The sequence below is a fragment of the Phyllobates terribilis genome, unplaced genomic scaffold, assembly GCF_046119375.1.
Source record: "Phyllobates terribilis strain yellow unplaced genomic scaffold, ASM4611937v1 Scaffold_3__8_contigs__length_932513732, whole genome shotgun sequence".
NCBI lineage: Eukaryota > Metazoa > Chordata > Amphibia > Anura > Dendrobatidae > Phyllobates > Phyllobates terribilis.
In genome coordinates, this window is record NW_027362763.1 from 90,456,004 (window position 1) to 91,032,719 (window position 576,716).

Below are 576,716 nucleotides of genomic sequence, written 5' to 3' on the forward strand. Positions count from 1 at the left end.
GTGTGTCTGCCGCAGCCTTGAGCCTTTTAGTGGTTGTGGTCACACAACCATACTAGGTGAGTACCATTGCCTTTAGTCTCCCCATTGTCAGTCGGATAAAACCCTATTGCCCTTCTTGCTATTCCAGTTTTTTTCAACCTCATACCCTAAAGAGAAGAGATCGTTGTGTGCTGAAAAGTTTGCAATTTGATTCCTTTACGGATGGAATTTTTGGTGATGCATTTGTTCCGATGGCCAAAATAATTTTTAGCTTCACCTTTCCACATTCATAGCCATACTTCTTTATTTTTACATAACGTTCCTTATTGGAGATCTCGTTCTCTTGCCAGTTTAGCTGTAGTTCTTTCATGTGACATTTGGCCATACACTTATGAAAATCTTACATTTACAGCATATTAACTCTTATATTTACAGTAAGTGTTATTACGGGTTAAATGTAGACGCAAGACAATTGTGCCTTTTTTATCTACATCATTTACCAATGGGCAAAAAATGTGCACGGGTTGTTATGATTATAGAGATACCAAAGATGTCCGTGTTATTTACGGGTTTGTGCCATATTTTGCTGACCTGTGAAAAAGAACAAAAATCAAGGCTTTTACTTGGGTTTTGAATACGTCTGAAGCTACGAAACTGAGATCTCTTACCTAGGACTGATTTTTATTGACGTTCATGGAAGTAAGTTCAGTTCTTCCAAATTTTTTCCTTATATGATTACTTGTTTTCCCTTGTTTATATAATGCCAACACATTCTGCAGTGCTGTACAGAGTTTGTCACCACTTGTCTCCAATGGGATTCACAATCTACTTTTGTGATTTGTTTTGGAGTGTGGAAGGAGACCAATGAATTTGAAGGAAACTCAAGCAAACACTGGAGAACACGCTCTCTAATGTCGTCCTTGGTCAGAATGTAATTAACCAATCTATACTAAAAGCATTGATACCTTTTTGGGTTACATAGATGTGTCTTCAGTCAACCGTATTAAATATCAAGTCCAACCAAGGGATGGGGAATGATAAAGGGAAAGGGGGTACATCCATAATGCATGAACCAATCAATCTACTATAAAAGAGTTTTTCCCTCCTGATCCCGAATGTTGATCAATGGATTAACATTCAGAACAAAAATTTTACACATGTACATAAGTATTGATGTCATTTTCTTACAAAAAAAAAGCATCTATGTCTCTTTCGGATTTTTAGAATTAAACCCTGTGAACGTAAGATGTCTGAGATGATTGGTCAAAGATCATGCCAAGTGACCCAAACATTGGTCAATTCTGGAAGGAAACTTCTTAGATGAACCACAAAGTCCGTAGTTGTTCTTATCACATATGACAAAGATAATACTTTATACTATGATATCTTGTGCACATTATAGGTCACCTACGGATAGGCAGTCAATGTAAAAGTAGTGGACAACCTCTTTAACAAACCTTTTAAAATGGACACAACTAAAAGATAAGAGAGTCAAACAGTATCTGATGTTAATAGCATGAGACTGCTTGTCCCTATGTCCCAATATTATACCTTCGATAATTGTAAATACATTGGTTTATCTTCCCCACAGGATTTAGTATTTATTGCAACCTTATTAGGTACATCATCTTTTCTCCAAACTTTTTTCTTCCTTCTTGGTGAACTGCATTTTTATATATAAACTTGATGCTCGGTTATTATTTATCTTCATCTTTTATTGATATCCTACTGTGATTTATTCTATCCAAGGAGCAGAACACATTTCTACATATGAATATATCTGGCACTTATTATATCCCCACTGGACACATTTTCTTCCTTTAATGCCTCTTCTCTCCTAGTAAATTAGTATTTCATATACGTAACTGATGCAGTGTTCTTAACTGGTCCCGTATTTTTTACCCGTTATATTACGGTTTCATTTAATCCTAGGAAAAGTTCACGTTCTTACATATAAATGTCTTTACACATCTTTTGTGCCGGTGATACAGTACAGACCAAAAATTTGGACACATCTCATTTAAAGATTTTTCTGTATTTTCATGACTATGAAAATTGTACATTCACACTGAAGGCATCAAAACTATGAATTAACACATGTGGAATTATATACTTAACAAAAAAGTGTGAAACAACTGAAAATATGTCTTATATTCTAGGTTCTTCAAAGTAGCCACCTTTTGCTTTGATGACTGCTTTGCACACTCTTGGCATTCTCTTGATGAGCTTCAAGAGGTAGTCACCGGAAATGGTCTTCCAACAGTCTTGAAGGAGTTCCCAGAGATGCTTAGCACTTGTTGGCCCTTTTGCCTTCACTCTGCGGTCCAGCTCAACCCAAACCATCTCGATTGGGTTCAGGTCTGGTGACTGTGGAGGCCAGGTCATCTGGCGTAGCACCCCATCACTCTCCTTCTTGGTCAAATAGCCCTTACACAGCTTGGAGGTGTGTTTGGGGTCATTGTCCTGTTGAAAAATAAATGATGGTCCAACTAAACGCAAACCGGAATAGCATGCCACTGCAAGATGCTGTGGTAGCCATGCTGGTTCAGTATGCCTCAATTTTGAATAAATCCCCAACAGTGTCACCAGCAAAGCACCCCCACACCATCACACCTCCTCCTCCATGCTTCACGGTGGGAACCAGGCATGTAGAGTCCATCCGTTCACCTTTTCTGCATCGCACAAAGACACGGTGGTTGGAACCAAAGATCTCAAATTTGGACTCATCAGACCAAAGCAGATTTCCACTGGTCTAATGTCCATTCCTTGTGTTCTTTAGCCCAAACAAGTTTCTCCTGCTTGTTGCCTGTCCTTAGCAGTGGTTTCCTAGCAGCTATTTTACCATGAAGGCCTGCTGCACAAAGTCTCCTCTTAACAGTTGTTGAAGAGATGTGTCTGCTGCTAGAACTCTGTGTGGCATTGACCTGGTCTCTAATCTCAGCTGCTGTTAACCTGTGATTTCTGAGGCTGGTGACTCGGATAAACTTATCCTCAGAAGCAGAGGTGACTCTTGGTCTTCCTTTCCTGGGGCGGTCCTCATGTGAGCCAGTTTCTTTGTAGCGCTTGATGGTTTTTGCACCTGCACTTGGGGACACTTTCAAAGTTTGTCCAATTTTCCGGACTGACTGACCTTCATTTCTTAAAGTAATGATGGCCACTCGTTTTTCTTTACTTAGAATTTGTATTATGGCAAGAAAAAAGCAGCTAACAGTCTATTCAGTAGGACTATGAGCTGTGTATCCACCAGACTTCTGCACAACACAACTGATGGTCCCAACCCCATTTATAAGGCAAGAAATCCCGCTTATTAAACCTGACAGGGCACACCTGTGAAGTGAAAACCATTTCCGGTGACTACCTCTTGAAGCTCATCAAGAGAATGCCAAGAGTGTGCAAAGCAGTCATCAAAGCAAAAGGTGGCTACTTTGAAGAACCTAGAATATAAGACATATTTTCAGTTGTTTCACACTTTTTTGTTAAGTATATAATTCCACACGTGTTAATTCATAGTTTTGATGCCTTCAGTGTGAATGTACAATTTTTAAAGTCATGAAAATAAAGAAAAATCTTTAAATGAGGTGTGTCCAAACTTTTGGTCTGTACTGTATATCTTTGATAAATGAAATATTTTTGATGAAATGCAATATACAGTTAAGTCTTCAAATATTTAGACAATGGCCAAATTTTTGGGATTTCAGCTCAGCAGGCCACTATTTTTTATTTATGATGAAACAATTGAGATGCAATTGAAGTGTAGACTTTCAGGTTGTATTAAACGGTTATATCCTGTGAGGAGTTACAACCATTTTCTACAAAGCTGCCTTATTTCAGGGGCTCAAAAGTAATTGGACAAATTAACTTTATCATGAATAAAATGTTCAATTTTAATACTTTATAGAAAATCCTTTGCAGGCAATGACTACCTGAAGTCTGGAAGCCATGGACATCATCAAACGCTGGGTTTCCTCCATATGATGCTTTGCCGGCCTTTACTGCAGCTGACTTCAGTTGTTGCTCGTTTGTGGGTCCGTCTGCCTTAAGTTTTGTTTGTTAGCCTTGTATAGTAACTCACTCAGGAAAATAGTTAAAGCTAAAAACTGCAACTGACCCTGCCGGTTCCTGTACAGACAAGAGATCCTGACTCCGCAGTCCGTAGTGGTTCTTGGGTGAGCTGAGATAGCCCTAACCGCAGGCTAGACGATGGCAACACGGATCTATGATGCCCGAATGGCCATCGAGCGCTTTATGTTCCTCCTAAAGAACCGGAGGGCAAAGCAGAGTGTAAATTACCTACAAAAGGGAAAGTGTGCTGAAAAAGGAAAAAGATCCCCCAGCGAGTAAAATAAACCACGAAATACAAAATAAAAGTATACAGTACGTACAGTTAGTTAATATGCCACCTACTTTCCAAAAAGAAACAGAAGATAGGTGCAGAGTAAAGAACAAAAGTAGAGGAGAGAAACTGTAGCTGGAATTTCACTGACTGGCTTTAACTACAGCAGAATGGCTTGACATCCAAAGGAGACAATCACCAGCAGGAAATACCAGCAAGGGGAAAGTATATAAAGCCGCATTTGAAAGGTGATAGGGCAGACCAATAAGTGAATGACAACACCTGTTACCCTAAACAGACTGCAGCCAGGATAACAGAACCTAAACACCCTGGCCACATTCCAACTAAATGGGCACAATGCAAGTGTATTGAGCGACGCCGGAAACAGTCTAGTTGGAATGTGGCCTGCAGAATGCATATTGAATACTTGTGGCCACATAACCGTTGTCCTGGTGCTGGCACCAGAGAATCTTGGCAGCCTGCAATGTGATGATCCACAAGTAGCGTGAATCCTGTCAGAGTGACTGCAGACTTGTAGCTAAAAACCAAACAACCCCTTTAACAAGTAAGAATTAAAGGGGCTGAGGCAGACGCGTGAAAAACAACCACATATTGTTATCCACCCCCCCCCCCCCCAAACTGTACAGCTGGCACAATGCAGTCAGGCGGGTAACATTCTCCTTCTATTCACCAATCCCAGACTCTTCCATCAGATGAGATAGAAGTGTGATCAGTCACTGCACAGAACATGCTTCCTCCAGAGTTCAGTGGTGGCGGCTTTACACCACTCCATCCGATGCTCGGCATTGTGCATGCAGATGCTCGACCATGGACACCCATGCCATAAAGCTCTGGAAACACAGTTTTCTTGTTAGCACCAAAGGAGGTCTGGATTCTACAGCTATGGAGTTAGCAGAGCGGTGGTGACTTTTCTGCCCCCCGCTCTGTAACTTTATGGGGTCTCCACTTCACGACTGAGTTGCTGCGGTTCCTTCCCCTTCTCGACAATATCACTCACAGGTGGCTTCTATTACAGGACTGCGCTGGTATCCGTGAGCGCTGCACCACCGGCCGTTAGGAAAGTCAGAAAGGAGCCGGAGGCTATACACTGGGAGCGAGATGTCACACAGTAAAGGTAATGTTAAAGGACTGAAAACATGAATTTTATATTTCAGATGTGTGTCTCAATACAATCTATAGTACACGGACACATCGGGCATTATGGCTAATTTTAGATGAGGTGTAATAATAGTTCTGGATTGCATGGTTTGGCAGTGCATTACTTTTCTATTGTCATTATAACATTGTGAGCCATTACATTTGACTTCACATAAATACACACTTCGTCCAAGAGCTGAAGTTGTATTTTAGCAACAAGTTTCCTTAGCAAATAATATTGACTCTTTCCCTTTATCTCCATTTGTGCAATATTCATAGTGACCCAACATGGAATAAATGACATAAGATTGTGGATTTATTAAGAGGCAGGCACTAATGTGTGACAACAGAGAATAATTCAATTAGAATGAAGCACATTCTGCAAATTATCACCCAAACAATAGAAATGATGAATGTAAGCAGCATGAGCAGAGGATGAAGAGCGCTGACTTTACTGCTCACTCTCTAATGATTTCCACATTGTCTAGATTTTCAGAATGTCTCACGCTCAAAAACAAAATCTGTAGACCTATAACTAGACGATTAGTAAGATCCATCAAAGAGTTGGATTTTTTAAATGGAATTGGGCAAATATTTATAAGTAGTGTCCAGGACAAAGGGGTTTTGTAATCACTTTATATCATAAAATTATGTATTTCTGTGCAATAGATCCAGACAAAAAAAAAAACCCCGGGAAGAAGCCAGGTTTTTGGCGAAACGCGTATTGGGACGTTTGTCCAGACCAGTAGTTTAGGGAGAGAATTTGTAGACTAGTAACTAGACAATTACTAAGTTACACCATAGTGTACCCATCTCTAAGTACCCTAAAGGAGAAAAGTATTTTAGGCAAAAGGCCCATCAAGGGGTTGGAATTTTTTAATGGGATGGGGCAAAGGAGTGTCCAGGACAAAGGGGTTTTGTAATCACTTTATAGAATTTTTTTTTTATTTTTGTAGTATGGGTCCAGGTTTTCAGGCGAAACGCATATTGGGACGTTTGTACTGACCAGTAGTTCAGGGAGAGAATCTTGAGAGATTAACAGCATGCCGAATAACTGCTGAAAGCCGGCATATCAACATTTATAAAAAGGCGTATATACAGCCTGACAGGCACGTGGTGTGGCCGCTAGTGGTCCACGTGGCCAGGAGTGTCCACTATGATTGAGTCAGCACGATCTCTGTGCATTTACACTGCCTGATAATCATGAATAAGTGTTCCTAGGAGCGCTTGTTTCCCGATTATCGTGCAGTCTAAACAAAGTGCCGATAACCAGACGAACGAGCAAAATGCTCGTTTGTTGGGAAAATTTGCCCAATAGATCTTTGTTCTTGGCAGCGCATCCTACTGTGTAAACAAAAAATGGGCTGCCGAGAACAATGGCAGCCCATCTGTACTGAATGATCTATACTGATCGGCGTGCATTGGAAGTGGGGTCAGCCTGTATAAGCATGCCATTAACAACCGCAGACCGGCAAACAAATTACCGGTCGTTTAACACTGCAAACCCCACAGTTTGAGTGCACCCTTACTTATGTAGATGGCACCTGCAGCGTTGCCATTAATTACCCAAAATCTGCCCCCTTTGATGAATTATTTTATGCATCCGATGCGGATGGAGATGATTCAGGATTCGGATGATGCCACACGGTAGCGAGGCTCCAGTGACGGTGGGAAAAAAAGGATCTGGATATTTCTGCATGGTAAAGCTCAACCAAAACTATCTCTGATCTCTATTTTTTAACATTTCTCACGCTTGCCTGCACTAGATACTCAGCAAATAGATCTAAATTTGGTCCAGATGGGTTGTTAAAATGAATCTGTCAGCATGTTTTTGCCATGTAATTTGAGAACACCATGATGTAGGAGCAGAGAGCCTGATTCCAGCGATGTGTCACTTACTAGGCTGTGTGTTGCGGTTTTAATAAATTCAGTGTTTTATCAGCAGTAGATTATCACTACAGGACTTGGTATCTGGGGCCTCCTAGTCACCAACTATATAACTCTGCCTCCACCACTGATAGGCTGCTTTCTGTGTACACTGTGCATAGGCAGAAAGCTGCCAATCAGTGGTGTGGGCGGGGTTATACACAGATCAGCATTCGGAGCTCTGCTAGATCTGCAGCAGAGACAATTGTGATTCTATCAAAGAGACATGTAGACAAGCAAGTGACACATCGCTGGAATCAGGGTCTATGTCCCTACATTATCTTGCTCTCAATTACATTACATTTGTTTTAATGGAGCAGATAAAAATGGATCAATGAATTGTGGCAAAATGGATGTGCGACAGCTTTCACCCTTTGCATAGCATATAAAATTCGGACAGCTCAATTTCTGAGCGAATTCGTTATTTTTTTTTCCTGCTGTTTGTAGATGAGATTTAGAAAATCTCATGCATTTTGCTGCGTCTGTAATACACTCCGCCCTGTGTGAACATAACCTTAAAGAAGAAATATAAATATTTGCTTCACCAAACAAGTATTTGTCCCCAGGAGTAATTCAGAGTTTTTTTTTTTTTTTTTTTAACTTACCGGCAAAAATTCTTTCCTTTCTGGAGAAAAGTTAAACTGGTAAATGGAAGATGAAAAAAAAGTTAGGAAAGTGAAAATTCATATAAAAGTAAAATCACTAAATCCGGATATAAAGTAACTGTGGTCACGTTATGTAGCGAATGACGTTTTATAGACATGATTTGCAGATTTATTGTTATGTCTCAATCATACATTAGAATAAAAATTAAGGCCTTGATTAGAATAATCATTGGACTGATTGCATAGAACAATTATAGTTTCTTGGAAAACTTCGGAACTGGAATATTTAGAGGAGTTGTCCAATTTGGAAAACTTCATAAAAAATTATTAGAGAAGCCACTGATTTCAGCGTGTCCATTGTTTTCAAGGGATTTGATGGCAGCAATAGAAAAAAAGTGACTCTTAAGAGGTGAAAAGGTCTTAAAGGGGGTGTCTGATGCTGAAAAATAATATTTTTCCTAGGCATTGATCTTCTCTAAATAGCAGGACACTCCCCTTTAGTCACCCTTGTGACCGCCAAAGAGCCAGTGATTGGCTGTAGGTGTCAGGTGACCAGAAGAGAAACATCCAATGAGGCGTTCTTCTCATCACCTGACTATTGAGGCCAATCACAGACTTCAGGAGTCCGGTAGACACCACTTCCTGAGCGGTTTTATGCTGGATCAACAGGGGCTAATGGAAGAGGAGTATACCTCCATTTGCTATTTTTTTTAAAAAAAATACCTAAAGAGAGAACTTTTTTCCCCGAACTTCGGACACCAACTTTAAAGACAGTGCCACTGCAGTATGCAATACACAACGAGCACTGAAATTAATAAACTGCCCATTTACTGCAAGCCCATCCTGAGACCTCCAGAATAAGAGACACTCCTTGGAGCCACTTTCTGCTCCAGCTAGTGGACCAAGGTCCCTGATTAAAGTGGTTGTCTGTGTTAACAATCCTTTTTCTTAGAAGGACCCCCAACGATAAGCTGATCATAGGGTGTTGAATTTATTAGCTGGAGAAAAAACGGGCAGCAAGTGATCAATCTCCCCACAGCAACCCCACTGGTTAATTGTGGTATTACAATGTAACCACAGATATCAAATTAGTTGCCCATGTACTGTTGGACCCTTCTGAGTGAGAACCACTTAGTAGCTGCTCTTTACTCGATGGATGCGCATCTGCAATATGGGACCACCATATTCTCTCATAGGGTATTTGAAAATGGGTTCATCACTTCCAGCAAGGGCTTCTGACAAGCGATCGTATGGTACTAGGTTAACTAATTCATGATGTACTATTGATCTAGAGCTTATTGAAGTTCTCCCTACCTTCCTAAATCACTGGAAGGACACTTCAAAAAGGAAAGCAATATCAGCAGCAGTCCCTCAAAACAGACTGAGTGAGTCACCGTCTGGGGCCTCGTTCGCTTTAATGTACTGGAGGATGTCTGACTCGTCCATGGCCTGTACGTTGGGCTTTGAGGGCTTTATGTACGTGTGCGACGGGCTGTTGGAATTCTTGGACTCCTTCAGAAATGTGGGCTTGGCAGGTATTTGTGGCTTTGGTTTATTCTTTGTCTTCATTCCAAGACTTAAAAGTTTCTCAAAATCTTCTTCAACCCTGCAGGCAAAAGTAAAGAAATACAGAACGTCATTTGTAAATTCAGGAATTAAGAATGATAGTAATGGTATGTAACCCATAGATGCATCAAATACAGAACGTTGCATCGCAGCATTGTCTTGACTGGGTGAAGTTTGCCGAGTCCTCTGTCCTCCGAGCTTACTTGAGATGACATAATGATGGATGCATGGGTCAGTGCTCCTTCCATCCTATTCTGTGCTCTGGCACCACTCTATGCTTCCGCAGAGGCAACCCTTGGAACTCCATGCTCCACCATGCCTGATTTTCAGATCCAGATGTTCTTGTCCTTCGGCTGCATTCACAAATCTATGTGTCGTGTTCCGTAATGCATGGATCGGCTGCGGGTACCCTGACTTTAACAGCCTCATAGGCGAAGATGAAGTTGTCGAGTTTGGGTCAGGAGAACCACAGCAAGTCCGTGCCTCACTGTCTGTACTCAGGCTGTGATAAATAGAAGTAATGAATAGCAAATTAGCCGGATTCCCACTACATCCTGACCCTGGGTATGGACTTGCTACTAGTAATGAGCGAGTATGTTCTGTTAACCCTTTCGGCGAACGCTCGCCGAGTATCTTCAGCGAGCTAGGGTGTTATGTTTTAGTCACTCTGTGCTCATGATTTGCAACTGTTTGACAGCTTTAATACATGTGAGGAATGTCTAAGAAACAGGCATTCCTCACATGTATTAAAGCTGTCAAACAGTCGCAAATCATGAGCACAGGGTGACTAAAACATAACACCCGAGCACGCTGAAGATACTGGGAAAACACCTGAGCATGCTCGCAAATCTCGAATAACGAGCATGCGCGCTCATCACTACTTGATACGTCCTGACTACACACTATGGTCTTTGCTTTTTTAATCTTGCCTCAGTGATGCAGTTTTCAATTTTTTTGTAGCTTCCCCAGCTTTTCTGACAACATCTTGATCACTCATGGCACCCGGTATCGGTATGTACCCTTTGACATATGTACACCATGGTGACTACTGTGGAAGCTGCAATCTAGAGATTCAATTAAGAAAGATCATACCTCCATGGAGGAGTTAAGCGTGAAGAAGGGGTAAATTCTCAAGACTCCACACCATGGGATTGTCTTTGCTGGCATAGAGCCGGGCTCCCCAAACAGTGGCTCACGGCTGTCTGCTAGCTTGGTGCATGAGTGAGTTTAGCAGAAAAATAAAAAAAAAATTCTGACAAGGTGGAAGAACAGCCATACAAAGGCAGTAGTGGTGCTGTAGCAGCCTCCTCCTCCTAGCTGGAGACAACATCCTCTGCGCCATGGTTGCCATCTTCTCCTCCTAGCTGGAAATATCCTCCGCGTTGTGGCTGCCACCTCTTCTACCTAGCTGGGAACATCATCCTATGTCCTGCAGTTCCCTCCTCCTCCTAGCTACTTTCCGTGCTGTGTCTCCCCAATGATGGCCGCACCCTGTAAAGCATGACAGCTCACAACCACTGAAGTGGCAAAAATTAATCAAGCATGTGGGTATCTACAGTACTTTACTGCTTATCCCAACATCACTCTCTTGGCTCCAGCTATATACAGTAATGGGCAAAAGTGTTGGCACCCTTGAAGTTGTTCCAGAGAATGAATTTTTTTTTTTTCCCCAAAAAAATCATTGCAATTACACGTTTTGTTATACAGGTTTACTTCTTTTTTGTGTATTGGAACAACACAAAAAAAAAGAAAAAAAAAAAAAGGCAAAATCAGACATAATTTCACACAAAACCCCAAATACGGGCCAGACAAAATTGTTGGCATCATAAACTTAATATTTGGTTGCACACCCTTTGGAATAAATAACTGCAATCAATCGCTTCCCATAACCATCAAAAAGCTTCTTACACCTCTCAGCTGGGATCTTGTACTCTTCTTTTGCAAACTGCTCCAGGTCTCTCATATGAAGGCGTCTTCTCCCAACAGCAATTTTAAGATCTCTACAGGTGTTCAATGGGATTTAGATCCAGACACGTTGATGTCCACTTCAGAACTCTCCAGCACTTTGTTTCCGTCAATTTCTGGGGGCTTCTTGAATTATGTTTGGGGACACTGTGTTGCTGGAAGACCCATGATCTAAGACGCAAACCCAGCTTTCTGACACTGGGCACTACAGTGCGACCCAAAATCCTTTGGCAATCTTTAGATTTCATGATGCCTTGCACACAATCCAGACACAGCAAAACAACCCCAAAACACCTTTGAAACTCCACCATATTTCACTGTAGTTACAGAGATCTTTTCTTTGTTTTGGTAAACCACAGAATGATGTGCTTTACCAAAAAGCTCTATCTTGGTCTCATCTGTCCACAAGGCGCTTTCCCAGAAGGATTTTGGCTTACCTCACATACATTTTGGAAAACTTCAGTCTAGCCTTTTTTAGGTCTCTGTCAGCATTAGGGTCCTCCTGGGTTTCCTGCCATAGCGTTTCATTTTATTTAAATATCGACAGATAGTTCACACGGACTCCGATGTACCCTGAACCTGCAGGAAAGCTTGAATTTCTTTGGAACTTGATTGGGGCTGCTTATCCACCATCCGGACTATCCTGCTTTGCAACCTTTCATCAATTTTTCTCTGCCGTCCACGTTCAGGAAGATTAGCTACAGTGCCATGAGTTGTAAACATCTTGATTATGTTGCGCACTGTGGACAAAAGAACATCAAGATCTCTGGAGATGGACTTGTAACCTTGAGATTTTTGATATTTGTCAACAATTTTAGTTCTCAAGTCCTCAGACAGTTCTCTTCTCCGCTTTCTGTTCTCCATGCTTAGTGTGGCACACACAGACACAGTGCAAAAATTCAGTCAACTTCTCCCCTTTTTTTACCTGGCTTCAGGTGTGATTTTCATATTGCCCACACCTGTTACTTGCCACAGGTGAGTTTGAAAGAGCATCACATGCTTGAAACAGTTATTTATCCACAATTTTGGAAAGGTGTCAACAATTCTGTCAGTCCCATTTTGGGGGTTTTGTGTGAAATTATGTTCAATTTGCCTTTTTTTTCTTCTCTTTTTTGTGTGTTGTTCCAATACAGATAAAGGAAATAAACATATTTACAAAACATGTGTAATTGCAATCATTTTCTGGGAGAAATACCAACATTTTCGGCCATGACTGTATGTGTATCAGGACTGTATCTTGCTGACTTCAATGAACACTTACCTAAATGGTGTCTGCAGACATCAATCAGTATTCAAGATTCAGTTTATTATGTCTCGCTGGAATAGTGACAAATATGTACTTAGGGAAACAATTCTGGAACGTTGCTGGAAAACTGGAGCAGAGTTCATGAGTGATTTTTTTTTAAAACCTTTGGTTAATGATTCACCATGGTGGCCCCGATCATAGTTTACACTGTTTATTTGTAGGGTCTTGTATTTAAAAGGGAAAGCTGAACCTCAAGTATGTATCTAGACTCATCCTGTTAAACAGATTTTTTACGTGTCCTACAAAATAATTGTTGGCAGCAGCACATTTGCTTGTGTAAAAAGAGTTCTTCTCCCAACAATATGCAAACTCTAAGTACAAAGTGATCATTTTAATTATCATTAGTCCCCCCTACAGGGTGCATCAGCCCATGTAAATTGGCCTTAAAAGAGCAAAGATCAACTAGTTAAGCTGCAAACAAAATTATTCACCCCTATTGTAAATTATGTTTATTACCAAGTTGACAAAGTTTCTGATGTTTGCTACAAAACAATCAAACAAGAACAATGCAACTATATCAATGCAACTAATATAACAAGTGGTTTCTCCAAATTCAGCACAAAATGCTACTGCAGTTTTAGAATTAATCATCACCTTCATGGCAAGCATCTTTAGTACCTAGTAGAGCTCATTTGGCTGTTATTACTTGCTAAAAATGTGGCCAGACACCGGCTTCTGGCAGGGTTCCTGAGGAACCTTAGCCCAATCCTCATAAACAATGGCCTCCAGTTCACTAATATTCTTAGGTTGTCAAGAAAGTGGTTCAAAAACTAAAAGAAAAATGATCATTACCCAGCACAAACAAGGAAAAGAATACACAGATTCAACACCTTTTGTAAGTTCCTAGAGATACAGCTGGAAACAGAGTTCTCAAGTTCAAAGTTATAGGAACCCTCGCTACACTACCTGAACATGACAGAAAGAGGACGCCGTCACCGGCAGCCACCAGATTCCTGAGGAGACAGGTGGTCCAAAAACCTTTAATTGACTGCAATAGACCTGCAGCGGGATTTGGTGGTAGCAGGCACTGAGGTTTTAGCTTTCACAGTAAGGCACATACTAAACGCTGAAGGGATCCATGCCCGGACTTCAAGAGATTACATATGGACCTAAAAGTAGAAGAATAGTTGGCTACAATATACCCAAAATCATATAAATATTGAAAAATGAAACAAAACTGAAACTTTTGGGCCTACGGATCAACAGTATGTCTGGAGGAGGAAGAATGAAAATGAAAAATACACTGAAAAGCACACACTGCCTACAGTGAAACATAGCGGTGGCTCGGTGATGTCTGCAGTGAAGCATGGAGGATTTTGTGGTAGCAGGCACTAAGGTTTTAGTTTGCACAGTAAGGCACATACTAAACACTGAAGGCCTTCAATGCCAGGACTCCAAAACATCACATCTACAGACCCAAAAGTAGAAGGTTGGCTACAATATACCCAAAATCACAAATAAGCCACAGACTTTTTAGCTTTCTGCTCTGTTAAAAAATTAAACAAAACAAACTTTTTGGGCCTACAGATTGGTATTGTCTGGAGGAGGAAGAATGAAAAATACACTGAAAAGGACACAATGAAATATGGCGGTGGCTTCATGATGTCTCCAGTGATGCATGGTGGAGGTTCGGTGACGCTGATCGTAAGGCATGGCGGTGGCTCGGTGATGTCTACAGTGAAGCGTGGTGGTGGTTCAGTGAAGCATGGTGGTGGCATGGTGAGGTCTACAGTGAAGCATGGTGGTGGCTCAGTGAATCATGGTGGTGGCATGGTGAGGTCTACAGTGAAGCATGGTGGTGGCTAGGTGATGTCTACAGTGAAGCATGGTGGTGGTTCAGTGAAGCATGGTGGTGGTTCAGTGAAGCATGGCCGTGGCTCGGTGATGCCTACAGTGAAGTATGGTCGTGGCTCTATAATGATCTGGAGCTGCTTTGCTTCCTCTAGCAGTAAATATTTGCAGAGTGTGGAGGGGAAGATGGATTCAATCAAGTATCAAGAAACATCATGCTTTTTGTTAATCTGAAGCTTGGGCACCATTAAACATTTTAAGAGGACAATGATCCCAAACATACCTCAAAGTCCGCCAAGGCTTGGTGTCAGAAGATGTACTGGAATATTCTGAAGTTGCCCGACTTGAACACCTCAGAAAATCTTGGCTGGCATTTGAAGTAGGTGGTTGCAGCACTTACACTGAAGAATATTAGTGACCTGGACACCATTGCCCATGAGGAATGGGCTAAAATTCTTGCTAAAAATACATTTATACTAATAATTTGCGATCTTCAAAGGTTTCACTGTTTAATTGAGTTTTCTAAACCCAGAAACCACCCAGGACTAAAGCATTTTCCTGACTACCTGCGCACAAAGCCAGGGCTGTATCACATCCGTAGAAATTTCATAGACCATCCATTCCCTACAGTTTACAAGATAAACCTATGTTATTGCATGATAATTACAATACTACGTGACATCCCTACGATATAGGAAACTTCTGACTGTCTCCTCTGATTGTCTATTTTCTGCCAGTTCCCACAATTGCACTTTTCTAAAAAGGAAAAAACAAAATGACTTTCATTATGCTAAAACAGCATCACAAGAAGGTTGGACAAGTTACAACTGTCCGTACCTGAATAATGCATCGGTGTCCTCTGCAGCTGATGGTTTGAAGGAAGGATCATTACTGCATGCAGACGGCAGCAGCAGTGAATCTCCTACTTTTACGATCCCTCCTAGGTCTTGCTCCTCAAATAATTTGATATCTAGGAGAAAACAATAGATTTTAAAGAACTGCTCATTGTGCAACCATCTTGGCTCTTAGGTAAACCTTAGACATCCCCCCAGGCAGATGAACCTGCTGCTCTGTAATTGCGGATGTTATAGCAGTGTAGTAACTCACTCAGGAAAGTAAGGGGACACACTAAAAACTGCAACAGACCCTGCCGGTTCCTGTACAGACTAGAGATCCCGAACCCGCAGTTCCTAGTGGTTCCTGCATGAGCCGATATAGCCCTAACCAGAGACTAGATGATGGCAACTCGGACCTATGCTGCCTGAAAGGCAGTCAAGCGCTTCACGTTCCTTCTAAGTAACCGGAGGGCAGAGCAGAGTGCAAATTACCTACAGAAGGGAAAGTGTGCTGAAATAGAAAAAGATCCCAGAGTGAGTAAAACAAACAAAGTATTAAATACGTACTGTTAGAAAATAAACCACCTACTTCAAGAAACATAAGATAGGTGCAAGATAAAGAATGAAAACAGCAAAGCGAAACACTAGCTGGGATTTCACTAACTGATTTAAATTACAGCAGTAGGGCTGGACATCCAAATGAGACTATCACCAGCAGGAAAATCCAGCAAGGGAAGGTATATTATGCCACACAAGAAAGGTGATAGGGCAGATGAATAAATGAAAACACCGGTTGCCCTAAATAGACTGCAGCAAGGATAACAGATACCAAACACCCGGAGAAAAGGTGTATCTGCTGTGTCTCAGCGGACAGAGAAGACGACCACAAAGCAAGGGCTCAAGAGAACCCAGACGCATGACAACTGATCACAAAGAAATCCGCTGGGCAGCCTAATTTTGCTTTACACCCTTGAGTCTTGCTTCATGTCTCATAAGCACGGCAGAGGCATCTATGGTCAGACCACTATGGTTTTCAGCAAATGCAAAAAATGTAAGTGCACAGAGAATAAACAATTCAATATACCTAAACAGTGTGAAAAAAAAAAAAGCTTTTTTTTTTTTTTTTTTTTTTTTTTTTAAAGAGTCCGGTGTGCCGATAGTCTGTTCATTGGTCTCAGGATAGAGGTTTCCATTTAAATCTCAATGGATTAGTGTCAGCTATTTCACAATACACAGTATCCAATGGAATTATCCTCTGGCGCTACTTCTATAGGACAAACAGACATCCAACCAAAAGGTAAAGCAGTGAGGATTCATTTATTAGGTCCAATGTATTTTAGTCATATAGATAGATAAAACAGCACTTTGTAATAATTTAAAAGTCCTTAAAACAACACAGCTCATGTTTCTTGCCCGCCCCATGGTTTCACCCTTCTGGCTTTGTCCAGAGCATTCTGCTGTGTACTAGAGCAGGGTTCCCCAACTCCAGTCCTCAAGGCCCACCAACAGGTCATGTTTTCAGGATTTCCTTAGTATTGCACAGGTGATGTAACTATTGCCTGTGCTGATGATGGAATTATCACCTGTGCAATACTAAGGAAATCCTGAAAACGTGACCTGTTGGTGGGCCTTGAGGACTGGAGTTGGGGAACCCTGTACTAGAGTATGCGTCCATGTGCCCTGGACAAAGCTGAAAGGGTGAAACCCTAGGTTGGGAAAAATATACGAGGGGTGCTATTTTTATGTTTTTTTTAAATTATATAAAATTTCTGTTTTATGTACTGCTGAAGTACACATCTATATGTCCTGAAAAAACGATAGGGTGAAACCTTTGGTGGCATACGATACCTGAGGAATATTGTTTTAGGAGAGCGGTTTGATCTGAGTCAGTAAAATACATTCGACCTAATAAATCACCCCTTACCGATTTACACAATTGTTGGACATCTCTTTTGCCTTATCGAAGTATCACTGGCGGATTATTTCCCTTGATGCTATGTATTGTGGAGGAGCGGATGCCGAGCCGTGGTGGTCTAAATGGAGACCTCTATCTCATGAGACCCCTAAACAGACTATTACAAAACCTGAATGTGGTCAGGAGTGTTTACTGAATCTGTACTACTGTGTGTTTCGAATGGTCCAAAATAATAGTTATTATAAACAGAGCACATCAGAACACACGGAGGGCTCTATTTTTATAAGACAACCCATGTTAAAATTTTCTCAAGGAAATCCTACTTTTCACAGCCATATCCGAGACCGTAAAGCTGAGGCAAAAGCTTTGGGACAAGAGAAGGTGAAAGAGCAGCTTCACCTGGACTGAGCTCTGAACTTGCAGTTCCACAAGCAGACACATGAGCGAACAGAGACCAGTGAGAGACCAGGACATCAGTAGCATGGAAGGTGAAGAATGGTGAGGTATTACTCCTTGTGTTATACAACACAATAATCGTCTGTAAACAACTCTATGGGTTTGGAGAACTCCTTTAAATTCTCCTTGAAAAGTCCCATTTTCTCAAGACGTACTAACCCTGGCCAATATATAGACAGCGTAAACTTAGACTTGGCAGTCTGAAAATGAGCCAAATTTATCGCAGTGGCTCATGATGATAATAACTTTGGCACATCTGTACACAGACTATACACCACATCTTGTTTTTAGCTTAATTTTTTGTGCCAAAATGTCACGCAATGGCGAATCTGAAGCCATATCTCATTTACAGCTAAGCCATGCCCTCAACATAAAGCTCTACCCACCTTCCCAGTGAGCCACAAAATAATTAGGTCTAAAACCAGATGAGCTACAGTACATTAAAATTTGGAGAAACCCACCCTGCCCCTACTCCAAATAAAAATAGGTAAAGTCAGAATAATAGATCTGTCCCTACATCTTTTTCTTTTGTATTTTCATAATACTTAGCCCAGAATTTGGCCGGAGCGCAGATGCTTACATAAGGCGGCAATAATACTTTGGAGGGAGGTGGAGGTCTGACAGGTCTCTGACAGTGAACACTCTTCAAATAAAGGACGGTTTAAAGAGTTCACTAGAAACAGAAAAGTATTTACACATCTCGCCTCGTTCCAATAATTATTTATTTCCTTGGTTGCCAGAAAACATCAGAAACACTTTATAACATTGGGGTTTCCAATTACAGGCTGTGATGACTACACTTTTATAAGAACAGTGCATCCCCATAAATGGAGCAGCGCGGTTTGATCTTTCTATCCGTGTTTCTGCTTATAGCATAAAATATTTAATTTCAATTTTATCCCTTTTTTAAATACTTTAATGCTGAAACCCTTGCTTAAAATTTCCTCTGCTGTAAGATCATAAATGTCTGAATATAGTTAGATTCAGGAGCATCAGGAGCCTGGAGAAGGCTGTGCCCCTTGAAAAAGGCTGCGCCGAAACGCGCGTTGGGGTGGACGCATGGCCCCCCTGTGAGCTCCAGCATCCTGTGGTCCGGTGTCTTAGTATGGTAACATTGACTTATTTAAGTATGTGCAATCCAATTTATTGTTATCTAGGGATTATCAGCATTGACTGGGCATTATAATCAGCTGCCATATCTCTGATATATATTATGTGAGATCTATACTAGTGAGACCACAGGGAATACTTGTTGATTACATTGTGGTAGAAACATATGGACAAATAATCTTATGTGGACCTCACAGCGGGGATTTACGTGTCCCGTATTTTTATGTATTGTATATTTTTGCACCACATGTGTTTCATGTGTCGGTATTCCAATCTTTTAATATATCAATTAAATAAAATTATATTTATAAACATATGTATAAACATTTGGGCGTTTGATCGTTGCTTTTTGATCCATGGATATTCATCCGGCGCATGTGCAGTGCAAAGGTCAACAGAGGTCAGTAGACCTCGCTTCTCCAAACACGTGCTGGATCATAATGACATATCCTTGTCTGTGGGACATCGAACAAGCCAGGAGGGACATATTTAAGAACTGGGACAGCGTGACTCCCCACCTCCTTGACTATCCTGTGTGACAAAGTCACTGGCAGAATACTGGAGTGGAGATACTTGTCTGAGACTTTTTGCTTCAGTGATGTAAAACATGGAGGTTTCTCCTGAACATTAGGTGCAGAGAGGGTTAATAGCCAGAGTTACAAGGGCATGCTTTACAGGTGGATAGCTAAGAGCTGGGAGGGAAGCTATTCACCCCATCTCCACTCCACGGCATGGTATACGGGCTATAAAAAGCCAGCCTTTTGACTCAGGAGGTGGTCAGTATCTGGAGGCCAGCTCCAGAGAGAGGAGCGTGTGTTTGTTCCTGCTAACCCTGAATCGTGTGGTTTTTGCTAACCCGGAGTGGCCGGACCACGGCCAGTGCAAGGACTTTGCTGGACTCTTTTCTTAATTTTGTTTGCAGTGAGGCTGGATGGGCTGTGCTTATTTTTATGAACTTTACATTGGTTTATGCTGCTCAAATAAAACCAACTGAAAATTTAAAGAGACAGTGTTCCGTTTATACCTCAATGCATAGCCGAGTGAGCCGATCTACCACACCTGGTAATTTGCATTCAATGCATGCACAGTTGATCTTTTTATGATCAAGCAGCCACTAATAATAGATATCGGGACATTATTAGAAAACTAGTTGATACTAAACAATAAATTTGGGAAACCCAAGAAGCAACACCAACAAGTCAATAAAACACACACACACACACACACACACACACACTCACACACACACACTCACACACACACAGTGAAATAAGTATTGAGTACATCAATTTTCTAAGTAAATCTATTTCTAAAGGTGCTATTGACATGAAATTCTCACTAGATGTGGGTCACAACACATCCAGTCCACCAGGGCTGTGGAGTCGGAGTCGGAGCCCATTTTGGTGGAGTCAGTATAAAATGGACCAACTCCGACTCCTAAAATAATTAATAAATTGGGTACAGTAGTTCAATGCAGTTTGTGGGGAATATTTTTTCATAAGAATTTGGGAAAGTTATGAAATGTCCTATAAATGTCTGTCCTATTCCTGATCTAAGGGTCTAGACTTTTAGCTGAGAGGAATCTGTGCTACAGTAAATTTATCACTTACATGTATGAGTGAGTCGGAGTTGCAGTCGGTGTCATGGAAACTGAGGAGTCGGAGGTTTGGCTTACCGACTCCACAGCCCTGCAATCCACACAGGCAAAGAAATCAAACCATAGCTTGTCCATAAATTATGTGTAATGAGAAATCACACAGGGAAACCGTATTGAAAACGCATATTGACATTTAATTAATACCTTGTACATAAGCCTTTGTTGGTGATGACAGATTCAAGACATGGAGAAACTAGTCGCATGTATTGCTCAGCTGTGATTTTGTCCCATTCTTCCATCCAAACACTCCTCACATCTTGAAGCTCCCGTGGGCTCCTTGTATGAACTCTGAGCTTTAGTTCCTTCTATACATTTTCTATTGAATTCAGGTCCGGTGATAAGCTGGGCCATTGTAGCAGCTTTGTTTTCCTGTTCTGAAACCAATTGAGAGTTTCCTTGACTGTGTGTTTGGGATCATTCTCTTGCTGAAATGTCCACCCTTGTGCATCTTCATCATCCTGGTTGATGGCAGCAGATTTTTTTTTTTATCAAGAATGTCTCGGTACATTTGTCCATTCATCCTCCCTGTAATTACATGAAGTTTGTCGTTGCCGTTTGATGAAAAAAAGCTCCACACCATGATGTTCCCACCTCCAAACTTCACCGTTAGTATGGTGTTATTGGGGTGATGTGCAGTGCCTTTTGGCCCCCAAACATGATGTGTATTATGGCATCCAAAGAGTTCAATTTTGGTCTCATCTGACCAGACTATATTCTCCCAGTATTTCACAGGCTTGTCTAAATGTTGTTGATCAAACTGTAAACGCACTTGAACATGCTTTTTGTTCAGCAATGGAGCCTTGCGTGGTCAGCGTGCATACAGGCCATGGAGGCTGAGTGGATTACTTCTAGTTTTCTTTGAAACAATTGTACCTGCTGATTCCAGGTCTTTCTGTAGCTCTCCACATGTGGTCTTTGGCTCTTGGACAACTGATCTGTCTGAAATCTTGGAGGGAGCACCTGGCCGTGGCTGGTTTATGGTCAAATGATGTTCTTTCCACTTCCGGATCATGGCCCCAACAGTGCTCACTGGAACCTTCAGTAGCTTAAAAATGCTTCTTTAACTAATGCCAGCAATATGTTTTACAACAATAAGGCTGTGAAGGTCGTGAGACAGCTCACTGGTTTTACAAATTATAAGATATTTTTGTGCATCACCTTGGTAATGAGATCATCAGATGAACCCGATGATATTTTTTTTCACTAAGTGGCAGGGTTGCTTTATAATTACTGATACATTTCAGCTGGTGTCATGGCTTTCCATGACTTTTTGCACGTCTTTCTTTATGTGTTAAATACCTTTTCCCACTGTCATTTTTACAATAACTTAATTTATGGTCATCCATGGTTTAATTTCTTTGCCTGTGTGGATTGGATGGGTTGTTACCGACATCTGGTGAGAATTTCATGTGAATAGCACCTTTAGAAATATATTTACGTAGAAAATTGGTTACGAGTTAAATTCTTATTTCACTTGCTGTATATACATATAAACACTGCTCAAGTTTAGGACTTTTCTTAAATGCTCTGACTTGCTGGGAAACATGCGTTGTTCAGAATCAGACACCGGCTTTTTATAAATTAAGTTGGTATCTAGCGTTCCCAAATCCAGTGGGGTATTGCTTCTTAGAGCTAATAATATAGCAAATGCCGGAAAAATCCTGAAATAGTGTGAAATACCGCATTGACTTAGCTTTAAGACACACTTATATTATACTCACCGAGAACAGATAGAAAAAAAAGGGTAAAAAACGCGCTTGGATCTCATGGTGGACTTGGGTTTCGCCCAATTGTCTTCATTAGGGGAATGTCTGTTAAAAGTTAGAAAACTAGAACCTGGCAGTATAAATTCTTGATCTAAGTGTTTGAGGCTGATAAATATGCTCACCTCCCGTGCCGGTGCCATTCCAGCGGTGTCAGCACTTGCGGTCCTGGGGATCCCGTGCTGTTGTTGGGACATGTGACCCAGGTGCCCAATCAACGCTGGAGTCACTGTCTCCACCTTCGGACAAATCGAACATGAAGAGGAAGTCCAGGCTGCGGCTGATCTCTGACTTCCTCTTCATTTTCAATTCGACAGGAGGAGGGAACAGTTACGCCAGTGATGATTGGCCGCCAGGCTCATGTGTTATAACCGCACGGGAGCACCAGGCAGAGCGAGTGCAGACAACGTGGGTAACGGCGCCAGCACGAGAGGAGAGTATAAGCTTTTTTATTTTATGGGGGCCAAGCGAGGGGTATGAGAAGGGGTTGTCAAAGTAATGGACAACTTCTTTAAACAAACAGCAGCTCCCTCTCTGACTCCTGTATTTCATGGAAGGTCATGCATCCGAATTGTTAGTCCGTAGCGACTTCTACAGTGAAAATGAGGGTATAGCTGCCTTATGCCTTAGCAATATCCAGGGCTACAATCAGGGGCCAGAAGAAATAAAATGTAAAAAGGGCCCAGCTGGCATTAGATTAGGGGTGGCGCACAGTGGCACAAGGCTTCGTCAGCAAATGGGTAGAGATTAGATGAGCTGTGGATGAGCAGCCCAAGAAGTGATGAGCTTTGTGGGATATTTGCAACAGAATCAGGTATTAAAAAATTTGAGATAATTGGGGGATCTGAAATAAATTTTGCATATCTGGTTCTGCCTCCTTCCATTACTTTCTGTTGCCACCATCCACAGTTATGGCGGAGGAGGGTGGCAGGAGCCTAGATGCCTTGGCTGTATAGGGTTCCAAAATTCCTGATGGTTGCCCTTCAATACAGGAAGAAGCTAACTTCTTCACCTAGAAATCAATATGTTATGTTCAGTGTGCTGTACATGGGTGCATCACCATGTGTGGATCGATGTTAGAAAACGTGCAAGTGCAGAAAATTTGCAGCTTGCACCATTCTGATCCAGCTTCTAGTTGGCAGCTCCTGCACCGGTTCTCAATGCAAGGAGCACACGTAGCTGTGGAGGTGACTGGTCAGAGAATGTAGACATTTAGCGTTAAAGGAACAGTAGGAGATGAATGCATGTAATGTCCACCTTGATGTCTCTCGAAATACATATTAATCAACTAATCAGACTCTCATCCAGTAGAGAGGTCAACGTTACTTGTCGATTAGTTAACATGTTTTCAGTGTGGCACTATACTCAATGGTATTACGCAGTATTCACTGTTATTAAACAGACTTTCCGGTAAATTATTTCTGTTTTGATTTCGCTTTGGTTGACCGTAAAGAAAATTGAGAGATCATACAGAGAACAACCTACGAGGAAACACACCCAACCCTAAATTATTTATATAAAAAATACCAATGTGCAGAGGAGATATAATTCTCCTGGTGTTTTCCCATCTGCATGGTACGCCCATACTGGCAGACGGCAAACCCATTGACAGGCTCGGTATATCATCTGTGTTATGACATGCGGGATTACATGTTCTACTCTACTGAACCATGAGTTACGAAACGGCTAACCCCCACCCATCGTCTGGAGGAGGGTAGGAAGTTGTAAACGCAGATAGGAAATGATTTCTCAGTTTTCCACCGCACATGGAAAGGTCAGAGGTAAGAAAAATGAAAGTGCATTATTAGAAGAATTCTACCCATTATAAGGGCAGAAAAATAAGAATACGTTCCCTAGTGGTTTGGATGCCTTTACTTTTACCGATCTTCTAGTTTGTTAAGGAGATCAGAGAAAGGAAAAAGAACGGGACAAGTCAAAAGTTTACATTGGTAGTGGTCTGTGGGCCAAGAATCCAAGAGGGTCCAGGTACTTTGAGTATTTTCACAAAACTGTTGACAGGGCCAGTGGCAGCACCCGGGCAAGTGACGGGGCCCTGGACAAATGGGGGGGCCCCACTCACGGCCAGGACACCAGGGGGCCTGGGAAGCTCCCCCAGCAGCCGTTCAGGGCCACCTGTTTCTTCGGCGCTAGCTAGTTTACTAGCAGACACAGCACTGCACGCGGCCATGTTTGTGTGTATGACTGTGTATATTTATCTATTTTTGTGAATTTGTCTTCAAATATGAATATGTACGTATCTGCGTACGCGCATGTCTGCGTATCGTATGTGTGTGCGCCCGCGCATATGTCTGCATATCGTATGTGCGCGCGCATGTCTGCATATCGTATGTGCGCCCGCGCATATGTCTGCATATCGTATGTGCGCGCGCGCATATGTCTGCATATCGTATGTGCGCGCGCGCATATGTCTGCATATCGTATGTGCGCGCGCGCATATGTCTGCATATCGTATGTGCGCGCGCGCGCATATGTCTGCATATCGTATGTGCGCGCGCGCGCATATGTCTGCATATCGTATGTGCGCGCGCGCGCATGTCTGCATATCGTATGTGCGCGCGCGCATGTCTGCATATCGTATGTGCGCGCGCGCATGTCTGCATATCGTATGTGCGCGCGCGCATGTCTGCATATCGTATGTGCGCGCGCGCATGTCTGCATATCGTATGTGCGCGCGCGCATGTCTGCATATCGTATGTGCGCGCGCGCATGTCTGCATATCGTATGTGCGCGCGCGCATGTCTGCATATTGTATGTGCGCGCGCGCATGACTGCATATTGTATGTGTGCGCGCGCATGTCTGCATATTGTATGTGTGCGCGCGCATGTCTGCATATTGTATGTGTGCGCGCGCATGACTGCATATTGTATGTGTGCGCGCGCATGACTGCATATTGTATGTGTGCGCGCGCATGACTGCATATTGTATGTGTGCGCGCGCATGACTGCATATTGTATGTGTGCGCGCGCATGACTGCATATTGTATGTGTGCGCGCGCATGACTGCATATTGTATGTGTGCGCGCGCATGACTGCATATTGTATGTGTGCGCGCGCATGACTGCATATTGTATGTGTGCGCGCGCATGACTGCATATTGTATGTGTGCGCACGCATGACTGCATATTGTATGTGTGCGCGCGCATGACTGCATATTGTATGTGTGCGCGCGCGCATGACTGCATATTGTATGTGTGCGCGCGCGCATGTCTGCATATTGTATGTGTGCGCGCGCGCATGTCTGCATATTGTATGTGTGCGCGCGCGCATGTCTGCATATTGTATGTGTGCGCGCGCGCATGTCTGCATATTGTATGTGTGCGCGCGCGCATGTCTGCATATTGTATGTGTGCGCGCGCGCATGTCTGCATATTGTATGTGTGCGCGCGCGCATGTCTGCATATTGTATGTGTGCGCGCGCGCATGTCTGCATATTGTATGTGTGCGCGCGCGCGCATGTCTGCATATTGTATGTGTGCGCGCGCATGTCTGCATATTGTATGTGTGCGCGCGCGCATGTCTGCATATTGTATGTGTGCGCGCGCATGTCTGCATATTGTATGTGTGCGCGAGCATGTCTGCATATTGTATGTGTGCGCGGGCGCATATGTCCGCATATTGTATGTGTGCGCGGGCGCATATGTCTGCATATTGTATGTGTGCGCGCACATGTCAGCATATTGTATGTGTGCGCGCGCATGTCTGCGTGCATGTTTGCATATGTGAACGATAAGGGGGCAGGCTGGGACCTGTGTTGTATACCTATATTTCTCTGCTGTATCTGTGCATCATGAATCATGGTATGTGTTAAAGGGGCCCCCTAAGACTTTTGTCCAGGGCCCACGAAAACCTGGAGCCAGCCCTGACTGTTGACAATTCTGAGAGGGCCTTCAATAAGACTGAAATGAGAATACAAGGTCTCCAAAATAAAATACCATAATTTCAGAAAAAAATATTGACCATCTAATTTCTATGGTTTCAGCCCTAAGGACTTAAAAGACCAGGATGAATTTGGGAAGGAAGGGTGAGGAATGGAAGGAAGGGTGAGGAATGGAAGGTGTAGCATCGGTGTCTCTGCCCCCTGCCAGGCAGAGACGCTGTCCCACTCACCTCCTCGCTCCCCGCTCTGCGTTCACCAGCGCCCCTCTTCCTGCTGCCGGCGCGCACAGCTCCCCGGGCACTGTGCTTAGGGCGCGCGCTCCCTCCCTCTTAAAAGGGGCTTCGCGCGCCGTCCTAAGGAGTCCCCGGCCAATAGCAGAGGGTCCTCCCATATATAAGGCACCTCCTCCAAAATGGAGGTGCCCGAGCAAAAGTTGTTGCACCGTGTTTCTGACCTCTGCTTCAGCCCTCAGGTCCTGCTGCTAGCCTGACTACCAGTCTTGCCCGCCAGCCTGTTACCTGCCTGTTACCTGCCGTGCCTGCCAGCCTGCTCACCTGGGAGCACTTGCCTGTTGCCTGCCTGTTACCTGCCGTGCCTACCCGGAGGCTCCTGCCGTCACTTGCAGTGACCACCTGCCAGCCCACCTAGAGACTCCTGCCGTCACTTGCTGTGACCACCTGCCAGCCCACCTAGAGACTCCTGCCGTCACTTGCCGTGTCTACCTGATAGCCTACCTGGAGGCTTCTGCTCGCCAGCCTGCCTGCTGTGTCTACCTGCTATTCCGGTCAGTCCCTGCCATCTGTACAGTGGGAGTCACCTGCTCCCTTACAAGGTCGTCCCCAGAGTAGCACCTGGTCCCTCGGCTTGGTCCCTCCCTGGTCATGGAGTCGTTAGCCGCCGTACGACCAGGGTCGGTCCGAGTTGATAGTTACGCCCCTCTGGGTCTGTCCTTGCACCGTAGCACAGTGGTTCCACCTCCCGGACCCGTAACAGAAGGAAGGGTGAGGAATGGAAGGAAGGGTGAGGAATGGAAGGAAGGGTGAGGAATGGAAGGAAGGGTGAGGAATGGAAGGAAGGGTGAGGAATGGAAGGAAGGGTGAGGAATGGAAGGAAGGGTGAGGAATGGAAGGAAGGGTGAGGAAAGGGTGAGGGAAGGAAAGAATGGGAAGAAAGGAGTTTTTGCAGGAAAAAGCCCAGAGCTCTGCACTTAAAAGCTCCACAAGCAGAGACATCAGAGAAAAATGTCTTGAAGTAAAAGAAGAAAATATCATAATCCATTATGTATCAGGTTTCAACTCTCCTTACGTTGCTTGATAGGCTATACCTTTTTGCAATCACAACTTGTACCCCCCCAATAACAATGTGTTCAACTTTATAAAAGTTGGTGAATTTGTTAATTTCAGAAGGAAATGTTACCTAAATCTCCAATTTCTTTGGTTCACGTTTCAAAGACTAGAAAAATCGGGTTCAATTTGGAAAAAAAGGGTAGGAAACTTTAGAAATAAAGAAAAATCTTCATAGAAAAAGCCCCCGAGCTCTGAACCTAAAGCTCCACAAGCTGATAAGTCAGAGAAACAGGTCTTGAAAGAAGCAATGAGATCAGCCAACACGACAATGCAGCATGAAACTTACCAGATATACAGATGCGTAAAATGTTTATGTAGATATTTTGCTGAAGGTTTCTACTTTACTCACCATCTGACACCTTATAGGTTTTTTTGCTTTTGGCCGAATTATTTGCACTTGCTTTAAACAAATCTTCATCTGGATCGACTCCATCATCAAAAATAGCTAATGTAGCCTTGGGCGGTAATTTGGGATCTTCAGTTTTCTTAGCAATGAATTTCTTCTTCATTCGTTTTTCCCTGACACATGACAGAAAATGTTGATGTGAAATGTCTTTATTCATCTCAGAACACAATACTCAGCACTACATAAGTAGATAGTATATAATAAAATTGACATTATACATCCCAACATATAAAGTATAATTTTCTATTCATTTGCATGTAAATTGCTGTTCAAATTCAATTAACAAAATTGTCTGGTTGGGGAATCAGGACTACCAGGCTTTCTCTACAAGAAGGACTCACAAGCTGGGAATCAAGACCCTCAGGTTCTTTCTATAAGTGGGAGGGAGAAGGACTCACAAGCTATCTCCATGAGGGAAAGGGAGAAACAGGACTCTCAGGCTTTCTCTAGGGGTGGAGGGTGGGTGGAATCAGGACTCTCAGGCTTTCTCTAGGGGTGGGTGGAATCAGGACTCTCGGGCTCTCTCTAGGGGTGGAGAGTGGGTGGAATCAGGACTCTCAGGCTTTCCCTATAAGTGGGAGGAGGAAGAAGGACTCAAAATTTCTCTATGAGTGGTAGGGGAATCAGGACCCTCAGGCTCTTTTTATAAGTGGGAGGGAGAAGGACTCAAGCTTTTTCTATGAGGAGAAGGGAGAAACAGGACTCTTAGGCTTTCTTTAAGAGTTGGTTTGGGAAGCAGGACTCAAGCTCGCTCTATAATTCGGAGGAGGGAGGGTTCACAAGCATTCTCTAAGTGGGAAGGAAAAGCAGGACTCTCGGATCTTTCTATAAGTGGTAGAAGGGAGAAGAAATCACAAGTTTTCTCTATAAGTGATAGGGTGAAGCCAGACCCTCAGACTTTCTATATAAGTGGGAGGGGGAACAGGACCCTCAAACTTTCTCAATAAGTGGGATGGAGAAGAACACACTGAATGGGAGGGAAAAGCAGGACTCTCAGGCTCGCTCTATAACCGAGAGGAGGGAGGGAAAAGCAGGACTCTCAGGCTCGCTCTATAACTGAGAGGAGGGAGGGAAAAGCAGGACTCTCAGGCTCGCTCTATAACCGAGAGGAGGGAGGGAAAAGCAGGACTCTCAGGCTCGCTCTATAACCGAGAGGAGGGAGGGAAAAGCAGGACTCTCAGGCTCACTCTATAACCGAGAGGAGGGAGGGAAAAGCAGGACTCTCAGGCTCGCTCTATAACCGAGAGGAGGGAGGGAAAAGCAGGACTCTCAGGCTTTCTTTTCGAATGGGAGGGGGAGAAGGACTAACAGACTTTCCCTGAGAGGGTGGGTCAATCAGGACTCACAAGCTTTCTCTGAGTGAAAAGGAAGGCAAGACTCGCAGGCTTTCTTTTTATGAGACCAGACAACAATTCAACAGCTTTTCACATAAAAATACTGAAGCAAGGTTAAATCCTTCTAAAGATATATTATGAAATGAATCAGCATGGACTTTCAAGTCTATTTAGTACGCACAGGGAGCACAGATTTTAGAAGAGAGGAATTATGTAAGCTCTCATACTGTGGCCTTAGACCAGATTAATATACACATTATTATAATACAGAGTTGTCCAAACTATAATCTAATTTTAATTTAGTTTGTACTAACTTTAAGGGTAATGCTAGCCTCCTGCTAATTAAGAAGATTTCAAGAAAAGCGGTTAGAGGAAGCAATATTGCATTGTAGTCATAAGCTTTAAGACAAAGTAAAAAACACATTCTTTTATTAAATATATTTGTCAATACTCAGCTGCCTATCGTTCCCTCGCCATTACAGTTCAGCCGTCTTCCGTTTCAAAGTCTCGAATTCATGTAGCAACAGACACAGACTTGTGACCGCTGGGGACAGTCATTAGCTTTAGCAGTCATATGTCCGTGACCGGGACTATATCACTCAAGCAAGAAGTAGACCCCAGCAAGGGACCTGGGGAGTGTTAGAAATGGACAGTCGGTAAATTAAGAGGGCAAGTATGAATTCTTTAGCTGTTTTGGAGTTGATTTTACCATAATTTTGACTGGTTAAAGCATAGATATCCATTAGTTTCTTGTTGGTAAAAGAGTGTGCACTGTCAGATATGTCATAAAAAGTGTGATCGGTGTGGTGTTTAAGGCACCCATAGACTTTAAATGGCCAAACCAAATTATTTCGACAGGACCGGCCTTCCTTTCGCCTGGGTGAGGGCAGGATCAGGTTCTCATGTGTCATCCCAACTTTAATTCTGGGATCTCTACGAATTCCAAAGCTTAGATAAATGCTAGCTGAAAAATAGTTTTTGCTAAAAAAATGTCGTCCTTTTTTTCTTCACAGATGGGAGGGGTAGAGAGGACTACTTCAATATCCCCACTACTCATTGATAAGCCACTATGTTCATGCTATGCATCTTACTTTAAGGTTCAGCTTGGATTTTCCATATGAAATAATTAAAAAATGTATGCTGGCAGCTTTATTATCATTGTTAGCTATGCTATTTGACCCTGAAAATATCAAATACTTTTTAGATATGCACCCTACACTCTGGTACCGTCAATGTGCATGTGGTTTTAGAGGGTTCAGGAGATGAGGCCCCAGGATTCCCTACATGAAATGTCCTAATAATGGTAACTAGTCAATATCTTTTTAATCTCCGACTGTGTATTTCCACAAGCTTCCTTAAAGGGAACCCATTTGCAGAATTTTAGACACCAAAAGATTTTCAGACCCATTTTTAGAACATTTTGTACACAAACAAATAGGCTGCTTTTATGTCATCGATCCACCATGGGAGGCCAATTGCGAATTACTCCACGAGTAGAACAGTAGACAGAAGAACAGTCCTTGTTCCTATAAATGGCCTGGTTAAACGCTTTCAAGTGCTAGAACTCAGTAGTAAATTTAGTTAAGAGCTTTTCCTGGTAAGGAACGAAATGTCCTAATGAAGTGTTTCCATATCTCAGCAACTGGGAGAAGCGCTGTCAGATGGCGAGACTGGAATCATAACACATTCCGAGAGAGCAGTCTGTTTAGACGTGTGCCTGCCCTCACCGCCTCCAAGTCAGGCGCACACACATGGGGCAGATTGGATTGTCTGCAATTTAAAAAAGGTAGAGGCTTCTCTAGCACAACCATTGTAAAAAAAAAAATGTATCTTTTGTTTGCAATGGATGTTGAGCGTTGCCACTAAATCTAAGGTGACGTAAATGATAAGGTAAACCTACACCGTTAAATTAAGAATAACTTTTTATAAACAGTTGGAAAATCTAAAAATAAACACAATCGAGACATAATGTCATGGGTGTGTTAGGTGTAATAGACAGTCGCTCTAGAACTGGCTGTAGAAGGTCACTGCGCTTGGCATTGCAGACACCACCTTAATCCTTCTTCCTTTAAGACCCAGCAGTGACATCCCTCCTGCTGCTGACTGACACACCCTTGCATGGGAGTTAAAAACCCTCAGTTTGCTCCAGGCAATCACTGGTGATACTACTATGTACAGGCTTGGAGCACTATCAGTCGGCTAGAGTCTTCTCTGGTGCCTTTGGAGGACTGTTGGCATTACTCCTCTGGTGCCTGCTCAAGCTAAGTTAATACCCTTTGTTTGTTTTCCTTGTGGTCTTTCAATTGTAGTGGGGCCTGACCAGTGCTCACCCCTCCCCCTCCCTATCTAGGGCCAAGCTATAGGGTCATCCAGAGTTTAGGGTCCTGCTTGGCGATAGGTGTGGAACCTATATTGGGATGGTAGGGTAGGCAAGGTGATATTAGATCTGCCTAGGGGTCTCTACTCCCCTTTCCCTAGTGTTTGGGCTTTCTCCCCCTTAGTCTTTCCCACACCTTGCGTTACACATCCTTTCATGAGTTTTTAAAATGTTCCAAATAGCTGAAAGAGAAATGAATTGCTGCGAAGCAGTCTGGCACTGGAGTCTGGACCGCCCCTTCCTACCTACTGTAACTAACATCTGTGAGAGGGGGCGGTCCAGACTACACAGCCCGGTAATAATATATATTTTTTTTATTTCCGTTATTTAAATGTTCCAGGAGAAAATCAAAGCTAAAAGTGAATCTATAATTCAATCTGGGCTACCGCCAGGGGCCCGGGGCTCCAGGGGGCCCATGGCCAGATTGCCCTCATTATAATATGTGGGCGCAAATCCGGCACATACCGGCAGGCAGAGGTGGGGGGCCCCGGACCGCTCCTCTCACAGCTGCACATGGCCACTGCTTCTTCTTCGGCAGGGCCAGCACTGCACCTGTTAACTTCCCTGTGTGTGGCCCGGCCGCGTCACAGCTAGGAGACACGGCCCTGTGCACGGCCGTGTCTGCTAACATGACCGCATGCAGTGTGTGCCCTGCACTGCTGCACCGGAGAGGAGCTGGACGACTGGAGCAGAGACGGGGGATGGTGAGTGTGTGATAGTGTGTGAGTGAGTGTGTGAGTGCAGGCAGATATCATTATGTGATATCTGTTTATATGTATTTTTGTGTTTCAAATGTGTTTATGCGTGTATGTATATGTCTGTATATGTTTGTGTGTGCGCGCGACTGCGTGCGGCATCCCATTGTCTCCGGGGGAGGGCTGTGCGGCCTCCCACTGTATCTGGGGGACGCCGGGCGGCCTCCCGCTGGGTATAGATGGCGCCGTGCGGCCTCCCGCTGGGTATAGATGGCCACGTGCGGCCACCCGCTGGGTATAGATGGCCACGTGCGGCCACCCGCTGGGTATAGATGGCCACGTGCGGCCTCCCGCTGTGTATAGATGGCCACGTGCGGCCTCCTGCTTTGTATAGATGGCCACATACGGAGTCCTGCTATGTATAGATGGCTATGTGTGGCCTCCTGCTGTGTATAGGAGGATTGTGGCAGCTCATATTGTGTGTAGGATTTCATACTGTATATAGGGGATGTCAGCATACTTAATTGTGCTCAATATTAAGTCATACAATTAATGTAAAAAAAATATTAGAATATATTAATAATAATTAATATATTAATATCTTGTTTAACTAGTTTCACGTGAACTCTCACATGATCTAATCACAGGGGATCATGTGACACATGTCATGTGATACATCAGGTGTGTGTGTGTGTGTGTGTGTGTGTGTGTGTGTGTGTGTGTGTGTGTGTGTGTGTGTGTGTGTGTGTGTGTGTGTGTATGTGGAGGGGGGGGGGCCTGCGCCTTCTAAACTGCCCGGGGCCCTTGGAACTCTTAATCCACCCCTGGTTGTGATCACCATGTACAGCAGCCTGAAGAGCTCCTACGATGGAAGAAAAAAGCCAGAAATGCAGCACAAGCTTGAGGAGGCCAATGATTAACTGCAGTGGTCATGTATTGATGCTTGTAAACAAAAACTGTTGGGCTACCGAATCAGAGCCACTGTATCAGCAGGTAAAGGATAGGTAACTTAGTGCTTTTTTTTTTTTTTTAATATAAAAACCTCTTATACAGTCACATCACATCTCTTGCTTTGCACTTGAAGAGGGGCAAACACCCCAAAACACGTATCTGCAGATAAGAGTATCTAGTTGGCCTTTTATCAAAAGTCAAGTGACAAGGCTTGTTAAGGGGTCGGTCTTGACTTTTAGGATTGCTACTTCCAGAAGGTGGCACCAAAAGTTCTAAAGTTCTAGTCCGCTTTATTTCTGAAGAGAACAACATGCAAATTTAATTTCCCCAAAAAAGCATTGCATGCCTTACACTGGCAAGCCAGGTATGTCAATCTTCAAGGAGAAACATTCCCCCTTAGATCCCATTGTAAAATTTATACATGCCAGGTCCAAAGTGAAAGCTACTTTTTGCAATTGCTCTCCACTGAGGCTAAGATGGGATGGTATTGAATGAGAGACCCCCCTCTATTACAAGGGTGGCGTCAGCTGGAATTCGGTCATATGCATGTTGTAAATGGGGATATTGGGTCAGATGACTGTTACAACAGCTCCCTTAGTAAAGGGGTTGTCTGTGATACGACAGCTCTTTCAACTCTAAATTTTGTAATAGCCTACTTCAAAATAGGTTTTCTAAACAAAGTATTAAAGGGATTGTTGAGTGAGCGAGAGGGAGAGGAGAGGGAGAGGAGGGAGAGGAGAGGGAGACGGAGAGGGAGACGGAGAGAGAGAAAAGTAGTTTATTGATCTGCATAGATCCATCTATGTGGGCAATAAAGCACAGAAAACACAGACAATCCATATTCCTACAGTCCATAATCATTCGCTGGATCTTGCTCTATTTCCACAGTGTAGCCATCTTTGTAAATTTCTAACCTATGTGCGTCGCCAGAAAACGTGCGACATGAAAAAACAATAGGGGACGAGCACAGTGCAAATAAAATCTTTTGGATATTGTATCCATCCAAACCATTCCAACAACACCGCAAAACATATGAAAACTGTTAGAGGTAGTGTAACCAAATCTTCGAGAGGTTCTGGTGCCATTTTTTTTTTTTTTTTTTTAACATAGTTATTTATCGGTACATTTCCGATATTTCGACACCTAGTTTTACAAAGACTTTAAGACAGTTAAGTGTGGAGTGAAACTTTTCATCGAAATGTAAAATCCGCCCGAGAACTTGGCAGTGACTTATAAACATCCCATGGATTGTGAAATGGAAATGTTTGCTATTTATAAAAGTGTTAGATTTCTTCCATAAATGTTTTCGGGCGTCCAAAATTAGAAACATTAAAACTGGCAAAAAAGACAAAATAGGGAGAGAATGGTCATCTGGTGATCTACTTTGAGGTCCCCGATGCCTCAGTTTGCACCCCATTCACGTGAATGGGGGATTACGCAGGCAATTTTACAAGCATTGGAAATATTCTCCTTTTGGTTTCCACATAGGGAAAAAAATCAGTTGTAGAAATAAAGTAGCTATTAATTTCCCACGGATCCCAAATGTAAAATCTGTGGATTAGCCCCAATCAATGACAATGGGTATAAATCTAAATCAGATCCTACTTAGTGTTGAGCGAGCACTAAAATGCTCGGGTGCTCGAAGCTCGGGCCGAGCTCGCCGTGATACTCAGGTGCTCGACCCGAGCAACGAGCCCAATGTTAGTCTATGGGAGACCCGAGCATTTTTGCGGCGGCACCCCCGGCAGTCTTTTAAAAGCCTAACAAGTGCCCAAAACGATAGGGACAGTGCTCAAATGACATGGGGACAGCATGGGGATCGCCCCAGGAAGCATTTCTGACCCCCAGGTCACTGCTGTCAACAACGTGGTCAGAGGTATTAAGCCACTTTTACGGGCTCACAATAAAACGTTCAAAAACGAAACGGAAAAAACGAAACTGAAACTGCTTTCCTGTGAAATATGTTAAGGAAGTTCCTTTCCAGGGTAAAGACTTGTGTATAAGGTAAAATAAATGACCAAAAAAAAAAATAAATAAAAAAAAAAAAAATACTCCTCCACACCTTGGGCTATGTTCACAAGTAGCATTTTTTATGCGTTTTTTGCACTTTTGTATTGCTTTCAACCGTGACAAATGCATTCACTGGGAAATGTCATTTTAACATTTTACAACCTTATCTGGCCATGTGCTGTGTCACACATGCATACAGTGCTGAAAAGACATGGGAACAGCATGGGGAAGACCCCTGAAAGCATCTCGGACACGCAGGTCACTGCCTAAAAGTGTGCCCATCAGAAGTGATCCTTGCCGCATCAGAAGATGCAGACTTGCAACTATCCCCGTGCAAGTCCTTGTCCCAGGGCAGTGTTCAATTGTACCTCCCCCATTCCTTGCAATGCAAGTGCAAATATGCAGCCAACCACCCACCCGCAGGCTGCAATACTATACTGCTAGCTTGCACTTGAAATGGGGCCTTTTAGTTTGGAGGAGGCCGAAGCTGGCCACTACCTCATGGCTGCTTCGGCAGCGAGGTATCTATACTCAGTCCCCAGCTGCCCGGCAGCCGGGTGTCCACGCTCGGTCCCCAGCCGCCGGGGGGCGGCCAGGTGTCCATACTCGGTCCCCAGCTGCCCGGCAGCCGGGTGTTCACGCTCGGTCCCCAGCCGCCGTGGGGTGGCCGGGTGTCCATACTCGGTCCCCAGCCGCCCCACGGCCGGGTGTCCACACACGGTCCCCAGCCACCTGGGGGCGGCCGGGTGTCCATAAACGGTCCCCAGCCGCCCCTATTTCTCCTGTCACCTTCCCCCACACTTTTCTTAGCCTGGCCTGCTTTAGGGCAGCATTGGACGAGCCCACCAGAGAACCAGACTCCTCCGGTGGGCCCTGGCTTCTCCATCAGGGGAGTTGAGAGTGCCAAGGTGAGGAGCATGATGATGATAGAAGTTAGCATCTGCTTTGTTTTCTTGGAATGCAAGCGCATGTATGTAGTAGCGGCTAGGCCTGAGGTGGTCAGCGTTTTGGTGCATATCCTACCTCCTCCGAGGATTGCTGGATGTTTTCCTGCTACTATCCCAGTTCTATGACTCCCGTTAAAACAAAGCTTCAGGTGATGAATGATGGATGAGGTGGTGGCAAAGGAGAAAGAGCAGGAGGAACAGGGACCATTCACATCAATATCAGGCCAGTCAACCACATATGTCTTGTAGGATATGTTTCTGTACCAAAAGGAGCGGTTCAGCTACACAGTTATAGGGCATGCAGTGAGTGCAATGCCTACCAAAAATTTCGAGGCACTCCAATGCCCCTTGGAAGTGACATGGAGGTCAGAGAGCCTTAACTAAACCGTTTTTTCCATTTATAGCAACTGGGTCTCCTGTGCACTGTTGGCCTAAGCAGTGAATGGAAGGCTTTCCAAAAATTATGAGGAACTGCAAAGCCCCTTGAAACAGACGTGGTTTACAGCGTACTAAAAACCTTCTACCTATTATTGGGGTGTGGGTTTCCCTTAGTTTTTCGCCTTTGCATTGAAAAGCAAAAGCTGACTAAAATTAGGAGGAAATGCAATGCCCGTTGGAAGAGTCGTGGAGGTTAGAGGTAATTACAGCTCTTCCAAGGGGCATTGAAATGTTGTTTTTAGAGTTCAGAGTGGTTTAAGAAGACGGTTTTAATGCCCCTTACAAGAGCCATACAGTACAGCATCTTAAAAATATTATTCCCATTATTGGGGAGTGGGTCTCCCATAGTCTTTGCTTATGCTTTCCAAGCAAAAGCTGCCAAAAATTAGGAGGAAATGCAATGCCCGTTCGAAGAGTCGTGGAGGTTAGAGTTAATAAAAACAACATTTCAATGCCCCTTGGAAGAGCTGTGGACTTCACAGTGGTTTAACAAGACGGTTTTAATGCCCCATGGAAAAGTGGTGGAGGTCGCAGTAGCTTCACAAGACGGTTTTAATGCCCCTCGGAAGAGAAGTGGAGGTCCCAGTAGCTTAACAAGACGGTTTTAATGCCCCTCGGAAAAGTGGTGGAGGTCGCAGTAGCTTAACAAGACGGTTTTAATGCCCCTTGGAAAAGTGGTGGAGGTCACAGTAGCTTAACAAGACGCTTTTAATGCCCCTTGGAAAAGTGGTGGAGGTCACAGTAGCTTAACAAGCCGTTTTTAATGCTCCTCGGAAGAGACGTGGAGGTCACAGTAGCTTAACAAGACGGTTTTAATGCCCCTCGGAAGAGACGTGGAGGTCGCAGTAGCTTAACAAGACGGTTTTAATGCCCCTCGGAAGAGACGTGGAGGTCGCAGTAGCTTAACAAGACAGTTTTAATGCCCCTTACAAGAGCCATACAGTACAGCATCTTAAAAATATTATTCCCATTATTGGGGAGTGGGTCTCCCACAGTCTTTGCTTATGCCTTCCAAGCAAAAGCTGACAAAAATAAGGACGGAGGAACTTTCAATAATGACAAGACGGACCACGGTCTCCCTGGTGGTATAGTGGTGGTGGAGGCTGAGGATAAGGAGAAGAACATAAAACAGCCGAAATGAGGAAGAGTATACCCATGTGTGGGTGTGAAGCGGTGCATGTGAATACACCTCTCAAAATAACACAGTGGATTTGAATTTGTGTTACTCTGCTTTCATTTGGTGGTGAAGAGAAGTCTGGCCCAATCCAGCCCTTGTTCATTTTGATAACGGTCAGCTTGTCAGCATTGTCAGTTGACAGGCGAGTGCGCTTATCAGTTATAATTCCCACAGCGCCACTAAAAACACGCTCCGATAACACGCTAGCAGCAGGGCAGGCCAGGACCTCCAAGGCGTACAGAGCGAGTTCATTCCAAGTGTCCAGCTTGGATACCCAATAATTAAAAGGCACAGAGGAATCACGGAAGACGCTGGTACGGTCAGCAAGGTACTCCCTCACCATCTTTTGAAACTTTCCACTCCTTGTGAGTACCCCGCGCATCAGGGTCTGTCCGAAGGGAGGGTCTGAGAAAACTGTCCCAGAACGTTGACAGTGTTTCCCTGCCTCTGCTGGATTGGAGTTGCGTCTCTCTCATATGTACGCCTTGGTGGCTGCTAGCGTGTTCAGATGGGAATTTTTTTTAACAGTTCTGCAGCAAGGGCCTTCTGGTACTGCCCCATTTTTGAAGACCTCTCCACCTCAGGAATAAGAGTGAAAGTTCTCCTTCTAGCGGGGGTCTAAAAGTGTCACCAACCAGTAATGACTGTCACCCAACATTTTGACAACGCGAGGGTCACGGTTAAGGCAGCATAACAAAGTCAGCCATGATTGCCAGAATGGTAACGGGCAAGACTTCCGTGTCCTCACCAAGATGACGACTGACCATGCTCTCCTCCTCCTCCCCCCTGTCCTCAGGCCACCCACGCTGAACCGACGGTATGACAGTTGTACAGGTACTACCGTCTACAGCGCATGATACCAGCTCCTGTTCTTCCTCCTCCTCCTCTCCCTCATTGTCCCCCAATGCACATTGGGATGAGATGAGGCTGGGCTGTGTGTAATCGACCGATACGGCTTCTTGATCCATCTCATCATACTCTGGCTGCAACGCCTCCTCTTTAATTCTCTGCAGAAAGCGTTGCAAAAGACAGACAAGTGGAATGCTGACGCTAATGATGGCGTCATCACCACTCACCATCTTGGTGGCCTCCTCAAAGTTTGTCAGGATGGCACATATGTCAGACATCCAGGTCCACTCCTGAGGTCTTATGTGTGGAGTCTGACCTGAATATCGACGGCCTTGTTGCAGCTGGTACTCCACAACTGCTCTCTTCTGCTCACAAATCCTTTGAAACATGTGGAGGGTAGAGTTCCAACGTGTGGGGACATCACACACACCAGTCGGTGTGACGGAAGCTGCAAACGCTGCTGCAACACAGCAAGGGCGGCGGAAGCTGTAGCCGACTTGCGAAAATGAGCTGACAGGCGGCGTACTTTGACGAGCAGATCTGGCAACTCGGGGTATGATTTAAGAAACCGCTGAACCACGAGGTTAAGCACATGAGCCAGGCATGGTACGTGTGTGATCTCGCCTCGCCTCAGAGAAGCCACCAGGTTACGGCCATTGTCACACACGACCATGCCTGGATATAGATTCAGCGGTGTCAGCCACAGATCTGCCTGCTCTTTCACAGCTGTCCACAACTCACAAGCAGTGTGAGGTTTCTCACCTAAGCTTATGAGTTTCAGCACAGCCTGTTGCCGCTTGGTGGAGGCAGTACTGCAGTGCTTCCAGCTTGTAACTGATGTGGTGATATCCGAGATGGAGGCTGAACATGAGGAGGAGGAGGATGATGCGAAGGAGCTGTACACTGTGGGGGCAACTCTGACTGACATAGGGCCTGCAATTCTCGGTGTGGGGAGGATGTGTTCCGTCCCAAGGTCTGACTGGGTCCCGGCTTCCACTAGGATTACCCAGTGTGCCGTCAGGGAGATGTACCGTCCCTGGCCACAAGCACTTGTCCACGTGTCCGTTGTCAGGTGGACTCTCCAAGTAACTGCGTTGTTGAGGGCACGGCAGATGTTTTGGGACACATGCTTGTGTAGTGCGGGGATGGCACAACGGGCAAAATAGTGTCGGCTGGGGACCGAGTACCGAGGGACGGCCACCGCCATAAGGTTGCGGAAGGATTGCGCCTCCACCAGCCTAAAAGGCAGCATTTCCAACGCAAGCAGTCGTGAAATGTGCGAATTTAGGACTGTGGCCTGTGGGGCGTTGGCAGCGAATTTCCACTTTCGTTCAAACGTCTGGGATATGGACAATTGAACGCTGCAGTGGGACGTGGACGTTGATGCTGTTTCTTGAGAAACTGCTATAACAAGTGAAGACTGAGAGGAGGGGGCATCTTTGCATGCAGTATGGACAGGGGATTGCCTTGCACACACAACAGGGGGTTCTATTGCATGCACAACAGCGGAAGAAGCAGTGGTGACACCCGCTGACACTGGTCGTGGACCCTGGGGTTCGCCCCACAAAGTCGGGTGCTTTGCTGCCATGTGCCGGATCATGCTGGTGGTGGTCAGGCTGGTAGTTTTGTCACCCCTGCTGATGCTGGCATGGCAGGTGGTACAAATGGCCTTTTTGGGGTTATCAGCAGAGTCTTTAAAAAAATTCCAGACTCTGGAAGACCTACCGCTTGTACTGGCAACGTCCCTCGTGTTGGTGTTACGGGGAACTGTTGCCTGCCTTCTGTGTGCGGCCACCACACTGCTTCTTCCTGCCTGTTGGGGTACTCTGTCTCCCTCACCCTGTGTGCTGCTGGCCTCGCTCTGCATGTCCTCCTGCCACGTTGGGTCAGTTACTAGATCATCCACCACCTCCTCCTCTTCCACTTGCGCACCACGATCCTCCTCCTCACTTCCTGGCAATTGTGTCTCGTCATCGTCCACCTCTTGTGACAAGTTGCCAGCGTCGACTTCCTGTGGCCGTGGCTGTTCAAATATTTGGCCATCGCTACATGGGATCTCCTCTTCCACCACTTCAAGCGGAGCAGGCGAGGGGCACAAATTTGGAAATGGACCAGTGAACAGCTCTTCAGAGTGTCCAAGTGTGGGATCAGTTGCTGTCTGACGACACTCGGCATGGTGGGAGGAAGGAGCATCAGGGTGAGGAGGAGTATGCGGTCGAGACTCACGGCTACTAAGATTTGACCGCGTGGAAGACAGACCGGAGGTGGTGGTGCCCAGGTAACTGGAAGTATTATCTGCTATCCAATTAATAACCTGTTCACACTGATCAGTTCGCAATACTGGTGTTGTTCTGTGCTTCCCTAGTAATTCAGTCAAGAAGTGGGAGCGAGAAGATGTGGCTGTTGGTTGTGGCACATTTTCACCTTGGCCACGGCCCCGTCCTCTGCACGCACCATCACCAGAACGTCCAGTTCCACGTCCCTTGCCACGCGCCTTGCCCATTGTAAAGGAAGTAAAATAGCTTACACTCGCACCATCAATGGAAAAAGGGTAATAAAAAGTACATTAGAACCGTGGAAGAGGAAAACCACAGTTCTATTTCTCTGGCCTACACCAGACTCTTTTAAACAATCTGAACAATCAGGGAGAAACTATTACGTTTTTTCTTTACGGCAAAAAATGTCAAAAGCAGGATAATAGAGATTTTTTACCGTGGAACAGCAAAACCACAGTTTTAATTTACTGGTGTATACCAGACTTTTTTAAATATATATATTTGCGGCTGAACAGTGAGCGACACACTCAAACTGTTTTTTTTTTAAGATACAAATGGCCCAAAAGTGGATAATACAGAGGTTTGAACCGTGGAACTGCAAAACCACAGTTCTGTTTCTCTGGCCTATACCAGACTCTTTTCAACAGATATATTTGTGTCTGAACTGTCACAGACACACTTTTTCTTTGGGGGGGAGGGGGGAAACACAAAAGGTTAATAAGACGAGTATTTGTACAGTGTGAAGGAGGAAAAAAAAAAAAAGGGGATTTAGATGAAAAAAAAAAGGATTTTTCCTGGCCCCCAAGACCTGGAGCTAAGTCCAGCAATTTCAGCAACAGGAGCACACAGGACTGTAATGCAGCGTTTGCTGGTATAACCACTGCGTCTCCTATACAGCCTGCCTACCAGCCTGCCTGATATCTGGGATGGATATTAGTCCAGAGAAGGACTGTTTGTTTGATCTGGCAGCCTTTACAGACCCTACACTAACCATTTTGCAGTATATATCTCTCCCTAAATCAGCAGCGCTGTCCCTACACTGTCTGATCCCAGCCGTCTGTGTCTAAGATGGCGGTGCCCGGTTTTAAATACTCGAGGTGACGCTGTGGGCCAGCCAATCAATGTAATGCCCACAACCAACATGGCTGCGGCATTACAGTGACTGGCTGGCAATCCCTGCATGTTCATTGGCTCTGTAAAGAGCGCCAAACATGCAGGGCGGAGACCAGAGCTCCCGCCCAAGTAACCTGGAAATGCTCGGTGCTCGCCGAACATCCCGAGTAGCGTGATGCGCGGGTGAGTACCGAGCAGTGTCGAGCATGTTCGCTCAACACTAATCCTACTGTATAACCTGCAAATCTAGTCAAGAAATTCAAAGGTCGGCCTAGGAGTATGTGCACATGGAGTCTTCTTGACGAGTTTTCAGAGCAGTAACTCAAACTTTTGAGGAGTTTTGAGATTTGGAGACTTTCCGCTATGTTACTGCTCCGTTTCTAATCGAAAAACTATGTGCACACAGCCAAAGAGTATGTGCACACTGAGATTTTTTTTTTTTTTTTTTTAAACGCTCCTTCTTTGGGGTTGTTTTTGGAGGAGTTTTAAGTTTCCCAAGAGTTTTTCAAATCATTTTTGAAGTTTTTTTATGTACTTTTTTGCAGTCTTATGATTTGACAACTTCCACCAGGAAAAATAAAATAAAAAAGATATGCACTTTCCTTTCTCCCACCAGATATTTTTCAAAACCTGAAGTGGAAGAAAAACACCAAAAACATGGATAATCTGAACAGCAGAGTGGTTTTACAATAGAAACGAATCATACGAGTATTTCAAGCATTTTTTAGCGATTTTTTAGGTCTTTTGGAGAAAAGTTCTTACATAAAAAATTTCAAATGGACTGAGGATGGTTCCCAAATATCTTCCATTTGGTAAGATAGGTTGGATGTTTTTATAAGGTAGGGTTTCCCTTACAGAAAAGAAGAGACGAGCCGCTTACCCCTGAAGCTGAGCAGAATCTACATATTTATGGAGGAGTCTTGTAGGATAACGGCCAAACAAGAGATTGCACAACAGCCATATTTATGGGAGAGATTCCAGTAAAATACAATTGTTTTATTTGTTCAGGTCATGGACATTTGACAAAGAGCTTGATAGTGTAGAGATCAACGAACTCGAGCTTTAAAGCAGGTGTCCGGTGCTGAACTCCGAACCCCGACTTCTGGAAGTCTGTCTTAGTGTTTGGTCTTCCAGGCGATGGAGAGAGAGAGAGAGCGAGAGAGGGAGTGGGACATACTTACTACGACCACTTTACAACACCAAAGTTCGGGTCCCGGTTGACTTTTATGGGTTTCTGGTTAAAGTTTGGGTAGCGTTCTGGGACTTGAATCGAACATTGGACTAAAGTTCAGTCGGACCAGACGAACCCAAACTTCCACGGGTCCGCTCATCCCTACTCGATAGGCTACTAACGCCATGTCTTTCATTAGTTTTGCCTGGAATATGCCTGTATGTATTAAGACATGTTAAAAAAGTAAAACTTGAAAATGGCATGTCTTCTTAGAATTAAAGTTGTGACTCAGCTTTCTTGGGTGACGTTTATATTATGTAATATTACTCACATCCTCTAGTGATGGTCCCATTGTGAGGGAACAGCTGGAAAGATGCTTTAGGGGGACGACTTCCTGAGTTACACCTATCTTGTTACAGATCAGAATCTTCAAGGGGGTTTTCATGACCATCTTTATATGAAACAATGACTTTAACCTGTAAAATCAAAAACTTTTCTAACTTTTATTTACTCCCACAATGTTCCGTTGTTTTCTCAGTCTTCGATATTTTACTACTTTTCAAATACTCTAATCGTCCTATTCTTACAGCCATGGCAATGTACGGGGTGTCATGCACATAAGAGGCGGATGCCCCACAGAAGAAGCTGCACTTTCCCTGTACACGCGCCTGACAACATGCTCACTCATTGATGTGCATATGCCTCACCAGGATTCCTCAAAGCATGTGCTGGAAATTGTATCTTGAGTTTCCGGAACCGGTCCCGGCCAGAAGTGCTTCTTGTAAGCAGAAGAGCGCGCGGGAGGAGCATTATAATTACAGGTGTAGAACGTAGAAAATGGAAACTTTTTTTTTTTTTTTTAAATCAATATTGGTTCTGGAATATCCCATTACAGAGAATATCTAGGCTGTTCTTAGTCTAAAATTCTGTGGCAGTCTGATACAGAGCGCCAAATCCCTACTGTTTTATTAGAGAGTTCAATGTGTAGACAGCATGCAGGGAGCCCCTATGCTCCCTCTGGTGGTGGCAGCGAACAGTCAGATTTTAAATATTTAAAAGGGAACCTGTCATGTTGAAAATAGTATCTGATCTGCAGGCAAAATTTTATATAGCAAGAGGAATGGATCAGATTGATGTTGGAAAAGATTCAGCATAACTCTTGTATTTTATTCAATGAAATCTGTGGTGTTTCTGTGGATCAGTCCAGTGGGCTGTCCTTCTCAGTGATTGACAGTCTTACCTGTATGATGGGTAATTGACCCCTATCTCTGTATACACAATAGGACCATGCACTGGACTCCTACGCACGCACACACACACACACACACACACACACACACACACACACAAGTAATCACAATGAATAAAATTCAAGCTATGTTGTATCTTTTCCAACAAGTCAATATATCATTCTGCTCAGCTTCTCCTGTCCTGTACCATGCTGTCCACAGATTAGATTGCATGTACAACACGGCTGGTTCCCTTTAAATCTAAGTATGTTTGGAACTTGTAGTATTGCATCAAAAAAACTACAATTCCGACTTCTGTAACGATCTGTTAAACACTTTTTTAATTATTAATATTAAAAAGAGCAAAATAGTATTTGAGGGAAGAAATTCACTTTAAACAAGATAATAATATACATCACTTATACTCCTACCAAAAAGGCAACGGCCTCTATTTCATGGGTGATGCCAAGAAAAAAAAAAAAAAAAAAAAAAGAGAGGGGTCTTATGAATACTGGACAAAACATGTTTAACATAACTGCTCAATTTTGGAATAAAACAACCAAATAATTATTTTCAAATTAACTCCGTGGTGAAAAACAAACAAAGTTTTGCCAAAGTTCAGCAACCCTCAAGTGAAAAATAAAAATCTGACTGTGCCTGGACCATGTACAGTGAAGTCAAATGTTCAGTTTGGACCCGAAAGTAATTTTAATTTTTATTGTGTAGGTTTAAACAGTGGAACATCGAACAGCCTAATCCACAACGTTCCTGTCAAGGGGATACCGCGACAGAGCAGGTCGAGACGATCGCGTTGTGTCTGGTTTCACAAACTCCTGCACTGGTTAGAAGTACTTCACCATCATACTAAACAGTGCAGGCTTTTCCTTGCTGGCAGTGCAAGGGTTAATCTGTTCAGCTGAATCTCCTGGAGCTTTCCTACCTGGACTGTCTCAGCTGTTCAGTGTTGACCACTCCCCACTATTATATATGCTCGCCTCTGGCACTTCGGAATTGCCAGTGTTAGTTCTTACTGCCTGGTTTGGAGGTGTAGCTCATGGTTGGAGTTGGCGTTTGGTGATTTATTCAGGAGGCTGTTGCTTGGAGTTTTGTGTGCACATCCTCATCCTCTCTTATTTGGTTTCTCCTTCCTTAGCTCCCCTGTGTTCCACTCTGTTTGGTGTGTGTATTTTGTATGATTGTTATTTTCATTTATCCCTGTCCGTTTTCTCTTGTTTGTCTGGTTAGTGTTATCCTATACACTACGGCTTCCCATCTCCCTGGGTGGGGGAGGGGACAGATAATGGTTGATTTAGGAGGACAGCAAAGCACGAGAACCCGGCATCTTCAACTTCAGGAGTAATCCGAAGGACAGGGATAGACTAGGGTGCTCCTAGTTCTAGGGACTTGGTCAGCGCCCTAGGTCCCAAGGCACTGTGTGACAGTTCCATTAAGAAAAAGGGGAAAGCTGTTAAATGGGTGTTACTAGATTACAGTTTTCTTTTATCCACTAAAATCAGTGAGAACTTACTGATCACTGTGGGTCCAACTGCTGGAATCTCCAGTGATTCCAAGAACAGGGCTCTGAATCCTAAGATCTTTTCAGAGCCCTGTATTGGATGGAGCAGAGTTGTGTATGCTCCTCCACCGAGCCATTCATTGCTATCAGATTGCTGGACACTGCTGAGTACTGTATGCATTTGGCTTTTTTCGCCAGTCCTATAAACAATGAATGGAGCGGAAGTCGAGCATGAGCACTTCAGGTTAGAAAATTTTAGCGGTCAGGCCCCCCCCAGTGATCGGTGAGTTGTCCCCTATTATGGTAATACTGTTCTAACAAGCAGTAGACTCGGCCATGTGTTAAATACATGAACTAAATCCATCTCTGATATTTCACTTTCTTAAACCATATAGTCTGAGAGGGAGCACAGCGAAACATTCTGCTCTTGTTCCATTATAGACTATACAGTGTTAAGGGCCATTTACAATTATTGTGAACTATTGTTTCCAGATGATGGAGCAGTCTAAATGGGCTGCCGATCATCTGACAAATGAGCAAAACCCTCATTTGTCAGGCGAAATATTCTTTTGTGATCACTGTTCTCGGCAGCGCTTCATCTTGTATAAACAGGACTTGCGCTGCTGAGAACAATGGCATCCTGTGAGCACGGGACGATCTTTTACAGATCGTGGAGTGACCATCTGAAGACGGGTTAGACTGTGAAAACAGGCAATTAAGTGACCACTGATTGGCAAACAAGCAACTGATCGGTGGTTATTTAGTGCCCCAGGTCAGAAAGTGTAAACAGACCCCTATAAACAGGCAAATAAGCCGAGTCTTTGACAGGCTGAGAAAAGCAGGTACACAGAATGGCAAAAAGTGATGACAAGGTTAGTAGAAGCATCCAAGATCTTAATGTCACTCGCTGTTTCACCCTACGGTCGTTAAAGATGGACGCTGGATCCTGACAAGACTATGACCGAAATAGGAAAAGTTTGTGGTCCCCAATAGTTCAATGCTTTTTATTTGAAATACTACTAAAAAGAAAAAGGAAAAGGAAAAAAAAAAAAAAAGTGGACACTATATAAATGGGCAAAAAAAAAGCATCCGATTGTTCCAAAAGTTTCCAGTAATGAAGACTGAGAGGACACTGGCATAAACAATGGTGGACGACAATTTCAGCCATCCTTTAACTTTCAGCCACTTATTTTTAGATGGACAGAACAATGACAAAATGGAAAACACAGGATACAGTGAAGAAGGGAGCAGACAGGAGTCAGGCGCCAATAATACCGAGCTGCCATCGGGCCGATATAGACAGGAAGCAGAGGTCACGGCAGAGTCAACCTTTTATTGCTCATTTTAGCGGGTGAGTGACAGATATGTTTCACCATACACACTTTTCAGTATTGTTCTGAGGACTTCACACTTTTTGAAATATTTCATTTGATTGATAGGCCCAGGCCTGAAAATACACAGCTCACTCGAGGGCTGATCCTTTGCCACTCACAAAAAGAACGCCTTGTGATTCAACATTTCCTGCGATTCACTAAGGTCAGCAGGTCACAGGGAAGTGCCGTACCCAACCTCAACAATACCGAATTAGTCAGCTGAGTCAAAAGATAAAAGGTAGCAACAAAGAAAAATATATTACATCAGTAAAAAAGAACACACACTGTCAGACTTAAAAAAAAAAAAAAAAAAAAAAAACAGAAGAAAAATCTAATACCTCTAGACCAGGGATATCAAACTCAAAACACAGAGGGCCAAAATGAAAATCTTGGACAAAGTCACGGGCCCACCAGTATACAGAATAATGGGCCCCACAGAGCCCACCAGTATACAGAATAATGGGCCCCACAGAGCCCACCAGTATACAGAATAATGGGCCCCACATGGGCCAACCAGTATACAGAATAATGGGCCCCACAGAGCCCACCAGTATTACAGAATAATGGGCCCCACAGAGCCCACCAGTATTACATTTTGCATGCACATCAATTTACGCTTCAGTTCAGACTCCCAGGTTTCTTTGTAGTTTAGTGTGCTTCAGTGCATATAAGGGTGTGGCCGCCCTTTGTCTGAGCTGAAAGATTCATTCTGCCTCTCAGGTCTATGCTTCTACTAGGGGTTCAGTCTCTCTGCCCTTATCCATATGTATGTCACTTGACAAATGGTAAGGTTTTAATATTAGAGTTAGGACTGTCCCATAAGGGTTGCCGTGACGTGGCGGGATGGCTTTTACATTGTTTTGATCAAAATGGTGTTAACTAAATACTCTATTATTTATCATACTTTTTTTGCACTGTGCGATTTATCCATTTACTTCCAGTTATTTGGGTATTTTGCTTGTCTTTGGTTTTTCAGAGCCCACCAGTATACAGAATAATGGGCCCCACATAGCCAACCTCCATACAGAATAATGAGCCCCAGATAGCCAACCTCCATACAGAATAATGGGCTCCACATAGCCAACCTCCATACAGAATAATGGGCCCCACATAGCCAACCTCCATACAGAATAATGGGCTCCACATAGCCAACCTCCATACAGAATAATGGGCCCCACATACAGTGGGTACAGAAAGTATTCAGACCCCTTTAAATTTTTCACTCTTTGTTTAATTGCAGCCATTTGGTAAATTCTAAAGTTCATTTTTTACTCATTAAAGTATACTCTGCACCCCATCTTGACTGAAAAAAAAGAACAGAATTTAGACCTACCGGTAATTCCATTTCTAAGAACCTTCCACGACAGCATAGGAGGATGGCTCCACATCCTAATGGGGGACAGGAAGCACAAAGAGGTTAAAAACCCCTCCCACCTCCCCATTGCCAGTGTCTTATAATGAATCACTTTAGTATAGAGACATTTAAATCTAGGAAGAACCCCAAAAAATTAGAACCAGGGAGGAAAATGGTGTTGTCGTGGAAGGTTCTTCGAAATGGAATTACCGGTAGGTCTAATTCTGTTTTCTCCAATCACCTTCCACGATAGCATAGGAGGAATACCAATCTATTTCCTTAGGGAGAGACTATGGCCTGAAGCACTTTCCTGCCAAAGGCCAAGTCTTGAACTGATAAGAGGTCAAGCCGATAAAGTTTGAACGTGTTAATGGAGGACCATGTGGCGGCTCTACAAATCTGCTTGATCAAAGCGTCTGCACGTTCGGCCCAGGATACTGATATGGATCTTGCGGAATGAGCGATAAGTTTTTTCGGAGGGGGGTAGGACCTGACCGATATAGGTCATATGAATAGTTTGTTTAATCCAACTGGAAACTGTTTTTCGACACCTTTCTACCCTTACTTCTACCCATGGGCTGGATCAACAGATTTTGGTCCAACCTAAAGGATTTGATGAGTGTAAGATAGTGAATTACTGCTCTACGTACATCTAGTGAGTGAAACTCTTGTTCCTTACTATTAGATCTCAGGAGATCATCTTATCGTCCTTTTGCCAAAACCCGTCTATGGAAGGGGGAGACAACTTTTGGCAGGAAGGCAGGATCAAGTCTAAGAATAATTCTATCCTCCAAGATTCTTAAATAGGGTTCCTTTATAGAAAGGGCTTGAAGTTCTCCCACCAGTCTAGCCAAGGCAATGGCAATAAGAAAGCAGTTTTGTAGGAGAGATTTTGGATGCTACAAGCTGTTAAAGGCTCAAATGGGGGTTGAGAAAGACCCTTGAGGACTATATTAAGATCCCAGGATGGAACTAAAGACCGAAGGGTAGGAGGGAGTCTAGAAGCAGAAGTCATAAAACGTCGAACCCATCTGTGTCCTGCTAAGTTACAATCAAAAATGGAACTTAAGGCAGAGACCTGGACTTTCAGTGCACTAGGTCTAGGACCCATTTCTAGACCCCTCTGAAGGAAATCCAGAATCTGAGCGATATTAGGATGAAAGGGGTCCGGAGCGATAGGAGCGCACCAGGAGGAAAATGTTTTTCACACTTTACTATATATAGCGTTGGTTACTGGTTTACGAGATTTCTACAAGGTTGAGATCACGTGTTCTGAGAGCCCTTTGGCTCTCAACACATTGGCTTCAGTAACCATGCCGCTAATTTGAGGTGTTGAGGGTCTGGGTGAAACAAAAGACCCTGAGAGAGGAGATTGTGGTTTTGAGGTAGAGGGATTGGACCGTCCAGCTTGAGACTCAATATTAGATAATACCAGCTTCTCTTGGGCCACATGGGTGCTATCAAAATTGTCCTGACCCGATGTTCTCTGATTTTTTGGAGAGTTCTGGCTAGCAACAGAATCGGGGGGGAAAGCATAAGCTAGCTGGAAGGACCATGGATGGGAAAAGGCATCTATCCCTAAGGAGCCCTTTTTTTGGCCCTAGGGAGAAGAAGGTGTCAACCTTCGCCTTCCTGTGAGTTGTGATGGGATCGACTTCTGGTAAACCCCATCTTGTAACTAGAGAGAAAAACATCCTGGTTCAGGCACCACTCTCCTTGGTGAACGTCTTGTCTTGACAAGAAGTCTGCCTGAGTATTGGATGATCCTTTCATATGTACGGCTGTGAGAGACAGCAGGTGTCTTTCGGCCCAAGAGAATATTCTTTTGGATATTGATTTTAGATTGTTTTACCTCGTACTTCCCTGATGACAAAGGTGTGCTACTGCAGTCATGTTGTCTGAGAAGATTCGGATGTGGGTTCCCGATACCTGGTCTCCTGCCGTTAAGAGAGCTTCCTCTATCCTTTCAGTTCTCTGAAGTTGGAAGATTAGGTCTTTATGAGAGGACTCCAGAGACCCTGATAGGGAGTTCGGCATACCACTGCACCCCAACCTCTCCTGCTGGCGTCGGTTGTCACTGTAAGTAGAGGGGACTGGACCCAGACCACCTCTCTGCGAAGATTTCTGGGGTTCAGCCACCAGGCTAGGGAGGCCTTCACACGACCGGGAGTCTGAATTTTTTTTGTTCAGAGAGTCCGAACGTCTGTTCCAGGAAGTAAAAATGTGATTCTGTAGTTCTCTGGAGTGGGCCTGAGCCCATAAGACAGATGGCATACAAGAGGTCATGATTCCCAGGACCGACATGGGTGCTCTCATGGTAGGCGACTGTTGATCCCGGAATGACGATATTTTCTTAATAAGGTTTTTCTGATGATCCTCTGGTAGAGAGGACATCTGTTTCACCGAATCTAGAGTGACACCCAGAAACTGTCGACTTGTTGATGGAATCAGCTCGGATTTTTTAAAATTCGGGATCCAACCTAGACTCCGAAGGATTCGAAGGGTCTCGGAGATATGACATCTGAAGACCGAGGTAGTTGATGCAGTTAGAAGGAGATCGTCTAGATAGGGAACGATACATATCCCTTGTTGACGAGTATATGTCACTACTTCGGCCATCAGTTTGGAGAAAACCCGAGGGGCCGATGAGATGGCAAAGGGAAGTACATTGAATTAGTACCGTTGAACTTGATGGTTCTGAAAAACAGCGAACCTCAGGAACTGTCTGTGGGCCTGGTGAATTGGGACATGAAAGTATGCGTCCTGTAAATCTATTGCGGTCATAATATATCCCTGGCCGACTAAGGGTATTGCAGACTTTATAGATTCCATCTTGAATCTTCTGTATACCACGTGTTCATTCAATTCTTTCAGATTTAGAATTATCCGGGAGGCCCCAGATGGTTTCAGCACAATGAAGAGGCGAGAATAATGTCCTCCTGATTGTTAAGCTAAAATGGGGATTTTGAATTTCTGTAACGAGAAGGTCCTGTTCAAAAGACGATCCCCAACCGGGACGGAGTGATTGTTTATCCTGTGATTGTTGGGCCCTGACATCCATTTTCCCTTATAATGAGTAGATTGTGACTGGGAGGAGTGAAAAAAACGCTTCCTAGGAGGTTTCTGCTCCGGGAGCGATTTCTTTTTGTCAGAGGCTTTATCTAAGTGTCGTCTAGGGAAGGACCGAAGACGTATTCACCATGGAAGGGGAAGGAGCTAAGCTTGGATTTTGAAGCTGCGTCCCCGCTCCAGAGTTTGAGCCAAAGAGCCCTCCTTGCGGAGTTAGATAAAACAGCTGATCTGGCAGCGATATAGACTCCTTCAGTGGAGGCGTCGGCCAGGAACCCAGTGGCTTTTTGGAGTAGGGGCAAGGAGTCTAGGAGCTCTTCTCTGGAGGTACCCTGAGCTAAGTGGTCATTAAATTGTGTCAGCCACTTGAATAGGGATCTGGCCACACAGGTGGAAGCGATATTGGAGCGTAGAGAGGCCGAGGAAGACTCCCAGGATTTTTTAAGGAGGCTTTCAGTCTTTCTATCCATAGGATCTTTCAATTGTGAAGAGTCCTCAAACTGAAGGGCCGTCTTTTTAGCTACCCTAGCCACCTGTACATCGACATTGGGGACTTCCCATTTACTAGTAAACAATTTTTAAACTCTGGAGTCTGTAAATGTTTTTCTGGTTACTCCCATTTCTGCGAAATTAAGGATTGTATGTTTTTGTGTATAGGAAACCCAATGGGTTTGAGAACCCTAAACATTTCGTCCTGGACGGATGGGGCTACCTGTTCCTCTTCTACCCCCATAGTGCAGCGAACCCCGGATAACAGGTCTTCCATATCATGCATGGAAAAATAGAATTTTTTTATTTCCCATTATGTGATAGGTAGAACCCTCTTTCTCCCCATCAGAAGTAGAGCCCATGTGATCGGAGTCCCCGGAGTCCTGACTTGACAAGTCTACCTGAAACTTCTCTTTTTTGAGGGGGGAAAATCAGGGCCGTGGACTGGAATGGGAGTAGGGGCAGGACGGAAAGAGGACTGAATCTCCTGTTTCACCATATTACGGAGCTCGTCAATTAGGGAAGGCTGTTCCTCCCTGACAATTGCATCTGTACAGGGCTGACATAACAAAAGGTTATGAGAGGCGGGCAGTTTCTTAAAACAGACCGCACATTTTGGTGATTTGTCCTTTTTGGGACCAGTTTTTTCACCAGTTTATAGGAAGAAAAGGACCAGGGGTTACCAACCATGCTGAACTGGGACCCAGTTTACTGACCCGACCCCTGAACATTCACAGTGACTGGAGTAAAGCTGGGATCAGTAGAAACAGGAGCAGACATCATAACTGGAGGAGCAGTTCTCACCACTGATGTCTTCAGATTGGGTCTTTATAGTAAAAAGACCAGATTACCCAGCGAGGAACAGGTGTTCCCCCCTACTTCCGGGTCAGGACAGGTCCCGATAGCGGAAACTAGTCCAGCACGCTCCCCAGACTGACACGTGCGCTCCAGGTGGAAAGCACAACCCGGAAGTGATCACGTTCTCCGGGTTGCGCTGACAGGGGAGCGCGCGCGAAGCAGGAGAGGACCGGAGAGCTTAGGGAGGCCTCCGGTCCCAGTACTCTGGTCCATTTTACCCCAACAGGGAGCGCAGGAAGGCCAGAAATTGTCCCGAGTCCAGAGGAGACGGGAGCAGCACGGAGGAGGAAGGTAAGCAGATGACCACCGTTGCCCGGAAAGTATATCTATCCCTGCTACATAAGCCAGCCATGCAGCAAGGAATAACGTCTCCATGTCCTATGGGGGACAGGAAAGACACTGGCAATGGGAAGGTGGGAGGGGTTTTTAACCTCTTTGTGCTTCCTGTCCCCCATTAGGGCGTGGAGACATCCTCCTATGCTGTCGTGGAAGGTGATTGGAGAAAACAGAAATGTAGAAATTTTTGCAAATTTATTAAAAAAGAAAAACGGAAATATCACATGGTCATAAGTATTCAGACCCTTTGCTCAGACACTCATATTTAAGTCACATGCTGTCCATTTCCTTGTGATCCTCCTTGAGATGGTTCTACTCCTTCATTGGAGTCCAGCTGTGGCTAATTAAACTGATTTGGAAAGGCACACAACTGTCTATACAAGACCTCACAGTTCACAGTGCATGTCAGACCAAATGAGAATCATGAGCTCAAAAAGGAACTTCCCAAGGAGCTCAGAGACAGAATAGTGGCAAGGCACAGATCTGGCCAAGGTTACAAAAGAATATCTGCATTACTCAAGTTTCCCAAGAGCATAGTGGCCTCCATAATCCTTAAATGGAAGAAGTTTGGGACCACCAGAAGTCTTCCTAGACCTGTCCAGCCAAACTGAGCAATCATGGGAGAAGAGCCTTGGTGAGAGAGGTAAAGAAGAACCCCAAGATCACAGTGGCTGAGCTCCAGAGATGTAGTAGGGAGATGGGAAAAAGTCACTATCACTGCAGCCCTCGACCAGTCGGGCCTTTATGGCAGAGTGGCCTGATGGAAGCCTCTCCTCAGTGCAAGACATATGAAAGCCCGCATAGAGTTTGCTCAAGAACACGTGAAGGACTCCCAGGCTATGAGAAATAAGATTCTCTGGTCTGATGAGACGAAGATAGAACTTTTTGGTAATAATTCTAAGCGGTATGTGTGGAGAAAACCAGGCACTGCTCATCACCTGCCCAATACAATCCCAACAGTGAAACATGGTGGTGGCAGCATCATGCTATGGGGGTGTTTTTCAGCTGCAGGGACAGGACGACTGGTTGCAATTGGAGGAAACATGAATGCGGCCAAGTACAGAGATATCCTGGATGAAAACTTCTTCCAGAGTGCTCTGGTTCTCAGACTTGGTCAAAGGTTCACCTTTCAAAAAGACAATGACCCTAAGAACACAGCTAAAATAACAAAGGAGTGGCTTCAGAACAACTCTGTGACCATTCTTGACTGGCCCAGCCAGAGCCCTGACGTAAATTCAATTGAACATATCTGGAGAGACCTGAAAATGGCTGTCCACCAACGTTCACCATCCAACCTAACGGAACTGGAGAGGATCTGCAAGGAAGAATGGCAGAGGATCCCAAAATCCAGGTGTGAAAAACTGTTGCATCATTCCCAAGAAGACTCATGGCTGTACTAGCTCAAAAGGGTGCTTCTACTCAATACTGAGCAAAGGGTCTGAATACTTATGACCATGTGATATTTCAGTTTTTCTTTAATACATTTGCAAAAATTTCTACATTTCTGTTTTTTTTTCAGTCAAGGTGGGGTGCAGAGTGTACTTTAATGAGAAAAAAAAAATGAACTTTAGAATTTACCAAATGGCTGCAATGAAACAAGGAGTGAAAAATTTAAAGGGGTCTGAATACTTTCCGTTTCCACTGTAGCCCTCCATACAGAATAATGGTCCCTACATAGCCCTCCATACAGAATAATAGGCCCAACATAGCCCGCCATACAGAATAATGGGCCCCACATCAGGGCTGTGGAGTCAAGAGTCAGTGTCCATTTTGGTGGAGTCGGAATTGGAGTCGGTATAAAATGGACCAACTCCGACTCCTAAAATATATAGTAAATTCGGTACAGTAGTTCAATGCAGTTTGTGGGGAATATATTTTTTTCATAAGAATTTGGGAAAGTTATGAAATGTCCTATAAATGTCTGTCCTATTCCTGATCTAAGGGTCTAGACTTTTAGCGGAGATGAATCTGTGCTACAGTAAATTTATCACTTAATCATGAGCCATGTTTGAAGGAGTCGGAGTTGTAGTCGGTGTCATGGAAATTCAGGAGTCGGAGTTGGAGGTATGGCTTACCGACTCCACAGCCCTGCCCCACATACAGAATAATGGGCCCCACATAGCCCTCCATACAGTGTAATGGGCAGCAGAATAATGACCCAACATAAGGGTGGTGGTTCTGGTGTCTCGGGCCACATTTGGCCCACGGCAAAGAGTTTGACATGTATGCTGTAGATCAACACTCAGAATCAAAATGTAAAAGGGGCAGAGTGGTTCATATAACCAACACTATAAGTTGAGCTTTTGAAAGGCCAATCTCGGGATAGCGACCACCCCCCCCCATCTAAGGCTATGTGCCCACGATGCAGAAATGCTGCATATTTTTTCCGCTTCTCTCTGGCAGGAAAAACACATGCGGATTGTACATGCGGATTGTACATGCGTTTTTCCTGCCAGGTAGAAGCGTTTATCAAGCGTTTTTACATGCGGGTTATCAAGCGCTTTTCCAAGCGATTTTAGCATCAGTTGGAAAAGTGCTTGACAACTTGGTCACACTATATAAATCCATGCAACTGGAATGGATTTGTATAGTGTGACCAAGTAATAGTTTAAAAAAAAAAAGAATAAGAATGGTAAAAAATGAAGATTATTCTTACCTTCTGATGGCTTCCGGTGTCCTTATCCGATGCGTCCGGTCTCCCCGGTGTATAAAAGGACCTGCCATGACATCATTTAGTCATGTGACAGGTCACGCGACCGCCGACGTCAGCGGTTGCGTGACCTGTCACATGACTAAATGACGTCATGGAAGGTGGAAGGTCTTTTCACACCACTGCAAGCCGCCCAACACACCGGACGCATCGCTGAGGAGGCCGGGGGCAATCGGAAGTTAAGTATAATCTTTATTTTTTATTTTAAATAGTTTTTTTTTTTTTTTTTTTTTTTTTTTTTTAGGTACCATGGTACCCGGATCTGGATGAGAGTCTCCTCTTCTCCAGACCCGGGTACCATCCGCACATTGAATCGCTTCATATCCGCATGTGCACATGTAGTGATGCGGATATTAAGCGTTTCAATGCAAGTCAATGGCGGCAATTACGCTGCGTGTCCGCAAAATTAATGGACATGCGTATTTTACCGCGATGATAAAACGCAGTGGAAATTTCCGCAGCATGTGCACAGCACATGCGGATTATCATTGGGGACCATGGGGCACGTATTACCAAGCATTTTCGCTGCGGAAATTCAGTGGCAAAAAAGCATGAAAAACGCATAGTGGGGACGTAGCCTAATGGCTGCAGTTAAGATGTGAGTGAGCCACAGCGTTTGACTACTTTAAAAACAATTGCCACTATGTAATACTTTATAATTTCTACAAATCCGCTAATCTCAACACCATGGCATGTTATTCTAAAACTGGAGCTGGGCTTTAAGGGGAACCTGTCAGGTCCCAAAATGCTATTAAACTGCAGATATGGGGTTATTCTGTAGGTTAATAGAGTCCTAAATCTGGGGGACCATAGCTTTATTCCTCCCGACAGGCTCCGGCTTTCAGTCATAGAGGCACGGTTCCAGTCACCGCGCAGTATACAGGGAGCAACGGATGTGACCACACCCTGAAACTGACAGTCAGCGCTACCGTGCATCAGTACTGAACCAGCTGTCAATCAGTGCCGGGGTGCGGTTACAGCCGCCGTTCGCTATGTTCTAAGCGGTGACTGAAGCCGTACTGGCTGCGCCTCAATGACTGAAAGGTTTAGGCTGCCGGGAGGAAGAAAGTCCATTTTCTCCCGGTAGTCAAGCTTTCAGTGCTCCGGCTGCATGGCTTCAGAATGCTATTAACCTGCAGATTAACCCCATATCTTCAGGTTAATAGCATTTAAGGTCAGGACAGGTTCCCTTTGATACATAAACAATACAGGTACCATTTATCTGGACACTGACAGTATCAAGGCTGTGAATGCAATATTGTATTATCTGGGAAATGTGGAAAAACCAATCCATAATAGTATGAAGTAGAGGGGGGGGAGGGGGGGGGAGAAGTGGAGAGGGGGAAAAGTGAACTACGATAGTAAACGAAAAAAGTGATTAGGCTAAAATAAAACTGAAGAGAGAAATACAACTACTATAATACTGCCCCCTATATACAAGAATATAACTACTATAATACTGCCCCCTATATACAAGAATATAACTACTATAATACTGCCCCTATGTACAAGAATATAACTACTATAATACTGCCTCCTATGTACAAGAATATAACTACAATAATACTGCCGCTATGTACAAGAATATAACTACTATAATACTGCCTCCTATGTACAAGAATATAACTACTATAATACTGCCTCCTATGTACAAGAATATAACTACAATAATACTGCCGTTATGTACAAGAATATAACTACTATAATACTGCCCACTATGTACAAGAATATAACTACTATAATACTGCCCACTATGTACAAGAATATAACTACTATAATACTGCTCCTATGTACAAGAATATAATTACTATAATACTGCCCCTATGTACAAGAATATTACTATAATACTGCCTCCTATGTACAAGAATATAACTACTATAATACTGCCCCTATGTACAAGAATATAACTACTACAATACTGCTCCTATGTACAAGAATATAACTACTATAATACTGCCCCTATGTACAAGAATATAATTACTATAATACTGCCCCTATGTACAAGAATATAATTACTATAATACTGCCCCTATGTACAAGAATATAACTACTATAATACTGTCCCTATGTACAAGAATATAACTACAATAATACTGCCTCCTATGTACAAGAATATAACTACAATAATACTGCCTCCTATGTACAAGAATATAACTACAATAATACTGCCGCTATGTACAAGAATATAACTACTATAATACTGCCTCCTATGTACAAGAATATAACTACTATAATACTGCCTCCTATGTACAAGAATATAACTACTATAATACTGCCTCCTATGTACAAGAATATAACTACAATAATACTGCCGTTATGTACAAGAATATAACTACTATAATACTGCCCACTATGTACAAGAATATAACTACTATAATACTGCCCCTATGTACAAGAATATAACTACTATAATACTGCCTCCTATGTACAAGAATATAACTACAATAATACTGCCGCTATGTACAAGAATATAACTACTATAATACTGCCTCCTATGTACAAGAATATAACTACAATAATACTGCCGCTATGTACAAGAATATAACTACAATAATACTGCCGCTATGTACAAGAATATAACTACTATAATACTGCCGTTATGTACAAGAATATAACTACTATAATACTGCTCCTATGTAACTAGCGGTGGTGTGTGGATGCTTCTTGAGCCTGTGGTAGGCAACTGTATTATAAATTCTGCTCTAATTGAAAAACATTATTATTTTCGTAGAATAACGATCTAATCAATATACACTGCTCAAAAAAATAAAGGGAACACTCAAACAACACATCCTAGATCTGAATGAATGAAATATTCTCATTGAATACTTTGTTCTGTACAAAGTTGAATGTGCTGACAACAAAATCACACAAAAATCATCAATGGAAATCAAAAATTTATTAACTAATGGAGGCCTGGATTTGGAGTCACCTCCAAAATTAAAGTGGAAAAACACTACAGGCTGATCCAACTTTGATGTAATGTCTTTAAAACAAGTCAAAATGAGGCTCAGTATTGTGTGTGGCCTCCACGTGCCTGTATGACCTCCCTACAACGCCTGGGCATGCTCCTGATGAGGTTGCGGATGGTCTCCTCTGGGATCTCCTCCCAGACCTGGACTAAAGCATCCGCCAACTCCTGGACAGTCTGTGGTGCAATGTGACGTTGGTGGATGGAGCGAGACCTGATGTCCCAGATGTGCTCAATCGGATTCAGGTCTGGGGAACGGGCGGGCCAGTCCATAGCTTCAATGCCTTCATCTTGCAGGAACTGCTGACACACTCCAGCCACGTGAGGTCTGGCATTGTCCTGCATTAGAAGGAACCCAGGGCCAACCGCACCAGCATATGGTCTCACAAGGGGTCTGAGGATCTCATCTCGGTACCTAATGGCAGTCAGGCTACCTCTGGCGAGCACATGGAGGGCTGTGCGGCTCTCCAAAGAAATGCCACCCCACACCAGTACTGACCCACTGCTAAACCAGTCATGCTGAAGGATGTTGCAGGCAGCAGATTGCTCTCCATGGCGTCTCCAGACTCTGTCACGTCTATCACATGTGCTCAGTGTGAACCTGCTTTCATCTGTGAAGAGCACAGGGCACCAGTAGCGACTTTGCCAATCCTGGTGTTCTGTGGCAATTGCCAAGCGTCCTGCACGGTGTTGTGCAGTGAGCACAACCCCCATCTGTGGACGTCGGGCCCTCATACCACCCTCATGGAGTCAGTTTCTAACAGTTTGTGCAGACACATGCACATTTGTGGCCTGCTGGAGGTCATTTTGCAGGGCTCTGGCAGTGCTCCTCCTGTTCCTCCTTGCACAAAGGCGGAGGTAGCGGTCCTGCTGCTGGGTTGTTGCCCTCCTACGGCCCCCTCCACGTCTCCTGGTGTACTGGCCTGTCTCCTGGTAGCGCCTCCAGCCTCTGGACACTACACTGACAGACACAGCAAACCTTCTTGTCACAGCTCGCATTGATGTGCCATCCTGGATGAGCTGCACTACCTGAGCAACTTCTGTGGGTTGTAGAGTCCGTCTCATGCTACCACGAGTGTGAAAGCGCAACCAACATTCAAAAGTGACCAAAGCATCAGCCAGAAAGCATTGGTACTGAGATGTGGTCTGTGGTCCCCACCTGCAGAACCACTCCTTTATTGAGGGTGTCTTGATAATTGCCAATAATTTCCATCTATTGTCTATTCCATTTGCACAACAGCATGTGAAATTGATTGTCAATCAGTGTTGCTTCCTAAGTGGACAGTTTGATTTCACAGAAGTTTGATTTACTTGGAGTTATATTCTGTTGTTTAAGTGTTCACTTTATTTTTGTGACCAGTGTATGTCAAGCACATGAGCACACTACTTTAATATGTCATAACCACAGTAAATCACATACAATATTGTTACATAACATCCTGATAAATTACCATTAACACTTTGTGCCTTCTTCACCTTCCCGTGTTATTACAAGACCTTTCCCTTCCCACAGTGATGTGATTCACCCAGAGCCTTGCTTTGCTTTACATACTGTAAATGAGGACAGTGTACACTGTGTGCAGAATTATTAGGCAACTTGTATTTTAGAGGATTATTTTTATTATTGATCAACAACTATGTTCTCAATCAACCCAAAAGACTCATAAATATCCAAGCTTAATATTTTTGGAAGTTGGAGTGTTTTATTTTTAGATTTGGCTATCTTAGGAGGATATCTGTTTGTGCAGGTAACTATTACTGTGCAGAATTATTAGGCAACTTAATAAAAACCAAATATAATCCCATCTCACTTGCTTATTTTCACCAGGTAAACCAATATCAGTGCGCAAAATTTAGAAATAAACATTTCTGACATGCAAAAACAAAAACCAAAAAAAATTAGTGATGAATATAGCCACCTTTCTTTATGATGACACTCAACAGCCTTCCATCCATAGATTCTGTCAGTTGCTTGATCGGTTTTCGATCAACATTGCATGCAGCAACCACCACAGCCTCCCAGACACTGTTCCGAGAGGTGTACTGTTTTCCCTCCCTGTAGATCTCACATTTTATGATGGACCACAGGTTCTCTATGGGGTTCAGATCAGGTGAACAAGGCAGCCATGCCATTATTTTTTCTTCTTTTAGACCTTTACTGGCCAGCCATGCTATGGAGTAGTTGGATGCATGTGATGGAGCATTGTCCTGCATGAAAATCATGTTTTTCTTGAACGATACCGACTTCATCCTGTACCACTGCTTGAAGAAGTTGTCTTCCAGAAACTGGCAGTAGGTCTGGGAGTTGAGCTTCACTCCATCCTCAACCCGATAGGGTCCCACAAGTTCATCTTTGATGATACCAGCCCATACCAGTACCCCACCTCCATCTTACTGGCATCTGAGTCGGAGTGGAGCTCTCTGCCCTTTACTGATCCAGCCTCTGGCCCATCCATCTGGCCCATCAAGAGTCACTCTCATTTCATCAGTCCATAAAACCTTTGAAAAATCAGTCTTAAGATATTTCTTGGCCCATTCTTGACGTTTTATCTTATGCTTCTTGTTCAAAGGTGGTCGTTTTTCATCCTTCCTTACCTTGGCCATGTCCCTGAGTATCGCACACCTTGTGCTTTTTGATACTCCAGTAATGTTGCACACTCTGAAATATGGCAAAACTGGTGGCGAATGGCATCTTGGCAGCTTCACGCTTGATTTTCCTCAATTCATGGGCAGTTATTTTGCGCCTTTTTTGGCCAACACACTTCTTGCGACCCTGTTGGCTATTTGCCATGAAACGCTTGATTGTTCGGTGATCACGCTTCAAAAGTTTGGAAATTTCAAGACTGCTTCATCCCTCTGCAAGACATCTCACAATTTTGGACTTTTCAGAGCCCGTCAAATCTCTCTTCTGACCCATTTTGCAAAGGAAAGGAAGTTGCCTAATAATTAAGCACACCTTATATAGGGTGTTGATGTCATTAGTCAACACCCCTCCTCATTACAGAGATGCACATCACCAGATTTACTTAATTGGTAGTTGGCTCTCAAGCCTCTGCAGCTTGGAGTAGGACAACATGTATAAAAAGTATCATGCGATCAAAATAAGCATTTGCTTAATAATTCTGCACACAGTGTAGTCTAATAATCCATCCTGTTCTTCCCACTTATTAGATACAAATCAAGTGTTTATTCTGTAGGAAGCTTTGCTTATATAACATGCAGGACAGAACACGGCCATCGTGCTGACAATATTAATTGCAAAATAAGTCTAATTTAGAGTAAAGTAATGCGCCTTGTACAAACGGGCCACTGCGAGGGTTTGATCACTGATAATTCTCTCGAAGGGTCCCTGAGAACAAGCTGATCACATGCTGTTCCATTTCTGGGATCCCCAACATTCCGCAGTATTCGGTCACGGAATCTGGCATAGAAGGGGTTGTCCGGGACTAGTTATTTTTTTTACTATGAGGCTAAAATCTAAAACAGGCAGGTAGTTGCTAACTATCTGCCTGTTCTGCCCACTGATGATCTCTGCCAGCTCAGAACAGTCTCAGACCGCTCCTCCCGCGATCCTGAAGATTCCGCTGACGTCACGTCGACAGAGCAGCGGCTCAACTACCTGCCTGTTAGTTCTTAGGCCCACAGTAAAAAAATAAATCAGTCCTGGATAACCCCTTTAAGTACTGAATTTGCCTACAGAGCTGCCGTAGGAAAAATGAAGAATTGGAAAATGTTTGGTAAAAATCACAGAACAGTCAATGCAGTGCACAGATTTTCTACACTGTGCGGATAATATCTGGTAAAATCTCATGCACTTTGCCGATACTACTCAAAAATATCTCCCGGATCCGCACATTCACGTCCTCATCATCTCCCGCCTCGACTATTGCAACCTCCTGCTCTGTGGCCTCCCCTCCAATCTATCCTAAACTCTTCTGCCCGACTAATCCACCTGTCCCCCCGCTATTCCCCGGCCTCTCCTCTCTGTCAATCTCTTCACTGGCTCCCCATTGCCCAGAGACTCCAGTTCAAAACCCTAACCCTGGTATACAAAGCCATCCACAACCTGTCTCCTCCTTATATCTCTGACCTAGTCTCCTGGTATTTACCTGCAAGCAACCTCTGATCCTCACAAAATCTCCTTCTCTACTCCCCTCTTATCTCCTCTTCCCATAATCGCATAGCAGATTTCTCCCGTGCATCCCCCCTTACTCTGGAATTCTCTTCCTCGACATATCAGACTCTTGCCTACCATGGAAACCTTCAAAAGGAACCTGAAGACCCACCTCTTCTGACAAGCCTACAACCTGCAGTAACCCTCGCTCCACCATACCGCTGTATGACCAGCTCTACCCTCACCTACTGGATCCTCACCCATCCCTTGTAGACTGAGAGCCCTCGCGGGCAGGGTCCTCGCTCCTCCTGTACCAGTCGCTGACTCGTTTTGTTAAAGATCTTTGTAATTGTTCTTGTATTATACCCCTTTTCACATGTAAAGCGCCATGGAATAAATGGCGCTATAATAAAGAAGTATTACACTGACAAAATATCTGCAACTTATCTGGCTGGATACGGACCTTCTGTCTGGGGTTTCATATAAGTTTCTGTCACTTTTGATGGCAATAATGATGACAGCATGCAGCCAGAAACTTTTAAAGAACAATGGTGGGAGTCAATGTAGGTTGATAGGGTCTAAAGGGGACTACTTCTCACAAAATTATGGCAGTATAAATGGAAGCCATAGCTCATAGGTCAATAGACCCCAGGCACATAGTGGGCTTTTATTAGACAGTCCTTGTTTGGTATCAATACATGTAGGTCCTGAAGAATATTTCTCGAACTATTCCTTTAAGTACCTAGAGAAAATATCAGCACTGGTGGTCTCATCTATGAGCTTGTGTGGTGGTCACCAGTACTTATAGTGAACCCACTAAGTAGAAGTTAATCCAAAAGAAATGTACAGTATCTGTACATCACGGTCGGAAGAATGGAACAAACTAGGTGAAGAGGAAGACCAGCAACGCGATAGCAGAGAAGACCTTGGTGGACCCATCTAGACTTGCACAAGATCGATCTACCCACAGATCATTCATCCATCAAGTCACCATGGCTCGAGATCAAGCCAAAGAAAACGAAGTAATAATTAAAAAAATATTAGTGGCATTAGTGGGTTCAAACAACAATATGGTACATGCCTGAATCTGCTGCCCAACATCCAAAGACTTTGTTCACATGAGAGTTTTCATCTCTGCAATAATCAAGACAAGGATGGCACTTACTGTACAAGCTGAGTCAGACACCTTTCCTTTCCAGGAATGTAATGTACTATGTCTACCACATTTATACATTTATTTAAGTCTAATGGCTTTTTAATTTTGTACGGAATAAATCTACTAAAATAAGGAACTCATGTTGGAACACGAAGTGTAAATTGCAAGGTGCCGAGTTCTCGATGTTACTGTATGTCATGTTCTTCGGCGTCTTCAAAACATATAATTATTGTAATATATTATGTAATAGAGCAGTAATGAAAAATAGCGGAGCTAAAATAGCACATTTAATGGGTTACTTTTCAGCTCTATTACGGTGTCAGTAGAGCACCTTAGTACAGAGAAGTAACATTTTGGAAACCATCGAAACAGCGACCCCCAAGAGGAACCTGTTTTCCACACTTCCTTCACCCCCCTTGCTGTGGGGGTGTTGCCTTTCCATGCCTAACCTACAAACAAAATAAATCCCCACTTTTCCTTTTCCCACACAGGTTTCCTTATCTCTCTCCTCCTCCCTACCTCGCCTAGGTCTTTGAGACATTAGAAATGACCCAGATTAAGCCAATTGTTTGTATCCTTGGGTAGATTGATATGATTAAATCATCTCATGCTATTTTGTTGATTTATGTTATTTGTTCTATTCTGTTTTTCATATGTATTTTATGATTTCTTGTCAGACTGATGAAGGTCTTGTATTGACCGAACCGTCTTATATGATTTTCTGGATTTTCCACATTTACAGTGTAACTAAAGTGGAACACAACCCACTTTATTTCTTTTTAGGAATAAAAAAAATAAAAAAAAAATAAAAATTAAAAAATGTTCCAACCTCACCCCAAAGAACTTTATTTATTTAGATTTGGTTTTAATTTCAGAAGGAAGCAGCTGTGAAATTGGCAATTTACTGTCTCTGGTTTACAGGTAGAAGAGAAAACAATTTGTTCTATTGACTTCTTTTGGGAACAAGCCGTGCAGCATTACACAATCTCCTTATTAAGTAACGAGGGTGAGAAACCGCCCTGTGGGCGCCACCTTAGTAACTCACTTTCTCAGTAGCGTTTTCATAATGTAGCACAAAAGCCAATAATAATTTCGGAAGATCTAATTATGGAACAGGATAATGGTAATTGCTTTCTGTTACTATGTGGCTGGTTAGAGTCACTCTACGGGTACTTCATCGAGGAGTGACGGGAGAGAACGCGGCGTTTGGAACCTGCCGAGAACATTCTAAAGCCATGCAGGCAGCTGCTCGTTCTGGACGATAAACTCTCAGCTCTATGGACGTTCCTGTAAGTTGTATCATTAAAGAACACACAAATCCCCAAGGAAAAACAAATATATATGGGCACATTGCCCCCCCTCAATATTAAACCTAAAGGAGCTTTTCTGACTTCCCCATTCTACAGCCATAGGCATTCATCTGGAGTTGGTCCCTTTGCAGCTATAATGGCTCCTACTCTTCTGTGAAGACTTTCTACAAGATTTTAGAAGTGTTTGTGGGAATTTCTTTTTTTCAATGCATCTAGAAGATCAGATACCGATGTTGGAGGAGCGTCCGGGCTCACAATCTCTGTTCTAGTTCAGCCCAAAAGGTGTTGGACGGAGTAACGTTCTTCAACACCAAACCCTCTCCATGTCTTTATGGACCTTGTACACTGGGTACAGTCATGGGGAACAGAAAAAAGGACTGATCCCACAAAGCTGGAAGCGATAAATTGTCCACAATGTCATGTGAGGAAGAATTTTACGATCAATGGAACTAAGGTGCCGAGATGACAAACTGAAAAAAAAGCCCATAGTGTTATCCTCCTCCACCAAACTGTCCACCCAACACAATGCAGTCAGGCAGGTAACATTCTCCTGGCATTCACCAAGCCCAGACTCCTCGATCAGACGGTAGATAGAGAAGAGTGATCATCACTGCACAGAACATGTCTTCTCCAGAGTCCAGTGGTGCCAGGTTGACACCACTTCTTCTGACTCTCTGCATTGTGCTTGGTGATGTATGGCGGCATGCAGCTGCTTGGCCATGAAGCTCCCGGCGGGGGCCAGTGTTTATCCTGATGTTAATACCAGAGCACAAACACAGAGCACATTGGTGACTTTTTTGCCCTATGCTCTCGAATAACCCGCTCTGTAAAGTGAAGGGGTCTCCAGTTCGTGGCCGAGTTGCTGCGGTTCCTTCCACTACTCAATAATATCACTCACAGGTGATGGGGGAAGAAATGTCATGAACATACTTGTTCCCCCAGGGGCTCCTATTACAGGACCGCGCTGGTATCAGTGAGCTCTGCACCACCGGCCGCTCTGTCACGTTAGTAAAAGCAGACGGCATGGCGGATCTTATATGCCCGGGACGAGGGGCCGTAGGTTATAGATCGGGGCGAGGGGCCTGGATGAAAAATCTTAATTAAATAATTGAGATGCGTGTCCAAAACCTTTTGTCCATATAATATGGATGATTCTACAATAAAATCACTAACAGCGTCTCACCTACCATGTGCAATTTATAAAACTGGCGTTTCCTTATGTTGCAGACTGGCTTTTGCACCGCTCTCAGGCAGCAGGACCTTAGAGAGCCATCCTCTTCTACACCCTTAATAACCAAGAACCTGAATATGAGAACTGGAATAGGGTGGTGGATTTTTTTTTGTGGTTGGCAGTTGTACTTGATTTTTATACAGTTAAAAAAAGAAATAAATCATTGCATTACTGTCAAGTGGGTGCCAAAGAGTTTCATGTGGCTCATGTATTGGGAGGATCTATTTGGAGTACATAGTGAACATACACACCACACAGTGTGAACATAGCCTGATACTAAAACAATAGCGACCCCCATCTCCGTATACATGAGTACTGTATAACCCCGCCCCCATCATTGATTGACAGCTTTCTGCCTATGCACAGCAGCCAATCAGTGGGGTGGGCGGGGTTATACAGAGCTCAGCATTCAGAAAACTGATAGATCTGCAGAAAATAAAAACAAGGATTTTATCAAAACTGCAGCAAACAGCCCAGTAAGTGATACATTGCTGGAATCAGGATTTCTGCCCCTACATCATGCTGCTCTCAGATGGGGCAAAAACCAGCTGACAGACTCCCTTTAAAATACTATGCTGTACAGTGACTATAGGTTGTAGCGGTTCTGCTACAAAACTGTAAATTTGTTTGTCCTTTATTCGCTAATTGCTTAAATACAGAAATATAAATGACCTGAATTACTAATTGATGGCCATTGTGCCACTCTTATATTTAATACGGTCCTCTCTGTTTTCCACCGTTCGATATTTTAGTTCAATAAATGTCACAGTAAATTCCAGGACTTGGATGAAGAAGTGGATTTTATGAGATCATTCCCGGAGAATCAGTACCTGACATTTTATTACCCTGTGTGTATAATTAACCTCATAGTCAGGGACCCTGCAATGTTATTACAGTGTATGGGTTTTTAAGAGATTCTCTGCCTGCTGGTTGCCGTATTTAAAAAGAGTCTATCAAGGTTAAATTAGGGTTTGAAGTAAGTACAGTATGTTGGGCAGCTTGCACCTAGAAGAAGTTTATTGGTAATTCCAAAAGTTGTGGACTACTTTTCAAGAAAACAATGTAAATGATATACTCAGATGGGTGGTCCGGAGCACCTTTTGTCAGTCTATCTGGCTGACCCCTCCACACACTGCTTTATTTAAACACCAAGCTGGCTTCAATAGGCCCAAAAAAACAAAAAACTATTTTCTAGGTATCACATCACAATTGAAGTCACTTTAGGGGGCATACATGACAGCATTTTAAAAACTGCACCCCTCAAAGTGATCAAAATCAAATTCAAGAAATGTATTAACCCTTCAGGTGATTCACAGGAATTAAAGCAATGTGGAATAAAAAAAAAAAAAAAAGTCACCGAAATGTGACTTTAGCCTCAATTTTTGCAATTTTACAAGGGTAACAGGAGAAAATGCACCATACAATTTGTTGTGCAATTTCTCCAGAGTACACCGATATCCCATATGTGGGGGAAAACTACTGTTTGGGCGCACAGCAGAGCTCAGAAGGAAGTAGCGCCATTTGACTTTTGGAAAGCAAAATTAGCTGTTTGTAGAGTCCCTGATATGCCTTAACAGTGGAAACCCCACACAAGTGACCCCATTTTGAAAACTACACCCCTCAAGGAACTTATCTATAGGTGTTGTGAGTACCTGGAACCCACAGGTGCTTCACACAATTTTATAACGTTGAGCTGTGAAAATGAAAAAATATATATTTTTCCAGCAAAAATGTTGCTTCAGCCCTAAATTTTTCACTTTCACAAGGGTAACAGGAGAAAATGCACCAAATAATTTGTTGTGCAATTTTTCGTGAGTGCACTGATACCCCATATGTGGTGGAAAACCACTGTTTGGGCGCATGGCAGGGCTTTGGAGGAGCACCAACTGAATTTTGGAGAGCAATTTTATTTGGAATCGATAGCGGATGTCATGTTGCGTTTGCAGAGCCCCTGAGATGCCAAAAACAGCAGAAACTCCCACAAGTGATCCAATTTTGGAGACTACATGTCTTAAAGAATTCATCTAGGGGTGCAGTGAGCATTTTTAACCCTCAGGCAATTCACAGAATTGTATAACATTGGGCGAGTCAATGGAAAATTATCATTTTTTTCCCACTAAAATGTTGCTTTGGTCTTAAGTTTTTATTTTCAAAAGGGATAATAGGAGAAAATTAATGAGACTTGGCTACCACATAAGCAGAGCTCTCAGTGGTGATTGCGCTGGCACAGCTCCTGTGCCTCGCACGATCGCCATAACATACCTATACGTCAACGGTCGGGAACCTACCTCTATAAAACAGATTATGGGAGACATTAAAAAAGTGGAAAAAAGTCTGAAATAATTCTTCGCATGATTTTTTAATGACTAAAACCTGGCATTTTACAGGGGTATGTAGACTTTTTATATCCACTGTACACGCAAGCAGTTGTGGGACTATCATCCTATATTGGGTGTGTAGAGAACCAACATACTGTATGGAGGGCTGTGGGGGGTAGGGGGGTGGTCTCACCACACTATATGGACAGAACATCATGCTGTGGGGGACCATCATACTATTTTGGGGCTGTGGGGGACCACCATACTATATGGAGGGCTGTAGGGGAACAACATACTATATGGAGGGCTGTGACCATAATACTGTGTGGGTGCCTGTGGGGGAATCATCAGATTGTATGAGGGATCATCCTACTGTGTGTGTGGGGGGGGAATCTGTGGTGACCATCATGAATTGGGGAGGGTGGGGGACCCTCATACTGCGTAGGGTTCAGGAGTACGTGTCGCCGTGTACTGGGGCAGGGGGCGACCATCCCGCCATGTGCGGGAGCCAGGGGGTGACCATTACACTGTGCATTAATGATGAGAACTTCACTGGTGAGAACCTGTACAGTACACACATATATGGTCTGCGGAGCACTGGCGTACACCTGATATCACCACCATACAGTGACCCTATAATGGTAACATCAGTCTTAGTACAGTGGTTTTGAATAACGTTAATTATGATGCTATTATCACTACTGTATATGCCGGTAATATTTGGTTAAGGTCTGGCGGCATTTGTCTGTTATATTGCAGTATTATTGGAAATATAAATCTTGATTTGCTCCAGGCAGAGTCATATAATAGAAACCCCAAACTGGGGAATGGGGCAGGGACAGCTTTCAAATGCCAGGGCTGAATTTTAAAGCCCAGTCCATCCCTGTCAGCAGGAGACTTACCCTGCGTCCTTTGCAGGATTTCTACAAGACTGACTTTCAGGAGCATACAGTGAAGGAACTATACTCCGTCTTTAATTGAATCATGCATGTCTAGATTTCGTGTTCCTTTAAATATATTCAATTTGTTAAATTAATTTAGGACAAGCAACTGTACACTGAACCTACGTAAAAGGAGGAAAACAGCCTCCAGTAATGCTATAGGCGATGAGGTCAGCAGCGCTCGGCTTGTCTGGCCGCGTAGCAGCTAACACATTGCTGAATTACACCGGGGACTCCGTCAGTGAACTCCGCAGCACTGAGACCCCATTCACCAAGTTACAAGGGCAGCTTTATGAGCCTAACGGCAAAACAAGCCTGCACGGAGCTATTTTTCAGATTTCGCTGAGCTTCTATATAAACATGTGCACTTCCACATGGCCTTCTCGCCTGCTCGAATCTTGAAAGCAAAGCTAAGAGAGTTCCTTTAATTTGTTTGCGAAGGAGCAAAGCTGTAAAAAGTCAACGATGGGGAGATTTCATGCAAGGCTTGTAAAAACAAGTTCTGTCCTGTCCCCTTCCATTGTGCACATGAGGACCACTCTGCTATTACAAGTACCCATTGTTGTCTTGTTCCGAAGACTCTCGATAAAGTCTGGGGGGTATAAAACAAATTAAAAAGGAACTTTAACATCATGTTCCCTCTCCTGTGCAATGGTTTTGTGCTTCAGTAAAAATGTCATATTGCACTGCTCGTTAATAATTCACCTCTAGCAGGCTGCCGGGTGTCGTCTCTCCGCGAGGTGAAATGCGTCATGTTTCGAAAAGGCTTCAGGGATCTATTTTAGTTACAGTGATGGAACATTTAGTTATTTGCTGCCCCCCTGTACAAGGAGAGTGAGCGGGCTTGGACTAGCAATTAGTGATAACACGTATTGAACTCCTTTTGAAAGCTCTATACACATTAGATGAAAGTCAACTGAATGCACCAATTTCGGCAAGACCGGTAGACCGTCTGATGCGTCATTCTCTCCCAACATCATCCGAGAAAGGTTGGAATGTCAACATCCGATCCCTTTGCTTTCAGGGGAAATAAATCCTCGCTAAAGACAGCATCTTTTTCCTCTCTCCCTGTTGAAAACATATGAATGCTCATCCAGCGCTCAGGTCTATAAAGGTGGGAGATATAGTAGAAGAACGTGGCACTCAAATGGTTGTAGTTAATGAGAAGTTTAATTGGCGCCATCTTCATAGCGAAGAGTGTCGCGGTTCTACAACGCTGCTACCATTCATATTTCAAGTGGCAATCTGTTCTGATGAAGGTCCATATGTAGGACCGAAATGTTAACACCATAAGGATTGCCAATTAAACTGGTTATCATTCACTGCAACCTTTTGAGTGCCAAGTTCTTCTACTATATCATCTATGGGTTGGAACCCAACTATGAACCTAACCTCATCGCCATGAATGCTGGATACCTATCTTTCACATTACGAATGTGAGACAGAAGTCTGTCCAAACGAACGTTGGGCCGGCGCTGGGTGCCATCTCCGATGTTTTGCCAAACTTAAAATACCAAACAGTATTTTGGTTCTGTATTGTACCCAAGGTAATCAATGGGTGTATTCTATATATCTGTCTGTGTGTCCTGGAAGTCATACAGAGGCATAAAAAGGCCTCACAGATACATACGCCAATACTGGCGTATTATGGATGAATTCAAGGCTTTTTAAGCAAGAGCCACCATATGGGAATGCTGCCTCTGTAATACCAAACCATGGGGACTCACCATGTCGCCGTACTAGGAAAGTGCTCATAGCATTACTGTGTGCACGAGGCTTAAATGATCATTGTCACATCTGATTGCCAATGCAACGCCTAAATTATAAATTACTTTATTCACCCAAAATTACGTTTTCTGTCCCCCCCCCCCCCAAAAAAAAAAATAAACGAAAGAAAAAGAGATCTCTACTTTGACACTTACTGTCCAGTGCCTGTTGTCAAGTGTAATTAGTCTATAGCTGCAGAGATGCCAAGATGGATTACAGGAGGTGGGGGGGGGGGGTTCTCTCTACAGGAAGTGTGGGTGGAGCTATGTCACTCTACAGGAAATGGGGGGGGCTGTTTCTATATGTTCTTGCTTGCTTGTCTGTCAAACTGCATACAAATATAACAGAGGTAGGTGTTCAGGGCAGGAATGACACTGGACAGTGACCGACAATGCATGCTAGTGCAAAAATGAATTTCAAGCACCTACAGTGCTGGCAGAATGCTTATAAAGAAAAAAAAAGGAAACACCTTTAAAAAAAAAAATAATAAAATAAAAAAAATAGAGGGCAAGTTAAAGAGCATGAGAATTGGGAATATAGTTTTGAGTGAAATAAATATATTAGCTATTAGGCAGAGGTGCAGAAAAACAAATATTAACCCCTCTACCCCCGAGGGTGGTTTGCAGGTTAATAACAGGGCCAATTTTTACAAATCTGACCACTGTCACTTTATGAGATAATACCTCTGGAACGCTTCAACGGATAAACGCAAGTGATATCAAATAAATTTTACCACTATCATGAAGTACAATATGTCAAGAAAAAAAGAATTGATAATTTGGCGAAAATGTCACAATTTTAAAAATTTTAATTTTTATGCCCTTAAATCAGAGCAATATATCACACAAAATAGTTAATAAATAAAATTTCCCACATGTCTACTTTACATCAGCACAATTTTGGAAGCTATAAGGGTTAAAAGTTGACCAGCGATTTCTCATTTTTACAACAAAATTTGCAAAACCATTTTTTTATGGACCACATCACATTTGAAGTGACTTTGAGGGGCCTTTATGACAGAAAATACCCAAAAGTGACACCATTCTAAAAACTGCACCCCTCAATGTGCTCAAAACCACATTCAAGAAGTTTATTAACCCTTCAGGTGCTTTACAGGAATTTTTGGAATGGGGAAGAAAAAAAAAATGAACATTTAACTTTTCACAAAAATGTTACTTTAGACCCCAATTTTTTTATTTTTGCAGGGGTAACAGGAAAAAATGGACCCCAAAATTGGTTGTGCAATTTCTCCTGAGCACGTAGATACCCCATATGTGGGCGGAAAAAAAACACGCACAGCAGGGCTCAGAAGGGAAGGTGCGCCATTTGACTTTTTGAATGTAAAATTTGCTTGAATAATTAGCGGACGCCATGTTGCGTTTGGAGAGCCCCTGCTGTGCCTAAATAGTGGAAACCCCCCATAAGGGATACCATTTTGGAAACTAGACCCCTTAGGGAACTTATTTAGATGTGTGGTGAGCACCTTGCACCCCCAGGTGCTTCACAGAAGTTTATAACATGGAGCCGTGAAAATAAAATTTTCACATTTTTCCCACAAAAATGTTTTTCAGTCCCCAGTTTTGCATTTTCATAAGGGTAACAGGAGAAATTGCACCATGCAACTTGTTGTGCAATTTCTCCTGAGTAAGCAGATACCCCATATGTGGGGGAAAACCACTGCTTGGGCGCACGGCAGCGAAGGAGCGACATTTGACTTTTGAATGTAAAATTTGCTTGAATAATTACCGGACGCCATGTTGTGTTTGGCGAGCCCCTGATGCGCCTAAACAGTGGAAATTGACTCCATTTTGGAAACTAGACCCCTAAAGGATTTTATCAAGGGGTATAGTGTACATTTTGAACCCAGAGGTATGACAGAATTTGGTAACATTAAGTCATCATATTGAATAAGTTGTCTTGAGCGCAAGTGCTCGCTACTTGAGTTTGCATCGGGTACTCGGATATGCACCATGTATCACGGGTGCTCGAGTAACATGCTCGAGTCCCTGCCCGGCATGTTTCACGGTTGTTAAACATCCAAAAAAACATGCGGGGATCGCTCGTGCATGCCAGGCGATCCCAGCAACGTTTTTTTTTGGCCGCGAAGCATGTGGTGCAGAGACTTGAGCATGTAACTCGAACACCCACGATACTCCGTGCATACACGAGCACCAAAGCAAACTCAACTAGAGAGCACTTGCGCTCAACACTGGTCGCCATATTGTCGTCATTTTTTTTTCTTTACTTTTGAAAAAAATCCCAACCCTAACCCCAACCCTAGCCCAACCCCAACCCTAGTCCAACCCCAACCCTGGCCCAACCCCAACCATGGCCCAACCCCAACCCTGGCCCAACCTTAATACAACCCCAACCCCCAACCCTAATACATCTCCAACTCTAACCCTAGCCCAACTCTAATACAACCCCAACTCTAGCCCAACCCTAACCCCAACCCCCAACCCTAATACATCTCCAACTCTAACCCTAGCCCAACTCTAATACAACCCCAACCCTAATATAACTCCAACCCCAGCCCAACCCTAACCCCAGCCCAACCCTAACCCCAGCCCAACCCTAACCCCAGCCCAACCCTAACCAAAGCACAACCCTAACGTTTATTTTTTACGCCTTTCCTCGTGCGGTATAAGTGATTAGACAACTTTTTTCTTCAGGTCGGTGCAATTACAGCTATACCAGATTCATATCGGGTTTTTATGATTGAAAGCTGTCACACACTAAAAGACGCTTTTTTTTGCAAAGACTAGTTTTTGCATCGCCATATTTCAAGAGCTATAATTTTTCCATATTTTGGCCGACAGTCATGTGACGGCTTATTTTTTTGCGGGACAAGTTTACGTTTTTATTGGTACCATTTTTTTGGGCATGTGATATTTTTTGATCGCTTTCTATTCCGATATTTGGGAGGCAGAACAAAAAACAACAATTCAGGAATCGTTTTTATGGGGTTTTTTTTATGCCGCTCCGCGTGTGGTAAAATTGATAAGGCAGCGTTATTCTTCAGGTCAGTACGTTTACAGCGGTACCAAATTTATATATTTTTTATGTTTTGGCGTTTTACACATTAAAACTATTTTCTAGAAAAAATAGTTTTATTGCATCGCTTTATTCTGAGAGCTATAACTTTTATTTTTCGGATGGTGGCTTGTTTTTTGCGGGACAAAATGACGTTTTCAGCGGTAACATTTTTATTTACATTTGTCTTTTTGATCGCGTGTTATTCCATTTTTTGTTTAGCGGTATGATAAAAGAATTGTTTTTTGCTTTTTTTACTGTGTTCACTAAAGGGGTTAACTAGTGGACAGTTTTATAGGTCAGGTCGTTCCGGATGAGTCGATACCAAATATGTGTACTTTTATGGGGTTTTTTTTTGGTTTTTTTTTCATAATAAATACATATTATGGGTTCAATATATTTTTATTTTTTGAGGGTTATTTTTTTTTTTTATATTATTTTTACAATTTATTTATTTATTTTTTTCACTTTCCTACACTTTTTTTTTTCTTTTACACATTGTCCCACTATGGGACTTTCACTTTTTGCAGCCTGAGCGGCTGTATAGCATAGAGAGCAGCAGCAATGCTGCGATCTACTTCATTGCTGGGGTTAATGTGCAGGGAGCGGTGAGGGACCACTCCCTGCACATAGCACTGGGTGTCAGCTGTGACAATCAGCTGACACCTGGCGGCAATCGCCCCGCACCGCTTGTGTACGGGCGCGATCGCCGCACACGTAATAGTACGTAGCTGGTCCATAAGTCCCAGGGTGCAGATACGTACTATTACTGACCTGGCCGGAAAGGGGTTTTCCCAAGAACGAAAGTTAATTTTAACCAATAGACCTTGGAATAATAATAACTTCCAAAATTGGATGTATTTAAATAAAGTGTTCCTGTGCTGAGATAATCTCATAAATGTGCCCCTGCTGTGTACTGTGTAATGGCCGTGTCTGACAGTGTATGGAACATGCAGGGCTGTGGAGTCGGTAAGCCAAACCTCCGACATTTCCATGACACCGACTCCACAACTCCGACTCCCTCATACATGGCTCATGTTTAAGTGATAAATTTACTGTAGCACAGATTCATCTCAGCTAAAAGTCTAGACCCTTAGATCAGGAATAGGACAGACATTTATAGGATATTTCATAACTTTCCCAAATTCTTATGAAAAAAATATATTCCCCACAAACTGCATTGAACTACTGTACCCAATTTACTATATATTTTAGGAGTCGGTCCATTTTATACCGACTCCACCAAAATGGGCTCCAACTCCGACTCCACAGCCCTGCCACCAACTATAGAATGTTATTTGGTGGCAAGACCCATTTAATAATTAGCAATAATACTTGTTATAGAGTCAATGAATAGTCTTTGGTAATAAACCTTCCCAATGTTATTACTTCCTATGAACTATTGTATTTTTAGAATGATGCTTTATTTAGGCAGGAAATCTTATAGAACATATTGTTCTGCAACCAATTTGTGACCACTTTTGTGGCTTTGTGCTTTTATTAGCAGAAGCAGAAGTTGCAACAAAAACAGACACTACATGACGAGGGATGAGCTGTTTTAACAGATAGGGAACTAAATAGCAAGAAAATTTTAGCCATTTGCCCTTTTGGTATATGTACCTGATACATGCGTTTTTGCAGCGTTTTTGTCACTGCCCATTACTTTCAATGGGTGAAAAACGCTGCAAAACCGCTGAAAGAAGTGACATGCTCTGTTGTGCAAAAAAAACAAATGTATGTGCATGAGATTTCTGAAACTTTTCTGGTACAGTAAAACGCAGCAGAAAATTTGCATAAAAAAAATGCTTAGTGTGAACACTCTAAAAGCAGATTTACGCAGGCAAATTTTACAATGACACCCATTCAAGGCCGTTTTACGCAAGCCGATGCAAACAGTACGAGGACGAACCATTGCTTGGTCTCCATACATTTTGTATATTTACATTGGGAGATGTGCTACCAACATCACTAATCTTATAGTTCGCATAACAGATACGATCCGCGATCATCTGTCAGCTCATCGCTGCCATGGTCCTACACCGGTTTGTTCGTCTAGATTATTGACCCTTGTAAAAGGGCCTTAGATTTGGTCGAAGTGGAGAGTTTAATCAATATCAATACCATGGATGGCAAGAACAAACAAATCAATTTTGAAACAAATCAAAGCAGACACATCACTCGAAGCAAGGATCACCAAGCTGTGACTTGCCTACTTTGGACGCATCATATGAAGAGAGCAATCAGTGGAGAAGGACATCATGGTCGAAGAAAAGAAGGAACAAGGCATCAGCAAAAGTGATGGCTTGATACTATCAAGATAACTGCGGAGAAGACCCTGGTGGACCTGTCTAGGCTTCCACAAGGTCTAGCTTCCTACAGAGCGCTCATCCATCAAGTCGCCACGGCTTGAGATCGAGTCGAAGGACGTTAATAGTAATGAAAGGGCCTTAGTTTCGGTGGAAGTTGAGCGTTTAATATCTACTTCCCTGTATTTAAAGGGTTACTTACCCCCTTTCTTGGTCCAGTAATCTCATACAAAGCTCAAACAGACAGAGTCCACCAATGGTCGAGGAGTCAGACGCCCAACCGGATCTAACCACTGAAAGGTCAGCTGGCACCTAGAATAGTACAGCTGGCGCCCAGGACCTGCCGGTTATAGAGTGGGCTCATCTCCAGAGACGATCTCATCTCCGACATCTCATGTTCATTTATGGCAGATGTCGAAAAGTGTATAAGGGAGTCCCCCCCCCCCCCATTTCAGATATTTATGGCATATCCACAGGATGGGGCATTACACAACTGCACATTAATGTGCTGGACCGGGAAAGCTACGCTTTGTAGACACCAACAAAGGAGGGGTCTAGGAGACCAGCATCCCTTAACTCTGAAAAATGGGTTTTTGAAATGTTTTAAAAGTTTGCCATGAAAAAAAAGGAAAACATAAAACGAAAAACCTCGATCACCTTCATGTTCAGGTGTCTATTTGCGCTGCATCCTTCCTGGGAATTTTATGCTCCCGGATGAGAGAGCCGGCCACGTCCCTCACACTTCCTCTAATTCTCAACATAACAGCTGCAGAAATCTCTGGAGGGATCTACATGGTGGAGATGATCAAATTCACGACCATAGAAATCTCCTCCAATGTCCAAAATAGCAAAAGCTGCTAATAAAAGAGCCCAAACAAGAAATGACCTCACATTGAGGGGCTTCCCTCCGTATGATAGAGATGGCATCCTGAGCCCTCCGGAAATAATGCAGTGTATAGTCCATTGCTTTCCATGCTATAATGGGAGGAGTGAACATTGCACAAAGAACTAGAAAATTGAAGAAAAATGCAAAAAAGGCCCCACCTCAAATTGGTCACAGACGCAGAAATGCTTAAATCAAGGTTAAGACCCGGTCTTAAAAAAAAAAAAAAAAAGCTTCTAGAGTAAATTGCATCAATTTTATTAGGACATTCACTTCTTAATGCATTTGGTGTATTTTTGACTGTTGTACAGTCAGAAAATTAAATATATTCTTGCAATGAGTAGGTGTAGATGTTGTTCTAAAATTTGCACCATATTCTTGCATTAATAAAGCTGCCTAAAAAGTGGCGACACGCCCTCCTTGCAAAAAGTTAAAAAAGTGGGCATGGTGTTACAAGGAGAGCATAAAAAGAAAAAGAAAATTTAACTTTTACAGCAAATTTTTGTAACAATTTTTTCCTACAACCTGTGGCTTTGACCCCTTTACGATCTATAGGTACGTCATAGGTCATGTCCCGGAATTTGATGCGTGCTCCGGCACTGAGCCCGCATCCTTTCGGGCACATGACAGCCGATTAGTGATGAGCGAGTATGCTCGGGCGAGTACAGAGTATCTTCAGCTGCTCGGTGTTATGTTTGAATCACTCCCATGTTCATGATTTGCGACTGTCTGACAGCTTTAGTACATGTGAGGAATGCTTGTTTCCTTCGCATTCCTCACATGTATTAAAGCTGTCAGTCGCAAATCATGTACATGGGAGTGATTCAAACATATCACCGAGTACGCTGAAGATACTCGGTACTCGCCCGAGTATACTCGCCGAAAGGGTTAACCGAACATACTCGCTCATCACTACAGCTGATCTGATCAACTGTCATGAGCCCCTAACAGCTGCGGGTGGAATCGCGATCCATCCGCGGCTGTTAACATGTTAAATGACGCTATCAGCAGGGTTGTGGAGTCGGTAAGCCAAGTCACCGACTCAGACTCCTCACTTTCTTTGACACTGACTACAACTCCAACATACATGGCTCATGTTTAAGTGATAAATTTACTGTGGAACAGATTCATCTCAGCTAAAAGTCTAGACCCTTAGATCAGGCATAGGACAAATTTTAATAGGACATTTCATAATTCATGATCTTTCCACCATCTCATTCAAACCCCCCCCCCCCCCATTTTGACCTATCCATCAAAGTCAATGTCTGCTCACTTTCCCCAGTCCCACAAGCTCGCTGCCTCGGGGTAACCCTTACTCTGATCTCTCCTTCAAACCACATATCCAAGCCCTTTCCACTTCCTGCCGACTCCAACTCAAAAATATCTCCCGGATCCGCACATTCCTCAACCACGAATCTACAAAAACACTAGTGCACGCCCTCATCATCTCCCGCCTCGACTACTGCAACCTCCTGCTCTATGGCCTCCCCTCCAACACTCTCGCATCCCTCAATCTATCCTAAACTCTGCTGCCCGACTAATCCACCTGTCCCCCTGCTATTCCCCGGCCTCTCCTCTCTGTCAATCTCTTCACTGGCTATCCATTGCCCAGAGAATCCAGTTCAAAACCAGAACCATGGCATACAAAGCCATTCACAACCTGTCTCCCCCGTATATCTGTGACCTAGTCTCCTGGTACATACCTGCACACAACCTCCGATCCTCACAAGATCTCCTTCTCTACTCCCCTCTTATCTCCTCTTCCCACAATCACATACAAGATTTCTCCCATGCAACCCCTCCTACTCTGGAACTCTCTACCCCAACATATCAGACTCTTGCCTACCATGGAAACCTTCAAAAGGAAACTGAAGACCCACCTCTTCCGACAAGCCTACAACCTGCAGTAACCACCGCTCCACCACATTACTGCACGACCAGCTCTGCCCTCCCCTACTGTATCCTCACCCATCCCCTGTAGACAGTGAGCCCTCGCGGGCAGGGTCCTCGCTCCTCCTGTACCAGTCGCTGACTTGTATTATTCAAGATTATCGTACTTGTTGTTTTGTATGTATACCCCTTTTCACATGTAAAGCGCCATGGAATTAATGGCGCTATAATAATTTTTGTGTATGTGCACACGTGGTCAAAATTGTTGATACTCCTCGTTTAATGAAAGAAAAACCCACAATGGTCACAGAAATAACTTGAATCTGACAAAAGTACTAAATTAAAAATCTATGAAAATGAACAAATGAAAGTCAGTCATTGCTTTTCAACCCTGCTTCCACAGAATTTTTAAGAAAATTAGACTCATGAAATAGACCTGGACCCAAAACATCGAAAAATGGAGACATTACGGGTCTCGGAAAATTAAACTTTGGATTTTTTTTTTATTATTATTTATTTATTTTTTTTCATTTAAGAACTCATACTGACCTGGAGAATCATGATGGCAGGTCAGTTTTAATATTTAGTGAACATGGTAAAAAAAAAAAAAAAAAAGTATACACACACCACACACTCTTGTGGAATTGCACTTTTTTTTGCAATTTCGCCGCACTTGGAATTTTGTTTCCCAGTTTTCCCGTTCACGACATTGTAAAATCAAGGTGTCGTTCAAAAGTACAACTCATCCCGCAAAAAATAAGCCCTTACACTGCAATATTGACGGAAAAGTTATGGCTCTGGGAAGAAGGGAAGCAAAAAACGAAAACGATTGTAAGCGCTCCACTCTGTCCAGTAGAGCAGCCACCTCCTGAGGTTGCAGAGTTGTCCAGTAACCTGCGCCATGAGCAGCGAACTGCAGATTGAAAAATCCCCCTGTTCTTGAGAACTTAGAGGAGTTTGAACAAGTAAATTGCCTTCTTTTTATAGCCACTTTGCAATTTTACCCATTCAAGAAAATGACACCGCACCTTTAACATTTTTTTTTTTTGAACACATTTGCAACTTTTTGGAGCTCGGTTTACAACAAACATTGCCATAAATTGATTAAATGTTGCAAATATTGGCAATTTTGTCTCACATTAAGATTCAACAAGTAATTGCTAACAATGGCATCGTTCATCCTGATCCCCCTGCTTCACGAACAGAATATGAGCGCTGCAGTAAAGACCGACGCTGAAACTCACAGAGAGGGAGAAAAGTGAAGATGTAGGCTGTCAGGGTCTGTGGAACCTGTATGTGTCCTGGAAGATCAATAAAGGTGGTCGCCGAGCGTACGAGGACTTAGAAGCGGCTACAAAAGTGACATTAGTGCGATAGAAGAAAGTAACCAAGAGAAAGGCAATTTGCATATTTTTTCCCCATGGAGCATTGTTAATAAGACTTAAACCCTTAAAAGGGTTGTTCTCATCTTCAAAGATGGATGTTGTTGGATAGAGTTTGTAATAACGAGCACTTTTGCAATTTACAGCTTATTAAAATTTGCAGCCGTTCTTGAGATATTAACACTTTTTTGTTGTTGTTTATTCGTTGCCTAGGAGATCGACCACCGCTGCTAGCTTCTAAACTCTGCTCTGAAGCTGGGCTGGGATTAGGAGGTAACAGCGCCCTCCAGTGTTTTTGGTCAGCTTCAGAACAGCGCTTACCAGCACTTCAATAAAAAAGATCTAGTAAGCAATTGGCACGTTCTGCTGTCTAGCAGCGGTGGTCGGTCTCCAAGGCAACAAAACAGAATTAAAAGGGAAAAAAAAAAAAAGGAAGAAGTGTTAATATCTCAAGAATGGCTGAAAATTTTTAGAAGTGGTAAATTACAAAACTGCTTGTTTTTACGAGTGCTATCCAATAATACCCATTAATAAAGATGGAATAGTTCCCCTTGAAGGCAATAGGTCAAGTTTCTGAATAATAGAGGCTGAATTGAATGTCCATATGTATGGGGGGGGAAAGGGCCAGGAGGAACAGCTGTCCTCAGACCGCTATCAGAGGTATATGGGCACCCTGAGAGATCGTGAAAGAATTAGAAAAGTAGGCCGTGATCCTGCACTGATAATGGGGATACAGTCACTTTCCATAGGAATAAATAGAACTCAGGAAAGTCAACGTGAATGAGAAGAGCTGAGATCTATATAAAATATTAGAAGATCCCTCTTGTTGATACCATTACTTAATGACTGCGGCCGGTACATATGCAAGAAGGTAACCAGATCTGCCCGCTTACTGCATTCTGCATCTCCGAATCATTGCCGCTACTTCCAGTGATATACAGAGTAACAGCGCCCTCATGTGGCAATAAATCATGTTTACATGATCACCAAGACAGGAGTTTCTTACTCCAGTGTTAACGAAATAAAGATGTGCCACCACTTAATAACTTTGGTGCACCTCATCAGTGGTGTGCGCTTCCGTGCACTCGTCAGAAATGTTACTCTAGTTTGGGACTGTAGTAACATTTCTGGCTTAAGGTACAACGCAACTTTAAATGAATGTGTAGGACAGAAGATGTCACGCCACGTCCCGGGTTCTTCCTCAGCCTTGCCCGTTTTATGGAGCTGCCTGAAACTGGCAAAATGTTTGCGACATTTGAAGGCGTTTTACACCAGGATTCTTACGTGGTTACCTCCTGAAGAAGCATGATATGCTTCGAAACGTGTCGAATAAAAAAACGCATTATAATATCTCTTGGTACCGGAGTGTCTTCAATCTTGAGCAGCGCGGAAAAACTCCACAATTCCTTCCTTCTCAAATCCTCACCAGAATTTTGGCTTGGACACCTTGATGGATCGAGGACAAAGCTTCAATCCAAGCCTCGGAGCTGCCGGACCCTCTACCTATTATCTAAACTCATTTTTTGGTACTCGTCAGTCTGGATAAACTGAGCTTTATTCTGCTCATCCCAATGCCCTACCCCCCCCCCCCCCAATGTAAACTTTGTACACAGAATTTACAAAAGGTTGAATTATTATTAACCCCTTCCTGACAGGGTGATTTTCCATTTTTTCTTTTTGCACTTTAATTTTTTTCCTCCCCTTCTTCCAAGATCCTTCCTTTTTTTATTTCTCAGTCAATATGGCCATATGAAGGCTTATTTTTTCCGGGACAATTTTTACTTTTGAGTGACACCATTCATTTTACTATATTTTACTATATAGTGTACTGGAAAACAAATTCCAAGTCTGGGTAAATTGCCATTCCACAATTGTTTTTTGTTTTTTTTTTTATTTCCCATGTTCACTATATGGTAAAACTGACCCGCTAGTATGATTCTGCAGGTCAGCACGAGTACGCAGATACCAAACATGTATAGTTTTGTGTTTTGTTTTTTTTCATGGCAACACATAGGCGCCACGCGATCACTTCAGCGCTCTATAAATGCAGGCAGGGGGCGGGTTAACAGCTGTGGGTGGAGTTCCGCTCCACCCGCGGCTGTTAAAGGCTGATGATGGCTGAATATCACAGCCATCAACTGCCAGGAAAGATGCGGGCTTAATGCCTCCACCAATAGAAAAACATTGCACATGAGAAAGCAGTTTGACTATTGGTGGAGGTTGATGGACCGGTCTCATCATATGTTCCTCCACCAGCGGTCCGTGAGGAAGGATAGACTAACAAGTGTAAGAAGAGAAACTTTGGACAGCACAATGCTGTGTAAAGGGAAGCAGGGGAAGGGCCATTTGACCTATGAATAGGCCATAAAGGTCATAGATGGGACACCTCCTTTAATGAAGGTGTTGTTAAAAGGGTCCTTATATCCCCTAAAAAAATTCATTACGTAAAGGAAAGACTGATAGGAATTAGGAAAATCCCAACTAGTGGTTAATAGGGCTGGCCGCTTAAGAGAGACTGAAGTAAGGCTCTCTGCTGACCAAATATCTCAACAGCTGTGTGAGACTTCCTGCTTTGGAGTTGGAAGACACCATTGTGTGGGGGATGTGTTCTGCTGTCTCTTACAACATGCTGAATCTTATTATTATAAACAGGCAAATTAAGATGGATTCCTGTGCATTATGGGGCAGCAGACAGAAGAGGTTAGAGACAGCAAATAAGGTAAATCCTGTCACAGCCTACTGAAGCTGTTGTGTGTAAAGTATACAGTGAGAGAAATTTACCATTTATAGGTAGCAGATACCTTCTTTTGCAGATTAACCCTTTACTAACAGCTATGTCTCCTTGCATATGAACCTTTTAGAAGCAGCTGTATCCTCCTCCCTTACTGGGCTGTATAATACACAGGGTATGCAGCACGGAAACGTCATTTCGGCGAATAGGTTCCGGTAAGAAGGAGCTGGAATGACGTTTCCCGGGTGCACGCACAGTTATGTTTTGTGCTCTGCCCTCCGTATTGCAGAGGAAAGGGCACCTGTGGGAGCAGACGATGCTATTGCGCAGGTGCGAGACTTCTTTTGGCTATGTGGATGATGTTTGACGTGTCATTCACATCAAAGCTGGATGACAGCTTTTGGGGGCAAGGAGGCGGCAGAGGCAGTGGCGTACCGCCAATGGCGGCAGACCACGCCACTGCTATGGGGCCCGTGAGGGCCCCAAGCAGCGTGGGAACGAGGAGGATAGATGAGTAAGAGGTTGGGGCGGCAGAGGAGCGGGTTGCGGCAGTGCAGGAGCAGGGCACACGCTGTAGCCGCTGCTGCAGCTATCACGTGTCCCCGCTGCTAAAGGGACATGAATATTCCCTCTTCTCCACTCCCATGGGCGTGGAGAAGACGGAATATTCATTCTCTTTAGTAGCGGGCACAGAGGAGCGCTGAGCCCCGACTCCTGCTGTCAGTGCAGAGGAGTGAATGTGCCGGCAGCGCTCACCTCGGCTTCTGCAAGCGCGCTGCTCAGATGCCGACATGAGCTGCTGCAGACAGGACGCAGCGCTGGAGGAGAGGTGAGGAAGGAAGGCGAGTATAAGTGTTTATTGTTTTATGTGTGCAGTGATTGGGGGGGGGGGGGGATGAGGAGGCCACACATAGCAGGAATGGGGGATTGAGGAGGCCACACATAGCAGGAATGGGGGATTGAGGAGGCCACACATAGCAGGAATGGGGGATTGAGGAGGCCACACATAGCAGGGATGGGGGATTGAGGAGGCCACACATAGCAGGAATGGGGGATTGAGGAGGCCACACATAGCAGGAATGGGGGATTGAGGAGGCCACACATACCAGGAATGGGGGATTGAGGAGGCCACACATAGCAGGATTTGGAGATTGAGGAGGCCACACATAGCAGGGATTGTGGGGGCCACACATAGCAGGGATTGTGGGGGCCACACATACCAGGGATTGTGGGGGCCACACATACCAGGGATTGTGGGGGCCACACATACCAGGGATTGAGGGGGCCACACATACCAGGGATTGTGGGATTGAGGGGGCCACACATACCAGGGATTGTGGGATTGAGGGGGCCACACATACCAGGGATTGTGGGATTGAGGGGGCCACACATACCAGGGATTGTGGGATTGAGGGGGCCACACATACCAGGGATTGTGGGATTGAGGGGGCCACACATACCAGGGATTGTGGGATTGTGGGGGCCACACATACCAGGGATTGTGGGGGCCACACATACCAGGGATTGTGGGGGCCACACATACCAGGGATTGTGGGGGCCACACATACCAGGGATTGTGGGGGCCACACATACCAGGGATTGTGGGGGCCACACATACCAGGGATTGTGGGGGCCACACATACCAGGGATTGTGGGGGCCACACATACCAGGGATTGTGGGGGCCACACATACCAGGGATTGTGGGGGCCACACATACCAGGGATTGTGGGGGCCACACATACCAGGGATTGTGGGATTGAGGGGGCCACACATACCAGGGATTGTGGGATTGAGGGGGCCACACATACCAGGGATTGTGGGGATTGAGGGGGCCACACATACAAGGATGGGGAAATTTACCAGTAGCTGCTGCATTTCCCACCCTAGGCTTATACTCAAGTCAATAGGTTTTCCCATTTTTATGTGGTAAAATTAGGGGCCTCGGCTTACATTCAGGTCGTCTTATTTTAAATATATGGTATTTTAAAATCAGTGAGTACGTGGTGCCCATAATACTGCAGGACTGTGGGGTGCATTATACTATATGGGGGCTGCATTTTACCCTATGGGGTGTGTAATATACTGTATGGAGGACTATGGGGAGTGCATTATATTCTATGGAGGACCATGGGAAGTTCATTATACTATATGGAGGATTATGGGGGGCGCATTATACTATATGGAGGTTTATGGGGGGAGCATTATACTATATGGAGGATTATGGGGGCGCATTATACTATATGGAAGATTATTGGTGGTGCATTATACTATATGGAAGGCTATGTGGGGCCATTATAATATTTCGAGGGCTATGTGGGGGGCCATTATACTGTATGAAAGCAATTATACAGTGTGAAGGTTTGTGTGGGGTCATTATACTGTTTGGAGGGCTGTGTGGGGGCCATTATACTGTTTGGAGGGCTGTGCGGGGGCCATGAGAGTGTATGGAGGGCTCTGTGGGGTTCACAGTTGGGGGGATTATACTGTGTTAGGGTCACCATACTTTGCCGTGGGAGTTGAAGTGGGGTACAGTAGGGTCATTATACTGTGCATGTGGAGGAATGCGCCATAGGGGTATCACACTGTTTGGGGGGCACTTTTGTTGGCATCATACTTTATGGAGGCAATGAAGGAGGAATCTACGACTTCAGAAGGAGGTAAATTACTATGTAAAGGCTGGAAAGTTATGAGATCTGCTCTTCTGTGACACTGACAAATATTTATTTTTTGTAGCGGGAGGGCCAATTAGAGCTTCTGCTATGGGGCCCCATGACTTCTATGTACGCCCCTGCGCAGAGGAAATGACGCCCATTGGAACGGACCAAAAGCATTTACAGACAGCGCGGGGGAAGAAAAAAAAAATAATAAATTTTGGGTGGTATACAGGTGGAGTTAGGGGGATGATGGACACATTTGTGTAATGCAGTACAGGCGCTCAGAAAGGTGGTGGCTGGTTCCCTTTAAGTTCAGGCATTTAGTTGGAGATTAGGTAGATTACCACTTGATTGGCATTTTGCCGATTTACTACCCACTGGCTTACAGTTATGAATTCACAATAATTGTGATTAATTTTTGCCGAATTTAAAAAAAAAAAAAAAAAAAAAAAAGTGACTCAATTCTCTCATTATACTCTATGGACCAGGGAGTCAGCAAAACAGATCCGTTTCCCCTGTACAGTTGGTATCTCCCAGTCAAAAGAATCTCACCAGATTTTGTGATCACACTGGTAAAATGAAAGTAAAACCCACGTCCCTGTAAAACTGTAGGAAATCATCAGATTTGCTAACTATATGTATTTGAAAAAAGTTTTATAATGTCATCTACTTTCAGTTTTGATCATTTACCCATAACGGATAGATCCACTTTAAATTTTTCCCAGCCACCTTTTAGTTTTATAAGACGGAGTTTGGCGCCCAGGTATGAAGATTCACTGATTATCTGGTTATAATCAAACTCACTTCATGATGCCCAATGGGTCTAAATAGACCTCCTCCTCCTCTTCCTCCTCCTCTGGCTCTTCCTGTTCTTCGGTTTTCGGCTTTTGCAGTTTGCTTGCCATCTGTAGAAGACGGTCCTCTGCTGGTGCCTCATCTTTGAAGAAATCTCCATCCTCAGAATAATTTACATACGGCCTCACACTCTTTATTGAATCAAAGTCCCCAAAGGTTGATCCTAAGAAGAGATATATAATGGAAAACTTATTAATTTGGTCTTCTTGGTTTACATGTGGCAGAGTGCCGGCTGTAATCCAGATGGCACCCACTGCAGCCGATGCGGGCGCAGCTCCTGAGCCATCACATTGTTACTGTTTTGCTCATCAGTGTACAGCAAGGTTTCGAACTTTTGACTTTCAGGTTCCATATGTCACCATACACTACTTCTTTGAACGTGAAAAACCTACAAAAGACAAAAAAATATCTCATACCTTACCATCGTTATATATAAATGTAAAGCAAAGTTGCATATGAAATATAGATATTTTTTGTCTTTTGTAGGTTTTGCAACTTTTTGCTAGTGTGAACATGCTCCTATTTCTTGCATGTGTACCATCTTAGACCTCAGTTCACATTGCTTGGTTTTTTGTCTTGTTTGCATTCTGTGCAAATTAGGGGTGTGGCATCCCCCTTGTTGAGCTGGCTAGTATATATGTAGCTTACCACGGGCCTAGGTGGTCTGGAGTTGGGACCCGGTCCTATTTGTCTACCCTTTTATATGCATTACTTCAACTTTGATATACAGTAAGGTTTTTAATATAGACAGTGTAGGACCGTCCCAATTTAGGGTCACCTTGTCACTGGTGGGACGGCTTGTATACTTTTTTTGATCAAAAATAGATCACTAAGTACCCTATATTTCATATGCAACTTTGCTTTACATTTATATATAATGATGGTAGGGTATGAGATATTTTTTGTCTTTTGTAGGTTTTGCATCATTTTGCTAGTGTGAACATGCTCCTATTTCTAGCATGTGTACCATCTTAGACCTCAGTTCACATTGCTTGGTTTTTTTTTCTTTGAACGTGAGACTACCATCATTTTATAGACAATCTTGGCTATCTCATGCATAAATTTGACTTGCGACTATTTAGCATATAATTAGTTATGCAGATTCTTGTCATGTCACTGCATTGTTACTGTTTTGTTCCTGGTGGTGGAAAAATCTTTTTCTTCCTGTATATTATAAATTAGGGAATGTGAGAACAGGTTCTATTAGCTCGGTGTGTTATTAGGTTGATTCCCAAGGGAAAGGTCACTGGTTCAAAATCGAGGAGCAACCATGAAGAAGATTTCCCAAGAAAAGAGAAACCGCATCATCCCGGTCATTGATAGCGGTCTCTCGGACAAAAATTGACAAACTGTGAGCGCCATGACAGCTGGAAGGATACAAAATGAAGTCTGTCCATCCATTCAAAAGCCAAGAGGTGGACGTCCAGGCAAAATATCAGAGTCAACAAGTCGGCTCATCACAAGGTCTATCAGTTCTGGCGCGACAAACACGGCAGTGGAGGAGGCTCGTATGCTTCGTAATAGTGAGATCACAGACGTCCATGCAAGCATCGGGCGACGCACGTTACACAAGTCTGGAATGGTGGCCAGAAAAAAGGTGAAGAAGCCTCGACTTCAATATTATCATAAGAAGGGTTGGCTCGAGTTTGCAAAAAAAGTACAAAAAGTGGAAGATTGGAAACGGGAGATTTGGAGCAATGAGAAAAGTCAATAGATTAGGCTCTGATGGTTGAAAAGGGGTCTGGAAGAAACAATGGAAAAAGGGGCTAAGGAATCGAGACATTGAAGGAACTGTCAGGTTCGGTGGAGGAAGCCTGATGTTATGGGGTTGTTTCACAGCCAAAGGCGTTGGATACTTGACCAGGATCGATGGAGGTCTCAATGCTGAGCTATATGTGAGTATCCTACAAGACAAGTTACTTCGTACACTCGAGTACTATGGGTATGAAAAGGACGACATGGTGTTCCAGCAGGACAAAGACCAGAAGCACACATCGAGATTGGAGAAGAATTATTTCAATGACAATGAAGTAGAGGTGCTGGATTGGCCCCCACAGTCCCCAGACCTCAACCCAATCCAACACTTGTGGGGAGAGTTGAAGATAAAGCTGCATACATACCCGAGTGAGGCGACCAGAAAGCACCAACTGTGGGAACACGTGGAAGAGACCTGGGATCAGATGTCAGCTGATACATGCTTGAAAGTGATCGAGAGCAAGAAGGATTCAGGCAGTGTTCAAAGCCAAAAAGGGGGATTTATAAATCAACAACATAATAAAAATTAAAATTTTGATTTTTAGGAGCAAAACAGTAACAATGCAGTGACATAACAAGAATCTGCATAAGTAATCATATGCTAAATAGTTGTAAGTCAAATTTATGCATGAGATAGCCAAGATGATTGTCTATAAAATGATGGTGGTCTCACGTTGGAAGCAGTAATGGATGGTGAGATATGGAGCCTGAAAGACAAAAGTTCAAAACATGGTTACCCTTTTGCTCATCACTGTATATATAAATGGCAGATGTTGCAAAGTGGTTAATGAGCACTGCCCTGTGAGACTGAAGATGGGGGTCACATACTTTTTACTGGCACCAACATTTAAAACCAGCTTGCCATGGCAGACGTTGGCCTGCTGAAGGTCCCCATCGATGCCATGACAGTACTCCTATGAAACACAACCTTAGGCCTAACAGGAGACCGTGATTAGGACTTTATCCTGCAACACTTAAGTATCAAACAACTTCACGTTCAAGTCCTCAAAAAAAGAAAAAAAAATCATTATAATATAATAAAAAAATAAAGGATCATACAAAATCTAGATTCACCTCTCATTTCCAAATATATATATATATATATATGTTATATTTATATTCTTAAAAGTCAGATCTATCAAAAAGATAACAGTGTTTAATCTGTATGAGAAATTTCATAAAGACGACGAAAACACAAAAAACAGCTGAACTCACGGAAAAGTAAAAAAAAGTAATAAGGTCTTGGAAAAACAGTTTTTTTTTTTTTGTTGTGCATTTCATAAATGTATCTCAGCCACTGCAATAATCAAAAGAACGATACGTTTGGTATTGAAGTAAATGCAATGACCTAGATAAGATTGCTGGGTCATTTTTACTACCCAAATAATGCTGTATAAACCAAATCCAACTTTGCGCCATTTCACTCCACTTGGAAGTTTTTTCTCCCATTTTTTGTATGTTAAAACTAATACTTGTCCTACAAAAAAACCCTTATGGAAATAAATAATAATAATAATAATAATATGGCTTGAAGAAAAAAAAAAAAAAAGTTCAGGAATTTTCATTTACGCTTTCAACGTTTGACGACCAGCAGGTTGTTTTTTTGTTTAGTTTTTTAATCGTTTTTCTATTTTTATTGTGTTTTGTTTTTTTTACAGTTTAGCGCTTTTTCAGGTGTTTTTTGGAGCGGAATCTACCTGAAAAAGCCGTCGTGTGCACATACACTTAGGGATCCAGAAATTTTGTGAATGAAGGGTCAGTGCTCGATAAAGGAACTTTCTACAGAAAACCTTTCCACACCAGAGAAATGTCTGACCTAGGAAATCCCGCAGTTCTGATGATGCAGCCAGCTCCTTCTCGTTGGCGATGGCCTTCACAATGTCGTTGAAGGCGGCCCTCCTTTCTCTTATGTCAGTCTCCCCCACAAATAACACCTTCCGTGGAAAAGACGGCAGAGAATACTTGGGGTACAGGGAGGAAAGCTTGTGGTAGAATTCTTCAATCTCGCTGTACTTTCTAGATATCTGCGGGAGAGAAAATAAAGTGAATGAGGGAGAAGTCTGCGGCCGGGATAAGCAAGGAAAAGTGTAATTATCCATACATCGCCATCAAGACAAAGTTATATAGGTCACTGACACAACTAATGATAGTGGCTAAAGCAGCAAAATATAGTCGTAATATAAAGTCACAATATAAAATTAGAATAAAGCCGCAATATAAAGCCACAGTATAAAGCCCCATTACTAACCTCTGGGCTTGATGTCAGCGGACATCAACCCCAAATATTACCCAGCTTGCCAACGCACCAGGGCAAGCGGGAAGAGTTGGGCAAAGCGACAGAACTGGTGCATCTAATGGATGGAAACGCCTTTTCTGGGGCAGCTGCTGGCTGCTATTTTTAGGCTGGGGAGAACCAATATCCATGGACCTTCCCAGCCTGAGAATAACAGCCCTCAGCCGTCTGCTTTACCTGTGCTGGATATCAAAAATAGAGGGAACCCCACGTTTTGTTTTTTTTTCTAACATGGTGAGCCGGCCAATCACAGCCATGACAATAGTTGGCATGGCTGTGATGGTGCCAGAAGAGCCCACATTGGAAAAGCTTGTAGATTGACTGCTCTGCAGCCTTTCAACAACCTTTATTAGTATGCCGAACCCAAACAGTAAACCGGACGTACAGTAAGAAGTGTTCGGGATTCGGTACCGGACACTAGGTACGGACTCCGAACTTTACAGTTCAGGTTCGCTCACCCCTAGTCGCAATATGAAGCCGCAATATGGATTCCCTTTACTCACCCTCCCCGGGTCCAGCACTAAGTCTCTGCCGCTGCTCCTTATGTCTGTTATTGCCTGCAGCACTGACATCACGTCAGCAGCCAATCAGTAGCTCTGAGAAGCTCGGGCAAAACTTCTGAGCTCACTGATTGGCTGCAGCATCGGACCTGGGGAGAGGGAGTAAAGCAGGGATATATATATATATTTTTTTAAGCAAACTGCAGCTGGGGACAGGGGTTTTCTGAGCTGGAATATCCCTTTAGGGGTCCCAAGTTTCTAATTACTATTGTTTGTAGGGGGAGGTCTGGGACAGACACCTATCAGTGTACAGTCTCATGGGTATTATTTTTGTGCCGTTTTGAATAAAGCTTTATTTCTTTTGCATTTAGTGTAACTATACTTATTATTTTTGGTGTGGTGTCTTTTATTTTTTTAAACCTGTGCCCTTAGCTCACACTTTTTTCCCTCTTGGTTCTCTATTGGCATTTGAGCGATTAGTGTTGTAATCTGATTATTACTTTTGCACGAAAATCATAAAATCTTTGAATAATAAAATTATAAAATCACAAAACCACAAGGAATTAATAATTGGAATCCCCAACACCATCATATTATATAGAAGTGTTAGGCTGCCCTCTGGTGGACAAATATCAGATGACAAGCAGTTAGTTGTCAATTTTTGTAGCTTTATAAAAGGGGTAATCTGATGTAAAAAAACACTTTCTATAAGGAAATTCTGGCTGTTCACCTCTAGGGACAATTTTTGCTCTACTTAAATGCAGTTATTTGGGGCTAAAAATATTTTTTGCAATTGGGTTTCATTAACAACTCTGGCTTTTACAGGCTCCTTAATTTCCTGCACATTCAACTTTGATGTGATGTGTGGTCATAAATCAGCCTTTTTAAAAAAAAAACAATAAAAAAAAAAAAACCCACACAGATAAAAGTCCCATTAAACAAGCTCACTGACAAATTCTCAGTTAACTCAGCAATAGATAAGCTATAGAAGGCAAATTATTAATGAAACCCAATTGCAAAATTTATTTTTAGCCATAAATCCATGCATTTACCGAAGTAAAAGAAGAAAAATGGTCCCCTTAAAAGGTGGACAACCCCTTTCAACAGAGACCCTCTACACCGCCAAGAAGACGATCACTCACTCAGATATGGTGCACTTGTCCTCCTAAAGTGAGTGGCACCAGACAAACCCTTTAGAGAACACGGACACCTTCCTTATTTTATTTAAATACATGCATTTAGGGCTAAAAATAATTTTTCATAAAAATTTTGCACCATTTACGGCTGCAGAATGAGGTAACTGAGAATCTGTCAGCGAGCTCCCTTTGATAACTCTTGTCCGTCTTCTTCCGAGCTTCTCTCAGCTGGTTTATGATCACGTGGAAGTTCAGGTCTCCTTTGATGTGGTGATAAATCAGCTGAGATGAGCTCAGTAAAATACAGATAAAAAAAAGTTACACAATCTCTTTGAGAACGAGTTCGCTGACGGATTCTTGGTTAATCCTATTCTGCAGCCAGCAATGTGCGGGAAAGCAAAAGAGCCCGTAAAAGCCAGACAGTGAAAAATTTTAATGACATCCAATTGCAAAAATAATTTTTAGACCCCCCCAAAAAAAACAGTAAAAAAAAAAAAAAAAAAAATTAAATAAAAAAAAAAAAAAAAAAATTGTAAATAAAATAAAAAAATTTCCCCCCAAAACGGTCCTTTGAAGTTTCACTCTGGCTTTTCCAGGAGTACTGTTAGGTTGCAGGGGTTAGGAACTGAAAGGACTTCTTCAGGAGGAACATCTCATAAGGGCACCGCCTGAGGCAAAGGTGAAACGTCATAGCTCCTTGAAGTATGGACCGCCCGACTATCTTTTCTTTTTTCAAACAAATAGTACTTTAACTGCCCCCTCCCCAGGTCCAGCGCTGCTGCTCCCTGTGTCTTTGATTGTCTGCAGTGTTGATGTCACGTCGAAAAGGCTGCAGCTAATAACGGAGTTCAGCGGCTCTGCCCGAGCAGGCAGCAAAAACTGGACTAAGCACTCTGGGGATGACATCAGCGCTGCAGACAAAAATTAAAAAGGACCCGGGGAGGGTGAAGAAAGCGCAGTTTGTTCATTTTTAAAATAAACTATGCCCAGGAGATGGGACTTTTCCTTTAAAAATACAGATTTCGACTCTGATCACTGGAGTTTGAGCTTCACTTACAGATGTGTTTGCCTTTTACCTTTCTGCTTATTTTACTTGGAACTCTTCATTTCTCACGGAACACATGGAATAAATTATCGAGACCTGCTGCAGTTCACGTTACAACCACTGGGTGTCCACACAGATACAGTACTAACATCATAAACCTCTCCCAGCAGAGTGACGCAAAATCATGCTTGCCATATTTTTTTTTATTTTTTTTTTGCAAAGTTGGTCATATCAGAATAGGTAGAGCTAATAAGGAACCCTAGGTCTGTAGTCTCCATACACTTTGGCGAAGAAATCCAAAATAGAGGAACCCCCTCAATTCACTCAGAATTACTAAATAGGGCAAGTGAAAATGGGTTTTCTAAACAGACATTGCCTTTAAAGAGACAATATGTCTTAGTCAAGGCGTAACATGGCATCGATCGTTTGGGTCGAAATTTGGGACTCTGCGGCATGTAGGAGAGCCCTGCACGTAGTCAGCCTAGAGCAAGGCAGCACGCCTTCAAGGAGCGCCATGTGCAGAAATCCCTGGACTTACAACCTAGGTCATTAATGGTCGACTGAAGAAGGTTCTGCTACGCTGAATGCACTTGGGCAAATCATCAAAATCTACTGCTGGCAGCTCCTTGTGTAAATGACACCCAATGACGTCCCAGATGTGGTCGATGGGAGATAAGTCTGGAGATGCTGCAGTCATGGGCGCACGTTTAGGCCACACAGGAGCAAACAGTACACGAGTAAGATGCGGTTTGGTGTGGTCATCTTGAAAACGGCTCCTGGGACACTTTGGAGAAATGGCCGCACCACTGGTTCCACCACCAAATCAATGTAACATTGAGCAGTTAGTGCACCTGGAATGAAGACTGGAGGGGTCAGCGATCACGATGGTACATTATGCCACCCCACACCATAATCCCGGGAATAGGACCGGTGGGACGTTCCTTTATAAATACCTCTTCGGGGTGTTACCCACATGGTTTCATCAGAAAAATGGCGGGTAGAGATCCATTCTGTACCGCAAGTGAGATTAGACGTCACACACCAAGTCTAAAGCCCCCGTCACACTAAACGAGATCGCTAGCGAGATCGCTGCTGAGTCACAAGTTTTGTGACGCAACAGCGACCTCAGCAGTGATCTCGCTACGCTTGACACTTAGCAGCGACCAGGCCCCTGCTGTGAGATCGCTGGTCGTGTCGACATGGTCTGGACATTTCTTTGATCGCTGAGGTCCCGCTGGGCAGCATGCATCGGTGTGTTTGACACCTTACCAACGACCTCGCTGGCGACTCAGTACTGAGAAGTCGTCCCTCATCGAGGTCTGAATCGTCAGAGTAGCTGCTATGTGACAGGGTCCCAACGACCGCCGACATCGTTATACAGGTCGCTACATCGTTGCTACGTCGTTGGGAAGATCCGACTGCTTGACATCTCACCAGCGATCACATAGCGACGCAGCAAAGATCCCTGACAGGTCGTATCGTTGACGGGATCGCTGTAGCGAAGCTAAATGTGACTGGTACCTTTAGGCGTCACAGTGTCTACACAGACCATCAGAAGGCATTTCCACGACATTGGGCAACAAGCCAGAAGTCCAGCTACAGGTGTCCACTGGCCTCAAAGGCTATCAAGGTGCAGAGCAAGATGGCAACAGAGGCTGGACTGAAGGTCCTCTTCAGTGATGAGTCTCGTAGACACAATGATAGCCAGAGATTGGAATAATCACCATGTAGGCAACAATGCTCCTGCGTGGAATAAATGTGATACCATGGCCTGCAGTGTCTCCAGACTTTTCTCCCATCGAGCACATCTGGGACGTCATTGGTCGGTGATTACACAGGAGCTGCCAGCAGCAGATCTTGATGATTTACCCAAGTGCATTCAGTGTGGAAGAACATTCCTCAGACAACCATTAATGACCTAACTAATAATAACCAAGGCAGCAAGTGCCGGGGATTTCTGCACGTGGCGCTCATACGCCAACTGTATATATTTTCATTCTCTAATCTACTGTATATAGAGGTGTTCGTTCACCTCCTCCTGCACAATGACTGATAAAACCTATATATACAGTAGATAACACTGGATCCACCGTTCACAATAGGTGATGTCACAGCTCACCTCCTCCTCCTGTACAATGACTGATAAAGGCAATGCTGCATCCTGTGTTAAAAAAATAAATAAACTTGCAGCACGCTCACTTGCCAGCTCACACCAGCGCCCCCTGATGGCGACATTTCAAAGGCATTTTACTAAAAGAGCTGCAAGTGCACATTTTTTTTGGAGTAATCGCCCTGGCAGGCTTAGTAACTGCTCATTATTTTTTGGCAACCCTAATCTTAGAATTAAAAAATGTATCAGCAGATACTATTAATCTGATTTTGTGTGTTCCAGTATCAGGCATGGCTTCACAGCTCTGATGGCGAGGGAAGGTCTGGAATCAATCTGAAGTCATTTGATTCTCCATCAAAATAACGAATCAAATGCCAATAATGGTAATATTATCCTAATTCAAAGAGCGTGTCGGGCCTCCACTATTTTTTATTTAATTTTTTTTTTTTCCCTCAGAGTTGAAAAGTTCAACACGCTGTCATTCAAGACAATAAAAATCAGCGTATAAAAGTGTTCTAGGTTATTATTATTCTCCCTGCTGTAAAACCTACTTTCCCAAAAGTATAAAGGAGACCTCATGCCTTCAGTATGTGCCCCCCCGAGTGTTTCCATACATAACTAACCTGCCAGTATTATGTCAGCCGCCATCTGGACCGTCCCCGACGCAAAGTGGCTGGCATGTGTCCGATGACTTCACCGCGACACGACAGTAAAGCGTTACGCCATGTCAATATTCCCGAAATCCATATCCTCATATAGGCCGACTCAGACTATGCCAGATCCCCTAAGGGTCTTGCATGCCCCCCCCCCCCCCAAAATAGTCCCACTTTTTTTCCTGGAGTTCGTATAAAAGGAAAAAAAGTTTAAATGTAATTAAAGGAACAATAAATCCATAAATGAAAGATAAAACTGAGCAGGAGATAATAAAGGGAAAAGGGGAGAGGCTCCTGCTGCAGATCATTATCTTACAGCCACACACAGAAGGAGGAAGAGGAAGGTGGGGTGGGAATGTGGCTGATCTCCTGAGATACAGAGGAAGATTTTTTTTTATGTATCTCTCAGTTTTAATTGTAATATCAAAAAAATTGAGGCAAAGAAAAGGAGGTAATTAAGGGAGGAATTGGTGAGATTTTCTATGTTTCGAAAAAAAATAATATACTTAATGTTAGAATTTTCGTATGTTACCAGAAAACCTTTAGCTTCGTATTATAATAATTAAGCCGTGGTGAGTGTTTTGGGCTCCCTAAGCTGTAGTTCAGGGTAAGCAGCATGGACCGAAGGCGGTGATGCAGTGGAAAAAACCCACAAGTGGATCAGGACAGCAGTAGGACAAGAGAAGCATCAGATACTGCTGGAGAGCAGTCACATAGGAAAAGTAGAAAATGACATGCAGTACAGAGCTTGCAGCAGGGGTATGGTTAATAGCAGATACACATGCAACTAGGAATTCGCAACCGGGGTATGATTTTTATAGTAGAGATGTAGGAAATCAGGAACTTGTAGCACGGATATGGCTTTTATAGTAGAGGCGTATGCAATCAGGAGCTTGCTTGCAAAAAGGCGGTGCACAACTGAATTGGAAAACTGGTAACTTGCTTGCAGAGAAGCGTTACCTTGATAGCAGAGCACAAGGAACAGTTGTGAGAAGCTGGTAATCTGGAATTTTGATTGTAGAATGGTAGGTGTGGACTGCACTTAGATAAGGTGGACTGAATTAGGAAATAAAACGCTGGTAGAATAGAAGTCAGAAATAACCAATTAAATAAAACTACACATGGCTAAAGCTGAGCCAAGTGTAAGGAGATGAGGTAGCTGAGAACAATCCTTTCTAAATACTCACACACTGGATGATTACATCAGAGATGCTTGCCAGGTCACCAGAGTAACCTGGTATGGACTAGGACAGATTGAGCCGACTATAGGAGAAGGGAGCAAGTCCTGGTACTGGAGCCGGGAAAGGCGATTAAAAGTGAGGTTGTCCATACGCACACAAAAACAGAGTAAAATGACACAGTTGCTGGCCTTATTTTATACAATGATGGAAAATCCTTTGAGCGTCGGCCCACGGCCTAGCGTAGACGCCGCCACCAGCCCACGGCCTAGCGTAGACGCCATCATGTTTTCCTTAAATCCTTAAGGTGGTGACAGTGTCTATTGCCACATTTACAATGCATAAAGAATAATTGGCGTGCAAATTTCACCATAAAACCACAGCTAATTTGCAGCAGAATCTGCAGGCATCACTGGCGTATTGGCCACAGATTTCACCCTTTTTGTAGCAAAGTTGAAATCCGCAATGAGATTTACACAAAAGTCTTTTAAAATCGGCACCACGTGTCCATTTCCATGTTAATCGTTTCCTCATCTACTCTGCTGGTACTGTATCCTGCATGCAAATCAGTGCTGAAAATCTGCAGAGTGTGCAAGAGGCCTAAATAGTATGTAAAGTAGATCGAATAGTGAATTACCTGACGCCACTAAACTACTCCAAGGCTGATAACCAATGCACGGCGCACTAGTCCCCAGATGGGGGTATAATGGTGATGACTACTATGTGAATAAGCATAGATTTACTGTGTGTTACGAGCCCCATCACCCCGTGTACGTACCACAAACTGCACCACATCCTCAGAGCTGTGTCTGGCTGATTTGAAAGCAGGTAGGGAGGTGACCACCACAATCTGATATTCCACGTGTCCGGTCATCATCTTCCCGCGGATCTCCTGGTATTCCGGGACCCACATGTCCAGAGCCGTGTGCACATTCTGAACCTGTCTGGATAAACGAGACCACCATGTATCAGGGGCTTACCAATACTGAGAACACACGGACAACGGCAGCCTGAAGGGCCGAGGACATTGGTAAGTGGGTTGGTCGGTGACGGTGTAATGTTCCATCATGGGGGATATTTTATATCATCTACAGCATCATCCCAAGTGTCCTAATGATGCTGTTTTTCAATAATACGATGTTCCTGTCCTGAGAAACTAAGCTTTGAAACCATATGTAAATCAGCCTGGACGTGCTTTGAGGGCAGGGTGAAGTGCTGTCAACATGACGACAGACACCATGAGCAAAAACTCAAAAACAAACTGCAATTTGGGGACAGGGGTTTTCTGAAAACCCTTTAAAAAAAAAAATAAATTAAAGGGTGTTGTAGCTTCCTCGCCCAGGTTCTCTAAGTTCGGCTAAGTTTTCTCTTCGGTCCTGATCTTCCAGTGTTGACGTGAACACATGTGACGATGCGTGTCAAAGACTCAAAGGGATATTCTCATCTCCAAGATCTTATCCCAACACGTAATAGGTGTAATAATAAAAGCAAATATCTCCAATTAGAAATGTGGTATAGTTTTTCAGATTTTCTATGTCTCTTTCGTCATGTGCAGGCTTTGCAGGACCTTGGGTATCCATGGGTACGACCACTGCTATACTGACAGGTAGTTGCTAGTGGTTGTAACCATGGATACCTAAAGGTCCTTTGAGATGGGAATACCCCTTTAAGTTGCATCCTGCTTGACCACGTGAACCCATAGACCAAAGAAAAGACCAATCCGGAGCAAGCAGAGGACCAAAAGGGAAACTGCGGTGGCAGAACAGGTCAGGGAGGACAGAGAAGCATAATTTTTGGGGGGGGCTTTTTGTAACACTTTTCCCGTTCTTAAAAGAATCCAAAACTAGAAAACATGGATTCTGGAGAGTCCAAATTTATTGGGGGGTAAAACCGGTTACTAAGACCAGTACCTTTATTTTCAGTAGTAAAGTCATCCTAATAGGTTCTCATTAAATGCAACATATTGCAAATCACCCTCCTATAAAGAAGCCTATAGTGTCCATCTCTCTAGTTATAGTTAAACTGGAAAGGACTAAAACAAATTCTCTATCAGAACAACTGGACATTTGGACGAGAACGTGAAATTTAACCAAACGCTTGGAATCCGTGCACCAGAATGGGAGAAGATTACATTCAGGTCAGTAATTAGATTTTTAGCATTAAACATCATTTTGTAGGATTTGGCCACGTTTCCTCTCACACTGGCAATCTCCTGTGACGCCGATCGTCAGCGCTGCAGACCTCCAGGCATTATAAGGCGATGACAGAAGACGCCGTGTAACGGCGCAACCACTGGAACGGCACCAAGGAAAGGTTGGCACAGAACATAGGATGACTGCAAGGTAATACAGACCATGCAGAAAACACTGGAGATCCACGCTAAGGATTTCTCCCCTGCTGAGACCATTATTTTGGATTAGGCCCCTGTACAAATGTATTTCATACGAACAAAGTAGCGTCCGGATTTTTCACCCTATGACGTACTGTAAACTGGTCACGCCACTAAATCAAGAAGTCATCAGCGGTGAATTATCTAGTAGCCTTTGCCTTCTGGATGTTTCAATAAGTACCATAATCAGATTTGAATAAGACATGGCCTCAAGTCACTGCTCATGGTGATGTCGCACAGATGGATTATGGCGTGGGACACTATGGAATCTTTTTACTTTGGACAGGTGAGGGAGATATATATATATAATTTTTTTTTTTATTATTATTAATTTTACAATTGTTGTAGACAGCAGGAGCTGAATACAACTCTCAACATTGTCCCCTGCTGGCGCTTATCTCACAGCCAGCAAGGGACAATGATGAGAGATGCCTTCAGCACCCGGGAACAGCGCAAACTGTACCGCTGTTTCCCAAGCGCCAGAACGTGTGATACAGATGTGGCACACTGGTAACACACATGGACGCTGATTTCAACGGTACTGTTTTAACCAGTACCGAAAATATCAGGACGTGTGAAAGATGCCTAAAACAGAAGGGCGGCAGGTAGTTTAGGAAACGAGCTGCGCACTATAAAATTACAAATCCCTCCATCCCTTCTTGAGAATAGAGAGGATTTTTAATAAGGGGTCATTTACATGGTTTCGTTTAAAAAAAAAACAAACTGCCTTTTACTCACCCTCCCCCGGTCCAGCAGAGTCTCCGCCACTGCTCCCGATGTCTGTTACTGTCTGCAACGTTGACAGTTCAGCTGCTGATTAGTGACCTCAGCGGTTCTGCCCAAGTTGACAACACGAGGCAATGAGCTCACTGATTGCCTGCTGTGCTGGAGACAATGACAGACACTCAGAGCAGTGGTGAAGACTCAGCACTGGACCCAAGAAGGGGGAAGTAAAGCATTGCTTTAAAAAAAAAAAAACACACCTTCAGCCTAGGGTTGGGGAGGGGGTTTCAGAAACAAGAAAACCCCTCCAGTCATTGATTTTGGTGCAGAACATTACTAAATTTGTGCCAGGTGTCAGAAACCAAGTAAATGTGGCACCATATCTATATAGACCATGCTTTGTGCTCAAGGGGACACAAGAATGGAGTAATGGGCCCTGATTAAAGTGTTGCAAAATGTTTGCATGCTGTAGGTAATAATAAATGCATGATCACTAAAATCCCAAGAATAGAGGGGGGGGGGGGGTGTCTTAAAATCCCCCCCTTCGTAAATTGAGTAATGGTGTGCGTGCATGACCTCGGCTCCATTCACTTCCATGGAATTGACAGGAAGGCTATCTTGGCATAGCAGTGAGAGCGGCAGTCATGCATATGTATGGAGCGTGCGCGCACTTTATAATCTACCCAAGAGTGGTTCAGACAGGCACATATCCCAGTCCGTATACAGACCGCAATGCCCACTCTGACCGCAGGTCTCCAAACCCAAACTTACAGCCTCATAAGTGTCCGTGAGGGTGTAAATTTCAGGTTGGGAGACCCGCGGTCATTCCGCTCTGTATATGGAGCACCGTTTAAGGCCAATTTCACCCGCTAACGATCCTACACCGCAAATCATTACGGCGCCGCACATGCAGATGAGGTTATGAAAGAAAGACTTTACAGCTCCAAAGTTCGCGTCCTCATTGTTTCAGATTCAGGTGCAGTTGTGGTACCCGAACCGTATTTTGGACTAAAGTTTGATCGGGTACCAGAACCCAAAATTCGATGGGTCTGCTCACCCCTAATCCTCAGCACAATCTGCATCCGAATGCAGGACGGCTTTGTGGCGAGAGAGAGACGTTGGAAATGTACCGTGACGTCTGGACCCTGCATCAGACGTCCATGACGCAAGCGCATTGTAAAATGTATGTTTTTTTTTTTAATGCACGTTAATTTTTTTTTAACATATTTGCATGAGATTATTAGATATAATTTTTTTTTTTGGGGGGGGGGGGGGGAGGTACAGTTTAATCGCAGTCAATTGCACAGTCAGTGCAATATAAAAGCGGTGTAGTTGCCCCTAGCAACCAATAAAGTTGCTACTTTTATTTATCTCTGATAAATAAAACTGTTGAAACTAATAGGTTGCTAAGGACAACAGTGACACTTTAGTGATGCAACTGATTCTTTTAAAACCACCATTAACATCTTAATAAAGTTGGTAACTGTAATATATACACAATGGAATGGTTGCCTATAGCAACCACAGTCTAGTTCTCAGGCTGGAAATGAAAGCAGCTACCTGATTGGCCACTATGGAGACCGATCCCTTCAGCAGCCAATCAGAATTCAGATTACATTTACCTTGACTGTGTTAGAAAATGAAAAACGCAATTTGAATGGTCGCTATGAACCAATCAGTATTTAGCTTCCATTTGCTCCGGACACGTTTACCGATGAAAGGCGTGATTTGATTAGTTGCTCTAGGCAACTCGTTTCTAGACTAGGCCTTTTAGCCGTGACCTCCTTTGCAGGAGGCTCGGTCGCCCCCCGTATAGGCAGCGCTGAATAGACGTGCTTCCTGGCTGAGCTACGAGTCCACTGACCTGGATGTGAGCACCGGAGCGGCCATGGCGGGAAGAGGCGGCGGCTCTGTGGTGTCCCAATCACGGGACAGGATACTACACAGGGCAGCGCACGTCCCACGTTAATCTCTCACAGCTGTGGGAGCAGTAGTATCCCTATGGAGCGATAATCAGCTTCTGTGTCAGTGGGAGGCGCCGTGCGGGGATTATATAGGAATTGTGGGTTATTTTAGCGATATAAAAAAAAAATAATAACTGAATAAAAATATTTAAAAAAAAAAAAAATGTCCGTAGTCGGCAGGATTCGAACCTGCGCGGGGAGACCCCAATGGATTTCTAGTCCATCGCCTTAACCACTCGGCCACGACTACAGGCGTGATGTAAGTGCTGCCGGGCTGCGCCCATACAGCTCACCAGGGGGTGGCAGTGCAGTGCACAGCTCTGATACACCAGGCTATGGCTGATCAAGGAGGAATTAAAGGGGTTCTCCAGTTTATTTTAAAGGGGGAAAAGATGATAAATTCCTGGGATACTACTGAGAATCGGGAGGTCAATCAAGAGCAGAGGATCACTCCATTCACACAGGGATCGGTGATGGACTGCAGCGGTCAGACCCCAGTGATCAGTAACTTATCCCCTATCCAAGGTGGGTGATAATTGTTTTCACCAGACAACCCCTCTAAATCCTCTTCCCAGCATGGGGCTCTTTCTTTTTTTTTGTTTTCTTTTTGTTTTTTCCCTTTCAAGAGCCATACCTTTTTCATTCTTTCGTATGAGGGCTTGCCTTTTTTTTTTTTTTGCTGCGGTATTGAATGACGTTGTCCCTTTTTTTTACGGATACGATTATGGCAGTGGAAATTGATAAAAGAAAAAAAACATTTTTTTGCTCATGTCGCCATGTAACGTTTTCTTACGGATTATTTTTTTGCCCCCGGAGCTGACATTTTTAATGCAGTTTTATTCACTTCTTTATTTCTTCACTGTGGTGGCGGCTAAAAAAACAACCTGTAATTCTGCCGTTTCCATCTTTTTATTTTTTTTTGTTATGGCGTTTACCGATTGGGTTAATTAATGTTATATTTTGATAGATCGGACTTTTGTAGAGATACCTGATATGTTTATTTATTTTCAAAGGGTGTGATTATAATTTTTATGTTTTTAACTCCTTCATGACCCGGGCTATTTTCCGTTTTTTACGTTTTGTTTTTTGCTCCCCTTCTTCCCAGAGCCATAACATTTTTTATTTTTAGGTCAATATTGCCATGTGACGGCTTGTTTTTTGTGGGACGAGTTGTACTTTTAAACGCCATCACTGGTTTTACGATATCATGTACTAGAAACCGGGAAAAAAATTCCAAGTGCAGTGAAATTGCAAAAAAAATCCAATACCACAGTTGACGTTTGCTTTTTTTTTATTACCATGTTCACTAAGGCTATGTGCCCACGATGCAGAAATGGTCCACATTTTTCCTGAGTGTTTCTGCATCTCCCCGGCAGGAAAAACACATGCGGATTGTACATATGGATTGTACATGCGGATTGTACATGCGGATTGTACATATGGATTGTACATATGGATTGTACATATGGATTGTACATGCGGATTGTACATATGGATTGTACATGCGGATTGTACACGCGGATTGTACATATGGATTGTACATATGGATTGTACATATGGATTGTACATATGGATTGTCCATGCGGATTGTACATGGGGATTGTACATATGGATTGTACATATGGATTGTCCATGCGGATTGTACATGGGGATTGTACATGCGGATACAATATATTGGTATACAATATATTAAATATATATATATTTTTTTATACTGATAGAGCAGCATAGCTGACTGCGATGGAGAACGGACGCTGGTGAATTGTACATGCGGATTGTACATGCAGATTGTACATGCGTTTTTCCTGCCAGGGACATGCGGATGTGAAGCGTTCTTCACTTGCATTTCTGCATGCGGGTTGTCAAGCGATTTTAGCAACACTTGGAAAGTGCTTGTCAACTTGGTCACACTATATAAATCCATGCAACCGGTATGGATTTATATAGTGTGACCGTAAAAGAATGGCAAAAAATAAAAAATAAATATTATACTTACCTTCTGATGGCCCCCGGTGTCTTGTCCTGGCTTGCCGGCAGATCGCGGTAGACTAAAGGACCTGCAATGAAGTCAGTGGTCGCGTGACCCGTCACATGACTAAATGACGTCATCGCAGGTCCTTCAGTCCACCGCAAGCTGCCGGCAAGCCAGGACAAGACACCGGGGGCCATCAGAAGGTAAGTATAATATTTATTTTTTATTTTATTCTTTATTTAACAGGTTCTATGGTACCCGGGTCCGGAGGAGAGTCTCCTCTTCTCCAAACCTGGGTACCATCCGCACATTGAACCTCATGTTATCCGCATGTACAGATGCAGTGATGCGGAATCCATGTGTTTCAATGCAAGTCAATGGCGGCGAAAGCGCAGAGCTTCCACAAAATAATTGGTAGAGCTGCGTTTTTTTCCACAATGATAATCCGCAGCGGAAATTTCCGCAGCATGTGCACAGCACATGCGGATTATCATTGGGGAACATGGCAGGCCTTCTACCAAGCGTTTTTTAAGCGTTTCTGCAGCGGAATTGCCGCTGTGGAAACGCTTAAAAAACGCATAGTGGGCACACAGCCTAAGAAATCCAAAGTTTTGTTAAAAAAAAAAAGAAGCATTTTCCGAGACCCTTAGCGTCTCCACTTTTCGGGATCTGGGGCCGGGTGGGGGCTTATTTTTTGCGCATCAAGCTGACGTTTTTATTGATACCATTTTGGGGTAGATCCGATGTTTTGATCGCCCGTTATTGCATTTTATTGCAATGTTGTGGAGACCAAAAAAATGTAATTCTGGCATTTTGATTTCTTTTCTCGTTATGCCGTTTACCGATCGGATTAATTCTTTACATATATATTGATAGATCGGGCGATTCTGTACACGGTGATACCAAATATGTGTATATTTCATTTTTTTTATTGTTTTATTTTGAATGGGGTGAAAGGGGGGTGATTTTTTAAAAAATATTTTTAAAAACATTTTTTTACATGCTTCAATCGCCTATTGGCGACCCGCGATCATGTGATTGGGTTGCCGATGGACGGAGCCAGTGACGCGCTTCCTGTAAGAGATTGACAGCGGCATTTAACTAGTTAACAGCCGCAGGTGGCTCACGATTCCACCCGCGGCTGATCAGATGAGCTGTCATGTCGCCGTAAAGGTGCAGGCTCAGCACCAGAGCCCGCATCAAAGGGAGAGACACAACATTTGTCGTAATAGTATGGTACAGCACTTGTCGGAAAGGGGTTAAAAAATTATTTTTTTTCCCCCTTACTTTTTGGGACTTGAATCATCTGATCACTTGTACTCAGGGCCGGGACAAGGTAATTTGGTGCCCTAAGCAGATGAAGATAGTGCCCCCTCCACACACCTAACCAATGAATCCTCAGCCTCCAAGCAAAGGAATGCATCAGAGACTAAGGTAACAGATCCGCTAAGGCTATGTGCCCACGATGCAGAAATGCTGCATATTTTTTCCGCTTCTCCCTGGCAGGAAAAACACATGCGGATTTTACATGTGTTTTTCCTGCCAGGTAGAAGCGTTTGTCAAGCGTTTTTGCACAGCACATGCGGATTATCATTGGGGACCATGGGGCACGTATTACCAAGCATTTTTTAAGTGTTTTCGCTGCGGAAATTCCGCGGAAAAAAACGCTTGAAAAACGCATAGTGGGCACGCAGCCTTACGCATTCTCCATCCAATGGGTCAGGTAACAAGCTCTGATGATGACTTCCACTAGGACTGTTACTTTTTTCACCAAAAAAATGCCAGCTAAAGTAAAAAAGTGATGTACCGGTACTTTAGGGGTAAATACAGTATGATGTCCCCCACAGCAAGCCCCCTGTATAATGTCCCCTACAGCCAGCCCCCCATAGAATGATACCCACAGCGAGCCCACTGTATAATGCCCCCCAGAGCCAGCCCCCCATAGAATGATACCCACAGCGAGCCCACTGTATAATGCCCCCTAGAGCCAGCCCCCCATATAATATCCCCCACAGCGAGCCCCTTGTATAATGTCCCCTACAGCCAGCCCCCCATAGAATGATACCCACAGCGAACCCCCTGTATAATGTCCCCCACAGCCAGCCCCCATATAATATCCCCCACTGCGAGCCCCCTGTATAATGTCCCCCACAGCCAGCCCCCATATAATATCCCCCACAGCCAGCCCCCATATAATATCCCCCACTGCGAGCCCCCTGTATAATGTCCCCCACAGCCAGCCCCCATATAATATCCCCCACTGCGAGCCCCCTGTATAATGTCCCCCACAGCCAGCCCCCATATAATATCCCCCACTGCGAGCCCCCATATAATGTCCCCCACAGCGAGCCCCCCGTATAATGTCCCCCAGAGCCCAAAGTATTATGTCCCCTACAGCCAGCCCCTCTTTTGATGGGACGCAGGGAGAGAGCGGGGTGAGCGGTGTCAGTGGCTGACACTGCTCCCCTGAGTGCCTGCGCCATGGCCGTTATTGTGCTGAATGCCTGCGGCCGGAGGAAGGTGCCGGGCTGCCGCTGCTATTCACCAATGTCAGATGTCTTTTTTTAAAGTGCGCCCCCCTAGGGGAGGCAGGAGGTGGGTGCTTGGAAAAACGTGCCCCTATCCCCATCCACATGCCACATGCTGCAAATTCCACTTTTAAGCTACACTGTGACTTTTTATAGCGCTACTAATTGATTTTTAAATTTAGCTACAGCTGCCACTCATAGTAATGCATTGAGGTGTCTGCCAGTGGGTGTTTTTAGCTTATTGGACAATTTTAGTTCTGTTTTCTTTTTTTTGGGGGGGGGGGGGATGGGCATTGGAAAAATAACATCAATTCCATAAGTGTTTGCATTTCCTCGGGTTTTGTACTTTTGTGGCGCAAATAATATTCTGCAGGTCAGCACAATGGATGCGATAACAACAAGTTTTTTATGTTCTACGCAATAAATCTCTTTGCTGTGCCTTCTCCCTTCTGCACACTGAATAACATCAGCTTGAGGTGTTATCAGTCATTGTACAGGAGGAGGAGGAGGTGAGCTGTGATATCATGTATTGTGAATGGTGGATCCTGTTTTATCTACTGTATACAGAGGTGTTATCAGTCATTGTACAGGAGGGGGAGGAGGTGAGCTGTGACATCACCTATTGTGAATGGTGGATCCTGTGTTATCTACTGTATATAGAGGTGTTATCAGTCATTGTACAGAAGGAGGAGGTGAGCTGTGATATCACCTATTGTGAATAGAGGATCCTGTGTTATATACTATATATGTGCTTGGAAGCCGACACTGATTTCGATATAAAATGTAAAAAAAAAAAAAAAAGACACTACAAAACGCCTAAAATGACGACAAAAAGACACTTCAGGAAAAACAGCTTTGGCGTTTCCTGAAATATCTTCCTATAGCACAAACTCTGCAGGAACGCCAGCGACTATAAGACGCAGTGCGCACATACCCTCAGACACACCCCATGTTTGCCTCCTGTACCTGTTGCAACTGACCCTATTCCTGACTCTGACTTTGGCTAAGTTCCCGGACTACACGGCTGTCTCACTCTGGAAATACCTGTCCTCCCTTCCCAGTATGACCTCCTCGTGTCTTGAGCTGTTTAATCCTTAGCTGCATCCTGACCGTGCCTGTCTACGTTCCCTATTTCCTTACTGTGGATTCGGTGCCAGTCGGAGACTATTCTGGGGAGCGACACCTGTAAGTCCTACAGGGAAAGTCCATACCTGTTTTCAGGGGTTAAGGATAATGAATGAAGAGATAACGGGCATCAAAATCGAGCAAACCTTCTGGATCTTCATGCCTTTTATGACAAGTTGCGCACACCGAAGTGCAAATAATACAATGATTTTGACTTTATCGAGCAGTAAACTCCAAAGTCCATTTCCCATATATCATCGCCACAGCTCTGTAGTCCTTCTGGACCTGTGCGCTCCGTCCCCTACAAGATCCACCTAAACCTTCCTTCATACAGTTCTTCTCATGAGCGCTCTCTAGAGAGATGGAGCGTTCCCGCCAGCTCATGGATGTTTTGCCGTTGGTGATGGCACCTACGTTGGAGGTGGATTCAGGCGGGGGAAATCTCATCGGAAGTACGGAAAAAATTCGAGAAGGACTCATAACTAGACGCAGAATTGCCAAACCCTTAGGATTGCCTAAAGTGACTATTAAAAGGGAAAAAAAAAACAGTTCATGACAAGCCATGGGTTACGGAAAAGGTGACCAAGTGGCAATAAATGAGCCCACTGCCAAGGGCAGCTGCCCCTATATCGGAGGAGACAGGTGACATGTCAGTAGTTGGGAGACCCCTGTAATATTGGGTGATTTCTCTTGGGCATTTACCTAAGCTTGCTCTGTAGTCTTAATCCATATTTATAGTGCTAGATGGAGCGGCTGGCATCAAGTCTAAACTCCAGCAGAAATGTTATTCCCTTGGCATAAGAAAAGATGGAGCCGCGAGATCAGAGCCGGAGCAACTACCGTGCAGACATTGTGTTTAGCTTGGCTACCGTGCTCAACCTTCATGGTCTGGCAGTGCCCAGCTACACCTGCAGCCTCCCTGGCATCCTCGCATGTGTGAGAGACTGAAAAAAGTGTCCGCCTGACTCAGACAAACCCCATGTAAACATTCCATTTATTTTAATAAAACCCCCGACGCCTCCATGTTTATTCTGGTAAGCCTTGACTGAACAGATGCTCAGGACCAAAAACCTCCGCACCTGTGCCCACAGGATGGGAACAGTGATCGTCCACAGGGAGGCGAAAAACACCCCAAAGACAAGGGCTGCCGCCCAAAATAGGCTGCGATATTTACCCTCCTGCCTGAGTCACAGCGAGAAGACAGAGCAGCAGGTACACTGCGGGTTAAAAAATAGACTGGGCAGACGCCCACCAGTAATGTAGACATAAGGCTTATGTTTAACCATTCACATCCAGAAAAGTCCTTACATTTGAAGGGGCGCTTTGTACTGGAAATATCAATGCTGGGAATAAACAGCTACGTCTGTCATAACACCACGTAGGTACCAGAAAGACAAAACCTAAGAGGCCCCATTCCTTTTCCCTTTGGGTTGTATAGAGGGTAATGTCGCCTATTCTTCCTGGGCACTTGCACAGAGCTCCTATTCCAAAGACTAAAACTGGCCAAACACATTAGATGGCTGTTGGCCGAGCGGTCCCTTGTTCGGCAGACAGCCATCTCACCCGACTGTGCCATACACAGTAGCACTTGTTCTGCCGAGCATGACTGCCTGCGGCTTATCTCTGGGAGAACAATGTGAATGGCTGTCCAAAATCAGACATTCGCGTTCGACATCACTCACGACCATCAGTTGGCCGATGCCACCATACACTTTAAACCGTCGTGAGAAACCATTGATATTGGCGGGATCAGCCAACATTAGTCTAATGTGTATGGCGGCCTTAAAGCAACCTGAGAGTGGAGCACGTAAACCTTCACTATCCTGAGACATCAGGAGTTTACAATGAATTCCTTGACTATTAAGGCATTGTATGGCAGTATTATTTGGACACTATTGGTACTATTGTTTGGACATATATGGTAGCATACTACATGTAGTATTATTTGGTTGCTACATGAAGACAATGTATAAATGTTGCACTGAACGGCAGCATTGTGCGGTTAATATATGGAAGCATTATTTGGCAGTATGCAAGTAGATACAAATATGACATTAACAGCAAATCCTTTAAAGAGGTTTTCCCACAAAATACCGTGCATTCATAAACGCCTTTGGGGTCTGTATGTTGGGCTGCCATGCATCAGATTTCTCATCACCTTTACTTCCATTCCTGGGCAATTTTCCAGAGGTTGAAAGAGGCTCTGCCATTAGGGAATACAGCTGCCATGAAGGTGCCACTTGGTCTATATAATGTTAGGTAGGTGGTACATGTCACATCCACATGATGCTAGGACCCAAGGTTTCCCTGCAGAACGTTGCCCAATCACACTGCCTCCGCCGGCTTGTCTTCTTCCCACAGTGCGTCCTGGTGACATCTCTTTCCCAGGTGAGTGATGTACAGATACACAGCCGTCCACAGGATGGCTGAGCAGGCCATGCTGTTACTGCCATACATTGCTCCATCGTCCAGTTCTGATACTATACATGCCCACAGTGCTTTTGGAGCGCTGCACGGCACTCTAACCATCTGCTGCTCTGCTATGTAGCCCCTTATATCAGAAGCTGCAATGCTCTGTGCATTTTGTCACCTTTCTATAATAGTTAGCAGTAACTTTTTAAGTAATTTACTCTATAGCAGTTGTGGTATTGGATCAGACAGGCTAGCCTTAACTCCCTACTTGCATCAATGAGCTTTGGGTTCCCACGACTCTATAGGTGCTTCTCTGGTTGTTCTTCCTTGGCCAACTTTTGGTAGATACTAAATCCCTGCATACTGGGAACACCCCACAGATGCTTTGACCCCATCATTTAGCCTTTACAATTTGGCTCTTGCTGCTGAGAGCCTTACACTTGTCCATTTTCCCTGCTTCCCTCCGCCTCCACCCGAGCTCCGCCTCCACCCCTCAAACTTTCCACAGTCCCACTGCCTACTCTTGGAAAAACTATTTTCTGCACCACGTCTTCACCAATCACACATTAACAGTTCCCATTGAACACCAGATCACATATATAGCCAGCAGCTTTTGTTTTGGCCAAAAGATTTTTTAAACCGTCACCATGACAAGGAGACTCTTCTGGCCGGTCCCTACTCTACTCTAACCTATTAAACATTTCTTATAATACCCAATACTCTTTTTAGGTATATTTTTATTTATGGGAATGTGTCACATACATTTTTTAAAATGACCAATAATACCACATACAAGGGATAAATAGCACCACACTATGACCATATCACATATTACCACCACATAGTGACCGAATAATACCACATGCAAGGGACAAATACCGCCACACCATGACCAGACCACATATTACCACCACATAGTGACCGAATAGTATCACATACAAGGGACAAGTACTGCCACACCATGAGCAGATTACATATTACCACCACATAGTGACCGAATAATACCACATACAAAGGACAAATACCGCCACACTGTGACCAGATCACACATTACCACCACATAGTGAACGAATACTACAATACTGATCATTAATAAAAAAACAGAATACTAATATTACCATAAGTACCATTATACACAGGCTCTCTGTACATAGTATACAGTGTCAGTGTACAGATAACACACTGACTCACCGGTGACGTCTCTAGTTGAAGTCTCTGATCTTCGCTTTTCCTCTTCATCCAGCACAGACCGCCATCACTCCTTCCAGACAGAACTCATCTCTGCATAAAATAACACAGTTATCTAGAGCACCGCTTACAGAGCACCACACCAGATGATGAACAAAAGCGACATAGTGTCGCCCTGCACATTAACAGGACCCCCCCACTGAAAACAGTACCCTTAAAAATAACATACATCACAGCAGTAATAATATTCTTTAATTAACCCTTACAGTAATAATGTCCTACATCCTGCCCCCATGTCTCTCCATCCTGCCCCCAATGTCTCCCATTCTGCCCCCATGTCTCTCAATCCTGCCCGCAATGTCTTCCATTCTGCCCCCATGTTTCCATTCTGCCCCAATGTCTCCCATTCTGCCCCCATGTTTCCATTCTGCCCCCATGTCTCCCATTCTGCCCCCATGTCTCCCATTCTGCCCCCATGTTTCCATTCTGCCCCCATGTTTCCATTCTGCCCCCATGTCTCACATTCTACCCCCAATGTCCCCCCTGTTTTCATCCTGCCCCTATGTTTTTTGCGGCTGTCCCCAATGTTCCTCATCCTGTCCTGGTGCAGCTTTAAAAAAAAAAAAAAGTCTCTTCTTACCTTGCGGCGCTCCCGCGGTGTCCTGCTCAGCATTCACCGGAAGCACCATCGCTGGTGCATGGCGGTGACGCAGGTTCACTGAACCGGCAGAATGCTGCCGCTTGGGCCTGGTGAGCAGAAGAACGGTCCCCGACCGGGCCCTCTCTGCTCACTGTGCCCCATAAACCAGTAAGGGCAGTAATGCCCTTTTGGCGGCCCTGCTGATGAAAAACGATCAGATTTTTGCATACGAGAAAAATTACTGACGTCTGAATGATGACTTACAGCACAACTGAAGCAACTCTCAACGTCACATACAGTATTCAAAAGATTGCAGTCAGTCTTCAGGACCATAGACGCAGTAGTTGGCCAAGGAGACTTAGTGCAGCAGATGAAAGACACATGCAATTGTAAGATGTCCAGCGGTGCCATCAACCCAGAACTGGCAGCAACCAGTGAGACCCAGCTACATGGAAACAAGGCAAAGCTACTTACCCGTTCATGAAAAAAAAGCACTTGGGTGCAGAAAAATGTCAGCAGTTGCTCTGGACTGATGTATTAAAATGTGAAATATTTAGCTATAACAGAAGGCAGTTTGTTAACCAAAGGACTGGAGAGTGGTACAATAATGAGAGTCTGCAGGAACAGTGAAGCATGGTGGAGGGTCAGCAAATGTTGTATGGGACTTGGTTAGGATTAATGGTGTCCTCAATGCTGAGAAATAGGCCACGGCCCCACTATCAGTATTTGGTCAGTATTCAGTCAGTATTTTTTCTCAGGAGTGGGAGCCAAAACCAGATGTGGAACAATCAGAGAAAAGGTATAAAAGGAAACAAGTCACAAATTCTGCATTTATCACCCAGTCATGAGAAAAAATACTGACCAAATACTGATAGTGGGGCCGTGACCATACAGGCAGATACTTATCCATCATGCAATACCATCAGTGAGTAGTTCAGTTCAGCAGTCAGTATCACACATGATAAGATTAAATACACAGCTCAGCAGACAGTATCATATATAATAGTATTAGATACATGGCTCTACATACTGTACTCACCTGATAGGATTATATACACAGTTCCGTGGACAAATACTGTGATCTGAGTGGAGTCATCATGTCATTGTAACTGCAGTTCTCGGTTCACAGTAATTACTGGTTAGTGCTCACCAAGTCCAGACACCAGAGCTGCAACGGTGATCTCATTCAGTGACGTGTACTTTCCATTTCATTTTATACACCTGTTAATAAACTTTTTAGCATAAATTTCAAATATTTTAAGAAAAATTTTGACAAACTGCCTTTAAGAACTATCTTTCGCATAAAGTAGAATGAGGAGTCGTGGCAGTGATGATATGGCCCCCACAAAGCCCTGATCTCAGCATCATCCAGTCTCTCTGCGATTACATGAAGAGGCATAAGATTTGTGGTCAGTTCTCCAAGATGTTTGGAGCAAACTCCCTGCTGAGTTCCTTCAAAAACTGTGTGCAAGTACAAGTAACTAGAGGAACTGATGCTGTTTTCCTCATTTTTTCCACACCTCCTTAAAACTTTTGCACAGTACTTATAAAAATAACCTTTCTTTTACAATATAATATGTCATAACTAGAAGAAATAGAAAGAAGTATTGGAAGGCCATATATATAGCATCAGTTCTCGACCCTTGGCAGTGGGTACCCAGTTGCACCACGTAGACTTGTGGTAACAAATTGACTAGGGTACTGCATTCCACACATCCTTCACACCATTACAACCAAGTCCAACCCATTTGGCCTGCGCAACCTCCCAAACACTCATCACCTTTTCAATGCCCTCTTGCCGTCCTAAGCTCCAGAGGTCAAGCCCCATCTTATTTAAATGGACCCCATCAATCTGCATCAAAGCCTGGCCGGGCACCTTCGTGAACTATGATACCCCCATGCCAAACCACAAATCTAGAGACTAACCAATTCCATCGATCCTCCTACCCGATTCAGTACACATAAGAGGGTCCAAGGATCCACACTAGACACACACCAACTATAAAGGAAAAACATAAAAAAGCAGGGGGAGGAGTCCTTATGAGAAAAGACCCAAGAGAGTCAACTACACATGACAACATCACCCAGTGTCGGACTGGGGTGCTAAGGGCCCACCAGTAACCAACTTCAGGGCCCCATTTTTCAGCTACATGCAAATGTGACATTTATCCTCAATCACAAATGTATATAACAATTAACTGGGTAGATTGTTAAATGAATAAGATGCTGCCATTGTCTGTACATAGTGATTCAAGTATATTGTGAAAAGCATTGCTTATATCAGAGGGTGGTGACCCACCGGAGGATTCTCCTGTGGGCTAGTCCAAGCCTGACATTGCCCCACATCTGCAAACAACCTAAAAGGTATGTACACCCCACACACACCATGATAACAGCTGCGGGCACATGTACAAATGGAAGAGATTAGACTCTCACTCGCCAATTCTTTTAACCAGGGAATCAGTCAATCTCCACTTAGAAGCCTCCATCGCAGCCTCGATCCAAAAGGAATGGGAACTGACCTCAGCTGCATTCAGACCACACAACCCATCCCATGTATCAAGAAGGAGCCCAGTAGAGACTGTACCAAGACCCAGGAAATCACACACACAGTTAACAAGGCAAACCTTGAATCCATGAACCGAATACAAAAACATTTGCACCCCGTTCCCTACCGGATCTATCCTCCCTGATCTATCTTTCAGCTACGAATAAAACATAACACCCTTTATCCAACACAGTTGACATCTGAAACAAGACGACCATCCTGCGAAAAAAAACATCCTACTGACTAATTCACTAATGTGAAAGGCAGCAAATGCGGCCATCGAGAAGGCTACTCTAAAAAGCACTGTTTCCTACTCATCCAAACAAAACACCATGTCGCTATGCGCAAGTGATCGGCGATACTCTTCAATGCTTGGTGTACTCTCTGTACTGCGAAGCTCTTAGTTCAATCCTGGATCCCATGCATTTTAAACAAAAGGACACCTTTGCTATGTTCCTATTGCTTGCCAAACTACACTTTGTTCCAAATTATTATGCAAATAATATTTTCTCAGATTTTCCCAAATTACCTATATGAATTGCAGTCATTGTAATTTTCCAGTCAAATAACTATTTGAGTACAATTGAAAGGTTTTTGTACAAACTGCCTATGATAACAGTATATTTTTTAAAAATAAAACACTCAAACTGCACTCAAAATGCATGTTCCAAATTATTATGCACAGCAGAGTTTTCAACCTTTTCATTTTAATAAAGAACTAAAAAATGGTCATTTTTGAAATTATAAGCATTAGCAGGTTATTGAATTTGTCAGGTTTTGGATGGTTTATGCTTTAATTATTTTGCATGAGGACAGAATACCCTCCCAGAGCTGTTGCTTAGATGTGAGCTGCCTCCCTCCATCATAGACACTCCTTTTGATGATGCTCCAGAGGTTCTCAATGGGGTTGAGGTCAGGGGAGCATGGGTGCCACACCATAAGTTTGTCCCCTTTTATGCCCATAGCAGCTAGAGATGCAGATGTGTTATGTGCAGCATGAGACGGGGCTGCACAATGTCACAATGACTTTGTCACAATGGCTATCGAGTGAATCTCAATCCCCAGTAAACAGACACCGTGGAAGGGTCTTCTGCTTTCTTGGGAGCCAAAAGGATGCCAAAAAGCTCAGACACTTGCTCCACCGCATGAAACAGGGCTGAACAAACATTCGATTCTGCTGGCCAGGAGTATAGGAAATCATCCAAGTAGTGCAGTACTGACTGCACCCCAGATTCGTTCTTCAGGACCCATTCAAGAAAAGTGGTAAAGCACTCAAAATATGTGCATGAGATGGAATATCCCATTGGCCAACAACAGTCCTCATAAAATTGCCCTTTCCATGAATAGCTCAACAAATGGAAGCTATCAAGATGTACCGGTAAGAGCTGAAAGGCTTGCTCATTGTCTGTTTTGGCCATGAGGGTCTCCACTCATACCGCCACAAATGTCAAATGACACAAAAGTAACAGAACAAAGTTTGTGCCTTGTGCCATCATTGACCAAGAGACCCACAAGGTAGGAGAAGTGATGAATATATCTAAATTTGTTGAGCTCCTTTTTGAGGGTGATAACTAAAGGTAGGACCTGCAGATGTGATCACTGAGGTTCCGGGTAAGGAGACTGCATATACCACATGGCCGCCGCCTTTGCTAATTTTTTGTATGCCCCTTCCGTATCTATGTAAGCGTCAGGTGCGTAAGGAATTCAAAAGCTCTGAGTAATCCTTTCCTCCAAAGGTCTAACCGCATCTCTATCCGGAAATCCGCTATGTTGTGGAAGCATCATGTCTACTTTCACCGAAGTTGTCCCTTTTCTTTCCAACCTCCCCTATTTTTATTAAGGAATGCTTTAAACAAAGTAACAGGCTGTGATTCCCTCCACAATTGAAACATCCATGTTTAAAACAGCAGGCACTACCGAAATGGCATTGACCCTGGTCAAGGATCTGGCACAAGTGACCCAAGCCCTGGCCCCGTCACCCATCAAAGTGGCTATGGAGAGATGCTTGATGCAACCATCCACAATGAAAGCCTAGCTGACCTCCGCTGCCGGAACTGCTGGTCATAACGCCACCATAAACGGAATGTTGCATCTCATCGGTATATAGGACATTCCGTTCATGGCTGTATATATCTACAATTTAATATCAGTACCATATTAGGGTTAACTAAGCCAAAAAATATTCCAATGTACTTCTTGAAAGTACCGGCACAGACAATCAAGTTGCATTTGCCATTTAGGACAGTAGATGGTGATATATTACAAGAAATGGCATCAAAATTGCGAACTCTCAAGTTTTTTAAGGCCAAACTGCACCATAATAAATAATCAGCTAAAGCTTAATGTTTTCAATTACCATAAGGGCCGCACTAATGATGAATAGTGAACATGGTGTAGCTACAAAGTGGACCGATGGCTCTACATGGATATGTGATATCCTTTATAGAGAATATTCCTGCCCATTATAACTCTGATGGAGGTAATAAAAAACAAATGTGCGCAGCCCGGAATATGACGATGGGACCTGAAGCTATTTGGTTGGGGGGGGGCTTACATGTCTTGTATGGTAATTAATACTAAGACTGAAGCCAATAAATAGTTTGGGATTCTTCGGTGACTATTCATCAGTGTTGTGAAAGGGAAAAAGAAGAAAAAATTCTTGCGCTGAGTCTTATTCCGCCAGCGTGCAACATTTTGTAATACTTAAAGGAGCCGTCTGGTTTAGGTAATGTGCACGCGAAGTCTAATTCAAACGGGCGAATCTGTCGAGTTTTTCAAGAGGAAGACACCAGGAAAAGTAACCTTCTTTTTTTCTGAAATGTTTTTTTTAGCAGTTTTTTTGGCCATCAGTAATTTTTTTAAGTATTTTTGTGCTTTGTTTTGTTTTTTACTTGTGTTTTCCAGTCATTCTTATATGCAAATATTTGCTCTTTTTATTCCCAGAGGAGCATGCATGGCCTAGAATTCTCCTCACTCTGACATGCCAGGCCTGGCTTGTCACTCTCCACAAGGAGAAATGTTACTCCTTAAATCCCAGTCATTCTTTTAACTTCATTCAACAATGCTAGTGGTTTTTCAAGCAATAAAGATTGCAGAACGCTGAAAAAGACAACCAGCGTCTTCCGGGCCTTCTCATTGACTTCTATTAAGAGTCGTCTGAAGAAGGTTATTTCTTTTTAACCACTTGGAGTCTTTGGAAACCTGAAGTGATTAAAGCCGCTCAAAATCCTGACCATATGAACAGCGAGTTGTTTTTCCATAGAATTGCTTATGTTCTTTCGAGCGTTTAGATAATTCAGTTTTCAGAGTACCGGCCTGGAAAAGCCGTCATGTGCCCAAGCCCATTTTAAAATATCAGGGCAGACAATATTAGGTAAGTCAATGGAGGAGCTTTGTTTGTGGTCTCATTCTCTGGAGAACCAGGGACGGATAGATAAACTGTTCATTTCAGCAGCCACCATGTAATGTTTCAGTTTTCCTGTGGGGGCACTGCAGGGAAATTAAAGACTTGCTGCTAGGTTCCTCTTTACATTTCAAATGATCGCTGAGATGCCCAAAAGCAAAGAAAAAAAAAACAAAGTTCTAGTTTTTGTAATTTTGAAGTGCCTGAAAAGAAAAAAAATACAAAAAAAAGCAGTGGATGTGGCAAAGCACACGTGGAGAAAAATATATAGACACACGTCTTAATCATTAAATTTAGGATCCTCATTCAGTGCCGTTGTCCCGATGTATAACCTCCGGACCCTCGCCCCGGTGTATAAGGGCCCCTCTGGCCCCCTGCCATGCTGCCTGCCTCTATTAACGTGATAGAATGGCCGGTGGTGCAGAGCTCATGGATACCAGCACGGTCCTGTAATAGCAGCCTCTGTGGGAACAAGTCCGTTCATGACATTTCTTCCTCCAATATGTTCCCCCATCACCCGTAATAGAGATGAGACCAAAAATGCTGCCGTTATTTTACACAAAGCTGAAGGATGTAGAAGTCAGAGATGGCTCAAATAACCTTGTGTGTGGCCACCTGGGCTTCCCCAATGCCTTGCAATCATTACATCTCATAGCACAACCAATCAGAAAGGACTATCATAGGCCTGTGTAAAAGCAGAAGCAGGGAATGTAGCAGCCATTTAGTGTTGAACCTGGATAGTGAGAGGACGTCACAGCTCACAGCTTAGGGAGGAAAAGCCATGAAACACTGAATAAACATGACAGTGTGTGTGACAGGACAGCAGTGAAGAACAATTACCATTCGTTTACCCATGGTTGAGGTTTGACATGACTAAGGCTGTATTTGCGATAAAGGAGACGTCAGAGTGTTACATGTGACTTTTCAGGGCAATTGGAAGCTTTGCAGTACTTGCGATTTGCTGCAAATCAAATTTTTGGTAAAAATTCTATGAAGCTGCCACATTTAGGTTTCTAAAAGATTCTCCCATCACTACTTGTAAGTGGTATTATTGGATTGTGGAAACGATTAGGAACTACAGCACCAGTTTGGGGAAGGTCATTTTCTGTTCCTCATGACTGTGCCCAGTGTACAGGGTCCATAAAGACGTGGTTGAGGGAGTTTGGTGGACGAACATGACTGGCAACACGGAGCCCGGACCTCATCCCCATTCAACACTTTCGGGATGAACTTGAAGAGAGATTGTGAGCCTGACCTCTCCTCCAACATCAATGTCTGACCTCACAAATGCTCTACTGGATGAAGGGGCAAAAATTCCCACAGACACCTCCAAAATCTTGTAGAAAGTCTTCACAGAAGAGCAGAAGCCGTTATAGCTGAAAAGGGGGGACAACTATAGTTAGGTCCATATATATTTGGACAGAGACAGCATTTTTCTAATTTTGGTTCTAGACATTACCACAATGAATTTTAAACAAAACAATTCAGATGCTGTTGAAGTTCAGACTTTCAGCTTTCATTTGAGGGTATCCACATTAAAATTGGATGAAGGGTTTAGGAATTTCAGCTCCTTCACTTGTGCCACCCTATTTTTAAAGGGACCAAAAGTAATTGGACAGATTAAATAATTGTAAATAAAATGTTCATTTTTAGTACTTGGTTGAAAGCCCTTTGTTGGCAATGACTGCCTGAAGTCTTGAACTCATGGACATCACCAGACGCTGTGTTTCCACCTTTTTGATGCTCTGCCAGGCCTTCACTGCGGTGGTTTTCAGTTGCTGTTTGTTTGTGGGCCTTTCTGTCTGAAGTTTAGTCTTTAACAAGTGAAATGCATGCTCAATTGGGTTGAGATCAGGTGACTGACTTGGCCATTCAAGAATATTCCACTTCTTTGCTTTAATAAACTCCTGGGTTGCTTTGGCATTATGTTTTGGGTCATTGTCCATCTGTAGTATGAAACAATAACCAATCAGTTTGGCTGCATTTGGCTGGATCTGAGCACACAGTATGGCTCTGAATACATCAGAATTCATTCGGCTGCTTCTGTCCTGTGTCACATCATCAATAAACACTAGTGACCCAGTGCCACTGGCAGCCATGCATGCCCAAGTCATCACACTGCCTCCGCCGTGTTTTACAGATGATGTGGTATGCTTTGGATCATGAGCTGTACCACGCCTTCGCCATACTTTTCTCTTTCCATCATTCTGGTAGAGGTTGATCTTGGTTTCATCTGTCCAAAGAATGTTCTTCCAGAACTGTGCTGGCTTTTTTAGATGTTTTTTAGCAAAGTCCAGTCTAGCCTTTTTATTCTTGATGCTTATGAGTGGCTTGCACCATGCAGTGAACCCTCTGTATTTACTTTCATGCAGTCTTCTCTTTATGGTAGATTTGGATATTGATACGCCTACCTCCTGGAGAGTGTTGTTCACTTGGTTGGCTGTTGTGAAGGGGTTTCTCTTCACCATGGAGATTATTCTGCGATCATCCACCACTGTTGTCTTCCGTGGGCGCCCAGGTCTTTTTGCATTGATGAGTTCACCAGTGCTTTCTTTCTCAGGATGTACCAAACTGTAGATTTTGCCACTCCTAATATTGTAGCAATTTCTCGGATGGGTTTTATCTGTTTTTTGCAGCTTAAGGATGGCTTGTTTCACCTGCATGGAGAGCTCCTTTGACCGAATGTTTACTTCACAGAAAAACCTTCCAAATGCAAGCACCACACCTCAAATCAACTCCAGGCCTTTTATCAGCTTAATTGAGAATGACATAACGAAGGGATTGCCCACACCTGTCCATGAAATAGCCTTGGAGTCAATTGTCCAATTACTTTTGGTCCCTTTAAAAACAGGGTGGCACATGTTAAGGAGCTGAAACTCCTAAACCATTCATCCAATTTTAATGTGGATACCCTCAAATGAAAGCTGAAAGTCTGAACTTCAACTGCATCTGAATTGTTTTGTTTAAAATTCATTGTGGTAATGTCTAGAACCAAAATTAGAAAAATGTTGTCTCTGTCCAAATATATATGGACCTAACTGTATGTATATAGGATGGGATGCCATAAAAGCTCATGTAGGTGCAATGTGGAGGGGGCACATACTTTTGTCTATATATTGAACTTTTAGAATTTGAGATTTAGTTGTGAAAAAGAGAAGAGTAGTAAGATAACTCTTCCAAAATGGATTGGGTATAGGTTAGGTGAGCCATAGCTGTATCTTTACAGAGATCCATGGGGTCTTATCACACAAACCCCCACTATTAGGACATATGTACAGGGGGTCCAAGAGGAGACATATATATATATATATATATATATATATATATATAAAAGACCCATTCATTGTACAGTACAGACCAAAAGTTTGGACACACCTTCTCATTTAAAGATTTTTCTGTATTTTCATGACTTTGAGAATTGTACATTCACACTGAAGGCATCAAAACTATGAATTAACACATGTGGAATTATATACTTAACAAAAAAGTGTGAAACAACTGAAAATATGTCTTATATTCTAGGTTCTTCAAAGTAGCCACCTTTTGCTTTGATGACTGCTTTGCACACTCTTGGCATTCTCTTGATGAGCTTCAAGAGGTAGTCACCGGAAATGGTTTTCACTTCACAGGTGTGCCCTGTCAGGTTTAATAAGGGGGATTTCTTGGCTTATAAATGGGGTTGGGACCATCAGTTGTGTTGTGCAGAAGTCAGATGAATACACAGCTGATAGTCCTACTGAATAGACTGTTAGAATTTGTATTATGGCAAGAAAAAAGCAGCTAAGGAAAGAAAAACGAGTGGCCATCATTACTTTAACCCTAGAATGCATACCTGGGGCCTCGCAGGCCCGCCCTGTTAATTGTTTTCTATTTTCTGCAAGATTTCTTTAGTTAGAATTTTGAAACTCTAGGTATTCCTCAGGTATATAGTTGTTTGTCATTTCCAGTTGGTCATTTATTTATTATTTGCACACGGGCCTAAAAGGCCCCAGGTATGTGAAAGTGTAGATTTTTATGGTCATGCGTTCTAGAGTTAAGAAATGAAGGTCAGTCAGTCCGAAAAATTGGGCAAACTTTGAATGCGTCCCCAAGTGCAGTTGCAAAAACCATCAAGCGCTACAAAGAAACTGGCTCACATGAGGACCGCCCCAGGAAAGGAAGACCAAGAGTCACCTCTGCTTCTGAGGATGAGTTTATCCGAGTCACCAGCCTCAGAAATCGCAGGTTAACAGCAGCTCAGATTAGAGACCAGGTCAATGCCACACAGAGTTCTAGCAGCAGACACATCTCTACAACAACTGTTAAGAGGAGACTTTGTGCAGCTGGCCTTCATGGTAAAATAGCTGCTAGGAAACCACTGCTAAGGACAGGCAACAAGCTGAAGAGACTTGTTTGGGCTAAAGAACACAAGGAATGGACATTAGACCAGTGGAAATCTGTGCTTTGGTCTGATGAGTCCAAATTTGAGATCTTTGGTTCCAACCACCGTGTCTTTGTGCGACGCAGAAAAGGTGAACGGATGGACTCTACATGCCTGGTTCCCACCGTGAAGCATGGAGGAGGAGGTGTGATGGTGTGGGGGTGCTTTGCTGGTGACACTGTTGGGGATTTATTCAAAATTGAAGGCATACTGAACCAGCATGGCTACCACAGCATCTTGCAGCGGCATGCTATGCCATCCGGTTTGCGTTTAGTTGGACCATCATTTATTTTTCAACAGGACAATGACCCCAAACACACCTCCAGGCTGTGTAAGGGCTATTTGACCAAGAAGGAGAGTGATGGGGTGCTACGCCAGATGACCTGGCCTCACCAGACCTGAACCCAATCGAGATGGTTTGGGGTGAGCTGGACCGCAGAGTGAAGGCAAAAGGGCCAACAAGTGCTAAGCATCTCTGGGAACTCCTTCAAGGTTGTTGGAAGACCATTTCCGGTGACTACCTCTTGAAGCTCATCAAGAGAATGCCAAGAGTGTGCAAAGCAGTCATCAAAGCAAAAGGTGGCTACTTTGAAGAACCTAGAATATAAGACATATTTTCAGTTGTTTCACACTTTTTTGTTAAGTATATAATTCCACATGTGTTAATTCATAGTTTTGATGCCTTCAGTGTGAATGTACAAGTTTCATAGTCATGAAAATACAGAAAAATCTTTAAATGAGAAGGTGTGTCCAAACTTTTGCTCTGTACTGTACATGTATCAGTTCTGTCCCATTATTACTATATCTGCTTGCCATCAGTGAATACAAACTTTATTCTTTACAATCATATGATTAAACATCCTAAACATGTCTTCGGGTTTTTAAAGTAATATTTTTGTGGATTTTATTTTCTCCCTTTTTTTTTTCCGTTTTCATATTTTTTAAACCTCCTACAGAAATAGTAAAGTTTCCCGCTGCTGGTTCGTTGTCATTGTATCCCGCTCAGACAATGCTCTGTGAGCGCGTCTATCTCTCCTCCCCTAATAGTTTGTTACAATGTTTCAATTCCGGGAAAATACAGTATATCAGACCGCAGTCCGTACTGTTTAGCTCACAGAGCATTGTCTTGCTGTCCTAATGGAATGGATCTTAGAGGATCTTCCCCTTTAACACCGCCGCGGGTGGCATTTTGGGCAAGATTGTCTAGATAACCGATCCCTCACAACTGATTCAGTCCGCAGTGATGTAATAGATGACTGGGACACTGTAACGACGAGCAGCGTACGCCGCCGCAGTCTGGTTATGTTTAGCATAATTGTTTCAGGCAGTGTGGTAGCCGCGTGAGTCAGAATTATGGAGAATTCCTACCCTACGTCTTTAAGATGCTGTTTCATCTCCGACATTGAGCAGTAACTCTTGACTTTACGGCACGTCGGGCCGATCATTATACTTCATGTCTTACAGTAAGGTCTTTACAGGTGAATCCTAAATCACCAGAAAGCCCAGCTCCGCTCATAAACTCAGTTTTCCACTGTTTGACCTTCTTGTAACCACGAGAAGCTGAGATGTTTGTTTGTTTGCTGAAGTTTTGGCGCTTGTAGAGCTGCTTCATCTTTTTACCGGTCAGTGACATCAGGGAATATTGTGGTCAATGTTGGTTTTCTGCATGGTCAAAAATATCGCTGCCTGCTTGGATGCGGTTTCCATCAGTCAGAAAAGGAATAAAAACAGTGAGGACAGAGACAAGCACAGGTACAGTGTTTGTACGGATGTGGACTGTCTTACCCGATTTCTACCCCTGAAGACAACAGATGCGTCATGTGAATACCGTTGTGCGGTTTTATATGTAAAAGTAATGTGTGTCTATTTTAATGTATTAAGGTGATGTACAGTATGTAAAGTGTTAATGCATAAGTGTGAGTATAGATAGGATAGAACTAGCCCAGTGGGTGGGCACTATTGCTGATAATAGGGGGGCACTTCCTGGTTAGAGGGAGTTCAGTGTCAGTGAAGTGCATAGTGAAGGCAAAGTTCAGGTGCAGTGGGCTGCTAGCGGCAGCATGGGCCAGTTGTTCGAGGCAGTGGGAGGCCACTGATATCTCTGATGGACATTCCTGCAACATCTGGAGCCTAGGGCTCGGGCCAGGTACCACGGAGCAAGCCTGGTCTTCTGACATCACGAGGTCGGTCGACGTGGAATTACGTGAGGGGCAGGTGGCCAGTCCTGGGTGCACTGCCGGAGTGGACAACAAATCACTGGGGCTGATGGAGTCAGTGGGCTTGGGATAGTCCAGGACATAAGAGAAGTTGTACTAAGGAGGAAGGAAGTGTGAATTGCTGTGCCCTATCCCACCTGAACCCACCTGATGAACTTGGACTTAGTAAAAGTTTGACTGCTACAAAGAGCTTGGTGTTTCATGCATTGTGTGTGGCGGCTCCTGGGGACGGAGGCATGGAGGCAGCGGAGGCCTGCGGCCAAAAAGTGAGTGTGGTGCACCCCACACCTTACAGCACTCTGGGACTGGGACAGTCCTTGTCTGTAAAGTGCCAGAGCACAACCGGACAGCAGCTCAGTCATGACTACCGCTCTGCAGCACTTTACATGTACCGCTCTGCAGCACTTTACATGTGCACAGCCCAACAAACAGCACACTATATCTTAGCTTCCTGACTGTGGGTAGAAGAATATTGGCGTTATCAGCATTTTTTCAGGGAGTTAAAGGGGCCACTGGGAGAAAACAATAGGATAAGTTACTGTTAGCTGGGTGTCCGACTTCTGGGACTGCAGAACAGGGAAAGTTTATCCCTGTTAAAAAATGGAGCAACAGTGCGGATGGCAGACTATGGGTTCGCAGAGCTAAGCAGCCCCATAGAGAATGAGTGTTAAAGTAGTTAATACAGATGAGGATAGGGCACAGCTACAGGAGGATTTAGATAAATTGGGGAGTTGGGCCAAAAAATGGCAAATGGGGTTGAATGCCGATAAATGTAAGGTCATGCACATGGGAAAGAAAAACAGCAGTCACCCATACATATTAAATGGGAAACCGTTGGGGAAATCTGACATGGAGAAGGACCTGGGCGTCTTGGTTAATAGCAAATTAAATTGGAGTGCCCAGTGTCAGGCAGCAGCTGCGAAGGCAAATAGAGTCATGGCATGCATCAGAAGAGGAATAGGGGCATATGATGAGAACATTGTTCTTCCTCTGTATAAAGCGCTGGTAAGGCCACACTTAGAATATTGTGCACAGTTCTGGGCTCCGGTGCTCAGGAAAGACATATTGGAGCTAGAGAGGGTACAAAGGAGGGCGACTAAGGTAATAAAGGGAATGGAGGGACTAGAATACCCAGAGAGGTTGTCAAAATTAGGCCTATTTACGTTGGAAAAGAGAAGGCTTAGGGGAGACCTCATAAACTTGTATAAATACATCAGGGGGCAGTACAGAGATCTCTCCCATGACACACTATGCGTCTGGAGGAAAGGAGGTTCCTGCACCAGCATAGAAGGGGATTCTTTACGGTCAGAGCCGTGAGACTCTGGAACTCTCTGGGAGAGGAAGTGGTGATGTCCAACTCACTTAATGAGTTCAAGAGAGGCCTGGACGCCTTTCTTGAGAACAATAAAATTACATCTTATGCTTAGTTAATTAATCCAGGGATTTAATCTGACTGCCAGATTGGTGTCGGGAAGTGAATTTTTCCTCAATGATGTAAATTGGCCTATACCGCATGTTTTTTTTTTTTTTTGCCTTCCCCTGGATCAACGCTGCGGAATAGCTGCAGTGCACAAGAAATAGGCTGAACTGGATGGACGCTTGTCTTTTTTCGGCCTTATAAACTATGTAACTATGTAACTATGTAACTATGAGTGGAGCGGTGGTCGAGTATGTTAACTGCCGCTCCATTCTAACTGGAATAAAAGTTGTCCGATCTGCCGATCGGTGAGGGTCCCAGCAGTCAGATCCCCACTAATCAGCAAGTTATTGCCTATCCTATGCATAGGCTACAACTTGTTTTCGCCAGACAACCCCTTTAAGCTCTAACTCCTTAAAGGGGTTTTCCAGGTTGTAGACCAATTTCTGCAGCAGATTGCCAACTCATGATATTGTGCAAAGTGCACACTGTCTCCATTCCTCTGTAATCCTGATGGGAGTGAGCGGCCACGTGGCCACAAGTGTGCGATTTCCATACATGTCAAATAGATTCTCATCCGCTTTCTCAAAAGAACATTTGTGACTGCAAAATTTTGTCTGCAATCTGGAAAACCAGGCCATTTTTTGTTTTTTACTTTTTTCATATTTTCCTCCCCTTTTTCCGAGAGACATAGCTTTTCTATGTGTCCGTCCACATAGCCGTATAGGGCTTGTGCTTTGTGCGACCACTTGTAGTTTTGAATGACACCATTCATGTTATCATAAAACATACTGAAAAACGAGGAAAAAAATCCAAGATTTTTTGGGTCTCATTTTTAAGGAGTTCATTGCGCAGGAAAAAGAACCCGGCAACATGATTCTTCAGGTCAGGACAATTACCACGATACCAAATTCTGAACTTTGTAAAATATACTGGCGACACAAAGTTTATATAAGACCCCCAATTTTTCTGTCCCTGGGTCTTTGTAAGCCGCAGTTATATTGATACAATTTTAGGATTTTAGGGCACATAAGAAGTTTTGATCATTTTTATTATCAGTGTATCATCAGTGTTCGGTCCATGTTTCCATTTTTACCATCTGTGTGTGATCAGAGTACTGTCCGTGTATCTGTTTTTACCATCAGTGTGTCATCAGTGTAAGATTGTATCTGTTTTTACCATCAGTGTGTCATCAGTGTAAGGTCCGTGTATCTGTTTTTACCATCAGTGTGTCATCAGTGTTTTTCATGTATGGATAAATGACAAAGCTTCTCCTATCATTTGCAATGTTAAATACATACAGCACACAGACTCTACACTGATGCCATCCATGATATATATGCATTTTTCACAGACCCATAGACTTGTATTGGCTCTTTTCATCCGTGATATCAGAAAAAAATGGATGTCTCTGCATGTTTTGTATGGACATGTGAATATCACCATAGACTATAATGGGTACGTGTTTTATCCGTGAAAAACAATGATTGAGCATGTATTGGAAGCATGGATGAAGCCTAAGTTAAATAATTTTGTATTTTTATTGTACGGATTTTTGCGGATGCCGTGACGCCAAATATTTATTTTCTTAATTTATCTTTTTAATTTTTGTATTGGAATAATTTACATTTTTTTAGCTTTTTTCATTAACTTTAACTTAATCTTTTTGTTTTCCTAAGTGCCTTGAATCTGTAAAGTCGGTATTCCAGTATATATACTGCTCAAAAAAATAAAGGGAACACTGAAATAACACATCCTAGATCTGAATGAATAAAATATTCTCATTGAATACTTTGCTCTATACAAAGTTGAATGTGCTGACAACAAAATCACACAAAAATCATCAATGGAAATCAAATTTATTAACCAATGGAGGTTTGGATTTGGAGTCACCCCCAAAATTAAAGTGGAAAAACACACTACAGGTTGATCCAACTTTGATGTAATGTCCTTAAAACAAGTCAAAATGAGGCTCAGTATTGTGTGTGGCCTCCACGTGCCTGTATGACCTCCCTACAACGCCTGAGCATGCTCCTGATGAGGTTGCGGATGGTCTCCTGTGGGATCTCCTCCCAGACCTGGACTAAAGCATCCGCCAACTCCTGGACAGTCTGTGGTGCAACGTGACGTTGGTGGATGGAGAGAGACATGATGTCCCAGATGTGCTCCATTGGATTCAGGTCTGGGGAACGGGCTGGCCAGTCCATAGCTTCAATGCCTTCATCTTGCAGGAACTGCTGACACACTCCAGCCACATGAGGTCTGGCATTGTCCTGCATTAGGAGGAACCCAGGGCCAACCACACCAGCATATGGTCTCACAAGGGGTCTGAGGATCTCATCTCGGTACCTAATGGCAGTCAGGCTACCTCTGGTGAGCACATGGAGGGCTGTGCGGCCCTCCAAAGAAATGCCACCCCACACCATTACTGACCCACTGCCAAACCGGTCATGCTGAAGGATGTTGCAGGCAGCAGATCGCTCTCCACGGCGTTTCCAGACTCTGTCACATGTGCTCAGTGTGAACCTGCTTTCATCTGTGAAGAGCACAGGGCGCCAGTGGCGACTTTGCCAATCCTGGTGTTCTGTGGCAAATGCCAAGCGTCCTGCATGGTGTTGGGCTGTGAGCACAACCCCCATCTGTGGACGTCAGGCCCTCATACCACCCTAATGGAGTTGGTTTCTAACCATTTGTGCCGACACATGCAGATTTGTGGCCTGCTGTAGGTCATATTGCAGGGATCTGGCAGTGCTCCTCTGGCACATCAGCTGTGTATCCACCTGACTTCTGCACAACACAACTGATGGTCCCAACCCCATTTATAAGCCAAGAAATCCCACTTATTAAACCTGACAGGGCACACCTGTGAAGTGAAAACCATTTCCGGTGACTACCTCTTGAAGCTCATCAAGAGTGTGCCAAGCAGTGATCAAAGCAAAAGGTGGCTACTGTGAAGAACCTAGAATATAAGACATATTTTCAGTTGTTTCACACTTTTTTGTTAAGTATATAATTCCACATGTGTTAATTCATAGTTTTGATGCCTTCAATGTGAATGTACAATTTTCAAAGTCATGAAAATACAGAGAAATCTTTAAATGAGAAGGTGTGTCCAAACTTTTGGTCTGTACTGTATATCTATATATATATATTCGCGCTGGTCGGGTAGACCAAAAAGGAGAGATGTAGGTATATAAAATCCCTGAGGAAGGAAACCGGAGTTTCCGAAACGTCTTGGAATTGGTCCTATTCAGTGTCCGTACTGCACCAGTCATGTCATACAGGTTCTTGCCGTATCTTCCCTACGCACGCAACACTAGGAGACCGGGAGCAGTGGATGTCACCGGCAGGGACTCCATGCTCTCCCTCCCTCTTAGAAGCGAGGTTGAAAAGCACCTTCTCCTGGATGTGACAACTCATCTCGGCCTGCAGCTATAAGCAACCCCCGACGGCACAACCTCCTTGTGCTCCGCAAGAACTCCACCGCCGCTGGCGCACTCTGAATCACAGGTCAGTGACGACACTGCGTTCTTGCTGGTTGCTGCAGAGCCACCAACTGCAGCATCCACAGAAGTCATACCAGCACTGTATACCCCTCGCTTCGCAGACAGCCCGCTGCATACACTGATCACAGGTCAATGACAACACTGTGCTTCATATATACGTCGCTGCTGACAGCTACCTCTTTACCCAAGTAAAGCATTTACCCACCTCTAGGGTACTATACATACTATATGTAAGCACCGCTTACCATCTACAAGACCACCTTTCTATTGTGAAGGGTCTCTTCCATCCACGAGGTCTATATCCCTCCAGGGCTCCAACTGCCCTCTCCTCTCATGATGAGGACCTAGGGTCTAACCCTTAGAGACCCGCACTATACTCCCTCAGTCTCGGAGGCCCTGCACAGCCCCCACTGGACAATACCAGAGCTCCCTAAAGATCTCATAGAGGGACCAGGCGCCAGCTATCATCAATGCAGCAGGTACTGATCTAGTCCCTTTATTTTTAATAATATCAACTCTCCTATACATTTTTAAATTTCCAACCCCCCCCCCCTCTTTTTTTACTACAGGACAGTAGCGCTACTACTCCAACCAATTATACCATCATCCATATCCACTCTACAGGTACATTTGCCTCACAGCACATATCATCCTCTACCTACTCCAGCTAATCACCAATCCCCTTACCTTATTCTACTTACAGCTCTACACAAGCGAACCCAAGGACCCACCAGGACCTTCCCAAGAAAAAAAACTTCTACCTCTTAGGTGAATACCTTCCTCCCATATACGGTACTTCTTTTATCAAATTTTGAATTCCTTTATTAACACCCCAGTTTTCATCCTTTTACCTACATAAATTTTATCTAAACTAATTATATTTATAATATCTTCTCTCTCCAATAGGACTACCACTCCCTTCTCCATCACCTTTGTCTATACTCCAGGATTGTCTCTCCTTCCATTATTGCTACTACTTTTAATCTAAATATATTAATAAAAATTATTTAATAAAAATTTATTTTATAGACCTACATCTCTCCTTTTTGGTCTAGTCGACCAGCGCGAAATATATATTATATATATCAAAACTTCTTTTTGTTAGGAAGTTATAAGGGTTAAAAGTTGACCAGTGATTTCTCATTTTTCCAACAAAATTTACAAAATATTTTTTTTTAAGGGACCACATCACATTTGAAGTGACTTTGAGGGATCTATATGACAGGAAATACACAAAATTGACACCAGTCTAAAAACTGCACCCCTCAAGGTGCTCAAAATCACATTCAAGAAGTTTATTAACCCTTCAGGTGCTTCACGAGAATTCTTGGAATGTGGGAAAAATAAATAAACATTTAACTTTTTTACAAAAACATTTAACAAAAATTTTAATTTAGACCCAAATGCTTTTATTTTCACAAGGGTAACAGGAAAAAATGTACCCCAAAATTTGTTGTGCAATTTCTCCTGAGTAAGCCGATACCCCATATGTGGGGGAAAACCACTGTTTAGGTGCACGGCAGGGCTCGGAAGAGAAGGAGCACCATTTGACTTTTTGAATATAAAATTTGCTTGAATAATTAGTGACCGCCATGTCGCGTTTGGAGAGCCCCTGATGTGCCTAAACAGTGAAAACCGTCCATAAGTGACACCATTTTGGAAACTAGACCCCTCAAGGAATTTATTTAACATATGGTGAGCACCTTGAACCCCCAGGTGCGTCAGAATTTTACAACTTTGATCTGTGAAAATGAAAAAAATATATTTTTTCCACAAAAATTTTGTTTTTGCCTCACATTATTTCATCTTCATAAGAATAGCAGGAGAAAACTGACCCCAAAATTTGTTGTGCAATTTCTCCTGAGTACCCCATATGTGGTCGATAACTACTTTTGAGGCACACTGCAAAGCTCAGAAGGGAAGAAGCGCCATATTGGAGTTCAGATTTTGCTGAAATAGTTTGAGGGGGCCATGTCACATTGGTAGAGCCCCTGAGTTGACAGGACAACAGAAACCCCCCCATATGTAACCTCATTTTTCAAACTACAGCCCCCAATGAATTCATCTAGGGGTGCAGTGATCATATTGAAAAAAAGAATAAAGCAGTGTAGAAAGAATAAATTACATTTTTACCACTAAAATTTTGTTTAGCCCCAAGTTTTTAATTTTTCTAAGGGCTAATAGGAGAAATTTTTACAACAAACGGAGGTCCACTTTTTCCTGAGTGCGCCAATACCCTATATGCAATCGGGAAATACTTTTCAGGCACAGTGCACAGCTCAGAAGGGAAGGAGCGCCATATTATAGTGCCGATTACTGTTATTGTTTGCGGGTGCCATGACCCACTGGGAGAGCCCGTGAGGTGCCAGAACAGAGATCCCCATAAGTGACCCCATTTTACAAACTACCCCTCTCAACGAATTCATCTAGGGTTGCAGTGATCATATTGACACCAAGGTTTGTTACAGAATTTTATACCATTGGGCAGTGAAGAAAAAATAATTAAATTTTTACCACCAAAAATTTGTTTTAGCCCCAGATTTTACATTTTCACTTGGGGAAGTGGGTAAAAATGACACCAAAATTTGTCCCACAATTTCTGCTGAATGTGGCAAATCGTCAATACCCCAATTTTGACTGTACAGTACTGCTTAGCCACTAGGCAAGATTCTGGAGGGACAGAGCGCTATTTGCCTCCTGGAGAGCAGATTTTCCTAGAATAGTTTGTGGACTCCATATACAAAGCCCCTAAGTGCTAGAAGAGCAGAATTCCCCCTCAAGTGACCCCATTTTGGAAATTACACCCCTCTGGGAATTTATCTGCAGGTGTAGTGACGATTTTGACTCTATGGGTGTTTTCAAGAAACAAGCAGCAGCGGATGTTGCTGAGTGAAAATTGCAAACTGCCATTGTAGTGCCCAGTACGTTGTAGTGACCCGTACGTTGTAGTGACCCGTACGTTGTAGTGACCAGTACGTTGTAGTGCACACGACACGCACCCTTAAATTAGGCGGGCTCTCATCACTACAGAAATGCCAAACGTGGACGCTAACTGCGGTTTAGGCACATGGGGGCTAAGTAGGGAGGGGGGCATTTGGATTTGGGAGTGCAGAATTTGTTGGATTTCTTTTTGGCGGCGAGAAGCCATAGTGCTTTTCCAGAGTCTTTGTACTACCAGTAACGTGGAAGCCCCTATATTTCCGTTAACAGATAACGGACCTGAGTGAGGGCCTTTTTTTTGGATTGAGTTGAAGCTTTTGTTCGGAACATTCTATATAACATTTTAGAACACATTTATCCTGTTCTCTACGCTGAGCACTTACATCGGGGTTGCCATCTAAACTTCCAAATGACATGATTCAGATGAAATCGCCGAGGGATCCATTCACTATATTGAGGCAGAAGAGTTACTCTGGACTCCGTCTGGCCTCTGTTCATCATTGTCCTCTTTTTTTCAGAAGTGCACAAAACTGTGGCTGACGGCACTTTTATGAACACCTAAAATGATGGACACCGCCGGATCACAGGTCAGACGGCGTTCACAGTGTCTCCATCTGCCTCATTATAGGGAATCTTCACCGGGGGTTCTGTTTGAATCACGTAGTTCAGAGACTTACATGGAAACTTTGGTGTAAGCGCTCAGCGCAGAGAGCAGGATAAATGTGAGCTGAGCCTTACTGCGATCTTTGGGAGACAGAATGAATAAATCAACAGTTGATCAAGAATTTTGTTTTTTTAACACCGTTCCTTGTGCGGTATATGTGATTAGACGACTTTATTCTTCCGGTTGGTGCAATTACAGATATACCAGATTTATATAGTTTTTTATTATGTTTGGCTCACCTGCTCCCCCTCCCTTCACAATAACCTTTGCACACGCTCATTAGACGCTTCAATACAAAAGTTAGGGTCCAGGTCTGTTCATTGCTGCTAATGTACATATGCAATCCTGAAACTACAGGAAGTTTGAGTTTAAAAAAAAGGCCCTGTGACCGGTGTGAAAATTGCAAGATTTCTATTTTAAATTTTTAATATAGAATATGATTTTAAAAAAAAATTCCGCCCCTCCCCCCACAAAAAAATTGAACATAAAAACCTGATTTAAATAAAAGGTCATCTTCTGCTTCCCTTTAAATAGAGCTGAGCTGTAATGCCATACAAAAAGAAAACACAGCAGCACCCTGTATGGGCTTAGATATACGCAAACACTGGAAACATGAACAACCTGCCCATTTTAAATTGTAGGCTTATAGCCCAAGAGTGGCATGAGGATAGGGACCCATCAGAAGGCGGTCACCTTGCCGTGGTTGATGGACATACATGAATTGGCCAATTTATGCTTTAAGAACCTTCATTTTTGTAAGTACATTTTGTTTAGCAACAATGTAGTTTAGATTTAGATGGTAGTTTAGATGTTTCCAGTATTTGCATATATCTTGGCCCATACAGGGTGCTGCTGTTTTCTCTTTTTGTATGTTATGCATTCATTGCAGCGTTCACCTGTTCACACTATATGGAGGTGCAGGTCAGGTTTTTTGAGCTGTAATACCAGACACAACCTATGGGCAGAGGTGGCACTGTTTTTGAACCAATGCAGCTATGTTGTCATGTTTTTCCAACCCTCTACAATTCTTTCCTAGTGAAAACAACCAACATTGTGTCCACCATGGTCTAAGTGGTGTGAGGCAGTGATGGGAATTATATGCTAGGGACGATATGTATCCCCCAGAATGCGCACAGAAGTATATTGAACCTGCTGGAGTGCATTGCAGTCACAGACATAGCTGTGATTGCAGTGCAGAATAAAAGTAAGTTTGGACTTGGTCAGACTATTTGACCAAGACAGATTTGGTAAAACCCGGTGACGAGCCCCATGGGGCCGTGGGGTACTCGTTAGCCGGGCCGGTCGGTTCTTTTGGGGTAATCACGGTGGCGTGACCCGGTCCATGGCCCAGGGTGGTCAATAATTAAAGAAAAAGAGGGGAATAAAGCTTTGGGGATAAGGTTTTGAGACGTCACCTGTGGTATGCGGCTATAGGTGGCCGCCGCTGCGGTGTAGATCCACTGGAGCTGTTGGTGACGCAGCAGAGATGGTTCAGCTCTCCACAGGTAGAGCTAGGCCCCAGGGCAGTTAAGGAGATGATTTTAGATGTTGGTGATGTAGTGCAAGGCAGCTGACGCAGCAATTAAGTCAAGGACACAGCGGGGTGCAGTCTTCAAGTTTTTACTCACAGTTTTTACGGTGCTCCAGGTTACAACTGCCAGCAGGATATAACAGCCCGCCAAGTCCTGTGTCCTCCAGGGAAGTGATCCAGCCAACTCTCAGATAACTTGGGTGCACTTGAACGGGACCCCCTTCTTGTGTACCTTCCCGGGTCGTCTCTCTGTGATGGCTCTCGCCCTCCTGCCCTGCGCCTCACACACAGTGTCTCGAGCCAGTGGCCGCGGGCCTTGTCAGGCGACGTCCTCCTTGTCCCCTTGATCCTATATAGCTACCTTTTAAGCAAATGTGTGTGGTTTTTGGCTACAGCACTTAAAGATACCGCAACCTCCAGTTTGCTAGCTGAGTCTTGCAGTCCTCCACTAGTCTGGAGCCGGTCCCCTACTGCGATCTGATCCCTTCACGGTCAGCGTGAACTCGGGCACACAGGTGGACTCCACACTTCCCGTGCCCCTAGGATCCTTTCTCTCTCTCCTCCTGGGCCCCTCTGACTGGGCCCTCACTTTTTCTGGACCCTACTCCTCAACGGTCCTCACTCACTCCTTCTAGATGTTTCTACTCTTCCTTTTATACTCTGTCATGTGACCCACGTCACCAACCGTCACTCTACGTGGTCCCCTCTACTTTCAGTCCTTCCTTCAGTGCTCCCCTAAACTACTTCCTCCACCCACCTCCTCTACCTAGTTCCATCCTCCAGACAGGGACCGGGTCTGTGCTCTCCCTCAGGAGCAATCTCTTCCCTAATGGAGTGGTGCAGTGTTGGATGTGAGTGTGTGGGTCCCGGGTAGTTCTCCCTCCTTACCTGAGAGTGGGGTACCACACCTCAGATACTGAGGTGTGGTACCTCTGTGGGAACTGGACCCGCAGGGGCGCCACACCGGCATGGGCTTTTATTCTTGGAGTGGACTACAGGATGGCAGTGGGGCGGTCCACTATCTCTTGCATGTGGCTCATGTTTACAGTTTCCATTTAAAAACCTGTAGCAAAGGTTTGGATGTGTCCCAGTTTTGTGTTTGCAATCTGCAGAGCTGGAGGCTCTCTGTTATAGAGGCCTGTGTGAAGCCAACACCGAGCCAAAGCAAATCTCCTGGCGCACCTCAGCGTGACATGGTGGAGCAGTCGCCCACGGCAACGAGTTTTGGAGACGGATGGTTTGACATCCCGGCTGCGATCCGGAGAATACCATTTGCCTATTTCTTTGTGTGTTTTTGGAGAATAAAAGTCATTTGAGTTGAACTTTGCTGGGTCACTGCCTCATTAAAGCACAGTGTGAACACCGCCGCACTACAGTGTTTATGGGGGGGTCGACAATATGACGATGTTATCCAGGCTAATGAATCCATTGTTATTTCTGCTCATTGGCATTGCTTTTCATCATCCAATTAGCAGAATGATCTAATTACAAATAGTATTAACCAATCAGAGCTCTGAATCTCGTTATCCCATCAGTGAGTGGATTAATCGGTTACAGATGGATTCTATCAGCAAGTGCGACAACGGCGATTGTAGTATGGGGACAACTATAGTGGATCGTATGGAAATAATCTTGGAGGACTCATTCACCCTGATGGTCACTAACAGTCAGATGCTACTGTATGTGCTCCTAGACAGTAAAAGGGTCCTATTACACAGGTGATTTATGGCCATTGATAATCTAAAGAGTAACCGTGATTTTAATTTTTATTTTATAAATCAATAGTACACTTGAAAATAAGTAACTTTGTAAAGTCTTTTTTTAAAGAAATCTGCTTCTGTCTCCTCCTGGATTGATCTTTCAATCTCAATTCATGGGTAAAATCTATTCAGTGAAGACCAACTGTCCCATTACTGAGATAGGAGATGACAGTTGGTGCTTATAAGATTCTATGGAGAGGGGAGGAGCTAGAGGCAAACACAGACAAGTTCTCCTAAAACAACAGTTACAGTTCTCCATAGAACTTTATGAGCACTAACTGTCATCGCCTATCTCAGTAATGAGAAAATCTGTACTTACTGAAGACAGATTTTACATGTGATTTGAGAATTTAAGGCACCTTAACTGTTTAGATCTCCAAAATCAGCAAAAAATGGTCTTAAAGCTTACCATGCACTTTAGATGTCTCTCAATGGTCCAAAAGGGGATGTCCTCCAGCGCCAAAGAAAGGTAGTTAAAACTTAGCCTTTAATCATATACAGTGACATGTAAAAGTTTGGGCACCCCTGGTCAGAATTACTGTTATTGGGAACAGTTAAGCAAGTTGAAGATGCAATGATCTCTAAAAGGCCTAAAGTTAAAGATTACACATTTCCTTTGTATTTTAGGCAAGAAAAAATATATTGTCATTTTTTTACATTTTAACAATGACAAAAAGGAAAATGGGCCAATGCAAAAGTTTGGGCACCCTGCATGGTTAGTACCTAGTATCACCCCCTTTTTGAAAATATCACAGCTTGTAAATGCTTTTTGTAGCCAGACAAGAGTCTTTCAATTCTTGTTTAAGGGATTTTCGTCCATTCTTCCTTTGGAGAATTCTTCCAGTTCTGTGAGATTCCTTGGTCGTCTTGCATGCACTGCTGTTTTGAGGTCTAGCCACAGATTTTCAATGATGTTCAGATCAAGTGACTGTGAGGGCCATTGTAAAACCTTCAGCTTGTGCCTTTTGAGGTCATCTATTGTGAATTTTGACGTGTGTTCAGGATCATTATCCATTTGTAAAAGCCATCCTCTTTTCAACTTCAGCTTTTTTACAGATGATGTTATGTTTGCATCAAGAATTTGTTGAAATTTCATTGAATCCATTCTTCCCTTTTCCCATGAAATGTTCCCTGTGCCATTGGCTGCAACGCAACCCCAAAGCATGATTGATCCACCCCCATGCTTAATGGTTGGCGAGATGTTATTTTCCTGAAATTCTGTGCCCTTTTTTTCTTCACCCATACTTCTGATCATTGTGACCAAAGAGTTCTATTTTAACTTCGGTCCACATGACTTGTTTCCAAACTGCATCAAGCTTGTTTAGATATTCTTTTGCATACTTCTGGCGCAGAATTTTATGGTGAGGATGCAGGAGAGGTTTCTTTTGATGACTCTTTGATGAAAGCCATATTTGTGCAGGTGTCTCTGAACAGAAGAACAATGTACCACAACTCCAGAGTCTGCTAAATCCTTCTGAAGGTCTTTTGCAGTCGAACAGGGGTTCTGATTTGCCTCTCTAGCAGTCCTACAAGCAGCTATCACTGAAATTTAGCTTGGTCTTTCAGACCTTATCTTGAACTTCATTGTTCCTGGTAACGGCCATTTCTTAATTACATTCCAAACTGAGGAAAGGGCAACTTAAAAACTCTTTGCTATCTTCTTATAGCTTTCTCCTGCTTTGTGGGCCTCCACCATTTTCAAAGTACTAGGCAGCTGCTTAGAAGAACCCATGGCTTCTGTTTTTTGGCACAAGGTTAGAGGAGGCTGGGTTTTAATAAAGCTGGGAAATTTACATCACTTGGCCTTTCTGTTATGATCTGCTACAAGCACTAAGGAAAGACAGGAGATCTGTCCCTACAATAGAACTAAGCTGAATCCCTACGATGTAACGGGGAACCTGATCCTGCGATCAGACCCGCTAAAGTCCTCGGCTAGTCTGAACGAAGACCTATAGATGGGAGGAAGGGATCCCTACAAGAACTAGGGACTGGGAGAAAGATGGACACCTCCTAGCAGAAATTGTAGCAGAAATAAGACAAACAAACAACATAGAAAATAGAGGTCCGAAGACCTAGCAAAACTGACTGAGAAAGGTAACAGAGCACCAAGCTAGCTCAAGAGTAGAAATTACAATGAAGTCCAGCAAGGCCAAGAGGACGGAGCCGGATTAAATAGGCAAAAAAGGTCATGTGACCAGCAAACTAGAAAAAACCTAAAAGGAGAGTTCTAACACTTTCCTAACGATGATAGTGAACAAGCCATAACCCTAACAGGCGAATTAAGGTCTGAAACCTTGGTCCAAGTTATCTGAGCACACAAATCTCCGAAGGTGTCCAAACTTTTGTATCGGCCCATTTTCCTATTTGTAATTTTTAAAATGTAAATAATGACAATATATACTGTATATATTTTTTTGCCTAAAATACAAAGGAAATGTGTTACCCTTAACTTTAGGCCTTTTAGAGATCATTTTATCTTCAACTTGCTTAACTGTTCACAATAACAGTAGATTTGACTAGGGGTGCCCAAACTTTTACATGCCACTGTTGGATAAAAAAAAAATGGAAGAATGTCATTGTATTAATAAAAAAAAGTCTATAATGCTTACGCATTTTGGGTAGAAAAGCTCTTAATTATAACTGACGGTTTGGCTTGGGGTACTTCCTTAAATAATAGTTGTGGGTGGGATTGACAAGACAAATGGATCCACCAAGCTCTTTCCCCTCATCCCTCCAGCCATGCATGGGCAGAAGCTTATCCATTCTGAGTTCAACAAGATTGGGCATGTTGAAATCCAGCAATCTAATCTCTCATGCACATTATATGGTCACAAGATCCAGCCAATATAAATCCAGCGTGTATGAACACTTTAACGGTTTAGAGTTCATAACCAATAAATAAAAATATTACTTTTGTAATCATCCTTCGTCTTCAGATGATCTAAAAGATTTCAGAAAAATCTAGTAGTTGCAAGTTAAAAATACAAAAGATAATGCTGGTGCTTTAGGAGAACAGAAGTCAAACTCAACGGATGGTGGGTAATGGAAAACAGCCTGAAGGTGGCACCTTATGAGCGGGGGCATAAATTATTGGGGTTGTGAAAGTAGCTTCCAGTCACAAATAGGTGGTTCTACAAGGCCCACAGAAACTATGATCCATCCTCAGAATGGGCTTATCCTGCTTCCGAATTGGTGAAAAGGTTCTTGATGTTTAACAAAATGCCACAATACTAGCAAACAAGATGGGGAACCAACCAAAAGTTTCTGCCAACTCTCTCTCAAACAAGAAGGGGAAATGTCAGAGAACATGCTCCTGGTCTTCTTCTCTCTGGATCTGAGAAGTCATGGCTCCACTACTGACGTGCCCTCACACATCAATTATGGTCATGCCATGACTGCTCCGATGCAGGAAGTGGAAGAACATGATAGGCAGATCTTCCAATTTTTTTTATCTATCTTTTGATTTATGCATTTTGACCTTCACTGTGTTATTCTGTCCACAACTCTAGAAGATAAGAACAAATTCCTGTTCCTCCTTTCCATGGATCAGAGCAGTCATGGTTGGACCACCATTGACGTATTGTGGCACCCCAGGGGTCTGGTTTCCACAGTAATAGCAATATTACGTCTGATAGCAGGTGGGAGGTCTTCTGGTCAGGAATCCTATGCATGCCACACCTCCTGCCCAGTCCTGGGAGGGGAAGAACTTCCCCTATATAAAACTAGGGCTGAGGCAGGGTTAGGGAGAAAGAGAAGAAGAGGAGTCCCAGACAGAGACACAGTCTGGTCTGGAGTGTCGCAAAAGCAAGGAAAGAAAGATCAGGAGCTCAGTGGGAGCAGTGCTAAAAGGAGTCAGGGGCTGGAAGCTGTAGAGCTCGCCCTGATTGAAGAGTTCTCACCGGACCCGGAGTCCGAGGCTGTGGGGACTAATCCTTACCCAGCAGCAGAAACCGACCGGCAGGGGATTTCAGGTCCTCTGGCCAAGAAACCCGAAGGCACGGTCACACGCAAGGGACCAGCACCGCCGTCGTGGAGCGGAAGCTACCAGAAGGCCCCGAGTCACCGGCCATACGGGTGAGCACCACACGGTACACTCAGGGACGTGGGCTACTTTTACCCGCCTCTAGCAAGGTAGCCAGAAGAGTACAATTAGTTGGGGAGGCCTACAACTCCGCCTGGCCAGGGGAGATCCCATCTGCTCACGGACTGACCAGGCCCCGATCGCTAGCCAGTACTCCGGGAGGGTCTACCTTTGTCATCATTAAAGACCCTGAACTACACCGCACCGTCTCTGAGTGGTTCCTGCTACCTGCATGCTATTCTGCTACCCCCTTCAAACACGTCGGCTGCCCTGAGGCCATACCCCTCCCGTTGGGGGTTATACCATCTACGCTGCACAATCGTACCACCGGCCTCAGCGGTCTGCCCTGCAGCGGCGGCCTCATAGCCGCATTCAACGGGTGGCGTAGTCGAACATTCTAACATCTACTGCTAAATACTGACACTCAGCTTGACTCCCTGGGCACGGACCGGGTCACCGCCACGAGACTACTACCCCTATCAGATCCGGCTCCGGGTAGGCTCCCGCGTGCACAACGCTGCGCGACTTAGGCCCAGGGGCGCGTCAGTATCCTTTCACATCAATGATAGTCATGCTGCCATGAATGCTCTGTTGAAGAAAGAGGAGGACCATGATTCTAATGGGTGGCCAGATCTTCCTATTTTATTGACCTTTTTTATTACTTTTCATTTTGACGTTTATAGTATTATCCCATTCCCAGAGAAGGAGGACAATGGTCGTCCTCTCCCTGGATAAGAGCAGCGATGGCTGGACCACCATTGATTTACGCTATCACATCAATGATAGTCATGCTGCCATGAATGTTCCGATGAAGTAAGAGGAAGACCATGGTTTTAATGGGTGGGCAGATCTTCCAATTTTTTTTTACCCTTTTTGTTATTTTGGAATTTTAACCTTTTAAAGCGTTACCCCATTCCCAGAGAAAGAGAACAAGCTGCTGGTCCTCCTCTCCCTGGATCTGAGCAGTGATGGTTGGGCCACCATCGATGTTCCCTCACATATCAATGACAGTCATTGCCATGTCTGCTCTTTTGCAGGAAGCAATCTTCCATTTTATTAACCTTTTTTCATAATTTTTGACCTTTACAGTGTTATCCCATTCCCAAAGAAGGAGAACAAGCTGCTGGTCCTCCTCTCCCTGGATGAGAGCAGTCATGGCTTGACCACCATTGACGTTCCCTCACACATCAATGACAGTCATTGCCATGTCTACTCTTTTGCAGGAAGCAATCTTCCATTTTATTAACCTTTTTTTATAATTTTTTAATTTTGACCTCTACGGTCTTACCCCATTCCCAGAGAAGGAGAATAAGCTGCTTGTCCTCCTCCCCCTGGATCAGAGCAGTCATGACTTGACCACCATTGACCAAGAGAGACATGTTTAGGAGGATAGATACCCAGCATGCGGAGGCTACCTTGTTGTGGTTGATGGGCATACATGAATTGGCCAATTTATGCTCTAAAAGCCTTTATTTTTTGTAAGTACATTTTATTTAGCAATGATGCGGTTTAGCTCTTATGTTCTCAGTGTTTGCATATGTCTTGGCCCTTACAGTGTGCTGCTGTGCTTTCTTATTGACCACCATTGACTTGACCATTGATATGACTTGACCACCATAACATATCAAGGACAATCATGCCACAACTGCTCTGATGCGTGAAGAGATTTTCCATTGTTTTGACTTTTTTTTCATGATTTTTGGATTTTGACCTTCACTGAGTTGATCCAGCTCCATCCCTGCAGTCCTCCTCCCACCAATAGAGTAAATCGTAAATGTACTTGGCTGTAGTATTATTTGATCTTATGAGTGTACAGCACTTGTGATACGGGACCCAGGACAAAATTCCAGTCCGAATTAGCATGAAAAGTACTAATAAATGATTGTTTGAGAGGAATGTTTACTTTGGGTAAAAGCTGCACATTCCATGAAATAATATAAATTACTCTGGGCTTGTTTTTGCATTACTAAAGGAATCTTAACAGACAGACCTGGAGAGGGCTGAGGAACACGGAACGATATCCTTGCAAACACTGCACTTTGTTATTTTTATCGGAGCCCAAGGAAACATCTGATTTTCACCGAGGGCAGAAAGAATGGAAGATAAACATGAACATGACTGCCCTGATTTAGTCTCTCTTTGTTTTATGAGCTGTAACAAACAAAAGTCTCGGGACAGAAGGGATCTCGGACTATTGTCTTATTAAGTGTTTCCAACGTGAGATAAAACGCACAATGCACAAGCTGTTAACACTGCGCTGATTTACCAAGGCTTCTTAAAGACCTCTTATTCATTAAGCAAGACGCCCTGCCCTCGATGGGAACACCTAAGAGCGGACAAATCTAATCCCCTAAAATTGTAAAGTGCTGCGGAATATGTTGGCGCTATAAAAATAAAAATTATTATTATTATTAATATGCTGTTATTAAATAGACGACCTTTAATGAATATAGGGGGATTCATCATTGAGTTTGTGCAGATTGAATTTATCCCCTTTTTGCTTTTTATTTGCCCAATTCATTATTTTTTTGCGCCTTTTTGAACTTTTTTTCGCACTTTTTTTTATTATGTTCACCAACATGTGGGTGATTAGCCAATTCCAGATGTCTTCGGCTAATTTATCATTTGTTGCAAAGCTTTGTGCAGTTGTACTCCAGTACCATAATAGTGCACAAAAAACTGTATAATTTCCTTTTTTTGTGTGCAGTTATAGACTATCATGCAATATTTTAATGCCTACTGAAAAGACTGCGCAACCTTTTACATTTTTAAAAAAGCGGAAAAAAATGAGCATCCTTGATTTTATGCCAATTCATCAGGCAATGTGAGCCCATTTTTATAAATTCCCCCCACCCCAAAAAAAAAGACAGAAAACTTGCTTAAAAAAGATGCAATTTATGAAAAATTTATGAGACGGTAAAATGCCCCGTCTCATGCTGCACATAACACATCTGCATCTCTGGCTGATATGGACATAAAAGGGGACAAACTTATGGTGTGGCCCCCATGCTCCCCTGACCTCAACCCCATTGAGAACCTCTGGAGCATCATTAAAAGGAGTGTCTATGATGGCGGGAGGCAGTTCACATCTAAGCAACAGCTCTGGGAGGGTATTCTGTCCTCATGCAAAACAATTGAAGCAGAAACCATCCAAAACCTGACAAATTCAATGGACGAGAGAGTTCAGAAGCTCCTTTCGAACAAGCGGTCCTATGTGCAAATGTAATATCACCTAGAATAAAGTTTTGAGTTGAAAACGGTTTGATTTCAGTTTGTAATAACCTGCTAATGCTTATAATTTCAAAAATGACCATTTTTTTGTTCTTTATTAAAATGAAAAGGTTGAAAACTCTGCTGTGCATAATAATTTGGAACATGCATTTTGAGTGCAGTTTGAGTTTTTTTATTTTTTTTTTTAAATATACTGTTATCATAGGCAGTTTGTACAAAAACCTTTCAATTGTACTCTAATAGTTATATGACTGCAATTCATATAGGTAATTTGGGAAAATCTGAGAAAATATTATTTGCATAATAATTTGGAACACAGTGTATACAAGTCTATCTTTGTGCAATTCTAATACTAAGCAGTCACCCCCTCCATGAAATGGTAGGTTGTGAGTGATTGTCTCATCAGTATTTTGCACCTGTGTATCCGCCATCTTTATGTGGGTCTGCTGTATCCTGGTAGTGCATTTGGTTTTGAAGATCTGGGCAGGTAAACACTGCTGCCCTTTTTTGCTGTTTTTTCTTGAATTTTTGGGGGAATTTTAATTCTTCTTAGTGTGGTTTTTGCTGTGCATGTCCTTCATTATCCAAATGGCCCATTGGTTTAAATGAGAGCAATGTAATTCCAAATTTTCCCTGTGGTGGCACTGTAGGGAAAGTGAACACTTGCTGCCAGATTTATGCATAGACAAAAATGATCGGTGCAGATCCAAATGATTGTCATCACCAAGGAGCCCTTTTAACAAAAAGTAGACAAGGCAGAAAATAGGAAATTCTTATAATATGCATTCCTATATACTACCTGGAGCCTATGGTTACAGTGATTTAGGAGGGATAGCTAACACTAGAGAAGACAGAGAAAGGATTCAGAAGGATGTAGATAAGGTTGAACAATGGGCAGCGACTAATAGAATGGTGTTTAACAGAAAATATCACAGTAAAAGATAATACCTTACCAACACCAGGTCAGATTACCAATGCACTGCAGGATGCAGCAAGTCCCCATGATAAAGGCGGGGGCAGCACATGTGCAAAATACTGATGCAGACAGCCACTCACTAATCTACCAATTCATGGAGGGGGTGGCTGTGTAGTATTATACGCGCACACCGATGGAGTCTGCATAGGGCGCCAGTCACACAGATACGTGTGATGCACAGTGTCTGGCTTGCAGCCTATTGATGACGCCCATACTATTAGATCAGGCGGGTTGGCCAGCACTATATAAGTGCACCCCCACAGGACAGACGCCCCAATTCACCAAGCCAAAACTAAAAAGAGGCCTGACCGTATCCTGCATAAAGATGTACAAAAAAGATGAAAAATAGTGTATAAGATTATAGTGTATAAGATAAATACACATGAGGAATTGGTCGATATTTTGACCAAAATGCACAAGTTCGCAAACCAAACGTCAATGGTCTTCATACTTGCGAGTTCTAACACTAAACATTAAAAATGGTGAACATTGGACATAATTTCAAAAAATATCACAGTAAAAGATAAAGCCTTACCAGGCAGGATGCAGCAAGCCTCCATGATAAAGGCGGGGGCAGCACATGTGCAAAATACTGATGCAGACAGCCACTCACTAATCTACCAAGTATGAGGACTCTTGACATTTGGGTTGCGAGCTTGGGTAATGGGGCTGGATGTGATACACTGGGGGGTAATGGGGCTGGATGTGATACACTGGAGGGGGGGTAATGGGGCTGGATGTGATACGCTGGGGGGGGTAATGGGGCTGGATGTGATACACTGGGGGGTAATGGGGCTGGATGTGATACACTGGGGGGTTAATGGGGCTGGATGTGATACACTGGGGGGTTAATGGGGCTGGATGTGATACACTGGGGGGGTAATGGGGCTGGATGTGATACACTGGGGGGGTAATGGGGCTGAATGTTATACACTGGGGGGGTAATGGGGCTGGATTTTATACACTGGGGGGTAATGGGGCTGGATTTTATACACTGGGGGGTAATGGGGCCGGATCTGATATCCTCGGGGGTAATGAGGCTGGATGTTATACACTGGTGGGTAATGGGGCTGGATGTTATACACCAGGGGGCAATGGGGCTGGATGTTATACACTGAGGGGTAATGGGGCTGGATGTTATACACTGGTGGGTAATGGGGCTGGATGTTATACACCAGGGGGCAATGGGGCTGGATGTTATACACTGAGGGGTAATGGGGCTGGATGTTATACACCGGGGGTAATGGGGTTGGATGTTATACACTGGGGGTAATGGGGCTGGATGTTATACACTGGGGGTAATGGGGCTGGATGTTATACACTGGGGGTAATGGGGCTGGATGTTATACACTGGGGGTAATGGGGCTGGATGTTATACCCTGGGGGGTAATGGGGCCAGATCTGATACCCTGGGGGGTAATGGGGCTGGATGTTATACACTGGGGGTAATGTGGCTGGATGTTATACACTGTGGGGCAATGAGGGTGGATGTTATACATTGGGGGCAATGGGGGTGGATGTTATACATTGGGGTAATGGGGCTGGATGTTATACACTGGGGGGTAATGGGGCTGGATGTTATACACCGGGGGTAATGGGGCTGGATGTTATACACCGGGGGTAATGGGGCTGGATGTTATACACTGGGGGTAATGGGGCTGGATGTGATACACTGGGGGGGTAATGGGGCTGGATGTGATACACTGGGGGGGGTAATGGGGCTGGATGTGATACACTGGGGGGTAATGGGGCTGGATGTGATACACTGGGGGGTAATAGGGCTGGATGTGATACACTGGGGGGTAATGGGGCTGGATGTGATACACTGGAGGGGGGGTAATGGGGCTGGATGTGATACGCTGGGGGGGGTAATGGGGCTGGATGTGATACACTGGGGGGTAATGGGGCTGGATGTGATACACTGGGGGGTTAATGGGGCTGGATGTGATACACTGGGGGGTTAATGGGGCTGGATGTGATACACTGGGGGGGTAATGGGGCTGGATGTGATACACTGGGGGGGTAATGGGGCTGAATGTTATACACTGGGGGGGTAATGGGGCTGGATTTTATACACTGGGGGGTAATGGGGCTGGATTTTATACACTGGGGGGTAATGGGGCCGGATCTGATATCCTCGGGGGTAATGAGGCTGGATGTTATACACTGGTGGGTAATGGGGCTGGATGTTATACACCAGGGGGCAATGGGGCTGGATGTTATACACTGAGGGGTAATGGGGCTGGATGTTATACACTGGTGGGTAATGGGGCTGGATGTTATACACCAGGGGGCAATGGGGCTGGATGTTATACACTGAGGGGTAATGGGGCTGGATGTTATACACCGGGGGTAATGGGGTTGGATGTTATACACTGGGGGTAATGGGGCTGGATGTTATACACTGGGGGTAATGGGGCTGGATGTTATACACTGGGGGTAATGGGGCTGGATGTTATACACTGGGGGTAATGGGGCTGGATGTTATACCCTGGGGGGTAATGGGGCCAGATCTGATACCCTGGGGGGTAATGGGGCTGGATGTTATACACTGGGGGTAATGTGGCTGGATGTTATACACTGGGGGGCAATGAGGGTGGATGTTATACATTGGGGGCAATGGGGGTGGATGTTATACATTGGGGTAATGGGGCTGGATGTTATACACTGGGGGGTAATGGGGCTGGATGTTATACACCGGGGGTAATGGGGCTGGATGTTATACACTGGGGGTAATGGGGCTGGATGTGATACACTGGGGGTAATGGGGCTGGATATTATACACTGGGGGTAATGGGGCTGGATGTTATACACTGGGGGTAATGGGGCTGGATGTTATACACTGGGGGTAATGGGGCTGGATGTTATACACTGGGGGTAATGGGGCTGGATGTGATACACTGGGGGTAATGGGGCTGGATATTATACATCGGGGGTAATGGGGCTGGATGTTATACACTGGGGTAATGGGGCTGGATGTGATACACTGGGGGTAATGGGGCTGGATGTTATACATCGGGGGTAATGGGGCTGGATGTTATACACTGGGGGTAATGTGGCTGGATGTTATACACTGGGGGGTAATGGGGCTGGATGTTATACACTGGGGGTAATGGGGCTGGATGTTATACACTGGGGGTAATGGGGCTGGATGTTATACACTGGGGGTAATGGGGCTGAATGTTATACATCGGGGGTAATGGGGCTGGATGTTATACACCGGGGGTAATGGGGCTGGATGTTATACACTGGGGGTAATGGGGCTGGATGTGATACACTGGGGGTAATGGGGCTGGATATTATACACTGGGGGTAATGGGGCTGGATGTTATACATCGGGGGTAATGGGGCTGGATGTGATACACTGGGGGTAATGGGGCTGGATGTGATACACTGGGGGTAATGGGGCTGGATGTTATACATCGGGGTAATGGGGCTGGATGCTATAGACTGGGGGTAATGGGGCTGGATGTTATACATTGGGGGTAACGTGGCTGGATGTTATACACTGGGGTAATGGGGCTGGATGTGATACACTGGGGGTAACGTGGCTGGATGTTATACACTGGGGGGTTAATGGGGCTGGATGTGATACTCGGGGGGGGTAATGGGGCTGGATGTGATACACTGGGGGGTAATGGGGCTGGATGTGATACACTGGGGGGGGGTAATGGGGCTGGATGTGATACACTGGGGGGTAATGGGGCTGGATGTGATACACTGGGGGGTAATAGGGCTGGATGTGATACACTGGGGGGTTAATGGGGCTGGATGTGATACACTGGGGGGGTAATGGGGCTGGATGTGATACACTGAGGGGTAATGGGGCTGGATGTTATACACTGGTGGGTAATGGGGCTGGATGTTATACACCATGGGGCAATGGGGCTGGATGTTATACACTGAGGGGTAATGGGGCTGGATGTTATACACCGGGGGTAATGGGGTTGGATGTTATACACTGGGGGTAATGGGGCTGGATGTTATACACTGGGGGTAATGGGGCTGGATGTTATACACTGGGGGTAATGGGGCTGGATGTTATACACTGGGGGTAATGGGGCTGGATGTTATACCCTGGGGGGTAATGGGGCCAGATCTGATACCCTGGGGGGTAATGGGGCTGGATGTTATACACTGGGGGTAATGTGGCTGGATGTTATACACTGGGGGGCAATGAGGGTGGATGTTATACATTGGGGGCAATGGGGGTGGATGTTATACATTGGGGTAATGGGGCTGGATGTTATACACTGGGGGGTAATGGGGCTGGATGTTATACACCAGGGGTAATGGGGCTGGATGTTATACACCGGGGGTAATGGGGCTGGATGTTATACACTGGGGGTAATGGGGCTGGATGTGATACACTGGGGGTAATGGGGCTGGATATTATACACTGGGGGTAATGGGGCTGGATGTTATACATCAGGGGTAATGGGGCTGGATGTTATACACTGGGGGTAATGGGGCTGGATGTTATACACTGGGGGTAATGGGGCTGGATGTGATACACTGGGGGTAATGGGGCTGGATATTATACATCGGGGGTAATGGGGCTGGATGTTATACACTGGGGTAATGGGGCTGGATGTGATACACTGGGGGTAATGGGGCTGGATGTTATACATCGGGGGTAATGGGGCTGGATGTTATACACTGGGGGTAATGTGGCTGGATGTTATACACTGGGGGGTAATGGGGCTGGATGTTATACACTGGGGGTAATGGGGCTGGATGTGATACACTGGGGGTAATGGGGCTGGATGTTATACACTGGGGGTAATGGGGCTGAATGTTATACATCGGGGGTAATGGGGCTGGATGTTATACACCGGGGGTAATGGGGCTGGATGTTATACACTGGGGGTAATGGGGCTGGATGTGATACACTGGGGGTAATGGGGCTGGATATTATACACTGGGGGTAATGGGGCTGGATGTTATACATCGGGGGTAATGGGGCTGGATGTGATACACTGGGGGTAATGGGGCTGGATGTGATACACTGGGGGTAATGGGGCTGGATGTTATACATCGGGGTAATGGGGCTGGATGCTATAGACTGGGGGTAATGGGGCTGGATGTTATACATTGGGGGTAACGTGGCTGGATGTTATACACTGGGGTAATGGGGCTGGATGTGATACACTGGGGGTAACGTGGCTGGATGTTATACACTGGGGGGTTAATGGGGCTGGATGTGATACTCGGGGGGGGTAATGGGGCTGGATGTGATACACTGGGGGGTAATGGGGCTGGATGTGATACACTGGGGGGGGGTAATGGGGCTGGATGTGATACACTGGGGGGTAATGGGGCTGGATGTGATACACTGGGGGGTAATAGGGCTGGATGTGATACACTGGGGGGTTAATGGGGCTGGATGTGATACACTGGGGGGGTAATGGGGCTGGATGTGATACACTGGGGGGGGGTAATGGGGCTGAATGTTATACACTGGGGGGGTAATGGGACTGGATTTTATACACTGGGGGGTAATGGGGCTGGATTTTATACACTGGGGGGTAATGGGGCCGGATCTGATATCCTCGGGGGTAATGAGGCTGGATGTTATACACTGGTGGGTAATGGGGCTGGATGTTATACACCAGGGGGCAATGGGGCTGGATGTTATACACTGAGGGGTAATGGGGCTGGATGTTATACACTGGTGGGTAATGGGGCTGGATGTTATACACCAGGGGGCAATGGGGCTGGATGTTATACACTGAGGGGTAATGGGGCTGGATGTTATACACCGGGGGTAATGGGGTTGGATGTTATACACTGGGGGTAATGGGGCTGGATGTTATACACTGGGGGTAATGGGGCTGGATGTTATACACTGGGGGTAATGGGGCTGGATGTTATACCCTGGGGGGTAATGGGGCCAGATCTGATACCCTGGGGGGTAATGGGGCTGGATGTTATACACTGGGGGTAATGTGGCTGGATGTTATACACTGGGGGGCAATGGGGGTGGATGTTATACATTGGGGTAATGGGGCTGGATGTTATACACTGGGGGGTAATGGGGCTGGATTTTATACATCGGGGGTAATGGGGCTGGATGTTATACACCGGGGGTAATGGGGCTGGATGTTATACACTGGGGGTAATGGGGCTGGATGTGATACACTGGGGGGGTAATGGGGCTGGATGTGATACACTGGGGGGGGTAATGGGGCTGGATGTGATACACTGGGGGGTAATGGGGCTGGATGTGATACACTGGGGGGTAATAGGGCTGGATGTGATACACTGGGGGGTTAATGGGGCTGGATGTGATACACTGGGGGGGTAATGGGGCTGGATGTGATACACTGGGGGGGATAATGGGGCTGAATGTTATACACTGGGGGGGGTAATGGGGCTGAATGTTATACACTGGGGGGGTAATGGGGCTGGATTTTATACACTGGGGGGTAATGGGGCTGGATTTTATACACTGGGGGGTAATGGGGCCGGATCTGATATCCTCGGGGGTAATGAGGCTGGATGTTATACACTGGTGGGTAATGGGGCTGGATGTTATACACCAGGGGGCAATGGGGCTGGATGTTATACACTGGGGGGTAATGGGGCTGGATGTTATACACTGGTGGGTAATGGGGCTGGATGTTATACACCAGGGGGCAATGGGGCTGGATGTTATACACTGAGGGGTAATGGGGCTGGATGTTATACACCGGGGGTAATGGGGTTGGATGTTATACACTGGGGGTAATGGGGCTGGATGTTATACACTGGGGGTAATGGGGCTGGATGTTATACACTGGGGGTAATGGGGCTGGATGTTATACCCTGGGGGGTAATGGGGCCAGATCTGATACCCTGGGGGGTAATGGGGCTGGATGTTATACACTGGGGGTAATGTGGCTGGATGTTATACACTGGGGGCAATGAGGGTGGATGTTATACATTGGGGGCAATGGGGGTGGATGTTATACATTGGGGTAATGGGGCTGGATGTTATACACTGGGGGGTAATGGGGCTGGATTTTATACATCGGGGGTAATGGGGCTGGATGTTATACACCGGGGGTAATGGGGCTGGATGTTATACACTGGGGGTAATGGGGCTGGATGTGATACACTGGGGGTAATGGGGCTGGATATTATACACTGGGGGTAATGGGGCTGGATGTTATACATCGGGGGTAATGGGGCTGGATGTGATACACTGGGGGTAATGGGGCTGGATGTTATACATCGGGGTAATGGGGCTGGATGCTATAGACTGGGGGTAATGGGGCTGGATGTTATACATTGGGGGTAACGTGGCTGGATGTTATACACTGGGGTAATGGGGCTGGATGTGATACACTGGGGGTAACGTGGCTGGATGTTATACACTGGGGGGTTAATGGGGCTGGATGTGATACTCTGGGGGGGGGTAATGGGGCTGGATGTGATACACTGGGGGGTAATGGGGCTGGATGTGATACACTGGGGGGTGGTAATGGGGCTGGATGTGATACACTGGGGGGTAATGGGGCTGGATGTGATACACTGGGGGGTAATAGGGCTGGATGTGATACACTGGGGGGTTAATGGGGCTGGATGTGATACACTGGGGGGTTAATGGGGCTGGATGTGATACACTGGGGGGGTAATGGGGCTGGATGTGATACACTGGGGGGGGGTAATGGGGCTGAATGTTATACACTGGGGGGGTAATGGGACTGGATTTTATACACTGGGGGGTAATGGGGCTGGATTTTATACACTGGGGGGTAATGGGGCCGGATCTGATATCCTCGGGGGTAATGAGGCTGGATGTTATACACTGGTGGGTAATGGGGCTGGATGTTATACACCAGGGGGCAATGGGGCTGGATGTTATACACTGAGGGGTAATGAGGCTGGATGTTATACACTGGTGGGTAATGGGGCTGGATGTTATACACCAGGGGGCAATGGGGCTGGATGTTATACACTGAGGGGTAATGGGGCTGGATGTTATACACTGGTGGGCAATGGGGCTGGATGTTATACACTGAGGGGTAATGGGGCTGGATGTTATACACCAGGGGTAATGGGGTTGGATGTTATACACTGGGGGTAATGGGGCTGGATGTTATACACTGGGGGTAATGGGGCTGGATGTTATACACTGGGGGTAATGGGGCTGGATGTTATACACTGGGGGTAATGGGGCTGGATGTTATACCCTGGGGGGTAATGGGGCCGGATCTGATACCCTGGGGGGTAATGGGGCTGGATGTTATACACTGGGGGTAATGTGGCTGGATGTTATACACTGGGGGGCAATGAGGGTGGATGTTATACATTGGGGGCAATGGGGGTGGATGTTATACATTGGGGTAATGGGGCTGGATGTTATACACTGGGGGGTAATGGGGCTGGATTTTATACATCGGGGGTAATGGGGCTGGATGTTATACACCGGGGGTAATGGGGCTGGATGTTATACACTGGGGGTAATGGGGCTGGATGTGATACACTGGGGGGTAATGGGGCTGGATGTGATACACTGGGGGGGTAATGGGGCTGGATGTGATACACTGGGGGGTAATGGGGCTGGATGTGATACACTGGGGGGTAATAGGGCTGGATGTGATACACTGGGGGGTTAATGGGGCTGGATGTGATACACTGGGGGGGTAATGGGGCTGGATGTGATACACTGGGGGGGTAATGGGGCTGGATGTGATACACTGGGGGGGGTAATGGGGCTGAATGTTATACACTGGGGGGGTAATGGGGCTGGATTTTATACACTGGGGGGTAATGGGGCTGGATTTTATACACTGGGGGGTAATGGGGCTGGATTTTATACACTGGGGGGTAATGGGGCCGGATCTGATATCCTCGGGGGTAATGAGGCTGGATGTGATACACTGGGGGGGTAATGGGGCTGGATGTGATACACTGGGGGGGGTAATGGGGCTGAATGTTATACACTGGTGGGTAATGGGGCTGGATGTTATACACCAGGGGGCAATGGGGCTGGATGTTATACACTGGGGGGTAATGGGGCTGGATGTTATACACTGGTGGGTAATGGGGCTGGATGTTATACACCAGGGGGCAATGGGGCTGGATGTTATACACTGAGGGGTAATGGGGCTGGATGTTATACACTGAGGGGTAATGGGGCTGGATGTTATACACCGGGGGTAATGGGGTTGGATGTTATACACTGGGGGTAATGGGGCTGGATGTTATACACTGGGGGTAATGGGGCTGGATGTTATACACTGGGGGTAATGGGGCTGGATGTTATACCCTGGGGGGTAATGGGGCCAGATCTGATACCCTGGGGGGTAATGGGGCTGGATGTTATACACTGGGGGTAATGTGGCTGGATGTTATACACTGGGGGTAATGGGGCTGGATGTGATACACTGGGGGTAATGGGGCTGGATATTATACACTGGGGGTAATGGGGCTGGATGTTATACATCGGGGGTAATGGGGCTGGATGTGATACACTGGGGGTAATGGGGCTGGATGTGATACACTGGGGGTAATGGGGCTGGATGTTATACATCGGGGTAATGGGGCTGGATGCTATAGACTGGGGGTAATGGGGCTGGATGTTATACATTGGGGGTAACGTGGCTGGATGTTATACACTGGGGTAATGGGGCTGGATGTTATACATCAGGGGTAATGGGGATGGATGTTATACACTGGGGGGTTAATGGGGCTGGATGTGATACTCTGGGGGGTAATGGGGCTGGATGTGATACACTGGGGGGGTAATGGGGCTGGATGTGATACACTGGGGGGGTAATGGGGCTGGATGTGATACACTGGGGGGTAATGGGGCTGGATGTGATACACTGGGGGGTAATAGGGCTGGATGTGATACACTGGGGGGTTAATGGGGCTGGATGTGATACACTGGGGGGGTAATGGGGCTGGATGTGATACACTGGGGGGGGTAATGGGGCTGAATGTTATACACTGGGGGGGTAATGGGGCTGGATGCTATAGACTGGGGGTAATGAGGCTGGATGTTATAGACTGGGGGTAATGGGGCTGGATGTTATACACTGGGGGTAATGGGGCTGGATGTTATACACTGGGGGTAATGGGGCTGGATGTTATACACTGGGGGTAATGGGGCTGGATGTGATACACTGGGGTAATGGGGCTGGATGTTATACACTGGGGAGTAATGGGGCTGGATGTTATACACTGGGGGGTAATGGGGCTGGATGTTATACACTGGGGGTAATGGGGCTGGATGTGATACACTGGGGGTAATGGGGCTGGATGTGATACACTGGGGGTAATGGGGCTGGATGTGATACACTGGGGGTAATGGGGCTGGATGTTATACATCGGGGGTAATGGGGCTGGATGTTATACACTGGGGTAATGGGGCTGGATGTTATACACTGGGGGTAATGGGGCTGGATGTTATTCACTGGGTCTAATGGGGCTGAATGGGGATTCTGAATGTAATCAGTAAGACTTGTGTCCCAATACTTCTCTCCATATAAAGTACATTAGATATTGGTGTAATTCAGAATAAATTCACAAATGTTATCCTACACATTTATCAGGCACTAGGTGTAAAGATTTACATCTGATAAGCGTTCTGATATTTTATTTCATTATCAGAATAGCCACTGTAATGTATAATACACAGGTCACTAATGCCCTGGTCATTAAAGGGTTACAGTAAGAAGCCAGGGTCCTTGTGGAGATGGTCTAGCTCCATCTGATCACTCACCATCTTCTGCAGGTAGTAATGAGAGCAGATTACTTCTCTTGTCCACCAGAGGGCGCCCTGCTCTGTCTGATTTGACTCCTCACAGGTTATTAGCACAATCTTAGAAAAGCAACAGGGGAGTTCCCAAAGTCATCATACCCCCTCCAAGTCTCTCATTCCCTAGCAGAGTGCACTGATAAAATGGATCTAAGGAAGGCTGCTGCTCTGTGTCTGGGGCTGTGGAGTGCCTGGCTCTGGGCTGGGCAGAGCCCCCAGGCTGCAGCTGTGATCCCCTATTCTTCACACAGACAAGCTGCAAGGAAGGCACTGCCAGCTAGCCATGCACTTGGCACTTTACACAGAGAAAGCCTGAACCACTTCACCTCCAGAAAGGAATCCGGTGCAAAGAGTGCAGTGGTGCCCCATGAATACATGCTGGCCCTGTACAAGAGGATGGCCAGCACTGGGCACAGAGGACTACCAGGCAATGTGACCAGGGACAGGGCAGGAGCCAACACTGTCACCAGCTTTGTGGACCAGGAGCAAGGTGAGCCCCCAATACAGGGGTGATGCTGGGACAAGAGACTAGTGCAGACCCCCAGTGTCCCACACTCACATGAGAAGACAAAGTGGCCTGTTATTACTTTTGTCATTATGTTACTGATGTGATATAAGTAATGCTAGATATGATCCTGTTATGTAGCAGGTCCCATTGCTTAGATTAGTGTGCTGGATGGCATGCTGGGACTTGTAGTCTATGAAAGAAAAGCAAACTTCTGCATTGTGAATAGATGGGTTATCCTGAGTCTGCTGAAGAGCATAGAACAATATATGTGCATGTGGTATTATAGGTGGGGGGCAGCAAATGGGGCTAGTGATCGACATCGGGGGCTGGATACATGATAGATAGATGAATAGATAGATATGCGATAGATAGATGATGGATAGATAGATGGATAATAGATTGATAGATATGATAGTTAGATATGATAGATAATAGATAGATAGATAGATTTGGGCAGATTTCACAACTGTCCTAGGCTGTTGGCACTGATGGTATTACAGCTGCAGGAGAACAGAACTCTAACACCTGCACATTCCTGCATTCATATCTATATAACTATATGCCTCCTATATATCCATCTATCCCATTTCTGTCTATGTATCTATATATCCATCTATCTATCCATATATATATATATATATATATATATATATATATATATATATATATATATATATCCATATATCTATCTTTCTATCTATCTCTCAAATATCTATTTCCTATCATCTATCTAGAATTAAATATCCAAGGCATCACCAGCTTAAGTATTTGGTTGCCAAGCCTCCCAGGTAATTGACAATCCTGCCTAATAGTACAAATAATTGGAGGCAACACACCAACAGAATAAAGTGCAATATTGTCCCATATGGCGACATTTTTGTACCGAAATGTCACCACATGGTCTAATGAAGTCCACTAATTTTGTACTTTATTCTGTATTTATTTGTGCTATTTATCCATGTATCTGTCTATTATGTATCTATCTATTATCCATCTATCTAAGAAAAATTTGCACCAGGGTTCCTACCTATTCTCTTTCTATCCAAAATGGATAAAGCAGCACCAATCAGATAGACTGCGGGTGCAAACCACAATGTCCTGACCACAGGATTACCCTGTATATAAAATAAAAAATAAAAGTCTTATTGTCAAAGCCAAAACGTTTTGTCCATTGCCTTGGGATAAATACTAATTTTTCACCGTTTTGAAATAAGTGCTATATCTTTATTTCCGTCTTTCTTTCCTTCCTTCTTTCTTTCATTCCTTCTTTTTTTCCTTCATTCTTTCCTTCTATCCTTCTTTCTTTCTTATGACTCCATGTATCTATCTTAGGGTCATTGCAGACGTATATTCCATCACATACGTTCACACAGATGTAGCAGAGCTGAATTTGTCATTGAGCTGCGTATTTCGTGTTTTATGACCATCGAGTTTACCTGCAGTCCTATGTAAAACCACAGAGAACTCTTGTGGTACATCTGTACCCGGTGTACGGATTATTTTTTTTATTCTAACCTGCTGCCTTTTTTCATGTGAGGTGACAGGTACTTATCTTCTTGCAGTTAGAAGTACAACCTGTAAGACGGATTTCTTGTGTATATGGCTGCAATATGTGTTAATGGAAACAATGGACTGTAAAACGCGTGGCGGTGGGAATATTTTACCTTGGGCTACAAATGCATCTTGGCCATCCCCAGATGTCCCTTCTTCTTCCTGTGTGGTGGGATTGGGCTGACCTGATGCGCCTCCTGTTGGTTTTAAATTGCAATAGTAGAGATTTTGGGAAGATGCCTGGAAAGTCTTGTAGAGTAACCATGGAGAAATGGAGGGTTCTCCTCATTCCCACCAGCATGCAGATAACCTGAGGGGCATAGTGCCCTTCTACCGTCCCCAGAGTGACCTCCTCCATCCTTAAGGCATGCACCTCATGTCATTCCACCTAGCCCTTGGCTATAATAAAGCAATAATCCATTTACCACTTACATGATCTTATTAGTTGTCATTCATTTAGCATCTCCATGTACCGTCTGCTGGAGTCATTAAATATGTCCCCTCACCTGCAAAAGTCCTATTCCACCCACCCTCATATCATCCAACCCAATATATTGATTTTTTTCAATATTTTTATAAATGTATTAACTTTTTTTAATTGTATTTCTTACAATAAAATAATAATATTCTGGAACGAAAGAATAAAAATAATAGAAAGCGTATAATACAGACATAATAGAAAATAAAATGTAGAATAAATAAAAAAAATAGCTGCATTAAATACAATTTTTTTTCCCTTTAAATATTAAATACTATTTTTTTCATTTACAGTACATATTAATTTTTTTCATTTAAATATTTTTTTTTTTCATTTAAATATTAAATACTAGTTTTGTTTTCATTTAAATATTAATTTTTTTTTTTTTCATTTAAATATTTATTTTTCATTTAAATATTAAATATTATTTTTTACCATTTTTTTTATTGAATTTAGATTTCACTTTAGAAAAAAATATTGTTGCTTTGCTTATATATGGCTATTTTAATTATGATTATTTTTTTTATTTAAATTATATTTTTTAAGCCGTTAAGTGTATCAGCTATACCGCACATAATAATTGATCAATCCGCTGAACGATTAATTGGTTTATTAGATATATTTTTAAGCACGATGACAAATACATACGTGATTGACAGGTTAGTGTAGTAAATGTTTTACATTATTACTTATTTTATGTTATTATATTATTTTACTATACTGCTTAGTAATATTTCATTATCATTTTATTGATCAATTTCATTATCATAGTTACTGTTATAAGCCATTGTTCAAATCCATGGAATTATTCCTAGACTTTGAATATCAAAAATTTAATATGATAAATTGTTCTACTTAGTCGAAAAAAACTTTTTTTTTACACTAATTTAGAAATAGACGAATCAACGTTTTAGCTAGAATTACATTTTATGAAAATAAATTGGTGGAAAATATTCTGCTTAAAAAAAAGAACAAAAACTTATTTTAAATATTTAAAACAGTATTTCAACTATATATATATATATATATATATATATATATATGTGTATATATTTTATTTTTTTTATTTCTAATACTCATTTGTTCCTTTTTTCAATTTGATATTGATAGTAATAGTTTTTTTAGGGAAGAGTTAGATGTTTAGACGATAAGGAGAGAACAGATGAAATAGGGTCATGTAATGTGTGTAAGGTTGTGTTTGTAGGGTTATGTATGTAGACATATGTATAAAATATAGGGATGGATATAGGGAGGATATATATGTAGGGCTAAGTAAATATGTACTGTATGTAGAAATATGAACCTTAGGAGGTGTATGAGGGACGTATAGGGATATGAATATACGGGTCAGTTTCCTTTATCTTCTCCAGTTTATTGGGATGTGGATATATATGGGTATATGTATATAGGGGATATATATATATATGTAAGGATACCCGCATGGCCACGTAGGTATCCTATGTAAGGATTCCTTACATATATATATCCCCATATACATATACCCGTATAACAGGGAGATGTATATAAGGATAGATATGGATATGTACATAAAGATCTATAGAAAAAGATAAATACAGTAAGTAAGGACACATATATGGCTTTTTATATATGGATCTATATGTAGGGATACATATTTGGGTTTGTATATATGACTATAATATAGGGAATATAGGGATTTATATGTAATGATACCTATATGGATATATTATATATTATATATATATATATATATATATATATATATATATATATATATATATATATATATATATATATATATATATATATATATATAGGGTTAGGTATGTGAGGATCTTTATATTGCTATAGGGGTATATATGTAAGATTATGTATAAGGATCTCTATATAGGGTTTTGTGTGTTGGAATATGTATATAGGGATATATGTTAAAGTCTATAAATAGGTATATGGATATAGGAGTATGTAGGGATAGTTAGATTGGAATATATGTAAGGATACGTATGTAATGTATGTAAGAACATATATGGATCTATATAGGGATTGGTATATACACTTATATATAGATATATAAGCATATATATATCTCTAAATAAATATATATATTAGGATACGTATATGGATCTGTAGATAGGAGTTTGTATGTAGGTATATGTATATAAAGTATATAGGTACGCATATGATCTGTAGATAGGAATATGTATATAGAAATGTATCTTGCTATAGGGATGTATGTATATACCTATATGGATGTGTATGTAGGATCTTGATATACATGTTTGTATATTAGGATGTGCTCGTTAGTATCTCTATATAGTGATATGTATTTGGATAGGTATGTGTGGATCTGTATATCTTCCCAATATTATTGTATTTTGTCCCCATTTTGCTTACATACGTGTGTATTGTAAAGTAAGGTCTTCTCTATCAGGGTGTATCTGGTGGGTTTGGGCAGGGGCAGCAGTTGGGGCACGTGCCCGAGGTGCTGGGTGCCAGGGGGCTCCACTCTGCCTTGGCCAAGGTATATAGATAGAGAGATGGGGCAGAGAGCTGAACCCCGGGGGCAGGAAACTCTACCTTGGATGGGATGTTAGTAGATTGATCCTTCCCAGTGCCCGGCCTCAGTAATGACACTTCCCTGCTTCGCTCCTGCACTTTCTCCAAGCATTTACAAGCTGATACTGATATTACACGATTTATTGGCAGAAATGAGGCAATAAATAAAGTGAATTAAAAGACTCATCAGGCTAAGAGCAAATATTTGTGGGCTGGTAATAAAATGATATTATAGAGGACCCCATGCTGCTCCCTTTAACCCATTCCTGTCTCCATGGGTCTTCTGCCCATGGTTAGGCACCTCGTTAATCCAATTATCTGGGATAGTGAGGGTTAATTCTGTGATGCTTGACCAATTGCTTAATGTAAAATGAATCCAGATGACCCCTTCAAAGAATTCCCTTATCTTCTCCAACATGCAGGAATTTCCAACCTAGAGATGACTGAAATGTACATCAGGACGGCTCAGCGTTTCTTTAGTTTTAAGATGTTAGCTCAAGAAGAGCTAAGATTATCTTCATTCTCGGGGGATTATCCCAGATATACAGTACAGCCATATCTACGTGTCAGGAACTGCTCGACCGGAATGGATTGAATAATATTAGCAATATGGATATATAGAAATATTTTATTATATTTTGTACAGCTATTAATGTTTCAAATATTTCGAAACATCTCGGCTGCTATTACTGAGGTGATTAATGGTCGTCTGAGGAATGTTCTGCTGCACTGAACGCACTTGGGTAAATCATCAAGATACTCTGCTGGCAGCTCCTGTGCAATTGCCGATCAATGATGTCCCAGATGTGCTCGATGGGAGACAAGTCCGGGCACACTGCAGACCATGGTAGCACGTCCATGCAGGCTACCCCCAGTAGCACAAGTTGGCATTGTCATGTTGAAATACTGCTCCTGGGACACTTTCACATTCCCTAGTGAAGGCCTCTTCATGGAGTTGCCCACATGGTCTCATGACCAATCTCCAGTTATAATTGCATCTAAGACAAAAGCTGAAGAGGATAGACTTCCATTCCAGCCTCCATTGCCATGTTGCTCTGCACCATGATAGCCTTTGAAACTGTTGGCGGTAGGTCAATGAACTCTCATAGCTTGGCGTCTGGCTCATAGCCTAATGTCATGTTAACATCTTCTGATGGTTTGTGTAGACACTGTTTGATGTCTTATGCTTGGTATGTGATGTGCATATTCACTTGCAGTACAGAATGGATTACTAGGCACCATAGTTTTAATCTGATGGACAACGCCATGAAGAGGCCTTCACTGAGGAACATCACACAGATCCTACTCCGGGGATTATCATGTGGGGTGGCATAATGTACAGTAGTTGGATCCCTCCAGTCTCCATTCCAGGTACACTAACAGTTCGGAATTATATTAATTTAGTTGTGGAACCAGTGATGTGGCCATTTATCCAAAGTGTCCCAGGAGTCGTTTTTCAACAGGACAATGCCAGGCCTCATGTTGCTTGTCCTGCTGTGAGTTGCATGTGTTGCTTAAATGTGTTACCATGGCCTCCGGACTTGTCTCCCATCGAGCACATCTGTGACGTCATTGGTCGGCAATTGCAAAGGAGCTGCCAGCAGCGGATCTTGAGGATTTGCCCAAGTGCATTCAGTGTGGCAGAACATTCCTCAGACAACCATTAATGACCTAACTAATAATAACCAAGGCAGCAAGTGCCGGGGATTTCTGCACGTGGCGCTCGTTTTCCACACTGAATAAATCGGGATATTTTGAAAAATTTAGTTTCCATTTTTCATCGTTTCCATATCAGTAACATGTCTATCCGTCCTGTGATTTCCATAATTCCACAACTTTTCCTTCTTGGTGTTGTAATTTCATTGTTGATGAGTATCTATCTACCTTTCTACAAAAAAAAAACTGACCAGCAGCATCTAACAATCGAACAGGTGCAAGCTGTTGTGACTGCAGTATATACATACCAATGAATACAGCAGCACTCTGCATACTATAAGATGAATGCAAACATTGACTATATGATATTTGGCTGCATTACTGACATTTAGACTATGCTTAGCTCACAAATTGGCCAATTGATGTGTGTCCACCAACCAGCCATCTTAGGGCATACAGTGGCTGCTGTACTCTTTGATTTGTATATTCAGTCACAGCAGTTTGCACCTATTCACACTTGCTTTATTCTGTTAGGAGATGCAGGTCACTTTTTGTTTTTTTGTTAAACATTGTTGGAGGTGATGACTACCTCCATATCTGACTGCGCATTCCTCCCATCAGCCTAAAAGTTTGAGCACACAGCGATGTTTTTCCTGAAGAGTCTTCTTGGACGTCTTTTGCGTTTTTTTCTTCATATCTTAAGTATCATTTATGAGCGTCTTCCAAGCAGAAAGCCGCACAAGAATGTACTGTTGACTGCTTTCGAGACCGTTCGCGGTTAAAAGAAGCTCAGAAAGCCGGGACATATGCCCAGCAAGTCATTTTTACATTACTGTGCATATGTTCAATCTTTTTGCATTTTTAAAGTGCTTTTTCAGGGAGGTTTCCATGCGGAATTCACCTGAAAAAGACGCTATCTACACTTACCCTAAGGATGCTTTTAATTAGTGATCAAACCTGTCTTTTAAATTTGTAGGCTTTTTCCCAGCAGAGGTATGTTTGATAAATATTAGGTCAGGGTCCCATCAGAGAAAGGTTACCTTGTCGTGGCTGTTGGACTCCCACGGTTTGGCCAACTTTTGTGCTAAGTACTTTCCTTGTGTACATCTCAGTGCCTCTAAGGGTTCTGTTGTGCTCTTTGATTTGATCTACATATTTATCTATCCATCTATTTATTTCTATGTATCTCATATCTATAGATCATCTATCTGTCTGACATATTATACAATCGTGGCCAAAAGTTTTGAGACTGACACACATTTTGGATTTCTCATACTTTGCTGCTTCAGTGTACTTAGATCTTTTCGTTGGATGTTTCTCTGGTTATTGAAGTACAATTCAACATTTTGTAAGCTTTTACACTTTTATTCACAAATAATGAACCTTATTTCTCCAAACTTCTGCCCTTTGCTGAATATCGGCTTCTGGGCCAAATCCTGATTGATGAGATGCCATTGTTACCTAATCAGGGCTTGGAGTTTATCATAATTTCAGTATTTTTATTTGTCCCCCGCTTTGTGAGGATTGTCCCCAGGTTCTCAATGGGATTGGGATCTGGGGAGTTTCCTGGCCGTGGACCTAAAATGTCAATGTTTTGTTCACTGAGCCACTCTAAATTTTCACTTTTGCCTTTCAACATGGTCTCCATCATGCTTTAAAAAACCCTAACAGTATTGATCCATAGAACAATATTAACACGTCATTTCTACCATAACGTGAACTTTGTAAAGTCAACCTGAAAAAAAACATAACTGAACTTTTTTCTCATTATTGTTCCGTACGTAAACTCCAACTCTTGTCACAAAAAAACCCAAAGCCTTTATATGGCAAAATAAAAAAAAGTCATGGCTCTTAGAAGATAAGGAGTTTACGAAAACAAAAAGCCGAGCAGTGGGACTGTGATGTCCAAGGCTCTGCGATAACCCGGGGCCTCGGTACTTATTAATATGTGCTGCCAGGGCTTCTGCTCGGGCCCCATTGAGGCATCTTGTCGTGTCATCTGTAGGTGGTGGGTCATGTTGCTAGGCAACTCTAAAGGTTCGGCCTAGCAGGCTACAAGCCTGCAGAAATTAGTAATTGGAAAGTCTGAAGGAAGTTGCTATGAATGATTGTAAGAAGCAGTTATTGTTTTCTTCAGGATATTCCTTTGCGTTATGGCTCCATGGCCTCGAGTTGCAGCTTTATTAGGTCCCCAAATGTATTATGGTTATCACACAGAACCTCATGGGGAAATGGTAGTCACAGCTCCCTAGGTTAGAGGATAGGAGTAGATTAATATTATGGACGGTGTAACTCTACTGGTTCCCAATTGATTGCCTAATTGTTAACAATGAATGTCACAAGTAGCACTTAAGCATACTTTTACTAAGGCCTTTATGCCGTACTATAGGGCTAGATCCAGGTTTATGCCTGCCCTTGGGCGACAGAGCACCAGCAGGCCCTGTCTTTACTTTCATTATTTCCTTCTCGCTTAACTAGAGCTATACATTTTGTTATTTTCCAGTCGACAGACTTATATAAGGGCTGTTTTTTGTGGCAGGAGCATTAGTTTCTATTGATACAACTTTGGGGCCCATACGACTTTCTTCTTTCTTTTTACTATTTTTTTGGGGGAGGCAATGTGATTAAAAGTAATCAAAATGGCTGTTTTTTTTATTTTATTTTGGCATTCATTGAATGGGATATACAGTACATTACAATATATTATCAGTTTAGACACTTACACACCTGGTGATACCAAATAAGGTACTTTTTTTATTTTTTACAATGGGAAAATATTTTTTTAAAAAAATATATATATATTTTTTTTACATTTTGTATTCACTAAGGAACGTGAACCTGCAATCTCTTGCACAATACACGTGCACAATTATATTGCAGCGCATTATAAAATGACCATGCTCCTATGAAGCTCAGCCATAGGCTTGGCTTCATAGGTGGACAAGCATGGTAGACACGGGCCTTAATTGGCCCTTAATTGCTATGACTATGGAATTGGCACCCCATTTCCAATCTATTAAATACTTCTGTCACAATTGTCAGCAGCATCTAATGATTAAAACTGCTGCAACCTGAGCCAGATCCAATGGCAGCAGTTAATGAGGTTTAACTGCTGCCAACTTTAACATTGTTGGCCTATCCTTATTCTTCAATGTCTGATCGGTCGGGGTCCGGACGATCAGCTGTTCTCGGTGTAGGCGGCGGTCAGAACTACTTGGTTACGGAGGAAGTGGCTGCGGCCGGTTACTGTACCCATCCCCACCGATTAGACATTGATGACCTATCCTAAAGATAAGCCATCAATGTTAAAGTCCCTTTGAACTCTGATGCTGGCTGTGTAGCTAAGCCTGCAAGTGCACCCACACTGTATGGTGCACACTCAACTCCCAAACCTGCTCCATACATGCAGTGCGTACATGGTGGAGGCTCCGTTAGCAGTGGGCCTTGATACTGTCATTGTATGACTAGTGCAACTCCTCAGGGGTGGTGCAATGATACAAGGAACATGCAAAATAGGCTTCATTTGTTTGGAACTTTTCTCCTCTGGCCATGGTCTAGGCCTAACACAGTGAATGAGTATCCTCCAGAGTGTCCCTTTAACAAAAATCAAATAAATTCTGCTCTTCAATAGGATCTGGACTTCGCCAATATAGGCAACGTACACTTGCCGGATGTGATCTGCAGGTAATGTGCTACAGATCTGGCACAAGTATCCATAGTGCCCCATAATAAAACTTATATCCACAGTAACCTCTACCTATTCTTCATCTAAAGGTGCATTCACACATCCATGCCTGTGTGCAGCCCGATTTTTTTATCAGACAGCACACAGACCCATCGAGCATGTCCTATTCTGATCATCAACATCGGATGAGTATAGGATATGCTCTGAGTTATTTCTCGGATCCGTGATTTTCACGGATGTGTGAATGGACAAGTGACACTGGGTGGGTCCGACAAAAAAATCGGACAACACTCTGACATTAAACATGGATGTGTGAATGCACCCTTAGAGATGGGCCCCATTTATACCTGCTACCCACTACCAAATTCATTCATTTATTGATTCATTCTTTTTGTCTTTAATGGCTGATCTGTTAAAAGATCATGAAGGGGCACATTTTTGCAATAAACAATGGTCGCTGGTATCATTTCCCCCAAATAATAGGAGGAAATGGTTTCCTTAGACCATTGTGGATTTCCAATATGACTAACGCGTTACCAGCAATACTATGGAAAAAATAATCACAAATCTCCTTTTCTGTGACTATGTGGGACATTATTGTGTCTGCTGGGCACAGTGATGTGCAGGATTGGGTCATGGACATGAGAATCCTAAGCACATGGGGTTAACCCCTTACCGACGCCGGCACTATTAGTTTTTTCCTCCCCTTCTTCCTAGAGTCGTAACTTTTTAATTTTTTCATCCCCATAGACATGTGAGGGCTTGTTTTTTTGCGAGACGAGTTGTACTTCTGAATAACACCATTAATTTTACCATGTCATGTTCTCAAAAGTATACTAGGTGCGGTTAAATTGTGAAGATAAATGCAATTCCGACAAAGGAAGGGTAATTCAGTTTTTATTTTTACATTTTTAAATTATTATTTTTATTACTTTATTTGTTAGTTACCTTAGGTAACTAGAACCTGCGATCATCTGATCGACTGTTATTTACAGCAATGCTTCATGATTTGTGCTATTCATAGCAATATTGGTCTCCTTTGAAGCTTGGCCACAGGCTGGGTTTCAGCGGGGCACCGTGATGGCAGGCACATACAGTAGATATTTAGCAGACCCCCAGCTATTATGACAACCTATCGGCGACCCAAGATCGCGTTGCGGGGTCATCGACGGTTGCTTAGATTGGCGCTCCCTAGGACGCACGCTACAGAGATGCCAGTAATAACAATGTGTCACTTACTGCAGTTTTGATAAAATCACTGTTTTATCTACCGCATATCTACTACCACTTCTCTGAATGCCCACACCGCTGATTGACAGCTTTTTGTGTACACTGTGCATAGGCAGAAAGCTGCCAATCAGTGGTTGTGGCAGGTCATACAATGCTTATGAATATAGAGGACTATATGGCAGCAGGGTTACTAGTGCTCTAGTGATAATCTCCTGCTGATAAAACTGTGATATTAGTGAACTACAGCAAGCAGCCCAGGAAGTGACACATTGCTGGTGACATGGTGATGCATCTTAGGTAGCAAAAACCTGGTGACAGATTCCTTTTAACTGTTATAATGCCATTATAAATAAATTCCTAAATACATTTAATTAGCAAACCACAGTTGTTTTCCCTAGTCAAGTAATCACTAGAAACTTGTCCTAGAATGTTATTAGGACAGGTGCTGGCAAAGATGTGAAGTAGATAACCTATACCATGTATTGTTATTCAGACAGACATGGTAGACAGCAGTGTGACAAACATGCCAAATAATAAGAAATCAGGAAGGGGGCAAACACTTTTTCACACCACTGTATCCTTAGGATAGGTCATCAATGTCTGATCAGTCGGGGTCCAACAACCGGCACCCCCGCCGAACAGCTGTTATTGGCAGCCGCTGGCCGGAAGTACTCACTTGCGGAGCTGCTCTGTTTTCTGATAGTGGCCGCCGCAGGGTACTACACATCCGCCTCCTATTGATTTGAATAGGAGGCGGATGTGCAGTACCCTGCCTCGGCCAGCTCCACAAGTGAGTATCCCCAGGTGGCGGCGGCAGCTGCCAATGCCGGCTGATCGGTGGGGGTGGCGGGTGTCGGACCCTGACCAATCAGACATTGATGACCTATCCTAAGAATAGGTCATCCATGCTAAAGTAATGGACAACCTCTTTAAGTGCCTATTCTACCTATGCTCTTCATAGAAAGCTGCAGGCAGACAACCAATCACTTTCTTTTTCCAATATAAATGTCGCCTATCTGGCATAATAAAGGGACTCACAGAGCCACGGTCATAGTGTCACGGTTGGACAAGGGGATGTCCGGCGGATGGCACAACTCACGGATGCAATGGGTTGATATAGGGGAAAGTAAGACCCTAACGGTAGGGGACGAGGGAAGGGACACCTCCTGACACCAACCTGTGTCTGTCCCTAAGCTCCCTTATCGTCCCTAGATGGGTCCTTCCCCCCGTGTGCAATCACGTGCCTAAGCACTCGCTAGCACTGGACTTAACCTGGCTAGTTAGCAGGCCAAGGAGACACTAGTCTCACCACTACAATAAGACAACACTAGGAAGGTAAGACAATCAATGGGAAGACAAAAACAGAGAATACACTTAGCTCTCCAACAGTAAACTTTACTGCTGCAACAGCAACGAACACCACAGCTTCTCCAGAGACTGGCTCCTTCAAAGAGGTCAGCATAGAATAAACTCTATAACCAGCGGTCAGCTGATGGATCATATGGCTATTTAAAGGGAGGTGGGAGTGGCACCAACCAACATCAGCTGACCGTCCTCAGAAGGCTGCCAACAAGAAAGTATTATTAACCCTTGCTGCAAAGGGAAAAAAATACATTTAAATTACAGCATAGCCAGAGCTGCCATGAATCTCCAAATTATTTGTGACACATAGACAAGGAACATGGTCAGGTTAAAGAACTAAGCATTTAGCCAAAGTTTTCAAGTAGAGTTGGTGCTAATCAATTCGGAGGATCTAGTCCATCGAGTCAGTAATCTGCGCCCGCTGGATGGAAGCCCTGGGAACCGCCTGGCGGCACACGCAGCTCCTTTTTATTAGCTGGCTTAGTGCATCCTCACACCGCAATAAAGACATTGTGCCAGGCCAGCTAATCAAAAGAAGATTTGCAGATGATGGGAGGTAGGAGGCGATTCTCAGGGCTTCCATTCAGTGGACACAGGTTACTGAGGTGGCCTCTGGACCTGGGTCCTGCAATTCAATTCGCACCAACTCTGAGTGGACAGGCATACTTAAAAACAGTTCACAGAATAGAGGACAGAAGAAGAGTCACAAATTACTTTATTAGTGTTGATACTGACTAAAAGTATGTTTTCTTCTGCCTCTTTTATGTATTAAAGGGAGTCCGTCACCCCCAAAATACATATAGGGGACTTAGCCTGAGTAAATATCCTTTAATTTATATGCAAATGAGGAGGTTTGGGTGCACCCTTGGCATGGCAAATAATTTGGTGCACTTTTATGTCTACTCATTTGCATATTGGGGCCCTTCCCCGTTTTTGATTGACGGTGCTCACTTCCCAGAGGTGGTACTGTCTGAATGCAGCCGGCGTGTATGTGGCCATGCTACCACTCCTCCCTGCCTCCTTTCTTTTGACGCCACTCGCTGCACTTCTGGGTGTGTTTAGTGTTTGATGGCATCTACTATATACTGCAATACATTAGTTTATTAGTCTATTCCACACACCCTACATAGGACGTACTATTACATCCAATGTCGGGAAGAGGTTAAACATGTCAATCAGACAAATAATAAAGAACAGACAAACCAAAGATGCACCAAAGTTATTGAGAAATTTAGCATGCCTTTCTCCAGCAGGCTTTTGGTTCTAGTATGTGAAAACGCAAGTCTTGATAAATTCTCCCCGTAGACTTTTTTGGGCAGGCATTAAGGGTGTTCAACCTTAGTCATCCAACAGAGGTCATTAGCTGCCAGGCTTTCCACCGATGTTCTGGCACCAAAAGTGACCACTACAAATATTAATTTGATAGCAGTATTATTTTGATTTTTTTATTCAGTCACTACAACTTGTATAAACAGTGTGTATAATGGTGGCACTGTATATCATTGTTATTAAGACACAATCTGTATACATTATTAAATCTATCTCAGCTTGACTGACAGCTGCAGCTTGTACTGAGCAGTGTGAGATCATAGCAGCAGCAGGGAGGATGGACAATGAGGAACTGTCAATTAGACTAGGTGGGCAGGGATGGAGTTAAACTTTCATAAAAGATTATTGTGACAATGGTGTTGGGACTATGGTCCCTTGAACTAGGGGCGCCCTAGTTATCCCTGTCCCCCAGATTACCCCTGAAGGTGGAGCTGCCGGTTTCACGTGCCTGGCTATGCTCTTATATCAAGCCTGATCTGTCTCCTCCGCTGCCCAGGGTAGTGGGAAGCAGCAGTGAATAGAAATGCAGTAACCAGACAAACAAGGGAAGACGGACATGGATAAATGAAAATACCAACCATGCAAAATACACTCACCAAACAACAGAGTGGGACACAGGGGAGTTAAAGGAAGGGGAAACCAAGTAGGAGAGGATGAGGATGTGCACACAGACAAAAAACCAAGCAGCAGTCTGCTGAATAAATCTCCAAATGCCAGCACCAACTACAACTACACCTCCAACTCCAGAACCAGGCAGAAAGAACTAACACTGGCAAATATAGCAGAGGGGAATGGCCAACACTGAACAGCTGAGGCAAGACAGGTAGGAAAGCTCCAGGAGCTTCAACTGAACACTGATTAATAAGATGGTGAAGTACTTCTAACCAGTGCAAAAGTTTGTGAAACTAGACATTGCGGTCTTCTGGCCCCTCTCTGTCGCGGTATCCCTGTGAAAATTACACAGTCATTCAGACATGAATTCACATTCATCATTACAAGTCTAAAAGAGATATTTAATAATTTATGCAGTTTGTATTGTGAAATCTGGCGACAGATCTGCTTTAAGGCAGGAAATTTTATTTGAACAACAAATGAGCCTAGTACTGTTAGTTAATGTTTAGTCACACAGTTAGGTATGGTTATTTCTATACTGTATAAAGATGTGCAGCTACAACAGAAAGTGTCACCCAGGGATCTATCCACTGTGATACTGTACTCAGACCATTCCCCTCTGGTGAAATGAATGAGACTGACTGTCTTGTTGAGACTTTTCAGAATCGTCTCGTGGCTCTGATGTGTCCCCTAACTTGGTGCATGTGTTTATTTCACAGCTGTGTCTTGAAGTCTGACCTTTCCTTTTCCATTTCTGCTAATTGAGTGAGACGCACCCACTTTGTCATCATCACAGATACACTGTGGAAATGATGCAGCCACGACAAGGTGTTCCCCACTTACGGGATAAATGAATGTACTTTAAGGCCTCATTCACAATTCCATTTTTCACAGACAGAACACATACCCATTGTAGTCTATGGTGCTGATCCCATTGCCCTTGTTTGTTTGAAGACCACATATCTGTAAATAAAATCAGAGACATGTCCATTTTTAATCCGAGCCATAGATCTAAATCACCAATACAAGCCTATGGGTCAGAGAAAATCATGGACAGCACACTGATGGCATTACCTCTATAACATCCTGTCTGGAGATCAGATACCATCTTTAACATGACAGGTTATCTTTAACTCGCCACTTAAGAGCCAATAGGTAGTTCAGGTATCATCTACTCATTGAATGTTTAGATTATTACTATAGCTTGTTAATTAATAAAGTATTAGGCTGATGGATATTTTATATTATAGTAGCATACCGTCAGGATATGCCAACACCGACCTCTAGGACCCCCTCTAGCTATAAAGGGTCCACAGCACTTTGTCTCCTGAGTTTTCCTTCACAGTGGCAAACAAGGTGTAGGGATCTATAGTTATGGGGACACAACGTTAAACCTTGGCCATGTGGCTAATTCGTCTACAGGACTTTAAGGGCTCTTAACAGTCCAATCACACTAACTCATGGCCTTATTCGGGGTCCCCTCTACTATAAGACCTTCTTGTTTTGTTTCTTTTGCTTCTGTATTTATTTTTTTAATTATGTATCATTTACTGTGATACTTTACTTGATATTGCCAATGTAATCACTTTTTCATACCTATTTAAAAAATATATATATATATATTTTATTATCACATACACTTTTTAGGGATTTTCCTGCCTCATTGTGTTTGGTATTGTTGGACATCTTACCATCCCATACTTTATTTATTTCAGACGATGCTTCACCATTGTCCCTGGATCAGAAGTACACATTCGACATCAGCACTTTATCCTCCTTGGATGAAATTATAGGGGCTGAGTTAAGGATTCTACGCAAAGTCCCAGAAAACATTAGTGGGATTCTTCCAAAGTCTGGAAGTCTGGTTCATCTCTACCTTTACACCTGTGCCACCACTTGGCAAGAAGCCACACTTCTAGACTCTCGTTCTGGAGACTTAATGGACACTTTCTCAAAGTGGGAGGTATTTAATGTCTTGAAGGCTATAGGTAAAAATAGAAAGGGTCCCATTGACTCTTTGTGTTTTATGTTGAAGATGGTCTCTGATCTCACGTTATCCTACTTGCCACTGATCCAACTTGGGCTTCATCGTCTCGGCCTGTCGGATCCTGAAAAGGCGCTACTGGTGGTCTCCTCTTACTCTAGGAGGAGAGAGAACCTTTTTAAAGAGATCAGGGACAAGATCAAATCCATGGAAACCCCAAAAATGATAGACCCACCAGATTACAGCCAAAGAGCCATCATCAAAAGAAGAAGGAAACGGCAAACTCTACCAAATAGGACAACTCATAACAATAAAGGGCAAGGCAAGAGATCTAAGACGAGATGTAGTAAGAAGCCCCTTCATGTCAATTTTAAGGAACTGGGCTGGGATGACTGGATCATAGCCCCATTGGATTATGAAGCTTATCACTGCGAAGGGGTATGTGATTTTCCATTGAGGTCGCATCTGGAACCTACTAACCATGCCATTATTCAAACTTTAATGAACTCTATGGACCCCGAGTCCACCCCACCAAGCTGCTGCGTACCTTCTAAACTCAGCCCAATCAGTATTTTATATATAGACTCTGGTAATAATGTAGTCTACAAGCAGTATGAGGACATGGTGGTAGAAAACTGTGGTTGTAGGTAGCACTTGTTGCCTTCCATAAATATATATGTATATGCCTTCTGTTCTTGTTAACTCAAAACAAAATCACAAGCAAAAAAAAAGGCAAGCCAAGGTCATCTTAAAGTGTTTTGGTTCTCCTGTGTGTCACTCCATATTCTTCAGAATGTCTTTGGATATAATGCATACGACAGGGCTGGACAAATCCCATAAGCCAGGTGGTGAAAGCACCAAGAAATGCCATTATGGCTTCTGTTATTTTGGGTTGTCTCCAAAACTTTTTCATATCTGCTTCACTTAAAACTTTTGTTGACTCCTGGTTCCCTTCTTTTCTCAAAAAGTTAAAAACCGTCTTCTGTTAAGTTCTCACATGCCAGAGAGAGATGACAACTACCGTGAGCACGGTTTTTGCCCAAAACTGCAGTTGTCAACTTTCATGGCTGGCATTAAAATGTTGTATACTGTATACTGGTCAGCTCTAGTACAAATAGAAGTTACTGCAGGTCATGATTTTTATTTTTTTTTGAAGGACTTAAGAACGTTGGACATGAGGGGTCTTGAATGTTGCCCTTGACTCTTCAGAAGAGCCACCAGATCTATATTCCCTACTGATATCCCCCTCCATATTGCCTTTCATAATCAAAAAGGTAAAAAAATGAATGCTCCAGCACTAATGATCAACCAAATTTGGTGGTAGTTTCCAAGGATATGTGACACCGGCCTTGTTTTGTAGTCAGTAAAACTGGTGGACCTCCACAAAAGCACGGAAGACTCATTTGCGCCACTGCACAAGCATGGCATGGTGACCCTATATTTTCTGATACAACTCATTCTTATTTCTTATGTAAGGTTTATCGATATGTAGAGCAAAGGTTTGGTTCTGGCACTTTTGACAAAAGGGCGTTTAGAGTAGAAATGACATATATATTAACAAAGGGAAGGAATCCATACGACTTTTCCACGTCCTGACCTGAATTCTGCTTCGTCAGGTGACCTCATCGTTCTGGGCAACCAGGTCAGAATATCTTGCCAGTGAATTGTGTCAGCACAGGATATAATGTTATGCTCAATACCTCGTAAGGGAAGACAGTTCCTTTTCAGGAAAACTTACATTTGCAGTAGATTCTGAAAAGAATTAGTGTGATGAGATTCAGAAAAAAAACTTGCAAACAACGCAATATCGGCCTTTGTCTTTTTTTTTTTTTTTTTACGCCATTCATTGCGCCATTAAAATGACCTGACAATATGATTCTTCAGGTCATTACAATTTCTTTAAGGTTTTTTTTCTACATATATTTGTGATTAATAAAATTCTGCATGAACTTTTATCTGAGGCCCGTAACTTTTTTTATTTTATTTTTCCGTTGTTGAACCTGTATCAGGGCTTTTTATGTGGTGAGACATGCAATGTAAGGGCACATATGACATTTTGATTGCATTTTATTGCATTTTTTAAAGGTAAGTGAGGTGACCAAAAATGGCAATTTTGGAGTTTAAATTTTCTTTTTATTTTATTTTCAGTGTCTAATGTATGATTTAAATAATTTCATATTTTGATAGAAAAATACAAAATATATTTATTCTTTTATTTTTTTTTTTTATTGGAAAAAGAACATTTCATATTTCATCGCCTATAATATCCCATTATTGTCAGTCTATGTTCACCTCTGGGCAGTGTAAAACGAAAATAACACATAAAGGAGACAAAAATATGTAAACCACGAATTATAATTCTCCCGTATACTAAATTATCTGATTTTGTGTTTCTTTGGAACATTGTAAATAAAGTTAGTTGAACATATCATGATATGTACTTCTAGTATCCAATCAATTTGCTGCTTTCATTGTAGTGGTTTTAACAGGAAAATGAAACCTTAAAGGGGTATTCTATCTCCAAGATCCTATCCAAATATGTAGTAGGTGTAATAATAATAATATTAGCAAATACATCAAATTAGAAATGTAGTATAGTTTTTCTGATAACTAGGACTCTTTCCTCATGTGAAGGGCATTGCAGGACCTTATGTATCCATGGTTACGACCACTGATATAGTGACAGTTAGCTAGTTGTTAGTGGTCGTAACCATGGATACACAAGGTCCTGCAATGCCTGCACATGAGGAAAGAGACATAGCGAAGCAGAAAAACTATACTACATTTCTAATTGGAGATATTTGCTTATATTATTACTACTACATATTGGGTCTTGGAGATAGGGATACCCCTATAAATCTGATTGGTTGCTATGGTAAACAAGCCAGATTTCTTAGCTGCCACCCTAAAAGAAGCCTTTTATGTTTTGTACTTTTAGAGTTTTATATCTTGGGGACCAAACGGTACAATATTACGTACTACTCAGTGTGTGAACTGTGTCCTAAGCAAAAAACCCAAAAAGCTTCATTTATACAGATGTGAGGACAGGACCTATAAAGAAATATATATGTGTATATATATATATATATATATATATATATATATATATATATATATATATATATATATATATATATATATATATAGATAGTGTGTGTGTGTGTATATATATATATAATATTATATATAAAAAAAAATCTAAAGTGACGGGACTGATATAATGTAATAAAGCTAATGTTTATGATTTTACGGCTCCATTATGTCCGTGACCCCGTCCAACCAGGAGTTTCTGTACACAATGAACATGTCTCAGCTAATAATTCTATAAAATGTGCATAAGGATTATATGAAGAAAAGTGATCCTGATGCCCAAGCCTCTCCGCGGCCCGTGCGGCCTTCTCCCACCGCCGGGCCTATACAGGTGTTGACCTTTGACACTCGCCTGGTATTAGTGACATCTAATTAGATCAGAACACACAAAAGCTGTTCATACAGCAATCTGCTGCTGTTTACCCCTCCGCACTGCTTTGTTCATTAGCGATCTCAATAAAGAAGGGTCTTCTCCAGGGTTTATTACCAAAAAGTGACCCCAAGCTATAGGTGAACTGTGACTTTTGCGTCTTGAGCTGAAGGAGATGAGAGGAAATAGCTGCAAGAGACGTGTAACGCTGTATTCAATATCAAGGGCATCTGTCACTAAATTAGGGACCCTACAGCCCCTAAGGTAGCGGGTGTAATCAAACCCACTATACACCCTCATCCTGTTCTGGAATTTAGCTTAGCTACATATAATTAGCACTCACCATCTCTTATTTCCCAGTGCATGTACAAAGTAGAAAGTGAAAGGCCCTATTTATTGGTACATGGGGCCCATTACCAGGCACTATAAACCACAGTATTTACATGCTAGATTTGCCCCTTTTTGGGCATTGTATGGGCCATTTTTAGGGTGAAATGTTTCAATCAGTTTAACTCTATAAAGAAACATGGTAAAATCTGTAAACCCCATCAATGCTGAGAATAGGGATGATTCGTCCCTATTCTCAGGGACTAATTTTGGTATTAGATTAGATTCTTGAGAGAAAAGTGCTCCACCACTCCTCACTATAGTCATGGTGAGATATGGATGCTACTTTTTATCTCCTATTTACTATAATGGGATCAAGCACTTAAATTCTTGGTATAGGTAGTGGTCCTAGTGGTCAGACCCCAATCAATCATACATGAATGAATTGCATCTCCTCATCTTACCCGTAAAACTCTATTTGGTTATGGTTGAAGGGTGAGGAATATAAACAGTTATGCTTTAACAGTGATGTTTAGAACAAAACATCTAAAGAGACTGATATATAAATGTTATCTTCTGCTTCTTACATACAGAATAGCTTGCCCTGGTATCTACAACCTCTGGTGTCAGATCGATGTCAGAAGCAGCAGGACAGCCAGTTATGTACAGGAGATACACAGACTCTACAGCAGCAATATGTTAGAACATTTTTAAAGATTATTTAGAAAGTTGTCAAAAGGGGTTGTCCCATCTGGGAAATTTTTTGGCATATCAATAGAGACCTGCATCTATCTGAAGAATGGGACCTTGACGTGTAGGCATGCATGCACAGATCTCTTTATTAATTTTTAGAGGGAGCCCTGAAAATTGTCAATCTAGTTAGCTTATCAGTTTCTGGTGTGCCCACAGAAATGGAGATAAATATACATGCTGGATTTTACTGTTTTTTTTTCCGAGGCGTATACTGGGGAGAGGTGTAGACTTCAAACTCGCAAACAGAGCCTTCTCTCTGTGGAGTTTTAAACTATCGACCATGTTGTGCCAAAAAGACTGTGTTTTTCTTCCCCGACTGCTATCTTTCATAGGAGAAAAGTGCTCTGTGACCCTTTCTCATCCTTTGCTTGGTAATGTCCATGTTTTTGATACTTGTTTTTTTTACCTTGAGAAAGGCTCTGGTGCCAAAATGCGTTGGGACATCAAAGAAGCATTTTGGAGCACAAAAGGCTTCTCCTTTACCGCAGCACAGCCAGTTCAACGTGATATCGTCCTCCTCTACTACTATTGTCCATGATTAGGTTTACACCGCCTACGAGCAAGGAAGGTGGACCCCTAGGAACCCTTTAGCAACCAAAAAGGCTGCCTCTATGCTATGTACACAAATAGATCACCACAAGAGTCCTACTGCTCCCCAATTGTTTCATACCCGCTTCCCTTTTACTCACTCATAGGGTCATTCCACTTGTAGTGCCTTACGTTGTATTGTAAATGTTTTTTATTCTTCCATTTTCAAGTGACTCACAGGAGAAATATCTGAAACTTCCAGAAATCCTATTTATCAGACATGTCTAATTTATTTATCAACAAGGTATGCCATTGTGATCCGGAGTTGCGGGGAGTTACAGTCTTACAGAAGAATAGATTTCTGTAGGTTTCCTCTCTGTCCTGTGTTAATATAGGTGGATACATGTTTGGTTAATATATTCATGTTAAACTAGAGACCTGGGATTTGAAATGTATACATTTAGATAGTGAACCAGCGGGGAAACCAGGATGTAAATGCATTGTATGTATTCTAAAAGTGTACATATTGAAATGTAAGATATCATTCTATATTTTCTCTATATACTATATAGTGGGATATATTTTGTCAATTGAATATTCTGAAATACTCTTCTTTTATAACCCATTTTAAATATTTTGTACAGATACTTTTATTAAATATTTTATGGTTAAATTCTGTATTATGTGTCTTATTTACACTTTTTTGATCTGTAGATATGAGTCTTACAGACTTGAGCGAAATGATTTGGGGGACCCTGGTCCATCGGCTGCTTTGTTAGAACGTTGTAGACGGACCAACTTCCTTCTACCTGCCAGAATGCTGGGCGCCTCTCATGATCCCGCAATGTCATGAGGCTGCAGCACAATACTTGTCATGATGTCACCATGACGTTTCGGGGGTCTACTAATCAAAAGAGTTAACCAGAATGCAGGCAGGAAGTTCACAGTGCCCAAGTCTGGACGACACGGAGCTCCAAAGTGGCCGCTAGACCAAGGTCCTGCAAATCGTTTCACTCAAGTATCTTATTGTGTTTCTTCAATTTTACAATCCCCCAATTGGGTTGAAATGGGATGGACTAAATGAAAAATAAATGGCTACTTCCAGGGACTGTGCCACAGATAAATAGCCATGCTTTTTGATTCCTAACATATAGAATGAGTTATGCTCAGATTCATAGTCACGTCTCGACTTCTCGACCCTTAGCCAATTGCAAACTTATACAAAGTGCATTACTGGGCAGAGGGCAACGATGAGCACTGGAGTAAGACCATCTTAGGTTAAAAAGATTATGAAATTCCTTCTTCTATTATGGGAGTAATAATCAGAAGGAAAATAAGTGCTAAGTAATATTTAAAAAAAAATAAAAATGTTTAGCTTGTACATTAGAGAGATGTAGGGGACCAGTGATGTTAAAGAAGTTGTAATTGGATTTGGTCTTTAAAATGAGAGATTGCTCAAGACTTTTATTCCTGCAGACACTGGCTCTATTCCACATAATGCTTATGTTCTCTTTTCTCTCACCTATAGTGCAGCTGGCCAGCAGAGGTCCCCGCTTAGCAGAGTACAATACCTGCATTTTGCAAAATGTTAAGATACTAACTCGAGCCTCAGTGTGGTCACTGCATAGAAAAATCATCCATGACTTCCTATAAATCTGTCCCATTCCTATTGCCCTTTGGTTACCTGTGTAGGTCTTTTAAAGGGATATTTTAATCTCAGACATTTATAGCATATAGAAAAAATGCATCTTTCCATTCACTTCTATGGGAGTTCAAAGAATGATTGTTGATTGTCCGTAGAAAAAAAATAGATTAATTATTAACAACTTCGAGAGATGAGTGGATCTTTTGAAATTTGGTTCGCCAGCTTTTCCCATAAAATTCGACTTGTGTTAAATAAACTCGCAATACTGAAAAGCCACTAATTGGATGGAAAAAGAGGAGCAGCACAGAGTGGGCGAGGGGGAGAGAGTGAAAATGAGGGGAGAGTTTATAGTTTATAGTGGGGACGTTCCTGACGTCAATAATCCACTCTCTGACTCTTCAGCAATGTGTGAAATGGTGTTGGGCTTTTTTTCTTTTTGGCTGATCCTCGTGAATCAAATTTGAATTCACAGGTACAAGCGAATTTCAGGAAATTCAACTCGAAGTTGATCCTCTGCGGATTGATCCGATCATCTTTTCGCTCAACTGTTAAAAAAATCCCTCAATGTTCATGTACATGGGAAGATTTCTGGCTGTAACAAGCGTGGATCTTTTAAATTAGTTGATTCAAAAAGTATGTGGAAAGAACAATGTTCAATACGATAATTCTGCCTCTATACAGCGTTCAAATAGTCAGCAGATCTTCTGTACTACGAACAATGATGGTTTAAAGACCAACGTAAACAATTCAATCAACCTTCGAGCAAGTATTTTTCAATATGATGAAATATATGATGATCAAGATAATATGATGACCAAGAATGGACATTTTTATGAATGCTCGTCCAACGATTATTGGTCCGTGTAAAGGGGTCTTAGAAGGCTCCCAATGCTCCTTCCCATTCCTGGTATAAATGTATAGTAATTATTATTTATTTTCGAAGCACTATTAATTCCATGGTGCTGCACATGTTAAAAGGGATACATACATACAGTGTATAAAAGATATCTAAAATAAAGTAAACACACTGACAGACTGGTACAGAGGAGGAGCGAGCCCTACCCTCCCGTGCTTACAATCTAAAAGATAATGGGGAAGAAGACAGTAGGTTTTAGCAGCTCCGATGGTGGTGAAGTGGCAGCGGGGTTATTGCAGGCTGTAGGCTTTTCTGAAGAGATGAGTTTTCAGGTTGCGTTTCAAGGTTTAAATTTTGGGAGACAATCAGAATTGCTGAGGCAATGAATTCCAGAGGATGGTGGACGCTCAGGAAAAATCTTCGAGGCGATTGAGAAACGTTCGAGAGCAGAGTAGAGAAGGTCTTTTGAGGACCGGAGATGACGCGTGGAAAGATATGTATAGAGCAGACTGATTATGGAGGTAATATAGATGAGCTGAAATCTGTGGAGAGAATTGTTAACAAGTGTTTGGCTTTCTAACAGACATTAGAAATTATAGTTCTAGAAATGAGAAAATAAATTTGAAAGACCCTGGTCCAGCGGCCGAGTCCGTATTCTATGGCCACTGAACAGGATCTTTGTGGTAGTGCCCTTACAACAGTTGTGAAATTATCTAGTTCTTAGTAGTTGCAACATTCCTGAGAAGATACCGTTGATAGAGGTTGGATTTCCTACTGATGCTGGAAAGAAACTACAGTAGACTTGTAAATAAAGTTTTAAATAAACTTGATATCAAATTTATATAAATGTAACATTTTCCAATTTAGAAACTCCCTACATGTCAGGCTGAGTTTAAACCAATATATATATATATATATATATATATATATATATATATATATATATATATACAGTACAGACCTAAAGTTTGGACTCACCCTCTCATTTAAAGATTTTTCTGTATTTTCATGTCTATGAAAATTGTACATTCACACTGAAGGCATCAAAACTATGAATTAACATAACTTAAAATACAGAAAAATCTTTAAATGAGAGAGTGTGTCCAAACTTTTGGTCTGTACTGTATACATATACGAGGGTCAGTCAATAAGCAATGCCTCCTATTTTTTTTCTCCTTTTAATTGGCAAGAAATTCAAATGCAATTACATAGGTTGAAAACCACAACATTAACGATTAATTTGTCACTTTTCAATATAATCTCCATCCATTTCCACAGTCTTGGTCCACCGTTTAACAAGGGCCTGTATTCCAGCATGATAAAAAGCCTTCTTGGGACCCACCGTGGGCAAACTTTTCTGTATCCCAGTTGTCCAATAATTTTCATCACACTGCCTTTACTGAGGCAGATAATGCTACACAATTCATCTGCAGTCACCCGGCGGTCACCACGAATGATGTCATCAACTCGCTGAATGTTGCTTGGAGTCACTGCGGTTACTGGCCTGCCACTCCACATTTTGTCAGCCAACGGTGATGGCCCTTCAGCTGTGTTACAGCAACGAACCCATCGTCTAACAGTACTGACATCCACTGTTGCATCACCGTACACATTTTTCAGTCTCTCAAGAAGAAAAAAAATAGGAGTCATTACTTATTGACTGACCCTCGTGTATATATATATACAGTGCTGGCCAAAAGTATTGGCACCCCGGCAATTCTGTCAGATAATACTCAGTTTCTTCCTGAAAATGATTGCAATCACAAATTCTTTGGTATTATTCTCTACATTTAATTTGCTTGCAAGGAAAAAACACAAAAGAGAATGAAGCAAAAATCAAATCATTGATCATTTCACACAAAACTCCAAAAAAGGGCCGGACAAAAGTATTGGCACCCTCAGCCTAATACTTGGTTGCACAACCTTTAGCCAAAATAACTGGGAACAACCTCTTCCGGTAACCATCAATGAGTTTCTTACAATGCTCTGCTGGAATTGTAGACCATTCTTCTTTGGCAAACTGCTCCAGGTCCCTGATATTCGAAGGGTGCCTTCTCCAAACTGCCATTTTGAGATCTCTCCACAGGTGTTCTATGGGATTCAGGTCTGGACTCATTGCTGGCCACCTTAGAAGTCTCCAGTGCTTTCTCTAAAACCATTTTATAGTGCTTTTGGAAGTGTGTTTTGGGTCATTGTCCTGCTGGAAGACCCATGACCTCTGAGGGAGACCCAGCTTTCTCACACTGGGCCCTACATTATCCTGCAAAATTTGTTGGTAGTCTTCAGACTTCATAATGCCATGCACACGGTCAAGCAGTCCAGTGCCAGAGGCAGCAAAGCAACCCCAAAACATCAGGGAACCTCCGCTATGTTTGACTGTAGGGACCGTGTTCTTTTCTTTGAATGCCTCTTTTTTTTTCCTGTACACTCTATGTTGATGCTTTTTCCCAAAAAGCTCTACTTTTGTCTCATCTGACCAGAGAACATTCTTCCAAAACGTTTTAGGCTTTCTCAGGTAAGTTTTGGCAAACTCCAGCCTGGCTTTTTTATGTCTCGGGGTAAGAAGTGGGGTCTTCCTGGGTAACCTACCATACAGTCCCTTTTCATTCAGACGTCGACGGATAGTACGGGTTGACACTGTTGTACCCTCGGACGGCAGGGCAGCTTGAACTTGTTGGATGTTAGTCGAGGTTCTTTATCCACCATCCGCACAATCTTGCGATGAAATCTCTGGTAAATTTTTCTTTTCCGTCCACATCTAGGAAGGTTAGCCACAGTGCCATGGGCTTTACACTTCTTGATGACGCTGCGCACGGAAGACACAGGAACATTCAGGTCTTTGGAGATGGACTTGTAGCCTTGAGATTGCTCATGCTTCCTCACAATTTGGTTTCTCAAGTCCTCAGACAGTTCTTTGGTCTTCTTTCTTTTCTCCATGCTCAATGTGGTACACACAAGGACACAGGACAGAGGTTGAGTCAACTTTAATCCATGTTAACTGGCTGCAAGTGTGATTTAGTTATTGCCAACACCTGTTAGGTGCCACAGGTAAGTTACAGGTGCTGTTAATTACATGAATTAGAGAAGCATCACAGGATTTTTCAAACAGTGCCAATACTTTTGTCCACCCCCTTTTTTAGGTTTGGTGTGGAATTATATCCAATTTGGCTTTAGGACAATTCTTTTTGTGTTTTTTTCATTGAAGACAAATTAAATGAAGATAATAATACCAAAGAATTTGTGACTGCAATCATTTTCAGGAAGAAACTGAGTATTATCTGACAGAATTGCAGGGGTGCCAATACTTTTGGCCAGCACTGTATATATATATATATATATATATATATATATATATATATATATATATATATATATATAAATCTTTTGCCAGAAAAAATGCATGATTTTTCATCCATATATTCCTCATGTCCATTTGTCATCCATGTCTATTTTTGACATCTACAGTTAAAAAAATAATTATAGACTAAAGAGTTTCCTATGTAATGTTTGCCATGAATCTGTTAAAAATGGATGCAATATGGTTGTCTCAAAATAGCATACTTGTTTTAACACATCCCGAATTCTACGAGGGTCAACATAAAAATAGTAGAGTGCACGATGCATTTTTTTATCACATGGGCACACGGTTTGTGCGGAAAAAATGTCATTTGAACTGGCCCACGTAGCTTGTTCAAATAAGTTTTGCACATGGACCAAAAATACACTCCTTGGAACCAGGCCTCAGAAGAGTTCTTTGACATTAAAGGGGTTGTCCATTAATAGGACAGCCCCTTCTTGATCTAAATATTTGTTACCGTTAAAATAAAAAAGCCAACGCCATTCCAGCGGTGTGGGCACTCGCGTTCTCGGGGCTCTTGTGCGGTTGTTATGACACATGAGCCCGGCGCCCAATCACCGCTTGCATCACAGTCTCCACCTTCGTACAAATCGAATATCAAGAGGAAGTGAGAGAGCTACCGCAGCCCGGACTGCCTCTTGATGTTTGAAGGCGGGGCCAGTGGGCGCCAGGCTCACGTGTCATAACAACCTCACGAGAACTCCGGGAATTATTATTTTTATTCTTAATTTATATAGCGCCATTGATTCCATGGCGCTGTAGATAAGGAGGGGTTACATAACAAATACAGATATCACTTACAGTAAACAAACTAACAATGATACACTGGTACAGGGGGAAGAGGACCCTGCCCTTGCGGGCTCACATTCTACAGGAATGGGGCGGAGACAGTAGGTTGAGGGGTTGCAGTAGCTCCGGTGTTGTTGGTTGAGGTGGCAGCAAGAAAGGTTATGGCAGGCTGTAAGCTTGTTTGAAGAGATGGGTTTTCAGGTTCCGTCTGAAGGATCCAGGTGTGGTGGATAATCGGACGTGTTGAGGCACAGAATTCCATAGGATGGGGGATATTCGGGAGAAATCTTGGAGGCGATTGCGTGAGGAATGAATAAGTGTGGAGAAGAGAAGGAGGTCTTGGGAGGACCGGAGGTTACGTGAGGGAATGTATCGGGAGATTAGTTAGAGATGTACGGAGGAGAGAGGTTATGGATGGCTTTGTAGGTCAGTGTGAGTAGTTTGAACTGGATACGCTGGGGGAATGGGAGCCAATGAAGGGATTTGCAAAGGGGCTTAGCAGAGGAGTAGCGAGGCGAGAGATGAACAAGTCGTGCAGCAGAGTTGAGGATGGACTGGAGGGGTGCGAGAGTGTTAGCAGGTAGGCCACAGAGGAGGATGTTGCAATAGTCGAGGCCGGAGATGATGAGGGCATGCACAAGCAGTTTAGTAGATTGAGGGTTGAGGAAAGGACGGATTCTGGAAATATTTTTGAGCTGGAGGCGACAGGAGGTGGCGAGAGCTTGGATGTGGGGTTTGAAGGACAGGGCAGAGTCAAGGGTTACTCCGAGGCAGCAGATTGTCGGTACAGGGGAAAGAGTAATGTCATTTATTGTAATAGAAAGATCAGGTGGGCAAGATATGCGAGATGGGGGAAAGATAATGAGTTCAGTTTTGTCCACATTGAGCTTGAGGTAGCGGGAGGAGAAGAAGGAGCATATGGTTTATAGACATGCTGGGATTCTGGACAGCAGAGAGGTGACATCTGGGCCAGAGAGGTAGATCTGGGTGTCATCAGAGTACAGATGTTACTGGAAGCCATAGGATCTTATGAGCTGTCCCAGGCCAAGGGTATAGATTGAGAAGAGTAGGGGTCCTAGGACAGAGCCTTGAGGGACTCCATCCAGGGAATGTGAGATCCCACACCACTGAATCGGCACCAGCACAGGAGGTGACTATAAGCGTCTTTATTTTATCGGGGTATTGGAAGGGGTTGTTCAAGAAGTGAACAACTTCTTTAACTGAACATAAAACGTCTCACTACTGGAAACTCAACGGATCAGCTGGAATCTGTGGAGAGAATTGATAATAAGTGTTTGATTTCCCACCAGCACCAACATCAGAAACATTAGAAAATTAAAACGCTAGAGATGAGCGGCCATGACAGTATCCTGTGGCAATTGAACAGGAGCTCTGCAAACCGCGTCCTACCTGCTGCCATCACCAGCGCCTGTTCTGATGAGCCGGCATGGCTAGGGAGCTTGGGATGCCACCAGGTAGAAGGTGCTTTGCAGGTCTCAGACTCTGCTGCACCAGAATACTGACCTAGCCACTGGACCAGGGTCCTGAGAACTGACGTCTACAATGATTGTCCATGTCATTGTGTTGTCTGTGTAATGCAGGACAGGTATGGTCCTCCAGAGCGAGACATATTTTATAAAACCTGCTCTTCATTCTGGCCAAGAAATGAGGATACTAAACTGGGGTATAAAAAATCGGTTCTGTAGGACATAATTAACAATAGTGTCTAATTTTTAGACAGTGCAAAATTAGACTACACAGTCTTAAAATGCACCAGATTTATTACAGGAGTTCATACTGTTCGATAATGTCTATTCAAAGTTTACATTAGTTGGATTACTTTTTGTATAGCTAAAAAGTGTCAAAAAGCGCACAATTGGGCATCATCTGGACAATAAACATTGTAGATAGCATGGTGTTGCTCACCTAGTTTGCGTGTTTTTACTGAAGGAGTTTGTTCAACTCCAAAACGCGTTGATTAATAAAACTGCTCTTTGTTCAACATCATCATCTCCATTGGATATTTTCTTGACCAGCAGAATCACCCGTATATGCTTTTCTACTGCTGGATTATTTTTGGGCACACGCTTCCAGAGACACCGCCAATGACTGTGGAGCATCCTATGCTGGATCCGCGGTGGTGACAGCAGTTAGGTATAGATAAAAATTATTTAACCCCTTTAAAAAACTTACAGGATACAACCAATAAATGGAAAAGCAGCTGATAATCGTTTATTCCTGATTAGTAGGCTGTGTAAACATGGCAACCATTAGCCAGAAAAAGAGAAAATGTTCGCTAGTCGGCGCATTGCATTTTTTATACGACCTAAAAAAAATAATCATTGCATTAGCACATCCCTTCTTGTAGACGACAATATGTATGGGGACTGAGAGATCCTATGACAAATCAGTCATCCCAATATAGTTTGCATTGGTGTAAATGCCCCTTAAATGGGCGCAGATCATCACTCAATATGGGCCGAAATCTGCCCATGTTAACAAGTTAATGAAGTTTTACCCCCCCCCTTCAAAAAAAATAAAGTTTATAAATCCGCTTCAAATCTGTTGCTTTATCTGCATTTACTGAAACAGGGCTGCGAGTCTTCCTACTATGGAACAGCTAAGAACGCTCCCAAGATGAGAAGTCGTAGCTTGAAGCAACAATAGCAGAAATGCACAGTAATTACCATGAACATAGCAGAACGATCTCTGGAGAAGAGAAGCAACACAAATAGCGACAACCGAAGTCTGTATGACGAACAAATGTAGGACTGTAGTAATAAAAAAAAAAGCCTTAACTGCAAAATGCATAAAATCTAAAGAAAAAAAATACAATAAACGGTCAAAAAGACATAAAACCAACAGACAATAGACTGGAAGATGTTTACTGCCGAAACGTACATGAACTAATTCAATTAAAAACAATTAATGACAACTTGACAATGTATTCTCTTGGTCAAGAATCAGTTTAATTGTTTCGGAGACATTGCTCGAGGTCCCGGTTAAATGCCCGGCACAGAGAGTTCCTAAGAGGAAGTAATAACTTGCTCCATAAAATTGTGATTAGCCTTAAAGTTAAAACATCTGATAATCATAAGAAGGTATTCAGCAGAAAGCGCAGGGATTTACTACTCAGAAACCAGAAATAAGTAGTAATGCAATGGGCTATGAAGCAGAACGCAAAAATAACACATATTACTACTGTGGGCAAGTACAGTGTGAGAGATAAGGGAAGGTACGAGGGAAAGAGAAGTTTCACAAGTCTAAATTGGAATACTTAAAGGGGTTGTCCACTAGTAGGAAAACCCCTTCTTGATCTATATGTTTGGCCTCGATAAAATAAAAAAACCTATACTCACCTCCCGTGCTGACGCCATTCCAGCAGTCGCGGGGCTGTGGAATGACACGTGGTGCCCGGTGCCCTATCAGAACTGGCGTCACTGTCCCATCCTTCGTACCTTTTGAACATTGCGAGAAAGTCGGGGCTGCTGACTCTGACTTCCTCATCATGTTCAATTTCATACGAAGGTGGGAACAGTGATGCCAGCGCTGATTGGGCGCAAGGCACCAAGTATCATTCCACCGCACCACAGCTTCAGGACCACGAGAGTCAACACTGCTGGAACGGTGCCAGCACGGGAGGTAAGTATAGTTTGTTTTTATTTTATCAAGGCCCAAAATTTAGTTCAAGAAGGGTTGTCCTAGTAGTGGACAATCCCTTTAATGGAGTCATTAAGGAAATCACATTATATACTAAACTGAAGTACAGCTGGTCACTTGTCCAACTTTAGAATCTGTGGATGCACGCCGGCTAATCAATGAATGAATGAAGGATGGGTTGGCGCTACTAGATCATGAGTTGTTCTTCACGAGTGTGTCTCCACTGTGGCAAATATAGAGAACCCCTCATCATACATATAAATATAGAATATGGCAATATATGGAGACAGACTCTTTAATTGGAATCACTTTTTATTATTATTTACATAGCACCATTGATTCCATGGTGCTGTACATGAGAAGGGGTTACATACCAAATACGGATATCATTTAAATTAACCCCTTTACAACCCATGGTGGTTTGCACGTTAATGGTTAGACCAATTTTTAAAATTCTGACCACTGTCACTTTATGAGGTAATTACTCTGGAACGCTTCAACGGATCCCCCTGATTCTGAGAATGTTTTTTCGTGACATATTGTACTTCATGATTGTGGTAAAATTTCTTCAATATCACTTGCGTTTATTTGTGAAAAAAATGGAAATTTGGTGAAAATTTAGCAATTTTCAAAATTTTAATTTTTATGCCCTTAAATCAGAGAGATATGTCACACAAAATAGTTAATAAATAACATTTGCCATATGTCTACTTTACATCAGCATAATTTAGTAACCAGAATTTTTTTTTATTAGGGAGCTATAAGGGTTAAAAGTTGACCAGCGATTTCTCATTTTTCCAACAAAATTTACAAAACCATTTTTTTAGGGACCACATCACATTTGAAGTCACTTTGAGGGGTCTTTATAACAGAAAATACCCAAAAGTGACAGCATTCCAAAAACTGCACCCCTCGAGGTGCTCAAAACCACATTCAAGAACTTCATTAACCCTTCAGGGTGCTTCACGGGAATTTTTGGAATGAGGAAGAAAAAAATTTACATTTAACTTTTTTCACAAAAATGTTACCTTAGACCCAATTTTTTTATTTTCGCAGGGGTAACAGGAAAAAATAGACCCCAAAATTTGTTGTGCAATTTCCCCTGGGCACGCAGATACCACATATGTGGGGAAAAAACACTGTTTGGGCGCACGGCAGGGTTCGGAAGGGAAGGAGCGCCATTTGACTTTTTGAATGTAAAATTTGTTTGAATAATTAGCGGACGCCATGTTGCATTTGGGGAGCCCCTGATGTGCCTAAACAGTGGAAACCCCCCACAAGTGACACCAGTTTGGAAACTTGACCCCTCAGGGAACTTATCTAGATGTGTGGTGAGCACCTTGAAGCCCCAGGTGCTTCACAGAAGTTTATAACATTGAGCCATAAAAATAAAATTTTCACATTTTTCCCACAAAAATGTTTTCAGCCCCCACTTTTGCATTTTCATAAGGGTAACAGGAGAAATTGCACCATGCAATTTGTTGTGCAATTTCTCCTGAGTAAGCCGATACCCCATATGTGGGGGAAAACCACTGTTTGGGTGCGAGGCAGGGTTCGGAAGGGAAGGAGCGCCATTTGACTTTTTGAATGTAAAATTTGCTTGAATAATTAGCGAATGTGCCTAAACAGTGGAAACCCCCCACAAGTGACACCATTTTGGAAACTAGACCCCTCAGGGAACTTATCTAGATGTGTGGTGAGCACCCTGAACCCCCAAGTCCTTTACAGAAGTTTATAACATGGAGCCGTGAAAATAAAAAAATCAAACTTTTTCCACAAAAATGTTTTAGCCCCAATTTTTTTATTTTCTCAAGGGTAAGAGGAGAAAATGGACCCCAAAAACTGTTTCAATTTCTCCTGAGTACGCCAATACCCCATATGTGGGGAAAATACAGCGTTTGGGAGCACGGCAGAGTTCAGAAGGGAAGGAGAATTTTGTGACTTTTTGAACGCAAAATTGGCTGGAATTGAGAGCGGACACCATGTCGCATTTGGAGAGCCCCTGATGTGCCTAAATAGTGGAAACCCCCACAAGTGACATCATTTTCGAAACTACTCCCCTCAAGGATTTTATCAAGGGGTATAGTGAACATTTTGAACCCAGAGGTACGACACAGAATTTGATAACATTAGGTCATCATATTGAATAAGTTGTCATTAGTTTTGAGCACAAGTGCTCGCTACTTGAGTTTGTATCGGGTACTCAGGTATTCACCATGTATCACGGGTGCTCGAGTGACATGCTTGAGTCCCCGCCCGCATGTTTCACGGTTATTAGACACCCCAAAAAAACATGCGGCGATCGCTCGTGCATGGCATGCAATCGTTGCAAGGTTTTTTTGGCCGCGAAGCATATGGAGTGGAGACTCAAGCACCCTAGATACTCAATGTATACCCGAGCACCCGATGCAAACTCAAGTAGCGAGCACTTGCGCTCAACACTAGTTGCCATATCGTCATCTTTTTTTTTTTACTTTTGAAAAAAATCCCAACCCTAACCCCCAGCCCAACTAAAACCCTAGCCCAACCCTAACCCTAGCCCAACCCTAACCCTAACCCTAGCACAACCCTAACCCTAACCCAAGAGTTTATTTTTTACGCCGTTCCTTGTGCGGTATAAGTGATTAGACGACTTTATTCTTCGGGTCGGTGCGATTACAGTGATACCAGAATCATATCGGGTTTTTATGACTGACAGCTGTTACACACTAAAAGACGCATTTTTTTGTAACATCTAGTTTTTGCATCGCCATATTTTGAGAGCTATAATTTTTCCATATTTTGGCCGACAGAGTCATGTGATGGCTTGTTTTTTGCGGGATGAGTTGACGTTTTTATTGGTGCCATTTTCAGGCACATGACATTTTTTGATCGCTTTCTATTCCAATTTTTGGGAGGCAGAATAAACAAAAACCAACAATTCAGGAATTGTTTTTTTTTTACATTTTTTTATTCTGTTCCGCGTGTGGTAAAATTGATAAGGTAGCTTTATTCTTCGGGTCAGTACGTTTACAGCGGTACCACATTTATATAGTTTTTCTATGTTTTGGCGCTTTTACACAATAAAAGCTATTTTATAGAAAAAATTATTTTTTTGCATCGCTTTATTCTGAGAGCTATAACTTTTTGATTTTTCGGATGATGGAGCTGTATGGCGGTTTGTTTTTTGCGGGACAAGATGACGTTTTCAGCGGTACCATTTTTATTTATATTCATCAATTTGATCGCGTGTTATTCCATTTTTTGTTTGGCGGTATGATGATAAAGCATTGTTTTTTTCTTCGTTTATTATTTTTTTTTACCATGTTCACTGAAGTGGTTAACTAGTGGGACAGTTTTATAGGTCAGGTCGTTCCGGACGCGGCAATACCAAATATGTGCACTTTTATTGTTTTTTTTTCATAATAATATTTATTGATGGGTACATTATATTTTTATTTTTGCTGGATTATTTATTTATTTAATATATTTACAATTTTTTTTTCACTTTCTGACATTTTTTTAACTTTTTTATTTTGTCCCACTATGAGACTTTCACTTTTTTTATTCTGATCTCCTGTATAGCACAGGAATGCAGCACCATCCCTGTTCTATACAGGCTGTCACCACTGCACAGGGAGAAGATAGTTTGGTCATGCACTGCGCATGACCAAACTATCTTACTGCTGTCTGGTGACCCGGATGTTGTCATGACGACATTGGGTCATCATGGCAACATCCGGGAAGCCGCAACAGACAGCGCTGGAGGCCGGAAGAGGAGGTGAGTATTGCGATCACCTCCTCTTGCCACCGCAATGCCGCGATCGACGTCGATCGCAGCATTGCGGGGGTTAATGTGCCGGGAGCGGTGCGGGACCGCTCCCTGCACATAGCACCGGGTGTCAGCTGTGACAATCAGCTGACACCTGGCGTCGATCGTGCCCGCACAGCGTGTGTGAGGGCGCGATCGCAATGACGTATTAATACGTATCAAGCTATTAAAGCCCAGGGCGCAGATATGTACTAATACGTCTTGGGCTTTAAAGGGGTTAAGTGAACTAACAATGATAGTCTGGTACGGAGGGAAGGGGACCCTGCCATTGCGGGTTTAAATTCTATAGGATGATGGAGAAGGAGACAGTAGGTTGGGGGGGTTGCTGCAGCTATGGTGGGGGTGAGGCGGCAGCATGGTCATTGCAGGTTGTAAGTTTTCTTGAAGAGATGGGTTTTCAGGTTCCGTCTGAAGGATCCAAATGTGGCGGATAATTGGACGTGTTGAGGCACAGAATTCCAGAGGATGGGGTCTTGGAGGCGATTGGGTGAGGAACGAATAAGTGTGGAGGAGAGGAGGTGGTCTTGGGAGGACCGGACATTATGTGAGGGAATAAATCGGGAGATTAGTTCAGAGATGTACGGAGGAGAAAGGTTATGGATGGCTTTGTAGGTCAGTGTTAGTAGTTTGAACTGGATACGCTGGGCATTTGGGAGCCAGTGAATGGATTTGCAAAGGGGGGGTAACAGAGGAGTAGCGAGGAGAGAGATGAACTAGTTGGGCAGCAGAGTTAAGGACAGACTGGAGAGGTCCAAGAGTGTTAGCAGGTAGGCCACAGAGGAGGATATTGCAGTAGTAGAGGCGGGAGATGATGAGGGCATGCACAAGCAGTATAGTAGATTGAGGGTTGAGGAAAGGATGGATTCTGGAAATATTTTTGAGCTAGAGGCAGGAGGTGGCTAGAGCTTGGATGTGTGGTTTGAAGGACAGAGCAGAGTCAAGGGTAACATCGAGGCAGCGGATTTCCGGTACAGGGGAAAGTGTGGTGTTATTTATTGTGATAGATACATCAGATGGGGAAGTTACGCGAGATAGAGGAAAGATGATGAGTTCAGATTTGTCCACATTGAGTTTGAGGAAGCGAGAGGAGAAGCAGGATATGGCTGATAGACACGCTGGGATTTTGGACAGCAGAGAGGTGACGTCTGGGCTAGAGAGGTAGATCTGAGTGTCATCAGCATACAGGTGGTACTAGAAGCCATGGGACTTTATGAGCTGTCCCAGGCCAAGGGTATAGATGGAGAAGAGTAGGGGTCCTAGGATGGAGTCTTGAGGGACTCCAACAGAGAGAGGGCGGCATGAGGAGGTAAGTGTGGGAGTGCGAGACACTAAATGTGCGGTTGGAAAGGTATGAGGAGATCCAGGATAGGGCAAGGTCTTTGACACCAAAGGAAGAGAGAGAATCTTTAGTAGGAGGCAGTTGTCAACTGTGTCGAAGGCAGAGGACAGGTCTAGAAAGAGTATGGAGAATTGTCTGTTATCTTTGGCTGTAAGTCATTAGTAATTTTGGTCAGGGCAGTTTCAGTGGAATGGAAGGGACGGAAGCCAGATTGTTGGTTGTCGAAGAGAAAGGTAGATGAGAGGTGAGAGGAAAGTTCAGCGTGAACATGTTGTTCAAGGAGTTTGGAGGCAAATGATAGCAGCGATATGGGGCAATAGCTGGACAAAGCAGTTGGGTCGAGGGATGGCTTTTTGAGGATGGGCGTGATTGTGGCATGTTTGAAAGCAGAGGGGAAGGTATCAGAAGTTGCTAGGTTGAAGAAATGGGTTAGGGATGGGATGAGTGTGGGGGTGAGGTTGGGGAGGAGGTGGGATGCGGTCGAGTGCACAAGTGGTGAGGTGTGATTTGGAGAGGAGGCGAGTAAGCTCTCCTTCAGTGATGTTGGAGAGGGAAGTTATGGGGGAAGGGCAATGGTCTGGAAAAAAAAGGGGTTGTGGTGGTCGGACAATAGAGGCTTGCCTTGTTTGGTCAATCTTGTTTTTGAATTGTGTGGCAAAGTCCTCAGCAGTGATGAGGGAGGTCGGAGGGGGCAGTGGAGGGCAGGAGGGAGATAAAAGTGTTGAATAATTGTTTGGGGTTGTAGGATAGCGAAGATATGAGGGTTGTGAAGTAGGCCTGTTTAACAGAGGTGAGGGCTGATTTGAATGCGAGTGTTGCTTGTTTGAATGCTGTGAAGTCATCTTGCGAATGTGGTTTCTTCCAACGCCGCTCTGCAACCCTGGACGCTTGCCAAAGCTTTTTAGTGAGGCTATTGTGCCAGGGTTGGCTATTGATTCGTCGCACTCTGCCATGCACAAGAGGGGCGCCCGGGTCAATGGCTGATGCGAGAGTGGCATTGTAGAAAGCAGTGGCGCTGTTTGAGTGAAGATATGGATGTCAGTGGTAGAATAGAATCAGAAAGTGTGTGTCTAGATGTGCAAGGTTCCTGCATGGGTGTGCTAGTTGTTGGACATGGGTGACAGGTGAGGAGGAGAGGGATGAGAAAGTGAGTAGATGGTGGTCAGATAGGGAGAGGGGGCAGGTTGAGAGGTTAGATAAGGAGCAGAGTCGGGTGAAGATAAGGTCCAATGTATGTCCGTCTGTGTGGGTGGCTGAGGAGGACCACTGAGAAAGTCCAAAAGATGAAGTAAGCAACAGGAATTTGGATGTTGCTGACTGGCGGGTGTCAGTGGGGATGTTAAAATGGCCCATGATGAAGGTGGGAATGTCAGCAGAGAGAAAGTGAAGAAGCAAGGTGGGGAATTGGTCAATAAAGGGAGTGACAGGGCCCAGATGTCAGTATATGACGGCCACTTGGAGGTTGGAAGGATGCGGACAGAGTGGACTTCAAAAGAAGGGAGGATGAGGGAAGGTAGAGGTGGGATTGGGTTAAAAGTGCAGTTGGCAGAAAGGAGAAGAACCACTCCTCCACCATGTCTGTTACCATTGGAGGCCACCGTAAGACAGTGCAGCAGGGGAGGCAGTGTCGGAGGGTGTCAGCCATGTTTTGGTAATGCCCAGGAAGGAGAGATTACAAGAGGTAAAGAGGTCATGAATAACATGGAGCTTATTGCAGTCAGAGCAGAAGTTCCATAGTGCTCCAGAGAGAGGCAGCAGGGGGGTGGGCATCAAGAGCACAGGTTTAAAGTAGGAGAGATTGCGGTAGTTTATATATGGTTGGGAGCGATAGGAGGAGGAATTAGTGGAAAGTGTAAGCTGTGGAGGTCCAGGATTGGGAGATATGTTGCCAGCAGTGAGAAGAAGCAGAGAGAGGGAGAGCAGGTGGGAGGAGAGTGGCTGGCTTGTTTTATGTTTGAGTAGGATAGATCTCAAGTTGAGGAGCAGGTCTGCAGATGAGGTCAGGTAGGAGGGAAGGAGAGATGATTATTTGGTTAGAGGGTGCTGGGGTTTGGGAATAGCAAAGAACAGTGAGGATTAGAGGAGCAAAAACTGTAAGGGCATATGTATGCATAATGAAAGATTAAGTGTGGGAAGAATAGAGAAGCTAAGTACATTTAATAAGTAGTTACTCGTACCTTCAATCCTGGCCCATTTCTGCTACATATTTAAGAGACATACTTATGAGACAGACCACGGTCCAGACGGATCACTTGTAGAAAGTTCTGTAGGCATTGTGGTTAGCAGGACCTCTTAATGACCAGCTGCATCAACACAAGGCTTGATGGACACTTAATGGTAGACTTGGCGCTACTGAAACCATCTTCTTCATCTATTCATGTAAAGATTTTTGGTCTTTTCTTCTTTGTATAATCCATATAATGGTTATAAACATATTAGTTTTAGGTTTGGTAATGTGTATAGCTTCCACTTTGTGTTCTGTTGGGGCCACTGCAACTTTGCATTATGTCCAAGTAGAGGTTGCATTACCCAATGGCAAAAAAATCATAGTAACAACAATCTTAACATATGAAAATCCAAAGAAATGAACTAGAATATAAATTGGTATGCATGCAACGTATAGGTGCATGTTCACACTGGCCACTAAACAGACAAAACCTAAGATAAAAACAAAGTGAGCAAATACCCTGCAGTAAATAAATAAATAGTTGACCTTATTCGGGATGGTCCTAACCTCTAGTATTAAAACCTTAACATATGTCAAATGACGTAAAAGTGAATAAGGTTTTTGTTTCAAGTTTTTGCACTCTGTGCAAATAAAGGGGTGGCCTTCCTTTTCTTTCAGCCGGACATTACGTTTCTATAGCTTCCCATGGCTGGGTGTCTATTAGTGAGGGTCTCGGTCCTGCTCGGCCCTTATTCACATTTACCACATGTTATAGCTGCAGATATTGGCCTTCAAGATGAAAATTCTTTGGTGTAAGCCATTCAAAAAAAAGCCAAAGTATATAACTTACCTAACGGAATTATTCTTATGTACTGATATTATTATATGTCTCCTGTGTGATGACTAGTGGTTGTGCTCATAGATGCATAACATCACACGACCGTGTCGTCCAGTGGCTCATTGGTTAGCACCATAGCTTTGCAGCGTTGGAATATTGGGTTCAAATCAAGGACAACATCTGCAAGGAGTTTGCGTGGGTTTCCTCCCGGTTCTCCAGTTTTCTCCCACACTGCAAAGACATACTGAAAGGGAATTTATATTCTGAGCCCCAATGGGGACAGTGAGATGATGTCTTTACAACGCTGGGGAATGTGGTGGCGCTGTATAAGCATGCATAATAAATATTATTACAAATCAACCAAGTTGTTTTGGATTGACATCATTTGAGATAATTGGAAGTGAACATGTGGCTTTATTTTAAGACCTACCTCCAAATACTACTTGACTCTTTGCTTGACAATATGGGAAATTCAAAAGAAACCAGCAAAGATACCAGAAAAAGAATTGTGGACATTCACAAATTTGAAACATCCATGGGAGTAATTTCGAAATGTCTAATAGCACCACGTTCATCTGTTCAAATGATAATATTTCATTTTAAACACCATAGGACCATGTATCTATCATAATGTTCAGGAAGGAGATCCAGTCTTTCTCATTGAGATGTATGTACTAATTACCACGACAGCACGCTGCCATCATACCATTCAAGAAGGAAACATTCTACCTGCTCGCGATGAATGCACTTTGGTGAAAAAAATAAAAATCAATCCAAGAACAAAAGCAAACAACCTTGAAAAGATGATGGAAATTTGTACAAAAGTATTTATATCATCGCTTAAACGAGACCTATATCGAAAAATATCCTATAAGGCAGTTCAGAAAGAATTGGAGACATTGCTCCAAAACCACCATAAGAAAAGTCTTCTGGTCTGATGAAATAAAAATAGAACTGTTCGGCAGATATGAGCGAATCGCTTTGTGCAACCTTAGTCCACGGTCCAGGTCGGTGCTCTTTGGCCGTGGACAGGAACTACACAAATTTCCCGAGCTTCTGGGTTCCTGGGTGTTTTTTTTTTTCTCGGTGTGTCATCCGTGTCATATTACCAGTCCGACAAATTATAAGCCAAGCTGGAGATCCCAGAGGGCAAGGAAATTCGGGCAGCTCCTTTCCCTGGCCAGAGAACATTAACCTGGACCATTGACCAGGGTTGCGCAAAGTGATCTGCTCATCTCTAGTGTTCATTCATAAGGAACATTGTTATGTATGGAGGAAAAAAATAGAGGCTTGCAAGCCAAAGAACGCCATCGCAATGATAGGTGGCAGCATCAAAAAAGGGTGTCAGTATCAAGTTGTGAAGTGCGTTGAAGCAGAATGGATGGAATTATGAGGAAGGAAAGTAGAAAAACCAGAAGACATTGTTTATTTGCATTGCCACACAAATAATTTTTTACCAATGCAACGTTCAATTTTTGAAGCATAACCATAATTGTTTTTGACCAGTCGAGCAGATTTCTACAATTTAGAGTACCCTAGACAAAACAATAACTTTTATTTATGCACAACTTTATACATTATTTAAAGTGCCAAAAATGTGTAATATTTGCTTCATTTCTATACTATTTAACCATGCACAGTTGTATAATTTGGGAAAATGAATTTTTGAACTAAAACAGCAACACCTAACAGGAAAGTAAAGCTTGCTTTGGCTGGTGGCACTGTCAAAGGTGTTCTCCGACATGCGTTATCTGAAGAAACAAATCTGTAAAACTGACTTCTCCTGTCGAGCTGAAAGTCAGATTTTTTTTTATATTACATTTCTTGTACTAAGAAATGTACTGATGTTTGGAGTACATTTGTGACCCACCGTGGGAGTCAACAGCTGGAACTGTTGGCAGAAGCGAAAAAAAAAAAATTACTAATTTTTTTGGTGGACGTTCTGTGTCTGCACACTATGTTTAATATAAACTTAAAAAAAAAGCAACACATAAAACGAAGCCCAATCATAACGACATGCAAGCAAAGATAAACTGGTCATTTCTTAGATAAAAAAAGTTAGGGGAGGGTCTACAATAAAAGATATTCAACCCCTCATAAATAATTCAGACCACCCACTCATCGAGATCTCTGTTTTTATTGCCGAGCATCTTCATCTACTGGAATGATCCAGATAATCGGAGCTTAATTTCCTAACAATTTACTACTTTAACGCATAAGAATTACCAGACCGGGTCACTTGGAAAGAATTGCAAGTCTTCTTGGACTGTTTATGGAACTTTCAGTTTTTCACGCAGGGACATGATGTAAGAGCACTGAGGCTCAAGACGTTTTGGAAATTTAATATGCATATTGTATCATGGAATAAGGAAAGTAAGTTCTTTACTAAAATCAGAAGTCAATAATGGCCAAGACAATGATCCCCATGGAATTTCCATATATGTGAGTACAAGATTTGGTGGTGTTTTATCCTGAAAGACAATGACTTTTTACTTCTTTTTTATAAATATTATTCTCAGAGTTAAGTCTTTTACGTAGTAATACTTTACTTCTTGAACCTTTTTGGAAAAGTAACAACTGCTGGGTGAACTTCAGAAAATCTCCTTAATTGCAATTTTAATGGTAATGGCCATATACAAAAATGGGGTTTGCTGACTGATCTTTGATGGTAGATATTGGGAGAAAGAGAGATCAGGTAAGTTGGATTTCAGGAAGCTTGTTCTTTTCTTATTGACGGAGATAAGCCAGCTTATTCCACTCTTCCCATCGATGTAAACATGCATGTTTGGCCGAGCTTACGTGTTTATGGTGAAGTAGCCACAAATATCTATCCAACAAAAGCTAACCCATGTCTTCAGGGTAGCCATCTGTCTCGGAGTGTTCTCCTGCTTCTCATTATAGTCATCTCTCCAATTTTCCATTTAAAGGGTAAGATTTTTTGCAGTCTTGCAGTTTTTCCACAATTGTTTCTGTTCTGTAGAGATCACTTCTCAGAATCCATCTCATTATCATCAGACAGGATTACAATTACAAGTAACACCTATATACAGAAGGCACCATTTACAGTAGGTGAAGGTCAAATTTCACCTCCTCCCTCTCCCTGCACTCTTACCTCTGCAAAAGGTCACTGAGCATGCCCACAACACTCCCCCAATGAGGGTCAACTCCTGTGGTCTTAGTGACTGCTGTAAAGTATATATTTAAATGCTGCTAACAGAAGCTCAGGCAACATGCGACAGATTACTGGGTAAATTCTTCAGATGTTTCATTAGTCACAGCTATACTACAATGTAATGGATGCAAGTCTAACCTTGGCCAAATTTCAATTTACTAGCCTTTGTCAAATTATTAGAAACACAGAAAAAAAATCCATACATTCCCTATAAAAAGACGTAGAGTCCAGGTTTGTCCATGGAATTCATGGGCACATGACTTGACACTTTGCTAGCAGTCAGTACTAAGAAACCAGTGACGTATAACAAGATGATGACCTTCATATGTAAATGTAGATTACTCTTCAAATCCCCAATATAAGATTTGTGTTTTATACCTTTCATAAAAAAGGATGTATTTTTATGGATTATTTTTTTATAGCTCAGATTCATAAATGGCAAATGTTGCACCCATCGTATGTCCAATGCTACATTATTTTGCCCATGTTCCTCAACACTTGTTGAGAACTTCAGAAAATCACTGGAATACCGGGAGAGGGCACAATCAGTGGGAACTATATACATAATTCCATTTTGGACTGCACATATGATCACACAAGGAAGTACTTGGAAGAGTAAAAAGTAGACCACGTTAGTACCCGATTCCAAATAAAAACAGTTCCGAATAGCAGTCATGAACTACAAGTATAACCTCAGATACTACAGAAGAGTTATATATGTTAGTGCCATGTATATCAGTTCTACATTTGCATTCTCAGCTGTTTGAAGCAATGGGTGATTATAATTCTAGTGGTCCTTAATAGGATGACTAACTAAAATCCAGAATCTAAAATCATTCCCTAAACTTATTTATCTCGCATATCGACAGTTCTGAGACCTCCAGAAACAATTACACATACACAGATGTGTCCGCCTTTTCTTTTCCTCTTCACTCGACATATCCACATTTTAAAAAAGACATCGAAAAACTAGAGAAATTTCAGAGAAGAGCGACCAGGATGGTGAGCGGACTGTAAACTATGTCCTACGAGGAACGGTGAAAGGATCTGGGAATGTTTAGCTTGCAAAAAAGAAGGCTAAGGGGAGACTTAATAGCTGTGTACAAATATATGAACGGATGTCACAGTGTAGAGGGATCATTCTTATTCTCATTTGCATATGGAAACACGAGAAGCAATGGGATGAAACTGAAAGAGAGAAGATACAGAATACAGATACAGAATAGATATTAGAAATTTTTTTTTGACAGTGAGGGTGATCAATGACTGGAACAGGCGATCACGAGAGGTGGTGAGTTCTCCTTCAATGGAAGACTTCAAACAGAGGCTGGACAGACATCTGTCTGAGATGGTTTAGTGACTCCTGAATTGAGCAGGGGGTTGGACACGAAGACCCTGGAGGTCCCCTCCAACTCTAACATTCTATGATTCTATGTATGTCTCAAGATGACCAGTTTTGAAAAAATAAAAACAGATTTTGCGATACTTTGTCAGGAGCCGTTCATGCTATATGTATATATACATATTTATATATATACATATATGGCCATCCAGTGGTTTTGATGTGTATTGCAAGCTGTCGAGAGTTTTGCTAACAAGTCGAGATAATGTATTTGATTTCTATTCTGAGAAATTGGAGTCTTTAACTAAATTTGAGGAAAAGAAAGATAAGGGTGGACACATCTTTAGGACTTAATGAAATTGACAACTTTTGAGTTGGCAAAGCATTTAACGCATCTCAGCCAGAAAATTGCTCTGAAAATTTCCTTGGAATGACAATTTTCGAGGCTTCCCCTTGGTCCGAAATTGGGTATCACTGCTCTGCACTTTACATGTTTTTACTCTCGGAAACTCTGATGCCCCCCCCCTAGAGGATACTGCTATATTTGTGAATAATGCTGGCATATTTGATTAATCAAGATAAAAAATTACAATCACTGACGATCTTTCAACCAATCACGTATTATTGAGATTAGATCAGATTTTCCAGTAGTTTCCATCTATACATTAAATTATTGATCAGATCAATCTTCACTTTGCTCCATCAAAAACTCTCAACCAAACATATAGGTGGCAAATTTCCCTGATTGCCACTTCAGGCCTTATGTACAGCCAAAAGTTTGTCAAGTGTATCCAAGCTAGAAATGAAGGAGCCATGATTGATTCTAAAGTATATCTAAGCTGTGATACCCGCCATCATTTTTTGATCTCTAAACTGGGACCATAAAACCGAGCTACAATGGCAAATATTTTTTGGAGGAGGACAGCTCAGAGGCTCGGTAGTTCGTTTAGCCAGTTTATAACCAAGGAAGCTACTTCTTTGCTGGAGTCCAAGACGAAGGCATGTCTGTATCCTTTATTGCACAGCCAGATACTGCCATTGGGGAAATCCTTCCTAATATCTTCATAATACTGGACAGGACACCAGTTGTCTACAGCACCATAGTAGAAAATCAACTAAAAAGAGAAAAAAAATAAAATAAAATAAAGGACATTTATATTAGAATTTCAGTTTCGCCATGACATTGTGGATCTGTTAGTTATGCAGAATATATTTCGCTCTGGTTAAAATGAAAAGCAAAGAGCAGATTTTCTGCAACATGGATGCCAAGTGCCTGAAGATAAGAAACTAATATTTAATAAATGCACAAGCTGAATATTTCAAGAAAATAATATCACCAAAGGGTAGAAATATACAAATTAATAGAAAAAATATATAAATATTCCTGTGCGGAAGAAACACAAGCAGATGTAGGAGTTTATTTTTGACTTGCAGTATTGTTAAAAAAAGTATTTATTCACAATCTGACTGGCATTCAGTACTACTTAAAGGGGTTGTCCAGGCTTGGGGCCCAATTCTGCAGTCAGTGACTGTGACTGCAGACTTGTGACTCCTCACAGAGCGCAGTGTGCGTGCTGTCAGTACTCTCCAGTGCTGGGAGTGGACACGTGATCGCAAGTATGTGATTTTTATACATGTGGTCACGTGCTGACTAGACTTGAGCGGCATTGCTCAACCCAAGTGAACTAAGCAAGGCCGGACATGTCTAGTCGGAATGTGGCCAAACTTGTAGTCACATCATCGCCCCCTCCCAGCACACTGTGAGGATTCACAAGTCTGCCATCACATACAGTAGAATGTCTGTAGACTTGAGCCCCAAGCATGGACAAACCTGGACAAACCCTTTAAAGGGTATGTCCACATCTGAGCTCTGTTTTACAAATACTTTCAGTTTATGGACAGCACAATAACCAATATGAATCTATTTGTAAATGCACAAAATTGAACTTTATGCTTGTGTACAACCCTTCCTAAGGCCGATTCTACACTGTCATATTTAAGCAGGAAGTCTGGGCATATCATTGACCGGTCTGTTAGGCCAGTTTCACATTCCGACTTTATTGGCTTGGGTACAGACCCTGATATTCAGACAGGTCATGGGTCTCCTCACCAGAACTCAGTAGCCTCAACTCAGCCAAAGAAATTGATGAATCAGGAAACCCACTGCTAGTCTGGACATTGGGATCTGTACTTGCATCGTGAATGTCAGATGTTTGAATGCCCAGACTTCCTGTTTATACAGGATGGCATGAACCCATTTAGAGCAGCCACAGTGGAAAAATAGCGAGAAACAAAATGTAGGGGCCACTTGGAGTAGCCAGGCCATTCCACAGATAGTCTCTATTATAGATGTATGAGATTCATATCTTGAGGGGTGTTTGGCACTTCCTTTGATATCTAAGGTACTTAGGATGGCCTAAGCAGTAGAGTAGATCTTCATGCCACCAACATTTCTACATAGTTGTGTGCCCAGGATTTTTACAGTACAGACCAAAAGTTTGGACATACCTCAATTAAAGATTTTTCTGTATTTTCATGACTATGAAAATTGTACATTCACACTGAAGGCATCAAAACTATGAATTAACACATGTGGAATTATATAATTAACAAAAAAGTGTGAAACAACTGAAAATATGTCTTATATTCTAGGTTCTTCAAAGTAGCCACCTTTTGCTTTGATGACTGCTTTGCACACTCTTGGCATTCTCTTGATGAGCTTCAAGAGGTAGTCACCGGAAATGGTTTTCACTTCACAGGTGTGCCCTGTCAGGTTTAATAAGTGGGATTTCTTGTCTTATAAATGGGGTTGGGACCATCAGTTGTGTTGTGCAGAAGTCTGGTGGATACACAGCTGATAGTCCTCCTGAATAGACTGTTAGAATTTCTATTATGGCAAAAAAAAAGCAGCTAAGTAAAGAAAAACGAGTGACCATCATTACTTTAAGAAATGAAGGTCAGTCAGTGCGAAAAATTGGGAAAACTTTGAAAGTGTCCCCAAGTGCAGTTGCAAAAACCATCAGGCGCTGCAAAAAAACTGGCTCACATGAGGACCGCCCCAGGAAAGGAAGACCAAGAGTCACCTTTGCTTCTGAGGATAAGTTTATCCGAGTTACCAGCCTCAGAAATCGCAGGTTAACAGCAGGTTCAGATTAGAGACCAGGTCAATGCCACACAGAGTTCTAGCAGCAGACACATCTCTTCAACAACGGTTAAGAGGAGACTTTGTGCAGCAGGCCTTCATGGTAAAATAGCTGCTAGGAAACCACTGCTAAGGGCAGGCAACAAGCAGAAGAGACTTGTTTGGGCTAAAGAACACAAGGAATGGACATTAGACCAGTGGAAATCTGTGCTTTGGTCTGATGAGTCCAAATTTGAGGTCTTTGGTTCCAACCACCGTGTCTTTGTGCGACGCAGAAAAGGTGAACGGATGGACTCTACATGCCTGGTTCCCACCGTGAAGCATGGAGGACTAGGTGTGATGGTGTGGGGGTGCTTTGCTGGTGACACTGTTGGGGATTTATTCAAAACTGAAGGCATACTGAACCAGCATGGCTACCACAGCATCTTGCAGCGGCATGCTATTCCATCCGGTTTGCGTTTAGTTGGACCATCATTTATTTTTCAACAGGACAATGACCCCAAACACACCTCCAGGCTGTGTAAGGACTATTTGACCAAGGGGGGGAATGATGGGGTGCTATGCCAGATGACCTGGCCTCCACAATCACCAGACCTGAACCCAATTGAGATGGTTTGGGGTGAGCTGGACCGCAGAGTGAAGGCAAAAGAGCCAACAAGTGCTAAGCAACTCTGGGAACTCCTTCAAGATTGTTGGAAGACCATTTCCGGTGACTACCTCTTGAAGATCATCAAGAGAATGCCAAGAGTGTGCAAAGCAGTCATCAAAGCAAAAGGTGGCTACTTTGAAGAACCTAGAATATAAGACATATTTTCAGTTGTTTCACACTTTTTTGTTAAGTATATAATTCCACATTTGTGTTAATTCATAGTTTTGATGCCTTCAGTGTGAATGTACAATTTTCATAGTCATGAAAATACAGAAAAATCTTTAAATGAGAAGGTGTGTCCAAACTTTTGGTCTGTACTGTATATCTAAAGCACCCTCCAACCACTTCAACCCAAAAAGGTTTGGTATGGCCATCAAGTTGGTTCTCCCTTCCATTCTTGAATGTAGAAAGAACCATAAAGATACATTCTACCCAAAGGGATTATGACCAAAAGGCCAATCAGGCAACCTTCATTCCTCAACAGGCTGCCATGGCCTGATAGGAATTTTGATATGAACGTGCTTCAAAATTGCTGACTTGAAGATTGAAGTGTGCCCGATTCTTTGATAAGCCATTGCCATCTTCCTCCTTTCACAAACTATCTAAGATATATGGCCACATTTAGTTTTCTGAAGATTTCACAGTATAAAGCAAAGGAATAACACAAGAAAGAAACAACAGTAAAATGATATAAAACGTCGACGGCTCAAGAGATGTCGGCAGCTTGTTGAAACAAGCAGAATCTAGAGAAAACATATTTTCTGTAAATAATTCAGAACAGACAAAACAAAGATCGCAGCAGATGTTGGGAGAGATGCTGCCCATAATTTTTATGATACATTAGTCAGATATTAGCAGCTGCATACATGAAAAATATCTTTTTAATGCATCTATTAATCTGAATACATCTGCACTAGCAAGCCGGAGCCGAGCCGGGGCGTCTGTCAGAGGAAGAAAAACCCTTACCATGAAGAGCTAATGTAACCTCTATGAACACTTTTTATCAATATCAAAATTTACTAAACCTGTTTGTTTTCTTTTCCAAGTTAAAACTTGTATATATATATATATATATATATATATATATATATATATATATATATAGATATATATGCATACACATATATATATATATACGTATATATATATATACAGTACAGACCAAAAGTTTGGACACACCTTCTCATTTAAAGATTTTTCTGTATTTTCATGACAATGAAAAGTGTACATTCACACTGAAGGCATCAAAACTATGAATTAACACATGTTGAATTATATACTTAACAAAAAAGTGTGAAACAACTGAAAATATGTCTTATATTCTTGGTTCTTCAAAGTAGCCACCTTTTGCTTTGATGACTGCTTTGCACACTCTTGGCATTCTCTTGATGAGCTTCAAGAGGTAGTCACCGGAAATGGTTTTCACTTCACAGGTGTGCCCTGTCAGGTTTAATAAGTGGGATTTCTTGCCTTATAAATGGGGTTGGGACCATCAGTTGTGTTGTGCAGAAGTCTGGTGGATACACAGCTGATAGTCCTACTGAATAGACTGTTAGAATTTGTATTATGGCAAGAAAAAAGCAGCTAAGTAAAGAAAAACGAGTGGTCATCATTATTTTAAGAAATGAAGGTCAGTCAGTGCGAAAAATTGGGCAAACTTTGAAAGTGTCCCCAAATGCAGTTGCAAAAACCATCAAGCGCTACAAGTAAACTGTCTCACATAAGGACTGCCCCAGGAAAGGAAGACCAAGAGTCACCTCTGCTTCTGAGGATAAGTTTATCCGAGTCACCAGCCTCAGAAATCGCAGGTTAACAGCAGCTCAGATTAGAGACCAGGTCAATGTCACACAGAGTTCTAGCAGAAGACACATCTCTACAACAACTGTTAAGAGGAGACTTTGTGCAGCAGGCCTTCATGGTAAAATAGCTGCTAGGAAACCACTGCTAAGGACAGGCAACAAGCAGAAGAGACCTGTTTGGGCTAAAGAACACAAGGAATGGACCTTAGACCAGTGGAAATCTGTGCTTTGGTCTGATGAGTCCAAATTTGAGATCTTTGGTTCCAACCACCGTGTCTTTGTGCGACGCAGAAAAGGTGAACGGATGAACTCTACATGCCTGGTTCCCACCGTGAAGCATGGAGGAGGAGGTGTGATTGTGTGGGGGTGCTTTGCTGGTGACACTGTTGGGGATTTATTCAAAATTGAAGGCATACTGAACCAGCATGGCTACCACAACATTTTGCAGCCGCATACTATTCCATCCGGTTTGCGTTTAGTTGGACCATCATTCATTTTTCAACAGGACAATGACCCCAAACACACCTCCAGGCTGTGTAGGGGCTATCTGACCAAGGAGAGTGATGGGGTGCTACGCCAGAGACCTGGCCTCCACAGTCACCAGACCTGAACCCAATCGAGATGGTTTGGGGTGAGCTGGACCGCAGACTGAAGGCAAAAGGGCCAACAAGTGCTAAGCATCTCTGGGAACTCCTTCAAGATTGTTGGAGGACCATTTCCGGTGACTACCTCTTGAAGCTCATCAAGAGGATGCCAAGAGTGTGCAAAGCAGTCATCAAAGCAAAAGGTGGCTACTTTGAAGAACCTAGAATATAAGACATATTTTCAGTTGTTTCACACTTTTTTGTTAAGTATATAATTCCACATGTGTTAATTCATAGTTTTGATGCCTTCAGTGTGAATGTACAATTTTCATAGTTATGAAAATACAGAAAAATCTTTAAATGAGAAAGTGTGTCCAAACTTTTGGTCTGTACTGTATATATATATATATATATATATATATATATATACACTGCTCAAAAAAATAAAGGGAAACACTTAAACAACACAATGTAACTCCAAGTCTATCACACTTCTGTGAAATCTACCTGTCCAGTTATGAAGCAACACTGATTGTGAATCAATTTCTTCTGCTGTTGTGCAAATGGAACAGACAACTGGTAGAAATGATCGGCAATTAGCAAGATACCCCCTATAAAGGAGTGGTTCTGCAGGTGGTGACCACAGACCATTTCTCTGTTCTCATCCTTTTTGGCTGTGGTTTTGGTCACTTTTTCATTTTGCCATTGCTCTCACCCCTAGAGGTACAGTAGCATGAGGTGGTGTCTACAGTACAACCCACAGAAGTTGCTCAGGTAGTGCAGTTCATCCAGGATGGCACATCAGTGCGAGCTGTGGCAAGAAGGGTAGCTGTGTCTGTCAGCACAGTGTCCAGAGAATGGAGCAGATACCAGGAGATGTGGAGGGAGCCATAGGAGAGCAACAACCCAGCAGCAGGACCGTTACCTCCTCCTTTGTGCAAGGAGGAACAGGAGGAGCACTGCCAGAGCCCTGAAAATGACCTCCAGCGGGCCACATATGTGCATGTGTCTGCACAAACAGTTAGAAACCGACTCCATGAGGGTGGTATGAGGGCCCGACGTCCACAGATGGGGGTTGTGCTCGCAGCCCAACACCGTGCAGGATGCTTGGCATTTGCCACAGAACACCAGGATTGGCAAAGTCGCCACTGGTGCCCTGTGCTCTTCACAGATGAAAGCAGGTTCACACTGAGCACATGTGACAGACGTGACAGAGTCTGGAGACGCCGTGGAGAGCGATCAGCTGCCTGCAACATCCTTCAGCATGACCGGTTTGGCAGTGGGTCAGTAATGGTGTGGGGTGGCATTTCTTTGGAGGCTGCACAGCCCTCCATGTGCTCGCCAGAGGTAGTCTGACTGCCATTAGGTACCGAGATGAGATCCTCAGAGCCCTTGTGAGACCATATACTGGTGCGGTTGGCCCTCGGTTCCTCCTAATGCAGGACAATGCCAGACCTCATGTGGCTGGAGTGTGTCAGCAGTTCCTGCAAGATGAAGGCATTGAAGTTATGGACTGGCCAGCCCGTTCCCCAGATCTGAATCCGATTGAGCACATCTGGGACATCATGTCTCGCTCCATCCACCAACGTCACATTGCACCACAGACTGTCCAGGAGTTGGCGGATGCTTTAGTCCATGTCTGGGAGGAGATCCCACAGGAGACCATCCGCAACCTCATCAGGAGCATGCCCAGGCATTGTAGGGAGGTCATACAGGCATGTGGAGGCCACACACAATACTGAGCCTCATTTTGACTTGTTTTAAGGACATTACATCAAAGTTGGATCAGCCTGTAGTGTGTTTTTCCACTTTAATTTTGGGGGTGACTCCAAATCCAGGCCTCCATTGGTTAATAAATTGATTTCCATTGATGATTTCTGTGTGATTTTGCTGTCAGCACATTCAACTTTGTACAGAACAAAGTATTCAATGAGAATATTTCATTCATTCAGATCTAGGATGTGTTATTTGAGTGTTCCCTTTATTTTTTTGAGCAGTGTATATAACAAAGGCAGCACCAGAAAAATGGGAAGTCTTATTCACCTATCTAGGTGCAACGATTCAGCTTCCTAACTGAAGCCTTTATCAAGCACATAAATGCTTTAGTTGAGAAGCTGAAATGTTGCACCTATATGTGCGAAAAAATCTCCACATTTTTTCGCTTGGATTTCTTAGGTGTTATTTCCATTTTTGCTTTTTTTTGTATATCCAGAAGACTTTTTTGGCTTCAGCTCTAGGAGGGATCGCACCACTTACTGAAGACTGCTACTATTTTTTGATTGCTATATGTAATGTGTGTACACAGATACATATATACACGTACAAACATCAATTTAAAAAAAGTTGGGACGTTATGTAAAATGTAAAGAAAACAAGAATGCAATGATGTGGAAATCTCTTACATTTTATTCACAGCAGAACGTTGGACATTTTTCCATTTGATTTGAAGAAATTAACTCTTTTAGAATTTGATGGCAACAACACATCTTAAAAAAGTTGGGAAAAAGGTAAACAAAAGTCTGGAAATTTAAGTGGTGTTAATGAAAAACAGCTGGAGGGTCAATTTTCAACTGAGTCATATGACTAAAAAAAAGCATGTTATAGAGGCAGAGTCTCTCAGAAGCAAAGATGGTTGGAGGCTTGTCAATTACTGAACAACTATGTCAGAAAATTGTCGATCGATTTCAGAAACATGCTCCTTCCTCAACGTAAAATTGCAAAGACTTTGAATATCCCACCATCGACAACGTATATCATCAAAAGATTCAGAGATTCTGCAGAAATACATGTGCACAAGGGACAAGACCAATGGTCAAGATTGGATGATTGTGATCTACGGGCCCTCAGGCGACTCTCCTTCAAAAACAGGCATGATTCCATCCTGCAAATCACTGCACTGACTCAGGAATACTCCCAGAAATAATTGTCTGTGAACACAGTTTGCTGTGCAATACACAAATGGAAGTTACAACTCTATGATGCAGAGAAGAAGTCATATAGCACCACAACCCAGAAATGCTGCGGTCTTCTCTGGGCCAAAGCTCACCTAGGCTGTGTGCCCACGTAGCATTTTTCAAGCGTATATGCTGCGGAATTTCCGCAGCGTAAACGCTTGAAAAACGCATGTATATCCGCACCCCATGGTCCCCAATGGGATTCCGCAAGTTCTATGCACATGCTGCGGATTTTTCCGCAGCGTTTATGCCGCGTTCAAAAATCCGCAGCATGTCATTTAATTTTGCGTTTCCGCAAGCGGAATTGCCTTTGTCCAATGCATTAAAAACGCAAGGCAATTCCGCATGTGGAAAACGCGCGAAAAATGCGCGATAAACGCGTGCGGAATTCCGCATGCGTTTTTCCGGGAGAGAACTTGCATTTATGCAGCAGAAATTTTCTGCTTCATAAATGCAACGTGGGCACATAGCCTTACAATGGAAAAAAATGAAAAATTGTTCTGTGTTCATATGAATCAAAATCTGAAATTCTATGTGGAAACCACGAACGCCGTGTCTTCTGACCTCAAGAGTCCAAAAGCTTGCATCTCAGATGGTAGTGGCTATTGCATGGGCAGCTTACAAATTTTGAAAGGTGCTATCAAGGCATTGCTGAGCATGATATAGAGGATTTAAAACAACATATGCTCTATTCAGACATCTATTTCAGTGAAGGCCTTGCATGTTTCAGTAAGACAATGCTATGCCACATATTGCATCCATCACAACAGCATGGCTCCGCAGAAGAATAAGGATCAACCGGACACCTATAGTCCAGACCTTTCCCCAACAAAAAACATTTGGGGCATTATGAAACAAAAAATCTGACAAAGACCCCGGACAGTTGAATCCTACATCAGACAAGAATGGGACAACATTCTTCTCTCAAAACTCCAGCAATTGTCTCCAAACTTCCCAGACGTTGTAAGAAGAAGAGAGCATACTACACATTGGTCTTTTTTTCGCATGTGTTGCTCCCATCATTTTCTAAATGTGTTAATTTCATTAAATGAAATGGAAAAATGTCCATGTTCTACTTCTTATATGTGTTCTATGTTCTGTTGTGAATAAAATATGTCTATAAGAGATTCCCAAATCATTGCATTCTTGTTTACTTTACAGTTGGTACGGAAAGTATTCAGACCCCTTTACATTTTTCACTCTTTGTTTCACTGCAGCCATTTGGTAAATTCTAAAAAGTTCATTTTTTTCTCATTAAAGTACACTCTGCACCCCATCTTGACTGCAAAAAATAGAAATGTAGAATTTTTTTCAAATTTATTAAAAAAGAAAAACTGAAATATCACATGGTCATAAGTATTCAGACCCTTTAGTCAGACACTCATATTTAAGTCACATGCTGTCCATTTCCTTGTGATCCTCCTTGAGATGGTTTTACTCCTTCATTGGTGTCCAGCTGTGTTTAATTAAACTGATAGGACTTGATTTGGAAAGGCACACACCTGTCTATATAAGACCTCACAGCTCACAGTGCATGTCAGACCAAATGAGAATCATGAGCTCTAAGGAACTGCCCAAGGAGCTCAGAGACAGAATTGTGGCAAGGCACAGATCTGGCCAATGTTATAAAAGAATTTCTGCATTACTCAAGGTTCCTAAGAGCACAGTGGCCTCCATAATCCTTAAATGGAAGAAGTTTGGGACCACCAGAAGTCTTCCTAGACCTGGCCGTCCAGCCAAACTGAGCAATCGTGGGAGAAGAGACTTGGTGAGAGAGGTAAAGAAGAAACCCAAGATCACTGTGGCTGAGCTCCAGAGATGCAGTAGGGAGATGGGAGAAAGTTCCACAAAGTCAACTATCACTGCAGCCCTCCACCAGTCGGGCTATTATGGCAGAGTGGCCTGATGGAAGCCTCTCCTCAGTGCAAGACATATGAAAGCCCGCATAGAGTTTGCTCAAGAACACGTGAAGGACTCCCAGGCTATGAGAAATAAGATTCTCTGGTCTGATGAGACGAAGATAGAACTTTTTGGTGATAATTCTAAGCGGTATGTGTGGAGAAAACCAGGCACTGCTCATCACCTGCCCAATACAATCCCAACAGTGAAACATGGTGGTGGCAGCATCACGCTATGGGGGTGTTTTTCAGCTGCAGGGACAGGACGACTGGTTGCAATTGGAGGAAACATGAATGCGGCCAAGTACAGAGATATCCTGGATGAAAACTTCTTCCAGAGTGATCTGGTTCTCAGACTTGGTCAAAGGTTCACCTTTCAAAAAGACAATGACCCTAAGCACACAGCTAAAATAACAAAGGAGTGGCTTCAGAACAACTCTGTGACCATTCTTGACTGGCCCAGCCAGAGCCCTGACGTAAATTCAATTGAACATATCTGGAGAGACCTGAAAATGGCTGTCCACCAACGTTCACCATCCAACCTAACGGAACTGGAGAGGATCTGCAAGGAAGAATGGCAGAAGATCCCAAAATCCAGGTTTGAAAAACTGTTGCATCATTCCCAAGAAGACTCATGGCTGTACTAGCTCAAAAGAGTGCTTCTACTCAATACTGAGCAAAGGGTCTAAATACTTATGACCATGTGATATTTCAGTTTTTCTTTTTTAATAAATTTGCAAAAATTTCTACATTTCTGTTTTTTTCAGTCAAGATGGGGTGCAGAGTGTACTTTAACCCCTTCAGGACCCAGCCTATTTTGACCCTAAAGACCTTGGCATTTTTGTCAATTCTGACCAGTATCCCTTTACGAAGTAAAAACTCTGGAACGCTTCAACGGATCCTAGCGATTCTGAGATTGTTTTTTCGTGACATATTGGGCTTCATGTTAGTATTAAATTTAGGTCGATAATATTTGCGTTTATTTGTGAAAAAATCAAAAATATGGGAAAAAATTTGAAAATTTTGCAATTTTCAAATTTTGAATTTTTATTCTACTAAACCAGAGAGTGATGTGACACAAAATAGTTAATAAATCACATTTCCCACATGTCTACTTTACATCAGCACAATTTTTGAAAAAAAAAAAAAATTTTGGTAGGAAGTTTGAAGGGTTCAAAGTTCATCAGCAATTTATCTTTTTTCCAGCAAAATTTACAAAACCATTTTTTTAGTGACCACATCACATTTGAAGTCCCTTTGAGGGGTCTTTATGACAGAAAACACCCAAAAGTGACACCATTCCAAAAACTGCACCCCTCAAGCTACTCAAAACTACATTCAAGAAGATTATTAACCCTTCAGGTGCATCACAGGAACTAAAGCCACATGGAAGAAAAAAATGAACATTTTTATTTTTCTAACAAAAATTTTCTTTTAGCCTAAATTTTTTAATTTTCACATGGGTAACAGGATAAAATGCATCCTAAAATTTGTTGGTCAATTTCTCCTTAGTACACTGATACCTCATATGTGGTCATAAACCACTGTTTGGGCACACGGCAGGGCTCAGAAGGGAAGGAGCGCCATTTTACTTTTTGAATGGAAAATTAGCTCCAAAAGTCAAATTGCGCTCCTTCTCTTCTGAGCCCTGCCATGCGCCCAAACAGTGGTTTATGACCACATATGAGGTATCAGTGTACTCAGGAGAAATTGACCAACACATTTTAGGATGCATTTTATCCTGTTACCCATGTGAAAATTAAAAAATTTAGGCTAAAAGAAAATTTTTGTGAAAAAAAAAGTACTTTTTTGTTTTCACAGATCATTTTGTGAAGCACCTGGGGGTTCCAAGTGCTCACTATGCATCTATATAGGTGCCTTGGGGGGTCTAGTTTCCAAAATGGGGTCACTTGTGGGGGAGCTCCAATGTTTGGGCACACAGCGGCTCTCCAAACACAACATGGTGTCTTCTAACAATTTGAGCCGACAATTTGTTAGCGGACACCATGTTGCGTTTGGAGAGCCGCTGTGTGCCCAAACATTGGAGCTCCCCCACAAGTGACCCCATTTTGGAAACTAGACCCCCCAAGGCACCTATCTAGATGCATAGTGAGCACTTGGAACCCCCAGGTGCTTCACAAATTGATTGATAAAAATGAAAAAGTGGAAAAAAAAACACTTTTTTATTTTTACGGATTAATTTGTGAAGGACCTGGGGGTTCCAAGTGCTCACTATGCATCTAGATAGGTGCCTTGGGGGGTCTAGTTTCCAAAATGGGGTCACTTGTGGGGGAGCTCCAATGTTTGGGCACACAGCGGCTCTCCAAACGCAACATGGTGTCCGCTAACAAATTGTCGGCTCAAATTGTTAGAAGACACCATGTTGCATTTGGAGAGCCGCTGTGTGCCCAAACATTGGAGCTCCCCCACAAGTGACCCCATTTTGGAAACTAGACCCCCCAAGGCACCTATATAGATGCATAGTGAGCACTTGGAACCCCCAGGTGCTTCACAAATTGATTGATAAAAATGAAAAAATGGAAAAAAAAAACACTTTTTTATTTTTACGGATTAATTTGTGAAGGACCTGGGGGTTCCAAGTGCTCACCATGAATCTAGATAGGTGCCTTGGGGGGTCTAGTTTCCAAAATGGGGTCACTTGTGGGGGAGCTCCAATGTTTGGGCACACAGCGGCTCTCCAAACGCAACATGGTGTCCGCTAACAAATTGTCGGCTCAAATTGTTAGAAGACACCATGTTGTGTTTGGAGAGCCGCTGTGTGCCCAAACATTGGAGCTCCCCCACAAGTGACCCCATTTTGGAAACTAGACCCCCCAAGGCACCTATCTAGATGCATAGTGAGCACTTGGAACCCCCAGGTCCTTCACAAATTAATCCGTAATAATAAAAAAGTGTTTTTTTTTTCCACTTTTTCATTTTTATCAATCAATTTGTGAAGCACCTGGGGGTTCCAAGTGCTCACTATGCATCTAGATAGGTGCCTTGGGGGGTCTAGTTTCCAAAATGGGGTCACTTGTGGGGGAGCTCCAATGTTTGGGCACACAGTGGCTCTCCAAACGCAACATGGTGTCTTCTAACAATTTGAGCCGACAATTTGTTAGCGGACACCATGTTGCGTTTGGAGAGCCGCTGTGTGCCCAAACATTGGAGCTCCCCCACAAGTGACCCCATTTTGGAAACTAGACCCCCCAAGGCACCTATCTAGATGCATAGTGAGCACTTGGAAACCCCAGGTCCTTCACAAATTAATCCGTAAAATAAAAAAGTGTTTTTTTTTCCACTTTTTCATTTTTATCAATCAATTTGTGAAGCACCTGGGGGTTCCAAGTGCTCACTATGCATCTATATAGGTGCCTTGGGGGGTCTAGTTTCCAAAATGGGGTCACTTGTTGGGGAGCTCCAATGTTTGGGCACACAGGGACTCTCCAAACGCAACATGGTTCCAATTTGTTAGCGGACACCATTGTGTAGTGTATGTCAGGTTGGTGTGCGGTGTGGTATATTGTAGTGCATACACCACACACACACACACACAATCTCATATACACTACAACACACACACCAACCTGACATAGCCTCCTCAACTGAGTACGCCCTAGACTGGGATGAGCGGGACATTTTGTGTGCTGTGTGCGTGTGTAAAAAAAAAAAAAAATCAAAACTTTATTATAGTGTGAGTGTACGTGTGTGTGTGCTTGGTGTAACCTTCTGCAGTCACGTGTGGGGGCGGTCAGGCGTAGGGGCCAGTCAGGCGTAGGGGCCGGTCAGGCGTAGGGGCCGGTCAGGCGTAGGGGCCAGTCAGGCGTAGGGGCCAGTCAGGCGTAGGAGGGGGCTGAGGAGATGGAGGAGCCAGCAGCAGCAGCAAGGGGGGTGATCACTGGGGCAGGAGGCGGCAGCAGCAAGGGGGGGTAGGAGGCCGGCAGCATCGGGGGGTGATTACTGGGGCGGAAAGGGGAGCAGGAGCCGGCAGGAGCAGGGGGGTGATCACTGGGTTTGCGGGGGGGGGGATGAGCAGGGGGGTGATCACTGGGTTTGCGGGGGGGGGTGGATGATCACTGGGATGGGGGGGTGAACACTGGGGACAGGGGGGGTGAACACTGGGGGTGGGGGTGATTATTGGAAGGTGGGGGGTGATATCACTGGGACTGGGGGATGGTGGGTTTGATCACAGGAGCAGGGCATTTACACTGAGCCTGCTGCTGCTGTGATCACAGTCCACCGGCTGTCAGAAGGAGAGCAGCAGCCGATGGATGAAGACGTGGCAGAGGGAGCAGAGGTCGGGGTGCAGGTATGAAAGTGGAGGGGGGGCGGGGGGGTGACGGGAGGGGGGGTGGAGGGGGGGAGTGGAGGGGGGGTCGGGGGGGAGTGGGGGCAATACTACCTGCTGATCAGCGGCGGCGGCAGACGCGATCCATGGGGTCCACAGCAGGGGGTCCAAGCAGAGGGTCCACAGCAGGGGGTCCACAGCAGGGGGTCCAAGCAGAGGGTCCACAGCAGAGGGTCCGTAGCAGAGGGTCCGGACCAGACGATCCAGGGATGGGAAGGAGCTGGGAGGTTTCAGCCATCCCTCCATATCTGATTGGGGCTAGTATCCATGTGACGCTAGCCCCCCAATCAGATCTGGGGGGAGGGGGGGGGCAGAGGTGACACTCCCCCCAGCCAATGGCTGATGCTGTAAGCATCAGGCCATGCCCAGATTTAAATATTACACCAATTTTCATTGGTGAAATATTTAATTCATACCGATTGGCAGTTTCACTAAAAGTGAAAATGAAACAGCCAATCGGAGGGGTCCCAGGCACGGGGGGGTTAATCCACCCCCCGTGGGGTCGACTTCAGGATGTCCAGTTGCAGTAGCAACTGTGACACCTGAGCGACCCCGCTCGCAGGCGCTGCAGGGGCGCTTTCCCTCCATGTCACACACGCTGTGACACGGGTCGGGAACGAACTGTTTTCCATGTCACAAATGGTGTGACACGGGTCGGGAAGGGGTTAAAGAGAAAAAAAATTAACTTTTTAGAATTTACCAAATGGCTGCCATGAAACAAAGAGTGAAAAATTTAAAGGTGTCTGAATACTTTCCGTACCCAGTGTACATTTTACATATATAATACATAAATCACATTTTTTGGAATTTGGTTGCATATACAATGGGTGAAATAAGTATTGAACATGTCACCAATTTTCTAAGTAAATATGTTTCTAAATGTGTTATTTACATGAAATTCTCACCAGATGTTGCTAACAACCCATCCAATCCACACAGGCAAAGATATAAAACCATAGATGTCCATAAATTAAGTTATGTGTAATAATGAGAAATGACACAGGAAAAAGTATTGAACACATAAAAAAAGAGAGGTGCAAAAAGCAATGAAAAGTCCTGACACCAGCTGAAATCTGTCAGTAATTAAAAAGCAATCCTGTCACTTAATAAAAAAAACTGATGGACTATAAAAGGTGTCTTTTTACCAAAGTGCCACACAAGAGACATTTCATGATAGGTAAAACCAGTGAGCGGTCTCAAGACCTTCGCAACCTTATTGTTGCAAAAGATACTGATGGCATTGGTTACAGAAGGATTCCTAAACTATTGAAAGGTTCAGTGAGCACTTTTGGGGCCATAATCCGGAAGGGGAAAGAGCAACATTTCACCATAAACCGTCCATGACCAGGTGTTCCCCGAAAGATTTCAGACAGAGGAGTGAAAAAAATTATCATAAGAGTTATCAGATTGAAGAGCCAAAGATTGAAGAGCTACAGAAAGACCTGGAATCAACAGGTACAATTGTTTCAAAGAAAACTATAAGTAATACACTCAACCTCCATGACCTGTATGCACGCTGACCACGCAAGACTCCACTGCTGGACAAAAAGCATGTTCAAGTACGTTAAAAGTTTGCTAAACAACATTTAGATAAGCCTGTGAAATACTGGGAGAATATAGTCTGGTTAGATGAAATCAAAATTGAGCTCTTTGGATGTCATAATACACATCATGTTTGAAGGCCAAAAGGCACTGCACATCACCCCAATAACACCATACCAACAGTGACATTTAAAGGTGGGTAAATCATGGTGTTAGACTGTTTTTCAGCACTGGCAAACTTCATGTGATTGAAGGAAGGATGAAGGATGAATGGACAAATGTACTGAGACATTCTTGATAAAAAAATCTGCTGTCATCTACCAGGATGATGAAGATGAAATGAGGGTGGACATTAGAGTGAGACAATGATCCCAAACTCACAGCCAAGGAAACTCTCAAATAGTTTCAGAGAAGGAAAATAAAGCTGCTAGAATGGCCGAGCCAATCACCTGACCTGAATCCAATAGAAAATTTATGGAAGGAACTAAAACTCTGAGTACATAGAAGGAGCCCACAAGACCTTTAGGGTTTGAAAAGTGTTTGTGTGAAAGAATGGGACAAAATCACACTTGAGCAATGCCTGCGACTAGTTTCTCCACACAGGAGGCGTCTTAAAACTGCCATCACAAACAAAGGTTCTGGTATGAAGTATTAATTAACTTTCAGTAAGAGTGTTCAATACTTTTTCCCTCTGTCATTTCTCATTATTACACATCATAACTTAATTTATGGACATCTATAGTTTGATTTCTTTGCCTGTGTGGATTGGATGGGTTATTACCGACATCTGGTGAGAATTTCATGTTAATAGCAGCTTTAGAAATATTTACTTAAAAAATTGGTGACGTGTTCAATACTTATTTCATTTGCTGTATGTGCATGTATTTGGGAGAATAGCTATAGGGGGTGCAGTCGCAATTGAGCCCTGGTGCATGAGGGTCTCAAAAAGGCTCCTCTAGAGGCCCCCACACATTAGACTAAAGTAAGGTGCTCCCACCAATATCGAAGGGTTTGGTGAACAGTCTGTGTATAGTGGCCCCCAATAGATGCTGTTTGGAAATAAGACAATTCTGCATGTCCAAATTCAGACTGCTGATCCTTTTGTTCTCTAACAGATGAGCCCCCGCTAGGGGACTCTGTCAGAGCTCTCTCATTAGGAAAACAGGAGTGCTCGGCAGAGCGAGTGGTCTTCTGTATAGGAGAGTGGGGCGACAACTTGCCATTGTTTGGTTGACAGCTATTTAAAGTGTATGGGGGGGGGGGGCGGCGAAAGGAAACACAAGTATTAAAATTAACATATAATAGGCAGTAACCCTGGTGAAAATTTGGCTTTGAGATATAGACAGCCAGGTAGATAGATAAATAAATAGTTAAACCACTAGTGTCCACTGGGAGGCCACCTGAATTGAGTTGCCTTCAGATTTGCCCAAAGTTTGGAAGGTATTTCCTATAAATAGGCTAGTTGACTGATCACCGGGGGTCTGACTGTTAGTGTCCCCACCAATCCGAGAATATGAATTTGTACAGCCCCATTTTAATATAGCAGAGGTTGAGCACGCACTCCACTACTGTCTAATGGCACTGCTGTAGAAAGCCAAATATAGTGCTTAGCAATCTCCGAAAGTACAACAGACAAAGAATGATGCTCAATCTACGAGAACTCTATGAGGAACACTGTGATCGGGATAATGGAGGTGCCAAGAATCAGACCCCCATGATCAATACAAACTCAAACTTGGTACAAAACTTTTAATATGGACAAGTAATGCTAGAGTTATAAGTAGTATCTCTTTAGGGCAAAACACAGGTTTACAGAAAACAGAGGCTTCACCAAGACAGGAATAAGATCTTATGGGGTGTATCCCATCATCTACTCAGAAATCGTTGGAGGTGAGAAGAAATCTGTATGTTCAGGGCTAAGTAATTCAGAAGTCAATCAACAGCAATAGAAGCCTGAGAAGTGCAGGGAGGCTGGATTGGCTCACCCAGTAATTACTACATTGATTTGTCTGTCCCTCTGGGCATATCCTATTTGTATTCCAAATGCCACGGCTCATTAGTGTAGTGTGTAGCTTAAGCTTTGACAGGTTTGGCTAAAGTCTTTTATACTTTGGAAGATTTCCTTTATGTGGAGTAGCTTATTTAAATGTATTATGAAAATAACAAAATGTGAAATGTAACACCAAAACTATTCAATTCCCACTACTAGTATTAAGTTTCCTTGTTAAACGAGTCTCAAGAGCCCATCACTTCTTAGTTCACATTCAGCTGGTATGAGTGACAGCTGCTACGGCTGAATGGGGAGCTCTGATTGGCTAAGCAAGAAAAAATCTGTGATGTCATCGTTCTTCTAGAGAACCCAAGGTGGCTCTTGCTTCTTGGCACATGGAAAAGTAGATCTGCCAGGTCTGGCACGAGTGGACAAAAGTCATGGTTTTACTTACGTCCCTCCAGCTTGGAGTGGTTTTCCTTCTTTCTAGTGTTTCTGATGACTACCAGCCTGTACAGTCAGACCATGATTGGATCATCTTACGGTAATTATCCAACAGTTAGGTATGTTTTTGGAACACATTCTTTCCCTTAACGGTTAATTACTTTTTATGAAAATCATAATTATATAATATTTTGTGGAGTTATTGGTTAAGTTTCACATAGGAGAAGAATCTATCCTCCCAGATATTTTGGTCCTTGATTTAGCAGCTCTTGCTCCCATCAAGGGTAAAGATCGAAGTCCAGATGTTTGGTCTGTCAGGTGCTACAAGAAGTATATGGAAATGACCAACATTGTAAAAGACAGCTGAACTGTTATTGGATGCAATCACATGATCGATAAGAGGTCTTGAGTTGCTTACAACGCAGGAAAACTTTAGAGGTCCAAGACTTTGCCTAGGTGGGAAAGGTTCTCTTGACTCACAAGTAAAGGCAATCATTGAATGAAATGTTCTTTCTAGACCATATCTCTTTTCAAGATTACAGGCAGTTCCAAGATTATGTAAGCCAAAAATAAGAACCAATTGTTCGAAATGTGTTGGGTTCTTTAACTATATGCCATGTATAAATATGACCTTATAATAAAGTTGCAGAAAATCACTAACGGATTGTGTGCTAGGATAAATTTTTACTTGTTTCTCCATGCTGACCTGGTTTATACACCACTCGAAAAGAGATATAATTTGCAGGTGAAGTGAGTTTGTCCTACAAGCTCAGCTCAAGATTACTTTCAGCATTATTCTATATAGAGTCATCAAGCATCATATCAGGTTAAACATGAATCTCACCCAGAAAAGCTTACAGTTTGTAAAGGACCCCATACACATTGGAATAGTGTCGGCTGAACCCACTGATATCAATAGGTTTGGACGGCTGTCTAAAGTGTATGGTGGTGCCGGCCAACTCATAGTTGGGAAAGATGTCTGATTTTGGACTACCAATCACATTGTTCTCCCAGAGATAAGCCGCCGGCCGATGTGTAAGTCACTGGCTTTCTCATGGAGAAAACAGGAGCGCTTGGCCAAAAGGGCACTCCTGTGTATGGGAGAATTGGCTGAGATGGCTGTCGGCCAACTGATCGGCCAAAGCAACGTTCAGCCAACTAATATATATGGCCAGTTTATGGATTAGATATACAATGTCAACAAAGAGAATAACCAGTTTAAGGCAGTGCTGGATAAGGATATCTATTCTGATAAAATTACAGTATATCCTTTTTTTGAGAGATAAGATTTTGTCTTGGATGTTTAAAGATTTGGCTGGTTGGACAATAAGGATCGGAGTTTAAGAAAAGGGCAGGAGCACAAGAGAAGTGGTAAAAGTTGTTACAATCAACTGAAAAGTAGAATAATCTGCAACAGTGTATTAGGTCTAAAAGATTTTCTTCTATTCCATTTCTATTTTGCCTCCTTACTGTTTTGGTCCTGGTCCTACTTGCTGCTGGTGTACAGGATCTTGTGGTTACTCTTGGATTCTGACTACAAACTCCTGTAGTCAGGTTCTAAAACTTGTCCAGCGTGCAGATTGTTCTCTTTAGCAGTCAATCCAGAAGCTCCATCTTCTCAAATGCCAAACAACTGGCTGCAGTAGAACTCTCTAGTAGGCAGCAGGAGCAGGGAGGACTTAGGAGACATCACAACAGCGTGGTAAGTGGAGATAGAAGAAGTGGCTGCCTCAGTGTATCACAGTAGCTTGTATCACAATGCAGTTTGTTGTGATGAGACAGTGATCATACAGCACGGAACAGATGTATTCGTTGAAAGGTATGACCCATTGAATTCCCAATTTCTAAGGAGCTGTCCTAAAAAGGTGAAAAGCATAATCACAGCAGCAACAAAAAAAAGTTGTTAAAAACCCCCAAAGCAAATGCAAAGTAAAACCAATGCATTCTAAATGTTCTGATACTTTATAGCCTAACCAAAAACAAACTTTTGAGGGTAAAACTCAAGGTTCAGTTTGCTCCCTCGTGACGTGACGAATGCACTGACTACTTGTGTTCATGTGTGTTATGACCTCTTGAGGAGTACTGTTTCTCATTGCGGAGACCACCGTTAGTAGGAAAAAAAGACACCTAAATTACCTCTCCTCCAGAAGGTAAAAAACTTACTCTAGTGCAAACTATTTATGGCAGCTATTTTACAGGTCAATATATAATCCTTTTGAAGAGAAACTGTCACCAGGTTTCCCAGTCTAAAGTAGGGCCAGCATCTGTAAGCCCTCTTTTAGAGCACTTTAGTTTGCTGTATGTACAGTACAGACCAAAAGTTTGGACACACCTTCTCATTTAAAGATTTTTCTGTATTTTCATGACTATGAAAATTGTACATTCACACTGAAGGCATCAAAACTATGAATTAACACATGTGGAATTATATACTTAACAAAAAAGTGTGAAACAACTGAAAATATGTCTTATATTCTAGGTTCTTCAAAGTAGCCACCTTTTGCTTTGATGACTGCTTTGCACACTCTTGGCATTCTCTTGATGAGCTTCAAGAGGTAGTCACCGGAAATGGTTTTTACTTTACAAGTGTGCCCTGTCAGGTTTAATAAGTGGGATTTCTTATAAATGGGGTTGGGACCATCAGTTGTGTTGTGCAAAAGTCAGGTGGATACACAGCTGATAGTCCTACTGAATAGACTGTTAGAATTTGTATTATGGCAAGAAAAAAGCAGCTAAGAAAAACGAGTGGCCATCATTACTTTAAGAAATGAAGGTCAGTCAGTCCGAAAAATTGGGCAAACTTTGAAAGTGTCCCCAAGTGCAGGTGCAAAAACCATCAAGCGCTACAAAGAAACTGGCTCACATGAGGACCGCCCCAGGAAAGGAAGACCAAGAGTCACCTCTGCTTCTGAGGATAAGTTTATCCGAGTCACCAGCCTCAGAAATCGCAGGTTAACAGCAGCTCAGATTAGAGACCAGGTCAATGCCACACAGAGTTCTAGCAGCAGACACATCTCTACAACAACTGTTAAGAGGAGAATTTGTGCAGCAGGCCTTCATGGTAAAATAGCTGCTAGGAAACCACTGCTAATGACAGGCAACAAGCAGAAGAGACTTGTTGGGGCTAAAGAACACAAGGAATGGACATTAGACCAGTGGAAATCTGTGCTTTGGTCTGAGGAGTCCAGTCCAAATTTGAGATCTTTGGTTCCAACCACCGTACCTTTGTATGACGCAGAAAAGGTGAACGGATGGACTCTACATGCCTGGTTCCCACCGTGAAGCATGGAGGAGGAGGTGTGATGGTGTGGAGGTGCTTTGCTGCTGACACTGTTGGAGATTTATTCAAAATTGAAGGCATACTGAACCAGCATGGCTACCACAGGATCTTGCAGCGGCATGCCATTCCATCCGGTTTGCGTTTAGTTGGACCATCATTTATTTTTCAACAGGACAATGACCCCAAACACACCTCCAGGCTGTGTAAGGGCTATCTGACCAAGAAGGAGAGTGATGGGGTGCTATGCCAGATGACCTGGCCTCCACAGTCACCAGACCTGAACCCAATCGAGATGGTTTGGGGTGAGCTGAACCGCAGAGTGAAGGCAAAAGGGCCAACAAGTGCTAAGCATCTCTGGGAACTCCTTCAAGATTGTTGGAAGACCATTTCCAGTGACTACCTCTAGAAGCTCATCAAGAGAATGCCAAGAGTGTGCAAAGCAGTCATCAAAGCAAAAGGTGGCTACTTTGAAGAACCTAGAATATAAGACATATTTTCAGTTGTTTCACACTTTTTTGTTAAGTATATAATTCCACATGTGTTAATTCATAGTTTTGATGCCTTCAGTGTGAATGTACAATTTTCATAGTCATGAAAATACAGAAAAATCTTTAAATGAGAAGGTGTGTCCAAACTTTTGGTCTGTACTGTATGTACTCAAATCAAGGCACAAAAAAGACCTTTTATGATACTCACAGATGGCAGGATCTGGTCCGATGGGCGTCTCTGGTCTTGATTCGGGGCTTCCTCTTCTTTCAGTCGCTGTCCTCCTTCCCTAGCATCATGGTGATGATTCGTCCAACGTCATCCACACAGTGTCCCTCATTGTGCTCCTGCACAGGCCCACTTCTCTCTGCCCTGCCGAGGTACTGTACTGTAGTAGCAAAGTTAGATTGAGCTCACTGTAAGCGAAATCTTGGAAGTGTTCGGAGCCCTGAACCGCTGCGTCAAGGCGTGGAACAATCGTAAAATGAAGATGATCAGCTTAACGAACTGTGAATAAGCTTTTATTCACACAAAATGCATGGCAGAGGACAAAATTAGCAATACAGCTAGACAAAATGCGACATCAACGCTTTTCGGGTGACCGCTCATCTTAGTCATGACCTCAGGGTTAGCTGTCACCTGAAACGCGTTGATATCGCATTTTGTCTAGCTGTATTGCTAACTTTGTCCTCTGCAATGCGCTTTGCGTGAATAAAAGCCTATTCACAGTTCGTTGAGCTGGATCATCTTCATTTTACGACTGTACTGTTGTGCACATGCGCACGGAAAGTCCGAAAAAACGTCGGTAACCCATAGGTAAAGCCAGCGCATGCGCACTGTATTCACACAGGAGCTTGGCGGGGGGTACACTGTGTGGATGATGTAGGAGGCATCATCCACACGAAGCAGGGAAGGAGGACAGTGATTGAAGGAGAGGAGGAACTAGATCAAGATCAGAGACGCCCATCGGATCGGACCGCCCCGTCTGTTAGTATGCCTTGCAAAGTGAATTGGGGGCATACATACAGAATACTAGAATGTTATAAAGAGGGTTTACAGGTGCTGGCCCTACTTTATACTGGGAAAACCTGGTGACAGGTTCCTTTTAAAGGCCTTGCAACATGAAAAAGGATATTAGACAAACCAGGGTCTTCTCCAAAATGCAGAGACCCACATCTGCAGACAGCTGTTTTCGGCCTTTAATGTAGCACTTGGTGGGTACTGTTATGAAGCAATTATAGCTCAGGGTCACGGGAGCCCCAGGCTTTTGGATGGCTTTAGGAAGACACAGCAGGCAGGCAAAGAGAACATACATTTTAGAAGGATACAATACTGACCCAACCCTTTGTAATACAATAGGCTGCAGGCGATACTATTGCACGGTAATAAATATAATGTATGTTACCATTCTATAAATTATATGCAGACAGTAACTATCTGTAGTTAATTAGGAGTATTGTCAGTGGCTGGTACATTGCCATTGAACTAATTGGAAGATTCTGACTCTTAGGCAATGTCACATATAAGCGTCACTTAAAAAATTGTATGAAGCTTTTAACAATTAAATTAAAGACTCTGGACTAGAAATTTAGAAAGATCACATTGTATGTAACAATGGGGTCTCGACGGGACAGATTCATACGCTACTAATTAAAATCTGATCCTCCTCTGCTGTGTAAATTAGTACGGCAGACCGCATACACCGCATACACTACAGAACGCATGAAATGGAATATTATATTGAATTGACATAGTATTCATTATTTTAACGTTGCTAAAAAGAATACACTTTGTATTGATTTTACAATTTGTTATCAGGGATTGATTACCTAATTTCACTTGGGATGACTTGGATAAACTTGGGAAATGATACCATTTCTGAACAAGACACCACCTTTCTTTCTTCGTAAATGGCACCATACACCTCTTACCATTTAACTCAAAATTATTGATGAGCGAGCGTGCTCATTTAACCCTTTCGCCGAGCACGCTCGGGTGCTTTCCGAGTATCTTCGGCGTGCTCATATATTGAGTTTGAGTCTCTGCGTCTGCATGATTTATGGCTGTTAGTCAGCCTCAACACATGTGAGGATTCCCTAACAAACAGGCAATCTCTGCATGTGTTGAGGCTGACTAAAAGCCATAAATCATGCAGACGCAGAGACTCAAACTCAATATATGAGGAAGCCGAAGATACTCGGAAAGCACCCGAGCGTGCTTGGCGAAAAGGTTAAATGAGCATGCTCGCTCATCACTACTCCCAATGTGTATGGCTTCCTGTTTGCCCCTTCTCATGTCAAAATCCCTCTTACACGGAGATATATAGACCAGAGTAAACAGGTCACTGCCTCCTGAAAAAGCAATATATTCTTCTCCAGCTGCCATCATTCCCAACATATGATCGGCTCCATAATTTTCTATTTCTGCCCTATTCATGGCAATGCTCTTTTAACCCTGTTTTCACTAACTTAGTGACATGAATATGTAGGTCACTACTTACCACATGATCATCACACTCCTCTCCTGCTGCTTCTATCTTTCCCAGCATTTGGTTGGTCACATGACGCTTTATATTTTCTAACAAGACATGAGTGGGCAGGTCACTGCCTACTGAGTGATCATCACACCCATCTCCTGCTCTTTAACAACACTGTCATGTGCAACCTTATCTTTTCTAACAAGACATGAGTGGACCGGTCACTGCTTACCACATGATCAGCACACTCCTCTCCTGCTACTTCTATCTTTCCCAGCATTTGGTTGGTCACATATTTCTCTTTCTGCCTACACTTAATGACACTACCCCTGTCACATGCAGCCTTATCTTTTCTCACTGCCTCCTGAATGATCATCACACCCATCTCCTGCTGCTGCTATTATTCCCAGCAGTTGGTTGGTCACATATTTTCCTATCCGCATGTACTTAATGAAGCTGTCCCTGTCACATTTTGCACTACCCTTCTGACCAGACACAAGTTGGCAGGTCACTGTCTCCCAAAAGATGATCACACTCCGTTTCTCCTGCTGTAGTCATTTTTATTATTCCTTTGTTTTGATTATACACAAGAATTTCAGTTTTCTGATTGGTTCTGACTATTTTATTACATAGGCCCTAACATCAGAAAATCATTATATTAGTATATCGATATAAAAGAGTGTTCTGGCATCAGAGTGGAAATGGATTAAAATAATAGGTCTTAGTGTAAAATCTCAATATTGTTTTAGCTCTGCTGCACTGGTACTCCCTATGTGGCTTCATTGAAAATACCTTAAAGGGGTTGTACCAGGTTTGGAAGTTATTCCCTTTGGATTGGATAGAGAATAACTGCCTGATCGCTGGGGGTTTGACCACTGGGACCTCTGCCGATCTCGAGAACAGGACTCCCAAAATCCTCATTTGAATTGGGCCGCCGAAGATAGCTCAGCTGATCTTTGGTACTCCCACTGAGAATGAGGAGAGCAGAGGCGCGCATGTTCGGCCTCCACCACTACACAAAGAATTCATTGGCATCCCAGTGGTCGGACCCTCAGCGATTGAGAAATTATCCCCAATCCCTAAGTATAGGGGATAATTTCTAAACTTGGTACAACCCCTTTTAAAACATGTGTCTATTAGATATCAAAAAGCTTTTTAATTTCGGGGAAAACCAACATGAGCCTTGAGAGTCCATGACTTTACAAGTTTACAAGTTGCTCTTCATTGGATCACTTTTGATAGGCACTAACCACTACATACTAGACCTGCCCCACAAGACCCATTATTTTGGAGATGCTCTGAGCCTATCACGGAGCCTCACAACTTGGCTTTTGCCAAAGTCCTTAAAATCTTTACGCTTGGCATTTTTTTTTGACTTAAAGGGGTTGCCACATTTTATGTGACTGCAGACTTGTGAATCCTCACATTGCATGCACTGAGCGCTGTGAGGTTTCGTCAGTGCCAATAGCGGGCGATTTGTATACTTCCGGCCACATTCCGACTAGACGTGTCCAGCCTCACTCAGTACACTAGCACTGAGCGAGGCCGCACATGTCTAGTCCGCATGTATGTATATGTACCGGAGAATCCTCACAGCGAGCAGTGCGCACGATATGAGGATATACAAGTCTGAAGTCACACAAAGTGACTGCAGACTTGTAGCCTAAGGCTGGACAAGCCCTTTTCATTTTCACCCTTGACAGATGTAACAAGATAATCAAAATGCTTACTTAAAATGGTTTTAATGTTATTGCTGATCTCTTTGTATAGTTTTCTCTCGGGATAATGATGTGCAGCAAAACAACTAAAATATACAAATGCGTCTTTTCTTACCCTTTCTCTCGGCTTAACATATATGAGAAAAATGGGGTAAGATAACCACCTTTAAAAAAATAAAGAAAAACTTTTGCAAAACTTTTTTTTATTATTACAAAGCTTTTCATATTGTTTCGCATATGTCGGGAAACTCCAAACCAAGAGGTAAAGGTACAAAAAGACACATCTGTGGTGAGGGACCTGATGACCGGCACCATTTACATGGAGAAAAAAAAAGTACAATACGCAATAAATTGGCTCAAAACGCAAAACTGTAAAAGCAAACATTTATTGAACTAATTAGCACAACTATATTGGGAGCCTGGAATCTCAAAGGAAAATATTTTCAATCTGTCCATTGCCAGTACTAAGTATTCGTAAACCTGCACTCAGTGTGGGACTGGAATAATTTAGTGCCTCATCTCCCATAGGTTCTAGAACACAAGATGCAAGCCGGATCCAGCAATAACTGATCTATTTCACTGGCGCTGGCACAACCAGGTGTTAAGATTGGCTTTTAACTTATAGTCACTGTAACTACTAAGCGCTGTGATTTTTTTTTTCTTCTCTCGAGCGGTAACTTGCCAACTGTAAAGCAACTTGGCTTTTATTTTTTGTTTTTATAAACTTCCAACCCGTATAATTTTAACCCACTTGCCCTGTCTATAAACTACATATTAAAAAGGTTGCCAGCTCTGTGCAGCTTTCATCTAGTTAAACAGTTAAAAAAGAAGTTTCCAGAACTTTTTTTATTTCTTTTTTGAACACCAAATGAAGATATCCCTGAAATCAAAGTGGAGTTTTCACTAATCTTTGGCTTTCGGTAAACACAACATCAAGGAGACCGTCAAGGGCTGAAGGTACATTGTGTTCATAGTAGAATACAAGTCCAAATTGATTCATTTTGCTCTAAAACATTTTAATTGCCTCAAGGGGTAAGTAATAAGAAATAAAATGTGTGTATAGGTTAGAAAGTTTTATCATTTATTTTTTTTTCAGTCTTGCCAAGACGGCATCTTGACTTACATCAGCTATAACAGGAGCAATCTGATTCAAGAACATGAAGAATTGAAGAAAAGTAACGAAATCAATGCTTATCACTTAATAGGTTCAAGAGACTGTCTGGTCATTATGTTCTACCGGGGAGGTCATTATGTTCTACCGGAAGGGAATAAAAAAGTATGTTTGTGCCGGTAGACTATAGAGACTGGACAGTTACCATGGCTCGTACCAAAAAGTAAAAGAGCAAATACTTACCTCTTCTTTATTGTTCCGTGGACTCTTCTAAAAAATCTCCTATATTCAAAATGGCACAGGAGGATAAATATTTGTTAGTTTTGTCCCTAGTTGTCCCACCAATTGAATTCCCGTAGAATCTGATCAATTTCATAAAAGGCAAAGGACTATCAAGTCCAACCTATATTCCAGAAAAAAGTAGAAAACCATTCCAAGGTGAACAGCATTTGCCCTCTATTTCAAGACGTGTTTCCATTCCCAATGCAGAATAAATCTCCTGATTAATGTGCCATTTCCAGAAATCTAGATGAAAAAAATGCAAAGCTCAATAGGGTCCAAGTAAATTGGTTAAAAAGGAACAAGCTCACCTGAAGGGGTTGTGTAAGACAAAACCACTGATGAGGCGAAAATGTCAGCGACTGCAATATCCAAGAGTGTTTTCAGAGAGGTACTGGGGTAGAGTAGATTTGTCAATGCGCTTCAGAGTCCATCTGACTCCTTCCTCAGGACAACCACAAATGAGGTCATTTGTGGTTGTCCTGAGGAAGGAGTCAGATGGACTTTAAAACGCGTTGACATTGAACCACTTTCTCCTGAGATCATTTGGATTTTGTTTAAATCAGCAGCGCATATCATAACTCCACTCTACCCTGGTATCTATTTCCAGAAATCTAGTACCCTTAACCTTTAGTGTTGTACTTTTCAAGAAAGACTTCCAGGTCCATTGACTCATTCAATAAATTAACCACAAGAGTGTTGTGCAGTCGGGTTCCATAGCCTCGCTGCTCTTACAGTAAAACATCCCCATCTACTGTATGATGGTGAAGAATTCTTTCCTCTACATGTCTAAATGTAGAGGATGACCCCTTGTCAGTGTTGCAGGCCTAGGTGTTAAAAGATCATAAGATCTCTGTCTATTCATGTATACTTATATATATTTCTTCAAACGGTTTGATACCCTGTCTTGGGACTTCAGTCCACCCATTTCCTTAATAACATTAAGTCTCTCTAGTCTGCATCGGCTCCAGTTCAGCCATGTTCTTCTTGTCAACAGGAGCACAAAATTGTACACAATATTTAAAATTCGTTGTGTGCTGAGCATGCGTCAAAATGAAAACTGCTGCATGCACAATAAAGGGAACTGGTGAGGCGGTGAAGGAGCACAACAAAGGAGTGCGAAAAGCAGGAAGACCATACTGAGCATGCGTTGGAATGGGCAACCAGCGCAATAGGACAGACACAAGCCGTCTTCTGAAAAGGACATGCCTCATGACGTCCCGTTTCAGTGACCACAGCACCATCCTCTGATGACGCTTCATTTCAGGGAGGAAAGGGATGGTGTGAACATGACAGCAGCCCCTGTTTGAGAATATCCCAAGGGCATGCTCTGAAACTCAAACATATCCTCATCGAAAGTTCTTAAAAAAAAACAGGCTAGAAGTTAGAGTAGAGGTGAAGAATAGGGAATTTGTAAATGAAGTACGTTAGATTAGTGATTAAAATAGGTAGAAATATACACTGCTCAAAAAAATAAAGGGAACGCTCAAATAACACATCCTAGATCTGAATGAATGAAATATTCTCATTGAATACTTTGTTCTGTACGTTTATTGTGCTGACAACAAAATCACACAAAAATCATCAATGGAAATCAACCAATGGAGGCCTGGATTTGGAGTCACCCCCAAAATTAAAGTGGAAAAACACACTACAGGCTGATCCAACTTTGATGTAATGTCCTTAAAACAAGTCAAAATGAGGCTCAGTATTGTGTGTGGCCTCCACGTGCCTGTATGACCTCCCTACAATGCCTGGGCATGCTCCTGATGAGGTTGCGGATGGTCTCCTGTGGGGTCTCCTCCCAGATCAGGACTAAAGCATCCGCCAACTCCTGGACAGTCTGTGGTGCAACGTGACGTTGGTGGATGGAGCGAGACATGATGTCCCAGATGTGCTCAATCGGATTCAGGTCTGGGGAACGGGCGGGCCAGTCCATAGCTTCAATGCCTTCATCTTGCAGGAACTGCTGACACACTCCAGCCACATGAGGTCTGGCATTGTCCTGCATTAGGAGGAACCCAGGGCCAACCGCACCAGCATATGGTCTCACAAGGGGTCTGAGGATCTCATCTCGGTACCTAATGGCAGTCAGGCTACCTCTGGCGAGCACATGGAGGGCTGTGCGGCCCTCCAAAGAAATGCCACCCCACACCATTACTGACCCACTGCCAAACCGGTCATGCTGAAGGATGCTGCAGGCAGCAGATCGCCCTCCACGGCATCTCCAGACTCTGTCACGTCTGTCACATGTGCTCAGTGTGAACCTGCTTTCATCTGTGAAGAGCACAGGGCGCCAGTGGCGACTTTGCCAATCCCGGTGTTCTGTGGCAAATGCCAAGCGTCCCTCCGTGTCTCCTGGCGTACTGGCCTGTCTCCTGGTAGTGCCTTCAGCCTCTGGACACTACGCTGGCAGACACAGCAAACCTTCTTGCCACAGCTCGCATTGATGTGCCATCCTGGATGAGCTGCACTACCTAAGCAACTTCTGTGGGTTGTAGAGTCCGTCTCATGCTACCACGAGTGTGAAAGCACAACCAACATTCAAAAGTGACCAAAACATCAGCCAGAAAGCATTGGTACTGAGATGTGGTCTGTGGTCCCCACCTGCAGAACCACTCCTTTATTGAGTGTGTCTTGATAATTGCCAATAATTTCCATCTATTGTCTATTCCATTTGCACAACAGCATGTGAAATTGATTGTCAATCAGTGTTGCTTCCTAAGTGGACAGTTTGATTTCACAGAAGTTTGATTTACTTGGAGTTATATTCTGTTATTTGAGTGTTCCCTTTATTTTTTTTGAGCAGTGTAGTATGAAATTCAGTATTAGTGTCGGACAATCCCTTCAATATCATGAGTTATGTGGCAAATCTTCTTAAAAAGTTGACATTGACTTAGAGGGTGACACTAAAAAGCCAACTTTTTACCTCCTGGTAGGCAGTTAATTTGTATATCAAGCAAATTAGGAAAAACCAATGAAGCAACTTAATTCCTATGTATAATGACCACTACTAACCCTACCGGTTAGAATCTGGACCTCAGGGAAGCTTTCTACTAGTGGCCAACATGGTGTGCGACAGTTTGTTAGTCACACAGCACAACCATAAAGAAGATTGACCCGATTACATCTGTGTAGAAATGTTCAGGGAATGGTCAGTGGTGGCCTATTGACTGTCTAGACCTCAGCTCAAAAGGAGGTGAGGATCCTGTTTCAATGGCTGAGGACTGGAAAGGGCGTAGATGAAGATACCTGGTCAGAGGCAAGACGCAGAAAGAAAAGGAAAAGTGAAGCACCTTGCTTAAATTTTGCTTGATTGTGGCATTGTCTCTTTCAACGACCTTCACCATTTCTTGACTTCCCATGTACATGGCATTTGCTGTAAAAAGAAATAAACAGCAGAAAAAAATAAATTTGTGATTAGTGAAGAGGATATTCAGAAATAGAACAGACGGATGTTCACTGATAATCACACGACCCATCACTGATTTTACACGTGGCCTGATGTCTGCACTGGTGACTTTCAATGTCACGTTGGGTGTAGATATCGAATCTTAACAACGTGAAAAAAAAAGAGTAAAAATCAAAGCTAAAAACATTAGATTTAACAACTGTTATGAAATAGAAACCAACGATACAATCCAGGTTATGAAATATATATTTTTTTGTTTTGGTTTTCACATTATTTTTTTCACTTTTTTAGGTCTATGGATAATTTTTAGGTGATAAAGAAGTCTCTTGAAGTTCTCCAGATACAGACTGACATAAAATAGCCCATATCCTTGTGAATGTAATGCAGACGGCCAATGTATCAGAGAGATAGAATGACTAAAAGGGGTTTTCTAGCTTTGGAAAACCTTTGTCTCTCGACTGCAGTTTGAAAAAATAAAGTGCTTTACTCACCCTCCACAAGTGCAGCGCTGAGTTTCTGCCGCTGTTCCAGGTGTCTGTATCGTCTGCAGCGCTAACGTCATGTCGACACCGCTGCAGCCTATCAGTGAGCTTGTGCCGTCAACTCGGGCAGAGCAGCTGAGCTCAGTTACTGGTTGCAGCGCTGTTGACGTGGCGTTGATTCAGCAGACAATAATGGACACCAGAGCAGCAGCGTAGACTCAGCGCTGGACCTGTGGAGGGTGAACAATGCACAGTTTCTTTAAAAAAATAGAAAACCCTTTTAAACACATCTGCATTCTGCCAATGTACTACAGACACAGGTTGACATAAAACAGCCTCATTTGCTAACGGGTCCATATGTTAAACACTTTGGTAGTGATTACTGTAGGGCTCCTATTACTACAATTTCAATAAAATTCTAAAGTTGTTATAGCTTTTATTACAAACATATATCCTTAAACTTAAATCTGGTCTAACCCCGTGAAGTGGTAAAGTAGATGCATCTTAACCTTGAACATCGGAAATATTTCCTAGAAAGATTAGACTAAAGAGCCTAAATCACTGCTCACTTAACGGGTCAGACTTGTTGGACTGGGTTGGCAAGGGTCAACCAGTAACATAGAATCTAAGGGCCTACTGTTTGTGATTAGATGATTAATTTCTCCGTAAATATTAAATCAAGTGTATTACCACTGCTTATTATTATTAGCACTCCTTTACAGGGGCCCACCTGGGAATTCTCCTGCTCTCCGGTGGGCCAGTCCAAGCCAGGGTCAGAGGGAATTCTTGTCTATGCTACTGCTCAAAGTCAATCAGCAGCATAGAAAAGTCCCATAATTATGATATTGGTTTTGTTATTTTTTTTAATTGTGTTAATTAAATCTTTTATTGTGTAATCTCTGAGTATTGTTCAGTGTGATAGAAATACAATGAAATATTAGGTCCTCAAAGCAGATTTTTTTATTCGTGGTAACTTTAGAATTAATTAATCTTGGAAACTAATATGGAAGACAGCAAAATAATGCCCTGAGAGCGTGTCCACACTGTCTTGTTCACCGAGTAAGTCATTTACTTTCTGACTAATGGGCTGCAGGATAAGTGGGAGCTGAACATTATAGGAGATGGTCAACTAGAATATCTGTTAAGACTAAACTTCGGAAGACGTTCCCATATATAACAATTCACGGCCCTTATAAAAGGTATTTACTGTGACTCATGAAGAAGAAGACAATGGTTAACAGAAAGTCCTGAGCTAATCTGATTTTTTTCTACTTTTATCTGAGTGTGGCTGGATTTAAGGGGGTTTCCAGATTTTATTCTTATTTAACGGCCTTCAGCTTGATCTCCAGCCATGGTGACTTGATGGATGAACGCTCTGTAGGAATATCGATCTTGTGTAAGTCTAGGTAGGTCCACCAGGGTCAGAAACCTAATTGGTAAATTCTGAGTTAGGCTGGCCGTACATGTTAGATGGCTATTAGATGGCCATCGATCGAACGATCATTCAGCCAACTCTCCCAAATGCAGGACTGCTCATTTGGCCAAGTGCTCCTGTGTTCTCTATGAGAAACCCACCGACTGACACGTTGGGCTTACCTCAGGGGGAGCAAGCCTGATGATCGACATCACTCAGTAGCACCATTTGGCCGGCACCACCATACACATTGGACCATCAGCCAAACCCATCAATATTGGCAGGTTTGGCCGACATAAGTCTTATTCACAAGTCTGTTTTTGTTGTACATGTTGTATCCATTTTGATAACGGATAGCTCACCGATACATTATAATCTATGAGGTCAATATGTTAAAACCGCCATTGCGCACACCAGTCTTAATGAAGGGCTCGTTGGAGTAAGATACACCAAATTCATTAAGAGGCTCACACCACTTAATGAATTGGGTGCATCTTCTCTATTGTGTGTGCGTCCATGCACCTTGCCAGAAAAGCTACTGCAGTCAGTGACTGAAGCAGCATTTCTGGAGTAAAAAATGCCAGCACTTTTGCTGAATTCGATGGGCACGAGATTTCTTGTCCCATCCTGCCAGCTCCCCAGCTACTCCCATTTTGGCGGAGGACTGGTGTACAAACGACAAAAGTCACAAAATTTTTGCGCAACTCTGTGCTGTACAAAAATTTTGTGACTTTCAAGATTTTTTACGTTAGTATTCTGGCGTAACAGCTGTCATGAATTGCCCCATTGTTTTTTTTGCAAATCAATGGTCTGCAAAAAAAAAAAAAAAGAGACGACCTATTTTGGGTTCGCGTAAACAACAGAAAGTACATGGATGCTATTTGTGTGCTGTCCAATTGTCCCTGACTAAACGTATGATACACGGATGGTAAAAACAGACACACAGAGCAAAAACAGATCCAGCGCACTGATTTACATTGGTCCATTTTTTTTTGTAGACATACGAGTGACTAGGACTTTAAAACGTAACCATCACCCACGGTATGTGTGGCTAACCTTTTTTTTTAAGAACACAATGGGCAGCCACAAACAGGAGATTTTACAAAATATAACTTACTAAATCAGTGGCTAAACACCAATTAAAGGACCTATGTTTCCAGCAGACGTCGGCTTCGAACTTCCAGGTTGTGAGATCCAGACATGTTGAGCGGAATCTCACAAACGTTCACAGGAACCTTTTCTGTCAAAATGCTAAATCTTGTGTGATGTCGCGAGATCTTACACTTTTGTAAGGGTTTGTTCGGGACTTTTATACTGATGGCCTACATTTGGGATAGGTCATCAATATCTAGGCGGGGGAGCGACATCCCTGCCGATGAGCCGTTCTTGATGCCAAAGGTGCATCTGAACAGCATAGCTCTGTCAACAGCATGGTGGCCACGGTTGGGTACTACACATCTGCTCTCTATTCGAATCAATACGGGGTGGATATGAAGTACCCAGCTGCGGCCACTATTCTATTGCCAGAGCTGTGCATCTCCACAGCTGAGCATATCCAGCAGCCACGGGAACAGCTGATCGGCGGGAGTGAATTGATTCGACTACGGGGCGGATGTACAGTAGCTGGCAATGGCCACTTTTCCGCTGACAAAGCCGTGCAGCTCCGCACATCCGGCTGCCACCGGTAACAGCTGATCACCAGAGAGGTCCCGAGTGTTACATGCCCACCGATCAGATATTGATGACCTACCCCAAAGATACGCCATCAATATAAAAGTCCCAGATAACCATTTTAACTACAACAGCGCTGTCGATATTCTGGTTGCTTGAAACCTAGTAGACAAAACAAACCTAGCAGACCTAGCGACAAAAAGAGGTCGGAATAGAAAAATATTTCCAGATTAATCGTCGAAAGTGAAAAAGAAGAGAAAAATAATACGAGACAACCGTTTCTATTACTGAAAATGTTTAATGAATGTTAAACATAATTTGGATGGACACCCCCTTTAAGTATGTTATTAATCTCGCTCTTAAACGATGTCTGGAAATCATCTGTCAAGTGACGGTGCCAAGCTTCCGTTACACCAGCATGACCAGCGCCATTAAGAGGCAGGAGTCTCAAGTGTGCTAATTTCTCCATCTTACAAGACGTTTCTGCTTTACACAACATACGAGCGAGCTGCGTGCTGTTATTCCATCCGCTGCTGTCACATTCCAATAATTTTTTTTTTTTTCATTTTCCTCTTAAATGTAAAACCATACCACATACTCTTGCTTGGCCAAGCATCTGTGGTCCTTAGTGACATAACATAGATACACAGTGGTGTCGTATGGGAAGAAAGAAAGCCTACAGTCCAAGAAAATGTGTTTTATACTAATAGAAAGAATTAGGACGGACTTACAGACTTTACAGAGCTGGAATCACAAACATAAAGTGACTACTAGCCAAGTTATTTTTTTATAAAAAGACAATTTATATTCGATTGAAATTCCATTGCCAAGCCTTCGAGTGGCGCTCTTTCATCAATGTGTTAAAGGTGGTTTCCCATCATCAACTTTTGAAGTAAAGATACTTATTCATTATCCGGATGCTACCAGGAGTGTCACCAACAGTCACAACCCCCCTTTTGTTATTTATTTTACTCCATACTTAAGCCCCCCTATACATATTAGATGGCTGTCGACAGAATATTTTTTCCATATAGCCTGCCGTCTCTCCCAGACACAGGAAAGCTCATTCGGTTGTAACGCCAATGTCGACGTCCCTGCATGGTCCCTTTCCCTCCTCACATACATTCCCTACTCACCGCCCCGGCAGTATAGCGGTGACCCCATTCCCTGTTGTGGCTTCCTGTCCTGCGCACGCCGCGCAGGTATCCCTGTGGCGTGCCTAATGCGCGAGCACTCCCCAATTCTTAAAAAGCGCTACCTTTGGAAAAGCTTCCAGCCAATAGCTGGGAGGCATCAAGTATATAAGGCACACTAGTCAGTTGTCTGGTCCCTCGTATTGTCTGATCCAGAACCTGCTCTTAAAACCCGTGTTGTCAGAACCAGATCTTGCTCCTGAGACCCATGTTGTCTCAACCTGAAACCGCTCCAGCGGTACCTGAGCCTGAAGCCACTCCGGCGGTACCTGAATCTGAAGCCGCTCCGGAGGTACATGAGCCTGTAGACACTCCAGAGGTACCTGAATCTGAAACCGCTCCGGCGGTACCTGAGCCTGAAGCCACGCCGGCGGTACCTGAATCTGAAGCTGCTCCAGTGGTATCTGAACCTGAAGCCGCTCCAGTAGTACCTGAGCCTGTAGCCACTCCGGCGGTACCTGAATCTGAAATCGCTCCGGCGGTACCTGAGCCTGAAGCCACTCCGGTGGTACCTGAGCCTGAAACCACTCCAGAGGTACCTGAATCTGAAACCGCTCCGGCGGTACCTGAGCCTGAAGCCACTCTGGTGGTGCCTGAATCTGAAGCTGCTCCGGCGGTATCTGAACCTGAAGCCGCTCCAGCGGTACCTGAGCCTGTAACCACTCCGGCGGTACCTGAATCTGAAATCACTCTGGCGGTACCTGAGCCTGAAGCCACTCCAGTGGTATCTGAGCCTGAAACCACTCCGGAGATACCTGAATCTGAAACCGCTCTGGCGGTACCAGAGCCTGAAGCCACTCCGATGGTACCTGAATCTGAAGCTACTCCGGCGGTATCTGAACCTGAAGCCGCTCCAGCGGTACCTGAGCCTGTAGCCACTCCGGCACTACCTGAATCTGAAGCCACTACGGCGGTACCTGAACCTGAAGCCGCTCCGGTGGTATGTGAACCAGTACCTGTGTCCGTCCTGTCTTGTGTTCCAGAATCCGCACTGTGTGAACCAGAACCAGTATCCGAATCCTATCCTGACAGAGACTCCGAGTCTGTGATCCTGACCCAAAGGGTCAGCCGCTGCAGTGTCGGGATCTGCCCAAGAGTGGTACATGGTGGCTACCTGCAGCTCAAGCCTGATACCATGATGAGCTCTAGAGAACATCAGGTAGCCGCTTAGCCACGTCACTCCTGGTAAAGCCTGGATCGTGGCACAGTGGGTCCACTATCCATGTGTGTGACATTGGTCAAGCACTCATGTGTTCTCTAAGAGAAAGCCACCGCCAGACGTGTCTGATGGAGGCTTAGCTAGAGAACAAAAAGCTGGGCAGTTCGAAATAAGACCTCTCACTCCAGCTTTCCCATCTAGCACTCAATGGGGCCAATGCATCACAGCTTTTACTCCAGAATGGGGATCACGGATCGGTCATGTCCACAAGTTCTGTCCATGTGCTGGTTTGCATCGTGGCCAGGTTCAGGACCTGCCTGCCATTTACACAAGCAATATGTCCTCTGTGATATGAATGAAATGTTGACATTTTGGAAAAACACTGATGTGCATTGTGCAAATAGACAGCACACTGGCTGAAAATATGCTCGCATTAACGTGGCATAACTCTGTATTTCTGCGTTGTCAATGGGATCAGAGCTGGATGGATGGGTTATTACCGACATCGGGAGAGAATTTCATGTCAATCACACCTTTAACAATATAGTTACTTAGAAAATTGGTGACGTGTTCAATACTTATTTCACCCGCTGTAACTTAAAAAATCCCATAAAGCTATTCATTGTTACGATTAACATTATTTCCACCTTTCTAGCTAGTTTTATGTACCTTATACATCTTCAAGTAATGTTTTTTGTCTACAGCTCCAGAGATATCATAGCTCTATGATTCCAGACTACAATCAAAACCCTGTATGTAACCAGAGCCTCCTACAGTCATTGCACCACTACACTACACCACTCCAGTACAAGAGCGGCACATGGGACGACCACATCACCGCAGGATCAGACATCACACTGGGCTTGTTTGTAGTCTTTAAAGCATATTTTGAATTGTCTATTTCCACAGTGGATAGATTCTTTTAGATGCATACAAACAATAAATACATTTTACAATCACAGTTATAACATCAAACCACGCGAAACTGATTCACTTTGCAGCTGAGAATTGCTCAGTACAAGCTTCATGTTGCTTTAGCCAAAATGAAAATTCATCTTTCACCTCTCCACAGTCACCAGTCGCTCAACATCCAGAATCCTGAAAACCCATCTTGTCAAGAGGAACCATGTTAAAACTATATTATATATAGAAGACAAGACAATGCACGAGCGATGTGAGCGTGACTGAATACAATTTATTCAATATAAAAAAGGAAACACTCCATTTGCACGACATTGGGGTACGACGTTCAGCTACAGGTGCTCCATTGACCTCACGTCACCACTCTCAAAGCCAATCATGGTGTAGAGAAAGACAACAACGGAGACTGGAATGGAGGTCTATGCGCTCAGTGATGAGTCCTGATATTGTCAAGGATGCAATGATAGCTAGAGATTGGTCTGGAGACCTTGTGGGAAACACCATGAAGAGGCCTTCAGGAAAGGACATCAGACCGACCAATCCTACTAGAGGAATTATGGTGAAGGACGGAATAATTTATGGTAGTCAGACCCTTCTAATCTTCATTCCAGGTGCATGAACAGCTTGGTGTTACATTCATTTGGTGGTGGAACCAATCATGCAGCCATTTCTCCAAAAGTGTCCCAGAAGCCATTATTCAACACAACACAAGGCCGCATCTTACTCATGCTACTGTGAGCATCCTGCGTGGCCTAAATGTACTACCATTTCCTCTAGCGACTCCAAACTTGTCTCCTATCAATTGTACAGGGATCCAGCAGCAGAGGATCTTGATGATTTGCATGTTTAATAGCATTCAGCGCGGCAAAACATTCCTCAGATGACCATTAATGATCTCATTAATATCAGCCGAGGCTGTAAGTGCGGGGATTTCTGCAAGTGGCGTCATACTTAATACTCAATAAATCGAGATGTTTGGAAAGTGTGGTTTACATTTTTTCATTATTTGCAGATCAGTAGTAACATGTGTATCCATCCTGTGATTTCCACAACTTTTCCTTCTTGGTGTTACATTTTCAATGTTGAAGAGTGTATTTCATGTCTAAATGTAGGACCTTGATTTTTTCTTTTTTTAATCGAAATCTTTTGAGGTTTATCAACTGACCAACATTATTTCACGAAATTCTTTGATTTGTTCCAGTATTCTGCTTCCCTCAATGTGCACCGTATGTGTATCTAATCATACCAGGGTTTTATTGAAGTCGGTTTTTCACCCCCTCTTCTCTTCCTACTTTGGGGGTGAATTTTTTTGCAACTATGGGACCTAACTCACACTATGTGTACGTGGCTGATGGTTTGTTCGAGCTTCTTTTTCAATCTTTAATGGAGACTTTACTTTTTTGATATTGGATAAATTGGATTGATTCTATTCAGGTATGCGCACAATTCTCATGGATTTTCTTGTCTCCTTTTTTTTGAGGACCATATTTCCACATCCGAGGTGGGAAGGCAGAGTAACCGAGATAGGAAATCCAATCCACTAAAGTGAAATAATAGCGGATGACTTCACTTAGAGCAGTTTTACAGTCTTCCTGTGATAAGTTTTCCTTATCGTAACTTAAACCCAGTGTAAATACAGTGACCACAATGTTTCTTGTGCTCACAACTTCCTTCATAAAGTCTACACAATAAAGCTCTACATTCCTGGAGACAATCTTCTTTTTCTGGTGTCAACTAACGATAAATCGCGGTCATATACTTGACGCATACTGAGCATTGCCGAAATTTTAAGCAATAACAAGTCAGTGATACATACAGACGCCATAAGATCCATTGCACATGTGAAGACTGTGTATTACACTAAGTGACAATTCTAAAGTTCAGTTTACCTGATGTTTTTAATAACTTTTTTTTGAAGTCCAAATACATAGAAAACCCCTTTTAATCTTCCTAAACATTTACCCACTGGAGTATGGACTGGCATCAAGAAGCAGCAGTCTTTATGATGTCTTTACAGGGGCAGAATGTTTGGATTAGTTCTTTATTTAGCCATGACCAAATTTTTCTATTTCACTAATCAGTTTGTATGTGGGGGGAAGAGGATCTTGATCAGGTTGACTCAAGATCCTTGGGGGGTGGTACACTCCAGATTGATTGAGAGGTCAGACCAGTAGCATGGCTGTGCTGGTGACCGGGCGCTCTCCTGTGCTACTAGCAGAGGCAGCATTGACTCTGCAGCATCGGAGGAGAACAGGGGCCAGATCCAGCGATCTAGTTAGCTTCAGAGCAGTGCTTACAAGATCTATAGAAATGACCTGACAAGTGCTCTGCTCCTTGCCTAGAAGACTGGCCACCACTGATAGACTGCAGCGGAGGACCATAACTTGGTAAAGATGGAGCAAACACTTAGGCAAGTGCGGGCGTTCTCAGGTTATTAAGGAGAAATACAGTAGGTGTAGATTGAATGAAAAACTGGCCAGCAGTTATTTTATGTTTGCCTATACCCTTTTTAACTACCCTTTTGCATTTTCAAAGAACATATTTTTTGCCCCATGCTTACTAAGTGAATAGGCTCCTCTTGGAGTTTGTCTCCTCACTGTTTGGGCCCACCAAGTGAGGTGGATCTGCTAAGCCTCTGGTGCGGGTGGGCACATGGACCCCAGTCGTTGGCGCAGCTTCCTGAAATCATGTGGAATCATGGGGACTGGGACTAACTGAAAACTCAGGAACAGACAGACAGATGGAGTGGAACCCAGCAGGGATGGATGCTAGCTGAAACACAGCAGTCCAGATAATGGAGTTCACCCAACAATGAACACTGGAGTCTCAATCCCAAGACACAGGTGTGTGTGTCAACGGGACTTAAATAGGTCTGGGGAGATGATGTCATAGATCCACAAAGCACAAAATCCGACGTGGAGCACAACGGACCTAGGAAAAGGGAGCAAAGCCCAGGATACCTGGGACAGGTGAGTAAGACTCCCCCTTGCTCCTTCTCCCCTCTCACAGCTTGCAGTCTCAATGACTTAAGGGGGATTGGAAGCTGCTTCCCCCTTCCACAAAGTCTAGTATTGACTGTATTAATTTAGAGAATTTTTAGAAAATAAGGAGGCTGATAGCAGAAAAAGGGCACTTCAAGCTGCTGGTAGGCAAACAGGCATTCATCTTTATTGAGAAATTGGCCTTCAATGTGATGACGCAGGAAAATGGAGCGAAGCCCAGGATACCTGCGACAGTAGTGTAACACTCCCCCTTGCACCTTCTCCCCTCTCACAGCATGCAGTCTCAATGACTTAGAAAGATTGGAAGATGCTTCCCTCTTCCACCAAGTCTACTATCGACTGTATACATTTAGAGAATTTTGGGAAAATAAGGAGGCTGATGGCAGAGAAACGGCAAACAAGCTTCTGGTAGGCAAAGAGGCATTGATCTTTATTGAGAAACTGGTCCTCGATGTGATGTTAAGTCACTAAGTGCTGAAAAAAAATAATCTCACACAACTTCAATTTTTTTTATCATTTTTTTCAAAACTTAGTTTATTAAGTTGGTTGCCCCACAACGTAGTGTTTATAATCGATTTCTCTGCTCTGGGAACACCTGACCGGAACAATAGCAGGACTAAGCTACTGAGCATGTGCGACCACTGGCACTGGACGTTCTAAGTGGTAATAAAGAGAACACAAGGGGGCGCCATAGCAAGTGTTTAATATGTAGTCACAAGAACATTTTTTAAATATTATTCACTCTGCAAATGTATTTGGGTAATATTTAATAATGGAACAAACCCTGCGATATTTCAAACACAAGAGATAATTAGAAGTAAATAAAACTGAAGGAAAGTAGCAATAAGTGTCTTGATATGTGACGAGCTACAAAAGTTCATTTCATTTTATTTCAACTTAATCCCAGTTTTCAATGAAACAATTCCAGCGAATTTGCTGATCCAATACAAAGAGCATTTTTATTGGGAGTAGGAAAAATTTTAAGATAATTAATCTTTCCTTCTTGCCCTGCAAATGTGGGTCTTTCTTTTATTGAGCCAGTACGGATAAGAAAAAATTCTCGCTGGAAAAAAGGATTCACTGGGGGAAAGAAGCCCACAGAGGGTTCATGTCATCAAACCACCAAAGCTTCTCGGGATTGTCTATTGTGGCAAGATTACCGACTGAGCAGGGAGGTCTGCTTCTATTTCCACCCCAGTGACGCAGAGGAGGTCTGGTTCTTCTTAAAATAGTATGAGAACATTAGTGATGAAAGTTATATCACGGAGATTAAGGAAACACTTAGACTTTCTTTCCAATTTACACAGCTCGACGTTACACAAGCAAGGATAGTCTGCTTGTCTATACCCACAATGCCTTGGGTGTAGTCTAATCTAGGGTCCATCAGATTTTCAGGCATTATTTAGGAGAAATCTTTCATGAAAAAGCTTCATTGATGATGTCTGACCAAAAAAAAGGTGTATTTATTGGGTCTTCGGTCCCCCTCTCATACATATGCACTCTCGACAAGGTAGAACGTGCATGGGTTCTCATTGAGGAGAGAGGAGTAAACTTATTTCCCATGAGAGCAAAAAGAATCTGCATGTTGAAATCCAGCTGCCCGATCCTTCTCTCCACCAATGTCAAGAGGCTTGCATACACATTAGATGTTCGGCTGGGCATGCCAATGTGAGCATGTTTGGTCCATGTCATCCTTATGTCTATCGGCAGCATCTCAGCACAAAAAAACAAACATTTCTTTAAAGGTTATCATATTTTTGTTTTTTTTTGTTATTTTTTTTATTATTATGTTGTCCTTGGTGGGATTTGAATCCAGGATCCCAGTGCTTCAAGGCTCAGTGGTTAGCACTGCAGTCTTGCAGCGCTGGGGTCCTGGGTTCAAATCCCACCAAGGACAACATCTGCAAGGAGTCTGTATGTTCTCCCCGTGCTTGTGTGGGTTTCCTCTGGGTTCTCCGGTTTCCTCCCACATTCCAAAGACATACTGATAGGGAATGTAGATTGTGAGCCCCAATAGGGACAGTGATGATAATGTCTGTAAAGCGCTGTGGAATTAATGGCGCTATATAACTGAGTAAAATAAATAAAAAATATTTTTTCATGGATTTGGTGTTTTTGCACAGAACAGAGAAAGCCAGTAGAAACCTTTTTTTGAGCCAAGTGACAACTTAGTAAAAACGAAATATTAAAAACACTGTGTCAACACGAAGTAAATATTACCAAGTAAACAGCTGCTAAACAAACAGAATATTTCGGGACTACACCTTACTCTAAATACTTCTCTCAGTAACCAGGCAGGAGTCCTATTAGGTCCTATCAGTAGGGCGGTGAAGTCAAAGACGTGGTTTCTTTCCCGTCTGAGAAATTTACCTTCTGTGGTTTCAAATTAAATAGAATTAACATTGTAAAATAAATGTATTAAATGCATAGGTTGTTGTATACATACACACGTGGTCAAAATTGTTGATACTCCTCATTTAATGAAAGAAAAACCCACAATGGTCACAGAAATAACTTGAATCTGACAAAAATAATAATAAATTAAAAATCTATGAAAATGAACAAAATGAAAGTCAGTCATTGCTTTTTAACCCTGCTTCCACAGAATTTTTTAAAAAATTGAACTTATGAAATAGGCCTGGACAGAAATGATGGTACCCCTGAAAATAATGTGACAAAAGGGACATGCTAAATCAAGTTGTGTCCACTAATTAGCTTCACAGGTGTCTACAATCTTGTAATCAGTTAGTGGGCCTGTATATAGGGCTACAGATACTCACTGTGCTGTTTGGTGACATGGTGTGTACCACACTCAACATGGACCAGAGGAAGCAAAGGAAAGAGTTGTCTCAGGAGATTAGAAACAAAATTAGAGACAAGCATGTTAAGGGTAAAGGTTATAAGACCATCTCCAAGCAGCTTGATGTTCCTGTGACTACAGGTGCACATATTATTCAGAAATGTAAGATCCATGGGACTGTAGCCAACCTCCCTGGACGTGGCCGCAGGAGGAAAATTGATGACAAATCAAAGAGACGGATAATACGAATGGTAACAAAAGAGCCCAGGATAACTTCTAAAGAGATTAAAGGTGAACTTCATGCTCAAGGAACATCAGTGTCAGATCGCACCATCCGTCGTTGTTTGATCCAAAGTGGACTTCATGGGAGACGACCAAGGAGAACACCATTGTTGAAAATAAAATCATAAAAAGCCAGACTGGAATTTTGACATGTTGACAAGCCACAAAGCTTCTGGGAGAATGTCCTATGGACAGATCAGACAAAAATTGAAGTTTTTGGCAAGGCACATCAGCTCTATGTTCACAGACGGAAAAATGAAGCACATCAAGAAAAGAACACTGTCCCTACTGTGAAACATGGAGGAAGCTCTGTTATGTTCCTGGGGCTGCTTTGATGCATCTGGCACAGGGTGTCTTGAATCTGTGCAGGGTACAATGAAATCTCAAGACTATCAAGGGATTCTAGAGAGAAATTTGCTGCTCAGTGTCAGAAAGCTTGGTCTCAGTCGCAGGTCATGGGTCTTACAACAGGATAATGACCCAAAACACACAGCTAAAAACACCCAAGAATGGCTAAGAGGAAAACATTGGACTATTCTGAAGTGGCCTTCTATGAGCCCTGACCTAAATCCTATTGAGCATCTTTGGAAAGAGCTGAAACATGCCGTCTGGAAAAGGCAACCTTCAAACACGAGACAACTGGAGCAGTTTGCTCATGAGGAGTGGGCCAAAATACCTGTCGAGAGGTACAGAAGTCTCATTGACAGTTACAGGAATCGTTTGATTGCAGTGATTGCCTCAAAAGGTTGTTCAACAAAATATTAAGTTAAGAAGAACCATCATTTCTGTCCAGGCCGATTTCATGAGGTTAATTTTTTTTAAATTCTGTGGAAGCAGGGTTGAAAAGCAATGTCTGACTTTCATTTGTTCATTTCAAAGATTTTTAATTTATTATTACTTTTGTCAGATTCAAGTTATTTCTGTGACCATTGCGGGTTTTTCTTTCATTAAACGAGGAGTACCAACAATTTTGACCACGTGTGTATGTACAAAGAAATATAGGCTACTTCAGAAATTCAAATATTAAAAATATATCAATCTGTATCCCCTTTGCCATCATTCTACATATTACTATTTATTATACATGAGCCATTTATGAAGTCGAGGCGTAATCTTGGATGTATATTTTACCAACTGAAAGGTCTTGCCTATTAGACTCATTGTTAGGCAACCATAGCAATCCAATGGCACCCCATGATGAGGTTGCAAGGGGGTACGATCGGGAGCCAAATACCGCTGCTATCAACTACTTAGATGCTGCAATCTATACTGACCATAGCATCTAAGGGGCTAAAACAACCAGGATAGGAGTAATGCCTGATCCTGACAACCGGGCTATGTATTACAGCTGCCTCTATGTATGGTGGCTGTCTTTAATTCCCTGATGTCAGTGCCAAAAATATCTGGCAGGTAATACAAAGCCTTGCCTATTAGAGCTAAAGTTAGGCTCCCGTCTATCAGAGCAATCCATTAGCATCCCACAATGGAGAAGAAATGGGAGGAAAGATGGAGTCAACTACCTCCATAAACTGATTAAATGCAACAATCAACAATGATTGCAGCATCCAGGGAGTTTAAAATCTAAGGGATCGCAGTTATGTCTGATCCCAGCCTTTGCAGCAAGAAGAGTTTTCACTATTATCTCGACAGATTGTCACAGCTACAGGCAGATTGAGTTAGAAGAGAAACTTAGGTGATTTTAATAGAGGATGACTTTCCCAGTCTATACTTTCTGAACAAGAAATTTACTGTATATTATTAAAAACCAATAAACAAAATTCCATCAAATCACAAGTAATGGAAAAGTTTAAATTCGAGACTTTGTCAGACACTTCAAAATTGGGGGACAGGCTCCTAAAAAACAACAAAAAAAGTCAATTTTGTATAGGTATTTATTATTTGCTACTGGGAGCAAAAGGCATATCTCCCACGTTAGTATATGTGTCCACTGAGTTTATAGTAATGGAATCTTCTCACTCAATTTCCTCTTGGAGCGCAACATCGGGATCCTCCAGTAATTTAGGGTACCTCTTTTTTCGTAACCAGGGGGGGGCACCTGGTCAAATAAATGCCCTATTGTGCTCTGTAGAAGTTATTAAAGCCCAGAAGACCCCAAATGCTCCCACCCTTACAAGAGCAGTCCACAGCTGGCCCCTTGAAAAGCTTGCCTTATATGACCCTATTTGCTTCCCGACACATTTCCTCCTATGTGGATTCATCAGGGGAGTGTATTCCAGGACCATATTGCCTTGGGAGACAGAGTCTATCTCAGTCACCCAAAATTGAGCTATATATGAAATAAGCCTTTCCCTAAACTGAAATTTTGGGTGACTAGATGAGTAAATCTATTATATCAATTTCACTTTTCATAACCAGGGGGGCCATCAAGTCAAATAAATGCCCTAGTGTGCCCTGAAGGAGCTATTAAAGCCCAGAAGACCCTAAATGCTACCACCCTTACAAGGACAGTCAACAGCTGCCCCTAAGAAAAGTTTGTCCCTACTGGCTTCCTGATGAGTTTCCTCCTAAGTGGATTCATCAGGGGAGCATTTTAATAGACTGGGTCTATCTTAATCACCCAAAATTGCAGTATAGTAAAAGACTTATTTCGTATATAGCTCAATTTTGGGTGACTAAGATAGACCCTGAGTCCCAAGGCAATATGGCTGTGGTATACTCCATAAAGCAGGAAACGCGTCGACAAGCCAGTAGGGACACAAAGGGCAAGCCTTCGTTAGGGTCAGTTGTGGACTGCTCTAGTATGGGCCATTTGTGGTCTTCAGGGCTTTAATAGATCCCACATGGCATAATAGGGCATTTATTGATACTGATTGGTGGGTTGTTTCATAATTGTTAAGTCGGTACATACAACCTTTGTTTTACTATTATGGGAAAAAAAAGTTATAAAAAAATAGAAGTGTTAAAAAATGATTTAGGCCATAAATCTTGACATTTATCAACAAATTCTCAATAGCAAGGCTAAAACAGGTTTTATAAATTAGAAATTGGATATGTTTTGGAGACTACAAGGTTCCCAAACCAGCCATACAGATCAGAAAAAAGCGATTCCTCTCTCTTTATAAAAAAATACAGCAGTCTATATAGCTGTGCACCGCCAGATCGAATTCTGATCAAAACCCCCCCAAAATAAATTTCATCCTTGCTGAAAATATAACAATATTCTTGCCACGGCGTAGCAGCTATGTCAATATTTGCAGCACTTACATTAGCTGTGTATCTTGTACATCCTGTGCGAGGATTGCCCAGCGTTGTGTCATTTTTTTTTATTATTATTATTTTATTATTTTTTTGACAAGCTGTTTTGGCTCGTGGCTTTTAGAAAGTATTTGCCCAACGGAATTCAGGAGGTTTGTCTGAAGAAAAAAGGATTTGGCCCCGGTCCCTATACCTCAGCTCGTCACTAGAAACGGATAACAAACAAACCACAGGAAGAGAGGAAAGGTCATCGACTAACACTCACAGACCTCTTGCAGAGACCAAACGTTCTTTAATAGTCTTAGAAATATGTCTTGTTAAAATTGCTAAAGTTGACTTGGAAAAAAAAAAAAATTTACAGTTTCGGAGTTGGTACAGAGGAACGATTCAGGGACTAATTTAATGACAGCGGGATGGATGCAGAGCAAAAAAAAAAGTTTTGGACAGAGAATAAATAAGGAGGAAAATGACTTGGATGGAGGCAAAGTTTTTTTTTTTAGGACAACATCTCACAGGTGTCTGTGACTCACGTGGTATTACAGGCTAGGAGCCGGTGTTTTTTTTTCCAAACAGGTTATACACATCTAATTCTGTCCCACAACTTTTAGATAACACATCCTGCCCTTATGTGATCTGCTGTCATTTCTGCCTAACACCTGAGCCATGGAATATGGATTTTTTTTTTTTTTTTTTTATTTCTTCTGGTTAACCATCTTCTCCTGGAAATAGCCTCAAGGAGCCATTTCCACCTCCTGTGGCTTTCTGAAAGTAAATGTTTATTCCCCTGCAATCAAATAAGATCTTTTTCAGGGCAACAGAGATTAATGAGCAGAGGGGGAAAAAAACGGATTTTAGGATAAGAAGAAAAAAAACAGATTTTAGGATAAGAAGAAAAAAATTGATTTTAGGATAAGAAGAAAAATGGATTTTAGGAAAAGAAGAAAAAAAATTGATTTTAGGATAAGAAGAAAAAAAATGGATTTTAGGATAAGAAGAAAAAAAATGGATTATAGGATAAGAAGAAAAAAAATGGATTTTAGGATAAGAAGAAAAATGGATTTTAGGAAAAGAAGAAAAAAAAATGATTTTAGGATAAGAAGAAAAAAAATGAATTTTAGGATAAGAAGAAAAAAAATGGATTTTAGGATAAGAAGAAAAATGGACTTTAGGATAAGAAGAAAAAAAATGGATTTTAGGCTGAGCTTAGTTATTCTGTATGGTGTTCCTCACCTCCATATGTCATCCGTTTTTTGCCATCCATATGACATCCCAATTAAAAAGGAATAAAAGGTCAAATTTAGTTTCCTATGTAATCTTTGCAATAGTTCCATACGGATGGTATCAGTATGGCATTATTTTTTTTTTGGAGCATCAATATCTTATTCGTAAAACAAATCAGACTTGTGCATGCTTCCATTTTTATTTTTCGAAGGGATACAAACTATTTTTCATTGGGAAAATTAGAATTTGAAGGGAATGTGTCACCATGTTTTTACTATAATGTAGGGGCAGAGTCCCTGATTCCCGTGATGTGTCACTTACTGGGCTGCTTGCTGCAGTTTTGATACAATCCATATTTTCTCTGCTGCAGATTTAGCAGCTCTCTGAATGCTGAGCTCTGTATAATCCCACCCACACCACTGATTGGCAGCTTTTTGTGTACACTGTGAAAGCTGCCAATCAGTGTTGGGGGGCGGGGTTGGACTACTTGGCAGTAGGCCAAGTAGTCCCTTAGTGATAATCTCCTGCTGATAACAGTGATTTTATCAAAACTGCAGGAAGCAGCCCAGTAAGTGACAAATTGCTAGAATCAGGGTTTTTATATCATGCTGCTCTCAAATTAGGTTGCAAAAACCTGTTGACAGATTTCCTTTAAGCTGCAAATTATTTATGCAGCGTGTGGATGAGATTACTTAAAATCTTATTCACAATGCTGATTTTGCTATTTAATGTTGACTTTTCTCCAGGAAAAGAAACAACTACATTTTTGACCTGTTTGAACATGATACATTTTTATTATTAAAGGTTTTTTTTGGGCTATATATATTCACTATATGTGACTGCAGATTGCCAAAACGTGACCATGACACATACCCACTAATGATACGCGAATGTGCTCGGATAAGGGGTTATCCGAGTATCTTCGGCGTGCTCTTCAAATATGTTTGTGTCGCCGCGGCTGAATGTCTTGCGGTTGTTAGACAGCTGCAACACGTGCAAGGATTGCCTAACAAACAGGCAACCCCTGAATGTTTTGCAGCTGCCTAACAGCCGTGAGACATGCAGCCACGGCGACACAAACATATTTGACGAGCAAGCCAAAGATACTCCGTAAGGACTCGAGCATGCTCAGAAAACCCCTTATCCGAGCACGATCGCGCATCACTAATACACACCTATTTGTTTTCCATCTATCTCTGCTCTCCTCTTTCTTGATTGATAGTTCTTGCTTTACAACAGCTAGAGGAGGGCAAGGATAGATGGAAAACAAGTAGATGGGAAAGTGTATATAAATTATTGGTGACGCAAAGGGTGCCCAAAGTACTTCTACAGTAATTATATAAACTTATATATGGCTTAAAGTGTTGGCACCCATTAAATTGTTCCAGAAAATGAAGTATTTCTCCTAGAAAATGATTGCAGTTACACATGTTTAGTTGTACACATTTTTATTTCCATTGGGTGTATTGGAGCAACACAAAAAAAATGGTGGATAAGCAGCCCCAATCAAATTCCAAAGAAATTCAAGTTGTCCTGTAGGCTCGGGGTGCATCAGTGTCAGCGCGAACGATCCATTTGAGTGAAATGAAACGCTAAGGCAGGAAACCTAGAAGGACCCCACTGCTCACACAGAGACATAAAAAAGCTAGACTGCAGTTTGCCAAAATGTACGTGAGTAAGCCAAAATTCTTCAGGGAAAGCATCTTGTGGACAGATGAGACCAAGATAGAGCTTTTTGGTAAAGCACATCATTGTACTGTTTACCGAAAACGGAATGAGGCCTACAAAGAAAAGAACACAGTACCTACAGTCAAATATGGTGGAGGTTCTCTGGCTTGATTATGTGCAAGGCATTATGAAATCTGAAGATTACCAAAGGATTTGGGGTCGCAATGTAGTGCACAGTGTCAGAAAGCGGGGTTTGCGTCCTAGGTCATGGGTATTCCAGCCGGACAATGACCCCAAACATACTTCAAGAAGCCCCAAGAAATGGATGAAAACAAAGAGCTGGAGGGTTCTGAAGTGGCCAGCAAAGAGCCTGGATCTAAATCCCATTGAACACCTGTGGAGAGATCCTAAAATTGCTGTTGGGAGAAGGCGCCTTCACATATGAGAGACCTGGAGCAGTTGACAAGAGAAGAGTTGTCAAAAATTCCAGTTGAGAGGAGTAAGAAGCTTGTTGATTGTTATAGCAAGCTATTAACTGAAGATATTTATTCCAAAGGGCGTGAAACCAAATATTAAGTTGAGGGTGCCAACAATTTTGTTAGGCCCATTTTTGGGGTTTTGTGTGAAATTATGTCCAATTTGCCTTTCTGCTCTCTTTTTTATGTTGTTCTAATACACACAAAGAAATTAAACATGTGTATAATAAAACATGTGTAATTGCAATAATTTTCTGGGAGAAATACTTAATTTTCTGGAACAATTTGAAGAGCGCCAACACTTCCGGCCATGACTGTATAATGGATCTGTCAGCTCTCTTCTGTGGTGTACTATATACAAGATCTGTCAGCTTTCCTGCATAGTGTAGTATATAGAGGATCTGTCAGCTCTCCTGTGTGGTGTAGTATATAGAGGATCTGTCAGCTCTCCTGTGTGGTGTAGTATATAGAGGATCTGTCAGCTCTCCTGTGTGGTGTAGTATATAGAGGATCTGTCAGCTCTCCTGTGTGATGTAGTATATAGAGGATCTGTCAGCTCTCCTGTGTGGTGTAGTATATAGAGGATCTGTCAGCTCTCCTGTGTGGTGTAGTATATACAGGATCTGTCAGCTCTCCTGTGTGGTGTAGTATATAGAGGATCTGTCAGCTCTCCTGTGTGGTGTAGTATATAGAGGATCTGTCAGCTCTCCTGTGTGGTGTAGTATATAGAGGATCTGTCAGCTCTCCTGTGTGGTGTAGTATATAGAAGATCTGTCAGCTCTCCTGTGTGGTGTAGTATATACAGAATATGTCAGTTCTCCTGTGTGGAGTAGTATATAGAGGATCTGTCAGCTCTCCTGTGTGGAGTAGTATATAGAGGATCTGTCAGCTCTCTTGTGTAGTGTAGTATATAGAGGATCTGTCAGCTCTCCTGTGTGGTGCAGTATATAGAGGATCTGTCAGCTCTCCTGTGTGGTGTAGTATATAGAGGATCTGTCAGCTCTCCTGTGTGGTGTAGTATATAGAGGATCTGTCAGCTCTCCTGTGTGGTGTAGTATATAGAGGATCTGTCAGCTCTCCTGTGTGGTGTAGTATATAGAGGATCTGTCAGCTCTCCTGTGTGGTGTAATATATAGAGGATCTGTCAGCTCTCCTGTGTGGTGTAGTATATAGAGGATCTGTCAGCTCTCTTGTGTAGTGTAGTATATAGAGGATCTGTCAGCTCTCTTGTGTGGTGTTGTATATAGAGGATCTGTCAGCTCTCTTGTGTAGTGTAGTATATAGAGGATCGGACAGCTCTCCTGTGTTGTGTAGTATATAGAGGATCTGTCAGTTCTCCTGTGTGGTGTAGTATATAGAGGATCTGTCAGCTCTCTTGTGTAGTGTAGTATATAGAGGATCTGTCAGCTGTCCTGTGTGGTGTAGTATATAGAGGATGTGTCAGCTCTCCTGTGTGGTGTAGTATATAGAGGATCTGTCAGTTCTCCTGTGTGGTGTAGTATATAGAGGATCTGTCAGCTCTCCTGTGTGGTGTAGTATATAGAGGATCTGTCAGCTCTCCCGTGTGGTGTAGTATATAGAGTATCTGTCAGCTCTCCTGTGTGGTGTATTATATAGAGGATCTGTCAGCTCTCCTGTGTGGTGTAGTATATAGAGGATCTGTCAGCTCTCTTGTGTAGTGTAGTATATAGAGGATCTGTCAGCTCTCCTGTGTGGTGTAGTATATAGAGGATCTGTCAGTTCTCCTGTGTGGTGTAGTATATAGAGGATCTGTCAGCTCTCTTGTGTGGTGTAGTATATAGAGGATCTGTCAGCTCTCCTGTGTGGTGTAGTATATAGAGAATCTGTCAGCTCTCTTGTGTAGTGTAGTATATAGAGGATCTGTCAGCTCTCCTGTGTGGTGTAGTATATAGAGGATCTGTCAGCTCTCTTGTGTAGTGTAGTATATAGAGGATCTGTCAGCTCTCCTGTGTGGTGTAGTATATAGAGGATCTGTCCGTTCTCCTGTGTGGTGTAGTATATAGAGGATCTGTCAGCTCTCCTGTGTGGTGTAGTATATATAGGATCTGTCAGCTCTCCTGTGTGGTGTAGTATATAGAGGATCTGTCAGCTCTCCTATGTGGCGTAGTATATAGATGATCTGTCAGCTCTCCTGTGTGGTGTAGTAGATAGAGGATCTGTCAGCTCTCCTGTGTGGTGTAGTATATAGAGGATCTGTCAGCTCTCCTGTGTGGTGTAGTATATAGAGGATCTGTCAGCTCTCCTGTGTGGTGTAGTATATACAGAATATGTCAGTTCTCCTGTGTGGTGTAGTATATAGAGGATCTGTCAGCTCTCCTGTGTGGTGTAATATATAGAGGATCTGTCAGCTCTCCTGTGTGGTGTAGTATATAGAGGATCTGTCAGCTCTCCTGTGTGGTGTAGTATACAGAGGATCTGTCAGCTCTCCTGTGTGGTGTAGTATATAGAGGATCTGTCAGCTCTCCTGTGTGGTGTAGAGTATAGAGGATCTGTCAGCTCTCTTGTGTGGTGTAGTCTAAAGAGGATCTGTCAGCTCTCCTGTGTTGTGTAGTATATAGAGGATCTGTCAGCTCTCCTGTGTGGTGTAGTATATAGAGGATCTGTCAGCTCTCCTGTGTGGTGTAGTATATAGAGGATCTGTCAGCTCTCCTGTGTGGTGTAGTATATAGAGGATCTGTCAGCTCTCCTGTGTGGTGTAGTAGATAGAGGATCTGTCAGCTCTCCTGTGTGGTGTAGTATATAGAGGACCTGTCAGTTCTCCTGTGTGGTGTAGTATATAGAGGATCTGTCAGCTCTCCTGTGTGGTGTAGTATATAGAGGATCTGTCAGCTCTCCTGTGTGGTGTAGTATATACAGAATATGTCAGTTCTCCTGTGTGGTGTAGTATATAGAGGATCTGTCAGCTCTCCTGTGTGGTGTAATATATAGAGGATCTGTCAGCTCTCCTGTGTGGTGTAGTATATAGAGGATCTGTCAGCTCTCCTGTGTGGTGTAGTATATAGAGGATCTGTCAGCTCTCCTGTGTGGTGTAGTATACAGAGGATCTGTCAGCTCTCCTGTGTGGTGTAGTATATAGAGGATCTGTCAGCTCTCCTGTGTGGTGTAGTATATAGAGGATCTGTCAGCTCTCCTGTGTGGTGTAGTATACAGATGATATGTCAGTTCTCCTGTGTGGTGTAGTATATAGAGGATCTGTTAGCTCTCCTGTGTGGTGTAGTGTATAGAGGATCTGTCAGCTCTCTTGTGTGGTGTAGTATAAAGAGGATCTGTCAGCTCTCCTGTGTGGTGTAGTATATAGAGGATCTGTCAGCTCTCCTGTGTGGTGTAGTATATAGAGGATCTGTCAGCTCTCCTGTGTGGTGTAGTATATAGAGGATCTGTCAGCTCTCCTGTGTGGTGTAGTATATAGAGGATCTGTCAGCTCTCCTGTGTGGTGTAGTATATAGAGGATCTGACAGCTCTCCTGTGTGGTGTAGTATATAGAGGATCTGACAGCTCTCCTGTGTGGTGTAGTATATAGAGGATCTGTCAGCTCTCCTGTGTGGTGTAGTATATAGGGGATCTGTCCTGTGTGGTGTAGTATATAGAGGATCTGTCAGCTCTCCTGTGTGGTGTAGTATATAGAGGATCTGTCAGCTCTCCTGTGTGGTGTAGTATATAGAGGATCGGTCATCTCTCCTGTGTGGTGTAGTATATAGAGGATCTGTCAGCTCTCCTGTGTGGTGTAGTGTATAGAGGATCTGTCAGCTCTCCTGTGTGGTGTAGTATATAGAGGATCTGTCAGCTCTCTTGTGTGGTGTAGTATATAGAGGATCTGTCAGCTCTCCTGTGTGGTGTAGTATATAGAGGATCTGTCAGCTCTCCTGTGTGGTGTAGTATATAGAGGATCTGTCAGCTCTCCTGTGTGGTGTAGTATATAGAGGATCTGTCAGCTCTCCTGTGTGGTGTAGTATATAGAGGATCTGTCAGCTCTCCTGTGTGGTGTAGTATATAGAGGATCTGTCAGCTCTCCTGTGTGGTGTAGTATATAGAGGATCTGTCAGCTCTCCTGTGTGGTGTAGTATATAGAGGATCTGTCAGCTCTCCTGCGTGGTGTAGTATATAGAGGATCTGTCAGCTCTCTTGTGTAGTGTAGTATATAGAGGATCTGTCAGCTCTCCTGTGTTGTGTAGTATATACAGAATATGTCAGTTCTCCTGTGTGGTGTAGTATATAGAGGATCTGTCAGCTCTACTGCGTGGTGTAGTATATAGAAGATCTGTCAGTTCTCCTGTGTGGTATAGTATATAGAGGATCTGTCAGCTCTCCTGAGTGGTGTAGTATATAGAGGATCTGTCAGCTCTCCTGTATGGTGTAGTATATAGAGGATCTGTCAGTTCTCCTGTGTGGTGTAGTATATAGAGGATCTGTCAGCTCTCCTGTGTGGTGTAGTATATAGAGGATCTGTCAGTTCTCCTGTGTGGTGTAGTATATAGAGGATGTGTCAGCTCTCCTGTGTGGTGTAGTATATAGAGGATCTGTCAGCTTTCCTGCATGGTGTAGTATATAGAGGATCTATCAGCTCTCCTGTGTGGTGTAGTATATAGAGGATCTGTCAGTTCTCCTGTGTGGTGAAGTATATAGAGGATCTGTCAGCTCTCCTGTGTGGTGTAGTATATAGAGGATCTGTCAGTTCTCCTGCGTGGTGTAGTATATAGAGGATCTGTCACATAGTCGTCCATACAGTATAATGGGCCCACATAGTCCTCCATACAGTAAAATGGGCCCCACATAGTCCTCCATACGGTATAATGAGCCCACATAGTCCTCCATACAGAATAATGGGCCCCATATAGTCCTCCATACAGTATAATGGGCCCACATAGTCCTCCATACAGTAAAATGGGCCCCACATAGTCCTCCATACGGTATAATGAGCCCACATAGTCCTCCATACAGAATAATGGGCCCCATATAGTCCTCCATACAGAATAATGGGCCCCAGATAGTCCTCCATACAGTATAATTGCCCCCACATAGTCCTCCATACAGTATATTGGCCCCACATAGTCCTCCACAGTATAATGGGCCCCACATAGTACTCCATACAGAATAATGGGCCCACATAATCCGCCATACAGAATAATGGGCCCCACATAGTCCTCCATACAGAATAATGGGCCCTACATAGTCCTCCATACAGTATAATGGGACCACATAGTCCTCCATACAGAATAATGGGCCCCACATAGTCCTCCATACAGTATAATGGGCCAACATAGTCCTCCATACAGAATAATGGGCCCAACATAGTCCTCCATACAATATAATGGGCCCATATAGTCCTCCATACAGAATAATGGGCACTACATAGTCCTCCATACAGAATAATGGGCCCCACATAGTCCTCCATACAGTAAAATGGGCCCCACATAGTTCTCCATACAAAATAATGGCCCCGCATAGTCCTCCATACAAAATAATGGACCCCATGTAGTCCTCCATACAGAATAATGGGCCCCACATAGTCCTCCATACAGAATAATGGGCCCACATAGTCCTCCATACAGAATAATGGGCCCCACATAGTCCTCCATACAGAATAATGGCCCCACATAGTCCTCCATACAGAATAATGGCCCCACATAGTCCTCCATACAGAATAATGGGCCCAGCATAGTCCTCCATACAGAATAATGGGCTCCACATAATCCTCCATACAGAATAATGGGCCCCACATAGTCCTCCATACAGAATAATGGCCCCACATAGTCCTCCATACAGAATAATTGACCCCACATAGTCCTCCATACAGTATAATGGGCCAACATGGTCCTCCATACAGAATAATGGGCCACACATAGTCCTCCATACAGAATAATGGCCCTCCTACATAGTCCTCCATACAGAATAATGGGCCCCACATAGTCACCCATACAGAATAATGGCCCCACATAGTCCTCCATACAGAATAATGGGCCCCACATAGTCCTCCATACAGAATAATGGCCCCACATAGTCCTCCATACAGTATAATGGGCCCCACATAGTCCCCCATACAGAATAATGGCCCCACATAGTCCTCCATACAGAATAATTGGCCCCACATAGTCCTCCATACAGTATAATGGGCTAACATGGTCCTCCATACAGAATAATGGGCCACACATAGTCCTCCATACAGAATAATGGCTCCACATAGTCCTCCATACAGAATAATGGGCCCCACATAGAGGTGGTGGCCCTGGTGTCACGGGCCAAATATAACCACCTTGCGGGCCAGATTTGGCACACGGGGCAGAGTTTGACATGTATGTTGTAGAGGATAAAATCGTATCCTGGACATGTGGGGAAGATCTGTCAGGCTGCTCTCCTATGTAGCTGTCTTATGGGTATTTATTTTGGGTACACAGGGAACACTTTTGTATATCATTTCTAAGAGTTAATACCGCACCTACCGGCACACTCCATCCTGAACAGATTCAGCGAGGCCACCACCGACGTCTCATCTACAGACTTGATCCCATGCAGGGCTAACTTCACCAGGAAGGTCTTCATCACTTCAGGTAAGAAGGAGAGCAGATACAGAGGCATATACACCACATACCGCAGGTTGCACAACCATGGCGTCATTATTTTGCCCTGTGGAGACTGTGCCATCCGCTCAATTGTTGGAAACAGCAAAATGGACTTCAAAACCTAAAGAAAATAAATGGAGAATGTAGTAAAGACGACTTCTCCAGGGTTCTTCAACTCATTCATGAATGAAATAGCTGTTTAGAAACTGCAGCTAAGGGAAAACCTTTTTAATAATGGTAATAGTAATAAAGTAATTCAGTTTCTTCTTGTGGAGACTGAATATGACGGATTCTCAGTTAACTCGTTCTGCAGCCAGCAATAGACAGTGCAACACGGAGGCTACAGAAACCAAACCGTGCAACATTTCTAATGAAACTTAACTGCAAAAATGATTTTTTTTAAACCTCAAACACATGAATTTAGGGGAAAAAACGGCCCAAAAGTTGGATGAAAATATACATATAATATTAGGTACAGAAGATGCACAGACATAAAAAGTGCAATTGACATAATAGATTTACTCATCGAAAAGATAGATGAATAGATTGAGAAAAGATAGAAAGAAAAGAAAAAAAAGAAAGAAAAGGAAGGAAAGAAAATAAAGATAGAAAGAAAGAAAACAAAAAAGAAAGAAAAGAAGGGATGAAGGAAATAAAAAAGGAAAGAAAGGATGAAAGAAAGAAATAAAGAAAAGAAAGGATGAAATAAAGAAAAGAAAGGAAGAAAAGAAAGACAGAAAGAAAAGAAAGATAGAAAGAAAAAAAGAAAGAAAAAGAAAAGAAAGGATGAGGGAAAGAAAAGGAAGAAAAGAAAGGATGAAAGAAGGAAAGAAAGGGAAGATAGAAAGAAAGAAAAGAGGTAAAAATAAAAGCAAGAAAAGAAAGACGGAAAGAGAAGAAATAGAAGACCAAAAGAAAGAGAAAGAAGAAAAGAAAGAAAAAAAAGATAAAGAGGAAGGTACGTGATAGACAGATAGATAAGATAATGCACCACTAGGGGGCACAGTCCAGCAGAGCCGGGCGCAGAGCCTCCTGTCCTTACAGGGAGTAAACCATCAGATATTCTGTGTGCAGTCTTATTTACTTTACAGTGAAATACAAACCTCGTTAGGCTGTGTTCACATTTCTATTTTGACATTTCATTGTATTTGAGGAGAAACGCAATAACGTAAAAAAAATTGATCCATTGAATAAATTGTGAGAATGGAAGCAGAGGGTCCCCGGTTATTGTGGGGTCTGTCTGGGGTCCTTTTGTGTGTCACGATTTAGAAAAGAAGAAAAAGTTCTGCATAATCACAGTGCCATAATGTAACCCAAGTGGAAGGGTGTACTTTCTTTGCATACTTACTGCCGCGGGCAGTAAATCGTTGAACCCTGCCCTCAGTCCCGTCCAGAAAAGCCTCTATACTGGACCATCCACTTTGGTCACAGAAAAAGTTAAAGGGAACCTGTCACTGCGAAAATGAAGTCCAATCTGCAGGCGCCATGTTATAGAGCAGGAAGAGCTGAGCAGATTGATATATAGTTTTGCGAGAAAAGATTCAGTATAACCTGTGTTTTATTCATTTAATACTCTGCTCTTTCTGCTATTTTCAGTCCAGTGGGCGGTCCTATCAGTGACTGACAGCTACCTCTGTATGTACAATTATACAAGTAAAGCTGTCAGTCACTGATGGGACCGCCCACTGGACCAAAAATCCCAGAAAAACAGAGGATTAAATGATTAAAACACAAGATATAGTGAATTATTTCCCACAACACTATATATCAATCTTCTCAGCTCCTCCTGCTCTACAACATGGTACCTGCAGAATGGACTTAATTTTCTTTAAAGGTTTTTGCTACCTCATCTGAGAGCAGTATAATGTAGGAAAAGAAGGTTTACTAGGTGCAGTAGTTGTCACACAAGAGTTCTTAGACACAGCATGTAGCAGAGCTCAGAAAGCTAATCCTGCCCACACCACAGCTTTCAGTGTACACTGTCTATTGACAGTGAGCTGCTTATCAGAGAAGGGGGTGTGGTCTTAGGACCAGGGCTCACATGAGCTGTAGTCCAGGCAGTTGATAAATCACTCATTGTGTAGAAACAACACAGCCTAATAAGTGAAACATCCCTGAAATCTGCGTCTCAGCCCCTACCTCGTGTTGTCCTCAGATTACATAGCAAAAACCTGCTGACAGGTTCCCTTTAATGACCTTTGACGCATATTTACGTCAAAGGATTGTGTCCCTGCCTTTGATGTGGGCTCACACGCCGAGGCCACATCTTTCCCGGCACTGATTTAATCAGCCAGCAAGTGCCTTTAATAGCCGTGCCTGTTAACCTGTTAAATCCCGCATTACGATACTTCTGTGAATGCCAGCCTGTGGCCGGCGTTCATAGATCATTGTTTCTGCAATACATAACATATGTAATTATCCCCCTCTCTCCACTTTTCTTATTTTATATTTTTCCACACATAACAGTGCTGGAGCCCTGCTATGTACAGCCCAAGTGTGAAGACCGGGGGTCTTCCGTGGGCATAACACTGCTCAGACAACACAGGGTGCGGGTAAAACAGTGTGGCAATACTTTACTGAACCACAAAGCGGACAATAAACACATAGAAGAGTCCCAGCAAGTACCCAAGATGGTGCAAATTATAGAGTCCTCACCCTTCCGCTCGCCCGCCTGGGATAGAACAGCTACGATTTTGGGGCTTCCAGGGCCGACTACTCCCACCAGTGGCACCCCGCTTTTAGCGGGCCCCCAAAAAGAGGAGGTAATGACAAGCTTAGGAAACTAGCCGAGGGCAGTGAGGTCTAGGGCCAGGTGACCTGTTTGTCCCAACCTGGATTCTTCAAGATGTTTCTGAGGGTTCAGCAATGGTCAATGGAGCCGATCTGTATTCCTCCAGCTGGGGCTGACGTCCCCTATGCTGACATGCTGTAGAATGACACCGAATAGAGGTAGAGACCCCTTTTTTAGAGATCACAGTTGTCCTTGCAGCCATTAATCACAGGTCAAGGGTCAGGGATCAAGGTGGAAAGAGCTCATGACTCATTGTTTGAGCATTTCATCAACCAGCATGGTTTGGTATAGTGCGTAATCAGCATATTATCACAGTATTGCTCCATGTCTCTATTTTGCAAGATTTGCAGACAATATGTTACAGTACATATCAACTCAAGTGTCAACATTCAGGATTATTCAAACAATAGTCTGTGTTAATCAACCAAAGTAGAACACCAATGCAAAAGTCAATATGAACATAAAAGCATATGACTCCTGGCTTACTGAATTTGTCTGGCATAATTAAGAAGAAAAGCTGTATTGTCACAACAAGACGATCGCAGCTTCAAGGCTCCTAAGGGGACCGTTAAAGACAGTAAAAGGTGTGAAAAAAATATAAAAATATGAAAAAACAAACAAAAAACCCTGCAAAAGTTCAAATCACCCCCTTTTTTTCCCATTGAAAATAAAACAAAAAAAACCAAAACACATTTGGTATCACTGTATTCAGAATCGCCCGATTTATCAAAATAAAAAAAACAAATAATCAATTGATAAACGGCGTAACGAGAAAATTAATCAAAACACTAGAATTACGTTTTTTTGATTGATGCAACATTGCAATAAAATGCAATCAGAGGCAAACAAAATATCGCATCTATCCCAATAATATCAATAAAAACATCAGCTCGAGGCACAAAAAATAAGACATGACTCCGCTCCAGATCCCGAAATGAGAAAACGCTAAGGGTCTTGGAAAATGGCGACATAAGCAAAAAAAATTTTCTTACAAATTTCAGAATTGTTTTAACCAATTAAATAAGAAAGAACCTATACATGTTTGGTATCTACGTACTTGTACTGACCTGGAGAATCATATTGCCAGGTTAGCTTTACCTTGTAATGAACGTGGTAAAGAAAAAACCCGAAAGAACAATTGTGGAATTGCACTTTTTTTTGCAAGTTCACCTCACCTGGAATAGTTTTCTAGTTTTCCAGTACACGATATGATAAAATCAATGGTGCCATTCAAAAGTACAACTCGCCCTGCAAAAAACAAGCCCTCACACGGCCATATTGACGGAAAAATAAAAAAGTTATGGCTTTTGGAAAAATGGTAGGAAAAGATGAAAGAGCAAAAACGGAAAATAGAAAGATTATAAAGGGGTTAAAGACAAAAATTCTGAGCAATTTTTTATTTTGCACGAAATTCATGAGCCATTTTGAAAAATTTTTCAAAGAGGAGGTTATCATGATGCACGGGCTGCGCTCACGGAATGATGAGATCCAAAAAGTATAAACAAGGTATTTTATACACCAACATGTTTTCGTGCATTTTGCAAGATAAAAAACCAAGTGGGTTTTTACTCATTTAGTTTTTTACTTTGAGAAAGCGGCCGATCCTGAGGCAAAACGCATTGGTTAATAGAAAACCTTTTTTTATACTCTCCAGATCTCATCCTTTCCATGAGCGCAGCTCGCACATCATGATAAATATCCGCTTTGCCAAACTGTTATCTGGAAGATATTCTCCTCCCCCTATGGGGCTGCAGCTACTACACATCAGGCTCCTACAGGTGTTGTTTCCTCACGCAACTCGTACAAGTTAGCGCTACCATCACTCTCATCCCCATCTTGCTCCTTACGGTAGTGCCTGTCTGTGCGGATTTGTCCTATCCAAATGTTCTCATTTAGAAGAATTTGGTGCAAAGAACGTCAATGAATACCACATGCACATGACAAAATAAAGATAAGAAAACTGACCTTTAAAGAAAAAAAAAAGTAAATGATAAATCAGGCACTAAATCTCACATTTTGGAAAAAAAATCCTAATGATCTATTATCCTCAGGAAAAAAATACATTTGCCAAACTGTTATCTGGAAGATACTCTCCTCCACCCACTGGGCTGTAGTTATGACACATCAGGCTTCTACAGGTGTTGTTTCCTTACACAACTCGCACAGGTGAGAGCAACCATCACTCTCACCCCCCCATCTTGCTCCTTACCATAGTGCCTATCCGTGTGAATTTGTACTATCCAGATTTTCCCATTTCGAAAAATTTGGAGCAAGTAACGTCAACAAAATGCCAGACGTAAATGATAAATCGGTTTCTAAATCTCAATTTTTTTAAACAAAATCCTTATTTTCTATTATCCTCAAGAAAAAAAAAAACAGTTAAAGAAAGAAAGAAGAGGAAATCTCTGATGAATCTGTTAATCTGTTATATATAAAACAGACTCCGGGAAGATTTACTAAGACCTGGGGTTGTCTGTCTGTCAGAAGTGAACATTAACTTTGATATATCTGAGCACATCCCTTGTGTTACTTACTTTCCGCTTTCTGCTATTTTACTTGCTCGCTATTATATCTGTCAGGTAGGACGCGGTACATTTTTGCAAGATAACATAATGATGCACTTAATAGTAATCTGGTGTCCAAATTTGACAGAGTGTCACATTAATCAAAATTTCTTCCCGTCGGAATGAAGAAAAACCTCGAGGCAAGAAAACCCGGGTCAAGGAAAGACTCGTAGCTGTACTAACACAGCTGTGCCGAGAGGCCATCCAAGTTAACGCACATGACAAAACAGACACAATTTTCTTATATTACAGCAGCATCAAAGCGGGCCCATCTAGAATAACACGCTGTACGGCGAGATCCTAACACATTCCACCTTACCATATGAAATCTATACGCTAATAAACCTCGGCTACTTCGGTTATAAACATATTTGTAAAACATTAAAATGTCAACGGATTAAAGTTCTTCTCTCGTTTTTTTGTGCTCGAGGCGCAGAATTACAAACCCCCAAAACTTAACAGTTTGGAAAATTCGGCTTCCCTTAGATGTTTGGTATCAATACGAAACGGATAGAATTATTATTATTATTATTAGGTTTTTTTTCTTTTCTTTTTCGGAGCAAATATCTAAGGACTACTTTGAGGATCGGTGTACGGGAGAACGATGTGTGCTGGAGAATCAAGCTGCGCCAAGTATGCTCCTGGGCTTATATAGATATATTACCTGTATGTTATTATTGGCATGCATTAAAAAAAAAAGAAAATGAAAGACTTATTGGCATAAAATAGAAATTTTTGATTAGGGGAATTTGGATATTGCTTCTTAAGTTTTCAGAACTGCAAAAAAAAAAAAAAAAAGACCAGAAAAATCTTAATGTGTCCTTGTTGTAAAAATGCTGAAATGACAAATACGAAGCCACGGATTAAAGGGTTATTACCACCACTTAAAGTTATCACTGGATAGGTGATAACTTGAGGATTGGTGTGGGTGCGACTGCTAGGACCCCCGACATTCCCAAGAACAGGACTCCGAAATGCCCTGTCGAAGTGCGTGGCAACCGCTCCACTCATTCTCTACCAGACTCCAAGGAAAAGCTGAGTGCTGTATATTGTCCACTTAAAAGCCCCATTCTTGGGATCGGAGGGGATCCCAGGGGTTGGACCCCCACCAAGCCACAGGCTATAACCCTTTATGGGGAACCTGCCAGGAGATTTAGTGCCACCAAATCTATCATATTACTCCTATAGTGGAGTAAAAGAAGACCACCCACCGTACTGGAGGCAAATGGATTTTCCATCACTTACGAAATCAACTTTGAATCTTTAAGTAAGAGATCCTGACATGCTGATCCCCTGCATTATTTTCAGCCTAGCAGAACACCCATGTTCTGTGGGGCACCACATAGTCTTCCATACAGAATAAAGGGCCCCACAAAGTCCTCCATACAGTATAACGGTCCCACATAGGGGTGGTGGTTCTGGTGTGGTGGGCCAAATATAATCACCCTGCGGGCCAGATTTGGCCCACAGGCCAAAGTTTGACACATGTGTGCTAGGCTGAGAATAACATGGAGGACGGATGCACTAGCTGGGAACTTAACCACTCTTAGTACATCTGCAGTCTAAAGTTCCCCATACACAATAAGTAGCTGCCAGCTGTACCATTATTCAGCCGACCGCTATCTCTCCTGACTATCTGTAGCCATTTCGAACTACCTATTTCTGCTGATCGCTCCTGTGTCCTCCATAAGAAAGCCGCTGCCAGACTCCAATGGTGGCGACTTATCTAAGAACATAAGGATTGTCAGTCCAAAATTAGACATGCTGGATGCTTCTCTCCCGTAACATCATCTGTCGAGGTAGAGATGGGAGGCCCCCATACTCATTAGACTGTTGTCTGAACCCGCTGAAATAAGCAGGTTCGACTGACGTTAGTCTAATGAGTATGGGGTCCTTCAGAGTGTATTTATGCCGCACGATTATCAATGACGGAGATTTTTAGGAGCCCTCGTTTTCCGATAAGTGAGCAGTACAAATAGTCTGCCGATCACCCGATGAACAAACAAAATGCTCATTGGTAGGGTGAAATGATTTTTAAGCTTCATTGAAAACCATCGTTCTCGGCAGCATATTGTCCTGCGTAAATGTGCTGCGGGGAACAATGACAGCCTATGAACACAGAATGATCTATTACCGGAAGTACTGTGTGCATCATAAACGCGGTTGGCCTAGCTAAATAATCTATTGAATGGTCACCAATCGACAAACAGGTAGCCGATCGGCAGCTGACGTTTTACGCCACAGATCATCTGATGTGTATGAGCCCATAAGAAGAAAGGTATGTTTCTTTTACTATCCAGCAATGTCATTAGTTTGATGACCCTGAAATTTTTGATAGGAGTCCTTGAATATACGCTGTGTGGAGTTTCTAGTAATAAATCATGAGGACTTACGAGAAATATTTCCACCTGAGATATTTAAGGCACAACCACAACAAATGCTAGAATAGTCTGATAGATGCTCCACAACCTGCACCGATGTGGAGAATGTGGGTCACTTGGCTTATCTGCAGCAATCGCATCCAGATGAAAATGAATGAAGACATGACAACATATGTGCACAGATCCCTTCATTACTTCTAAGGGAGACAGGCGAACAGATGACTAGCCATTCCAATACATTTTGTTGTTGGAACCAGCAATACATTTTTGTCAATGGGACTTTGGGATTATTTCGTCTATGGGATTATTTCGTCTATGGGATTATTTTATGAGAATTGCCATTGTGGAAGACAGAGATCAAAGAGGTTGGAGTTTTATCATTCTTCCCTAACAGTTTTTAAGGGATAAGTGGTTAAATCAAGTATAATAGCTATTGAGAGAATTGGGTCTGGACAATGGTTTGGCCAATAGATATCTAATGTCTATATCGTTGGCTGATGATGCAATCAATGCTTATCATCTACTAAAAAAATCCAGATGCCCGGTGTTTTGAACAATATCGACAGTCCGTTGGTTGGACCTCCGTTGGAATGAACAAACCTTCATTTGACCAAAACAGCCAATGATACATCATTAAGTTCGCAATCGACCATTTTGACCAACTTTTGTTTTATATCTTGCTGTGAAAGAAGAGTTTCCAGTCATCTCTCTGGACGGCTTCAATCCACTTGAGACGTTCTGGGTCTTTCATGGGAAACCTGAAGGTCTTCAGAAATACTAGGAGTTTAGTCCTCCACACACATTGGACTAATGTCGGCCGAACCCGTCGATATCGTTCAGCCGACGGTCTAATGTGTATGGAGGCGCCGGTCAGAGAGATGTTGATCGCGCATGACCGATTCTGGACTGCTGATTGCATTGTCCTCCCAGAGATAAGCCACGGGACGATCTGTCAGTCAGCAGCTTTCTCATAGAGAGCACAAGAGCACTCGGTCAAGCGAGCACTCCTGTGTATGGGAGAGTCAGCTGAGATGGCTATTGGCAAAACGATCAGCTGAAACATTTTTCGTCCGACAGCCATCTAATGTTAAGATGTGGCCATCCTAAATCCCACACCAGAATAGAATGAAGAGTCATTATGTGGGATTAACCAAAATATATAATCTCCAAATAATCTAGTGATATCATTCACAAAGGTCATTTCAACCCAAGGTTTGAATGTCAGCTAAATCCCATCAAGTTGGTGCCTGTGTGCATAAAATTTGTTTTTTTGTTTACCAATATTCATTATCTTCTATCCATTATCTTCTCAATTCCATTTACTCAATCACCATTATCTTCCCAGCATCACTATCTCACAAGATAATGTCATTACAATGCTAGTACTGAAGTTACCAGTCATGCATTGCTAATGTTTCCCCATTTAAAATTGTGTTGATCTCCTCAAACATACAAGGTGATCATCCCAACCAAATTTTCATTCTAACGTCACAAAACCCAGTCCTCCCTCAAACGCTTCCCATATATAATCCCTCTTCCACCTGTCATCTGTGATTATCTCAAGGAAGTGATATGACTAGAGAAGTAATGTCAGGAAATTGTCAAAATATGGACCTCCGATTGATAACTGGGCATGGAGAACCACTCATGAAAGCTCTATTCCATCCATATATAGAAAGCATATATTATTGTACAAGAAAAAATCTCCATATTAGTAGAGCCTGACACATAAAAATGATATCAAATATCATATCTAATGTCCCAATAAAAATAACAACAGTTTATACAAATGTTATTCTGCCCTTCGGAATTCCTGTAAGTCCAGATACACTTAATTTAATTAGTGGATCTTATAAATTAAGTTAGTGAGAATGTAGTTATTTTATGGGCATCAGCCCAATCTAATATGAAATTTGGAGTCATCCCAATTTGTTCAAGTAGAGAAAAGTGAAAGGAAAGACAGAGCATCTAGATAAAAAGACTTGGACATGGCGTGGGATTTTATCCCTTCCTATTTGGACTTTTATACATTTTTATCTTATGTCCACCTGCATGCCTTGTAGGTCGGGTAAAGGCAATGGAAAAAGGCCCAGAGAGGACAAAAGACCAATTACAACGCTTTATTTTTTGGCAAATGCTCCTCGTGTGAGCTGGAGGGCCTGCTTGTCAGACGAGTACATCTCAATGTACAAGTCGACTAGGGTGTCTTTGGAATAACCTCATAAAAACTCTTTTCTAGCATAAATTCCCACGTCAACAGACAACGTGAGAAAACATGAGAGGACAATTGCCCATTTCCACTAGTACTCACTGTATCTTCTATCATTTCTGGTTTGCATTTTGCCAAGTTCTAGAGCCCCATCCCGGAGGCTTCTGTCTTCTGCTCTGACTGTGCCAAGTTGCCAAGACCTCAATGATGTTGAGTCCAGGCCTGGACTTATTTATGAGGAATCATCTCGCAATGCCTTGACTGTTGATTGTGATTAATTCCCGATCCTGACTCTTGTTCCAGGCTAGATTTCCGATTGATTTTAAATTGCTTGCCTTGCTTCTGGATATTGCCCCTGCTTCGCCCTTGGATTGTTTGTCTGGTACCTGATGTATTACTAGTCGTGGCTCTAACTTTTGGCTTCATCCATGACTACATTTCCAACTCATTTTCTAGCCTCTCACACCCTGACTGACGATTTCCTGGTGATGACCCTTGGAGCCATTAATGACTAAATGAGCTACAGCTGCTAATCCGTAACTATTCTGCGGACCGCAACTGGGAATCCACAACCTGGCCAAGTACATCATGGCTTAAATAAGTGACCACAATATATTTCTACTCTTCAGCTTTGCAGCAGAGTGATTTTACTTAATAATTTGAATATACGCTAGTGGAATTATAGCTTTTGGATCATGAACATGGTCATATGAAAAAGGTAGAAAAATGAAAACACTCTTGTTTCATGGCATATCTCAAGGACATTAATTTATCTCCAGACCCCATCCTACTCTGAAAGGAGAGATGTCGGGGCTCTACCAATTCACTCCCAATCGGTTTTATGCTACGTCCTACCAATATGTGGTAATAAACGCTTTGAGATCTGTATGTATCTCACTTTATGTCTGACTTCTGGCAGAGGTCTTCATAGCAGAGTTATAAAATATCTACCTGTCTATGGCCACATTTAAAGTTCACAATTTGCCCATTTTTCCATATTGAGATGTGAACCCGGCCTTTAGCCAAACATAGGATCGAGCATGATGAAAAAACAAAAGATGTCGGAAAAGAACCAGAAGACCCCAATAGGTTTGACGTGCCTTCAGATTTACCCCTTGCAGCTAGTGATTACAGGCAGTGTCCAATAATAGCACTTCTTGCCTTGAGAATTACAAATACTTGCTGACCAAAACCTCGCCATTCCACATGAATTCCATAACCTTCTCGCAGACCTCACATTTGCGAAAAGTAACACACTCACAAAACCCAAATCTCTCTCTTATTATCCCCCTCTTTGCGTTTGGTCCAATGCAAACAATTGCGGATAAGGTAGAGTTTTACAGCCTAGTCTGTGGGTAGATGTGGAAAGTTTGAACTTGAATTTACAAGAAGTTTTAAACTAAGTAGTGTAATTTTGGAATAAGTGGTAAAATTATTTTCATTTCTGGCCTCAAATATCCTTAGATCGCTTTGAGATTTTAGTGACAAATATTCTTGGGTTACGCAATAAACAAAAATTTCACTTCAGTAAATTCGTAACTGTCTGGTGTCTAAACGGACATATTGAAATTTATAAAAAGAAAACAAAATCGGTCTTCTTTTGGTTTTGCAATTCCCTATTAAGCTATGTTGCAAGAAACGGCCAGATTATCAAATCTTTTGGACTTTCAGTTGCTGAAGTACTTGGATTGGTGGCAATAATATCTGATTTACGAAGATGAAGGAACCAGAATTCTGCCTCAATTTGAGCCAAAAAACATTTGTGCTTGAAATGTGGCAAAGTGCCATAATTTATTTGCTAAATATTAGCGTAAACTAAACTAACCAAAAGGTGGCGTAAAGTGAGACAAAAGTGTCTAAAGACAGAATTTCTGCCATAATAAGAACTCACAGGATTGCATAACAGACACAATATTCCATGTCTTTGGATGAAACTTTAGAAGGTGCAGATGTTGCCGCTGAACCTGGCCTTTACCTTCAGCACCTTGTAGGAACACTAGAACTTCTGGGGAACCATTACTGATTTTGCAGCAGGCGCCTGAAGCCAAGCAACACCTCTGTGGACTATTAAGTCCTATGATGTTCTTTTAAAAATTGAGACCACTATAAAGCAAAATGATAATGTCTACCCTAAAGTGCGTGAACAGCTACAATGGCCGTTATTATAGCAGACTGCAACCTGCACTCCAAAATGAGACCATGGAACTCCATCACTTTTGGAAACTTGCAGTTTCCCTTTTCATGATGCTAAAATTATATTTTAGAACTGTAGATATTATTTTTTACTCTGTTTAAATAACCCAAAATTTTAGGTACATCATCATACTTGACTAGCAGCGAGGCTTACTATTTGGCAATTTGTATTTTTAATGATTAATTTTATTATTTAACAATTGCAGATCTGTCAGTCAGTCAAAAAGGTTAATAAACCTGAGACGTGAATATTTAAGAAAGTAAAAGTGAGTTCTGCTCTCTGACTTCCTCTTGATGTTTGATTTGTATGAAGTCAGGGACAGAGACGTTGGCGCTGATTGGGCTCTCTTGGCATAATCACACGGGAGCCCAGGGAGAACGAGTACTGACACCGCTGGAACGGCGTCGGCACGGTAGGGAAGTATCAGTGTTATTTTATTGACGCCAAGCATTGAGAACGAGAAGGGGTAGTCCTATAAGTGGACAAACCCTTTAATAATACCAGACCAAAGAGGTACCCCACCTCTACCTTGCTGACGTCTCAGTGGAAGTGGAGGTCTGTGCCTTCCTTACCTTGGCCAAGTTTTTAAGCACTGAACGCCTTGTACTTCCGGGCCTCCTTGGAGGTTGCCGCTCTGGACAGCACTGGAGGATAATGGCTTACTGGTCACTTCACGTTTGAGTCTTCTCCAATCTTTGGCAGTTATTGTGCGTCTTTTTTTCTCAACACACTTTTTGCAACCCTGTTGACTATTTGCAACAAACTTTTGATGGCTCTGTGATCACGGCCCAATATCTAAGCAAATTAGGGAGTGCTGCCTCCTCTGTAAGACTGGTAACAATTTTAGACTTTTCAGAGTCAGTTAAATCTCTTTTCTTGGACAATTATGCCTAAGGAAAACAAGCTGCTTAATAATCCTGCACAACTTGATATACAACCCACTGCCCCTGGTGTATAACCCCTGGCCCTGTTGACCCCAGTGTATAACATTAGGCCCTTCGCCCCCCAGCGTATAACATCCGGCCCCTTGCCCCTCAGTGTATAACATCCAGCCCCTCACCCCCCCGGTGTATAACATCAAGCCCCTCACCCCCCAGCGTATAACATTCGGCCCCTTGCCCCCCGGTGTATAACATCCAGCCCCTCGCTGCCTGGTGTATAACATCCCCTTGCCCCCCGGTGTATAACATCCGCCCCCCCCACCGTATAACATCTGGCCCCTTGCCCCCCGGAGTATAACATCCAGCCCCTCGCCCCCCGGTGTATAACATCCAGCCCCTCGCTGCCTGGTGTATAACATACAGCCCCTTGACCCTCGGTGTATAACATTTGGTCCCTCGCCCCCCAGGGTATAACATCCGGCCCCTTGCCCCCCCCAGAGAATAACATCCGGCCCCTTGCCTCCCAGTGTATAACATCCGGCCCCTCGCCCACTGGTATATAACATCCAGCCCCTCGCCCCCCGGTGTATAACATCCAGCCCCTCACTGCCCGGTGTATAACATACGACCCCTTGACCCTCGGTGTATAACATCCGGCCCCCCAGCATATAACATTCGGCCCCTTGTCCCCCGGTATATAACAACCGGCCCCTTGCCCCCCCGGTGTATAACATCTGGCCCCTCACTGCACGGTGTATAACATCCGTCCCCTTGACCCTCGTTGTATAACATCCGGCCCCTCGCCCCCCAGCGTATAACATCTGGCCCCTCGCCCCCTGGTGTATAACATCTGGCCCCTCACCCCCCGGTGTAAAACCTCTGGCCCCCCCCAGCCATGCCGTCTGTCTTTACTAACATGTGACAGAGCGGCTGGAGGTGCAGAGCTCCCTGATACCAGCGCAGTCCTGTAATAGGAGCCACCAAGGGAACAAGTTGGTTCATGACATTTCTTCCTCCTAAATCTTTCCCCATCCCCTGTGAGTGGTATTAATGAGTGGAAGGAACAGCAGCAAATCAGCCAGAAAGTGGAGACCACATAACGTTAGAGTTCTGGGTCACAAGTGCTGAGGAGTAGAGGGCAGAAAAGTCACAAACACTCTGTTGACTCCATAACTCCAGAGTCATCCTCTGATATAACATCAGAACAAACACTGCGCCCCCGCCGGGAGCTTCATGGCCGAGCAGCTGCATGCAGCCGTGTATCACCAAGCACAATGCCAAGCGTCAGATGGAGTGGTGTAAAGCTGCCACCACTGCACTCTGGAGGAAGCGTGTTCTGTGTAGTGACGGATCACCCCTCTCTATCTGTGGGAAGAGTCTAGGTTTGGTGAAAGCCAGGAGAATGTTACTCACCTGAATGCATTGTGCCTGCTGTAAAGTTTGATGAGGAAAGATAACGCTCTGAGCTTGTTTTCCTGGGTCGGCCTCGGAGCCTTATCTCCAGTGAAGGGAAATCTTTGTGGACAATTGTAGCCTCCAGCTTTGTGGGAACAGTTTGGTGAAGAGCCTTTTCTGTTCCCAATGACGGCGTACAGCACACAAGGTCCATAAAGACATGGTTGGGCAAGTTTGGTTCAAGAATCCTGACCTTAACCCCATTCAACATCTTTGGGATGAACTAGGTTGGAGATTGTGAGCCCGGCATCTCCAACACATCAGTGTTTGACATCACAAATGCTCTTATGGATGAATGGACCAACATTCCCACAGACACCTCCAAAGTCGTGTAGAAAGTCTTCCCAGAAGAGCGGGAGCTTTTATAGCTGCAAAGGGACCAACTCCAGATGAATGTCGATGGATGCAGAATGGAAGGTCCGAAAAGCTCCTGGAGGTGTCAGGTGGACGAGGCACATAGTTGGCAAATTGAAGGGACACATGATGACAAGAACAAGGCTGTATTTGCTGAGAAGTTTCTTTTTTTAATAAGGCATTATTCTCCTTTTTCCCTGAAGCATTATTAATGGAAAGCTCGATATCAGCTCCCCATGGGGTCTAATTATACTTATTCTTGTGGTTTGGAGCTGCAGGCATTATATGGCACTACGGCTCCTAACATTTTTGGAATATACTCTGAGATAATAAGACAGCTTGTACTAAATCAGGTTTACCGTTTCTGGGCTGGTAATTATATCTGGAAAAAATCACAACACATGGACAATAAATGGATAGCGATATTAGGGGAAATGATTTAGAAGATATGAGAGTCCTTCTAGATGCCAACGGACACGACGTACCTGACATTAAACGGCAGATAGGCTGCAGGCAACACTGACACAGGAAACGGCTCTTGCACCCGTGCCAACTCCACATTAGAACATAGATGCAACCTAATACGCAGGCGGTAATGTTTTCTGTTCAAATACATTACGAATTGTTATGAATTCCAATTTGCTTGCTTTGCAAATCTCGCAGGAACAAGTTGACTGAAGCCTGGCTACCACCTCGTTCTCAGATCGATGTTCTAATATGACCCTAGAAAGGACACTTTCACCAAAGAAAAACAATGATAAATTCATGGAGATATCGGTTTCAGCATAACTCCGAGCAATGGGGCTAGAGAAAATAAAGATACACATTACAAAACTTCAGAAAAACACGCGGCACGCTCGTGCAGTCATCCATTTAGAATACAGCCATAGTCAGTAAAATTCAAGCTGTCTACACATTCCTGGGTTTCTCCAATAATCCCCCCCCTTGCCCACCAATAATAAGCCGACATAACTCCACATATACTGTCCAGGCAGAACAACCTAAATATTGCTCCTCTGAATCACGAAGCTATTTTTACACTTTCACAAACATTCATTTTATGATCTCTTCTGGTCATGGTCTTCCAATATTGCCTATATTTTTTCCATTTTTCAAAAATATATTCATCCCTTTAAAGACACATGTCAAACTCTGGCCCGTGGGATAAATCTTGCCCAGAGTGTGATTATATATACAGAGGGGCAATGCTGCGGTGCCTGGGCTCTCAGATGTCAGCGACGGTGAGCGGAGTCCCCTTTCCCATAGATTTCCCTGGGGTGGGTTTCGGGAAAATGGCCCCAGAAAGCAGTGCATGGGCAGATTGAGATCTCGGGAGATGAGATCTCAGTCTGTGCATGCGCCGTCGGAGGCGGCCATTTTCCCGCAGCCCACTACAGGGAAACCTACAGGAAAGGGGACTCCGCTCGCCGGCGCCAACATCTTCCGAGAGCCCAGGCACCGCAGCATCGCCTTGCTCCTGTGGCCGGCCACCTTAAGTAGCTACCCTGCCACTGTCGCCCCCGGTAAGCTCACTTTGGATTATATAGCGTACCCATTTTCCTCCCAACTTTGGAGGAAAAGAAGTGCGTCTTATAATCTGAAAAATACTGTAGTTAAAAAAAGTTAAAAACCCTTTGTCAGATTGAACTCTCTGGATTTGTCAACTCATTCTGCAGCCAGCAATGTGCAGAGAAACAAAAAAAAGACTGTAAAAGACAAATGGCGCAAAACTTTTGAGTGCCAAAATGTGTGCATTGGTTTATTGCAGCGAAACAAAAATTTACAAAACTGAACGCGAGGTTCTTAGTTACCATTCTGATCAGACTGTATAAAGCCCACTGCCATACTCCAGAGGCAAAGCTGCCTCTGCTTGAAACATGGGAGACTGCTCACTTGGGTCATGTTGCTGGACCGAACTCTCCACCTTCAGGAGCTCACCGTTCACTGGCAAGAATGAAACCAGAAGGCAGGGGAGCGGTTCCTGAATAAAGAAGATGATACAACCCCTTTTATCCCATAATAAAGGCTGCTGGATATTGATTGAATCATCAGAGTAGAATACCTGTTAGGGTACTTTCACATTGCGTTCTTTCCCACGTTCAGTGGTCGCGTCGGGACTTACTTCTAAGCCCACCGCAAAACGGGAATCAGGCGTATGCGCCGACAGGGCCATTGACTACACTGGTGCTGACAGAGCTGTCAGATATAATTTTTGGGCATGTATGCCTACTAGAGGCAGACACACAGACGTAGAAGACTGCGTCTGAGCATCCGCCTCCAGTAAGCATATACGCCCAAAAATGATGCATGACAGGGCGCACATAGACTCTGTCGGCACAGTTATTGTTAATAGCCACATCAGCACATACGTACGAAGCGCGGGCAAATTTTTCAATTCTGACCAGTGTCACTTTATGAAGTGATAACTCCGTTACGCTTCAATGTATCCCAGTGATTCTGAGATTATTTTTTTGTGACACATTGTACTTTATGTTAGTGGTGAATTTAGGTTGATATTTTTTGTGTTTGTGAAAATATCAGAATTTTAGCGAAAATGTCGCAATTTTCAAACTTTTAATCTTTATGTCCTTAAGCTAGATAGTTAATAAATAATGTCAAGGAACAACCATGAGATCTTGCAGATATCTCCCCGACGTTGCCCAATGTTCAAGAATCAGCACATCTCGCTCCTCCAATCGTCAAGAAAATTAAGCAATTGACTGATGATTGAGGGACGAGGTCACGGCTGCTTTCACTTCTAAGCCAGATTTCAGGGAGCACACAGTGAATGTATAGTATATACACATCCGAATCCAACGCATATATATATATATATATATATATATATATATATATATATATATATATATCGATAGCGGATGCCATGTCACGTTTGGAGAACCCCCGATGTGCCTAAACAGTGGAAACACACAAGTGACCCCATTTTGGAAACTACATCCTTCGAGGAATTTATTTAGATGTGTGGTGAGCACCTTGAACCTGCAGGTGCTTCACAGAATTTTATAACGTTGAGAAGTGAAAATGAAACAATACATTTTTCCCACAAAAATGCTGGTTTTGCCCCAAACTCATTTCCATAAGGGTAACAGGAATGAAAGGAACAAACAGTTTGTTGAGCAATTTCTTCTGAGTACGCTGATACCCATTATGTAATGGAAAACTACTGTTTAGGCGCACGGCAGGGCTCCGAAGGGAAGGAAAGCCATTTGAATTTTGGAGCGCCATTTTGGCTGGAATAGATTGGGGAAGCAGTGTCACAGTTGAAGAGCCCCTGACATGCCAAAACTGCAGACACCCCCACAAGTGACCCCGTTTTGGAAACTACACCTCTTGAGAAATTTATATACAGTAGGTGTGTAGTAAGCATTTTTAAACATCAGGTGATTCACAGAATTGTATAACATTGGGCTGAGTAAATGGAATATGTTGCTTTGGCCGCAAGTTTTTAATTTTCAGAAGTGGTAATAGGAGAAAATGAACATTACAAATTGTTAAGAAATTTGTCCTGAGCATGCCAATACACAATATGTGGTCGAAAACTACTTTTGAGGCACAATGCAAAGCTCAGAAAGGAAGTAACATCATATTGGAGTGCAGATTTTTGCTGGAATGGTTTTAGGGTGCCATGTCACATTGGCAGAGCCCCTGTAGTGCCAAAACAGCAGAAACCCCCCATAAGTGACCTCATTTTACAAACTACAGTGCTGGTCACCATTATTGGCACCGCTTCATGTTTGTCATAGACAGTACAATATCTTCAGAAATGGAAATGTACCATTTACAAAATGTAAGTTATATCCTGAGGATTTTTTAATTAATGGTCCAAAGTAATACAACAACAAATCATTGTTTTTCAACTTCCATGTTGCGATTCCACGATTCCAAAGAAAAAACAGAATAAACAGCATGTGCAGCAATAAAGGCACCCCTAATTAATACTTGGTTGCACACCCTGTGACATTGCTGACAGCCTCCAAACATTTCTTGTAGCCATCTATAAGCTGCTTGCACTTCTCAGCTGGAATTTCCTCCCACTCTTCCTTTGCAGTTTGTTCAAACTCTTGAATGTTTGCAGGTTCTTTTTCCCAACGGCAGATTTCAGCTCACTCCAAAGATTTTCAATGGGATTGAGGTCAGGACTCATTGCTGGCCATTTTAAAACAGTCCATTTTTTGTTTTTCCACCGTTCCTGTGTACTTTTGGATGTGTGCTTTGGGTCACTGTATTGCTGGAGGACCCATGATCTTCGACTCTAACCAAGTTTTTTTTACACTGGGTAGGACATTTCGCTCTAAAATCTCTTGATAATTCTCTGATTTCATGATTCCTGTGATACGGTCAAGGCATCCAGTTCCAGACGCAGCAAAGCAACCCCACAGCATTATGGATCCTCCACCATGCTTAACTGTTGTTAAGGTGTTTTTTCCTTAAAAGGTTTATTGCGCCGTCTGTAAAAAACCTTTTGCTTTGCATTGAGAAAACGCTATATTTTTGTTTCACCTGTCAACAGAACATTTTCCCAGGATTGTGGTTTAGTGGGGACATTTTACATTAGGTTTGGGATCACATTTATCCTGTGCTCTACGCTGAGCATTTACTTTCGGGTTTCCATCTAAATCTCCAAAGGACATGATTCAGATGAAACCTCTGACGGGTCCATTCACTGTGATGAATTAGCAGAGTTACTCTGGACTCCGTCTGGCTTATGTTCAGCAGTGTCCTTCTTTTCAGAAGTCCACAAAACTGTGGTGGACCGTGCTTTTCTGCACGCCTAAAAAAACTAACACTGCTGGATCATAGGCCAGACGGCATCCACAGTGCCTCCATCTGCGTCATTATGCGGAATCTTCCACTGGGGGTTCCGTCTGAATCACGTATTTCCGAGATTTATATGGAAACCCCGGTGTAAGCGCTCAGCGCAGAGCGCAGGATAAATGTGAGCCGAGTCGAGTTGGGGAGGCAGAATAAACAAATCAACAGTAGATGAAGAATTGTTTTCATTTACTTTATATGCCGTTCCTCGTGCAGTATAAGTGATTAGACGACTTTATTCTTCGGGTCGTGCGATTAAAGAGATACCAGATTTATATCGGGTTTTTATGTCTGGTTGCTGTCACACACTAAAAGATTTTTTTATTTTTTTTTTACAGCACAAGTTTTTGCATTTACATATTCTGAGAGCTATAATTTTTTATATTTCTGATGACAGAGTCATGTGAGGGCTTGTTCTTTTTGGGACGAGTTGATTTTTTTAGTGGTATAATTTTCAGGTACATTACATATTTTGATCGCTTTCTATTCTATTGTTTTTGAGGAAAAATGAACAAAAAAACAACAATTGTTTCTTAGTGGGTTTTTTTATGCCGTTCACCGTGTGGTAAAATTTATAAGGCAGCTTTATTCTTCGCCTCAGTACGATTACAGCGATACTACATCTATAACATTTTGTTTTGCTGTTTTTACACAATAAAAATATTTTTTTAGAAAAAAATTGTTTTTGAATCGCTTTATTCTGAGAGCTGTAACTTTTTTATTTCTCCACTGACGGAGCTATATGGCGCCTTGGTTTTTGCGGGACAAGATGACTTTTCAGTAGTACCATTTTTATTTCAATATATATATATATATATCGATAGCGGATGCCATGTCACGTTTGGAGAACCCCCGATGTGCCTAAACAGTGGAAACACACAAGTGACCCCATTTTGGAAACTACATCCTTCGAGGAATTTATTTAGATGTGTGGTGAGCACCTTGAACCTGCAGGTGCTTCACAGAATTTTATAACGTTGAGAAGTGAAAATGAAACAATACATTTTTCCCACAAAAATGCTGGTTTTGCCCCAAACTCATTTCCATAAGGGTAACAGGAATGAAAGGAACAAACAGTTTGTTGAGCAATTTCTTCTGAGTACGCTGATACCCATTATGTAATGGAAAACTACTGTTTAGGCGCACGGCAGGGCTCCGAAGGGAAGGAAAGCCATTTGAATTTTGGAGCGCCATTTTGGCTGGAATAGATTGGGGAAGCAGTGTCACAGTTGAAGAGCCCCTGACATGCCAAAACTGCAGACACCCCCACAAGTGACCCCGTTTTGGAAACTACACCTCTTGAGAAATTTATATACAGTAGGTGTGTAGTAAGCATTTTTAAACATCAGGTGATTCACAGAATTGTATAACATTGGGCTGAGTAAATGGAATATGTTGCTTTGGCCGCAAGTTTTTAATTTTCAGAAGTGGTAATAGGAGAAAATGAACATTACAAATTGTTAAGAAATTTGTCCTGAGCATGCCAATACACAATATGTGGTCGAAAACTACTTTTGAGGCACAATGCAAAGCTCAGAAAGGAAGTAACATCATATTGGAGTGCAGATTTTTGCTGGAATGGTTTTAGGGTGCCATGTCACATTGGCAGAGCCCCTGTAGTGCCAAAACAGCAGAAACCCCCCATAAGTGACCTCATTTTACAAAATACAGTGCTGGTCACCATTATTGGCACCGCTTCATGTTTGTCATAGACAGTACAATATCTTCAGAAATGGAAATGTACCATTTACAAAATGTAAGTTATATCCTGAGGATTTTTTAATTAATGGTCCAAAGTAATACAACAACAAATCATTGTTTTTCAACTTCCATGTTGCGATTCCACGATTCCAAAGAAAAAACAGAATAAACAGCATGTGCAGCAATAAAGGCACCCCTAATTAATACTTGGTTGCACACCCTGTGACATTGCTGACAGCCTCCAAACATTTCTTGTAGCCATCTATAAGCTGCTTGCACTTCTCAGCTGGAATTTCCTCCCACTCTTCCTTTGCAGTTTGTTCAAACTCTTGAATGTTTGCAGGTTCTTTTTCCCAACGGCAGATTTCAGCTCACTCCAAAGATTTTCAATGGGATTGAGGTCAGGACTCATTGCTGGCCATTTTAAAACAGTCCATTTTTTGTTTTTCCACCGTTCCTGTGTACTTTTGGATGTGTGCTTTGGGTCACTGTATTGCTGGAGGACCCATGATCTTCGACTCTAACCAAGTTTTTTTTACACTGGGTAGGACATTTCGCTCTAAAATCTCTTGATAATTCTCTGATTTCATGATTCCTGTGATACGGTCAAGGCATCCAGTTCCAGACGCAGCAAAGCAACCCCACAGCATTATGGATCCTCCACCATGCTTAACTGTTGTTAAGGTGTTTTTTCCTTAAAAGGTTTATTGCGCCGTCTGTAAAAAACCTTTTGCTTTGCATTGAGAAAACGCTATATTTTTGTTTCACCTGTCAACAGAACATTTTCCCAGGATTGTGGTTTAGTGGGGACATTTTACATTAGGTTTGGGATCACATTTATCCTGTGCTCTACGCTGAGCATTTACTTTCGGGTTTCCATCTAAATCTCCAAAGGACATGATTCAGATGAAACCTCTGACGGGTCCATTCACTGTGATGAATTAGCAGAGTTACTCTGGACTCCGTCTGGCTTATGTTCAGCAGTGTCCTTCTTTTCAGAAGTCCACAAAACTGTGGTGGACCGTGCTTTTCTGCACGCCTAAAAAAACTAACACTGCTGGATCATAGGCCAGACGGCATCCACAGTGCCTCCATCTGCGTCATTATGCGGAATCTTCCACTGGGGGTTCCGTCTGAATCACGTATTTCCGAGATTTATATGGAAACCCCGGTGTAAGCGCTCAGCGCAGAGCGCAGGATAAATGTGAGCCGAGTCGAGTTGGGGAGGCAGAATAAACAAATCAACAGTAGATGAAGAATTGTTTTCATTTACTTTATATGCCGTTCCTCGTGCAGTATAAGTGATTAGACGACTTTATTCTTCGGGTCGTGCGATTAAAGAGATACCAGATTTATATCGGGTTTTTATGTCTGGTTGCTGTCACACACTAAAAGATTTTTTTATTTTTTTTTTACAGCACAAGTTTTTGCATTTACATATTCTGAGAGCTATAATTTTTTATATTTCTGATGACAGAGTCATGTGAGGGCTTGTTCTTTTTGGGACGAGTTGATTTTTTTAGTGGTATAATTTTCAGGTACATTACATATTTTGATCGCTTTCTATTCTATTGTTTTTGAGGAAAAATGAACAAAAAAACAACAATTGTTTCTTAGTGGGTTTTTTTATGCCGTTCACCGTGTGGTAAAATTTATAAGGCAGCTTTATTCTTCGCCTCAGTACGATTACAGCGATACTACATCTATAACATTTTGTTTTGCTGTTTTTACACAATAAAAATATTTTTTTAGAAAAAAATTGTTTTTGAATCGCTTTATTCTGAGAGCTGTAACTTTTTTATTTCTCCACTGACGGAGCTATATGGCGCCTTGGTTTTTGCGGGACAAGATGACTTTTCAGTAGTACCATTTTTATTTCAATATATATATATATATATCGATAGCGGATGCCATGTCACGTTTGGAGAACCCCCGATGTGCCTAAACAGTGGAAACACAAGTGACCCCATTTTGGAAACTACATCCTTCGAGGAATTTATTTAGATGTGTGGTGAGCACCTTGAACCTGCAGGTGCTTCACAGAATTTTATAACGTTGAGAAGTGAAAATGAAACAATACATTTTTCCCACAAAAATGCTGGTTTTGCCCCAAACTCATTTCCATAAGGGTAACAGGAATGAAAGGAACAAACAGTTTGTTGAGCAATTTCTTCTGAGTACGCTGATACCCATTATGTAATGGAAAACTACTGTTTAGGCGCACGGCAGGGCTCCGAAGGGAAGGAAAGCCATTTGAATTTTGGAGCGCCATTTTGGCTGGAATAGATTGGGGAAGCAGTGTCACAGTTGAAGAGCCCCTGACATGCCAAAACTGCAGACACCCCCACAAGTGACCCCGTTTTGGAAACTACACCTCTTGAGAAATTTATATACAGTAGGTGTGTAGTAAGCATTTTTAAACATCAGGTGATTCACAGAATTGTATAACATTGGGCTGAGTAAATGGAATATGTTGCTTTGGCCGCAAGTTTTTAATTTTCAGAAGTGGTAATAGGAGAAAATGAACATTACAAATTGTTAAGAAATTTGTCCTGAGCATGCCAATACACAATATGTGGTCGAAAACTACTTTTGAGGCACAATGCAAAGCTCAGAAAGGAAGTAACATCATATTGGAGTGCAGATTTTTGCTGGAATGGTTTTAGGGTGCCATGTCACATTGGCAGAGCCCCTGAAGTGCCAAAACAGCAGAAACCCCCCATAAGTGACCTCATTTTACAAACTACAGTGCTGGTCACCATTATTGGCACCGCTTCATGTTTGTCATAGACAGTACAATATCTTCAGAAATGGAAATGTACCATTTACAAAATGTAAGTTATATCCTGAGGATTTTTTAATTAATGGTCCAAAGTAATACAACAACAAATCATTGTTTTTCAACTTCCATGTTGCGATTCCACGATTCCAAAGAAAAAACAGAATAAACAGCATGTGCAGCAATAAAGGCACCCCTAATTAATACTTGGTTGCACACCCTGTGACATTGCTGACAGCCTCCAAACATTTCTTGTAGCCATCTATAAGCTGCTTGCACTTCTCAGCTGGAATTTCCTCCCACTCTTCCTTTGCAGTTTGTTCAAACTCTTGAATGTTTGCAGGTTCTTTTTCCCAACGGCAGATTTCAGCTCACTCCAAAGATTTTCAATGGGATTGAGGTCAGGACTCATTGCTGGCCATTTTAAAACAGTCCATTTTTTGTTTTTCCACCGTTCCTGTGTACTTTTGGATGTGTGCTTTGGGTCACTGTATTGCTGGAGGACCCATGATCTTCGACTCTAACCAAGTTTTTTTTACACTGGGTAGGACATTTCGCTCTAAAATCTCTTGATAATTCTCTGATTTCATGATTCCTGTGATACGGTCAAGGCATCCAGTTCCAGACGCAGCAAAGCAACCCCACAGCATTATGGATCCTCCACCATGCTTAACTGTTGTTAAGGTGTTTTTTCCTTAAAAGGTTTATTGCGCCGTCTGTAAAAAACCTTTTGCTTTGCATTGAGAAAACGCTATATTTTTGTTTCACCTGTCAACAGAACATTTTCCCAGGATTGTGGTTTAGTGGGGACATTTTACATTAGGTTTGGGATCACATTTATCCTGTGCTCTACGCTGAGCATTTACTTTCGGGTTTCCATCTAAATCTCCAAAGGACATGATTCAGATGAAACCTCTGACGGGTCCATTCACTGTGATGAATTAGCAGAGTTACTCTGGACTCCGTCTGGCTTATGTTCAGCAGTGTCCTTCTTTTCAGAAGTCCACAAAACTGTGGTGGACCGTGCTTTTCTGCACGCCTAAAAAAACTAACACTGCTGGATCATAGGCCAGACGGCATCCACAGTGCCTCCATCTGCGTCATTATGCGGAATCTTCCACTGGGGGTTCCGTCTGAATCACGTATTTCCGAGATTTATATGGAAACCCCGGTGTAAGCGCTCAGCGCAGAGCGCAGGATAAATGTGAGCCGAGTCGAGTTGGGGAGGCAGAATAAACAAATCAACAGTAGATGAAGAATTGTTTTCATTTACTTTATATGCCATTCCTCGTGCAGTATAAGTGATTAGACGACTTTATTCTTCGGGTCGTGCGATTAAAGAGATACCAGATTTATATCGGGTTTTTATGTCTGGTTGCTGTCACACACTAAAAGATTTTTTTATTTTTTTTTTACAGCACAAGTTTTTGCATTTACATATTCTGAGAGCTATAATTTTTTATATTTCTGATGACAGAGTCATGTGAGGGCTTGTTCTTTTTGGGACGAGTTGATTTTTTTAGTGGTATAATTTTCAGGTACATTACATATTTTGATCGCTTTCTATTCTATTGTTTTTGAGGAAAAATGAACAAAAAAACAACAATTGTTTCTTAGTGGGTTTTTTTATGCCGTTCACCGTGTGGTAAAATTTATAAGGCAGCTTTATTCTTCGCCTCAGTACGATTACAGCGATACTACATCTATAACATTTTGTTTTGCTGTTTTTACACAATAAAAATATTTTTTTAGAAAAAAATTGTTTTTGAATCGCTTTATTCTGAGAGCTGTAACTTTTTTATTTCTCCACTGACGGAGCTATATGGCGCCTTGGTTTTTGCGGGACAAGATGACTTTTCAGTAGTACCATTTTTATTTCAATTCGACTTTTTAATCACATTTTATTCCACTTTTTGTTTGGCGGTACGATGAAAAAGCATAGTTTTTTGTCTCTGTTTTTCTTTACGGTGTTCACTGAAGGGGTTAACTACCGTGACAGTTTTATAGTTCAAGTCATTACAGATGCTGCAAAACCAAATATGTGTACTTTTTTGCTTGTTTATTTTTGTTTTAACATAAGTATATGTATTTATTGGTATTTATTGGTATTTATTTTTTATTTTGGGATTTTTATTACATATTTTTATAATTTTTTAAACTTTTTTTTTTACTTTTTTACTTAGTCCCTCTATGTGACTTTAACTTTTATTACTCGCTGATATAATGCATTACATTACACCATCATTGTAATGTATTATACCTGTCAGTGCTGCACTGACAAAAATCTCTTAGACCATGTTCTGGGCATGGTCTAACAAGGCCATCATAGCTTGCAAACTCAGAGTTCGTCATGCCTACTTTTAAGCCATCTTGTACTATTATGATCATTGGTTCTCCTTTAGCGGAAAACAGAATACAGGTTGCATAGAAAGTGCTGACCACATTAAAAGGATTATTCAGGACTTCATAATTTTTGACTATGGACCTAAGAACTAACAGGTAAGTAGTTGGTAACTACCTGCCTGTTGTGCCTGGTGCCGACCTCACCTGGTGCCGTTCCTGCCAGGACGTCAGCAAAGTAGTGGCTTCTCTTCCGCTCTGCTCTGTTGACGGGGCGTGACTGCCAACGTCATGTTGATTGACAGCTCCCCACTGACTCATTGCGGTAAGCTGATGGTCAATCAGAAAGACTTCAGCAATCACGCCCTGTTGACAGAGCAGCCCGGAAGAAGAAGAACTGCTCTACTGATGTAGAACAGCTGAATCACTGGCAGGAGCGGTCAGTGACGGCTCCTAGCTGGCAACGGGCAGAACAGGCAGGTAATTGCCTTTGTTAGCAACTACCTGCCTGTTAGTTTTTAGGCCCATAGTAAAAACAAAATAGCCCTGGACAACCCCTTTAACATTTGGTAAAGTTTAAAGGGAATGTGTTATCAGAAAATAACCTATTGTTTCAATGATTTTTTTGTGTTAAAGGAAACCTGTCATGTTAAGCTATTAAAGGGAATCTGTCACCAGAAAAAACGGTAGTAACCTGCAGATGTGGGGTTAATCTGCAGGTTATCAGCGTTATTAACTTACCCGGCGCCCGCACTTACCCAAATGCTGCGGGGAGAAAATTAACTTTATTTCCCCGGCAGCATTTCAGTCACGGGGGCGGCACGGGCGCTGGTTCAGTCACTGCTCTGAGTATAGAGAGTGGCGGCTGTAACCGCATCCCTGGCCCTGACTGACACTGGCTCTGCATTAGGGCTGGCTGCATCATCCCGCACAGGATGACTGATTTAACCAGCCATCATGTGCCTTTAACAGCGCTGCTCAGCCTGTGGCTGTTAACCAGTTGAATCCCGCTGTCAATCACTGATAGTGGCATTCAACATGCGCCGGCCGGAAGAGCGTCATTCATCCCACCCATCGGCGCCCGTCACGTGATCCCAGTGCGCCGATGGATTGTCATGACAGCCGGGGGTCTGTTGATGACCCCCATGCCTGTCATTACGATCCCCCTGTGAACGCCGGCTCTTGGCCAGCTTTCATAGGAGATCATGATTTCTGCTATACATAGAAGTGCTGAAGCCTCGCTATGTATAGCACAAGTGATCAGACGATCGCAGCTTCTAGTCTCCTAAGGGAACTAACAAATAGAGTAAAAAGTAAAAGTTTTTAAAAATATGAAGAAAAAAAATAAAAAAACTTAAAATTTCAAATCACCGCCCCATTAAAAATAAAACAATAAAAAAAGAATACACACACCTGGTATCGCTGCGTTTGTAGAAGTTTGATCTATCAAAATATGTAGTAAATTCATCTGATCAGTAATTAAAGTTTTTTTGGCCGCCGCAACACTGCAATAAAATGCAATAACAGGCGATCAAAACTTCGTATGTATCCCAAAATAGTATCAATAAAAACGTCTGCTCAGAGCTCAATAAAATAAGCCCTTACCCAGCCCCATAACGCTACGGGTCTTGGAAAATGGCAAAATAAGCAAAAAAAATTTTTCTTTACAAATTTCAGATTTTTTTCTCAATATTTAAATAAAAAAACACCTATACATGTTGGGTATCTGTGTACTCGTACTAACCTGGAGAATCATAATGGCAGGTCAGTTTTACCATATAGTGAACATGGTAAATAATAGACCCAAAAAACAATTGTGGAATTGAATTTTTCTGCAATTTCAAAGCACTTGGAATTTTTTTCCCGCTTTCCAGTGCCTCACATGATAAAATGAATTTTGTCATTCAAAACTACAACTCGTCCCACAAAAAACAAGCCCTCGAACAGCTACGGGGATGGAAACATAAAAAAAAGTTATGGCTCTTGGAATAGGTGGAGGAAAAAACGAAAGTGCAAAGACGGAAAATCGCAAGGTCATGAAGGGGTTAATATTTATTTATGTAGACGGTAGAAAGAGGAGACGCTAGAGGACAAACTCCTCCCTCCTCGTCCCCCCTTCTCTACATAGAATCTTATGAGCACCAACTGTCATCTCCTATCTCAGTAATGTAACAATCTGTCTTCACTGAATACAGATTTTACCCAGGAATTGAGAATTTTGGGAATAAATGATCAGTCTGGGAGGAGAAAGAAGGAGATTTCTCTGATAAGATATATTACATTTTTTATTTTCATGTGTACTACCGACTTATGAAATAAAAAATTAAAGGATGGAGCACTGAGATTCAACAGTGCAAGATCCCTTTCTCCCTTTAATATCATAGAGAGAGAGAGAGAGACAGTCAGGGAGCAAACATACAAATTTGATGGGTCATCCAATCCTACCAAAATTGGCTCATGGTAGAAAAAAAGAGAGAAAAGTTCTCCCTGTGTGAATTGGCAAACACATAGGACAGGGTCCAAGTACCGTATTTTTCGGACTATAAGATGCACTTTTTTCCTCCAAAATTTTGGAGGAAAATGGGGTGTGCGTCTTATAGTCCGAATGTTGGGGGGGGTGTATATATATGGGGGGTGTGGGGGGAGCGGTAGCGGTGGAGGAGCAGGGCACAGGAGGCAGCAGCAGCCCGCTGCAGCCTACACTGTCCCCGCTGCTATAGAAAATGAATATTCATGCTCCTTAATAGCAGCACACTGTGTAGCCGCGCTGCAGCTCCTGCTGCTGCCGGAATCGCCTGTGCCCGCTGTTAAAGGGCATGAATATTCAACCTCTCTCCAAGCCCATGGGCGTGGGGAGGGGGTGAATATTCATGCCCTTTAATAAGCGGGCACACGAGATAGCCGGCAGCAGCAGGAGCCGCAGAGCGGCTACACTGTGTGCCGGCTATGAAGGAGAGTGAAGTCACTGCTCCCCGCGCACACAGTCCCGGCGTGGGGAGCAGTGACTTCCGGCAGCTGATCTCTCCATGTGAGCTGCGCATGGTAGTGACGTCATGCGCGGCTCACATGGAGAGATCAGTGCTGGCAGGCCAGACGCAGCGCTGGAGGAGAGAAGAAAGGTGAGTAGGAGTGTTTATTTTTTTTTTATGTGCAGCATGATGGGGATTAGGGGGACCATGCATACTAGGATAAGGATGAGGGGGCCATACATACCAGGATAAGGATGAGAGGGCCATACATACCAGGGTAAGGATGAGGGGTGCCATGCATAACAGGATAGGGATTAGGGGTGCCATGCATACCAGGATAGGGATTAGGGGTGCCATGCATACCAAGATAGGGATTATGGGTGTCATGCATACCAGGCTAGGGAATAAGGGTGCCATGCATGCCAAGATAGGGATTAGGGGTGCCATGCATGCCAGGCTAGGGATTAGGGGTGCCATGCATACCAGGATGTGGATGAGGTGTGCCATGCATACCAGGACAGGGATGAGGGATGCCATGCATAACAGGACAGGGATGAGGGGTGCCATGCATACCAGGACAGGGATGAGGGGTGCCATGCATACCAGGATGGGGATGAGGGGTGCCATGCATACCAGGATGGGGATTGCTGTGCCATGCATACCAGGATGGGGATTGCTGTGCCATGCATAGCAGGATGGGGATTGCTGTGCCATGCATACCAGGATAGGGATTAGGGGTGCCATGCATACCAGGATAGGGATGAGGGGCCATGCATACCAGGACAGGGATGAGGGGTGCCATGCATACCAGGATAGGGATGAGGGGTGCCATGCATACCAGGACAGGGATGAGGGAGCCATGCATACCAGGATAGGGATGAGGGTTGCCATGCATACCAGGATAAGGATGAGGAAGCCATGCATACCAGGATAGGGATGAGGGGTGCCATGCATACCAGGACAGGGATGAGGGAGCCATGCATACCAGGGTAAGGATGAGGGGTGCCATGCATACCAGGATAGGGATGAGGGGTGCCATGCATACCAGGATAAGGATGAGGAAGCCATGCATACTAGGATGGAGGGGTTCCATGCATATCAGGATGGAGGGGTTCCATACATACCAGACATTACCCCTACACCAGTGTCAGCAGAAGACCCCCTCCCCCTTAAAAGTGCATCATGAACAGATTTTTGGCTTAACATTTTTTTTTTAATTTTCCTCCTCTAAAACCTAGGTGCGTCTTATAGTCCGAAAAATATGGTAAGTACTTCTCAGCTTCACTTGTTGTGCTGGACGGGCCCAACACTGCTATAGGGCACAAAATAGTGGTGGTGTATGATGGCTTCCCCAATCAGCTGCCACACCGACCGCCGGCTCCACACCTTCCTGGGCAGAAGCTGGAGATACAGTTCAGGAGGAAAAAGGAAAAAGAAGGGGAAGGATATGTCCCGGGCGCTCCGATGGAGAAGATGAAGGGGACGGACCGTCCTTGAAACGCATAGGACCATTTAACGTTTCATCTCAGGAGTAGGCTGGTCTCCTCCATTGCAGCGAAACATATCCACCCTCTTTTTTTTCCCACCAAAATTGGCTAACTTTTCTTGTCTCTGTAATGGGTTAAGGGAGACCTTTAGATAATTTTTTAAATCCTAAACAATCCCTGTGACATGTCAAGTTAAAAAGTAAACTTTTTTTTTTTTTTATTTAGGACAGGGCCAAAAAGACATAAAACTTTCATACTTTTTTTTATAAACTTTATCGGACTGGGGGTCTCTTTAAATCCTCGCTATGGAAATATGTTATGGTTTTTTTTTGCATATTAGGTAATTTACGGGCTAAGGAAGAGTTCTCATTATAAACCATCATGTAAGCAGAGGGTTTCCAAAACGTCCTAAAGGTCACCTGTAGACAACCTGTCACATCGCCTGTGTTCTTCCTATTGACACTGGATGCTCTATTTCCCTTTCCTGACTTTGTAGCTCAGCTGTTTTATTAATACATGATAATAACCCCACTTTTGGTAAGATTTCACTCAAAAGTAAATTAACTGCTCTGTCAATAAATGCTTTCTACAAACTGTCGAAAGTGCCAACAATAAGATACAACAAGTTCCGTCTATTACCCAACTCTATATCGAAAATGTTTCAGTGACTGAACGCGCTGGATAAATATTTATATAGAGGAAAAAACTACATCTGACGGCTGCCAAGATGGTAAATTGTATGAGCAAGTGTGTGCAGGGGGTAAAACAACTTCCAAAGCTCCTTCTTTAGATCACTGAATAAAAACAAGAAATCTCTATCCTGTTTCTTCGGGGCCAGATGGTCATATATTATTTTTTTTAAGAACTTTTTACACAACTTAACACCTGTACGGGTTTGGCTGCAAATTATGCGAAACCTAAAATTTTACTGAAAAACAATGTGATATCGTAAATCTTGCTCAATGTTACGGTAAAGGAGACTTATTAGATGCCGGTCGTAAGGTTCATTTTGAACATTTGACTTGGGAAATTTGATAGATGTGGATGCGGCGTTGAGAGATCACGAAAAGATGCTTAGAGGTTCTTCTTCCTTTAATACTAGGAACCAAGAGATTATTGATGTCAATACAAAAATTCATGGGCTAAAGGAAAATGCTCCTTATCCTAAAGGCTGAACCCACCAATTTTGGCAGGATTGGACAATCATCTAATGTGAATGAGGGTCCCATGACTTCCCGCTCAGTTATCATTAGTTGGGAAGTTTGTAGGATTATTGAATTTGCTTCAGTATTTAGCATTTTTTAATTGAACCACATATTTACCAATCTTAGCCCATCAAAGTCAACAGGACAGATTTAAAAAGGTATTCCAGGAGAAAGATTTTCTTACTGCACGTGTAAAAACAAATTACAATGAGCCTTACTCTCTGTCGCTCCACACTGCCTCTCCACCTAGGTCTTTAGTAACATAACTTTGACGTCATGACTACAGTAGATGCCACTGCAGTCAATCACTGGACGCAGCGGTCTTCTGTTGTCTACTTGGCTAGAGACAGGAGGTCCTTTTACCCATTGTCCCTTCCTCACCCACAATGCTATTGTGGGGTGCCCATTGATTTGTCCTGGCAGTCAGGAACCAAGTTAAATCCCCTATTTTGCAGCAGGAAGAGCTTTTTACGGCATTTTTATTTTTGCAGTGTGTAGTACAGGTTCAAATCTTCTACAAGGAATAATAATAAGAAGAAAAAAAATTCTAAAAACATGTAATTGAAATCACTCCCCTTCTCCCATCGATAAAATTATTTATCCCAAACAGTAAAATGCCAGGTTTGCTGTTTCCTTCTCTTTTTTTGGTCCCGGTCACTTATCCTCCTGAAATAGTGGAATAAAAATGGATCCAAATGTCAAATAAACGTCAAAATAGAACGAAGAGAAACTATAAGTCTCCCCACAAAAAAAAACCTCACAGTTCCCTTTCAATGGAAAAATTAAAAAAAAAAAAAAAAAAAGTTATGGGTCTAAGAATATGGCAACATGAACCATACGTCTGTGTCAGTGTAAAAATAAAAAGTTTACGGAGAAGAAAAAATTGCACATATATAAATGGTCGAAGTGGGATAGGTTTAATAAAATTAAACATCCATTCTAAACAAAAAATAATAATAAAAAAAATGTGTGCACTGTAAATATGGAAAAAAATCTTGAGGTGTAAAAGCTTCTGTAATGAGTCTGGAAGGGCTCGGCTACATGGTGCTCCTAGCCAAATGTGCAATACACGTCACATAACTTCATGATTCAATTCTGAAGAAAAATATCTACAGATATACTGCAGATTGGAATAAAGCCTCTTTTATTTCCCAAAATTACACTATCATTAGAAAACCTTGTAACAAGTTCATACAGATCACCTTCTAGAATTTCCATGGATTTTTTTTCCAGTGCATTGCTAAACTGTAATATTACAAGCAATGAATTGATCTTTTAATGGGCTATTGGGTGACATGGGCCACAACCATGGTCCAAACTAGCAGGACTTTAAAGGGGTGTTCTGGGATTTTTAACATTGATGACCAGTTCTTAGAACTTTATAGCCCCAACCCCCTGAGGAAGCCTGTGAGGCGAAACTTGTAGGGGTGGCTATGTGATTATTTTACTTAGCACAAGTGAAACCAGTGTATGTCCTAGTAGACAGTGATTATGTTTGAGCTGATTTCAATCCATGAACTGCAGTCATGGTGGATACAGCATAGTCCTGAATATGAATCAGTTTGCTCAATGAACTATATAGGTTCCAGAGATTAGAACTGGTAGAGAAACATCACAGGTACACTGGTGTGTTTTCAATTTATTTACCACTTTTTAGAAAGAAAGAAATAAAACTCATGTTTTAATGCATCCCTCAATAAGTGTCTATTTACCCTTTGGGTAATTCGGTAATTTGAATTTGTCATCCCTACAGGGGTGTATACACTCAATAGGTTGATTGGTTCTGAGAACAGGACACCAATGTTTCATTAGGGGAAATCTGACCTCCTGGACCCCCACAGGTTAATATAACATAGGGACTATGGCGCTTCACTGGTGACGTCACTGGTCTCCAGCATGCCGGGCATTCTGACACCGTTCTGTTGCCGGCTGATTATTACTGATCTGAGCCGACAACAGACCGGACACTTTCACTATGAAGATTGCACAGTGCACAGTTCACAGGAAGGGACACAGCAGGGGCGAGCACCGCCCCTGAAACGAGAGTCACTGATGATGCTTCGTTTCGGGGCAGGGGCTGTGACAATGACCAAAGTCTCCACCCCCTCTTCTGATGACGCTTCATTTGAGTATCCCAGCATGCACTGGGATTCTCAAATGAAGCGTCATGACAAAGGAAATAGGAAAAAAATTTGAATATCAGTTAGATAGTGAAGTTAGGGAAGGATAGGGAATTTTTAATACAAGTATATTAGAAAATAGCTTAGATTACAGCATTAAATAGATAGTGATTTAGAATGAAATTTACTTTGACTTCGGACCACCCTTTTAACCTCTCTCTCATCTGGTAACTTTCCCTCCTCCTTCAAACAAGCCAGCCATCCCTTTACCACAAGTGTGCTGCTAACTACAGGCCTGTCTCCAATCTTCCCTTCATCTCTAAACTTCTGGAGTTTGTTCCACTCCCGTGTAATCCGCTATCTCTCAGATAACTCTTCTTGACCCTTTACAATCTGGTTTCAGCTCTTTACACTCTACGGAAACTGTCGATCTACTAACAGCTAAATCATTTGGTCACTACTCCCTGCTGATTCTCCTGGATCTCTCTACAGCATTTGAAACTTTGGATCACCAGCTCCTCCTCACTATGCTTCGCTCTCTCGACCTCAAGGACACCACTCACTCCTGGTTCTCCTCCTCTCTGACAGCTCCTTCACTGTATCTTTTGCTGGCTCGTCTCCTCTTCCCCTTACTGATTCAGTTTTAGGTCCCCTCCTCTTCTCCCTATATACTGCCCCTATTGGACAAACCATCAGCACATTTGGTTTTCAGTACCATCTCTATGCTGATGACACCCAATGATACACATTGTCTCCTGACATCACCCCTGCATTACTACAAAATATCAGCAATTGTCTGTCTGCTGTCTCTAACATCATGTCCTCCATCTATCAAAAGCTGAATCTGTCAAAAACTGAACTCCCTCTACTAACCTTCCCAAACCCAATATTGCCATTTCCGTGTGTGTTTCTACCATAACTCCTCGGCAGCACACCAGCTGTCTTGGGGTTATATTTGACTAAGATATTTTCTTCACTCCCCACATCTGGTCACTCACTTGCTCATGTCACCTGCATCTCAAAAACATCTCTAAAATTCGACATTTTCTTAACTTAAAGACTCTGCAAAAACTCTTACTGTCGCTCTTATTCATTCTCGTCTGGACCATTGCTACCCTCTACTAATCAGCCTCCCTCTTACTAAACTCTCCCCTCTCCAATCTATTATGAATTCAGCAACCAGGATCATTTTCCTATCCATCCACTACACCGATGCCTCCACCCTGTGCCAGCCATTGCAATGGTTGACTATCCACAACAGAGTCCAATAAAAACTTATTACTCTCTCCACAGATGAGCACCACCCAACATCTCATACCTCATTTCTATCACCCTACCCGTACAGTCAGTTCTGCTAATGACCTAAGACTAACATTCTCAATAATTTGAACCTCCTACTCCCATCCCCAAGACTTTTTGTGTGCTGAGCCAATTTTCTGGAATGCACTACTGTAACATACCTGGCGGCGTCCTTGCATAGTGGTCCATCTCCCACTGTGCAAGAGCGCGCACTTGATCTCCAGTCCAGTCTGCTAGCCTGGCTTCCCTCCATGCTGTCTGCTTGTCTCTGTTTCTGCTGCTTAAGGACGGTGCCCGATCACTTCCTGCTTCTTGTAGCTGCTGCAGGCACACCCCTTGTGTGTCCTCAGCCTATTGCTGTCTGTCACCTGGTATTTAACCCAGTTCCTCCCTGGAATCCATGCCTGAGCATTGTGTTCTGTCAGTTGGCTTCTGGTCGCTGACATGCCAGGTCCCGTCTATGTTTCTTGCCTATCGGTATCAGTTCCCGTGTCTGAACTGTGTCCTGTCTGTGCACTCTAGCCAGCTGTCTGTCTGCCTTCCTGAGGCTGTATTTCCAGGCCTGTCTGAACAAGCTCCTAGCCTGTTCGTCTCGCCCTCTGGGGGCCGCATATCCAGACTCGCTCCTGTTTTGTTGCAGTAACTGTTCTTGTCTGAACTGTCTCCTAGTTTCTTATCTGTTTTGTCTTTATGTCCTTTTGTTCTCTTTTATTGCAGTGTCTGAACCAGCACTTGGCTTTACCTAGGCTCGTTCTTGCATTTTGTTGCAGTAATTGTTCTTGTCTGAACTGTCTCCTAGTTTTTTATCTGTTTTGCCTTTGTGTCCGTTTGCTCCCTTTTTCTGTAGTGTCTGAACCTGCACCTAACTCCTTCTCGTTGTCGCTGTACTTCCGTTTGTGAGTTGGAGTCCTCTCGCTACTTCTTTGCAAGTATCTAGTGTGTATCTGGTTCTGCCTTTCTTTCTGTTCCATGTGAACAGAGCCCTGTCCCCTTTGCTTTGTTTTTGTTTACCTCTTCGGCGATTTATCTCTGCCCTGTCCACCGCGTCTGTGGTTTTGCTCTGCTCATCCTTGTCCACCGCGTCTGCGGTTCTGCTCTGCTCAGCCATGTCTACCGCGTCTGCGGTTCTGCTCTGCTCAGCCTTGCCTACCGCGTCTGCGGTTTTGCTCTGCTCAGCCTTGTCCACCGCGTCTGCGGTTCTGCTCTGCTCAGCCTTGTCTCCCGCGTCTGCGGTTCTGCTCTGCTCAGCCTTGTCTACCGCGTCTGCGGTTTTGCTCTGCTCAGCCTTGTCCACCGCGTCTGCGGTTCTGCTCTGCTCAGCCTTGTCCACCGCGTCTGCGGTTTTGCTCTGCTCAGCCTTGTCTACCGCTTCTGCAGTTCCGCTCTGCTCTGACCCTTTGCTCGCTGCTCCGGCAGTCTCGCTCTGCTCTGACCCTTTGCTCGCTGCTCCGGCAGTCTCGCTCTGCTCTGACCCTTTGCTCGCTGCTCCGGCAGTCTCGCTCTGCTCTGACCCTTTGCTCGCTGCTTCGGCAGTCTCGTCCTGCTCCTCTCTCGCTCACCGCTCCAGGCGGTCTCGTCTTGTTCTGCTCTTGCTCGCTGCTCTGGGCGGCCTCACTCTGCTGTTTGTCCACCGCATCTGCGGTTCTGTTCCTGAGTCCCAGTCTGTACTGGGTCCTATACACTCGATGCTCCAACCTGTCGTACCTGCCAGTACCTCCCTGCCTGCATACCAGTCGTGCTTACCAGCATCCACCAGTCTGCATACCAGCCGTGTCTGCCTATACCCAGCAGTCTGTATGCCAGCCTAACCTGCCTGTTCTTGTATTCCCCTGTGTGGGTCAACAGCCGTGTCCGGGGTCTGTCCTGGAGTAGCACCTGGTCCCTCCGCTCGGTTCCTCCTTGGTGCACTGGCGTCGTATGCCGTCGTGCGACCCAGGTCGGATCGGGTGGATACTTAGTTACGCCCCTCCAGGCATTCACTCTCCGGCACAGTCCAGTGGAATCACTACATATACACGCACACGCCACTCAGCCCGGGCGTGTGCATTACAACTACCCAGGACAATTCTATTAATTCCCAATATCCACAGTTTTAAGCGTGCCCTAAAATGTATTTCTTTAGACTGGCCTATCACCTCACCTCACGTATCTACTGTATTTTTCGGACTATAAGATGCACCCCAAATTTAGAGGAAAATAGCGATGGTGCGTGCCCTTGGCTGGGAGGAGGGGGGCTCCCACCTGGGAATGGAGCAGGTCTGGTGCTACGCTACTACGGTCGCAAGAGACCATCTGAGAAATTAAAGAACCTCATCCACAACTACCACAAAAGACTTCAAGCTGTCATTGATGTTAGAGGGGCCAATACACGGTATTAAGAACTGGGGTATGTGAACTTTTGATCAGGGTCATTTGGATGTTTTGGATTGTCATAAGATTTAAAAAGAGAAAACACAGTAGTTTGACAATAAATGGCTTCACCCAACCAATAACCATGAGTGGAGAACAAGTTTTTTTGTTATCATTCATATTTTCTGAAACAAGGCCAAGTAAGGAAAAATTCTGCCAGGGTATGTAAACTTTTGAGCACAACTGTACAATCCAAAGGCCGTAACACCTATGACATGCCCAGAAGATGATGAAATGACCTTTTCTTGCATATTTGGCCACGCACTGGGAAACAATTCTTGTGAAATGTGACTAAAGTTAGGCAGATCATGGCCCAGCTGTTTAGTCTAAGCTGTAGCCTGAGGCTGGGGAAGGACAAAGACAAGTGCTAAGCAATTCCCAGTGGTGGATATCATGCGATGCATTCAAGTAGTGCAGTTTTTTTATGTTTTTTTTTACTTCTCACTTTTTAGTGAAAAGAAGTGATCTGTTTCCTATGCCTGTGACAACCTTGAGTCAGAAAAAGATTGAGTACATTTTTTTCATTTTTGTAGTTTTCATTGAATTAATACAGTAGATTTTAAATAATCACACAGTAATGTGACCAGGTCTGATCACAAACTTTTATATAGCCACATGGTTGCTATTATTTATATTGGTTTCTGTCCTCAATGGAGCTCACAATTTACTTTCCCTATGTTGGGGGCACCAATTTCATAGGAGGTCATTCAATCCATCAGATCATTTTTAGGGGAGGTGAAATAACCAGAGAATCTATAATGTGACACTAGTCACTACTCAATGTGACGCTAGTCACTCACTGACTTGCTGTGAGGCAGGATAGTCAAGACGTTCTGGGTCAGAACCAAGAGGGCTCGTAATGGACAAAGGGAAAAGACAAAAGCACAGTCAGGACACAGTCCGAGGTCAGAGTATCAGGAAGGTCGGATCAAGACAAAGGGATAAGTCAAACGGATGGTCAAAGGTAAATCCAAGGTCGGCAATGGAGATCAGAATACATATCAAACCACAAAGCAAAAACACACCACTTGAGCAAAGCTACAATTGACATTGGTCTGACCACTGTCCGAGTGCTAAATAGCCCTGTGATCACTCAGAACGGATGACACCTGGAGGAGATCCCACAGACCCAGCCAGATAGGACGGCTGAGCTGTCATTCACAATACTCACACCTCTGCCACAGACTGGGCGGTTGAGTTGTCACTCACAATCCAGACAGCTCAGCAAGTCCTCGATCCCAGGGGGCGGCAGAGCTGTCATTCCCAGCGTCCAAAGTACACTGTAAGTGCTGGAATCGTGGCATAGAGGAAATCCAATAAAACACCCAAGAAGATATTGCCCTTGCTTGGATGCAAACCCACACTACAAGATAACAATGCCAACTACTGAGTCACCCAACCGTCCATGTTAATGACATACTACATTACGAAAGAGCTTGTCATTATGGAAATAAACATACATAGACTTCCTGATTAGAGACTGTGGAAATCGATTTGCTGGACTTGGTCCAATAGCCATGTCAGTAATCTGAGGCCGTTGGACGGGAGGCTTGCGAACCGCTTCTTACTCAAGGGCATTCCTGTCTAACTCTATTAATTAGCCGGCTTGTCGCAAAATCATTATTGAGGCGTGACACACATCTGATGTGGCTCCAAGCCGGCTACTCAAAAGAAGAACCGCAGAAGCCAGCACGTAGGAAAAAGTTCACTGGGTTTCAATCCAACGGACGCAGATTAACGACAGGATTGAGGAATCGAGTCCTGTGAATTGAGTCGCACCGTCTCTATTCATGATACAGAAGGTTGCACATGAGCTTCTCAAATAAGTTATCTCAAACCGTCGTTTAATTTCTCCTAAATTCTGAAGAGTGGATTCCTAAATCTGGAGCAGCACGATAGGTAAGCACACACACCAGAAAAAGAGATTGAGATTTATTTCATAAAAATGATCTCATGATGTGAGTAATGACGTGAAATATAAATAAGTCACAAGCAGATGTGTCAGCAAACATCATATTTCAATCTTTACTAGTTGCTTCTGTCAATCTAGGCCTACCACAGATGGAGATAAGATAAAGTCTTAAATAGATACCAGAAACATTCTTTCAAGCCATTGCGAAGAATCTGTCAAGTTGTCCAGACGATATCCCGGTTATCCAAAACAGACTTGAAGATCAGAAGCAAAAAAGTGGCAGCACAAGTGTATTTTGTTTTCTGAGATTGCATTGCATGGACAATCCAAAAGTATTCATATAGTATGTTCTTAAGCCTTAAAGAGGGTTGTCTGTCAAAGCTCATAAAAGAAGAGGGGCTTTTATTTACAATTCTCACCTCTTGGCTAGCACTCTTCTCTGGAGGACCTATCCTGGCCTACATTACTTATACCATCTATTGATATGAATGGACACTGTGCAATGCTTAATTTCCCCTGTGGTGTCGCTAAAGGGAGAAACCAACTGGCAAAATTTCCTATAGATAACATCAGTCCACTGGGGCTTCCAAGCAGAAGGGCTCTTTGTGGTTAGCCTATTGTCAAGGATCTCTTCTTACCAGTACAAATTGTCCAAAGGAGAGACTCCAAAAAGTACTAAGCAGTGAAACCTCTCCAAAAGACCACCTCGTTGAGAAGATCATCCCTTTATCCAGAGAACGTTTTCTGCGACTGAATTTCAGTTCCTTTCTATTCTTTCTATAGCTGCCATCTTATTTGAGGTTGCTACTACCCCACCACCTTCATGGTGGCTAATCCAAAAAGATTTCATAACAAGAGGAAACCATATTTACTAAAATAACTGTATTATTAAGATGTTGAATGTTAAAGGGAATCTGTCAGTAGGATGAACCCTCCTAAGCCGTCTATATGGGCATATAGGTCATAGGAAGCTGAAAAAAATGATACCTTGATATCTGCGACCCGATGTCTTATTTCCATGGAATCCACATTTTTCTTAATATGTAAATGAGCTGTTAAGATCTATGGGTCGGACATAGATCTCCCTGAGAATCTGCCTCCAGAACTTGTTTTAAATAAGAGGGGGCATTACCAGTGTGAGACAAGTAATGACTGACAGTCTACTCTTCTGATCTACATGTCTCACATTGGTAACGCCTCCTTTCATTTAAAATAATCTCTAGAGGCAGATTCTCAGGGAGATCTATGTCCGGCCTATAGATCTTAACAGCTCACTTACATATTAAGAAAAAACTGGATTTCTCTGGAATAAGACATCGGATCGCAAATATTAAGGTATCAAATTGTTCAGCTTCATATGACATACATGTCCATATAGACGGCTTAGGGAGGAAGGTCCTATAGACAGATTCCCTTTAAGTAATATCCATAATTTGTGAGCCACCAATAATTGCAACAGTTTTTAATACTTTTAACAGTAACACCTAGATAACTAACCTTACAAAGAGGGACCCTCAACTCATTAGTGCATATGGCAAGAATGAACTATCTAATGTACATTTTGTCTAAGTAACATTTTTGGACTGAGGTTGTTTATAAAGGCTTTTGTCATTTTATTTGTTGTCAAAAAGCCTCAAAAGTTGTGCTATTTTTTGAGCAAAAATGTGAACATTTTTGTTATTTTAAGCCACTATCGACACTTTGGAGATGTGATTGAGAACGGGAACATGTTTAGCTATCTACATTGGTCTGAGTCAGTTATAAGTTTTGTGACTTTTTAAAAAGTCACAAAAAAGTTGCAATATAGGGGGGTGTAAAAAGTGAAAAACAAAACAGCTCTACACAGAAATGTTATATCTAAACTTGAGCCAAATTTCTCAAACATAACCCTTTACTAAATTTAGAGTGAAAAAAAAAAGCAACACAGCTTCCAGCAGTCCATAAGATTATGTTTGGTGCCAAAAAATAGGTTGCTCATTGTTAGGTGGTAACAATAATAATTTTTATTTCTATAGCGCCAACTTTACATAACAGAGGACACTTGTATGGACAATAAAGACATAAGAGAGTTAACACAAAATTCAACAGATAGTGAAAGGAGTGAGGTCCCTGCTGCTTGCAAGCTACAATCTATGAGGAAATAGAGGAGACACCAAAGGCAAATGGTAAAAAGTGCTTGTATGGTACGGTCCAGACATCAATATGATAAATAGGGTATCCACATAACACTGCTTGAATCGGTCACCAACCAGTATCTGTGGAAGTATATACACAGAGTGCTGCTAAGTGCATGGAGGGTGTGTAAACAGAAGCTACGAGGGACCAAATTTTTAAGAAAATTTTGGAAGGGCATAACAAGAATAGTTAGATAAATGAGGTGAGGAGATAGACCAGTCTAAAGAAGTGCGTTTTTAGGGCACACTTAAAACTGTGGATATTGGAAATTAATCGAATTGTCCTGGGTAGTGTATTCCAGAGAATTGGCACAGCCCGCAAGATGTCTTGGAGACGGAAGTGGGAGGTTCAGATTATTGAAGATGTTAGTCTTATGTCATTAGAAGAACAGAGGACAAGGGTAGGGTGATAGACAGAGATGAGGGAGGAGATGTAGGGTGGTGCAGAACTGAGGAGTGCTTTGTGGGTGAGAGTGATAAGTTTATATTGGACTGTGTAGCGGAGGGGCAACCAGTGCAATGACTGGCACAGAGTGGAGGCATTGGTGTAGCAGTTGGAAAGGAATATGATCCTGGCTGCAGCATTCAGGATGGATTGGAGAGGAGAGAGTTTAGTAACGGGGAGACTGATTAGTAGAGAGTTGCAACAGTCCAGACGAGAATGAATAAAAGCAACAGTAAGTGTATGTGCCCACGTAGCGTTTTTCAAGCGGATATGCTGCGGAATTTCCGCAGCGTAAACGCTTGTGAAACGCTGTGTTATCCGCCCCCCATGGTCCCCAATGTGATTACGCAAGTTCAATGCCCATGCTGCGGATTTTTCCGCAACGTTTTTGCTGCGGGGAAAAATCCGCAGCATGTTCATTAATTTTGCGTTTCCGCAAGCGGAATTGCCTTTGCAGTGCAATAAAAAACGCAAGGCAATTCCGCATGTGGAAATCGCGCGATAAACGCACGATAAACGCGTGCGGAATTCCGCATGTGTTTATCCGGGAGAGGACATGCAGAAATGAAGCAGAAAATTTCTGCTTCATTTCCGCAGCGTGGGCACATAGCCTAAGTGTTTTGCAGAGGTTTTTAACAAAAGCTTTATGGAAAGGTTACAATTGGGCTCATCCAACCATGACTCATATCGGGTCCCAATAATTAAAAGAGTTCTTATCATCTAAAAAAGTGATGTTGTAAGAAGGTTTGAGTTCCGAAATTTCCACCAATCAAGGAATAGAGGGGACACAGCGCTCAACCGTTCCTTAGGATCACGGAGGTGCCAGGGAGAAATATTAGGGATACACTTGATTGAGAGCAAAACACTTATTACACTATCATTAAGTATTCTACTTTTTTGACTCCTTTGTTTGTCAATGTTACCTAGTCCAATACCAGAAGATATCTTTTGAGCGTCCAAGCATAAGTTTTGTTTTTTTTCAGCTCTGTACTTTACCCAAAACTGATCTGTTCTAGTAAAGGATCCCATGAACAAAGTATCATGTTCTTTACAGGCTGCCACAATGCTGCACCGCTCAGAGCGGCTGGTGTCATCAATGACCCTAATCACTACTTCACACTGAGGTCAAGGGGTTTAAACACAACCTCCAAAAAGTCATGTTAAGTATCCGTGTGAGTTAATTTCCCACCATGTCTCACATTTGGCTGTCATAATTGATTTAAATATAGTGTTACCTCTCACCCTTCACATTCTGTCCATCCCGCTAGTAAACAGGTTGTGATTAATGGAAGCCTACAGAGCAACGACCAATGTCGGATATAGTTGAAACTTGGCAAGAGTCATCAACCTTCTGTAATACCAGATGCTACAAAATTATGGCTCACTCCATATATTCCCACCCAAATGGTGAGAATCTATTTTTTATGGCTGCAGATTATTTTTTTACTTTGTACTGAAGTTTTAAAACTCAAGCTTTATTATTGGCCAAAATATAGATTGTAAAAAGTATAGGTTGTGTATTTTTTATATGAAATTATTATTTAATCTGAGGTATATAATAAATTAGTACAAGATGTTTTTGTTTGTTATGTTCTACACCATGGGCAAAATTGATCCAAAGAGTGGAGCTTAAAGGGATGTTACCAAATATGACATTCATGGTAAATCCACATGATATGCCAATAAATGTCTGACAGACTTAACTCTACAACGATCCTGCTTCCACTTGTTAAAGCGACTCCTGTTAATGGAAAGGTTCCCATGCTTGAATGGCTTTCAATCAATGGGATTAGGTTTAAAGATTAGGTCCAGTTCAACCAAATTTTCCCGTTGAACTGGACACACGATGTAACAGGCGATGCAGAGCAGAACAAAAGGTTTATCTTTTGATATTATCAATCAAAGTATTTGGCACCTAAACAATTCATATTTTTAAGCCCAACTGGGCATTTTGTGAAAAAAAAATACTCTAAAGTGCAGGCCACAAGGTGTCGCACTTCTGTATATCTTGCAGCTGTTATATCCATGTCTTGGCTCGCTAGCTCTGCTTCTGCCTCTATTGACGAGTACTGGCTTTGTTGTGGGTGTCGTGGGATGACAATATGACAGCTCTATTTCTTGTTCTGGGACTTGTAGAGTCATCCAGACATGGAGCTTAGGGGTTAATTATCTCCCTTCTGTGAGTTTTGCCAGTTATAGGTTATACCTGACTGTGGTTCTTCACTATACCTCTGTAGTCCTGATCCTGTTTGTTATTCAATTGCTGACCTTGGACTGTCTGACCTTGCCTTTGCCTTCCGATTCTGACTTGGTTTTTCTACTTCTCTGGTTTTGACATGGCTTAAACAACCCTTCTCTTCCAACCTGCTCCACCGGCCAGCAACTTCTCTGTGAACCCAAACAGGTTTCTGAACAGGGGTTAAAATGTGAAGGATAGGCTTCCTTTGGGATTTAACAGATGGAGTGTCCGTTTAAGTTCAATTAAGAGCTGCTGGGCTACGAACAAAGCTATATTTTTGCTGCTCACTGTCTAGTGTAAACTGTCTCTTACAGCAAAAGTACTGAGACGGATTACAGGAAGTGGGAGGGGGTGCTAGAGTTTGTCTCTCCACCTGAAGTAGGGCAAATTTTTACATCTCTACAGGAAGTGGGGGTGGGTTTTTCTCTCTCTACAGGAAATGGGGGTGGGTTTTTCTCTCTCTACAGGAAGTGGGGGCGGGTCTTTACCTCTCTATAGGAAGTAGGGGCAGGTTTTTCTCTCTCTACAGGAAGTAGGGGTGGGTTTTTATCTCTCTACAGGAAGTAGGGGCGGGTCTTTACCTCTCTACTGGAAGTAGGGGCAGGTCTTTACCTCTCAACAGGAAGTGGGGGCGGATCTTTATCTCTCTACAGGAAGTAGGGTTGGGCCTTTATCTCTCTACAGGAAGTAGGGTCGGGTCTTAATCTCTCTACAGGAAATAGGGGCGGGTCTTTACCTCTCTACAGGAAGTAGGGGCAGGTGTTTATCTCTCTACAGGAAGTAGGAGTGGGTTTTTATCTCTCTACAAGAAGTGGGGGGTCTTTACCTCTCTATAGGAAGTAGGGGCGCGTCTTTACCCCTCTACTGGAAGTAGGGGCGAGTCTTTCTCTCTCTACAGGAAGTGGAGACAGGCCTTTATATCTCTACAGGAAGTAGGGTTGGGTCTTTATCTCTCTACAGGAAGTAGGGTCGGGTCTTAATCTCTCTACAGGAAATAGGGGCGGGTCTTTATCTATCTACAGGAAGTAGGGTTGGGTCTTTATCTACAAGAAGTACGGTCGGGTCTTTATCTACCTACATGAAATGGGGGCAGGCCTTTATATCTCTACAGGAAGTAGGGGAGGGGCTTTATCTCTCTACAGAAAGTAGGGGTGGGTCTTTATCTCTGTACAGGAAGTGGGTGCAGGTCTTTGTCTTTCTGCTCCTGCTCTTTTGTCTGTCAAACAGCATACATGCATAATAAGGAGGCTGGCTTTCAGTTCGGGGTAAGCAAGCCACTGAATGATGGCAGGATCATTCCATGCTGGGAAGTGAGGAAAAGGAAAACATCAGAATGTTGATGTTTGAGCACCATCAACACCACCACCACTTGTGAATGAAAAGTAACAGAGCATGAGAATTGGGACAGTTCCTAGACATATTAGATTGGGATGTGCGCCAAAAGAGGTTTTGAGTTGTAGGGATAAAGGATAAGAAGATCATGCTTTTCTATACGTTTTGTGTGAAGAGATAGTTGTAAATTAACTGAACTTCCAAGCTGAGCAATAATAAAAAAAATTAAGGTATGGTAATGATTACCCAGTAACCAATTGGACCAACATTTTAAGGTCCAAAAAACAATGTACTACATCCACTCTTGAGAACTGGGTTGTATGGGATGAGACATATTCTCTACGACAAGTACAACCGATACAACGGGTTGAATAGGACAGATGTTTGTTTTTCCCCCACCATGTTACAAAGAAAGGTTCTAAAGTTTAGTAGTAACTTCTTGGTTCTTGTCAGAAGCTACAATTTTAAGTTTTGTTGTGGTATTCCGGGTACAGATCATCACAGTAATGCCTCTTTTTTTTTATTTTTTACAAAGTTTGTATAAATCAGACTTAAGGATTACCTTTGAACACATGACATAAATTGGTTATGACTGATGTAATCCAGAGACTATTGGTAGTTGCTAAGGACCGGTGTAAATTATTTAGAACACTACATATCTTCCAAATTTGTGGTTTGGGTGGTAATTGGTACTAGTCATCGAATCTGAATGGGAATGTGTTTCCTCAGAGAGGGATACCATGTGAACCATTCAGGCTTGAGGGCGATTTGTTTTTTAAAACAATATAAGATCATGACGTCTTGTCCCAGCCACAATAACTAATATGAGAAAAAATCTAATTGTATTCTCTCCGACCCACAAAAATGACTCCTGACTTCACTTATGTATCCTTTTCTCGGAAAGAACAGTGGTTCATATAAGGATCTTTATGGAAAAAAATGTACAGATGAAACCAAAGCTAACTGCCTTGTGGTGAAATAAATCAGCTTACATCTGTTCAAGTAGCAATATATATAAGTACCAGACAGTAAGTATGATCAGGAAATGCAAGATATTTCCTGCAATCAGTAGAGGCAGCGATTTTCTGGATTAAAGCAACACAGCTGAAAATACAGCCTATAAATCCAGTGGAAATCGTGTACAATATTCAACTATATCATAAGAACTCCAATAAGTTGTGTCGTGATAACGTTCTTGCATGGGCCGATCATTTGTCCCCCCCCATTATGATGGTCACTATGCGCCAGTAAAGCCTTAGGATAAGTTTACAGTCTAGTGGCAAGATAGGTAATGCAGTTCCTAATTCTTGACCAGTGCTATGTTCTGGCTGGGGTTTGATGGCCGCTTTGTCAAACATTTTTGATTATGCCGTTTTTACCGGAAGCTGTCTTTTGTGGAACCCCTTACCAATAAATAGACCCAGGCTAGGAAGTTCTCGGTAGTTGTTGCTACACAGTGAACGGAATCATGATGTTCAGTTCACATCTATATTTACATCCGGCCACCTCCAGAGCTAATAACAGATTATCTGTGGGGTGTCCAACCCCAACATTTCGCGTGATTACTCTTTGCCTTTAAAACAGCATCACTCCTTCTAGGTACACTTACACACAGTTTTTAAGGTAGCACGGCAGAGAGGTTGTTCTAAACATCTTGGAGTAGTAACCACTGATCTTCTTTGGATGTAGGCTTGAGCAAATCCTTCTCTCTTTCCATGTTATCTAGATCAAGGATCTTCGGGGTCCATATCATCACTTCCAGGACTTTTTTTTCTTCTTTATGCTGAAGCAGTGCTTTTGCCCCTGGCCCTGCAAACCCGGAGCTACGCTACTCTTAATAGTATCGGCGTGTGCAGCATGCCAATACAGTTAAGCAACGCAGTAGAGCAGGGAGACATGAGCTCCCTGAACTACTGCTCTCTGTTCTGTAGACGACAGGTCGCTTTAATTCTGCAGTCTACAGAATGGCCGAGGCGCCGACGCACGAGCAAGACTTCAAAGTTCTGGTGCGGTGACGCCATTGAACCTCTGACATCCTCTGCATGCGTCGACGCTATGAGAGCACGCTGGTCTGCCCAAGCCTCGCCGGCCGAGTCATCAGGATCCTGTATTAGGTCATATATGAAGTTATTTTTTATGTCAATTAAAACTTGTTGGGGCATCATAAACAATGAGGGATCCTCATACAGTGTGGGGGGTCCTCATACATTATAGGGACAACTATGGGGGCTCTTATGAGGTGTGAGGCCCATTATACAGTTTGGGGCTAATGTGGGGGCCATTATACAGTATAGGAGCTAAAGTGGGGCCAATTTTACAATATAGGAGCTAATATGGGCCCATTATGCAGTGTGGGAACTAATGCGGGGGTCATTATACAGTTTGGGGCTTACTGTGGGGCCCAATATACAGTTAAGAACTAATGTGGGGCCAATAATACTGTATAGGAGTTATTGTGGGGCCCATTATACAATGTGGGAGATAATATGGGACCCATTATACAGTATATGGGCCCATTATGCAGTGTGTATTAACAGATTGCCTTAGGCAGATAATCCCTAACTAAAGACTATAAATAATAACTTTTACTAATACTATTAAAGGAATATAATCAATTAAAATCCTGCATGATTCAGTATATTCTTGGACATGGATAACCTGTCCATTCACTGAGATATTCACTCTGCTTGATGTCCTTAATATTTAAATTTTGTGGTTAGAATATAGCTTAGGTGCGGCCGCTACCCCTACTATCCTATCATTAAGTATCCACCATTATAACTGACTAATGCTGTTAAAACATGAACCTAAGCCTCCCCAACATGTTTCACCTGTACAATTTGCTTCATCAGGGGACGAGGCTGTAAAGCCTATCCCCGGATAGGATAGTAAGGGTAGCAGCCGCACCTAAGCTATCTTCTAACCACAAAATTGAAATATTAAGGACACCAGAGTGTGTACCTCAGTGAATGAACAGGTTATCGGTGTCCAAGAATATACTGACTAATGCAGGATTTTAATTGATTATATTCCTTTAATAGTATTATTAAAAGTTATATTTTTTAGTCTTTAGTTAGGGATTATTTGCCTAAGGCAATTTGTTAATAGCAATTGTTGACCCTACGCTAACTGTGTTGAACAGAAATTATAGTACATTATGCAGTGTGGGAACTAATGCGGGGTCCATTATAAAGTTTGGTGCTTACTGTGGGGCCTATTATACAGTTTGAGGGCTAATGTGAGGGCCATTATACAGTTTGGAGGCTAATGCGGCATTCATTATACAGTTTGGGGGCTAATGTGGGGGCCATTATACAGCGTTGAAGCTAATGTGGGGGTCATTATAAAGCATTGAAGCTAATGTGGAGGCCATTATAGAACATTGAAGCTAATGTGGGGGCCATTATACAGCATTGAAGCTAATGTGGGGGTCATTATACAGCGTGGAAGCTAATGTGGGGGCCATTATACAGCATTGAAGCTAATGTGGGGGCCATTATACAGCATAGAAGCTAATGTGGAGGCCATTATACAGCGTGGAAGCTAATGTGGTGGCCATTATACAGCATTGAAGCTAATGTGGGGGTCATTATACAGCGTTGAAGCTAATGTGGAGGCCATTATAGAGCATTGAAGCTAATGTGGGGGCCATTATACAGCATTGAAGCTAATGTGGGGGTCATTATACAGCGTTGAAGCTAATGTGGAGGCCATTATAGAGCATTGAAGCTAATGTGGGGGCCATTATACAGCATTGAAGCTAATGTGGGGGTCATTATACAGCGTTGAAGCTAATGTGGAGGCCATTATAGAGCATTGAAGCTAATGTAGGGGCCATTATACAGCATTGAAGCTAATGTGGGGGTCATTATAAAGCATTGAAGCTAATGTGGAGGCCATTATAGAGCATTGAAGCTAATGTGGGGGCCATTATACAGCGTGGAAGCTAATGTGGGGGCCATTATACAGCATTGAAGCTAATGTGGGGGTCATTATACAGCGTTGAAGCTAATGTGGAGGCCATTATAGAGCATTGAAGCTAATGTAGGGGCCATTATACAGCGTTGAAGCTAATGTGGGGGCCATTATACAGTTTGGAGGCTAATGCGGCATCCATTATACAGTTTGGGGGCTAATGTGGGGGCCATTATACAGCGTTGAAGCTAATGTGGGGGCCATTATACAGCAATGAAGCTAATGTGGAGGCCATTATAGAGCATTGAAGCTAATGTGGGGGCCATTATACAGCGTTGAAACTAATGTGGGGGCCATTATAGAGCATTGAAACTAAAGTGGGGGCCATTATACAGCATTGAAGCTAATGTGGGGGCCATTATACAGCATTGAAGCTAATGTGGGGCCATTATACAGCATTGAAGCTAATGTGGGGGTCATTATACAGCGTTGAAGATAATGTGGGGGCCATTATACAGCGTTGAAGCTAATGTGGGGGCCATTATACAGCATTGAAGCTAATATGGGGGCCATTATAGAGAATTGAAGCTAATGTGGGGGCCATTATACAGCGTAGAAGCTAATGTCGGGGCCATTATACAGAGTTGAAGCTAATGTGGGGGCCATTATACAGCGTTGAAGCTAATATGGGGGCCATTATACAGCAATGAAGCTAATGTGGGGGCCATTATACAGCATTGAAGTTAATGTGGGGGCCATTATACAGTTTGGGGGCTAATGTGTGTGCAATTATACAGTTTGGTGGCTAATGTGAGGGCCATTATAAAGTTTGGGGCTTACTGTGGAGGTCATTATACAGTGTGGGAGCTAATGCGGGGGCCATTATACAGTTTGAGGGCTAGTGTGGGGACTACTGTGGAGGCCATTATACAGTGTGGGGCAATTATATAATGTGAGGGTTTCTGTGGAAGTCATTATACTATGTTTTGGGGAAGCAGTGGGGACATCATAGTATGTATAGAGGACCTGTGGGGGGTATCATACTGTGTATAGCAAAGCTGTGGGGACATTATACTCTGTATAAAGAAGCTATGGGCCCACCATACTGTGTATAGAGGAGCTGTACATTGGGGGACTCAGTGGACGTTATTAGATGTTAAGTGGTGTAACATACCTGGCGGCGTCCTTGCATAGTGGTCCATCTCCCACTGTGCAAGAACGCGCACTTTATCTCCAGTCCAGTCTGCTAGCCTGGCTTCCCTCCATGCTGTCTGCTTGCCTCTGTTACTGCTGCTTAAGGGCGGCGACCGATCACTTCCTGTTGCTTGTACCTGCTGCAGACACACCCCTTGTGCGTCCTCAGCCTATTGCTGTCTGTCACCTGGTATTTAACCCAGCTCATCCCAAGAAACCCGGCCTGAGCATTGTGTTCTGTCAGTTGGCATCTAGTCACTGATGTGCCAGGTCTTGTCTATGTTTCCAGCCTTGCATTATCAGTTCCCGTGCCTGAACTGTGTCCTGTCTGAACTATCTTCTAGCCCAGGGGTCGACAAAGTTGTTCAGAATCTAGGAGCCAGCCAAAAAATTTAGGAGCCAGAATTTTTTTTGTTGACAAACTGTACATATAGACCCCCTCACACACGGCGTCTCCCCGGGGAGCACGGCCTTTGTATGTACTTACACAGGTAGCGGGAGATGAGAACGGGCCCCCGGCCACAGCGATCCTTCCCCCCCAGGGCCGGCTCCAGGTTTTTCTGGGCCCCAGGCGAAAGAGTCTCAGTGGGCCCTTTTAACACATACACGATTCATGATGCTCAGATACGGCGGAGAAATAAATATATATATATATATATATATATATATTTATTTATTTATTACACATGGCCCAGCCTGCCCCCTCATCCTTCACATACGCAGACATATGCACACGCACACACGGTACGCAGACATATGCACGCACACACGGTACGCAGACATATGCGTGCGCACACACGGTACGCAGACATGCGCGCGCACACACGGTACGCAGACATATGCGCGCGCACACACGGTACGCAGACATATGCACGCACACACACGGTACGCAGACATATGCGTGCGCACACACGGTACGCAGACATATGCGCGCGCACACACGGTACGCAGACATATGCGCGCGCGCACACGGTACGCAGACATATGCACGCACACACGGTACGCAGACATATGCGCGCGCACACACGGTACGCAGACATATGCGCGCGCACACACGGTACGCAGACATATGCGTGCGCACACACGGTACGCAGACATATGCGCGCGCACACACGGTACGCAGACATATGTACACATACAGACATACACATAGATAAAACAGACAAATATATATACACAGTCATATACACTGACATTCACATACATGCACTCACACAGACCCATTACTAATATTTTTAATATGGGGATTGGGGAAGCCTCACTCACCTGTCCCCGGTCCAGTGTCCTGTCCAGCAGCTCCTCGGGTATGGGGCAGTGCAGGGCCCCCGGCGTGTCACAGACTTCATGGCCCTGGAACATCAGAGGGGCCCACTTGCGGTCGGGTCCGGGCCCCTCCCGCCCATCTGTGCAGGACCTCCGCTCCGACGGTATTTGATTGCCGGCACTCCCCCAGACATGGCCGCGCGCTGTGCGGCTGTGTCTGCTAGTAATGACGCGGCAGGAGCGACACACAAGCACAATTAAAGGTGCAGTGCCGTCGACCCTGCCGTGTCATTACTAGCAGACACAGCCGGACAGCGCGCGGCCATGTCTGGGGGAAGTGCCGGCAATCAAGCAGCGCCTGCGTCCCTGAACAGGTGCCGAGGAAGCGGCCAGGGCCCCGACAGTGAGTGGGCGGGTGGGTGTGTGGGCCCGGCCCCGACAGTGAGTGGGCGGGTGGGTGTGTGGGCCCAGCCCCGACAGTGAGTGGGCGGGTGGGTGTGTGGGCCCGGGCCCTGACAGTGAGTGGGCGGCTGGGCCCCTCTGATTTTCCAGGGCCCCGGCACTTGCCCGGGTACGCCGGGTGCTGACGCCGGCCCTGCTTCCCCCGTAACCCAACTCTCCCTGTCCAGTCCCGGAGCATAAGGGGGGCGGAGCAAAGTGGAGAAGGCGGCCTGAGCGATACTGTCCCTGCTTCCTCCGATTGGATGACTCCGTGAAGGAGGTGGGATTGGATTGAGAGTAATTTTTTTTCTTCTCAACTCCTCAAGCACCAGGCAACATTTTCTAGGCGCCAGACATTTTCTAGGCGCCACTGGCGACCAGGCGCCTGGGTTTGTCGAGCCCTGTTCTAGCCTGTTGTCTTCTGCCTATCCTGGAGGCTGTATTTCCAGGCCAGTGTGAACACGCTCCTAGCCTGTTCTTTCCGCCTTCTAGGGGCCGCATACCTAGACCTGTTTCTGTATCTTGCCTGTTCCTGTCTGAACACGCTCCTAGACTGTTCGTTCCGCCTTCTAGGGGCCACATACCTAGACCCGCTCCTGTATCTTGCTGCTGTGTCTGTTCTTGTCTGAATACTCTCCTAACCTGTTTCCTGTTTTTCTCTATGTCCGTACCTTCCCTTTTTCGGCAGAGTCTGAACTCGTACCTAACCCCTGCTCGTTGTCACTGTACTTCCGTTTGTGAGTTTGTGGTCCACTCGCTACTTCACTGCAAGTACCCTGTGGGTATCTGGTTCTGCCTTTCCCTTCCTGTCTGTTCCGTGTGTACAGAGCCCTGTCCCCCCTGCTCTGCCTTGATCATTGCTCTGGCGGTTCTAGCCTGCTCTGCCTTGCTCACCGCTCCGGCGGTTCTAGCTTGCTCTGCCTTGCTCAAAGCTCCGGCGGTTCTAGCCTGCTCTGCCTTTGCTCACCGCTCCGGCGGTTCTAGCCTGCTCTGCCTTTGCTCACCTCTCCGGCGGTTCTGGCCTGCTCTGACCCTTTGCTCACTGCTCCAGCAGTCTTGCTCCGCTCTGACCCTTTGCTCACTGCTCCGGCAGTCTCGCTCCGCTCTGACCCTTTGCTCACTGCTCCGGCAGTCTCGCTCCGCTCTGACCCTTTGCTCACTGCTCCGGCAGTCTCGCTCCGCTCTGACCCTTTGCTCCCTGCTCCGGCAGTCTCGCTCCGCTCTGACCCCTTTGCTCACTGCTCCAGCCGTCTCGCTCTGCTCTGACCCTTTGCTCACTGCTCCGGCAGTCTCGCTCTGCTCTGACCCTTTGCTCACTGCTCCGGCAGTCTCGCTCTGCTCTGACCCTTTGCTCACTGCTCCGCAGTCTCGCTCTGCTCTGACCCTTTGCTCACTGCTCCGGCAGTCTCGCTCTGCTCTGACTTCTTTGCTCACTGCTCCGGCAGTCTCGCTCTGCTCTGACTCCTTTGCTCACTGCTCCGGCAGTCTCGCTCTGCTCTGACTCCTTTGCTCACTGCTCCGGCAGTCTCGCTCTGCTCTGACTCCTTTGCTCACTGCTCCGGCAGTCTCGCTCTGCTCTGACTCCTTTGCTCACTGCTCTGGCAGTCTCGCTCTGCTCTGACCCTTTGCTCACCGCTCCAGGCGGCCTTGTCCTGCTCTACTCTCGCTCACCGCTACTGGCGGTCTCGTCTTGCTCTGCTCTTGCTCGCCGCTCTGGGCGGTCTCACTCTGCTGTGTTTGTCCGCTGCATCTGCGGTTCTGCTCCTGAGTCCCAGTCTGAACTGGGTCCTATCCACTCTGTGCTCCAACCTGTCATACCAGCCAGTACCTCCCTGCCTGCATACCAGTCGTGCTCGCCAGCATCCACCCGTCTGTATTCCAGCCGTGTCTGCCTATACCCACCAGTCTGTGTGCCAGCCTAACCTGCCTGTACCAGTATTTCCCTGTGTGGGTCAACAGCCGTGTCCGGGGTCTGACCTGGAGTAGCACCTGGTCCCTCTGCCCGGTTCCTCCCTGGTGCACTGGCGTCGTATGCCGTCGTGCGACCTTGGTCGGATCGGGCAGATACTTAGTAACGCCCCTCCAGGCACTCTCCGGTTCATGGCACAGTGGAATCACTACATACACACGCACACGCCACTCAGCCCGGGCGTGTGCATTACAGCATGCTCAGGCCATGGTTCCCGTTGAGCCCCACGGCCTTCGCTCTCTGAGTCGTTTTCCAGCGAATACGTGCTTCTAGAAGAAATTTTTTTTTTTTGCTACCTGCTGAGTTTCAGGCGTATTACGCACCCGTCCAGATGGATCTATCAGCACTCGTTCCTGCGGATCCGCCACGGTACTATGGGGATCTAAGACTGAGTCGTGCATTTGTGGAGCAATGCATTCTACACTTCAAGTTCTACCCTCTTTGTTTTCCCACCGATCGGGTTAAGGTGGGATTCATGATGTCTTACCTAATGGGTGATGCCTTGGAATGGATCAACCCCCTATGGGAAGCACAGGATCCTATCCTCCTGGACCTTCAGGCCTTCCTGGTGGCCTTTCTAATGGTCTTCGATGACCCTAATCCAGAGGCTCCTGCTGAAGCTTCACTTCCCAATAACCCGGAGCAGCCCCGTTGGGTAATGTGTGTGGGTAGCGCACTAGTCCTCCTGCCCGAAGAGACTACTGCCCACCCAGAATCCACACAGGATGACTACACTCTCCGGAATACTTCTCCCAACCTCAAGAGGCAGTCCAGACGTGCTAGGCGTAGAGGCAAGCCGTCACGCCAGGGTCTGTCCTCCCAAAGACCTCCTGACCCCAACCTTGAAGTCCCTGCTGAAGCTTCACTTCCCTGTATCCCGGAGCAGCCCCGACGGGTAATGTGTGTGGGTAGCGCACCAGTTCTCCTGCCCGAAGAGACTTCTGCCCACCTAGAATCCACACAGAAGGACTTCCTGCACCCGATATCTGATGCTTCACCCACTTTAACCGGTGAGCCTGTCCAAGGGTACTCCGAAGCAGTGATTACCTCTGAGTCTGTGCATCTCTACTACCTGGCGGAGGACCCCCTGTTGCCTCCTGAATCCTCCGGGATACCACCTAATGACAAATGGAGAGAGACTTCCCTACACCCGGTACCCGATACTTCGTCCGCTCCGTCCTGTGAGCCTGACAATGGGTACCTCAAAGCGGTAGTTAACCCCGAGTCTCTACACCCCTCCGACCAGGCGGAGGACCTCCAGTTGTCTCCAGAACCCTTCGGGGTGCTACCTGGTAGCGAATGGACAGAGTCTTCCCTATACTCTGTACCTGATACCTCGCCCGCTTCGTCCAGTGAGTCCGACCTAGTGTACTCCGAAGCAGAGGTTATCCCCGAGTCTCTACACCCCTCCGACCAGGAGGAGGACCTCCAGTTGTCTCCTGAACCCTTCGGGGTGCTACCTGATAGCGAATGGACAGAGACTCTCCTATACTCGGTACCTGATACCTCGGCCGCTTCTTCCAGTGAGTCCGACCTAGTGTACTCCGAAGCAGAGGTTATGCCCGAGTCTCTACACTCCTCCGACCAGGCGGAGGACCTCCAGTTGCCTCCTGAACCCTTCGGGGTGCTACCTGATAGCGAATGGACAGGGACTCTCCTATACTCGGTACCTGATACCTCGCCCGCTTCTTCCAGCGAGTCCGACCTAGTGTACTCCGAAGCAGAGGTTGCCCCCGAGTCTCTGCACTCTTCCAACCCGGCGGAGGACCCCCAGTTGTTTCCTGAATCCTCCGGGGTACCACCAGATAACCAAGAGACAGTGACTTTTTTACACCTTGTACCTGATACCTCGCCCATTTCATCCTGTGAGCTTGACAAGATGTACCCCGAAGCAGAGGTTAACCCCGAGTCTCTGCACCCCTCCAACCCGGCGGAGGACTTCCAGTTGTCTCCTGAACCCTCTGGGGTGCTACCTGATAATAAGTGGAGAGAGACTTCCTTGTGTGCTGTTCCTGGTACTCCACCCGTTTCGTCTGTTGTTGAGGATGGCTGGATAGGACGTAGCATCCTAGCTACCCAGATGAGACCAGTTTTTCCTGTGGACAGTGGAAGTGATCTCCTTGAAGTGAAGGATTGGCCCTCGAATTCCCTGCGGAACATTCTGGCAGGCCTGAAGAAGAGGGGGCGCAAGGGGGGGGGTACTGTAACATACCTGGCGGCGTCCTTGCATAGTGGTCCATCTCCCACTGTGCAAGAGCGCGCACTTGATCTCCAGTCCAGTCTGCTAGCCTGGCTTCCCTCCATGCTGTCTGCTTGCCTCTGTTTCTGCTGCTTAAGGGCGGCGCCCGATCACTTCCTGTTGCTTGCACCTGCTGCAGACACACCCCTTGTGCGTCCTCAGCCTATTGCTGTCACCTGGTATTTAACCCAGCTCCTCCCAAGAAACCCGGCCTGAGCATTGTGTTCTGTCAGTTGGCGTCTAGTCACTGATGTGCCAGGTCTTGTCTATGTTTCCAGCCTTGCGGTATCAGTTCCCGTGTCTGAACTGTGTCCTGTCTGAACTATCTTCTAGCCTGTTGTCTTCTGCCTATCCTGGAGGCTGTATTTCCAGGCCAGTGTGAACACGCTCCTAGCCTGTTCTTTCCGCCTTCTAGGGGCCGCATACCTAGACCCGTTTCTGTATCTTGCCTGTTCCTGTCTGAACACGCTCCTAGCCTGTTCGTTCCGCCTTCTAGGGGCCGCATACCTAGACCCGCTCCTGTATCTTGCTGCTGTGTCTGTTCTTGTCTGAATACTCTCCTAGCCTGTTTCCTGTTTTTCTCTATGTCCGTACCTTCCCTTTTTCTGCAGAGTCTGAACTCGTACCTAACTCCTGCTCGTTGTCACTGTACTTCCGTTTGTGAGTTTGTGGTCCACTTGCTACTTCACTGCAAGTACCCTGTGGGTATCTGGTTCTGCCTTTCCCTTCCTGTCTGTTCCGTGTGTACAGAGCCCTGTCCCCCCTGCTCTGCCTTGCTCACCGCTCCGGCGGTTCTAGCCTGCTCTGCCTTGCTCACCGCTCCGGAGGTTCTAGCCTGCTCTGCCTTGCTCACCGCTCCGGAGGTTCTAGCCTGCTCTGCCTTGCTCACCGCTCCGGCGGTTCTAGCCTGCTCTGCCTTGCTCACCGCTCCGGCGGTTCTAGCCTGCTCTGCCTTGCTCACCGCTCCGGAGGTTCTAGCCTGCTCTGCCTTGCTCACCGCTCCGGAGGTTCTAGCCTGCTCTGCCTTGCTCACCGCTCCGACGGTTTTAGCCTGCTCTGCCTTTGCTCACCTCTCCGGCGGTTCTGGCCTGCTCTGACCCTTTGCTCACTGCTCCGGCAGTCTTGCTCCGCTCTGACCCTTTGCTCACTGCTCCGGCAGTCTCGTTCCGCTCTGACCCTTTGCTCACTGCTCCGGCAGTCTCGCTTCGCTCTGACCCTTTGCTCACTGCTCCGGCAGTCTCGCTCCGCTCTGACCCTTTGCTCACTGCTCCGGCAGTCTCGCTCTGCTCTGACCCTTTGCTCACTGCTCCGGCAGTCTCGCTCTGCTCTGACCCTTTGCTCACTGCTCCGGCAGTCTCGCTCTGCTCTGACCCTTTGCTCACTGCTCCGGCAGTCTCGCTCTGCTCTGACCCTTTGCTCACTGCTCCGGCAGTCTCGCTCTGCTCTGACCCTTTGCTCACTGCTCCGGCAGTCTCGCTCTGCTCTGACCCTTTGCTCACCGCTCCAGGTGGCCTTGTCCTGCTCTACTCTCGCTCACCGCTACTGGCGGTCTCGTCTTGCTCTGCTCTTGCTCGCCGCTCCGGGCGGTCTCACTCTGCTGTGTTTGTCCGCTGCATCTGCGGTTCTGTTCCTGAGTCCCAGTCTGAACTGGGTCCTATCCACTCTGTGCTCCAACCTGTCATACCAGTCAGTACCTCCCTGCCTGCATATCAGTCGTGCTCGCCAGCATCCACCCGTCTGTATTCCAGCCGTGTCTGCCTATACCCACCAGTCTGTGTGCCAGCCTAACCTGCCTGTACCAGTATTTCCCTGTGTGGGTCAACAGTCGTGTCCGGGGTCTGACCTGGAGTAGCACCTGGTCCCTCTGCCCGGTTCCTCCCTGGTGCACTGGCGTCGTATGCCGTCGTGCGACCTTGGTCGGATCGGGCAGATACTTAGTTACGCCCCTCCAGGCACTCTCCGGTTCATGGCACAGTGGAATCACTACATACACACGCACACGCCACTCAGCCCGGGCGTGTGCATTACAAGTGGGCTCTTAAGAAGCATTATTGTTATAGGAACACTCAAGAGTATTGTGGCCGTAAAACGGGCATAATGTCGACACTGTTTTCTAGGGCATTTGCACAGGGCATTAATACTTTCTAGGGGGCAACTTTAAAGTAAGTAAGGGGCACAGTGGTGGGCATTATTATGTGGGGCACGAAGAGGAACCCTGTTGTGTCAAACAGCAGGTGCATTAATAGGGACAGATACGGCAGCAGCGGCTCAGTATTGTGGTATCAGTAGGATGAGGAGTTTGTGCAGTTTGGGAATAGATGGAAACGGTGCTGGAACTGTGAGAAGTTAGACGTGTCTTTGTTGCAATCTCTGCAGATGAGTCGTGGCTGGAAGAAGTTGCCATGTTGGTCTGGGTCAGATAAAAAAGTAGTGAAAAATGAACGCTTCCACCAGAAAGAATGTAATCTGTTACTATATATAACTGTACTGTAATCACTTGTATGTTCTGCAGGGCTGGTATCTATCACAATATGGCCCCCATATGGCGGTAATATCAGTGTGCCACCATAGTTGTAATCAGGATTACCTGGTTAGGGGACCACTCAGATGTATCGCTTTCCCCCATGAGCTGAACCCTAGCTACGCCTCTGCGCTGAATATAGCTCTTCATGGCATTGGCTGTATGTTTGGAGAATACATTCGGAGCCAAAAAGATGCCTCCCTGATGGTATTGCATGATGGATAAGTATCTGCCAGGAACAGTGAGGCACGTTGGAGGGTCCTTACAGACTTGGGGCTACATTTCAGCAAAAGGTGTTGGTGATTTGGTCAGGATTAATGGTGTCCTCAATTATGAGAAATACAGGCAGATAGTTATTCATCAAGTAATACCATCATGGAGGTGTCGGGCTCCAAATTTATTCGGCAGCAGGCCAATGACCCCAAACATCCAGCCAAGAACCATCTACAGCATAAAGAAGAACTGGAAGTGATGATACGGCCCCCACAGAGCCCTGATCGCAACATCAAGTCTGTCTGGGATTACATGAAGAGACAGAAGGATTTGCACAAGCGACATCCACAGAAGATCTGTGGTTAGACCTCCAAGATGTATGGAACAATCTGCCTGCCAAGTTCCTTCAAAAACTGTATCAAATATGGATTTAATTTAGATTTCTCTTTCGTTCATTCGTTTTGCATTTTGTTAATTGATGAAAATAAACTACTTTATTAACACTTCTATTTTTTTAAACCATTTTTACTTTGTAACATTTTTTTCCCACCTGCCTAATACTTTTGCATGATATATGTATGTCCATTCTATTACATTGAAACATGTTTAGTCAGTGAGCGTGGGTAAAATAAACTTTATTTCCAGGGTTGGCAATGTAGCAGATCTGCTAAGACTGCGTGAACGTGTAAAGTTGGGGGTCGAGTGGGAAGGGTTTAGGTGGAGTTACAAAGTGTGTGCTTGCTGCTGACTTGCAGCCCACCACAAGGGCTGATGGTAGATATACTCAGTAAGGAAGTGGAGATCCTGCAAGTTATGGTCCCAGGTCCTCTTCTTGGTTTCTACGGGACATAGGCCAGGGTTTTCTGTTATGGCACGTGACCACAGCTATGTGTGAAGGAGCTGGCTCACCCTCTACTATCACAGTTGATGTATAGATAGAAAAGGGGGCTGGCTGAGATATTGAAAGGAGCGGTCAGCCGACTCCCTTCATACAGTACATTGCCGTTATGAGTCAGACACAACATTGAAGAACACTCACTGGGATCGGGAACCAGATTTTGTAGCTGTAGATTGGGGCACCCTATAATGGACAAGTATATTGAAAAATATTTTTATATCTTACTAACTGAAAAGGTTTATCCAGGGTGTTTTTTTTATATATAAACCATCACAGCATGGTGCAAAAATGAAAATAAATACATTTTATATATCATATATCTAGACTTTTGACTGTGTTAGAAAACATAATCTTCTTGTAACTTCATGGTTCTGTCTCACCATATATATTTGTGTTGCCCAATATGTAATAAAACTAATCCGTCGATGTTCTACACTGGTGTCCCTTGACTGGCTTCTTACTTTGCAGGTTTCAGGGATGTCATAGAAAAATGTAAATTTGCAGAAGACACCAGATTGCAAATCATAGTACTAAAACAGCTACAAAAAATCAAGTGACATTCAAGGTCACAAAAATGTCACAATTTTTTTTCAGTTCTTTAAAGGGAATCTGTCAACAGGTTTTTGCTATATAATCAGGGGGCAGATAACCTGATTCCAGCAATGTGTTTCTTACTGGGCTGCTTGTTGATGTTTCAATAAAATCATTGTTTTATCAGCAGGAGATTATCACTAGAGGACTAGTTGTCTCGTGCCATGTAGTCCTCCTGCTCTCCATGACCCCGCCCTCATCATTGATTGGCAGTTTTCTTCCAATGTACACAGAAACCTCCCAATCAGTGGTGTGGGCGGGGTTATACAGAGCTCAGCATTCACAGAACTGCTAGATTACGGCAAAGAAAACAGAGATTTTATCAAAACTGCACCAAGAAGCCCACTAAGTAATACATAACTGAAATCAGGGTCTTTGTCTCTACATTATACGGCTCTCTAATTACATAGCACAAAACTGCTGACAGATTCCCTTTAATCATCTCTTTTCAGTAACCAATAGGGAATGAAAGGGGTTAATCGAAACAATCAGATTGTGGTTTACATGGGGTAATAATGTTCTTATTAAGAATACTGGTCATCCGGGCAGAGAGGGCCGATAGCTTTTGGATTAAATCTTGTAATGAAAGTTATACCTACTTAGTCACAGATGATTGAACGACAGTACTTACACATATAAAGAGGCTACTAATAAAATCATCACCATGGGCAGAGGATAATTAGAACACATGTATTGTTTTAGGCAATGTAGAGGTCGAGCCCCTCATGTATCATGCATTCCTAGGGGAAAGAGGCTAAACGTTAATATTTTTGGCTTTACGTGTCTTGTGTTTTTGACCCTTCGACGTGGATTTTATGTAATGTAGAAGGTGTTAGAGACATGATGACTTTCCAGGTTCGCGGAGATGGTTCTTCAATGCCCTATTGTTTTTGACAACAGAATCACATCACCATTATTCTTCCTACGTATTGTATAATAGTATCTTATTGTCGACAAATCCACAGATGAAGAATGTAGGTTAACCTCGAACTTTACGGGATCGAAAAAAGTCTGCACTCTGTGACAAACAGATGTAATGTATCTGCCTCCTTGAGGATGGTGTTCTTCTTAATATTCCAATACTTTTAGGTCTAAAGCTTGACACAAAGCCTACTCAAAACTCCTAGGGATGCAAAGAAACAAAATCTGTGACAAAGGCAGACAAGCAGGAGGTAAAGGGAATCTGTCACCAGGTTTTTGCTACCTAATCTGAGAGCAGTATGAAGTAGAGACAGAGAGCCCCATATAGTCCTCCATACAGAATAATGGGCCCACATAGTCCTCCAAACAGTATTATGGGCATCACATAGTCCTCCATGCAATATTATGGGCACAACATAGTTCTCCATACAGAATAATAGCCTCACATAGTCCTCCATATATTTATAATGGGCCCCACACAGTCCTCCATACAGTATAATGGGTCCCACATAGTTCTCCATACAGAATAATGGCCTCACATAATCCTCCATACAGTATAATGGCCCCACATAGTCCTCCATACAGAATAATGGGCCCCACATAGTCCTCCAAACAGTATTATGGGCACCACATAGTCCTCCATGCAGTATAATGGGCCCCACATAGTCCTCCATACAGAATAATGGCCCCACATAGTCCTCCTTACAGAATAATGGCCCCACATAGTCCTCCATACAGTATAATGGCCCCACATAAAGGGGGTGGTTCTGGTGTCATGGGCCAAATATATTCACCTTGCAGGCCAGATTCGGCCCACGGGCCAGAGTTTGACATGTATGCCTTAGAGGCTGTGATTAGTAGTATCTGCGATGTCTATGTGGTTAGAGAAAGTTAGGACACTTCCAGTGCTAAGCCAATAAGGCCTTGCAGGTGTGCCATCTTCATACACCTAATAAGCCCTCCAAACCCACATACTGCTAAGTCAATTAAAAAAAAAAGTTATAGCTCTCAGAATATAGCAATACAATTTAGTTTGGATTTCTTTTTAATAAGTTTACATTTTTTTATTATAGTAAAAAAAAAAAGTATAAACTTTGGTATCGCCGTAAACATACTAACATGCAGATGTAGAATAAAGCTCATATGTCACAAGGTCGCACATGGTGAATACAGTAGAATGAAGCACAAAAAAATCCAAAAAGCTTAAAAATCATGGAATAGCTTGTCATTTTTCAATTCCCTCTTTTAGACAAAAAAAAAGGATAAATCCTAAAAGTTCTTCAAAAATAGCCAAAAATGGTGCCATCAAAAAATATAACTTGTAACACAAAAAACAGGCCTTCATCAGCTATTACGACACAAAAAAATCAAAGAAATTAAAAACAATTTAAATAAAGTTATTGCTCTCAGAAGACCTTAAATAAAAAAAATAAAAAAAAACATCTTTAACCTCTTCATGACTTTGGAATTTCCCTTTTTGCGCTTTCGTTTTTCCCTCCCATTATTCCAAGAGTCATAACTTTTCTATTTTTCGGCTCCCATATTCGTATGAGGACTTGTTTTTTTGCAGGACAAGTTGTACTTTTGAATGACACCATTCATTTTATCATGTGATGCACTGGAAAGTGGGCAAAAAATCTAAGCGTGTTGAAATTGCAAAAAAAAGTGCAATTCCACAATTGTTTTTTATTTTTTTTATTTATCATGTTCAGTATATGGTAAAACTGACCTGGCAATATGATTCCCCAGGTCAGTACGAGTACGCAGATACCAAACATGTATACCGTAGTTTTTGTTTTATCTACTGTAAGTGGTGAAAAAAAATTTGTACATTTGTAAGAACAAAAAATTCCGCTAATGTCGCCTTTTTCCAAGACCAGAAGAGGCTCTATTTTTCGGGATCTGGGGCCGGGTGAGGGCTTATTTTTTGCGCTGAACCGATGATTTTATTGATACCATTTTGGGGTAGATATGATATTTTAATCTCCTCTTACTGCATTTTGCTGCAATGTTGCAGCGACCAAAGAAACATAATTCTGGAGTTTTGATTTTTTTCATTATGCCGTTTACAGATCAGATTTATTTATTTTATATTTTAATAGATCTGACTTTTCAGAACGCAGAGATACCAAATATGAGTGTTTTTTTTAAATTGCTTTATTTTTAATGGAGCAAAAAGGGGGTGATTTGAACTTTTGTGCTTTTTTATTTTTTTCATATTTTTAGAAACTTTTTTCTTACTTTTTACTGTATTGAATAGTCCCCTAAAGGGACTTGAAACTGCGATCGTCTGATCACTTGTGCTATACATTAGAGCAGAAATCATGATCTCCTATGAACGTCAGCTATGAGCCGGCGTTCACAAGACGATCGCAGTTACAGGCACGGGGAACATCAGCAGAACCCCGGGTGTCATGAAAACCCAAAGGTGCCCCGTGATTAAGTGACAGCAGGCCGATGAGCGGGATAAATGATGCACTTCCGGCCGGAGCGTATTAAAACCTGGTGCCAGTGATTGTGATAAACTTAAAGAAATATGACACCATATCTAAGAATTGAAAAATAAAATAAAAAAAGAAACGGCAAAAAGAAAAATCGACTTATTTTTTGCTTCTTTTCTCTAATAATGGCTATTAAAATAAAATAAGAAAAAACGAGTAGAAGGACTGTTCATCCGTTCGACTCTCGAAGAGTCATATGTCACGCAAGTGGGATGTAATGACAGCCAGTCAGCACTGTTCTACACCATACACAGAAACCTAAACGGCTACTAAAGTACACAGATCTTTTTCAGAACGTTATAGGGGAACACATATTCCAGCAAAAATAAGAGCGACGTGAACACACGTTTCTAATTATTACACTTCATATGTTATCCAAGTTAGCATTTAACTTTTATTGGCCATAATAAAGAGGTTGCACAACACTCTGGCTGGATGAAATATTATCTATTGTCGAAGGAAAGATGGAATAAACCCTTTTTTGAGCGCTCCAACCACACAAGAGTTGAGCAGACTCCATACACAATATAGTAACATTGTATTAATTTCTCGCCATTTATAAACTTCTTACCATATTTCACTTTTAATACTGTATAGGAAATACATCTTGCATTAAAGAGATATTCTGACCCCCAAAACTTATATCTTCCCTTCAAGAGAACATGACGCGTGTGTATGCAATATATGGATAGGTCTCGCCCATGGAATTTTCCATCAGGAGAATAGGGGTCCCATCACCCGTGTGTAACAGTCCAAGGTCAATAATAGAGAAGACAAGGAAAACGGGATTTACAATTTTTGGCAAACAGCCATCTAAAGTACGGTATATCGTCAGCTTTACCATCGAACAGCATGGTGAAGAGAAGAAGGGGTTTTAATATATTTAAAAATTGTAACTGTAACAAGAGACCAAAAGAGGAATTGCTTCGAATTTTTAAAAATGTTCTAAATTAAAGGGGTTGTCCAGTGAAGTTGATCATTAGGGGACCAACTACGGATACCTGCACAGATCGGCACTTTTAAACCCGTTGGAATAGAGCGGCAGTGCGAAAGCTCAACCACTGCTTTCTTCACTCTTTATGGCGCTGCTGAGCTCTGCGTTCGGCTTTTTTTCATATTCTCATACAGAATGGAGATGCAGCACCATTTTGTAAGGGGGATAAGAGTGCCCCATCAGGGATAAACATTCCGTGTTCTGCTGATCGGTGCCCCACTGTTCAGTAAGCTATCATCTATCCTCAGGATAGGTGATAACTTTTTTTTCTTGAGCAACCATTTTAACTTTAAAATAAATATTTAACATGACACTACTTTTATGGCATACTTTTCATTCTTAGAGTTTTCTGACTGTTTACCTTGAGCCATAAACCCACAGTAATAAAAGAAAAGTATACTAAAAATCAAGAAATGTAAAAACTTTAAAAAGTAATTGAAAATGGTACAGTAAGCCTATTATTTTTACTTAAAATGTATCATAAAATTGATCTAAGACTAACAATCTCAAAAATCCAAACTTCCCCCTCAAATCATCAAGCCTTTTCTTGTGCTGCACCAGTTATTTGGAATGCGCTACCTCAGACAATCAAGCTAATTCCCAATGTCCAATGTTTTAAAACATCCTTTTTTTCACACATCTTTTTAGGCAGGACTATTGCAATTACAAATGTAATTTTTCTCTGTTGCCCCTTTTCTAAATTTTTCTGCAAATCCTGGATCCTTCAATCAATTAATCAGTAGCACTTGATATCTGCACAAACACAGACACTGGCTGGTGACTAGTTCATGAGGCTTTACATCTTCAACTTTACAGTGGGTACGGAAAGTATTCAGACCCCTTTAAATTTTTCACTCTTTGTTTCGTTGCAGCCATTAGGTAAATTCTAAAAAGTTAATTTTTTTTCGCATTAAAGTACACTCTGCACCCCATCTTGACTGAAAAAAACAGAAATGTAGAAATTTTTACAAATTTATTAAAAAAGAAAAACTGAAATATCACATGGTCATAAGTATTCAGACCCTTTGCTCAGTATTGAGTAGAAGCCCCCTTTTGAGCTAGTACAGCCATGAGTCTTCTTGGGAATGATGCAACAAGTTTTTCACACCTGGATTTGGGGATCCTCTGCCATTCTTCCTTGCAGATCCTCTCCAGTTCCGTCAGGTTGGATGGTGAACAGACATTTTCAGGTCTCTCCAGAGATGCTCAATTGGGTTTAGGTCAGGGCTCTGGCTGGGCCAGTCAAGAATGGTCACAGAGTTGTTCTGAAGCCACTCCTTTGTTATTTTGGCTGTGTGCTTAGGGTCATTGTCTTGTTGGAAGGTGAACCTTCGGCCAAGTCTGAGGTCCAGAGCACTTTGGAAGAGGTTTTCATCCAGGATATCTCTGTACTTGGCCGCATTCATGTTTCCTTCAATTGCAACCAGTCGTCCTGTCCCTGCAGCTGAAAAACACCCCCATAGCATGATGCTGCCACCACCATGTTTCACTCTTGGGATTGTATTGGGCAGGTGATGAGCAGTGCCTGGTTTTCTCCATACATACCGCTTAGAATTATCACCAAAAAGTTCTATCTTCATCTCATCAGACCAGAGAATCTTATTTCTCATAGTCGGTCTGGTGTCCTTCATGTGTTTTTGAGCAAACTCTATGCAGGCTTTCATATGTCTTTCACTGAGGAGAGGCTTCCGTCGGGCCACTCTGCCATAATAACTCCCTACTGCATCTCTGGAGCTCAGCCACAGTGATCTTGGGGTTCTTCTTTACCTCTCTCACCAAGGCTCTTCTCCCACGATTGCTCAGTTTGGCTGGACGGCCAGGTCTAGGAAGATTTCTGGTGGTCCCAAACATCTACCATTTAAGGATTATGGAGGCCACTGTGCTCTTAGGAACCTTGAGTAATGCAGAAATTCTTTTGTGACCTTGGCCAGATCTGTGCCTTGCCACAATTCTGTCTCTGAGCTCCTTGGACAGTTCCTTTGAGCTCATGATTCTCATTTGGTCTGACTTGCACTGTGAGCTGTGAGGTCTTACATAGACAGGTGTGTGCCTTTCCAAATCAAGTCCTATCAGTTTAATTAAACACAGCTGGACTCCAATGAAGGAGTAGAACCACCTCAAGGAGGATCACAAGGAAATGGACAGCATGTGACTTAAATATGAGTGTCTGAGCAAAGGATCTGAATACTTATGACCATGTGATATTTCAGTTTTTCTTTTTTAATAAATTTGCAAAAATTTCTACATTTCTGTTTTTTTTCAGTCAAGATGGGATGCAGAGTGTGAGAAAAAATATGAACTTTTTAGAATTTACCAAATGGCTGCAATGAAACAAAGAGTGAAAAATTTAAAGGGGTCTGAATACTTTCCACACCTACTTTATACTCTGAATTGTAAAGTGCCACAGAATATGTAGGTTCGGTATAAATAAAAAGTATACAGTAAGGTAGTAGCAGAAAAGTTGAGTAAATCACTGTCTAGTGAATACATGTTCAGCGACGAGAAAGAAATTGTTTGCTTATCATTGACTGAATCTTTTAAAAATTTCCCAAAACTTAGGAGTTCTTCTGTTTTTCACCATGTGTAATCAGCCACTGGCTAGTCATAAGCTGAAGGGAAAGGAGGAAAGAAAATGATTTTTTGTTACGTATAATAAATATGTGTCTTTCGAAAGTTGGCAACTCACCATGAATCGATTTGTGCTCATTTCTACCAATATTGGTTCACATGTAAAAAGAATTCTTAAGGCCCTCATACACATTAAATGGATGTTGGCCAAAAGAGCCTTTTGTCAACAGATATTTCTTCCAACTCCCCCATATTCAGGAGAGTTCGTCCGAATGCTCCTGTGTTCTCTATGAGCGCCGCTACCAGACTCCTCTCATCTACCTCCAAAAAAGCAAAAGGATCGGCCATTGGATACCCAATGTGGTACATGCTCCTCTCCCCCGATATCATCTGTTGGGGAAGAGTCGGGGAGGGCCTCATGCACTGTCAGATGATCTCGCTAATTATCTTTGGGTTCATACAACTTTAGTCTATAGGAGTCTTAAGAGAATAACGAATTTGATCCCCAAAAGTCATAGCAGGACCTTATTTTAGAAACAATGAGAATACCAGTTCATTGGAATCTACATTTATGCTTCCGAGAGCTGAAAAAAGAAAATAGAAAGAAGACAACGATCATCAAAAAGGATTATGCAGTCATAAAATTCATGACCACTTGTTGAGATTCACCTGCCCAAAGACAAGGCATTTTAGAATCATTCACCCAAAGTCACAACCAAGAGCTGTAAACCATTGCTCCTATTGAAAACATCTTACCTTTAGCTCTGGAGATCGTTTCATCATCTCCAAGATAATATAACAACCAATGGAATGGCCGATGAGAACCAGTCGTATGTCGGTTGGAACATACTGCTTTAAGTAGAAGAGCTTGTGTTCGATTTGTCCATTGAGGCTAAAGACGTCATCGATCTGTTGGTTGTGCTCTGCAAAAAGAAGAGATCCGCACACAAATTAGAAGTCACAAGATGCAGAAAAATGTAGATTTTGCCAAAAGTAAAAAAATATGACTGCACATTTCGGGGCAGATTCATCAAATTGTTTATGCTAGAAATGTGAAAAACACTTTGAAAGGTAGCAAAAAAATTGCCAACTTTTGGCATTTTCACACCAGTCCATGCAGGCTCTACCAAAGTAGGAGGGATTTAACGTGAGGCCATAATTAATGTGTGAAAATTCTTCAAAAGTTGCACGAAGGCGCACTCCACTGAGAAGATGCACCAAATTCATTTAGTGGAGTGTGCCTTTTCTACTCTCAGTGGAGTAGATGGAGCAGCTTGGCAAGTGAGTGCTTCTAGCTGGCGGCCGCCAACACCGATAACAGCTGATAGGCGGGGGTGCCGGGTGTCAGTCCCCGGCCGATCAGACATTGATGACCTACCCTATGGATTGGCCATCAATATAAAAGTAGTGGACAACCTCTTTAATTTTATTGAGGGACAATTGCCTATACAGCCATATCACTACTTCCATAAGTATAAACATGCTGACTGGTTCCCTTTAAGGACATGTGCACATTTGCACCTAGTTTGTTGACAGGAACCCATCGTTAGGTTTGGGCACTATTCATTTCCACCATACACTTACACAATCTAAACACGTTACTGAAAATTCATTTTTTTTGTTCACAATGCAGGCTGGTCACCCGTGGAGAAACTTCAAGCTTGTGGGGCCCCAATGTAAAATCTCCAATGGGGACCTAAACTATTAAGGCTTCTGGAATCTTTTGGGACCTCCTTAGGCTTAAAGCTCCGGGTTGGACTGAAACACCTGTACCCGCTGTAGTTATGCCCCTGTTGGTCACTACTGAGGCTAGTGATTGGCTGCAGCGGTCAAATACTTCTCTGTATGGATCAGGAAGTAAAGAAGGGGTAAACTAGTCAGTGCTGGAAAAGGAGTGGAGTTTGTAGGACTCTTGCAAAGTTATTTTTTTCATATTAGATGCATTGTAATAAAATGGTTATGAAAAGTGTTCATAGCCTTTAATAAGTGATAAATACTTTGCCAAGTTAAAAAAAAAATATCCTCCCAAAACATAAAAGAAAAGCACAATAGTTATTAGCTGATATTCCTGACTTACATTCTATCAGATGTTCTGGCTGCTTTATAGCAGATGAGCAGAAATGACTAGGTGCAGAGCAGAACGCTTCACTCCAGACAGAACTTATGACGTGGGATTTGGATACGTATAAAAGCATGGTGCATTCCAGGATTTCCACCGCCCAGAGCTAATTCATGTACTATCAACTCTTCTGGCACAATTAAAGAAAAATCAAAGCCCGAGTTAGAGAGGCAAGAATCGCTGCGTCACTCCACGGCAGCATTCTCGGCACTGAGTAGACAAGCGGGAACATCATGAAATGGACTGGTGTCATAAAGGTTCACAAAATGTTACAGACCTCCTTAAATATTAGTTATTCTGTATATAAATGTTGTATATCTTATTATACATCCACACGGTGCTATATCTCATCCAACTGCTATTACTAAAATAACAAAAATGAGCCTAAAGGCCTCCCAAAACCAAACGCATTGGATGAATATGGGCCGATGAATGATCCCCCAAATACATTCTAGACTGCAATTTTAGATTTTCTTGCATAATTACAAAGCCAGGGCTGATCATCAGCTGAAATAGATCCAACACCCCCGACTGTTTTTTGGAATGATTTTGAATAGGCCATTTCATATGAAATGATCTAATGTGTATGAACTCCCTAAGACAAAGCTTCTGGGTTTCTGTTTTTTGATATTCATTTCTTCTATTATCATTGGCATGTCTACCCTACGCCTTTCTGATCTTAATACACTCTGGAGGCAATGGCTTTTCCCCTGCCCTACTTCTCGTATCAGCTATTCGTAGCTGGGAGGCAGAATGCTGCACAAGAAGCCTCCCCAAACTACTGGGTCTCGGGTCTCACCCAACGCCTTTATACAAGTCTTGGGGATTAACAAGAAGGCATTATCGCCCTAACTTTATCCCTTTCATTCCTGGTTGTAGTGTCCTATAAAGCAGCAGTACTTCTAACAGTTCTGGGATGTATTAAGAGAAGCATAGAGTCTAGATCACGTGAAGTAATTATCCCCCTCTACTCCTCTTTGGTCAGACCTCATCTGGAATACTGTGTCCAGTTCTGGGAACCACATTTTAAAAAAGACATCGAAAAACTGGAGCAAGTTCAGAGAAGAGCGACCAGGATGGTGAGCGGACTGCAAACTATGTCCTACAAGGAACGGTTAAAGGATCTTTGAATGTTTAGCTTGCAAAAAAGAAAGCTAAGAGGAGACTTAATAGCAGTCTACAAATATCTGAAGGGATGCCACAGTATAGAGGGATCATCCTTATTCTCATTTGTACATGGAAACAAAAGAAGCAATGGAATGAAACTGAAAGGGAGAAGATAAACTTTTTGACAGTGAGGGTGATCAATGAGTGGAACAGGCGACCACGAGAGGTGGTGAGTTCTCCTTCAATGGACGTCTTCAGAGGCTGGACAGACATCTGTCTGAGATGGTTTAGTGAATCCTGCATTGAGCAGGAGGTTGGACCAGATCATCTGACCCTGGAGGTCCCCTCCAACTCTAACATTCTATTATTCTAATTAGATTTGTTATAGGACGGACACCAATGGATCCAATTGGACCCCACTATCTAATAATAATTTGTAAGTCTCCATCATGGTGTCCATCATTTTACATGTTAAAAATAATGCTGGTAATGCTGCTCTAATTTGTACAGCAAACATGACAGGACAAGGCCCTAATGCAGATGTGAAAGAGGCCATCGACAAAAGTGACTGAAATAGATGAGCTGCAGCAAATTACAGTACTACAGTAGTAAAAGGGGTTATCTACTACGTTTATACCGGAGGTTGGACACGCGGCAGCTGGTATCAGCTCCAGCGGCAGCCGGATGTGAACAGTGTATGGAGCAGAGCAGCACAGCTCTGTACATTAGTTAGTGGCTGCTGCCAGCAGTGTCAACAGCTGATCAGTGGGGGCAATGTGTCAGACCCCCATCAATTGCACCTTGGTGACCTATCTAAATGTTGTGGACAACCCCTCTAATACACACAGAGGAATATAATTTAAACTTGAACCCATATCGGTGTTCATTTTCCCAGGAAAGCTGTGGGTGGACACACGTTACATAGTAATACATGCCAACTAAAGATGAGCTAAACATTTTTCCAGGACCCAGGGTCTGGTGTTGGTATTCTGCGGCAACCAAGCCAAGCACTCAAATACCCACATCCTGGGCGACTCCAGTGACTACAAGGCTCCCATAAAGTCACAGTGCAATGCACATGACATCGATTGTGCCTTGTAAACATTTGAGGTGTCAAGGATGCTGGCTTCTGAATGCCGGCCAAGGAAATTCGCAGGCCCCTGTTTTGGCTGTCAAATGCCAACCAAGTATATTCACAGAACCCAGTTTTGGCTGTCGAATATCGACCAAGGAGATTCGCAGGACCCTGTTTCGGCTATCAAATGCCAACCAAGGAAATTCGCAAGACCCCGTTTTGGCTGAACTGACCCGGACACCAGTCCACAGTCCCGATAATATTTTTTCTCATTTCTTATGCCGACGAATAACATACCAAGTCCATCAGGATGGAAGTTCTCTACTCTGCCTAAAAATACCTTTCTCCAACATCCAGAAACATTTGTTAAACTATAGGCTCAATGTATTTAAAAGTGCAAGTCAGTCTATGAGCCGTAAAATGTATTTGGAGTAATTTTCCCAATTTTGCCTCCATTCCCCTCAGCAGCGCCTTTTCTGCGCATTTCTCATCAGCGGGAGCCAGTAAGCACATAATGAGGTTCCTCTTTCCAGGTTTCAGATAAAAATTGGAGTTTACTTTACTACTTATCAAATTATTTCACCATATAATAACTTGCACCAGTGATGTGATTAATACAGGGTTTCTAGAAGTCCTATAAGGGCAGGTTAACCTTTACGCACATGGTCACATCAAAGCCGTACGGAGCGGTAATTGGGCTTCCTAAGAGGTGCATTTGCCCTCCACTCTACCTCCAAAGGACTCTGGTTTTATACAAAGTTTTAAGTAGTTTTTAATTAGTTCCATATAATTCCTTCAGAGAAAATGCATGATATGTATGGAGGTATTCTTCCTTAGAAAAATTGCTTCTCTAACTACAGAGACGGTCCCAATGCGACTGCACGTGTAGAGCATGGAATGGCACCACACAGTACCGTATAGTATGTATGTATGGCACTATGTTGCCTCCTACATATAACTCTGCCATAAGTATAAATATGACATAAAGGAGGCCTGCTGAAAATCACCCAGCCACCCCAGACCTCTGCTGTCCATTAAAGGTGGTCATACACATTAGATGAACATCACCAAACATGCCAATGTTGATGAGGCTTGACAGCCTCATCTAATGTGTATGTGGTACACAGTCCCGCATACGTGAGAGTACGTGAACATGGGGGCCGGAACGAATAGCTGTCATCTGAGTAGAGCGTGCGTGAACATGGGGGCTGGAAGGAATAGCTGTCATCTGAGTAGAGCGTGCATGAACATGGGGGCTGGAAGGAATAGCTGTCATCTGAGAAGAGCGTGCATGAACATGAGGGGAGGAAGGAATAGCTGTCATCTGAGTAGAGCGTGCGTGAACATGGGGGCTGGAAGGAATAGCTGTCATCTGAGTAGAGCGTGCATGAACATGGGGGCTGGAAGGAATAGCTGTCATCTGAGAAGAGCGTGCATGAACATGAGGGGAGGAAGGAATAGCTGTCATCTGAGTAGTGAGTGCGTGAACATGAGGGCTGGAAGGAATAGCTGTCATCTGAGTAGAGCGTGCGTGAACATGAGGGGAGGAAGGAATAGCTGTCATCTGAGTAGAGCGTGCGTGAACATGAGGGGAGGAAGGAATAGCTGTCATCTGAGTAGAGCGTGCATGAACATGGGGGCTGGAAGGAATAGCTGTCATCTGAGTAGAGCGTGCATGAACATGGGGGGAGGAAGGAATAGTTGTCATTTGAGTAGAGCGTGCATGAACATGGGAGCTGGAAGGAATAGCTGTCATCTGAGTAGAGCGTGCATGAACATGGGGGGAGGAAGGAATAGCTGTCGTTTGAGTGGAGAGTGCGTGAACATGAGGGGAGGAAGGAATAGCTGTCATCTGAGTAGAGAGTGCGTGAACATGAGGGGAGGAAGGAATAGCTGTCATCTGAGTAGAGAGTGCATGAACATGAGGGGAGGAAGGAATAGCTGTCATCTGAGTAGAGAGTGCATGAACATGAGGGGAGGAAGGAATAGCTGTCATCTGAGTAGAGAGTGCGTGAACATGAGGGAAGGAAGGAATAGCTGTCATCTGAGTAGAGCGTGCGTGAACATGAGGGGAGGAAGGAATAGCTGTCATCTGAGTAGAGCGTGCGTGAACATGAGGGGAGGAAGGAATAGCTGTCATCTGAGTAGAGAGTGCGTGAACATGAGGGGAGGAAGGAATAGCTGTCATCTGAGTAGAGCGTGCGTGAACATGGGGGCTGGAAGGAATAGCTGTCATCTGAGTAGAGCGTGCGTGAACATGAGGGGAGGAATAGCTGTCATCTGAGTAGAGCGTGCGTGAACATGAGGGGAGGAAGGAATAGCTGTCATCTGAGTAGAGCGAGCGTCAACACGGGGGAGGAAGGAATAGCTGTCATCTGAGTAGAGCATGCATGAACATGGGGGGAGGAAGGAATAGCTGTCATCTGAGTAGAGAGTGCGTGAACATGGGGGGAGGAAGGAATAGCTGTCATCTGAGTAGAGCGTGCATGAACATGAGGGGAGGAAGGAATAGCTGTCATCTGAGTAGAGCGAGCGTGAACATGGGTGCTGGAAGGAATAGCTGTCTTCTGAGTAGACCGTGTGTGAACATGGGGGCTAGAAGGAATAGCTGTCATCTGAGTGGAGAGTGCGTGAACATGAGGGGAGGAATAGCTGTCATCTGAGTAGAGCGTGCATGAACATGAGGGGAGGAAGGAATAGCTGTCATCTGAGTAGAGCGAGCGTGAACATGGGTGCTGGAAGGAATAGCTGTCTTCTGAGTAGAGTGAGCGTGAACATGGGGGCTAGAAGGAATAGCTGTCATCTGAGTAGAGCGTGCGTGAACATGGGGGGAGGAAGGAATAGCTGTCATCTGAGTAGAGCGTGTGTGAACATGGGGGCTGGAAGGAATAGCTGTCATCTGAGTAGAGTGAGCGTGAACATGGGGGGAGGAAGGAATAGCTGTCATCTGAGTAGAGCGTGCGTGAACATGGGGGGAGGAAGGAATAGCTGTCATCTGAGTAGAGCGAGCGTGAACATGGGGGGAGGAAGGAATAGCTGTCATCTGAGTAGAGCGTGCGTGAACATGGGGGGAGGAAGGAATAGCTGTCATCTGAGTAGAGAGTGCGTGAACATGGGGGCTGGAAGGAATAGCTGTCATCTGAGTAGAGCGTGTGTGAACATGGGGGCTGGAAGGAATAGCTGTCATCTGAGTAGAGTGAGCGTGAACATGGGGGCTAGAAGGAATAGCTGTCATCTGAGTAGAGCGTGCGTGAACATGGGGGGAGGAAGGAATAGCTGTCATCTGAGTAGAGCGTGTGTGAACATGGGGGCTGGAAGGAATAGCTGTCATCTGAGTAGAGTGAGCGTGAACATGGGGGGAGGAAGGAATAGCTGTCATCTGAGTAGAGCGTGCGTGAACATGGGGGGAGGAAGGAATAGCTGTCATCTGAGTAGAGCGAGCGTGAACATGGGGGGAGGAAGGAATAGCTGTCATCTGAGTAGAGCGTGCGTGAACATGGGGGGAGGAAGGAATAGCTGTCATCTGAGTAGAGAGTGCGTGAACATGGGGGCTGGAAGGAATAGCTGTCATCTGAGTAGAGCGTGTGTGAACATGGGGGCTGGAAGGAATAGCTGTCATCTGAGTAGAGCGTGCGTGAACATGGGGGGAGGAAGGAATAGCTGTCTGAGTAGAGCGTGCGTGAACATGGCGGGAGGAAGGAATAGCTGTCATCTGAGTAGAGCGTGCGTGAACATGGGGGCTGGAAGGAATAGCTGTCATCTGAGTAGAGCGTGCGTGAACATGGGGGGAGGAAGGAATAGCTGTCTGAGTAGAGCGTGCGTGAACATGGGGGGAGGAAGGAATAGCTGTCATCTGAGTAGAGCGTGCGTGAACATGGGGGGAGGAAGGAATAGCTGTCATCTGAGTAGAGAGTGCGTGAACATGGGGGGAGGAAGGAATAGCTGTCATCTGAGTGGAGAGTGCGTGAACATGAGGGGAGGAATAGCTGTCATCTGAGTAGAGCGTGCATGAACATGAGGGGAGGAAGGAATAGCTGTCATCTGAGTAGAGCGAGCGTGAACATGGGTGCTGGAAGGAATAGCTGTCTTCTGAGTAGAGCGTGTGTGAACATGGGGGCTGGAAGGAATAGCTGTCATCTGAGTAGAGCGAGCGTGAACATGGGTGCTGGAAGGAATAGCTGTCTTCTGAGTAGACCGTGTGTGAACATGGGGGCTAGAAGGAATAGCTGTCATCTGAGTAGAGCGTGCATGAACATGGGGGGAGGAAGGAATAGCTGTCATCTGAGTAGAGAGTGCGTGAACATGGGGGCTGGAAGGAATAGCTGTCATCTGAGTGGAGAGTGCGTGAACATGAGGGGAGGAATAGCTGTCATCTGAGTAGAGCGTGCATGAACATGAGGGGAGGAAGGAATAGCTGTCATCTGAGTAGAGCGAGCGTGAACATGGGTGCTGGAAGGAATAGCTGTCTTCTGAGTAGAGCGTGTGTGAACATGGGGGCTGGAAGGAATAGCTGTCATCTGAGTAGAGTGAGCGTGAACATGGGGGCTAGAAGGAATAGCTGTCATCTGAGTAGAGCGTGCGTGAACATGGGGGGAGGAAGGAATAGCTGTCATCTGAGTAGAGCGTGTGTGAACATGGGGGCTGGAAGGAATAGCTGTCATCTGAGTAGAGTGAGCGTGAACATGGGGGCTAGAAGGAATAGCTGTCATCTGAGTAGAGCGTGCGTGAACATGGGGGGAGGAAGGAATAGCTGTCATCTGAGTAGAGCGAGCGTGAACATGGGGGGAGGAAGGAATAGCTGTCATCTGAGTAGAGCGTGCGTGAACATGGGGGGAGGAAGGAATAGCTGTCATCTGAGTAGAGAGTGCGTGAACATGGGGGCTGGAAGGAATAGCTGTCATCTGAGTGGAGAGTGCATGAACATGAGGGGAGGAAGGAATAGCTGTCATCTGAGTAGAGCGAGCGTGAACATGAGGGGAGGAATAGCTGTCATCTGAGTAGAGCGTGCATGAACATGAGGGGAGGAAGGAATAGCTGTCATCTGAGTAGAGCGAGCGTGAACATGGGGGCTAGAAGGAATAGCTGTCATTTGAGTAGAGAGTGCGTGAACATGGGGGATGGAAGGAATAGCTGTCATCTGAGTAGAGCGTGTGTGAACATGGGGGCTGGAAGGAATAGCTGTCATCTGAGTAGAGCGTGCGTGAACATGGGGGGAGGAAGGAATAGCTGTCTGAGTAGAGCGTGCGTGAACATGGGGGGAGGAAGGAATAGCTGTCATCTGAGTAGAGCGTGCGTGAACATGGGGGCTGGAAGGAATAGCTGTCATCTGAGTAGAACGTGTGTGAACATGAGGGGAGGAAGGAATAGCTGTCATCTGAGTGGAGAGTGCGTGAACATGAGGGGAGAAATAGCTGTCATCTGAGTAGAGCGAGAGTGAACATGGGGGCTGGAAGGAATAGCTGTCATCTGAGTAGAGCGTGCGTGAACATGAGGGGAGGAAGGAATAGCTGTCATCTAAGTAGAGTGAGCGTGAACATGGGGGCTGGAAAGAATAGCTGTCATCTGAGTAGAGCGTGCGTGAACATGAGGGGAGGAAGGAATAGCTGTCATCTGAGTAGAGCGAGCGTGAACATGGGGGCTGGAAGGAATAGCTGTCATCTGAGTAGAGCGTGCGTGAACATGAGGGGAGGAATAGCTGTCATCTGAGTAGAGCGTGCGTGAACATGAGGGGAGGAAGGAATAGCTGTCATCTGAGTAGAGCGAGCGTGAACATGGGGGCTGGAAGGAATAGCTGTCATCTGAGTAGAGCGTGCGTGAACATGACGGGAGGAATAGCTGTCATCTGAGTAGAGCGAGCGTGAACATGGGGGCTGGAAGGAATAGCTGTCATCTGAGTAGAGCGTGCGTGAACATGAGGGGAGGAAGGAATAGCTGTCATCTGAGTAGAGCGTGTGTGAACATGAGGGGAGGAATAGCTGTCATGTGAGTAGAGCGTGCGTGAACATGGGGGCTGGAAGGAATAGCTGTCATCTGAGTAGAGCGTGCGTGAACATGAGGGGAGGAAGGAATAGCTGTCATCTGAGTAGAGCGAGCGTGAACATGGGGGCTGGAAGGAATAGCTGTCATCTGAGTAGAGCGTGCGTGAACATGGGGGCTGGAAGGAATAGCTGTCATCTGAGTAGAGCGTGCGTGAACATGAGGGGAGGAATAGCTGTCATCTGAGTAGAGCGTGCGTGAACATGAGGGAAGGAATAGCTGTCATCTGAGTGTAGAGTGCATGAACATGAGGGAAGGAATAGCTGTCATCTGAGTAGAGCGTGTGTGAACATGAGGGGAGGAATAGCTGTCATCTGAGTAGAGCATGGGTGAACATGGGGGCTGGAAGGAATAGCTGTCATATGAGTAGAGCGTGCGTGAACATGAGGGGAGGAAGGAATAGCTGTCATCTGAGTAGAGCGAGCGTGAACATGGGGGCTGGAAGGAATAGCTGTCATCTGAGTAGAGCGAGCGTGAACATGAGGGGAGGAATAGCTGTCATCTGAGTAGAGCGAGCGTGAACATGAGGGAAGGAAGGAATAGCTGTCATCTGAGTAGAGCGTGTGTGAACATGAGGGGAGGAATAGCTGTCATCTGAATAGAGCGTGCGTGAACATGAGGGGAGGAAGGAATAGCTGTCATCTGAGTAGAGTGTGCGTGAACATGAGGCGAGGAAGGAATAGCTGTCATCTGAGTAGAGCGAGCGTGAACATGAGGGGAGGAAGGAATAGGTGTCATCTGAGTAGAGCGAGCGTGAACATGGGGGCTGGAAGGAATAGCTGTCATCTGAGTAGAGCGTGCGTGAACATGGGGGCTGGAAGGAATAGCTGTCATCTGAGTAGAGCGTGCGTGAACATGAGGGGAGGAAGGAATAGCTGTCATCTGAGTAGAGCGTGCGTGAACATGAGGGAAGGAATAGCTGTCATCTGAGTAGAGCGTGCGTGAACATGAGGGAAGGAATAGCTGTCATCTGAGTAGAGCGTGCGTGAACATTAGGGGAGGAATAGCTGTCATCTGAGTAGAGTGTGCGTGAACATGGGGGCTGGAAGGAATAGCTGTCATCTGAGTAGAGCGTGCGTGAACATGGGGGCTGGAAGGAATAGCTGTCATCTGAGTGGAGAGTGCGTGAACATGAGGGGAGGAATAGCTGTCATCTGAGTAGAGCGTGCATGAACATGAGGGGAGGAAGGAATAGCTGTCATCTGAGTAGAGCGAGCGTGAACATGGGGGCTGGAAGGAATAGCTGTCATTTGAGTAGAGCGTGCATGAACATGAGGGGAGGAAGGAATAGCTGTCATCTGAGTAGAGCGAGCGTGAACATGGGGGCTGGAAGGAATAGCTGTCATTTGAGTAGAGCGAGCGTGAACATGGGGGCTGGAAGGAATAGCTGTCATCTGAGTAGAGCGTGCGTGAACATGAGGGGAGGAATAGCTGTCATCTGAGTAGAGTGAGCGTGAACATGAGGGGAGGAAGGAGGAAGGAATAGCTGTCATCTGAGTAGAGCGTGCGTGAACATGGAGGGAATAGCTGTTGGCTGAGTGGATCGTGCATGGGTAATAGGGGTATTCGGCAAACTGCAGTTATGGGTTAAGTGATCATGAATTAGTCTATGGGGCTTGATGAACAGTTGTTGGCTGAGCGAATAAAGCATGTGTAATGGGGGGGAGGTAGGAGAAATTGAGGCAAGGAAGGACTGGGCAGATTGATGTTCAATATGCGCAATCCATTTAAACTACGACAAGAGGTGTCAGGCAGCAGCTTATTCCCCTCCGTCCACTGAAAACACATCCCAAATTTGGGGTCGAGAGGAACAGCTATCGACTGCATACATGGATATAGGTGGCGAAAGAAACAGTGTTTGGCTCAGTGGAGGGTTAATGTATATAGAGGCACGAGGAATATCTGGTGGCTGAGTTGAGCATGCATGTACAGTACAGACCAAAAGTTTGGACACATCTTCTCATTTAAAGATTTTTCTGTATTTTCATGACTTTGAAAACTGTACATTCACACTGAAGGCATCAAAACTATGAATTAACACATGTGGAATTATATACTTAACAAAAAAGTGTGAAACAACTGAAAATATGTCTTATATTCTAGGTTCTTCAAAGTAGCCACCTTTTGCTTTGATGACTTCTATGCACACTCTTGGCATTCTCTTGATGAGCTTCAAGAGGTAGTCACCGGAAATGGTTTTCACTTCACAGGTGTGCCCTGTCAGGTTTAATAAGTGGGATTTCCTGCCTTATAAATGGGGTTGGGACCATCAGTTGTGCTGTGCAGAAGTCTGGTGGATACGCAGCCGATAGTCCTACTGAATAGAGTGTTAGAATTTGTATTATGGCAAGAAAAAAACACTTAAGTAAAGAAAAACGAGTGGCCATCATTACTTTAAGAAATGAAGGTCAGTCAGTCCGAAAAATTGGGCAAACTTTGAATGTGTCTCCAAGTGCAGTTGCAAAAACCATCAAGCGCTACAAAGAAACTGGCTCACATGAAGACCGTCCCAGGAAAGGAAGACCGAGAGTCACCTCTGCTTCTGAGGATAAGTTTATCCGACTCACCAGCCTCAGAAATCACAGGTTAACAGCAATTTAGATTAGAGACCAGGTCAATGCCACACAGAGTTCTAGCAGCAGACACATCTCTACAACAACTGTTAAAAGGAGACTTTGTGCAGCAGGCCTTCATGGTAAAATAGCTGTTAGGAAACCACTGCTAAGGACAGGCAACAAGCAGAAGAGGTTTGTTTGGGCTAAAGAACACAAGGAATGGACATTAGACCAGTGGAAATCTGTGCTTTGGTCTGATGAGTCCAAATTTGAGATCTTTGGTTCCAACCACCGTGTCTTTGTGCGACGCAGAAAAGGTGAACGGATGGACTCTACATGCCTGGTTCCCACCGTGAAGCATGGAGGAGGAGGTGTGATGGTGTGGGGGTGCTTTGCTGGTGACACTGTTGGGGATTTATTCAAAATTGAAGGCATACTGAACCAGCATGGCTACCACAGCATCTTGCAGCGGCATGCTATTCCATCCGGTTTGCATTTAGTTGGACCATCATTTATTTATCAACAGGACAATGACCCCAAACACACCTCCAGGCTGTGTAAGGGCTATTTGACCAAGAAGGAGAGTGATGGGGTGCTACGCCAGTTGACCTGGCCTCCACAGTCACCAGACCTGAACCCAATCGAGATGGTTTGGGGTGAGCTGGACTGTAGAGTGAAGGCAAAAGGGCCAACAAGTGCTAAGCATCTCTGGGAACTCCTTCAAGATTGTTGGAAGAGCATTTCCGGTGACTACCTCTTGAAGATCATCAAGAGAATGCCAAGAGTGTGCAAAGCAGTCATCAAAGCAAAAGGTGGCTACTTTGAAGAACCTAGAATATAAGACATATTTTCAGTTGTTTCACACTTTTTTGTTAAGTATATAATTCCACATGTGTTAATTCATAGTTTTGATGCCTTCAGTGTGAATGTACAATTTTCATAGTCAGGAAAATACAGAAAAATCTTTAAATGAGAAGGTGTGTCCAAACTTTTGGTCTGTACTGTATATGGGGGGAGGGGGGGGTCAGGAGGAATGGCTGTCAATCGAGCAAGCATTTATCTGAAGTGTATGGCCACCTTAGCAATGTACAATCCGCCAACCACCGAAGACAGATGGTCAGTATGGCGGCCATGCAATCAGGAGAGGGTTATCAAAGCTATTAATAGTGAAGGGACATTTCTCACTTCAGCCCTGATTTTATGGGTGATTTTTCTGGACGGAGCACTTTTTAGGATTTTTTTTGACTGTAGGATAAGGGGGTCGCTTGAGCACAATGAATGCATCACCCAGAATATAAACTAACATAGGCATGGCCGGGGCTTTGAGTATCTCAATGACAGATAATATATTTTCGTTCGCTCTGTTTATCCATCTGCGCAACATCTCCACATCACTTTATAAAAATCGAAGAATACTGAATGTAAACATAACTAATATGCTTAACACCGAGTGTGTTATTTTATTTTATGTCTACTGTTAACGTGTTTTAAATTACCTAAAGCAACCTCTCTATTCCCGGCGTATAATACTTAATAAATCTCCCGGCCTTTCACGAGTCACGGGTAATAGCGACGAAAATGTAACAACTCAAATACGAGATAGAAAGAAAATGAAATAACACATCGTCCCAGTGCAATTCCTCCCTCCGCTTCTGGCAGCGCTCGGAGAATCGCTCCTTTTGAACAAAGTTTGGAACCGAAAATGAAACACATGCAGACACAAATAAATGAGATAAGAGGCTGTTTAGCCAAAGGGGTCTTCTTGTCGGGATTATAAAACAAGGAAGCTTCTACTAGGATCCAAAACCTCGAAAACTCCCTTTGGCCAAAACATTATTAATCACGATTCTATTTTCAGCGCACAGAAAATACACAGAATAATCTGCTGCTTAGAAAATGAACCGACTGATATTAATGTCTGCGCCTTTCCTGCAGACAGCGGAGGTTTATTTTATATACTGTATTTGCCTGATACCAAAAAGGCAGCAAAGTACACAAAAACTAGCACCTGGGACAAACATCACTGACTAATCAGTTTTACTCATAAGTTTATTTTTCTGTGATTTTTTTATTTGCTTTTTTTTTTTTTTGCTATTTTTTGTTTTCTTTTTTTGTTATTTTTCTTTTTGGTTTATTATGCCCTCCTTCCACGAACTTTAACTTTTTTACTTTTCTGTTAACACGAATCGTGTCGTTTTTTTATTGCTGTCATTTAAAGGGAATCTGTCAGCATGTTTTCATTATGTAATCTGACAGCAGCATGATGTAGGGGAACAGACCCTGATTCCAGCGATGTATCACTTAGTTTACTGGGTGCAGCAGTTTAGCAGAGCTTAGAATGTTGAGCCCTGTATAACCCCGCCCACACCACTGATTGGTGCGCCAATCAGTGGTGAAGGCGTGGTTGGACCAGGAGACATGAGACACCTAGTACCATAGTGATAATTTCCTGCTGATAAAACACTGATTTTATTTAAACAGTACAACACAGCCCAGTAAGTGACACATCACTGGGATCAGGGTCTCAGTGTCACGGGTGTGTCAGATGTAGCATACAGTCGTTCTGCAGCTGATTGCAGAAGGTCACTTCGTTTGGCATTACAGACGCCTTCTTAAATATGGATTACTTTAGGACCCAGCAGCTACCTCCATCCTGCTCTGATGGACACCCTGGCCTGTTTGTTTAAATACTTTCAGTTTGCTGCAGGGAGGGGCTGGTGATATTCACATGTTCCCTTGTGAAGGCCTGGAGCTACTGCAGTCTGCTAACTTCCTCTCTGGTTCTTGGAGGACGTTTGGTGCAATTCCTCTGAAGTTGGCTCAAGCTAAATTTCTTCCCCCTGTATTTGTCTCCCTTGTTGTCTTTAGTTTATAGTATGGACTGACCAGTGCTCACCCCCCCCCCTTTCCCTATCCAGGGTCTAGCTCTAGGGATTTACAGGGCTTAGGTATTTCAGTTCGGCGATTGGTGTGGAACCAATATAGGGACGGTAAGGGAGACAGGGTGATATTAGATCAGCCTAGGAGGTCTCCACTCCCCCTTTCCCTTGTGTCTGGGCTGCCTTCCCATCAACCCTTCGTGTTGCACTTTGTGTTTACTATACTGTGCGTGACTCTCAGCCCCTACATCATGCTGCTCTCAAATTACATGGCAAAAATCTGCTGACAGATTCCCTTTAATTTCTGATATGTAAACACAGGATTGAATAAAAGACAAGAAGCAATTTTGCCATTCTATTTTGGGTTTTGTTTTTACAGCGTTCAGTAAATATGAAATGGTAACTTAATTCAGAGGGTCAGTGTTGTAATAGTGATACCAAAATTATATAGCTTTTTTTTTATTACTACTACTTAAAAAAAATGGTTTGTGACGCCATGTCAGACTACTCAATTTTTCCATTGAAGAAGCTTGTTTTTTGCAGGTTGACCTGTAGCCTTTATTTGTACCATTTTGGTCTTTTATAATAGCTTTTTATTACAATTTTTAGGAGGAGGTGAGATGACAGTAAGGGCTCGTTCAGACATTAGTTTTTCGAGTACAATTTCTATTTGTGCTTTTCACGGAAAAAACTCGCACCTATTATAAAACCTACACAACTGCCTTGAATAGTCAAAAAATTATACCTCAAAATTACAACCAATTAACTTTACTATTGGGACACGAATTGACAAAACAAGATAAAAAAATGTTTAAGGCAAAAATTTAAAAAACACACAATATTAAAATTTGGAGGCGAAGGAACATGGACACCATGAACCATGTATAGTCGAGTGTCATTAATATTATACAGGATAATATATTTGCATGTAAAGTGTAAGTGCACTGAAAAAGGGGTATATAAAAAAAAGGAGAATTTCTACCTGAAAAATAGTGATGGACAAGTATAAGCTGTTAAAGAAGGAGTGATGAGAAAAATTACTGACCATGGTGGAAATGCTGCCACCGCCCCACAGTCCAAAGCACGTTTCGCACGAGCTTCCTCAGGGGTACCCTGTACCCATTATAGCCTATGGGGTTGTTCACATATCCGTGTATTTTTGGGGACCAAGGTCACAGAGACATGTTGGGTTTTGATCCGAGTCATAGACCAAGCTCACCAATACAAGTCTAAGGGTCCATGAAAAACACAAACAGCACCCGAATGCCATGAGAAACCTCCATCATTATTTTTTTTTTCATATAAGAAAATCTGATGAAACGCTGAAAGTAGAAACTTACCAAACTCTGATCCAAAACATGAATGAAACTAGGACGGTTTTTTTGTGCAAAAGAAAAATCTCTGGTGTCTGAGTGAGCCCTAAAACATCAATTTTGGAAGTTTTTTTTTTACAATGTTCACCATGAGAATATTTTATTAGTTTGGATCGCTACGGATTTTCGCACAAGAATGAGAATTGTATGGATTTGAAAATCTGGATTTTCTGATTTCTGTTGAGGATTTTTCCGCTACATTCACCCTCATCCACTTGTATGATAAATTGCTGGACCATTCCTCCTCCATCTGGTCTGAAGATTATTAAAACTAATGCAGAAGACAACCCAAAGAAATTCTAGTGTAAAACTGCGGTATCCTATGGTACGCTCCCAGCGGGAAAACCCTAATTTATAATAGAATTAAAGTAATAGCGCCTCTTCTATTTCCAACTTTTCAATTGTGATTATAATAACCCTCTGGATTTACGCTGTCATGTTTTTATGAGTTTTCCCTATAAAAGAACCTAAAAATAATTTTCTCTCCTTTGTCCTCTTAATAAAAAGAAGCCTCGTCCCGGTTGGGGATGTAAATTAGGACCAGTTGTGCAGGGGCAATGTTGGGAATATTAAACACATGTGAACACCGGTTGCATCACTTGGCATGAAGGCATTCGACGTTTGTAAATAAAACTGTAGGACAAACAGAAGAGACGTATGAGACAGCCGCAGAGCGGAGGACATCTCACGCAACGGAGCCGAGATGATTGCATGTGAAGGACATGAACCAGGGATGAGGAGTCTTGTATTCAAGCAAAATACACTTCTTCAGCCAAGAACATCCCAGCAGATGGACACCACTGGCTGGCAAATGAACGACAAGGAGACATGTTTATTTCACGTCTCTTGCACACAGCAATATAGCGGCTGAGTTGTTTGGAGTCGTAATTCAGAATTAATAGAAAACTAAAATTGTGCATTTCTCCATCTGGTGTTTTATAATGAAGATGATCTCCGTAATGTGGTGTCGTATGGACGTGGTCAATTAGTACAACCATTCAGGAGAGCCAAGAAGGCTTCATGGTACAATAAATTATATATGTACAGTACAGACCAAAAGTTTGGACACACCTTCTCATTTAAAGATTTTTCTGTATTTTCATGACTATGAAAATTGTACATTGACACTGAAGACATCAAAACTATGAATTAACACATGTGGAATTATATACTTAACAAAAAAGTGTGAAACAACTGAAAATATGTCTTATATTCTAGGTTCTTCAAAGTAGCCACCTTTTGCTTTGATGACTGCTTTGCACACTCTTGGCATTCTCTTGGGGGTGACTGGATTTCCAGTCACCCCCAAAATTAAAGTGGAAAAACACACTACAGGCTGATCCAACTTTGATGTAATGTCCTTAAAACAAGTCAAAATGAGGCTCAGCATTGTGTGTGGCCTCCACGTGCCTGTATGACCTCCCTACAACGCCTGGGCATGCTCCTGATGAGGTTGAGGATGGTCTCCTGTGGGATCTCCTCCCAGACCTGGACTAAAGCATCCACCAACTCCTGGACAGTCTGTGGTGCAATGTGACGTTGGTGGATGGAGCGAGACATGATGTCCTAGATGTGCTCAATCGGATTCAGGTCTGGGGAACGGGCGGGCCAGTCCATAGCTTCAATGCCTTCATCTTGCAGGAACTGCTGACATACTCCAGCCACATGAGGTCTGGCATTGTCCTGCATTAGGAGGAACCCAGGGCCAACCACACCAGCATATGGTCTCACAAGGGGTCTGAGGATCTCATCTTGGTACCTAATGGCAGTCAGGCTACCTCTGACGAACACATGGAGGGCTGTGCGGCCTTCCAAAGTAATGCCACCCCACACCATTACTGACCCACTGCCAAACCGGTCATGCTGAAGGATATTGCAGGCAGCAGATCGCTCTCCACGGCGTCTCCAGACTCTGTCACATCTGTCACATGTGCTCAGTGTGAACCTGCTTTCATCTGTGAAGAGCACAGGGCGCCAGTGGTGACTCTGCCAATCCTGGTGCTCTGTGGCAAATGCCAAGCATCCTGCACGGTGTTGGGCTGTGAGCACAACCCCCATCTGTGGATGTCGGGCCCTCATATCACCTTCATGGAGTCGGTTTCTAACTGTTTGTGCAGACACATGCACATTTGTGGCCTGCTGGGGGTCATTTTGCAGGGCTCTGGCAGTGCTCCTCCTGTTCCTCCTTGCACAATGGAGGAGGTAACAGTCCTGCTGCTGGGTTGCTGCCCTCCTCTGGCTCCCTCCACATCTCCTGGTATCTGCTCCATGCTCTGGACACTGTGCTGACAGACACAGCTACCCTTCTTGCCACAGCTCGCGCTGATTTGCCATCCTGGATGAACTGTACTACCTCAGCAACTTCTGTGGGTTGTACTGTAGACACCACCTCATGCTACTGTACCTCTAGGGGTGAGAGCAATGGCAAAATGAAAAAGTGACCAAAACCACAGCCAAAAAGGATGAGAACAGAGAAATGGTCTGTGGTCACCACCTGCAGAACGACTCCTTTATAGGGGGTATCTTGCTAATTGCCGATCATTTCTACCAGTTGTCTGTTCCATTTGCACAACAGCAGGAGAAATTGATTCACAATCAGTGTTGCTTCATAACTGGACAGGTAGATTTCACAGAAGTGTTATTGACTTGGAGTTACATTGTGTTGTTTAAGTGTTCCCTTTATTTTTTTGAGCAGTGTATGTAAGACAATCCCTTTAAAGCTACATCATACAACTTGATTAAAGTCAGCTGACACCTCACCAGTGATCTAGAGCTTTGCATTGTAAATATTCTGAAATGTACGAAGGGGAATAAAAAATTACGTTTAAGTATTTTCCTTTTGGACAATGTCCAACTTACAGTCAAATTCTAAAGTAACCAAATAAATGATTAACAAAAGCTACAACAAAAATAGCAAAAAAATATAAAATAAAATAAAACGACATCTAAAATAAATACAGTAAAAATATTGTTACCAGTTTGAAGAGCCAGATATTATGATTTAAATTAACCTCCCGGCTCGTGCAAAACCCCATTCTCCAAGGAACTATTCGTATGAAGTTCAAGATAAACAAGTCATTTGTTATTGCATGTTTGACAAATTGCTTTTGGTTAGCCCGTATTCCAAAATACATGTGCAGCAGACCGTACCGCAAGAAGAGGGAAAGAACACGCAGTACACGAAGATGGTAACAATGCTTTACATAATTGTTTGCAAATTCTACTTGATATTTACTGTAAAAGTATTAGGAATTTAGGATAAGTCATCAATATCAGACTGCTGGGGGTCAAACACATGAAACCCCCCCCCCCCCCCACCTTCATCAGCTGTTACTAGTTCCCGCGACTGGCAGAAGTTCAACATCTACCGAGCTAGAACACCACAGCTCCCTACATGGCGTTGTGGCCATTCTCAGGTACTGCAGCTTGGACTGACCTGCAGTGCCTGAGTACTTTTACTGTACAAGGAGCTGTGGTATTTCAGCTCTGCACGCTGTTTACATCCACTGATGTGGTGTTGGACCCCCATCGATTTGTTATTCCAAGGATAGGTCATCAATTTCTCAGTCCTGGAGAACACCTTTAAGTACTTGTAGACTGCCCATAGATGATAAACGTTGAGCAGTCCATACGAAGCGTCAGAGTAAGCAGCTGTGGGAGCAGAGAGTCGGTTGTCAAACACAGCCAAACTGCCCCACAAAGAAAATAAGCATGGTTCATTATCATGTTTATCTTTTTGATCACTACATATACAACTAGCTGTTCTTTATACAGATTACAAAGCACTAATAGTGCTTCCTCCGCCAGACCCAACGGTCATGTGATCGCTAGGTGTAGGAAGGAAACAGAAGCTACTGGGTTTTAAGAGGTCCTGACAGATATGCTAAGCAGCCAGGAGGCTGAATTCTCCCTGTGACTTGGGCTAATGTACCAGCTTGAGTTAAAGGGAAAATCATTCATAAAATGAATATATTAATATGCTAAAGGGAATCTGTCAGCAGGTTTTTACTATGTAATCGGAGGACAGCATGAGATTAAAACACAGATGTCAACGATGTGCCACACGTCCGGCTGCATGCTGTTGTTTACTTACAATGAAGGTTTTATCACTCAGTGGTTATCAGTGCCTAGAGTACAGCAACACGTGCATGCTCGTCTGACTCCGCCCCCTCCTGTGATAAGCAGATCACTGTCTATAGACAATGTAAATGCAGAACTTGGTTGGGGGGGGCAGCTTTTTCAGCTCTGCTGCACTGCTAAATCTAAGAACTCTGATTGTGTGAGAACGGCTGCACCCAGTAAACTAAGTGTTACATCACTGGATTCAGGGTCTCTTTTCCTACATCATGCTGCTCTCAGATGAGGTAACAACAACCTGCTGACAGATTTGAAATGACCCTCAAAGGTCTTTTAAGACCTTATGGAGGTCACAGTGTGTAAAATAAATGACAAAAAAATACAAGAAAAAAAAAAACTAGAAAACAAAAAGCAAAACATACTGACAGCCCAAATCATTGTTTCTAGTCCTGCCCCTATGAAAAAAACAGTATGTCCAATATATAAAAAATAATTTCTACGTAAAGGGGAACAAGAAGTAAAATGTTTTTGGTGGTCACTAGTAATCAATTTAAAAATCAATAAAAAAAAAATGTGTTTCCTGTTTTTGCTTACACTTTCCCCCAGACTCCAGCTAAAAAAGGAATACAAAAATTAAGCCCCATGTATTGGGAAAAAAAGAAGCTAATATTATTTGTATAGTTGGTCGAGAAAAAAATTAGAGCTGTTAAAAGCGCTGGTGTAATAAAACCCAAAAAAGTAACTGGTCAGGATTCGAGAGAAAATGTCCTGGTCCTGAACTGGCTAAAGAGCCAGTTTGCTTCTATTGCTACGATGTGGAATAAAAGTTGCCTGTTGGGGATAGAAATAGACAGAAAAACAAATAGTGATGTTTCTATTTTTGCAGCTAACACCAAGCTACAAGCAGAATACTGCCATGTATTAAAAGAGGTACAAGTTGGCGGTACGGGGACGCAAGACTACCACTTTACAAAGTGTTAGGCTATGTTCACACGTCATGGTTTTTTTGGAGTCAATTTTCTGCAGCAAAACTTGACCTTCAAGAGCACTTTGTTCACGATATTTCTTGCAGTTTTGGTGCTTTTTTTATCCATTTTTCAGGATTTTTTTTTCACTGTCCTTCTGTCTCTTTTTATGCATGTACATAAAGTTCCGTGAAAAAAAAAGAACCCCATTCTATTTTGGCATCCAAAACGCTGATACAAATTTTGATGCGTTTTTTTCAACACCCATTACTTCCTATGGGTGAAAAAAACGCTGAAAGAAGTGACATGCTCTATTTTCCAAAAAAACATGCAAGGCACAAAATCCTGAACAAAAAAAAAAACATGATGTGTGAACAGAGAATTCTGGTTTCTCATAGACTTTGCTGGTACTGCATAAGGCAGCTGAAAACTTGCATTAAAAAAAACACGCTGCAACTTCATCTGGGATATGCAATTCAGTTCTGGGCACCACTAGTTCATAGAAAGGATACCAACCAAGAGATAAAAAAGGTGCAAAGAGGAGTAAAAAAACTTATAAGGGCCATTAGTTATCATGAAACATTAAAAGAAGAGGCGTCTAAAGGGGGACATGATTAAGCCTATAAATGGCCCCTATAAAAATGTATGGTCAAAAGCTGTTTGATGTAAAAATATCACAAAAGACAAGGAGCTCTCACTCCACCTGGAGAAAGAAAGGTTCAATCTCCAGAGGAGACAAGACTATTAATCTGTGGAATAGTCTACATCAGAATCTGGTCATGGTGGAAACGATCAATGGCTTCCAAGAAGGTAAAGATGTTTTTTTTTATATCTATCTATATATCTATCTATATATATATATATATATATATATATATATATATATATATATATATATATATAAAATACCTATGCAAATGTGATATGTCAAATTCTTATTCTAAATGTTGATCCAGTTGATTGTCACTTGGGAATAATAAGGGAAATCCTTGCTCTTTTAGGACAGATTGGTTCATGCATTAAGTGTACTCTGGATTATATTCTTTTTCAGTATATTGTAGTGGGACCACTGTGTAGCACTGATATTTAGGCAAACACACAAAAATAAACCGTAATTTCCCCATAATAAATGTTCTGGCCATTACATCATACTTATAATGTAATATTGCATGGTATAGTTATTTGTATACTGTATGACAGTCCATCATAACGGGAGATGGGATTCAAGCAGAAATGACTTTGGAGGACACCGTCCAACACCATTTCAAATCACGAAATACATCAATGTTATGCATACACACATTTTTGCCACTTTTCAAGGATGTATAGCCTGATGTAATGGACAATAAATCAATGCAACACTGTATCTGGCTAAAGTCATATGTGAACAGGCTGTTATCATGGGGTTATATCTAGCCAGAGAAGTAGGATTAAACTAGATAATTTACCAAAGTGTCATCCATTGTTTTTCAGCTTTTTTGCAATCAGGGCTGTGGAATCAGAGTCGGAGTCGTGGAGTCGGCGCCCATTTTGGTGGAGTCTGAGTCGGTATAAAATATATAATAAATTGGGTGCAGTAGTTCAATGCAGTTTGTGGGGAATATTTTTTCATAAGAATTTGGGAAAGTTATGAAATGTCCTATAAATGTCTGTCCTATTCCTGATCTAAGGGTCTAGACTTTTAGCTGAGATGAATCTGTGCTACAGTAAATTTATCACTTAAACATGAGCCATGTATGAGGGAGTCGTGGAGTCGGTGGCATGGAAATTGAAGAGTCGGAGGTTTGACTTACCGACTGCACAGCCCTGGTTGCAATTACTTAAGTTATAGACCTTGGTGAGTCTAAAAAAATACAAACAAATAATGGTCAGGTTTCAATTTTTTAGTTTTCAGAGTCTAGATCTTAGAGGTCATACTGCTCAACCCTTCCACAGGCCAGCATTTTTCTCCTGGCCTCCACTGGTCTCATCAGAACCGCCGCTAGTCTCTTTTCTCTTCCTAGACACCAGTTTTCCCCTGTACAGGCACTCAAACTTACAGATGTCTCTCAGCTAGTGGGTGGAAACTAGTTGCTCTACCGTAGATTGCACACATATTGAAACTATGGGCCTTGTAAAAGGCCAAACAATTCCCAGATACTTAGTGTTTTTTAAGAGACCCTGCCTATTTGGTTCCCGTTTTGTGTAAGTGCTCTTTGTACTGTATCTCTTGGCATTATCCTTGGTCGTTTCCTGACTACATCTACTAGTCTACTGCCTGCTTTGATGCCGGCCTGTCTGACTGCAGTCAAGTGGCTTGATTTCGTGATTTGGGAATGTCAAGATCTGAGATTGTGGGTTTTAATAATCACACAGGCAGGTTAACGATGCAACAATATTTTATTCCTCACATCCATGGGAATACAGCAATTCCAGGTAAATGTCCAAAATACAATTGTCTCAGTCCACAAGATCCCCTTCCCAGGACGGTAGTTCCACTGCCTTTGTGCCAGTATAGTCTGTAGTCACAGTCCCCGATCCTCCAGACGACAAGTAAAACAATGGAAGCACAGGTATCAAGTAGCAACAATCCTTTAAGAAAGTTTAAATCCAAACGACAAATGTAGCATGCTTATCCAGTCCAGTTGGTAACTGATCTCCAACACTCCATTCTTGATCCTATTTCTTCTATGTTATTCCACCACCCCCCCACTAAACATGTGGTTTCTTTTCTCCTTCATTGGGATCAGCCCCCTGAATGGGCAGAACTGCTCTCACCCTCCCCCCACAAAGCTAAGTGTGAATTAGTGGAAGTATTTTCTCAGGTCGAACCCATCACAAGGGTCGGCATGTGAGACTTCCTGTGGTAATGGCTCTGCTGGATCTTCACTCACACAATGGGCCTAGACCTGGTTGAACAATGGTTAGAGGTTCCTGAGATACTGATGAAATTACTGGAATGCTGAACACTTTACAAGTAAAATTAGTGTACATAAACTGATGAGCAAGCAGAACATTAATAAAACACAGCAAGCAAATCTCTAATAAAACACAATAATAATACTGACGGAAATGGAGCTCCGTGATGGAAAAGTCTCATAGTCTTTAGTAAGTGGGCAGCTCCTCACAGGGGACACCACTCTGTCCACATGCCAGAGACTACTCCGGAGTCCCTCTGACCCAAGTTTAGGCTACGTCATTTCCATTAGCAATCCAGTGATTCCACATAGGTAGGCTTCATGTCAGCTCTTTTCCAATCCAGACCAATTTTTAAAATTTGCTGTTGAATGCAGAAAAGGTTGGTAATTATTCTCAATTTGAGGGAACATGCAGATCCTACACAGAATGCAATTCTGTGATTTATCAACGCTCTGGTGTGGTAGACTACGGCTTTATAAGAGGGTCAATGAAAGAACAAGTTAATTTGCTTGTAACAAGAGATCAAATTTCCAACCAAAGCATAAGAACCTGTCCTTCTGACATTATATTGCCTGGGAATTCCAAGGAAAACATATCAGTTCAGATGTTTTTGGGTCACAGCCACACCTGTAGTCGGTGTCTCCATAGGCTTAGAACTGAAGCGCGTTGTTGTTATATTATTTTTAATTTAATTGGAACCTTCTACACAAGAGATTATTTACAGCTAGTATGCCCTGGTTGCATGAATGACACCCTATCCCATATCATTGGAAGGTATTTCACTTCTCTACGACCCTCTCACCCCTGTCATTTTATTGGTACTCTCTCAATCTCTCTTCATGTGTGGATAGTAATGTAGAGATTATATTACACTAAATCTGATGAAGAAAAGTCATTTTGCAGCAGTGTTCGAATATAGTATTATAATATATCCATAGAAAGATGGAAAGATAACCAGCTGGACAGCTCACTATTTGTTACTCCTGTCTTAATTATCGCTAATGATTTATATTTTTGTACATTTTTTTTTTAATGAAATTTTTTGGAGTCTCATCTTCTCTATTAGGTCTCTTCTTCATTACACATTTTGATGTCTAATTCTTTGTCCCTTATTATCAGCTTCAGATTTCCTTACTGTTGAATCCCTCAAAATCGTTTTATTTAGTATTATTATTATTATTATTAACAGCCTTCAGCTCGATATTGAGCCATCCCGACTTGATGGATGAACGCTCTGTAGGAAGATCGATCTTGTGCAAGCCTAGACAGGTCCACCAGGGTCTTCTCCTCTGTTGCCTTGATAGTATCGAGCATCGCGTTGCTGGTCTTCCTTGTCGCCTTGTTCCTTCTATTCTTCCGACCATAATGTCCTTCTCCACTGATTGCTCTCTTCGTATGATGTGTCCATCAATTTTATTAATGATTATTTTTTGCATTTTTTCCCTTTCTGCTATCTTTTTTTTTCTTCTTAAAGAAGTTGTCCATTACTTGGACAACTCCTTGTTGTACCCCAAGCTTGGCACCGGTAAAATAAAAAAGCTTATACTCACCTCCTTTGCCAGTGCCATTCCAGCGGTGTCGGCACTCGCGTCCAGGGGCTCCCATGCAGTTGTGACACGTGAGCAAGGCGCCCAATCAGCGCTGGCGTCACTGGCCCCGTCTTCATCTGAATTGAACATGAAGAGGAAGTCAGAGATCAGCTGCAGCCAGGACGTCCTCTTCATGTTCAATTCGACAGAAGGCGGGGACAGTGACGCTGGCGCACGGGAGCCCCAGGAACGGTGCCGACACGGGAGGGGAGTATAAGCTTTTTTATTTTAGCAAGGCCAAACATTTAGATTAAGAAGGGATTGTCTTAGCAGTGTACAACCCCTTTAACACAGTTACATTTTTATTATTATTTTAACCCTTGAAACACTTCTTTAACCTCTTATTTTATCCCTTCATGACAGGCTCACTCATTTTTCTTTCCTTCGTCTTTTCTAAGAGCCAACATAGCCAAATGACAGATTGGTTTTCGCAAGACCGGTTGTAGTTTTGAATGACACCATTCACTTTACCATATAATGTATGGAAAAACTGGGGAAAAAATTCAGAGAACGTTGAAATGGTGAAAAAAAATCCCAGCAAATCCGACATTGTTTTTTTGTTTTTACTGCGTTCTGGGATAAAAATTACCTGGAAATATGATGCCTCGGATCAGTATGATTACATTTGCAAATATTATTTTTTATTTAAGTGGCGGAATAAAAACCTGAAAATTGTAAAGAAAAAAAATGTTGGCTTGTGTCGCCATTATCAGAGATTCTTAACTTTTTTTTTAATTTTTCTGTCAATGGAGCAGTGTGAGGGATTGTTGCTTTGTGTGTCGGTCTGATGTTTTTATTAATACCATGTTGGGGTACATACAAACATTTTCTTCACTTTTTACAGCATTTTTGGTGTTTATATTTTTCCTTTACGGCTTCATTTTAAATTCAGATTTTAAAGATGGGGCAATACCAGATAGGTTTATTTTTTTAAATTATTTTACTTCTTTATTTTTAAAGAGGGAAAGGGAGAGAAGTGATTTGAATTTTTATTTTACATGTTTTTTAAAAAAAAAGGTGTTTTGTTTTTTTTACACTATTTTTTTAGGTCAAGTTCACAAGCCGCGGATTTGGCGCAGACTTGAGGTACGAATTGTGGAGCAATTTGCAGCACAATACAAGTAAGTGGGTAATTCCAAAATCCCAGTCACACGTTGTGGAAATTAATCAGCAGGGAAAAGAAAGCGAGATGCGAATTTCAAATTTGCAGCATGCTCATTGTCATGCTTATTTCATTGCGGTTTTCACCCTAATCAATGAATTAGTAAATGAAGTAGGGTGAAATCCATAGTCAAAACCGCAACAAAATCCGCAATGAAATACATGTGGATTTGTTGAGGATGTGTAACCAAATCTGCAGTGGAAATTTTCTGCAACGTGTGAACATAGCTTGAGCCTCCTTGGGGGACTTGAACCATTGATCATCTTGATCGCTTGTCTTATATACAGAAAAAGAATAGTAACGCAATATATACCTAAAATGATGGTGTTTTATAAAGCCAGGACCGGCGTGCCCCCACCCCCTCCTGAACCATGTACCTTAATTACAGACAGTAGCCAACGGTCATAGATGGAGCCGGGTACACAAATGCCAGCAGGGGACCGGGGAGGCAATGGCACGAGAGCCACAGAGAATTGGTTAGATGATCATCACTGCTTTTGTGATTTTTTTTTACCATTGTCTGCTGTTTTAAAAATTTTTTTATGGGACTGGAAATCCGCTTTAAGGTTTGCATAGGAATAAAAGCACCACCAGAAACAAAGTGAATGTGGATAGATTTGAAAGCATACCCGGAATTTGAGGTGACTGTTTAGAATAAGCTGTCGTGACCATGAGGAATAACGCTATTAAATGACTTGTATTCTGCATTTTTCACCAGATTTCTCCTCTTCTTTCGGTTCACAGAATGTTAGTGTTGAAGGAGACCTCCAGGGTCATCAGGTCCAACACCCTGCTCCTGATTGTTTTAGAGCTGGTTGGAACTAGCTACTATGATATTTTCCAGGCACAATGTCACGGCTCTGTTGTCTGATATCCCGGGGCTAGATGCTCCTTCCCTGTCCCTAACGCTAGGGGTGCCCTAGCTATCCCTGATCCCCAGATTACTTCTTATGGTGAAGACACCGGGGTCACATACCTTGTTGAGCTCCTCAATCCACTCTCAGTCTGTTCCCTACCACCATCAAGGGAAGAGGGGAGTAGTAGTTTCTGAGAATACACAAACCAGACTAACATTGTATACGTACAGGAATAAAGAAAATACCAATCACACAAATATGCACTCACAAACAACAGTCGAACACTTGGGAGTGAAGGAAGGGCAAAAAAACTAAATAGGAGAGGATGAGGATTTGCACACAACCGAATAACCAAGCAACAGTCTTTAGATAAACACTCCAAACGCCTCCTCAAACAACCAACTACTCCAGCTCCAGAATCAGGCAGCATGAAACTAACACTGGCATCCCTAATAGCCAGAGTCGAGTATATATAGGAGAGAGGAGTGGCCAACACTGAACAGCTGAGACCATCAATGCTGGAAAGCACTAGAAGCTCTTAACTGAACAGTTTAACCCCTGCACTGCTAGCAGAAACCTGCATCGTTTATTATGATAGTGAGGTGCTTCTAATCAGTGCAGGAAATCAGACGTTGCAGTCTTCTGGGACCTCGCTGTCGCCAGTAAACTGGTGACACACAGCACACACATACATAAGGATGTTCCTGCTCCCCTTTCTCTCTGCAGCATATGTTCAGAAGCAGCAGCAGCATGGAAGACATTATATAATATTACTGAGCAGTGTAGCTGTGAATCCAGCACTGGAAGCGAGAACAAACACTTCCTAGAAAGAATCAGCAGTATTTCTCTGTCTCTCTCACTCTGCATAGACTCTTCCCTCCCATCAATATAGACTTCAATAGGGAGATGTAATCTGATCACTCAGAGAGCAGAGAATCTATCTTGTGTTAACCAAGGTGGATTTTGGTTGTTTTTAAGAGTGAATGAAGAGTTAGAGAGGAAAGAGAGAAGTGTCTCATAAGTGTAAAAAGTTTATTATATTTGCTTGTACTAATGATTTATGCAAAGCTTGTTCAAGCAACGTATAACTAAGTACAATTTAATGTAGAATTTAATGCATTCTGACACCCATGCTTGACAAAACCGTATCTGGATTTTCACGGTTAAGTACAACAAGTCTTCAAAAGGCTTTTCCTGCTGTGCCTCTAAAATGGATATGTTGTCTGCAACAGCTGTACCTTGTAAAAGAATTAATCAAAAAGCTCTGAGTATCTTAACACTCAGCATTCCTCGAAAATTCATAACATGCAGACCTCCGACGTCGAGCGCTGCAGGTGAGTATTATCCCCTAGGAATTTATTCTCTCATGCTAATGGCCTAAGGCATATATGTCAAACTCTGGCCTGCAGGGTGGTTTTATTTGGCCCATGACACCAGAACCACCCCTCCTATGTGGGGCCCATTATTCTGTATGGAGGACTATGTGGGGCCCATAATACTGTATGGAGGACTATGATGGGCCATTATTCTATATTGAGGACTATGTGGGGCCCTTATTCTGTATGGAGGACTATGTGGGGCCATTATTTTTCTTATGGAGGACTATGTGGGGCCATTATTCTGTATGGAGGACTATGTGGGGTCCATTATACTGTATGGAGGACTATGTGGGGCCCATTATTCTGTATGGAGGACTATGTGGGGCCATTATTCTGTATGGAGGACTATGTGGGGCCTATTATTCTGTATGTAGGACTATGCAGGGTCCATTATTCTGTATGGAGGACTATGTGGGTCCATTATTCTGTATGGAGGACTATGTGGGGTCCATTATACTATATGGAGGACTATGTGGGGCCCATTATACTATATGGAGGACTATGTGGGGCCCATTATACTATATGGAGGACTATGTGGGGCCCATTATACTATATGGAGGACTATGTGGGGCCCATTATACTGTATGGAGGACTATGTGGGGTCCATTATACTATATGGAGGACTATGTGGGGCCCATTATACTATATGGAGGACTATGTGGGGCCCATTATACTGTATGGAGGACTATGTGGGGCCCATTATACTGTATGGAGGACTATGTGGGGCCCATTATACTGTATGGAGGACTATGTGGGGCCCATTATTCTATATGGAGGACTATGTGGGGTCCATTATTCTGTATGAAGGACTATGTGGGGCCCATTATACTGTATGGAGGACTATGTGGGGCCCATTATACTGTATGGAGGACTATGTGGGGCCATTATTCTGTATGGAGGACTATGTGGGGCCCATAATACTGTATGGAGGACTATGATGGGCCATTATTCTATATTGAGGACTATGTGGGGCCATTATTCTGTATGGAGGACTATGTGGGGCCATTATTTTTCTTATGGAGGACTATGTGGGGCCATTATTCTGTATGGAGGACTATGTGGGGCCCATTATTCTGTATGGAGGACTATGTGGGGCCATTATTCTGTATGGAGGACTATGTGGGGCCTATTATTCTGTATGTAGGACTATGCAGGGTCCATTATTCTGTATGGAGGACTATGTGGGTCCATTATTCTGTATGGAGGACTATGTGGGGTCCATTATACTATATGGAGGACTATGTGGGGCTCATTATACTGTATAGAGGACTATGTGGGGCCCATTATACTGTATGGAGGACTATGTGGGGCCCATTATACTGTATGGAGGACTATGTGGGGCCCATTATTCTATATGGAGGACTATGTGGGGCCCATTATTCTGTATGAAGGACTATGTGGGGCCCATTATACTGTATGGAGGACTATGTGGGGCCCATTATACTGTATGGAGGACTATGTGGGGCCATTATTCTGTATGGAGGACTATGTGGGGCCCATTATACTGTATGGAGGACTATACGGGGCCATTATTCTGTTAGGAGGACTATGTGGGGCTCATTATACTGTATGAAGCACTATATGGGGCCCATTATACTGTATGGAGGACTATGTGGGGCCATTATTCTGTATAGAGGACTATGTGAGGCCCATTATTCTGTATGGAGGACTATGTGGATCCCATTATTCTGTATGGAGGACTATGTGGGGCCCATTATTCTTTATGGAGGACTATGTGGGTCCCATTATACTGTATGGAGGACTATATGGGTCCCATTATACTGTATGGAGGACTATATGGGGCCTATTATACTGTATGGAGGATTATGTGGGGCCATTATTCTGTATGGAGGACTATGTGGGGCCCATTATACTGTATGGAGGACTATGTGGGGCCCATTATACTGTATGGAGGACTATGTGGGGCCCATTATACTGTATGGAGGACTATGTGGGGCTCATTATTCTGTATGGAGAACTATGTGGGGCCCTTTATTCTGTATGGAGGAATTTGTAGGGCCAATTATACTCTATACTGGTTGGCCCGCAACTTTGTCCAAGTTTTTTATTTTGGCCCACTGTGTGTTTCAGTTTGACATCCCTGGCTTAAGGTAACCAGTGACTCTTCTGCTGCAAGAGGTATTTTTTACACTGGGCACCAGGGCCACACAGCTTAGCATGTGCCTAACTGCACAATCCGACGATACTAATAGACAAGGGGTTGACAAATAACTGTAGCCTTTACACTCATTTGTCTACACTTTTTTAGCAACTAGTTGGATTTTAAGTGGCCAGGCAATAAGAAATCACATTAACATCAATACAAGAAACCAAAAAGTTGAGCAGTGAATCTTTAAGCGCTACTTGCCACCAAGGATTTATACTGTACTAGAAAATAAGAAAAATGACGAATAAAGCAACAATAGAACTGGTATAAATGTAATTTTTTTAAATGGACAAGGTGCTTGTTGGGAGTTCAGCAGTAAGTCTTTAGGAACCCCTGACCACTTGCCACCAGGGATTTATACATTGCTAGAAAATAGTAAAAGAATGCAAAAGCAGAAATTGCAAAAAAAAATACTAATAAGAGCAACATTACTCATCTTTCCACTATGATTATTATACTCCATAAACAAAGCAATGCAGAGATCAAAGGACTAATGGGCCACAAAAAGGTATTTACTTAGTTTGCAATCCAAAACAGCACAAAAGGCAATGTAACCTGCCATCTGTTCTGAAGTAATAATACTATACAAAGGCCTTTAGTGAAACCGTTAGTCCATTGGTTTGTTTATAATCAAGGGAAGGGTCCACATGAAGCTCGCATTAACTTTCATCTAGAGTAGTCCTATGTAAAATGCAGCATGCGGGCCGTATGAGGCCCTTTGGCTGGATACGGTGGCGTACTGCACCATGCGGCTGCCACTGCCAGCTGTGATTCACTTTCACCAGTATCTCAATCCCAGGGATGCAGATAACGGTGATAATGATGGAACAAGGAGGTGCGAACTTCCTCTTCCATCACTGAGTCTGTGCTTCTGAGACCGCAGAAGTGCGATGACATCACTACATCGCGCCAGCAGAACAGAGCAGCAGGGGAACAGGGTTAAGTGAGTCGTTTATTTATTTATTTTTTTTAATTGACTGTACATTGTGGGAAACTATGGGTGCATAATATTGGGAAAGGGGGCTGTATGGGGACATAATACTGTGCAAGGACTGTGTTGTGTAAGGGCATAATCCTGTGCAAGATGGCTGTGTGCAGACATTATACTGTGCAGGGGGTTTGCATGGGTATATAATACCATATAAGTGGGCTGTTTGGGGACATACTGTGTGTTGGGCTGGGGACATCATAGTGTGTAGGGGGCTTTGTGGGGACATTATACTATGTGGGGACATTATACTATTTAGGCTGTTTGGGGACATCATACTGTGTAGGGGAGCTTTGTTGGGACATTATACTGTTTAGGGGGACTCTATGGGGACGTCATGCTATGTAAGGGGGCCATGTAGGGACATCATACTGATTGGGGGGCTCTGTAGAGAGATACTGTGTAAGGGCACATCATACTGTGTGAGGGGCTATGTGGAGATATCATACTGTGTGAGGGGCTATGTGTAGATATCATACTGTGTGAGGGGCTATGTGGAGATATCATACTGTATGGGGGGCTATGTGGAGATATCATACTGTGTGAGGGGCTATGTGGAGATATCATACTGTGTGAGGGGCTATGTGGAGATATTCTGTGTGAGGAGCTTTGTGAGGACATCATACTGTGTGAGGGGCTGTGTGGGAACATCATACGGTATGGGGGGCTATGTGGGGACATCATACTGTATGGGGGCTATATGGGGACATCATACTGTGTGAGGGGCTATGTGGGGACATCATACTGTGTGGGGATATCATACTGTGTGAGCAGCTTTTCAGGGATATTATACGGTGTGAGGGGCTGTGTGGGTATATCATACTGTGTGAGGAGCTTTGTGGGTATATCATACTGTGTGAGGAGCTTTGGGGGTTTATCATACTGTGTGAGGAGCTTTGTGGGGATATTACACTGTGTGAGGGGCTGTGTGGGTATTTCATACTGTGTGAGGAGCTTTGGGGGTATATCATACTGTGTGAGGAGCTTTGGGGGTTTATCATACTGTGTGAGGAGCTTTGTGGGGATATTACACTGTGTGAGGGGCTGTGTGGGTATATCATACTGTGTGAGGAGCTTTATGGGTATATCATACTGTGTGAGGAGCTTTGGGGGTTAATCATACTGTGTGAGGAGCTTTGTGGGGATATTACACTGTGTGAGGGGCTGTGTGGGTATATCATACTGTGTGAGGAGCTTTGTGGGGATATTACACTGTGTGAGGGGCTGTATGGGTATATCATACTGTGTGAGGAGCTTTGGGGGTTTATCATACTGTGTGAGCAGCTTTGTGGGTATATAATTCTGTGTGAGGAGCTTTGGGGGTTTATCATACTGTGTGAGCAGCTTTGTGGGTATATAATTCTGTGTGAGGAGCTTTGTGGGGATATTATACTGTGTGACGGGCTGTGTGGGGACATCATACTGTGTGAGGAGCTTTGTGGGGATATTATACTGTATGAGGTGCTGTGTGGAGATATCATACTGTGTGGATGGCTGTGTGGGGACATCATACTGTGCATGGGGCTGTGTGGGGATATCATACTGTATGGGGGGCTATGTGGGGACATTATACACTGTAAGGGAGCTGTGGGGGCGTCATATTGTGTTGGGAGCTGTTGCTCAAGGTACAATGGCAGAATAACAGGAGAAGTATGATTTACTGTTTTTTTTTATAAACTTAATAAAAAGAAGTAAATTGTATAGTTTTGATTCGCTGTTACAGGTAAGAATAGATGTTACAATAAGCGCTATCATGTTAGCAATAACTGCTAGTCAACAGACTTAATTTTGTTCAATAGTAAAGCACCACTCCAGCGTTTGTTTGTTTTTTCAGCGCTGGCGTGGCACTTTAAATGTAAGGCCAATGCCCCCGGTCACATAGTCACCTTCAGGCGGCTTCACCTTTTGGCTCCTGCGGCGCCATCTTGTGCCCGTAACTTCTGACTGACCGGAAGACAGACGTTACGTCACAAGAGCTCAATGCAAGTCTATGAGAGCCGGAATGAGGTTCTCATAGACTTGTACTGAAAAGTGACCTCCGCACTGCTCCAAGAAACACTGGAGCTGCCGGCAGGTCACTTTTAGCTGGAGACCGACGGGAGCAAAGCTGGAAAAGGATGAAGGCGGTGACAGATGAGTATGAGGGTGTATGAGGGGTCCACGTTAGTACTCCTTGGCAGCAGGACAGCAGCATTGCAAATTACATGCTGCCAGCCGGGATCATCGGCTCCTCTTCTGATTAGTAGGCTCCTATGACTACCAAAGTGGCCCCGGGGCCACGGTCCTGCAAATAATTTTTTTCCAAATCTAGTAGTGATTGTATCACTCATATTAACTTTAAAAGGACTAAACCACATGACCAGGACTGCGCTCCACAGTATGCCACAGTGCCTGTAGGAGAAAAAGAGGGGAAAAGACAAGGTGCTTGTTGGTGTCAGGAATCCATAGAGGTCATAGATATTAATTTTACGGAAAAACCCTTGAAGGCTATGAATATTTTGACTCTATTTCATTATCATTAATTTTCTTCTAAAATACAAAATTAAAAAAAACTTTATAATCTTCATTAAAAATTTGTAACAATTTTGCTGCTGTGGATTTACATTTACAGTGCCTTGAAAAAGTATTCATACCCCGTGAACTATTCCACATTATATCAAGTTACACCTGTAAACTTAAATGCTTTTTATTGGGATTTCACGTGATAAACCAACACTAAGTAGCGAGTATTTGTGAAGTGTAAAGGAAATGATACATGGTTTTCTAATTATTTTAAATATATAAATCTGAAAGTTGTGACGTGCGTTTGTATTTAAGCACTCCCCCATCCGCCCCCGAGTCGATACTTTGTAGGACCACCTTTCGCTGCAATTACTGCTGCGATATTGACACATTTATGTCCAGAAAGCAGATAACACAAAATGAACTATATGGGATTTATTTGTAATGGAACGACTGAAAACCTTCAGTGTAACCACAGATCAAAATCAAACGCTATGTCTGAATTTATGGGAAAAAAAAAAATTCTTTCTGATCGACGTATGATGCCAAGGATCGAAAATTCTGATTGCCAAAGGATAAGCCTTTGCATTGGGTGAAAAGTGTCTGATCGTTGGATATCCCACTGTTGGGACCCCAAATGCTCATGAAAACGGGGGTGCTCTATCTGTTGTTTCAACGCAGCGCCAGTTGCCCATGAGCGGGGCCGCTCCATTCAAAGTCTATGGGACAGTTGTCGAAAGCTGACTGACAATGACAGCACTAATTGGACAGTGCCAGGGTGTGTAAGGACACAACCCACCGGCAAGGGCAACGGTAACAGCCCGTTACTGATCCCTTCTTGACATGTGACGTACATGTACGTCACATGTCAGGTATGGCTGCACGGAGTGGCCCAGGAGCTAAGTCCTCTCTGGACATGATGGGTGTCAGTTGTGTCCCCATCCGGTCTCCTGGCCTTCTCTTCTGGCATGAGATGTCACGTGAGGAAACCATAATGCCGTATGCCATAAGAGAAAGTCAATTTCACTATATATCATAATACTAGAAACCAAATTCAAGTATTAGGAATAAAAAGAAATAAAACTAGTTAAAAAAGTTATAAAACTTTTTTAAAAAATTAAAGTTTAAATCACCCACCTTTTCCGAATCCTAAACATTTAAAATCACCCAATCCGAAAACCCCTTTAATACCTTCCCACCACATGATGATGTCATGAGGCGGGTGTGGGTATAAGGAGCGCGGGCTAAGAAGCTGAGCCCACTCCATACACGGCAGATGTCACAACCGGCCTTTGTCTCTAGTCGTTGCTGACTGCTACCCCTTAAATGCCGCTAGCAGAGCTCCCTAAAAGGGACAAAAAAAAAAGTAAAAACAAAGTTTTAAAAATAAAAATATAAAAGACGTAAAGTCAAATAATACCCATTTACCCTATATTTACATAAAAAAAAACAGATTTGGTATCACCGCTTATGCAAAAGTTCGATCTATCAAAAACGAACATTATTTATACCATATAGTAAACATTGTAAAAGTAAAAAAAAAAAATCGAAATGTCAGAATTGCCATTTTTGGTAACCGCCCCCCAAAATACAAAAAAAATATTCAAAATATCATATTTACTCCAAAATGTCATCAATAAAAATGTGCAAAAAAACAAGCCCTCATGAAGCACCAATAAAAATAAAAAACATACCACTTTGTTTTTGTTTTTTTTTAACCAGTAAAAAAAAAAAATAGGTAAAAAATAATAATAATAAAAAAAAACTTTAAATGTTTTTATCGCCATATTCGTTCTGACCTGTAGTATTATATCGCCAGGTCATTTTTAACTGCTCATTAAAGGCCATAAAAACTTTTATTTTGGTGGTCATAGATGTGGATCTCCTGCTCAAAACTGGGTGAGAAGATGACCCAACTACTACATGGTTGACTATGTGAACGGGCCCCATGTAATACCACCTTTACCATTGTGCGTGCTATCACAATAGTTTCCTACACCATCTGGGCCGCTAAACCATGGGTGCAAGAACGAATCTGAAGAATTTTACATTCCCTCGGTCAGTCAACAGTTTTTGGAGCAACCATGCTGACATATGGAGAGTTTCGAACAATTACATTATTTTAGGAAATTGGTATTAAGGGTATTCTCTACAATTTAATCAATATGTCATCATTTCTTCAAGGGTCAGCTATCTGTGGAGAAAGCAGAAGATGAGAACACAATCAGATCAGGGAGAGGAAGAAGGTTCTCCGGTAGCTCGTATGGTCACGGTGGTCGGTCAAGGTCACTTTTTTTCCACCCTGTGAATGACATCTCACTAGCTCCTACGTTACTCCATGACTGACACGTCCCCTCATTCTCTACAGCTGAATTGCAGCCTGGCGGCCAAAGATGACCTGGGCGGCTCTCATCTCATCAACCATTTTCACACCTATTCATTGAGGGCGATAACATTCCGAAAAGCCACAGGGCTGGCCAAGGAGGAAGCCAACAAGTGAAGATCTAGGATGTCTGACCTTACGGTCCTGGTAGCGTGAGAACCTGTGATCAGATGGTTTCTATCAAAAAATGTAATAATTTAAAAATCATTCAGACATTCCTTTTTTTTAATTGTTTTTTTTTAACTCTGATTTGCAACTATTTTTGGTCCATATTTACGTTTTTACCATCTGTGTGATATCCATTATTTCATATGCAAAAAAAAAAAAGAAACTGTCCAAGATCTTTATAGCAAACAGTAAAAAACAGACAGCACACAGACAAGTTTTTTTCCGCCAATCCACAGACTTGAATGTGAAAAACATGGAGAGAATTAAACGTCTTAATGCCCAAACAATAGAACGTCCTGATGAATGTGCAGGCACAGATCACTGCGGTACTAAGTGTGCAGGCACAGATCACTGTGGTACTGAGTGTGCAGGCACAGATCACTGTGGTACTGAGTGTGCAGGCACAGATCACTGTGGTACTGAGTGTCCAGGCACAGATCACTGTGGTACTGAGTGTGCAGGCACAGATCACTGTGGTACTGAGTGTGCAGGCACAGATCACTGTGGTACTGAGTGTGCAGGCACAGATCACTGTGGTACTGAGTGTGCAGGCACAGATCACTGCGGTACTGAGTGTGCAGGCACAGATCACTGCGGTACTGAGTGTGCAGGCACAGATCACAGTGGTGCTGAGTGTGCAGGCACAGATCACTGTGGTACTGAGTGTGCAGGCACAGATCACTGTGGTACTGAGTGTGCAGGCACAGATCACTGCGGTACTAAGTGTGCAGGCACAGATCACTGTGGTACTGAGTGTGCAGGCACAGAACACTGCGGTACTAAGGGTGCAGGCACATATCACTGTGGTACTGAGTGTGCAGGCACAGATCACTGTGGTGCTGAGTGTGCAGGCACAGATCACAGTGGTACTGAGTGTGCAGGCACAGATCACTGCGGTACTAAGTGTGCAGGCACAGATCACTGTGGTACTGAGTGTACAGGCACAGATCACTGCGGTACTGAGTGTGCAGGCACAGATCACTGCGGTACTGAGTGTGCAGGCACAGATCACTGTGGTACTGAGTGTGCAGGCACAGATCACTGCGGTACTAAGTGTGCAGGCACAGATCACTGTGGTGCTGAGTGTGCAGGCACAGATCACTGCGGTACTGAGTGTGCAGGCACAGATCACTGTGGTACTGAGTGTACAGGCACAGATCACAGTGGTACTGAGTGTGCAGGCACAGATCACTGTGGTACTGAGTGTGCAGGCACAGATCACTGTGGTACTGAGTATGCAGGCACAGATCACTGTGGTACTGAGTGTGCAGGCACAGATCACTGTGGTACTGAGTGTGCAGGCACAGATCACTGTGGTACTGAGTGTGCAGGCACAGATCACTGTGGTGCTGAGTGTGCAGGCACAGATCACTGTGGTACTGAGTGTGCAGGCACAGATCACTGTGGTACTGAGTGTGCAGGCACAGATCACTGTGGTACTGAGTGTGCAGGCACAGATCACTGTGGTACTGAGTGTCCAGGCACAGATCACTGTGGTACTGAGTGTGCAGGCACAGATCACTGTGGTACTGAGTGTGCAGGCACAGATCACTGTGGTACTGAGTGTGCAGGCACAGATCACTGCGGTACTGAGTGTGCAGGCACAGATCACTGCGGTACTGAGTGTGCAGGCACAGATCACAGTGGTGCTGAGTGTGCAGGCACAGATCACTGTGGTACTGAGTATGCAGGCACAGATCACTGTGGTACTGAGTGTGCAGGCACAGATCACTGTGGTGCTGAGTGTGCAGGCACAGATCACTGCGGTACTGAGTGTGCAGGCACAGATCACAGTGGTGCTGAGTGTGCAGGCACAGATCACTGTGGTACTGAGTATGCAGGCACAGATCACTGTGGTACTGAGTGTGCAGGCACAGATCACTGTGGTGCTGAGTGTGCAGGCACAGATCACAGTGGTGCTGAGTGTGCAGGCACAGATCACTGTGGTACTGAGTGTGCAGGCACAGATCACAGTGGTACTCAGTGTGCAGGCACAGATCACTGAGGTACTGAGTGTGCAGGCACAGATCATTGTGGTACTGAGTGTGCAGGCACAGATCACTGTGGTACTGAGTGTGCAGGCACAGATCACTGTGGTACTGAGTGTGCAGGCACAGATCACTGTGGTACTGAGTGTGCAGGCACAGATCACTGTGGTACTGAGTGTCCAGGCACAGATCACTGCGGTACTAAGTGTGCAGGCACAGATCACTGCGGTACTGAGTGTGCAGGCACAGATCACTGTGGTACTGAGTGTGCAGGCACAGATCACTGTGGTACTGAGTGTGCAGGCACAGATCACAGTGGTGCTGAGTGTGCAGGCACAGATCACTGTGGTACTGAGTGTGCAGGCACAGATCACTGAGGTACTGAGTGTGCAGGCACAGATCATTGTGGTACTGAGTGTGCAGGCACAGATCACTGTGGTACTGAGTGTGCAGGCACAGATCACTGAGGTACTGAGTGTGCAGGCACAGATCATTGTGGTACTGAGTGTGCAGGCACAGATCACTGTGGTACTGAGTGTGCAGGCACAGATCACTGTGGTACTGAGTGTGCAGGCACAGATCACAGTGGTGCTGAGTGTGCAGGCACAGATCACTGTGGTACTGAGTGTGCAGGCACAGATCACTGAGGTACTGAGTGTGCAGGCACAGATCATTGTGGTACTGAGTGTGCAGGCACAGATCACTGTGGTACTGAGTGTGCAGGCACAGATCACTGAGGTACTGAGTGTGCAGGCACAGATCACTGTGGTACTGAGTGTGCAGGCACAGATCATTGTGGTACTGAGTGTGCAGGCACAGATCACTGTGGTACTGAGTGTGCAGGCACAGATCACTTTGGTACTGAGTGTGCAGGCACAGATCACTGTGGTACTGAGTGTGCAGGCACAGATCATTGTGGTACTGAGTGTGCAGGCACAGATCACTGTGGTACTGAGTGTGCAGGCACAGATCACTTTGGTACTGAGTGTGCAGGCACAGATCACTGTGGTACTGAGTGTGCAGGCACAGATCACTGAGGTACTGAGTGTGCAGGCACAGATCACTTTGGTACTGAGTGTGCAGGCACAGATCACTGTGGTACTGAGTGTGCAGGCACAGATCATTGTGGTACTGAGTGTGCAGGCACAGATCACTGTGGTACTGAGTGTGCAGGCACAGATCACTGTGGTACTGAGTGTGCAGGCACAGATCACTGTGGTACTGAGTGTGCAGCCACAGATCACTGTGGTACTGAGTGTGCAGGCACAGATCACTGTGGTACTGAGTGTGCAGGCACAGATCACTGTGGTGCTGAGTGTGCAGGCACAGATCACTGTGGTACTGAGTGTGCAGGCACAGATCACTGTGGTGCTGAGTGTGCAGGCACAGATCACTGTGGTACTGAGTGTGCAGGCACAGATTACTGTGGTACTGAGTGTGCAGGCACAGATCACTGCGGTGCTGAGTGTGCAGGCACAGATCACTGCGGTACTGAGTGTGCAGGCACAGATCACTGTGGTGCTGAGTGTGCAGGCACAGATCACTGTGGTACTGAGTGTGCAGGCACAGATCACTGCGGTACTGAGTGTGCAGGCACAGATCACTGTGGTACTGAGTATGCAGGCACAGATCACTGTGGTGCTGAGTGTGCAGGCACAGATCACAGTGGTACTGAGTGTGCAGGCACAGATCACTGCGGTACTGAGTGTGCAGGCACAGATCACTGTGGTACTGAGTGTGCAGGCACAGATCACAGTGGTACTGAGTGTGCAGGCACAGATCACTGTGGTACTGAGTGTGCAGGCACAGATCACATGGTGCTGAGTGTGCAGGCACAGATCACTGTGGTACTGAGTGTGCAGGCACAGATCACTGTGGTACTGAGTGTGCAGGCACAGATCACTGTGGTACTGAGTGTGCAGGCACAGATCACTGTGGTACTGAGTGTGCAGGCACAGATCATTGTGGTACTGAGTGTGCAGGCACAGATCACTGTGGTACTGAGTGTGCAGGCACAGATCACTGTGGTACTGAGTGTGCAGGCACAGATCACTGTGGTACTGAGTGTGCAGGCACAGATCACTGTGGTACTGAGTGTGCAGGCACAGATCACTGTGGTGCTGAGTGTGCAGGCACAGATCACTGTGGTACTGAGTGTGCAGGCACAGATCACTGTGGTGCTGAGTGTGCAGGCACAGATCACTGTGGTACTGAGTGTGCAGGCACAGATTACTGTGGTACTGAGTGTGCAGGCACAGATCACTGCGGTGCTGAGTGTGCAGGCACAGATCACTGCGGTACTGAGTGTGCAGGCACAGATCACTGTGGTGCTGAGTGTGCAGGCACAGATCACTGTGGTACTGAGTGTGCAGGCACAGATCACTGCGGTACTGAGTGTGCAGGCACAGATCACTGTGGTACTGAGTGTGCAGGCACAGATCACTGTGGTGCTGAGTGTGCAGGCACAGATCACAGTGGTACTGAGTGTGCAGGCACAGATCACATGGTGGTGAGTGTGCAGGCACAGATCACTGCGGTACTGAGTGTGCAGGCACAGATCACTGTGGTACTGAGTGTGCAGGCACAGATCACTGTGGTGCTGAGTGTGCAGGCACAGATCACTGTGGTGCTGAGTGTGCAGGCACAGATCACTGTGGTACTGAGTGTGCAGGCACAGATCACATGGTGGTGAGTGTGCAGGCACAGATCACTGCGGTACTGAGTGTGCAGGCACAGATCACTGTGGTACTGAGTGTGCAGGCACAGATCACTGTGGTACTGAGTGTGCAGGCACAGATCACTTTGGTACTGAGTGTGCAGGCACAGATCACTGTGGTACTGAGTGTGCAGGCACAGATCACTGTGGTACTGAGTGTGCAGGCACAGATCACTGTGGTACTGAGTGTGCAGGCACAGATCACTGTGGTACTGAGTGTGCAGGCACAGATCACTGTGGTACTGAGTGTGCAGGCACAGATCACTGCGGTACTGAGTGTGCAGGCACAGATCATTGTGGTACTGAGTGTGCAGGCACAGATCACTGTGGTACTGAGTGTGCAGGCACAGATCAATGCGAGATTGCAGGTTGTGATTGATAGCAGGGTTCCCCACAGAAAATGGTTGTCCATCTGTTTTGTTACTTTCAAAATCAAGTAAAAAATGGATGGACAACCCCTTTAAGTTGGGAACCCAGCTGTCAATCACAACTAGTAATCCTATAGTGATGACGGTTGTGCAGCTTTTGTGCCTGCACATTTGCCAGGAAGGCCTCATTCTGACGGCTAGAACACGTACTCATTTTTTGCCACAGGTCAATGCAAATAAAACTGCACATTCAAGTTTATGGATCTGCGAAAAACATGGACACCACACGAATGGCAGCCATGTGCCATCTGTGTACTGTCTGCTTTGGTTACTGTATAAAGGTAATCATAAGCAAGGTAGTTAAAATATAAAGTTTTTTAGATATATATTAAAATTTCTTTAGATAAAAAACCCAATGAGCCATATAATGAACCCTGGGTCTTCTGAATTACCATCAACAGTTTATAGCTGTATATACATGCAAACCACACCTCAAAACGCCAAGTACCAAGTATATAGGGTTTAGAAGAGTCAGCCTCAGTTCATCCAGAACATAGAGGATCATATAATTAAATATTACCCTTACTAGTGTTGGTTGACATTTTTAGTGAGAATCATATAGAGATACCATGCATGTGCTCAAAAAGATGTATAATAGGTCAAGATAATATTCAACAACCTAGCACATATATAAATCCTGCGACTCATCTCACAGGAGTGTGCAATACATTATCAATAACCTCAGGTATACAATGAAATCCCACATGCCCTTTAACAAAAAGGTACCATGGACTATACAGTAAAATCCCACATGCCCCTTATTCGAAAAAGGTACCGTGGACCATGTCAGGGAAAATCAACAAAGCCTCACTAAGAGAATCCTTCATCCTGGTGTAATGCCATCCTATTGTTCAAGACCAAGAAAGGTGGAACCCTGGGTCTTCTGAGAGGAGGATACGCGCTGATTGTAATGGTGGAGACCCTCAGCCCTGTTTTCAGTCTCCCCTGCTGAATCTATTTGGGAGGAAACGCATTGGGAGCAGGATACCTCCAATACTCCTTGGTCTTGAATAATAGGATGACATTACACCAGGATGTATCAAGCCATGATGCACTCACTATAGGATTGGGTGAGATTGTTTCATTATGCTTGGTATAACAATAACCCGAAGGATTCTCTTAGTGAGGCTTTGTTGATTTTCCCTGACATGGTCCACGGTACCTTTTTTGAATAAAGGGCATGTGGGATTTTACTGTATAGTCCATGGTACCTTTTTGTTAAAGGGCATGTGGGATTTCATTGTATACCTGAGGTTATTGATAATGTATTGCACACTCCTGTGAGATGAGTCGCAGGATTTATATATGTGCTAGGTTGTTGAATATTATCTTGACCTATTATACATCTTTTTGAGCACATGCATGGTATCTCTATATGATTGTTGCTAAAAATGTCAACCAACACTAGTAAGGGTAATATTTAATTATATGATCCTCTATGTTCTGGATGAACTGAGGCTGACTCTTCTAAACCCTATATACTTGGTACTTGGCATTTTGAGGTGTGGTTTGCATGTATATACAGCTATAAACTGTTGATGGTAATTTGGAAGACCCAGGGTTCAGTATATGGCTCATTGGGTTTTTTATCTAAAGAAATTTTAATATATATCTAATAAACGTTATATTTTAACTACCTTGCTTATGATTTCATTGATCTGGTGGTTACCCCGATAGCTTGTTACTACTGTATAAAGGTAGGAGAAGCTTGGAAAGAGGTGTTTTTTTTGCACATGAGAAAATCAGGTACCATACTGATGGGAAAAATTAGCACACAGAGCAAAAATGAATGAAAATCAGATCAAAAACAGTGTCTCTCTTATGCAGAAGAAAAAAAAGACAGAAATGATATCCGAATGAGTTTTCACCTAATGGCTATGTTCACAAGCTGCATTTGTGCTATGTTTTTTTGCATTTTTTCACCCATAGAAAGCAATGGGTAAGCAGCAAAAGGCAACAAAAAACGGTGCCATCAGTTTTTGCAGTGCTTTTAGTGGAAAAAAAGCAGGTACAGCAGTATGGGAAACCATTTATTTTTGTGATTTTCCCAAGTTTAAACCAAAATGTCTTGGTGTCCTCACAAGAGCATGGAAGTTAGTATTAGTACAGTTTAATTAAATTAGAGATATGTGTGAAAGTAAACAAAGCCCAACCAACTCAATGCCCTACCAATCTGTTAGGTAAACAGTGCCCGATGAAGTCATTGCATCGCCAAAGTCTTAGGTAAACTATTCCCGACCAACTCACCTCCCCCCACTGTTTTGACATTTGTAATTGTGCATGTTTTCATGAACTCATATAAATTTTATCGCTCAGAATAGTCACTATTTTTTCAGACATAAAAGCCTATTTCCGCTAAATAATTTGATCAAATTGCCCTTTTTCCAAAAAATGTTTTATGGTTTCACATACATCTTGCAGTGTTGGTCCAACACTCTGTATTGTTCATGCTAGTATGGTGGAAGCAAAGTTGAACTTTGGGACCCTGAAAAACACAGCAAAAAACGCAGGAAAAAACAGCTTTTTGTCTGCAGCTTTTTTACTGCCAAGAGATCAGGATTTGGCTACACAAAAAAGCAGAAAAAAATCAATATGTGAACATAGCCTAAATCCACCATAGTGCTGATTGGGTTCACTGTCAGTCTTCCTGCTTCCTCTTCTGCCAGGGAGGGCATGTGACCACTGCACACAGTCAGTAGATGCAACAGTGATTGGGAGGACAAATCTATTTAAAAAATCCCTCCCATCAAAATGTTTATCCTCGTAATAAATTACAATCATCATATTATACAGCACTGAGTACTTACAATTGCTCATTTCGCCTTTCTACCCAGTTAAATCTTCTTTTTTCTATTAGGTCTATGACATCACGTGATTAAAAACTGACTAGCTGAATCCTTCTAAAATCTATGTAGAAACAGGAGGTCAATTTTCTCTGCACAAGTCATAAGTCACTGCAAAAGTCTATAGCAGGGGGCAGGAGGGAGCAGCTGGGTCAGGAGTTGAAGAGGGGAATGATAAAAGTAGGGACAAGAGACTTCCTGTTTCTACACAGAGAATAGAGAAGAATTAGCTGGATAGAAAAGCAAAATGAGCAATTGTAAGTACACAGTGCTGTATAATATGATGACTGCAATATATTAAAAGTATAAAAACTTTGATGGGAGTGCTTCATTAGTGGGCTGAATAATCCCTGAACCTGGCCATTAAACCTCTTAGATGTCACAGTCAATACTAACCACAGCATCTAAAGAGTTAGAAGGAGGAAAAGACCTTCATCAATCAACCCTTGTGGCAAGAACTAATAGAACTAAATAATAAAATATCTTTATTTAAAAAAAATAAATAAATAAAAGGAAACTCGAACACTAAGTTAGTAATCTTGCAATTTTCACCCTGGCCACTTGCACTTTTTAGACTCATACTTCCTGCTAGAGTTTTCAGCAGGCTCCTTATCATCAGAGGCAGTATAGCAATGTCAGTAACACCTATATACACAGCTGACAGCACATTAACTACTTGGTGATGTCACAACTCCCCCTCCCTAGATGATGACCTTTTTTAAGGCTCACTAGACATTTTAATACAAAATATAGGGTTGGGGTCTGACCATTGTGGCCATGTACAATTGTTGTTTCCTGAATCTATAGGAAGTTACAGGTTAGACACTTTAATACAGAAGAGCGGGATGAGGTCTGACCATTGTGGCCATGTACATGTGTTGTTTCCTAAATCTATAGGAAGTTACAGGCCAGACACTTTAATACAAAAGATCGGGATGAGTTCTGACCATTGTGGCCATATACATATATTGTTTCTTGAATCTATAGGAAGTTACAGTCTAAAAAGAAGCCCCAATGGCCAGTGTGAAAATTGCAAGATTTTTATTTTTTATATGTAAAAAAGAAAAAAAAATTGGCAAAACTGAAAAAAAAATACATTCATACAACATATCATTTTCTGATGACAGCTTCCCTTTAATAACACTATGTGATGGTAGATATTGCCTCATGACTGTAGTTTGCCTTGACATCCATTTGTAATGTGATTATTCCGGTTATAACTGAGGCAAGGTGGAAAAGCGCGTATTTCTATAGCTAAAAGTCATTAGTCAGGCTGTCATTCCGGCACTAGCACTGCATCCAAGACAAGCAGACCTCGCGCGCTGATTGTGTGTTTTACCCGACAGAGTGAGACCATTATCTGACGTTGGCTTCGGGGCAAGTCAGTGATTCTTGTTGGAAGCAAGTGTTTAAAGTACTGACCTGTCTATGCTGATTTGGAACAAATGACATACAGTGCTGCGAGTAACCTCAGTCATAATATACACTTCAGCTTTAATTTGCTAAAAACTAAACACAAATTATCCGCTGTGAGCAAAACAGGACATCAAAGCCTACGAGGAGTGTTTTCTCCCTCTCCGGAAACATTGTACTAATGACCTCACCCATTAGTATGCCGGGATATATTGTGATTCACACACTGAGGTCGGGATAGAAACAGAGGCAGTGCAACAGCAAACAGTGCAAAACACAGTAATACAAAATAACTACTCCAAAAAAAAAAGTTTAAATAGTTAAGAAAACTTTTGGAATGTCATATGTTTTGATTGGTGGGAGTCCGGGTGCTGAAAGCCCCAACAATCTCTAACATGATAGTGTTTTCTCCTCCAAGGCTAGATTCAAGATTTATTGAAAAGGTTTCAGCTAAATTTCTGCATCCACTCAATGAGCACACTGTCAGGATTTGCTCTGCTGCATGATCGAGCGGGCAGTCACATGACCATAAGTATGCGATTTGCATAGTTGAGGTCACAACTGTTCCTGCTTTTCTTAATGTTTGATGAGAATATAGTCGGCAAGTGACCCCAACTACGCAAATCACAGTCACATGACTGGTTGCTCGAGCAGGCAGCAGAGCGGCATCCTGACAGTGTGCCCATTGAATGACTATATAAATTTAGCTGAGGCTCAGAAAACACCTTTAACAAATCCCTCCCCCATCTTAAAACCTTCATCAGTCTCGGAGGAGACAATCGCCATCATTTTAGCAATCACGACAGTGCGCACATTACACACTGTCAAGATTCAGCAATCTGCAGTCATAAAGAGTGATTGCAAAGAAGAGTAATATTTATTAAATGCAAGCCTTTTAATACATTTAGTGCATCTCTGATTGTCCATGTGCCAGTGAAATCTATACCAGCCCATTGTATGCTAAAATTTTGGAGTAAATTAGAACAATTTTCAAAAATATTTTGAGACATGTCAAAAAAATTGATTCTGAGGTTCTGAGACCTCAACTGTATGGAAAAGCGTTCCTCTACTCCGACACTGAAGACTTGCTCAGTAGAGCGCCTATAGAGGCCATCTTCAGGGTCAGAGGTGAGCAGTTAGATTAGTGGCAGTCTCAGCACCAGGAACCTCGCTCATCACGTCTACTAATAGGTCAAACCTTACAAGGAAAAGACTATGGGTGAAGTGACAGTTAAGAGGGCTCTACAGCATGAGAACCCCATAAAACAGCTTCCAATAGCTCAGCTTCCGGCTTGCATGACGGGAAGAGGAATTTTAGGGTTACCTGACACAGCTGGATTCTCATGTATATAAGTATTATCTTGCAAATTTGCACACATTATACCAAAATGGGATTAATTTCAACTCATCTTCAGCTACATGACTTAGGTAATATTCAGTCTCTAATAGAATAATAGAGATTATACAGCATATGCATTTACATCAATAATGAGCGGCATACCATCAGTCATATCCATCCCTGTGGGCGGAGAGCAGTGGCCTGCATGGCTGATCGCCCATACCGGATATTTTCTGTTAAATCCACAATAAAGGGATTGCATGAAGGTTTTGTAGAATCCGACTACTCCAGGGTTACCTGAAAAATAAGCAATATAATAATATTAAGAAAATCATATAATACATAAATGATTAAACTTTCACGTAAAACCTGTATAAAATCATGGCCCTCACTTCCCAAAGAATTTTAAAACTGCTTTTGGTTCACATATCAGACTAATATTTTCAGGAACTATCCTGATTCTCATTCTCTGCAATGTGCCAACGAGTGTTTTTACGTGCGCGGTTTCTCTTCATCGGAATTCTGCCAGCACTATAGGAGATGGAACTTCCTTTCCCCTCCAATCACAGCATGCAGCGTTCCTGCCGCTGTCCAATGGTTTGACTGTCCTGACTTGAAAACCAAACTCTCTATTATGCCTGTATCTAGCATGACAGACGAGTAGGAGCAGAAAGAAAAGCACTCGCCTCACTTCCTGTAATCCGCCTCAGTGTCTTTGTTCTGGAGATCGATTACATTTAAAAAATAAACAATGGACGGCAAGATAGGCAAAAGGGAAACACCTAGTGGTCACCACTTCAGAGTGATTGTTTGTGTGTAAGACCATATCATTCTTACATAAATTCATTTGCAGATTGTTTATTTATTATTCAATTAAAAGAGATCGAGTTGTCCAAAAGTACTGAGCTCCTTTGGAAAAAAAATGAAATACTGGATAAAATGGAATCAGTAGAATATTAAAATAGGAACTGACAAATACTAGAGAGGAAATAGAGAATGACCAACCAAAAATAATTAACTTTTGTCTCAGTTGTGTCATAAACTGCTAGTCATACTGATTCCCATTAATCAGAGAAGTTAGCTACTTCCTCTATCGATATTGTGACTCCCACTAGTATAACACACTAAAATAATGATATTATAATGAGATTTTGTGAAATAAAATCTAATTAAATCACATTGTTTGGAATGGCAATGTTTCAGACTTCGACGGACCCTTTTCAGACAGAAAGATTGAGTGGGCACGCACTGTGATTGGGCACGCTCTGTGATTGGGCACGCTCTGTGATTGGGCATGCACTGTTATTGGGCACGCACTGTTATTGGGCACGCACTGTCATTGGGCACGCACTGTGATTGGGCACTCACTGTGATTGGGCACTCACTGTCTTTGGGCACGCACTGTCTTTGGGCACGCACTGTCATTGGGCGCGCACTGTCATTGGGCGCGCACTGTGATTGGGCACGCACTGTCATTGGGCACGCACTGTCATTGGGCACGCGCTGTGATTAAGCACGCACTGTCATTGGACACGCAATGTCATCGGGCACAAACTGTCTTTGGGCACGCACTGTCTTTGGGCATGTACTGTTATTGGGCACGCACTGTCATTGGGCATGCACTGTCATTGGGCACGCACTGTCATTGGGCACGCACTGTGATTAGGCACGCACTGTCATTGGGCACGCACTGTCATTGGGAGAGCACTGTGATTGGGCATGCACTGTCATTGGGTGCGCACTGTGATTGGGCACACACTGTGATTGGGCACGCACTGTGATTGGGCACGCACTGTGATTGGGAGCGCACTGTGATTAGGCACGCACTGTCATTGGGCACGCACTGTCATTGGATACTCAATGTCATTGGGCACGAACTGTCTTTGGGCACGCACTGTGATTGGGCACGCACTGTCATTGGGCACGCGCTGTGATTAAGCACGCACTGTCATTGGACACGCAATGTCATTGGGCACAAACTGTCTTTGGGCACGCACTGTCTTTGGGCACGTACTGTTATTGGGCACGCACTGTCATTGGGCATGCACTGTCATTGGGCACGCACTGTCATTGGGCACGCACTGTGATTAGGCACGCACTGTCATTGGGCACGCACTGTCATTGGGCACGCACTGTCATTGGGAGAGCACTGTGATTGGGCGTGCACTGTCATTGGGTGCGCACTGTGATTGGGCACACACTGTGATTGGGCACGCACTGTGATTGGGCACTCACTGTGATTGGGAGCGCACTGTGATTAGGCACGCACTGTCATTGGGCACGCACTGTCATTGGATACTCAATGTCATTGGGCACGAACTGTCTTTGGGCACGCACTGTGATTGGGCACGCACTGTGATTGGGAACGCACTGTGATTAGGCACGCACTGTCATTGGACACGCAATGTCATTGGGCACGAACTGTCTTTGGGCACGCACTGTCATTGGGCACTCACTGTCATTGGGCACGCACTGTGTGACCAATTTTGTCATGGTTTGCTTTTATACTGTATGGAGTGTCATTTAGTTTTTTTTTTTTTTCATGTGTTCTCCAGATATTACTCCTTTCTTATTTTAATACTTACTGCTCATTGTTAAGGGGACAATATCTAGCCATGGTGGCCAAATAGTAGTTCTTACAAGCTGTTTGAGGCTGAACTTATAAGCACTGCTCTGAGATTGTCCAGGATTGCAGGATCACGCTGTTAGCTCCTGACCCATTCCAGCCTCAGTCCCTCAGCACTTCCAATGCTACAGAGGTAAAACTGCTTCATATAGTAGCATCAAAGTACACATAGTTCAGGCCAGCGGCATGACAACGCTACTGGCCTAAACTGTCAATCAAGAGGGACTGCCCTCTACCCACAATCAAGAAGTCGGCTGGCTTGTGTGTCCCTAAAAAGTTGACGTGGGACAAACCCTTTAAGGTGGCCATACACTTTAGATGAATGCCAGCTAAACTATCCACATCTAGTGCATAGTGGTGTCCCAATTCTTCTCCGAAAACAAATTTCGGAAAATAAAAATGGTAGGACATAATGGATTTCAACATGCCCAGTCCTTTGTTTTTAAGAGATACGCTGTCGTCAGAGGTGTCTGGCCACAGTTACTTCTTCTTCTCTCTCTATTAAAGGGGTTGTCCGGTCTTAAGGTACAAGTCTGAAGCCACTCTATGTGATTCTCCAGTGCCAGCGCCAGGAGTGGTGGGCACTTCACTGCGAGTTTGTGATTTGCATACATGCGGTCATGTGCCGACTAGACGTGCGCAGCCTCACTCAATAGTGAATTGATCGAGGCCGGTTACGTCTAGTAGGAATGTGGCTGGAAGTATGCAAATTGCATATTTGCTGTCACATGACCACCCGCTCTGGGTACTGGAATCAAATAATCTTCTCAGCATGATCTGAGCTTGCATGTATATGTAGGAGTCGGGAGGAATAGCCGTCAGCCGAGCAAACTGGTCAGCTTATATCGAAAGCATAAGAAGTCTGGAGATGGGAACAGGCACGAGCATTGGAGAGATAAGCATTTAACAAACTTTTTTTTTCTACTTTGAAATCTTAAAAAAGCTTCTTAAAATACCCAGAAGACCCCTTACCAGGGCTTTGCTCCAATTTCTGATGCCTGAAATGTCTACTGAGGTGTTCACTCTCTAGAGCATAATACCTGGACACAATATGGGGTCTCTATAGGTCCTAAATTACATAGCAGAAGCCAATGCAAGTGCACCTAAAATCCAAGGTCTGTAACGATTACAGCACGGGACAAACGCAGTTTATGGATTCTGTTCAACAAGGATCTATCAGGCCGTGTTCATGAGGACTAGGGGGAATTGTGTAGCAAAAATAATATAAAGTACAAAAAAAAAAAGTATTCTGAAATCCATTTCCAGGGCTAGAACACATGTGCAGTGTAATATTAACCTGCCCTGCGCCTGTTATTCTGCTTAATACAAGAGCTAATCATAGGTGTTGCTGTGAAATTGCGATACGTCGTTGCACCTTACCGCCGGGATTTCATTTGCTTAAATTAAATACATTTGTTAGTAATTCAGACAGTAGTAGACGAGAATTACCTTATTGTTTGGATTGTAAAATCCACTTCTTAGCTCACCCCGGGCACCCCCCGCCCCAACCTCCCCTTCCCTGGCCCACCTTTAAATTTAGTGCACTTTGTGGATTTGTTTTGGCTACAAAGTATTTTTCTTGAAGTCCAGATGAGCACTTCCAAGTCTTTTCAAATATTTTGTAGGAAATGTTAGGCATTAAATCCTCATCACATGAAAATTCGGAGAACAGCTGTTGAGAGCAGCTGAATGGAAGCAAATGTTTCCGAGGCTGGTGGTACTAGGTGAAAGCGTGCAGGGGAGCTGCTGAATGTAGCAAGCCTGCGCAATGCATTAAACTGTTTACAGTCAACACAACGGGCTTGACCTCTAAACAATTTTTTTCACCCTTAACACTGAAATTACAATATCCACTTTCAACCAACCACTAAATTCTATTATTCTTTCCAAGAACCCAGAAAAAAAAAATAATTGTAGCCCTCTCTAATTTCTTGAAACAAATAACGTGCCCTAAGGGGCCATGTGGTCATAGGAGAAATTCCCAAGGTCTGGAGGACGGGGCAGTGAAAGTAGAAGAGGCGTGCTGCCCACCTGTCAGGATCGAAGGTAAGCTACGTACAGCTGATCGCACCTGTGACCAAAACTGGCTCAAAAACAAAAAAAATTTCCCAACTAATTAATAAAAAAAATCCCACAGGTACATAAAAAAGCATTGACCGCCCCCCAAAAATAATGATAAATTAGGAAATTAATTATACAGATTTCTATAACTAAATGACAAATAATAGAATTCAAAGCTTAACAATGAAACAATTAAAAATAAATAAAAAATAAATAAATAAAACAATAAAAAATATATAATTTACAGCAAAAATATATTAATTAACAAGTGTGTAAAAAAAGTAAAATGATAATGAATTATAAAAGAATAATTTTAGGGCATAAAAGATAAATGAGAAACAAAATGAAATTGTTATACAGTGTGTAAAATAGGAAGATGATAATGAATTATATATAATAAATGTAATAATTATTAAGCCATAAAAATTCACCGAAAAGGTATATAAATGTTTAAAATAGAGAAATGCTGGTGGGTAATAATAATAATAATAATAATAATAATAATAATAATAAAAAACAATTAAAACATGAAAATACATTAAAAATGAACAATGCTAACAAATGCGTAAAGTAGTGAAAACATAAGGAATTATAACATAAATGAAATGCTTAAGCCATAAATATACATAAATTTAAAAAAACAAAGTATTTATTAATAATAATAATAATAATAATAACTATTAACGCATGGAAATAAGTAAATAACTATTAACGCATGGAAATAAATAAAAATGCTAACAAGTGTGTAAAATAGTGAATTCATAATGAATTATGAAAAATGTAATAATTGCTAATTAAAATAAACGAAAAATTATCATTGAGATTCCAATATGTATATTCAGTACATGAAAAGAAAAAAAAGAAAAAAATGAAAAGAGTTAAATAAAAATTGAAATATTTAAATTAAATATTTAAATATTTTAATTTAAAAATTAAATCTAGATACATAAATATAAATTGTAATTAGGCATATAAAAAAATAACATATATGGTAAAATGAAAGCTATATAATCATTTATTTATAGTACTGATAACACAGGTGTAAAAAGTTTTTTTTTTTTCTTTTTCCTCTCCTGAATTTCAAAGTAGACGTTGGTCATAAAGGAAGCTCAGTGTCGCAGATTTTTCACATCTATTATTACACAATTGTAGAAACAAAACATTTTTTTTTATTTACCGTATTTTGTGGATTATAAGACGCACCCCAAATTTTGGGGAGGAAAATAGGAAAAAACTTTTTTAATAAAATGGTGGAGTGTCTTATAATCCGCTTTTACGGTAGCTTACATAGGTGGCGGCGGCGGTGCAACGGGGTCCCAGGTGGCAGGGTTGCTGCTGCAGGAAGCTGGTGGCGGCAGGAGATGCTGCGGGCCCCAGGCTGGTAGGAGGTGCTGTCCGGTGGAGGTAGGAGTGGGGCGATGCTGCGAGCCACAGGCTGGTAGGAGGTGCTGTCCGGTGGAGATAGGAGTGGGGCGATGCTGCGGGCCACAGGCTGGTAGGAGCTGCTGTTCGGTGGAGGTAAGAGTGGAGCGATGCTGCGGGCCATAGGCTGGTAGGAGGTGTTGTTCGGTGGAGGTAGGAGTGGGGCGATGCTGCGGGCCACAGGCTGGTAGGAGGTGCTGTTCGGTGGAGGTAGGAGTGGAGCGATGCTGCGGGCACCAGTCTGGTAGTAGGTGGTGTTTGGTGGAGGTAGGAGAGGGGCAATTCTGCGGGCTCCAGGCTGGTAGGAGGTGTTGTTCGGTGGAGGTAGGAGTGGGGCGATGCTGCGGGCCACAGGCTGGTAGGAGGTGCTGTTTGGTGGAGGTAGGAATGGAGCGATGCTGCGGGCACCTGGCTGGTAGGAGGTGGTGTTCGGTGGAGGTAGGAGTGGGGCGATGCAATGGGCTCCAGGCTGGTAGGAGGTGGTGTTCGGTGGAGGTAGGAGTGGGGCGATGCTGCGGGCCACAGGCTGGTAGGAGGTGGTGTTTGGTGGAGGTAGGAGTGGAGCGATGCTGCGGGCTCCAGGCTGGTAGGAGGTGCTGTTCGGTGGAGGTAAGAGTGGGGCGATGCTGTGGGCCCCAGGCTGGTAGGAGGTGCTGTTCGGCGGAGCGGGGGCTCCGCCGACATTTTGCGAAAGCCCAGAGCCCCCGCACTTTCCGTGCTTTTTAAGGCAGTGGACTCCGGGAAAATGTCCGTCATAGGTGGCACATGCGCAATTGAGATCTCGGGAAACGAGATCTCGGTGCCACCAGCCACCATTTTTGCAAAGTCCACCGCATTAAAAAGCATGGAAAGTGGGGGGACTCCGGGCTGAGCCCTCGCACCGCCAAATACCCAATTCTATCAGTCTGGAACCTGCAGCATCACCCTACTCCTGCCGCCGCCACCGCCAGAAGCTTCCTGCAGCAGCAACCCTGGGACCCCACTCCACCGCAGCCGGTAAACTACAATTCGGATTATAAAACGCACCCCCGTTTTCCCCAAAAAATTTTAGGAAAAAAAAGTGCATCTTATAATCCAAAAAATACCGTATGTCCGTAGTGGTCACTTTCAGTACATGCCCGTGTGTACGATGGTTCCAGAGATATCAGTGAACAGAAGAATGTCTCTCTCATCTTAGCAGGACCCTTCCTCTTCCCACGCAGGCTGTTACCGATCCGGGTGGTGGAACCCCTGTGCTGTGATGCAAGGAGGGACCAGAGGGGCGTAACTAAGTGCCTACCCGGACCGACCCTGGCCACACGGCGGCTTAGTCGACTCCGTGAACCAAGGAGGGACCGGGAAGGTGAACCAGGTGACACTCGGGGGCCGACCTTGTGTGAGAGCAGGCGACTCCCACGGGTCAGATGGCTGTAGCTGACAGGTACAGCGGATGAGCACGGCCAGTAGACAGACAGGTGATGTGGGTAGGCAAGCAGGTGGGCACAGCAGGTAGCCTGACAGGTGATCTGGGTAGTCAAGCAGGCAGGCACGGCAAGTAGCCTGACATGTGATCCGGGTAGGCAAGCCGCAGGCACAACAGGTAAACTGACAGGTGAAGCAGGTAGGCAAGCCGGTGGGCACGGCAGGTAGACAGGCTGGCGGGCACGGCTGATAGGTAGGTGGGCACGGCTGATAGGCTGGCGGGCACGGCTGATAAACAGGCTAGCAGGCACAGCTGATAAACAGGCAGGCGGGCACAGCTGATAGACAGGCAGGCGGGCACGGCTGATAGACAGGCAGGCGGGCACAGCTGATAAGACAGGCAGACGGGCACTGGAACCTGAGGGCTGAGGAGAGTGTTAGCACACAAACAACAACCTTGCACAAGCACCTCCATTTTGGAGGAGGTGCTTTAAATAGGAGTGGTCCTTTGGCCATTGGCCGGGGACTCTTAGGACGGCGCGCGCGGCCCCTTTAAGAGGGAGGGAGAGCGCGCACCCTAAGCACAGCGCCCGGGAAGCTGCGTGCGGGGCGCGCACCCCGGGCAGCAGCAGGGGAGCGGGAGGACGCCGGACCGGGATCGCGGCGGTGAGGGGAATGGCGTCTCTGCCCGGCAGGAGGCAGAGACGCCGACGCTACACAGGCCCTCTAACTTACCAAGAGGTCAAAGCAAGCCCGACCTCTTCACTTTCTAGTAGTCACATCTTCTCCCAGTAGGTACAACAAGCCACTCCACCAGCACTTCTCTAGGACAAAACCACCTATTTCCCCTGTAGTCATTGCAGGACACCCCCATTTCAACAGTTTTCACAGACAACCCTCTAACACAATTGTCACAGCAGGGCCTCTATCTTACCCAACTGTCCCAGCAGGACCTCTACCTTACTCAATTGTCACAGCAGGACCTCTATCTTACTCAATCGTCACAGCAGGACCTCTATCTTACTCAATTACCAAATTGTCACATCAGGACTTCTATCTTACCTAACTATCACAACAGAGCCTCGATCTTACCAAATTGTCGCAGCAAGGGTCTCTATCTTACCCAACTGTCACAGCAGCACATCTATCTTACTCAATTGTCACAGCATGGCCTCTAACTTACCCAACTGTCCCAGCAGGACCTCTATCTTATCCAACTGTCCCAGCAGGACCTCTATCTTACCTAAATGTCACAGCAGTACGTCTATCTTATTCAATTGTCGCAACAGAGCCTCTATCTTACCCAACTGTCACAGCAGGGCCTCTATCTTACCCAACTGTAACAGCAGGGCCTCTATCTTACCCAACTGTCACAGCAGGGCCTCTATCTTACCCAACTGTCACAACAGGGCCTCTATCTTACCCAATTGTCACAGCAGGGCTTCTATATTACCCATATTTCACAGCAGGGTCTCTATCGTACCCAGTTGTCAGAACAGGCCCTTTAACTTAACTAATAGTCACAACAAACCCCTTACTAGCCCAGTAGTCACAGTAGGCCATGCTACTTCACCAGTATGCACAGCTCCTTGTACTCATATTACATCCCTGAGCTTTAGCTGTACAATTAGTCTGGTTTGTCACTTTAGAGCCATGGAAAGTGGAGCGAGCCCCACTGAGGGCTTTTTTATTTTTGGTAGTAATGCTCAAAAAAGATTAGTAACTTAAAGGGTCCGCATTAGGGCTGTGGCGAGTGTACTCCCCCTCAATTTGCACTTTGAGCACTATCATATCTTGATTGACACGCTGCGTAAACTTAATCAGCGGCTTTTCAAGGACACTACAGTCATGCTCACAAAGTGTCATTATTGTGACGCTCGCAGCCCTACCCTGAGAGATGGGGGTACTCGGAGCTGGGTCAGATGTTGGGGGTTGTAGCCGTGGCCTGGACCCGTTCCGTGCCCAGGGCCGTCACAATAAAAGATGTAATGAGCTTTCAGGTTTTGGTGTTAATCGAGTGGTTATATTGACTACGCCACCTGTGGTTTCTGGTGATCCTCCACCAGCGCTGCGTTCAGTCCTCTGAGGCGGGATGTAGTGGCAGCAGCAGATGGGCCTCAGGGCAGAGGGAACAGGAGGATGGGAATTGTAGTGGGAGATGTGGTGCGGTGTCGTGCGGTGCCGCGTGGCAATAAGAAACCGGAGGCCATAGGGGTAGTCTTCCAAGCTTTACTCACGGTAGAATGCACAGCTGCAAGGCTTCTCCCTTCTCCTCACGGCGATATGCGGCCACCAGGATCGGGGGTCGACAACCTCCGAGTAGTCAGGTGCTTTGGTCAGTACCCCGCACCAGAGTGTTCCTACTCTTTTCCCACTAGGTCCTCTCCTGTCCGTGTGTGGTACGTGTACTAAGGCCGGGTCTCCCTCTGGACTATGCACAGAACAAGGGTACGGGTGGCAACTCCGCTCCGTCCGTTACCCGGTGGGATCCACTGAGCCTCCGGGCTTCTCCGACTAAGACGTGAAGTGACAGAGTCAGATATCGGGGGCCAGTACCCCTTTTGCAGCAGGAATCCCTCTGACTAGGCCAGAATAGTGAGGACAGGTGGCGTATACCGCTCTGTCTGCATCCCCCTGGGATCCTTTTGCCTGCAGAGCTTGTCTCCTCTGCTCCCCTCCAGGCCTTCTTGGGTAGGGACCTTGACCGGGTAGAGACAGCCGTTAACTCTAGCCGGCTCCTCGGCTCAAGGCCAGAGCACGAGGACCGTGTATCTTCAATCAACTGCAGGTTCACACAGAAAGCCACTTTCAGTGATGAAGATCACAATCAAAAGACCATAAGCCCCAGATGGCCGTTTATTAAATATGAATTATTAAGTGTCACCCAAAAGTGCGTCCTCCACCCTCACCCACTACATGGTTCCCCCTAACTTTGGTTCCCCCCCATCTCCTCTTATCCCGGCTGGGGCAGCACCCTGGTGCATATGAGCCCCCCTCAGGTGGGAGAGGTGTAGTGTTGAATGCAGAGGTGGGGTCCTGACAGTTACACCATCCTTACCTCGAAGGGGAGATACCACACCTCATTTAAGAGATGCAGTACCCCTGTGGCGACCGAACCCTCAGGGGCGCCACATTATCGCTTCGTCCTGTATCAACTACTCGGTACTTTACTGCAGAAAGGAACCAGCAATAAGAGCCGGCAATGACACTGAGCATGCCACTGCGCGCTGGAGTGCTGTGAATCAAGATATGACAAAGTGCTCAGTATGAAAACTGAGAATGCATAGCGGTGCACTGAGCCCTTAGCCACACCAAGAGTGCACGCAAGCCCCCTCATTTCCATACAAATAGTTTCTTTTCTGGCAACTAAACCAACAATGGATACATTTTTTATAGGGGCTACGTTGCAATAAAACTGGATCGATGTAGGTTCGACCGCAAGGAGTCCCACCAATCTCAAGAACAGGACTCTGAAATGGTACTGTGACACTAGTCACTATTTAAGGACACGCTGTGAGGTGGGGAAGTCAGGGAGTAAGAGGTCAAAAGCCAGGAGGGTACATCATAAACAGAGGGATGAGGGAAAGGCATAGTCAGGTCACAGTCTGGGGTCAGAATTCCAAGAAGGTAGCAGATCAAGACAAAGGGGCTAGGCAAACGGACGGTCAAAGGAAAATCCACGGTCGGTGAACAAAGATCAAACTACTAGAATTCAAAGCAGAGAGCAAACACACACCAAACTGAGAAAAGCTACAACTGGCAGAGATAAGAGGCAGACAGCCAGCTAAATAACCTGGGAATCATTCTGAAAAGGAGACACCTGTAAGAAACCCAGCACACCCGGCCCTGATTTGGCGACTGGACTATACTCACCCAAACAGACAGCTCAGCACGCCCAAGCCTCAAATTGGATGGTTGAGCTGTCTATCATGATACTGATATCTCAGGACACCACTGCCCCAGATTGAACGGCTGAGCTGCCACTCAACACACTGAGAGGAGGAATCGTGACAGGTGCATTGGGGCTGTGCTGAGCTATCTCTTGCAGTCCCACAGAGAATGTATGGATTGGTGGTGACAATATGCAGCCACCACTCCATCCCATTGGGGCACTTCAGAACCCTGGGGATCCTAGCAATGGGACTCACACTGGTCTACAAGAACCAAAAATTCCTCAACAGCCTTTACTTTGCGAAAGAGGATGACTCAGACTCGTATTTCCAGTTACCTTTGAAGGAACATAGGGTTTCAAGAAATAGGTAAAATTCTAGGTATTATAAAAAGGTAAAGAATTTTCCAAAAATACTTTGTATCAATTCTCCTCAGTTTTTAAGTTCTCTGGCTTAGAGTTATTCAATAAGGTGGGTAAAAATGTGTCCTGGTCATGCGATGGACACACAGATACACAGCTCATTTCATGCGATGGACACACAAATGCACAGCTCACTTCATGCAATGGACACACAGGTGCACGGCTCTTTCGGCTCATTACAGTACAGACATCATCGGATCGATGCCTTGTAATGAGCACCTGTGTGTCCATCGCATGAAATGAGCCGTGCACCTGTGTGTCCATCGAATGACCACGACACGTTTATACCCACCGTAAACAAGAAATTAAGGTTTCTACTGAATGAACAAAAGCAAAGATCTTGTAAAGCAAAATGAATTGATACTGGAATATGTACGTAACCTTTATTTGCTAAAACTGCAACACCCCTTTAACTTTATAAGTGGACGGACCCATAATTTACGCAGCATTTTATTATGTCATTCCCCTATATTGCATGTTTCCATTTTGCTAAGCTTTTTATAGCTCTGTATCATATTTGGCACAAAGCAGATTCACAAGGGGCCTTAGATAATGAGAACTTGTTATGAAGACATGTGTACACCATGATGCATACCCCGGCTCTTCCTACATGGGATCAAACAAAATGGATGTGGTCAGGAAGTATGCTGGTGGGGATTTCACTTCTAAAGGATCCTGAGGACACATCCTGATTTTAATGTGGTCCAGAGTGCAGGTATCATGGGGGGGATTATCAGTGGGTCAGGACATCTTCTCAGGCATTTTTTTTTTAGCAAACCCAAAGTTGTCAATTCACTGCTAGAACAACATGTTACATGAACCCAAGATATGAGGATACAAAGTTACTTTCTACAGTGCTCAAAAATAGAAAGGGAACACGCAAATCGCACATCGGATCTCCATGAAGGAAAGATTGAAGTTGAAATTTTTACTGATAATTCAATGAGAGCAAAATGTCATCAACAATCGATGGAAAACCAAAATCAACCAATTGAGGCCTGATTCCGAATCACCCAAAAAAATCAAAATAAAATATTTAAATCAGAGACGGATCAGTATTCATGTATGGCCCCTACGTGCCTGTATGCGCGCCTGATAACATCTTGGCATGCTCATGATCACACGAAGGAGGGTGTCCTGGGGGATCTCTTCCCAAACCTGGGGAAATCAAGACATCAGTTCCTGGACAACCTGTAGAACAACATGGTGGTGTCAGATGCTCTTATACATAATGTCTCAGAGGTTCTCAAATAGTTTAAATTTAGGAGAACATAAGGGTCAGTCAATGATATCAATGCCTTCATCATCCAGGAGCTGACTACACATTATGGCCATATGATGGTGGGCATTGTTCTGCACCAGTGTAAGCTCCGACATCTGCTCTGAGGATTATATCCCAGTATCTAACACTCAGGGTACCATTGCCGATCACGTGGAAGCTTGTGTGACCCTCCAAGTACTGTATACACTTCCCCAGACTATAGCTGACAACTCATGGGGGGTGATGTTGCAGGTAGCATAACACTCACTCAGGGTCTCTAGACTTTTTCATGTCTGTCATATGTGCTCAGTGTGAACCTGCTCTTATCTGTGAAGAGAACAGGAAGCCAATGGTGGATCTATCACTTCTGGTTTTCTCTGGTGAATGCTAATCATACTGCACGGAGCTGGGCTGTGAGCACAGGTGCAATTATAGGACATCGGGCCTTCATACCACCCTAATCGACACACCAGTAGCCACTGGAGATCATTTTGCAGGGCTTTGGCAGTGCTCTTCCTGTTCCTCGGCGTAAAAGGGAGCAGATAATAGTTGTACTGATCGATTGATGCTCTTCTACCACCCTTGTGTAATAAACCGTGTCCTGGTACCTGCTTTATGCTCTTGAGCCTGTGATGGGAGACACAGCAAACCTTCTTGTGATGGCACCTATGGATGTGCCATCCTGGAAGAGCTCAACTATCTGTGCTACCTGAATGAGCTGAAGGTACCACCTTATACTATCAGTGACAAGGACTAGAGAAGAACCAATCTGGTGGGAGAGAGGAATTGTCTTTGCGAACCACCATCACCATTCACTTTCAGAGGCTTATCTTGCTTTTCCTTTCCAGTGCTCCTGTTGTAACTTTCATTTGCACAAAAGTCGGTGACGTTGGTTCACAATCTCTTCTGTTTCCTGGCTGGACAGATTGATATCCCCTTATTGCGGGTTATACTGTGCTGTGCGAGTGATCCCGAAATGTTTTTGAGCAGTATATTTGTAGACATAGGAAACTACCATCATTTATGTAGCATTAAAGGTTATTACTTATTCACAGGTTAAGTAAATGAGGATCAGACCGAGAACAGGGAACAGAAACGCCCAGTTGCAAAAAAGCGGTCACGTCACGGATGAATACAGTGCTTGACTTCATCTGGGAGTCCCATAGACAATTAAAAGAGGGGTGGCACTAATGGACACTGCTCAATTCCAACTGGGCATATTAGAGTTTCATTCTCACGATGAGTGGGTCTAAGCAGTAAGACCCAAGCCAAGGAGTGGTGGAAAGGAGTCTCTTGACCCTTATTTTAGAGATCTTGGAGGTCTTAGCAATCAGACATTTATTACCTATCCTTAGTAAAGGTAATAAATGTCCATTGTTGGACAACCCCTTTAACTACAAGCTGTATTCAATTGAATGGAGCCGAAATAACAAAAAAAAGCTAATAGAGGAGCTTTTTTTAAAGGGTTTTCCCAATTGGGACCTCCTTATTTTAGTCAAAGTATGGAAGCCGAGCTCAGAATATGGCAACCAAACCTTGCCATACGTCTCTGTCGATGGTAAAATAAAACGTTATGGATTTTGGGAAATGGAGATTAAAAAATGAAACAAGAAAACTAAAAATGACCCTGGTGAGATGGGATGAAGAAAAATATACACCCGTTCTAACAACAATAGAAAAAAAAATGTGTACACTGTGAAGATGGGAAAAAAATTATTGAGGTGTTAAAACTTTCATGATGGCTGGGCTATGTGGTTTCTCTATGCCAGATGTACAATACACGTCATATTGTAACTCCATATACACATTCAATTCTGAAGAAAAAGGATATTTACAGATGGCTCAGGGAAGAACTGCAGATTGGAACAAAGTCTCTTTTATTTCCCAAAATTACACGATTCTTGTGAAATGTCATAGGTTCATGCAGATCACCTTCTATAATTTCCATGGATTTTATGGAAAGAAGAAGTGTATAACTGAACAGTAATATTCCAAGAATGAGTTGATCCTTTAAGTGGGCTAGTGGGTGACATGGGTCACTTGGCGAAGGTCTACCACCCTCAAAAGTAGCAGGAGTTTGAAGGGTGCTCTGGGATTATTAACATTGATGGCCAGCTCTGAGGACGTGTCACTATTATTTCATTAGTAGGGATGTGACTTCCCGGATCCCCAATGATTAGTACAATAAAGGGGCTATGGAACTTCACCGATTAAAAAGGCACAATGGCTCATCTGTACGAGCGCCTAACTCTTGAACTTTGTTTATTATTATTAGCTTCACCTCTGTTATGTTGGTGGGTTTTCTGCAGAACTGCTCATTTCAGGTCCTTCCACAACATTTCTACAAGATCATGGTCACGACTGTGATTTGGCCATTCCAAAACTTTAACTTTATTCATCTGTATCCATTCTTTTGTAGAATGACTACTCTGCTTTGCGTCATTGTCTTGCTACATGATGTCCTATGTTCTCTTGAGATTCAGCTCATGGACAGATGTCGTGACACTTCCCTTTAAAATTTTCTGGTTTAATTCAGCATTTATTGTTCCAACAATGATGATGACAGCCGTCCTGGCCCAGATGCAGAAAAACAGGCCCAACTGGGTTTCACAGTTGATAAGAGGGTTTTTTTGTTTCTCCAAACAGAATGCTTCTCATTTAAACCAAAAACTCTATTTTACTCTCATCCATTCACAAAACACTGTTTAACTAGCCTTCTGGCTTATCCAAGTGATCGTATCAAACAGCAGACAGGCAGCAATATTATTTTTGAAGCGCAGTGGCTCCTTGCAATACTGCAATGTACACCATTGTGTTTCTTCCTGATTGTGAAAATTAACATTAGGTAATGTTAGAGAGGCCTTTAGTTGTTTAGAAGTTACCTTGGGTTGCCTTGTGACCTCACAGACTATTATTCGCCTTGCTCTTTAAATCATATTTATTGTTCGACATCTACTAGTGAATGGAATAATGGTTTTGAATTTCCTCCATTTGTACATAATCTGTCTCTGGATTGACGGGATCCAAACTCTTTAGAGATGGTTTTGTAATCTTTTTACAGCCTGATGAGCATCAACTCTTCTTCTGAAGCCCTGAAGAAATCTCCATTGTTCTTACCATGGTCCACTTCAACAAACATCTGTTGTGAAGACCAGACTTTGTTCTTTAATAGCGATGAGCGAGCATGTACCATTAACCCCTTCGGCGAGCTCGCCCGGGTGCTCGCCGAGTATTTTGGCGTGCTCGGCATTTCTTTTAATGTTACAGCACCTGCAAGTTCCCGGCTGTTTGACAGCTGTCACACACAAGTAGAGACAGCCTGTCTGACAGGCAATCTCTGCCTGTGTGACACTTGCAGGCTCTGCGACATTAAAAGAAATGCCGAGCATGCCAAATTACTCGGCGAGCACCCGAGCGTGCTCGCCGAAGGGGTTGATAGACCACACTCACTCATCACTATTCTTTAAATAAAACTAGTCGCCCACTCACACCTGATTGTCAGCCCATTGAATGAAGATACCAGACTCTAATGTCACCTTCAAATTATCTGCTAATCCTAAAGCATCATTTTGTTAATCACAGCCATGTGACATTGGATCATTTTTACAAAGTCTAATATTTTTGACAACTTTGATTTGGTTCTATTCATCTACCTTTAGTACTTATGTGAAAATTTGATGCAGTTTTCAGTCACATTTGGGCAAGAATATGGAAAATTCTCAAGGGTTCACAAACTTTCAAGCACCAATGTATAGATGAGGAAAAATATGGTTTTGGGAAATTAATGCAATTCAATATAAGGAAAAGTTATGCAATTATCCAATCTACTTTCTGTATCAATTCTTAGTTTTTAAAATGTCTGATTGCAGCCAATTCAATAGGAACCATTACTTCTAGCTTTCGGTGGGTACAAATCTGTCCTGGGCATGTGCTGGATTCACAGGTACACAGCTCATTACAGTTAAAGCCAATTTGTGGTCATAGACCAGCTCAAAAATGATTTAACAGTGCACTATCCCGTATCTGCACAAGCATCGAACGCCTTCATGCACAGTAGAAAACGCAGTGGTCATCTTTAATAGGCTTCAATTCGCATCACATCCACTGAGAGGCTACACATGAACATATATAGCATAAACATCTCCCGACAGAATGTCACAATTTTTTTTTCAAAGCTGCTCATTTTGGGATGTTGAGCCAAGAGGAAAGATAGTTACATAGTTATATAGTTTATAAGGCCGAAAAAAGACAAGCGTCCATCCAGTTCAGCCTATTTCTTGTGCACTGCAGCTATTCCGCAGCGTTGATCCAGGGGAAGGCAAAAAAAAAACATGCGGTATAGGCCAATTTACATCATTGAGGAAAAATTCACTTCCCAACACCAATCTGGCAGTTAGATTAAATTCCTGGATTAATTAACTATCACTAAGATAAGGAAAGACACATCTGTATAAGTAAGGAACAAACAGCATTTCTACGTGACAGGCGTTTTTTTCATTTTCCCTCTGCTATTCTGGAAAGTGACTCTTTACAATGCTAGAAGAACATCATGTATACAAGTGACCTCAATCCTTTACAGAACACGATACTTGTGTATTCCTCTGACACCTATTCACACCTTATATACGGAGTAACACCTGCGTTCGTTGGTTGTCATACACAATAGGTAACCTGGCAGATATTCAGAAAGAAGAGAAAAGACCCCCGCACCTATGGATTTTGTACAGTGATTTCATGGAGCAGCTGTGACATCTGTAAGAGATATTGCACAGCTAGGACATTATCAAAGGACACGACCTATTCCACCGCTCGGGTTTTAATTAAGACGCCCTGATCTGATGCAAACCCCGTAGATTGTCCTGTGAGTAGACTTTGGGGACGCCCAGCACAATGTGGTAATGTGTTTTATTATGCTGCATTTCCATTGTGCTAGGATTAGAAAGAAGTGATAGTCTGAGAATCAGGTGCCTGGAATGTGTTAAACATTACCATCCTCGTCCTAAATACATGCATGTGTGAGAGGAACGCCGCCGCCATGACATACAATACACTATTGTTCCATGGACGCCTTTTCTAGGTTTTGGGTTTTTTTTCAGATGTATTTGGATGATGAATGTAAAATTACTTTAATTTGGCATGAGGTCCTGGTTTATGAGACAACCATCAAAAAACCCAATAAGCCATCTACCTGCAACACCCCACAAGAGCTGCCGTATTCAAGGAACACCCCACTAGACCTCCCGTACACAAGGAATCCCTGCAAGTCCTGCCGTATACAAGGAACATCCCACAAGACCTGCCGTATACATGGAACACCCCACACAGCCTGCTGTATTCAAGGAACACCCCACTAGAACTCCCGTGCACAAGGAATCCCTGCAAGTCCTGCTGTATACAAGGAACATCCCATAAGACCAGCCATATACAGTGGTGGCCAAAAGTATTGGCACCCCTGCAATTATGTCAGATAATACCCAGTTTCTTCCTGAAAATGATTGCAATCACAAATTCTTTGGTCTTATTATCTTCATTTAATTTGTCTTCAATGAAAAAACACAAAATTGTCCTAAAGCCAAATTGGATATAATTCCACACCAAACCTAAAAAAGGGGGTGGACAAAAGTATTGGCACTGTTTGAAAAATCATGTGATGCTTCTCCAATTTGTGTAATTAACAGCACCTGTAACTTACCTGTGGCACCTAACAGGTGTTGGCAATAACTAAATCACACTTGCAGCCAGTTAACATGGATTAAAGTTGACTCAACCTCTGTCCTGTGTCCTTGTGTGTACCACATTGAGCATGGAGAAAAGAAAGAAGACCAAAGAACTGTCTGAGGACTTGAGAAACCAAATTGTGAGGAAGCATGAGCAATCTCAAGGCTACAAGTCCATCTCCAAAGACCTGAATGTTCCTGTGTCTTCAACGCAAGATTGTGCGGATGGTGGATAAAGAACCTCGACTAACATCCAAACAAGTTCAAGCTGCCCTGCAGTCCGAGGGTACAACAGTGTCAACCCGTACTATCCGTCGGCGTCTGAATGAAAAGGGACTGTATGGTAGGATACTCAGGAAGATCCCACTTCTTACCCCGAGACATAAAAAAGCCAGGCTGGAGTTTGTCAAAACTTACCTGAGAAAGCCTAAAACGTTTTGGAAGAATGTTCTCTGGTCAGATGAGACAAAAGTAGAGCTTTTTTGGGAAAAAGCATCAACATAGAGTGTACAGGAAAAAAAAGAGGCATTCAAAGAAAAGAACACGGTCCCTACAGTCAAACATGGCGGAGGTTCCCTGATGTTTTGGGGTTGCTTTGCTGCCTCTGGCACTGGACTGCTTGACCGTGTGCATGGCATTATGAAGTCTGAAGACTACCAACAAATTTTGCAGCATAATGTAGGGCCCAGTGTGAGAAAGCTGGGTCTCCCTCAGAGGTCAGGGGTCTTCCAGCAGGACAATGACCCAAAACACACTTCCAAAAGCACTATAAAATGGTTTGAGAGAAAGCACTGGAGACTTCTAAGGTGGCCAGCAATGAGTCCAGACCTGAATCCCATAGAACATCTGTGGAGAGATCTCAAAATGGCAGTTTGGAGAAGGCACCCTTCAAATATCAGGGACCTGGACCAGTTTGCCAAAGAAGAATGGTCTACAATTCCAGCAGAGCATTGTAAGAAACTCATTGATAGTTACCGGAAGAGGTTGTTCGCAGTTATTTTGGCTAAAGGTTGTGCAACCAAGTATTAGGCTGAGGGTGCCAATAATTTTGTCTGGCCCATTTTTGGAGTTTTGTGTGAAATGATCCATGATTTGATTTTTGCTTCATTCTCTTTTGTGTTTTTTTCCTTGCAAGCAAATTAAATGAAGATAATAATACCAAAGAATTTGTGATTGCAATCATTTTCAGGAAGAAACTGAGTATTATCTGACAGAATTGCAAGGGTGCCAATACTTTTGGCCACCACTGTACAAGGAACACCCCTCAAGACCTCCCGTACACAAGGAATCCCTGCAACTTCAGCTGTATACAAGGAACATCCCACAAGACCTGCCGTATACAAGGAACACCCCACAACACCTCCCGTATACATGAAATCCCTGCAAGTCCTACTGTATACAAGGAACACCCCACAAGACCTCCCGTATACAAGGAATCCCTGCAAGTCCTACTGTATACAAGGAACACCCCACAAGACCTCCCGTATACAAGGAATCCCCGAAAGTCCTGCCGTATTCAAGTAACACCCCACGAGACCTGCCGTATAAAAGGAACACTCCACAACACCTCCCATATGCAAGGAATCCCCGCAAGTCCTGCTGTATACAAGGAACACCCACAAGACCTCCCATATACAAGGAATAACCCACAAATCCTGTTGTATACAAGAAACATCTCACAAGGCCTTACGTATACAAATATTACCCTACAAGTCCTGCTTAATATAAGGAATACCCCACAAGACCTGTCGTAGACAAGGAAGACCTGCCGCACACAAGGAATACCAAGAACACCCCACAAGACATGCCGTTTATCAGGAACACCCCACAAAATCTGCCATATACAAGGAACACCCCACAAGACCTGTCATATATAAGGAATAACCCACAAGACCTGCTGTATGCATGGAACACTCCATAAGACCTACATTATACCAAGAACACCCCAAAAAAACTGCGGTGTACAAGGAACCACCCACAAGACCTGCTGAATATAAGGAACACCCCACAAAACCTGTTATATAACAGGAACACTCCACAAGATGCGCTATATACAAGGAACACCCTAAAGATCTGCCATATACCATGAAACACCCCACAAGTCACGCCATATACTAAAAAAGGAAGGAAGACCTGCGCATACAAGGAATACCAAGAACATCCCACAAGACCTGCCGTATACAAGGAACACCCCTCATGGCCTGCTGTATTCAAGGAACACCCCACTAGACCTCCCATACACAATGAATCCCTGCAAGTCCTGCTGTATACAAGGAACATCTCACAATACCTGTTGTATACAAGGAAATCTCCACAAGTCCTGGAATATGCAAGGAATACCCCACAATACCAGCCAAATAGAAGGAATAGCCCACAAGAACTGCTGTATAAAAGGAACACCTCACAGGACCTGCCCTATACCAGGAACACCCCACAAGACCCACCAAATAGAAGAAATACCCCAAAGACCTGCCATATACAAGAAACACCCCACAAGCCCTGCCATATACAAGGAACATCCCACAAGTCCTGCCATATACAAGGAACACCCTACAAGTCCTGCCATATACAATGAACACCCCATAAGTCCTGCCATATACAAGGAACACCCCACAAGTCCTGCCATATACAAGGAACACCCCATAAGTCCTGCCATATACAAAGAACCCGCCAAAAGATCTGTTGTACACAAGGAACACACCACAAGACTTGTTGTATACCATGAACATCACACAAGACCTATCGTATATAAGGAACACCCCTCAGGTCCTGCCGTAAACAAAGAACAAGCCACAAGACCTGTCATATACAAGGAACACCTCACATGACCTGCTGTAAACAAGGAACATCATATAAGACCTGCTGTATACAAGGAACATGCTAAGAGACCTTCAGCCTACAAAAAACACCCCACACGACCTGTCGTATACAACGAACACCCTACAACACCTGCCTTATGCAAAGAACACCCAGAAGACATACCGTATACCAGGAACACCCCGCAAGAACTGCCTTGTACAAGGAACACCCCACAAGTCCTGCCGTATACAAGGAACACCACACAAGACCTGTTGTATACCAGGAACACCGGTCAAGTCCTACCATACACTATGAACACCGTATAAGACCTGACATTTTTGAGATGTTCTGACCTAGTCGTTTAGCCATTACAATTTGGTCCTTGTTGCTTAGATCCTTACGCTTGTCCATTTTTCCTCGTTTTTAAGACATCAACTTGAAGAACTGACTGTTCACTTGCTCTTAATATTCCACCTGACAGGCACCATTGCCACCAGATAATCATTACTATTCAACCGTCAATGGTTTTAATGTCTTGACCGGTGTAGATGCCATAACATTATTAGATGAGAATACCAATACCAGTGGATTATCAGAGAGATGCTCTGCCGCCAACAATAAATGTTGCTATATATTTCTAATGTGCCGTCACCATAGCTCATGGCCCTTAGTTGCCAATACTCTGTCGGATAGTGCCCGATTTCTTCTTCTCCAAAAATAAATCTCCCGGTCAGGAGGCGTACCGACAGAAATGAGACTTAAATTCGCTCATGTTTCCTATGCTGATGAGGGCTCGTTTATTCCGGGTGAGTTGCAGCAAAAGATTATTTGCTGAAGTAATGCCTAAATCTGACTATTTCTAGTGTCCAATATTTTTACTCAATCATCAATAATTCATCCCGATCAGAACAGAATACTCAGCCTGATTCATCATTTGAGGGTTTATTTTTAAGTCTCTTTTCTTCTTTTTGCTTTGTAGTATTCGTTAACGTTTTTTGTGCCAGATTCTTCAAAAGGTTTCACGAATTTTACACAAATTCAAAAATGCTCTTTATTTTTGTCTTCAACCATTTTTTACGCCTTTTCAGAGGAAAAAGTGGCATGTTCCACTAGTATGTCACATAATTTGTACCCCAAAAATAAAATCAGGCGTATATAAAATGAGGCTAATAAAGTAGAATTGCACACATTTTTTTTTAGACTTTTTAAAAAGTTGCAATTAATCAATCGGCTGCAAATATCTGAAAAACTAAAACCCCATCCACACTAGCAAACATTAAAAAAAAACAAGAAAAAAAAACTGGCAAACACATTTACATTAGATTTGAAAAAATAAAAGAAGAATTTTATGTAAATAGCAACACCGCAGAAGAAATGGAAAGTGGATTGATCGTCGTGGGTCAGTTGAATGGCCACCAAGGTCTCCCAATCTGACCCCCTTAGACTTTTATCTTTGGTGTCATCTGAAGGCAATTGTCTGTGCTGTGAAGATACGAGATGTGCAGCATCTGAAACAACGGATACTGGAAGCCTGTGCTAGCATTTCTTCTGCGGTGTTGCTATCAGTGTGTCAAGAGTGGGAGAAGAGAGTTGCATTGACAATCCAACACAATGGGCAGCACTTTGAACACATTTTATAAGTGGTCATAAACTTGTAAATAACTAATGAAATAATAAAGTCACGTTAAAACCAAGCACACCATTGTTTTTCTTATGAAATTCTCAATAAGTTTGATGTGTCACATGACCCTCTTCCCATTGAAAAAAATAAAGTTGGATCCAAAATGGCCGACTTCAAAATGGCTGCCATGGTCACCACCCATCTGGAAAAGTTTTCTCCCTCCCATATACTAATGTGCCACAAACAGGAAACTGATATCACCAACCATTCCCATTTAATTTAGGTGTATCCATATAAATGGCCCACCCTGTAGACCATTTCTGATGACGATCGTGCTGTATCCATCCTAAAGCAGACAGAAGGAAGGAAAGGTTTGGTTTAGGTTCCCCACACCTCTGCGATAGCTATTTTTTGTGAAGAAGGTGAGGCAGCATAACATGTGGGTTTTAATGTGGAATATTGCTAAGTCAAAAGTGGGTAGTTTTTACTTTTATTTTATTCCCACTGTTCCTCCGTGTATTCCACTTTTTATTTTTTCTCAATCCGCCATGTGGTTCCAGAGATGTGGGCCTTTTTATTTAGAGCAAATTTTTCCCGCATTTATGAAGGAGGCGTGGCTCAGAGAGAAATTATGCAAAGCAGCCTGTAGCATCGGCGTCTCTGCCCCCTGCTAGGCAGAGACGCCGTCTCTCTCACCTTCCCGCTCCTGGCGCGGCGTCCTCCAGCGCTCCTCTCCCCGCTGCTGCCGGCGCGCGCTCCTTCCCCGGCACTGTGCTTAGGGCGCGCGCGCGCTCCCCCTCTCTTAAAGGGACCGCGTGCGCCGTCCTAAGGAGTCCCTGGCCAATAGCCGGAGGACCTCCCATATATAAGGCACCTCCTCCAAAATGGAGGTGCCCGAGTAAAATTGTTGCACAGAATACTTACCTCTGTTTCAGCCCTCAGGTCCCGTTGCCAGCCTGACTACCAGTCCTGTCTGCCAGCTTCTCTTCCCTCCTGCCCGACAGTCTGCCTCCGGTCTTCCGCCAGTCTGTCTATGGGCAAGTCCACCTTCGTTCCAGGAAGCACCTGCCAGTTACCTGCCTGCTACCTGCCGTGCCTGCTAAACCCGCTCACCTGGGAGCGCACGTCTGCTACAAGCCTGTTATCTGCTAGCCTACCTGGAGGCTCTGCCGTCACATGCCGTGACCACCTGCCTGTCAGCCTAGAGACTACAGCCTGCTTGCCGTCACTTGCCGTGACCACCTGCTAGCCTACCTGGAGGCTCCCGCTGTCACTTGCCGTGACCACCCACCCGCTTGCCAAGAGACTTCTTCCGTCACGTACCGTGACCACCCGTCAGCTAACCCAGAGACTGCTGCCTACCTGTTGTGTCCATCCGCTATACTGGTCAGTCCCTGCTGTCTGACCTGTGGGAGCCACCTGCTCCCTTACAAGGTCGTTCCCAGAGTAGCACCTGGTCCCTCTGCTCGGTCCCTCCCTGGTTAAGGTGTCGTTTGCTGCCGTCCGACCAGGGTCGTTCCGGGTTGATACTTAGTTACGCCCCTCTGGGTCCCTCCTTGCACCACAGCACAGAGGTTCCACCACCCGGACCCGTAACACAGCCTAAAGACACGCCCCCAGAGAATCCTGTGAGCTACGCCTTCTTAATAAAAACCACAAAAATTAGCACTAAATAAAAAGGCTCATATCTCTGGAACCGTATGGTGGATTTTAAAAATACAAAAAAGGGAATACTCGGGGGAGCGTCAGAATAAAAAATAAGAGCAAAAACTGGACTTTTTTCACCTCTGACACGTACCCTTTAAGTTATTTAATGATTAGAAAGTTGGAGTTCAGTGGATACACCTGTCCAAAAACGTCCTCTTCTTCCTAGATTCTAACCATGGGTATATTGACGATCCAATAAAATAAATCTAATGCCCATCAGCATGAATATGACAGCTGTAACCCTGCCTGATTTAAACCCACACCCATCACCTGTAAGGTCCATGCGTTATTATTTCTGCTTTGCGATTTCCAGATGTGTCCAAAACTAAAAGTTTATACTGAAAGGAGGAAAAGAAAAATGAAAAGATCCGAGCAGCCCGTCCCGCAGAACGACATGTCAGTGAGTGCACACACGGCAAGAAAAACAGAAAGCAGAAATAATGGGATAGGACATCTCTCCTTAGAAGATCATGAAACACGAGCTCCCAATAACATGCAAGACACTACCAATTTCCTCCGAAAACGTGTCACCGGGTTCCATTTAGCCAGAAGCGATCCAAGTCCTATCAAATACAGCAGGAACTCTGGCAGGATAACAGAAGAGGAGTCAGGGACTTACGCCAAAAAGGCTCGGCAACGGAAAAAAAGAACAAGCGAAAAAAATATATTATTATAGAATCAAAATATCCAAATAGGTATGATACCCGCAAAATACGTTATGCTTTACATCACACATTATCAAATATATGCTACATAGAAGCTAAACATTCTGGGAAAACAAAATAAACAAAAAAAATAATAATAAAAAAAAGACCAAACAAAGCTTGTTTACACGGTGAGAAGAAAGCGAGGAGCGGTAGATATTCAGATAGCGGCTGCATTCCGAGGTTTCGATGGAAGAAAAACACGGGGGAAGGTACTTTACATATCAAAGTAGTAGCGCAAAGTTATACCACATTTTCCCCAGACGTTAGTAGCAACAAACACAGAATATATACAAAACCATATGAGAGGAAAGCACGGTGGTGATTACATGGAGGCATTTTATCCCCTTCACATCGCCGATCACATGGGCTACGAGGAAGGGGGGATGAATATATTAGCTGCACGGATTCAGCCTAATAAACAGCAAAGTGGAGAGATACGGCAGGAGTGTGACCTCGCGCTCAGGTCATGTGTTGCCTCTAATAATGCTCCCTCAAAGTTGTTGAAAGCACGGTGTCTACATGGAGCAGAGCGAGTTTGGAAAAGTTGGTAAAGTTGGAAGGATTTTAGAAATTCTCAGCACGGAGGATCCATGTGTGGAATAAGACTTATAAAACGTCTTAATCACTTAAAGGGGTATTCTCAAGTTTGAAAGTCATCATAAAACTTTCTGTTTCTAATTCTAATGGGATAGGTGGAGATTACTGAACGGCTGATCTTCAGCACTCTCATTAGAATGAATGGAGCGGCAGTGAGCATGATCGATTCAGCTGGGAAGCACCGGTTCTCGGGACTGTTGAGGGCAACGGCGGTTGGACTCCCAGCAATGGGTAAGATATCCCCTATTCCGTGGCTGATGGATAACTTTCAAACTTAAAGAGGTTGTCCACTACGTTTACATTGATGGCCTATCCTTAGGATGTCATCAATACCAGATCAGCCAGGGTCTGACACCCGGCACCCCCCGCGGATCAGCTGATATCGGTGTCGGCGGCCGGAAGTGCTTACTTACGGAGCTGGCTGTCTACCTGTAGTTGTTGTCGTAGGGTACTAGACATCCACCACCTATTGATTTGAATAGGAGGTGGATGTGCAGTACCAAGCCCTGGCTATTATAAGTAGACGGCCAGCTCCATAAGAAAGCATTTCCGGCTGCTGACACCGATATCGGCTGATTGGCGTGGGGTGCCGGGTGTCAGGCCCTGGCTGATCAGGTATTAATGACATATCCTAAGGATAGGCCATCAGTGTAAAAGTAGTGTACAACCTCTTTAAGAATAGCCCTTTAAAGGGGTATTCCCATAATAATAATAATAAGTGAACGCGAAACACCAGAATAGGTAATCACTTAAAGGGGTTTTCCCACAAACAAAGTTAATTTTAAAGTTCATTTTAATCAATACATCTTGGAATAATAATAATTTCCACAACTGGATGTGATTAAATAAAATATTCCTGTGCCGAGATAATCTTATAAATGTGCCCCTGCTGTGTACTGTGTAATGGCTGTGTCTGACCGTGCAGGAACATAACAAGATCATTCCACATCTCCTGGGCAGGGGAGGAAGGAAAAGATTATACTGACATTACAGCACGGGATCACAGCTGAGTCTTTTTGGGAGGCAAAACATTTCCCTGTCTGTTTTTAAACAATGTTTTACTTGAAAGAAAGAATCAGCTGTGATCCCATGCTGTAATGCTTGTATAGTTTTTTTCTCCTCCCCTGCCCAGGAGATGTGGTATGATCAGACCATGTTGCTGTACGGTCAGACACAGCCATTACACAGTACACAGCAGGGGCACATTTATAAGATTATCTCAGCACAGGAACATTTTATTTAAACACATCCAATTGTGGAACTTCCTATTATCCCAAGATCCATTGATTAAAATGAACTTTGTTCATGGGAAAATCCCTTTAAGCCCTTAATGCCACAGTCATTTTTCATTTTGTGCTTTTGTTGTATCCTCCACTTCTTCAAAGAGCCAAGACTTTTCTACTTTCCCTCCACACAGCCGTATGAGGACTTGTTTTTTTTTGCAGGATGACTAGTATGTTTGAATGCCACCATTCACCTTTAACATATAATAAAAATGGGAAAAATAATACAAGTGTTGTGAAATGGTGGGGGGGAGACACAAATTACACCATTATTATTTGTGCTTTGATTTTTACTCCATTAGTTTACTTTTTTTTTTTTTTTTATATTTTATTGCTTAAAAAAAATCTGAACTTTGGAAAAATAATGTGGTTTGTGTTACCGTTTTCTGAGACCCGTAACTTATTTATTTACTCAGCTGATGGAGTTGTGTGAGGGCTTATTTTTTGCACTGGCGAGATGCAATTTATATCGATAACATTTTGGGTTACATATGACATTATGATTGCTTTCTATTGCATTTATTTAGGAGTATGTGCGATAACCAAAAAATGGTTATTCTGGCATATTCATTTTTCTACAGACTGAAAAAAGAACGAGGAGTCCTGGAAGCGATTGTACGGCCCCCACAGAGCCCTGATCTCATCATCATCCGGTCTGTCTGGGATTACATGAAGAGACAGAAGGATTTACACAAGCGACATCCACAGAAGATCTGTGGTTAGTTCTCCAAGATGTTTGGAGCAACCTCCATGCAAAGAATTGATGCTGTTTTGAAGGGCACTCACACCAAATATTGATTTTATTTAGACTTCTGATTTGTTCATTCATTTTATATTGTGTTAATTGATAAAAAAATAAACTATTAACACTATTCTTACACCATTTTTTACACAGGTGACTAAAACTTTTCTACAGTACTATAAGCCAGGAGTACTAATGTCTACATCGAATGGAAGGTTTCCCATTTTATGCCTACTCAACCTCTCTCGGCACAGCCAGGTATTAACATCTCAAAACACAGTACAAGAAGAAGAAAGGCCGGGAGTCTCCAGGTCCTTCTCCCCTTTCTTATCTCTTCTTTCATTGTTATCATGGCTGACAATGTCTGGAAGCCGGGAAAGCCGTTACTCCATATGAAGCGGTCATGCCACTCTAGTGTTAGGCAAATATGGTGTAGGGAGACGGATAGGCCATATAATGCTCCCTGGAAGCATTGGATGCCTATAAGCCTCCTTCCACAATTTTGACGGTCTCCTTAAGGAGAAGCTTTACCCCTTTGGCGCACCCATCTAACACCTCTCACCCATCCAACAGTCTCTTACTTTGCACTGATGAAGGGTAAGAACCCCTGAATTAGCTGTTAGCAAATGGAGATTCTGGTTTCTCTTTATACTCAAAGTCACATTGCAAATCTCTTTAAAGGGTCGATATTGTATTATAGGGTTGCTAACATCCATTAGATGTCACTAGAGATCCTGTTCACTTCCTCTGTGTAGAGGCTCTTTGCATATTTTTTGGAGTTTGCAACAAGTGAGACACATAGATTGTGCACAGGAGCTGGAGACACACAACAACTCGAAATTTTTTATTATAACTATTTGCAAAATTGCTCAATTTTTTTACAGTGCGTGCACTGGGACAGAAAATGGTTGCAAAAGTAAACATAGCTTTTAAAGGGAGTGTGTCAGACTAAATAGACAGTATAAACTAAGCACATATTGTAGAGGGGAAATACCCCCTGTAAGAATCACACATTTACTGCTCTAATCGCTGCTTTCCTTGTGCAGAAACTGAAGTATAATCAAATATGCTAGTCAGGGTGCTCAGTGCACCCTGGGTGTGGCCATGAGGCTCAGTGCACCCTGGGTGTGGCCATGAGGCTCAGTGCACCCTAGGTGTGGCCATGAGGCTCAGTGCACCCTGGGTGTGGCCATGAGGCTCAGTGCACCCTGGGTGTGGTAATGAGGCTCAGTGCACCCTGGGTGTGGTAATGAGGCTCAGTGCACCCTGGGTGTGGTAATGAGGCTCAGTGCACCCTGGGTGTGGCCGAGAGGCTCAGTGCACCCTGGGTGTGGCCGAGAGGCTCAGTGCACCCTGGGTGTGGCCGAGAGGCTCAGTGCACCCTGGGTGTGGCCGAGAGGCTCAGTGCACCCTGGGTGTGGCCGAGAGGCTCAGAGCACCCTGGGTGTGGCCATGAGGCTCAGTGCACTGTTTTGCATGTAATGCCTCTCTTTCTGCTGATTGATACCTGTATGTTGCCTGAGCTTTCTCCACAGACAGTGATCAGATTCAGGCAAACCAATGCTGTCAATCACCGATGAGGGCATGTAGAACCAGTGGGCAGAACGGTGCACTGAGTCTCTTGGCCACACCCAGGATGCACAGAGCACCCTAATTAGCATAATACTAAACTTCAGTTTCTACAGAATTGAGACAACGATTAGAATACACTAAAGGTACGATTTGTATAGCGGCTTTATCTCCTACAAGGCTGTGTGCTTAGTTTATACTGTCATTTTGGGTTGACTGGCTCCCTTTAACAAGAGGAGCGTTTAATAATTATAATTATAAATTAATTAATAATTATAAATCCACATTACTACAATGAATTTGGTGTACAGTTAGCATTCACCCACCTGGAATGATGAGGAACAGCAGTTTAGGCGAGGCTTTATCTCGGGTCTTCTGAAGATCCCTCCAAGGACCAAATTTAAGGACTTGTGTAGCAGCTCCGAGGCAGTAAATGAACTCATCATGCATAGGGATATGTTCTTCTGACATTTTTCCTGCAAGAATTACAGAGAAAAAAAAGCTTAAAGGGTTATTCCTTTCTTCATAAATGGGCATTGTCGGATAGTACTTGTGAATAGGCAGCCACTTAACACCCAGAATCGCGCTACAAGCTTCATACCTCTGTCAAACTCCTTACATGCTGCGGACACTATTGGCCACGGCACTTAAGGGGTTAAATGATCAAGGACTATTTTTATTGGTCTTTGATCATTGCTTTATGGTTGATAATAGTAGTCTGGGCCCCCTCCCTGAAATGAAGCGTCATCAATGACCTCTGTTTCAGGAGCTAGGCTAGTTACTGATCTACTGAGCATGCATTGGTTATCAATTCTTATGTATGTTCAGTAGATTTTAGTCACTGTGCAATATGCACAGTGGCAGTGCACTCTCTTGTCGTCTCGGATCAGAAGTTACGAGATGGCGAGAGAGCGCATTGTCAGTGCACACTGTAAGAAGAATACCCAGCATGCAGTGACCAGCGCCACCCCCGCAAGTGACGTCACCTATTGGGGGGGAGGTTAACAAAAAAAGGATCATGTTCACCAACAGTTAGAGGGACACCTGCCTATGCTTTTCTGGGACTATATGGGTATGTGCACACAGTGCGGATTGGCTGCGGTTTTGACTCTGCAGAATTTCTGCACCATTTCCGCACCTAATATGCAAATTAGGTTACTTGCGTTTTTGGTGCGGTTTTTACATGTGGTTTTGCCGCATGCGCTTTTTTAAAGAGTTTTTTATGCATGCGTTTTTCATGTCTTCCTGTTAAAATTAGAGAATATTTTTTTTTTAAACAAACTTTATTGATCATCATGTAGCATTTTTGTGTGCGTTTCCGCTGCGGAAACGCACACAAAACACACATGCGGTTTTTAAGCATGCGGATTTTCCTCATCTAATGCAAGTCTATGGGAAAAATCCGCATGCGTTTCCAGAAGAGAAATAGACATGCTGCGGATCTGAAAAACGCACCTCATGTCAGTTTCCGCAGGTGATCAGCAGGTACACAAAAACGCATAGAAATCCCATCCACTGTGCTGTAACATCTGGCCGCTGCGGTTTTGACGCTGCATAAAAATGCAGCGTCAAAACCGCAGCAAATCCGCACCGTGCGCACATACCCTAATATTGATAACCTATCCTTCAATGGGGCCAAGTTGCACTATAAAATGTAAGGAGCTGTCCGGGCAATAAATAAGTAGGAAATGGTGGTAAAGGTGATTAGTGGGGGTGCCAAGACATGGACCTTCTGCGATTTGTTATCAATGACCTTCTCTATGGAGGGGGTCACCTATAGTATACTCCCGGAAAACCCCTTTACCATTCCAATATTATGTTACGTCTCCCGTGAGCTCCATTTTCACGTAGGTCATGTTTGACCAATCCAAAGGCAAATGTGGGAGCATCAATCGCCTATCACTCCGGAGCAGCATTTTCCTTGGCTTCCAGCTTTCTTTTACAATTCGCTCAATGTTTCTTTTTCTCTGGATTTATGGAGAAGACTTTATCAACCATTAGCTGCCAAACTACATTTTAACACCTGGAGATGTTTTTAACACCTTCGACCCAAATGGTTTAGAAGCATTTTTTTTCCCCCTTTTCAGAAATGTTGATGTTCGAGACCCTAATGAGCTTCGGCCGTCAATCAAACACTTCTCGCCCCCTGCTTAATGTGAAGTTTGTTTGTAGAAGTTTTATAGCTCCCTGGTACAGTATTGTAATGTTAGCGCGCTGAATCAGCAGATCAGAGAGGGCTCTGCGCTGCGGAACGTAATTATAGACTTACGGCTGCATTCTTTGAAGTATTTTACTTTTTTTTTTACTATACTAAGTATATTGGAGACTAAGAGTTTTCTGTAAAAGTATACATTTATGGGTACTTGCACTGATTATTTTTGGCTTTTCTTAAAATTTTACTCCCATTTGTTTTCGTCTACCTGTTACAGGGCTTTTCCAGTTTTATCCTATAGATTACCTACCCGTGGGTCATCAATATCAGATCAGTGGTCCGACAGTTTACACCCCCACTGATCAACTGTTTTAGCCCTGGTGGCCACTATGTGCAGCCAGTGTATAAAACTGGAGTTCACTGTGTAGTAGCCGTTCCTGGTTACTGCAGATCATAGGAGCTGAGCTGCTGTATTCGAGGACAGGTCATCAACATTACAAGCCTGGAAACTCTGAAATCCTAGGTGAGATGCTGGGACTCAATCAGCTCTGCCATTATTTTGTAGGGGTCAGTTGAGTTGATCACGGTTTAGGATGGTGTTCCTCAGCTCTAGTACTACCTCAGTAAAAAGATATATGAGATGGAAAGGGGTCATCTCAATTTTCCATAGGTTGTAAGTTACTTTTAAGTACAACCGATGGTGTGTAGCCTATCTGACTATTTAAAGGAAAGGTCCTTAAAAGGTTTGTAGACAGATTTAAAGTGACTACCTACACACTAAATAGGTGATAACTTGCAAATCATTGGGAGCCCCACCGGTGAAACCCCCGCTGGGGTCCAATAGACAATGAATTCAGTGTTTGTGCAAATCTTTAAAGGATTATTCTCAAGTTTGGCCGAACAAAGTACTGTAATGCACATGCGTCGGCTTTACAACCGGGTAATCGGCGATCCTTGGCCCCTCCCGGCGCAATCGAAATACAGTACTTTGCTATGTCCTCGGCAGGGCTGAGCGAGGTGCACATGTGCAGGAGCGACACTGGGAGCACTGTGTGGTTGACGTAGGACGTGTCATCCACATGAAGCAGAGAGGAGGCGCCGAAGCAAGACCAGAGGCGCCCATCGAACCGGACCACACCTGTCACGGGGGTTACTATGACAGAGAGGAGCCAAATAATCACAGAGTCTGGTTTGACGAACTCCTGCACTGGTTAGAATCACTTCTACTTCTTATTAAACAGGCAGGTATTTTCCTTGCTAGCAGTGCAAGGGTTAATCTGATCAGTTGAAGCTCATGCAACTTTCCTACCTGGATTGTCTCAGCTGTTCAGTGTTGGCCACTCCCCTCTGCTATATATGCTTGCCTCGGCACTTAGGCCAGTGTTAGTTCTTACTGCCTGGTTCCCGGAGTTGGAGGTGTAGTTCGTGGGTGGAGTAGGCGTTTTGAGATTTGTTCAGGAGATTCTTGCTTTAATTTTTTCTTTGTGTGCACAACCTTGTCCTCTCCTATTTGGTTTCTCCTTCCTTTAACTCCTCTGTGTCCCACTCTGTTGTTTGGTGTGTGTATTTTGTGTGATTGCTATTTTCATTTATCCCTGTCTTTCCTTGTTTGTCTGGTTAGTGTATTCTTATACACTTTGGATTCCCACCTCCCTGGGTGGGGCAGGGGACAGATAAGGGTTGATATAGGAGCATAGCCAGGCACGTGAACCTGGCGTCTCCACCTTCAGGAGTAATCCGGAAGGATAGACTAGGGCGCCTCTAGTTCTAGGGACCTGGCTAGCGCCCATAGTCACAAGGCACTGCATGACAGCACTGCACCATATGGAGGGGTTATAAAAAGTGATGGCTTATCTGCTGATAACCCCCCCGTGTCTGTCATTAAGATCCTCCTGTGAAAGCCAGCCCGTGGCTGGCGTTCATAGGAGATCGTAATTTTAGCTGATGAACAGCTATGTACAGCACAAGCAATCAAACGATCGCAGCTTCAAGTCCCCTAAGGGGACTATTAAATACATATATTTACCTGGTGTAAATGCCGCTGTTCTCCTGAATCGGCCATCGTTTTTATTTTGCTCCTGCGCCTCTCTGTATATAAATATAGTCTTTTTTTAGCCAAGTAGACGTGCTCATCAACTTCTCTGTAGATGTCTACTTGAAAATAACTCCCATTTGGTTAAAAACTATCGATTTATACACAGGGCAGAGAAGGCCATATCTCAGGAACAGAGAGGCGCAGGAACAAAAGAAGACATTGCTGGATTCAGGAGAACAAGGGAATTTACGTCAAATAAATAAAATAAATTAGATATTAATGGCAAGTGACAGGTCCTCTATAAGATGAACATTACAGTTTATTTATTTAACTCCTAAAACAGCAATAATTTTCAAAAGCCGAACTAGACCCTGGATTGTTGTAAAAAAAAAAAGTTTTCACATGAATCTCCAACACAGGTATCTTTGTTTTGCAGCAGACATTAATCACATCTACGGTGCAGAGTGGGCCGAGTGTATGGCGGAGATTGTATACAATGCTTACAGGTTGTTTTCACGGAAGGCGAAGCTCATTCCGCAGCCGTTTATCGAAACCGGTAAATGTCACCCAGATAAATGATGACAAATTTGCCTTCTTTATTTACGGGACCTTTCAACAAGACTGAAAATGGTAACAGGTGTCTATGACATCACCAAACTGATTAAAGAAAAAAAAAGAAAAAAGAAAAAAGTTTACTTCTTCTGAAGTTAAAGTGATCACATGACCCCTTGTAATTATAGACGTGTTGTCATGATTCCAGCCAAGACATTTGGACGCCGTTCAAGCCCCACGTAGCCGGCTCTACAGCTGTTTGTACATTACCTCTGCACACATTTTTCCAGCTGACGGTGAGTTTATCCGGACAAAGCCGCTCTTTATATTGAGACAGCGTTCACCGGCTACAACAAGACCAACGCTGGATGCAAGGATGCACCTACCGTAAATACAGGTTTCCTCGCTATCAGAGGGGGCGATTATATGTAAGACGAGAAGGATCAAAGGCTTTCTAGGCCAATATGACCGCATGACGCATGGTATGGCGGAATACTCCCAAAGTGCGCCCCCGACGGATGCAACCGCGGTATAGCACTATACGTCACCCATAGGCCACAGTGTAAAAGAAAAACTTGATAACATACAGTATTTTTTGGGTATCTTTGGACATGGCTGATTAAAGGGAATATTCACCAGAAAAGTATCTATGGCAGAGGAGGTGAGCTGTGACATCACCTATTGTGAATGGTGGATCCTGTGTTATCTACTGTATAGAGAGGTGTTATCAGTCATTGTACAGAAGGGGGAGGAGGTGAGCTGTGATATCACCTATTGTGAGTGGCGGATCCTGTGTTATCTACTGTATACAGAGGTGTTATCAGTCATTGTACAGGAGGAGGTGAGCTGTGACACCACCTATTGTTAATGGTGGATCCTGTGTTATCTACTGTATATAGAGGTGTTATCAGTCATTGTACAGGAGGAGGAGGTGAGCTGTGACATCACCTATTGTGAATGGTGGATCCTGTGTTCTCAGCTGTATTTAGAGGTGTTATTAGTCATCGCACGGGATGAGGAGGTGAGCTGTGACATCACCTATTATGAATGGTGGATCCTGTCTTATCTACTGTATAAAGAGGTGTTATCAGTCATTGTACAGGAGGGGGAGGAGGTGAGCTGTGATATCACTTATTGTGAATGGTGGATCCTGTGTTATATACTGTATATTGAGGTGTTATCAGTCATTGTACAGGAGGTGGAGGTGAGCTGTGACGTCACCTATTGTGAATGGTGGATCCTGTATTATCTACTGTATATAGAGGTGTTACCAGTTACTGTACAGTCATGGCCAAAAGTATTGAGAATGAGACAAATAGTAATTTTTCCAAAGTTTACTGCTTCATTTTTTGTAATGGCAATTTGCATATACTCCTGAATGTCAAAGAGTGATCAGCTTAACAGCAATTACTGTACTTGCAAAGTCAATATTTGCCCAGAAAATGAACTTTAACCCCCAAAACACATTTCAACATCATTGCAGTCCTGCCTTAAAAGGAGCAGCTAACATCGTTTTAGTGATTGATCCATTAACACAGGTGTGGGTGTTGATGAGGACAGGGCTGGCGATCAATCAGTCATGATTAAGTAAGAATGACATCACTGGACACTTTAAAAGGAGGCTGGTTCTTGGTATCATTGTTTCTCTTCAGTTAACCATGGTTATCTCTAAAGAAACAAGTGCAGCCATCATTGCACTGCACAAAAATGGCATAACAGGGAAGAGTATCGCAGCTACAAAGATTGCACCTCAGTCAACAATCTATCGCATCATCAAGAACTTCAAGGAGAGAGCTTCCATTGTTGTCAAAAAGGCTCCAGGGCGCCCAAGAAAGACCAGCAAGCGCCAGGACCGTATCTTAAAACTGTTTCAGCTGCGGGATCGGACTACCAGCAGTGCCGAGCTTGCTCAGGAATGGCAGCAGGCTCGTGTGAGTGCTTCTGCACGCACTGTGAGGCGGAGACTCTTTGAGCAAGGGCTGGTTTCAAGGAGGGCAGCAAAGAAGCCACTTCTCTCCAGAAAAAACATCAGGGACCGACTGATATTCTGCAAAAGGTACAGGGAGTGGACTGCTGAGGACTGGGGCAAAGTCATTTTCTCTGATGAATCCCCTTTTCGATTGTTTGGGACATCTGGAAAACAGCTTTTTCGGAGAAGAAGAGGTGAGCGCTACCACCAGTCATGTCTCATGCCAACTGTAAAGCATCCTGAAACCATTCATGTGTGGGGTTGCTTCTCAGCCAAGGGAATCGGCTCACTCGCAGTCTTGCCTAAAAACACAGCCATGAATAAAGAATGGTACCAGAATGTCCTCCAAGAGCAACTTCTCCCAACCGTCCAAGAGCAGTTTGGCGCCCAACAATGCCTTTTCCAGCATGATGGAGCACCTTGCCATAATGCAAAGGTGATAACTAAATGGCTCATGGAACAAAACATAGAGATTTTGGGTCCATGGCCTGGAAACTCCCCAGATCTTAATCCCATTGAGAACTTGTGGTCAATCATCAAGAGACGGGTGGACAAACAAAAACCAACAAATTCTGGCAAAATGCAAGCATTGATTATGCAAGAATGGACTGCTATCAGTCAGGATTTGGTCCAAAAGTTGATTGAGAGCATGCCAGGGAGAATTACAGAGGTCTTGAAGAAGAAGGGGCAACACTGCAAATATTGACTTGCTGCATTAACTCATTCTAACTGTCAATATAACCTATTGGTACTCATAATATGATTGCAATTATATTTCTGTATGTGATATAAACATCAGACAAACACTAATAAAAACCAGAGGCCAACAGATCATGTGAAAATATAATTTTGGCGTCATTCTCAAAACTTTTGGCCATGACTGTACAGGAGGAGGAGGAGGTGAGCTGTGACATCACCTATTGTGAATGGTGGATCCTGTGTTCTCAGCTGTATATAGAGGTGTTATCAGTCATTGTACAGGAGGAGGAGGTGAGCTGTGACATCACCTATTGTGAATGGTGGATCCTGTGTTCTCAGCTGTATATAGAGGTGTTATCAGTCATTGTACAGGAGGAGGAGGTGAGCTGTGACATCACCTATTGTGAATGGTGGATCCTGTGTTCTCAGCTGTATATAGAGGTGTTATCAGTCATTGTAATCCTGTCCGTGATGCTTGACATTGATGTAAAGTCTTCTGTACAGAACAGGAAGTATGAGTCATACATTAGGCATAACTGTGAAAATTGCAAGATTTTTGCTTTTTTATATAGTTAGTGATATGGAAAATGAAAAAAACAACATAAAAATAGGATAAAAACAATATTTAATTTTCTGGTGACACATTCCTGATCATATAATACAACTTGTACACTGGATGCAGTGTAAACGCAGCTTCAAGCACCGGCATCGGGTATAAAATCCTCAGCTAATAATGAAGGAGCCGTTGATTGGCCGCAGGGAGAGTCAGTGCCAACACTGCTGGAATAGCACCGGCACCGGAGTGGAGTATTATTAGTGTTATTATTGTACTTGGGGGAAACAGTGATTGAGGAGGGGTTGGCCGAGTAGTGGACAACCCCTTTAAAAGGTTTTTAAAGGGTAATGTGAAAAAAGTCTCTGTGAAGACACCTCAGGCAGCATCTTATCTCCTAAAAAAAAAAGGTTGGCGTTAAAATTAAAACTGCCTGACCACTATCTCCCCCGACATCATCTGTTGGAGAAGATTTTGAAGGGCCGCCGGATACTTAAGGCTGACCCCACCGATGTCCGTAGGTTTGGCCGACTGTAGGGTCCAGGTTTCCCAAGTGAGTTCCCTACATTTGTCTGTGCTATGATCAGTACTAATTGCACTACATGATTGAACAGCCAGGAACGTGTTTTTGTCACTGTGATGTTGGTATTATTTCAGCACTGTACAGTGTTATGAAAAAGTGTTTGCCCCCTTTCTGATTTCTTATTCTTTTGCATGTTTGTCACACTTAAATGTTTCAGATCACAAAACAAATTTACATATTACACAAAGATAACGGAAGTAATCACAAAATGCAGTTTTTAAATGAAGGTCTTTATTAGTAAGGGAAAAAGAAATCCAAACCTACAGGGCCCTGTGAGAAAAAGTGATTGCCCCCTAAACCTAATAACTGGTTTGGCCCTTAGGAGCAACAACTGCAATCTGGAGGAATTTTGGCCACTCATCTTTGCAAAATTGTTGTAATTCAGCTACACTGGAGGGTTTCCGAGCATGAACCACCTTTTTAAGGTCATGCCCCAGCATCTCAATCGGATAAAGGTCAGGACTTTGACTAGGCCACTCCAAAGTCTTAATTTTGTTTTTCTTAAGCCATTCAGCGGTAGACTTGCTGGTGTGTTTTGTATCATTGTCCTGCTGCATAACCTTCAGCTTGAGGTCACGAACAGATGGTTGGACATTCTCCTTCAGGATTTTTTGGTAGACAGCGGAATTCATGGTTCCTTTCACAAGAGCAAGTCTTCCAGGTCGTGAAGTAGCAAAACAGCCCCAGACCATCACGCTACCACCACCACATTTTATTGTTGGTATGATGTTCCTTTTCTGAAATGCTGTGTTACTGCTATACCAGATGTAATAGAACATACAACTTCCAAAAAGTTCAACTTTTGTCTTGTCAGTCCACAGAGTATTCTCCCAAAAGTCTTAGCAATCATCAAGATGTTTTCTGGCAAAACTGAGATGAGTCTTTATGTTCTTTTTGCTCAGCAGTGGTTTTCGTCTTGGAACTCTGCCATGCATGCCATTTTTGTCCATTCTCTTTCTTATGTTGGAGTCATGAACACTGACCTTAACTGAGGCACATGTTGTTGTGGGGTCTTTTGTGACCTCTCTGATGAGTCATCGCTGCGCATGTGGGGTAATTTTGTCAGCCGGCGACTCCTGGGAAACTTCACCACTGTTCCATGTTTCTGCCATTTGTGGATAATGGCTCTCACTGTGGTTCACAGGAGTCCCAACGCTTTAGAAATAGCTTTATAACATTCTCCAGACTGATAGATCTCAATTACTTTGTTCCTCATTTGATCCTGAATTTCTTTGGATTGAAGCATTATGTCTAGCTTTTGAGGACTTTTTGGTCTACTTCACTTTGTCAGGCAGGTCCTATTTAAGTGATTTCTTGATTGAGAACAGGGGTGGCAGTAATCAGGCCTGTGTGTGGCTAGGGAAATTTAACTCAGCTTCCCAAAGATGTGATAAACCACAGTTAATTTATGTTTTAAGGGGGGACTCACTTTTTCACAAAGGTCCCTTTAGGTTTGGATTTCTTTTTCACTTAATAATAAAGCCCTTCATTTAAAAAATGCATTTTGTGTTTACTTGTGTTATCTTTGTCTAATATTTCAATTTGTTTTGGGATCTGAAACACTTAAGTGTGACAAACATACAAAAGAATAAGAAATCAGGAAGGGGCAAACACTTTTTCACACCACTGTATGGTACTACTTACTATGTGAGGCACTACTACTGGGCACTTGTATTTCTGTGTACGGTGGTGGCACCGATGGACAGGATTGTTATCCAGGCAGCAGTACGGAAATGTTATTTGGCCAATGTATAGGTTATGCAGTATTTTTCTATGGTATGGTGCTTATGTTAAAGCGGCATCCTCATATTAGACCTATATGGCATAACCAAAAAATGTGGCGCTTGGCTATATTCGGCACTTGCACGGAAATGGGAACAGTCACCCGTGCCGTCATTCCAGTTACTGGGCATCAAATTGGTACGTTACTACCTATTCACTAGGGGTCCGAAAAGTGAGTGGAGGGAGCAGAGTGAATGAGCGAGCGGAGCGGAGGTTAAACAGCGCTCAGCTCTCTCTGGCGGTCCCATTGATAACGAATAAAGTGGTATTGCTCATGCTCGACTTCACTCCATCCAAGCAGTGCTGTAAAGAGACCCTTTCACAGGGGGTCACAGCGGTCGGACCCCAAGTGATCAGTAAGTTATCACATATTCTATGCACTTTCTGAAGTGGTAGACATCTTTTAAGCACTGTTGGGTGTGTTTATTCGTGTACTGTATGACAGTGCACCATATGGCGTTGGGTGCCGCATATAGCACCATTCAAAGTAGGACAAATTTTGGTATTTGGTTCTGCCATGTCGAAAGCGGATCCAGGCTGCACCTAGTGGGTAAAAAGAAGAGCGGGAGCATCAATTTCAATCCGTGCCGGATACAACCTCAATTTAGTCTTAAAGCAAACGGGGAAAGGGTCTGCAGAGTCCCCAAAAGTGGCCATGTGACGGCACGATGGTGATATACGACGGCGAGGCCTCTGGGGACTGAACGCCCTTATTAGCACTCACTTTTAGGTCATTCTTTTTCTGTCTCGTGCATTTTCCCTCAGTTCTAGGGACATTTTTATAACGAGATCTGACAGGCGAGTTGTGTTAACCTTTTTCCACCTGCACAGAAACGGAGAGTCACTTTTTCCATTTCTCATTAAAAAGTCATTTCTGTGCCAAGACGTCCAGATCTTACAGCAGATCGCTGCGGCCGCTGCTCCTCCTAAGCTCTGAGATTGTAAATGGCTGTGATGTTTGTGAGAATGCGGCGACAGCCCTTGTGTATTGTGGTGTCACGTAACAGATCATCGTATGACGAAAAGAGAAAATACGCGCCACCGTCTACAAGGTACAATTTTTTTTTACAGAAAGAAAAAAAAAGATTCAATGAAATGGAGGATTATATTGATAATTCAGCTGCTGCAGAAACTCTTTCTGACATAGCAGGTGCGAATAATATTTAGGACATTTCACATGGATTTCAGTCCGGTGACTTTAGCAGCATGTCATCGGATATTTTATGACTTGTTGCTTAAAGTCACCCGACCACTGCAGCCAATCACAGGCCACAGAAGTCCAGCAGTTACATATCTCGCCCCTTGGTCAAAGTTTTATTTTTCCCAGACAACCCCTTCCAATGAAGCGAAGGAAAACCTCTTTAAGTGAAGTGCCAGCCTACCAGACAAGGCTAACCACAATGTTACTTACACAGTATCAGCTGGATGCTGATCACAAAAACGAAGTGGATTGCCCTCTGAGTCAGCACCAAAGACCCCATATTGCCAGTCTCAAAGCCCCCAATGTCAGTCAGTGTACCACAAGTACAATGCCCTGAAACGTCAGCCACAATGCCGCTCCCGGTGCCGGATTATTGACGGCCACAATGCCGCTCCCAGTGCCGGCTTACTGACGGCCACAATGCCGCTCTCAGTGCCGGCTTATTGACGACCACAATGCCGCTCCTAGTGTCGGCTTACTGACGACCACAATGCCGCTCCCAGTGCCGGCTTATTGATGGCCACAATGCCACTCCTAGTGCCGGCTTACTGATGGCCACAATGCCGCTCCCAGTGCCGGCTTGACAGACACAATGCCGCTCCCAGTGCCGGCTTATTGATGGCCACAATGCCGCTCCCAGTGCCGGCTTATTGTCGGCCACAATGCCGCTCCCAGTGCCGGCTTATTGTCGGCCACAATGCCGCTCCCAGTGCCGGCTTATTGATGGCCACAATGCCATTCCTAGTGCCGGCTTACTTATTGCCACAATGCCGCTCCCAGTGCCAGCTTATTGACGGCCACAATGCCGCTCCCAGTGCCGGCTTATTGACGGCCACAATGCCGCTCCCAGTGCCGGCTTATTGATGGCCACAATGCAACTCCCAGTGCCGGCTTATTGATGGCCACAATGCCGCTCCCACTGCCAGCTTATTGACGACCACAATGCCGCTCCTAGTGCCGGCTTATTGACGGCCACAATGCCGCTCCCAGTGCCAGCTTATTGATGGCCACAATGCCGCTCCCAGTGCCGGCTTATTGGTGGCCACAATGCCGCTCCCAGTGCCGGCTTATTGACGACCACAATGCCGCTTCCAGTGCCGGCTTACAGACGGCAACAATGCTGCTCCCAGTGCCGGCTTATTGGTGGCCACAATGCCGCTCCCAGTGCCGGCTTATTGATGGCCACATTGCCGCTCCCAGTGCCGGCTTACTGACGGCCACAATGCTGCTCTCAGTGCTGGCTTATTGACGACCACAATGTCGCTCCCAGTGGCGGCTTACTGACGGCCACAATGCCGCTCCCACTGCCGACTTATTGTCGGCCACAATGCCGCTCCCAGTGCCGGCTTATTGACGGCCACAATGCCGCTCCCGCTGCCGACTTATTGTCGGCCACAATGCCGCTCCCAGTGCCGGGTTATTGTCGGCCACAATGCCGCTCCCAGTGCCGGCTTATTGATGGCCACAATGCCGCTCCCAGTGTCGGCTTACTGATGGCCACAATGCCGCTCCCAGTGCCGGCTTGACAACCACAATGCCGCTCCCAGTGCCGGCTTATTGACGGCCACAATGCCGCTCCCAGTGCCGGCTTATTTCGGCCACAATGCCGCTCCCACTGCCAACTTATTGACGGCTACAATGCCGCTCCCAGTGCCGGCTTATTGTCGGCCACAATGCCGCTCCCACTGCTGACTTATTGTCGGCCACAATGCCGCTCCCACTGCCGACTTATTGACGGCCACAATGTCGCTCCCAGTGCCGGCTTATTGACGGCCACAATGCCGCTCCCACTGCCGACTTATTTCGGCCACAATGCCGCTCCCACTGCCAACTTATTGACGGCTACAATGCCGCTCCCAGTGCCGGCTTATTGTCGGCCACAATGCAGCTCCCACTGCCGACTTATTGTCGGCCACAATGCCGCTCCCACTGCCGACTTATTGACGGCCACAATGTCGCTCCCAGTGCCGGCTTATTGTCGGCCACAATGCCGCTCCCACTGCCGACTTATTGACGGCCACAATGCCGCTCCCACTGCCGACTTATTGTGGGCCACAATGCCGCTCCCACTGCCGACTTATTGACGGCCACAATGTCGCTCCCAGTGCCGGCTTATTGTCGGCCACAATGCCGCTCCCACTGCCGGCTTATTGTTGGCCACAATGCCGCTCCCACTGCCGGCCACAATGCCACTCCCAGTGCCGGCTTATTGTCGACCACAATGCCGCTCCTAGTGCCGGCTTATTAGTAAACAGGATATTAGGAAACCATAAATATTTCCAGCGCCTTTCAAATATACCAAATATGATGTTATTTTCACAGTGGATAATGCATGCAAAAAACAAATATATAAGGCTCTATGAGCTCACAATCCAATATTAGGGCAATTTCAGATGACCATAATGTAGCTACATTTCAACATCCGTTTGCCGGACACAATTCCCTCTACCCGAACTTGTGTCTAATAATCCAACCTTACAGACCGTCGGGGCGTTATTTTTAAGTCCATATTATAATAGGAACCCATTGTGTGTAGTGCGTTTTATGTTTGTGGCATTTTGGTGGTGGTATTTAGGGCCAATGTCATTCTTACAAGTGCATGCATGGATGATGTCTTTAGGAAAACAAAAATTGCTAAAAAGACAATATAATGCAATACCAAAGTAATAAAAAAGTCCAAACTATTAAAATATTACATTATTTACTACGCAAAGTGAACCCTGTAAAAAAAATAAATGTCACTTTGAAAAAAAAATGTGATCAAAAAGTCATCCTATATACCTGAAAAGGCTCCACTAAAAACTCCAGCTCTCCCCTGGGAGAAACAAGGCCTCACACAGCGCCATGGAGGGAAAAGGGGTTAACTTTTTGCAAAAAAGTTTACTTTTTAAAAGTATGGAAACAGACTCTTCAGGTAGGAAGAAGACTTCAACTCTAGCGCCACCTATTGGAAGTAGCCATCCTAAAAGCCAATATTGACCCTTTTATGCCTTGTCACATGACATAGAATAAAATCCAAACCAGAATCTCAATTTGAAGACACATGTTTCGGGATGTTTGATCCTCATCAGTGCGAAGCAAGAGATCTGATTTGGCTGTTTGAAAGGCCTCTGACTGGGGTCTAAGGGGTAACGTGTCTCCTTGTGGAGAGTGACATGCCAGTGTAAGGAGACTTATAGGCCACGCAATGCTCCTCTGCAAATTGTCCTTTTTAGAGAAGAAGAGGACTAGAACTCTAGCACCATCTATCGACCTTTTAATGAACCTTGCCAAAGGACTTAGGATAAGTTACTTTTTTTTAAAGTAGTGCAATTAAAAAAAATAAAAAAAAACTCCAGAATTACTGTAATGGTACTGACCTGCAGAGTTAAGATCTCTGGGTATTTTAACTGCCCTGTAAAAACAAAACCTGAACCGCTATGGCGGAAGTGTGTTTATTTCTCCATTTTCTCATACATTATTTGATCATTTACAGGAAAGAACAAAATTAACGAATAACAATAAAAAAAAAAAAGAAAAATCAACACCCTCTGATGGCTATGTTCAGGTAAAACATAAAAGAAAAGTTATGACTTCTGGAGGACACAAATGAAAAAATAAAAAGTTAAAAAATGAAAAATGTCTGTGACAGGAACAGGTTAAATGGCCAGTCCATCATCATCTTAATAATACAAAAGTACAGTTGTAAGATGATAAAAGGGTCACGTAAAAAAAGAAAAACGTTATCTAAATACCATGGAGAAGATAAGTTATACCTGATACAGCAGCTTAAAGTCCAGTCAGCGATTGCATAAGACGACCAACCAAGCATCAAATCCCCAACATAGCCTTGATCCAAGGATCTCGTGCAGAGGGGGAAATGATGCCACCCACTGCTCTCAGGACCTCTGGCCTAAGATACTTAAAGGAAACATTTCACCAGGTCAAAAGTGGCCAGTTGCTCTTATTTTATTCCCCCTATTTCTCTGAGGTTTCCACTTTTTTCTTTTTTTAAATCCGCTATACGGTTCCAGAGATGTAGACCTTTTTATTTAGTACAAATTTTTATAGGATTTATGGAGGAGGCGTGGCTTATGCAGATCAACCTAAAGACACGCCCCTGAGGATCCTGTGAGCCACACCCCCTTATATATATAAAAAAAGGGCATAATAATTAGCACTGAATAAAAAGGCCAATATCTCTGGATCCGTATGTCGGATTTGAAAAAAAATAAATAAAACTAGAATACTTAGTGGAGCAGTGGGAATAAAATGAGGGCAAAAACTTGACCCTTTTCACAGGTCCGCTTTAAAGGGAACCTGTAAAACTACTATCACACTCATCTTGGGCTTGTTGGGTTTAAAGAGGACCCATCACCTCTTCTGACGTGTTTTTTGGTCAATCCTCGTGTTCCCCATCAAATAACAATTCTGGAGCATATATAAACTTTGCATTGAGCCATTCCTCTCTTACTACCCTGGAAATGTATGAAGAAATTGACATCTGGGTGTTAACATTATCCTTGTCCCTGGGTTTTGCCTCTACGCACTGTCTAATAACTGCTGGCGAGACACGCCTCATTGACACCCAGTTATCAATAACAAAACTCCATGATCATTTTTTTATCCATTTCCATATCACTATGAAAAAAGAAACACACCTTGCATTTTTCGCATTGGCCACTAGGCTTAATACTAGACTCATACTTCCTGTTCTGGACAAATTATATTTCAGCAGTCTCATTATCATCACAGTCAGGATTACTATAAAGTTAAAGGGGATGTCTACTTTCAGGAAAGTTTGTGCCAAACTGTGTTTAAATACGTGAAACAACAAACTATGCAGGTCCTCACCCTCCCTTGGATCAGCACTCGCTCCCTGCTGCCAGTCTGGCCCCAATGTTTTGGCTGCAGCGGTGACGACACGTCAACAGAAGGCGTCACCGCTCTAGTCAGTTATGGAGCCCTGTGTGCCGGCGGCCTCCACATGAACACTGACTGGCCTGAGCGGTGGCCCCCCGCTGTTGACGAGACTTCACCACTGTAGTCAAAACACTGGGACCGGATCTGTTGTTAAAGGGGTTGTCCGGTCTTAAGCTACAAGCCTGCAGTCTGTCTATGTGACTCCAGGCTTGCAGGCTTGTGAATAGTCACATCATACATACTGCGCGGTGTGAGGATTCTCCGCTGCTGGGGGCGGTGGGAGCGTGACTGCAGGTATACAATTTGCTAACTTCCGGCCACATTCCGACTAGACTGTTTCCAGCCTCGCTCAATTCACTTGCAACGTCTAGTTGGCATGCGATCACACGCAAGCAAATCACATGCTTACAGTAAGGTGCCCACCGCTGCCGCGAGATGTGAGTATTTACAAGTCTGCAGTCACATAGATGACTGCAGACTTGTAGCCCAAGGCTGGACAATCACTTGGATGCCATGGTGACAGACACTCTCCTTCAGAGATCTTGTGGGTCCATGGTTCGGAGAGGATTTGGAGGCAAAGTACTTGGCAAGTGGTATTAATGTTATTGCTGATATATATATATATATATATATATATACACACACAAGGGGAGAAATAAGTATTGAACACTTCACCCATATTCTAAGTACATATATTTCTGAAGGTGCTATTGACATGAAATTCTCACCAGATGTCAGTAACAACCCATCCAATCCACACAATCAAAGAAATCACCATAGATGTCCATAAATTATGTGTAATAATGAGAAATGACACAGAGAAGAAATACTGAACATGTAAGAGGGTGACTGGGACGCTCATGCGCCTCTTTGCCTTTTGTGAATGCATTGTTCTACTCTGTGTTTATATATGAATATGTAAATGTCTATTGTCTAATGTTAGTTACAGGGACAGCATATGGTGGGAGTGGATGGTATATTAGATTAGGAGTTGGGTCCAGTGTAGTGGGGGGCACAAGAGTTTAGGATAGACATAGTTAATGTATTTAGTAATAGCTCCAGTGTAGAAGGAGCCGGTGTAGTTTGCCCAGCAACCGACGGAGACGGTTGATGATTGGTCCAGTTGAAAAAGGGGGAGGAGTTTGGGCCAGAGGAGAGCAACGGTTATTCCTGTCAGGAATCAGTTCAGTCAGAGCAGTTGTTGCTGTTGGTAACGTTAAAGTATGTGCTGGAGGAAGACTGAGGAGAAGCTCGGGGCCCTTGGGGCTGAAGGTCAATAAGGATACCGACGGTCGATGATAGAAAGAGTTAGGCAGCTTGGGGAACGTTGAAGTGGTAAACTCTGAGGAAAATTCCCTAAACGTCCGAGGCCTGTAGAAGAGGATGGAGCCAGCCATCACAACTCCCAAAGAGGGGAGCGCGGACGGGGACATGCCTGAGGAGAGTAGGACCGTGTGTCTGGAAAGCTGTGGTACCGGGGACACTAACTCTGAAGATAGGACCGAAAGGGACAGAAGAGAGGATGACAAATGTAATTGTGATGTGCAAAGGAACGGTATCTGTGACCAGAACTGAGCAACAAAAGGAGGTTAGTAAAGTTATGTTATATCAAAGAGAGACTGTGTGTGACAATGATTGCTTGCCTCCAACGGCTGGATTCCTAAAGAAGATGGAGGAGCAACCGGAAACAGTAAGTGTATTACACAACATGCAAAGCACAATACAACATGGACATTATCTTGCATTTGTGGGCGGTCACGGTGTAGGAACACAACAACTGCCGTCCCTCGCCACTACTACCACCCTGTACCCCTTACAAAATTGGCGTAGTCGGCAGGATTCAGAGTCCTCACATAAAAGGAGTGGAAGTCCCCTATTATGTGTGCGACGGTTCCTGAAGTGGAAAAACAGAAGACAGCAGAGATCTGCGACCAAAACGTGAGTGTTCTGCACCACACGCACAGCACAGAAGAATTGGGACATTTGTCTTTGTCAGGGAGCCAGGGTGTAGGAACACCACAACAGTTCCTCGCCACAACTACCACCCTGCACCCCTCACAAAAAAAACACATGAAGAAAGAGAGGAGCAAAAAGCCATGGAAAGTCCTGACACCAGCATACGGCACTGGGAAACTTCATTTAACTGAAGGGTTCATATAATTCATAGAAGGAGCCCATGGGACCTGCAAGATGTGAAGAGTGCTTGTGTGGGAGAATGGGACAAAATCACACCTGAGCAATGCCTGCGACTAGTTTCTCCATACAGGAGGAGTCATGAAGCAGTCATCACCAACAAAGACTTTTGTACGAAATAATAACTAAAATTTCAGTAAGCATGTTCAATATTTTTTCCCTGTGCCATTTCTCATTATTATACATAAGTTATGGATGTCTATTTCTTTGCCTGTGTGGTTTGGATGTGTTGTGATCAACATCTGGTGAGAATTTCATTTCAATAGCACCTTTAGAAATAGATTTACTTTGAAAATGGGTGACATGTTCAATACTTATTTCACCCCCTGTATATACAATTATATGTATGTATGTATATGTGTGTATATATACACACATATAACTGTACATATATATTACATATTGTAAGATATACACTAATTAATTTATATATATACTTTAATAAATGCACCAGCTCATTACCCTGAAGTCATTTCCATAGATCTGGTGATTTGAGTATATATATATATGGCACCCTGCTGCGCACAGGTACCACAGGACCCAGGGTGCATGGACGGACTTCTCCACAAGAGGCCCTCATTACATACAAACACCTCCACCCTTGCACCTCACACCACCAGAGGGAGCCCGTTAGGGATATATATATATGGAGGGTGGAGCCAGGCAGTTCAGTCAGAAGGAGTCAGACTGAGAGAGAGTCAAAGAGAGTCTGAGAGCGTGCTGACGCTGAGATTAGCGAAGACACAACGCATCTGCTGCTGCCGTATTGAGGGCCCGAAGTGTGGCCGATGGCAAGAGGAGAAAGGAGAGAGGAGTCGAGGGGGCAGAGGAGCATCATAGGCTCTCCCCGATATACAAACCGGACACCGGGTCCGCGCCTACAGGGTCCCTTTATACCCAGTAGGGATCACCGGCATGCCAGGAGGACTACAAGTCCCTGGCTGACCTGAAGCTAGACCCATTACAGGACCAGGAACCACAAGGCCCCAGCGTCCAGGGAGAGTGGTTGCCAACAGAAGGTCCTACTACCGAGCGACAGGTGAAGGAACAGCACAACACATAAGCTAGGCCCAGTTGCAGGCTGGCCAGGAGCATACAGAGAGGCAGACACGGACCAGGAGGCCTTATACCCGCTCACTGGGGAGAAGTCCTGAAGTGCACCCATCCTACTGAGTACCCTGGACCGTACCTGACATCCGCACCAGTAAAGGTATTGAAGCGAATCTCCTGCTGCGTCATCCGCCTGCACTACAAGTCCCAGCACCACCCACCATTAAACTCCACACTGCCCCAGGGGCCCGCTCCACCTGTGGGGAGCAGATACATCCCAGCTGCCATCCCATCAACCCCCGGAGGTCTGCAGCAGCGCTGGTAATCCTTACCAGGTACCACAGGTGGCGTCACAAACTATTTACTTTATTTTTATTTTCTATCCAAGTTACAATCCCCTTTTTGGTTGACCACCCTGGGCCATGGACCGGGCCAGCCACTGTGACCTATCCTCCACCAGCATCCATAGGCCCAGCTGCAGAGTACCCCATTGCCCTCTGGGCACGTCATATATATACAGGCCCGGCGTCAGCACCCGGTCGCACCCGGGCAAGTGGGGGGGCCCACTCGCCCTCAGGCACCCCAGCGCTCTATGGGACTCGTGAGCGAAGGAGAGCGGCGCCAGCGCCCCCCCCCCTTCCCGCTTGCTCAGGTCTCCGGCACAATACTTACCTAGCCCCGTGCCTCCGCATCAGGTCCGGTGTCTTTCGCGGCTGCTGCACTGTGACGTCTCCTCAGGTCAGAGGGCGCGATGACATCTTTACACTGCGCCCTCTGCTGAGCAGTCACAGCGCAGAGCGGGAAGACGGAGGTGTGGCTGAGGAGTCCGGAGCAGCGGGAGCGATGAGAGCAGCGGCAGCAGGTGAGTATTTGATTATTATTTTTTTATGTATGGAGACATGGGGCACCTGCATGGGGCATTATATGGGGGACCTGCTTGGAGCATTATATGGGGGCCCAGGAGGCATGGGGCATTATATGGGGGCACATTCTGCATGGGGCATTATATGGGAGCATAGTCTGCATTGGGCATTATATGGGGGCCCAGGAGGCAGGGGGCATTATATGGGGGCCCAGCCTGCATGGGGCATTATATGGGGGCCAGTATTCTGTATGGAGCATTATATGGGGGCCAGTATTCTGTATGGAGCATTATAAGGGGGCCAGTATTCTGTATGGAGCATTATAAAAGGGCCAGTATTCTGTATGGAGTGTTATATAGGTGCCAGTATTCTCTATGGAGCGTTACATGGGGGCCAATATTCTGTATGGAGCATTTTATGGGGGCCAGTATTCTGTATGGAGTGTTATATGGGGGCCAGTATTCTGTATGGAGCATTATATAGGAGCCAGTATTCTGTATGGAGTGTTATATAGGTGCCAGTATTCTCTATGGAGTGTTATATGGGGGCCAGTATTCTGTATGGAGCAATATATAGGAGCCAGTATTCTGTATGGAGTGTTATATAGGTGCCAGTATTCTGTATGGAGCATTACATGGGGGCCAGTATTCTGTATGGAGCGTTATATGGGGGCCAGTATTCTGTATGGAGCATTTTATGGGGGCCAGTATTCTGTATGGAGCATTATATAGGGGCCAGTATTCTGTATGAAGAGTTATATGGGGGCCAGTATTCTGTATGGAGCATTATATGGGGGCCAGTATTCTGTATGGAGCGTTATATAGGTGCCAGTATTCTGTATGGAGCATTACATGGGGGCCAGTATTCCGTATGGAGCGTTATATGGGGGCCAGTATTCTGTATGGAGCATTTTATGGGGGCCAGTATTCTGCATGGAGCATTACATAGGGGCCAGTATTCTGTATGGAGAGTTATATGGGGGCCAGTATTCTGTATGGAGCATTATATGGGGGCCAGTATTCTGTATGGAGCATTTTATGGGGGCCAGTATCCTGTATGGAGCATTTTATGGGGGCCAGTATTCTGTATGGAGCGTTATATGGGGGGCAGTATTCTGTATGGAGCATTATATGGGGCCCATAATACTGTATGGAGCGTTATATGGGGCCCATAATACTGTATGGAGCATTATCTGGGGCCCATAATACTGTATGGAGCATTATATGGGGCCCATAATACTGTATGGAGGACTATGTGGTGCCCATAATACTGTATGGAGGACTATGTGTGGCCCATAATACTGTATGTAGGACTATGTGGGGCCATTATACTGTATGTAGGACTATGAGGGGCCCATTATACTGTATGGAGGACTATGTGGGGCCCATTATTCTGTATGGAGGACTATGTGGGGCCATTATACTGTATGGAGGACTATGTGGGGCCATTATACTGTATGTAGGACTATGAGGGGCCCATTATACTGTATGGAGGACTACGTGGGGCCCATTATACTGTATGTAGGACTATGAGGGGCCCATTATACTGTATGGAGGACTATGTGGGGCCATTATACTGTATGGAGGACTATGAGGGGCCCATTATACTGTATGGAGGACTATGTAGGGCCCATTATTCTGTATGGAGGACTATGTGGGGCCATTATACTGTATGGAGGACTATGTGGGGCCATTATACTGTATGTAGGACTATGAGGGGCCCATTATACTGTATGGAGGACTACGTGGGGCCCATTATACTGTATGTAGGACTATGAGGGGCCCATTATACTGTATGGAGGACTACGTGGGGCCCATTATACTGTATGTAGGACTATGAGGGGCCCATTATACTGTATGGAGGACTATGTGGGGCCATTATACTGTATGGAGGACTATGAGGGGCCCATTATACTGTATGGAGGACTATGTGGGGCCCATTATTCTGTATGGAGGACTATGTGGGGCCATTATACTGTATGTAGGACTATGTGGGGCCATTATACTGTATGTAGGACTATGAGGGGCCCATTATACTGTATGGAGGACTACGTGGGGCCCATTATACTGTATGTAGGACTATGAGGGGCCCATTATACTGTATGGAGGACTACGTGGGGCCCATTATACTGTATGTAGGACTATGAGGGGCCCATTATACTGTATGGAGGACTATGTGGGGCTCGTTACTCTCTGTGGAGGACTATACTGTCCGGTCTGCACTGTGCGTTGCGAGGATTCGCTGGTTTCTGAGCTATTGTGGAATTTACAATAGATATCACTCGTGTAATGTAAGAAGTGAAATCTTTGCATTGTACTATATATATATTTCTCTGTGGTATCCGTGCATCATGAATTGTGGTAAGTGATAAAGGGGCCACTGAAACTCTGCCGCCCAGGGCCCACAAAATCCTGGAGCCGGCCCTGTGTATGTATATATATGTAAATCTGTAAACCTAACAGTGCTTGTGGTGTATGTATAATAATATATATATAGGTATCCATCTATCTCGATCTACATATACCTATAGATATATATATTTTATACACCACAAGCACAGTTGTTGTATATATAAATGTACACTTTAGAGTGCTTGTGGTGTATGTATGTGTACATAATCATATATATATATATATATATATATATATATATATATATATATATATAGTAAGATATATGTATATATACATACATATACACACACATCACAAGCACTCTTAGATTTACATATATATGTATGTATGTGTGTATAAATACTGTATATATATATATATATATATATATATATATATATATACATACATATATATACACACACACATTGCAGCAGCTCACCCCCTGCCATGATCTCCCTGCAGCTGATCGCGCCCTCTGGACACAGACTGATAGACCTCCCCACATACACACCGCTGACAGCCATCAATCACACTGATTGACAGTTCAGCATCAAAGCGCAGTGCGGCGGCTGCGGCCAGTGCACAGGCAGGAGAGCTGCTCCCCGGGCCGGACATGGCAATGGACAGAACAAGTGCCGGGGCCGCCGGCTGTGGTGTACCTCATACAGAACCGCAGCGGCTTCTGTTATGTCAGTCCCGCATTCACACACACAGGAACAGAACCCCCGAACCGGCCGCGTCTCTGCAGGCTCCGCCCATCGGACCCGACGTCATTGCGTCACGTTGAGAGAGAAACTGAAAGCCTCTGAGAGGGCGGGGTCTGCGCGCTCACTGGCGGCCATGTTTGTTACTGGCAGAGCGGGAAGCGGCTTGTATGTTTAATCCGTATTATGTTATATTTTATTTAATATCTTTGCTGCCTGATAACAGTTCATGTATTTTTTTAAACCTAGTCTGAAAAAAAAAAAAATCGCCAGTTTGAATAGTTGCTATTGGCAACTACACCATTTTTATTTCATTATTATTTTATTATTTATTATTATTTTGTTCATTATTATTATTATTTTTTTTCCCCCTTCTTCCAAAAGCGAGTGTTAATAAGAAAAAACACATATTTTCTTGGGTTTTGTTTTTATGGCCCGGTCATGATTTTTCATACTAGTATGATTATAGCGATATAAAACTTGGAGGAGTTTTTTTTTCATAATTTAGTAGCTGAAAAAATGTAGAACTTTTTATTTTTAAAAAATTTGTGTTGCCTATTTCTAAGACTCGTAATTTTTTTTACATTTTTCTGTCGAAGGATCTGCGTGAAGGCTCGTTTTTTTTGGGGGGGGGGGCACAACCACCTTTGGTTTTATTGATACCATTTTTGGGTAGATACAACGTTTTGATAGATTTTTTTAAACACTTTTTTAGGGGGTGACCCAAATATGTTAATTCTGGCGTCTCCATTTATTTCTCTCTTAGCAGCGTTTACCGTACTGAGCTAATTACATGTATAATATACATATGTATATATATATTTTTATTTATTTATTTTTCATTAATTGATCAGATCGTTGTGGTACTACAATGCCAAATATGTGCATTCTATCCTTTTTTTTCTTTGTGTAATTTATTTTTTTATTTTTAATTACAATTACTTTTTAAGTTTTTTTTTTTTTTAATACAGCAGACACCTGCCTTGTCTGAAGAGGTTAATAGGGTAATACAGTAGATTGCTCACTAGGTACAGTAGATTGCTCACTAGGTGCAGTTGATGTGGATTTTTTTTAGGCAGATAAGCCAAAGCCTAAGGCCACGTTCACAAGTTCAGGTTTTTGTATTATATGTAGTTAAAAAAAAAGTTTGGCAATATTTTCTTTTTCTTCTCTTACTATGATGTTTATTAAAAACAAAATGAGTAATCTTGCAAATTTCACACTGGGTACTGTTTTTTTTACACTTATGATTCCTGTCCTTTTAGGAAAAGTTTTCAGCATATCTCCTAACTTTCAAAGACAAAGAGGGACTGATTATGAAGGGATACGCACCATCTCCTCAGCACTTCTCTCTGGTCTCAGGCCATCTCCTCAGCACTTCTCTCTGGTCTCAGGCCGTCTCCTCAGCACTTCTCTCTGGTCTCAGGCCGTCTCCTCAGCTCTTCTCTCTGGTCTAAGGCCGTCTCCTCAGCACTTCTCTCTGGTCTCAGGCCGTCTCCTCAGCACTTCTCTCTGGTTTCATGCCATCTCCTCAGCACTTCTCTCTGGTCTCAGGCCATCTCCTCAGCACTTCTCTCTGGTCTCAGGCCATCTCCTCAGCGCTCCTCTCTTGTCTCAGGCCGTCTCCTCAGCGCTCCTCTCTGGTCTCATGCCATCTCCTCAGCACTTCTCTCTGGTCTCAGGCCATCTCCTCAGCACTTCTCTCTGGTCTCAGGCCGTCTCCTCAGCGCTCCTCTCTGGTCTCAGGCCGTCTCCTCAGCACTTCTTTCTGGTCTCAGGCCATCTCCTCAGCACTTCTCTCTGGTCTCAGGCCATCTCCTCAGCACTTCTCTCTGGTCTCAGGCCGTCTCCTCAGCGCTCCTCTCTTGTCTCAGGCCGTCTCCTCAGCACTTCTCTCTGGTCTCAGGCCGTCTCCTCAGCACTTCTCTCTGGTCTCAGGCCGTCTCCTCAGCACTTCTCTCTGGTCTCAGGCCGTCTCCTCAGCACTTCTCTCTGGTCTCAGGCCGTCTCCTCAGCGCTCCTCTCTGGTCTCAGGCCGTCCCCTCAGCACTTCTCTCTGGTCTCAGGCCGTCTCCTCAGCACTTCTCTCTGGTCTCAGGCCGTCTCCTCAGCACTTCTCTCTGGTCTCAGGCTGTCTCCTCAGCGCTCCTCTCTGGTCTCAGGCCGTCTCCTCAGCACTTCTCTCTGGTCTCAGGCCGTCTCCTCAGCTCTTCTCTCTGGTCTCAGGCCGTCTCCTCAGCACTTCTCTCTGGTCTCAGGCCATCTCCTCAGCGCTCCTCTCTGGTCTCAGGCCATCTCCTCAGCGCTCCTCTCTGGTCTCAGGCCGTCTCCTCAGCTCTTCTCTCTGGTCTCAGGCCGTCTCCACTGTGCTTTTCTCTGGTCTCAGGCCGTCTCCTCAGCACTTCTCTCTGGTCTCAGGCCATCTCCTCAGCACTTCTCTCTGGTCTCAGGCCATCTCCTCAGCACTTCTCTCTGGACTCAGGCCATCTCCTCAGCTGTTCTCTCTGGTCAAAGGCTGTCTCCTCAGCTCTTCTCTCTTGTCTCAAGCCGTCTCTTCAGTGCTTTTCTCTGGTCTCAGGCCGTCTCCTCAGCGCTCCTCTCTGGTCTCAGGCCGTCTCCTCAGCGCTCTTCTCTGGTCTCAGGCCATCTCCTCAGCGCTCCTCTCTGGTCTCAAGCCATCTCCTCAGCGCTCCTCTCTTGTCTCAGGCCATCTCCTCAGCGCTCCTCTCTGGTCTCAGGCCGTCTCCTCAGTGCTTCTCTCTGGTCTCAGGCCGTTTCTCCAGCGCTTCTCTCTGGTCTCAGGCCGTCTCCTCAGCTCTTCTCTCTGGTCTCAGGCCGTCTCCTCAGCTCTTCTCTCTGGTCTCAGGCCATCTCCACTGTGCTTTTCTCTGGTCTCAGGCCGTCTCCTCAGCACTTCTCTCTGGTCTCAGGCCGTCTCCTCAGCACTTCTCTCTGGTCTCATGCCATCTCCTCAGCACTTCTCTCTGGTCTCAGGCCATCTCCTCAGCGCTTCTCTCTGGTCTCAGGCCATCTCCTCAGCGCTCCTCTCTTGTCTCAGGCCGTCTCCTCAGCGCTCCTCTCTGGTCTCATGCCATCTCCTCAGCACTTCTCTCTGGTCTCAGGCCATCTCCTCAGCACTTCTCTCTGGTCTCAGGCCGTCTCCTCAGCGCTCCTCTCTGGTCTCAGGCCGTCTCCTCAGCACTTCTTTCTGGTCTCAGGCCATCTCCTCAGCACTTCTCTCTGGTCTCAGGCCATCTCCTCAGCACTTCTCTCTGGTCTCAGGCCGTCTCCTCAGCGCTCCTCTCTTGTCTCAGGCCGTCTCCTCAGCACTTCTCTCTGGTCTCAGGCCGTCTCCTCAGCACTTCTCTCTGGTCTCAGGCCGTCTCCTCAGCACTTCTCTCTGGTCTCAGGCCGTCTCCTCAGCACTTCTCTCTGGTCTCAGGCCGTCTCCTCAGCGCTCCTCTCTGGTCTCAGGCCGTCCCCTCAGCACTTCTCTCTGGTCTCAGGCCGTCTCCTCAGCACTTCTCTCTGGTCTCAGGCCATCTCCTCAGCACTTCTCTCTGGTCTCAGGCTGTCTCCTCAGCGCTCCTCTCTGGTCTCAGGCCGTCTCCTCAGCACTTCTCTCTGGTCTCAGGCCGTCTCCTCAGCTCTTCTCTCTGGTCTCAGGCCGTCTCCTCAGCACTTCTCTCTGGTCTCAGGCCATCTCCTCAGCGCTCCTCTCTGGTCTCAGGCCATCTCCTCAGCGCTCCTCTCTGGTCTCAGGCCGTCTCCTCATCTCTTCTCTCTGGTCTCAGGCCGTCTCCACTGTGCTTTTCTCTGGTCTCAGGCCGTCTCCTCAGCACTTCTCTCTGGTCTCAGGCCATCTCCTCAGCACTTCTCTCTGGTCTCAGGCCATTTCCTCAGCACTTCTCTCTGGACTCAGGCCATCTCCTCAGCTGTTCTCTCTGGTCAAAGGCTGTCTCCTCAGCTCTTCTCTCTTGTCTCAAGCCGTCTCTTCAGTGCTTTTCTCTGGTCTCAGGCCGTCTCCTCAGCGCTCCTCTCTGGTCTCAGGCCGTCTCCTCAGCGCTCTTCTCTGGTCTCAGGCCATCTCCTCAGCGCTCCTCTCTGGTCTCAGGCCATCTCCTCAGCGCTCCTCTCTTGTCTCAGGCCATCTCCTCAGCGCTCCTCTCTGGTCTCAGGCCGTCTCCTCAGTGCTTCTCTCTGGTCTCAGGCCGTTTCTCCAGCGCTTCTCTCTGGTCTCAGGCCGTCTCCTCAGCTCTTCTCTCTGGTCTCAGGCCGTCTCCTCAGCTCATCTCTCTGGTCTCAGGCCGTCTCCACTGTGCTTTTCTCTGGTCTCAGGCCGTCTCCTCAGCACTTCTCTCTGGTCTCAGGCCATCTCCTCAGCACTTCTCTCTGGTCTCAGGCCATCTCCTCAGCACTTCTCTCTGGACTCAGGCCATCTCCTTAGCTGTTCTCTCTGGTCAAAGGCTGTCTCCTCAGCTCTTCTCTCTTGTCTCAAGCCGTCTGTTCAGTGCTTTTCTCTGGTCTCAGGCCGTCTCCTCAGCGCTTCTCTCTGCTCTCAGGCCGTCTCCTCAGCGCTTCTCTCTGGTCTCAGGCCATCTCCTCAGCGCTTCTCTCTGGTCTCAGGCCATCTCCACAGCACTTCTCTCTGGTCTCAGGCCATCTCCTCAGCGCTCCTCTCTGGTCTCAGGCCGTCTCCTCAGCGCTCCTCTCTGGTCTCAGGCCGTCTCCTCAGCACTTCTCTCTGGTCTCAGGCCGTCTCCTCAGCTCTTCTCTCTGGTCTCAGGCCGTCTCCTCAGCACTTCTCTCTGGTCTCAGGCCATCTCCTCAGCGCTCCTCTCTGGTCTCAGGCCATCTCCTCAGCGCTCCTCTCTGGTCTCAGGCCGTCTCCTCAGCTCTTCTCTCTGGTCTCAGGCCGTCTCCACTGTGCTTTTCTCTGGTCTCAGGCCGTCTCCTCAGCACTTCTCTCTGGTCTCAGGCCATCTCCTCAGCACTTCTCTCTGGTCTCAGGCCATCTCCTCAGCACTTCTCTCTGGACTCAGGCCATCTCTTCAGCTGTTCTATCTGGTCAAAGGCTGTCTCCTCAGCTCTTCTCTCTTGTCTCAAGCCGTCTCTTCAGTGCTTTTCTCTGGTCTCAGGCCGTCTCCTCAGCGCTCCTCTCTGGTCTCAGGCTGTCTCCTCAGCGCTCTTCTCTGGTCTCAGGCCATCTCCTCAGCGCTCCTCTCTGGTCTCAGGCCATCTCCTCAGCGCTCCTCTCTTGTCTCAGGCCATCTCCTCAGCGCTCCTCTCTGGTCTCAGGCCGTCTCCTCAGTGCTTCTCTCTGGTCTCAGGCCGTTTCTCCAGCACTTCTCTCTGGTCTCAGGCCGTCTCCTCAGCTCTTCTCTCTGGTCTCAGTCCGTCTCCTCAGCTCTTCTCTCTGGTCTCAGGCCGTCTCCACTGTGCTTTTCTCTGGTCTCAGGCCGTCTCCTCAGCACTTCTCTCTGGTCTCAGGCCATCTCCTCAGCACTTCTCTCTGGTCTCAGGCCATCTCCTCAGCACTTCTCTCTGGACTCAGGCCATCTCCTTAGCTGTTCTCTCTGGTCAAAGGCTGTCTCCTCAGCTCTTCTCTCTTGTCTCAAGCCGTCTCTTCAGTGCTTTTCTCTGGTCTCAGGCCGTCTCCTCAGCGCTTCTCTCTGCTCTCAGGCCGTCTCCTCAGCGCTTCTCTCTGGTCTCAGGCATTCTCCTCAGCGCTTCTCTCTGGTCTCAGGCCATCTCCACAGCACTTCTCTCTGGTCTCAGGCCATCTCCTCAGCGCTCCTCTCTGGTCTCAGGCCGTCTCCTCAGCGCTCCTCTCTGGTCTCAGGCCGTCTCCTCAGCACTTCTCTCTGGTCTCAGGCCGTCTCCTCAGCTCTTCTCTCTGGTCTCAGGCCGTCTCCTCAGCACTTCTCTCTGGTCTCAGGCCATCTCCTCAGCGCTCCTCTCTGGTCTCAGGCCATCTCCTCAGCGCTCCTCTCTGGTCTCAGGCCGTCTCCTCAGCTCTTCTCTCTGGTCTCAGGCCGTCTCCACTGTGCTTTTCTCTGGTCTCAGGCCGTCTCCTCAGCACTTCTCTCTGGTCTCAGGCCATCTCCTCAGCACTTCTCTCTGGTCTCAGGCCATCTCCTCAGCACTTCTCTCTGGACTCAGGCCATCTCCTCAGCTGTTCTATCTGGTCAAAGGCTGTCTCCTCAGCTCTTCTCTCTTGTCTCAAGCCGTCTCTTCAGTGCTTTTCTCTGGTCTCAGGCCGTCTCCTCAGCGCTCCTCTCTGGTCTCAGGCCGTCTCCTCAGCACTCTTCTCTGGTCTCAGGCCATCTCCTCAGCGCTCCTCTCTGGTCTCAGGCCATCTCCTCAGCGCTCCTCTCTTGTCTCAGGCCATCTCCTCAGCGCTCCTCTCTGGTCTCAGGCCGTCTCCTCAGTGCTTCTCTCTGGTCTCAGGCCGTTTCTCCAGCGCTTCTCTCTGGTCTCAGGCCGTCTCCTCAGCTCTTCTCTCTGGTCTCAGTCCGTCTGCTCAGCTCTTCTCTCTGGTCTCAGGCCGTCTCCACTGTGCTTTTCTCTGGTCTCAGGCCGTCTCCTCAGCACTTCTCTCTGGTCTCAGGCCATCTCCTCAGCACTTCTCTCTGGTCTCAGGCCATCTCGTCAGCACTTCTCTCTGGACTCAGGCCATCTCCTTAGCTGTTCTCTCTGGTCAAAGGCTGTCTCCTCAGCTCTTCTCTCTTGTCTCAAGCCGTCTCTTCAGTGCTTTTCTCTGGTCTCAGGCCGTCTCCTCAGCGCTCCTCTCTGGTCTCAGGCCGTCTCCTCAGCGCTCTTCTCTGGTCTCAGGCCATCTCCTCAGCGCTCCTCTCTGGTCTCAGGCCATCTCCTCAGCGCTCCTCTCTTGTCTCAGGCCATCTCCTCAGCGCTCCTCTCTGGTCTCAGGCCGTCTCCTCAGTGCTTCTCTCTGGTCTCAGGCCGTTTCTCCAGCGCTTCTCTCTGGTCTCAGGCCGTCTCCTCAGCTCTTCTCTCTGGTCTCAGGCCGTCTCCTCAGCTCTTCTCTCTGGTCTCAGGCCGTCTCCACTGTGCTTTTCTCTGGTCTCAGGCCGTCTCCTCAGCACTTCTCTCTGGTCTCAGGCCATCTCCTCAGCACTTCTCTCTGGTCTCAGGCCATCTCCTCAGCACTTCTCTCTGGACTCAGGCCATCTCCTTAGCTGTTCTCTCTGGTCAAAGGCTGTCTCCTCAGCTCTTCTCTCTTGTCTCAAGCCATCTCTTCAGTGCTTTTCTCTGGTCTCAGGCCGTCTCCTCAGCGCTTCTCTCTGCTCTCAGGCCGTCTCCTTAGCGCTTCTCTCTGGTCTCAGGCCATCTCCTCAGCGCTTCTCTCTGGTCTCAGGCCATCTCCACAGCACTTCTCTCTGGTCTCAGGCCATCTCCTCAGCGCTCCTCTCTGGTCTCAGGCCGTCTCCTCAGCGCTCCTCTCTGGTCTCAGGCTATCTCCTCAGCGCTCCTCTCTGGTCTCAGGCCATCTCCTCAGCGCTCCTCTCTTGTCTCAGGCCATCTCCTCAGCGCTCCTCTCTGGTCTCAGGCCGTCTCCTCAGTGCTTCTCTCTGGTCTCAGGCCGTTTCTCCAGCGCTTCTCTCTGGTCTCAGGCCGTCTCCTCGGCTCTTCTCTCTGGTCTCAGGCCATCTCCTCAGTGCTTTTCTCTGGTCTCAGACCATCTCCTCAGTGCTTTTCTCTGGTCTCAGGCCATCTCCTCAGCGCTTTTCTCTGGTCTCAGGCCGTCTCCTCAGCGCTTCTCTCTGCTCTCAGGCCGTCTCCTCAGCGCTTCTCTCTGGTCTCAGGCCATCTCCTCAGCGCTTCTCTCTGGTCTCAGGCCATCTCCACAGCACTTCTCTCTGGTCTCAGGCCATCTCCTCAGCGCTCCTCTCTGGTCTCAGGCCGTCTCCTCAGCGCTCCTCTCTGGTCTCAGGCCGTCTCCTCAGCACTTCTCTCTGGTCTCAGGCCGTCTCCTCAGCTCTTCTCTCTGGTCTCAGGCCGTCTCCTCAGCACTTCTCTCTGGTCTCAGGCCATCTCCTCAGCGCTCCTCTCTGGTCTCAGGCCATCTCCTCAGCGCTCCTCTCTGGTCTCAGGCCGTCTCCTCAGCTCTTCTCTCTGGTCTCAGGCCGTCTCCACTGTGCTTTTCTCTGGTCTCAGGCCGTCTCCTCAGCACTTCTCTCTGGTCTCAGGCCATCTCCTCAGCACTTCTCTCTGGTCTCAGGCCATCTCCTCAGCACTTCTCTCTGGACTCAGGCCATCTCCTCAGCTGTTCTATCTGGTCAAAGGCTGTCTCCTCAGCTCTTCTCTCTTGTCTCAAGCCGTCTCTTCAGTGCTTTTCTCTGGTCTCAGGCCGTCTCCTCAGCGCTCCTCTCTGGTCTCAGGCCGTCTCCTCAGCGCTCTTCTCTGGTCTCAGGCCATCTCCTCAGCGCTCCTCTCTGGTCTCAGGCCATCTCCTCAGCGCTCCTCTCTTGTCTCAGGCCATCTCCTCAGCGCTCCTCTCTGGTCTCAGGCCGTCTCCTCAGTGCTTCTCTCTGGTCTCAGGCCGTTTCTCCAGCGCTTCTCTCTGGTCTCAGGCCGTCTCCTCAGCTCTTCTCTCTGGTCTCAGTCCGTCTCCTCAGCTCTTCTCTCTGGTCTCAGGCCGTCTCCACTGTGCTTTTCTCTGGTCTCAGGCCGTCTCCTCAGCACTTCTCTCTGGTCTCAGGCCATCTCCTCAGCACTTCTCTCTGGTCTCAGGCCATCTCCTCAGCACTTCTCTCTGGACTCAGGCCATCTCCTTAGCTGTTCTCTCTGGTCAAAGGCTGTCTCCTCAGCTCTTCTCTCTTGTCTCAAGCCGTCTCTTCAGTGCTTTTCTCTGGTCTCAGGCCGTCTCCTCAGCGCTCCTCTCTGGTCTCAGGCCGTCTCCTCAGCGCTCTTCTCTGGTCTCAGGCCATCTCCTCAGCGCTCCTCTCTGGTCTCAGGCCATCTCCTCAGCGCTCCTCTCTTGTCTCAGGCCATCTCCTCAGCGCTCCTCTCTGGTCTCAGGCCGTCTCCTCAGTGCTTCTCTCTGGTCTCAGGCCGTTTCTCCAGCGCTTCTCTCTGGTCTCAGGCCGTCTCCTCAGCTCTTCTCTCTGGTCTCAGGCCGTCTCCTCAGCTCTTCTCTCTGGTCTCAGGCCGTCTCCACTGTGCTTTTCTCTGGTCTCAGGCCGTCTCCTCAGCACTTCTCTCTGGTCTCAGGCCATCTCCTCAGCACTTCTCTCTGGTCTCAGGCCATCTCCTCAGCACTTCTCTCTGGACTCAGGCCATCTCCTTAGCTGTTCTCTCTGGTCAAAGGCTGTCTCCTCAGCTCTTCTCTCTTGTCTCAAGCCATCTCTTCAGGGCTTTTCTCTGGTCTCAGGCCGTCTCCTCAGCGCTTCTCTCTGCTCTCAGGCCGTCTCCTTAGCGCTTCTCTCTGGTCTCAGGCCATCTCCTCAGCGCTTCTCTCTGGTCTCAGGCCATCTCCACAGCACTTCTCTCTGGTCTCAGGCCATCTCCTCAGCGCTCCTCTCTGGTCTCAGGCCGTCTCCTCAGCGCTCCTCTCTGGTCTCAGGCTATCTCCTCAGCGCTCCTCTCTGGTCTCAGGCCATCTCCTCAGCGCTCCTCTCTTGTCTCAGGCCATCTCCTCAGCGCTCCTCTCTGGTCTCAGGCCGTCTCCTCAGTGCTTCTCTCTGGTCTCAGGCCGTTTCTCCAGCGCTTCTCTCTGGTCTCAGGCCGTCTCCTCGGCTCTTCTCTCTGGTCTCAGGCCATCTCCTCAGTGCTTTTCTCTGGTCTCAGACCATCTCCTCAGTGCTTTTCTCTGGTCTCAGGCCATCTCCTCAGCGCTTTTCTCTGGTCTCAGGCCGTCTCTTCAGTGCTTTTCTCTGGTCTCAGGCCGTGTCTCCAGCGCTTCTTTCTGGTCTCAGGCCATCTCCTCAGCGCTCCTCTCTGGTCTCAGGCCGTCTCCTCAGTGCTTCTCTCTGGTCTCAGGCCGTTTCTCCAGCGCTTCTCTCTGGTCTCAGGCCGTCTCCTCAGCTCTTCTCTCTGGTCTCAGGCCATCTCCTCAGTGCTTTTCTCTGGTCTCAGGCCATCTCCTCAGTGCTTTTCGGTGGTCTCAGGCCATCTCCTCAGCGCTTTTCTCTGGTCTCAGGCCGTCTCCTCAGTGCTTTTCTCTGGTCTCAGGCCGTGTCTCCAGCACTTCTTTCTGGTCTCATGCCGCCTCCTCAGAGTTCATCTCGGCTCTCATGCCTTCTACTCAGTGCTTTCCTCTGCTATCAGGCCATCTTCTCATCGTTCCTCTCTGCTCTCAGGTCATCTCTTCAGCGCTCCTCTATGCTCTGGCTGGCTAAAGCTGACTGTGATGCCAAGAGGTTAAAAATAAACCATTCTTTTTATTTCATAAATGAATAGTACACATGAAAATAAGAAAATATGTATTATATCTTATCAGTTAAATCTCCTTCTTTCTCTTCCTGGGCTGATCATTCACTCTCAATTCCAGGGTAAGATCTGTCTTCAGTGAATACACATTTTCACATTACTGAGATAGGAGATAACACTTGGTGCTCATAAAGTTCTATGGAGAGGGGAGGAGCCAGTGGAAGACACAGACATTCCGGTGCAAGTTCTTCTGAAACGACAGTTACATTTCAATGTGTAACTGTCGTTTACAGAAAAATATTGCAACGGAATGTCTGTGTCTTCCACTAGCTCCTCCCCTCTCCATAGAACTTTACGAACACCAAGTGTTATCTCTTATCTCAGTAATGTGAAGCAGATTTTTTACGTGTGGATTGAGAATGAAAGAGGCGTTTGTCTCTTCACATATACAAGTTGTCGTTGCTCGCAGTGAAGTAGGAAGGCTCAGGGGAGGGCAGGCTGACATGTCTTCTGGTAATCAGCATTCTCCATGATTTCACTCTGACTCAACACCATAGTCAGGAAACATACAATGAATTGCAGAGCGGATGAAGCCATTGTGAAGCACGGGAGAGCAGAAAGTCGTCTTGTACGAGGCTGATCCTGCAGCTCCACATCCTCTCTCATGTCACAGTTATTTTATTGCTAGAGGATTTTCATCAGATGTGAAAAATGATTTTTGCAAATGGACGTTGTCCGAGAAATCTTATCCCCCTGCAGGGAAATGACTGATCGCGATTGTTTGCGTAGCTTTACTCTATCTATTTATATATATACTTTGGAAAGGGTGAAATAACAAATGACGTGTACACAGTAGCTATCCGAGGCCTGTGCTAAAGGGAGAGGAAAGGATTTTACATGCTGAGCTCATATGAATAAGACTTTGGGGGGAATTCTCTATTAAATCTATGTGTAAAAAAAAAAATTTTGTAAATTTTTGCACCAAAGTTTTTAACATTGAAGTAACAACCCATAGATAATAGTCATAGTGATGTCATAGTATCTTGTGAAGTCACAGGAAAAAATGTTTTAGCATGGTCACGGGGGATCAATGATGTCACAAAGTGATGTCACAAGAGGGAAATAGTTAACAGGGATCTGTGCTAGGACCGATTCTTTTTAACCTCTTTATTAAAGACCTTGGGGATGGGATTGAGAGTAAAGTGTCAGTTTTTGCTGACGACACCAAACTATGTAGGATATTAAAATCTGATCTTGACATTACGATATTGCAGAATGATCTGGATAAGATGACTGAATGGGCAAACACTTGGCAGATGAGGTTTAATGTAGATAAATGTAGAGTAATGCACCTAGGATGGAGTAATCCTATTGCTACAAATACATTATATGGGAGTATACTCGGGACTACAGAACAGGAGAAGGACGGGGGATTCTGGTTACAAGTAAGTGACGCGCCCCTGGGCCTGCTGTGTCGCGCAGCGTCTCGCGCACGGGGGCTTACCCGGAACCGGATCAGATGAGGGTTGTAGTCTCCGAGTGGCGGGGACCCGGTCCGTGCCCAGGGAGTCAACTCAGTGTGTGGCAGTCTTGATAGATGTTATTTGAGTGTCGACTACGCCACCCGTTGATTTGCAGCTATGGAGCTGCCGCTGCAGGGCAGACCGCTGAGGCCGGTGTAGAATTGTGCAGCGTGATAGTATAACCCCCAACGGGAGGGGTATGGCCTCAGGGCAGCCGACGTGGAAGATGAGGGTAGCAGGAACCACTCAGAGACGGTGCGGTGTAATTCAGGGTCTTTACTGGTAACAACGATAGATCCTCCCGGAGTACTTGCTAGCGAACGGGGCCTGGTCAGTCCTTGAGCAGATGGGATCTCCCCTGGCCAGGCGGAGTTGTAGGCCTCCCAAACTGACTGTACTCTTCTGGCTACCTTGCTAGAAGCGGATATAAGTAGCCCACGTCCCTGAGTGTACCGTGTGGTGCTCACCCGTATGGCCGGTGACTTGGGGCCTTCTAATGGCTTCCGCTCCACGATGGCAGCGCTGGTCCCACGCGTGTGACCGTGCCTTCGGGTTTCTGGGCCTGAGGACCTGAAATCCCCTGCCGGTCGGCTTCTGCTGCTGGGTAAGAGTTAGTCCCCACAGCCTCGGACGCCGGGTCCGGTAAGAAAGCTTCTCAGTCAGGGCGAGCTCTGCAGCTGCCAGCCCCTGACTTGTAGTAGTATTGCTCCCACTGAGCTTCTGCTGTTTCTTCCTGTGACTGTTTCTTGTCTCTACTCTCCTTGACTGACTAACCCTGCTTCAGCCCCGGGTTTATATAGGGGAAGGACTTCCCCTCCCAAGACTGGGCAGGAGGCGTGGCATGCACAGGATCCCTGGCCAAGAGACCTCCCACCTGCTCTCAGACATAACATTGCTTGTTACTGTGGAAACCAGACCCCTGGGGTGCCACATTCCCCCCTAGTGAAATTTAGTACTCCGGGACTAAACATATTTTAGAAAAACATAACAAGATATAACAATAACAATACAATAAAGAAACACATAAAGGTGGTCACGGCATGTCCGTAACCGGGTGCAGTCTTTGAAGAAACAAAGGTGTCCATTTCACCAAAACAGGGAGACGTAACCAGGTAGGGGTCTGTCCTACCCCGAGTCCTTAACAGTCTCTAGTCCATCCTGGGTTACGCTCCAACTAATTGTACAAGGATTCCCGGTAGATCCACCAAGGATTCCTAAAAATAACTAGAAACACAAAATTATACACAAGCAACAATACACAGGTAAACATAAATAAAACAATTTATACACTTTAAATCCTCCAGCGTGCGGGTAACTGGCCTCTAGTGGCCCTAGTGGACCTACGGAGCTGACTGCCTAGCCCTGAACTACAGGGTGTAGGAGCTGTCAAGGGCAAACTGGGCAGCTGTCTACCGGCTCTTTGGCTCACTAGGGATATGGCAGGCTCACTGCAAGCAGAGGGTTGATCCTCCTGGGTTGCGGGTGTGGGGTCTTCTGCCTCCTGGACCGGCTGTTCTTCCAGCTCTACCTGTTGCTCCGTAGGTGCTTGGGATGCTGGTTGGAGGAAGGTGAGTACGGGTACCACAACTGCACCATTGACTTGAGTCCAAGACCGAGGGAAGTCCCCGAGCACAGTACTAACCATATCTTCCCTTTCCTCTACGGGTCGATGGTCTTCTTGTTCCTCCTCAGGGTTCCTCAGTTGTTCGGGACACTTCTTCAGGTGGTCCCGGGATACAATGGCTGTGGTTTCCCCTCCGTCTTTACTGATGGTACAAACCTTCGGGTTTTCGTGGCTTGAGGGCAGTACGGTGTACGGGTCCTTCTCCCACTGGTCGTCCAACTTGTGGAGCCGTCTCTTCCTCTTCAAGACCTGCTCTCCGGGTACCAGGGGAACAGCGGGAGCATACTGGTTGTAAGTTTTCTCTTGTCTTTCCCTAGCCTGACAGAGACTTCGCTCCACGCTCTCCTGTACTCTCCGGTACTGCTGCTGCCTCTCTGTGTCCCAGTCTGTTTCTGGTGAAGTGTCCTCGGGTGTCAGGACTCCCATTTCCAGGTCAACAGGTAACTTACCAGGTCTTGCCCTCATTAGGTAAGCCGGGGTACAGTTGGTGGAACCTACCGGGATGTGGTTGTATAGGTCCACCAGATCGGGCAACTTCTCAGGCCACAGACTGCGTTCTTCCAGGGGCAACGTTTTTAGAAGATCCATTACCACCTGGTTCATTTTCTCACAAAGTCCATTAGTTTGCGGATGGTAGGGTGTCGTCCTTATCTTCCGGCAGCCATACAGATTGCAGAATTCCTGGAAGACCTCCGCTTCAAAGGCAGGTCCCTGATCCGTCAGCACTTGGTCCGGGTACCCGTGTGGACGGAAGAAGTGCTGCTGGAAGGCTCTAGCTGCTGTTTGAGCCGTTAAGTCCTTGACGGGGACGACAACCAAGAACCGGGAGTAATGATCCACGATGGTTAACGCGTAGACGTAGCCACTTCTGCTTGGGGTCAGTTTTACATGATCCAAGGCTACCAGTTCCAACGGTTGCCGGGTGACGATGGACTGCAGGGGAGTCTTCTGGCTGGCACGGTCCTTCCTTCTCAGGTTGCACGGGCCACAGTCTCTGCACCACTTCTCGATGGTTCCCCTCATGCCTACCCAGTGGAACCGCTCGCGCAGCAGGAACTCCAGCTTCTTCCACCCGAAGTGTCCAGCTCCGTCGTGGTATGCCTCCATCACCATGGCTGCGTCTCTTCGTGGCACCACTACTTGCCAGAGTAATTCATACGTCCGGGAGTTAACCATTCGGCGGCACAACTTCCCTTTGTAAAGGAACAGTTGACTCTTCTCTGCCCATAGTTGTTTGGCTTCCTCCGGAGCGTCTGGTTCAAGGCCGAGTCAGCATCTCCTTCACCAGTCGGACGGCAGGGTCGCTGTCTTGCGTTTCCGCCCAGTTGTAGTGGGGTAAGGGGTTCAACGTAGCAGCCTGCTTACTCATTACCCGGTGGGAATACTGGATAGTCCCATGACGGTGGAACGCAGGGAGTTCAACTTCTTCCAGTCCCTCCGGATCTTCTCCTCCGTCCGGCAGGTTGGGCATCCTGGACAGGGCGTCCGCGTTGGTATTGGAGCGTCCTGCCCGGTATTTGATTGTGAACTCGTAGTTGGACAGACAGGCCATCCACCTCTGCTCCAGGGCACCGAGTCTTGCCGTGTCCAGGTGTGTCAACGGGTTGTTATCCGTGTACACGGTGAACCGGGAAGAAGCGGGGTAATGCTTAAAGCGCTCGGTGACTGCCCATACTACGGCCAGGAACTCCAGCTTAAATGAGCTGTAATTCTCGGGGTTCCTTTCGGTGGGTCGCAGTTTTCGGCTGGCGTAGGCGATTACTCGTTCCTTCCCCTGCTGGATCTGGGACAGTACGGCTCCTAGCCCGATGTTACTGGCGTCGGTGTAGAGGATAAAGGGCTGGCTATAATCCGGGTACGCCAGGATTTCGTCCCCCGTGAGGGCCATCTTCAGCTGGCGGAAGGACTCTTCTTCCAGCTCCTCCTATTTGAACGGCGGCTTCTGGTTCTTGGCCTTCTGGGACTGGCCTATCAGGAGGTCCTGCATAGGTGCTGCCTTTTTGGTGAAACCGGGAATAAACCTTCGGTAGTAGCCTACCAACCCGAGGAACTGCCGCACTTCTTTTACGCTGGAGGGGCTTGGCCATTCCTTAATTGCGGTGATCTTATCAGGGTCGGGAGCCACTCCATCAGCGCTCACCACGTGTCCCAGGTACTGCACCTTTGGTTTCAGGAGGTGACACTTGGAGGGTTTCACCTTTAGGCCGTAACTCGCCAGAGCTTCGAACACTTACGCCAGGTGTTTCAGGTGGTCCTCATACGTCTTGGAATATACGATGACATCGTCCAGGTACAACAGGACCGTCTCGAAGTTTCTGTGGCCCAGACAACACTCCATTAGTCGTTGGAAGGTTCCTGGTGCGTTGCAGAGTCCGAACGGCATGCAGGTGAACTCGCTAAGTCCCATCGGGGTGGTGAATGCGGTCTTCTCCCGGTCCGCCTCTGCTACAGGAACCTGCCAGTACCCGCTAGTGAGATCCAAGGTAGAGAAGAAGTTAGCAGATCTTAAAGCAGCCAATGACTCCTCTATCCTTGGTAAGGGGTACGCATCCTTGTGTGTGATACGGTTGATTTTCCGGTAATCTACACACATTCTCATGGTGTTGTCTTTTTTTCTGACTAAGACTAGTGGAGCTGCCCAGGGGCTACAGCTATCCCTGATCACCCCAGCCTCCTTCATGTCTCTAAGCATCCCCTTGGCGTGTTGGTAGTGGGCAGGGGGTACGGGTCGATACCTCTCTTTTATAGGAGGATGGTCTCCCGTGGGGATGTGGTGTTCTACCCCCTTGACTCGCCCGAAGTCTAACGGGTGTTTACTGAACACTCTCTCGTACTCTTGAACCACCCGATAGACTCCTTGTTTCTGGTGTGCGGGAGTGGAGTCAGTACCCAGATGTAGTTGCTGACACCAGTCCTCCATGTTTTTCTTAGAGCCGTTACCTTCCTCCGGGTGAGATGGAGGCAAGGGTTCCACAGATTGTATAGAATTTTGGTTAATGGTATATAATTTGGCTAGCGTGGCATACCGGGGCAGGTACACTTCCCTCTCCCCGATATTTATTATGCGAACGGGCACCCTCCCATGGCGTACATCAACCACCCCCCGTGCTGTCAAAATGGTGGGCCTACTGTCCGAGTAAACTGGTTCTACCATTGCCTGGTAATCCCTACCTCTCAGACCAATAGCTGCCCGGCACCAAATCATCATTTCACTTTTTGGGGGCATGGCAATAGGAAAAGGGTCACACATTCTTACGCTACCAATCTCACCGCCGGAGAGTTCCACCTGTTGCCGTCGCATCAGCGCCCGGATCTCTTTCTGGAGCACCCGCTGCTCGCCGGAGCTGGCGTTCTTGGCAACCTGCTGTAAAAGGAAAATCACCTCTGCAAGACAATTTTCAATTACATTAGTTCCTAGAGTTATTTTTGGGTGACTCTCATGTTTGTCAATATCTACAATGATCAGTCCCTGTGCTGCCAGTACGACTCTACCGATTTTGATGGTCACCTCTTTAAATCCGATCTGTGGCACGGGCTGGCCATTGCTGGCGATGATACTCAAGTCGTCGTCAGGGTAGCGGGTAATATCCGAGTCATTCCAGTACTGCTTAAAGAGCACGTACGGGATAGTGGTGACCTGTGACCCGGTGTCCAGTAGGGCACTCATGGGAATGCCATCCAGTACCACAGGCAAGACTGGACGTTCTCCCACATATCTGTCGCGCCAGTTCGATGGGCCTGATGATCTTTTTCCTGGGGGTTGGCCCTCTACCCCAGGTTGTGCCCGTTTAAAGAACAGTACCTTGCCATATGTCCGGGTTGATTGCAGCGGCGGCAGATGGGTCGTCCGTCCTCGCTGTATCGGTCACTGGGTCTTCCTCTGGCCGGTGGGGTCCTCCTTGGTCGACGCCACGGGATGTCCTCCGGTCCGGATGCCAGCTGGATCTTCCCTGGGGTGGAAGCCTGTAAAGACTGCACAGTTCGGGTTAGCGCAGCAACGCTCTTAGCTAGCTCTTGGACCTGATGGTGTAGGTCAGGAGCCGGGTCATTGTCCAAAGCCTGCGCATCAGCTCCCACAGGCCCTGCCGACAAAGGCGCCGCCTCCTGGTGGTAAGTGATAGCAGGGCGCCTGTGGGTCACAACGCCACCCGGTGCCGGTTCACGGAGCACCCGGATGGCTCTGTCCTTGAACTGTGCAAAGCCCAGATGGGGATCCTGTAAGGCCATTGCCCGCAACTGGGTTCGGTGGGCATTACAATATAGTCCCTCTATAAACTGTTCGGTCAACAGCCTGTCCTCGTTTCCCACTCCATCAGGGTCGGTCTGCTTAATGGCCCTCAGGGCCTCTTGTAGGTTTAGTGCATAGTCCCTTATACTCTCATGCGCTCGCTGCTTGCACCCGTAGAATCTAAGCTTAATCTCGGCTGAGGTGCGGGTATCAAAGGTGTCCTTCAGCCGGGTTAGTATCCCTGCGACAGTCTTCCTCCCAGGTGGCCAGGATTTTACTTCCCTTTTGGCTGCCCCGGTTAGTTGGGCCACCAGGATGCTCACTTTTTGCTCTTCTGTGAGGGGGTACACCTGGAAGAGGCTATCCAGCTTTTCTCTAAAGTCATGCAGGGTATGTGACTCCCCTGAGTACTGGGGTAGCCAAGCTGCTCCCAGGATATAGGGCATGGTGAAGGGCATAACTGCAGCAGCGGTAGCGCTGGCGGGGGTTGAGGCAGTGAAGCTCTCCTCCGTATCCGACATCTTCCTCCCCCCTAGTGGACCGTGGCCTACCTTGCGATGATCCTCTTCCGTAGGCCGCGGCTCCGCAGTGGATGGTTGAGGACCTTCCGTCGCGCTCCTGTGACGTCGGCGTCTGCTGGGCTCCTTCCAGGACCTTACGCAACGTCCGGACGTGAGGCGGGGCTTCAGCTCTCGCGCGCTTTCGGAGTCCACGCCCCTCTTCTTCCCGCGCGGCGTCCTCAAGATGGCGTCCAATGGCGGGAAAACTCCACGGATGGCGGGAAGAAGGCAGAAGATGGCGCCGGAGGCGGGAAACTTCACCGATGGCGGGAAGAAGGCTGAAAATGGCGCCGGATGGCGGGAATCTTCACCACAGGTAAGTTTGAAAAGTCTCTTTTTCAGGCACGCAGTACCCGGTGGTTGCGGGCACGAAATCCTGCCGACTACGCCAAAGTTGACGCGCCCCTGGGCCTGCTGTGTCGCGCAGCGTCTCGCGCACGGGGGCTTACCCGGAACCGGATCAGATGAGGGTTGTAGTCTCCGAGTGGCGGGGACCCGGTCCGTGCCCAGGGAGTCAACTCAGTGTGTGGCAGTCTTGATAGATGTTATTTGAGTGTCGACTACGCCACCCGTTGATTTGCAGCTATGGAGCTGCCGCTGCAGGGCAGACCGCTGAGGCCGGTGTAGAATTGTGCAGCGTGATAGTATAACCCCCAACGGGAGGGGTATGGCCTCAGGGCAGCCGACGTGGAAGATGAGGGTAGCAGGAACCACTCAGAGACGGTGCGGTGTAATTCAGGGTCTTTACTGGTAACAACGATAGATCCTCCCGGAGTACTTGCTAGCGAACGGGGCCTGGTCAGTCCTTGAGCAGATGGGATCTCCCCTGGCCAGGCGGAGTTGTAGGCCTCCCAAACTGACTGTACTCTTCTGGCTACCTTACTAGAAGCGGATATAAGTAGCCCACGTCCCTGAGTGTACCGTGTGGTGCTCACCCGTATGGCCGGTGACTCGGGGCCTTCTAATGGCTTCCGCTCCACGATGGCGGCGCTGGTCCCACGCGTGTGACCGTGCCTTCGGGTTTCTGGGCCTGAGGACCTGAAATCCCCTGCCGGTCGGCTTCTGCTGCTGGGTAAGAGTTAGTCCCCACAGCCTCGGACGCCGGGTCCGGTAAGAAAGCTTCTCAGTCAGGGCGAGCTCTGCAGCTGCCAGCCCCTGACTTGTAGTAGTATTGCTCCCACTGAGCTTCTGCTGTTTCTTCCTGTGACTGTTTCTTGTCTCTACTCTCCTTGACTGACTAACCCTGCTTCAGCCCCGGGTTTATATAGGGGAAGGTCTTCCCCTCCCAAGACTGGGCAGGAGGCGTGGCATGCACAGGATCCCTGGCCAAGAGACCTCCCACCTGCTCTCAGACATAACATTGCTTGTTACTGTGGAAACCAGACCCCTGGGGTGCCACATAAGCTGAGCAGCGGTACTCAATGTCAATCAGCATCCGCAAAAGCAAACAAGATTTTAGAATGTACAAAAAGAGAAATAAAATTTAATGTACTGTCGCCCCTTTATAAATCACTTGTGAGGCCACATTTGGAATATGGGATCCAGTTTTAGGCTCCACATTTTAAAAAGGATATTCAGAAATTAGAGTCAGTTCAACTAGATTATTACAAGGGATGGAAGGCCTCTAATATGATGAAAGGTTGGTAAAGTTGGGCTTGTTTAGCTTAGAAAAAAGACGCCTCAGAGGAGATCTCATTTACATGTATGTGATGAAAGCCGGCCGGTGGGTGCAGCTCTCTGGCGCCCCCTTACCTCTCAGGTCAGTCAAGGTACTGCACCTAGAGAAAGTAGTGCCAGGTAGCTGCAACCAGCGCAGGGAACACGGTAGTGTGTTATCCCTTCAACGTCACTAAACCGTAACGTCACTACACAGCACAACTCGCTAGCGCCCTCTTAGCCTCAGGTCAGTCAAGGAACTGCACCTAGGATAAGCGGTCGCCAGGGAGACTGTCCTGTAACCTACTGGGTATCGGGGCCCTCTATAGTGAGGGCGGTATATATATCTTCCTTGGCCGCGCCAGGAATATATATATCTGAACCTCCGACCGTCACTACCAGCCTTCCCCAATCCCCAGTTGGTATGCTGCCACCAGTCCCTATTTTAGATATACGCCCAGTCCGTGAATGGGCCTATATCGGGTCAGGAACCAACCCTGGGTAGCGTTTTGGCTTGAGCCGAGCTCACACGGACGTGCGTTCGTTATGCAGAATAAAAGGCAGGCCCACAATTACTTGAGGTAATTGATTATAATAATACACTAGATACACGATATACAACTAAATATACACAGGTATAAGGTCAGGCTAAACTATACAACAATGGAATACAACACACAGAATCACCACAGCATATCAGTTACCGGTTTCTTGATTTTCTTGTGACGCAGGGAGAGGATTCTGCGGTCGCAGGCACGGTTCTTTGTTACAGGCTGAGGCCTACCACCGCATGGTCAAACTGCTCCTCCCCTTGGTGGCCTCAGCTGGTGCTCAGATGTTCAGCACCCCACTCTTGGGTCAAGACTGACTTATCTCTTGTCTGTCCTGCTATCTTACCTGCCCCGTCCCGCCCACTGCTGGTGAGGTCAGCTGGCTCAGTCTCCACCCTCAGGTCTAACTTCGATCAGAAGCCCAAATTCTATGGAACCCAATAACTTCTTCTGGGATGATCTCATGATACCCCCAGGGGTTCCCATGGATTCGGGCCGCCGTAACCGACCTTTTGATATCAATTATGATACCATACGGTCCTCAGGAATGGCTCCGCGCTATATCTTGGCTTCCAGAGCACGTACAAACGTCTACCGCGGAGGCTTGTGTGCGCAATGGCTCCGGGACGCCGTGATATTTTTTTATTGGCCCATCCCATGCAACATGCGTGTACTTTTCATGTTTCTATATCTTATGCCTCCATGCTTGTGACAGACAAAGAAACTAGTCCTATGGGACAAATGGTCAGGTACAGATAGACGAAGCACCCCCCCCTGCTGGCTGTGTTTCCTCTCGAAGTCTTTGAAGCTCCTAGCATTCAAGTGTTAAGTAGGCCCCGGGGCTTCTTATCTTACAGGAGCCTGGATGGGGGGAAACTATCTAGTTGACGTTTTAACAGAAGGTCCCAAGGGTGGGGGCTGCTGAAGTGTGGCCATCCCTGGATATGATTTATCATTACCAAGATGGCGGCTACAGGTTCATCACACCTCCCCCTATACGAGGGCGCGAGGGGGTAGCACATTCCTGTGTTCCCCCGTGCGTCCTTCTGCACCCTCCCCTTGCCGGGATAACCCGTCAGCGTTACCGTGGTCACGGCCTCTTCTGTGGCGAATGGAGAAGTGGTACTGCTGGAGAGCGAGGCTCCAGCGTAGCAACCTGCCATTCGACCCAGAGACCGTGTGTAACCAGCTGAGGGGGTTGTGGTCCGTCTCCACGGTGAAATGGCTCCCGTACAAGTAGGGCTGCAGACGCTGCAGGGCCCATACAATTGCCAGGCATTCTTTTTCCACCGTGGAGTAAGCCACCTCCCGGGGCAGTAGCTTCCTGCTCAGGTACAAGACAGGATGTTCCTGGCCTGTCGTGTTGACCTGACTTAGCACAGCACCGAGGCCAAAGTCACTGGCGTCGGTCTGTACCACAAACGGCCGGTCGAAGTCGGCAGCTTGCAGTACAGGGGAGCTACTTAGGGCGGCCTTGAGTGCCCCGAAAGCTGTCTCGCAGGCGACTGTCCAGTCGACTGCGACGGGCAGCTTCTTCTTGGTGAGGTCCGTCAGGGGCTTGGCCAGGGTGCTATAGTGTGGGACGAACCTCCTATAGTACCCGGCGGTCCCCAAGAAGGACATCACCTGCTTTTTGGTCCTAGGAGTGGGCCAGGATGCGATGGCATCCACTTTCCCCGGTTCTGGCTTCAGAACCCCCCCGCCTACCCGGTGACCCAGGTAGAGGACCTCACTCATGCCCAGCTGGCACTTTTCCGGCTTGATGGTCAAGCCTGCCCGGTGGATCCGACCGAGCACCTGCCGCAGGTGCTCTAGGTGATCCTCCCAAGTGGGACTGAAGACTGCAATATCGTCCAAGTACGCAGCCGCGTACCCTTCAAGTCCCTCAAGCAGCGTATTGACCATCCGCTGAAAAGTGGCAGGGGCATTCTTCATGCCGAATGGCATCACTGTGGACTCGTACAGTCCAAAAGGGGTGATAAAGGCAGAGCGTTCCCTTGCCGCGGGGGTCAGAGGAATCTGCCAGTACCCCCGGCTCAGATCCATGATGGTCAGGTACTTAGCCCCGGCCATCCGATCGAGCAGGTCATCGATGCGTGGTATGGGGAACGCATCGGTGGCCGTTACAGCGTTGAGCCCCCGGTAGTCCACGCAGAACCGTGTAGTTCGGTCCTTCTTTGGTACGAGGACTACAGGCGAGGCCCACGCGCTGCTGGATGCCTGGATCACCCCCAGCTTCAGCATCTCGTCTATCTCTTGGCGCATGTTTCCCTGCACCTCGAAAGAGACCCGATATGCTGAACGCCGGATCGGCGGGTGATCGCCAGTGTCCACGTCGTGGACAGCCATCTCAGTCCTTCCGGGCAGGCTGCTGAACAGCCCCCGGAAGGGGTGCAGGGTGGTCCCCAGCTGGGACCGTTGGTCCTCCGTGAGCTGGTGGCCAACCCCCACATCCTCGATGGACCCACCCGCCTTGGCTTGGGTGAGCAGATCCAGGAGGGTTTCTACCTCTCCTTCCTCGGGAAGGTTGCACACTGGGTGGGCAGTCGCTTCCCGCTCATGATGAGCCTTCATCATGTTCACGTGGAAGGCCTTCCTCCTTCCACGGGCGTGATCCAGGGTGACCAGATAGGTGACGGCATTGAGTTTCTGGTGCACGAAGTAGGGACCTTCCCAGGCTGCCTGAAGCTTGTTCTGTGGTACGGGGACCAGTACCCACACCTTTTGACCCACCTGGTAGGTCCTCTCACAAGCATTCTGGTCGTACCACCGCTTCTGGTCGGCCTGGGCCTTATTGTCCTGCACCAGCTTTGCCAAGGCCATCATCCTGTCCCGGTGGCGCACGACATACTCGATGACCGACACCTCGGGGGTGGCCAAATCCCCTTCCCATGCTTCCTTCACCAGAGCCAGGGGGCCCCGTACCCGTCGCCCGTACAGGAGCTCAAAGGGGGAGAACCCCGTTGAGGCCTGCGGAACCTCCCGGTAAGCAAATAGGAGGTGTGGGAGGTAACGCTCCCAGTCTCTCCCGTGGGAGTCGACCAACATCTTAAGCATCTGCTTTAAGGTGCCATTGAACCGCTCACACAGGCCATTAGTCTGTGGGTGATACGGGCTGGCCACCAGATGTTGCACCTGCATTTGCTTACAGAGGGACTCCATCAGCCGCGACATGAACTGGGTCCCTCGGTCGGTGAGCATTTCCTGGGGGAAACCCACTCTGGAGAAGATCTCCAGTAAGGCGGTAGCCACCTTGTCGGCCCGAATGGACGACAAAGCTACCGCTTCCGGGTACCGGGTGGCATAGTCCACTACCGTGAGTATGAAGCATTTCCCGGAGTGGCTGGGAGTGGACAGAGGTCCAATAAGATCCACAGCGACCCTCGAGAAAGGCTCTTCGATGATTGGCAGAGTTACCAGTGGGGCTTTGGGGAGCGGCCCCGCCTTCCCCACCCTCTGACAGGTGTCACACGAACGGCAGTAGGCACCCACCGCGGCTCCCATCCCAGGCCAGTAGAAATGCTGAGCTATCCTGGCCTTGGTTTTAGCGATCCCTAGGTGTCCGGCCATCGGAATCTCGTGTGCGATCCGCAACAATTCCGCCCTGAACGGATAGGGTACCACTAACTGTCGGTCCCTGGGCCACGCCTCCGGTGAACCCTGCTGTACCGTTACCCGGTACAGCCGTCCCTGGTCCCAGACCACACGCTCGCAGCCTGACTCCATGGGAGGCTGTGCCGCCTGTTCCTTGAGAGCTTTCAGGCTGTCGTCTGCTTCCAACGCAGCCTGAAATTCCTGACTTGATGTGGCCAGAATCGACGAAACTGCCACATCCTCCGTCAGCCCCTCCGGGCATGTCACCTGGCCGCTGTCTGACCCGGCAGACACTTGGTCAGAAGTGGGGAAGCCGTCGGACCTCTGCAAGGCTCCTTGGGCTCCGGCGCTCCCACTCCTGGTGACAGCGGCTATGACCGCTGTGACCGTGGGTAGTGCCCGCTTCCCCTCTGTTTCTGACCAAGCCGCCCGATCAGGCAGGCTTCCTAGGCCTTTGGACATCTCGGATGTGGGGAACTCCTGCCCTGGGGTCTTACCTGGCGGCCCCTCTCTTGGGACACCCCCACCCCCCATGGCCTGTTCCTCCCCCTGCAGTGGGCCTATACTCAGCAGCCTGGATACCCCTGGGAGCCCTACACTGCCGGTAGCTGCCCCCCTCTCCATCCCTGAGCTTCCCTCTACAGAATCCTGCCCGCCCCCTCCCTCACCGGAGGACAAGAGGTCACGGCACGCCGGCTGAGCACCTCTGCGGGCATCCCCACACTCCCCACCTGCTTTCACTAACCCTGTTTGTGTTGTGTCTGTGCAGGTGTTACCCTCAGGTTTCACTCCCTCCTCCTCAGCAGGACACACACTACATACAACATGGTTGGCATTAGCAGCAGACAAATCAATACACTCTTGGGGGGCCGAACTTGGGGGTTCAGAGGGTACATACTGCGATACTAGACGCCCCAAGTCGGTCCCTAATAAAACATTTGCGGGAATATTTGGCGTTACTCCCACCTCCCGCATCCCCCTTCCGGCACCCCAGTCCAAATACACCATGGCAACGGGAAGTGCCGGCTCCACGCCTCCAACCCCGGAGACGGAAAGAGTCTTTCCTGGTACCAAGTCCTGGGGGGACACCACCTCAGGCCGTACCAGTGTTCGTTCAGCGCCCGTGTCCCGCAGTCCCATGACCGCAGAACGGCCTATGGTGACGGGTTGGATGTTGTCCAGGGACCTACCACCACCCCCTCCCACACACAAAACATTGGGCGCTCTCTGGGACTGGGATGGGGTCTTTTGGCGCTGGGGACACTCAGCCCTAAAGTGTCCTGGTTTGTTGCATAGATGACAACGTCTTACGTCTGGTCCTTGCCTGGAGAGGGCAACAGGGGGATACACCCCTTGTGTTCTAGGGGCCGGGGAAACAGGGGCATGACTGGGCTTACCCCCTCTCCAGGTGCTGCTGGCAGACTTCTTCAGCTCAGGCGCCCTGTTATTGGCATACTCGTCTGCCAGGGCGGCTGTAGCAGAAGCCCCTGTTGGTTTTCGGTCACGGAGGAACTGTCGGAGGTCCTCTGGGCAGTTCCACAAGAACTGCTCCGTGACGAACAGTTCCTGGACCTCCTGGCGGGTAGTAAGCGCTAGACCCGAGGTCCAGTGCTCTGCGGCTCTCAACAGCGCCCGCATATGATCGGTCCAGGTGTCCTTGGGGCCACGCAGCAGGCTCCGGAACTTCTGGCGGTACGACTCGGGAGTGAGGTTGTACTGCCGGATCAGGGCCCGCTTGATGCAGTCGTAGTTCTGTACCTCCCCGGCAGGTAAGTCCCCCAAGGCATCCAGGGACTTACCCCTCAAACGGGGGGTCAGGTATCTGGCCCACTGATCCCGGGCCAGATGGTGCTGAAGACAGGTCCGTTCAAATGCCACCAGAAAGGAGTCCAGGTCCCCATCCTTCTCCAGTAGAGGGAAGTCCTCAGCTCGGACTTTGGACGACTTGGTCTCCTGATGGGTTGGTTGCTCTAGCGGAAGCCCCCGCTGGGCCAGGTCCAGTTGGTGCTGGCGCTCCGCAGCTCGCTCTGCACGCTCCTCCTCCGCTGCCTTCTCTGATGCTGCCAGGAGGGTTTTGTAGACGGCATCGCCATGAGACTGGAGACTTGCCATAGCCGCTTGTAAAAGGGCTTGTGATCTGGACCGGCTGGGCTGGGTAGGTGGTGGGCAGCCCACTGCGGGACCGTATACTGGGGACTGGCTCCCTGAGGTGCCCGGGCTGGACTCCTCCTCGCCATGAGTAACAATGTCCTCCCCTCCTGCCACACGGACCGTAGCATTAGCCTCCTGCAGGGTCTTGCTCCTGGTGCCGTCTGCCATCTTGGTAACTGACACCGCTGCAACCCTGAGTTTGCACACACCTTGTTATACTTTTAGCCTGACCGTCTAACGTTGGGCTGACCTTAAGACTCCAGCAGTGGAAGTTACCACTGGCAGTCTTTAGTGCCTGGGAGTAGGGGTCCCACAACACTATTATTCTGCAATCCCACCGCTGCCACCAATGTGATGAAAGCCGGCCGGTGGGTGCAGCTCTCTGGCGCCCCCTTACCTCTCAGGTCAGTCAAGGTACTGCACCTAGAGAAAGTAGTGCCAGGTAGCTGCAACCAGCGCAGGGAACACGGTAGTGTGTTATCCCTTCAACGTCACTAAACCGTAACGTCACTACACAGCACAACTCGCTAGCGCCCTCTTAGCCTCAGGTCAGTCAAGGAACTGCACCTAGGATAAGCGGTCGCCAGGGAGACTGTCCTGTAACCTACTGGGTATCGGGGCCCTCTGTAGTGAGGGCGGTATATATATCTTCCTTGGCCGCGCCAGGAATATATATATCTGAACCTCCGACCGTCACTACCAGCCTTCCCCAATCCCCAGTTGGTATGCTGCCACCAGTCCCTATTTTAGATATACGCCCAGTCCGTGAATGGGCCTATATCGGGTCAGGAACCAACCCTGGGTAGCGTTTTGGCTTGAGCCGAGCTCACACGGACGTGCGTTCGTTATGCAGAATAAAAGGCAGGCCCACAATTACTTGAGGTAATTGATTATAATAATACACTAGATACACGATATACAACTAAATATACACAGGTATAAGGTCAGGCTAAACTATACAACAATGGAATACAACACACAGAATCACCACAGCATATCAGTTACCGGTTTCTTGATTTTCTTGTGACGCAGGGAGAGGATTCTGCGGTCGCAGGCACGGTTCTTTGTTACAGGCTGAGGCCTACCACCGCATGGTCAAACTGCTCCTCCCCTTGGTGGCCTCAGCTGGTGCTCAGATGTTCAGCACCCCACTCTTGGGTCAAGACTGACTTATCTCTTGTCTGTCCTGCTATCTTACCTGCCCCGTCCCGCCCACTGCTGGTGAGGTCAGCTGGCTCAGTCTCCACCCTCAGGTCTAACTTCGATCAGAAGCCCAAATTCTATGGAACCCAATAACTTCTTCTGGGATGATCTCATGATACCCCCAGGGGTTCCCATGGATTCGGGCCGCCGTAACCGACCTTTTGATATCAATTATGATACCATACGGTCCTCAGGAATGGCTCCGCGCTATATCTTGGCTTCCAGAGCACGTACAAACGTCTACCGCGGAGGCTTGTGTGCGCAATGGCTCCGGGACGCCGTGATATTTTTTTATTGGCCCATCCCATGCAACATGCGTGTACTTTTCATGTTTCTATATCTTATGCCTCCATGCTTGTGACAGACAAAGAAACTAGTCCTATGGGACAAATGGTCAGGTACAGATAGACGAAGCACCCCCCCCTGCTGGCTGTGTTTCCTCTCGAAGTCTTTGAAGCTCCTAGCATTCAAGTGTTAAGTAGGCCCCGGGGCTTCTTATCTTACAGGAGCCTGGATGGGGGGAAACTATCTAGTTGACGTTTTAACAGAAGGTCCCAAGGGTGGGGGCTGCTGAAGTGTGGCCATCCCTGGATATGATTTATCATTACCAAGATGGCGGCTACAGGTTCATCACAATGTATAAAGGACTGGTACATGACTTACTCCTTCCAAAGACCATACTAAGACCAGGGGGCACTCATTACTGGTGGAAGAAAGGCGATTCCGGCACCTAAACAGCAAAGGGTTCTTTACAGTCAGAGCAGTCGGACTGTGGAATGCCGACCACAAGAGGTAGTAATGGCCGACACTATAACAGCTTTCACAAAAGGGCTGGATGATTTCCTCGATACACATAATATTGTGGGTTACAGTTAAATTAGACAAAGCATTACACCTATAGTAGTACATTAATATGATAATAGTAATTACATAACTAGTATTATAATTAGATTTGATCCAGGGTTCTAGGACTGATCGCCTTTTCTCGGGGTCAAAAAGGAATTTTTCCCCGTGATGCAAATTGGCTGAATGTGTCCTGGAGTTTTTGCCTTCTTCTGGATCAACAGATTTAGGCATAGGGATTTTAGTAATACCATTATTAGAATCACAAGAGTAATACAAAATATAAAACTAATTAAAAAATTATAAACAGGTTCATTTTTAATTGTAAAAGAGCAGCAATAACAAAAATGGTAATACATTTGTGAGTCCAAGTCCCAGTAAGTTAGTGTAGTGTTAGTGTAGGGAGTACAATTGGGGGAGAAAGGTTGAACTTGATGGACCTAGGTCTTTATTCAACCTACATTGCTATGTTACTATGTAACATTGATATCACTGTATGGGAAAATTATTATTATTTTTTTTGGGAGTAGTTGCAATTTTGATTGACACTATTCATTTTATGATACAGATTACTGGAACATGGGTAAAAAAATGATGTGAAATAGGAAAAAATTCCACAATTATTTTTTTTAATTAAGTTTTTTTCTGGTGTTCATTGTACAGGAAAAATGACCAGAAAATATGATTCTCCAGGTCAATAAAATTACAGCAATACCAAACTTGACTTTTTTTTTTTTTATTTAAGTGGTGAAAAAAAATTCAGAAAAAAAAAGAGTTGTCATCTTCCAAAACTCGTAACTAGTATTTTTATTTTTTGGTCAATGGAGCTTTGTGAGGGCTTGTTTTTTTGCGTGGTGACCTGATGTTTTTATTGATAGTATTTTGGAGTATGTACGACGCTTTGATTGTTTCTTATTATATCTTTTTGTGCAGTTGTGGGAACCAAAAACCTGAAATGCTGGCATTTTGATTTTTTTTCTTCTTACAGTTTTTACAGATCGGGTTAATTAATTTTATATTTTTGTACTTCTGACTTTTCTGGACATGTTGATACCAAATATGTATGTTTTTTAATTTTTTTACAATTTCGTTATTGTTAACTGTTGAAAAACTGGGTGATTCAAACTTTTATATCTTTTTTATTTTCTTTACATTTTTAAAAACTTTTTTCTTTACTTTTTAACTTTGTTTCTTAGTCCCCATAGGGGACTGGAACCTGCAGTCATCGGACCACTTCTACTATATACTGCAATACCATAGCATTGATGTATATACAGTAGTAAAAATCACTGCCTTCTATAACGTTCGGCCACAGGCTGGATGTCACAGAAGAGATCACTTGACAGGCACGGGGGCATTCAACCGGCCCCTGGATATCATAGCAACTCATCGTCTCCCTGTGATCCTAGCGTCCGGATTTGATCATGGCGCTTAAATGTCAGCAATTGTCAGCAGCTTTTAATAGGTTAACAACATCGATCAGAGAGCATACCATTCACTACTGCTAGAGGCAGATGCCTCCTATATAATATATATATGTTGTGTTATGTTTTTTGCATAAATGATAGTCTTTTAGAGGTGGCTGGTTTCCTTGGCAAGGAGAGCCACCTTGCATGCTCTTTGCTATAGAGCTTGCAAGCGCCGCTCTGAAGCTGGTCGAATTGCTTGATCCAGCCACCTTTAGTGCCCCCGCGTTCCTCCAAAGCTTCCTTTGCTTTCAGCATGAGAGAGAAAACAGTTTGGACCGGTGGCGTGACCATGCTCCTGGACTGGGAGAGCAAACAGTTTGGGCCAGTGGCGCGACCATGCCGTTAGTCTGGAAGAGCGAACAGTTCGGACCAGTGGTGTGACCATGCCGCTAGTCTGGAAGAGCAAACAGTTCGGTCCTGTGGTGTGACCATGCTGCTAGTCTGGGAGAGCAAACAGTTCAGACCAGTGGCGTGACTATTGCGGCATTCTGGACCATCGGTCATCAGGAGCACACTGCTCCCTAACAAACAATAATCTGGGAGGCAGAGGAGCTGTGTGCTCCTGAAGAAAGATTAGAATGCTTCTGTAGCATCCTCTTTTATAAAGTTTGTGGCTTGAGTTATTACCTTTGTATAAACTGTCTCTAAACTGCCACTGAGATTTAACGAGCCAGCCCAAAAAATATTTAGTCACTTTCCTTGGAGGGTTTTCTCGCAAAAACAAAATGTTAAAGTGCCATGCCGCTAGTCTGGAAGAGCGAACAGTTCAGACCAGTGGCGTGACCATGCTGCTCGTCTGGGAAAGTGAAAAGTTTGGACCAATGGCATGACCATGGCGCAGGTCTGGGAGAATGAACAGTTCGGACCAGTGATGTGACCATGCCACTGGTGTGGGAGAGTGAACAGTTCAGACCAGTGGCGTGACCATGCTGCTGTTCTGGGAGATCGAACAGTTTGGACCAGTGGCATGATTATGCCACTGGTGTGGGAGAGCGAACAGTTCGGACCAGTGGCGTGACCATGGCGTAGGTCTGGGAGAGCAAACAGTTCGGATCAGTGGCGTGACCATGCTGCTGGTGTGGGAGAGCGAACAGTTCGGACCAGTGGCGTGACCATGGCGTAGGTCTGGGAGAGCAAACAGTTCAGACCAGTGGCGTGACCATGCTGCTGGTCTTGGAAAGTGAACAGTTCGGACCAGTGGCGTGACCATGCCGCTTGTCTGGGAAAGTGAACAGTTTGGACCAGTGGCGTGACCATGCTGCTGGTCTTGGAAAGTGAACAGTTCGGACCAGTGGCGTGACCATGCCGCTGGTCTGGGAAAGTGAACAGTTCGGACCAGTGGCGTGACCATGCTGCTGGTCTTGGAAAGTGAACAGTTCGGACCAGTGGCGTGACCATGCCGCTGGTCTGGGAAAGTGAACAGTTCAGACCAGTGGCATGACCATGTCGCTGGTGTGGGAGAGCGACCAGTTCGGACCAGTGGAGTGACCATGGCACAGGTCTGGGAGAGTGAACAGTTTGGACCCGTGGCATGACCATGGCAGGTCTGGACCCTCGGACATTAGGAGTTCACTGCTCCCCAGCAAGCAGTAATCTGGGAGGCAGAGGAGCTGTGTGCTCTTGAAGAAATATTCAATATTCTGTAGCATCCTCTTTTGTAAAGTTTGTGGCTTAAGTTATTACCTTTGTATGAACTGTCTCTAAACGGCCACTGAGATTTAACGAGCGAGCCAAAAAAAATATTCAGTCACTTTCCTTGGAGGGTTTTCTCGCAAAAGGACCTTGGTACAAAATGTAAAAGTTCAAGCCTGGGAGATTTATTTATTTTCGAGAATTGTTTATTTTTCTTCGAACTTGTTGAAGCTGCTGTGGGGAGCGGTGTCTGGTGCTATGCTCTTTTGCAAACGATCAGGAAATGATTTAAATTTGGCACGGGCAGCTTAGAATTGAAAGCCACGTCTCTAGGTGAGCTCTCGGGGGCACAGCATTTGGAGTTTATAAGTGGACCTAATGTGAGCAAACATCAGCAGGGGATGTGGTTGGTTTTTTCTGCAGGTGTGAAAGCTTGGATCATACCCTGTGTTCCTGGAAACGCTTTTAAAATAGAGCGGCCTCTTTTGTTTGTATACAGATGTATCAGTGCGGGGTCTGTTTATCACATTCTTCTGGCTGCAGACCTGGTGCAAAGGAAGAATCACAGCCAAAGTAATAGGATGTTGTGCACCATTTCTTGTTTCCTCTCCATCCTCAAAGACACATTTTACTATTATCAATATTATTAATATTATACATCATTATTACAGCTGAAGGGAGAACGACAGATGAGATGACCCAGCACCAGAGGCTTTAACACAACATGACTCTCGATTTTAACCCCTTACCCTCAGAGCAAATTTTCATCTTTGCGCTTTCGTTTTTACCTCTACTTCTCCGAAGAGCTGCAACCTTTTTAATTTCTCTGTCGACACAGCCACACGGGAGGTTGGTTTTTTTGTGTGTACTTTGAAAAACATCATTTATTTTACCGTGTAAAGTACTGAACAATGAAATTCAAAGTACTTTTACATGGTTAAAAAAAATGCAACTTGACCATTCCTTGAGCTCATAAAAATGACCCGGCAACACGAATCTCCAGATCAATACATTTATGGCATATATTCTTTTGTATTGCAGTGTTTTTTTTTAAAAAAATCAGAACTTTGTAAAGAAGAAAAATTGATTTGAGGTACCATTTTTTTGACACCTTTAGATTTTTTATTTTCTGGGGTTGTTTTTGCATGGCAAGCTTTAATTTTTATTCAAACCATTTTGGAATACGTACAATGTTTTGATCGCTTTTTATTCCATTTTTTTCACACTCAAGATGATCATAAAAAGCTAATTCAGAGGTTTCAATTTTTTTCTTTCTTCTTTATGTCATCTACCATAAAGGTAAAATAGTTGCATAACTATTTGCAGACTCAGTGAAACCAAATATGATTATTTTTTAAATTGGAAAAAGGTTTGGGATGACTCAAGCCTATTTATTTATATGTATATATTTTACATCTTTTAGAACTTTCTTTAATTATTTTTTTACTTATTTTAGACCACGGAGACTTGAACCTGTGATCATTTGATTGCTTGTAGTATGTACTGCAATTCCACAGTACTGCAGTATATAGCAAAGATGACCATGTTCTATGAAGCTCAGGCTGGCTTCATGGAAGTGTAGGGATGTGGATTGTCTTACCCTGTTCCTGTCCCTAAAGACAACAGACGCACCATGTGAATACCGTCATGTGTTTTTTATGTAAAAGTAATGTGTGTCTAATGTAATGTATTATGGTGATGTACAGTATGTAAAGTGTTAATGTATAATGTGAGTATAGCATAAGGATAAGCTTAGGATAGCATAAGATATAGAATAAGGATAATGGGTTTAACGTATAAGATAGGAAATGGTTAAGGATAGAACTAGCCCAGTGGGTGGGTACTAGTGCTGATAAAAGGGGGCACTTCCTTGTTAGAGGGAGTTCAGTACAGTTAGTGAAGTGCCTAGTGAAGGCCAAGTTCAGGTGTGGTGGGCTGCTAGGGGCAGCATGGGCCAAACGTTTAAGGCAGTGGGAGCCAAATAGAATTCCCTGATGGACATTCCAACAGTGTCTGGAGCCTAGGGCTCGGGCCAGGTACCATGGAGCGGGCCTGGTTTTTGACATCACAAGGTCAGTGGACATGGAGTTACGTGGGTGACAGGTACAGTGTCCATTTTAGGACAGGATCAGATATCAAAATCAAACATCAGAATGATGTCAGTTTGAGGCTAAATACCCTGTCTGACAAGTGATCCTGACAAGTGATTCTGATAAGTGACTTTGACAAGTGATTTTCACAAGTGACTTTTACAACTGTAATAATAATAAAAAGATATTCACTGTTCGCTGATGGGACTTGAACCCAAAATCTACATCTAGAAGCCAGTGCACTAACCACTGAGCTATAAACTCAGTTGAGAAAAGCTAAGTGTTCTGTTTGGTTATATGATTTTCAGTGAAAACCTTGTCTGAAACTGATTGGGACTTTCAGAAATACCTCCCCCAAGCCAAATTCAAATGATGTTTGATTTTGATGTGTGAGTCTGATGTGTGACTTTCTTCAAACATCAGAATCAGAATCACAATGACTTTTTGTCACCCTGAGTATTTTCATGGTTGATCTCATAAGTCAAGAAAAGCTACCAGTCAGTATCACTTGACTGGATAGCTTAATGGTGAGTATCAGCCTCTGAAACTACAGTGTCTGGGTTCAAATCCCATTGGGAATTATATATATTTTTGTGTAATATGCCTATTTAGAACACAAACTACAGGGGTGTTTTACTTTTAATATATATACCTAACATTCTGATTGTCATCCTGACGTGTTAAGAGTTTTAGACATGCTGTCTATTTGCATGGTAAATTACATAGCCAAAGTAAATTGGGAGTTTGTAGCTAGTTCTTGGGTGGATGGAAAGAAAAATTTACAATAAAGAAATTTTATCATTAGACCCCTTTAAGAAATTATGCAAATGTACAGTCACTTGGAAATAGATATGTAGTAAATTATTGCCTCCCAATTTACTTTGGCTATGTAATTTAACATGCAAATAGACAGAGTGTCCGAAATTCTTAACACATCTGGATGACAATCAGAATGTCAGATATTAAAAATAAAACACCCCTGTAGTTTGTGTGCTAAATAGGCATAATTACAAAAAAAAAAATAACATTCCCCTTGGGATTTGAACCAAACCATTGTAGCTTAGCATTGAGCTATCCAGTCAATTGATAGTAGCTGGCAGCTTTTCTTGTCTTATGAGATCGACCATGAAAATACTCAGGGTGACTAAAGGTCATTGTGATTCTGATTCTGATGTTTGAAGTAAGTCACACATCAGACTCACACATCAAAATCAAACATCATTTGAATTTGGCTTAGGGGAGGTATTTCTGAAAGTCCCAATCAGTTTTAGACAAGGTTTGCGCTGAAAATCATATAACCAAATAGAACGCTTAGCTTTTCTCAGTTGAGTTTATAGCTCAGTGGTTAGTGCACTTGCTTCTCAATGTAGAGTTTTGGGTTCAAGTCCCATCAGCGAACAGTGAATATTTTTTTTATTATTACAGTTGTAAAAGTCACTTGTCAGGATCACTTGTAAGAATTACTTGTCAGGATCACTTGTCAGCAAAATTTCTCAGATAAGGGTATTTAGCCTCAAACTGACATCATTCTGATGTTTGATTTTGATATCTGATCATGTCCTAAAATGGATACTGTAGGCAGGTGGCAGGTCATGGGTGCACTGCTGGAGTGGACAATGAATCCCTGAGGCTGATGGAGTCAGTGAGCTTGGCGGTAGTCCAAGGCGAATGGTTCGCAAGAAAGAAGAGGAGATGTACTAAGGAGGAAGCAAGTGCAAGTTGCTGTGCCCTATCCCAGCTGATGAACTTGGACTTTGTAAAAGTTTGAGTGTGATACACCCCACCCCAGTAAGACACCCCCTGTCTGTAACGTGCCAGAGTGAAACCGGACAGCAGCTCAGTCGTGACTACCGATCTGCAAGGGAGGTGACGGGAGTCTTCATTAGGACCTTTGCTGCTGTCGTGACCCATCAGCATCTCGCACATGCAGCTGAACCATTTAAATGCAGCTGTTGGACATTAATGGTGCCATTTAGACGATTAAGCAGCAGCGACCTGTCACAATCAGAATGACATTTTTGTTGATCAAGACCTCCAGTTTTTATCTGCACTATTTTTTTTTATATGTGAATCCCTTTTGACAATCTTGATAGTTAATCTACAGCCAGTATTCCGCCTCTGTTTTCTGTTATTTGCACCATCTGCGCAGTCTCCCACTTTCTATAGTTTATGTTCCTACTACAGTTGTTGAGAATCGATTTGCAAGACCCGGTCCAGCATCCACGTCAGTAATCTATGATCTCTTGACAGGAGCCGTGAGAACGCCTCTTACCTGACGGCATTCACGGCTCTTCTTTTGATCACAATGTCACATGTGCGTCACTCTGCAATGATGACGTCATGCCTGGCCGACTAATCAAAAGAATATGCCGTAAGGCAAGAGGTGATTCTTAGGGCACCTGTCCAGAGGCCACAGATTACTGCTGCTGCTGGAATAGGTCTTGAATATTGACTTGCATCAATTCTAATCCATACTCTTTTCCCGTGATCATTAACCACTTCGCGCCAGAGCCTGTTTTTGCCTTCGTGACCGGGCCAATGTTTACAATTCTGACCACTGTCACTTTATGAGGTAATTACTCTGGAACACTTCAACGGATTCCCCTGATTCTGAGATTTTTTTTCGTGACATATTGTACTTCATGATAGTGGTAAAATTTCTTCGATATCACTTGCGTTTATTTGTGAAAAAAATCGGAAATTTGGCGAAAAGTTTGAAAATTTTGCAATTTTCAAACTTTGAATTTTCATGCCCTTAAATCAGAGAGATATGTCACACAAAATAGTTAATAAATAACATTTCCCACATGTCTACTTTACATCAGCACAATTTTGGAACCAAAATTTTTTTTTGTTAGGAAGCTATAAGGGTTAAAAGTTGACCAGCGATTTCTCATTTTTACAACAAAATTTACAAAACATTTTTTTAGGGACCACATCTTATTTGAAGTGACTTTGAGGGGCCTTTATGACAGAAAATACCCAAAAGTGATACCATTCTAAAAACTGCACCCCTCAAGGTGCTCAAAACCACATTCAAGAAGTTTATTAACCCTTCAGGTGCTTCACAGGAATTTTTGGAATGTGGAAGAAAACAATGAACATTTAACTTTTTTTCACAAAACTGCTACTTTAGCCTCAAATTTTTAATTTTCACAAGGGCAGCCAGAAAAAATGGACCCCAAAATGTGTTGTGCAATTTCTCCTGAGCACGCTGATACCCCATATGTGGTGCAAAATCACTGTTTGGGCGCACGGCATGGCTCGGAAGGTAAGGAGCGCCATTTGACTTTTGGAATGGAAATTTGGCTGGAATCGATAGCGGACGCCATGTTGCATTTGGAGAGCCCCTGAGGTGCCTAAACAGAGGAAACCCCCAACAAGTGACCCCATTTTGGAAACTAGACCCCTCAAGGAACTTATCTAGATGTGTGGTGAGCACCTTAAACCCCCAGGGGCTTCACAGAATTTTATAATGTTGAAGTGTGAAAATAAAAAAACACATTTTTAACACAAATCTGCTACTTTAGCCTCAAATTTTTAATTTTCATAAGGACAGCCAGAAAAAATGGACCCCAAAATGTGTTGAGCAATTTCTCCTGAGCACGCTGATACCCCATATGTGGTGCAAAACCACTGTTTGGGCGCACGGCATGGCTCGGAAGGTAAGGAGCGCCATTTGACTTTTGGAATGGAAATTTGACTGGAATGGATAGTGGACGCCATGTTGCATTTGGAGAGCCCCTGAGGTGCCTAAACAGAGGAAACTCCCAACAAGTGACCGAATTTTACAATCTACTCCTCTGTATAAATTAATCTAGTGGTGGGAAAATAAGTAGATAGGTAAATGGTCACTAAACCCATAGATGAATTCCCAGAGAGGTGTCATTTCCAAAATGGGGTCATTTCAGGGGGGATTCTGCTGTTCTGGCACTTTTCAGAGGCGCTAAGTACCAGAACTAAAGAATCCCCCCTGAAGTGACCCCATTTTGGAAATGACACCCCTCTGGGAATTCATCTATGGGTTTAGTGACCATTTTAACTCAATGGATGATTTCCAGAAACAAGCAAGCAATGGAAGGTTTAGATTCTGGAGAACCCCCCCTGGAAATTAAGTGAGCTCTACTCGAATGTGTCATTCACTAAATGAACCAAATGTTTGAATGACAAATTGGGATACATTTTTACAGTTTAAAAATGTGGTTCTGTGTGGAAGATTTTAAAGCAGTCAGTGACGCATAAGGCTGGCAATGAGGGGCATTGTGGACAATAGTAGCGGGTATCACGCCTCATTCCTCTCTTAGTACATACACGACATCTTTTCTGGGGGTTCCTTCTTGTTTCCGTTGCTGGAATAAGTGCAATAAAATGTTGCTCAGTGAGTCTTTTCACATCCTCAGATTCTAATGGATGAGCGGGGCTAAGGCTATGTGCCCACATTGCATTTATGAAGCAGAAAATTTCTGCTTTATTTCTGCAAGTCCTCTCCCGGAAAAACGCATGCGGAATTCCGCACGCGTTTATCGCGCATTTTTCGCGCGTTTATCACGCGTTTTCCACATGCGGAATTGCCTTGCGTTTTTTATGCATTGGACAAAGGCAATTCTGCATGCGGAAACGCAAAATTAAATGACATGCTGCGGATTTTTGAACGCAGCATAAACGCTGCGGAAAAATCCGCAGCATGGGCATTGACATTGCGGAATGCCATTGGGGACCATGGGGTGCGGATATACATGCGTTTTTCAAGCGTTTACGCTGCGGAAATTCCGCAGCATATACGCTTGAAAAATGCTACGTGGGCACACAGCCTTACACTTTGAAAGACAAGATTTTCAATTACCTTTTCTTGATAATCAAGAAAAGGATCTGAATTTCCTGCTTTTTTGTACAACACAAAAGAATTGTATGTGGCCACCTGAAACAAATAAATAACCAACTTTTTATACCAGGTATAGGACTTTCTTGATACCTGGTATGGCTGTAGAACCTGGTCTGCAAGGTCCACACCCCCCATGTGTTTGTTGTAGTCAATGACTGACACAGGTTTTTGCTTCGGAGTGGTGGATCCTAGTTCTACAGTGGCCCTTGTGGCATCTGTGTGGATCGAGCTGAGGACAAAAATATCCCTCTTATCCCTATATTTCTGGGCAAGCAGCTCTCCGTTGCGTACAGCCCCTGACTGCTCCTTTTGAAACTTTTGGTTGACCAATGGTTGTGGAAACCCCTGACGGTTTTTACGGATGGTCCCACAAGCCCCGATGTTGTGTTCAACCAGACTTTTAAATAGGGGTATGCTGGTGTAATAATTGTCCACATATAGATTATAGCCTTTTTGAAAAAATGGACTTATCAGCTCCCAAACAATTTTTCCAGATGTCCCCAGATAAGTAGGGCATCCTGGTGGGTTTAGTTTGCTATCTTTCCCCTCATATATGCGAAAAGCGGATGTGTATCTGACGCGCCCCTGGGCCTGAGTCGCGCAGCGTTGCGCACGCGGGAGCCTACCCGGAGCCGGATCTGATAGGGGTAGTAGTCTCGTGGCGGTGACCCGGTCCGTGCCCAGGGAGTCAAGCTGAGTGGCAGTCTTTAGCAGTAGATGTTAGAATGTTCGACTACGCCACCCGTTGAATGCGGTCAGGAGACCGCCGCTGCAGGGCAGACCGCTGAGGCCGGTGATACGGTTGTGCAGCGGGGATGGTATAACCCCCAACGGGAGGGGTATGGCCTCAGGGCAGCGGACGTGGATGATGAAACACTCAGAGACGGTGCGGTGTAGTTCAGGGTCTTTACTGGTGGCAAAGGTAGACCCTCCCGGAGTACTGGCTAGCGATCGGGGCCTGGTCAGTCCGTGAGTAGATGGAATCTCCCCTGGCCAGGCGGAGTTGTAGGCCTCCCCAACTAATCGTACTCTTCTGGCTACCTTGCTAGAGGCTGGTAAAAGTAGCCCACGTCCCTGAGTGTACCGTGTGGTGCTCACCCGTATGGCCGGTGACTCGGGGCCTTTTGGTAGCTTCCGCTCCACGTCGCGGTGCTGGTCCCTTGCGTGTGACCGTGCCTTCGGGTTTCTTGGCCAGAGGACCTGAAATCCCCTGCCGGGCGGTTTCTGCTGCGGGGTAAGGATTAGTCCCCACAGCCTCGGACTCCGGGTCCGGTAAGAATTCTTCAATCAGGGCCAGCTCTACAACTTCCAGCCCCTGACCTCTTTTAGCACAGCTCCCACAGAGCTCCTGATCTTTCTTTCCTATAGCTGCTCCACTACAGACCAGACTGTGTCTCTGTCTGTGTTCTCTGCTCTTTCTCCCTAACCCTGCCTCAGCCCCAGCTTTATATAGGGGAAGTTCTTCCCCTCCCAGGACTGGGCAGGAGGTGTGGCATGCATAGGATGTCTGACCAGGAAACCTCCCACCTGCTCACAGATGTAATATTGCTATTACTGTGGGAACCAGACCCCTGGGGTGCCACATTCCCCACTAGTGAAATTTAGTACTCCGGGACTAAACATATTTTTGTAAAACATAACAAGTAAAAACAGAAACAGTACAATAAAGAAAAACACATTAGGATGGTCACGGCATGTCCGCAACCGGGTGCAGTCTTTGAAGAAAACAAAGGTGTCCATTTCACCAAGAGACAGGGAGCCGTAACCAGGTAGGGGTCTGTCCTGCCCCGAGTCCTTAACAGTCTTTAGTCCATTCCCGGGTTACGCTCCAAACATATGTACAAAGGATTCCGGATAATCCATAAACGACACCTATAAACTAACTAGAAATACACAATTATTTACAAATAACAGAAAACAGGTAAATACAAATAAACAGTCTAAACACTTAGATCCTCCAACGTACGGGTAACTGGCCTCTAGTGGCTCTAGTGGACCTACGGAGCTGACTGACTGGTCCTGAGCTACGGGGTGTAGGAGCTGTCAAAGATAAACTGGGCAGCTGTCTACGGGCTCTTTGGCTCACTAGGGGTACGGCAGGCTCACTATAAGCAGAGGGTTGATCCTCCTGGTCTGCCTGTGTGGGGTCTCCTGCCTCCTGGACCGGCTGCTCTTCCAGCTCTACCTGTTTCTCCGTAGGTACTTGAGATGCTGGTTGGAGGAAGGTGAGGACGGGTACCACAACTGCGCCATTGACTTGAGTCCAAGACCGAGGGAAGTCTCCGAGCACAGTACTAACCATATCTTCCCTTTCCTCTGCGGGTCGAGGGTCTTCTTGTTCTTCTTCAGGGCTTCGTAGCTGTTCGGGACACTTCTTCAGGTGATCTCGGGATACAATGGCTGTGGTTTCTCCTCCATCCTTACTGATTATGCAGACTTTCGGGTTCTCATGGCTTGAGGGCAGTATGGTGTACGGGTCCTTCTCCCACTGGTCGTCCAACTTGTGGAGGCGTCTCTTCCTCTTCAAGACCTGCTCTCCAGGTACCAGGGGAACAGCGGGAGCATACTGGTTGTAAGTCTTCTCCTGTCTTTCTCTAGCTTGACAGAGACTTGGCTCCACGCTCTCCTGTACTTTCCGGTACTGCTGCTGCCTTTCTGTGTCCCAGTCTGCTTCTGGTGAAGTGTCCTCGGGTGTCAGGACTCCCATCTCCAGATCAACAGGAAGCTTACCAGGTCTTGCTCTCATTAGGTAAGCCGGGGTACAGTTGGTAGAACCTACCGGGATGTGGTTGTATAGGTCCACCAGATCAGGCAGTTTCTCAGGCCACAGACTGCGTTCCTCCAGGGGCAATGTTTTCAGAAGATCTATCACCACCTGGTTCATTTTCTCGCAGAGCCCATTGGTTTGCGGATGATAGGGTGTTGTTCTTATCTTCCGGCAGCCATACAGAGTACAGAACTCCTGGAAGACTTCCGCTTCAAAGGCAGGTCCCTGGTCCGTCAGCACCTGCTCCGGGTATCCGTGTGGACGGCAGAAGTGCTGCTGGAAGGCTCTAGCTGCTGTTTGAGCCGTTAAGTCCTTGACCGGGACCACCACCAGGAACCGGGAGTAATGATCTACGATTGTGAGGGCGTAGACATACCCAGATCTGCTTGGAGCCAGTTTCACATGGTTCAGGGCTACCAGTTCCAGTGGCTGTCGGGTGATGATGGGCTGCAAGGGAGTCTTCTGGCTGGTACGGTCCTTCCTTCTTAGGTGGCACGGTCCACAGTCTCTGCACCACCTCTCGATGGTTCCTCTCATGCCTACCCAGTGGAACCGCCCGCGCAGCAGGAACTCCAGCTTCTTCCACCCGAAGTGCCCAACTCCGTCGTGGTATGCCTCCAGTACCATAGCCGCGTCTCTTCTTGGCACCACTACTTGCCAGATCAGTTCATGCGTCCGGGAGTTAACCATTCTGCGGCACAACTTCCCCTTGTAAAGGAACAGTCGACTCTTCTCAGCCCACAGTTGCTTGGTCTCCTCCGGAGCATCTGGGTCAAGGCGGGCATCTGGCTGAGTCAGCATCTCCTTCACCAGTCGGACGGCGGGGTCACTGTCTTGCGTTTCCGCCCAGTTGTAATGAGGTAAGGGGTTGAACGTAGCAGATTGCTTACTCCTTACACGGTGGGAATACTGGATAGTCCCATGCCGGTGGAACGCGGGAAGTTCAACCTCCTCCAGTTCCTCTGGATCTTCCCCCACGTCCTGTAGGTTTGGCATTCTGGACAAGGCATCCGCGTTGGTATTGGAGCGTCCTGCCCGGTATTTGATTGTGAACTCAAAGTTGGACAGGCGAGCCATCCATCTCTGCTCCAGGGCACCGAGTCTTGCTGTGTCCAGGTGTGTCAACGGGTTGTTATCCCTGTACACGGTGAACCGGGAAGAGGCGAGGTAGTGCCTAAAGCATTCGGTGACTGCCCACACCACTGCCAGGAACTCTAGCTTGAATGAGCTGTAATTCTCAGGGTTTCTTTCGGTGGGTCGCAGTTTTCGGCTGGCGTAAGCAATTACCCGTTCTTTCCCCTGCTGGATCTGGGACAGTACGGCTCCTAGCCCGATGTTACTTGCGTCGGTGTAGAGGATAAAGGGCTGGCTGTAATCAGGGTACGCCAGGATTTCATCCCCCGTGAGGGCCATCTTCAGCTGGCGGAAGGACTCTTCTTCCAGCTTCTCCCATCTGAAGGGTGGCTTCTGGTTCTTGGCCTTCCTGGACTGGCCTATCAGGAGGTCCTGCATAGGAGCTGCCTTTTTGGTGAAACCGGGAATGAATCTTCGGTAGTAGCCTACCAACCCGAGGAACTGCCGCACTTCCTTTACGCTGGAGGGGCTTGGCCATTCCTTAATTGCGGTGATCTTATCAGGGTCGGGAGCCACTCCGTCAGCACTCACCACGTGTCCCAGGTACTGCACCTTTGGTTTCAGGAGGTGACACTTGGAGGGTTTCACCTTTAGGCCGTAGTTTGCCAGGGCTTCGAACACTTCTGCCAGGTGTTTCAGGTGGTCCTCGTAGGTCTTGGAGTAGACGATGACATCGTCCAGGTATAATAGGACCGTCTCGAAGTTTCGGTGTCCCAGACAGCATTCCATCAACCGTTGGAAGGTTCCGGGTGCGTTGCAGAGTCCGAACGGCATGCAGGTAAACTCGCTAAGTCCCATCGGGGTGGTGAATGCGGTCTTCTCCCGGTCCGCCTCTGCTACAGGAACCTGCCAGTACCCGCTAGTGAGATCCAAAGTAGAGAAGAAGTTAGCAGATTTTAAAGCAGCCAAAGACTCCTCTATCCTTGGTAAGGGGTACGCATCTTTGTGTGTGATACGGTTGATTTTCCGGTAATCTACACACATTCTCATGGTGTTGTCTTTCTTTTTAACCAAGACTAGTGGAGCTGCCCAGGGGCTACAGCTATCCCTGATTACCCCAGCCTCCTTCATGTCTCTAAGCATCCCCTTGGCGTGTTGGTAGTGTGCAGGGGGTACGGGTCGGTATCTCTCCTTTATGGGAGGATGGTCTCCCGTGGGGATGTGGTGTTCTACCCCCTTTACTCGCCCGAAGTCTAACGGGTGTTTACTAAACACTCTCTCGTACTCTTGAACCACCCGATAGACTCCCTGTTTCTGGTGTGAGGGAGTGGAGTCAGTACCTAAATGTAGTTGCTGACACCAGTCCTCTATTGTTTTCTTAGAGCCGTTACCTTCCTCTGGTTGAGATGGAGGCAAGGGTTCCACGGACTGTACAGAATTCTGGTTTATGGTGAACAATTTAGCTAGCGTGGCATACCGGGGCAGGTACACTTCCCTTTTCCCGATGTTTATTATGCGAACGGGCACCCTCCCATGGCGTACATCAACCACCCCCCGTGCTGTCAAAATGGTGGGCCTACTGTCTGAGTAGACGGATTCTACCATTGCTTGGTAGTCTCTACCTCTTAGACCAATAGCTGCCCGGCACCAAATCATCATTTCACTTTTTGGGGGCATGGCAATAGGGAAAGGGTCACACATTCTCACGCTTCCAATCTCACCACCGGAGAGTTCCACCTGTTGCCGTCGCATCAGTGCCCGGATCTCTTTTTGGAGCACTCGCTGCTGGCCGGAGCTGGCGTTCTTGGCAACCTGCTGTAAAATGAAAATCACCTCTGCAAGACAATTTTCAATCACATTAGTTCCTAGCGTTATCTTTGGGTGACTCTCGCGCTTGTCAATGTCTACAATGATCAGTCCCTGTGCTGCCAGTTCGACTCTACCGATTTTAATGGTCATCTCTTTGAATCCGATCTGTGGCACGGGTTGACCATTGCTGGCGATGATACTCAAGTCGTCGTCAGGGTAGCGGGTTATATCCGAGTCATTCCAGTACTGCTTGAAGAGCACGTACGGGATGGTGGTGACCTGTGACCCGGTGTCAAGTAGGGCACTCATAGGAATGCCATCCAGTACCACAGGCAAGACTGGACGTCCTCCCACATATTTGTCACGCCAGTTCGATGGGCCTGGTGATCTTATTCCTGGGGGTTGGCCCTCTACCCCAGGTTGTGCCAGTTTAAAGGACAGTACCTTGCCATATGTCCGGGTTGATTGCAGCGGCGGCAGATGGGTTGTCCGTCCTCGTTGTATCGGTCGCTGGGTCTTCCTCTGGCCGGTGGGGTCCTCCTTGGTCGACGCCACGGGATGTCCTCCGGTCCGGATGCCAGCTGGATCTTCCCTGGAGCAGAAACCTGTAACGACTGCACAGTTCGGGTTAGCGCGGCAACGCTTTTAGCTAGCTCTTGGACCTGATGGTGCAGGTCTGGAGCCGGGTCATTGTTCAAAGCCTGCGCATCAGCTCCCACAGGCCCTGCCGACAAGGGTGCCGCCTCCTGGTGGTAAGCGGTAGTAGGGCGCCTGTGGGCCACAACGCCACCCGGTGCCGGTTCTCGGAGCACCCGAATGGCTCTGTCCTTGAACTGTGCAAAGTCCAGATGAGGATCCTGTAAGGCCATTGCCCGCAACTGGGTTCGGTGGGCATTGCAATATAGTCCCTCTATAAATTGTTCGGTCAACAGCCTGTCCTCGTTTCCCACGCCGTCAGGGTCGGTCTGCTTAATGGCTCTCAGGGCCTCTTGTAGGTTTAGTGCATAGTCCCTTATATTCTCATGTGCTCGCTGTTTGCACCCGTAGAATCTAAGCTTAATCTCGGCTGAGGTGCGGGTATCAAAGGTGTCCTTCAGCCGGGTTAATATCCCTGCGACAGTCCTCCTCCCAGGTGGCCAGGACTTTACCTCCCTTTGGGCTGCCCCGGTTAGTTGGGCCACCAGGATGCTCACTTTTTTCGCCTCCGTGAGGGGATACACCTGGAAGAGGCTATCCAGCCTTTCTCTGAAGTAATTTAGGGTATGTGACTCCCCTGAGTACTGGGGTAGCCAGGCTGCCCCCGGGATATAGGGCATAGTGAAAGGCATGACCGCAGCAGCGGTGGCGCTGGCGGTGGCTGCGGCAGTGAAGCTCTCCTCCGTATCCGACATCTTCCTCCCCCCTAGTGGACCGTGGCCTACCTTGCGATGATCCTCTTCCGTAGGCCGCGGCTCCGCAGTGGATCGTCAGGGTCGAGGACCTTCCGTCGCGCTCCTATGACGTCGGCGTCTGCTGGGCTCCTTCCAGGACCTTACGCAACGTCCGGACGTGAGGCGGGGCTTCAGTTCTCGCGGGCTTTTCGGAGTCCACGCCCCTCTTCTTCCCGCGCGGCGTCTTCAAGATGGCGTCCAACGGCGGGAAAACTCCACGGATGGCGGGAAGAAGGCAGAAGATGGCGTCCAACGGCGGGAAAACTCCACGGATGGCGGGAAGAAGGTATTAGATGGCGTCGGATGGCGGGAATCTTCACCACAGGTAAGTTGAAAAGTCTCTTTTTCAGGCACGCAGTACCCGGTGGTTGCGGGCACGAAATCCTGCCGACTACGCCAAAGTTGACGCGCCCCTGGGCCTGAGTCGCGCAGCGTTGCGCACGTGGGAGCCTACCCGGAGCCGGATCTGATAGGGGTAGTAGTCTCGTGGCGGTGACACGGTCCGTGCCCAGGGAGTCAAGCTGAGTGGCAGTCTTTAGCAGTAGATGTTAGAATGTTCGACTACGCCACCCGTTGAATGCGGTCAGGAGACCGCCGCTGCAGGGCAGACCGCTGAGGCCGGTGATACGGTTGTGCAGCGGGGATGGTATAACCCCCAACGGGAGGGGTATGGCCTCAGGGCAGCGGACGTGGATGATGAAACACTCAGAGACGGTGCGGTGTAGTTCAGGGTCTTTACTGGTGGCAAAGGTAGACCCTCCCGGAGTACTGGCTAGCGATCGGGGCCTGGTCAGTCCGTGAGCAGATGGAATCTCCCCTGGCCAGGCGGAGTTGTAGGCCTCCCCAACTAATCGTACTCTTCTGGCTACCTTGCTAGAGGCTGGTAAAAGTAGCCCACGTCCCTGAGTGTACCGTGTGGTGCTCACCCGTATGGCCGGTGACTCGGGGCCTTTTGGTAGCTTCCGCTCCACGTCGCGGTGCTGGTCCCTTGCGTGTGACCGTGCCTTCGGGTTTCTTGGCCAGAGGACCTGAAATCCCCTGCCGGGCGGTTTCTGCTGCGGGGTAAGGATTAGTCCCCACAGCCTCGGACTCCGGGTCCGGTAAGAATTCTTCAATCAGGGCGAGCTCTACAGCTTCCAGCCCCTGACCTCTTTTAGCACAGCTCCCACAGAGCTCCTGATCTTTCTTTCCTATAGCTGCTCCACTACAGACCAGACTGTGTCTCTGTCTGTGTTCTCTGCTCTGTCTCCCTAACCCTGCCTCAGCCCCAGCTTTATATAGGGGAAGTTCTTCCCCTCCCAGGACTGGGCAGGAGGTGTGGCATGCATAGGATGTCTGACCAGGAAACCTCCCACCTGCTCACAGACGTAATATTGCTATTACTGTGGGAACCAGACCCCTGGGGTGCCACATATCCGGTTGAACTTTCGCACATTTTATAGAGCTTTATTCCAAACCTTGCCCTTTTAGATGGGATAAATTGCTTGAGGTGCAGTCTTCCTTTGAATTTTACAAGGGACTCATCTATAGAAATATTTTGTGTTGGGGTGTAGAGGCTTAAGAATTTTTCTGACAAATTTTCAATGATGGGTCTAATTATATATAACCTGTCAAGTTCTGGGGCATTTCTGGGCAGGCATTGACTATTGTCGTTAAAATGCCAAAACCGCATGAGCATTTCATAACGGGTCCTAGGCAGAACGACTGAAAACATAGGGGTGGCTTGAACAGGGTGGTTGGACCAGTAGGATCGAATGCTCGGTTTTTTAGCAAGCCCCATGGCAAATGTAAGTCCTAAAAATTTTTTTATTTCCGGGACATTAGTTGGTGTCCATAAATTTGCCCTAGCATAGTAAGATCGGGGATTCTGGCTTATGAATTGGGATGCCTATAAATTTGTTTGCACGACAATATGCTCTAGCAAGCTGTCTGTAAAAAACAAATTAAAAAAATGAATTGGTCCAAAATCTTCCACCTCCACATTTATACCAGGAGTGGCGTTGAAATCAGGGCTGAATGGAGCAGCCGAATCCGAAGCCTCCCATCTGGGAAATGCTATATCACGTGGCAAAGCCCCTTGTACACTGGCGTGCGCCAATTCACTAGTAGCAGGGACAGCGCTTGTACTGGGCAGTGTTCCCTGATTTGGAGACGTTTCTCCAGTAGCGCTATTTGCCCCTATTGCTGTACTGGTCCTTGGGCTTGAGGATGGAACATAATCACTGTTCATTTCTGAGCTCTCAGTGTCGCCGCTACTAAAGCCCTCAAAATCCATATCTCCATCTGAGATTGCACTGTCATCAGTGTCAGAACATAGCAGGGCATACACCTCCTCTGCGGTATAAGTCTGACGGGCCATTTTATTTTTATATTTTTTGACTGGACTGAACGGACCGGACTGAACGGACCAGACTGAAAGGACGGGACCGGACTGGACTGACCGGACTGACAGGACTGACTGATCTGACAGGACTGACTGATCTGACAGGACTAACTGACTGACAGGACTGACTGATCTGACAGGACTGACTGACTGACAGGACTGACTGACAGGACTGACTGATCTGACAGGACTGACTAACCCTAACCTTACTTTCTTTTTTGATTTTTATTTTTCACTTTCACAGTGGCAAGGCTGACAGCTCTTGTCACAGTGTTTCTCCTCTGCTCTCTCACTGAAATCGTAGGAGAAACAATGTATTTATCAGGCAGGTCGCCCGGGAAAACAAACTTCCCCGGTGATCTCTCTGATTGGCTGGTGTGACGCTAACATAATCGAGACCTGAGCCAATCAGGTCTCGATGATGTCAGAGGTCACAGCACCGGGATCCCCGCCGCTGGTAAGGTATGTGGTAAAGTATGTGGGGGGTCCTGATCGCCGACCACCGGCTGTCACTATCTTTTAAATGCCGCGATCGCTATGGATCGCGGCATCTAGAAGATAGGAACAGGTTAACATCATGGGGACCTGATCCAATCAGGTCCCCATGATGCCACATGTCAGAGCTATCGCTCTGAACCGGCACCGCAGCGCTAGCAGGACCCTGGGGGTCCTGAGCGCTGCGGGACCACCCACCGTTTTTAAACGTCTGCGCTGCACAGAGCCCAGGCAGCGCCGACTTTTATGTACAGTGGGCGGTCGGGAACCGTTTAAAGGGATATTTCCTTCTCCAAGATCCTATCCCAATATGTAGTAGATGTAATAATAATAATTTTAGCAGATACCTCCAATTAGAAATGTAGGCTAGTTCTTCTGATTAGCTATGATCACTTACCGCTTGTGTAGGGCATTGCAGTAGCTTAGGTATCCATGGTTATGACCATTTATATAGTGACATTTAGTTAGTTAGCAGTGGATACCTAAGCTACTGCAATGCCCTGCACATGGGGTAAGCAACATAGCGAATCAGAAGAACTATGCTACATTTTTAATTGGAGGTATTTGATAATAATAATAATAATATTATTATTACTACATCACTACTACATATTGGGATAGGATCTTGGAGATGGGAATACCCCTTTAAATTGTCCCCTGAAGAACAGTTTACCATATGCCTTCTTTTGTACAGAGAATGGGATCTCCCTCTTGAATCAATGCATTACCCCATTACCCATTCAATCATCAACAACAGCCAGTCAACAGCCAGTATAGAATACTACAAATGAGCAGAAAACTTGGGTCATGTAGCATCAGCGTCTCTGCCTCCTGCCGGACAGAGACGCCATTCCCCTCACCGCCGCTGTCCCGGTCCGGCGTCTTCCTGCTCCCCCCCCCCCTTGCTGCTGCTGTTGCGTGCACCGCACGCAGTTTCCCGGTCACTGTGCTTAGGGCGCGCGCGTGCTCCCTCCCTCTTAAAGGGGCCGCGCGCGCTGTCCTAAAGAGTCCCCGGCCAGTGGCCAGAAGACTTCCCCTTTATAAGGCACCTATTCCAAAATGGAGGTGCCTGTGCAAGGTTGTTGCTTTGTGTGCTAACACTTCCTTCAGCCCTCAGGTCCCGCTGCCTGTCAGCATTGCCCGCCAGTCTGTCTATCAGCCGTGCCCACCAGTTTGCCTACCTGGAGCACCTGCCGGTTACCTGCCGTGCCCGCCAGTCTGCCTACCCGGAGCACCTGCCAGTTACCTGCCGTGCCCGCCAGTCTGCCTACCCGGAGCACCTGCCAGTTACCTGCCGTGCCCGCCAGTCTGCCTACCCGGAGCACCTGTCTGGCTATCAGCCGTACCTGTCTGCTTAACTACCCGGATCACCTGCCAGCCTTCCTTCCGTGCTCATACGCTGTACCGGTCAGCTACTGTCATCTGACCCGTGGGAGTCACCTGCTCTCAGACAAGGTCGGTCCTAGAGTGGCACCTGGTTCACCTGCCCGGTCCCTCCCTGGTTCACGGAGTCAACTAAGCCACCGTGTGACCTGGGTCGGTCCGAGTAGGCACTTAGTTACGCCCCTCTGGTCCCTCCTTGCACCGAAGCACAGAGGTTCCACCACCCGGACCCGTAACAGGTCATCCCTGGTCTTAGCAGTCAATTAACTGAGATTAGGTTCCTTGAACAGCACAGATCCTGTCCTTAACGCTGCACCTCACTGCAGAAGTTTTACTAGATGAACAATGATCACACATGTGTTGATGCAGCTTTATAGGTGATAAATATAATCCTCCATATTTGTCCAAGTATTTACTCGAGTTCCCGTTCATTTTGGCACTTTTATACATTTTCACGTCTTCAGTGTTACTCGCCTCTCCTGGCTCCGGTGTTGCTTCCTACTTCCTCTGTTGCATGTTTCCCCTTCTCATCTGCATGTCAAGCTGCCCATTAAATCCATCAGCAGAAGCAGATGCTGTTTATGCAGCCTGTATACTGACAAAAGACCATAAGACAGTCAGTGAACCAATCATTGAATCAATCCAACCAGAACTATATCTTTGAGAAGTGCTATAGGTACAATTTTTCTTAGCACATTGCATCCTCCCTTCTCGAAGGAAGGCAACTTATTATTCAAATTAATGCAACTTCCTTAAAATCGAAAAGTGATTGTTCGAGGAGGAATATTTTATTCTGAACCATGTGTATTTTGAGCGCTATGATTGGCTTATAGAATATAGCGTTGTTGAAGCACCACTAAATACAGATGTGCCCACACTTGGCACTCTGAGACGTCACTTTCTCACATACCAGTTCAATACATTATCGCGACAAGCTGTAATTCACATCCCAACCACTGGGTGGCCACATATAGACAAATATGCAGTCATGAGAAAAACTAAGTACACCCTATTTGAATTTTACGATTTTACATAACAGGACATGGTAAACAAAATAGCGGCAGGCCACGCCACTACTATGGGGCACGTGAGCGTGAGGGGCTGGGCCCCTCCACCACCCGTTAGCACCCACACTGCCCGTCTGCCCGCACAGAATGATGGGGGTGGAAGGATCTGCTGACGCTCGCTCCTCTATCATCCTTCCACGGCATCTGACTTCTCAGAACAGCGGGCGCGATGACGTCATTACAGGGTGCCTGCTGCTCTGAGATGTCCAGCGCTTCACACCGCACGCTGAGGAGACCGGAGCATCGGGTGGAACCAGGAGAGGAGTACAGTGCAGAGAGAGAGAGCATGGAGAGAGCATTATACTTGAAAAGAGGACCATGGGGGTGCATTCTGCATGGAGAACCATGGGGGTGCATTATACTGTATGAAGGACCATTGGGGTGAATTATATTGTGTGGAGGACCATGGGGGTGCATTATATTGTGTGGAAAACCATGGGGGGAGCATTATACTGTATAGAGGACCATGGGAGTGCATTATACTGTATACAGGAACAAGGGGGGAGCATTATACTGTATGGAGGATCATGGGGCTTGCATTATATTATATTGTGTGGAGGGCCATGGGGGTGCATTATACTGTATGGAGGACCATGACGGTGCATTATATTGAGTGGAAGATCATGGGGGGGCGCATTCAATTGTATGGAGGACCATGTGGGGGTGCTTTATATTGTATGGAGGACAATAGGGGTGCATTATAATGTGTGCAGGACCATGGGGATTCATTAAATTGTGTGGATGACCATGGGGGTGCATTATATTGTATGGAGGACCATGGGGGTGCATTATAATGTATGCAGGACCATGGGGGTGCATTATACTGTATGGAGGCCAATGGAGGTGCATTATACTGTATGGAGGACCGTGGGAGGAGCATTATACTGTGTGGAGGATCATGGGGGGAGCATTATATTATATTGTGTGGAGGAACATGGGGAGTGCACTATATTGTATAGAGGACCATGGGGGTGCATTATACTGTATACAGGACCATGGAGGGAGCATTATACTGTATGGAAAATCATGAGGGGAGCATTATATTGCGTGGAGGACCATGGGGACGCATTATATTGTGTGAAGGACCATGGGGAGTGCATTATATAGTATGGAGGACCATGGGGGTGCATTATACTGTATGGAGGACCATGGCATGCATTATACTGTATGGAGGATCATGATGGGTGCATTATATTATATTGTGTGGAGGACCATTGGGGTGCTTTATATTGTATGGAGGACCATGGGGGTACATTATATTGTTTGCAGGACCATGGGGGTTCATTATATTGTATGGAGGACCATGGGAGGTGCATTATACTGTATGGAGGACCATGGGAGTGCATTATATTGTGTGGAGGACCATGGGAGGTGCATTATCCTGTATGGAGGACCATGAGGGATGCATTATACTGTATGGAGGACCATGGGAGTGCATTATACCATATGGAGGACCATGGAGGGAGCATTATATTGTATGGAGGACCATGGGGGAGCATTGTACTGTATACAGGACCATGGTGGGAGCATTATATTATACTGTGTGGAGGAACATAGGGGTGCATTATATTGTGTGGAGGACCAATGGGTGATTATACTGTATGGAGGATCATGGGGGGTGCAATATATTATATTGTGTGGAGGACCATGAGGGTGAATTATACTGTATTGAGGACCATGAGGGTGCATTATATTGTGTGGAGGATCATGGGGGGCACATTATACTTGTATAGAGGACCATGGGGATTCATTATATTGTATGGATGACGATGGGAGGTGCATTATACTGTATGGAGGACCATGGGAGTGCATTATATTGTGTGGAGGACCATGGGAGGTGCATTATACTGTATGGAGGACCATGAGGGATGCATTATATTGTGTGGAGAACCATAGGGGGAGCATTATACTGTACGGAGGACCATGGGAGTGCATTATACTGTATGGAGAACTATGGGGGGCATTGTACTGTATGGAGAACGATGGGGGGAGCATTATACTGTAAGGAAGATCATGGGGGGTGCATTATATTATATTGTGTGGAGGACCAAGGGGGTGCATTATACTGTATGGAGGACCATGGGGGTGCATTATATTGTGTGGAGGGTCATGGGGGGGCACATTATACTTGTATAGAGGACCATGAGGATTCATTATATTGTATGGAGGACTATGGGGGTGAAATATATTATATTGTGTGGAGGACCATGGGAGGGTGCATTATATTGTATGCAGGACCATGGGGTGTGCATTATAAAGTATGCAGGACCATGGGGGTGCATTATACTGTATGGAGGACCATGGGGGTGCATTATACTGTATGGAGGACCGTGGGAGGAGCATTATACTGTGTGGAGGATCATGGGGTGAGCATTATATGATATTGTGTGGAGGAACATGGGGAGTGCACTATATTGTATAGAGGACTATGGGGGTGCATTATACTGTATACAGGACCATGGAGGGAGCATTATACTGTATGGAAAATCATGAGGGGGGCATTATATTATATTGCGTGGAGGACTATGGGGGCGCATTATATTGCATGGAGAACCATGGGGGTACTTTATATTGTATGCAGGACCATGGGGGTTCATTATATTGTATGGAGGATCATGGGGGTGCAACATTTTATATTATATGGAGGACCATGGGGGTGCATTATATTGTATGGAGGACCATGAGGGATGCATTATATTGTATGGAGGACCATGAGAGGTGCATTGTACTGTATGGAGGACCATGGGAGTGCATTATATTGTATGGAGGACCATGAGGGATGCATTATATTGTATGGAGGACCATGGGAGTGCATTATACTGTATGGAGGACGATGGAGGGAGCATTATATTGTATGGAGGACCATGGGGGAGCATTGTACTGTATACAGGACCATGGGGGGAGCATTATATTATACTGTGTGGAGGAACATGGGGGTGCATTATATTGTGTGGAAGACCATGGGTGCATTATACTGTATGGAAGATCATGGGGGGTGCATTATATTATATTGTGTGGAAGACCATGGGGTGCATTATACTGTATGGAGGACCATGGGGGTGCATTATATTGTGTGGAGGGTCATGGGGGGCACATTATACTTGTATAAAGGACCATGGGGGTGCATTATATTGTGTGGAAGACCATGGGGTGCATTATACTGTATGGAAGATCATGGGGGTGCATTATATTATATTGTGTGGAGGACCAAGGGGGTGCATTATACTGTATGGAGGACCATGGGGGTGCATTATATTGTGTGGAGGGTCATGGGGGGGCACATTATACTTGTATAGAAGACCATGGGGGTGCATTATGTTGTATGGAGGACCATGGGGTGCGCTTTATATTGTGTGGAGGACCAATGGGTGATTATACTGTATGGAGGATCATGGGGGGGTGCATTATATTATATTGTGTGGAGGACCATGACGGTGCATTATACTGTATTGAGGACCATGAGGGTGCATTATATTGTGTGGAGGATCATGGGGAGCACATTATACTTGTATAGAGGACCATGGGGATTCATTATATTATATGGAGGACCATGGGGGTGAAATATATTATATTGTGTGGAGGATCATGGGGGTGCATTATATTGTATGGAGGACCATGGGGTGTGCATTATAATGTATGCAGGACCATGGGGGGTGCGTTGTGCTGTATGGAGGACCATGGGGGGGCGCTTTATATTGTGTGGAGGACCAATGGGTGATTATACTGTATGGAGGATCATGGGGGGTGCATTATATTATATTGTGTGGAGGACCATGGGGGTGCATTATACTGTATGGAGGACCATGAGGGTGCATTATATTGTGTGGAGAATCATAGGGGGCACATTATACTTGTATGGAGGACCATGGGGGTGCATTATATTGTATGGAGGACAATGGGGGTGCTTTATATTGTGTGGAGGACCATGAGGGTGCATTATACTGTATGGAGGACCATGGGGGTGCTTTATATTGTGTGGAGGACTATGAGGGTGCATTATACTGTATTGAGGACCATGAGGGTGCATTATATTGTGTGGAGGATCATGGGGGGCACATTATACTTGTATAGAGGACCATGGGGATTCATTATATTGTGTGGAGGACCATGGGGGGTGCATTATATTGTATGGAGGACCATGGGGTGTGCATTATAATGTATGCAGGACCATGGGGGTGCATTATACTGTATGGAGGACCATGGGGGTGCATATACTGTATGGAGGACCATGGGAGGAGCATTATACTGTGTGGAGGAACATGGGGAGTGCACTATATTGTATAGAGGACCATGGGGGTGCATTATACTGTATACAGGACCATGGAGGGAGCATTATACTGTATGGAAAATCATGAGGGGAGCATTATATTATATTGTGTGAAGGACCATGGGGAGCGCATTATATTGTATGGAGGACCATAGGGGTGCATTATACTGTATGGAGGATCATGATGGGTGCATTATATTGTGTGGAGGATCATAGGGGGCACATTATTCTTGTATAGAGGACCATGGGGGGTGCGTTGTGTTGTATGGAGGACCATGGGGGGCGCTTTATATTGTGTGGAGGACCAATGGGTGATTATACTGTATGGAGGATCATGGGGGGTGCATTATATTATATTGTGTGGAGGACCATGGGGGTGCATTATACTGTATGGAGGACCATGAGGGTGCATTATATTGGGTGGAGAATCATAGGGGGCACATTATACTTGTATGGAGGACAATGGGGGTGCTTTATATTGTGTGGAGGACCATGAGGGTGCATTATACTGTATGGAGGACCATGGGGGTGCTTTATATTGTGTGGAGGACCATGAGGGTGCATTATACTGTATTGAGGACTATGAGGGTGCATTATATTGTGTGGAGGATCATGGGGGGCACATTATACTTGTATAGAGGACCATGGGGATTCATTATATTGTGTGGAGGACCATGGGGGGTGCATTATATTGTATGGAGGACCATGGTGTGTGCATTATAATGTATGCAGGACCATGGGGGTGCATTATACTGTATGGAGGACCATGGGGGTGCATTATACTGTATGGAGGACCATGGGAGGAGCATTATACTGTGTGGAGGAACATGGAGAGTGCACTATATTGTATAGAGGACCATGGGGGAGCATTATACTGTATACAGGACCATGGAGGGAGCATTATACTGCATGGAAAATCATGAGGGGAGCATTATATTATATTGTGTGAAGGACCATGGGGAGTGCATTATATTGTATGGAGGACCATAGGGGTGCATTATACTGTATGGAGGATCATGATGGGTGCATTATATTATATTGTGTGGAGGACCATTGGGGTGCTTTATATTGTATGGAGGACCATGGGGGTACATTATATTGTATGCAGGGCCATGGGGATTCATTATATTGTATGGAGGATCATGGGGGTGCAATATTTTATATTGTATGGAGGACCATGGGGGTGCATTATATTGTATGGAGGACCATGAGGGATGCATTATATTGTATGGAGGACCATGGGAGGTGCATTATACTGTATGGAGGACCATGGGAGTGCATTATATTATGTGGAGGACCATGGGAGGTGCATTATACTGTATGGAGGACCATGAGGGATGCATTATATTGTGTGGAGAACCATGGGGGGAGCATTATACTGTATGTAGGACCATGGGAGTGCATTATACTGTATGGAGAACCATGGGGGGGGCATTGTACTGTATGGAGAACGATGGGGGGAGCATTATACTGTATGGAGGACCATGGGGGTGCATTATACTGTATGGAGGACCATGGAGGGGGCATTGTATTGTATGGAGGACCATGGGGGAGCATTGTACTGTATACAGGACCATAGGGGGAGCATTATATTATACTGTGTGGAGGAACATGGGGGTGCATTATATTGTGTGGAAGACCATGGGGTGCATTATACTGTATGGAAGGTCATGGGGGGCACATTATACTTTTATAGAGGACCATGGGGGTGCATTATGTTGTATGGAGGACCATGGGGGGCGCTTTAAATTATGGAGAGGACCAATGGGTGATTATACTGTATGGAGGATCATGGGGGGTGCATTATATTATATTGTGTGGAGGACCATGGGGGTGCATTATACTATATGGAGGACCATGAGGGTGCATTATATTGTGTGGAGGATCATGGGGGCACATTATACTTGTATGGAGGACCATGGGGGTGCATTATATTGTATGGAGGACCATGGGGTACTTTATATTGTGTGGAGGACCATGGGGTGCAATATACTATTTGGAGGATTATGGGGGGTGCATTATATTGTGTGGAGGACCATGAGGGTGCATTATACTGTATTGAGGACCATGAGGGTGCATTGTATTGTGTGGAGGATCATGGGGAGCACATTATACTTGTATAGAGGACCATGGGGATTCATTATATTGTGTGGAGGATCATGGGGGTGCATTATATTGTATGGAGGACCATGGGGGGTGCATTCTAATGTATGCAGGACCATGGGGATGCATTATATTGTGTGGAGGACCATGGGGGGGGGGCGCTTTATATTGTGTGGAGGACCATGGGGTGCATTATACTGTATAGAGGATCATGGGGGGTGCATTATACTGTATGGAGGACCATGAGGGTGCATTATATTGTGTGGAGGATCATAGAGGCACATTATACTTGTATAGAGGACCATGGGGGTGCATTATATTGTATGGAGGACCACGGGGGGCACTTTATATTGTGTGGAGGACCAATGGGTGGTTATACTGTTTGGAGGATCATGGGGGGTGCATTTTATTATATTGTGTGGAGGACTATGGGGTGCATTATACTGTATGGAGGACAATGAGGTGCATTATACTGTGTGGAGGATCATGGGGGCACATTATACTTGTATGGAGGACCATGGGGGTGCATTATATTGTATGGAGGACCATGGGGGTGCTTTACATTGTGTGGAGGACCATGGGGTGCAATATACTATTTGGAGGATTATGGGGGTGCATTATAATATATTGTGTGGAAGACCATGGGGGTGCATTATACTGTATGGAGGACCATGAGGGTGCATTACATTGAGTAGAGGATCATGGGGGGCACATAATACTTGTATAAAGGACCATGGGGCTGCATTATAATGTATTGTGGACCATGGGGGGGCGCATTAAATTGTATGGAGGACCATGTGAGGGGGCTTTATATTGTATGGAGGATAATAGGGGTGCGTTATAATGTGTACAGGACCATGGGGATTCATTATATTGTATGGAGGACCATGGGGGTGAAATATATTATATTGTGTGGAGCACCATGGGGGTGCATTTTATTGTATGGAGGACCATGGGGGGTGCATTATAATGTATGCAGGACCATGGGGGTGCATTATACTGTATGAAGGACCATGGGAGTGCATTATACTGTATGGAGGACCGTGTGGGGAGCATTTTACTGTATGGGGGACCATGGGGTGCATTATACTGTATACAGGACCATGGGGGGAGCATTATACTGTATGGAGGATCGTGGGGGGAGCATTATATTATATTGTGTGGAGGACCATGGGGGGGGGTGCATTATATTGTGTGGAGGAGCATGGGGAGTGCACTATATTGTATAGAGGACCATGGGGGTTCATTATACTGTATACAGGACCATGGAGGGAGCATTATACTGTATGGAGAATCATGGGGGGAGCATGATATTATATTGCGTGGAGGACCATGGAGGCATATTATATTGTGTAAAGGACCATGGGGAGTGCATTATATTGTATGGAGGACCATGGGGGTGCATTATACTGTATGGATGACCATAGGGGTGCATTATATTGTATGGAGGACCATGTGGGGGGTGCTTTATATTGTATGGAGGACCATGGGGGTACATTATACTGTATGCAGGAGCATGGGGGGTTCATTATGTTGTATGGATGATCATGGATGCTGCTATATATTATATTGTGTGGAGGACCATGGGGGTGCATTATATTGTATGGAGGACCATGGGGGGTGCATTATATTGTATGGAGGACCATGGGAGTGCATTATATTGTGTGGAGGATCATGGGGGTGCATTATATTGTATGGAGGACCATGGGGGGTGCATTCTAATGTATGCAGGACCATGGGGATGCATTATATTGTGTGGAGGACCATGGGGGGGGGGCGCTTTATATTGTGTGGAGGACCATGGGGTGCATTATACTGTATAGAGGATCATGGGGGGTGCATTATACTGTATGGAGGACCATGAGGGTGCATTATATTGTGTGGAGGATCATAGAGGCACATTATACTTGTATAGAGGACCATGGGGGTGCATTATATTGTATGGAGGACCACGGGGGGCACTTTATATTGTGTGGAGGACCAATGGGTGGTTATACTGTTTGGAGGATCATGGGGGGTGCATTTTATTATATTGTGTGGAGGACTATGGGGTGCATTATACTGTATGGAGGACAATGAGGTGCATTATACTGTGTGGAGGATCATGGGGGCACATTATACTTGTATGGAGGACCATGGGGGTGCATTATATTGTATGGAGGACCATGGGGGTGCTTTACATTGTGTGGAGGACCATGGGGTGCAATATACTATTTGGAGGATTATGGGGGTGCATTATAATATATTGTGTGGAAGACCATGGGGGTGCATTATACTGTATGGAGGACCATGAGGGTGCATTACATTGAGTAGAGGATCATGGGGGGCACATAATACTTGTATAAAGGACCATGGGGCTGCATTATAATGTATTGTGGACCATGGGGGGGCGCATTAAATTGTATGGAGGACCATGTGAGGGGGCTTTATATTGTATGGAGGATAATAGGGGTGCGTTATAATGTGTACAGGACCATGGGGATTCATTATATTGTATGGAGGACCATGGGGGTGAAATATATTATATTGTGTGGAGCACCATGGGGGTGCATTTTATTGTATGGAGGACCATGGGGGGTGCATTATAATGTATGCAGGACCATGGGGGTGCATTATACTGTATGAAGGACCATGGGAGTGCATTATACTGTATGGAGGACCGTGTGGGGAGCATTTTACTGTATGGGGGACCATGGGGTGCATTATACTGTATACAGGACCATGGGGGGAGCATTATACTGTATGGAGGATCGTGGGGGGAGCATTATATTATATTGTGTGGAGGACCATGGGGGGGGGTGCATTATATTGTGTGGAGGAGCATGGGGAGTGCACTATATTGTATAGAGGACCATGGGGGTTCATTATACTGTATACAGGACCATGGAGGGAGCATTATACTGTATGGAGAATCATGGGGGGAGCATGATATTATATTGCGTGGAGGACCATGGAGGCATATTATATTGTGTAAAGGACCATGGGGAGTGCATTATATTGTATGGAGGACCATGGGGGTGCATTATACTGTATGGATGACCATAGGGGTGCATTATATTGTATGGAGGACCATGTGGGGGGTGCTTTATATTGTATGGAGGACCATGGGGGTACATTATACTGTATGCAGGAGCATGGGGGGTTCATTATGTTGTATGGATGATCATGGATGCTGCTATATATTATATTGTGTGGAGGACCATGGGGGTGCATTATATTGTATGGAGGACCATGGGGGGTGCATTATATTGTATGGAGGACCATGGGAGTGCATTATATTGTGTGGAGGACCATAGGGGTGCATTATATTGTGTGGAGGACCATGGAGGGAGCATTATATTGTATGGAGGACCATGGGGGGCATTATACTGTATGGAGGACCATGGGGGGGCATTGTACTGTATACAGGATCATGGAGGGAGCATTATATTATACTGTGTGGAGGACCATAGGGGTGCATTATACTGTATGGAGGACCATGAGGGTGCGTTTTATTGAGTGGAGGACCATGAGGGTGCATTATATTGAGTGGAGGACCATGGGGTGCATTATACTGTATGGAGGACCATAGGGGTGCATTATATTGTATGGAGGACCATGGGTGGAGCATTAAATTGTATGGAGGACCATGGGGTTCATTATATTGTATGGAGGATCATGGGGGTGCAATATATTATATTGTGTGGAGGACCATGGGGAATGCATTATTTTGTATGGAGGACAATGGGAGGTGCATTATACTGTATGGAGGACCATGGGAGTGCATTATATTGTGTGGAGGACCATGGGGGTGCATTATATTGTGTGGAGAACCATGGGAGGAGCATTATACTGTATGAAGGACCATGGGAGTGCATTATACTGTATGGAGAACCATAGGGGCATTGTACTGTATGGAGAACGATGGGGGGAGCATTATACTATATGGAGGACCATGGGGGTGCATTATACTGTATGGACGACCATGGAGGGAGCATTATATTGTATGGGGGAGCATTATACTGTACGGATGACCATGGGGGGAGCATTGTACTGTATACAGTACAATGGAGGGAGCATTATAATGTATGGAGGTTCATGGGGGGAGCATTATATTATACTGTATGGAGGACTATGGGGGTGCATTATATTGTGTGGAGGACCATGAGGATGCATTATACTGTATGGAGGACCATTGGGGTGCATTATATTGTATGGAGGACCATGGGGTGAGCATTAAATTGTATGGAGGACCATGTGGGGGGTGCTTTATATTGTGTGGAGGGCCAAGGGGGTGCATTATTCTGTATGGAGGACCATGGGGGTGCATTATATTGCATGGAGGACCATGGGGGGCGCTTTATATTGTGTGGAGGACCATGGGGTGCATTATACTGTATGGAGGATCATGGGGGGTGCATTATATTATATTGTGTGGAGGACCATGGTAGTGCATTATACTATATGGAGGACCATGAGGGTGCATTATATTGTGTAGAGGACCATGGGGGGCACATTATACTTGTATAGAGGACCATGGGGGTGCATTATAATGTATGGAGGACCATGTGGGGGGTGCTTTATATTGTATGGAGGACAATAGGGGTGCATTATATTGTGTGCAGGACCATGGGGATTTATTATATTTTATGGAGGACCATGGGGGGTGCATTATAATGTATGCAGGACCGTGGGGTGCATTATATTGTATGGAGGGTCATGGGGGGTGCAATATATTATATTGTGTGGAGGACCATGAGGGGTGCATATTATTGTATGGTGGACCATGGGGGGTTCTTTATATTGTATGCAGGATCATGATGGGCGCATTATATTCTGTGGCGGACCATGGGGGTGCATTATATTGTGTGGAGAACCATGGGGGAGCAATATACTGTATGGAGGGCCAATGGAGTGCATTATACAGTATGGAGGACCATTGGGGTGCTTTATATTGTATGGAGGACCATGGAGGTGCATTATACTGTATGGAGGACCATGAGGGTGCATTATACTGTATGGAGGACAATGGGAGTGCTCTATACTGTATGGAGAACTTTGGGGTGTGCATTATATTGTATGCAGGACCATGTGGGGTGCATTATATTGTATGGAGGACCATAGAGGGTGCATTATACTGTATGGAGGACCATGGGGTGCATTATACGGTATGGAGGATCATGGTGGGTGCATTATATTGTATGGAGGATCATGGGGCGCATTATATGGTATGGAGGACCATGGGGTGCACATTATACTTGAAAAGAGGACCATGGGGGTGCATTATATTGTATGGAGGACCATGTGGAGAGCATTATATTGTATGTAGTACCATAGGGGGTGCATTATATTGTATGGAGGACCATGGGGAGAGCATTATATTGTATGGAGGACTATGGGAGTGCATTATATTGTGGAGGTCCATGGGGGGAGTGCATTATATTGTGTGGAGGACCATGTGGGTGTATTATATTGTATGGAGGACCATGGGGTGCACTATAATGTATGGAGGACCATGGGGAGTGAATTATTCTATATGGAGGATCATGGGAGGTGCAGTATATTGTATGGAGGACCATGGGGGTTGCATTATATACCATCGAAGACCATGGGGGTGCATTATACTATATGGGGCCATTATAATATGTGGGGTCCATTATACTGTATGCAAGCAATTATATAGTGTGAAGGTTTGTGTGGGGTCCTTCATTCTGTATGTAGGCTCACTAATGTGCATGGAGGGCTGTGTTGGGGTCACAGTTTGGGGATCATACTGTGTTGCGGTCACCATACTTTGCCTTGGGAGTTGAGGTGGGGTACAGTAGAGTCATTATACTGTGCATGTGGAGGAATTCACCATGGGGGTATTATACTGTGTTTGCATAATACTTTATGGGGGCAATAAAAGAGGAACCTAGGATTCAGCAGGAGGAAAATTGCTATGTAAAGGCTGGAAAGTTGTGAGATCTGCTCTTCTGTGACCCTGACAATTATTTATTTATTTATTTATTTTAAGGGGAGGGAGGGGGGCAAGTACAACTTCTGCTATGTGGCCACATGATTTCTATGTACGCCCCTGTTGGGACGGATGCATGGCAAGGGCCTGTCCATCTAATTCATGACCAGACATGGCGTAGCTTGCCCCTGATTCATTAAGTATCATGCGTCTCTTACTCTATCACGCCCCTTTTATTAAGACTGATGTTTACAATGCTATGAATGATTCGGGGCCACAATGCTTTGTCGTGATACGTAAAACCATAGAATTAAAAGAGGATGTACTTAGTTTTTCTCAAAACTGTAGCATCAACAGCTTTTGACAGAGTATCGCAAAATCATGTTTTTATTTCAAATTTAGTCATCTCTGCTCACTAATCTCGAGAAAAGGGAAAAGATAAGAAAGGACATATTTGTACTGAGGTGCAAGACAAATGTAATTATCTCATTAGTGCCCGTATATATAAAATTTTGGTATCACATCATGCAGATAATCTGCCAACTGTCTTCTAAAGAGGTTGGATTTTAACACTGCAGGGATGGGGGGAGGTACAAAAATTTGATAGAATTTGGCTGCCCCCTACAGCCAATACGTGCTACGCCACTGATTTAAAGACGTTTCCAGAATCAGCACCACTCTTGTACATGGGCTTTGCTGCATTTGAGTGAATGGGGCCGAACTGCAATTCCCAACACTTCCTATAACCAAGAGTGGCGCTGTTTCTCAGAAGAAAAACCCTTTTGCCTTATCCTACGAAAACGGTGCTCCAAGCTAACCACACTCACCTAATTAGAAGGAAACCCAAGGAGACCACAGTGACCGTGCTATGCTGTGGTTTATAGTTGCAGCTGACCCGCAGCCCCTCATTTACGCTGGAGGGTAATGCTGTGTGTCACCCCCCAGACTTGCACATACATGAACCCTGTAGTTTGTGCCTTGGAGAAGTGGCGCTTATTCATCACTGGCAGATTTGCACACAATTACTGTTGGCCGGAGAGAACTGACTAATGCAGAGTTTATGTAGTACAGAAGCTGTGGTTACTTCATGTACCGCTTGCTGCAGGTGTCCTGGAAGCTGTGGTTATTGCATGTATCAGGGGAAATACTGTTGTCCTGATTTCATTTTTCCAAGGCCTTTTCATGCCTTTTGACATTTTACTGACTAATGTTCTATATGACTCGAGGTTCTTTTAATTAAACTTGGGAATTGAACCTTAAAGCAAATGTTGGGATCTGGATTTAATAATTCCCAGTGACTCCAACTTAGCTGCATTGTTTACTGGAGTCTGCGGTAGTCTGAAATCCACCTTATGTATCAAAGGCTTGGATGAATTATGCTTTACACTGCAGCTCTGCTTGCTCTTATACTGTAATGTGATATATCAAAAGAGAACTTCAATTTAAAAAAAAATAAAAAAAATTATCAGTTGTATTCCTGATTTTGAACCTTACCCAGAACAGTTGTATTCCTTTCTTTTCCCTCCTGCTTTACACTGCTCACATTGACTGATATGGGATCGCAAAAGAGAACCTTAATATCAGATATTAATAACTAAAGAGAAAGTTTTTTGTTAATTTCCCACTTTGGAATCTGGCCCAGAATCATTCATATAGCATTCTTTCCACTAGTTGCACCATGCTTTACACTACAGCTTTTATTGCTCACTTTGGCTAATGTGAATAAACACAAACGGAACCATGATAACTGAAAAAAAAAATAGCAAAAGAAGAGAGATTTGCAGAAGTCATGCTTTTAGACTTAATCCGGAGCCATTAATATTGAATTAATTTGATTTAAAAAAATATTTTTAATAATATACAGGGTATTTAAACAGCCTATGTATTAATCTAAACAATACAAAAATGAAATGATAATAATAAAATGAAATGCCACAGCATTCATGATGTAACCACAACAAAATAATTTTAATGGTGCTTTTGCCACTTTTATGAAAAATCTATATATTTTTCAATTATTTCCACCTCATTAGCTTTTTGTGCCCTTATTAGACACCACCCTCTAGTGGTGAATATCACTACTGCAGCCATTTCCTGCTAAGTGGTGGATTCTTTATGACGACTGATACTTCTCTAATGGTATTTGGCTTGCAGCATCTGGTGTTGTATAATCTTACATGCAGTTTTGGATACAATGTGGAGGTATCACTGTTCCTATATTGTGTTTTGATTACACAGACGGATTGTATCATAAGCTGCAATACGGTAATACAATAGCTGAAAAGATTTTTATTGCAATTTAACATACAGTATAATTATTTATTCTAGTGTATGCGTTGTGAAAAATTAGTTTTACTTTCTCAGTCGGAGAGAGTTTAAAATTATGTAGGAAAAGTTGAAAAAATGGTGAAAGAGAGGAATACTTTCAAAACTAGACGTAAAAAATAAACGACCAATTAACATAATGCAAAGTGAATGAACAAAAGAGAAATCTAAATCAAATCAATATTTGGTGACCGCCCTTTACCTTCAAACAAGCATCAATTCTTCTAGGTAGACTTATCATTTGCAGCCAGTTTTTAAAGGATCTCAGCAGGAAAGTTGTTCCAAACATCCCGGAGAACTGACCACAGATCTTCTGTGGATGTCACTTGTGCAAATCCTTCTGTCTCCTCATGTAATCCCACACAGACTTGATGATGTGAGATCAGGGCTCTGTGGGGGCTGTTTTATCACTTCCATGACTCGTTCTTTAAGCTGAAGATGGTTCTTAGTGAGGATATAAAAGACAGCCAGGTTTTATCGATATTGCTATGCAATTTATCTGATACATACTGTTCATTGATTAATACACTACAGACAAGGTCTGAGACAGACCTGACACTGGGATTTGTAAAGACAAGGCTAGTAGATGAATACAACAGAAGAAAGGGACTTGTGCATTGTCTCCACAGACAATGGAATCATTATTCTTAAAGTGACCGATACAAGGTCACAAAAGAAGGAAACCAGATCATGTTTCAGATGAAACAAAGTAGGACACTTAGGCTGCGTGCCCACTATGTGTTTTTCAAACGTTTTTGCCGCTGAATTTCGGCAGCGAAAACGCTTAAAAAACGCTTGGTAATACGTGCCCCTTGTCCCCAATGATAATCCGCATGTACTGTGCACATGCTGCGGAAATTTCCGCTGCGGATTATCATTGCGGAAAAATCCGCAGCATGTCCATTAATTTTGCGGAAGCGCGGCGTTTTCGCCTCCATAGAGTAACATTGGACCCCTTCAAATCCGCAAACATGTTAAAATGCTTGCTGATTTGAAGCGCATTTGCTGCGATTTTGTAGCACAAAACTTCAGCAAATGGGAAGTGACCTCATGTGGGGGCGGTCATGCCATCCCATGAGCATCCCATAATCCAAGTAGACGAGAATCCCAGACCATTCCTGTCTACCAGGATCATGGCTGCTCATCTGGGATGGTATAAGCGCATGAATCTCAACATGGGATTCATGGTAAGTAGTGTCTGTGTGCCTGTATGTGTCTGTGTGGGGTGTATGTGGGGTCTGTGTGGGGTGTATGTGGGGTCTGTGTGTGCTGGTGTCAGCAGGCAGACATAGGCTGATGTGAGACTACTACTCTCATTTTCCTGTGTCTGTCCCCAGTAAACTAGTGCCAGCAGGAGCAGCTCGATGGGCGCAGTAGTTCCCATCAGCATGCTCCTGCTGTATAATGTTCCACAAAAATTAAATTATTGCCCCCATATATGTTAATTTATTTATTGGCCCCATATATTATTGCCCCAATTTATTTATTATTTTGCCCCCCTATCTTATTTATTTTTTGGCCCCTTTTTGGGGTGGTTTGTCCATCAGATTTCCTTTTTTTTTGTCCATATATTTTTTCTAATTTTATTGCCCCCAAGATTATTTATTTAATGTACTGTCCCTTTTTTAGTTTTTATTCATTGGTGGACAGTGGTTACCTAGAAAAAAATTAATTAAGTAGTTAATACATTACCTGTCCCCGCCGATCGCCACCTAAAATAAAATAAAAAATAAAAAAATACACCTATACTCACCTAGACACCTAATTCCCCGAAGCCATCGATCTCCTGTAATAAAAAATAAAATAAAAAACCACAACCTTATCCTTACCCCTCCATAGTAGTCCACAAGTGTACCACGATGATCTCCAGTTTAGAGCAGCCACATAAAATGTGACCGCTCTAAACCACCGCCGCCAACGCTACAATGACGGGGCCGTAAAGCGGCCAGTAAAGGCTAAGCTAACTGCTGCTGCCTGGTATTAATAGCAAGGGAAGGGGCCATGGTTATTGGCTACTTCCCAGACTATAACATCAGCCCTCTACCGTCTGCTTTCCCTCTGCTAGTTATTAAAATTATGCGGGAGCCCACGTTTAATTTTTTTTTTTAGAAAATATTTATTGAAATGAAAGATTATTGGACAGCGTATGTGGGTTCATTCACTGAAAGCTCCTGCATGCGCTGTAAGGCTAATTTCTCACGTCCACATATCCACGTCACTGCAGATATGCGTGACCGAGCATGCTTCGGAATGGATCTGTGTGTGGGTCTCCGGTATGTGTGGAAAATGTCATCACCACTCGTCCTGGAGATTCTGACATGTGAAAGAGCCGTAGAATATAGGGGGGGGGGGGTTGTTGTGTGTGTGTGTGCGGGCGTATGTATACACTGTAAGGCAGCGCTATTCATCATGCTGAGGGGCACTCGCTTCACCGGGTCAACCAAAGGACACATGCAACGTCTTTCCGGTATTTCACAATCCTGCAGTTTATTATTTATCATAAACCGCTCATAACCGAGTCCATCTCAGTGGCTCGCCGACATATTACACATATAATGTCCAAGAGCCTTTCAAGTGGCAGACAGGCCCACTTGGCTCCAGTTATAGCCTTCAGCAAAGTAACTATATCAATGTCCATATAACACACCGCTTTTACCTTTTGCCGGGTCTAGCGGTTTCCATCAGATTTGTTCTGCCACAGCTGTGGCTTTACGGCTTCCCAGATGGGGGTCTCCAGCCCCTGTACCTTCCAAGGCTACTGGCATCTCTTACACACAAGGATCCAGCCTCTGCCTTTCAGGACTCTTGTCTTCCAAGCCTCTTGCCCTCCAAGGCTACTGGCATCTCTTACACACAAGGATCCATCCTCTGCCTTTCAGGACTCTTCAGGCTTCACCAGGCCTCTCTAGGCCTCACTAAGCCTTTCCAGGCTAACGGTGTCCCACACAAGGAACAGGCCTCACGCCTTTCACACTGTCTCAAAAGCACCAGGGTTTATATATCCTCCAGTGCACACACAGGACCTGTGCTGATGTCACAGTCATGTGATCAGTCCTTCTGTGTGCACAGGACCTGTGCTGATGTCGCAGTCATGTGATCAGTCACCTGAGGGGGAGGTACATGGTCAGCCAAAACACACCCTGGACCATTACAGGACAGTAATGCCGCAAACCGCTACATTACATATCCCCCCCCTCTGTTCAAACTTGTGTTGAACACATAATATACACAATCACATTATAACCCACAGTTCACACTGAGACCATGTACTTGACAATTGCGCTGCTCAGCCCCTGGAACATTAGTCATCGACATTAGCCCATTCCTTAGGGACCTACCATCTGTCATTGTCACTGACTTCGTCAAGTCACCTTTCCGGGTCGTAACCTTGTCAGACTTCCCCCGCTCCCAGCGGTCATTCGTAACCTTGTCAGACCTCCCCCGCTCCCAGCGGTCAGTCGTAACCTTGTCAGACCTCCCCCGCTCCCAGCGGTCAATACAGCAGTGTGACTCACATGCCCTGGTATCTAAGGTCCGGTTAGACTCTGTACTGTCCCGTACTCTATTGGGTCGTTTGTATGGGCCTCTCAAACCTGAGTTACTGGAGGTCTCACTACCTCTAAACCCACGCCCACTACTCTCAGGACATCTTGAAAGGTCCCTAACTTCAGCTGTAGCTGTTCTGTTATTTAGGGGTCCCTTCCTCGGTCTGGTCTCACAATTTCTAGATGGCTGCCATCTTCTGCTGCTCAGGCGATTCTGTCTTCACTCGCAGTCTAGCGAGATTCAACTGTTCTACCTCTCGCAGGTAGGTCATTCGGTACTCCATCAGCATGCGTATATATGCAAGATTTTCTTCCTTTCCTACAGCGGAGAATAACACCATGCCGTCTTCATCTGGTATCCAGTCCTGACGATCACATGGACTGCTTACTTTCATCACGCCAGACTTGTTTACTAGAGATGAGCGTTGTTCTACTCGAACTGTTCGCCAATCTCAAATTCGAGCTGTTTTGGGCGGTGTTCGAGCCGTTCGGCGAACACGAACAATTTGAGAAAAATTCGGCTGTTCGAGGTTATGTTCGATAACTGTTCGTGCACCAAAATCATAACTGGATTTTTTCTCAGTAATGATGAAAATTAATGTTAATACGCAGTTTGAGTGTACAGCGGGGTGGGGGGAGGGGCAGGGGATGGATCTCTGCAGGAACAATGAAGATCTCCATTTTTTTTTCTCTTTCCCGCATTTCCAGTGGGGAGGTGCAATCTGTCAGCCTATCAGCAGCGCACACACGGAGCGAAGTGCTTTTTTTCACACAAGCAAGGGCATGTGTCATTGGCAGTGTATGTCACATGTCCTTGCCCTATAAGACCAAGCCATTTTCCCCGTCGCCACCATTTTCTCACTGCTGCAGCTGCGTGTTAGACGGCACCGCTGTTGCTGTGTGCGCTATACCTTGTTAATTTCAAGCCAATTTTCGCACAAATATACAGATAGCTTGGGAGTAGGGAATAGTTGTGATTGCAGTCCTTTTAAGGACTAGGTTACAGCATTTCCTACGACTTTTATCAGGGAGGTCTGTGCTCTTAAATAGATAGGTTGTGGGAGTAAAGACTAATTGTAATTGGAGTCCTTTTCAGGACTAGGTTACATGAGTTCCTATCAGTTTTTGCCAGGCAGGTCTGTGCCAGTGCTGTGCAAGTTTTTTTCACAGCATTTGGCTGAATCTAGCAAAGCTAATCCTTTTTGGCCTATTGCAGTGTGTTAGTCAGTGGAGTAGCCTATCTGTGTTGCAAGATATAACACCTGTGTATAGAATACCAATTTTTTTACTGCACCTAGTGAAGTAAAATCTTTTGGGCATAGCATCATTCTATTAGTCCATCTATACTGACCTCCATCAGGTTGCAAACTGAATATAATTTTTTTCTGCATCTAGCTCTGAAAAAATATTTGGGCTTCTAGCAGTGTGTGGGACTTGGTCTATTAGTCCATCTATACTGACCTCCATCAGGTTGCAAATTAAAAATAATTTTTTTCTTCATTTAGCTCTGAAAAAATATTTGGGCTTCTAGCAGTGTGTGGGACTTGTTCTATTAGTCCTTCTATACTGACCTCCAGCAGGTTGCAAATTGAATATAATTTTTTTCTGCATCTAGCTCTGAAAAAATAGTTGGGCTTCTAGCGGTGTGTGGGACTTGGTCTATTAGTCCATCTATACTGACCTCCATCAGGTTGCAAATTAAAAATAATTTTTTTCTGCATCTAGCTCTGAAAAAATATTTGGGCTTCTAGCAGTGTGTGGGACTTGGTCTATTAGTCCATCTATACTGACCTCCATCAGGTTGCAAATTAAAAATAATTTTTTTCTGCATCTAGCTCTGAAAAAATATTTGGGCTTCTAGCAGTGTGTGGGACTTGGTCTATTAGTCCATCTATACTGACCTCCATCAGGTTGCAAATTAAAAATAATTTTTTTCTGCATCTAGCTCTGAAAAAATATTTGGGCTTCTAGCAGTGTGTGGGACTTGGTCTATTAGTCCATCTATACTGACCTCCATCAGGTTGCAAATTAAAAATAATTTTTTTCTTCATTTAGCTCTGAAAAAATATTTGGGCTTCTAGCAGTGTGTGGGACTTGGTCTATTAGTCCATCTATACTGACCTCCATCAGGTTGCAAATTAAAAATATTTTTTTTCTGCATCTAGCTCTGAAAAAATATTTGGGCTTCTAGCGGTGTGTGGGACTTGGTCTATTAGTCCATCTATACTGACCTCCATCAGGTTGCAAATTAAAAATATTTTTTTTCTGCATCTAGCTCTGAAAAAATATTTGGGCTTCTAGCAGTGTGTGGGACTTGGTCTATTAGTCCATCTATACTGACCTCCATCAGGTTGCAAATTAAAAATAATTTTTTTCTGCATCTAGCTCTGAAAAAATATTTGGGCTTCTAGCGGTGTGTGGGACTTGGTCTATTAGTCCATCTATACTGACCTCCATCAGGTTGCAAATTAAAAATAATTTTTTTCTGCATCTAGCTCTGAAAAAATATTTGGGCTTCTAGCAGTGTGTGGGACTTGGTCTATTAGTCCATCTATACTGACCTCCATCAGGTTGCAAATTAAAAATAATTTTTTTCTGCATCTAGCTCTGAAAAAATTGTTGGGCTTCTAGCAGTGTGTGGGACTTGGTCTATTAGTCCATCTATACTGACCTCCATCAGGTTGCAAATTAAAAATAATTTTTTTCTGCATCTAGCTCTGAAAAAATATTTGGGCTTCTAGCAGTGTGTGGGACTGGGTCTATTAGTCCATCTATACTGACCTCCATCAGGTTGCAAATTAAAAATAATTTTTTTCTTCATTTAGCTCTGAAAAAATATTTGGGCTTCTAGCAGTGTGTGGGACTTGTTCTATTAGTCCTTCTATACTGACCTCCAGCAGGTTGCAAATTGAATATAATTTTTTTCTGCATCTAGCTCTGAAAAAATAGTTGGGCTTCTAGCGGTGTGTGGGACTTGGTCTATTAGTCCATCTATACTGACCTCCATCAGGTTGCAAATTAAAAATAATTTTTTTATGCATCTAGCTCTGAAAAAATATTTGGGCTTCTAGCAGTGTGTGGGACTTGGTCTATTAGTCCATCTATACTGACCTCCATCAGGTTGCAAATTAAAAATAATTTTTTTCTTCATTTAGCTCTGAAAAAATATTTGGGCTTCTAGCAGTGTGTGGGACTTGTTCTATTAGTCCTTCTATACTGACCTCCATCAGGTTGCAAATTAAAAATAATTTTTATCTGCATCTACAGTACCTCTGAAAAAATATTTGGGCTTCTAGCAGTGTGTGGGACTATTTGTATTAGTCCATCTATACTGACCTCCATCAGGTTGCAAATTCAAAATATTTTTTTTCTGCATCTAACCCAGCCAATAGTTTTGGCCTAATACCACAGTTTGGCCACTCAGCTCTGCTCGGTTACCATCCATTGTTTTTTTGTGCAAACAACTCCAGAGTTGTGAATTAGTTAACCACCAAAATGAGTGGAAAAAGGCCTGCTGCTGGTGGAAAGGGGAATAGGCGTGTTGGGAAGGGGAAAAAAGGTTGTGTCCGTGGGGTAGGTGTTAAAGCAACAGTAACATCTGCAGAAGAAAGACCATCTTCCAGCCAAACTAAAATGTCTACTTCTTTTAGCGGACAATGTGATAAGATCCCTTTCTTACGGCCACGCCAATCGCTACAAATTCCAGATGAGGCACAAAAACAGCAGGTGCTTCAACGGATATCAAGTGCTCCTTTAAGTGGGCTCTCCTCCACATCAACTTCAACATCACAAATACTCCAGTCCTCAAAGGTGTCACCCAAATCGCACTTGCTTCCTCACAGCTCCCAAATCTCCAGCTGCCCGTCTGAGTATGAGGTAGAACAGATGGTTGAGTCTGCAGAGCTGTTTACTCATACTATAGCCTGGGAATCAGAGGTCGACTCCAGCGCTTCTGTGAATCCAGACGAGGAAATGATCTGCACTGATGCCCAGAATCTTTGAGTCGGATCCAGGACCAGACGCAGAAGGTTCTGACCATAATGTAGACCCTCATTCCCAAACTGTAACTCCTGTTGGTGGAGACAATGAGGAAGACGATGATAAGACTCAAATACCTGATTGGAGCGACAACTTTAGTTTTTTGTCAGGGCAGGAACAGGTTGGCTCTGAGGACGACGGGTGTGATAACGCACAGGGTGATGATGATGAGGTCGGAGATCCCACTTACTGTCAACTCACAGTCAGCCAAGAGATGAGGTCAGCAGAGGAGGTGGAGGAAGATGCTAGTGACGACGAGGTCAGGTTGCGCCTTCCTGGACAGAGACGTAGTACTGGAAGCACGTCAACAACTGCATCCTCAAACACAACTCTGCCTCTCACCACAAGTCGTGGTGGCTCTTCAGGTCGCATGGGTGCTAAGCCTTGCATAGCCTGGGCATTTTTTCAGATCGATAAAGATGACCCAACTCGTGTTACCTGTAACATTTGTCAGCAAAAGCTAAGTAGAGGCCAAAAAATACATAGTTTGAGTACTTCATGCATGAACCGGCACATGGACATGAAGCATAAGTTGCAGTGGGAAGCTCAGTGTGCTACAATGCGGCCTAGCCGGCCGGGCCAATCACCGTCTGCCATATCTTGTGCATCCGCGGCCTCTTCATCCTCTGTGACTGGGGGGACAGCAGTCACACCTGTTTTGGGGCGCAGACCTGCCACCTCTTTACCCGCAACAGCCAGCGTGATTGGCAGGTCATCATTTTCTTTGGAGGTGGTAACACCAGCTGGTGTTGAGCGCTGTCCGACATCGATAGCACCACCTTTGGATCAAGGCAACCTAACATGTCCGCCTGCATCTTCCTCACAGACCGGCAGTTTGCCGGGGACACCCTTATCAACCCCGTCTAAGCACAATAGCCAGCCCTCGGTCCCTCAGATGTGGACAAGTAAAAGACCATTTCCTCCTACCATGAGAAAGCTAAGAGGTTGAATTTCACCATCTGCAAGCTCTTGACTACAGAAATGCTGCCTTTCCGCCTGGTGGACACAGAGGATTTTCGAGACCTTATGTCCGTCGCAGTGCCCCAGTACCAGATGCCCAGTCGGCACTACTTCTCAAAGAAAGGTGTGCCTGCGCTCCACCAGCATGTCGCACACAACATCACCGCTTCTTTGAGAAACTCTGTGTGTGACAGGGTGCATTTCACCACAGACACTTGGACGAGTAGGCATGGACAGGGGCGTTACATGTCGCTGACTGGGCACTGGGTAACTATGGTGACAGCAGGACAAGGGGCTGCTGTCCAAGTCTTGCCGTCCCCACGAGTTGTGCGTCAATCCTCTTTATGTCAAAGTTCCTCCACTGCTTCTGCCTCCTCAACCTCCTCTCGGTCTTCCACCTGCACCCAAAGCCTGTCTGGTCATGCCACAAGCTTTCTAACTGCGCAGAAGGGATCCTGCACACCTCCTTACTATGCTGGCAGTAGGGCTCAACGTCATCAGGCGGTTTTTACATTGAAATGTCTGGGAAATGTGAGTCACACAGCTGAGGAGTTGTGGTCAGCTCTGGAGAACCAATTTCATGAATGGTTGTCTCCACTGGACCTGAAACCAGGGAAGGCCGTGTGCGACAATGCTGCAAACCTGGGTGCGGCCCTTCGCCGGGGCAATGTCACACACGTGCCTTGTATGGCTCACGTGTTGAACCTGGTTGTCCAGCAATTTTTAGCCCACTATCCCAGACTAGATGGCCTTCTGCAGAGGGCACGGTCGCTGTGTGCTCACTTCCGCCGTTCGCATCCCGCAGCTCAGCGACTTACATCTCTACAGAAGTCGTTGGGCCTGCCACTTCACCGGCTAAAATGCGATGTGCCTACCCGGTGGAATTCAACTCTGCACATGTTGCAGCGACTGTGGCAGCACCGACAAGCCCTGGTGCAATACGTTCTGATGTATAGCCTGGGCCAACGAGATTCAGAGGTGGGGCAAATCACGCTGGAGGAGTGGTCTCAGATCAGGGACCTATGCACCCTTCTGCACAGTTTTGAAATGGCGACGAAGATGTTTAGTGCTGACGATGCCATTATCAGCATGACTATTCCGGTGATTTACATGCTGGAGCACATGTTAAACAGAATTCGGAGTCAGGTGGTGGCACAAGAGGAGGTGGAGGAAGTAGAGGAGGAGGAGTTGTATGCGGAAGGGCTAACATCTGCAAGGTCCAGACGGTCGGCAGCACCAAGGCGGCAGGCATGTGAGGGTGGGGGAGATGGTTTTACCAGGGCGCATGGTAGCAGCCAAACTAGTGAGGAAGGTGCAGGAGCCCAGGAAGAAGTGGAGGACGAACTGATGGAAGACTCATCAGATGAGGGAGACCTTGATCACATTTCTGTTGTGCGAGGTTGGGGGGAGAGGACAGAGGAAGGAAGCATGATTGTTACCTCGCCACCAACACAACAGGGACTTGGTGCTCCTGGATGCGCAACACACATGAGTGCCTTCTTGCTGCACTACCTGCAACATGACCCTCGAATTGTGAGAATTAGAAATAATCCTGACTAGTGGGTTGCCACACTGTTAGATCCCCGGTACAAAAGTAAATTTGCAGAAATTATTCCTGCCATAGAAAGGGATGCACGCATGCAGGAGTATCAGCAGAGACTGTTGCAGAATCTTACATGTGCTTTTCCACAAAATACCAGTGGTGCACGTAGTGAATCTCACAGTTCCAACTTGCCAACCGTGGGACCGTCAAGTGTTCAGCACTCAAACCGTGACAGAACCACAGTATCTGCTGGTAACATCAATTTTGCGGAATCATTTCACCACTTTTTTAGCCCATCCTTTGCAAGGCCACAGGAGACAAGAAGTCTGACACATAGTCAACGCCTAGAGACGATGGTACAGGAGTATCTCCAAGTAAACATTGAAGCCACCACTGTGTCACTGGACCCTTGCTCTTTTTGGGCTTCCAATCTGGATAAATGGCCGGAGCTAGCCACTTACGCCTTGGAGATCTTGTCATGCCCCGCAGCCAGCGTTCTGTCTGAACGTGTGTTCAGCGCTGCTGGTGGTGTGCTGACAGATAAGCGCACGCGGCTCTCCACTGATAATGTAGACAGACTCACGTTCATAAAGATGAACAAATCATGGATCCGAAACGACTTTTCTACCCCTGTGTCATCCTGGGGAGAGTAAAAGCTTGATGATTGGTTAAAATCACCCTACCAACCGTTTTAAGCTTTCAAATTACTAATCATGTTTATCTGTATCTTGACTGGAAAATAATTTGGGCTTTGTAGCAGTGTGCAGCACTGATCCTATTAGGCCATCTATACTAAAGCTTCACCAGATTTAAAATTAAAAATAATTTTTAGCTGCATCTAGCCCGGAAAATAATTTTGGGGCTCCGAGATGCGCAAGGCACATAAGTGCCTTCTTGCTGCACTACCTGCAGCATGACCCTCATATTGTCAGAATTCGAAGTAATCATGACTACTGGGTTGCCACACTCTTAGATCCCCCAAACTTTTCGATCAACCTTTTCATTTTAATAAAGACCAAAAAAATGGTCATTTTTGAAATTATAAGCATTAGCAGGTTGTTAGAAACTGAAATCAAACAGTTTTCAACTCAAAACTTTATTCTAGGTGATGTTACATTTTCACATAGGACCCCTTGTTCGAAAGGAGCTTCTGAACTCTCTCGTCCATTGAATTTGTCAGGTTTTGGATGGTTTCTGCTTCAATTGTTTTGCATGAGGACAGAATGCCCTCCCAGAGCTGTTGCTTAGATGTGAACTGCCTCCCGCCATCATAGACACTCCTTTTAATGATGCTCCAAAGGTTCTGAATGGGGTAGAGGTCAGGGGAGCATGGGGGTCACACCATAAGTTTGTCCCCTTTTATGCCCATATCAGCCAGAGATGCAGATGTTTTATGTGCAGCATGAGATGGTGCATTATCATGCAGAAAAATGATCTTGCTGTGAAATACACGGTTCTTCTTCTTGAACCATGGCAGGAAGTGCTGTTTGAGAAAATCCACATACATTATGGAGTTCATCTTTAGCGCCTTCAGGGATCCTAAAGGGGCCGACAATCTCTCTCCCCATGATTCCAGCCCAAAACATTACTCCACCTCCTCCTTGTTGGCGCTGTAGCCGTGTTTGCGTGGGTGTCCATCAACCAGCCATCCTCCACTCCATCCATCTGGACCATCGAGCGCTGCACGGCACTCATCCGTGAACAAAACAGTTTTGAAATCAGTCTTCATGTAATGTTTGGCCCACTGGAGCCGTTTCTGCTTGTGTGAAGTGGATAGAGGAGGTCGACAGGATGGCGTATGCACAGCTGCAAACCTCTGAAGGACCCTGCATCTTGTTGTTCGGGGGACGTTGGAGGCACAAGCAGCTTCAAAAACTTGTCTGCTGCTATGACAAGGCTTTTTTGCCGCTGCTCTTTCAACCTGACGTAATTGCCTGTAGGAAAGAGTCCTCAATTTGCCCTTATCAGCACGCACACGTGTGTACTGTGAATCAGCTACATACTTCTTGATTGCCAAGACACTTCATCCTGATCATCGCACAATGTTGATTGTAGTCATGCCTTGACCTAAACACTCCACAATTTGTTGCTTCTCAGCAGCCGACACATCCTTTTTTTTTCCCATTTTGGCAGAAAATGTAGGCTGCTTAATAATGTGAGAGAGCCTTCTTAAGTAGTCTTGCCTTTCATTGGACACACCTGCCAAACTAATTAGCACAGGTGTCTGCAATTGCTTACAGTGATATAAAGAGCCCTGACACACATCACCATCAATGAGTTTAACTGACAAACAAACAAATTCTTCCCTTATCACTCCTAAACACTTTTTGCATAATAATTTGGAACGCGGTGTACATGTGCTTTTCCACAAAACACCAGCGGTTCACGTAGTGAATCTTACAGTTCTAACTTGCCAACCGTGGTCTGTATGGAGTTGTTCAATAAAGGGCCCAAAATTAAGATAACATAGATGGGAGAGGTCTCTATGAATAGGAATTCCTAAGTATTTGATACCCTGTGAGGGCCAGGCAAAGGGAAAGTTGGACTGGATGGAATCCTATATGGATTTGGGGAGGGAGACATCGAGGGCCTCAGACTTCGCTGCATTGATTTTAAAATTTTACCATGTAACAAAGTGATCTATTTCAGCCATAACAGCATGGATGGATATATGTGATTGAGTGATATATACTAGGACATCATCAGCAAATAGAGAGCACTTGTACTCGGTGCCTCCCACCTCAATCCACCTAATATTGGGGTTATGGCGAATTGATGAGAGCAGGTGCTCCGTCACTAGGATGTATAAGAGAGGGGACAGAGGACATCACTGCCTTGTCCCATTGGTGATTGTGAAAGGTGATGAAAATGTTCTGACGCACCCCCTGGGCCTTGGGACACCCGGAGCCGGACCCTTTTTGGTGGATGCTGGTGGTTGTAGTCTTCGTGGCGGCGACCCAGTTCCGTGGCTCAGGGCGGTCAAACCAGTGGCGGAACTATTTATGTGGTTTTCATGTTTAAATGTCCGACTACGCCACCCGTGGATTGCGGTCAGAGTGAACCGCCGCTACAGGGCAGACCACTGAGGCTGGTGTTGTGGGTGCAGCAGAGCGTAGCATAACTCCCCACGGGAGGAGTATAGCCTCAGGGCAGTGTATGCGGAGGATGGGGGTGATGGTGCAGGGCAGCAGCAGTAACGACACGGAGTCAGTGATGCAGTTCAGGGCCTTTACTCACAGTTCTTATTATCCAGACCACGTCTGCAGGTAACGGCTGCCCACGTCGTACTGTGCTCACCAGGTGAGGGGCTCAGACAACTCCCAGATAACTTTGGAGCACTTCACAGGACCCCCTTTGTGTGTCCTTTGTCTGGCCTTTCTTATCAACACTTCTGTCCGGCTGCCTCGGGCCTCCTCTTGGTAAACTTGGCGCCAGTTTCCCTGACCCTATGTGGTGCCTTCCTAGCGGGTGTAGCGAGGGGCTGCGCCACATAAAATGTCAGAGGCTCCGGTTTCTAGCTGAGGGTCGTTTCCTGCCTCCACTAGTTCGGGGACCGGTCTCCCCCTTTGGCCTGACCCCTCCACGCAGGTGGATTCGGGCGTGCGGTGGCGACTCGCCCGTCCGCACCCCTGGGATCCCTTCATTCCTCGTTCCTGGAGCCTTCTCCGCTCCTCTTCCTTCCTTCTCCCTCTTCCAGGCCTGGGCCTCTGTTACTAGGCCCGCCTCCGGAGCAGAGCTCATGCAGAGCCCCTGCTCCCTGCCACTTCTGCTCAGACTTCTCTGCACTGAACTAAGATGGTGCCCACCTTTTATACTCCCTTCTCAATGCACCCAGGAACTGCTTCCTCCCTGCTCCTGCACTACAGGGTTCCCCTTCCTCAGTGTTCCCTCCCCCCACTCCAGCCAGGGACAGGGACTGTCGTGCCCATCTCAGGGGCATATTGGTCGCCCTGCCCCACGGCAATGTGGTGTAATGCATGCAGGTGTCGGGTCCTGATCCACACTCCATCCTTACCTGAGAGTGAGATATCACACCTCTGGGTGAGGTGCAATACGTCTGTAGCAACCGAGCCCTCAGGGTGCTACAGTTCCATTTATCTTCAGCCTAGGTGACGTATTGCGATACAGGGCCGTGATTTTGGCTATAAAAGGGTCCCCTAGACCCCTACCCCAAGCTTTTTAAGAGAATCATATATGGCGTGCCAGGAGACTCTATGGAATGCTTTCTCAGCATCCAACGAGAGTATCTAATTACAAATTTTTAACTGCATCTAGCCCAGGAAATACTTTGTGCCTAGTAGCAGTGTCTGCTAGTGAGCGGATTATCCCGGCTGTTAAGCAAGCTGCACCACCTGTAGTTTAGACACTTAATTTTTTCAAAGGAAATGCTTCGGGACCATGGGATACTTAGTGAAGAGCATCAGGAGGCACCCCAAGGCATAGGGGCTGGGACTGGCAGTAGGATGCCTTGCGGTGGACAGCCGAGCTCGATCCTTATAAAAGCTTTTTAACTGCAGCAGCTTTAGTGGACGCTACTGGAGCTGGAATTACCGCGGCTGCTGGCATGAGACTTGCCCTCCAATAGATCCTTGTAAATGGATTTAAAGTGTATTCATTCAAATTAGAGAGACAATTTAAATTAAAAAGCTTAGAGCTGCCTCCACCACAGGGGGGCTCGCTCGACCCACCAGCGGACAGGCACCAGTATTGGGAGAGGGGGGCTGGCCGTCAGGGTTCACCGCGGCTCTGGCACAAACCCGGCGACACGGAGGTGGCACGGGCAGGAGCGGACTGGCCGTCTCGGCTTCTCACTTTTTGGATTTTAGAAGGGCATGACATGCCTATATCTGTGTCTCCCCCTCCTTTTACTCCTCCACCTCTTTTCTTTTCGCATGACTATATGTACTTGTCACTTTTCCATGTGTTAGTTGTGTCTTCTGAGCAGTTTGTCAGCTTTTGGACACCTTTGAAGGTGTTTTCTATGTGTTTCTATGTGTTTTTGTTTGCCTGCCATTGGTTTTAACGGTGTTCGAAGGTGTTCGACGAACAGTTCGACGAACAGTTCGGCGAACACACGGGTGTTCGACGAACCGAACCGAACTCGAACACTACGGGGGTGGCTCAACACTATTGTTTACCATCATTTGCATGGCTTGGCCATTTCACCCAATGAGCTTTCTCACCAGAACATGAGGCACCCGGATGACCTCTTCCCGCAGACTGTGAGCTTTTCTCATAAGCTCCAGTTGTCTAACGGCTTGTTCCGTCTTCAACCGGAGAAACCTCTTCGTGCGAATACATCGCCAGTGCATGTCACTTAGGATCGCCACCCTCTTCACTGTGACTTCGGTCGTGGACAGGACCACCAGCTGTTTAGCTTTTGAGGTCGAGTACACCTTACAGGCTCCCACGGCCTTCTTAAACTCTTCATGCACGGACTCACTGGTGCATTTGACGCGCCCCTGGGCCTGTGTCGCGCTGCGTTGCGCACGCGGGAGCTTACCCGGAGCCGGATCTCTTGAGGGTTGTAGTCTCGTGGCGGTGACCCGGTCCGTGCCCAGGGAGTCAAACTGAGCGGCGATGTATCAGCGGTAGATGTTGTACGACTACGCCACCCGTTGAATGCAGCTATGGAGCTGCCGCTGCAGGACAGTCCGCTGAGGCCGGTGGATGGATGGTGCAGCGTAGATGGTATAACCCCCAACGGGAGGGGTATGGCCTCAGGGCAGCAGATGTGGATGATGGGGGTAGCAGGAACCACTCGGAGATGGTACGGTGTAGTTCAGGGTCTTTACTGGTGACAACGATAGACCCTCCCGGAGTACTGGCTAGCGATTGGGGCCTGGTCAGTCCTTGAGCAGATGGGATCTCCCCTGGCCAGGCGGAGTTGTAGGCCTCCCAAACTGACTGTACTCTTCTGGCTACCTTGCTAGAAGCGGGTATAAGTAGCCCACGTCCCTGAGTGTACCGTGTGGTGCTCACCCGTATGGCCGGTGACTCGGGGCCTTCTAATGGCTTCCGCTCCACGATGGCGGTGCTGGTCCCACGCGTGTGACCGTGCCTTCGGGTTTCTTGGCCAGAGGACCTGAAATCCCCTGCCTGACGGATTCTGCTGCTGGGTAGGAGTTAGTCCCCACAGCCTCGGACTCCGGGTCCGGTAAGAAATCTTCTCAGTCAGGGCGAGCTCTGCAGCTGCCAGCCCCTGACTCGTAGTAGTATTGCTCCCACTGAGCTTCTGCTGTTTCTTCCTATGCTGCTTCTTGTCTCTACTCTCCTTGACTGACTAACCCTGCTCCAGCCCCGGGTTTATATAGGGGAAGTCCTTCCCCTCCCAAGACTGGGCAGGAGGTGTGGCATGCACAGGATCCCTGACCAAAGGACCTCCCACCTGCTCTCAGACATAACATTACATTACTGTGGAAACCAGACCCCTGGGGTGCCACATTCCCCCCTAGTAAAATTTAGTACTCCGGGACTAAACACATTTTTGTAAACATAACAGAGTACAACCAACACATTATAATAAAGAGACACATAACAATGGTCACGGCGTGTCCGCAACCGGGTGCAGTCTTTGAGGGGAAGCAAGGTGTCCATTTCACCAAAACAGGGAGACGTAACCAGGTAGGGGTCTGTCCTACCCCGAGTCCTTAACAGTCTCTAGTCCATCCTGGGTTACGCTCTAACTATGTACAAGGATTCCCGGTAAATCCACCAAGGATTCCTAAAAATAACTGGAAACACAAAATTATACACAAGCAACAATACACAGGTAAACATAAATAAAACAATTTATACACTTCAAATCCTCCAGCGTGCGGGTAACTGGCCTCTAGTGGCCCTAGTGGACCTACGGAGCTGACTGCCTAGCCCTGAACTACAGGGTGTAGGAGCTGTCAAGGGTAAACTGGGCAGCTGTCTACCGGCTCTTTGGCTCACTAGGGATATGGCAGGCTCACTGCAAGCAGAGGGTTGACCCTCCTGGTCTGCGGGTGTGGGGTCTTCTGCCTCCTGGACCGGCTGTTCTTCCAGCTCTACCTGTTGCTCCGTAGGTGCTTGGGATGCTGGTTGGAGGAAGGTGAGTACGGGTACCACAACTGCACCATTGACTTGAGTCCAAGACCGAGGGAAGTCCCCGAGCACAGTACTAACCATATCTTCCCTTTCCTCTACGGGTCGATGGTCTTCTTGTTCCTCTTCAGGGTTCCTCAGATGTTCGGGACACTTCTTCAGGTGGTCCCGGGATACAATGGCTGTGGTTTCCCCTCCGTCTTTACTGATGGTACAAACCTTCGGGTTCTCGTGGCTTGAGGGCAGTACGGTGTACGGGTCCTTCTCCCACTGGTCGTCCAACTTGTGGAGCCATCTCTTCCTCTTCAAGACCTGCTCTCCGGGTACCAGGGGAACAGCGGGAGCATACTGGTTGTAAGTTTTCTCTTGTCTTTCCCTAGCCTGACAGAGACTTCGCTCCACGCTCTCCTGTACTCTCCGGTACTGCTGCTGCCTCTCTGTGTCCCAGTCTGCTTCTGGTGAAGTGTCCTCGGGTGTCAGGACTCCCATTTCCAGGTCAACAGGTAACTTACCAGGTCTTGCCCTCATTAGGTAAGCTGGGGTACAGTTGGTGGAACCTACCGGGATGTGGTTGTATAGGTCCACCAGATCGGGCAACTTCTCAGGCCACAGACTGCGTTCTTCCAGGGGCAACGTTTTTAGAAGATCCATTACCACCTGGTTCATTTTCTCACAAAGTCCATTAGTTTGCGGATGGTAGGGTGTCGTCCTTATCTTCCGGCAGCCATACAGATTGCAAAATTCCTGGAAGACCTCCGCTTCAAAGGCAGGTCCCTGGTCCGTCAGCACTTGGTCCGGGTACCCGTGTGGACGGCAGAAGTGCTGCTGGAAGGCTCTAACTGCTGTTTGAGCCGTTAAGTCCTTGACGGGGACGACAACCAAGAATCGGGAGTAATGATCCACGATGGTTAACGCGTAGACGTAGCCACTTCTGCTTGGGGTCAGTTTTACATGATCCAAGGCTACCAGTTCCAACGGTTGCCGGGTGACGATGGACTGCAGGGGAGTCTTCTGGCTGGCACGGTCCTTCCTTCTCAGGTTGCACGGGCCACAGTCTCTGCACCACTTCTCGATGGTTCCCCTCATGCCTACCCAGTGGAACCGCTCGCGCAGCAGGAACTCCAGCTTCTTCCACCCGAAGTGTCCAGCTCCGTCGTGGTATGCCTCCCTCACCATGGCTGCGTCTCTTCGTGGCACCACTACTTGCCAGAGTAATTCATGCGTCCTGGAGTTAACCATTCGGCGGCACAACTTCCCTTTGTAAAGGAACAGTCGACTCTTCTCTGCCCATAGTTGTTTGGCTTCCTCCGGAGCGTCTGGTTCAAGGCGAGCCTCCGGCCGAGTCAGCATCTCCTTCACCAGTCGGACGGCAGGGTCGCTGTCTTGCGTTTCCGCCCAGTTGTAGTGGGGTAAGGGGTTCAACGTAGCAGCCTGCTTACTCCTTACCCGGTGGGAATACTGGATAGTCCCATGACGGTGGAACGCAGGGAGTTCAACTTCTTCCAGTCCCTCCGGATCTTCTCCTCCGTCCGGCAGGTTGGGCATCCTGGACAGGGCGTCCGCGTTGGTATTGGAGCGTCCTGCCCGGTATTTGATTGTGAACTCGTAGTTGGACAGACGGGCCATCCACCTCTGCTCCAGGGTACCGAGTCTTGCCGTGTCCAGGTGTGTCAACGGGTTGTTATCCGTGTACACGGTGAACCGGGAAGAAGCGAGGTAATGCTTAAAGCGCTCGGTGACTGCCCATACCACGGCCAGGAACTCTAGCTTAAATGAGCTGTAATTCTCGGGGTTCCTTTCGGTGGGTCGCAGTTTTCGGCTGGCGTAGGCGATTACTCGTTCCTTCCCCTGCTGGATCTGGGACAGTACGGCTCCTAGCCCGATGTTACTGGCGTCGGTGTAGAGGATAAAGGGCTGGCTATAATCCGGGTACGCCAGGATTTCGTCCCCCGTGAGGGCCATCTTCAGCTGGCGGAAGGACTCTTCTTCCAGCTCCTCCCATTTGAAGGGCGGCTTCTGGTTCTTGGCCTTCCGGGACTGGCCTATCAGGAGGTCCTGCATAGGTGCTGCCTTTTTGGTGAAACCGGGAATAAACCTTCGGTAGTAGCCTACCAACCCGAGGAACTGCCGCACTTCTTTTACGCTGGAGGGGCTTGGCCATTCCTTAATTGCGGTGATCTTATCAGGGTCGGGAGCCACTCCGTCAGCGCTCACCACGTGTCCCAGGTACTGCACCTTTGGTTTCAGGAGGTGACACTTGGAGGGTTTCACCTTTAGGCCGTAACTCGCCAGAGCCTCGAACACTTCCGCCAGGTGTTTCAGGTGGTCCTCATACGTCTTGGAATATACGATGACATCGTCCAGGTACAACAGGACCGTCTCGAAGTTTCTGTGGCCCAGACAACACTCCATTAGTCGTTGGAAGGTTCCTGGTGCGTTGCAGAGTCCGAACGGCATGCAGGTGAACTCGCTAAGTCCCATCGGGGTGGTGAATGCGGTCTTCTCCCGGTCCGCCTCTGCTACAGGAACCTGCCAGTACCCGCTAGTGAGATCCAAGGTAGAGAAGAAGTTAGCAGATCTTAAAGCAGCCAATGACTCCTCTATCCTTGGTAAGGGGTACGCATCCTTGTGTGTGATACGGTTGATTTTCCGGTAATCTACACACATCCTCATGGTGTTGTCTTTTTTTCTGACTAAGACTAGTGGAGCTGCCCAGGGGCTACAGCTATCCCTGATCACCCCAGCCTCCTTCATGTCTCTAAGCATCCCCTTGGCGTGTTGGTAGTGGGCAGGGGGTACGGGTCGATGCCTCTCTTTTATAGGAGGATGGTCTCCCGTGGGGATGTGGTGTTCTACCCCCTTGACTCGCCCGAAGTCTAACGGGTGTTTACTGAACACTCTCTCGTACTCTTGAACCACCCGATAGACTCCTTGTTTCTGGTGTGCGGGAGTGGAGTCAGCACCCAGATGTAGTTGCTGACACCAGTCCTCCATGTTTTTCTTAGAGCCGTTACCTTCCTCCGGGTGAGATGGAGGCAAGGGTTCCACAGATTGTATAGAATTTTGGTTAATGGTATATAATTTGGCTAGCGTGGCATACCGGGGCAGGTACACTTCCCTCTCCCCGATATTTATTATGCGAACGGGCACCCTCCCATGGCGTACATCAACCACCCCCCGTGCTGTCAAAATGGTGGGCCTACTGTCCGAGTAAACTGGTTCTACCATTGCCTGGTAATCTCTACCTCTCAGACCAATAGCTGCCCGGCACCAAATCATCATTTCACTTTTTGAGGGCATGGCAATAGGAAAAGGGTCACACATTCTTACGCTACCAATCTCACCGCCGGAGAGTTCCACCTGTTGCCGTCGCATCAGTGCCCGGATCTCTTTCTGGAGCACCCGCTGCTCGCCGGAGCTGGCGTTCTTGGCAACCTGCTGTAAAAGGAAAATCACCTCTGCAAGACAATTTTCAATTACATTAGTTCCTAGAGTTATTTTTGGGTGACTCTCATGTTTGTCAATATCTACAATGATCAGTCCCTGTGCTGCCAGTTCGACTCTACCGATTTTGATGGTCACCTCTTTAAATCCGATCTGTGGCACGGGCTGGCCATTGCTGGCGATGATACTCAAGTCGTCGTCAGGGTAGCGGGTAATATCCGAGTCATTCCAGTACTGCTTAAAGAGCACGTACGGGATGGTGGTGACCTGTGACCCGGTGTCCAGTAGGGCACTCATGGGAATGCCATCCAGTACCACAGGCAAGACTGGACGTCCTCCCACATATCTGTCGCGCCAGTTCGATGGGCCTGGTGATCTTTTTCCTGGGGGTTGGCCCTCTACCCCAGGTTGTGCCCATTTAAAGAACAGTACCTTGCCATATGTCCGGGTTGATTGCAGCGGCGGCAGATGGGTCGTCCGTCCTCGCTGTATCGGTCACTGGGTCTTCCTCTGGCCGGTGGGGTCCTCCTTGGTCGACGCCACGGGATGTCCTCCGGTCCGGATGCCAGCTGGATCTTCCCTGGGGTGGAAGCCTGTAAAGACTGCACAGTTCGGGTTAGCGCAGCAACGCTCTTAGCTAGCTCTTGGACCTGATGGTGTAGGTCAGGAGCCGGGTCATTGTCCAAAGCCTGCGCATCAGCTCCCACAGGCCCTGCCGACAAAGGCGCCGCCTCCTGGTGGTAAGTGATAGCAGGGCGCCTGTGGGTCACAACGCCACCCGGTGCCGGTTCTCGGAGCACCCGGATGGCTCTGTCCTTGAACTGTGCAAAGCCCAGATGGGGATCCTGTAAGGCCATTGCCCGCAACTGGGTTCGGTGGGTATTACAATATAGTCCCTCTATAAACTGTTCGGTCAACAGCCTGTCCTCGTTTCCCACTCCATCAGGGTCGGTCTGCTTAATGGCCCTCAGGGCCTCTTGTAGGTTTAGTGCATAGTCCCTTATACTCTCATGCGCTCGCTGCTTGCACCCGTAGAATCTAAGCTTAATCTCGGCTGAGGTGCGGGTATCAAAGGTGTCCTTCAGCCGGGTTAGTATCCCTGCGACAGTCTTCCTCCCAGGTGGCCAGGATTTTACTTCCCTTTTGGCTGCCCCGGTTAGTTGGGCCACCAGGATGCTCACTTTTTGCTCTTCTGTGAGGGGGTACACCTGGAAGAGGCTATCCAGCTTTTCTCTAAAGTCATGCAGGGTATGTGACTCCCCTGAGTACTGGGGTAGCCAAGCTGCTCCCGGGATATAGGGCATGGTGAAGGGCATAACTGCAGCAGCGGTAGCGCTGGCGGGGGTTGAGGCAGTGAAGCTCTCCTCCGTATCCGACATCTTCCTCCCCCCTAGTGGACCGTGGCCTACCTTGCGATGATCCTCTTCCGTAGGCCGCGGCTCCGCAGTGGATGGTTGAGGACCTTCCGTCGCGCTCCTGTGACGTCGGCGTCTGCTGGGCTCCTTCCAGGACCTTACGCAACGTCCGGACGTGAGGCGGGGCTTCAGTTCTCGCGCGCTTTCGGAGTCCACGCCCCTCTTCTTCCCGCGCGGCGTCCTCAAGATGGCGTCCAATGGCGGGAAAACTCCACGGATGGCGGGAAGAAGGCAGAAGATGGCGCCGGATGGCGGGAAACTTCACCGATGGCGGGAAGAAGGCTGAAGATGGCGCCGGATGGCGGGAATCTTCACCACAGGTAAGTTTGAAAAGTCTCTTTTTCAGGCACGCAGTACCCGGTGGTTGCGGGCACGAGATCCTGCCGACTACGCCAAAGTTGACGCGCCCCTGGGCCTGTGTCGCGCTGCGTTGCGCACGCGGGAGCTTACCCGGAGCCGGATCTCTTGAGGGTTGTAGTCTCGTGGCGGTGACCCGGTCCGTGCCCAGGGAGTCAAACTGAGCGGCGATGTATCAGCGGTAGATGTTGTACGACTACGCCACCCGTTGAATGCAGCTATGGAGCTGCCGCTGCAGGACAGTCCGCTGAGGCCGGTGGATGGATGGTGCAGCGTAGATGGTATAACCCCCAACGGGAGGGGTATGGCCTCAGGGCAGCAGGTGTGGATGATGGGGGTAGCAGGAACCACTCGGAGACGGTACGGTGTAGTTCAGGGTCTTTACTGGTGACAACGATAGACCCTCCCGGAGTACTGGCTAGCGATTGGGGCCTGGTCAGTCCTTGAGCAGATGGGATCTCCCCTGGCCAGGCGGAGTTGTAGGCCTCCCAAACTGACTGTACTCTTCTGGCTACCTTGCTAGAAGCGGGTATAAGTAGCCCACGTCCCTGAGTGTACCGTGTGGTGCTCACCCGTATGGCCGGTGACTCGGGGCCTTCTAATGGCTTCCGCTCCACGATGGCGGTGCTGGTCCCACGCGTGTGACCGTGCCTTCGGGCTTCTTGGCCAGAGGACCTGAAATCCCCTGCCTGACGGATTCTGCTGCTGGGTAGGAGTTAGTCCCCACAGCCTCGGACTCCGGGTCCGGTAAGAAATCTTCTCAGTCAGGGCGAGCTCTGCAGCTGCCAGCCCCTGACTCGTAGTAGTATTGCTCCCACTGAGCTTCTGCTGTTTCTTCCTATGCTGCTTCTTGTCTCTACTCTCCTTGACTGACTAACCCTGCTCCAGCCCCGGGTTTATATAGGGGAAGTCCTTCCCCTCCCAAGACTGGGCAGGAGGTGTGGCATGCACAGGATCCCTGACCAAAGGACCTCCCACCTGCTCTCAGACATAACATTACATTACTGTGGAAACCAGACCCCTGGGGTGCCACACATTCTTCTCTCAAATCCTCGGGTACATCTATGAGGCACTTGTACCGAGACGTTTCTGTCTCACAAGTGGTTTCCAGACGATCAACCGGCTCAGGTTTCAGGGACAACTGACAGCTTCTTCACCCTGTATGCTTCCCCTGAGCTGACTCACAGCTACAAATTCAAGAATTTTCGTCTTGACCACTTCCATTTCATATTTATCTTCTGTTAACACTCTTTTAGCTCTCCTCAGGTCCACCTTCTCATGGTATAAAGGAGTAAGTGCAACTTGTTTGCTCTTTTCCTTCTCCAAGGAGGCCTCGTTCACTGAATGATACTTTGCTAGGCGACCTTTGAGCTCGAAAACTTCTTCCTCTAGCTCAGCTACTCGCCTCTCAGCAGACAATCTCTGAAGCTCTTCCTGCTTCAACTGCTCCTTTAACAGTAGAGTTCTCTCAGACCTCTCTGTCTCCAATGCGCCCACTCGGCTCTCAACAGCTAGTCTCTCAAGCTTCTCTTGCTTCAAATGGGCTTGTAGCGTCTCCTTGAGCTCCTTGATCTCGGCTCTTACATCCACCGAATCATCCGAGCTCGCATTACTCGAGGACGTATTTGCTTCATACCTCCCATCTCCAGTGGCCAACTCCTGGCCCTGGTCTGTGGCTTCTCCGATAGACTCCATCTTTTTCCGCTCAGCTTCCATCTTGCTGATTCTTTCCCTAAGGCACGTCTCTGCCCTCTGGAGATTATCACAGGAGGTCTGCAGCTCCTGCACCTGAGCTTCCAGACCTAGGGTCTTTCTGCGGAGATCATCATTTTCATCACGGGTGTCCTGCAGAGTGGTCTCAACCACTTGGCACATGTGGTCTGAATCCGCCTTATCATCCTCTAGTTTTTTCTTAACCTTGAGGAGACCCTCATAGTCTCTCTTAATTTGTTGCAGTTCCCCACTGAGTTCACCATACTCCTTCTTGGGTTCACACAGCTCTTTCTTCACTTGGTACAGCTCTAACTGTACCAGGGTGAAACGATCTTTCACCTCGCACAACTCATCTTCACACTCCGCTTTGTCAATCTCCAATTGAAAAACCTCCTCCTTGGTTTTGCGGCGGTCCTCCTTAATTTCCTGGAACATTTCCTTCCATTGGTTAACTTCCTCGCTGCTTCCCTCCAGTTCTCGCTGTAAGTTCCTCACAACCTGGCATATTTTCTGCCGTTCAGACTCCAGGCTCCGCTGGTCTGAGGACACGCTCTCCAGGTTTTCCCATAGTTGCTGCGTGTCACACTGTTGCCTGATAGGCTCCAGCTCTTGGTCATGACTGGCCACCTCCTCTTTCAGGGCTGTCAGATCCTGATCCTTCTGTCTCAGTACTGTACTGGAGGTTGCTACTGGCAATGTCACCTCCTCTTCTGCCTCTAAAGGAGGATCCACACTTGGGACAAAGGCACACAGTACTACATTTTCTTTATTTTCACTTGCAGCAAAGACTACAGGAGCAACCTTTTTGTGGCCCTTGCGCCGTCGACGACAAGAGGGGGACTTTCTCTCCTCGTCTAGCTCCTCCTGACTGAACTCTCCTTCTACTTTCGTAGTGTCACCATCAGCTACGGGGTCTCTGTCACTCCCCATGGTTTTGTGGACTAACAGGTCACCTCCCACTTTAACGTCAACCCCTTCTACTGAAGCTACCCCGTTATCAACGGTCAAATTGTCATTTTTAGGCGGTACCAACCCACAACCAGTAACAAATTTTGGTTTTCTATACTCCATGCTCTTTTGAAAATCTGCCCCCTTTTGAGACTCCGCCCCATTTTGGACACCCACACCTGTAGGGGGATTTTTACAAAAAAAATCAGCAATAGTCTTAGGACCCAGTTCACAACATCTCTTACCACCTCCCTGGGCACTCTGGGAAAATACTGGCGCCCCCGGAGAGTTCACCGAATGGTCCACTGCCGCCATTCCATACGGTGCCCACAGCTCCTGCCGTTGCTGCACCATGTCCTGTAGACATTTCTCAAATACCTGCTGCGGTTTTAACCGGCACTTTAATCGCTCAATAGCTTCAGTTTCATTTGCTGCTCCGTTAACAGCCATCGCGGTACACTATTCACGCTAGACACTTCACACCGCTCTCCCCGGAAAATTTTCGTGGCCCCGCCAAGCCACAGCAAACCAGGTTTGAGTGCGAGGACAATTTTCGTAACCCCACCGAGTTACAGCAAGATGCTTTAATCTTCGTGACCCCGCTGAGCCGCAGCAAGATGCTTGTATCCACACTCGTCGTCCTGTGCCATTGCCCCTAGCAACCAGGCTGCAGTTGCCCCTAGCAACCAGGCTGTAGTTGCCCGCATTCTCCAACCACATGTAAGGCAGCGTTATTCATCATGCTGAGGGGCACTCGCTTCACCGGGTCAACCAAAGCACACATGCAACGTCTTTCCGGTATTTCACAATCCAGCAGTTTATTATTTATCATAAAACGCTCATAACCGAGTCCATCTCAGTGGCTCGCCGACATATTACACATATAATGTCCAAGAGTAGAGATGAGCGGTGTTCGACTCGAACTGTTCGCCAATCTCAAATTCGAGCTGTTTTGGGCGGTATTCGAGCCGTTCGGCGAACCCGAACGATTTGAAAAAAATTCGGCTGTTCGAGGTTATGTTCGATAACTGTTCATGCACCAAAATCATAACTGGAATTTTTCTCAGTAATGCTGAAAATTAATGTTAATACGCAGTTTGAGTGTACAGAGGGGCGGGGGGAGGGGCAGGGGATGGATCTCTGCAGAAATAATGAAGATCTCCATTTTTTTTTCTCTTTCCCGCATTTACAGTGGGAAGGTGCAATCTGTCAGCCTATCAGCAGTAGTGTTGAGCCACCCCCGTAGTGTTCGAGTTCGGTTCGGTTCGTCGAACACCCGTGTGTTCGCCGAACTGTTCGTCGAACTGTTCGTCGAACACCTTCGAACACCGTTAAAACCAATGGCAGGCAAACAAAAACACATAGAAACACATAGAAAACACCTTCAAAGGTGTCCAAAAGCTGACAAACTGCTCAGAAGACACAACTAACACATGGAAAAGTGACAAGTACATATAGTCATGTGAAAAGAAAAGAGGTGGAGGAGTTAAAGGAGGGGGAGACACAGATATAGGCATGTCATGCCCTTCTAAAATCCAAAAAGTGAGAAGCCGAGACGGCCAGTCCGCTCCTGCCCGTGCCACCTCCGTGTCGCCGGGTTTGTGCCAGAGCCGCGGTGAACCCTGACGGCCAGCCCCCCTCTCCCAATACTGGTGCCTGTCCGCTGGTGGGTCGAGAGTAGTGTTGAGCCACCCCCGTAGTGTTCGAGTTCGGTTCGGTTCGTCGAACACCCGTGTGTTCGCCGAACTGTTCGTCGAACTGTTCGTCGAACACCTTCGAACACCGTTAAAACCAATGGCAGGCAAACAAAAACACATAGAAACACATAGAAAACACCTTCAAAGGTGTCCAAAAGCTGACAAACTGCTCAGAAGACACAACTAACACATGGAAAAGTGACAAGTACATATAGTCATGCGAAAAGAAAAGAGGTGGAGGAGTAAAAGGAGGGGGAGACACAGATATAGGCATGTCATGCCCTTCTAAAATCCAAAAAGTGAGAAGCCGAGACGGCCAGTCCGCTCCTGCCCGTGCCACCTCCGTGTCGCCGGGTTTGTGCCAGAGCCGCGGTGAACCCTGACGGCCAGCCCCCCTCTCCCAATACTGGTGCCTGTCCGCTGGTGGGTCGAGAGAGCCCCCCTGTGGTGGAGGCAGCTCTAAGCTTTTTAATTTAAATTGTCCCTCTAATTTGAATGAATACACTTTAAATCCATTTACAAGGATCTATTGGAGGGCAAGTCTCATGCCAGCAGCCGCGTAATTCCAGCTCCAGTAGCGTCCACTAAAGCTGCTGCAGTTAAAAAGCTTTTATAAGGATCGAGCTCGGCTGTCCACCGCAAGGCATCCTAGTGCCAGTCCCAGCCCCTATGCCTTGGGGTGCCTCCTGATGCTCTTCACTAAGTATCCCGTGGTCCCGAAGCATTTCCTTTGAAAAAATTAAGTGTCCAAACTACAGGTGGTGTAGCTTGCTTAACAGCCGGGATAATCCGCTGACTAGCAGACACTGCTACTAGGCACAAAGTATTTCCTGGGCTAGATGCAGTTAAAAATTTGTAAGTAGATACTCTCGTTGGATGCTGAGAAAGCATTCCATAGAGTCTCCTGGCACGCCATATATGATTCTCTTAAAAAGCTTGGGGTAGGGGTCTAGGGGACCCTTTTATAGCCAAAATCACGGCCCTGTATCACAATACGTCACCTAGGCTGAAGATAAATGGAACTGTAGCACCGAGGGCTCGGTTGCTACAGACGTATTGCACCTCACCCAGAGGTGTGATATCTCACTCTCAGATAAGGATGGAGTGTGGATCAGGACCCGACACCTGCATGCATTACACCACATTGCCGTGGGGCAGGGCGACCAATATGCCCCTGAGATGGGCACGACAGTCCCTGTCCCTGGCTGGAGTGGGGGGAGGGAACACTGAGGAAGGGGAACCCTGCAGTGCAGGAGCAGGGAGGAAGCAGTTCCTGGGTGCATTGAGAAGGGAGTATAAAAGGTGGGCACCATCTTAGTTCAGTGCAGAGACGTCTGAGCAGAAGTGGCAGGGAGCAGGGGCTCTGCATGAGCTCTGCTCCGGAGGCGGGCCTAGTAACAGAGGCCCAGGCCTGCAAGAGGGAGAAGGAAGGAAGAGGAGCGGAGAAGGCTCCAGGAACGAGGAATGAAGGGATCCCAGGGGTGCGGACGGGCGAGTCGCCACCGCACGCCCGAATCCACCTGCGTGGAGGGGTCAGGCCAAAGGGGGAGACCGGTCCCCGAACTAGTGGAGGCAGGAAACGACCCTCAGCTAGAAACCGGAGGCTCTGACATTTTATGTGGCGCAGCCCCTTGCTCCACCCGCTAGGAAGGCACCACATAGGGTCAGGGAAACTGGCGCCAAGTTTACCAAGAGGAGGCCCGAGGCAGCCGGACAGAAGTGTTGGTAAGAAAGGCCAGACAAAGGACACACAAAGGGGGTCCTGTGAAGCGCTCCAAAGTTATCTGGGAGTTGTCTGAGCCCCTCACCTGGTGAGCACAGTACGACGTGGGCAGCCGTTACCTGCAGACGTGGTCTGAATAATAAGAACTGTGAGTAAAGGCCCTGAACTGCATCACTGACTCCGTGTCGTTACTGCTGCTGCCCTGCACCATCACCCCCATCCTCCGCATACACTGCCCTGAGGCTATACTCCTCCCGTGGGGAGTTATGCTACGCTCTGCTGCACCCACAACACCAGCCTTAGCGGTCTGCCCTGTAGCGGCGGTTCACTCTGACCGCAATCCACGGGTGGCGTAGTCGGACATTTAAACATGAAAACCACATAAATAGTTCCGCCACTGGTTTGACCGCCCTGAGCCACGGAACTGGATCGCCGCCACGAAGACTACAACCACCAGCATCCACCAAAAAGGGTCCGGCTCCGGGTGTCCCAAGGCCCAGGGGGTGCGTCAGAACATTTTCATCACCTTTCACAATCACCAATGGGACAAGGCAGGGATGTCCTCTGTCCCCTCTCTTATACATCCTAGTGACGGAGCACCTGCTCTCATCAATTCGCCATAACCCCAATATTAGGTGGATTGAGGTGGGAGGCACCGAGTACAAGTGCTCTCTATTTGCTGATGATGTCCTAGTATATATCACTCAATCACATATATCCATCCCTGCTGTTATGGCTGAAATAGATCACTTTGTTACATGGTAAAATTTTAAAATCAATGCAGCGAAGTCTGAGGCCCTCGATGTCTCCCTCCCTAAATCCATATAGGATTCCATCCAGTCCAACTTTCCCTTTGCCTGGCCCTCACAGGGTATCAAATACTTAGGAATTCCTATTCATAGAGACCTCTCCCATCTATGTTATCTTAATTTTGGGCCCTTTATTGAACAATTCCATACAGACCACGGTTGGCAAGTTAGAACTGTAAGATTCACTACGTGAACCACTGGTGTTTTGTGGAAAAGCACATGTACACCGCGTTCCAAATTATTATGCAAAAAGTGTTTAGGAGTGATAAGGGAAGAATTTGTTTGTTTGTCAGTTAAACTCATTGATGGTGATGTGTGTCAGGGCTCTTTATATCACTGTAAGCAATTGCAGACACCTGTGCTAATTAGTTTGGCAGGTGTGTCCAATGAAAGGCAAGACTACTTAAGAAGGCTCTCTCACATTATTAAGCAGCCTACATTTTCTGCCAAAATGGGAAAGAAAAAGGATGTGTCGGCTGCTGAGAAGCAACAAATTGTGGAGTGTTTAGGTCAAGGCATGACTACAATCAACATTGTGCGATGATCAGGATGAAGTGTCTTGGCAATCAAGAAGTATGTAGCTGATTCACAGTACACACGTGTGCGTGCTGATAAGGGCAAATTGAGGACTCTTTCCTACAGGCAATTACGTCAGGTTGAAACAGCAGCGGCAAAAAAGCCTTGTCATAGCAGCAGACAAGTTTTTGAAGCTGCTTGTGCCTCCAACGTCCCCCGAACAACAAGATGCAGGGTCCTTCAGAGGTTTGCAGCTGTGCATATGCCATCCTGTCGACCTCCTCTATCCACTTCACACAAGCAGAAACGGCTCCAGTGGGCCAAACATTACATGAAGACTGATTTCAAAACTGTTTTGTTCACGGATGAGTGCCGTGCAGCGCTCGATGGTCCAGATGAATGGAGTGGAGGATGGCTGGTTGATGGACACCCCACGCAAACACGGCTACAGCGCCAACAAGGAGGAGGTGGAGTAATGTTTTGGGCTGGAATCATGGGGAGAGAGATTGTCGGCCCCTTTAGGATCCCTGAAGGCGCTAAAGATGAACTCCATAATGTATGTGGATTTTCTCAAACAGCACTTCCTGCCATGGTTCAAGAAGAAGAACCGTGTATTTCACAGCAAGATCATTTTTCTGCATGATAATGCACCATCTCATGCTGCACATAAAACATCTGCATCTCTGGCTGATATGGGCATAAAAGGGGACAAACTTATGGTGTGACCCCCATGCTCCCCTGACCTCTACCCCATTCAGAACCTTTGGAGCATCATTAAAAGGAGTGTCTATGATGGCGGGAGGTAGTTCACATCTAAGCAACAGCTCTGGGAGGGTATTCTGTCCTCATGCAAAACAATTGAAGCAGAAACCATCCAAAACCTGACAAATTCAATGGACGAGAGAGTTCAGAAGCTCCTTTCGAACAAGGGGTCCTATGTGAAAATGTAACATCACCTAGAATAAAGTTTTGAGTTGAAAACTGTTTGATTTCAGTTTCTAACAACCTGCTAATGCTTATAATTTCAAAAATGACCATTTTTTTGGTCTTTATTAAAATGAAAAGGTTGATCGAAAAGTTTGGGGGATCTAAGAGTGTGGCAACCCAGTAGTCATGATTACTTCGAATTCTGACAATATGAGGGTCATGCTGCAGGTAGCGCAGCAAGAAGGCACTTATGTGTCTTGCGCATCTCGGAGCCCCAAAATTATTTTTCCGGGCTAGATGCAGCTAAAAATTATTTTTAATTTTAAATCTGGTGAAGCTTATTATAGATGGCCTAATAGGATCAGTGCTGCACACTGCTACAAAGCCCAAATTATTTTCCAGTCAAGATACAGATAAACAGCGTTGACTATGTGTCAGACTTCTTGTCTCCTGTGGCCTTGCAAAGGATGGGCTAAAAAAGTGGTGAAATGATTCCGCAAAATTGATGTTACCAGCAGATACTGTGGTTCTGTTACGGTTTGAGTGCTGAACACTTGACGGTCCCACGGTTGGCAAGTTGGAACTGTGAGATTCACTACGTGCACCACTGGTATTTTGTGGAAAAGCACATGTAAGATTCTGCAACAGTCTCTGCTGATACTCCTGCATGCGTGCATCCCTTTCTATGGCAGGAATAATTTCTGCAAATTTACTTTTGTACCGGGGATCTAACAGTGTGGCAACCCAGTAGTCAGGATTATTTCTAATTCTCACAATTCGAGGGTCATGTTGCAGGTAGTGCAGCAAGAAGGCACTCATGTGTGTTGCGCATCCAGGAGCACCAAGTCCCTGTTGTGTTGGTGGCGAGGTAGCAATCATGCTTCCTTCCTCTGTCCTCTCCCCCCAACCTCGCACAACAGAAATGTGATCAAGGTCTCCCTCATCTGATGAGTCTTCCATCAGTTCGTCCTCCACTTCTTCCTGGGCTCCTGCACCTTCCTCACTAGTTTGGCTGCTACCATGCGCCCTGGTAAAATCATCTCCCCCACCCTCATATGCCTGCCGCCTTGGTGCTGCCGACCGTCTGGACCTTGCAGATGTTAGCCCTTCCGCATACAACTCCTCCTCCTCTACTTCCTCCACCTCCTCTTGTGCCACCACCTGACTCCGAATTCTGTTTAACATGTGCTCCAGCATGTAAATCACCGGAATAGTCATGCTGATAATGGCATCGTCAGCACTAAACATCTTCGTCGCCATTTCAAAACTGTGCAGAAGGGTGCATAGGTCCCTGATCTGAGACCACTCCTCCAGCGTGATTTGCCCCACCTCTGAATCTCGTTGGCCCAGGCTATACGTCAGAACGTATTGCACCAGGGCTTGTCGGTGCTGCCACAGTCGCTGCAACATGTGCAGAGTTGAATTCCACCGGGTAGGCACATCGCATTTTAGCCGGTGAAGTGGCAGGCCCAACGACTTCTGTAGAGATGTAAGTCGCTGAGCTGTGGGATGCGAATGGCGGAAGTGAGCACACAGCGACCGTGCCCTCTGCAGAAGGCCATCTAGTCTGGGATAGTGGGCTAAAAATTGCTGGACAACCAGGTTCAACACGTGAGCCATACAAGGCACGTGTGACATTGCCCCGGCGAAGGGCCGCACCCAGGTTTGCAGCATTGTCGCACACGGCCTTCCCTGGTTTCAGGTCCAGTGGAGACAACCATTCATGAAATTGGTTCTCCAGAGCTGACCACAACTCCTCAGCTGTGTGACTCACATTTCCCAGACATTTCAATGTAAAAACCGCCTGATGACGTTGAGCCCTACTGCCAGCATAGTAAGGAGGTGTGCAGGATCCCTTCTGCGCAGTTAGAAAGCTTGTGGCATGACCAGACAGGCTTTGGGTGCAGGTGGAAGACCGAGAGGAGGTTGAGGAGGCAGAAGCAGTGGAGGAAAAATGACATAAAGAGGATTGACGCACAACTCGTGGGGACGGCAAGACTTGGACAGCAGCCCCTTGTCCTGCTGTCACCATAGTTACCCAGTGCCCAGTCAGCGACATGTAACGCCCCTGTCCATGCCTACTCGTCCAAGTGTCTGTGGTGAAATGCACCCTGTCACACACAGAGTTTCTCAAAGAAGCGGTGATGTTGTGTGCGACATGCTGGTGGAGCGCAGGCACACCTTTCTTTGAGAAGTAGTGCCGACTGGGCATCTGGTACTGGGGCACTGCGACGGACATAAGGTCTCGAAAATCCTCTGTGTCCACCAGGCGGAAAGGCAGCATTTCTGTAGCCAAGAGCTTGCAGATGGTGAAATTCAACCTCTTAGCTTTCTCATGGCTAGGAGGAAATGGTCTTTTACTTGTCCACATCTGAGGGACCGAGGGCTGGCTATTGTGCTTAGACGGGGTTGATAAGGGTGTCCCCGGCAAACTGCCGGTCTGTGAGGAAGATGCAGGCGGACATGTTAGGTTGCCTTGATCCAAAGGTGGTGCTATCGATGTCGGACAGCGCTCAAGACCAGCTGGTGTTACCACCTCCAAAGAAAATGATGACCTGCCAATCACGCTGGCTGTTGCGGGTAAAGAGGTGGCAGGTCTGCGCCCCAAAACAGGTGTGACTGCTGTCCCCCCAGTCACAGAGGATGAAGAGGCCGCGGATGCACAAGATATGGCAGACGGTGGTTGGCCCGGCCGGCTAGACCGCATTGTAGCACACTGAGCTTCCCACTGCAACTTATGCTTCATGTCCATGTGCCGGTTCATGCATGAAGTACTCAAACTATGTATTTTTTGGCCTCTACTTAGCTTTTGCTGACAAATGTTACAGATAACACGAGTTGGGTCATCTTTATCGATCTGAAAAAATGCCCAGGCTATGCAAGGCTTAGCACCCATGCGACCTGAAGAGCCACCACGACTTGTGGTGAGAGGCAGAGTTGTGTTTGAGGATGCAGTTGTTGACGTGCTTCCAGTACTACGTCTCTGTCCAGGAAGGCGCAACCTGACCTCGTCGTCACTAGCATCTTCCTCCACCTCCTCTGCTGACCTCCTCTCTTGGCTGACTGTGGGTTGACAGTAAGTGGGATCTCCGACCTCATCATCATCAACCTGTGCGTTATCACACCCGTCGTCCTCAGAGCCAACCTGTTCCTGCCCTGACAAAAAACTAAAGTTGTCGCTCCAATCAGGTATTTGAGTCTTATCATCGTCTTCCTCATTGTCTCCACCAACAGGAGTTACAGTTTGGGAATGAGGGTCTACATTATGGTCAGAACCTTCTGCGTCTGGTCCTGGATCCGACTCATAAAGATTCTGGGCATCAGTGCAGATCATTTCCTCGTCTGGATTCACAGAAGCGCTGGAGTCGACCTCTGATTCCCAGGCTATAGTATGAGTAAACAGCTCTGCAGACTCAACCATCTGTTCTACCTCATACTCAGACGGGCAGCTGGAGATTTGGGAGCTGTGAGGAAGCAAGTGCGATTTGGGTGACACCTTTGAGGACTGGAGTATTTGTGATGTTGAAGTTGATGTGGAGGAGAGCCCACTTAAAGGAGCACTTGATATCCGTTGAAGCACCTGCTGTTTTTGTGCCTCATCTGGAATTTGTAGCGATTGGCGTGGCCGTAAGAAAGGGATCTTATCACATTGTCCGCTAAAAGAAGTAGACATTTTAGTTTGGCTGGAAGATGGTCTTTCTTCTGCACCTACCCCACGGACACAACCTTTTTTCCCCTTCCCAACACGCCTATTCCCCTTTCCACCAGCAGCAGGCCTTTTTCCACTCATTTTGGTGGTTAACTAATTCACAACTCTGGAGTTGTTTGCACAAAAAAACAATGGATGGTAACCGAGCAGAGCTGAGTGGCCAAACTGTGGTATTAGGCCAAAACTATTGGCTGGGTTAGATGCAGAAAAAAATTATTTTTAATTTGCAACCTGATGGAGGTCAGTATAGATGGACTAATAGACCAAGTCCCACACACCGCTAGAAGCCCAAATATTTTTTCAGAGCTAGATGCAGAAAATTTTTTTATTCAATTTGCAACCTGATGGAGGTCAGTATAGATGGACTAATAGACCAAGTCCCACACACTGCTAGAAGCCCAAATATTTTTTCAGAGCTAGATGCAGAAAAAAATTATTTTTAATTTGCAACCTGATGGAGGTCAGTATAGATGGACTAATAGACCAAGTCCCACACACTGCTAGAAGCCCAAATATTTTTTCAGAGCTAGATGCATAAAAAAATTATTTTTAATTTGCAACCTGATGGAGGTCAGTATAGATGGACTAATAGACCAAGTCCCACACACCGCTAGAAGCCCAAATATTTTTTCAGAGCTAGATGCAGAAATTTTTTTTATTCAATTTGCAACCTGATGGAGGTCAGTATAGATGGACTAATAGACCAAGTCCCACACACTGCTAGAAGCCCAAATATTTTTTCAGAGCTAGATGCAGAAAAAAATTATTTTTAATTTGCAACCTGATGGAGGTCAGTATAGATGGACTAATAGACCAAGTCCCACACACCGCTAGAAGCCCAAATATTTTTTCAGAGCTAGATGCAGAAAATTTTTTTATTCAATTTGCAACCTGATGGAGGTCAGTATAGATGGACTAATAGACCAAGTCCCACACACTGCTAGAAGCCCAAATATTTTTTCAGAGCTAGATGCAGAAAAAAATTATTTTTAATTTGCAACCTGATGGAGGTCAGTATAGATGGACTAATAGACCAAGTCCCACACACTGCTAGAAGCCCAAATATTTTTTCAGAGCTAGATGCAGAAAAAAATTATTTTTAATTTGCAACCTGATGGAGGTCAGTATAGATGGACTAATAGAACAAGTCCCACACGCTGCTAGAAGCCCAAATATTTTTTCAGAGATAAATGAAGAAAAAAATTATTTTTAATTTGCAACCTGATGGAGGTCAGTATAGATGGACTAATAGACCAAGTCCCACACACTGCTAGAAGCCCAAATATTTTTTCAGAGCTAGATGCAGAAAAAAATTATTTTTAATTTGCAACCTGATGGAGGTCAGTATAGATGGACTAATAGACCAAGTCCCACACACCGCTAGAAGCCCAAATATTTTTTCAGAGCTAGATGCAGAAAAAAATTATATTCAATTTGCAACCTGCTGGAGGTCAGTATAGAAGGACTAATAGAACAAGTCCCACACACTGCTAGAAGCCCAAATATTTTTTCAGAGCTAAATGAAGAAAAAAATTATTTTTAATTTGCAACCTGATGGAGGTCAGTATAGATGGACTAATAGACCAAGTCCCACACACTGCTAGAAGCCCAAATATTTTTTCAGAGCTAGATGCAGAAAAAAATTATATTCAGTTTGCAACCTGATGGAGGTCAGTATAGATGGACTAATAGAATGATGCTATGCCCAAAAGATTTTACTTCACTAGGTGCAGTAAAAAAATTGGTATTCTATACACAGGTGGTATATCTTGCAACACAGATAGGCTACTCCACTGACTAATACACTCTGCAATAGGCCAAAAAGGATTAGCTTTGCTAGATTCAGCCAAATGCTGTGAAAAAAACTTGCACAGCACTGGCACAGACCTGCCTGGCAAAAACTGATAGGAACTGATGTAACCTAGTCCTGAAAAGGACTCCAATTACAATTAGTCTTTACTCCCACAATCTATCTATTTAAGAGCACAGACCTGCCTGATAAAAGTCGTAGGAAATGCTGTAACCTAGTCCTTAAAAGGACTGCAATCACAACTATTCCCTACTCCCAAGCTATCTGTATATTTGTGCGAAAATTGGCTTGAAATTAACAAGGTATAGCGCACACAGCAACAGCGGTGCCGTCTAACACGCAGCTGCAGCAGTGAGAAAATGGTGGCGACGGGGAAAATGGCTTGGTCTTATAGGGCAAGGACATGTGACATACACTGCCAATCACACATGCCCTTGCTTGTGTGAAAAAAAGCACTTCGCTCCGTGTGTGCGCTGCTGATAGGCTGACAGATTGCACCTCCCCACTGCAAATGCGGGAAAGAGAAAAAAAAATGGAGATCTTCATTGTTCCTGCAGAGATCCATCCCCTGCCCCTCCCCCCGCCCCGCTGTACACTCAAACTGCGTATTAACATTAATTTTCATCATTACTGAGAAAAAATCCAGTTATGATTTTGGTGCACGAACAGTTATCGAACATAACCTCGAACAGCCGAATTTTTCTCAAATTGTTCGTGTTCGCCGACCGGCTCGAACACCGCCCAAAACAGCTCGAATTTGAGATTGGCGAACAGTTCGAGTAGAACAACGCTCATCTCTAATCAGCAGCGCACACACGGAGCGAACTGCTTTTTTTCACACAAGCAAGGGCATATGTCATTGGCAGTGTATGTCACATGTCCTTGCCCTATAAGACCCAGCCATTTTCCCCGTCGCCACCATTTTGTCACTGCTGCAGCTGCGCGTTAGACGGCACCGCTGTTGCTGTGTGTGCTACACTTTGTTAATTTCAAGCCAATTTTCGCACAAATCTACAGATAGCTTGGGAGTAGGGAATAGTTGTGATTGCAGTCCTTTTAAGGACTAGGTTACATAATTTCCTACGACTTTTATCAGGCAGGTCTGTGCTCTTAAATAGATAGGTTGGGAGTAAAGACTAATTGTAATTGCAGTCCTTTTCAGGACTAAGTTACATCAGTTCCTATCACTTTTTGCCAGGCAGGTCTGTGCCAGTGCTGTGCAAGTTTTTTTTCACAGCATTTGGCTAAATCTAGCAAAGCAAATCCTTTTTGGCCTATTGCAGTGTGTGTTAGTCAGTGGAGTAGCCTATCTATGTTGCAAGCTACACCACCTGTGTATAGAATACAAATTTTTTTACTGCACCTAGTGAAGTAAAACCTTTTGGGGATAGCATCATTCTATTAGTCCATCTATACTAACCTCCACCAGGTTGCAAATTCAATCTAATTTTTTTCTGCATCTAGCTCTGAAAAAATATTTCGGCTTGTAGCAGTGTGTGGGACTTGTTCTATTAGTCCATCTATACTAACCTCCACCAGGTTGCAAATTCAATATAATTTTTATCTGCATCTAGCTCTGAAAAAATATTTGGGCTTCGGCTTGTAGCAGTGTGTGGGACTTGATCTATTAGTCCATCTATACTAACCTCCACCAGGTTGAAAATTCAATATAATTTTTATCTGCATCTAGCTCTGAAAAAATATTTGGGCTTCGGCTTGTAGCAGTGTGTGGGACTTGTTCTATTAGTCCATCTATACTAACCTCCACCAGGTTGCAAATTCAATATAATTTTTATCTGCATCTAGCTCTGAAAAAATATTTGGGCTTCGGCTTGTAGCAGTGTGTGGGACTTGTTCTATTAGTCCATCTATACTAACCTCCACCAGGTTGCAAATTCAAAATAATTTTTAGCTTCATCTAGCCCGGAAAATAATTTTTGGCTTAGTAGCAGTGTGTGGTACTCATTGTATTAGGCCATCTATACCAAGCTCCACCAGCTTTCAAATTAATAATAATTTTTCGCTGCATCTTGCCTGTAAACTAATATTGGGCATATTAGCAGTTTGTGGTACTCATTCTATTAGGCCATCTATATTAAGCTCCACCAGCTTTCAAATTAATAATAATTTTTAGCTGCATCTTGCCTGGAAAATAATTTTGGGCATAGTAGCAGTGTGTGGTACTCATTGTATTAGGCCATCTATACCAAGCTCCACCAGCTTTGAAATTAATAATAATTTTTAGCTGCATCTAGCCCGGAAAAAAATTTTTCTTCCCAAAAGTGGTAGCAATAGAATTATGGGGCGTGCTCCAGGCTAACAAAAATATACGCTTCATAACAAAAAACACCAGCCTAGCGCACTGCATTAATAAGATGGCATCATCGTCTCTCCTGTCTACGCCGGCTAGCATTCCTGTGCCTAAAACACAATACATGGGTCCGCGCTAGCCACGATGCTGAGGGGTCTAAAGCTGCTGCTAACGCTTTATCACAATTCAATTGGCAGATTTTCACAGAGCTCCTCCCCAACGCCCACCCATCGGGCAACAGTTGCGAACACCCTCCCTATGGGATCTAGTGGTGAATAGTTGATGCCATTAATCAGAGCGTCAGTTGCCCCGTCGACGTGGCAAGCATACGGTAAGGCATGGGAAGAGTGGACACGACTAGTAGCCGGCAGATGGGTTGACCCATGTGAACAAGCCAGATTACAAGTCACCATAGAATTTCTCCACAAGCTAATCATGAGGGGCATATCAGGGGCGTCAGCGCAGCGGTGTCTGACCGGAGTAGCATTTCACTTCCAACTACTGAATTGGGGAGATGTGACAAAGAGATTCATCATCAGACAATCCATAAAAGGGTGGAAAAGGGGTCAGCCAAGTCAGGAGTGTAGACGTCCTGTCCCGTGTCACTAAAACTGATTTCTCACATCATGTCCCTAACACCATTAACATGACACTCACAATTTGAAGCAACACTACTGTCTACTGCATTTGCGATCGCCTTATTCGGGGCGCTATGCATAAGCGAATTAGTCCCTCAATCCAAAATTACCACCAGTGGAGGCTTATTACACCAGGACGTAGTCATAGCCAATAATGCAATACGTCTACGCATACGCCAATTGAAAACGGTTCCAGCGGGCAGGGGCATTTGGGTACTTCTACAACCCACAAACGGTACACTGAGTCGGGTAACAATAGTAAAAGCATATATAACCATCAGATCACAAAGTAATTTCTTCCTATCACACATTGATGGAACGCCATTATCAAGATACCAGTTCCAAGCTATATTTAATAAATGCCTAACATCGGCAGGGAACCACCCCAGAGATTAAGGGACACACTCATTCCGCATAGGCGCGGCCACGGAAGCAGCAAGAGCAGGACTGTCAGAAACGGAAGTTCAGAGGATAGGGAGATGGCGATCCACGTGTTTGGCGAGATGCATAAGACCGGACTTGTTATCCTAACGTGGTTTGTTTCTTTTACAGGTGACGCTAAGCCAACAGTGTGGGTGATAGGCCACTCGTATATATATTGGGCAGAAAAAAGGGCGAAAGTCCGCCCAGGCGGGAGGAAATTAGAGTTTCATAACACATATTTCAACTGGAGAGGTATTAGAGGCCTGCTATGGCCACAGGTACTAATGGAGGTAATCAAGGTAGGGAGAGAGGCAAGAGGTCCGGTCATCTTAGTTATACAGGCCGGGGGAAATGACCTAGGTCATCACAAGAGCGCATAACTAATGGCAGTAATGAAACTAGACACTGAGCGCTTCAGAGAATTTTTCACAAAACTAACTATAGTATGGTCAGAGATTGTGCCGATAGCGGTATGGCAAGGTGCGCGAGACATCACGGCCATCAAACGGACAAGGCGGGTAATAAATATTCGGATGGCAAAATTTAGAAGAGACAGAGGCGGTGTAGTGATACAACACCGACAACTGGAAGGAGATAAAGCAGGCCTCATACGGCCCGACGGTGTTCACTTAATGGATATTGGACTGAACATATTCCTGTCAGGACTCCAGGACGGAGTGGAAGAAGCGTTAAGAGTGATGGATGGGGGTCAGAGTCCTGCATACGAGTACGCAGGATCCTCCGTGGCCTGGAAATAGAAAGGACATGTTGGAGAGTTACACTTGTTGGCCAACTTGCCGGTGTGGAGACCCAGGGCATGCTGCAACAAGCTGAATTATTTTAGAAATAAAATGCCTTTCTAATGGAATGAGTATAAAGAGTTAATAAAGCTGTGACCGATCCTCACCCATACAGTTGTAAGAGTTACATTATTGTATTGTCAAGGAAAGGGGGGCGGTAGGGGGGCTGAGCATCTGGGTTTGGTTGGGGGTCCCCACAGTCTGCCTAGGCTAGATGCATTTAAAAATTCTTATTAGATACACAGGCGGTGCAGCTTGCTTCACAGCTGGGCTAGTACGCCCAAAGTATTGCCTAGGCTAGATGCAGTTAAAAATTCTACGCTGACTAGCAGACACTGAAGCTTTGAAGCAGACCTCTGAGTAAACAGCTCTTCAGACTCAACCATCTGTGTTACCCCAAGCCATAGTGTATGTAGTTTCTTACAGTTAAAAGGGGGGGGGGGGAGCGACCCAACCCACCTGGAATTGACGATGCCAACGTCACGTAAAACACAGCAAGGGGACTCCAAAAAGGGTCTCCATTTTTTCCAAAAATTGTGGCACAGACACCACTTAAGTGGCATCAATTGCGCTAGAGTTGCTTAAAACGGTTGGTGAGGTGATTTTACCAAATCCTCAAGCTTTTAGTCTCCCCAGGATGACACAGGGGTAGAAAAGTCCTTGCGGATCCATGATTTGTTCATCTTTATGAACGTGAGTCTATATTCTCAGTGGACAGCCGCGTGCGCTTATCTGTCAGCACACCACCAGCAGCGCTGAACACAAGTTCAAAGAGAACGCTGGCTTCAGGGCATGACAAGATCTCCAAGGCGTGAGTGGCGCGCTCCGGCCATTTTTCCAGATTGGAAGCCCAAAATAAGCAAGGGTCCAGTGACACAGTCATAGCTTCGATGTTCACTTGGAGATACTCCTGTACCATCGTCTCTAGGCGTTGACTATGTGTCAGACTTCTTGTCTCCTGTGGCCTTGCAAAGGATGGTCTAAAAAAGTGGTGAAACGATTCCACAAAATTGCTGTTACCAGCAGATACTGTGTTACTGTTACGGTTTGAGTGATGAAGACTCGATAGTCCCACGGTTGGCAAGTTAGAACTGTGAGATTCACTACGTGCAACACTGGTGTTTTGTGGAAAAGAACATTTAAGATTCTGCAACAGCCTCTGCTGATACTGCATGCGTGAATCCTTTTCTATGGCAGGAATTATTTTGGCAAATTTACTTTTGTACCGGGGATCTAAGAGTGTGGCAACCCAGTAGTCGGGATTACTTCGAATTCTGACAATCCGAGGGTCATGTTGCAGGTAGTGCAACAAGAAGGCACTCATGTGTCTTGCGCATCCAGGAGGACCAAGTCCTTGTTGTGTTGGTAGCGAGGTAAGAATCATGCTTCCTTCCTCTGCCCTCTCCCCCCAACCTCGCACAACAGAAATGTGATCAAGGTCTCCCTCATCTGATGAGTCTTACATGCCCATCGCCAGTTCCTCCTCCACTTCTTCCTCGGCTCCTGCACCTTCCTCAACAGTTTGGCTGCTACCATGTGCCCTGGTTAATCCCTCTCCCCCACCCTCCCATGCCTGCCGCCTTGGTGCTGCCGACCGTCTGGACCTTGGAGATGTTATCCCTTCCGCATACGACTCCTCCTCTACTTCCTCCACCTCCTCTTGTCCCACCACCTGACTCTGAATTCTGTTTAACGTGTGCTCCAGCATGTCAATCACCAGAATAGTCATGCTGATAATGGCATCGTCGTCAGCACTAAACATCTTCGTCGCCCTTTCAAAACTGTGCAGAAGGGTGTGTGGCGCCCCTGAGGGTTCAGTCGCCACAGAGGTACTGCATCTCACCCAGAGTTGTGGTATCTCACCCTCAGGTAAGGAAGGAGTATGGCTCGGGACCCTAACACCTGCATCCAACACATACCCGCAGTGGAGGTAGGGCGAGATTGCTCCTAAGGGAGAGCACATTCCCAGGTCCCTAGCTGGTGGGAGGGTCCTATGTAGTGGGTGTGGGTGGAGAAAGCAGCTTAGGGGAGCACATGACAGGGAGAGTATAAATAGGAAGCCATCTTAGAAAGAGCAAGCCAGTCAGAGGAGGAGAAGTGACAGGAGCAGAGACTCTGCATGAGCTCTGCTCCGGAGGCGGGCCTTGCCTGGGAGGCCCAGGACTGAAGGAGATAAGAGAGGAGTGGGAGCAGGAAGGCTCCAGGAACCGAAGGGACCCTAGGGGTACGGGCCGTGCTGAAGGCCACCCGTACGCCCGCTGCTACCAGGAGGTAGAGGGGTCAGGCCAGATAAGGGGAACCGGTCCCTCAACTAGCAGAGAAACAGCAAGGCTCAACTAGAAACCGGAGGCTGCAGCATTTCATGTACTGCAGGACAAAGTCCACACCAGTCTCACTAAGAAGGTAGCCACATAGGACCCAGGGGACGGAACACACGTCGCCCGCCAAGGCCCGAGGATACCGGATAGAAGTGTCACTGGGTGTGAGGTGCAGGGAGAAGGCCAGAGAAAGGACACACAGAAGGGGTCCTGCTAAGTACTCCGGAGCTGAGCCCCTCACTGAGTACGCACAGCACGACGGGGGAGATTGCTCTGGTACCTGTAATCTGGACTGCAACAACTGTGAGTAAAGATCTTGGGACTGCATCACACGGACTCTGTGTTCATTACTGACTCCCTGCACTACAACCACCATCATCCACCCACACTGCCCTGAAGCTACACTCTTCCTGTGGGGAGTAATAATACCATTGCTGCAAAACCACCTGCTTCAGAGGACTCTTCCGCAGCGGCGGCCCCTTTGGCCGCACTCCACAGGTGGCGTAGTCGGACATTATAAAACCCATATATACAAATTACCCTTGGATTGACCGCCCTGGGTCATGGACCGGGTCGCCACCACAGTGACTACAACCCCCAGCGTCTACCGGCCCGGCTCCGGGTACCCCACAGCCCAGGGGGCGCGTCAACTTCATAGGTCCCTGATCTGAGACCACTCCTGCAGCGTGATTTGCCCCACCTCTGGATCTCGTTGGCCCAGGCTATACGTCAGAATGTATTGCACCAGGGCTTGTCGGTGCTGCCACAGTCGCTGCAACATGTGCAAAGTTGAATTCCACCGTGTCAGCACATCGCATTTCAGCCGGTGAACTGGCAGGCCCAACGACTTCTGTAGAGATGTAAGTCGTTGAGCTGTGGGATGCGAACGGCGGAAGTGAGCACAGAGCGACTGTGCCCTCTGCAGAAGGCCATCTAGTCCGGGATAGTGGGCTAAAAATTGCTGGACAACCAGGTTCAACACGTGAGCCATACAAGGCACGTGTGTGACATTGCCCCGGCTAAGGGCCGCACCCAGGTTTGCAGCATTGTCGCACACGGCCTTCCCTGGTTGCAGGTCCAGTGGAGACAACCATTCATGAAACTCGGTCTCCAGAGCTGACCACAACTTCTCAGCTGTGTGACTCACATTTCCCAGACATTTCAAAGTAAACACCGCCTGATGCAGTTGAGCCCTGCTGCCAGCATAGTAGGGAGGTGTGCAGGATTCCTTCTGCGCAGTTAGAAAGCCTGTGGCATTACCAGACAGGCTTTGGGTGCAGGTGGAGGACCGAGAGGAGGTTGAGGAGGCAGAAGCAGTGGAGGAACTTCTAGATAAAGAGGATTGACGTAGAACTCGTGGGGACGGAAAGACTTGGACAGCAGCCCCTTGTCTTTCTGTCACCATAGTTAGCCAGTGCCCAGTCAGCGACATGTAACGCCCTTATCCATGCCTACTTGCCCAAGTGTCTGTGGTGAAATGCACCCTGTCACATACAGAGTTTCTCAAAGAAGCGGTGATGTGTGCGACATGCTGGTGTAGCGTAGGCACACCTTTCTTTGAGAAGAAGTGCCGACTGGGCATCTGGTACTGGGGCACTGCGACGGACATAAGGTCTCGAAAATCCTCTGTGTCCACCAGGCGGAAAGGCAGCATTTCTGTAGCCAAGAGCTTGCAGATGGTGAAATTCAACCTCTTAGCTTTCTCATGGCTAGGAGGAAATGGTCTTTTACTTGTTCACATCTGAGGGACTGAGGGCTGGCTGTTGTGCTTAGACAGGGTTGAGTAGGGTGTCCCCGGCAAACTTGCCGGTCTGTGAGGAAGATGCTGGCGGAAAAGTTAGGTTGCCTTGATCCAAAGGTGGTGCTCTCGATGTCGGAGAGCGCTCAACACCAGCTGGTGTTTCCACTTCCAAATGAAATGGCCAATCACACTGGCTGTTGCAGGTAAAGAGGTGGCAGGTCTGCGTCCAAAAACATGTGTGACTGCTGTCCCCCCAGTCACAGAGGATGAAGAGGCCGCGGATGCACAAGATGGGGCAGACGGTGGTTGGCCCGACCCGCTAGGCCGCATTGTAGCACAGTGAGCTTCCCACTGCAACTTATGCTTCATATCCATGTGACGGTTCATGCATGAAGTACTCAAACTATGGATTTTTTGGCCTCTACTTAGCTTTTGGTGACAAATATTACAGATAACACGAGTTGGGTCATCCTTATCGATCTGAAAAAATGCCCAGGCTATGCAAGGCTTAGAGCCCATGCGACCTGAAGTGCCACTCCGACTTGTGGTCAGAGGCAGAGTTGTGGTTGAGGATGCAGTTGTTGACGTGCTTCCAGTACTCCGTCTCTGTCCAGGAAGGCGCAACCTAACCTCGTCGTCAATAGCATCTGTGACGCCCAGCTGCGCTTGGTATCACAGCTCCTAGAAGAGTGCATTGATGGAATCCTCCACAAGAGGCCCCCATAAACATTCACACATCTCCACCTTCCACCTCAGACCAGCAGAGGGAGCCCATTAGGGAAAATAAATAGGGAAGGTGGAGCTAGGCAGTTCAGTTCCTCTGAAGAGTTCCTGCAGTAGAGAAGCCTAAGAGAAGTTAGTCTGCAGTGGAGCTCAGTCTAGTCTAGAGAACTCAGTTAATAGTTCAGCAGTGGAGCACGAGGCTCCTGTTAGCTAGATTCAGGGAGCCCAGTTAGAGCTTAAGGTGTGCCAGCGCCATAAGATCGGTGAAGCGCGGCAAGTTGCCGTTAGTGTGTATAGCCTAGTGAGGGCCTGAGTAGGCCGAAGGTGAGTGGAGAGTTAGTACATAGGGGGCAGAGGAGCTCAACCAGCTTACCGCGAAGCATCTACCGGACACCGGATCCGAGCTTCCCGGGATCTCTGACCCAGTAAGGCATAACCGGAATCCCTGGAGAACTACAAGTCCCACGATAACTAAGGTGCTGATACGTAACAGAGCCAGGAGACGCTTAGGCCCCGCATACTGGGAGCGTGAACTCCAAGACAAAGCCCTACCACAAGGTCAGCCAGCGCAGGACAGAGACAAAGTTAGGCCTAGCTCCAGGCAGGTCAGAAACTTACTACGCGGAGGCAAGAAACAGGAGGCCCTACACCCGCTCATTGGGGAGGATCCTGATATGCACCCTTCACCCTACAGTGCTCCGGGATGTGCCTGAATTTCCACCAGTAAAAGGTACTGAAGTGACTACCGTGTCCGTTCCCGTTCTTGCTCTGACCCAGCTGGGTCTCACCTGTCCTGCATTCCCCCTGCATATTCTTTTCTGAGGCCTAGCTCCACCTGTGGGGAGCTATACCATCGAGCTGCTTTATCACCGGCCTCAGTGGACTACTGCAGCGCTGGTGCTTCTCACCAGATACCACAAGTGGCGTCACAAACTCTTATAAAATTAACAATTATCCACCCTTTTAAAGACTGACCCCAGGGTACGGGCCCGGGAGCTGACCACCGCGACATCCCAAAGGCCCGGGTACCGAGTCATCCCCATCCCCTGGGCTAGTCACATCCTCCTCCTCCTCCTCTGCTGACCTCATCGACTGGCTGACTGTGGGTTGACAGTAAGTGGGATCTCCAACCTCGTCATCATCACCCTGTGTGTTCTCACACCCGTCGTCCTCAGAGCAAACCTCTTCCTGCCCTGACCGAAAAGTCAAGTTGTCGCTCCAATCAGGTATTTGAGTCTCATCATCGTCTTCATCATTGTCTCCACCAACAGGAGTTACAGTTTGGGAACGAGGGTCTACATTATGCTCAGAACCTTCTTCATCTGGTCCTGGATCTGACTCATAAAGATTCTGGGCATCAGTGCAGATCATTTCCTCGTCTGGATTAACAGAAGCTCTGGAGCAGACCTCCGTTTCCTGGGCTATAGTATGAGTAAACAGCTGTGCAGACTCAACCATCTGTGTTACCCCATACTCAGACGGGCAGCTGGAGACTTGGGAGCTGTGAGGAAGCAAGTGCGATTGGGGTGACACCTCTGATGACTGGAGTATTTGTGATGTTGAAGTTGAGGTGGAGGAGAGCCCACTTGAAGGAGCACTTGATATACGTTGAAGCACCTGCTGTTTTTGTGCCTCATCTGGAATTTGTAGCGATGGGCGTGTCCGTAAGAAAGGGATCGTATCACATTGTCAACGAAAAGAAGTAGACATCTTAGTTTGGCTGGAAGATGGTCTTTCTTCTGCAGATGTTAGAAGGGCATGACATGCCTATATCTGTGTCTCCCCCTCCTTTTACTCCTCCACCTCTTTTCTTTTCGCATGACTATATGTACTTGTCACTTTTCCATGTGTTAGTTGTGTCTTCTGAGCAGTTTGTCAGCTTTTGGACACCTTTGAAGGTGTTTTCTATGTGTTTCTATGTGTTTTTGTTTGCCTGCCATTGGTTTTAACGGTGTTCGAAGGTGTTCGACGAACAATTCGACGAACAGTTTGGCGAACATACGGGTGTTCGACGAACCGAACCGAACTCGAACACTACAGGGGTGGCTCAACACTATCCAAGAGGCTTTCAAGTGGCAGACAGGCCCCCTTGGCTCCAGTTACAGCCTTCAGCAAAGTAACTATATCAATGTCCATATAATGCACCGCTTTTACTTTTTGCCGGGTCTAGCGGTTTCCATCAGATTTGTTCTGCCACAGCTGTGGCTTTATGACTTCCCAGATGGGGGTTTCCAGCCCTTGTACCTTCCAAGGCTACTGGCATCTGTTACACACAAGGATCCAGCCTCTGCCTTTCAGGACTCTCCAGGCTTCACCAGGCCTCTCTAGGCCTCACTAAGTCTCTCCAGGCTAATGGTGTCCCACACAGGGAACAGGCCTCATGCTTTTCACACTGTCTCAAAAGCACCAGGATTTATATATCCTCCAGTACACACACAGGACCTGTGCTGATGTCATAGTCATGTGATCAGTCCTTCTGTGTGCACACGACCTGTGCTGATGTCACAGTCATGTGATCAGTCACCTGAGGGGGAGGTACATGGTCAGCCAAAACACACCCTGGACCATTACAGGACAGCAATGCCGCAAGCCGCTGCATTACAACACACATGCGCACATATCTCCATGTGTTTTGCGTGTATATATATATATATATATATATATATATATATATATATATATATATATATATATATACAGTACAGACCAAAAGTTTGGACACACCTTTCTCTTCTAAAGATTTTTCTGTATTTTTGTGACTATGAAAATTGTACATTCACACTGAAGGCATCAAAACTATGAATTAACACATGTGGAATTATATACTTAACAAAAATGTGTGAAACAACTGTAAATATGTCTTATATTCTAGGTTCTTCAAAGTAGCCACCTTTCGCTTTGATGACTGCTTTGCACACTCTTGGCCTTCTCTTGATGAGCTTCAAGAGGCAGTCACCGGAAATGGTCTTCCAACAATCTTGAAGGAGTTCCCAGAGATGCTTAGCACTTGTTGGCCCTTTTGCCTTCACTCTGAGGTCCAGCTCACTCCAAACCATCTCTATAGGGTTCAGATCTGGTGACTGTGGAGGCCAGGTCATCTGGCGTAACACCCCATCACTCTCCTTCTTGATCAAATAGCCCTTACACAGCCTGGAGGTGTGTTTGGGGTCATTGTCCTGTTGAAAAATAAATGCAAACCGAATGGAATAGCATGCCCCTGCAAGATGCTGTGGTAGTCATGCTGGTTCAGTATGCCTTCAATTTTGAATAAATACCCAACAGTGTCACCAGCAAAGCACGCCCACACCATCACACCTCCTCTTCCATGCTTCACGGTGGGAACCAGGCATGTAGAGTCCATCTGTTCACCTTTTCTGCGTCGCACAAAGACACAGTGGTTGGAACCAAAGTTCTCAAATTTGTACTCATCAGACCAAAGCACAGATTTCCACTGGTCTAATGTCCATCCCTTGTGTTCTTTAGCCCAAACAAGTCTCTTCTGCTTGTTGCCTGTCCTTAGCAGTCGTTTCTTAGCAGCTATTTTACCATGAAGGCCTGCTGCACAAAGTCTCCTCTTAACAGTCGTTGAAGAGATGTGTCTGCTGCTAGAACTCTGTGTGGCATTGACCTGGTCCCTATTCTGAGCTGCTGTTAACCTGTGAATTCTGAGGCTGGTGACTCGGATAAACTTATCCTCAGAAGCAGAGGTGACTCTTGGTCTTCCTTTCCTGGGGCGGTCCTCATGTGAGCCAGTTTCTTTGTAGCGCTTGATGGTTTTTGCAACTGCACTTCTGGACACTTTCAAATTTTTCCCAATTTTTCGCAATGACTGACCTTCATTTCTTAAAGTAATGATGGCCACTCGTTTTTCTTTACTTAGCTGCTTTTTTCTTGCCATAATACAAATTCTAACAGTCTATTCAGTAGGACTATCAGCTGTGTATCCACCAGACTTCTGCACAACACAACTGATGGTCCCAACCCCATTTATAAGGCAAGAAATCCCACTTATTAAACCTGACAGGGCACACCTGTGATGTGAAAACCATTTCCGGTGACTACCTCTTGAAGCTCATCAAGAGAATGCCAAGAGTGTGCAAAGCAGTCATCAAAGCAAAAGGTGGCTACTTTGAAGAACCTGGCATATAAGACATATTTTCAGTTGTTTCACACTTTTTTGTTAACTATATAATTCCATATGTGTTAATTCATAGTTTTGATGTCTTCAGTGTGAATGTACAATTTTCATAGTCATGAAAATACAGAAAAATCTTTAAATGAGAAGGTGTGTCCAAACTTTTGGTCTGTACTGTATATATTTTTTTACTCTTTTATTCCCCCTTTTTTTTAAAAAAAATTAATTCACTGACGGTATGTTATACACTCTAGATTGAAAAATATCCGGAAATTTGGGACAGGGCCAGTGATGTCTACAAAGACAAACAGAAAAAGAAGGACACTTGGGCCACTGTTTTGAGTGAAATCTATACCCAGTGGGTGAATGCGGAACCAGTTGCCCAAGAGGAAATTAGTAAGTTTTGATTTTTGCATTTATTTGTACAATATTTTTATATATATTTGTTATTTCATTTTTGTTGTTAAAGCAGTATTGTTGTTTGTTTTGTTATTGCAGTGGCTGATATCAAAAATAGGTGGCGATCAGTCACCGACCGCCTGGTGAAGTATCACCAGTCTGTGAAAAGTGGCTCGTCGCCACGATAACGACAGATGCCTTTTGCAGAAGTGCTGGCCTTCATGTTAAGCAGCAGGAGTTTGCAAAGGTAATTTCACAATAAGTATTATTAATCAAAATTTCTACAAAACTGTTGTATTAACATGCCTTCTTTTTTACCTTTTCTTTTTATACAGAACTGAAGGCAATATTAGGGCCCCAACACCAGGTCCACAAGAGGAGACAAGCACAGGCCAGGGACCAGAGGAATCAGAGGACTTGTTATAGTTTCCTCTCCTGATCAATATGGTGGTCCGTCAACTTCAACCGCTGGTTTGGCCGCTGCCGGTTGTCCCGCCGCTTCATCAAGTCTTGCGGACGTCGTGCTGGGTTCGGGTACTGCTGCTCCTGCTACAGGCGCTGCTGTTAGCTCTAATGGTGATGCGTCGAGGCCCACTGGGAGGGGGGCTGGTTCTGCTCGTCCTGTGGCATCGAGAAGGGCAGAAACAAAAAAGGCCAAAAGCCACGAGGGTGTGACTAGTGTGATTGAAGCCCTCACTAATCGCACCCTCAATATTGTGGACATGACAACACAAGAAGATGACCTGGATAAATTTGCCTTGTCCATAGCTGGCCACCTTAGATCCATGCCACGGGACAAGCAGAACCTGTACATGACTGCAGCCAATGCTCTGGTCATGGCAATTGATGGGACATCAGCTATGCCCTCGCCCCCAGCCCTACTTACTGGGATATTTAATCTTTTCAATCCCAATGGGCCTCCACCACCACCAGCAGCTGCAACCCAGTGTTTTGGGCAGGTTGCAGCATACCGACCTGAACCTTTTGAGCCGCAAGCCACTTACGGTCGCCAACCAGCCCCTGGAGCATCATCGCTTCGTCAAGGACCATCTCCGAACAGCAGCTTGTCTCCGGAAATGTTTCCTGGTTACGGCTATGACCCAGAATTTCATAATTTTTAGTTATATTATTTACCCCCGTCATCATTTTTGGACCATAACAAATACAGACAGCACCTGTAGGTCATTAGAAACACAATTTTTTAGAGAATGACACAATGCGCTAACAAACACCTTTTCTTATGGTCACTTATACCAGGCTTCAGGCGTAGGGGACTGTAAGAAAAGGTGTTTAGTTTTATATAATGAAACAACCTACAGGTGCTGCCCGTATTTTATGAACCTAAACTGATGACAGGTCTGCCGTACACAATGTATGATATATTCAAAAGTTATGGGCAATGTTTGTCCGAAAAATTTCTTTAAAAGTTTGTTGTTGTTTTTTTTAAAAAAAATTGAAACAGTTGATATATATTATGCATATAAAAAAATTATTTAAACTATTTGTGTTCATTTTACTTTTCAAGTGTATGCTTAGAGTATATATGGTTGGATTGGGTTATAACAGAAAAAGTGGTCCCCTGATTTGCGCATACCAGAGCGCAGGTCAGAGGAATGCTAAATTTTGAAAGTTATTCAGCTACTCTATGTGTGTGGTCGGCTGTATCCAGGCGTTTTTAAATTATAACTATACTTGGATATTTTTTTGGACAACAAAGTTTGGGATGGATACTACTCTCAACATTGTTCTTTGCTAGTTCTGCTCTTAGCGCAAGCAAATGACAATGGTGAGGGATGACTTTAGTAGCCAGAACTTGGGAAGAGCACTCTAGTAGTAACGCCAATTCCCAGGCACTGATACGTGTGGGTTGTTCACCCACACGTATTTGAAAAATATCAACACGGATACGGATATCTCATGTGTTTTTAAAATTTTTGGGACAAGTACATGAAATATCTTGACGTGTGATGCACTGCTGAGCCATCTTATGACCACAACTTGTGACTGAGATAGGGGTCCCAATGTAAGCGTATGATAGCCAAGTTCTCGCCTTGTTGGGCCTGTCATACACTTACATACACTTTTGCGTTGACGTATGGTCCTAAAACAAGACGTATAAGGTGAAAATTCAAGAAATATTGGAGACAAGATTAAAAATTAAACCAAATTTATTTTGTTTTTCAAAACATTTTCTGGGCATTTTTTGAAAAAATAAATTGTCTGGAAGTTCTTCTTTTATTGGTCATTAGATCTTCTTTGCTGGTCAGGCTGGTCAACCAGCACAGGAGTATTGTCATTGCACCGCACCTTCAGGACTCATGAAGTAGTCAGCAAAGGTTTCTCGCACCCTGGCACCAGAGTTGGATTGCCTTCCCTGACCCGAGTTGACAACTGGAATTAATTCAGACAGCTGAGACTCCTCATCTAGCTCTGTGCTGTATTCACGAGCATAGTTGTGGAGTACACAGCATGCCTTAATTACAGTGTCAACGGTCTCCGGATCCAACTGGATGGCAGTGTGAAAGATCCTCCACTGACTACACATGATTCCGAAGGTGCATTCCACATATCTGCGTGCACGACTCAGCCGATAATTAAAAATCCTACGCCGGGCATTCAGTGCCCTTCGTGGGTATGGGCGCAGCAGGTTGGTGTTTAAGGGAAATGCCTCATCCGATACCATCACAAAAGAAACTGGATGTGTGGAACCCGGCAAAGGTCTTGGGGCTGGGAGCGTTCCGCCATCTCCAAGAATTTGCAGCCCAATCTGTAATAATCGAAACACCCGAGAGTCCCCAGTACTGCCATAAGCACCAACGTCAATGGCAACAAATTTGAAATGTACATCAGCCACCGCCATCAGGACCACATAAAAATATTTGTTATAATTAAAAAGGTGTGATCCTGATCATGGTGGCTGCTGAACTCTCACATGTTTGCCATCAACAGCACCTATGCAGTTGGGGAAATTGGCCACAGTTTGAAAGCCTGCTGCCACCTGCAGCCAAGTCTCCTCGGTTGGGGAAGACATCACGATGGGCTGCAACTTCTGCCAGATGACGCTACATGTGCACCCCACAATTCTGGAAATGGTGGATTTATCAACCCTAAATTGTAGGTGCAGTGATGTATAGCTCTCTCCTGTGGCCAAAAACCTGAAAAGGAAAAATATAAAATTAGAAAAGCCAGAAAATTAAAAGAAATACAAGCCAACATTATAATTCTCCATTTTTGATTACGATGGAAAAAATTACGGACTTTATTACAAAATACTATTCCAGCACTGACCGCCACTTTTTTTTTTTTATTTATTTATTTTTTTTTGGTTGCACATTTTGTTTTCATTTTGTGGCTGTGTTTGCCTAAGATGTTTGCTCTAAAGTAGACACATCAGTGACCTTTTCACTATGATCTTGGTGCATTGTTATATCATGGCCAAGCAAAAATTAAGTACACAAACAGTAGACGCAGCGGAGCCATCACCACAGGGTGACTAACAAAACCAGGTACACCTGAAGGGAGGGGTGGCTGCTGTGCCCATTCATGGGTGGTGGAACTACTCTCATTGTTCCTATGGGATTATTAAAATACAAACACGTCAGTTTCTCCGGTATGAGTGGTGACAGTTTCCAGACGTACTGAAGACAAGAGACGTAATGATTGTTATTACTTTATTCTTAATTTTTACAGGTGCGGACACACTACTAACCCCCTCATCATGGTCTCTGCTAGTGCTCAACCCAGCGCCAGCAGAGAACCATGATGAGGGCAGCGTTCAGCACCGTCTCCTGGGATTAGCGATTGTAGTGCTGACTCCCAGATATCTGTCCATGTGATCCAGGTGCAGCACACGTAACGCACACAACTAAAACACGGAAAACACACACATATATATACGGAAACATTCAACTTACCGCAAGGTGATGAGCAGCCTTTCCTCAGCAGAGATGGCCCTTCGCATTATGGTGTCACTGTAGTCCAGGTTAGGAGAAATAAGGATTAGCAGCCGATCAAACGCAGCAATGGTCAGACGGCAAAACTGCTGAAATTTTTCTGGAAAACTTTATTAAACAGAAACAACAACAAAAAAAGATACACACGGATTAAAATATAATTTTGTAACATAGCATACGAACAAAAACGCCTTAAAAAAAAAAAATGGTACACACGGGTGACAAAATACTTTTTTTCTCATATACAGTACAGACCAAAAGTTTGGACACACCTTCTCATTTAAAGATTTTTCTGTATTTTCATGACTTTGAAAATTGTACATTCACACTGAAGGCATCAAAACTATGAATTAACACATGTGGAATTATATACTTAACAAAAAAGTGTGAAACAAATGAAAATATGTCTTATATTCTAGGTTCTTCAAAGTAGCCACCTTTTGCTTTGATGACTGCTTTGCACACTCTTGGCATTCTCTTGATGAGCTTCAAGAGGTAGTCACCGGAAATGGTTTTCACTTCACAGGTGTGCCCTGTCAGGTTTAATAAGTGGGACTTCTTGTCTTATAAATGGGGTTGGGACCATCAGTTGTGTTGTGCAGAAGTCTGGTGGATACACAGCTGATAGTCCTACTGAATAGACTGTTAGCTGCTTTTTTCTTCCCATAATACAAATTCTAAGTAAAGAAAAATGAGTGGCCATCATTACGTTAAGAAATGAAGGTCAGTCAGTCCGAAAAATTGGGAAAACTTTGAAAGTGTCCCCAAGTGCAGTTGCAAAAACCATCAAGCGCTACAAAGAAACTGGCTCACATGAGGACTGCCCCAGGAAAGGAAGACGAAGAGTCACCTCTGCTTCTGAGGATAAGTTTATCCGAGTCACCAGCCTCAGAAATCGCAGGTTAACAGCAGCTCAGAATAGAGACCAGGTCAATGCCACACAGAGTTCTTGCAGCAGACACATCTCTACAGCAACTGTTAAGAGGAGACTTTGTGCAGCAGGTCTTCATGGTAAAATAGCTGCTAGGAAACCACTGCTAAGGACAGGCAACAAGCAGAAGAGACTTGTTTGGGCTAAAGAACACAAGGAATGGACATTAGACCAGTGGAAATCTGTGCTTTGGTCTGATGAGTCCAAATTTGAGATCTTTGGTTCCAACCACCGTGTCTTTGTGCGACGCAGAAAAGGTGAACGAATGGACTCTACATGCCTGGTTCCCACCGTGAAGCATGGAGGAGGTGTGATGGTGTGGGGGTGCTTTGCTGGTGACATTGTTGGGGATTTATTCAAAATTGAAGGCATACTGAACCAACATGGCTACCACAGCATCTTGCAGCGGCATGCTATTCCATCCGGTTTGCGTTTAGTTGGACCATCATTTATTTTTCAACAGGACAATGACCCCAAACACACCTCCAGGCTGTGTAAGGGCTATTTGACCAAGAAGGAGAGTGATGGGGTGCTACGCTAGATGACCTGGCCTCCACAGTCACCAGACCTGAACCCAATCGAGATGGTTTGGGGTGAACTGGACCGCAGAGTGAAGGCAAAAGGGCCAACAAGTGCTAAGCATCTCTGGCAACTCCTTCAAGATTGTTGGAAGACCATTTCTGGTGACTACCTCTTGAAGCTCATCAAGAGAATGCCAAGAGTGTGAAAAGCAGTCATCAAAGCAAAAGGTGGCTACTTTGAAGAACCTAGAATATAAGACATATTTTCATTTGTTTCACACTTTTTTGTTAAGTATATAATTCCACATGTGTTAATTCATAGTTGTGATGCCTTCAGTGTGAATGTACAATTTTCATAGTAATGAAAATACAGAAAAATCTTTAAATGAGAAGGTGTGTCCAAACTTTTGGTCTGTACTATATCTTACCTCCTTAAATCCTGGTAAAGAACATTCAAGTGGCCCTTGTCCTCCCGCTCCTGCAAGATAGGGTGCACCCACATCTTTTTGGGTCTTCTTCTCCTCCTTAACCGCTCCTATGGAACAATAATAGGTTAGTACTGGTGTTGAGCGAGCACTAAAATGCTCGGGTGCTCAATGCTCGGGCCGAGCTCGCCGTGATACTCGGGTGCTCGACCCGAGCAACGAGCCCAATGTTAGTCTATGGGAGACCCGAGCATTTTTGCGGCGGCACCCCCGGCAGTCTTTTAAAAGCCTAACAAGTGCCCAAAACGATAGTGACAGTGGTGCTCAAATGACATGGGGACAGCATGGGGATCGCCCCAGGAAGCATTTCTGACCCCCAGGTCACTGCTGTCAACAGTGTGGTCAGAGGTATTAAGCCACTTTTAAGGGCTCACAATAAAACGTTCAAAAACGAAACTGAAACTGCTTTCCTGTGAAATATGTTAAGGAAGTTCCTTTCCAGGGTACAGACTTGTGTATAAGGTAAAATAAATAAATAAAAAAAAATACTCCTCCACACCTTGGGCTATGTTCACAAGCAGCATTTTTTATGCATTTTTGCACTTTTGTATAGCTTTCAACCGTGCCAAATGCATTCACCGGGAAATGTCATTTTAACATTTTACAACCTTATCTGGCCATGTGCTGTGTGACACATGCATACAGTGCTGAAAAGACATGGGAACAGCATGGGGAAGACCCCTGGAAGCATCTCTGACACCCAGGTCACTGCCTAAAAGTGTGCCCATCAGAAGTGATCCTTGCCGCATCAGAAGATGCAGACTTGCAACTATCCCCGTTCAAGTCCTTGTCCCAGGGCAGTGTTCAATTGTACCTCTCCCATTCCTTGCAATGCAAGCGCAAGTATGCAGCCTGTCACCCACCCACCCCCAGGCTGCAATACCATACTGCTTGCTTGCACTTAAAATTGGGCCTTTTAGGCATTTTGAGGCGGAATCTGACCACCTCGTCATGACTGCGTTGGCGGCCGGGTATCCATACTCAGTCCCCAGCCGCCCCGCGGCCGGGTGTCCACACACGGTCCCCAACCGCCTGGGGGCAGCCGGGTGTCCATAAACGGTCCCCAGCTGCCCCTATTTCTCCTGTCAACTTCCCCCCTCACACTTTTCTTAGCCCGGCCTGCTTTAGGGCAGCATTGGACGAGCCCACCAGAGAACTGCAATGCCCCTTGAAACAGACGTGGATTACAGAGTACTAAAAACCTTCTACCCATTATTGGGGAGTGGGTCTCCCTTAGTTTTCGCCTTTGCATTGAAAAGCAAAGCTGACTAAAATTAGGAGGAAATGCAATGCCCGTTGGAAGAGTCGTGGAGGTTAGAGGTAATTAAAAACAACATTTCAATGCCCCTTGGAATAGCTGTGGAGTTCAGAGTGGCTTAAGAAGACGCTTTTAATGCCCCTTTGAAGAGACGTGGAGGTCACAGTAGCTTAACAAGATGGTTTTAATGCCCCTCGGAAGAGACGTGGAGGTCCCAGTAACTTAACAAGACGGTTTTAATGCCCCTTGGAAAAGTGGTGGAGGTCACATTAGCTTAACAAGACGGTTTGAATGCCCCTTGGAAAAGTGGTGGAGGTCGCAGTAGCTTAACAAGACAGTTTGAATGCCCCTTGGAAGAGACGTGGAGGTCCCAGTAGCTTAACAAGACGGTTTTAATGCCCCTCGGAAAAGTGGTGGAGGTCGCAGTAGCTTAACAAGACGCTTTTAATGCCCCTCAGAAGAGACGTGGAGGTCCCAGTAGCTTAACAAGACGGTTTTAATGCCCCTTACAAGAGCCATACAGTACAGCATCTTAAAAATATTATTCCCATTATTGGGGAGTGGGTCTCCCATAGTCTTTGCTTATGCCTTCCAAGCAAAAGCTGCCAAAAATTAGGACAGAGGAACTTGCAATGCCCCTTACAAGAGCCATGCAGTACAGCATATTACAAACATAATTCCCATTATAGGGGTGTGGGTCTCCCATAGTCTTTGCTTATGCCTTTCAAGCAAAAGCTGCCAAAAATTAGGACGGAGGAACTTGCAATGCCCCTTACAAGAGCCATGCAGTACAGCATATTACAAGCATTATTCCCATTATTGGGGAGTGGGTCTCCCACAGTCTTTGCTTATGCCTTCCAAGCAAAAGCTGCCAAAAATTAGGAGGAAATGCAATGCCCGTTCGAAGAGTCGTGGAGGTTAGAGTTAATTAAAAACAACATTTCAATGCCCCTTGGAAGAGCTGTGGAGTTCAGAGTGGTTTAACAAGACGCTTTTAATGCCCCTCAGAAGAGACGTGGAGGTCCCAGTAGCTTAAGAAGATGGTTTTAATGCCCCTTGGAAAAGTGGTGGAGGTCACAGTAGCTTAACAAGACAGTGTGAATGCCCCTTGGAAGAGACGTGGAGGTCCCAGTAGCTTAACAAGACAGTTTGAATGCCCCTAGGAAGAGACGTGGAGGTCCCAGTAGCTTAACAAGACGGTTTTAATGCCCCTTGGAAAAGTGGTGGAGGTCGCAGTAGCTTAACAAGACGCTTTTAATGCCCCTCAGAAGAGACGTGGAGGTCCCAGTAGCTTAACAAGACGGTTTTAGTGCCCCTTGGAAAAGTGGTGGAGGTCACAGTAGTTTAACAAGACTCTTTTAATGCCCCTCAGAAGAGACGCGGAGGTCCCAGTAGCTTAACAAGACGGTTTTAATGCCCCTTGGAAAAGTGGTGGAGGTCACAGTAGCTTAACAAGACGGTTTGAATGCCCCTTGGAAAAGTGGTGGAGGTCACAGTAGCTTAACAAGACGGTTTGAATGCCCCTTGGAAGAGACGTGGAGGTCCCAGTAGCTTAATAAGACGGTTTTAATGCCCCTTACAAGAGCCATACAGTACAGCATCTTAAAAATATTATTCCCATTATTGGGGAGTGGGTCTCCCACAGTCTTTGCTTATGCCTTCCAATTAAAAGCTGACAAAAATAAGGACAAAGGAACTTTCAATAATGGCAACACGGACCACGGTCACCCTGGTGGTATAGTGGTGGTGGAGGCTGAGGATAAGGAGAAGAACATGAAACAGCCGAAATGAGGAAGCGTATACCCATGTGTGGGTGTGAAGTGGTGCATGTGAATACACCTCCCGAAATAACACAGTGGATTTGACTTTATGTTACTCTGCTGTCATTTGGTGGTGATGAGAAGTCTGGCCCAATACAGCCCTTGTTCATTTTGATAAGGGTCAGCTTGTCAGCATTGTCAGTTGACAGGCGAGTGTGCTTATCAGTTATAATTCCCCCAGCGGCACTAAAAACACTCTCCGATAACACGCTAGCGGCAGGGCAGGCCAGGACCTCCAAGGCGTACAGAGCGAGTTCATTCCAAGCGTCCAGCTTGGATACCCAATAAATAAAAGGCACAGAGGAATCACGGAGGATGCTGGTACGGTGGGCAAGTACTCCCTCACCATCTTTTGAAACTTTCCACTCCTTGTGAGAGTATCCCGCGCCTCAGGGTCTGAGAAAACTGTCCCTGAACGTTGACAGTGTTCCCCTGCCTCTGCTGGATTGGAGTTGCGTCTCTCTCGCATGTACGCCTTGGTTGGGCAACGAACTGTGACCTCTGCCGCTAGCGTGTTCAGATGGGAATTTTTTTAACAGTTCTGCAGCAAGGGCCTTCTGGTACTGCCCCATTTATGTAGACCTCTCCACCTCAGGAATAAGAGAGTGAAAGTTCTCCTTTTAGCGGGGGTCTAAAAGTGTCACCAACCAGTAATGACTGTCACCCAACATTTTGACAATGCGAGGGTCACGGTTAAGGCAGCGTAACATAAAGTCAGCCATGCGTGCCAGACTGGTAAAGGGCAAGACTTCCGTTTCCTCACCAAGATGACGACTGACCATGCTCTCCTCCTCCTCCTCTTCCCCCCTGTCCTCAAGCCACCCACGCTGAACCGACGGTATGACAGTTGTACAGGTACTACCATCTACAGCGCCTGATACAAGCTCCTGTTCTTCCTCCTCCTCCTCTCCCTCATTGTCCCCCAATGCACGTTGGGATGAGATGAGGCTGGGCTGTGTGTAATCGACCGCTACGGCTTCTTGATCCATCTCATCATACTCTGGCTGCAATGCCTCCTCTTTAATTCTCTGCAGAGAGCGTTGCAAAAGACAGACAAGTGGAATGCTGACGCTAATGATGGTGTCATCACCACTCACCATCTTGGTGGACTCCTCAAAGTTTGTCAAGATGGTACATATGTCAGACATCCAGGTCCACTCCTGAGGTCTTATGTGTGGAGTCTGACCTGAATATCGACAGCCTTTTTGCAGCTGGTACTCCACTACTGCTCTTTTCTGCTCACAAATCCTTTGCAACATGTGGAGGGTAGAGTTCCAACGTGTGGGGACATCACACACCAGTCGGTGTGACGGAAGCTGCAAACGCTGCTGCAACACAGCAAGGGCGGCGGAAGCTGTAGCCGACTTGCGAAAATGAGCTGACAGGCGGCGTACTTTGACGAGCAGATCTGGCAACTCGGGGTACGATTTAAGAAACCGCTGAACCACAAGGTTAAGCACATGAGCCAGGCATGGTACGTGTGTGATCTCGCCTCGCCTCAGAGCCGCCACCAGGTTATGGCCATTGTCACACACGACCATGCCTGGATGTAGGTTCAGCGGTCTCAGCCACAGATCTGCCTGCTCTTTCACAGCTGTCCACAACTCACAAGCAGTGTGAGGTTTCTCACCTAAGCTTATGAGTTTCAGCACAGCCTGTTGCCGCTTGGCGGAGGCAGTACTGCAGTGCTTCCGGCTTGTAATTGATGTGGTGATATCTGAGATGGAGGCTGGACATGAGGAGGAGGAGGAGGATGATGCGCAGGAGCTGTACACTGTGGGGGCAACTCTGACTGACATAGGGCCCGCAATCCTCGGTGTGGGGAGGATGTGTTCCGTCCCAAGGTCCGACTGGGTGTCGGCTTCCACTATGGTTACCCAGTGTGCCGTCAGGGAGATGTACCGTCCCTGGCCACAAGCACTTGTCCACGTGTCCGTTGTCAGGTGGACTCTCCCAGTAACTGCGTTGTTGAGGGCACGGCAGATGTTTTGGGACACGTGCTTATGTAGTGCGGGGATAGCACACCGGGCAAAATAGTGTCGGCTGGGGACTGAGTACCGAGGGACGGCCACCGTCATAAGGTGGCGGAAGGATTCCGTCTCCATCAGCCTGAAAGGCAGCATTTCCAACGCAAGCAGTCGTTAAATGTGCGAATTTAGAACTGTGGCCTGTGGGGCGTTAGCTGTGAATTTCCGCTTTCGTTCAAAGGTCTGGGATATGGACAATTGAACGCTGCAGTGGGACGTGGACGTTGATGCTGTTTCTTGAGAAACTGCCATAACAAGTGAAGACTGAGAGGAGGGGGCATCTTTGCATGCAGTATGGACAGGGGATTGCCTTGCACACACAACAGGGGGTGGAAGAAGCAGTGGTGACACCCGCTGACACTGGTTGTGGACCCTGGGGTTCGCCCCACAAAGTCGGGTGCTTTGCTGCCATGTGCCTGATCATGCTGGTGGTGGTCAGGCTGGTAGTGTTGTCACCCCTGCTGATGCTGGGCATGGCAGGTGGTACAAATGGCCTTTTTGGGGTTATCAGCAGAGTCTTTAAAAAAATTCCAGACTCTGGAAGACCTACAGGTTGTACTGGCAACGTCCCTCGTGTTGGTGTTTCGGGGAACTGTTGCCCGCCTTCTGTGTGCGGCCACCACACTGCTTCTTCCTGCCTGTTGGGGTACTCTGCCTCCCTCCCCCTGTGTGCTGCTGGCCTCGCTCTGCATGTCCTCCTGCCACATTGGGTCAGTTACTAGATCATCCACCACCTCCTCCTCTTCCACTTGCGCACCACGATCCTCCTCCTCACTTCCTGGCAATTGTGTCTCGTCATCGTCCACCTCTTGTGACAAATTGCCAGCGTCGACTTCCTGTGGCCGTGGCTGTTCAAATATTTGGGCATCGCTACATGGGATCTCCTCTTCCACCACTTCAAGCGGAGCAGGCGAGGGGCACAAATCTGGAAATAGACCAGTGAACAGCTCTTCAGAGTGTCCAAGTGTGGGATCAGTTGCTGTCTGACGACACTCGGCATGGTGGGAGGAAGGAGCATCAGGGTGAGGAGGAGTATGCGGTCGAGACTCATGGCTACTAAGAGTTGACCGTGTGGAAGACAGACCGGAGGTGGTGGTGCCCAGGTAACTGGAAGTATTATCTGCTATCCAATTCATAATCTGTTTACACTGATCAGTTCGCAATACTGGTGTTGTTCTGTGCTTCCCTAGTAATTCGGTCAAGAAGTGGGAGCGAGAAGATGTGGCTGTTGGTTGTGGCACATTTTCACCTTGGCCACGGCCCCGTTCTCTGCATTCACCATCACCAGAACGTCCAGTTCCACGTCCCTTGCCACGCGACTTGCCCATTGTAAAGGAAGTAAAATAGCTTACACTCGCACTATCAATGGAAAAAGGGTAATAAAAAGTAGATTAGAACAGTGGAAGAGGAAAACCATTGTTCTATTTCTCTGGCCTACACCGACTCTTTTAAACAATCTGAACAATCAGGGAGAAACTTTTACTGTTTTTCTTTATGGAAAAAATACCAAAAGCTGAATAATAGAGATTTTTTACCGTGGAATGGCAAAACCACAGCTATTGTTTACTTGGGTATACCAGAAAATTTTAAATAGATATATTTGCGCCTGAACAGTGAGCGACACACTCAAACTGTTTTTTTTAGGTAAAAATGGCCCAAAAGTGGATAATACAGAGGTTTGAACCCTGGAACTGCAAAACCACACTTGTATTTCTCGGGCCCACACCAGACTATTTTCAACAGATATATTTGTGTCTGAACAATCAGGAGACACTACTGTTTTTCTTTACGGCAAAAAATGCAAAAAAAGCAGGATAATACAGAGATTTGACCTGTGGAACTGCAAAACCACACTTGTATTTCTCGGGCCTACACCAGACTATTTTCAACAGATATATTTGTGTCTGAACAATCAGGGGACTCTACTGTTTTTCTTTACGGCAAAAAATGCAAAAAATCAGGATAATACAGAGATTTGACCCGTGGAACTGCAAAACCACACTTGTATTTCTCGGGCCTACACCAGACTATTTTCAACAGATATATTTGTGTCTGAACAATCAGGAGACACTACTGTTTTTCTTTACGGCAAAAAATGCAAAAAAGCAGGATAATACAGAGATTTGCCCCGTGGAACTGCAAAACCACACTTGTATTTCTCGGGCCTACACCAGACTATTTTCAACACATATATTTGTGTCTGAACAATCAGGATACACTACTGTTTTTCTTTACGGCAAAAAATACAAAAAAGCAGGATAATACAGAGATTTGACCCGTGGAACTGCAAAACCACACTTGTATTTCTCAGGCCTACACCAGACTATTTTCAACAGATATATTTGGGTCTGAACAATCAGGAGACACTACTGTTTTTCTTTACGGCAAAAAATGCAAAAAAGCAGGATAATACAGAGATTTGACCCGTGGAACTGCAAAACCACACTTGTATTTCTCGGGCCTACACCAGACTATTTTCAACCGATATATTTGTGTCTGAACAATCAGGAGACACTACTGTTTTTCTTTACGGCAAAAAATGCAAAAAAGCAGGATAATACAGAGATTTGACCCGTGGAACTGCAAAACCACACTTGTATTTCTCGGGCCTACACCAGACTATTTTCAACAGATATACTTGTGTCTGAACAATCAGGAGACACTATTATTTTTTTTTTACGGCAAAAAATGCCAAAACTACAGTTATAATTTACTGGTGTATACCAGACTTTTTTAAAATATATATATTTGGGGCTGAACAGTGAGCGACACACTCAAACTGTTTTTTTTAGATACAAATGGCCCAAAAGTGCAAAAGTGGATAATACAGAGGTTTGAACCGTGGAACTGCAAAACTACACTTCTATTTCTCTAGGCTACACCAGACTATTTTCAACAGATATATTTGTGTCTGAAAAATCAGAGATACATTTTTTTTTTTTTTTGGGGGGGGGGACGCCAAAAGGTTAATAAGACGGGTATTTGTACAGTGTGAAGGAGGGAAAAAAAAAGAGGATTTAGATGAAAAAAAAGGATTTTTCCTGGCCCCCGAGACCTGGAGCTAAGTCCAGCAATTTCAGCAACAGGAGCACACAGGACTGTAATGCAGCGTTTGCTGGTATAACCACTGCGTCTCCTATACAGCCTGCCTGCCTGATATCTGGGATGGATATTAGTCCTGAGAAGGATTGTTTGTTTGATCTGGCAGCCTTTACAGACCCTACACTAACTATTTCGCAGGATATACTGTACCTCTCACTAAATCAGCAGCGCTGTCCCTACACTGTCTGATCCGGAGCGACTGTGTCCAAGATGGCGGCGCCCGGTTTTAAATACTCGAGGTGACGCTGTGCGGCCAGCCAATCACTGTTATGCCCACAAACAACATGGCTGCGGCATTACAGTGACTGGCTGGCAATCCCTGCATGTTCATTGGCTCTGTAAAGAGCGCCAAACATGCAGGGCGGAGACCCGAGCTCCCGCCCGAGTAACCCGGAAATGCTCGGTGCTCGCCGAACATCCCGAGTAGCGTGATGCGCGGGCGAGTACCGAGCAGTGTCGAGCATGCTCGCTCAACACTATTTGTTACCAATATACATTTTATAAATATATGGTTACTGTGGTGTTCTTTTAGTTGTGTTTAGGTAATGAACAGAGCATAGGGCAAGCATACACACCTCTGCTCTATTCAGAACAGGACTGCAGAACCCTGTTCTCGGGATCTCTGGGGGCTTCAGGGATCAGAAACCCAATGATCAGTAAATTATCCCCTATTCTATGGGTTGGGATTGGGGATAACAATTTTTGGGAAATAACCCTTTCAGTCTAAATGGCCTACGTTTAGCGTATACACCAGGATGCATATGTTAAATAGTTATCTCCTATGGATACCATACAGTAGTTTCCAATATCCACTGTAAAAAAAAAAGTAAATGTTTTAGGTATTTTACATTATACTGTTTTATGGGATAGTGCAGTTTACTACACTATTCCATACTTTTATTTGTAGTAAACTATCAGATACTAGACAGACATAGAGTTTAATAAATATATATATATATATATATATATATATATATATATATATACAGTATATACAGTTGAAACCAGAAGTTTACATACACTATATAAAAAGACACATATGCATGTTTTTCTCAATATCTGACATGAAATCAGAATAAACCTTTCCCTTTTTAGGTCAATTAGGATTACCACATTTTTTAATATTTGCCAAATGCCAGAATAATGAGAGAGAGAGAATGTTTAAGGTTAAGGCATTTTTATTACTTATTGCAATGTCAAAAGTTTACATACACTAAGATTGCTATGCCTTTAAACAATTCTGGATTGCCCACATGATGATGCCATGTGTTTGGAAGCTTCTGATAGGTTTTTGGCAACATCTGAGTTAATTAGAGACACACTTGTGGAGGTATTTTAATGCACATCTGAAGCACACAGCTTCTTTGTGTAGCATCATGAGAAAGTCTAAAGAAATCAGCCAAGATATCAGGAAGAGAATTGTGGACTTGCACAAGTCTGGCTCATCCTTGGGTACAATTTCAAGATACCTGAAGGTGTCTTGTTCATCTGTACAAACAATTACACGTAAGTACAAACAACATGGGAGTGTCCAGCCATCTTACCGCTCAGGAAGGAGACGGTTCTGTGTTCCAGAGATGAACGTGCTTTGGTCCGACATGTGCATATAAACCCAAGGACAAAAGCAAAATACCTTGTGAAGATGATGGCGGAAGCTGGTAAGATTGTGTTAATATCCAAAGTGAAACGAGTACTGTATCAACATGGGCTGAAAGGCCACTCTGCCAGGAAGAAGCCATTACTCCAAAAGAAACATAAAAAAGCCAGATTAATGTTTGCAAATGCACACAGGAACAAAGACCTTAATTTTTGGAGACATGTCCTGTGGTCTGATGAAACTAAAATTGAACTTTTTGGGCATAATGACCATCATTACGTTTGGAGGAAAAAGGGAGAAGTTTGGAAGTCTAAAAACACCATCCCAACTGTGAAACATGGGGGTGGCAGCATCATGTTGTGGGGTTGTTTTGCTGCAGGAGGGACTAGTGCACTTCACAAAATACATGGCATCATGAGAAAAGAAGATTATGTGGTAATACTGAAGCAACATCTCAAGACATCAGCCAGGAAGTTAAAGCTTGGGGGAAATGGGTCTTCGAAATGGACAATGACCCGAAGTATACTGCCAAAATGGTAACAAAGTGGCTTAAAAATAACAAATTCAATGTTTTGGAGTGGCCATCACAGAGCCCTGATCTCAATCCTATTGAAAATTTATGGGCAAAGCTTAAAAGGCAGGTGCGAGCAAGGCAAACTATAAACCTGGGTCAGTTACACCAGTTTTGTCAGGAGGAATGGGCCCAAATTCCGATCAACTATTGTGAGAAGCTTGTGGAAGGATATCCCAAACGTTTGACCCAAGTCATTCAGTTTAACCCCTTAATAACATCTGATGTACTAATACGCGTCTGTGCCCTGGGACTTAAGAGCCAGACCCGTATTAGTACGTCATCGCGATCGCGCGCGCACACAGGCTGTGCGGGCGCGATCGCCGCCGGGTGTCAGCTGATTGTCACAGCTGACACCCGGTACTATGTGCAGGGAGCGGTCCTGCACCGCTTCCAGCAAATTAACCCCCGCGATGCTGCGATCGAAGTCGATCGCGGCATTGCGGGGGCAAGGGGAGGTGATCGGCGATACTCACCTCCTCTTCCGGCTTCCAGCGCAGTCTGCAAAGGCTTCCCGGGTGTTGCCATGACGACCCGATGTCGTCATGACAACATCTGGGTCACCAGAGAGCAGGAAGATTGCTTGGACATGCGCAGTGCATCTCCAAGCAATCTTCACACTGTGCACTTCTGACAGCCTTCATGGCATAGGGATGGTGCTCCATTCTTGTGCCATGCAGGCGATCAGAAAAAAAAAAGTGAAAGTCCCAGAGTGGGACAAAGTAATAAAGTGTATAAACTGTGTGAAAGTGGAAAAAAAAAAAAAAATGTGCAAAAATATTATAAAAAAAAAAAAAAATAATACACCAAAAATAAAAATATAATGTACCCATCAATAAATATTATTATAAAAAAAATAAAAAAAAAACAATAAAAGTACACATATTTGGTATCGCCGCGTCCGGAACAACCTGACCTATAAAAATGTCCCACTAGTTAACCCCTTCAGTGAACACGGTAAAAAAAAAAAAAAAAAAAACGAAGCAAAAAACAATGCTTTATCACCATACCGCCAAACAAAAAGTGGAATAACGCGCAATCAAAAAGACGCATATAAATAAAAATGATACCGCTGAAAACGTCATCTCGTCCCGCAAAAAACAAGCCACCATACAGCTCCATCAGCCGAAAAATAAAAAAGTTATAGCTCTCAGAATAAAGCGATACTAAAAAATATTTTTTTCTATAAAATAGCTTTTATTGTGTATAAGCGCCAAAACATAGAAAAATGATACAAATGTGGTACCGCTGTAAACGTACTGACCCGAAGAATAAAGCTACCTCATCAATTTTACCACACGCGGAACAGAATAAAAAAAAAAAAAAAAAAAAAAAAAAAACAATTCCTGAATTGTTGGTTTTTGTTTATTCTGCCTCCCAAAAATCGGAATAAAAAGCGATCAAAAAATGTCACGTGCCTGAAAATGGCACCAATAACAACGTCAAGTCATCCCGCAAAAAACGAGCCGTCACATGACTGTCTGCCAAAATCTGGAAAAATTATAGCTCTCAAAATATGGCGATGCAAAAACTAGATTTTACAAAAAATGCGTCTTTTCGTGTGTGACAGCTGTCAGTCATAAAAACCCCATATGATTCTGGCATTGCTGTAATCACACCGACCCGAAGAATAAAGTCGTCTAATCACTTATACCGCACAAGGAACGGCGTCAAAAATAAACTCTTGGGTTAGGATTGGGCTAGGGTTAGGGCTGGGTTTGGGGCTAGGGTTGTGCTGGGGCTAGGGTTGTGCTGGGGCTAGGGTTGTGCTAGGGCTAGGGTTGTGCTAGGGTTAGGGCTGGGGTTGGGATTTTTTTCAAAAGTAAGAAAAAAAGATGAGGATATGGCGACTAGTGTTGAGAGCAAGTGCTCACTACTTGAGTTTGCATCGGGTGCTCTGGTATGCATTGAGTATCGTGGGTATTTGAGTGACATGCTCGAGTCTCTGCCCCATATGCTTCGCGGCCAAAAAACTTTACGGGGATTGCCTGCCATGCACGAGCGATCCCCGCATGTTTTTCTTTGGGTGTCTAATAACCGTGAAACATGCGGAGCAGGGACTCGAGCATGTCACTCGAGCACACGCTGTACATGGTGCATACCTGAGTACCCGATGCAAACTCAAGTAGCGAGCACTTGCGCTCAAGAATAATGACAACTTATTCAATATGATGACCTAATGTAAACAAATTCTGTGCCGTACCTCTGGGTTCAAAATGTTCCCTATACACCTTAATAAAATCCTTGAGGGGTATAGTTTCCAAAATGGAGACACTTGTGGGGGAGCTCCACTGTTTAGGCACATCACGGGCTCTCCAAACGCGACATGGTGTCCGCTAACAAATTGAATGGAAAATCGGCTCAAATTGTTAGCGGACGCCATGTTGCGTTTGGAGAGCCCCTGTGTGCCCAAACATTGGAGCTCCCCCACAAGTGACCCCATTTTGGAAACTAGACCCCCCAAGGCACCTATCTAGATGCATAGTGAGCACTTGGAATCCCCAGGTGCCTCACAAATTGATTCGTAAAAATGAAAAAGTGAAAAAAAAAACACTTTTTCATTTTTATGAATCAATTTGTGAAGCACCTGGGGTTCCAAGTGCTCACTATGAATCTAGATAGGTGCCTTGGGGGGTCTAGTTTCCAAAATGGGGTCACTTGTGGGGGAGCTCCAATGTTTGGGCACGCAGGGACTCTCTAAATGCAACATGGTATCCGCTAACAAATTGAATGGAAAATCGGCTCAAATTGTTAGCGGACACCACATTGCGTTTGGAGAGCCCCTCTGTGCCCAAACTTTGGAGCTCCCCCACAAGTGACCCCATTTTGGAAACTAGACCCCCCAAGGCACCTTTCTAGATGCATAGTGAGCACTTGGAACCCCCAGGTGCTTCACAAATTGATTCGTAATAATGAAAAAGTGAAAAAAAAAACACTTTTTCATTTTTATGAATCAATTTGTGAAGCACCTGGGGTTCCAAGTGCTCACTATGAATCTAGATAGGTGCCTTGGGGGTCTAGTTTCCAAAATGGGGTCACTTGTGGGGGAGCTCCAATGTTTGGGCACACAGGGACTCTCCAAATGCAACATGATATCCGCTAACAAATTGTCGGTTCAAATTGTTAGCGGATATCATGTTGCATTTGGAGAGTCCCTGTGTGCCCAAACATTGGAGCTCCCCCACAAGTGACCCCATTTTGGAAACTAGACCCCCCAAGGCACCTATGTAGATGCATAGTGAGCACTTGGAACCCCAGGTGCTTCACAAATTGATTCATAAAAATGAAAAAGTGTTGTTTTTTTTCACTTTTTCATTATTACGAATCAATTTGTGAAGCACCTGGGGGTTCCAAGTGCTCACTATGCATCTAGAAAGGTGCCATGGGGGGTCTAGTTTCCAAAATGGGGTCACTTGTGGGGGAGCTCCAAAGTTTGGGCACAGAGGGGCTCTCCAAACGCAATGTGGTGTCCGCTAACAATTTGAGCCGATTTTCCATTCAATTTGTTAGCGGATACTATGTTGCATTTAGAGAGTCCCTGTGTGCCCAAACATTGGAGCTCCCCCACACGTGACCCCATTTTGGAAACTAGACCCCCCAAGGCACCTATCTAGATGCATAGTGAGCACTTGGAACCCCTAGGTGCTTCACAAATTGATTCGTAAAAATGAAAAAGTGTTTTTTTTTTTCACTTTTTCATTATTACGAATCAATTTGTGAAGCACCTGGGGGTTCCAAGTGCTCACTATGCATCTAGAAAGGTGCCTTGGGGGGTCTAGTTTCCAAAATGGGGTCACTTGTGGGGGAGCTCCAAAGTTTGGGCACAGAGGGGCTCTCCAAACGCAATGTGGTGTCCGCTAACAATTTGAGCCGATTTTCCATTCAATTTGTTAGCGGATACCATGCTGCATTTAGAGAGTCCCTGTGTGCCCAAACATTGGAGCTCCCCCACAAGTGACCCCATTTTGGAAACTAGACCCCCCAAGGCACCTATCAAGATGCATAGTGAGCACTTGGAACCCCTAGGTGCTTCACAAATTGATTCGTAAATATGAAAAAGTGTTTTTTTTTTCACTTTTTCATTATTACGAATCAATTTGTGAAGCACCTGGGGGTTCCAAGTGCTCACTATGCATCTAGAAAGGTGCCTTGGGGGGTCTAGTTTCCAAAATGGGGTCACTTGTGGGGGAGCTCCAAAGTTTGGGCACAGAGGGGCTCTCCAAACGCAATGTGGTGTCCGCTAACAATTTGAGCCGATTTTCCATTCAATTTGTTAGCGGATACCATGTTGCATTTAGAGAGTCCCTGTGTGCCCAAACATTGGAGCTCCCCCACAAGTGACCCCATTTTGGAAACTAGACCCCCCAAGGCACCTATCTAGATGCATAGTGAGCACTTGGAACCCCTAGGTGCTTCACAAATTGATTCGTAAAAATGAAAAAGTGTTTTTTTTTTCACTTTTTCATTATTACAAATCAATTTGTGAAGCACCTGGGGGTTCCAAGTGCTCACTATGCATCTAGAAAGGTGCCTTGGGGGGTCTAGTTTCCAAAATGGGGTCACTTGTGGGGGAGCTCCAAAGTTTGGGCACAGAGGGGCTCTCCAAACGCAATGTGGTGTCCGCTAACAATTTGAGCCGATTTTCCATTCAATTTGTTAGCGGATACCATGTTGCATTTAGAGAGTCCCTGTGTGCCCAAACATTGGAGCTCCCCCACAAGTGACCCCATTTTGGAAACTAGACCCCCCAAGGCACCTATCTAGATGCATAGTGAGCAGTTGGAACCCCCAGGTGCTTCACAAATTGATTCGTAACAATGAAAAAGTGTTTTTTTTTTCACTTTTTCATTTTTACGAATCAATTTGTGAAGCACCTGGGGGTTGCAACTGCTCACTATGCATCTAGATAGGTGCCTTGGGGGGTCTAGTTTCCAAAATGGGGTCACTTGTGGGGGAGCTCCAATGTTTGGGCTCACAGGGGCTCTCTAAACGCAACATGGTGTCCGCTAATTATTCAAGCAAATTTTACAATCAAAAAGTCAAATGGCGCTCCTTCCCTTCCGAGCCCTACAGTGCGCCCAAACAGTGTTTTTTCCCCAAATATGGGGTATCTGCGTGCCCAGGGGAAATTGCACAACAAATTTTGCGGTCCATTTTTTCTTGTTACCCCTGTGAAAATAAAAAAAATTGGGTCTAAAGTAACATTTTTGTGAAAAAAGTTAAATGTTCATTTTTTTCTTCCACATTCAAAAAATTCCTATGAAGCACCTGAAGGGTTAATAAAGTTCTTGAATGTGGTTTTGAGCACCTTGAGGGGTGCAGTTTTTAGAATGGTGTCACTTTTGGGTATTTTCTGTCATAAAGACCTCTCAAAGTCACTTCAAATAAGATGTGGTCCCAAAAAAATGGTTTTGTAAATTTTGTTGGAAAAATGAGAAATCGCTGGTCAACTTTTAACCCTTATAGCTCCCTAACAAAAAAAAATTTTGGTTCCAAAATTGTGCTGATGTAAAGTAGACATGTGGGAAATGTTATTTATTAACTCTTTTGTGTGACATATCGCTCTGATTTCAGGGCTTAAAAATTCAAATTTTGAAAATTGCAAAATTTTCAAAATTTTCGCCAAATTTCCGTTTTTTTCACAAATAAACGCAAGTGATATCGAAGAAATTTTTCCACAATCATGAAGTACAATATGTCACGAAAAAACTATCTCAGAATCAGGGGGATCCGTTGAAGCGTTCCAGAGTAATTACCTCATAAAGTGACAGTGGTCAGAATTGTAAAAATTGGCCCGGTCATTAACGTGCAAACCACCCGCGGGGCTTAAGGGGTTAAGGGCAATGGTACCAAATACTAATGAACTGTATGTAAACCTTTGACTTTGCAGTAAGTAATAGAAATGCCTTAAAACATTCTCTCTCTCTCATTATTCAGACATTTGGCAAATATTAAAAATTATAGTAATCCTAACTAACCTAAAATGGGAAAGGTTTATTCTGATTTCATGTCAGATATTGAGAAAAACATGCATGTGTCTTTTATATAGTGTATGGAAACTTCTGGTTTCAACTGTATATATATATACACACACACACACACACATACACACACATACACACATATATATATAGATACAGAATATATATATATATATGTATATATCTATATACATAGATATATACTGTATCTATATATACATATATATGTCTGGATCCAGCGATCAACTCGCAGCCAGAAGTATGCGCTTTGCACACTTGCTGTCACATGCCAACTAGAAAGTCAGCCACATCTTGCAATGTTATATTCATAGACGTAGCTTACATTGTAGTTGCTACTTGACTATGAGTAAGTATGACTGCTGGAACTGACAAAGCTGAATCCTGATGGTGTGTGAGTAACGCTGTGTGGGGCAGTTGCCATGGGCGAGGTACTTGTCTTCAGCACCCCGACAAGTTACATGAAAGTGTGGGTCCTGGCTGGGTGTGTGGACTTGTGCTGTGAGGGCTTTACGCCCGTGCAGGCCGCACAGCTGGTGTTGTGGGTTTACCAGGACCAGATGTTTCACAGTTCAATGAGGGAGACCACAATTCACAAATAAACTCTTTACTGAACGGTAACTTGGTAAGGGTTATATACAAGGGATAGCGGGCATTATTCCAAACAGTGTCCTTCCTCAGTATTTTACTCCAGGGCTTTTTATGTCTGCTGTTTCTCCCTAGTTCGCCATAACCTAGCTTTAACGCTACAGTCTTGATTCACAAGTCTTCTTTATTTGCTCAGTGGTTCCACATCCTATTTCTTTCAATACTGGAGCCCTGGATCTAGTCCTCGTTTCTCAGTCCTGTTAAGGCTCGTTACCTTTTGCGTTATAAGTGTGGCACCCCAGGGGTCTGGTTGCCACAGTGGTAGAAATACCATGTCTGAGAGCGAGCATGGGTTTTCCTGGTCAGGAGCATTATTGCATGCCACGCCTCCTGCTCCAGTCCACGGAGGGGAGGAACCTGCCCTTTATAAACTGGATCTGGGGCGGGGTTAGGGAGTCGAGTTCCAGAGGAAGGGACAGAGCAGCAGCAAGGAGCTCTGTAGGAGTCAGGAGCTGAAGGCCAGGGACTGGAGCAGAGAGCTCGTCCTGGCAGAAGACGCAGAGAACCAGACACCGGAGTCCGAGGCTGTGAGGATATTCACATCCAGCAGCAGAAACCACCTGGCAGGGGATTTCAGGTCCTCTGGCCATAGAAAGCCCGAGGGCTCAGTCACAAGCAAGGGACCGGCACCGCCATCGAGGAGCGGAAGGCACCAAAGACCCCAAGTCACCAGCCATACGGGTGAGTACCACACGGTACACTCAGGGACGTGGGCTACTACACGACTACAGCAGGGTAGCCAGGAAGAGAGCAGTCAGACCGGAAGGCCTACATCTCCACCTGGCCAGGGGGACTCTTGTTCGCTCACAGACTGACCAGGCCTGTAATGTTAGCCAGTACTCCCGGCAGGGCCTTCTACATTACCAACAGTAAAGACCCTGAACTGCGCCGCACGGACTCTGAGTCATTTCTGCTGTGCCCATGCACCACAACCCTCACCATCTACACACGCTGCCCTGAGGCTATACTCCTCCCGTGGGGAGTTATACTTTCCTCTGCTGCGCACCCAACATCAGCCTCAGCGGTCTGCCCCGCAGCGGCGGTTCTCAGTGACCGCAATCCACGGGTGGCGTAGTCGGACATTTAAACATTACAAAACCAAGTAAACAGATCCGCCACTGGTTTGACCACCCTGAGCCACGGGACCGGGTCGCCGCCACGGAGACTACAACCCCCAGCATTACACAGAGACCCGGCTTCGGGTATTCCCCTACACACGGCCCAGGGGGTGCGTCATAGGCTCCAGGTCTCGTGGCTAGGCATCTTCTCCTAGGACCCTTCTCCGAAAGGTCACTCTCCCTGTTTCAGTCGCATTTTTTTAGGATCCTCAGACCTGAATCCGATTGAGCACATCTGGGACATCATGTCTCGCTCCATCAACCAATGTCACGTTGCACCACAGACTGTCCAGGAGTTGGCGGATGCTTTATTGTAGGTCTGGGAGGAGATCCCACAGGAGACCATCCGCAACCTCATCAGGAGCATGCCCAGGCGTTGTAGGGAGGTCATACAGGCACGTGGAGGCCACACACAATACTGAGCCTCATTTTGACTTGTTTTAAGGACATTACATCAAAGTTGGATCAGCCTGTAGTATGTTTTTCCACTTTAATTTTTGGGATGACTCCAAATCCAGGCCTCCATTGGTTAATAAATTTGATTTCCATTGATGATTTTCGTGTGATTTTGTTGTCAGCACATTCAACTTTGTACAGAACAAAGTATTCAATGAGAATATTTCATTCATTCAGATCTAGGATGTGTTATTTGAGTGTTCCCTTTATTTTTTGAGCAGTGTGTATATATATATATATATACAGTGCCTTGAAAAAGTATTCTTACCACGTGAACTTTTCCACATTTTTTCACGCTACACCCACAAACTTAAATGTATTTTATTGGGATTTTATGTGCTATACCAACACAAAGTAGCAAGTATTTGTAATTGGAAAGGAAATGATACATAGTTTTCTGGATGTTTTAAAAATATAAATCTGAAAATTGTGAAGTGCATTTGTATTCAGTCCCCTCTAGTCTGATACCCCTAAATTAAATCTTGGGTGAATAATTGCCTCTAGAAGTCACATAATTTTTGAAATTTAGTCCACCTGCATGTAATTTATTCTCAGTATAACTACAGCTGTTCTGTGAAGGCCTCAGAGGTTTGTTTGAGAACATTAGGGATCAAAAAGCATCATAAAAACCAAGGAACACACCAGGCATGTCAGGGATGAAGTTTTGAAGAGTAAATCAGGGTTAGGTTATACAAAAATAGCTCAAAATCTGAACATCTCATGAAGCACTGTTCAATCCATCACCCAAAAATGGAAGGAGTATGACACAGTGGCAAACCTACCAAGGCATGGTCGTCCACCTAAACTGACATCCCATGCAAGGAGACCACTAATTAGACAAGCAGCTCAGATCCACAGCAATGGTGGGGGAATCTATCCACAGGACAACTATTAGTCGTATACTCCACAAATTTGGCCTTTATGGAAGAGTGGAAAGAAGAAAGCCATTTTTGAAAGCAAGCCATAAGAAGTGCCATTTGCAGTTTGCAAAAAGCCATGTAGGGAAAAAAGTTAGAATGTAGAAGAAAGTGCTCAGGAAGGTTTGGTCAGATGAGACCAAAGTAAAACTTGTGGGGCTAAATGCAAAATGCTATGTGTGGCGGGAAAACTATCAGTGCATATCACCCTGAAAACACCACCCCCACTATCACACATGGTGGTGGCAGCATCATGCTGTGGGAGGCTTTTCTTCAGCAGGGACAGGGAAGCTGATTATAGTTGATGGGAAGATGGATGGAGCTAAATCCAAGGCAATCCTGGAGATAAACCTGTTAGAGGCTACAAAAGACTTTAGACTGGAGCGTATGTTTACCTTCCAGCAGGACAACGACCCTAAACATACAGTCAGAGCTGCAATGGATGTTTTTTTTCAAACCATATTCATGTGTGTGAATGGCCCAGTCACAGTCCAGACCTAAATCTCATAGAGAACTTATGGCAAGACTTCAAAATTGCTGTTCCCAGATGCCTCATTTCTCTACAAAATATTGACACACATGCATATAAAATGCATATACATTTTTAGATTTATATTTTTAAAATATTTAGAAAACCATGTATGATTTCCTTTACACTTCACAAATACTTGGTACTTTGTATTGGTATATCACATAAAATCTGTTATGATTGCGCAAGCACACAGGTAGTGTACAAATCAGGGAAACAAATACCTGAACCTGACAGATCCCTGTTTAGACTGGTAAAATCCCTACTCTGACCCTGGTCTGTCACTACCTGTCCGTTGGCATCCTAAGATAAGGAAATGGTGCCCCCAATCGACGGCAGCTCACCCTGAATGCCGCCCTTAACAGTTCCTAGTATAGCGATTCCTATGTAGCAACTCACTTGGAAAAATAGGTTCTACATTAAAAACTGCAACTGACCCTGCCGGTTCCTATACAGACTAACTATCCTGACTCCACCTCTGACTCAGTCCCTAGTGGTACCTGTGGGTGCAGAGATAGACTTAACCACTCATTAGAAGATGGCAACTCTGGCCTAATCTGCCTAAAAGGCCCACGAGTTGCTTCCCTTTCCTCCTAAAGAACAGGTACAAGTACTGTTAACAAATATACTGCCTACTTCCTAATGATAAACAGAAGATAGGTGCAAAGCATAGTAAAGAAACAGCAAAGCAAAAAACCCTGTGTTTCACATACTGGCTCCAAACATCAATAGAATGTCAGAACATTTCAATAAATCTATCACCAGCAGAAAATGCCAGCAGGAGGACAGAATATAAAGCTGCACCCAAAAGGTGATAGGCACACAAATGTAAACACCTGTGTTAAACTAAGCAGACTGCAAGCAGAAAAGCAGAACCCAAACAACCAGAGAAAAGGTGTGTCTCCTGTGGCTTTGCAGAAAGAGAAGCCGACCACAGAACACAAAATCAAGGGATCGAATCCAGGAGCATAACAAAATCCAAATAAAATACATTTAAGTTTGTGAGTGTAATGTGGAAAAGTTCATGGTATGAATACATTTTCAAGGCACTATTATATATATATATATATATATATATATATATATATATATATATATATACACAGTTAGGTCCATATATATTTGGACAGAGACAACATTTTTCTAATTTTGGTTCTAGACATTACCACAATGAATTTTAAACAAAAAAATTCAGATGCAGTTGAAGTTCAGACTTTCAGTTTTCATTTGAGGGTATCCACATTAAAATTGGATGAAGGGTTTAGGAGTTTCAGCTCCTTAACATGTGCCACCCTGTTTTTAGAGGGACCAAAAGTAATTGGACAATTGACTCCAAGGCTATTTCATGGACAGGTGTGGGCAATCCCTTCGTTATGTCATTCTCAAATAAGCAGATAAAAGGCCTGGAGTTGATTTGAGGTGTGGTGCTTGCATTTGGAAGGTTTTGCTGTGAAGTAAACATGCGGTCAAAGGAGCTCTCCATGCAGGTGAAACAAGCCATCCTTAAGCTGCAAAAACAGAAAAAACCCATCCGAGAAATTGCTACAATATTGGGAGTGGCAAAATCTACAGTTTGGTACATCCTGAGAAAGAAAGAAAGCACTGGTGAACTCATCAATGCAAAAAGACCTGGGCGCCCACGGAAGACAACAGTGGTGGATGATCGCAGAATAATCTCCATGGTGAAGAGAAACCCCTTCACAACAGCCAACCAAGTGAGCAACACTCTAAAGGAGGTAGGCGTATCAATATCCAAATCTACCATAAAGAGAAGACTGCATGAAAGTAAATACAGAGGGTTCACTGCATGGTGCAAGCCACTCATAAGCATCAAGAATAAAAAGGCTAGACTGGACTTTGCTTAAAAACATCTTAAAAAGCCAGCACAGTTCTGGAAGAACATTCTTTGGACAGATGAAACCAAGATCAACCTCTACCAGAATGATGGAAAGAGAAAAGTATGGCGAAGGCATGGTACAGCTCATGATCCAAAGCATACCACATCATCTGTAAAACACGGCGGAGGCAGTGTGATGGCTTGGGCATGCATGGCTGCCAGTGGCACTGGGTCACTAGTGTTTATTGATGATGTGACACAGGACAGACGCAGCCGAATTAATTCTGATGTATTCAGAGCCATACTGTGTGCTCAGATCCAGCCAAATGCAGCCAAACTGATTGGTCGTCGTTTCATACTACAGATGGACAATGACCCAAAACATAAAGCCAAAGCAACCCAGGAGTTTATTAAAGCAAAGAAGAGGAATATTCTTGAATGGCCAAGTCAGTCACCTGATCTCAACCCAATTGAGCATGCATTTCACTTGTTAAAGACTAAACTTCAGACAGAAAGGCCCACAAACAAACAGCAACTGAAAACCACCGCAGTGAGGGCCTGGCAGAGCATCAAAAAGGAGGAAACACAGCGTCTGGTGATGTCCATGAGTTCAAGATTTCAGGCAGTCATTGCCAACAAAGGGTTTTCAACCAAGTACTAGAAATGAACATTTTATTTACAATTATTTAATCTGTCCAATTACTTTTGGTCCCTTTAAAAACAGGGTGGCACATGTTAAGGAGCTGAAATTCCTAAACCCTTCATCCAATTTTAATGTGAATACCCTCAAATGAAAGCTGAAAGTCTGAACTTCAACTGCATCTGAATTGTTTTGTTTAAAATTCATGTCCAAATATATATGGACCCAACTGTATGTATATATACTGTATATATATATGTATATATATACTTTATTACAGATAATAAATAATAATTGTAAGACCTCAGTCTGGCTGACTAGTTGCTAGTCTGTGCGGCCACCGGACTAAAGCCCGGAGAACCTCCTTTTACCTGTTGGAATCCCCGTGTCTCTTCTTGTTAGTGGGCCAGATGACTACAATAATGTTGTGCGTGATCTGTAAATCATGCTTTGATTGTTGTAAGTGGAAGTGGGCACCATTGCCTGATCTGACTAGAGCCATAAAATACTTTGTCTAGGCCCTGCATCATACAATAACATCACAAAGGTGTCCAATTGGCTCCAAATTTATTCTGCAGTAGGACAACGACCCCATACATACATCCAATGTCATTAAGAACTATGTTCAGGATAAAGAAGAACAAGGAGTCCTGAAAGTGATGAGACAGCCCCACAGAACCCTGATCTCACATCATCCAGTCTGTCTGGGATTACATGAGGAGACAGAAGTATTTGCACAAGCGACATCCACAGAAGATCTGTGATCAGTTCTCCAAGATGTTTGGAACAACTTCCCCACTGAGTTCTTTAAAAAATAAGTGTACATAAAAGAATTGATACCCACACCTGCCTTAAATTTTGCACAGTACTGAATATCCTTCTAACACTTGATAATTAAAGCGATGGTATAAAGTTAGCAAGTTAAGCTGATCATGGGGAATTTCACAATTTCACCCTTCAGATTTTATCTCCATCGAAATGGAGTGTCAGGCAAGCAAGCATACCACCGCTCCATTGGTTGTCTATGAGACTACCAGAAACAGCTGAACTCAGCACTTTCCTTTTTCCATCGGTTTCATAGTCAAAAAATAGAGCAGTGGTGCACGTGCAAACCACAGCTTCATTCTGATGGGGAATTGCAAAATTCCACTCTACTATTGTGGTTTGTCCTGATGAAGAATATGTCAACTTCGAAACGCGTTGACGAATAAAAACCGCATTTAAACCTTTTCAGTCTCCTAATACATCCTGCACAATTGGCAGCACGGATTTACATCCACTTACTTCCAGACTCACAAAGTTCCATTCTTGAGATAGATGCAGGTCCAAATGGTGGGATATGCACCCTCACGTATTTGTACATTACCATCCAACATTGGATATGTGATAACTTGCTTACTTGGAACTACCCTTTTAAGCAAGAAATAGAGGATGTTTGCCAAGGGTGGTGCGTTCCGGATGATTGACCAATTTGGACCAGTTTCACCACTGCTCCGAACAGCATCGGAAGAGTGCAGGTACATTAAAACTGGACGGATTGTGTGCTTCAGCCATCCGGTCATCTTTAGATCAGTGATTACAGTGCTGTATGGTTTAAGAGCTTGGAAGCACTGCACATGCTTGGCCACCAGCGCTCAGACTGTAGCAGTGCTTAGACAACAAGCATTAAAAATTTAAATGAAAAATCCCTCCAGTCTTGAGAACATAGAGGATTTTTAATAAGATTAAAATTGTAAAGCTGCTTGTTTAAACCATTTTTGATGATGAGGCAACCCCTTCAACATACTCTCCATTGATAAGGAACTAGTGATGAGCGAGTATGTTCTGTTAACCCTTTCGCCGAGTATGCTCGGACGAGCACCGAGTATTTACAGCGTGCTCTGTGTTATGTTTGAATCACTCCCGTGTGCATGATTTGCGATGGTTTGACAGCTTTAATACATGTGAGGAATGTGTGAGAAACATACAATCCTCACATGTATTAAAGCTGTCAAACAGTCGCAAATCATGCACACCAGAGTTATTCAAACATATCACCGAGCACGCTGTAAATACTCGGTGCTCGCCTGAGTATACTCGGTGAAAGGGTTAACAGAACATACTCATCACTATAAGGAACATCTCTAAGCTTTAGGATATTTTCATACATGACAGACTCCTTGCAGAAATGTCAGCGACTGTCTCCTTCATACGAATGAAGCTTCCAGAAATCTATGTATCTTCTGCAGAAATAACTCCATTCAGAAGTATGAAGTAGATGTTCAGGCACAGAAATGTCTACGACAGATGAATGTCCTTACATTTGAAGGTTCTTGTACCCTAAATCTCTTGTTTTTT

At 44.7% G+C, this 576,716-nt stretch overlaps 3 protein-coding genes and 1 non-coding gene across 5 annotated transcripts; 1 reads left to right on the forward strand and 3 right to left on the reverse strand.

The window, feature by feature from the left end:
* Positions 1-5,764: 5,764 nt before the first annotated feature.
* HS1BP3 (HCLS1 binding protein 3) lies at positions 5,765-103,661 on the reverse strand. The gene is made up of 7 exons (XM_073674044.1): positions 103,478-103,661; positions 99,280-99,445; positions 91,403-91,610; positions 87,781-87,994; positions 27,960-28,129; positions 15,467-15,599; positions 5,765-9,607 (listed from the first exon to the last, which is right to left on the reverse strand). The coding sequence occupies exons 1-7, from the start codon at positions 103,501-103,503 to the stop codon at positions 9,373-9,375; spliced, it is 1,152 nt and encodes a 383-aa protein (XP_073530145.1). The 5' UTR covers positions 103,504-103,661; the 3' UTR covers positions 5,765-9,372.
* Positions 103,662-103,745: 84 nt separating this feature from the next.
* Positions 103,746-103,827, reverse strand: TRNAS-AGA (transfer RNA serine (anticodon AGA)). The gene has a single exon. It is a non-coding gene; the product is annotated as a tRNA-Ser (tRNA).
* A 53,182-nt stretch (positions 103,828-157,009) lies between these two features.
* On the forward strand, positions 157,010-176,878 carry GDF7 (growth differentiation factor 7). Its single transcript, XM_073672954.1, has 2 exons — positions 157,010-157,375; positions 173,547-176,878. The coding sequence occupies exons 1-2, from the start codon at positions 157,030-157,032 to the stop codon at positions 174,464-174,466; spliced, it is 1,266 nt and encodes a 421-aa protein (XP_073529055.1). The 5' UTR covers positions 157,010-157,029; the 3' UTR covers positions 174,467-176,878.
* A 21,871-nt stretch (positions 176,879-198,749) lies between these two features.
* LDAH (lipid droplet associated hydrolase) lies at positions 198,750-430,911 on the reverse strand. 2 transcript variants are annotated; one of them, XM_073674046.1, is made up of 7 exons: positions 430,777-430,911; positions 407,514-407,663; positions 377,525-377,659; positions 329,113-329,279; positions 259,936-260,176; positions 233,857-233,939; positions 198,750-202,975 (listed from the first exon to the last, which is right to left on the reverse strand). In XM_073674046.1, the coding sequence occupies exons 2-7, from the start codon at positions 407,656-407,658 to the stop codon at positions 202,787-202,789; spliced, it is 960 nt and encodes a 319-aa protein (XP_073530147.1). In that variant the 5' UTR covers positions 407,659-407,663; positions 430,777-430,911; the 3' UTR covers positions 198,750-202,786. The 2 variants fall into 2 exon arrangements, with proteins under 2 accessions (XP_073530147.1, XP_073530148.1); XM_073674047.1 differs by lacking the exons at positions 198,750-202,975; positions 233,857-233,939 and adding an exon at positions 252,829-253,114.
* Between the last annotated feature and the right edge of the window lie 145,805 nt (positions 430,912-576,716).

What these genes read in the sequence shown, in the direction of transcription:
- HS1BP3 (XM_073674044.1), bottom strand. Translation starts at nt 103,503, where the DNA reads ATGGCCGCTCCGGTGCTCACATCCAG. An exon ending in AGGATGTGGTGCAGTTTGTG is followed by an intron (nt 91,611 to 99,279) that starts GTACGTACACGG and finishes TCTCTCCCGCAG; the next exon opens with ATATCTAGAAAGTACAGCGA. An exon ending in AGAACTGCGGGATTTCCTAG is followed by an intron (nt 87,995 to 91,402) that starts GTCAGACATTTC and finishes ATCTCTTCTTAG; the next exon opens with GATCAACCTTTGGGGACTTT.
- GDF7 (XM_073672954.1), top strand. Translation starts at nt 157,030, where the DNA reads ATGGATCTAAGGAAGGCTGCTGCTCTGTGTCTGGGGCTGTGGAGTGCC. An exon ending in CTTTGTGGACCAGGAGCAAG is followed by an intron (nt 157,376 to 173,546) that starts GTGAGCCCCCAA and finishes TATTTATTTCAG; the next exon opens with ACGATGCTTCACCATTGTCC.
- LDAH (XM_073674046.1), bottom strand. Translation starts at nt 407,658, where the DNA reads ATGTCAGAAGAACATATCCCTATGCATGATGAGTTCATTTACTGCCTC. An exon ending in GCTGTTCCTCATCATTCCAG is followed by an intron (nt 377,660 to 407,513) that starts GTGGGTGAATGC and finishes CTTATTTTTCAG; the next exon opens with GTAACCCTGGAGTAGTCGGA. An exon ending in TCAAGCAAAATTTAAGCAAG is followed by an intron (nt 202,976 to 233,856) that starts GTGCTTCACTTT and finishes TTCTCTTTTTAG; the next exon opens with TTGATTTTCTACTATGGTGC.